We start from the raw sequence: 576,716 nt of genomic DNA, 5'->3' as shown, positions 1-576,716 counted from the left end.
TTTGATTCTGCGAATGATATTAACATTAATGCTAACTACTTGAGAATGCATTAAATGAACTTTTCATAGTAGCTCATTAACGTAGTTCACGAAGTTCCTTAAAGTGTAACCGTCACAGGGCTGGGATGTAGCTCTGTCCTAGAGTGTGTAAGTCAATTCACTAGCACGTGGGAGGCCCAGGCGTAACTCTCACTGTACTCTCACTGTATGCATGTACATGAGCACATGTATCTAGAGTTCTCCAGCATACCTCTGAGCTTGAGAATCTCAACCTGAGGCTCTAGAAGGGACAATTCCCAGATTTTATAGGGGATCTCTAAATGACAATGAAGAAATCAGGTGCGGATGAGGGTGTGTGTGTGTGTGTCTGGGCCCATGAGGCCAGGACAAAAACAGAAAGTCCTGATTGCTCACACTGAACCAGAAGAAAGAAACATCTTCCAGCGCTTTAAGAAACTTCTTGCTAAGTAAGGCAGTCCAGACACCTCAGTCAGGCAGGAGTTCACTCCAGGGTGATTAATTATAAGAAAGGCTTACAAGTACCAAAATAAACACCTTTTGTATGTCAGAGTTCTTAAGAAAGACTAGCAGCTATAAAAACAAGATCCTTTGACAGAAAACAGACAAAAATTGAATAATGGGAAGCAAAGAAAACCCAGAAACAGGGTATTAAGACACACACTAAAACCCCCGATAAAACAAATGGAGTAAATTCTATTCGCTAACAGTCAAAGAAGAAATGAGCCAACAGAAGAAGAGAATCAAGGAAGTGAATCGGAAGACACACCAGATACAAAGCAGTAGACACGGAGCCCTGAACTAAAGAGGTGTTTGGGAGACTGGGAACAGAAACTAGAAACAGAGAAAGGAGGAAATAATGCAGAAAAGAAGAGATTATTAGCTTAAAAATTTCCAGAAAGAGCCGGGCGGTGGTGGCGCACGCCTTTAATCCCAGCACTCGGGAGGCAGAGCCAGGCGGATCTCTGTGAGTTCGAGGCCAGCCTGGGCTACCAAGTGAGTTCCAGGAAAGGCGCAAAGCTACACAGAGAAACCCTGTTTCGAAAAACCAAAAAAAAAAAAAAAAAAAAAAAAAAAAAAAATTTCCAGAAAGGATGAAGACATGGGTCCTCAGAGAAAACTGTGGAGCAGGGAACAACTTCCACACCGATGTACAGTGTAGTAAAACTGTGGTACGTCGAAGTGGAGGAATTAGGATGCCCTTAGAAGGACAGCAAGGCGGCACCAGGAGGACACAACAGTCAGGCCAAATATTGAGAGCAGAAGCCAGGAGCCTCAAGTCCTACACCTAAGCTCACCCAACACTTGAGGGCAAAATAAAAGACATGTCTAGAATGTCAGATCTCACCATTTCCAAAATATCTGCTTATGAATTATCAAGAGAAATAATTCAGCAAGGGATGGGATGAAAAACAAAAAAGAGAAACACTGCTGGGTGAATCCTGAGAAGCCACTTTGGTAACTACTGCTGGTTTGTTGATTAAAACCATGTATAGTTTTTACCGTTAAAAGTGAGAGCAAGCAGTGGCACAGGCAGTCGACGTCTGTGTAGAACAGTCAGAAAGCAGCGAGCATCCACGTCTTCCAGACAGGAGGACACTCTGCAGGGCTGCTGTCAGCCACCGTAATTCTCAAAAATGTTAGACCCAGAGCTAACAACCCAGAGCCTCCACTCGAGACAAAGACCCAAGAGAAATGAAACACACATCGACGCTGATGGCCTCGCATGCAGGAATGAACTAAATGTCTGTCCAGAACAGTGTTCAGCCATAAAAGGAACAAAGTATGAGTACCGACTACAATGTTAGTGAGCCTTGAAAACATTAAGCTAGGTGAGAGAAAAGGCCATAAAACGTAAGACTCCGCTCATATGAAATGTTCCGAGTAAACAGAGTTAGAGCCCAACAGTAGATTACTGACAGAGGCTGAGAGGCGTAGGGGCTGATGCTATGAATACAGGGATTCTCTGTGAAATGGGAAATACAAATGGCCAGCTCCTAGACAATGGTGATGGTGCACAACCTTTTGAAAATATTTAAACCACTGAATTTTACTTTGAAAGGGAGAATTTTATAATGTGGATTACATAAAGCAATTTATGGGAAGAACAGGAAGCTAGAATATTTTACTTCAGGTGTTTCCAGAGGATTGAAGCTGTGCGTGCGTGCCTGCGTGCGTGCGTGCGTGCGTGCGTGCGTGCGTGCGTGTGTATGGATATGGTACAATGCTGACTGAAGCTGACGGTGATGCTCACTTACAGGTGATGGCTATATTGTACACAGATGCCCCTCTCACCCATGAGCAAGACAGCATAACCCCCAGTGGATACCTGAAACTGGCTGTGCCGACCCCAGGTATGCTTCCCTGTGTACACAGATGCCATGAATACCATGCTTCCCTGTGTACACAGATGCCATGAATACCATGCTTCCCTGTGTATACAGATGCCATGAATACCATGCTTCCCCTGTGTATACTGACCCCATGAATACCATGCTTCCCTGTGTATACAGATGCCATGAATACCATGCTTCCCCTGTGTATACTGACCCCATGAATACCATGCTTCCCTGTGTATACAGATGCCATGAATACCATGCTTCCCCTGTGTATACAGATGCCATGAATACCATGCTTCCCCTGTGTATACTGACCCCATGAATACCATGCTTTCCCTGTGTATACAGATGCCATGAATACCATGCTTCCCCTGTGTATACTGACCCCATGAATACCATGCTTCCCCTGTGTATACTGACCCCACGAATACCATGCTTCCCCTGTGTATACAGATGCCATGAACACTATGCTTCCCCCATGTACACACATGCCATGAATACCATGCTTCCCCCGTGTATACAGATGCAATGAATACCATGCTTCCCCCGTGTATACAGATGCAATGAATACCATGCTTCCCCTGTGTACACAGATGCCATGAATACCATGCTTCCCCTGTGTATACTGACCCCATGAATACCATGCTTCCCCTGTGTATACTGACCCCATGAATACCATGCTTCCCCTGTGTATACTGACCCCATGAATACCATGCTTCCCCTGTGTATACTGACCCCATGAATACCATGCTTTCCCTGTGTATACTGACCCCATGAATACCATGCTTTCCCTGTGTATACTGACCCCATGAATACCATGCTTTCCCTGTATATACTGACCCCATGAATACCATGCTTTCCCTGTGTATACTGACCCCATGAATACCATGCTTCCCCTGTGTATACTGACCCCATGAATACCATGCTTCCCCTGTGTATACTGACCCTATGAATATCATGCTTTCCCTGTGTATACTGACCCCATGAATACCATGCTTCCCCTGTGTATACTGACCCTATGAATATCATGCTTTCCCTGTGTATACTGACCCCACGAACTCTATGCTTTTTTATGCTCCCTGAGGCATTGCCACACAGTAATGGAGTTCATCTGTCTTTTCATATGTTCTGACTTATTGCCAGTCTTGCACTTTGGGGCTATTAATCAAAAGCATGGTTACCTGAAACAAGCTGTGATACTGTGACAGCCAATGTGGTACCTGAGAAGGCTACTGCATGACTAAATACATGGGCAGCATATATAGTGTGGATATTGACCAAAGGGCAATCCAGAGCAGGACAGAGTGGGGTAACACTAAGTGATGCTTCAGCACGCTCTTCAGCATAGCACAGAACTTACAATTTATAGACTGTTCATTCCTGGAACTTGCCAGTCAATATTTTTAGATGGGAGGTACATGTGGATAGCAGACCTCTAGACTGGGCAGGCTACTGAATTTAGAAAGGAGGTAGTTTTACATTTGCTGGTATTGTAAGGGGGTTCTTAACAAGGGGATAATTACTCCCTTTCTCATAACTGTAAATCAGCTGTTCTCAACCTGTGGGTCACGACCCCTTTGACAAACTGCTATCTCCAAAAGTATGTACATTATGATTCATAACAGTATCAAAATTACAATTATGAAGTAACATCCAAGATAATTGTATGGTTGGGGTCATCACAGCATGAGGATCTGTATTAAAGGGTCGCAGCACTAGGAAGGTTGAGAACCACTGCTGTAGGTCAATGCTTACAATGACCATGACTTGATCTGTTGGTCAGGAGCAGTCCAGGAAGGAGATGTGAACGGGACAGTGGTGGCCAGATGGACCCAGCAAGGGCATTAGGGCTGCAGGTGCTGTTACACCAGGGTGAACCACACAGAGCTGTGGTGGGAGCGCCTGGACTAGGCATCTGAGGAGTCTGCACTACACATGGAGAACCAAATGCTCCTGACTGCCAGACCTGAGTCTGAAGGCTGTTGTCATCTGAAGCCTGATCAAGAGCTTGGGACGACCAATTTCCCTTGGGGACTCAGTAGCTGCACAGAACATACTGCACAGTATTCTCTGTCTACGCTAATGTTAATGAAACACGAGTCAATGTGTAGCTTACAGTCATAAACAGCACTGCTTTTTTGCAGAGGAAATGCCTGGTAATCTTGAGAAGGGCTCACAATAGCAGTAGTTAGCCAGACTCAGTTTGGCTGAAGTGTCAAGTCATGTTCCTTGGCATTCATGGAGATAGGACCAGGGGCCTTGACTGGACTTTCAGAGTAGAACTTACTGGGCCTCAGTCACGTGCTCTGCAATATGTACGTTCCCTTTCTGTGCCCCCCAACACTCTGAGGGTTCACCATTTACTATTAGTGTCTAAAGACAAAGAAAACGACCAAATCAGAATTCTTAGCAGAGCAAAGATACCTAAAGAGGACTAGAAATAAATAGTCAGTAAGCAAAAGAGATTCCGTCGTGTAACAAGGAACTAACATTGGGGTTCTTAGTGAGAAATCAAGTAATGGCAATGTGATGGTTACAAAGGAAGGGTCTGGAAGGAGGTTGAAGTCTGTCTAAAAGCAGAGAGACTGAACCATTCCTTCATGACTCTGATGGTCCTCTCAGAAGCTCTGGGTCTCCTGGCTGGCTGAGAAACCACCAGAAACAGGAAGGATGAGATGCTGTAGGCAATGACGGAGCTTCTGTGGATCAGAACTGGATCTGTAGGAAGCCTGGTGAAGTTGGGCAGTGGGAAATTCTGGGTCTCTTGCTGACTCTAAGCCATGCCTAGGCATTTTAAATCTGAACATGCTTTCTTTGCATGGCCTTGTTAACAAGGTAGGTGGGATACAAAGGGGAGATCCTTTTTGATCTCATCCTGGTGCTTCCTCCCAATGGTCCTGGGGCCTCTCACCATTTCCATGGTCCAAATGGGAAAAGAGAAGCCCAAATAGGTTAAGAAACTAACACAGAGCCTGATCTCAGATACTTGCAGACACAGGTTCAATTTTATTGGGGCATGGGCACATTTTGACCTTTATGGCTGATTCCTTACCTAAGATGAATGCTAACAATAGCACCCCTGTGAGCAGGACAAACATCTGGAGAGAAGCAGGGGAGTGTTAACAAGCTTACTGCCTGGCCTGGACTCTGGATAGCCTTTCTCCAGAGCAGCCCAGCTGCTCATTGCTGGCCTGGGGCCCAGCTCTGTGCTGGCATCTGAGCTCTGCAATGTGCGAGCTGAGTCCAAGTGGTGATCCCACTGAGTTCACGCCTATAGGCTGTGAGACCTTGTCAGAAGTTTAACTGCCTTAGTGATTCCCCTGAGTTCACGCCTATAGGCTGGAGGCCTCATCAGAAGTTTGACTACCTGGCTCTCCAGCAGCTTCTGAGCACTGAGCCACACTCAACGGTGGAAAGAAATGCACTGATAAATCATGGCTTCCCTGGTGTGGCATATATGGGTATGGAGCTCCCAGGAGTCAGGCAGAGCTGCTATTCCTCCTGTTCTTCAGGCATCTGTGGTTCACATGCCTCTGTGGTTCCTTAATTGAGAATCATGGATAAACTGATTTTGAGTTATAAACTGTTCTCTTAAAATTACTGCCAGAGAAAGGATTCCCAGTGAAGGCAGCCCCTGCATCTGCCAGGACCTTGTGTGTGGCTGTCATTGCACATTTATTTCTCCATGGTATTAAGTCATAAAGAGACAAAAAAAGTTATTTTTTAAACTGCCTTGACTCAAATTTATTTGCAATCAATCAGAGGATTGGGATACAATCTCTGTATAATTTAATGCCCTGATATTGGAAACTTGCCATAAATCACAGAAGTGAGGTGCAACCTACAATTCTGGTCAGAAAGGCGGGTGCCCTAAAAGCTGGAGTGCTTCTGACTTAGGTCTGAAATGCACTGAGTTCTAATTGGACAGCTTTCATTTTTATCCTGTGTTGAGTATATATTTATGAAAATCCTATGCCACTTTATACTGCAGCAGGAACAGTGAAAACTACATAAGTCTCCAAGCACATTTGATTTATTCTTCCTCAGTGGTGAGGAAAACTGTAACTCACAAGGGGAGGAGGGTAAGGAAGGAAGGTGGGTGTGGTGTGACCCTCAGAAAACAGGTCCACATACACAGTCTCTCAAGGAGCGGGATTTCATCAGCAGGCAGCCAGGATGCCAGTGTGGAGGGACATGATTGGTGAACCCACTCTGGGTTCTTAAAGTGAGGGCACCATGGGTTTCCAGTCTGGGGGTCTGCACTTCCTTCTCACCTTTCTGGTGGGGACACGTGGTGGTGGTTAACTACAGGCTCTTAGAGAAGTCAGGAGACTTCTGAAGTCCCCAGTCAATCTGAAGCAGTTACATGTGCCAATCCCCCTCCTGACGCCATATGTTGGTAATGCATAACAGGACACTGGGAAAGAGGGTCAAGGTGGGCTCCAGCAGCCTCGGAACCAAAGTCTGACAAAGGCATCTGAATGCACTTCCAGCACTTGAACCCTGCGGACACTGGACTTGGGAAACAAGCTCTTCCCAGTATTTTCCAGGAGGGCTGGGAGTGGAAGTCTGGATGTGGGATACAGCAGCAGGCTCAACAGGGGTCAGTTGTGCTGGAGGACAGGGGGCTGAAGAGCTGGGCAAGGGCAAGCTGGATCTGGGCTGGGGAAAGGCGGGAATGACTTAAGCAAAGTGCCAACCTCACACCTGTCTTCTTGCCAGACACACGGAAGAGGCATTGCAACGCTCAGCCTTCAGCTGATCAAACCCTCCTGCACACTCTTGAGCTGGTGTTCATTCACGTGGGACCCCAGGCATTCCACAAAGCTTCCGAGGATGGCTCCTCATTCCACTGACCTACACCTTCCAGAATGGTCAGGGATTTCAGCTTCTGTGGACCCCATGGACCACTCAAATTCTTTTTGTAGTGTGGAAGCAAGAGAGAGGAAGGATGTGAGCCAATAAAACTAAGTGGGAGGAGGGCAACCTCCACAAGGCAGAGAGAGACACTACTAAAAAATATGCAGTCTACTGAAGAGGTTCAGCCAAGATCTCAAGATTCTGCAGCAGCTGCAGGTCTCTGTGCTTCTCAAGACTAACAGAAAGGACACATGTGATACTGAACATAGCTCATGAAAACATTCGTGCTGTTCCTTATCAGGAGATGCCAGTGCACAGAGCTCAGAGAGCACATCCTTCTGTGAACAGGAGCACCTGTGCAGGGAAGGACGTCCGGGAGTCTCAGTGTGGAGATGTCTGTTCAGCAAGCTGGAGGCCCTGGATTTGACCTCAGAACTGAAACATAAACAAAACATCCCCCGCCCCCATGAATTGGCAGTTAGAGAAATACAGCAATATGTGCACAGAGTTAGCCTCAAAATTTTTATAAAACATAAAACTGGCTGAGCTTGGTGGCACACACCTCTAATCCCAGCACTCAGAAGGGAGGCAGATCTCTGAGTTTGAGGCCAGTCTGGTAAACATAACAAGTTCCAGGTCAGCCAGGGCTACATAGTGAGACCTCGTGTTAGGAACAATTGCTAGAATTTTGACTGAATCTGTGTATCAGTTTTGGGAAACTGCCATATTGCCTGCCTGCAGAATCATGGCATGTCTCACCTTCCCACTTAAAAGCTTTTGCTTTCACAAGGTTTCCGCTTTCCTCCTGACACCATGTTACTCTTGGGTTTCCGCTTTCCTCCTGACACCATGTTACTCTCCGGTTTCCGCTTTCCTCCTGACACCATGTTACTCTCCGGTTTCCGCTTTCCTCCTGACACCATGTTACTCTCGGTTTCCACTTTCCTCCTGACACCATGTTACTCTCGGGTTTCCGCTTTCCTCCTGACACCATGTTACTCTCGGTTTCTGCTTTCCTCCTGACACCATGTTACTCTCGGGTTTTTGTTTTCCTCTTGGTGGTGCTGGAGATTAAGTTGTTCTCAAAAATGTTTGCTAAGAGTATATAAGAACATAATTGATTTTTGCCTATTATTAGCCTTACAGTCTTGGGACTTTACTAAATAACTTACCAGTAAATGTTTTTGTGGATTCCTGGGATTTTCCAAATTAAAAACAACAACCACCTGCCAACAGGTACTGCTTTAACTTTGATCTTTATGTCTTTCCTTTTTCTTGCCCTTTTACAAGGGTAAAAGTGTCCAATAAGACTTAAAGAGGTGTGTGGCTAAGAACTACAGCATCTTTCCTTGATGGAAATTGAGTCTTTTTATTGCTATTTTTTCAGACTTGACACAATTCAAAAATTCAAGTTATTCTTCAGAAAAATTTAAATAACTAAAATTCCCATCAAGGTTGTGAGTCTGGCCACAGAGATTTCTCCAGTGGCAATCTCAGTAGGAAGTGATCTGAAGCACGACACACAGTAGGTCCTTCTTACCCAGAACATCCGGGAGCTGCTGCCCGAATGCCAGTTTTGTATCATCGTGCTGACAGCTGGTGTCTTACTCCTGACCGAGCCCCAGCACTCACTACGGTGGACACCATGGTATGCAGTGGCCCCTGGACAGCGGATGTGTCCATTCTCTGCTGTTGGGAGGGTGGGTTGCTCAGAATGCAAAGCAACTTCTTTCTTAGGAGGGTCCCTTCCCTTGAAGGGCCCGAAGGAGTCACGGCCACTCAAGCAGCAGACCATATGGAGCCACTTAATGAACTGTTCAGGACAGAAAAGTCCCCTGGCTGGGATTTCTGGAGCTGGGATGAGGCGGAAGGAAATGCAGGGGTAACTGCAAGAAGGTTACAAGGTTGCTTTACCGGGAAAACAAAGTACAGAGCAGGTTGTGGTGTGCGTAAACTTTCGATGGTTATGTGGATATCTCAAAGTGTTACCAGAAAAAGGAAATCACTCATAGTAACTGCAGTTAAAATAATAGTAACTCCAATAGTAACTGGTGACCTACTTTGGTCCAGGCACTGTGAACAAGCTTTAGGACATGTTATTTAAAATTTCTTAACATTCTTTTTTTCTTTTTCCCCCTGTTCACAGTCTTAAAATGCATAGCTATACATAGATTGGGTGCCTGGCCCGGCCTCAGGATGGGACCCCCAGGGATCCGGCTGAGTCAGGTGATGGGTGAGACCACACCTTTCTTGGCTTTGCTGCAGTCCCCCTTCCTCATTCCCCTGTCCCCAAGTGTCCTCCTAGGGAGCGCCTAACACTGTCGCTGGCCAGACTTCTGAGATGGCATTGCTGTGACTGCGGATGAACTTCAGGAGGTAAGTGACAAACTGGCTCCGTGGCCACCCAGCACCTCCTCTCTTAGGTCCATGTTAAATAACGGAAACCTGCTATCATTTCAGCTTGCTCTCTTCACTACTGTTTTTAACCACCTACAAAGTAAATCATGCCTCAAGAGAGATGAAAAAACTGTGGCTTACACACACACACACACACACACACACACACACACACACACACACACGCACACACGCAAACACAGCAGACGTAAAACAGAAAGAGGACCATCTCCACGAGTTGACAACGAGTGACTGCTAAGAACAGTGACTAAGTTAACAAACAGAAACAAACAAAAGTGGACACACGAGATAGGCTATCCTTTGTGTGATGCACGCAACTTGCCCTCAAATAGATCAGCAATATATGTATTTCATATACACATGCAACAGCTCTCAAAAACAATCAGATTAATAAACAATAGGGTAAATGTTCAGGTCAAATATTCACTAGCAACTTTAATAAGCCTAATAGTATTTCTGGATAGGAAGCCAAAAAGAACAACAGAAGACACTAGAAATGAAAGCAAACACTGTAAGAAGTGTAGACTGTCAAGGCAGAAACAACAACAACAACAAAGAGGCAGAAGGAAGCTCTCTCTTCAACCTGTCTTCTCACTTTAGGAGTTCAGCACATTCTTTCCAGATCATTTGAATACTGTAGCTAGAGTTTTCCTGCCTTGCCCACAGTTAGGACAAATCTCTGTCACCCGCCAGTCCCACAGCTGCTCAGACCCAACCAAGTAAACACAGAGACTTATATTGCTTACAAACTGTATGGCCGTAGCAGGCTTCTTGCTAACTGTTCTTACAGCTTAAATTAATCCATTTCCATAAATCTATACCTTGCCACATGGCTGGTGGCTTACCGGCGTCTTCACATGCTGCTGGTCATGGCGGCAGCTGGCAGTGTCTCTCTGCCTCAGCCTTCTGCTTCCCAGAATTCTCTTCTCTCCTTGTCCCACCTACTTCCTGCCTAGCCACTGGCCAAACAGTGTTTTATTTGACATACAGACCATCCCACAGCAGAATACAATTAGGGACAGCAGGATTATATGCATGCACACAGATTTCACAAAGTTCTGTTGTCCCTGAGGTATGTATGACTTGGTGTACTATATTCAAAAATACATTTTCAGGTGTTCCATATAGGTCACACCGCTGCATATCAGAGCTACCCTCTAAAATACTGAAAACTGTATTTTGTATGTAAAACCTAAGGATTAAGATGTTCTTTTTGTATTTTAATAAGAACTCAGTCATCATGGAAGGCAGTGGTTTAAGGGTCTTTTAGACCCCTTGGGACTGCCCAAACAGGGACTTAGGCAGCTGGTGCCTACTGTCAGGGAACCCAGGGCCCTGAGGCAGAGGTGGGGTGGGGTACTGGGAGGGGCTCCTCGCTGCGATGCACTGGTTTCGGGAGGTCCACCACCCAGCAGGTCCACCTTTGCGTGGCCGGGAGCACAGGAGGGTGGTGGGGACACTATGTGCCTGAGAGGCTGAAGTCTGGTTCTGTGGTGGGTGCCCTGTGTACCCAAACGTTTAGACTGGTCACTTCAGTCAACTACTGTGACATGAAGTCTTGGCTTCTCTGGGACTCACAGCTCCTCTTCTGGCTTCCTCTTCCCCAGTTCTTCTCTTCCTTCATCAGTCTCTCTTCCCTTCACTCTCTGGCTCTCTTCTAGGTAAGAAGAAATAACTCAACTGTTGCAATGACCTTCACCCAAGGCTACCTCGTCCTGTATAACCTACAGGGGTTCCTTCTCTTTCTTTCAAGGATTTCCCACCATTTTTTTTTATTGTCTAAGAATTAGCTATGAAAATTGTACTTATCTTGCCTTATCTAAATATTAATCAAGTTACATTTTTTTTTTTTTTTTTTTTTTTTTTTTTTTTTTTTTTGGTTTTTTCGAGACAGGGTTTCTCTGTGTAGCTTTGCGCCTTTCCTGGAGCTCACTTGGTAGCCCAGGCTGGCCTCGAACTCACAGAGATCCGCCTGGCTCTGCCTCCCGAGTGCTGGGATTAAAGGCGTGCGCCACCACGCCCGGCCAAGTTACATTTTAATGGCAAGCAGCAAAGGATATCACATGCTTCTTGGTAACAGAGAAGCAGCTAAGAGAAAAGTGAGATCAGTGTGCGTACAGCTTACATAGGACATAGTAGGTTCTTCTGTAAAAGTCCGGGAGTACCATGACAGTAACTCCTGGGGTGGCTATCAGGGGCCACTGTTCCTGTTTGTAGCATGGCATTTTCCATGCCAGGCCTTGGCATACACATTTTATGGTGCAGAACAATGTTTGCTTTACCCTCTACAGCTTGCAAGTTTTCAGCTCCAGGGTAAACAGTGTGCTGGGAAATACTTACTCTCCAGAGCCCAGAGGTAACCGGGAGCTGCCGTGAATCGGCTGCCCAGAAGGTGTGATTAGCACCCAGTACCACTCCTTGGCTGAGACTTCATATTAATTACAGCCCTTCAGCCTTCCTGCCCCGCCCCTGAATCCTGTTCTCCACAGCAGATGATGCTCAACTTTTAAGTTGATTTCCTTCTGGATGAGCTGGGCATTCCAGACCTGTGGAGAATATACAAGAGGCCTCCTTTTTATTCATATCAGTATTTGATTGCCAGAGAAGCAGCACCAGGAAGGCATGCTCTACACTTACTTCTGTGATGCCAAGCTGAGGGACATGGCACCTGCTTCAACATCTCCAGGCCTTGCTTTCCTCATTTGGAAGGCAGGCTCAGCATAAACCACTCAGGGTCATTGAGGAAATCAAATGAGAAGCGAATGACATGTGGCTGGGGGTCAGAGAGGCATGTCACATGGCAGGAAGCTGCAAGTTACATATTTCATTCTTGCTTGATAATTATATTTTTCATCTTCCAACTATCTGATCAGGGGATCTTTTTTTCCCTTCACTTGCACAAATTGCATCTTTCTCGCTATTCATAACATTCTCTGTACTTTTAAAAGAAGAGAGCAGGCTTGGGAAGGAGATGGCATGTGGGGCAGGCATGAAGGCTTCAGTCCAGAATGGACAATTTTCTACTCTTCTATTAAGCTTCCCATGCCCCGTCTTAAACACAGCTGTCAGGACAAGAGGCTCATTAAAAAGATTGTTTTGACTGATGGAGTGTTCATGTATCAAATTGGAAATCTGTCCAAAAATACTAGAGGGAGGTAGATAGAGGTGGCTGTGAGCCACGAAGGGAATGGTCTTCAGAATGTGAAAGGTACATGTGCCAGGAGCAAGTGCCTCTGCCTGAAGCCATCAAGTATGAACAGCTTGGCTAGGCCCATTTCTGTTTTAAAACCTGTGGAAAGACAAATTCCTACCAGGAGTCCCTTAACCAGCCTATGCACTGAAATGCCCATCACACAGTGGCTTGAAACAGGGATGAGGGGGTTGCCCTAATGTCCCCTTCCTGGTTCATTCCTCTTCATTCTCAGTGTGCTCTCTGTGAACTCCTGTCTGCTGTCCTCTTTGATTCTGGATGTGTTAGGATGATACTCAGCTATTAGGGGCTATAGTGTCTTAACCAAAACTTGTGTCTATGTGTAGCTGTGATCTGTCCATACCCTAAGAGAGGTGGGTGGGTCATCCAGTTTAGATGGGGGCGATTGCTTGAAGGTTTCACTAAGGTCCAGGCTCCTTTTATCTTTTTGTTTTGTTACTCTGGGATTGTAGCTTATGTCTTCAACATAGAAGAACTACAGGTTCTGGGCATTGCACCTAAGTTCTAACTGGGAAGATGAAATGACCAACACACAAGTCTTCATGGAAGCTTTACTTGCTAAATTCTAGAACTGGGTCATGAGGCCACATGTAGGTTTATAGAGAGTCCTTCAGCTTAAATGGTGGCCTCAACAAACCAGGCACAAAATGGAGCTCTATGAATAAGGACAAGACTGAATCGGGCCACCTTCCCCAAATGCAAATACCCAACCATTTCAATTCTGGGAAAGCATTCGGGGCACCCCACTTCAGGTTCCTTATCTGGCTCCTGTCCTGTGACAATACAGAGTGTCTCCTTGGGCTGCAGTCACCAGGTACCTCAGTGCTGGCCCTCATCCAGTAGGGCTATCCTGCAGCTCTGGCCTCTGCCTGCCCTGTGCTCTGTCTCTGATGCCTCTTTCCTTTCCAAATGCTTGATAAACTTAAATATATTTATATATTTTGGAGATCAACCCTCTGTCAGATGTGGGGTTGATGAAGATCTTTTCCCATTCTGTAGGCTGCCGTTTTGTCTTACTGACCGTGTCCTTTGCCTTACAGAAGCTTTTCAGTTTCAGGAGGTCACATTTATTAATTGTTGATCTCAGGGTCTGTGCTACTGGTGTTATATTCAGGAAGTGGTCTCCTTTGCCAATGCATTTAAAGTTATTTCCCACTTTATCTTCTATCAGGTTCAGCATAACCAGATTTATGTTAAGGTATTTAATCTACTTGTACTTGAGTTTTGTGCAGGGCAATAGATATGGATCTATTTGCGTTCTTCTACATGTCAACATTCAGTTATGACAGCACCATTTGTTGAAGATGCTCCCTCCCCCCCACATTGTACAATTTTGGCTTCTCAAGAAACTAGACATCAAAATACCAAATAATCCAATTTAAAAATGGGGTACTGATCTAAACAGAGAATTCTCAACAGAAGAATCTCAAATGGCTGAAAGACATTTAAGGAACTGCTCAACATCCTTAGTCATCAGAGAAATGCAAATCAAAATGACTCTGAGATACCATCTTACACCTGTCAGAATGGCTAAGATCAAAAACACAGATGACAGCTTATGTTGAAGAGGATGTAGAGTAAGGGGAACACTCCTCCCCTGCTGGTGGGAGTATAAACTTGTACAGACACTTTGGAAATCAGTATGGTGGTTTTTCAGAAAATTGGGAATCAGTACCTTAAGACCCAGCTATACCACTCTTGGGCATATACCCAAAGGATGCTCAGTCATACCACAAGGACACTTGCTCAACTATGTTCATAACAGCATTATTCATAATAGCCAGAACCTGGAAACAACCTAGAGTCCCTTCAACTGAAAAATGGATAAAGAAAATGTGGTACATATACACAATGGAGTAATACTCAGCTGTGAAAAACAATGACATCATGAAATTTGCAGGTAAAAGAATAGAACTAGAAAAAAATCATCCTGATTAAGGTAACCCAGACTCAGAAAGATAAATATGGTACGTACTCACTCATAAGTGGATAGTAGATGTAAAGCAAAGGATAATAAGGCTACAATTCACAGCCCCAGAGAAGCTAGGGAACAAGGAGGGCACTAAGAGGGACACATGAATTGCCCTGGGAAGGGGAAATAATGAGATTTCCAGGAGTAAACTGGGGGTGGGGGGTGGAGGGGAGGGGATGGAGGATGGGAACATGAGGGAATGGGATGGTTGAGTTTGGGGAGGGATGGAGGAGGAGAGCAACGAAAGAGATATCTTGATAGAGGGGCCATTATGGGGTTAAGGAAGAAACCTGGTGTCAGGGAAATTTCCAGGAATCCACAAGGTTGACGCCAGCTAAGACTCCTAGCAATGGTAGAGAGGGTGCCTGAACTGGCCTTCTCCTTAATCAGATTGGTGACTACCCTAATTATCATCATAGAACCTTCATTCAGTAATTGATTGGAGAAGATGCAGAGATCCACAGCTAAGCACTGGGCCAAGCTCTGGGAGTCCAGCTGAAGAGATGGAGGAGGGATTATATGGGTGTGTGTGTGTGTCAAGATCAAGATGGAGGAACCCACAGAGACAGCTGACCCAGGTTGTGGGAGCTCATAGACTCTAGATGGACAGCTAGAGGGCCTACATGGGACTGATCTAGGCCCTCTGCATGTGGGTGACAGCTGTGTAGCTTGGTCTGTTTGTAGGGCCCCTAGCAGTGGGACCAGGATCTGTCCCTGGTGCATAAGCTGGCTTTTTGGAACCTCCTCCATATGGTGGTATACCTTGCTCAGCCTTGATGAGGGGCGGGGGGGGGGGGAGGGGAGCTTAGTCCTGCCTCAACTTGTTATGTCATGCTTTGTTGACTCCCAAGGGAGGCCTGCTCCTTTCTGAGGAGTGGATGAGGGGGCAGGAAGGAGATGGGGGAGGGAACAGTAGAAGAGGAGGGAGGGGAAACTGTGGTTGCTACGTATACCCATGTATCATGTGGGTGTCCAGTGCCCACAGAGGATGGATAAGGGCTGGCTCAGGAGGGTCCAGCTTTGGAGAAGAGCTGTGACGGGAGAGTGGGACAGAGGTCTGCTTAGATCCTGGTCGCCACCAGCCACAGGCAGCCTCTGCATATGGCAGGATAAGTCTTCTTCTTCCCTGGACTTTCCTGTTTCCTGGAACTCAAAGGAACTCAGGACTCTGTACTTGTTAGAACAGCAACTCTCATTCTGGGGCTACAAGTTTTAAACATCATTTAGGGTTGTCTGTGGAGGCACTTGGAAATGAGCAGATTCTGCCTGTTATCTATGAGTTCCAGAGGTTTCCTGGTTGGGCTGGAGTTTTATGATTCAGGGTCGGCAATGACTGTGACATCACTGGAACTGTCTTCCCAGGTGCCTTACGTTCATCAGAACCCAAACACTAGTACAAGGCAGCTCCATGCTGGTTCCTTATTGGAGTAGGGAAGACACAGACTCGGTGGCTGTCATTCCAGCCACATTCAGGAAATGAGAAATAGACAATACACATTGGAGGCGGAGTGTGAGCCATTAAACCCCTACAGAAAACAAAGATCTCTTTGATTTCGATGGTGGTCTTTTCCTGTGGTAGAGGACGTGAGGTGTGGGAAAGGTGGCCTGTGTAATTTCTAGAAGAGAACTGATGAGTGGGTATGTACTATCCTCAGATAAAGTACCCGTGGTTACCTAGTTATCACCCACTGTTTCTCTTAGGGCCTATGAGTGAAGAATATGCTTCTTGTGTTTTTACCTAGTCATGTGTAGGCTTCTGTAAGAACCCATGTGATGGGCCCAATTTTGCTTCCAACTCCAGAGAGCCCAAACCTGCACTGTCTGGCTCTTTACAGGCATGGTTTGCCAACTTCTGATCTATACTTCATCATAGGATATATATATATATATATATATTTAATGTTGATGCCCTGAACAAAACCAGGACTTTGTGAGAAAGGACAAAAGATAAAATACATCCTGGTAGACTGAACAAGGCCATCTTCCCTCAAAGTGTTTTTTTTTTTTTTTTAATTTAAAAGATAGAGATGAGCACAAAAAGTAAAATAATGCATCATTCATACAGCTACCACTCACAGGTAGCATGCCACAAGCTCTCTAAAGAGAAATATAATTATAGCATCTCTGAAGCTCCTGGCTTAACCTCCAGGCCTGGCTAGAATTTAGGCTGGTGGGGCTGGTCAGTGACCTCCACAAGACTGGTATGGATTTTCAGGGAAAAGGAACCTGTATACATTGCTTGTGGGATTGTTTAGCCACTAAAGAAATTGGCATGGAGGTCTCTAAAAACACTGAAAATAGAAGTACTATATGATCTGGCTATACTATTCCTGAACTACATATGAAGGAATCCAACTCAGCACACAATAGTAATACCAGCACAACTGTTATCATGTCACTATTCACAATGGCTAGACTGTGATGCTCATGTATCCATCAAAGGATGACTGGATAATGAAAAGATGGTACACGTACAGAGTGGGTATCTATTTGGTCTCAAAAAACAAATCATGTTGCTTATAGCAAAATGGATGGAAGTAGTTACCACCATGTTAAGTGAATAAGCCAGACACACACAAAAAAGACAAGTATCATGTTTTTTTCTCATGTTATGGAATAGTTCTTTTTTTTTTGTACATTGTGAAGATGTGTTGCTCTCATTGGTTAAACAAAGAACTAATGGCCAATAGCTAGGCAGAAAGAGGTTAGGTGGGACTTTTGGACAGAGAAAAAGAGAGCATGAGGATGAAGAAGGGTAGAGTCACCAGAAGATGCAGAGGAAGCAGGAGATGAACATGCCAGGCTGAAAAAAGGTAGTGAGCCATGTGGTAGTATGTAGATAAGAAATATAGGGTAATTTAAGTTGTAAGAGCTAGTTTAGTAACAAACCTAAGCTATCAACCAAGCATTTATAATTAATAAGAAGTCTCTATGTGGTTATTTGGGAGCTAGCTGGCATGACAGAATATTCTGCCTATACTCTTATACATGAAACTGGGGGAGGAGATGGAAGCAAAAAAATGGACTATTATGGGGATCTGGAAGCAGAAAAGTGGGGAGAAGCTAAGAAAGGGTACAAGAAGGGATTTAAATGGTCAAAGTGCACTGTACATATGGAAAGATCAGAATGAAGCCCATTCTTTGCACAGCTAATACATACAAATGAAAAAAAAGAATTTTTCAATACAAGTTCAAATAACTTCTCAATATAAGTTCAAATAAAAAAACATTTGGGAAGAAAAATAATGAGTACTCTATAACCTGACTAAAGAACCAGGAACTGGGTCTCAATGCTTCCTTGAAATGGTGGAATCATTGTATTCTTCTCTTGGCAAGGGTAGACAAAGGCACTTAGCACAGGCTGCATCACCTCCAGACACATACATTAACCAGATTTTAGGTGCATCTAAGGCAGAAGACACAACCATGAGACTAATGTTCCTATGAATTAAAGGGGTAGGACTTTCAACTGTGGACCTAGGGAGTAGAAAAGAAAAAAAGAGGCAAGAACTGTTGCCCACATGGAAGTCCTTGTGGAACACAGGTGTCAGGCACCTCCCATGATAAGAGGACCATACCAGGTCACCCTGCAAGGAGCCTGTGCATCCTTCAAGTGTGGCTCACAGAGAGAAGCATTCAGATGGAAAGAAGGCTCCAGGGAAAGGCTGAAGGGTGGGTCTAAGCTACATCCAGGAGGAACAGGAAGTTCTTCAAAGCTGATGACTAAGATAAAAGAAAGTTACCATCTACTAAATGAACAGGAAACCAGTTTAGAAGATTTTTACCCTTAAAAATAAATGTTTGAGAGAGATATGATGTGATTTAATGTCATGCGGTGTATGCATGTTTGAAGATGTCACATGGCACCTCACTCACGTAAAGCATGATGAAGTGCCATTTGGTGACAATGTGACTGCTTCCCAGGCTTCGCCCTAGGCTCTGAGCCTCTCAAAGGTGGGCAAGGGCTTATTCACTTTACCCCCTTCTGTTTACAGAGAGCACGTGATACATGATGAGATGCTAAAGACAGAAAGAGCAATGACACACCAGTGCCAGGAGCTCCAGACAGATGCTGAGTCCATCAAAGCACATGGCCACACTGAAGCCACCTTCAGTCACTGGCTCTGTAAACAGGACACAAGCAAGCATCTTAAGATTTAGGCCTGTCTGTGCACAAAGAAGTTCACAGCAGCAGCATTTATCACCCAGAACAGGTGGAAACATCCTAAATATCTAACAATGACAAAACAGTTAAAGGAACATGAACATGTGCAACACAGAGGACACTTGAACATTTTTAAAGACATTAAATAATGCTTTGTGTTACTTCTTAGTAACAAGAAAATGCTAATGGATGGACTGTTTGCAAACCAAGACAATGATCACCCTCCCCTCAAGCCTGTACAACCAACAGTTATAACAGGACACTAAAGATGCAGGGTCTTACACAGTATTAAAATTGGAGGTGACCTAACTAGGGAGGTCAATGGTTAGTAGGCTCTGGTAGAATGAACACATGCATTCATATGTATACAGACACATACCTTCCAGAGATGCCAAATGATTGGATTCCTGACAAACTCATAAAGAGATTCTTAGAAAAACTAATTAAATCTGAAAACAATCTTCAACTGCTATTGTCAAAAGTCAAAGATTGGGGCTGGAGAGATGGCTTAGAGGTTAAGAGCACTGACTGTTCTTCCAGAGGTCCTGAGTTCAATTCCCAGCAATTACATGGTGGCTCACAACCATCTGTAATGAGATCTGGCACCGTCTTCTGGCATGCAGGAATACAAGCAAATAGAACCCTGTAAACATAATAAATAAATAAATCTTAAAAAAAAAAAGTCAGAGATCAAGATCACTGAATCTTTTCAGACAATTCAGGCCAGGGTAACCAAGCCAACGCCTGCCTACTCCTCTGCTCATTCTGAGATGGTGGTGGTACACCCACAGGGACAGCTGTCCTCTGCTTATTCTGAGATGGTACACCTGAAGGGACATCTTACCAAAGGCAATCTGTGATGGTTAGTGTTCTCAACCTGACACACTCCCAAGTCTGTGGGGGATTCACTTGATTATGTTAGTTGAGGTGGTAAAACCTGCTCACTGTGGGCAGCACGAGTCCCTGACTGAGATGCTAGATTGTACAGGTGGAGAAAGGGAGCCAAGTAGCAATCACTCACCACGCCTTCTCCTAACCATGGACTGGTGCTGTGGGATGTCATCCTGTATGCTGTGAATATGTGTTTTCTGATTGGTTGATAAATAAAACGCTGATTGGCCAGTAGCCAGGCAGGAAGTATAGGTAGGGTGAGCAGAGGAGGAGAATTCTGGGAAGAAAAAGGGCTGAGTCAGGAGTCACCAGCTAGACACAGAGGAAGCAAGATGACAAGGCAGAACTGAGAAAAGGTACCAAGCCATGTGGCTAAACATATATAAAAATTATGGGTTAATTTAAGTGTAAGAGCTAGTTAGTAATAAGCCTGAGCCAATGGCCAAGCAGTTATAATTAATATAAGCTTCTGAGTGATTATTTTATAAGCATATGGGACTGCAGGGTCCTGGTGGGACAGGAGAAACATTCCATCTACAGACTGGCTGTGGCCCGCTGTGTCAAGCTCCTGTTGCCTTGACTCCCACACCATGAACCTTGACCCCAGAGCCAGAATAAGCCCTTTCTCCCTTCAGTTGCTTTGGCGAGTGTTCTGTCACAGCAGATATAAAGAAACTGACACACATATGCTTGTCTCTCAAGATGTCTCAAGCCTACATTTTAAATTCTTTTAATTTTATTCCTTTTTTTCTGGAGCTATAGTTTCCATTTCAAGTGACCCTTTCTTGGGGTCTATAATTCTCAGCTAATGTGCCCACCTGGATTTATATCCCCAAGGAGTTGTGGGGCCTAGGATCCTGGATCCCTCCATTTCAACAAAGACCAGCAACAAACAGCTTGCTCGTATTCCCAAGGTGACAGGAGAAAGAGGGAGGGAGAGAGAAGCTGCGACTTGCTGAGCCCACGGGGAGTTACAAGCACTCATAATTCACACCCTGTGTGATATTCTGGAGACGCCTTTAGCACAGAGTCCTTGGAACATTCATGCGCTAAGCTTCCTGGCTGGACAGACCAGCTCTTTCCCAGCAAAGGCCTGGGTAGAAGAGGTTCTGGAGGCTGTCCTACATAGCTGTGCCTCCTTCCCTCTGCGGGCCAGGGACACAAAAGTGCTCATTAATGCCCTCAGGATATTTGAACAGATCCAGGTAGGACCCTAGTCAGGTCTTGCTGTTTCCTGCCTGCCCTTTAGGGTGTCCTTGCATGTATAAAGTCACAATGGCACTTGCCATGTAGCATTTTCTACATGGTAACTAGTAATAGTCTAGTCACTTTTTTAAACATACACATTAAAATTGATCCTCAAGAAGTCTGGTTAACCTGTGAATTTAACTCTCCACTGGAGACAGAGTGAGACCATTGCAGGGATGGGGAATCCCCCAGCAGTCAGCAGAAAGGGATAGATAGCATCAGCACTTACAGAGAGACAAGGCTTGTGGGGGACCAGCCCCCCACATTTATTTACCCAAGGGACTCTTGAGGAATGAGGGATAAGAGACTTAGAAATAAAGAGGAGAGAAACAGAGAAAAGCAGGATAGACTCTGATGGGCTTGGATCCTTATCCACCGGCTCAGAACTTTATTCCAAAGGTCTATTTATAGCAATGCCAAGGGGTGGAGCAAAAGACCTCCTGCTTGCTAGTTACAGCCAAGTGTAGACCCTTACAAACACCTGATACTCAGGCCTGTGGTCCAATCAACCTCTTATGCAGTCCTGCTGGATAGAGGCACTAGGAAACCTCGTTGGCTCCAACCAATATTAATATCAGTATGCTACCGGTACCATAAAGAAAATGTGTCCTCCAAGTCTTAGTCTATCTAATGCTAAGTCATTTCAGTTGTTTCTCAGTAATAATGAGAAGAGTGAAGGAAATGAGAAAGACTACTGCCATAATTTGCATTAATGAGAACCAGCTGGAAGCAGTCCCTGGGTCAAGAGACTAGAGGCCAGCACCCCGCCGCACAGCTTTGCAGCCCCCAATGAGAACTTAGCCTCTAGGACCTGAGTTTGCAGGCAATGCCACCTCAGGAGTAGCTTGTGTAGGTGTGCCAACAGTGATAGCAACATGCATATCCCTAGCCATGGCTCTAAAGAAACTTGTTCACCTCCTGTACTTTTGAGGAGAAAAGTTCCTCCTTTAGGGTTCTTGGCACTGAGAAGACATGGCATTGGAAATTAAAGTCTTCCAAGTGAGCAGGAAGCTCAGACTGAGGCTTCACACTAACGGGATAGAGCAGTGTTAAGGTTGAGTAGACTTGCTCTGATATGACTCCTACCTGCAATGCCAGATGGAAGCACTCCTGTGCCTATGGAATTGTAACTGGACACAAGGCTTGGACAGCCCCTTTCCTAATTATTGATGTCTTGGTTGGTTCTCTTACCTGTACTGTAGAAATGAATGAGGCATCTGTAGTGATGAGCTCGAATAGAGGAAGTCTGAGTTACTTTTCAATTGCTATGATAAGATACCATGACCAAGGCAGGTCATAAAGGAAACTGTTTAATTTGGGGTTCACGGTTCCAGACAGAGTCCATGGCCATTGTGGCAGGGGACATGGCGACAGGCAGGCAGTCATAGTGCTGGTGCAATAGCCATGTGCTTGATTAACAAGCAGGAGGCAGAGAGAGCTCACTGGAAAAAGTGTAGGCTTTTGGAGTTCAAAGCCCGCCCCTAGTGACACACCTCCTCTAACAAAGACACAGTTCTCAATCTTTCCTAGACAGTTCCACCAACTGGGGACCAAGCAGTCAAACCTATGAGCTTATGGAGGCCATTCAAACCACAAGGACCAGGACTGTTTCTGACCCAAAGGGATATTGCACAACTATGCTGCTATCTTTCTTCCAAGGTCATCATCAACATACAAATACTTTAGCACTTTTTATACACTATTTGTTTACCATGCATCCAGACATCATGGTATATGTGTGGAGGTCAGAGGACAACCTGGAGGGTTCAAATTGATCCTCCCGTCAGGTGGGTTCCCAGGACTGAACACATCATCAGGCTTGGTGATGAATGCCACCACCCACTGAGCAATCTCATTGACCCTGCAAATACTTAAGTAACACCAAAGAAAAGCAGCAGCATTCAAGCAGTTCTAGGTGATTCTGCAGAGCAAGGTCCCAGACCTGGACTGTGCTACTGGGAAGTGGAGATGAATACAGCAAGTGAAGGAGAATTTGAGCTGGGGAGGAAGTCAGGGTGTTCTCTTCCAACAGGGACTATGGTCCCCACAAAGAAGTCATGCTATGTTTTCATACTCATTGTGAGGTATCAGGAGAGTGAGAACATTAGGGTGGGGCCCTGATCCAATGGGTCTGTGGATTTACAAGACAGACCTGGGAAAGGATGCTGGCCTCATCATGTGACATCCAATACTGCCTTAGGAATACAGGAAATCCTCACCAGCAAAGATGTGGCCTCCTGATTTTGAACTTCCGAGCTTTCAGAACTATGAGCCAAATGAACCTTCATTCCTTACAAACGGCAGTTTGTGGTGTCAGTTAAAGCAACAGAGAGTGGACTAAGACATCGGCATTACCCAGATGTGACAAGGAGTCTCACTGGTCATTCAGAAGGATGCTAACTGCTATTTTAAAAACACGGCCTGAAAGAGCAGACAGAACATTCTTCCTTCACAAATCCAGACGCCGCTTCTTTCTGAGCTTAGAAGCCCCTTTTTGAAACGCTGCAATGCAATTTTCACCAACACTTTTAACTTGCACTTTAAGAATGATCTGAAGGCTGGGAAGATTTAGTCAGTCAAGTACTTGCTGCCTGAGAATGAGAACCTGGGTTCAACCATCAGTACACACATTAAAAAAAAGTCCAGATGTGGTGGCATGACTTAGTAATCCCAGAACTGGCAGGTGGAGACAGGCAGATTCCTGGGGCTTGCTGGCCAGCTGGCACGCAGGCCAAGGTAGATGGTGTCTGAGTAACAATACTCAGAGGTGATCCCTGGCCTGTACATGCACTTGTGTATATATGCACTACATACACACAAACACACACACACACACACACACACACACACACACACACACACACACACACACACACACACAGGTTCTGGAACTCTGGAGAAGGAAGCTCTGCTGTTTGTTCATTTCTCTGGCCTGAGTGCTGTTGAGGGGCCTGCACTGTTTGCTGAATCAATACAGGCTGACTTAACTTCAGGAATCAGTACAACACATTCACACGCCAGATTCTCGATTTATAAATATTTACCATCAGGACTTGATTTTAACTTTAATTAGCCCAACTGTTAAGGATACCTCCAAAGTGAGAAATGAAATCCACCACTTCCCACCAGATGTAGCTTCAGCAGTTGGTCTTTTATCTTTTATGGTGAAGGAGATGCAAGCGTCAGATCAAGTATGATGTTTTACAGTGAATGGATCAAAACATAAAACTGACCAAATCCAGAAAAATGAATGGATGACTCATGCTAAAAGACAAATTATAGAGAGGGACATTTGTGGGGTTCAATGGATGCTTTAAAAAGGGACACTTGTCTGGTCTTTTACAAAGTTGGCTGAAGAGAAAAGCCACCCAGATTAGCTTCTTAAACATGCACTTCAGACAGAGGGCTCTGTGGCGTGACTGCCACTGTCCTGCGGGCACATTTCTTCGTTTAGAGATTCTGATTATGGAGCTATGCACCCAAAGGTTGTTTTTCAGAACAATGGTGAAGTGTGTGCTTTAATTGTTAAATTCTAAAGGAATTTTGCATCTAGTTTTGTGGCTCTCCCCCATCCAAACTAGTGATCCTTTTTCATAAAATTAAAAATACCATGCATTCCTTATCTATTCTAAAGAATCTCAGGCTCAAGAGTCTAATTTCCCACACACCTAAGGAGCCACAAGGCTTTTGTCTAGTAACAACTCCACCCCTGGCAGACTGTAGGCCGGTCCTTGGAGTACATCTGGCCACCTGGCTCTGCCTGGAGAGTTTCAGGTGATCCCTTAAAGAAGGAAGCCAGTGTGCTTGGGTTGGGAAATACCCATCTGGCTAAAGGGGAGCTCTCTCCTCAGTTCAGGGTGGTACTGGCAAACGGTTCTTTATTGAACACTGACTACGCACAGATGAGGTGCCCAATGCTTCTAGGACATGCCTCATCTCATCTGATGTACCAACCCTGAGGTCAGGAGGAGAACCTTTGTTTCACAAAGACAATATAAGGCAGAAAGAGATGCCACTTGGCTAAGGGGCCACCAAAGGATGAGGCTGAAGGTCTGCCCCAACCTACGGCCTAATACTTAGCTGCCCTGTTACACAGCTTCTCCTGTCCCACCTGCCTGCACACTAGCCACCCTGGACCACTTTTGTAACGTTTCCCTTACTGGCAGCCTAATTATGCTGTTTCTTACTTAGTACTTGTGTTTAAGTTATTAAATTGCTTGTGTTTTCTAGTACATGTTAAAATAAACATTAACCATCAGACATTTGAAGTGTCACCCTGGGCCTTCTCATCCCATCTCTACTCTAAACTGCATCACAGGCCCCAGGCATAATATCGGGCTCACCCAGGCATACAATCTCCTGGGAACCAGAGCAGGCTCTCTGGGGCAGAAGTCACAGTGAGCCAGCCACATCAGCACAGCGGGTTTCTGGAAGCACAGTGCCATTAGACATGCACACTGTCTACCCAGGGGCATGGGCAGCAAACGTGCCTGCTGCAGGGGACCTGCTTGCAGACAGGAGCAGGCCCACCACCTCCTGTTTTAAAACAGTTGGAACATGGCTATAACCAGTTGTATACATGTTATGTCTTGCCAATTCCATATTACAAAAGCATTGCTCTATAGCTCTACAGCCTAAAATATTTACAGTTTAATGTTTTTCAAGAATACTTCTATGTCTATGGACATCTACTCTAGGGGTTCTTAAAGTTTTCTATTTATTACACCGCTTCACTCGAGAAATTTTTATACAACCCTGAAATATAAAATAGGTATGCAAATAAAAATCACTGACAACAAATCATAAAGATATTTATTTATTTACTTATTTTTGGTTTTTTTTTTTTTTTTGATTTTTCGAGACAGGGTTTCTCTGTGTAGCTTTGCGCCTTTCCTGGGACTCACTTGGTAGCCCAGGCTGGCCTCGAACTCACAGAGATCCGCCTGCCTCTGCCTCCCGAGTGCTGGGATTAAAGGCGTGCGCCACCACCGCCCGGCTATTTTTGGTTTTTTAAGACAGCGTTTCTCTGTGTAGCTTTGCGCCTTTTCCTGGAACTCCCTCTGTAGACCAGGCTGGCCTCGAACTCACAGAGATCTGCCTGCCTCTGCCTCCCGTGTGCTGGGATTAAAGGCATGCGCCACCACCGCCTGGTCAAATCATAAAGTTATTTTATCATGATCCTTTGATATATGTATAATTTTATAATTTATTAAAGATGAAAGCAAATCTACATACTAATGAAGTGGGTATGCTTGCTTTTCTTTACATGAAGAATTAAATCTTGGGGACTGGAGAGATAGCTCAGTAGTTAAGAGCACTGGTTGCTCTTCCCAGAGGAGCTGGGTTCGATTCCTAGCACCTACATAATGGCTCAAAACCAGCTGTAATTCCAGTCCCAGGGGGCCTGACACCATTCTGGCCTCTTTTGGACATCAGGCATGTACATGATATACAGATACACATGCAGGCAAAACACCTGTACACATAAAATAAATAAGTAAAATTTTAAAAAGAGAATTAAGTCTTGGCTGCATATTTGATACTACAGGACATTTTGCAGATTGGATATTTTGATTTTATAACTAAATGCTGAGAATGTCAATTCACAGAAATACGTAGTACAAAATGGCAGAAGCACACTTTTATGGCCATTTTAGAAACTGTTGTAAATTCTGTCCTAATTGCAACCCAAAACTATTAACATATTTTAAAGGAAACTCAAACAACAGCTTTTAAAATAAAATGTTTTTGTATAACACTATCCAAAGATAGACTACTTTGGTTCTTCCATGCTAAGGAATGATTGCAGGGAACAATCATCTTTGTTTTCTGCAATGAAGCTATTATGTTTCTACAAGAGCAGAACACTGTGTGTGTACATTTAAAAACACCCTGCAATTCATAACATATAATAATCTCGAATTTGAGCAAAGACACCTCAGGCAGCAGCGTGCGGGTGTTGTGTGGTGTGATGGTATGTGTAGCGCTAAGCACACACATCCAGTGCTCAGCTACTCTATTCTGGTTTTGATGTTTCAAGACAGTTTCTCTGCATAGCTCTGGCTGTCCTGGAACTCACTCTGTAGACTAAGGGCATGCACCACACCACCCGGCTAAGTGTTCAGAACCAAGGCTGCAATGATGCTCTGCACCCCAGCCCATGCACCACACCACCCGGCTAAGTGTTCAGAACCAAGGCTGCAATGATGCTCTGCACCCCAGCCCATGCAACACAAACACCAATGCCTCGAGAAACACTTCGAGGTGTGGTGGGCTTGATTTTGTTAAATTTGAGTTAAATTTTGCTCACTGCATTCAGAGATGTTTTCCTGTCTGCCCAGTCTGCATTCAGTGGCACGACCCTGCATGTGGGCATAGCCCAGTTTAAGCAGCAGTGCTCTAGGCAGCATGTGGGCATCACCAGTGGCGTGGTTACTAGGGCGATGTGAGTCAAACCAGGCTCTGTCCCTGGTAACCAATACGCTGTTATTTATCAAGGGGCAACCTTGTGTGCAGGCTCAGGCTGGACTTGTGGACACAGCCGGGACCTTCCCTCCTGGTATCACCAGGATCTGAACAGCTTCAGGACAATGGGGAGACAGGAGGCCCAGCATTCTCTTCTTCCTATAGTGTGCCCTGGAACTCTGACCTCTATGCTCTTTAAAACTTGAAATCCTAAAACCAAAACCAAAGGCTGGGAGTTCACCTTTCCTTTCTGTTTCTTTGTTAAAAAGCACACAAATGCCAGAGATGAAACTAGTCCGTGAAATTGCCCATTAACTTTTGCAGGAAAGATCAACTTGCTGGAATTTGTTGTAATTGCCAAATGTGCCCCAGGCTCTTTATTATACAGTGCTTTAAGCTCTGTGCTGAGAATGAGGAGAAAGAAAAGCTATCGAGACATTAAGGGGAAACACGGGCAGCTAAAGAGCCAGACTTCTGTTTTTGTTTGTTTGTTTGAAGACTGAAATTGTAAACTGCATCTGCATTAACAGGAGCACACATTAACCTTCTGTGGAGAGAAGCCTGAGGAAAGAGACGATGTCCACCTTCCACCCAGATTTCATTATCTAAGATCTGTCTTTGCAACTCCAATGATACGGTAGCAGGTGAATTAGGGGAAAACCAATTTCTACATCCCTTGGATGTGATGAAATTGATTATCCCCAGGCAGAGAAAAGAAGACTGGAAATAGTCGGTGCTGCTTCCCATTTGTGCATCTGTCCTGCCCTGATATCTGTTTATTTCTACCAGTTATTGACAATGTTTTTGTACCACACAAAGAAGCCCCTCCCCTCTTATTGACTTCAAAAGTAGAAATAGGAAGCATCCGTTTCTAGGGAAACCTGAGGTTGGAAACTTGGTTTTCGGATCACAGCTTGCATTCCTACACAATTGGTGGTCTATTGTTGGGTGACAGCCCTTCCTCCTCATTTACCTCATCCCATTTACAAAAATTAATGCAACAATGGGAGATGATTGTTGATGCTCATTATTAAATCATTTATTCATCCCACACAATGATTCAGAATTATTCATTAAACTTGCTGGAAGGAAGCAGGGTTTTATCTCCACAGTGGCTTGGGGAAGGATGTGTTCTTTAAAAGGATATTTTATAACAACACAATTATCGTAATTAAAAGCTACCCCGATCATCTGATGAGCTTCTGACATATTTTTGAGCACTGGCATTTTAGCACAAGGATAAAAATGAGACTGAAATAGTATTAGGAAATAATATTGCCGTGGGGGACGAAAGCTAGAGGCAACACTAAATACTACCTGCCACCACCACCCCAGCTTCATCAAGTTCTTTAAGTTAATGAATTTACCAAATATCACTCAACTTTTGGCTTTCCAAAATGAGTTCAGGTTCTATTGCTGTGGCTTCAGCCACTGTCTGCACTCCTGAGTGGCCAGTGGCACCCCTCCCCCATCTGCGATCCAAGCCTCTCAACCCAGCCCCCCATCTGTGATCTAAGCCTCCCAACCCAGCAGCCATGGCAATTTTGTCCACACCTGAAACTACAACTTCAGATGTTGTCTGTGTTTGTTCTCTGTGTGACAGGGCCTGGCTTAGCACGCCATGGCATCCTACTGGTGAGTGCAGGAAGGGCTCCATCTCTAGTTTTTCCTGGTGAAGTAGGCTTGCCTAGGGGAGGATCCTAAGACTATAGCCAAGAAGAGGTATCTCATCCCAGAAGGTGCCTTGGGGACAAATCAGAGCTGGGGGAGCAGACTGCTGAGTGACCCTAGAAGACAGCAGAGAGACAAAGGCCATGGCGCCCTGTCATGTGGAGGGCATACGATGTGGGACAGACAGTCTGAGTTGGAGTTTTCTGCATGTGCTTGTCCCAGGGTATGTTCTGGACACCCACTGTGCTTGGTGTGCGGGCCACTGAGAGTTGGATATAGTTAGAGACTTCACTTCCGCACTCTGTCCATACCACTGATGCCTCACTGTGAGGTGACAACCGAGCCAGACCTGAAGGCAGAGACAGATGGACCCTGTCTCTGCCTCCAATGAGCCGACAGTCCAGTGAGAGACTCAAGACATGTCAACACGTGCAGAGCCACTTGACAAGCCCTGGGGTCAAGGCAACACCGACGAGGATCTTGTGGGGAAAGGCGCTTAATACCCAGAAGCTGAACACTGAGTAGGGTTTGCCATGTGACATGGAGGCAGCCAGAGCAAAAGGCAGGGACTTGGGGAGGGCAAGCTGAGGAGCTGAACCTTGTGTGGGTAGGAGAGGGTACTGAGGGCCTGGCTATGTAGCTGCTTCAATATGAAGGAGGCAGGAAAAAAGGCCCATGACTGAACACCATCTTGTCAGGCAAGGAGGCCCCTGTTGGACCCAGAGCGCTCAGGTGCCAGGGTCTGGTACCCACCAAGAATAGAAAAGGAAGGTGAACTCCTGCCCTGCCTTGTGCTTACAAAGCAACTCTCAAATTGTAATTTGGCTCCCATTTAGCTCTGCCTATGGAAAGGGGCCGCATGGTCAGGGCTTGTCCTGCCCAAAGGCACCAATCAGCCTCATGGCTGTAGATATCAACCTTTGCAAGATGGGGCCATGAGATCCCTGGGTGGATGTGCTGACAAGAAACCTGGTTCCAGAACCTCCTGAGCTGTTGTTTCCCACATGTAAGGCCCCCTGTGCTCTGGGTGTCCAGTTACCACATTTTCTCCAAGGGAGCCCTGCTAAGACTGTGGGTCCTCTCAGCACCTGGACATTCTCACAGATGGCATGTGCTCTGTCCTGGGATGGGCAGCCCAGACCCACACGCCACTTGAGAAGAACAGAGAGCAGGAAGAGGACTGCGTTTGCATCATGCACCGTTTGTTGTGGGAGGACTGGTTTTGGTGGCATTGAACATTCCACTGGCTTGATTCTCTGTTGCCAAACAGTCTCCATGGTGGAATGGGTGCCATCCTGACACCAGGTTTCTTTGGCATCAAAAACACTTCCCACACTAACTCAAGCATGGCATAAAGTTTCAAAGGCCTTTGGTAGACGTTTCCCAACCTCATCTCCATGGAACATTTGGAAATGTCTCTTTCTCATTATGCAAGTTTTTTTGTAAAATGTCTCAGAAGTTCAGAAGGGCCTACTGGACTTCATAAGTAGATGAAAACATGCTGAACACTGGAGGGGATTAAGAGAGCAGTGGGCTTTTTTGTTTTCGTTTTTCTTTTTTTTTTTTGGTCTAATAAATTTTGGCTCTTGGGTGCGATACCTCCATCCTTGCTTCCTCCCATAACAACTAAATGGAAGAACTCACATATTACAAGTGTTTTATATGAATAAGGTGTGGAACAGTCTAAGAGGGAGAGTTAGGGACAGGACACATGCCGCTGTCACAGCTGGAGTCTTGACAACCACTGACCACTTAGGTAAGCCACTTAGGACACTCCATTTCTTTAGAGGCCCCTGGGAGAGGATCTAAGGAGTGTGTGTGGTGGGGAGGTAGCATAAGATAGCACCAGGGAGTTATGCCATCAGCACTCAAAACTTACCTTCAAAAACAGGGCATCTTCATTTTGCGATTGCATACTTGTGACTCACACAAATGATAACTCGCAAGTCTACATGAGAGAGATCCTGTACATACATTTCCCTGTCCTAATTCAGGAAGGAACCACAATGTACTCCAGTATATGGAGGTCCCAGAACCCATTTACTGAAGCCTCACCCAAGGTTTTTTGCATGATACATGAGGGCAATTGGTAGGATGCCTGCTTCTTAAGGCTTATCTGTCCTTAAGCCAGTTCATGTTTCCCACAGAGATGAAGGAAGTCATCTCCAGCTCTTTACACCTCCCAGGGTACATGTCACCACATTCGGGGCTCTTCTGCTAGGAACCCTGACCTCCAAGACTCCCATCCTCCAATGGGGGCATTTATTTCAGGCTGGTGCTCGGCAGGTCAGGGGCCATCCTAAATATTTCCTAGGATTACTACTCAACCATCCTGTGATATCTGCGGATACCAGGGCAGGAAGGATTTGTCAGCTTGTCCACAGCCATACTACTAGTGAGTGGTGAACTGGGATCCGAGGCAGTCTCATCCAAAGCCCTGTCCCCTCCTCACCTTGCCAGGTGACAGAGAGAAGGGGACACCTGACCCCGACATTACCTGCTCCAGTGAGCTTGTCTGCCAGCTCCTTCCGCACGGCCTTGGTGAGGTTGAAGTAGTCGTCATCCTCATCGATGCTCTGCAGGAACAGCGGGATGTGCTGGAAGACAATGGCGTGCTGGCACCTCTTCTGCTGTGCGATGCTCAGCTGCTGGTCCAGCCAGTGGTCCTGGGCCTGCTTCAGTGCAGGGCACTTAGAGGCATCGTAGAAGAACTGGGAATTGAGCACCAGAAACAGGACGCCCCCTACCCAGAAGCTGAAGTAGTCATCTCCCCACGTCTGGCAGAACTCCTCCACGGTCTCGGCTGTGGGGACGTTGCCCAAGTCGTGGTTGCCACTGACCAGCACCAGTGGAATGTCTTGGTCAACAGCCTTTAGTACTTGCTGCAGGTCCTTGGTCTGTTCTTTCCTCCAGGGAGTTCCTAGAAAACGAAGGGCGATCACCTGAGAGGGCTGTCGGCCATTTACCTATTTACTCACATGAAATGAAGACAGAATAGAGAGTAACTGCCACAGAACTGTCAAAAGGGAGGCACCCTCTGAAAGCAAGAGGATGAAGCGGGTACCCGTCTACTCCTTACGGTGGGACGATTCCTGTGTGTTTCTGCAACCTGAAAAGTTCAGTGTCTCTGTGGCCACCTGTGAGATCAAGGTATCCATCTGGCCTCACAGACTCCACCAGAATCTTTAGGGGAGAAATCCTTGGATCTAGCGATCAATGTGCCAAGTGTCCCAGCACGGAAGAGGCGTTTTGTATTCCTTCAGCAGCTCAACAAGGCATACACAGGCCCAGCATCTTAGCACTCAGCACATCCTCCCTCCCACTCTGGCCTGCAGGACTCAAAATGGAAATGATTATTTGGATAGAGAGTTGGAAAATGTGTGGGCAACCAGTACCCTCCTTCTTCAGATTGCTGGCTTCCGCACTTCCTGTAATAATGTATTAAAGCTTTAATAAATGGATTTTGAAATGACCAATTCAATTCCACATCTGTTCTTCAGAGCCTCTCTGTGTGAATTTATTCAACAAGTATTTACTAAGCATTGACTGCGTGTGAAGCACCAATTTAGTGACAGGGATAAGCATAAGTCCTTCCCTCTAAACTGGGGCATTGAATCGTGGGTTAGGTAAATCACCAGTGTGTACTCCACCTGCCTGTGATGCCATCAGGAGTTAATGAGCAAAGGAAAGCAGGGTGAGGATGCAACTCTAGACAGCTGCCACGGACAGCGTAGACTGTGGTCCTTAACCCTAATGCTGTGACTTTTTAATACAGCTCCTCATGCTGCAGTGACCCCAACCATAAAGTTATTTTCATTGCTACCTCATAACTGTTATTTTGATACTGTTATGAATTGTAATGTAAATATTTGTGTTCTCCCCCAGTCTTAGATGACCCCTGTGAAAGGGTCATTAGACCCCCAAATAGGTCGCAACCCATAGGCATAAGAAAAATGATGGGAAAGAGTAGGTCCACTTCCTAAATATGATGAGACCCACAGCAGAGGGAAAGATGGCTTTGAGAGTCTCTGACAAATGATGGGTGAACACTGGAGTTGATGCTGTGCCCATTACACTGTGCTGGGCATTACACACGAGTCCAAGTATCTGCACAGCCCATCAAACTGCACACTTAGGAAGGGCCCCCATGAGCATCTGAACTGAGAAAGGCTGAAATGCAAAGATGAGGGAATTCAGTCATAGTAGCAAGTGTGAAGTGGGAACAGGGAGAACTCGGGGCAGAAGTTGAGGAAACAGTGGCAGAAATGATAGCTGCACAAAGGAAGCTGCTTTCAAGGGTGCCCCCCCCCCTGCTCTGGAGGTCCCAGGTGAGCGCCTCATCGATGCTGTGGCTCACACCGCCTACACTTACTCTTTGCTCCTGGCCTGATGAGGATTATTAGATCTAAGGGGCTCACTTAAGTGGCCACAATGATGGCAGATCGATCTGTTTCTCTTTGAGTCTCTGCTTTCAAACCATTCACTGTTAGCTGCATTGTTAGCGTGTAAGGCCAGAATTTCATTCTCACTGAAATGCTTTCTTCATGTATGACCCTAATGAAATAAATAAAAGAAAAAAGTGCAACTCTCCCGATAAGATGCCATCTTAGCCACTGTTCTGTTGCTGTGAAGAGACGTCATGACCATAACAACTCTTATAAAAGAAAACATTTAATTGGGGGCTGGCTTACAATCCAGAGGTTTAGTCCATTATCATGACAAGGAGCATGGTGGCCCACAGGCAGATGTGGTGCTGGAGACTAGCTGAGAGTTCTACATCTGGATCAGCAGGCAGCTGACAGAGAGAGGCACCAGGCCTGGCTTAAGCATTTAAAGCCCCAAAGTCTACCCCAGTGACACACTTCCTCCAGCAAGGCCACACCTCCTAATAGCACCACTCCCCAGTGACCAAGCATTCAGACCTGTGAGCCTGTGGGGGCCATTCCTATTCAAACCGCCACAGGTGCTTAACCCGCACTGGGTAAAAACAAGGCACAGAGCAGAGTCACGCACGAATGTGTTAAAGGCTTCCAGATACATTCAGGTGTTCTGTGTCTAGCGATTCAAGGAGTCTACTTCTGATGAACACGAGAAACAGATTGGAGGGGTTGGAAACTGCAGGTATCATTTCTCCTTTCCTCTTCTCTTCTTTCAGGAAAGGGGGTGGCAAAGGAGAGCAAGAGTGGACGTGGGATTGAAGGGGAGGAAGGGGAGAGTAGGGGGCAGGGAACATGGAGTGGGGGAGCAAGAGAGGAGAGGGCTGGGAAGAGGGAGGAGTGGAAGAGGGGTGCAGAATGGAGGGAGGGAGGGAGAGGGAGAGGGGAGAGGAGGAGAGGGAGGGAGAGGGGGGAGAGGAGGAGAGAGAGGGAGGGAGAGGGGGAGGGGAGAGGGGGAGAGGAGGAGAGAGAGGGAGGGAGAGGGGGAGGAGGGAGAGGGGGAGAAGAGGAGAGAGAGGGGGAGAGGGAGGGAGAGGGGGAGGAGGGAGAGGGGGAGAGGAGGAGAGAGGGGGAGGGAGAGGGGGAGGGGAGAGGGGAAGAGGAGGAGAGAGAGGGAGGGAGAGGGGGAGGAGGGAGAGGGGGAGAAGAGGAGAGAGAGGGGGAGAGGGAGGGAGAGGGGGAGGAGGGAGAGGGGGAGAAGAGGAGAGAGAGGGGGAGAGGGAGGGAGAGGGGGAGGAGGGAGAGGGGGAGAGGGAGGGAGAGGGGGAGAGGGAGGGAGAGGGGGAGGAGGGAGAGGGGGAGGAGGGAGAGGGGGAGAGGAGGAGAGAGAAGGAGGGAGAGGGGGAGGAGGGAGAGGGGGAGAGGAGGAGAGAGGGGGAGGGAGAGGGGGAGGAGGGAGAGGGGGAGAGGAGGAGAGAGAGGGAGGGAGAGGGGGAGGAGGGAGAGGGGGAGAGGAGGAGAGAGAGGGAGGGAGAGTGGGAGGAGGGAGAGGGGGAGAGGAGGAGAGAGAGGGAGGGAGAGTGGGAGGAGGGAGAGGGGGAGAGGAGGAGAGAGAGGGAGGGAGGAGGGAGAGGGGGAGAGGAGGAGAGAGAGGGGGAGAGGGAGAGGGGGAGAGGAGGAGGAGAAGAAGGAGAGAGAGAGAGAGAGAGAGAGAGAGAGAGAGAGAGAGAGAGAGAGAGAGAGAGAGAGAGAGAGAGAGAGAGATCTTTTAAGAGGTGCTTTTTGCCAGAAGACCCTAGGGCTTATTACAGAAGCTTCAGAGGTCACCCAGGCAGCTGCATCCTGCCATTTTATCTTTAGTGGAACCTGCCTGGGGGCAGCTGGAGGACCACACAGCAGAGTGAGGCTTCAGTCTGTGCACAGCTAACTGACCTCAGCTGGAGAAACAGCAGCTATTACCCCAGTACAGGGACCAGGAGGAGGTTCTGCTAATGGTGCTGGGATTTCACTTATCATGAATGGTCTGGGTTCTGAATCTAGGTTTGCAAGTACCATGGACCTGCAAGTGTCTTCTTCAGCTGAACCCAGATAATATGCACCTGTGTTGGTGATCCCCTCAGAGGCTCTGTTGGCTGTGTGTGTGTGTGTGTGTGTGTGTGTGTGTGTGTGTGTGTGTGTGTGTGACTAACCTGCTAGCTCAGACCTTGAACATGGAGGACCACTTCACACCACTTCACAGGTGTTCCACAGACCAAGGTCCATTAGTCACTACTCTCTTTAGGAAGACTTTGTGGGACACTGTCAGCCTGCCTCCCTGATGGAGAATGCTGAAATGCTCAGGGATGGCCACCCTAAAGTCCCAACAAGTCAGGCACTCTTCTAAGACTGGCCCACAGCAGACAAGGTAGCTCAACCAGAAGGCCATCAGAGTTTGAACCAAGCTGTCCTGGTCATGAACAAGGGTCCTTGGTCTCAGGTGAGGGCACTCAGCCAGCCTGATCCATGGGCTTGAACTTTATGACCCTATGATGTACAGAACATCTCCATTCACTTTTATATTTATTTGTATTTTTTTTCTAGAAAACATTAAGGCATTTTCATTTTCTTTATTAAAAATATTTTTTATACAATATATTCTGATCAGTTTTCCCTCCCTTATCTCTTCATAGAAACTTCCCACCTCCCCACCCACCAACTCCATGCTTTCTTACTCTATGTATTTAAAAATAAAAAAATACACAAATTAAAAACAAACCAGAATAAAAAAGGCACACCACACACACACACACACAACACACACACACACACACACACACACACACACACACACACACACCATAGAAGCACAAAATTGGAAACCATAAAATACAAGCAAAAGACCAGTAAGATACAAAAAAGTGTCCAAACAAAGCAATATGAGACATGTCTACAAACAAAAACCATTGTGATGGCTATTTTTGGTTATCAACTTATGGAACTAACTAAAATCCAAAAATGGAGGACCCAACAATGAAGATTTTTGCTTAATTTGAAGTAGGAAGATCCACTTCTAATCTGGATTTCGAGGCAAGAAGACACACACCTCTAATCTGGACCACACGTTTGCTAGAAGCCTATATAAGGACATGGAAGAGGGAAGCTCTCTCTTTGCCTGCCTGCCCTCTCCTTGCTAGCAAGTCCATTCTTTACTGGCACTAGAGACTACTTCTTCAGGATTCCAGAAGCTACTGAAGACATCCAGCCTTGTGGACTGAGCAACTGTTGGGTTCTTGTACTTTCCATACATAGGCAGTCACTGTTGGATGAGCTGGACTGCAGCCTGTAAGCCAGTCTAATAAATCACACACATACACGCACGCACGCACGCACGCACGCGCGCGCGCACACACACACACACACACACACACACACACACACACACACACACGATGAGGGGAATTCATTCTGTAAGTTCTGTTATTCTAGAGAACTGTAATACAACCACTGAATTTGTTTTATGCTGGCCATCTGCTGCTGGGAAGGGGTCTGCCTTTAAGTGTGGCTTATATGCCCAATGAACTCCATTAGAGAAACTGATTTTTCTTCTGCAAGTGGTTATCCAGTGGAGATAGCTTCTTGGCTAGGGAGGGAGCTCCTGTCCACCTCTCCCCCTCTCGGGACAGCATCTGGCTTGGACCCTGCAGGCCCTGTGTGTGCTGCCACAGTCTCTGTCAGTTCCTATGTTCATCAGTCCTGCTGTGATGGAGGACACGGTTTCCTCAGCATCATCCACCCGCTCTGGCTTCACATCTTTCTGTCTCCTCTTCCACATAGTTTCCTGAGCACTCAGGAGAGGGGACTGATGAAAACATCCTATTTAGGACCCAGTGTTCCAAAGTCTCCACTCTCAGCACATTGTCCAGTTGTGGGTCTCTATATTAGTTCCCATCTACTGCAGGGGGAAGCTTCTCCAAGGGTGGCTGAGAGAGACACTTGGCTATGGGTACAGCAGAATGTCATTAGGAATTACTTCATTGCTTTTTCCTCTAGCACAACAGTAGGATTTGGTTTTCTTCTGGGCTCATGGCTTATCTAGTCTCAGCGTCTTACCACCTGAAGAGTGTCAGGCACGGGCTCAAGCTCGTGGGGTGGGCCTTAAACCTACAACATTGGTGCCACGATTGCACCAGCACTTCATGCGGGCAGGTCACCACGGTATACTGCAGGGTTTAGCTGTGTTGGTGTTTACCTTTCTCCTGTGAGTGTGCCGTGTACCTGCCAGTACCATCAACACTGGGGTGAAGGCCCTAATTAGGCACTAGCTTGACTTCTCTGTGTTCGATGAGGTGTGTAATTGACTTCAGCAATAGAGCCTTATCAGTTTGTGGACAGCAACGAATAGCCCTGGCAATAGCTGTGGTGGTTTGAATAGGAATGGCCTCCAATGGCTCATAGATTTGAATGCTTGGTCTGCATGGTCATGGTGTCCTTTCACAGCAACAGAAACCCTAATCAAGACAGAAGTTGATACCAAGGACTTGGGTATTTTGGTGAAAGGTCTGACCATGCTTTGTTTGTTTGGAGGAACATGGAACACACTAAGACTGTGGATTAAAAAAGCAGCTGATGCTCTAAGTGGGGCTTAACAGGCCATACTAGTCGGAAGGAGCATGGAAGACAGTGCTGCTGAGGGCGATTTAAACTGTGGGAGCTTTCTGCCCTTGTCCAAAAATTCTGCCTGAGGCTAAATTTAAGAGCTTTGGCAGAGATTTCAAAGTCAGCCCTAGTATTGACTGTGCTGTGAATGGCCAGTCTTATGCAGGCCTCTAATGAAAAGGAGAAAGTTGAGCAAGGAAAAATACAAAATGTACAGTTTGTGGAGAAAAGGGGTGCTAGGAAGTGTAAACAGATAAGGAAAAGCTTGATGCTAATTGGAATAAAGGGAGTGGTGACCTCAGAGCAAGTACCACTTAGCTAAATTTCCAACTGACGAAAAGGGATGAAAGAAAAGCTTAGAGCCGGGCGTGGTGGTGCACACCTTTAATCCCAGCACTCCAGAGGCAGAGGCAGGTGGATCTCTTCGTTTGAGGCCAGCCTGGGCTACATAGTGAGTTCCAGGATAGTCAAGCTTAGGCAGTGAAGGAAACCACTGAAAACACAAAGCTGGTGAAAACGTATTTGAATAAGGGGGCCATGTTCTTGCCCCAGCAACCTGGGTTTTATTTTGAGAGTGTTTCTCCATCCTGTAATTCACTCTGTAGACCAGGCCTGCCTCAAACCCACAGGTCCACCTGCCTCTTACTCCTGAGTATAGGGATTACAGGTGTGCACCAGCTTTGACCACATAGCTCTGGCTAGAGTCAAGAATACAAGAAAGGGGTTATGGAATCTTGCTCCATGACTAAGGAAAGCTGTTGAGGCCAGGCATGTCAGAGGTGTCCCTGCATGGAGGCCTAGAGAGGTCACTGCATGAAGCTGTGAAGGTGAAGCCTGGATTGCCTTGGAGACCCCAAGATGTTGGAGATGACAGAGTTCTGGGATACCTGCTGAGGAGAGCTACTAACCAGCCCAAGAGAAAGTATGTTGCAGTCAACAAAGCTGAATGGAGTTGGAGATCTGAAGAGTATCTTGACATCAGATATGGAGATGCAGAGTTTGGAGTTTGCCCAGCTGGTTTTTGGTCTTGCTTTGGTACAGTATTTTCTCATTATACTCTCTTTCCTCCCTTTTGGAATGATATTATATATCCTGTACCATCATATGTTGGAAGTATGTGATCTTTTCATTTTGATTTAACAAGTGATAACAGTTATGAGATTGCTATGAGTTTCAGAAGAGCCTGGACTTTTAAACAGGGTTGAGACTATTATAGGCTGTGGGGGCTTTTGAAGTTGGACTAAATGCCATTTGCATTATGGTATGACTACAAGCCCAAAGGGCCTCCACAGACTCATAGGGAGTAGCATTATTAGTGGTATGGGCTTGTTTGAGTAGGTATGGCCTTGTTGGAAGAAGTGTGTCACTGAGGGTGAGCTTTGAGGTTTCAGAAGCTCAAGCCAGGCCCAGTGTCTCTCTCTTCTGCTGCCTGATGATCCAGATGCAGAACTTTTGGCTACTTCTCCAGCACCACATCTGCCTTCATGCTGCCATGCTTCCTGCCATGATGGTAATGGACTAAACATTTGAAACTGTAAGCAAATCCCAACTGAATGTTTTCCTTATTAAGAGTTGCCATGGTCATGGTGTCTTTTTCTGGGGTTTCTATGAGGCCCCTTTGGCCAACAACTGAATTAGATGTAACCCAATCCTGGAACTGGAGATTTCATTTGGTGGCAATGGATGTCTACATGAGGCACTGCCTCCTCTGTGATTTGGCGACTCTGTTTATATTTCTTTCATATATGCATATATTTTAAGAAGCGTCTACTCTAGTAGGTTTTCATATCACCCCTCAAGTGGCCCACAGTGTTAGCTGTCCCTCTGTATTCCCTCCCTTGCATCCCTCTCCACTTAATCCTTCCCTTCCAGTCTCCCCCAACCCCCATCTCTCCCTAACTATATATTCTGTTTCTCCTTCCTTAGGAGATCCTTCTCACTCCCAATTCCTTACTCTATGCATAACCCTTGTGATTACTCAGATAATAGCATGTCTACTGAAGGCTAATGGTAGAATACAAACCATAAATTCTTTTTGGATTTGTGTTACTTCACTCAGGATGATTTTTTTTTCTAGCTCCAGCCATTTACCTACAAATTGCATGATTTTTTTTAACAGTTGAATAATATTCCATCGTGTAAATGTGCCACATTTTCATTACCCATGCATCAGTTGATGGCTATCTAGGTTGTTTCCAATTTATGGCTATTATGAATAGAGCAGCACTGAACACTGTTGAGCAAATATCTCTGTAGTAGGAAGTAGAGTCCTATGGGTCTATGCTCAAGAGTAGTATAGTGGGATCTTCAGGTAGATGGATTCCCATCTTCCTGAGGAACTACCACACTGATTTCCATAGTGGCTGTAAAAGTTTGCACTCCCACCAGCAATGGAGGAGTGTTCCCCTTACTCCACATCCTTACCAGCATGAGTTGTCACTTGTTTTATTGATTTTAGCCATTCTGACTAGTGTAAGATGAAATCTCAAAGTAGTTTTTATTTGCATTTCACTGATGACTAAGGTTATTGAACATTTCTTTAGTTGTTTCTCAGCCATTTGATTTTCCTCTTTTGAGAATTCTCTGTTAGTTCTGTACTCAATTTTTTAAATTGCATTGTCTTCTTTTTTCTAAATTTCTTTCTTCCTTCCTTCCTTCCTTCCTTCCTTCCTTCCTTCCTTCCTTCCTTCCTTCCTTCCTTCCTTCCTTTTTTTTTTTAAGATTTATTTATTTATTATGTATACAGTGAGTGTTCTGTCTGCAGGCCAGAAGAGGGAGCCAGATCTCATTGTAGATGGTTGTGAGCCACCATGTGGTTGCTGGGAATTGAACTCAGGACCTCTGGAAGAACAGCCAGTGCTCTTAACCTCTGAGCCATCTCTCCAGCCCACACTGTCTCCTTGATGCCCAGATTTTTTAGTTTTTTTTTATTTTATATTTTTTAATATATTTTGGATATCAACCTGGCTATGTAATTGGCAAAGATCGTTTCCCGTTCTGTAGGCTGCTGTTTTGTCCAAGCGATGGTGTCCTTTCTCAGACAGAAGCTTTTCAGTTCTGTGAACTCTCATTTACTAGTTGTTGGTCTGAGTGGTTGTTCTATCAGTGTCCTGTTCAGAAAGTCTTCTCCTGTGATAATAAGTTCAAGACTATTACTTACTTTCTCTTCTATAAGATTCAGGGTATCTGACCTTATATTGAAGCCCTTGATCCAATTGGAGTTGAGTTTTGTGCAGGATGATAGGTATGAATCTATAAGCATTCTTCTACATGCAGCCATCCAATGTGACCAGCACCATTTGTAGAAGATGCCTTTTTTCCAGTGTGTATTTCTGGCTCCTTTGTCAAAAATCAGGTGTCCATAGGTATGTGGACTTATGTCTGGGTCTTCAATTCAACTCCATTGACCAATGTGTCTCTTTTTATGCCAATACCAGTTTATATTACTATAGCTCTGTAGTACAACTTAAAATCAGAGGTGGTGATATCTCCAACAGTTTTTTTTTTTTTAAATTCAGGATTGTTTTAGCTATCCTGGGTCTTTTTTTGTGTTTCTATATAATGCTAGAAATTGTCCTTTCAAATTCTGTAAAGAACTGTGTTGGAATTTTGATGGTGATTGTGTTGAATCTGCAGATTGCTTTTGGTAGGATGACCATTTTCACTATATTTAACACTAGTAATTCATGACCATGGGAGATCTTTCCATCTTCTGCAATTTTCTTCAAGTCTTTCATTTGTTTGGTTAGAACTATCCCAAGATAGGTATATATTTTGAGGCTATTGTTTCTCTGATTTCTTTCTCAGTCTGTCATGTGTATATGGAGAAGCTACTTATTTTTGTGTGTTAATTTGTATCCTGCTACTTTGCTGAAAGTGTGTACCAGCTGTAGAAGTTTCCTGTTGGAGTTTTTAGGGTCATAAAATGTGTAAATGTATAAATCATACCATCTGCAAATAGGTACTTTAACTTCTTCCTCCCCAGCTGTATGCCTTTATTCAGTTGTTTGATTGCTCTGGCTAAGGCTAGATTGAGTACTATATTGAATAGGTATGGAGGGAGAGAACATTTCCCATTTTTGATGTTCAGGTGCATTCATAATGGCCATCAATACACTTACTCCAGTAGACACAGGGAATTTGGAGTGTGAGTTAACAGCTACACAGGACAGTTAAGGAGCATTCCAATAGAAAGGTTTAATCAAAACTCTGGACAGACAGCTACAGTAGAGGGCTGGGGTCACATGCAGGTACAGGGAATGTGCTCCCAAACAGCACAAGGATGCTACTTTGAGGAAACCACACTATCTCCTAATAACCAATCAATAATAATGAGGCCCAACTTCCCTGAACCTCTTCAGTTACAGACACATCTTGCCAAGCTTTTCCAGTACTGTGTAACCTTCCTTATAGTGTTTCAGACACTGGAGGAAGAGTCAGTGAGATGAGTCCTCTGAGCCTTGGGTTCCCCACATGTGAGGGTCTTGAGTCTAGTGCAAACATTAGCTGCCCTCCCTCCTCAACAACACAAACATAATGAATTCTTCATTTTTCAATGGTGATCCACTCACTGTATGCACATGAGAATCAACACACCACTTCTGAAGGCAGAAAAGCATTCCCTAGGGACACATACCATGCTTAGCTGAGTTTAGAAATAAAGGAGTAAATTGTGGATTATGAAAGTCAACTTGAATGAAAATATTTGCACTTTGTTTAACAAGTGCTTACTGTGTGTTCTGGAATCTCTTTTGGGTCAGCGTCAGCACAGCTCAGGCCGAGTCTCGGCACAGCTATCCAGAGCAGTCCTGCTGCAGCAGCACCAGAGATGACAAAGCCGGCACCTGACCCTACCAGCAACAAACAGAACCAACGGAAACCTGGCCGTGGCTACGGGTTTCCTATGCTGCAAGCAGGCTCTGCACTCCACAGAAAGGACACGTGTGTGTGTGTGTGTGTGTGTGTGTGTGTGTGTGTGTGTGTGTGTGTGTTTGTGTGTGTGTGTGTGTGTTTGTGTGTGTGTGTGTGTGTGTGTGTGTGTGTGTGTGTGTGTGTGTGCATGCAAAGGATGGGAGAGAAGCAGGAAAGAAGGGAAAGACTGCCGGGCGGTGGTGGCGCACGCCTTTAATCCCAGCACTCGGGAGGCAGAGCCAGGCAGATCTCTGTGAGTTCAAGGCCAGCCTGGGCTACCAAGTGAGTCCCAGGAAAGGCGCAAAGCTACACAGAGAAACCTTGTCTCGAAAAACAAAAAAACAAACAAACAAAAAAAAAAAAAAAAAAAAAGAAGGGAAAGACTGAAAAATGTAAAAATTTACTCAGAAGAAAGTTAGGGGGTCTTCAAAGCAGATAGATGTGAGGTGTAGGCTGTGGACAGGAACCCCAAAGCCTGTTGCCAGATTTTGGGGTGGGGCTGAGTAAAACAGAAGAGCAATGTGCAAAGCTGCAAGATATACAAAATATTGGAACCAAAATTTTGTCACAAAATTACAATAATTATTATAGAATATTACAAAATGGATTTTTACAGAATAATACCAAATGAAAATATCACAATCATTCACTGATTGATACCATGTGATTTAGTAGCAAGAAATCTACAATTTATTTTTGCCACTATCTATTAAAGGATATTAAAGCTATTCTTATTTTGGTTGTGTTCAAAATAGCCTTAAACTATTACCTAATAAAATTTCTTAGCAAAGTAGGAAAAGAGGCATACATCCTTAGCCTGACTAGGGACATGTGTAAGAAACACAGTGATGTTGCACTCAATAGTCAGAACGGAAGGGAGAGGACAGGGAGAACTGCTCTTAGCCCTCCATGGAATGTAAGGAGAAACCTAGCCACGCAGTGCAGCAGGAGAGGCAAGCAGCATATGGACCAGAAAGTGAGAGGTAACTACGGGACCCTACAGGACCCTACAGGACCCTACAGGACCCTACAGGACCCTACGGGACCCTACGGGACCCTACAGGACCCTACAGGACCCTACAGGACCCTGAACAGAACCGGGAATCAGTGTGACCACAAGATCAATATATGAAAACGGACTGTAGTTCTTTAACATTTTTAAAGATTTATCTTATTTTATGTTAAAGCTCTCCTCACGGGGCTATCAGGAAATATCAACTCAAACTTTCAATAAGGCACCAGAATGACACCAGCCTGAAGAAGCACACACAAGACCCCTCAGCACACCTGTTCCCTGTGTCATTAGCTGGGATCCCAGCTGTGGATGGTGGTGTGTCCCAGCTGTGGATGGTGGTGTGTCCCAGCTGTGCATAGTGGTGTGTTCCAGCTGTGCATAGTGGTGTGTTCCAGCTGTGCATGGTGGTGTGTCCCAGCTGTGCATGGTGGTGTGTCCCAGCTGTGCATGGTGGTGTGTCCCAGCTGTGAACAGGTGTGTCTTTAAGCAGTGATAAGAACAGAGAAAGCCTGCATCCAGCAAAAACAACACACCCGAGCTCTATTCTGACAGTTTGGGGGAACTTGACCTTGGGCAGGGCCAGGCAAACAGGAGATGGCAGGTGCTATTAGAAATGACAAAATTGTGTTGAAAATAAATCACAGAGAACATCAGGAGATAAAATATCTAGAGAAAAATGGCAGATCTGTTAGTGCTGACATCTATGAGGTGGGAGAGGGGTGGGCACACACCAGGTTCCTGCACACCTTGAATGTTACATAAGCATAAATTACTTTTAAAGTAAGAAAAACAATCAAAATATCTAAAAACTAACAAATGTGCTGAAATTAGCTCTCATTAGGTAAACAAGTATAAATATAATTTTAACAGGAACAAAGTAAATGCCAAGGCCCTCTTTACTCTTAGAAACAGAAATGGGAGAGGAGAAAATGACAGAAAGGTGCTTCAGACACTTAAAAACACAAAGCAACACACCACCAGTGATATCAATTAAAAAATGTGTAACAAGACTGTGCTCGGAACAAACTGTGCTCTTCCTGAACAACCGCACTTCCATTAATAGCACTCTGATCTAGGACAGACGACTTCCGAAGTCAACATCTAGGGCTGATGGTGTGGCTCGGTGGTACTCTGCCCAGGGCTCCATCCAGGCACCTGGAGGGAAGGTGGGACCAAGGAGGGCAGTGCTCACCGCGGTTTCAAATATCTAGCGTAGTACTCCTGTCCATAGGAGACGGCTGTTACTTCACTTTTACAATTATTAATTCTAATTATCATCACAAGTTCCCCTAAGGAGTCTGAAATGAGGCATGGCCTTTCCTAACCCTCTATGGTATGTTGTGACTGACTTCCTTTGGTGAACCACGTTTCCAAGTTGTATCTGTTGAGTGACACTTTGCTTACAGTCAACACAATGACAGGTTACACTCTGATTAGGCTGGACTCCTATCTGCTATGTTTGTGCCCAGTTGAGAGTCTGCGGGCATGGTGCATGAAAGAAGAGCTTTGCATGGACTACTTTCATGATCATCCAGAAACAGTGGTAAAGCCCTGTATACAAAACCTAGAGATGAACTCTGGGCTTCCTGAGAACTCTAAGGTACCACCATTTATGTTTACTGAGAATCAGGTGGTTTGTTTTATTTCAAAGAACACAGTTTTATCCATATTGTAGCCATTTTCCCCTCTTCAGATAAGGACTGATTTTCTGAGGGGAAAATCACTTCAGTGTACCTCAGCCAGAGGTATAGGCCGACACCACACAAATGCAGTGCTTACGCCTACATAACACATCGCAATCACAACACGCCATCTTCCCTCTGAGTGTAAAGAGTAAAGGAGCAGCTGAAAACGACTCAAGACTATAACCCTCTCACAGAAACGTCAGAACGAGAAGTGAGCGAGCAGCTGTCAGTCACCGGACCTGTCTCCTCTTGAGACAGCCCTTACTAGGCAGGGGCCTGCAGACAAGACAAAATTCCACTAGTGAACTGCTGTTTCAGTTATCAGGGCTGAAGATAACACAGTCAGTGAAGCAAGCACCAGGACCCAAGCCTGAGCCCAGAACCCACGGAAGGAAGCCCAACACACAAGCTTGTGCTTGTAATCTTAGCAACGTGGAGGTGGGATGATCCCTGGGATTCCCTGGCTGGCCAGCCTATTGTACTTGGAGAGCTCTCGGCCAACAAGAAAACTGTCTCAAAAAACATACGTGCCTTCTGAGAATAACACCTGAGTTTGTCCTCTGGCCTCTACATGCATGCACACACATGTACAACCATACACATATGCACCTACACACATGCATATGTGAGCACATGAACACACACACAAGCCATTCATTTTTGAGACCTTCAAAATATCTTCTCTTCCCTACAGAGGTTGTTTAAATAATACATTGCAAACAGGTTTCAGGCGGGTTATGAATCCATTTACTGTTTGACTAATAAGAACAAGCAAACTAATGTTCTCTGTATCAAACAGACAAGACAGGATGTCGCTTAGTCAAAGAAAATGAGACCTTTGTAATCCCTACTCCCTGAAGGCACAAGTCCTCAAGAGAACTGATCATAAAATACTCAACTATTGCTGGAAAAAGTTTAATTAAATAACAGGACAACCTCAGTAAGCTGAGGAACAAGATTCAGGGGCAGCAGGGTGAGTCTACCCACTCAATACAAGCCACATTGAAAAGAAGAGAGGAGTCAATAAAGCAGACTCCAAGCAGTTACTTGCAAACTCAAAGATCTCGCCAGCTGGGCCAAATAAATCCAGGACAGGCAGTGGTGGTTTGTCACAGGAAGGATTTCCAGCTGTTACTCTTCGTCTAGTCATGTCCCACATACCTGGTCTCTGGGGCCCCAGCTTTCAGGAGCCCTGGACAGTGAGTGCTGTGCAGGAAGAACACACTCCAGCTGCACCTTTCTTTGCACAAGAAGGTGCTCAGTAGGTATGTGTGGATTCAGTCTGCTTTGCAATGCATGTGTGCAGACATTAAGAGGCAGTGAGGAATATAGACAAAACACCCCATCTGTTGTCTTTCTTCACCAAAATTTCAGTGATGGGATGTCAACCGGGATAGCCTGAGGGTCCTTCCCACTGCTCAGGTTATCCAATGAAAACAGCAGAACCTGCAGCTTCTCCATCCAGCCCAAGACAACTCTGATATGTCTACATCCATGTATGTGCATGTGCCCTGTGCACACATAGCTTCACCCTATCTTAAGAGGTTCTCCCCACAAAAGAGCAAGAGCCAAGCCCTAGGCTGACAAAAGCAATTCACCTCCTGGCTTACTGCAATCTGGGAGGTCACCAAGGGTAGGACATCCTCCTTACTGACTCAACTGGGTAATCCTCAACTCTTAAATTGAAACCCAATCCTCAGAACTTTAGGATGTGATGTATTTGGAGCTGGGTCCTGAGGGAGGTAATTAAAATGAAAAGAATCCATTGCAATGGGCCCTTAATCCACCCAACTCTGGTTCCTCTAAGGAGTTTAGGACACGGGGACACAAGGAGAAGGCACCATCTGCAAGCCAAGATGTGGGGGCTGGACCTTAGAAATTATACTTTTGCTGTTGAGAACAAGTGGTCTGATCCTTGTTAACAAAGCATTACAGGTTCCTAGCACACCTCCTGTGGGTCAGGACAGCAGGGTGTGGACAGCTGAGCTTTCTTGGCCTAAACCTGTGACTCTAGAAGGAACACCTGGAAAATCCAGGCAGCAAAATAGCATGGGCTATGGGTTTGTGACAGGCTTCAGTGGTTTCTAACCATGCCTCATCCAACACATTCAGCCCTTCTGCAAAAGCCACGTCACCCACCCAGCTGCCAAGAGGGGTCTACGAGTGTGCCCTGACACTTGTTCCTTCCTCCAGTTCCCATGTCTAGCAACCCACAGACCCCAGACATTATTCTCTTAAGCATCTCTCAAATCCATGCAGTGAGCATCACTTCCCAACAGCAGCATCCTGCATCCTGACCTGAGCACGAACTGAGTATCACCTTCCAACAACAGATCCTTCATCTTGACCTAAGCATGCAGAGCATCACCTCCCTACAGCAGCATCCTGCATCCTGACCTGAGTCAGAGCATGCCTCACCTAAGACCTGAGGACATGATGTTAGCTACCTCCCTGCTGGGGCCTGCTGGAGCTTCAAAAGCAGACTGATGACAATAAGGGTGGGGATGACAAGGTACCTTTTCATTCACAGTGGAGGGAGGGAGCAGACAGGATACAATATGCTCAGTGGTAATATGTTTTAGCCTCTCTGACTCCAGGCATCTGCCCTCTTCCCAGGAAGGCTCTCCCCAGGGAGCTCAGCAGTTGTTCTCTGCATCAGTTTCTCTGAACTTAACTTCTTCCTCATGTACCACAGAACCCTCAGGACTACGTTTTGCCCTGATCTCATATCACTGCTTGATGACAGCAATAACATCTATCTGGCTCCTTCCTCCCATGAGTGTCCTGTTAGAATCTGTGTGCTATCTAAATTTCTCTAGCTATAAAATAGAGAATTTGCATCTATTTTCAAACAATAGAGGAAAAACAAATAATGATTTGTTGTATTCAAAGCCAGGTGCCTTGAGGATCCTGAGATCAACGGGATGGTCTTTCCCCATGATACACTCAGAGCGCAGAGCACACACTCAAAGTTTATGCCAGAGCTGGGGGTGGCAGGGTGGTGGATGCTTCCACTCCACTCTAAGCACTGTCCACATACCACCTGTCAAGCAAATACATAGGATAAGGGACCTGCCCAGGCATTCTACCACACACAACTGACTTCTGGGCTTACCAAGCATGCAACACATGCCCAATACAGCGGGATTTCCAATACTGCTGAAAGGTACCTGGCTAGTCATCCATACAGGTGTTCCGATGATGAACGGCAACAGCACAGCACTCATACTCTGAGAGGCTGGCCAAGGCTACACTGTTTGCTCTCCTGGAAATAATATTTGACACTTCTGTTAATGTTGCAAGATTTTGTGTCATTTCTCCTTGTCACAACTGCTCTGGTCATTAGCCCAGAAGCCCAACCACTGTGCAGTCTCTGAGAGAGCAATGACATAAGGGAACTCAACAGGGTAAGGAAGACAGACATATTAGGTAGAGTAATAATGTTGAGTAAAAATAATTATGTGGTTATTTATACCTGGAAATACGGTTTGTTACCTTTACCAAAGGAAAATATACTAAACTGCTAGATTCAGAGTAATGTGCCCTTGTTATATTATGAGGCAGGGACGAAAGAGTCTTCAGGTTAATAGTATTTGTGAGACACCCCTGCCTCTGTAACCCCTGATGTGAGTCAGCCATGACTTGGTTTTGGTCAAGTGAAGCAAAGGATCCTTCTAGGCTGCTCAGAAACACAAGGCCAAATGCCAGTCACAGAATCCCATCTGTATTGCTGTACTGCAGCTTGAACAGCCTGTTCCAGGGGAAGACGCTGCATTCCTGGAGAGAATCGCAGCTTTGCTGCCAGTTCTGCAGCATGGGAGGGGCAGGGAGGTCGGCTGCAAGAGGAACGGAAGCAGAGAACAAGGGAGCGCTCCCGGGAGGGTCGGCCATCTCTAGGGCATCTCTGCACTGAGCATGCCTGTCTTGTCGTCTGTCTGCAGGCAAAGCCCCACAACTGTGAACAGAGAAGGAGCCATGACTTCTTGTCATCTCTGCTGGGCCTGATATCATCTCTGCACAGGAGGAAACATAGGGGGGAGTCTGGAGACCAAGGGCACAGGGCTTTAACTACAGGGCACTGCTTCTTTGGAGAAACCTGTCCTGACTGTTAATTCCAGGTACCCAGGTATTCAACCATGTTTCCTAGCCCAGGTATACTCAAGCTAGCATGGCAGAGACAGCTCCAGAAAGAAGCAGAACCCCTAGGAACCAAGTTTGGAACATGACAAGGTTATACATTGGCATATTACAAGGCTAAACACAATCAAATTTGTGAGACTTGAACTAGATCAGCTTGAAAACCCATAATCTAAAGTATATGGCACTAGGAGTTCTGAAAACTTGGGGGAATTGTGTCAGAAAAATAATACCACAGACTAGGCTTTTGAATCATGCTGCCTATTAATCACCATATCTGGTAAAGATGCAAAGCTGGAATTACCTTGGCATTTTGTTGGTGACGTAGAACATGAGGAATGGTCTCTGGAATGGCAGTGGAAGGCTGAGTATCAGACCCTTGTTTCTATAAAGCCATCAAGCAAAAAATGACTCACAGGAAATACCAGGGTAATTATGGCCCCTGAAACAAGGATGCGAAAAGCCAGTGTAGACTCCTAGCAGAGGTTTCCAGCTGAAGATTGTGGATTTGAAAACACCCTTCCCTCTATTCCTTCTACATGTCCCATCACAAAGACAGCCCACACTCAGAGACAGACATACCGTAGCAGAGAAATTAGCCACAGACTCTACAAAAGAGAAAGCAGACAGACAGGTGGCAATGGGCTTAGCTGAGTTCATACAATCAGACAATGAAAAAAAAACACACAAAATCTCTGGCATGGTACAACCACTCTCTGTGCCTTGTTTACCCAGGAATTCTGTCCCTTTGAAACATCCAAAAATCGGTTGAGTACACTGGTCTAGTAAGTGACATGTACAGTGTCCAAAGCTGATTTATTCATAAGGTTCCGAGAGTAGAAGCCACTGTGTCCATCAGCACAGAGACCCACCCAGGAGACTGAATGCCACAGGCAGTAGTAAAGAACTTCCTGTTGCCAGGCACTGTAACAGGAAGGGATCTCAGTATGCACTGCCTGGTTCCATCTTTACCAAGTCCAAGAACAGGAAAAACCAACTAACAGGAACAGGAAGATTTATCAACAGAGAAGGACACAAGAAAGTGGCAAATGTCCCTTCCTTCTCGGGATTTATATGGTGCCAAAGTGGAGTTTTCACATCAGACCGACCAGTTAATCACTTTACATTAAATTTGAATTTTTTTTTTTTTTTTTTTTTTCGAGACAGGGTTTCTCTGTGTAGCTTTGTGCCTTTCCTGGATCTCGCTCTGTAGACCAGGCTGGCCTTGAACTCACAGAGATCCGCCTGCCTCTGCCTCCCAAGTGCTGGGATTAAAGGTGTGCACCACCACCGCCCGGCCAAATTTGAATTTTAATAACAAGTTTCTAAAATAGCTAATAAGAATATATATATGACTCGTATTAGTGACCTCCCAGCAGCCTGGTTGTATCACAGGTGTTCTGTGAGGGGTTCAGCAGAGAGACAGAGCAGAAGGATGGATGGCTGCAAGCCTTGAAGCTGCACCTCAGAGCTTCTCTGGAGGTGAAACAGAGGGGTCCGAAGGGAAAAGGCTTGACCTTGAACTTCACCAGGCATCCTTTCTCCTCATGAATTTTCTTCAGCCCTTAGAATGAAAGCAAATGGGTCCAACCTTGCTTCTAGCTGGCACCACTCTGCAAGACTCTGAGAGCCTCAGACAGCCTGGCATGGTGGTACAGGCCTGTCACCCTGGCACTCAAAGTCTAAGGTAAAAGGCTGAGAGCTGCAGGCTACCACCCTGTGAGCTACCAGTGAGTCCAAGGCCAGTCTGGGTACAGATAAGTTACCCAAAGACACTGGTATTATGGGATAGCAGCCTTTATCACCCATGTAAAGATCACAGGTATTCAGCCTCTGCTACATTAGTCAACTTTCATGTTCTTTTTACAAGCTTTAAGTACCCGGCTCTCGTGGGGCGGTGATGGCGTATGCCTTTAATCCCAGCACTCGGGAGGCAGAGCCAGGCGGATCTCCGTGAGTTCAAGGCCAGCCTGGGCTACCAAGTGAGTTCCAGGAAAGGTGCAAAGCTACACAGGGAAACCCTGTCTCGAAAAACAAAAACAAAAACAAAAAACAAACAAACAAAAAAAAGTACCCGGCTCTCAAACTGGGGCAAGCGACCAAAGACTGACAGATACTAAAGGAGTGTCTAACACAAAAAACAGACCCAACGAGATGGTATGGAGAGAACTATTACAGAATGAGGGAAAATATTAACATGCTTCAAAAGACAGGAAAAGACACCATACTCGCCAGGTGGTGGTGGTGCATGCCTTTAATCCCAGCACTCGGGAGGCAGAGCCAGACGGATCTCTGTGAGTTCGAGGCCAGCCTGGTCTACAGAGTGAGTTCCAGGAAAGGTGCAAAGCAACACAGAGATACCCTGTCTCGAAAAACAAAAAACAAAAAACAAAAAAGACACCATACTCATTAAATTATTTAATGCTACTTTTAAAAGGAGTAAAGTCCAAAAGAGAACTTGGAAATTAGCATTATGTATCAGAGGAACTGGGGAGATATCTCAGTGGCTGAGAATGCATGCTGCTCTTGCAGAGGACTGGAGTTCAAACCCTAGCATGCCAGGCAGGCAGTTTACAACTGTCTGTAACTCCAGTTCCAGGGCATCTGATGCCCTCTTCTGGCCTCTGTGGGCACACAGCCACAAAAGTAGATACACACATACATAAATAAAAATAAAATCTTATTTAAAAATGTCTACAGAAAGAAAATGACAGACAGTTTAAAGCTCAGAAATAATCTTAAGAAGCAAAGTGAGCAAGAAAAGGAGGGGGGCTAGAAAAGGGGGAGCGGACAGGGTCATCAGAAACACAGAGGGGACTAAGGAATTAACTTTGGGAGACTTCCTAGAACAGAAGGTGTGTGACAGATTTCTGTTATTCCTCTGCCCCCTTCTTGGGACAGAGATATTTTAATTATATATAAATATACCTATTAGATGGTTAAGCTAACTCTCAGCTTGCCATCTATATAGATTATATATTATTGATACAAGTATTGATCATATATCAATATTTACTAGCCATTACTTATCATTTATGCCAGTAATCTCCAAACCCAATATTAATCCACATCATTCATTGCCCTAGAGAGAATTAAACATCCTTTTTTACTATACAAGGAAAGAGGAATTGTGGTAAGTCACAAGAATATGTCATAAGGAATCCAGCTGTGTATTAAAGCCATACCTTGACCAGGCCAAGGGTCAGTCAAGTAGGAAGCCATCTAGCATGGACTATTTGGTGTTACACAGCTTAATACTCAGCTGTGCCTTGTTATGAATTTCTTGTGCTCAAAATTCCCATAGAATGTTTGTGTGAACTTCCAGTTTGGGCCAGTACTTGGATAAGGTCATAAAGGCAGAGCCAGGCAGGCACAGATGCTTAGCTTTGTTTCTTGTGCAAATGAAGCTCACCCCCTTGCCTTGAGGCCTAGTGGCTCTCCAGAGCAACTGACTGAGAACAAAAGAGATTTTTACATATCAAGGTGGAAGGTAGGGTGGAGCAACAGTCCTGAAGAGGCAGACAATCCTGTGGCCAGAGGAAGAAGAGACAAGCATTTTCTGTAGAGGTAGACAGAAAGGCATGAAAAGGGAGAAGGGAAGAACACAGAGGTTTTGTAGATGGTAAGGCAGAACTCTTGTAGAGTTCATCAGAGCCAGGAGCAGAGAGCAAGTAGAGATGGAGGGCGAAGAAACAGAGGACGAAGATGAGGCGGGAAGCATAAGAGCTTAGTTGTTAGCAGGACTGTGAGAGGGCAGTAAAAGAGGGGACAAAGAGGACTGAGTGTCAGGACGGAACTGAAGCTGTGTAGACAGGATTTCATCCCAGAGAAATAAAGTAGACAGACAAAGAGCTTGGTGCATCTAGATTTATCCCTGCCCTGAATGCCTGACAGAGCTGGAGCTGTATTGATAGAATTTTGTCATAGAGGAATAAAGTTAACAGACATAAGAGCATAGTGTACGTGGATTTTTTCCCTAAGATATCTCATGCCGGACATAGCGTCTTCCCCAGACTCTGGGCAATCCATAAGAAGGCTAAGAGCCCACAGAGCACAGAGACACAAACGGTGGTGTGGCACAGTTATCTACGCACTTTGGTTGCAATGCGAAGGCGCTATGTATTCCCAGTTTCAAATGAAGGGTCAGGAGAGGCGATGGCATTGAATGGCTTAAAGTCCATACCAAAGGGGCAAAGATGAGGAAGCAAGGCCTTCACAGTTCAGAGGAAGACACATGGTAACTGCTGTGCTTCAGTCCCAGCACTCAGGGGGCAGAGGCAGGAAGGTCTCTGAGTTCAAGGCCATCCTGGTCTACATAGTGAGTTTCCAGACAGCCAGGGTTATACAGTGAGAACTTGTACCAAACCAAAACAATATTTGGAAAGAACAAATAAGGAAGACATCTTCAGCTATAAATGCCTTCCCAGAAGCACCAGAAGATGGGATCCACCTAAAAGGGAAGCAAATGGGATTCTAACATGAGACAAAACTGAAGGAACACCCTGGAATGGAGACAAGATCCCAAGATGTTGGCTGCTGACAGTCAGGAAATGGAGGCCTCTTAGGGAAACTGTCTCAAGTTGCTGACATGGACAGAAACCTAAGACTTTCAAGGTACTGACAGAAAACTGATAGAGTATCTCTCTAGAAGAGCTTGAAGTTGAACTTTTTCATTTTAAAAAAGGCTAAACTAATTAAAAAAAAAACCTAACAAATAAATATACAGGGAAAATGACCACAACACATAATTTGACTGTGAACAATTCTTAAAATAACGTAATGTAGGTAAGAAGTCATCAGCACTGAATGTCCATGTAACCCAAATCAGGACTTAATGACCTGGGGTGAGAGCGGGATGGAGGGGGACGGGCTGCATCTCCATCATCCGGCAAATTCCACAGTAACGGCAATGGAAGCACGGCATGAAGATTATGGGAACAAATGGGGAGGCTCCCTGGGTGTGAGTGAAGAGCGGGTGCACAGAAAGGGGCTACAGTTTTTCACAGCTGTGACAATATTTATCTCATTGGTCTCTAGGCACATGACAAAGACAGGAAAGCAACAAAGTAAACCTGTAAATTACAGCCCTGTGTTTGTCTACAAAACTAACTGAGTCACCAACAGAAATCATTATGTGGTTCTGTTTGTTTCAAGGTGCAGGCTTCACAAATGCCAGGTGCAGGCTCTAAAACTAAGACATATACCCAGGTCAAAGGGTAATTCCTATAATTACAAGACAGTCTTTTCCATCCTTAAAGGTATTTAAATACAGCCCGGTTGCCCTCAGATTCTGAGGATCCTCCTGACAATGTTCATCAGAGCAGACAAGGCCAAACAGTGAGAAGATCACCAGGATGTGCACCTGCTGAAAACCAAGACTAAGAGAGTGGGGAGCTGCGTGACGCCGGGGGCGGGCACCAGGGGGCTTCTGTCACTGGCTGTGAGGTAGCTCATCCAGGTTCACTCTAGGCATTCATCATAGACATCTGAGGCCATGAAACTTCTAGAGAAACTCGAGGTTGAAGTCAGGAAAAGAGAATGAATCCTGGCAAGAGAAGCTTGTCATCAGGAGACACTTGGTGCCCACGATAGTGCCCAGAGATGGAGAGACCGTGTGAGAAACTCCCTTTATTGGCCTGAAAATTTATTCCACTTCCATGACAACCAAGAAAGAAAGATTAGTTTTGCCTTTTCCTTGAAAAAATGGATGGGACTATCATCCAAAAAGCAATATGCACTCAGATCTGGGCATCCCTTCTTCATAGGTAAATTATGCCCAACCACATAATATGCACAATTAGCCCATCACAGGATGGTTCAGAAGACTAAGCAAGTTCATCTTTGTAAAGCGCCAAGGGCAATGCCTTGTCCATTGCAAGCCTGTAGTTACCATAAAATAAAACACAGGACAAACATTTTCACTAATGTGCTGTGAAAAGCTGCCCTCTGTCCAGAAATGGGCTTGTGTGTTGATTAAATGCTTCTGCAAGAGATTAAAAGGGAGCCTGTCCCCCTCAGTACCCCAGTGAGGAAATGAAGTTATATTTAGATCAAACTGCCCCCAATGGGGGTGGGGGGGGGGAGAGAGCCATGCATGGATACCATTAAGGGCCATTACTTTACCCTGGAGGAGGAGTGAGTCAGACTCTTCCCATCAAGGGAACAAGATGCCCTGAGTTGTCCGACTTCTATGTTCTGACTTGGTCCACGAGAGCCAGACCCGGACAGTCCTATATGTATGACAGCCGGAAGAACACTCTCCATGAAAGGCATGTTGCAGCCCTTCACAGAGGTACTCGCAGTCACAAGGAGGCTTGTCTGTGTTACCTACTGCAGCACACAGAACTGCAAAGGGAGTATGGATCCAGCTATGGAAAATACATAAAAAAGATTAGAAAGGAAATATGTCAATATGTTAATCTCATTGCCTCTGGCTGGTGTAGAATTAGGAGTGATTTTTCTCATTCTTCCCAAATTTCTTCCAATTGCCTATCTATTACTTTTATAACCACATGCACCAAAACCCTCTGCACATTATTAAAAAAACATGTTGTGGGGATGAAATGTCTCTGAATATTTTAGTTCCCAAATGCGTAACTGTAAGTTGTGGACATGAATATGGATGATCAGTTTCATTTATTCTGAACAAGGATGCTGGGATTTTTCAGCAATAATAAAAGGGCAAAGCCTCCTGGCAAAGTGCTTCCCCTCCTGAAACTGGAAAAGGTTATGCAAATTACTTAGAGCCTTAGGAGTGGGGACCAACCACTGGTTAAATGCCTATTAAGTAGCCCACCAAACGAGGACCTGTGTTAAAAATGATAACCCTGCTCATAAAATGAATGCCACTTCGTTAGGCTCCAAACACAAAAATCACCCCAAATTATAGCTGCATTTTTTTCAGTTGCAATACCATTAGCAAACCATTTTGCCGAAGTATGTTTAACACTGAAGCTCAGATGATGGGTGGATGATCACCCAGTAGAAAACATTGTGATTCCACATGTGGTCCTAGGACTCAAAGGGGGCTTAGGGAGGCACTGCCACACGATGGAAGCCGAGCAGGTTTTGGAGGGGGGTGCTTTGGGTGTGTGTCATGATTCTGCTCATCCAGAGGTGCACAGACATTTACTCTTCCAGGAACTGTCTCCAATCACAAGATGAGAACTATAGTATCTACCTTTTTAGAACCCAAATGAAAATAAGGAAGTGTGTGTGTGCGCGTTGGGAGAATGTCCACACTAGAGCCTGGGCTACAGTAGACACAGAGTGCATGACAGAACCAGTGGATGATGAAGGTTATTGGGTTTATCTCACCGATTCCGCAATTCAGGTGCCAGGAAAGCTACCTGTATGGTTTGTAGTCTGTTCTCTGGCTGAAAATGGCCAAGGGACAAAGAGCAAGAAGCAGAAAACAGCTAGGGTGAATTCTTGAGAATACATGTACTTTCTTATCAGAGGGTCAAGGGTCAGTAGTACAGCTTCCCTTCTTTCTCCTGGAGAAGTGATAGCTCATCTGTCGTGGTTACTCTACAACCAGGAGGTAAGAAATTGGCAGACACTGATCATGATGTGTTAACTGAACCAATGTAAGACGCTGACTCCCTTTGCCTCATGTGAGAAAGATAAGCCCTGCTTTATTCGCCTGTAAGCAAAAGAATTCCTAATGAATACAAATCATCACTGTGACCACGTCTGGTCCTTGCTCTCATGGGGTCCAGATGACTCCTACAAGTGACTGTATGGTTTAGACAACTGATTGTATGTTTCGGGTATGACAGTCATGGATGGAGCAGGAAGCACCTGAAACTGTCTTTCATATGCATCAGGAGTTTTGAGCTGGCTGAAGTAGGCAAGGCAGCTTCCTGGGTGCGTAACAAGGATGTTGGGGCAGGAGCGGGCAAAGGACAGCATGCTCAGTGAAGTGAATACAAAGATCCATTTGGGAGACTTAGGGAGGACAGAACACTGGTAGAGAAAGTGCAGCAAGCATCTGGCGAGGTCAGGAGTGGCAGCATCCAGCTCCTCTGAGAGTTAGCAATGGTACAGTTATGCATGTTGATTTCACTTCAGGTCCTTCCTTGTTGGGAGCACTCTGGTGTTTTCTCCATTTAAATAATCTAAGCTGTTTTATTAGTCGGGGTTCTCAGGAGAAACAGAACTTATAGAATGAATCTCTCTCTCTCTCCCTCTCCCTCCCCTTCTTCTTTCTCTCTCTAGATACATATATACATACATATATTTATTTATTTATTTATTAGAATGACTTACAGTCCAGCTAATCCAACAATAGCTACCTATGAATGGAAAGTCCAAGAACCCAGTAGTTGCTCAGTCTACAAGGCTGGATGTCTGAGCTAGTCTTCAGTAGATGCTGAAATCTCTAAGAAGTAGGCTCTAATGCTAGTGAAGGAATGGACTTGCTAGCAAGGCAAGAGCAAGCAGGCAAACAGAAAAAGTTTCCATCTTCCATGTCCTTACACAGGCTGCCAGCAGAAGGTGTGGCACAGATTAGAGGTGTGTCTTCCTAGCTCAAAGATCCAAATTAGAAGTGGATCTTCCCACTTCAAATTAAGCAAAAATCCCCTCACAGGTGTGCCCCTCCATTTCTGACTTTTAGTTAATTCCAGATGTAGTCAAGTTGACAACCAAGAACAGCCATCACAACTGTCATGGCTAAGCCATTCAGCCACTTAATTGACAGTTGTCACAACTTCCTTTGGGTCTGTTGCCTTGAGAGGAGAGCTACTAACGAAGTAGTTCCTTCTTCCACAGTTAGCCAGATCATCACCATGGCTTTGAACATCACCTGATTGCTTTGAACATTCCAAGGTCAGGTCATTTAGGGACTCCACTTCAGCTGTAAACTATATAACCACTGTCAACTGGGTTTGGAATCACCAAAGAATGTCTGTGTGTTTCCAGAGAAGCTGAACCGAGGAGAGACCCTCCCATGGGCAGCAACATCCCATCTGTTGGGGTACTTGCCAGAATAAAAAGGGAAAAATGGAGAAAAGAAACTGAGCACTAGCATTCATGTCTCTCTGCCTGCAGACTGCTAATACAATGTGACCAGTGGACTTACATGGCCATCACCAAGGTGAACTATACACACCATTCCCTTCTGAAGCTGCTTCTCTCGGCTGTTTGTCATAGCAGTGAGAAAGTGACTAGCATGGAAGGCTGGTGTAGAAGGCAGTCATCACTATGAGACCCGTGTACACGGCTCCCAAGCAGTCAGAAATGGTAGAGTAAATGTTTTCAGCTGTGAGCTACAGAACCACCAGAATGGTGAAAGAAGAGCTTCCTGGGCCATTTTGATAGGCGATCAGAATTTTGGGAGATCAGAATACTGACAGAAATATGCATAGTAAGGACTGTGCTCGTTAAGTCTCAGAGGGGAACAAGGACTTTATAGGGAACAGAGCTAGAGGTCATTCATGTCATATTCTGACAAAGAAGCTGGCTATGTTTACACCCATGTCTTGAAAACTGGAGGGAGGCAAAATTCAAAAGTAATGAACTAAGTTGTCTGGTAGAACAAATTTCAAGGCAGCATACTATTCAGGCTGTCCTGCTCAGATTATTGCATTTATTTATGATGAAATAAAAAAGTGTGGTTTGAAGAGGTAAGAATCATCATGCAAACACAGTGGAAGCAGCTGCAATCACTAAATAGATCAACATCTTTAAATCACTCTTCACTGAAACACAGGAAAGGGGCTCTGAGGTCAAGATCTCACCCATTGAAGGCTCAACTTATAAAAGTGAAAATTCACTTGAAAGGAGAGATCCAGAATTAATGCTACTGAAGGGGCTCCCTGCTTAAAAACTACCAAAGGAAGTATTTCCCACGTTCAGCCACCAAAGTGCACACAGGCCCCTGAAGTGCTTTGAGTGTGTGTGTGTGTGTGTGTGTGTGTGTGTGTGTGTGTGTGTGTGCGTGTGCGTGTGTGTGTGTGTGTGTGTGTGTGTGTGTGTGTGTGTGTGTGCAAAATACAAGGGTTATAGGATCATAGAGGCTTGCATCAAGGTTCCAGAAAGCACAACGGTCAGGTATTGTACACAAGGTATTGCACACACAAAAAAAGACAAAGACAAAGTTGTAAAAGACAAACAAAGTTGTAAAGACAAAGCCTAAGTTGCCGTGGAGACCTCAGGATATGGGAGAGGCCAGGACTGTGGCACTCATGCTGAGGAAAGCCACAGGCATGGAGAGGCACTGGCTCACGAGAGGCTATCACAGGCTACTGCATGCTGCAGAACTGGAGGGGTGGGGCTGCCCAAAGCTGTAGGAGCCCAAATGGTTCTCTCCTGAGCCCCAGTCACCAAGTGCAGAGCTGCAGTGTTCGGTCTGCCTGCCTGGGCCTTGGTCTTCCTTTGGTCTGCCCTTTCTCCACTGTTCTCTCCTTCCTGCTTTTTCGAATGGTAATGTATGCTCTGTGCCCTTGCATACTGGAAGCATGTGGCTTTTTAAAATTTTATTTAACTGGGGCTCACAGTTAAGGCTCACCCTGAGTCTCAGAAGACACTTAAGACTTTTGAACAACATCGAACTGTTGAGATTTTGGGAACTCTCACAGATAAACTAGATGCATTTTGAATTGTGAGATATCCATTAGCCTTTGAGGACCAGGGAAGTGTGTTATAGATAAAAGCGATGTGTTTGAGCATCAAGCTGACAAGGGCAGACATGATGACTAATAGTCTTGAGAACCCCAGATCTGAAAACACTACTGAGGGTGCTGTTGGGAAGTCTAACTGAAGAGGGAGGACCAGCAGTGTCACTCCTTGTCACTACCCTGTGGATACAGGGAGCCTCATTCACTACTCCCTACTTCCTGACTGTGGACACAGTGTAACCAGCAACCTCACACTCCTGTCCCCACACCTTCTCCTCCCAGAGACTTTAGGGCAGCTATGATTATACTTCTAGCCACCTATGCCTGCTCTGGACATCATGACAGCAGTCTTCAGTGAGGTCCAGGAGAGGAGGAGATGTCATTCCACCATGTACTTAGCAGAAGCATGTGATCCCTGGAAGTGTCTGGATGTTCCTAAGGGAGGCTTGTGATTGGTGTATGTACAAAATCTGTGCTTGGTGTGTATGTGAGGATCACGATGGTGATTCACATGCAAAAGTCACATGCAAAGTCATGCAAAGTCATTCACATGCAAGTCTATGTGACTGGTGAAACCAGAAGCTGCCCAAAAGCATGTCATGCCTCTCTTCTGGCAATAAGGAAATTGCTTTTCGTCCTTTTTGGTTATTTCTTGTGTCCTACTTACTCACCCACTCTTGAGTGCTGTAACATTACACTCCAATGAAAGTTCTTCCCCAAATAGTCATTTATTATGCACTTGCCATCTTTATCATGAGTAGAGTGGACTTAGGACAGACGAAACCCTGGGCTTCAGCCTCAAGCAACAGCAGCAAGACGGCAGCTGAGGGTGGCTTTCAAACTCCCCGGACTGCCAGGGCTGTAAACCCTTGAGTCACTCAGTAACTAGAAGGCAGGTGAAAATTTCCAGGAAGCAAGTGGGATCAGGAACTGCAGACAGCCACGACTGCAGAAAGTGAGAGGCTGTGAAGAACTGAGTTACAGCTGAAAGCACCAGTCCCTAGAAAAGCTCCACAGAGCCACTAGGGGTTAAGAGCAGCCAGCTGCCAGGTGCTGAGCTGCAGCCAGGCACGCATGGCCCAGAGCACTAAGTCTCCAATCCCAGGTCCAGACATATGGAAGCTTGGAGCCATAAGTCTTTAGTTTCTGGAAAGCAGGGCTTGGAAAGCTTGGTGTCCTAAGGCTGAAGTTCAAAGGACCTAGAGCTATAGGCCTCTAAGTTTGCAAGCCCAGTCTGTCCTGTAAGCCTCTTGCACTTACAGGGCTGTCAACATTAAGGGAGCTGGTCCTGGCCTCTGTGTAACTTTCACCTGAACAGAGCAAAAGGACCTACATATAGAGCAGGTATGTAACCAGGTGTCAGGATGTGGATGGACTAGAATTCTCTAGACTCTACTTCCCACCAATAGTTCCCTCTCATGCCTTGCCTTCAAAGACAGAAGTCTTTTAAGTCAGTTTGGCAAAGAGGTTCTCATGTTCCAAATGGATTTTGGTGGCTGTGTGAAAACTACTTGTGGATATGGTGGGTGTACATGTGGGGAAACTGAAAGGGGAGGGGGTGGGGAGGGCAGGGGGAGGGGGAGAGTGCGAGGGTGCAATAGAGACTGAGATACCAAGGGCACTCTTCTAAGGCCAGTACAGCCAACCGTGCAGTGTCCTCTCTCCCTTCTTGTGGTCTGTATTAGTTACTGTTCCGTTGCTGTGATACAACACTATGACCAAAAGCAACTTACAGAACAAAGAAGGTTTTTTGTTTTTTTTTTGTTTTTTTTTTTTTGGCTTACACTTCCAGAGGGATAAGAGTCCATCATGGCAGGGAAGCATGACAACAAGTCAGGCATGGCTGGACCAGGATGCTGAGAGTTCACATCATAAACCACAAGCACAAAACAGAGGATGTGAACTGGAAGTGGCATGAGGCTTTTAATCCCAAAGTCCATCTCACTGGTAAGGTACTTCTTTAAAGGCTGCACCACCTAAACCTCCCCAAACTCTCTACCACTGAGAACCAAATGTTCAAACATGTCAGCCTGTGGGGGTCTCCCATACAAACTGCTCCATGAGCCAACTGTGCACCAGTGTCCTCTCCCCCTTCTGTGTCATTGGACATCCAGCTTTGCCCAGGGTAGTTCTGTGTCACAATGGCTGATCCAAACCAATAGGCACACCTCTTGTCCATGTGGTCCACAGACCCTGGAAAGTCCAGGAACATGCGAACGGTGGGACCTCAGCACAGGTCTACCTGGTGGTAGATTTGGGGTTGCCAGAACCTTCTAATTAGTGCGTTTGCCTTCCTGGTAAAAGGAGACCCACACAGGGCCAAGGCAGCCATCTTTGGACCATAAGACAACAAAGAAGAAGAGGAAATGAATGTGCTAAGGGGGCTGATGACCAAGTGAGCCAGACCCTGGGTCTCCAAGGGCCCTGATGGATGGTTGCACCACAGAAACCTCCCACTTTAAGCTATGAGGACACTCACGGTGGCCTGTGCAGTTAGCATCAAAGTCACAGAGGAGCACAATCTTTTACATGCTACTGTGTACAGGGCGACTGCAGACAATCATGGACCGCTAAAAACACAGAACAAGATGGGATTCTGAATATTTTCCCCAAGATAAATGATAGCTTTTTATGGAGATAGTATGTGTAGTCTGACCTAAACATGCTGAAAAGATCGGGTGGTAGTCCACTAACATGTACAACCTTTCAGTACCAGTTAATGAAAAGACAATATACTTCAAGCACTGACTGGTGGGGAGAAGAGGCTGCAGTCCATGCTTTGTCACTTTTCCAGTAGCTCCAGGAACCGGTGCTGCACGGAGACTACTTCCATTTCCAACCCAGGAAGATGGCCTGGCATGACAACCTAATGAGGCCCAATTATGACAGACTATGACAGTCACTCCAGGCCAACTGGCCGGCTGGTATCCACAATGCAGTGGGCCAAGCTGGCAGGGAGGGTAAATCATCAGACAGAATGGTTCTGCCTCATAAATGGCACCAGAGATGCTTGGAATGGTTTTATACCAAATGTCTAAAAATCAAAAGAAAACAATTAATCTCCTTTTAGATGCTCTTTTTGTGGAACAAGTGGATGGAGACAGACTTGTTTATGGAGCCCTGAGGAGTCACTGTGAGTGGAGAGAGTGTCTGAGGCATTAGCAGTAGTCAGGAGATGCTGCTGTGAGTGTGATTTAGGACTCTAAGCTTGATTTTGAGCAGTTCTGAAAATGGCTGTCATTGTTTGCTTCCCCTCATTAGGAGAGAAATTAGTTGGGCACTACTGATCTGTTTATGTGAGTACCAGAGAAACTCATCACCAGACATTAGGGTGGGAGGTGCTTCTGCAGGCAGAAGACACCAAGTGAGCAGAGACTCGGCTAGAGTTGGGAGAGGAGGCTCCAGTTAGCTGTGCCACGGGGCACACTGCCTGGTGGGGAGTGCCAGTCACAGAGTCTGCACTTCCCCTCTGTGGCCAAAGACAATATGATTCAACCTATTAAAAAAAAGGATGTTCTTACAAATCCACAAACTAATAAACCCTTATACACTGTGTTGGGATGCAAACTGGTCCAGCCAATGTATACATGAGTATGGGGGTTCACCTAAAAGGAAAGGAGAACTACCCCATGAGCTAACTAAAGCACCCTTCAGTCTCTAAGTCAGCACACCACAGAGATACTTGAATACCTGTGTTTACTGCAACACTATTCACAATCCCTGTTTATGGAATCAGCCTAGATGTCCACCAACAGATAAAGAAACGTGGTACATATACACAATGGAGTTTTAAGCCATAAAGAATAAAATTAGGACATTTAGAAGAAAATTGAAATCTCCCATGCTCATTCATAGGTAGGATTAATATAGTAAAAATAGCAATCTTAACAAAAGCAATCTACAGATTTAATGCAATCCCCAATCAAAATCCCAACACAATTCTTCACTGACCTGGAAAGAACAATATCCAGCTTCATATGGAAAAACAAAAAACCCAGGATAGCTAAAAAAAAAAAAAAAAAAGAAAATCCTGTATAATAAAGCAACCTCTGGAGGCATCACCATCCCTGACCTCAAACTCTACTATAGAGCTACAGTTATAAAAACAGCTTGGTACTGGCATGAAAACCAACATGTGGACCAATGGAATTGAACTGAAGACCCTGACATTAATCCACACACATATGAACACTTAATTTTTGACAAAGAAGCCAAAATTGTACAATGGAAAAAAGAAAGTATCTTCAACAAATGGTGCTGGCATAACTGGATCTCAACATGTAGAAGACTGCAAATAGATCCATACCTGTTGCCATGCACAAAACTTAAGTTCAAGTGGACTGAAGACCTCAACATTAATCTAGTTACTCTGAACCTGACAGAAGAGAAAGTAAGAAGTAGTCTTGAACATATTGGCACCAGAGATCACTTCCTAAATATAACACCAGAAGCACAGACACTGAGAGCAACAATTAATAAATGAGACCTCTTGAAACTGTAGGGCAAAGGACATAGTCAATAAGACAAAACAACAGCCTACAGAATGGGAAAAGATCTTCACCAACTCCACATCTGACAGAGGGCTGATCTCCAAAATATATAAAGAACTCAAGAAACTAGAGAGCAAAATACCTAACAGTCCAATTAAAAAATGGACAGCTAAACAGAGAATTCTCAACAGAAGAATCTCATATGGCTGAAAGACATTTAAGGAATTGCTCAACATCCTTAGTCATCAGGGAAATGTAAATCAAAATGACTCTGAGATACCACCTTACACCCGTCAGAATGGCTAAGATCAAAAGCACTGAAGACAGCTTATGTCGGGGAGGATGTGGAGCAAGGGGAACATTCCTCCACTGTTGGTGGGAATGCAAACTTGTACAACTACTTTGGAAATCAGTATGGCAGTTTCTCAGAAATTTGGGAATCAATCTTCCTCAAGACTCAGCTATACCACTCTTGGGTGTATACCCAAGGAATGCTCAATTATACCACAAGAACACATGCTCAACTATGTTCATAGCAGCATTATTTGTAACAGAACCTGGAAACAACCTAGATGCCCTTCAACTGAAGAATGGATAAAGAAAATGTGGTACATATACACAGTGGAGTACTACTCAGCAGAGAAAAATAATGACATCATGAGGTTTGCAGGCAAATGGATAGAACTAATAGAACTAGAAAATATCATCCTGAGTGAGGTAACCCAGACTCAGAAGGACAAACATGGTATGTACTCACTCATAAGTGGATAATAGCTGTAAAGCAAATGATAACCATACTGCAACCCATAGCTCCAGGGAGGCTAGCTAGTAAGGAAGACCCTAGGAAGGACACATGGATTGCCCAGTGATGGAGAAATGGATGAGATCTACATGAGCAAACTGGGGGTGAGGGAGGTTAATGGAGGGCAAGGGATGGGGGATGAGAACATAGGGGAGCGGGAGGTTATAGCTGGAATGGGAACAGAGTGGGAGAGCAAGGAAAAGAGATTCCATGATAAATGAAGACACTATGAAAATAGAGAGAAGCAGAGTGCTAGGGAGGTTCCCAGGAAACCACAAGGATGACTCCAGTATAGACTACTGGCAATAGTGGAGAGGGTGCCTGAGTTGACCTGCTCTGGTGGTCAGATGGCTGAATACCCTAACTGTCATCATAGAACCCTCATCCAGTGACTGATGGAAGCAGATGCAGAGATCCACGGCTGGAACCCAGGCTGAGCTCCAGGAGTCCAATCGATGAGAGAGAGGACGGATTCTATGAGCAAGGGATATCGAGACCATGATTAGAAAAAAGTACAGAGACAACCAGCCAAACTAGTGGAAATGCATGAACTGTGGACCAATAGCTGAGGACCCCCAATGGTACTGGACTAGGCCCTCTGATTAAGTGAGATAGTTGTTTAGCTTGAACTGTTTAGGGGGCCCCCAGGCAGTAGGATCAGGACCTGTCCCTAGTGCATTAGCTGGCTTTTTGGAGTCTAGTGCCTATGCTGAGACACTTTGCTCAGAGCCTTGGTGTGGAGAAGGGGCTTCGACCTTCCTCAACTGAATGTACCAGGCTCTGCTGACTCCCCATGGGAGACCTTGCCTTGGAGGATGTGGGAATGGGGGGTTGGGTTGGGGGGGAGGCTGGGGGGGTGGGAGGAGGGAGGATGGGGAATCTGTGGTTGGTATGTATAATGAATAGAAAATCTCTTAATAAAAAATTCTCTCTCTCTCTCTCTCTCTCTCTCTCTCTCTCTCTCTCTCACACACACACACACACACACACACACACACACACACACACAGATGCACATGTGCACACAAGCAGACACACAAACATAATAAAAACCAGAAGGGAACTACTTGGGAAGACAAAGGAGGCCAGGATGGCGGGAGGGGACAATGCAGGGAAGATGAGTACAGAACATGACATGACTGTGACAATGTCAAAATGAAACCCGTCATCTGTACAATGAGTTTATGCTGATGAAGTAAAAAGAAAAGAGAAATGACTATAATACTTTTAAGGAAAATTAAAAACTGTGGGACATGTCTTCAAGCATTTTAGTGTACCTGTATATCCATATTCCTAGGGGAAAGCAGCTATAAGAACAGCTTGATGAGTCAGAAACATAGCAAGGCAGGGCTGTGGAGCCCAGAATGTAACCTCAGGGATTCGGATTCAAAAGGAAAAACTGGGATAGCAGGAAATGCCTAGCTAAAGACATCATAGAAACACGTTCCAAAATGATAAAAATTATGACTACCAGTTAAAATAGGTGTGAAAATATTTATGTTACTAATTACAACACACATAATACACCCACTTGGAAGACTCACTGGTAGCCATTTAACACCCTCCTCCGCCTCCCTGCTGGGCACTTTCACTGTTCCTTTCCTAAGGCTGTCAACGACTGGTAGGTATGGTTGGATGCCACATCCTTCCTAAAACCCTTGAAAGGGAAAGGGTGAGACAAAGAAGCTAATATCCAAGAGTAGAACTCTGCCCAGAGAGCTACTTCTCAGTATTACTGAAATGCCAGAGGGTAAAGAATATTATATTGGAGGTCCTAAGACGAGCCCAAATGAGATGAGTCAGGCTAAGAGGACTCATGGGGCCCAGTGCACAATCACTCTCATGGCTGTGACTGATAGGGAACAAACCAGTAGAGTTACAAAGGACACAGAAAACCAGGCTCTGGCTTCCTGAGGTCCCCTCTCTGTCCTAAATATCTCCAGCAATGACCATGATGACATGTCACTGTTCCTACCAGGGAAGTCCATGCAGACCCAGAGCCAAGGACTTCTGTTGGAGCTGGTCACAAAGACAACCTTGTTCCTACAGCAGTCTTGGCATGGTGAGCTTCTGTGACCAGTGCTGAGAGAACTCTGGGAATCTAGGCTGCAAGATGCCTGCTGAGGGCCTGCTGGAAAGCAGGCTTCTCCTGGGCTGAGGCACAGGTAAATGGTGCTGGGGCAGCTTGGAATGCCAGAAAGAGAAACAAGATTGCTTCTTTCCTGACATAGGCTGAAAATCAATTCCAGATGCATCAAAAGCCTGTCGGGGAAGGGAAGGGGGAGGCAGAATGCAATGACGCTTGCATATGAAGACATTATGAGGCAAACCCATCACTGTACACGCCAACCCAAAGGTTAAGGACCCCAGAACGAAGAGTGACTTCTCAGGTCTGCAGATGTGGCTCAGTGGTACAGCGCCTGCCTAGCATGCATGAGACCCTGAGGTCCATTGCCACTAAAACAAACAAGCAAACACACAAACAAACAAACATGCTCTCTGTTGTTTTAGAGACAAGGTACAGCTATGTGGCCTAGGATGGCCTAGAACTCGCTATCTTTTTTTTTTTTTTTTTTTTTTTTTGGTTTTTCAAGACAGGGTTTATCTGTGTAGCTTTGTGCCTTTCCTGGAGCTCACTTGGTAGCCCGGGCTGGCCTCGAACTCACAGAGATCTGCCTGGCTCTGCTTCCCGAGTGCTGGGATTAAAGGTGTGCACCACTACCGCCAGGCCGGAACTCGCCATCTTTAGCCTTGGCCTCCCAGTGCTATGATTCCAGGTGTGTGTATACAACCACTCCTTACCAAGAGCAAGTCCTTGGGGGAAAAATGCACTGACTATAACAGAAAAGGACAAATTAGGCACCCTGAAGACTAAAGTTCCTAATCATCAAAAGATTGTCCTACCTCAACTTGATATGCCCGCTTTGTTGACACCCATGGGAGGCCTGCCCCTTCTGAACAGAGACAGAGGAGGAGTGGATGGGGGGCACAGAGGGGATACAGGTAGAGGGAGGGAGTGGGAGGAGAGGAGAGAGGGGAAACTGTGGTTGGGATGCAAAATAAATGAATAAATTTAATTAATACATTTTTTTTAAAGAACATAACTTCTAACAGGGGAAGAAAAGTTAGATCTAAGAAAAATAGCAATAACCAATATAAATGGATCAAAAATTTCTCTGTGTAGGAAGGACAAGGACATGCTTCTTAGTGGAACAGATTGGCTGGTGTGCATGGAAAATTCAGAGGAGGAAATCCAGCACTCAGAAGACCTGTGCAGCCCGCAGTGGTGGCACATGCCTGTAATCCCAACACTCGGGTCGCGGAGGCAGGGGGGACAGCCAGGGCAGCACAACAAAACGGTCTCAAAAGGGAAGAGCACACTGTAATTATGTCTCTGTCTCTCTTGGTGCTGGGGATTGAACCCAGGGCCTTGAACACACCAGGCAAGTACTCTACCAAGCTGCATCCTCAGTCTGAATTTTTAAAAATATATTTCAAAAAAATTTATTTTGAAAATTTTATAATGCATACAATCTATTTTGATCATATTCACCCTCTCTCCTCTCTGTAACTACCCCAAGATCCATTCCTGACTCTCTCCCAACTTCATATCCTGTTTTTTTTTTGTTTTTTTTTTAAATAACCCAATGATTCCAAATTTTGCTGCCTATATACTCACAGGCTTGGGGTCATCCAAGGGAGCATGGTCCACCACTGAGCATCAGACCTTTAAATTAAACTGACTTTCCCTCCCTTGGCAGCCATCAACTGTCAACAGCTCCAAAATTAGGGGTGAAGAGTCCATTAGACCATCCTCCCTCCATGTTGGAACATGGATTGGATTGATCTTGTTTAGGCAACCACAGCTGCTGCATTCACCAAAACAGTGGTCCTGTTATACCCGGAAGATACTGTTCGCCCTGGTCCTCCCTGACTTCTGGCTATTACAATCTTTCCATCCCCTCTTCTGCAATGGTGCCTGAGCCTTGGGGTGCACGTGTGTGTGTGTGTGTGTGTGTGTGTGTGTGTGTGTGTGTGCGCGCGCGTATGTGTGTGCGTGCTTGTATGTGATATAGATGTCCCATTTGTGGCTGAGCACTCCACAGATACTTATTCTCTCTTCATTTGGACCAGTTTTGAGTTTCTGCATCAACTACCATCTACTGCACAAAGAAATTTGTAATATGATTTCAGAAAGCAGGTGGTTACCCTGTAAGTACCATTCATGCCACTACTGCATCCACTGGCATATCTTGGCATACCAATCACTACTGGAGTTCACAGCTGGACAAGAATTTGGTGATTTTTATTTCCCATCACCTGCACATCACCTGCAGGTACTATGAGAGCTAGCCAGGAAGGTGGGAGCTTCTTGGTCAGTACCACCTTGATTTCCCTAAGTCCTATGGCCAGTGGGTCCACCCTAGAATTTATGTTACATGTACATCAACCATATATTAGTGATTCTAAAATCAAATACAGCAGAGTGCCACCTCACACCCCAGACACTGGCAGCAATGAGAAGCCCAGCAATTTCAAATGCTGGTGAGGAAATAGCCAGTGTGCACTCTTACCAGCATGTGCCATTTTATAGAGAAAATCGGTGATCTTCAGGAGGGCTGAACATTGGGAGGCTTTGGCCCAACACTACCACTCCTAATGATTATTCTAGAAGCTGAAGCTCATGGGAATAGGAACAAATGGGAGTCTGCAGCAGCACTGTGCAGAGCATGCCCAGCAGCAGCAGCAGTGGGATGCTCCTGTGCTGGAGTCCTCCACCACAGTGATGAGACAAGACCAGAGCAACATGGGAACAAGCTGGGGAAGGACACTCGGAATATTGTGAGGTTCAGAAATAACATAGAACAGACCTATATATTTCTGTGGAATTCCTACACATATAACAATAACATAGAACTATAATTTTAAAAAAAATCCGTTAACATGGGGGAGGCCCTGGGAGAGGGCTGGCAAGCACACCATCAATGACCCTTCTCTTCACTCTTACAAGTGATCTCTGATAGCAATTCCCAGTACAGTTCTGGTCTGTACATCACTGGATAAAAATACTTAAAAAGCCTTTCTGCCATTTCCACTTGTTCTTTGTAGGATGCAGATGTGATGGGTGTAGTTTCTGCGACTATTTTGTAGTCATGAAGACATAGGCCATACCCCGAAGATAAAGGAGCAAAAGCTTAAACAGCTTGGCTTCCAGGAATAACTGCTTCTAAACTTCTTATTACCTGAGGGAAAATAAACTGTTCTCTTACATATGCCAATGTTATTTGGATTTTCTGTCACATGCCCTTAATCCTTAACTGAAACTGGCACACGGGAGGATTCAACAGAATTGATGTTTTATTTCCTAAGCTGGCTGGTAGATACATGTGTATTCATTAATCTCTGAGCTATTTTTGGTGTTCTTTATACTTTTCCATTTTTCTAATATTTTGAAGTGTTTAAAATTCTTAAAGAATGTTGCCCAATTCCTCACAGTAAAATCTGAAGGACCTGTTAATTAAGTACAAGAAATGCCTGCATTTAGGTAACTCAGTAACAGTAAAAGAGTAATAGTGGAGATAAAGTGTCCTAGATTATTAAGGGCAAAACCCAGGTGCAGAATTCACATGCAGGCTCCTCATTGCTCACCTCCTCAAAGACTAAGTCCCAAAGCACAGCTCTGCCCTGCCTGAATACACAGTTTCCTCTCGGCACACCAGCTTACACTTACAAAGGCGGTGTGGCAGAACTCCAGACACTAGCTAAGGCAAGAGTGTGCTCTCCAAGAGGATGTGTTACAAGAACATCAGACGAGCTAGATGGTGGTGAGTAGCATTCCTTGGCTGTTTGAAAGTCTCTTCAATACTACCTGATTGACAGAACCCTGCACCTGACCCTGTTCAGGGTTTAATGAGGGGCTGAGCTTGATAAAGAATATTCCCATTGTCTGTTACCACACAAAACAAACTCTGTTGCATCTTGACAGCCCCTACTTCATCCTTACTAACTGCTTTCTGTTCAAAAGCTACAGTCTGATTGGGGAATAAATCAACCCGTGTCAGTTCTGAGCACACTGGATTTATTAAACTCTGGGAACCAGCTGCTTGAGGCCATCCCACCAGGTAAACAATTGAAGAGCAATGAAGAGACCATGCAGAATGCATGAAAAATCACAGCCAGTCTCTCCATATGGCAGTACCAACCCCAGGCTCTCCTGTCTTCCAGATTTACAAGCCAAAGACTGAGAGCAGAGTGATGTCTCCTTAAGCATACTGTGTCACAATTGGAGCTTATGATTAATATCCTTTTCGTATCCTATTGCAATGCTGTGTTAGTTACTTCTGTCTTGACATTACGTTATTTTCCTGAATGTGCATTTGCATTCCTCACTAGCATTCTCCCAGGATGACCCTCTCACAGAATATCAATGGAAACTTGACCTGGAAATACATGCAAACGCCTTTGAGAAGATTATGGCTGATACAACAGCATCAGTTCACTCGTTTTTTACAGGCAAACAGATAGATACACTCAGCAAATTTGGAAGATACACTTGGGATACTGAGACACAGAGTCCAGGTTCAATGACATATTGTCATCCCTTTGCAGCTGTGGGTTTAATAAACACACACGTAACCAAACACATACAAAAAGCTTCTGCATTTTTTTTTTTAATTTTTAACCGGCATTGTACCTATTGTCTACCAACTTCTTTCTACCTGTCCTTACACCCTACTAGATGCAGCAGAGCAGGTCTGTCACAACATTCACAGAGTACTAGACATAGCAAGTCACCTAGACTGTTATAGTACATGGGGGATAGGCATGGGTCACCTGAAAGCAATGTGTATACAAGGCGAATGTGTATATACAATGTGTATACGAGGCAAATCAACATCTCAGGATCTTCATGTCTGTGAGAACACACAAGAGGCGCCAATGTGAGTGTAGGATTTATCTTAAACTCTTATGGTACAACTCAGGTACCCCACTCTCTTCCTGGGCTCACAGCTGGCAATTTTGGTTCAATGTTCTAAAAGGCATGTATCATGACAAATTACAATACAGATCCCAAAAAGCTCTGCTATTTCTATCAAGAGTGGTCACCTGCCTCCATGTGCCCACAACTAAGGCATTTTATACCTTTCACCATAAAACCATAGTGGTCCCTAGCACAGCAGGCTAGAGAGTCACTGGACTGGAGCAGGCCAAGATTCCAAAGCTCAATTACAAATCAGCATCACTGAGAGAGGAAGGGCACACTATAATGCTGTCTACTATATAATCGTACAGAAGACCTTACTATGCTGGGAAATAAAAGCCCACACAGCTGAATGGCTGGCTATCTTTCCTTTTGATGTCAGGGGTTTTACAGACAGTGCCTCAGACTTACACATGGATCTATCTCACTTACACATCTCATGTCTTCACCGAGGAAACTACCGAGGAGAGACAACTGAGCTACCCATACCCTCCCTTTCAGCTGGCTCTCTGTGGCACGGGTGTCGTGAGTGACAGTTTGTATATGTGACAGGCTTCCTTCCTGGGAGACAATCTGTACATCAGTCCCCACCACACACTGTCAGATGACGTCAGAAGGAAACACTAATTATTTACAGGAGTTGGCGGTGCATCAGAGCATTTGGCCGAAGGCTGTTCCCAAACAGATTTGCCGATAGCTGGCGCTGCTCAAAGACAGAGCAGAGGACTGGCAACACAAGGCAGAAGAAGTCATCTAGGTGACTCATAGCCAGTGTTCACAGGGAGGCTTCCTCAGCACTGTTTCCAAGGCAAACTTTGGGATACCTGGAAATGAGTTAAAGGGGCAAGGAGCCATCAAAGATCCTCTTTGTCCCTCAAGCCCATTTCCTGCAGGAGAAGTACAGTCGCATACGATCAAGCAGGGTGTCAAACGAAGATAGAGGGGACAATGACATCACCCCACTACTGCCATCACTCATGTATACTCCACGTCCTTTAATGTACCATCCTGCTGAGTCTTCTGACAACTCAGAGATGTGGACAGCAACACCCTGGTTTGCAGATAAAGTCCCAGAAACTACCCATGACAGTGGGTCATAAAGGACACTCAGCTTTAGGCACATTTGTCCCCAACAAGTCTCTATGCTTTGAACACCTGTGTATTCCCAAGTACTGTGGTCAGTGCTCAGAAACTATCACGAATGTAATACTTGAATCTTGCCATTGCTTTGCAGCAGATCTCACCCGACAAGTACTGACAGGCAGCCTCCTGGACATTTGTCCTTGTGCCCTTAGTGAGCAGCCTCATGGGGCCATGATATCTGACCTGGGAAGTGAGTTTACGTCAGAGGGTGCCACATCCGGTTCCCTGCCTCCTGCCTGGGAATCAAAGCCTGGCTGCAGGTTCTTTCTGTGAATCCCCTAATCCTCAAAAGTTATATAAAAAAGAGGCTCCCTCTTCTGCCTACGGGCTCTAATTCTCTTCCGAGACCCTGCCATGCTGTCTGTCTTCGGTGCTAGGCCTGAACTCTCCTTAGAGCACTTGTTGAGCTGTCTGTCGCCCCAGCTGTCAGTCCATGTCACTAATAACTCTTCTAATAAGTGCCTTACTCCCCACCTGTCCACCCCAAACCTAACAGAAACAGAGGGAGAGAACTACTCCCAGAAGCCTTCAGGCCTGAAAGGAAGAAAATCTACAGTTGTGGCCATTAGTTTCTGAAGGCTTGCTGTCTGCTTAATATTGTGCGATGTGTCTCCCAGTCATTATTTCGGCTAATCCTTCCACCCACCCATGGATAAAGAAAACTACTTCCCATTTTTTATTCAGTCAGTACCGTGTGGCATGCCTCACATGGAGGCACCATTGTTAGCTTTGTTTTGTTTCTGGGCTCTGCGGTCCTAACATGCTGGGTTTGGCACTCCATTCTCTCAATAGGCCAATTAAACAGAGAGGTAGCTCTGAAAGCAGAGAAAGGAGATTTCTTCAATATTGCCACACTGGGAAGAGAAGCAAATGGTCCAGTGATCCTATTCCCCACCTCAAGTCCATCTTCAGGGTCCTGCTGTGAGATTTAGGTTCATACATACAAGACATATGCATAGCTAAGCAGTCTGGCTGAGGTGTGGTCCTGCCCATCACTGCCGGGTTCCAGTCTTTCCTATAAGGTGGTCTGACAAGTTGTCAGTGCTGTGTGCAATCCCTTCCTGGGAGACAAGCTCCATTTCTGGCCAGTAACAAAACTTCGGACCTTCCCTTCCCCAAGGAGAGGGTCCCAGAGAATCCCAATTTTTAGGGTCCCTGTTTCAATAGTCTGGAGATCAAAGAGAGGGTCATCAAGGGTCTCTCTGGAATATCTCCATTCCTGCCAGGGTGATAACAATTTAGAGAGGTGAATGTCCACCCAGAGGTGAGGACAATAGTGTGGTCAGCGCTCTGGGTCCCCACCTTTAGAAATGTGATAGAAAAAGCAAACGGTGGTGCTTTCAGTAGAACTTGTCTGGTGAATGGGGGACCTCCCTCACCCCCCACAGACCAGCAATCCAGAGGGTCTTGGTATAGGCTAGGCAGGGAGGGAGGAAGCACAGCTCATGTGTGAACCAAGAAGCCCACAACTTGAGCTGGGCTGTGGCTCAGTGGTAGAGCACTTGCCATGTACTGGTATAGAACCCATGTATCTGGGTTCTGTCAAGTGATACTAGGTGAGACAAAAAGGATGCACTTTTGTGGTCCAGGGGTGGCAGCATGTCTGCCACCAAACAGGAGGAGACTAGGAGAAGTGTGAGCTTGGTGGAACAGGCAGCTGTACATGGCAGGAAGTGTGGGATCAAGAGCTGTCCCTGCAAGGCAGTTAAGGATGTGAACAGAAGACGTGCTGGGGAGTGTCTATTGGTCAGGCTCTAGTTGCTGACTCTAGCTAGTTCACACAGAGAATCAATCGATTTATCAAAGGGATATTAGGTATGAGTGTAAAGCTGGAGGGCCAAGTTGAAGCCACAAGGGCAGAGGTGGTCTTCCTAGCCGTATGAAAACTCTTCCCAGGGAGAAACATGCCTGGGCACAGAGCTCTCGCTTGTCCCATTGACACTGCTGGAGGTGCACACCAAATGCTGATCCTGGTCCCAGTGATCCTGGAATAGCCAAGGTAGCTGCTGTGTCCCTCCATGATTAGGGGGAAGCCTGCCTCTCATTCATCACCCTTATAGAGGAGTTGACTACAGTTCAGGTGGGTCTGGCTGGCTAAGACAGTCATAGGTCTGAGCCACATCTTGGCTGAAGGATGCAGAGCACTATTGGGGCATCTTGCTGCCAGCCTAGCAGGTGGCCTTTGCTTCTATACCTAGAGGGAGACTCTTCAGATGTGAAAGGACAAATGTCCTGGAAGTTACAGACAAATGTCCACTATAAATGTCTTTAACAACAACAAAGACTGACTGCTAACTTGTCCTTCACAAGTGAAAATAATGCTGCATGTCTCAAAATGAACAGAGTTCGGAATGGCAGTGCTCTGGTGGGAGATGGTCACACCTGTCCTCACTGGAATCTGGGGACGGTTAACAATGATGTGGTCAGAGGTTTTTTATGTCGGGGTTGTGACAGGGCACTCTCTCAGCAGACATGGGCACAGATAGTGACACAACTGTTTTCATCACAAGTGCTGCCAACCCCACACCATGTGATAAGTGTTTGGAGAGCCCTAGACCAGGGACTCCAGGGGCTGATGTTAATTTACTGATAAGTGAACATTTTAAATGTGCCAACTTTGAGTACTGCTGTCCTGTCTATTAAACAAAGAGCAGCAACTCCCCAGGTGGAATCTTCCTATTAACTGAACCCTGGCAATGCCCATGTGGCCAAGGGCTGCCAGGGTGGCCCAGATCATAGCAACACACCCTTTCTATTTTTACCACAAGGCTCTGCACTGGTGTAGATGGAGGGAGAGATCGTTTTGCACTTAATGGTCTACATCCAAAAGGGCATCTCAGATGGGCTGTCATCAAATTCAGGAAGAAATGCAGGTCTCTGCCACACACTTGGTCCCTTCTTTACCTGTCTCCATGCAGGCGTGGCCTAGTGGAGGGCAGCAAAGGGAAGACTCATCTGCAGCAACTGTGACTCCCAGGAAGTCCAAGCTGTGGTTACTTAGCTGAGGTGCAAGCTATCTACCGAGTGGTTCTGGGTACGGCAAGCCGATGGTTTCCACATCCCCACAGAAAGACAAAAGCACCACATCCTAACAGCACAGCTCCCTCGGCGCTGCTCCAGTGCCGCGTACATCACTCAGCTCTCATCACAGCTCTGCAGAGCATCTGTCAGGACAGTCCATCGTGGTGGGGAGGTTGTGGAGGCTGGAGTGGACTGGTCACAGAGGTGAGGGCTTGTAGCAATGACTCCTCCCATGGACGCACATAGAGGAGACCCAAATGGGGACTAGAGCCAGAAGCAGACACCACTTTCATGGCTGGTATCCAGCAAGCCACATCTGCACGTTAAGCCACAGTCCCAAAGGCTCCACAGCGCCCCACCACAATTCTGTGAACCAGAGACCCATGTTCAAACTGCCCTAAGTCAATGTAGTAAGCTTACTTCTAGTTCCCCAATGTTTGGGCTATTCAGACAAAACAGTCTCCACTAAAAATGAGAAACAAAACAAGGAGTCAAGTCTCACAGTGAGTAGACACTCAGCTCTTTGAGCTACAGTCTAGGGCCAGCTATAGGCAGCAGCTTGGACACTAAGACCTTCCTTCTACTTGTTTCCCGGGGTCTTATTTTATTTTCACACATCAATAATAATGTGTCTGGGCTGGAAATGCAGCTCGGTTGGTAGAGTGCTCATCTAGAGTGTACCCTGGGTTCAGTCCCCAGCACTGCCCAAAGCTGGGCATGGTGGCACATGCCTGTAATCATGGCACCCACGAGGTAGAGACAGGAGGGAGTTCAAGGTCATCCTCAGCTACATAGTAAGTCTGAAGCCAATCTGAGATATATAAGACCCTGTTGCAAAAAACAAAAAACAAAGCAAAAGACCCCTCTCTCCTTTTTTTTGGGGTAAGGGACATGTAACATAAAGGAGATGAGGAATTTGATTTCTTGGGCCATTAGAAGTATTACTTAGTAATGATGTTGGTTAAAAAGTATCAAATTGTACTAGTTGTACCATACATCAGGGAAAAGGATAAACTTTCATTTTCCTTCGTATTATCATTTGGTTCAACATCTCACAAGATATTGTCTCACAAGACAATAAAAAATATAGTTTTAGTAGGTCATTAAATGTGGCATATTCATAAAGCAAGTATGCATTCAATAAAAGTAACAACATACATGAGTCAAGGAAACATTGTGCTAAGTGAAAGAAGCCAGGCCCTCCTGTTGTTTGGTTTCAGTTACCCAAAACATCCAGAATAGGCCATTCTACAGACGGAAGAGTGAACTGGCCGTGAACTGGCCGGTGTGTGGGGTTGGAGGTAGCATGGATGAATATGGGCTTTCCTTTGGGGCTATCAGAGTATAGTATAGCAGATTGTAGTGATGGTTGTATGCTAAAGCAATGGATTTAAATAAACAGATAATATGTAATAAAATAGGGGCTGAGGAGATGGCTCAGTGGTTAAGGCATTTGTTGCTCTTGCAGAGATCCTGGATTTGTTTCCCCCCACTCACATGGTAGGTCATGACCATCTGTAACTCCATCCTCTTCTGGTCTCTGTGGGCACTAGGAATACATGTGGTACGTATACACACACGGCAGCAAAGCACTCATGTGTGATATAAATCTAAAAAAAACTCATAAAAAAATCTAGTAGGTACTAGAGGGCACTAAACTCCAACCAGAGCCCCAGAACCTCTTACAGATTATCTCACTGGATTCCTGTAAGAAGCATGAAGTTAGTACAATCCCCTCCTACAGAAACACTATTCAGCTGAAGAGGAAACAAGTAACTTACCTGGCAGGTAAGCAGTCAAGCCAGGATTTGAATATCAGTCATGTGACTTCACAGCCATGTTCCTTTACCTGATCCATAGATGTACAGAGGTAGGCTCAGAGAGGGCAACTTATAGCCCTGGCTACCACAGGATCTAACATGAGAGCCCACCAGCAGGGGCTGTTAGACACAGCCCAACAGCCACGTCTACACAACCCTGGTTTTCAGTCATGAATCCCTATGCTTGCATCTCTGTTCCTGCCCAGCCTGTAGGCTTCCTGTGCTCAGACACGCTGCTTGCTTCTTGCTAAAACCACGAGGACATTTGTTGTCACCAACCAGAAAAACTAATGAGTAAATTTGGTGACTTCAAAAACCAGCTGTGAGGGACTAGCTGTGACTACAGGGGCCAGAGACACTTCTCAGGAAAGGTCCTTCTGCCACAGGAACTGCATCCCCACCAGGAGTGGGGGCATGGCTACATGATCTGCCACAAGTGGGACTCGTGGGAGTGATTTACTCCTTTGATTGGACACATTTGCTTTCATCCAGCCTCAGAAAATTTATGGAGCCATAATCCTTTCCATCTCTAATGCTTTCATTATCTTCCCCTAATTACCTGAGGTATGTAAATTCACTGATCTCAAACTTTGCAGGCATAAACATCACTCATGTGGTGACGCGACCCACGCTGCTAACAGATCAAGCTTAATCAGCTTCTACCCGTTTTCAAATTATACATGTTATTAGATAAGATTCATTTAATTTTGCATCTAAAAGCTACAGCTTATTATCCTAGCAGCACCCAGGCTCTCCTAGCTCCTCACTGTTGCATCTGTACCATTAGCCAGTGGAGGAGACACAATTAATAAAATGTAACTGGCTGACACACCAAGAGGCTTCAGTGTGCTATCAAATACGCTCTCATGTGCTTTTGAAAACAGGAGAAGGCTGAGGAAGGCGAACGGTCCACACAAAAATTCCAGTTACTTCTGACTGACACAAAGTCCCTTCTCCCCTGCCACCAATCAGGCTGGCCCTGGGCCACACAGCCAAGCAAGTGCATAGCTATTCAGAGTCCCATTCCTCTTTTGACTTTTTATTTTGAGACAGAACCTCACTAAGATGCTCAGGCTAGTCTGGAACTCACTTAGTAGCCTAAGTAAACCCTGGATTTGCAATCCTCTTGCCTCAGCCCCATGGGTGGCTGAGTTTACAGGCCTGTACCACCAAGCCTGGCTTAATACAAAATTTCTTCTAAAAAATATTAACAGATTATAACAATAGTACTTCACCATGGTAAGATAATAAATGAAAAGAATAATGAAGTTTTATACAAATCAAGTAATATATGGTAAACGGAACCCACAGTGGCTTCCCGGTGGACTATGGAAGGAAAGGTGAACACAGAATCTGGAACATGCAGGCAGGCTAGCCTCCAAATGTCGGCAGTCTGAGAAACACAGTCCTCAGCAGCTGTGGCATTTAAATTTCCATTTTCCAGTCTCTCATTATTTTGTTCATTTCCCATTCTGATCACTTGACCAATTACCTGATAATTGAACTCCTTCAGGATCATGTCCCCTTTTAGTACCTCATTTAGGTGCAGAAAATAGGCCAGTGAAAGAGGTGGAATGCTCTAATTCCAGAAAATGAGAGTAGAAACAGCACAGGAAAGATGTAAATACTCCAATTGCTGAGCGGAAGGTAGAGGCATTAGCTGTGTCTATGTGACTATGTGTCTCCATGTTGCTGTGCCAGGACTTCTTCGGGCTCCAGATGTCTCCATGCACTGGCTCCAGAAAAGCCCAAGGAAAGGGATGAGGTAGAAGGGGTCCCAGTGCAGCCCTGCTGCGGGGGTGGGCTGGCACCTCTTAGCAGCCTGCCACCCACTCTTGCCAAGGCTTGCAGGCATGGTCTGCTGTGAGTCAAGGGTCCCCAGGAGGGAGCAGAAATTAGGAACCATATCACAAGCATATCTGCTCCTAGGACTTGGAAGCTTCCACCCTTGAGTCACAGAGCCGGTTATGTGTCAGGGTTCTCCAGAGAACCAACAGAGCGACACAGAATATTATCAGAGCAAGTTTATTATGGGAACTGGCTCTTGTTTATTGAGGCCAAGAAATTATGTCCCACTGCCCGTAAGCCATAGCCCAAGAAGGTTGGTGGTATGAACTGGCAGCCTGAGACCTGGAGCAGTCACATCCAAGGAGATAGTCTCAGCTCAAAGGAGAGACACACTTGCCCTTCTTCTACCATTTTGTTTGACGGTGACCTCTGCACTGAATGCCATCTGTCTACACTGGTGAGGTCAGGTCTTTCCTCAATTCAACTCAAATGTCTATCTTTTCGAGAAACACCCTTGTAGACAGAAGCAGAAACGTTGATTTAACAACCACTTGGGGATCTTTAAGACCAGTGACGTTGACAGATTAAAATTAAGTCTCAGAAGCCATTAAAAGATTTGATGAAAACTAAGGACTTTTCCCCCACCTAATTCCTTAAGGAATCTATCTATGCAAACACCATGAACTCCACCCAGTTCTACAGGGTTTACCAGCGAGACAAAATCCTACTTATGAATGACCACTCAGGTTAAGAAACTGGCCCCAGGGAGCTGGAGAGATGGCTCAGAGGTTAAGAGCACTGGCTGTTCTTCCGGAGGTCATGAGTTCAATTCCCAGCAACCACATGGTGGCTGACAACCATCTATGAGATCTAGTGCCCTCTTCTGGTGTGCAGACAGAACACTGTATACATAATAAATAAATATATATATATATATATATATATATATATATATATATATATATATATATATCTTTAAGAAAGAAAGAAAGAAAGAAAGAAAGAAAGAAAGAAAGAAAGAAAGAAAGAAAGAAAGAAAGAAAGAAAGAAAGAAAGAAAGAAACTGGCCCCAAAGATCCACCATCTTGGACCTGTGTTACAGTGCCCAGAGGAAACCCTGACTTGTTCTGTGAGCTTCTGTTTGCCTTCAGTCTGACTTTGGTATCTTCCTTATCGTTTCCTACTGTGTGCTTGGTTTCTTTGAAGGTTTCTCATGCATCACGGAGAACACAACATGGCAAGTTTCTCTCCACTGGCAGGTGTTTGTTTCTTTTTGTTTTGTTCTGATCTCAATGCTGAAGCCAGAGATAAGGAATCTGGAAGATTTTCGTGCGTCCCTAATCAAAAGGTAACTTAGTCCCTACTATCAACTGTAGCCGTTTCTTCTCATCAAATAATCACATGTCCATCTCTTCCTGGTGGGAGTACAAACTTGTATAGCTACTCTGGAAATCAGTATGGCAGTTTCTCAGAAAATAGGGAATCAATCTTCCTCAAGACCCACTGATACCACTCTTGGGCAGATACCCAAGGAATGCCCAAGCATACCACAAGGACACTTGCTCAACTATGTTCATAGCAGCATTATTCATAATAGCCAGAACCTAGAAGCAACTTAGATGCCCCTCAATAAAGAAAATGTGGTACATTTACACAATGGAGTATTACTCAGTGGTAAAAAACATTGACATCATGAAATTAGTAGTCAAATGGATGGAACTAGAAAATACCATCCTGAGTGAGGTAACCCAGACCCAGAAAGACAAACATGGCATGTACTCACTCATAAGTAGATATTAGATGCAAAGCAATGGATAACCTGACTATAATCTACAACCCCAGAGAAGCTAGGTAAAAAAGAGGACCCTAAGAAGGACACGCATGGATCGCCTCAGGAAGGGGGAATAGTTATGATTTCCTAGGTAAACTGGGGGTGGAGGGTATGGGTAGAAGGGAGGGGATGGGGGATGGGAACATGAGAGAGTTGAGGGAGGGATGGAGAGGTAGAGAAATGAAAGAGATATCTTGATAGAGGGAGCCATTACAGAGTCATGGAGAAACCTGCTACTAGGGAAATCCCCAGGAACCTGCAAGGATGACCCCAGATAAGATTCCTAGCAATAGTAGAGAGGGTGCCTGAACTGGCCTTCCCCCTGTAATCAGATTGGTGACTACCCTAATTGTCATCATAGAACCTTCATCCAGTGACTGATGGAAGCAGATGCAGAGACCCACAACCAAGCACTGGAAGAAGCTCCTGGAGTTCAGTTGAAGAGAGGGAGGAGGGGTTATAGGAGCAAGGGGGGTCAAGACCATGATAGGGAAAACCACACAGATAGCTGACCCATGTTGAGGAAGCTCACAGACAGTTGGGGAGCCTGCATGGGACTAAACTAGGCTCTCAATGTGGTGACAGTTGTGTGGCTTGATCTGTTTGTGGGGCCCTGGCAGTGGGACCAGGACTTATCCTGGGTACATGAACTGGCTTTCTGGAGCCCATTCCCCATGGTGGGATGCCTTGCACAGCCTTGATGCAGGGGGGAGGGGCTTGGTTCTGCCCCAACTTGGTATGCCAGCCTGTGTTGACTCCCCAAGGGAGACCTCACCCCCTGTGAGAAGTGGATGGGGAGTGTGGCCAAGGGGACGAGGGGAACTGTGGTTGGTATGTAAAATGAAAAGGTTTTACATAAACAAAAGAGATATTAAAAAAAATAATCAAATGTCCATCTTTTCCTAGCTACAATTAAGAAAGTTTTAATTAAAAGTAAAGTTTCTCCACTGAGTCTGCACATTGGCTAGTAAATAATGTTCACACTGTCACTATGAAGCAGCAGCTCTGAGAGAGAACAAGAGGAATGTGCTCTTGTGGGAGGGGGATACAGGCTCTTAATCTGGGCCCTAGGTACTGCCGAGGTGGGGTGGGGATTTAAGATGCGAGAAAACAAGATTCCCATAAACTCATGCTGATGAAGCACCCCTTCCATCACAGAGTTAGCAGTGGCTCGTGGGGGCAGCAAGGACTCTGACTTTAGTGTCAGAAAGCACACAGATGTCCCATCACACTTCAGCTGCTGCCCGTGCACTACCACTATAAAACTCAGAGTTATTAACCATGCTGTCCGATGTCAGATAACAGATCAACAAAGAAGCATGCATACCACCCAATCGGATTACGCAATAGTGTTTGGATGATTATATTTCAATATTAATCGTTTTGTTGGAAACCTGTATTTAAAAATATTACTATGCGATGTGGTCCAGGGACTTTGTCAATCTACCAAAAGAGTCCCCAGGCACAGGCAGCGCTAAGGTGCACTGACAGGGAACGGAGAGCTGACACCATCCAGCAGCCATGAGCACATGTGGGACGATGGCAGGGGTGGAAGCACAGTCACACACCTAATCAGAAAGAGCCATGCAGCGGAGGCCCCGCGGCCCCCAATTAGTAATATTAGGTAAATTAGTTCAAACCTCTTTTAATCAACCTTAGCAGAGGGAAGTATTGTCCCTGATTGCTTGGACGCTTTCCTGGGGCTTATAATGGATGTGAAGGAGTGAGGGAGCCAAGGGTCTGAGCTGATTGCCCTCTGGTTGCTTCCTGGCATAAAAATGAATGTAGACAGCCCCGCTCGTTCCCCACCCCAAGCCTGGTGATGTTCTGACTGAGGCATCATTCCCTTGCAAGCAAATAAATCCCTTTCTGTTTCTGTATATGAAGCTGTGCTGTAAATTGTCTTTAAATCTTGGCGTTTCTTGGAGTACACACTTAAAAATAAAAATGCAAGGCTAATTACAGAGTGGAGGAAATGAATGTGTGGTAACTGGAGTTTCTTAACAACAAGAGCCACCTCATGATGGACACAAGGGCTTCCTTCCGAGCAGTGGAAACTTTCCGAGATGTGGTGTGCAGAACTGTCCACCTGTGTCACAGGGGCGGAGGCTGTTGGTTACATAAAAGGATCACATGGAAGAAGAGTGCTGGTCAGTCCCGTCCCCAGAGAGGTCCTCAGGGAAGCACAAAGAAGAGTGGCTGGTGAAGGCAGGCACACTGACTGCACTGGGGCAGAGCTGAGGGTCTTTCCAGCAGTACTCAGGTCACCTCCCACTCTCAATTATCTCAGGGAGATTACCTCCACTACTGTGACCAGGAGGGAAGGGTCTGAAGTGTGACAGTCTGTACACGACAACACAGAAGGATGCTCAGACACTGGAAGGGGAAGAAATAAACCACAGAACAATGTGTGACTGTGTTCAGACTTCAGAAAAGGCTGCTGCACACAACACACTTAGAACTACAGTGACTCCAGGTCAAGAACTTGGGGAAGGGAGTCATGGTTTTCAGTCTTGGCAAAGGCAGCCTAGCCTATTCACACATTGCTTGCACAATTTAAAAGTGAATAAAAGGCCCAGATCTATTCTAGCTCAAATCCTTCAAGAGAGTAAAGTGGCAGAGAGAGAGAGAGACAGAGAGACAGAGAGACAGAGAGACAGAGAGAGAGACAGAGAGAATAAATGAATGAATTCCATGTCTCTCTCTATACTTATCCTTTACTTCCGGGTTAAACAGGTTCATCCATTTCATCACTGACAGCAGAAGCATCTAGAACACAGTCTGGTATAGAATAGGCACTGAGAATGGATTTGTCAAATTAAACTTCATCTATTCTAGAAATGTGTAATAGGGTGCAGTCACTTGCTAAGACCCTGGGAGGCAGACACAGGATCATCTGACATGCATTCCCTCCCCATGTCCAGCAGTCAATAACCCCACACACCCCTCACATGCACACTGCCCCTAGGATCTTAGAACTAAGCTTTGGGGAAGGTGAACTTGATGATGTATGGGGGCTGAGATAAGGCCCTTTGCCGGCCAGAGCCTTAATCCTGGCTTTGGTTTTAAAATTATGCCTCTGAGGCTTTGCTTATCAGAGTCTGTTTTGTACCAGAATTTTGTTCACATGTTTGCCTGGCCTGGGAAAAATGAACATCAACCTCCTGGACTATGTAAGCAAGAGGAAGACAAATGGTTCTACTCCTTGCCTAGATCCCAGAACACCAACACATTGCATCTTTGCTCAATGCCTTCCTTTCCCAACTTATTCATTCTTCATAGAAGTAGAAGCCACCAAGTGGGGGAAAGTGTCTGCATGTTTATAGGGTGGTGACAACTTTTATTTGGACTTTAGCCCACCCCTTTGCACCCAATTTAAGGTGAAGGCTACCACGCCAGAAGAAAGTTTACTTTTCTGATCTGTTCAGGCCTTTTACCTGAAGGAAAAACATAATCCCATTTATCAGTGTATCTAATCAAACTCCCATGGTGACACCCATTCCTCAGTACCTGGCCACTGAGTGGCCCTCTCCAGCCTCTGCCGTCATTTCTGCTGAAGCTCAGCCCTTTCTCCCATAAAGACGTCTCCGCCTAAAAACAAACCCCACCTCTGTGCACACCCTCTCCTCCATCTGCTCCCCTCATCTCTGGAACCAATTTCAGTTTCACACTGAGGCCCTTTGGTCCCAACAGAAATGGCCCCAAAAATTCAAACTTAAGGCATCAGAGACTATTTAAATCTTGAAATTAATACATGTTTGCCATGTAATTAACTTGGGGAATCACACAAGCTGGAACAGGAAAGAAGCTTTTGCTTCTAGTGATGAAGTGGTTTTGTAAGTTGCAAGCATCTATTCTGCAGATCCATAAATTCTTATGCAAAACCTTCTGGGCTGGGTCTTGTTTAAAACTGGATTTTTACAAACTTTGGAAGGGGAACAGAGAGGACAGAATATGTACTAACAAAGCAAGAGCTTGAGAACAACTCACTACAGCCCAGGAATCCTCTACTAACAAATGTGGGAGTATCCCATTAGATAAAGACTAGGAATAGTCTATTCAGGGCAGTTTTGTTACCAGTCAAATAAATTTAAATTTAAGAAAAACAGTCTTAATTTTCAGAGCCTTCTTCCTGAGTGTTGGAATGACAGATAACGAGTTCTGTTGCATGTACGCGATCCAAATAAAAAACCCAGTCCTGGCTATCTATGTACAAATCCAGTTAAAGAAAATGGGTGTGCCTGTTTTCCAAGGCACTTTGCTAACATGCTGCTGTGGGCGTTTTCTATAGGAGAGATCATCCTGCTTTAGTTACTCAGAGTATCTAAGGAGTAAAACAAAACCTACACATTCAAAAGCATTTCCTCTGAAACCTGAGCAAACGAATAAAGGAATGATGGTTCTCTTGCTTAAATGCCATCATTGATAACACTTGAAGGGAATTCTCACTGGCTCCTGGCAGGCACACAAGTATTTTATATATAATACATGAAAAGCAGAACACGCTGGGCCTATGCATTCTAGTCTGGTAAGCCTATGCACCTCAAGCCTTATTGTCTGTGAGGTTCATCTGGTGACTCATAAAGACCTGCTAGATCTGCCTGGGGCAGAGATGCTCCATTTCCAGGAGGCTCTGGTCATTTTCTGGTCACATTTTTTAATAGTAACTATTAAAACCTTATGTGGGAAGTGCAGGAGGTCTAGAAAGGAAGCAAGTCCACCACATTTAGGCTACGAGGCCTTAGGAGAAGGCACTTCCATGGTCTGAGCCAGTTACCCTGCCAGCAAAAATGGAAATCGTGTAACGATTGCATCTGTTTTGCATTGCTGTTCTAAGCAGGTTATAGACCTTGAATTTCACTCAGCACAAGTCATCTATGGTGGCCTGAATAAAGCCCGCTCTCAGATGTCCACATGCTAACTCCCAGTACTTGTAAGTACCTTATCTGCCATGGCAAAGGAGACTGCAGACTGAGAGGTTACTCTAGGCTATCAGGTAGGCCCAGTGTAATCACAATGATCAGTATCAGAGGGAGGGAGAGGGAAGGAGGGAGGCCAGTCAGATGGAGGAGCATGCCAGAAGCTGGAGCAGAGGCCAGAGAAGACACAAGACTATAGGCTTTGTAGATGTACAACAAGCCATGAAATGCACACAGCTTCTAGATGGGAGAGGCTTCCCAGGAGCCCAGCCCTACAGATTCCTATTGCACTTTGTGTCTCCAGATCTGAGGGAGTGTGCATTGTTTCAGCAGCTACAGAAGATGAACGATGGGAACATTGCCTCCCTCTACAGAATGGAGCTCCTGAGGCTAATGCTCACTAGAAACTCAAGCCTGCCACAGTTGCTTAGGCAGAGGTAACATACAAGAACTCTTCTAAGACACTTTATGTAAGGGAAGAATCAGCCTGTATTGTCCGTTTCATGGAGTAACAGCAGTCCAAATACACAGGGATGAACACGTGGTTAGTAAAACACAAGAGGCTCACTGGAATCTCTTGTTCCATAATTACACCATCGCATTCTGATTGGTCATCCACATGAAACTGCTGGCCTCTAACAAGGCTCCTGGGGACACTCTCGGTGGGTCGATGAATCAATGTCAGGAGAGCCTACAAAAGTCACCCTGCGCTTGAGAGCTGAAGGACTGGAAATCAATGGTCTCAGTAACATATACAAGATCTTAATTTGCCACTTTTAATGTGGTTAATCTCACAGAGAAGGTATAATAGCAAATAAAAAGCCACTTAAAAATCATAAGTGTACCTGTAAAATGAAGGCATGTTTGTCCAAAACCAAGCTGGAGCCTTGGCACAGTGACGCCTCCCACCACCTATGCATCAACTCTCAGCTCTGCAAAAGGCCTTGATCTCTCATTTCCACTGTTATACCCACAGTGACCAGTGCTGTAATTGGCACCTACTCTGCACTCAATGAATATTTGTGGATGAATGAATATTACAGTGGATAGTTACAATGAAAAAGGATATTATTACTTTCACTAAAAAAAAAAACCATTATTTGGAAAGTTCTTTTGCTTCATTTTGAGTTAATATCTACTTGACCCAAGATGCTATTTATGGTAGAATTAAAAGCATGCCTTCTGATTTTATTTGCTTATTAATATATGCATTTGGTCATTAACAATGTGCTAAACAGTCAAAGCAAATAATTACTTTTCTAGTCAGCCCTGGCATACGCGCTAAATGAGGGAAGCACTTATTGCATATTAAAAAAATGTAACTAGCTTTAAAGCATTCTGTTTAATCTCAGACAAAATATTCAAAAACAGGTAAAGTCCTCTATCTGGCTCAGCTAAAACCCCTCAACACAGCCCACATCTTCAGAGGAGATTATGACTTTTGATCCAGTCACCTTGGATATAAAGTGTATGTTCAAGAGTTTGCAGGCTCACATTTTAAGATTTTCTGACCAATGGTTAGGATTGATCATAAAAATGTATCTTTTCATTTATTTGTATTCAGTATATTCTATTTAAGAAGAAATGCAATTGCAAGAAAAGCTTTCATTTTACATCTGATTTTGAAATGTGACTGAATATATTAACATAATTCAGAACAAGTTGGTAAACATCCACGGGGACATATTATATAATTCCAGGGAGTCTCATGATACCCTGAAGCAACTGAACAGAAAAATGCTGGTTTTGTGTCATGTTCAGGGGTCAATAGAACCAGACCTTTGCCCACCATGCAGTCCAGAACAACAATACCAAGCTGATGGCACATGGGGCCCTATCACCCTGAAGATACCAGCTAACTGCAAAGCAGACCATTTAGAAATAATGTGCTGGGTCAATGAATCCATCACCTTAGTTTGCCTTAGTATGTCAGAAGCTAAGGCCAATAGCTATTTCTACATTGTAGTATCTTAACACCTGTGAACCTTTGGCCAAAAGTCATTAAAAAAAAAAGGTTAAGTCTATGAGTAGCTAGTATTTAACTTCACTACAAAACAAAGGACTATTTTCACAAATATATTTCTGTATGGAGCTGCCCAGATGGTCAGCTCTATTGTACAGGTAGGGTGCTGCTGTCCCCATGCCATGTGTCTGGATGCAGGAACTCCAAAGTTGTTACAGGGTCTGGCTCTCTCCATTGCTCAGCTCTGCTTTCTAGCTACTATGCAGCCCCAGGCTGTGTTGTGGTTTTACATTCTTGCTGTTTCTGTGGATTCTTGGCTCAAAAACTGAGAGCCTGAGGTAAGGGCATTGTCTCCTCCCACCTACTTCATCACAAGTGGGCAGGGAGCTGGTAGCCCAGGCTCCTGGGTTCTAACTGAGGTGACTGTCTTCTGTTCTCTCTTTCTGTTACTTTTTTATAGGCCCAGTCCAGGAGTCATCAATGTGGACATGACCATATGCATGACTTTGTGTAAGACACCAGTGAACAGAGACAAGGACACTCCTGAGAATTTTCCCTGCTTGTTGTTCCCCATGAATGTTAAAACAAAACAAAACAAAACAAAACAAACAGCTCCAGCTGCTCCTTTTCCATCACATCTTCACTCTGGGTTTAGTTCTGGACACACAGGTGGCTAGACAGTAGGAGCTGGATACTGATCACTGCAATGTGCCCAGCTTTTTGCAAAGCATCTCTGCTTCTGGAGCAGTTAATATAAGTAAAGTTAGACAAATGCAGATATCCCCAGGCACTGCTCATGATTTCTGCCCTGGTCTTCAAGTCACTTCTATTATAGCAAGAGAGACCGGCAGGGAAGGGGAACAGGCCATGGCAGCTACCTCTGCCTCTGATGGCAAGGGCCACTGTCTACTGGCTTACATTTAATCACTGGGTGGAGGGCCTATCTGAGACAGAAGGCTACTCAGTGTTGGAGAGAAGGAAGAGAGTTCCAGAAATTTCCAAGCACTGCTTCTTCCTGTTCTCCTCACTTGCTCCTTTGCTCTTCCCTCTTGCCCTCCCCTTCTCCTCCTGTGAACAAAGCAATAGAAAAGATCAGAACACATGGTAAAAGCAGCAGGCCACACGAACAGAGATGCTCAAGGCCCAGCATCTTACTTTTCTTTAGGAAAACCACCCCATTCTTCAGACCACATGGCTGTAGTAGAGATAACCTCACAATTTAGCTTTGGGCACATGTAAGTCAGGTAAATGTGGTCTGTGACTCTGACTGGACCATCCAAAATAGGTCACTTTGTTTCTGTTGTGATTTCTATGACCCTAGAACTCCCTAGTTTATAGCCACTATCTAGAGAGCCTGACTGCAAATGAAGTCAACTAAGAGGAAAGCACAGCCGAGAGATGGAGATCAAAATCAGATAACAACTTCTGAGCCCTGGACCCAGATATACCTAAAGCAACAACACACGTGGGAGAAATAAAAGTGTAAAAAGCAAAGCGAGTAGAGTTAGAGAGATGGCTCTGTGGTTAAGAGCACTTGCTGCTCTTGCAAAGCACCTAGGTTCAATTCTTAGCAGCCACATGTAGCTCACAAAAGTTTGGAACTCCAGTTTGAGAGGCTCTTATGCCTCTTCTGGTTTATGCAGGTACTGCACACACAGTGCACATACATACACGAAGGCAAAACACCCATACACATAAATAAAAATCTAAAGAGAGACAGCTAAAGACGGGACCAGCTTACAGTTACAGATAAGAGTTAAGCCGGGCGGTGGTGGCGCACGCCTTTAATCCCAGCACTCGGGAGGCAGAGCCAGGTGGATCTCTGTGAGTTCGAGGCCAGCCTGGGCTACCAAGTGAGTTCCATGAGAGGCACAAAGCTACACAGAGAAACACTGTCTCGAAAAACCAAAAAAAAAAAAAAAAAAAAAAAAAAAAAAAAGAGTTAAAAATTACAGACATGGTGTGTGGAAGTTGTAATGTTTGTCCCTGGAAACATAGCGAGGTGACATAGGGATGTATTTTCCTACTAAGCTTGGATCACCAGAACTGTAACCAGGCCTACTTACTGTTGTTAATCTTGCCAAGTTCTAAATATAAAGCTAGTATGCTTTTTCTGATATTTAATGATATCACAACTACTTTGAAGAGTAAGAACAATACCAAACAGAGATGTCTTTGGAGGAAAATCTACGTTTCCTGCCTACACTTGGTCAGGATTAACTCAAGAAGAAAAGATTACCCATGACAATCCAAAGCTTACCTGGCATAGCATGGATGAGGTCTCCACAAAGAACAAAGAATTTGGGTTTTGGGTTCAGTTTGTTGATGGCCTCAACAGCTTGCTCAGTGAGACGCATCTCCTGCCCCCACTCATCTCCGCCATTGTCACAATCCCCAGTGGACCAGGCCTTCATCAGCCCAAACTGGGGGTCTGCACCTTGGATGAAGTAGAATGGGCCTTTCCATTCCCTTTCCTTTTCTAAGAAAAAAAAAAGGTGGGGTAGGGTGATAGAAAAATCTGTCAGTGACGGCATTCAGGTTAGCATGCAAGTGGAAACAATATTTTTCTTAAATTAAATAGGTCATTTTGATACGGTGCTGTCCAAACATACCATTTTCCTGTCACTATCTAGAGGATTTTGATTTACACTAATTACACTGGACACCTAGTGATTCCCAAAGGCCACAGGAAACCATGTGGGTTGCTATAGTCACGTACCCAAGCTGTTTGTTTAAAAGCTAGATATCCAAAATGAACCAGAGACCACAACGGAGCACAGTGCAGGAGATATTAATGTTCAGTAATAGTGTTCTAATTAGAATTAAAAATACCCAAAACCAATGCTGCCAGAGTGTTATATTTAAATTACTAGGTAAAGTGCTTACGAATCTTTTCTTCCAGGCTTAATGGCACCATTTGTGCTGTTTTGGGGGAATGCAACAGAATTTTAATTATAAAACTTGGCGTTCAAAACTCTGGCTATGTGGTGGGAGATGTGGCGCCAGGAATAAAGTCTTGAAATCTTGAAATGAATAGATCAATGTGAAAGGGAAAAAAGGAAGGAAAAAAATCAAAGCTAAAATTCAAAGGCAATTGGGTATCAGCACCCTGAGAGTGAACATGGGAATTTTATTTTTTCCAGTCTAAATGAGGTAGAACTGACAAAAAAACAAAGCAATACCACACATACACACAATTGTTATACATGCAAATGGTGAAATAATTACCAGAATCAAACAATTAACATATCTATCAACTCAACCTTTGTGTGGGGGTGGTGAGAAAAATTAATATCTACTGTTGGCAAATTGCAAGAATATAACACATTATAAAGTCACCAAACTTGCAGAACAAAGGGTACCTGCATGTTAACCCATGAGTCCTTAATCTATATTATATCATGGCTGTTAAGTCTATTCACAACCAACCTAAGCTCATTGCAAACAAGGAGTGGAATGCATCTCACAGTACAGGACAGAGAGCAAGCTCTACTGAAGGATTCAACTCATATTTATTCAGCCTTTACTGTGTGTGATAGAAAGACCAAGGTGGTCCCCAAAGGTATTGCCTGATAGTATTCACATCCTTTGTAACCTTGGGTATGGACTGTACCTGCTTCCAATAAACAGAATACAGTTAGCAATATGTCCCTTCAGATAAAGGCTGGAAGAAGACCGTGATCTTCATCCCTCTCCTTTCCTTGCTCCATAGTCAAAAGCTGTCATATCAAGCTATGTGCAGTGGTGCATGTTTTAATCCTAGTACTCAGAAGGTGGAGACACATTCCAGGTCAGCCAGCAGCTATAGAGAGAGATTTTGTCTACGAAGAAAACAAAACAAAAGTTGTCATATAGTAAACTGCCCTATGGAGTGGCTAACATGGCAAGGAACAGAAGGAAGAGTCTGGTCAACATCCCAGAAAGAACTGCATCTTGCGAATGGCCCTGTATGTGACCAGGAAGAGAGATGTCCATTACTGAGCTTTTGGATAAGAGCAGAGCCTTAACTGGAGCCTTAGGAGAGTCTGTGGCAGCAGAACCCAGCGATGATGTACCCAAAGGGGACTCTGTGACAATGCAGCCTTGCTACTTCACACTGCCGAGGTTCAGGGTAGTTTGTTGATGGCAATAGATAACTACAAATCAGGCTGGAGACAGAGTCAAAGGGAAAGACTCTTCCTGAAGAGCTGAATACACTTCATAAATAGAAAAAGAAAAAAGAAACAACAAAACCCTACTAGATGCTGCTTTGTGTTTTTAAAATTAACTGTTAGTAACATTTTCCTATTATTTCAGTAGTAACCTTTGTATGCCGCTGATTGCTTTTAGCTATGTTCTGATTTCTGAGGCCCTCTGCAGAGCTATTTAAAACATATAAATTAATCAGAAGCAGATCCAGGGGGTGAGTGGCACCCAAGGTCACAGAGTAAATCAACCTGCTGCCACAGTTCAGAAAGTTTCCTGCAGCAAACATTTTAATAAGTGGTTTCCCATGACAAACAGCCAAGAACCTCAAAAAGTCAATAGTCCTTGGCTCTATTAAGATAAATCTTTCATTACATGTTACTTAGTAAAAACTTAAGAGTGTCAATTTTATGATGATGAAGCCCAAAATAAAGAGATTTGACTTGTCGATTCAAAAATACAGCTTTCAGCTCAAAAGGGAGAAAAGAGATTATTCTGGAGTCAAATATGAGACCATGTGACCATGTCCAGGAACACAGATTCAAGTGACTCCAAATTCCATTTCCAACATGGAAACAGTTTCATGAAGCTTTTAAATAAAAGAACATAGGCAATCATAAATCAAGACATTCTTCAAGTACGTTGGTAGAAACATCAGGTAGGCAGTCACAGCTCAGTCACAGGGCTCAGACACTATATGATGGCATTCTAAGCCTTTGCACTGCTAGAAGCTATTGCTCTGTCCATTCCAAATGATTTAACTAGTGGCCACAAAGATATTAGGTCACATACACAGGAAGGGAATAAACGACTCCTAAGTGGGCTAAAGACAACCCAAGATAATTTAGCTCTGAACTTGCAACATTGCAAACTGTCCATGTCACTGAATTAGTGAGTTAATCAGCTTTGTAGTCAAAGTTTTGCAGACATTCTCCTTCCAGATAAAGAAAATGAAGTTCTGCACATTCAATACACACCTACTGTGTCTATCTAATAAAGTGGATGTTGGCTCAGGGTTCTGCACTTGCAAAGCATCTTTTAGGGGTTTGCTCAGGGGCTAATGGTCTTTAGTATCACCTTAATGTGAATCAAGGCCAAACAGTCCAACTGTGTGATGACAGATGTGTGCAAACCTGACACTTGAGCATGGAACCAAAAGGAGCTGGAATTGGAGGCCACTCTAGGCTACATGGTAGGTATTTGTATTTAAAAAGATGATGGCAAGAGACAGCCAAGATAAAAGCCCTTGCTACATAAGCCTGATAACATGAATTCAACACCCTTATTCTACAGTGGAACAGAATGGACTCACAAAAGTTGTCCTCTAGCCTTCAGTTACACAGTTGACACACAGGTGCCCCCCCCACCCACACCACAGTAAGAGCAAGTTTGTAAATATATAAAGAACAGGCTGAATTATGTGAGACTATAGAAAGTTTGTCCTGGAAGGAGGGCTATTCTGTGGGCCCATCTCTTTCATCTCTCAGAGGGCAGCTTTTTACAAGATGAAGATGAATTCCAAAGTCCAGGCTTACCCCGGAATACCTGTAGGATGACCTGTATGGCACCCTTTCTAAGGCAAAGCTACTATTTGCTTCCCACCCCAGGAAAGCCCAGCTTCTCAAGACCCTCTGGAAGCACTGCCATAGCAGTTCAAGCCATGGCAATTCATTAATCTGAGACCCATTTATGAATTAGTTGATTTACAATCAGAGTTTCTGTCATTACTGAAAAACACATGCACAGAGACCCCATATGCCCCTAACTTTTCCTAAAAGACTGTCCTCTTAGAGGGTAAATGCCTGACAAGTCTAATTAAGAATTGCCTGGAAATGGAGGCTGGAGGGAGGAGAAAGAGATGCTGGCAACAGTGACTATTGTGCAAGGTAAAGAGGTCTTCCGGGCTCACCGTGATGTACTGGGGTCCCGCAACATCAGCAGGAAGTGGGGCCAAGCCAGTCAAACCTCCCAAGGACCCGTGCACTCACTGACATCTGAGAATAGCTGGTAGCAGACTCCAGTGTCCTGGGGAAGTGACAGACGTGGAGTCTTCAGCTCCCCTGCACTGAAACACCACTCTGAGGAGGCCTTTTGATTTTTAACTGTTGCATATTTGGGGTTGTTCCTTTTTCTGCTCATTTTCTTTTTGTTCCTGATTCTATTTAGCTTAGGTATTTGGTCCTAAACATTTCTTAGTATTGTCACAATTATCACATTTGAAATTGCTTTTCAAAATCAACCCAAGATTATTTGAATGGTAAGAGCTTAATTGAAGAATTCTTTAGTGACTAGCGAGTTCTAATACTTTATTATATCTTTTTATTTATTTTTGGAAGAGGGCACATGTGAGTTTGTATGACAAGGTCACAGGACAACCTTTGGGACTGACTCAGCTCTCCTTCCACAATGTGAGTCTCAGGAACCAAACACAGGTCACTAACTTGGAGGCAAGAACCTTTGCTCACTCAGCTGTCTCACTGGTCCTAGTTCTAACACTTAGCTCTTACATGACACAGTGATGCACAGTGAAATCAGCCATAACCAAGGACATGCGCACCTCACAGGAGTACAGAGAGAGGCATGATTTTTCTTGTGGGAGAATGCAGGCAGGAGTTCTAACTGATGAGTATGATGAGAATGTGGTCAACTTTGAGACTAAGTCTGTGCGATGAGCAAAAGAACACAATGCTGGTTAAGAAAGCCTCAGATCTGACCCAGATGGCACCTGTGGGAGTTTAAAAGAAAATGGTCCTGAAAGGGAGCAGCTCTATTCAGAGGTGTGGCCTTGTTGGAGTAGGTGTGGCCTTGTTGAAGGAAATGAGCCACGGGGAGAGGGGGTTTGAGGTCTTATATGTGCTCAAGCTACACCTGGTGTCACAGTTCAATTCCTGTTGCCTATGGATCAAGATGTAGAACTCTCAGCTGCTTCTTCAGCACCATGTCTGCCTGCACACTGCGATATCCCACCATGGACTGAACCTCTGAAATTGTAAGCTGCCACCCCAACTAAATATTTTCTTTTATAAGAGTTGCCATGGTCATGGTGTCTCTCCACAGCAACTGAAACCCGAACTAAGATGTAGTTGGTTGTTTTTCACTCTTTACTCTTTGGGGGCATGCCAGCCACCCAGCTCCCAAATAAATACACATGGAGACCTATTATTTCTTATAAATGCCTGGCCTTAGCTTGGCTTATTTTTGGCCAGCTTTTCTAACTTTAAATTATCCCATCTACCTTTTGCCTCTGTGCCTTTTCCTGTTCTTACTTCTGTGTATCTTACTTTCACTCTTACTCCATGGCTGGCTGTGTGGCTGTCCCCTTCTTTTCTTGCTCCTTGATCTCTCTTGCTTTCCTTCTACTTCTTCTCTGCCTGCGGGTCCCACCTATCATTTCTCCTGCCTAGCTACTGGCTGTTCAGCTTCTTATCAGCCCAATCAGATGTATTAGATAGGCACAGCAACACAGCTTCATAGCGTTAAACAAATGCAACATAAAAGAATGCAACACATCTTTGCATTATTAAACAAATGTTCTGCAGGATAAACAAATGTAACACGTCTTAAAATAATAGTCCACAACACTAAGAGAGCATCAAAACAAAGATATATAGTCCTTACAAATACTTGATATAAAGCTCTGGGAAAATGTACAGAACATTTAGCATTAAATCATAATAAAGCACATATTTGTTTAATTGAAACACATAAGACAGCCATGAATAACAATGTCCATAATGAATGTAATTTTTTAATCTCAACTGCGTATGATGAGTACGTGTATTGTATTCATGTGTGTATGTACAGGCTTAAGTGTGCTGCAGTGTGTGTAGAGGTCAAAGGACAAACTCAAGTATCAGTCCTTGCCTGCTATCTTCAGACAGGGACTCTGTTCTTTTTCTGTTCTATAACTGGGGGGAAAGGGCTGCTGAGGATTCTTCTCTCTGCCTCCCATGTCTCTATAGAAGTGCTGTGATTATAGACCCAGGTACCAGCTTTACATGGATTTGAGGATTCAGACTCATGTTTTCACACTTACACATCTGTGTAAGTGCTTATCTCCTGAACCATCTCTCCGGCCTGCTCGTCAACAAATTCAATTAGCTCTCTATTGCTAGGTGGCAAATTACCAGAAATGCAGAAGCTTAAGACAGCACACATCTCATAGTTACTAGGGGTCAGGAATCAAGCTCTGCTCAGTCTGCCCTGTGGTCGAAGCCCCTCATAAGCAGCAAATAGGGTGTTGGCCAGTTTGGAGCTCTCAGCTGAGAACTCACGAGAGCAATTCTGCCTCCAAGCTGCAAGTGGACTTGAGCATATGAATTAACTAGCTTTGCTGCAGGGCCATCCCTGGCTCCTTGGCGGCTCACAGCATGAGAACCTGCATTATCAAAGTCATTGGGGGAAAGAATCTGCTGGCAATAGCATATTATAATTGTACACGACACAGCCCTGGACGTGACACCCCGCTACCCGTGTTGCTTCTGGGGAGCTCTTTATCACAATGTAGTTGCTAGAGCAGCCAACACCAAGGACAGGGGACCATAATCCCACAGGTAAGGATTCCAGGAGGCAGGATCAGGGGGGCACAGCCGAGTCAGCCATACACACTAATATAAAGCTCTGGGATAGGTGGTGGTACACAGCTGTAACCCTGCCCTGGGATGAGACATTCAAGGTTAGCCTCAGCTATATACAGTTCAAGGCCAGCCTAGGCCATACAAGACATTATCTCAAGCAAAACAAAAATAAGCAAGCAAACAAACAAAAACCCAGGCCTGGCTTCTCATGCACTTAATCAGTTAAATTCAAGTTTGCTACTGACTTTCTAGTACTGAACAGATTTAAGCCCATTTATTTTGGCCCATCCACAGGAAGCTGGAAAGCTTGGCCACAAAGGCTACCTGAGTTATGACAAGTTTCTAAAAATTGACTTAGCCAGTTTTTTTTTATTCAACCAAGGTGTGATACTGAGTGACAGCTAGTATTTTCAGGACTGGAGTTCACACAGTGAATACCTTCTGCCCAAGAGCCCTTGAGTTTCTCTGGCTGGAGAGATGCACAAACTTGGCTGCCCAAAAGTTGTTGCTCTCCATATAGACATTTTGTCTCCAAAAAGTTCCCTTCAAACAGAGTGACTCAGTAAAGGAGATGGACGAATAAACTAAGGCTGCTGAGGCCCAGCACCATCTCCCAGTAGTCTGTGATGCCCACAGTCGTTGCCAACAGCGTGGGGCTGACTCAGGGTACGGCTGCTGCCCAGACACACAGTTTCTGAGGCTGTTAATTGGAGGACTCCTTTAGTCATGCCAAACTCAAGGTCTGGCTAGCAGATGTGTTCTGTTGGACCTACACACTGTTTATAAAATTTGAAATCTGTTGCCAACATTTTACATTTACATACATACATACATGTATGTATGCATAGGTATGCATGCCTGGATTTCTGAATTCTCTTAGAAAATTGGCCACACTGTGCTCATATGACACATGCCAAGAATTGGCTGCAACTATGTGATCCTTCTACATGCCCTCAAACTTGTTCTAGCCCACACACAGCCAATTCACCACTGGGCTCCCATCTATGGAAATCCTTCTACTTTGCTCAAGGTGAGAAAGAGCAGACCCAGAAAACATACAAGGAGTAAAAGCAGGTTCAAATGTCCTATCCACCCCAGTGCGGGATCAGGTGGTCACACAGCTGACATTACACAAAAGTCACAAGCCCATACCTCAAGGTTGCCACCAATTTCTAAATCAAACTTTTAATTTAAAAGTATTTTTTAAAGAAAAAGCTTTGCCTTATCAACCCAATTCATCTGTTGCACATAGTTACAAGGTCTGGCTAAGTCTGATTTCTGCTGCCTGATAAAAGACTATCATGGCAACCATCTTGCAAAATTAAGGAATTAATAGTGGATCTCGGGAGATAATAAACTACTCACAGAAAAAGCCTCTGAGATTTTTCAGCTGTTTAATCAGGTGCAAGGCAGTAACTTGAAACCAGGACGAATCTTAAAACCCTGTAGGAATTCACACACTGCCTCCCTATTAAGCCTTCCTATGAAACTGTTTACGTGCTAAATCCTGCTGAAAGATAGACATTCAAGCTGCAATTCTCTGTGCAGTTTGCACTTTCTGTACCACAAAATAAATTTCTTCTTGATTTGTTTCTGTCAATATATTTCCTCGTGTTCACTTTTATTACCATTTGGGTATATTTGTCCATTGTTGGTGGAAGCTGACTTTTAATATATTCTTAAAATTAGAAACATTATAGATTCTTTTGCTATTGCCTGCTAGTCACTGACTATAAGAAATTCAGCCCCCAAAGCAAAGAAATCACTGTTCTCATCCCACGACTAGGAAAAGGCTAAAGAATGACACTGTGTCATTAATGCCTGATGCTGTAATAATGTATACACTCATGATATGCTACTTAAAAAGAGCCTCAAATAACTAAAGGTAAAAAAGAACGGATAAACAGATCTCTTAATTTTTACAAAGGGGAAAAAATAAATCACACTTTCTGTCTTAGCTAGGGTTTTCATTGCTGTGGAGAGACACCATAACCATGGCTACTCTTACAAAGGAAAACATTTAATTGGGGCTGGCTTACAGTTCAGAGGTTTAGTCCATTATCATCATGGTAGAAAGCATGGCAGCCTGCAGGCAGACATGGTGCTGGAGAGGCAGCTGAGAGTTCTACATGCGGATCCCCAGGCAACAGGAAGTGGGAGTGACACTGGGCATGGCTTGAACTTCTGAGACCTCAGAGTGACACACTTCCTCCAACAAGGCTCCTGATAGTGCCGCTCCCTACGAGCTGATGGAGCATTTTCATTCAAACCACCACACTTTCTAAGTTGAGTTTGGTTAAACACAACACAAAGCATCAACCCCTGGCTGAGCAGTCTGACTAAGAGGCATCGGGCAGGACGACCTCACAGCATCACAAGGTACAATGATGTAAGAATTCAAGGTGTCGGTTTCTGTTAATTTAGCAAACTCAAAATAACACATGACTAGACAGCTAAAGAACTGACTTTAAAATGGGCAGAGCATAGTAGGTAGGTTTATTTTTCTGCGAATGCCTAAATGTTGAATTCGTACATTTCTACAGTTCATGCATTTCGCTCACAATTCATGTGTTTTACTCATCCTGGTTCCTCCCCGAGTCCTCTAAGTTCCGCCTCCATCAGCTACAGTCCCTTAGTCTTGGGATCAGGTCTTTAAGCTCACACAGGCAGTCAAGCTGCAGCATTCCTTTTCTCCATCACCTGCCCCAGTCTTCCTGTCCTGTACCACAGCCCCCTGGGGTCGGCGCTCTGCTGTTCCTTCAAAAACAACTCTGCAAATCCTCTACTCCAGTCCACCCAGATTGCAGCGGCCACTGTGCTGTTCCCAAACCTTCCCCCATCACTCTCCACCCCATGAGCGTTACTGCTCTGACTCAGGCTCATGTCTGCTTCTCTCTCCAGAACACACGTGTCATTTAGGCCTGTCTTGAGGCTGGCAGGTAGCAAATACCTGATGACAGCAAGGATGAGTGGAGTTGCCACTGGGCCCTGGCTCATTCTGACACTGGGGAACTGGGATATCTACCACAGGTCCAGCCAGTGGCTCTACACTCAACGGACCAGATGATTTTAGGACATTTTAACACCCATACCATTGATGATTTTAACATAAAATGTCTAGACATCTCTGGGTGTGAAATGGGTGGTTGTATTAGTCACTGTCATTGGTGCTGTGATAAATACTTGACAAAGGGACTTACAGAAAGGTTTGTTTTGGATCACTGTGTGAGGGCACTATTCACCGTAACAGGAGTTCCAGTGGCAGGGACTGGAGCCTCTGTCACATTGTATCTGCAGTCGAGAAGCAGACAGTAACAAATGCTAATTTCTCACTTTTATTCAGTCAGTTGCTCCAGACCATGGTATGGTTCTTCCCACAGATAGGATGTGTCTTCCTATCTCATTCTGGTTACTACCTCACAGGCATGCCTCTTTGGTGATTCTAGGTCCTGTCAAGTTGCTAATCAATCTTACCTATCACAGTGGAACTACTAGAACACAGGAGGTAAGAGCTCGGCATATTGCTGACATCCACTACACAGGCCAGAACCAGTAATGGCACGATGCCAAGGCTGAGGAACCCTACTCAAGACACACCATAGAACCCCTCCAAGATGAAGCATTGTCTACCTCCTCTCACATGCCTACACTTGCCATCCCTCCAAGGGCTGCTCTCCACTCTGGCAACCCTTCCTACCAAAAGGATCATCTACCTTTGGCCAGCCCAGCTGCTGCCTCCACAGAGCCTGTCTTTACCCAGGAAAGCAGCCGCCACTCTGGCTTTCATTCAAACACACAAGAGCTGGGCAGGATGGTGCATGCCTGTAACCCCAGCGTAGAGGAGGCCGAAGCAGGAGGGTTATGACTCTACACAGTAATACTGTTTCAAAAGGAGGGAAGCATATTCTACTCTGGACATGCCTCTGTGGTGTGGGTCATGTGCAATGCTAGACATTCAGCAGTGGACACTGTAGGCAGGTCCTGTCTTCTGAGGCCTTCCAGAACAGTGGGGAAGCTGGGCAGAATGAGGTTATTTGAAACCATGCTTGTGGGATCTTAGGTGTAATTAGGAGAGTCACAAGGCAGACTGACTAGCAGGGTGCTGGGAAGGTCACACTCCTGGGTGGGCTAAGGCTAGAACAGGAAGACCACACAGGACCCACCCTTATCTGATCCGTGTACTCCAGGTTCTGAGTTTCAAGAGTTCACGCCCCAATCCATTTCTATTCCTTACTAACCGTAACACATTCAAGCTCCTTACCCTCTCTGGGATTCAGTCTCCTCATCTGCAGAGAATGAATAAAGGCAGCTCCTTGAACGAGGCTCAGAGTAAATGGTCCAATGTGAGCTACCTACAGTTGCCATGATTACGATTCGGTGTCACCATGAGTTTTGTCTTAGCAGAGACAGGCTCCTGGAGTTTGAGCCAGGTCTTTGTCTCCATGAAAACAGCAGGTGACATTTTAGAATAAGTATCTACATGCTTTGTCCCCACACCCTTACCTTTCCTATACCGTAGATACTGTGTTGGTTATAAAACAGCAAGACAGGAGAGCCTTACAGGCGCCTGGAGGCTGTTAGGCTAAAGAGCAACTGCCAGCAAAATACAACGTTTGCAGCTCCTCCCGGCAGCAATCTGCGCGGTGAATTGCAATCTAAATGTCTTCAGCAAAATCCTTTTTCTTCTCAGGGGACTAATCTTATTTTAGTGGGGAAAAAGTTGTTAAACAATATTCATCACTACTCTGGGACTCTTTCTGGTCTAACAATAGCCTCATCATAAAACAGCCAGGCTGGGTGTGGCAGATGATGGCGTCCTTCCATACTGCTTGTCCAGGGGCTGGGGGCTGGGGGCTGGGGGCAGCTACGAGGGTACAGGGTTCTTCTTCAGGATGGTGGGATGCAAAGTCAACTGCAGTGAGAGCTGCACAACTCTGTGCATGTGATAAAGAGCACGAACCACACACCTGAAAGGGGTAAGCGTCCAGTATTTGAAAAGTAATTTCAAAGTGTCCTTCAGGGACTGATTCTTCTCCCCAAAGGATTAGCCATAACAGTTTTCCTCAAAACTGCCAAATTATTTGTCTCAGGTACCAGGGTGAATTTACCCTATTTTTAGTTGAAGTGCATTAAAAACAAAAAATGGTTTTGAGACACAAAGACTTCTGAGTCGGCTTGGCGGGCACACTTACCACCCGTGAAGACCTGCCAAACCCTTTGGAGACCAGACAAGAGGTGGGCCATGATTTCTTGGCTAGGGTGTCTCAGCATCACTGGCTTTGGCCAACACAATCTTAGACAAATTACAGAATAGTAAGACATCTCCAGAACCTTATTGTGGCATTTGGGGGTGCCTTTTTTGGGTAGATGTTGGCTATACCTTTGCCCCATGTCCCTATTTCCCTACCAAGACGCAGGCAGCTGCTGACTGGCTGGAGTTTAAGGGAGACATGGAAGTGGTGCCTTCCCTGGGCAGGTGCAGCCCTGCAGGGCTCAGGCTGGGCAAACAGAGTCTTGAATGAAGAAAGAGGGTAACTGTTCTTGCAGCTAAGGGCACCTATCATAAGAAGAAAGTGCATTATGAACTGTCCTAAGTGTCAGCAAGAAGAAGAATGGGTTATAGTAAGTGTTGGAGACCTAATGTATAAGAGATGAGCAACACAGTCTTCTTCAACTATAACCTGAAGGAGAAGACATAAGGAAGAAAGAGAGACAGAGAAGACCTAGTCTGGGGGGACAGACCCCAAACTTGTTTGAGGCAGTCATCTTAAGTTAGTGGTGTAGCTCCCTGGGAAAATACTCACCTAGAATGTGGGAAGACCTGAATTTCACCCCAGTACTACAAACAAAACCCAACGTTTTCCAAAATGGTTCCTAAAGAGACTGCAAGGGCAAAAGTGAATGCACAAAGCTGCTGGGACTGTTCAAGTGTGAGCTAGAGGTGGCCAGGATTCTTGTGGTGGCACCTGGGTAGAAGAATGGTAACAAACTAAGTGCACCCTCAAGGATGAATGCACAAGACCGAGATAATTTGCACAGGGAAGAGATAAACAAGAAGAAGACCACGAAGATCTCTCAGCTTCAGGTGAACAGATAAACCGGAAACACTTGCAGAAAGAGCAGCCTAAACAGATGGGAACCTTCCCCTGCTCCGGTGTCACTTGTCATCAGAGTGAAGGTCTCTGGACCTGCCCATTCACTAGGGTAAGGACTTACATCACAAAATGCCTTGGTACCCCTTATATGGGAAGCCAGCACAAACCCAAGTCAATGCATATTTGATCACAGCTGTGCCTTAAGGCACATCAACCAAGCTGTGCCCCCACTTTATAAATGAGGACAGGTGACATTGGCATGTTTTCTCTTCTCTTTCAGAAGGCTACACAGAGAGCGGTCACTTATTCTTTGGGTGTCTGACTCACCTGTACATCAAACTTGGTTGCAGGACAGAAGGCCAGGCGTTCCTAGGCTACTGGGGTCTGCCGGTGCCCTAGCCCTGGGTCACTGCCCCTTCCTCACTGGAGACTCAGCAAAGTTCACATTTGGGTAGTGTACAGAAATAAAAGCTGTCCGCCAGCCTTCTCTGGTGAGTGGTCCACAGGGTGCCGGGAAGGTCTGGCCAGCACTCCGGAAGACTTCCGCAGCAGACTGTCACTGCCAGCCAGTGGCTCAGACCTCAGTGGCACTTGCACTTCCGCCCTGGCCCCACAGTGGCTTGCTTTGACTTGTCCCCAGTCTGTGGATGCTGATGCTTATTTTTAAATTGCCTCATTTAATGAAATGTGTGGAGCAGAGGAACACGGAGAATTGTTTCCACCTCTAAGCATGCCTCTAACGAAAATGAAAGTTTTGAGGAGAGATTCAATAAAAATGAGCTGGTAAAAATAAAGCACCAAACAGGAAAAATCTAAACCTAAGAACTCCCCATGTAGAGTACTTCCAGGGGCGGGGTGAGATTTAATTGACTGCATGTCTATGGAGAGTGGGGTGCAAAGTGGAAAAGATTCTTGCACTGGTACTTAATGCAAAAATGTCACACACAAGCCCATGTATACATCCAGGCTGTCTTAGGGTTTCTATTGCTGTGAAGAGACATCATGACCACAGCAAGTCTTCTAAAGAAAAATATTTAATTGAGGTGGCAGCTTACAGTTCAGAGGCTCAGTCCATTGTCATTATGGTAGAACATGGCAGTGTATAGGCAGACATGGTGCTGGAGAAGTAGCCTAGTGTCCTACATCTTGGCTTGCAGGCAACAGGAAGTCAACTGAGACACTGGGTGGTGTCCTGGGCATATATGAGAACTCAAAGCCTGCCCCCACAGTGACACACTTCCTCCAGTAAGGCCATACCTATTCCAGCAAAGTCACACCTCCTAAGAGTACCATTCCTTATGAGCTTATGGGGGCCAATTGCATTCAAATACAAGTGCTTGGCCTGACCTAAAAAGATGGATAAATAAATGTGCACTTATGGTCTACATGAAAATGAAATGTTAAAAGCCACAGCATATTCTTTCTGTTTTAAACTGTTTAATCTATGAAGATTCCACTGTGGGTGGAAAAGAAAGTAACAATGGGAGCTTGCTAATAATTAGACCCTCTATATCACAGACAAATCACCTCGAAACTGTCCAAGGGGCTGGAAGTGTAGCTCAGTGGTTGAGTCTTGCCTAAGGTGCTTCAGGAGTGGGTTCTATCCTCATCCCTGTAAACTAATTTCCTTAACTTACTTTATTATTATGGGGGGCACCCATGTGCCACAGCACACCTACAGAGGAGAGAGGATAATTTGGGGGAGTCTGTTCTTTCCTTGCACCTTATTTCTGAGGCAGGCTCTCTTGTGTTTTCTGTTCTGCATACTCCAGGATGCCTGCCCTGCAAGCTGCATGGTCCGCAACTCTCCTGTCTCTGTCTCCTGTCTTCCTGTAGGAGTGCTGGGGTTACAGACATATATTATATCCAGTTTCCTCTGTCGGTTCCAGGTTTCAAACTCTAGTCATCTGGCTTTTATGGTAAATGCTTTTACCCAGTAAGCAAGCTCACTGGCCCTTTGAGAACTTAAAAAAAGCCAAAAAACAAAAAACTTGCTGAAATGTAAGAACTGTTACCATAAAATATATTAAATATTGGATTAAATCTTCATTATCTGCAACTTGGGCAAAGAAAATTTTTGTAGGTGTGACATGATAAATGAAAAAGTGGATCAACTGGATTTCATCATGAATGAAAAGCTCATCTGAAAACAATTCACAGGGTGGAAGAAGATGCCTGTGCATCATACATTCAGTAAGGAGGGTCTGGTCCAGAAACAAGAACTCTTTGGGCTCAATTATAAAAAGACAACATATTTTAAAATGGCTAATGAGCCAAGTAAATATTTCTTCCGAGATCTACCAGTGGCCACTGAGCACACAAAAAGGTATTCAGTACTATCAGTGTGGTGGTCAATCAACTTCATTTGATTTAATGAATTATCATGGGACTACACCTCTGGTTCTGTCTGTGAGGGTGTTTCCAGAAAGGTTTAACTGATGAGAGAAGATCAGCCCTGAATGTGGGTGACACCCTTCAGGGACTGGAATCCCAGACTTAAGAAAGAGGGGGGAGATGGGCACAAGCATCCATTCTCCATCTCTGCTTCCTGAATGTGAGTGCAATATAAGAAGCCGCCTCACACTCCTCTGCCACAGTTGCGATCCCTTTTGGCACCACACCTCCAATTATGAGCCAAAAAATAAACCTTCTTCCTTGAGTTGCTTTGGCTAGGTATTTTGTTCCAGCAATGAGAAAGGTAACTAATATAATCAGCCATTAAGAAAACACAAACCAACAGCACAATGAGAACCCACCCCATGCTACAATCAAACAGACAGCAAGTGCTGCAAGAAAGCCGAGAAACTAAAACCCACAGACAGACACTGCTAGTAAGGAGGTAAAATGGTGTAGGTGCTTTGGCCAACAGACTGGCAGACTCTCAAAACATTAAGTATAGCTACTGCATGACCCAGAAATTCCAAACCTACACATCTGCCGAAAAGAAACAAAAATATATGAAGACTTGTATGCTGCTGTTCACAGTAGCTACTCATTTTTTAAATGCCTTAATGAATATCCATCAATATAAAAAACCCAAATTCTTGTCAATAAAGTGGACACACAAATTTGGTTATTCACACAATGAAAGGTAATGCAGTAAAAAGGGACAAAATACTAACTACTTGCTACAATGTGAATGAGCTTCTAAAACATTCCTACGCAAAACCAACAAGGAAAGTCCACATAGGATTCCAATCACAGGAAAGGTCCAAATAAGGCATGTCTGTACAGGAATTTAGTAGCTATGTGTGAAGTGTGGGAGTGGAAACACAGACGAAGATGGGCACAATGCTGCTTTAAACTACTGCATGTCTGTGTCACTCTGTAAATTTATTGAAAACAAGCTGTAAGCTCAATATGAATGAAAGTTATGGTAAATAAGTCCCAATAAAGTTTTTTAAAAATAAAAACACAGCCCGGTAATTCCAGCACTGGGGAGACTGAGGCAGGAGGCTCATTAGTTCCAGTTCAGCTTGGGCTAGAGCCTATCTCAAATAAACAAACCAAAGAGTACAGTTAGAAACCAGTTCTTTGAAAAGTGTGATCTTTTAAAATATGTAAATGTGCACTGATCACTGGATCCCTTGGCTGGTTATTACACTGAGAAAGGGAGAAAGGACTGACATTCCTTTAGTCACAAGAACTTCCTTCGGCGAATTAAATTAGTTCAGTTATTTGAACGAAGCAAAACAAAGCAAAGATGTCTTGTGAGCAGGCAGCTCTTAGAGGCAGCGAGCTCTGAGAACTCCACCATCAGGCCAGGTAGCATGTAAGTAACAGAAAGCAGATGTGAAGACCTGAAGCAATTTAACTGGCTACAGTGTAGTCAGGCCAACAGTCACTGAGTTCCAGCTCACCTGGTTAATAGCTTATAGCTCAGTTATCACCACAGGGCCTTCCACAACCAACCCAAGTCCAGCTACTGTGATTAAACTCTATTGATTTAGGCTGTTGGGCCAAATCCGTCCACTCCCACAGCTTTTATTGAACAGAATGGTCTTCAAATAAGAAAGAACTAATTTGTCCTAAATGAAAAGGCACAATTGGAGCTCTCACTTCATCTTCTGCCCAGTTACAACTGTTTAAACCTGATTATTTCTACTGAGAATCCACTTATTCTCTCCAGCGAGAGGATTTACAGGAAGGACCAAGAAATGTTCAAAATTAAGTCAGTTCCTACAAGGCAGCTGCAGAGGGGCAAAATGTCCAGGAAAACAATCTTTTATTTATTATTGTTTAAAATACAGTCCTTTAAAAGCTATTTTTTTATTCTTTTATTTCTGTGCATACCTATGTGTAAGTGTATACTACATGTATCTGGTGCCTGGGGAATCTAGAAGAGGGTGCTAGATCCCCTTGATGGAGTTACGGGTGGTTGTAAGCCACCTAACCTGGGTGCTGAGAATTAAAGCCAGGTCCTCTAGCAGAGTGGAAAATGTTCTTAAATGCTGAGCCATCTCCCCAGCCCCCCAAACAATCCTTTAAAGGAAGCCACCCAAGAAGGTGGAAATTTCCGATGGGGGACGGGGTGTCAGGAAAAATAAACTTAATGCCTCAACAAATTACACAGTTTTATTAATTTTATTTTTTATATCCTAATTAGGATATGTCAAGAAACTATAATTATCAATTGGTCTAATTAAAATGAGTAGCTGAACGTGCCTTAGGAACATGAACTTTCTCAGGTGAGACATTTATGTTTTATTTCTTATAAATCCCATTAGTAAAGCCTAGCAGATTATGTGAACAGGATGGTTGAAACTGAGACTCACTTACCCAACTCCTGGAGAAACAGAAGTACTGTCCCTCAGGGATATCACCTCCGGTAGGGATGGTATTTTCATTTCATTTGGGGGACAGACAGCTCACTGGGGACTGTGAGCACAGTGTAAACTACGGGCGTGGCTTGAGTTAACTGAACTCCTAGGATGGTCGTGTGAGGTCTGTCTCTACAGACAGAGTAACTGGACAGCCCCACGGCACTGTGAGTCGGTAACTCAGCTTGTACTCACACACATTCTGTGGCACCGGACACCATGTGCCTTCCTGCCTAAGCCTTCCTGCCAGGTTTAGGTGCCAAGACTGGCTGCTGGTTTTTCCAGAATTCCTGGCTGTTTCTACTTTTGGATCTTTGATGTATGCTACATTCTTCTGATTGTAAACACACAGCACAGACAACACACAGGCACTACCCACTTCTGTCCCCCTTCACAATAACGCCTCCAAAATCTTAAAGCAATGAACCCCATCCCTACTTCCCTAAATGTTCTGAATTCCAGATGATATCTCAAACCCTCTCTCTGACGCCAATCAACGCCCCCACCCCCTCACCCCCATCCTAGCCATCAAGCATGGCCAAGTACTTACAATCCTGACTCCTCCCACTCCGGTGGCTACTGGGTGCCAGGGATTACTATTGGGTGCCACAGCTCTGGGCCAAGATTTGCAGCCTGAGGACTGGGAATTTGTCACCCCTTCTTTTTCTATTCCCCACAACTTACTAGAGTGTAAATGAGACATGATAAGTGTTTCTCAGACTTCAGCAGGAGACTCTCCTGTCTGCTGGAGGGAACATGGATGGTATAGCCCTCTGGAAGGTAACACCCAGTAAATCTGGGAGTAATTACATCCTATAACCCACACCCTTGCTCCTGAAGAAATTCTATGTGTCTTAGAAGAAGGCTTATTACGACATTGTTAACAAGAATGAAAAGCAAATAACCAAATGATCATTGTACCAGTCAGGACCAAGGAAGAAACAGTTAACATACTAAAATTAGGAAAATCCCTGGGTCATCTTCAAAGGGATTATTTGGGATGGCTGAATGTAAAGAAACTATGAGGGACAGTTTAGCAGCCAAAGACAGAGCCACTATCACTCAGATGCCTCAATCTGGAAAAGGGGTCTGAGAAAACAGACTGCTGAGAGAAGCAGGGCTTTCAGGGGAGGAATACAGCCCTCGAAAGGGAACCCTGGAAGGACACCAAGTGCCGGAATAAGTGTGCTGGTGTTCTGTTTTCTCTTTGCCCTGATCTCCTGTGGGAGCTCCCCATTGGCGGAGTCTCTTCCTTGCCCAGCTCTCAAGCCTTCCTAAGGAATAGGGCAAAGAGTTCATTGCTGTGTGTCCATGGAAGTCACTCTCATAGAGCACTGTGGGAGAAAGAAAATTAGAGACAGAAAGAGAGAAGAAAGATACCAAGTTGGAGAAGACTCAGCATATCCAGTTACAAAATGTACAACACATATACTCAATCAATGGAATACTGCCCAGAAAGGAAATAAGGAGAACTACTTACAGTAAAATGGATGCATCTCAAAAACATACAGGGAAAAAAGAAACAAATAAAAAACAAGACACATTAAAAATTGTAGAAAATGGCACCATAGCAGATTGTGTTTTCCCCAGTCAACCACAAGTGGATTTTTGGCCATGCACTCATGCAGAACATTGAGTTGCAAAGAGGGAAAAGCACCAAAGACCTATGAGAGAATCGGAGGATTGATGTACTTTGGCTAGGCAACCAGAGGCAAGACTAGGGAAATGAACTTGAAAATAGGATGTGAAGGCTGAGACGAGCCAGACTTTCCAGTCCCACAGGGACCGTGAGAGCAGAGAAGAGCAGGTGCCAAGGCCTCCGGGGTTTGGAACCGGCCTGATTCTTTTTAGAGCAGTTCAGGCAAATTAGAGGCAGGAGAACGAGGCAAGAAAGGATTGCAAGAGTCAAGAAAGGAGAACTTTCCTGTGATTCTAAGCTAAGTGCCGAGAGGAATCAACCCCAAAGACCCAAACAAAACAGAGGGGTACAGGAACCATTCGCGTTCCCTGAGTAGCTCAAGGCCTAGCACCTGTGTTCCACCGTGGGCTACAGAAATATTCTGAATGTGTTAACGCTCCCTTTGAGGCTAAGACCAAGATCCAAGAACGTCACCAGGACCCGGACAGCCTTTCCTCTCTACTGTTATAACAAACAGCCGCAATCGTGGGGTACAAAACACAATCTTACAAGTCACAGCCTCTGACACACACACCCCGCGCTTGTCAGGTGCCTCTCAAAAGCTCGCCTCCCATAACCACGGGGGCCAGTTCTACAGATGAGGAAGTCGAAAGACAGGTCCCACGGCAGAGCCAAGGCATCTCCACTCGACTTCCGTTTCTGGTTCTTTTTTTTTTTTTTTTTTTTTTTTTTTTTTGCTTGCAAGGTCAGGGCAAGGCCAGGGTAGAACCCAGCACCGAGGAAGGCGCAACCCCTACAGAGGTCCCCTGGTGCCGTGTGTGCAACCGGCGAAGCGGTCCGGCTGGAAGTGTGCCCCGTGACCGGAAGGTTCCCGCGCGGAAGGTTCCGCAGCTCTGAAGTGCCCCCTTCCCGGGCGAAGAGCCAAGCAGTACCTGAGGAAAACGCGTCCAGGGTCCTGCCCCGGGCTCTGTGGAAAACATCCCCCGCCTCCGCAGATGACATGGCGAGCTACTTTTCTGGTCTTGCCTGGGCACGTTCTGTGGGAGGAGGGAGCGACTCCTCACCGCCGGGCAGCCCCGCCGGAACAGTTTCTGGAACCTGCCCTCGGCTCCCAGAGGGACTGGCGGGGCGGGGCTGCTCCGGTGCGGCTAGTGCTGCCTGGGAAGGACAAGGGACATGCTGCCCCTCTGGGATCGACCCGTGCGCCTGGTCAGGGTCCCACTTGCACAGGGGCAGACTTGGTGTTGACGAGTGGAGACCTGGAGTTGCCATATTTAACAAGTATAGGGCCACTTCGTAATTTGGAATTTCAGATTGAAAACAAGAACAGCAAAAAAGATACAGTATAAGTATATCCCATACAATAGTTGGGAGATACTTATGCTGTTTTTTTTTTTTTTTTTAAATATTGTTTATCTAAAATTCCATTTCAATTTGATGCCCTAGCTTTTGCAGCCCTTCCAAGCTGGCCACAACCTCGGGGGCTTTAAGGCATCTTGACTGCCTGGACATTGCCACTGTTAACATGTCACTTTTCTTTTGCTGTGCAGCGGGCATTGCCCTTAACACTTTGTGTTTAGCTCAATACCTCATTGGCTTCATTTGGCAGGTGGGGAAACTGACACTCAGAGAGCTTACAACCCTTGAAAATTAAGAGCTGCAGGCGAGCAAGGCAAGCTGGCATCTGCCCTGCACAAAAGCCATCACACGAGACCACAGCCCTCATACTTGCTACCAATTCCGATGTCAAGGCTGAAATGCTGAATTCAGATCTCCAAGAAGAAGATGTTTTGATCAAGCTCTACAGAGGTAACTTAGGGTTTGCCAAGTTTGTGAAATTCTCTTCTCGACAAGTGGCCGACACCTGGAATGTTTTTGTGGTTAGTAGAGCCAGGATGACTGTCCCATGACCTTGAGTCAGATATAGGTCATAGTGATTCAAGACAGAAATGAGCTCATGTCTCCGTACTTGGGTTCATCCTAATACTACCACTTACTGTAGGTATGACCTTCAAAATTACATTGTATCTCAGTTTTCCTACCTATCAAATGAGAACAATACCTAGGGTTATAGCGGTGATTTCTCAACCTTCCTAATGCTGCAACCCCTTAATACAGTGTTGCAGTGACCCCAACCATAAAATTATTTTGTTGCTACTTCATAACTGTAATTTTGCTACTGTTATGATTGTAATGTAAATATCTGATATGCAGATGCTCTTAGGTGACCCCTGTGAAAGAATCATTTGACCCCTAAGGGGTTGCGACTCACAGGTTGAGAACCACTGGGTTATAGGGTTGGTGAGAAACTTAGATGATGTTATGATTTGAACATAAGATGTCTCTCTTAGGCTCTGTTAACTCCACTGGTTGGGAATAAGACCACTACCAAAATTTAAAGCCAAATCTGAAATGAGCTTTAATTAAATACTGATCAAAATGGGCTCTGGCCAGATTCATCTCTGGGTTCCCAGGAAATAGTCACGAGTCACTTTTTTGCAGGAGCTTAAAGAAGCAAAACCTCTAATTTACTGCATTTTCCATCAGGTCCAGTCAGAGGCACACATACATCCTACCATTATTTCCTGCTCAGGTACCTCCTGCCCTCTGTGATCAGGCACACCCAGTGCAGATCGATCAAACGAGCACAGGACAAACAGGAACTTATTCTTAACTGCAAACAGAACTCTTAACCTGCAAGGTAAATGTTTCCTGTTTTGGTCTCCCATTTACTTAGGAAGTATCACAGCCCATGCTGGACAGTTCACCCCAGTCACTGACAGTGTTTTTGGAGGTTCAGAAGATGGCACCAGGTCGGAGAAACAAGTTCTTTTGGAAAGTATGTCTTAGGGATAATCTTGTTCCTAGCCACTTCCTGCTGCAGCCTACTTCTCGTCCACTGTAAGGTGAGAACATCCTCTGCCATGTACTCCCACTTTCGTGATGTTCTGCCCAAGTGCATGGCCCAAGCATCTGAACTGTCTGAGACAGTGTGCTCACACAAGTCCTTCCTCCAGAAGTGTTTTCTGTCATAGCAATGAGCAAAGGAACAAGAACCAATGCATTTGTATGTCAAAGTGCTTAAAATAATAGCTGTAATGGCAAGGAGTGAGTAACCGCGGTATGTTAGCCATGGTTATTACTGCTAATCATTATACCTCTGTTGCTCACATACAACCTGGACTTAAGGAGGGATCTGAGAAAATGTACAAAGTGGAAATGAGTGGCAGTCCAAGCCCTAACTTTACCAAGTGGTCCAGCCCCAGCCTTGTTCTCAGGCAGTAACTTTTGTAGCCACAGGTCTCTCAGTTCACTAACATGTAGATACAGTTCTTCCTTTGCACAGCCCATTTGAGTGTGGCCTTTGGAAAAGGAGAACTGTTACCAGGGGTGGATTGGGAGGAAAGGGGTAGATTTTAGAAGGGTGGAAGTCACTGGCTGGAATGCTACTCCACCCCATGATCATCCTTATAAGGAAACAGAATAAGCAATCTATTTGACTGTCTTAAACAATAGGCCATCCCATCTTTCTCAAGAAAGCAGTGTTGAGATCTCTTTTCAGGAGAATGGAGTGTCCTGTCCTCAGCGTGTAGTTGGGTAACAGTGACATCAGCTCTTCCTGAGGGGCTCCTATGGCTGGAGCCAATAGAAACACGCTATCTACTCTTCTCAGCTTGTGTTGTGTAGCGATTCCTTCCAAGGTGAAAACATTACATCCTAAAGGGTAGCTCCTGTCCTGGGCTGTGTGAGGGCCTCCCTCCATGAAGCAAGCAGAACAATTGTCTTCATTCACACTCCAGGGTATGAGGCAGCTGAGCATTTAACACTCTCTTTCTACGTTTTGTAGACCATTTGTCTCCTCCTTGCAACTGGGTTATGCGTATTCACCCTTACTGTTCCAGCACCCGCCACAGCACACCCTTCCGTCTACCTCCCTCCGTTGTTTCTTGGTTGCCCCAGCTGGTGGAGCTAGTTGGTGGCCCGTGAGCCACCTTGACTTCTTTCCTTATCTCTCTTTCATTCATTTTTTCTTTTTTCCTTTCTTTCTTTCCTTTCCTTTTTTTTTTTTTTTTTTTTTTTGGTTTTTTGAGATAGCATTTCTCTGTGTAGCCCTGGCTGTCCTGGAACTCCTTCTATAGACCAGGCTGGCCTCAAACTCACAGAGATCTCCCTGGCTCTGCTTCCTGAGTGCTGGGATTAAAGGTGTGCGCCATTATGCCTGGCTACGCTGGATATTTCTGAATTGGTGATTTTGGATGAGTTTGTATTTACCTATGGACTTTGCAATTTTACTTCCCATAGTGTGGTGGGCATCGTATTAGTTGCTGTCTTAGTCAGTGTTCTATTGCTGTGAAGAGACACATGACCAAGGCAACTCTTATAAAGGAAAAGATTTCATTGGGGTGGCTTACAGTTCAGAGGTTCAGTCCATTGTTATCATGGCAGGAAGCACAACATGGTGTTGGAAAGGGAGCTGAGAGTTCCTTGTCTGGACCTGCAGGCAGCGGAAAAAGAGAAAGACTCTGGGCCTGACTGGAGCTTTTGAAATCCCAAAGCCCACCTCTATTGACACATTTCCTCCAACAGGGCCACACCTACTCCAACAAGCCACACCTCCTAATCTCTGTCAAATAGTGCCACTCCCTGATGACCAAGCCTTCAAATACAGAAGCCTGTGGGAGGCGTTACTCCAACCACTACAGTTACCTTTCTCCTTGCTGTGGATGTGACAGTTTGTATGAGAAATGTCTCCTATAAATCTCAGGTGTTTGAATACTTGGTCCCCAATTGATGGCACTGTTTGGGAAACTTAGGAGATGGGGCCTTGTTGAAGGATGTATGTCACTGGAGATGGCCTTTGAGAGTTTAATGGCTTATGCCATTCTGAATCTGCTCTGCTTCCTGCTTGCCAATCTAGATGTGAGCTCACAGCTGTTGCTGCCATGATGTCCCTCTGGAACTGTAAGCCCAGAAAAAAACAAAACAAAACAAAACAAAAAACCCTTCCTTCTATAAACTGCTTCTGGATATGGTGTTTTAATCACAGCAACAGGAAAGTGACTAAGACACTGGACAAGAAGCAATTCAAGTTAAAAAAATGTTCATTTTGACTCACAATGTGAAACAGGGAAAGTGTGGAGGCAGGAATGTGAGGAGCTGGTCGCATGGCATCTGCGGTCAGGAAACAGAGGCAACTGGTCACATGGCATCTGTGGTCAGGAGGCAGAGAGAGCTGGTCACATGGCATCTGTGGTCAGGAAGCAGAGGGAGATGGATGCTGGTGCTTGGCTCACTGGCTCCTTTTCATTCAGTCTAAGATTTTAGCCCATGGATGATGATATTCAATATTTAGCACAGGTCTGGCATCTTGATTCAGTTAACCTACTAGAGAACACCTCACAGGCCTGCCCTGAGGCTCGATTCTAGATCCTGTCAAGTTGACAGTCAGTATTAATCATCACAGACCTCATTCAGTCAGTCAGGGAGATGGAGAAGAGACTGACCTCTTCCCAAGCAAGAGGAATTCAGCCGCACAGACAGCCTTTGAACTTAAAGTGAGAATCAGTGCTTTTTCCAGAGTCTTCAGTGCTCATCTTGGGGTCATCAGCCTGCCAGACCACAGGTAGCTTCCATAATCACATGAGCAAATTCCTTTAAATAAGCCTACTTACAGATTATTGGTTCTGTTTCTTTCAGTACAGACTATAAGAGATTTTTCTTCTAAAATGCTGAAATCCCAGAGTTGGGGGCATAGTTCATGTTGTTGTCATCTGGAATGAAGGATAATATCCTCACAGAAAGTGCAAAGAGCAGTGTGTCTCTTCAGTTCTATGCGTAGACATGCCCTTCAGCCTTACTCAGTACTGCCTTACACAGGGCATGGTTGGAGTCATGACAGAGGGAAGCCCAGAAGTAGCACCGAGTTTTCACTTCTGCAAATTTGGTCTCTGCCATGTACATGTATGCACATGTGTATATTCCTGTCTGTGTACATGTGCATGGATATGTACGCCATGTGCATGGTGGCCAGTGGGCAACAGTTAAATTGTTCCTCAGATGCTGTCCTACTCTTTCTCTTTTTGTTTTGTTGTTGTTATTTGTTTTGTTTTTAAGCCAGGATCTCTCACTGGTCCAGAGCTCACTAAGTAGGCTAGGGTATGTGGCCAGTGAACCCCGGAGATTTACTTGTCTTTGTCCCTCCTTTTCTGGGATTACAAGCACATAGCACTAGGGCAGCATTTTTTTATGTCAGAGTTGGGATGGAATTCAGGTTCTCATGCTTGTAAAGCAATTCCTTAAGCCATTTACCCAGCCCCTGATCTGTTTTCTGGTTTTGTTTGTTTGTTTTGGTATGTGTTTTAAGGGAAAAGCAAATAGCTTGTTTTTTAGAACTAGAAATGCCATGTGTGCTTGAAAACAGCAGCCACAACAACAAAAAATTAGGGATCTTTGTTTTGTTTGGCTCTGCAGTTTGGAAATAGGATCTCAGTATGAAGCACAGGCCGGCCTTCTATCCTCCTGTCTTCTCCAGAAGGCCGAGATTACAGGCATATGCCACCGTGCCTGGCTTACTTTTAATTTAGCATTTCAGTGATAATGCTAATGGGTTGATAGTAATAACACTCCACCTCTCATTAGATATGTTTTTGAAGACTTCCAAATTAGACCTGTATTCCTCAGCAGTAATGGGATTTCATGCCCTTGCTCCCTTTAGGAATCTCTTGAACCCTCTTCAGTGAGCTTACCTGTTTCTCTGTTACGAGAAATAAAACTATTTTGAGTGTCATAATATATAGGGGTTTTTTTTTTTGGCAGCAAGGGACTCACATGCTTTTATTTTTTTATGAACAAATATATTAAAGATGAATAAATTTTGCCACAATCTTAGTGTTTTTATTTCTTCTTAATTTGCAGGCATCTCACCAACTCCGCAGCTTCCAAATGCGAGATCTTCCAGTTTAACCATGCCTATATGCCTTGCTATTCTGCCCTATAGTTTTTTTTATAAGTTATCTACTAAGATATTCATATACATTTTTTCCTTTAATTACCAAAACAAAATAAATTTTCACTTCTTTTTAAAGTTGAGCCCACAGAGCCTGGGGTAATTTGCCCAGAGTCACCCATCATTTCTCAAGATGGCAGAACTCAGATCCCTCTTCCTGTTTCTTGCACTTTGGTTTCAATTTCACGCCACTGCCCTTTAGAACTCTTCTATGCTGACCTTCTTTCTTTCCTATGTTTTGACCGTAGAGTTTCTTAAGTCTGTTTCTTTTGAAAGGCTCTCACTATGTTGCCCACATTGACTTAGAACTCCTAAGTCCAATCGATCCTCTTGTCTCCACATCCCAAGCTCTAGGACTACAGGTATATATCACCCACACCCAACATGAGTTTCTTAATACTTATGTTTGTGAATGTGCGTCCATTTGACATCATCATTTAATTATCAACCAGTAGCTGGCTTATCTCTAAGGTGCTGAGTCACAACCTGAAGTTGCAATCACATGACAGTGTTTATTCTACTTTCTGTAAATACTGTGGACTGAGGTAAAGCCATTAATCCCACTGAGTTCTGTTTATCTTGCCTGTAAAATGGACTTCTCGTGTTTAACTACAGAGTTGCTTGGAGGATTTGGTGACATGGAGTATTTAAGGCATGTATTGTTGTCTATGGTAATTGTTCAATAAATGGCTTGTTGCGGTTGCTGTTTTGAAAGCCACCAATGGCCTTTCAGTGGGGCACAATCCTCAAGTCCCTTGGGCACAGAGGCAGGCAGGATCCTGATATTCAGAAGCTTTTTCATCTAGTAACTTGAATTTAATCAATCCATGTGGGTTTCTATTTATCCACCAATCTCCTTTTCTATCTCCCTGCATTGTGTAACACTCCCTTGAAAGGATGATCAGAGGTGCTGGTTACTCTCAAATCTTTTTTTTTTTTTTCATCATGAATAGTGACTCCATCCCCCTAAAATTCATCTTAGTGTTTTTATATTTATTAAATTTGGTGATACAAAGGTCTTGCCTCCTTTCTTGGTGAGAATAAAGGAAAACACTTTCTCACCATAAACCAATCCTCTTGATTTAAGTGTCCATCGACTATAATTTAAGCTTTCTGTAGAGGTACAAGCTCCCCAGAGAGCTTAGAAGATAGCAAAAATCCAGAACAGACCATCTCAACACACAAAGCCCTTAATCAATTACAGGATGGATCTAACTTGAGTTTTATTCTTGATTAAACTTGTTGATGTTTACCATCCTGAGAGCAGACAGCATGTCCACCTCAAAGGTCATCAATCCATATAAAGTTTCCCAATGAGAGTAACTTAGATTAAACTAGAGACAAAGAAATCTTTTAAAGTTATAAATATATTCAGAAACTTTGAAGAAGACACAAATAAACACCTAAACTATTGTGTAATATTAGTTGAAGATGTGTTACATTTATTTTTGCTATGGAACATTTATTTGATGATGCAAAGATGTGTTGCATTCTTTTATGCTGCATTTGTTTAACTCTGTGAAGCTGTGTTACTTTGCCTGTCTAAAACATCTGATTGGTCTAATAAAGAGCTGAACAGCTAATAACAAGGCAGGAGAAAGGATAGGTGGGGCTGTCAGGCAGAGAGAATAAGTAGGAGAAATCTGGGAAGAGAAGATGAAGGAGTGAGAAAAGGAGGAGAGCAGGATGCCAGAGGCCAGCCACCCAGCCAGACACGGAATAAGAAGGAAAGAGATAGACAGAAATAGAAGAAGGTAGAAGCCCAGAGGCAAAAGGTAGATGGGATAATTAGTTCAGAAAAGCTGGCTAGAGATAAGCCAAGCTAAGGGCTAGGCATTCATAAGAAAGAATAAGCCTCCATGTATTTATTTAGGAGCTGGGTAGTGGACCCCCAAAAGAACCAGAGTCAAAGAGTCAAAAATACCAACAACACTAAACAAAGAGGATAGGATAAATCCTTCAGTGACTTCCAAGAGAACAAAAACATCTGAATGAAAATAAAAAAGACAATTCAGGAAAATTGGAGTCAATAAAGAGAAACATTTCACAAATATAAATGAAACTGGAAATTAAAAGGCCAACAAGTCCACTACAAAATTCAGTGCAAGGCCTCACCTGTAGAATGGGATGTGGAACTCTGGAAGGCCTCACCTGTAGAATGGGATGAGGAACTCAGTGGAAGGCCTCACCTGTAGAATGGGATGTGGAACTCTGGAAGGCCTCACCTGTAGAATGGGATGAGGAACTCAGTGGAAGGCCTCACCTGTAGAATGGGATGAGGAACTCAGTGGAAGGCCTCACCTGTAGAATGGGATGTGGAACTCAGTGGAAGGCCTCACCTGTAGAATGAATTATGTGGAAAGCAGAATATCAGGGGTTGAAAACAAAGAGGAATTGGATCATTTAGTCAAAGAAAATGATTTTTTAATCTTGTGAGTGACACTTGAGATCTTTGGAACACCAAGAAAAGATCAAACTTTTGACTTATAGGCACTGAAGAAAGAGAATTCTGTGCTAAAGGCATAGAAAATATTTTCAATAAAACCAAAGAAGAAATTAACCCAAATATAGTGAAAGAGATGCAAATTGAGGTATAAGAGACACATAAAACACCAAATAGGCAGGATCAGAAAAGCAACACCCTTTGTCATATTGCAGTTAAAAGAAACTGTATTAAAAGCTTCAAGAGAGGAATAGCAAGCCAAATACAAACAAAGCCACATGTAGGGCCAGAAGAATAACCACTTGCTTTTCAATGGAAACCTTAAAAGACAGAAAGGCTTGGAACAGTGCATTTGAATTTCTCCACAGATGCCAACTAAAATTAGTAAACTCAGAAAACTTATCAGTCACATTGAAAAAGAAACAGCCAACTGCATAATGAGGTAATCTACAGAATTAAGGATATCTTTGCCTGCTATATACCTGACAGAGTTTGAATACCTAGAATATACAAAGAGCTAAAAAAATTAAGCACTAAGAAAACAGCAGAGGAGGTCAGTGAGTGGCTCATGGGTAGAAGCACTTTCATGCAAGCCTGATAGCCTGAGTCCTACTCCTGCAACTCCATGGTGAAAAGTAACAGTGGATACACAGAAATTGTGCTTTGATCTGCATATGCATGCTATGGCATGCATGTCCCCCACTAATAATAAATAATTTTATAAAAGAAAATAAATATCAACCTAAAATGGGCTGTGAAATTGAACATAGTTCTCAAAAGATGAAATATGAATGACTAGTAACATTTCAAAAAAGTATTTAACATTCTTAGCCATCAAAGAAATACTGAACTACCTAGCAAAATATGTACCTGGTGCAATGATGCCATAACTGCCTTGGAGGTAACCAGAACATTCATGCCACTATATCTGGAGAGGTCACAATGCTCTGTGGGGAATTACTACTGATGTTGTGCTAAATGAACATGTAATTGAGTTACCTTTTAAATTTTATATTAATACCCATAGACTAGTGTAGCTCTCAGCCTTGGTTACCCCCTTTGAGGCCCAAGGAACATTGCAGAAGATGGTGGGCATCTGTAGGAGCTGAAGGATGCGGAGGAGGGCAGGGGAGTGGTGTGTCTTCTGGATACAGTGGGGTTATTGCAATCATGGACACACAGCAGCTGTGACTGTCTTCACAGAAAAGGAGGGACATGAGGGTAAAATGTAGACTCCCTGGAAAGAAGGGGGGAGGTAGGAGAGGGGGGAATGAGAGGTGGTAGTAGCTGGGTGAACGTAATCACAGCACATTGTATATGAAATTATCAAAAAAATTATCAAATAAAAATATTTAATAATGCAAGAGAAGAATGCTATTATATACATATGCACATATATGCAGTTGCCCATCAATATTCTTAGGAGATTGACTCCAGTTTCCCTACCAAAGATGCTCAATCTGTAAACACTCAAGTCCATTATACAGGGTGAGCAAACATTTGCATATAACCTATACAACATCGTCCAGGATACTTTAAATCATTTATAGGTTACCATAATGCCTAATACAGTAAAATATTATGTATTAATAAATATTATATATAGCATGCATTCCAATTCTTTTTAATAAGCAAAACCTGGAGTCAGATACCAGGGTGAAGAAAGATCACAGAAGCAGAACAGCCAGCCATTAGAAAACTTTGTCCTGCTAAGAATCCTAAGACTGAAAGGGGGCCAAGCTCCTTTCTCCACTTGGCCTTATGACTTCCTCTCTCCATCCAGCCATATCACTTCCTGTTTCCTCCTCCCAAGTGCTGGGATTAAAGGTGTGTGCTACCACTGCCTGACCTCTAGTGGCTAACTCTGTACTCTGATCTCCAGGCAAGCTTTATTTGTTAAAGCACAAACAATATATCACCACATTTATGGTGTATTGTCTAGGCCACACAATAAAGAAAGGTTTGTGGATGTGTAAAATAGACACAAAAATTCAAATATTTTGATCTGTGGTTGAATCTGAAGGTATGAAATCCATGGATATAAAGACATGACTGTATGTGTATGTATGTGAATGTGTATGAGGTGAAAGTTCAACTGATCCACAGTCCCACTTGGATTTTAAAATTGTCTCAAATGCTGTTCTTCTAAGTAAAACTATATGAAATTGCCATATTTGTAGGCCAAAATGGTGAAATGCCAGTTGGTTCCTAGTGTTCTTGTCCTTGAACAGAGCAACTGAAAACTTCTGGTACCACTGTCTGATAGCCTCTTAGAAAACTTGCCTGGAAATGGGGTGACTGTGTTGGAGAGTGCCCTCTTATTCCCACCAATGACATAGGGGACTTCTAATTCCCCGTGCATTTGCCAAACTGCCCGGTAGGCCATGAGGGAAACACTTGACTGGCCAAGTCCATATGCTCCTCTCTCTGTTGGGATTTTCTGTGGAACGCCTGTTCCCAGGTACCTCCCTTTGGGATCCCCTTTGCTGTGGCAACAAGACACACATAACTGTCTCCCTCACCCTCAGTGTACAAGGTCGTGCAGCAGAAGCCTGACTGTACCTACAATAGTAGCACAGAATCCCCTGAAATCTGGTTTCTAAACGTTGGCTATGTCTTTAAAATTCCTGTATATCACATTAATTATCCTGAGACGGTTAAGAATTGTGACACAGAATGTTGTGAATAAAATAATAGTACAGTATAAAGTCAGTTTACAAGGTACTAGCTATAGTGTTAAGCGATAGCCTCCTGGTGCCTCATCATTACTCTAAGATCTAAGTATCATCTAGTTGCCTGTTCCTACAAAACAAGTTAGCAGAATTTAGCACTTTGACACAACACATATATTTATTTACTGTTTATCTATTTTCTTATTTAATGCATTTATTTTTAAAAACAGGGTCTTGCTATATAGCACTGGCTGGGCGCACACTGCCCCTCAGTCTCTGAATGTTGAGATTGCAGGCATACATCATCGTGCATTCTTCACCAATATTCTGCTGTGGGCTGCAAGAGGCTGAGATCAAGGCACCAGCCAGGGCTGGGGTCTCATGTTAGGGAACAGATCTGCTTTCAAGTTTATCCACGTGGTTTTTGGATGCTTTCAGTTTCTCAGGGGTGGACTGCAAGTCTTAAGTCACCTGTTAGCTCCCTGTCCATGGTTCTTTCAAACACAGACATTCACACATGGACACTTACTTCATTAATGCCAGCAAAGGACAGAACGAACTTCTTGTATAGCCTTATCACAGAAGTGACACCTCATTTTCTTTTGGTTAGAAACAAGTTCCAGGCTAGCCCATTGGTGGTTGATATTGATTGTCCATAAGGCAGGATCCAAAACTGCCTAGGAGACAACCTTCTGGGTGTGTTTGTGATGTAGTTCTAGACTGGGTTGAGGTGGGAAGATCCATCCACATGTGGGTGGCACCGTTCCATGGACTGAGGTACCAGATGGAATAAAAAGGAGAAGGAGGGCCAGACATCAGCATTCATCATTCTCTGCTTCCTGACTGCAGATGGGATGTGCCGACCTCAGACTTTTGCTTCCCTGACTTGCCCACCATGATGGACTGCCTCTGTGCCTGCATGGAGAGACAAAGCAAACCCTCCCTTTCTTAGGTTGCTTTGCTGCAGATAAATAGCGGAACTAGGGTTTGTAGCCACTCCCAGAACTCTGAAGCCCCCCCAGTTAGCCACTATCCTCTATTGCCTCAGATGAATTCACCTGATTAGTTCTCTAAAAGATTAGTACGGTTAGTCTCATATGGACTCCGGCGTTTTTCAAAATGTGTTATCCTTTTAAATTTAATCTTCCAAGTCAGAAGGAAGCTGAACAATCCTGCAGAGGACACACTTTCTAGTTTTACAGATTTCATTGAGAGATAACTTTTAATCATAAGACTAATAAGACTTCTAATGCTAAACCCTGACCCCTAGCTATTAAACACACCCTTCTACATGATCCTGAACATCTGAAAATTTGCATAAGGAGAAATAAAAATCAAGCAAACTCAAAGCGGAGACGCAAAGTGCCGAGAGAGAGAGAGAGAGAGAGAGAGAGAGAGAGAGAGAGAGAGAGAGAGAGAGAGAGAGAGAGAACTGATATTATCCATGCACTCTCCCCCTCTGCCTTTGTATTTAGCATCTGTAACTAAATTCAGAATTGAATTGACTAGCCTTGACAAACATCTTTAGACTCAGCCATACATCTGTGTATAATTTGGTTTTCAAGGGAGCAGGGGGACTAGTTCATGGGAGCCTCTGTGGGCAGAGGTATATCTTAATTCACTGAAATGTTCCTAGCAACAGAAATTGTTTTCTTTTTCGCCCCCAAGTCCTCTGAGTGGAAACAGACAAAACTGATGACAAGACATCTAGAAAATGGTCGATGTGCTTCAGTTTCCTATGAGTGCGATTTGTGTTGTGAGGATATTCTATCGCATTTACCAACAGGAAGTCCAAGTGCTGTGGTTTTTAAAAATCTAATGACAAACATGAGTTACTGCAGGTTTTTTTTCCTTCAAAAGCTAACATATGGAACAGCAGGTAAATGCGATCATGTCATACTGCCTAGGGATTGTTCTGGCATTTCAATTGCATTTTCCTTGCAGGGTGATTTTTCTTATTATCTGTTTCCATATTATTTAGCTCTGCATGCATTCAGAAGTTAGACAACTCAGTTCCTTCTGGAAAGTAACAATAACAATAATAGCAGTTATTAGCATTTTTATTGGTCACTCTATGTGCTCAGTCTTCCCTGTGCATTTTGCATGTGTGTGTGGTATGTAGTGTGTGCGCAGGAGCATTGACTGAGATACAGGTGCTTGCAGCCAAGCTTTTGTGTGTGTGTTAGTGATGGGGGCACTACTGAGGTACCTCCTCAAACTGCATCCTATACATTTCCATGCAATACATCATTTTGTTTTCATAATAATCCTAAAAATTTGGTTCATTCATACTGAAAACAGAAATGAAACTCAAGGCTCAAAGAATATATGTAACTTGTCCATGGTGGCACAGGTAGTCATTAGGAGGGCAGGTTTTTGAGGCCCTGTTCTTCAGTGAACTGCCTCCCCAATGTCTCAGCATATACAATTAATGAATGAGTGAGCAATTTGGATGTCCCCTGATCTCTCACCCTTCCTTGGCACAGAGTACAATAGAGCAAGCCCTTAGTCATGTATGCTGCCATTGAGAATGCAAACAGTGGGATCAAACAGACTTGCAGTTTCTTAGCTCTGTGGCCTTGGTCAAGGTTCTAAAGCCTTGGTGACTCTGTTTACTTTGACAGAACAGCAGTTATGACTGTGCCTTCTTTTTGCAGTGGATGTGAGAGTTTCATGAGGATATACATGTAAAATGTTTATCATGGTGTGTTATGTGTAAAGATGTGGGATTCTATAGTGCTGAACAGTCCTGCTTCTTCCTATGACCAGGAATAAGTCATTTCATCTTCTGGGACTCAGTTGTTCTGCCTGTTAACTAGACATCATAATAATAATACCTTGGCATGGGGAATATTTTAAAAGGGTTGCATGAAAGACACCAAATATCACCTAGAAGACATTTGGCAATGCCTGGAGCCATTTGGTTGTTAGAGCTGAAGGATATTCTTTTTTTTTTTTTTTTTTTTTTTTTTTTGTGTGTGTGTGTGTGTGTGTGTGTGTGTGTGTGTGTGTGTGTGTGTTACAGCAGCTATGGATATTGGATACTCCTGGCATCTAGGAAATAGAGGCCAGGGATGTTGCCAAATATTCCGTAGGCACAGGACAACCCTCTACAATCAAAAATTATCTGGTCTGAAATGCCAGTAGTTCCAACATCAAGATACCCAACAGTGGGCATTTCATACACGAGGCCCAAGAAATGCTGACATTGATGATTTTCTGTCTTTTGGAGTTCCCATTTTCCTCATTATTTTTAAAGGTCCTTCCAGCTCTAGAACTCTCCTGTTCAGCATGAGGTAAAACATAGATCCAGCTCCATACACGACTCAAGAAGGGTATAAATACTGTGTTTGAGTAGGCTTTCATCAAGATGAGTTGGAAGCAATGATCTATTTTGGTGAGCTAGAAAACATTTTTTTAAAAATTGAAGTTTTATGAAAGTCTAACTTTCTAGTGGTATTTGAAATAGTCCTTACTGAAGCTGCATTCCCTACTTTATGTTAAAAAGGACAACCCTAAAGTTATCTATGTGGCTGTAATCTCATTCCTCTTTGCAAGGGCATTGAAAGATAAAACTCACTGTTTTCTTTTCTGAGAAGAGAAATGATAAATTATCATTGATTTTTTTGAAGTATTATGGCCATGGACAAACACATACACTCTTCTTACAAGTTATGGGGCCAGTTGTGGTGGCACACACTGGTAAGATAGGCTGAAGAGGCAGAAGCAGGAGGGTCAGAAGTTTGAGGCAAGCCTCAGATATACATTTTAAAACATTATGGGACCACACTGAAGATGGATGAGAAAGATGATAAAGCCAGAAGTCAGGAGAACTGGAACAAAACAATGTCTTCAGAACATGACAGGACTACTGTACTCACGAACCCACAACACTGTGCCTGCACCAAACCTGCACAAGATCAAGCCAGTCAGCACTCCAACAAGGAGGGACTTGGGAGTCATTAATCCTCATGCCTAATTGAAGAGCAATTGACAGCTGATAATTTCTGGGGACAGACAGTTTCTTTAAGGGTGTGGCCCCTGGTAGGTGGGCCATGCTCCCGTGGACCATCCCATACCATGAGTATGTTGGACTCAATGAAATAGATAGGAAATGAAGTTGGGAGGATGGGGGTGAACCTGGGAGGGGTAGGAGTGAGTGTGAGCAAAACACTTTTTATGAAATTCTTTAAAAATTAATACCAATATTATATTTTTTTTTTTAAAAAAAGAGCTCTTCCCCAAATAAAGTTATGGAACTTGGCAAGATGGCCTAGCAGGAAAAAGCACTTTCCAAGCAAACCTGATGACCTGAGCTTGAGTCCTTGTGGTGATCTGAATAGGAATGACCCCCACCCACCCTGGGCTCATGTTGGAATGCGTGGTCATCAGGGAATAGTGCTACTTGAGAAGGATTGGTAGGTGTGGCCTTGTTGGAGGAAGTGTGTCACTAGGGGTGGGATTGAGATTTTAAAAACCCAAGCCAAGCCCAGTGTGTCTCCCTTCCCACTGCCTGGGGATCCAAATGTAAGACTCTCACCTAATTTTCTAGCACCATGTTTGTCTGTATGCCACCATGCTTCTCTCCATAATAATAATGGACTAAATCTCTGAACTGTAAGGCACCCCCAGTTAAATGCTTTTCTTTATAAGAGTTGTCATGTGTAGTCGGACTTTTTCATCAGGCCCATCAGGTCCCCAGTAACGACACAGAGACTTATTACTAATTATGAAAGCTCGGCTGACAGCTTGGGCTTGTTCCTAACTAGTTCTGATAACTTAAATCAACCCATATATTTTAATCTACTTTCTTTTACATGGTTCAGTTATTTTTAGGTTACTCTTACTCTGTACTGCCCATCCTGCTTTCTTTGAGTCTCCTGGTGTTTCCTGGCTTCTCCACCTTTCTTCTTCCCAGTGTCTTCTATGTCTGGAAATCCTGCCTAGCAATTGGTTGTTTAGCTTTTTATTAAACCAATCAGAGTGACACTTCTTCACAGTGTATAAGAAGATTATCACACAACAGCTGTGGTCTCTTCACAGCAATAGAAACCCTAAGTGACATGGCAACTCTTATAAAGGAAAAGATTTAGTTGGGGCTAGCTTATAGTTTCAGAGGTTTAGTCCATTATTGTCATGGCATGGAGCATGACGGCATGCAGGCAGACATGGTGCTGGAGAGAGTTCTGTATCCAGACTGTCAGGCAATAGGAAGAGAGACACACGTTGGACCTGGCTTGAGCATTTGAAACCTCAAAGTCCACCCCCAGTAACACACTTCCTCTAACAGGCCACACCTACTAGTACCACTCCCTAGGGACCAAGTATTTAAATCTATGAGCCCCCTGTTCAAAACACCACACTCCACTCCTTGGCCCTCATAGGCTTGTAGTCATAGCATAATGCAGAAATGCATTCAGTCCAGCTTCAAAAGTCCCCATAGTCTCTAAACAGTCTCAACACTATGTAAAAGTTCAAAGTTAAAAGTCGTCTGAGATTCATTCAATCTCTTAACTGTAACCCCCTGTAAAATCAAGATGAAAAAGCAGATCACATACTTCCAACATCCAATGGCACACGATATACATTACCATCCCAAAAGGGAGGAAAGGGGCATAATGAGGAAATACTGGACCAAAGCAAGACCAAAAACTAGCTGGGCAAACTACACACTCTGTATCTCCATGTCTGATGTCAAAATGCTCTTCAGATCTCCAACTTCTTTCAGCATTGTTGACTGCAACATACTTCTCTCTCATTGGCTTGTTCCATTCCCTGTTAGCAGCTCTTCTAGGCAGGAATCCCATGGCTCTGGCATTTCCAACATCTTTGGGTCTCCAAGGCAATCCAGGCTTAACCTTCACAGCTTCATGCAATGGCCTTTCTAAAACTCCATGTAGGAACACTCCTGACATATGCCTGGCCTCATTGGCTTGCTTTATTTGTGGAGGGAGATTCCATACCCCCTTTCTTGTAACCTTGACTCTAAAGCCAGAACCACATGGCCAAAGCTGCCAAGTTCTGCCACCTGCTGGGCCTGGAACATGCCCTTTCATTCACATATATTTCCACCAGTTTTCTGTTTTCCATGGTTTCCCTCAGTGCCTATGCTTGACTGTCCTGGAACTTGATATGTAAACTAAGTTGGCCTGGAACTCAGACACCTGCCTTCCTCTGCCTCTGGAGTGCTAGGATTAAAGGTGTGCACCAGCACTAAACTTTTTTAAATTCCTTTTAACAAGTAGGAAGCTTAGCTGGTGGGGTCTTACTCTGAGTTCACCACTTCCTTTGCTCCATTTAGCATCATATCGCCTCAAGCCCAGGACTTGACTTCATTACACTTCCTGGTGCTCCTTTTCTCCTTAAACTATACATTTTGTATTTTTCCTTTCTTAGCTTGCTCTTTTTCACTATAGATCATCATAAGACTGGCCACTAATAACAAAGCCTATAGTCCATACTAGACTGTTTTGAAATCTCCTCTGCCAACAATGTTAATTCATAACACTTCAGTTTATCCTGGGGCCGATTTTTTAAACAAGGGCAGAAAGTAGCCACATTCTTCACTAAAGTGTCACAAGATTGGTCTTTCTCTAGGCCACATATGAATATTCTTCTCCTCTGAAACTTCTTGAGCAAGGGTCCTACAGTTCAAGTCATCCTTAGCACCACTGTCTTCCATGCTTTTACTAGAATGGTTCATTAATCCCTGCTTAAAGCTTTCCTAATCCAAAGTCCTAAAATTCACATTTCCCCAAACAAAAGCATGGTCAGGCCTATCACAGCAATACTCCAGTCCCTGGTATCAACCTCTGTCTTAGGGTTTCTATTGCTGTGAAGAGACACCATAACCACAGCAACTCTTATAAAGGAAAATATTTAACTAGGATGATATTACAGTTCAGAGGTTTAGTTCATTATCATCATGGCAGGAAGCATGGCAGCATGTCTGCAAGCAGACATGGTGCTGGAGAGGTAGCTGAGAGCTCTGCATTTAGATCATCAAGCAACAGGGCCTGCTTTGAGCATTTGAAACCTCAAAACTCACCTCCAGTGACATATTTCCTCCAATAAAGTCACACCTACTCCAACAAGGCCACACCTCCTAATAGTGCCATTCCTTATGTGACCAAGCATTTAAATCTATAAGTCTATGAGGGCCATTCCTATTCAATGTGCCACAATGTGGTCATGGTGTCTCTTCACAACAATAGAACACTAAGACAGTCTACAGGCTCAGGTTAAAAAAAAAAAAACTGGCTGTGGTGTCAGGCATTATAATCCCAGCACTCCTACAGCAGAATGAGAAACTGAGGCAAAAGAACCCTGCTAGCTTACAGGCCAACTGTCTTGGAGTATGCAGGATGGCAGAACCAGAGGAGAGCTCCTGCATCTATACCATGGAAGGAGAGAACCCACTCCCAAAAGTTAGCCTCTCACACTCATGAACACACATTCATATCATACCTATAGCAATAAAAACAAATTCTAGAGAGCAAAACTGGACAGATTAGGCCTCTTGAGATCAGTCTTTTTTAAAATTTTTATTATATTTTTCCTTCTCTCATTTGCTTTTGTTAGTACTTCTCACTTTAAAGTCAAATAACATACTCATGAAATGTTAAGGAATTACAATCGATTACCATGCAGTGGCCACTGCTATGGACACAATGGGAATTCACTACTGAATTCTTGGCTTTCATAATTTATTACTGATCACTAGTAAAACATATCTTTATTCAGAATTATTACCCAAGGACTAATAATAACAACAGTTAATCATTGTGAAGAATTCACAGAGTCTAAAGAAATATTGAAGAGGAGGAGAAGGAGGAGGAGGAGGAGGAGGAGGAGGAGGAGGAGGAGGAGGAGGAGGAGATCAACACTGCTAATCATGGCACATTTCTTCCTAATATTCTTCCAGTAAGCATTTTTACAGACATCAGAGCTAGCTTACCTTTCCTATTTAACCTACAACCCTCAAAATGTATAATCTCTTCCAAATAGTTTCTCCTTGAACAAATTAGCTCTGAAATGTGAAAAACTATAGAAAATTATATAAGACACTGATACTCTACATATACATATACATACATATACATACACATACATATACATACACACATATTCTGTATGTGTGCACACATCTTCATGTATGTAGATGCACATATGTGCACAGGGTGAGTTAAGTGTCTACCTCAATCACTCTACACCTTACATTTTGAGACAAGAGCTCTCTCTAAGTACAGAGCTCAACATATCAGCTAAAACAGCAGGTCACTGAATCCTGAGCACCCAACCATCTCCATTCTCCAGTGCTGAGAATACACATGTGTCAACACACTAGCCTTTTATATGGATTGGGAATCCAAACTCAGGTCTTCGTGCTCACATAGGAAGCAATTTCCTGACTCTACAGCCTTGCAAAAATGCTCTTATACAGAACAGTGGTTAAAAGTAAAGATGTTGTGGTTCTGTAGTTTTGGTTACATCTCACAATTCCATGTGTGTTTTCTAAGAAGGTGTCTATGGTAGCCATTAGTTTCATTTGTTAAGTGTTTTGAGGTTTTAATATCCCCGACATATAGCATGACCACTAACTGCCTGCTTTATAGTTGGCTAAGATCATGTGACTGTCTTTGGCCAATGAGCTGTAGTCAGGTAAAAGTCTATGTAAAAACCTATTGGTTTTGCTCCGACAATGAGCAGTGCTCCAATTAGTAGATGCTCATCATGAGTTCAGGAAGAAGGTCCACAGAACAGAGCTTCCAGGCAACCTGTGAACATGGAGAACAAGAAACATCATGCACCACTTTACTCTTACAGCATCATAACGTATCCTATCCTTATGCACACATGTAACTAAAACTCTACACATGATTCAGATGCTTAGCCACATACACTCATACAAATACAAACCTATTCAAATTGTCTTGTCTGTACATTTTTTATGAAAATTTGATTGAGTGGGGGCAGCACATGCCATGGTGTGTGTGTGGTCAGAGGGCAACTTTCTGGAGTTGGTTCTCTCCTGTCACCTTGACCTGGGGATTGCAGTCATATTGTCAGGCGTGCTTTACCCACTGAGCCATTGTTTTTGACCTAATTTATTCTGTTGTAATAATTCTTTTAGGTGTTATTGTTGTTAAGAAATATATTTATGGTTCAAAAGTTGATTGAACATCTATGTCTTGTTAACTTTTCCAGATTCTGTGTCAATAAAACCACCAAAAAACAATAAGGTGGCAATGAAAAGCCTACTCTCAGTGGAGCTGATGCACGGATGGGCATTCATCTTGTAAATATTGATCTGCTTTGCTATTTTTAACCCCTTCTTGTAAGGACAGACTTTAATTTCCTTAGCCAGTCCTCTCTCTGTGAATGTCTAGGCTGTTCTCAGTCTGTCTCTTGTTGGGGACAAAGCTGTAGTTGCTTTCTCAACAGGCACATGTCTGAGCTTTGAGTGTTACAGGCACACTTGTACACACATTTTAACTTTCCCAGTCATTCTTCTATAAGTGGAAGTATGAACCATCTTTAGACCTTTGCTCTCTATGCACTGGTTCAATAATTAACTAAGCTATATATTCTGGAGTGGCTGTGGACTATTTCTTTAAGATAAAGACTCTAGAATGCTATAAATGGAGCCACAAGCTGGGCGTCTTTAAGCGTGTCGGCAGGCTCCTCCCTCCCCCACAGGCTTGCTTTAGGGATTTTCCTAGGCATCTGTGGTAGTGTTTCATAGAAGAAATAAAGGCATGTGAATTTTCCAGCATCTTCCTTCAGGCCCCCCCTGAGGAGCCAAGGAAACTAAGACAGACATGAGAAAGCTCAATTAAGCTAAATAAAGCTTGTTCCTGTATTTTTTGGTAGCACACACAGTGTAAGGTTTCATTATGGCATGTTAAGATGAAAGTCACTTTTGATTCTCCTTCCCCAGCCTCCAATCCCCTCACACCTGCCGTACCTCTTTGCTGTCTTAAACTCCAGTTTATTTATTCTTTGAGACTGCATATGTGAGCACAGTGTGTTTTCATGGTGTCCACCTGTCCTTCTCTCAAGTCCTTCCAGACGCCCACCAGGTCTCCCTCCCTACTTTATTTCCTACTTTTTGAACTAATTGAACTGAGTTCAACTGTGCTCTCCTTGTGTATGTGAATTCAGATCATCCACTGGAGTGTGGGTAACCTATTAGGGCCCACATTCTTGAAGAAAACTGAGTCTACCTTTCCTGGCAGCCATCAGCTGCCAGTAACTGCTCAGCTGTGAGTAGGGCATTGGGGGGCTCCTCTTCCATCCATGCTGGAATTTTGTATAAGACCAAACTAACTAAGATCCTCCCCCGCCCCGCCCCGTCTCTCTCTCCCCTCCCTCCCTTTCTTCCTCTCTTTCTCTCTCTTTCCTTCCCCCTCATTCTCTCCCCACTCCCTTCCTTCCTTTTTCTTCTTCATTTCAGTTAATAGTTTTCTTTACTTCAGATTCCTTTTCTAGGCACTGGCTCATTCTTTACTTTAAGAAAAAAAACCCAAAGCTGTCACAATGGACTTATTTCGTGTCTGACATTATACCTCAGCTGGCCTTAGTCCATGGAGTGCATCCTGTGGGTTTCTGGGGTGGGTTTCCTGTTCCACTCTCCAAGACAACCGTTTGGTGTCCTTCACCTATCCTCTCATCCTCCAACGACACACAGAGCCCACCTCTGCATTTTGACCACAGTGTTGCTAACATTTTCGTTACCAGAATCAAATATCAAAACAGGACAGCTTGGGAGAAGGCCCAGGTTTCAGAAATCTCAATGCCTCACGGCAGGGAAGGCATGGCAGCAAGAACTGCTCTTTCTGTGACTGAGGAGCATGCGATGGATAGAATGCATCTAGAAGTATCTCTGGGGATCCACTTTGGCCAGTCGGGCCCCATCTCCTAAAGACATCATACAGCAGGATCTGGGGACCAAACCTTTAAAACAAGAGCCTGGGGGGACATTTCAGATTCAAACTACAACAATCGCTGTCTTCCTCCTTCCAGTGGCAATGTAGGGCAGCCTGTCACCCCACAGAGAGCCCCTCCAATCAACTCAGTGGCCACATCTCCCATCCCTGATTCCTGTTTTCTCACCAGCACACACACTGTGGTAGGTGGATTCTGTATAACCGCACTTTCTCCACAAAATGTCCCCTTTCCCTCTCTGGAGATAAAATACAAAAAGATCACCAGGGCAGGTTTTCCAGTCAACTCTAGGCCCCTCTGAACTGCTGTGGGCTGCTCTGTTCTGCTGGAGGGTTTGCCTCTGGGACAGGGTGCCTGCTGCCTGTATTGTACAATGGCCCAGAGAAGCAGTGAGTCTTCCAACTGCTCACAGTTAATGTTTCTTGCCCACCAATTGTCCGTAGTATGACATTTAGTACTCCTATTTAAGCGTATAATCAAAAGAGCAGATGAACAAGAACAGTGGAATTCTGTTGTCTCACTTTTTGGCCTATGCTGGAATAAGTAGCCTCAATATGCAGAGCTCCGTGTTTGACTGGAGTGGGGGTATGGCTCCTTTTGGGTACATTCCTGCTATAAAAGAGGTGTGTGTGTGTGTGTGTGTGTGTGTGTGTGTGTGTGTGTGTGTGTGTGTGTGTGTGTGTGTCCTGGTGCATACAGAGGCTAGAAGGGGGGCATCAGGTGTCCTCTTTTGTCACTCTGTTTTGTTCCTTTGAGGCAGAGTCTCTTTCTGAACTCAGAGTTCATATTTTGAATTTGTTGGGGCCAGCAAGCCCCAACCATTCTCCTGCTCTACTGCCCCCACTGTAGACATTTGAAGGACCACACCTGGCTTTTACATGAGTGTTGGGACTGCCAACTCTGGTCTTCATCTTGTGGATCAGGTGCACTTAGTGAATGAGCCATATCTTCCTCCTCATTTAATACAAATCTATTGCTGTCTACCTGTTTACTTTGTGCCAGGCATGGACTTGTGGACATGAGGATACTTGAGTGAACAAAGCAGATGCCTGTCTTCATGAGACTTCTATTCTTGAAGAGGAATTCAGGAAAACACAGACCTGTGTGCCAAGAGATGATACTTAAACTATGAAGAAATAGAGATTACAGCAGGGCGGGGCAGAGGCAGATGACAGTGTTAAATTGGATGATCACAGTAGACCTCTATAAAAAAAAAAAAACACCACAATTTTAGCAAAGGTTTGAAAGCAATGAAAGAATTAACCAAGGAGATAAGGGGGACGATTTGGTAGAAAGAAATAATCCAAAGGGAGTGTGATGGAGTACATGCTGGGTATGGTAAGAAGCTACAAAGACATAGATGTGATGGGAACAGATGGACAGAGGGGGAAGAATAGCCAGAGAGAGACTGCGAGTTCATTACCATATAACAACTTTAATACCACGGCATGAGCTTCCCACTATTTTGAAAGAAGTGCAGAGCCCTGACAGGTGTTAGGGGGTGACATGACCCGACTTACATTGAAAACTAAAGGCTGGAAGGAGGGAAAGCCAAGTCCTGGTGAGATGGTATTGTTATAATCTAGGTGAGGGTTGCATATGGTTCAAGCCAGAAGATGTTGACGGTGGAGGTGGAGAGAAATGGCTAGGTTCTGAATATACCTTAAAAATGAGGCCAGCATGATTTCTTGTGTGCTTAGAAGCCAAGAAGGAGGTGGCGATAGTTCTAAGATTCTGTCCTCTGCTCCTGGAGGGAAGATGTTGTTCAGAGGGAAGAAGAGAACAAAGGCTGGGAGGCAGCGATTGTGGGGCATACGGAATCAGAGAGCATCCTGGAAGTCCAGGCAGAGATGTCAGTGAGCAGCTGGACAGATACATCTGGAATTCCCAAGAGATAGCTTGGCTTCATAGCCATAAAGGACTCAGATTATTTCTTCTTCTATACTTTTTGGGAGCCATGTTATCCATTATTCAGAAGCATGTTCTGAATGTTCATGTCATTATGTTCATGTACCTAGAATCAGTAACAACTGATAATCAAAATGATGATCCCCAACTTCCTAAGATCCTCAGATACTTCTGATTGATCAATACAATAATACAGCTTTTGCTTTAGAAAGGATGTCTGTTTTAGTTTAGATATGACAATTGATCTTTTAAACAAAGATTTCATTTTATTCTTGTGTATGTGCTCATGAGTCTAAGTGTATGTGTCTGTGAGTGAATATGTGCACATACATGGGGTGCCTTTGGAGATCAGAAGAGAGTTCCAGATTCTCTTGATGATGGAGTTACAGGGTTTGAGAGCATCCCGACATGAGTGCTGTGATCTGTATTCTGGTTCTCATGATTGAGCAGCAAGTATTTTCCACCATTGAGCCATCCCTACAGTCTCCAACTGAATATATTTCCACAGCTTAGATGGTAGCTATAACCTGAAGGCTATGTACTTATTTTTAATTTGTGTGTGTGTGTGTGTGTGTGTGTGTGTGTGTGTGTGTGTGTGTGTGTGTGTGTGTACATGTATGCATGTTCAAAATCACATGCTTGGGTGCTTGTAAAGGCCAGGAGTCAGGTTAGGTTGTATCCCTGGATCCCACTCTACCTTTTTTCTTCTTTTTCATTTTAAAGATAATCTCTCACTGAACCTGGCTTTTGACGGTCTGCCTGGATGGTCTGGCCAGCAAGCCCCGGGGATCCTCTTGTCCCAGTTTCCCCAGTGCTGGGATTACAGGCCTGCACCAGTGCAGCTGGCTTTTATGTGGGTGCCAGGGATTGACCTCAGGTCTTCATGCCTATGCAGTTTTTCCAACTGAACCATCTCCAGTCTCATATTTTTGTTTTTGTACATTCTGATCACATATATCTGGCAGGTACAGTGTAGCAATCCAGCACATATTCATTCATGAAGCATAGCGATCAAATCAGGGTAATTAGCAAAATGATCACCTCAAACATCAAGCTTTTCTTTGTGCTGGGAATATTTAAAATCCATGGCAGACATTTGAATTCACCATACCGTTCACCAATTTCACCTGCACATAAAGAAGGCACATATTTAGAACCAAACAGGCCTGAGCCCAAATCTCAGGGCTGGCATTTTTCTGTTGCGGCGTAGTTTAAGTTGATCTCGTCCTCACGTCAGGTCGGAATCCTCACATGGTCCTTTGAAGTTATTGTGACATTGTCTTTCTCAGAAGTGGTCGCCTACCAAACATGCTCATTCTACCTGCTCCTGCTTCCCCACAGCAGCGTGTTTAGACATAATAGTGTTTGACAGATGCTTATGGATTCATCACTTCGACTCTCATCTGAGTGGAAAGAGGGTCTGCCATTTTGCTCTCCAACTTTTCCGATTTTGTATTTTCCTAGCATTTATCAAAAAAGGCATGGCATGATATTTGTCTTGTGTGTGCATGTGTGTGTGGTATTTCATGTGTGTGTACATGTATATGTGAGTATATATGTATGCTTGCCTATGCAGTACAGAGGTGGACAGCAAGTGTCTTATGCCATAGCTCTCTGTTTTATTCTTTTGAGATGGGTTCTCTTACTGAACCCAGTAATTTCTGATTTAGCTTGATAAGCTGGCTGCCCAGAGAGCTGAGGTAATCTGCCTTCCTCTCCCTCCGTACACAAACTCAGGCCCTCATGCAAGCACTTTACATTAATATGTTATCTTTTTATTTTCTGCTCTGAGATGACAGGAGCTTGCATTTCCCATATTCCTTTATCTTTAATGTTTGGTACTGCTTTGGGTCATGGTAGTGTCTCGAGAACTGGCTATTCAACAATCAAGGAGCGAATGGATGATAGGAACCATGTCACATCATAAAGTGGAATTTTCAGGACCTTTACCCAAATCACCTAGAAAAATCTGCCACACAAAAGAAAGCAGACCTGACATTATTTCCAACAGTGAGGTTTTAGAAATTAATTGATTTTTCTGACTCAGTGTGAGCTTAAACCATTTATCTGAAGGCCCCACAATATATTCTTTGAATTATTTTAAAAGGAGAGGCAGGAAAGACGAAATAATGAGTCTGACAATCTAGCGCCTTGTTCCATGAGGTCGTCCTGTTTATCGCCTTTCAGCTCCTCTGCTTCTTAGAGGGAACAGTTTGGTGGTCCTTCCCCCACCCTAGCTCATTGGAAAAAACAGAAGCCCTGCCCATTGGTGATGGTGACGTCACCTCCTTTTAGTTCAGCAGTTGCCTGCCAGACCTTCAAAGTCAAGCGGCCACCTTGTCCTCACCCCGATACCCCACCCGTCCCTGCAGCAGCAATATTTAATAATGGGAAGAATACAAAGACTGGCTGGATGAATCACCATGGTGAGTGGCCAGCCAAATTGAAATCTCCTTTAACAAGAAGGCCTTGAGCTACAGGAATAAAAACACATTTTCTTAATTTCCAGTTTTAATGGTCATGCTCTGCATTTTCAGGGGCAATGTCTGTACTTTGTTCTTCTTGTAGGATGTTGTAAAACACCCCCAGGGTCAAAATTGTTTCCTAACTCAGGGTTCTGCAAACTTTAAACTGCAAACTTGGTGTATCACATTGTGTGTGTGTGTGTGTGTGTGTGTGTGTGTGTGTGTGTGTGTGTGTGTGTTATGCCTGTGTATGTGTACTAGGAAGGTAGAAGTTGATATAATGTGTCTTCTTCAATTATTCTCTACCTATTAAAATTTTTTAGTGTGTGTGTGTGTGTGTGTGTGTGTGTGTGTGTGTGTGTGTGTGTGCCACAGTGTGCATGTGGAGGTCAGAGGACAACTTGCCCTAGTCAGTTTTCTGCTTCTACCACCTGGGTTCTAGGGATCAGTCTCAAGTTGTCAGGTTTGGTGACAAGTGCCCTTGATCAAGGATCCTTCTCGCTACCAACAAGGTATTGTTTGAGACAGCTAAACACGGGCTCAATGGTTCGGCAACAGTGCTTGTGCAGGAAGTTCCAGGGAGTCTCCTGTCTCTGCCCCTGGAGCACTGGGGTCCCAGGCTTGTGCTGCAGTGCCTGGCTTTTGTGGGGGGTGCTAAGGACTGAACTCACGTCTTTGTGCTTGTCGGACAAGCCCTTGATCAATGACATCAGGATATTGCCTTCCTTCGTTTCTTTGCTCTGTCTGCAACCACCTGTATTATATTTCATTTCTGTGTTTTCTCACTTTTATTACTCCCAAACATATTTCTATGCTCATATTCTGTAAAGTTAATATCTCTGGCATGGGTAAAACTGCAGGGAAACAAGTTCGCAGTGAATGTCGGCAGCCTCTGCTGTCTGCTAATGATGCTAAGACTTTGTAGATGAGGGAGAGCGCCAGGTGAGATGTGGTAGATGAATGATGGATGCCAGCAGTGTCTTTCCTTTAGAATGAGTGAAGTGAATTCAAGGAAGGCTTAGCTGTGTCAAATACCTAAGAGAGCAACTTAAGGGGAGAAGGACTTATTGAACTCATGATCTCATAGGTTTTGGTCCATAGATGGCTGGCCCCATGGTGAGAATGAGGATTTTGGCAGAAAGAAGTCAGAGTAAAGCTAGTACCTGACAGAGGCAGGGGAGCAGACAGGATTCTTGAGCTGGTGGGCTCCTCCACTCCCCTCTTCTTCGTATCTGAGCCCCCAACCTATGAGTTGGTACCACCCATATTCAGGGTGAGTTTTTGTCTAGAATCATCTCCCCAGACATACACACTATTGTGTTTCATTGATGTCCAAATTAAGTTGACAGGAAAGATAAACCATTTCAGAGCTCCTTTTTGGAGGAGGTCTGTTCTGTACTGGGTTTGTGTAGACAGTTACTTAAGATAGGAAACATGCATATATAGAGGAATCATACACACATACACATACCATGTGTACACACACACACACACACACACACACACACACACACACACACTCCCACACAGATAAATATCGAAGGTCATGAAACCTAAATATTGTACTACTTCATTTTCCTGAGTTTGATATGTCATTGCATTGTGTCAGATGTAAGCATTCAGCAGCGTGAAGGACAGAACTTTCTGTCCTATTTCTAGAGCAGCTTCCTAAGGCCCACGTGACTTCAAAATAAAGTGTTGAAAAGGAGAGGACGCTGCCCACACTCACAGTGTAATCTGTGCCTGCACATCACCTAAAATCAACCTATGCACCCTTGCTTGCCTTGCACAAAGCTAAGCTTGTCAGTTTCCAGAGCTGTAAACTGGGAAGATTCACCTATCAGGCCAATGGGATTATAAAGGGCATGTATGGCCAGAGCCTGGCATCCGAGATTTGAATCTCACATTCATTTCCCCAGTACAGAGACATTGACTAAAGCCTTGGCCTCTCAGAGGCTGAGTGTTGCGTTAGAAAGTGAAGTTAGCATGAGGATGGGATGTGGCATTGTCCAGAGGATTGCTTAGGGTGGAACAGTACACTCTGTGTGCTCAATAATTCCTGGTCTCATTTTCCTCCTCCTTCTTCCATCTTTCTTCCTCTTCTTCATCATCACCATCCTCCTCCTCACATGATTTCTCCGGGTGCTCACTTGGCACCTGAGACTGTGACCATGTTTGGAAACAGGTTCTTTGAAGATGTGAGATCACACTGGAGGGGGGACTGGTGCCTCTGTAGCAGGACAGTGAGGGTGTCATGGAAATGGGGGCGCAGAGGAGGAGCACAGCAAGGACAGATTAGTGTTATCGCCCTCACAGAAGAGCACTGACTAGCAAGAGGGAAACAGCTTTGACCCAAAAAACAGTTCTCTGGAGACTGTGATTCTGCCAACGCCTTGGCTCACCAGTCTTCAGGAAGAAATTTCTGTTGTTTATAAGCCCAGTTCATGATACTTTGTGACAGACCCCCAAATGGACTGAGACATTCAAAGAGTGACTGACTATTCCTGCTCAGCATAGAATTAAATTAGTCATCTCTGGGATTATAATGAAGTTCTCTTCACCACCCCATCTTAAAAACATCACCATCATTAAATCATGATACTGTAGCGGTTATGATCTCAGAGCCACTGTACTCCAAACAGTTCCTGAAAGAACTGAAGTCCAAAGAGAAGTGATCTCCCCAGCTACAACGCAAATCCACAAAATCTTACACCCCAACCTCCCAGCAACATGAGTAAAATAATAAGCGCTGCTGCCCCCAGTGGCAGAGATCGGCATTACAAACTATCACAGCCCACATATTCCTGTTATTTTAAATAGATGGAAGATGATTCATTTTAAAATACAGACATTCCTGAAGGTAAATCTCTTAGGAGAAATAATAAACCACAAACTACATAACTTCTCAGAGGGAAAGTAAGGTTAATTCTTTAATATATTAGATTTAAGTTTATGATTAGTGTAACTTGGCTTTGGAACATTAATCACTGATGGGAACATATTTCTTTCAGCTGATTATACATACATATATGTATATTTTACTGGGTTAATGCAATAATATTGCACATTTACAGCTAATATTTTTCTACTGGATTTTAATACACTGTAAATATACTTAAATAAACCAAAAGTAATATATACACCAACAGAAACTTTAAAAGTCTCACTTCCAATACATATGTACAAAACACATCTAAAGTTTTCCCAAAGATATAATTATAGTTTTGAGATCTATTTTTTATACTCACATAGCTATGTACCAGCAAAGTGATAGTAACCCAGAGCAACCATTTTTAATATGTCTCAGTGAGGAATCTTTACCTTTTTTCATCTTGCCCTGAACTTCATAGCCAATGCTCATGTAAATTTCAGCAATATTGGGATTAGAAAACAGGGTATTCAAACTCCCAGGCTCAGAGGTGTAGTTAATTGAGACATGGATTCAAGTGATCTGCTTTGGGGAATACCGTGGGGATGGAACCGATTTAAGATTCGTTTCTGGAGTGCTCATTAGCTGTGGCTCCTCAACTGCAGACAGGATTATCATGGCTTGTGCCATGTGCTTGTCAAATGTCTCCAGAGACAAGCAGAGATCCAGCTACACTTTTCCTCCACCCAGCAACAGCAGGAAAATGCTCTTAGCCCAAAGGGAAAGACAAGTTCATATTGGTGCTGTTGTGTTTGTGTTCAAGAAGAGAGAGGCTGAAGACACCGATATCTCTATGCCAGGCAACTACTATGTTTACTGTGTGTGTGTGTGTGTGTGTGTGTGTACGCGCGTGCGCGCGCATTGATGTATGTGAGGATATGTGTTTATATGTGTATGCATGCATGCATATATGCAGTGATTTCTCATTGAAACACACTAACATGGCTGTTGAGGCAGTCACCGGAACATGATCGTCAAATCACCATGTAGAAAATTGGCTGCTGTTGGCAGAGTGCCAGCCTAGCATACAAGAAGCCTGGGTTTCATTCTTAGCACCACATGAGCTGAGCATGGTGATGCATGCCTATAATTCCATACTTGGGAGAAGGAGGCAGAGAGGTCAGAAGTTCAAGATTATCCTCAGCTACAGAGAAAGCTGGAGGCCAACTAGAGGCTACATGAGACCCTGTCTCAAGGAGAGAGAGAGAGAGAGAGAGAGAGAGAGAGAGACAGAGACAGAGACAGAGACAGAGACAGAGAGATAGACAGAGAGAGAGAGAGAGAATTGGCCGCTGAGTGAATAGTCAAGGTCATACAATATGTAAGCAGAGAAAATGGAATTTGAACTGTGAACCACATGACTTATCTACACATCTAGCCTAGATTCTTATCTTCCACACTGTTTTTATTATTAATTAAATTTATTCATTTATTTTGCATCCCGACTGCAGTTTCCCTCCCTCTTTTCCTCCCATTCCCTTCCCCCATCCACTCCTCCTCTGTTTCTGTTCAGAAGGGGGCAGGCCTCCCATGGTTGTCAACAAAGCGTGACATAACAAGTTGAGGTAGGACTAAGCTCCTCTCCTTGTATTAAGGTGTTGTTTTTAATCCTTTTTATTTTTCAAAGAAGTTATGAGAAAACAAGTGAGACTTACATATACAAACATGCTTTCTCTATCTCCATCTTCATTACCAATAGAGGCTTCTTGTCTCCCCCAACCAAGACATGGCAGGGGGTGGGGCAGTACAAAGGCATAGGGCAAGAATATAAACAGGACCATTGGGTGAGAGGAAGGACCCAGGGGCCCTGTAAAACACACAAGCCCGTGTCCACGGTGTGTGTGTGTGTGTGTGTGTGTGTGTGTGTGTGTGTGTGTGTGTGTGCGTGTGTGTGTCCCAGCCTCGGGCACCCTCCTACTTTGAGGGAACAAAGCAGTTATATTTCTTTTCCTGCTTGGTATTCGATCTTCCCTGACGTCAGTTCTGCTCAAACTCCCTAGACAACTGGCAGCAGTCCCTTTAGGGTGAGTGCTAAGACTGTTACCAAAAAGGAAGGGAAAAGAAAGAATCTGTTGAACAATTGTCTTCTGCCAAACTTCAAAAATACAAGGAACTAACTGCAGGTGACAGGATCCCAGTGCCTGAACCGCTTTAAGGAAAGGTCGCAGGTGTTGGGAGGGTTCTTGAGGGCCATCTAAAGGGGGAGAAGGTTGAGTCAGAATAAAAACAGAGCAGGGAACCTTCCCAGCTTCCATTGAGGGTGATAAGAGGCACAGTCTGCCAACAGCACCCCAGCTTCTCCAAGAGCAGGGGATGAGCTTATGTGTTAGTCTCCCATTGCTGTGGTGGCAAGTAAAGCCATGCAGATGGGCTGGAAGGTTCTGGAGGTCAGAGGTCTGATGCCGCACGTGTTGGGCTAGGACCCCAGTCCATTTCTCACATCTCCCTCTGATTCTCCTACTCTGCATCCCTCGTCCATTTATAAGGGCCTTTGAAAGCCTTCTGCTCCTGACACCCATGCCCTAATGAAGGCCACATGGTTAATAAGATATCACAGCATCCACAGTCTTCATCCCCCTTGCTACACGTTTATGCATAACATTCAGGGTTTGGGCATGGCTACCTTGGGGTGGGCACTTGTTATCTTGCTACTCATGATGTGTTATGTTGATGGAAACTTGTCAGGATGTAAATACTCTGGAGACAAATCTCTGGACATGTCTGTGATGGCTTTACTACTTTAGGTTCATTGAGGTGGAAGTCCCACCCCACATGTTGGACCAGTTAAACAGGAGAAAAGGAACCGTGACCAGCATTCCCCTGTCACTGCTGCCCGAGTGCAGATGCAATGCCATCAGCTGCCTCAAGTTCCCTGCCACGACTTTCCTGCCGTGACTGATGTACCCTGGAACTGTGAGCAACAGTAAAGGCTTCCCTAAGTTGTTTTCGTCAGGTATCTTATTGCAGTATCAGGCGCATAACTAACACAGCTTCTGCAGAGGCATGCGATTACATTAGTCAGTCAACGACTCCAGGTGCGGAGGGTGAGGAGAGATATTCCAGAAGAAACTGTTGGAAGGAGTGATGCATAATTCCAGGGGAGGGAAGGGTTGCCTAGCAGACACAGAAGCAGACTGCCAAGATCAGAGTTAAGGCCAAAGCTTTCTTTGATGATTCTTGCTGTCTGCGTGTTCTACCAGTTGGTGAGTAAGAAGCCAGAAGAAAGGAGAATAAAATGGATTTGTATTGGTGTGTGAATTACCCTGAATTTTCCAAAGTCAGCTACCCCCCCCCCCACTTTTCCCTTTGACAATGTAGTGTGGAATTCGTCCCATGGTTGAGAGCGCCATCACATTCACATTTCCTTGAAGACAGCAGAACAACCTAAACTAAGTGTTCTCCATCCTTCAGCAGCTTGGGTGTTAAGTGTCTCACCTTCATGACAAAGGGACAAATGTGCTGACAGTTCCTGGCCAGAGAAAACACTTCATTCTGTGAGCTGGGCACAGTGGCGAAGGTCTTTAATCTCACCAGAGGCAGCAGGATCTCTGTGAGTTCAAGACCAGCCTAATCTACATAGTAAAACTCTGTCTTGGTTAATTAATTAGTTAAAAATAAATAAATACTGAGTTGTAGAATCTTTTCTCTCCTACCTTGACTCATTCCCAGCAATTAACTAAGAGTTATAGTATTGTGTGCATATTCTTCTACATTGTTTTTCATATGCCCATATGTAGGAAAATATATATGAAATTTCATTTTTTCCCTCATAGTAATACATTTGGACACACAGCTTTACATGGTATTTGGAAAAGATCATTGCCAAAGCTTCTAAATATTTTGATAGAAGCCATAGGCTAAAGTTTCTGTGGAGAAAGTTCTGATCTTATACTTGTTTTTATTACTTCATGATGTTTTCGCTGTGCTTGTGATCAATCCCAGTGCCTCATCTATGGGAGGCAAGTACTCTGCCACTGAGCAGTACTTCTGACCTATGCTTTTATCTTGTAAGTGTAGGAAACTAATTAGAAAAACACGTAGAAGCATGTAGTCATTAGTGAATGCCTGTGACTGGGTCCATCCTGTAGACAGCTGGTCTGAAACATGTACATGGGTCTACTGCTCATTGTCACACTCAAGCACAGAGCTGGAGAATCTACCAAGATCTGAAACAGATTCAGACAGCTGTGGCCGAGGTTATCATTGCTCATGCTACTGTTCCTTCCTAAGCACACAAAGGTGCTTGTAGCTTTCTTTTCACCGGGCAGGGCCACACGGGTAGCTCTGGTCGATGGACTGTGGGTAGTAGAGTCAGGTGTCATTATCAAGTTTGAGGATCCAATTGTTGGTGTGAGTCCCAGCTTTGTTTTTCCCCCAGCAATTGTAGAAGCAAATTCTAAGGCCACACCTCCAGCATTCTTAGCATCATGACCATATTTTTTTGAGACAGAGCCTCTTACTGGCTTGGAACTCCATGTTTAGGCTAGGCTAGCTAGCTGGCATGCCCTAGGGATCTGCTCAGTCTAAGATGGACTACTCATCAATCTCAGCCAGTGCTACAGGTCTGGAAAGCTGCTGGAGAGAGACTACGGTATCAAGTCTAGATTAAATGACCGAAGAAGCTGGAGTCTGATATCCGGAGACAATGGCAGCAGTGATAATAAGTACTGCTTTATGAGAAGAGGGAGCTCATGCACCTCTACATGCTGGCTTCCTCCTCCTCCAGTGTCCTCCCACCAAAGTCTCCAGCCCATTGGAAGGTACCACACACACTCAGGATGGGTGTTTACCACTCTCAACACACATCACTGTCCCACATGTTAATCCTCTCTAGAAAGGCCAGTCCTAGACATCATTTAATCCAGGCAAATTGACAACCTAGACCAGCCATTAATGTTATAGCCTTCCTCCTTCTTCTCAAGGTCTGATAATGAAAGCTGAATTCCACCCCATCATCTTCACAGTTTTGGAGATTATGCAAGCTGCATACACCATGGAGCTTTAGATCTAACACGTGGGAAAGAAGAAAGTGTTTGCATGGCTGAGATGGATCATGTGTTGCTCTATTTCTGTATGTGGAAGAATCAATCTGTCTTGTGATTGATGACTTGATCCATCCCTGGGAACCCTGATGCCAGAGAAAAAGGCACTAAATGGGAAAACTTTTCTATAAAAGTGTAAGTGTTCTAGTTCAACCCAGAATGTTTTTACAGTTGTCAAAAGAAAGCATGACATTTAAATGTTGAAAATACCGTCACATAGGAAATAATAAAACATGGAAAGTAAGCATTGGTAACCCCAGCATTTGGGAGCCCAGGTAAGAGGACTGAGAATGCAAAGGCAGCCTAAGAAATGTAGAAGGACCTTGTCTCAACAACAACACAACAGCAAAAGATAAGAGGAAATGAAAAGCGAAACAGTAGTTTGTGGACATGGTATACTGTAAAGAAGGTTCACCGTAGTCGTCAAAGAGGTGGACAGATTTGAGGTTGATGCTGTAGGAAGCATGGCGTCCAGGCTGGGGATGGCTCAGCTGGGGAAGTGTCCACTGCACAAGCACAAGGAGCTGAGTTTGATTCCACAGAGAAAAGCCAGGCGTGTGCACTTGGAATCCCAGTGCCAAGTAGGCAGAGACAGAAAGATCCCTGGGAATCTCTGACCAACCGGCTTTCCTGAGTAGCCTTCCCCAGCCCCAATGGGAGATTGTCTCAAAAGAACAACGTGGACCACTCTTGAGTGACACTTGGGGTTTTCCTCTGTCCTTCACATGCATATGAACATACACACGCATGCACACACACACATGCACACACACACACACACACACACACGTATGTACATGCACACATGAACATGTGCATGTATACAGACACAGAAGGAGGAGACACAGAAATTGGAAGAGAGAGAGAGGATTTCACATGATTATTCTACATCCCTTTCTCTGGGTATATGTATACAAGGAAAATACTTTGGCTTTGCTCAAACATGGTTCACAATTCAAATTAATTTCATTTGAGTCTGTGACTATAGACCGAACCATTCTGTCAAACTATCACTTAAAAAAAAAAAAAACTTCCTGCAGCATATTCATTTACGTAGTGGGTTATAGGGTAAAAAACATTGGTATTAAAAATTGATGTTCACAAATTAGCGTAATTTTTCAAGAACCATAATGACAAAAATCAATCAATGATGGTAACATATACAATTAGGATCCAGTCTCAGAGTTCATGTCTTAGGGATCCTTCAAAATATACAGGCTCACAGCTGGTTTTGGTTGGTTTAAAAATCTCTCTTTTGGGGTCTAGCGCCTAGTGCTATTGCAGAGGATCCGGGTTCAGTTTCCTTTTTCCACGTGGCAGCTCCTTATGCTCTGTAACACCAGTTAGTTCCAGGCATTCTGATTCTCTCTGGCCTCCATGGGCACTGCACTGCATGCGTGTGTTACACATAAGCTCATGAAGGCTAAACACCTATACACATAAAATAAACAAATCTTTTTGAAAAATCTCTCTTTTGGGCTGGTGAGATGGCTAAATTGGTAAAGGTGGTTGCCACCAAGCCTGATGACTCGTGGTCAATCTCCAGGACCCAAATGGTGGCAACTGCCAAACTTCCACCCACATACTGTGGTGTGTGTGTGTGTGTGTGTGTGTGCGCACGCGCGTGTGGGCAACACGTTGATGCATGCATGTGTTGATGCATGCATACATAAATTAATGTAATAGATATTTTAAAGATGATTTTTAAAATCATCTTATTTTCCGTAGTAAAACTGAAAATGGGCAAGAAAAAACAGCCCAAGAAAGAAATACTTGACACTGAGCAAAAATGACCCATTTAGAGGTCACCAAAAATTAGGGTTCCTGGAAGAGTCTATCTTAAGAAATTAACAGAGAACCACAGTGGGCAGCAATTGGCTTTTATAAATCTAATTTTAAAAATAAAAGTTCAAAGTTAAGTGCTGTTTTCATATTTCAGGATAATGTTTTCTAAGCCACAAAATCATTATGAAGAAAATCAGCACAGATTAGTGGCAATGAAGATGTGTACCTTCCTCCAAGCCACCTCAATAGAAACGTTCCATTTTTATTACAGTACTCTATTGCTACTTTATACATGCCATGCAGGAACACTTTTGGGTCCTTAATGGAGTAGGGAGGCTGCAAACCTTAGATTTTCTTTGTTGTTTTGCCAAGTTAGGCTTCCATTTTAAACTCCTTTGGATGAACTAATCTTTGCCTAAAATGGACAAAGGAATATTCTTAGTATAGTCCACTGACAGTTCAAGAGGAAAAAATGCATCTTTGAGCAAATAGTTTATAAAATATATATTAAATATAATTTTTGGCATGTGAATGTTCATGTGTGCTAGTGGTGTGTGTGTGTGTGTGTGTGTGTGTGTGTGTGTGTGTGTGTAAGCTAAAAGAAAACTTTACTATTTTTCGGGCATGGTTTATCTTTGTTTTTGAGTCAGGGTCTCTCATTGTCTTAGAACTTGTCAAGTAGGCTAGTCTAGCAGTCCAGGGAGTCCCAAGGATCTGCCTGTCTCCACTCTCTGGCACTAGAATTACAAGATGCCCCCTGGCCTGGCTTTTCTTATGTGGTTTCTGGGGGAATTGAACTTAGGTCCTTGTGCTTGTAAGACAAGTGCTTTACTGACAGGTGCTACCCTAGCCCCCCTTTACTATGATGTTTATGGAAGACTGTCATGTGCTCTAGATGTAATCCAGAATTATTGACTGTGTTTTAATTCTGATATTTATTTTTCATGTGGCTCTGAAGATCGACCAGAGGGCCTCATGCATGCTAGACAAACAGCTGTGCCAAGAGCTACAGCCCCACCCCCAGTTCTAATGCATATTTTGTTTACCATGCTCATAGATGGAATCTGTGTATTGTCTGTATGGGGGAGACAGTACCTTTTCCTTGCCTTCTCTTTCCCTGTTTGACCTAGCTCATTTCTGTGAAGACGAATACAGAGTCATGTGATGGATAAATCAGTATTTGACAGAAGCTAAGACAAACAGCAGTTGTTTCAGGAGGAGCTCTGTTACGCATTCCCTTTGAACACACTCATTTTTATGGCTAATGCTGATTTAAGTATCTTGATTCCCCAAGGTCTTTTCAGGGGCAATTGATAATGATCATCATTTTAGGACTTTTACTTAAAAGCAATGACAGATTGGGAAGCTTTTTGGTGTGACAACTCTAGTATGGAGTTTGGTGACAGGACTCCCCTAAGAAGGTCTGTCAATAGAGGTATATTTCTTTTTCATATAAACTAAGTTTAGAAGTAAGTAGTGCAGGGAAAGAATGACAGCATAGGTCGGGCCGGCGCAGGCTCCTTTTACATTCCTTACGAGCTTTCAGTTCACTGTTCAAAGTGGTGCTGTTGCTCCAGCCAGCAGGACGGCCAAAGGGAAACTGAAGGAGCACAAAGAGCAGATGCCGCCTCATATGAAGGTGTTCAGAAAACTTTAGATGCTATTCTTCTACTTCAGGGTTTAATCCCATGGTCATATGTACTAGTCAGGACCCTCTGGACAGAACTGATAGAGTGAATATCTATCTATCTATCTATCTATCTATCTATCTATCTGTCTGTCTGTCTGTCTGTCTGTCTGTCTGTCTGTCTGTCTGTCTATCTATCTATCTATCTATCTATCTATCTATCTATCTATCTATCTATCTATCTATCTATCTGGAGAGTGACTTGCAGGCTGTGGTCCAGCTAATCCAACAAGGGCTGTTTACCCGCAGAAGGTCCAAGAATTCAGTAGTTGTCAGTCCACAAAGCTGGATGTCTGAACTGGTCTTCAGTATATGCCAGAATCCTGAAGAATTAGGCTTTAATGCCAGCACATGAATGGACTTGCCAGATAGAACAAGAGTGGGAGCAAACAGACAAAGAGAGCAAAGCTTCCTTCTTCCATGTCCTTTATATAGGCTGCCAGCAGAAGGTGTGGCCCAGATTAATGGTGGGTCTTTGACCTCAAAAAGATTTGCATTAAAAGTGGGTGAGTCTTCCCACTTATAATGACTTAATTAAGAAAAAAATCCTTTACAGTTGTAACCAGCAGCTTGGATTTTAGTTAATTTCAGATGTAGTCCAATTGACAACCAAGAATAGCCATCACAAGTCCATCCCTTGACAACTGGACACACAATCATATCTCCTTAATTTTCAAATAGAAACAATAACCAGATCATAATTGTGCCTAAACATCTCTTGTACAACAGCCAATGTATTATAAATTTTAGGATAAGTGGCACTGTCCCTTAAGGGACATTCTTTTAGTATTTCAAAACTTAAATAAGAGAACCACTGATGTTCTCTCAGTTGATGTTACATCACATGAAAAGGAAATTGAGGAAAGAAAACAAATATCTGTACAAACACATTCTTAACAAACTATGGAAGAAACACTCATGTCAGTTATAATCCTTGTTTCTGCAACTGCTCGTGGACTTAGCTGGTATTTTCAACCACCCTACTCAACTACCCATTCTGTATTTCCTCCACCCTCGGCAAGAACCTCAGCAGGTCTTGACTCTTTTCCTGGAGGAGTAACCCATACCTTCATTCCTAAAGGGTGTTGTTGGTTGTTTCTGCTCTTTTTCTCTCTGGTGGGGGCTGTCCCCCCAGTTCCCAAATAAATCATACAGGAGGGTTATTCTTTATTATAAATGCCCAGCCTTAGCTTGGCTTGTTTCTTGCCAGCTTTCCTTAACTTATCCTGTCTACCTTTTGCCTTTGGGCTTTTTCCATTCTCTTACTTCTGTAAATCTTACTCTTACTCTGTGGCTTGCTTGTAGCTGGGTGGCTGGCCCCTAGAGTCCTCCTCCTTCTCTGACTGATTATTCTCTTCTCCCAGATTTCTCCTTCCATATATTCTCTCTGCCTGTCCAAGGCTTTGGCCGGTGGCTTCTCCCACTTCTAGGTTTGTGAGAGCCAAGCCTAAAGTTTGTTGCCTGTTTGGAGGTTTGTTTGACCAGGAACCACATTCAAACCTCCAGCTATGGAATGCCAGTGTCCTGCACCGTGGCAGGCATTTTTTACTTAGTTTTTTGTTTCTGTTTACTGTAAAAAAAAAAAAATGCCGTTTAAGTGCTCTGCTGTACAGCAAGATTTCTTAAAGGAGCCATTTTTTTTTAAAGCTTCCTTAGGTACTATGGAAATTCAAGCCCCATGTTGGGTGCCAACATGGTGTTATCTGTTTTTGCTCTTTCACTTTTTTGGTGGGCCACCACCCAACTCCCAAATAGTTCACACACAGAGGCTTACTCTTTCTTATAAATGCCCAGCCTTAGCTTGACTTGTTTCCAGCCAGCTTTTCTTAATTTAAATGATCCTGTCTACCCTTTGCCTCTGGGCTTTTCCATTCTCTTTCTTCTCTAAATCTTACTCCTACTCTGTGGCTTGCTGTGTAGCTAGGTGGCCCCTGGAGTCTTCCTCCTTCACTAGCTACTTCTCTTCAACCAGTTCAACCTCTATATATTTTCTCTCCCTGCCATCCCTGCTTATCCTTTCTTCTGCCTTTATATTGGAAATTAAGTTCTTTATTAGACCACCAGGTGTTTTAGACAGGCACAGTAACACAGCTTCACAGAGTTAAACAAATGCAACATAAACAAAAGTAACATACCTTAAAACAATATTCTGCAACATTTCCCCCTTTTTGTCTAAATAAAAAGAAAGGTTTTAACTTTAACATAGTATGACTACATGCAGCAAAACCAGTTATCGCATAAGAATTAATTTATAATATTCGGTTCATTTACATTTAGCAAATTCAGAGGAAGGACTCCACCATTCATCCATCTTAGTGGCTCCAAAGTTTTATACATAATTTACTTTCTATCATAACTAAGGAAAACTTCAACTATAACTATCTAGTCTTCAGCTCCATCAAAGATCCCTGAAGGATATAATATTATTTAAGTAAACAAAAAGTGCATTGCAAACAACTTCCAGAACTCTAGCAATGACAGAGACATCTGACTGCCTGGACAACCACCCAAAGTTCTTTCTGCAACACTGGGGCATCCATCTTCAGCCTACAGGCTTAGAGTATCAGACAGACTTCTCAATGAAGAGGAAATTTTGGACTGTCCTGCCTTGTTTTGACAGTTTGTCAGTCACTTTCTCTGTGTTCTGCAGAATACTGTCAGTTTCTTCTGTGAAGCAGGAACCCTGAAGGAACATTTTGTCTTGTTTAGGTAAAGTTCAGCAGTCAGTTTCCTGTGGGTCCTGCAAGTCCAGTATGCACAGCACAAAGTCAAGCAGTCAAGGCAAAAACAGTTTCTTTGCTCAGTGGCTAATCTTGCCACAATGTAAACAAACTCCATAAGGAGTTTCTTAAGTGCCCATCATCTCTGAAGTAAATTGGTGCTACCAGGAGCCAATGTGTCTCATTGTAATAAAAAGCCCTAAGTCAAAAAATTTTAAATGCCATATTCTAGAGATCTTTGAAAGGTTTGAACACTATCTATCTATCTAAAATATATGTATTTAACCTAGAAAACATACCTAACATATTTATAAATTTGACTGTTATAAATGGCTAACTACTAACCTATGATTCCTGATTATCCTAAATAGTTTCTAATAATAGGTTTCAAAAACTAGAACTTCACCCTATATTTCCAAATGAACTTCATAGGCACAATACCTCAAAAAAAAAAAACTAGAAACATACATACAATATGTTGTAATAAAAATAACCTTGAATTTATATCAATATACAAAAATCCTTTAAACAAGAGTAGAAACATATCCAGTGTAACACAAATAACTTTAAATTTGTATCAGTATTTTGTAGTAGGAATTTCCCTGGGTTTGATTTTATTAATAAGACCTGTTAAAATTCCTGCTACAGTATTTTATATTCCCCTAATGATAACAAACATTCATAACCCACCAAATAATAAAAAACCACCGACATCCCCCAAATCTTGGGAATGTGGGCGTAGTTTTCTCTAAATTGTTTCCTGCTCTCTGTGGGCAAAGGCATCTTTAGGGGTCCTTGAGAAAATTTTGAGATAATGACCAAGTCCTGGGAAGACCAGCAGTAACCTTTACTGATAAACATTACCTGTCAAGTTTCAGGAGGTCTTGCCTGATCAAACCTGATCCATATTAACCCTGAAGGAATCCACAGCCTCTCATCTCTAAAGCATTTTTGTTTTCCATTTGACAAATGTATTTTTTGACTTTTTAAAAGCTAAAGCATTCCTAAAGCATATAGGCTGATTTATTTCAACAGTCCCTCTTTCAGTCCCAGGTCTCTTTGCAGCTGTCCTTTGCTTTCAACAATCAAAAAATTCAAAATCAGCACAATAACAAACAGCATCCAGACTCCCTGTGTATTTCCCATTTTATGTGGCTTTTTTCTTTTACTCTCTCTTTAAAGACTTTATTTGATAAACTATTCATTTTTTATATGACTATACCCCTTTTTTCCCTTAAACCTATGCACATTGTTAAACACACTCTAGCCTGTTTAGAGTCCCCCCCCCATTTGAGCCTCTTTTACTGTGCATCTCTAGTCTTTTTTGACCACAGGAACAAACTTTAGACTGCTAATCATCGTGGAACTCAGCCTACAGCTTTGGCGGCTAGCTCTACCCACTTCTCAGGTCATGCAAGTCAAGCCTAAAGTGTGTTTGAACAGGAACTACATTCAACCTTCCTAGAGTTCTAGAATGCCAATGCTTGCACTGTGGCAGGCATTTAGTTTTTTGTTCCTACTTAACATACTAGCTGCTCAAGGGCTCACCAGCAGGCATAAACTCTTAAAGGAGCCATATCTTTTTTTTTCTTTTAAAGCTTTCTCAGGCCCTTAAGTGCCATGTTGGTACACTGAAATGCTGTTGGTTGTTTCTATTGTATTTCTCTTTGGGGAGCCCACCACCTGGCTCCCAAATAAATCACACACAGAGGCTTATTCTTACTTATGAATGCCCAGTCTTAGCTTGGCTTGTTTCTTGCCAGCTTTCCTTAACTTATCCTGTCTATCTTTTGCCTTTGGGCTTTTCCTATTCTCTTACTTCTATAAATCTTACTCTTACTCCATGGCTTGCTTGTAGCTGGGTGGCTGGCCCCTGGGGTCCTCTTTCCTCTCTGGATACTTCCTCCTTTTTCCCAGAGTTCTCCTTCCTGCCAGCCCTGCCTATCCTTTATCCTGCGTTGCCATTGGCCATTCAGCTCTTTACTAGACCATCAAGTGTTTTAGACAGGCATAGTAACACAGCTTCACAGAGTTAAACAAATGCAACATAAACAAAAGTAACACACCTTAAAATGATATTCTACAACAGAAGGGTCTGTGCCTTATTTTAAAGTCCTGCCTGGATTAGGCTGTTGTAGTTTCCTGTTGACTTTAATCACAGGTCATGTTAGCACCAAGAGATGCCCTAAAGGATCTCCTGCACTCCAGACATAATCCTTCTTACCTCCATTGTGAAGAAGCGATCCAATTTCCCCATGGTAATCTGGATCAGTCACCTCTCCTAACACTGTTATTCCTTTCTTAGCCTGTTTGTTTAAGGGCATCAGAAGCCCAAAGTGACCAGGGGGAAATCTGAGTTTTCAGTTCAGTGGGATGTTTGTTCTGTCTTCTGGCAAGAGTGATCCCTGCTTTGAAACCAAAACTTCTAGGCCAACAGAACCCATTAAAGTCATGGGAATAGCAAACAAAAATTTTTCTAGTGGGTCATTAGGGATGATAGTGAGTGGAACCATTTCCTTTCCCACCCCTTGATTCCTGGACCCATAAATCCTGGCTTGAGGAGAAACTGTACCACATATTGGACACTGATTCAAAACATATAGCACCTTTTGGAGAATGCTGCCCTAGCCCTCCAGGCTGCTGATATTTAGTTGGTGCTGTAACTGTGTCTTCAGAATGCAATTATTCCTTTCTACCAGGCCAGTTGCTCAGGATGGTAGGGAACATGGTAAGACCAATGGATACCGTGAACATGAGTCCATTGTTACACTCTCTGGCAGTCATTGTTCTATTGCTGTGACAAGAAACCATGACCAAAGAAACAGAAACTCTTACAAAAGAAAGCATTTAATTGGGGCTTGCTTATAGTCTCAGAGGATTAGCCCATCATCTTTGGGTTGGCACACCTGGCTCTGGGGCAGTAACTGAGAGATACATCCTGATTCACACAGGCTGAGAAGGGGAGGAGGAGAAACGCTGGGACTAGTGTGAACTTTTTGAAATCTCCAAGGCCACTCCCAGCAACATATTTCCTGCAATAAGGCCACACCTCCAAATCCTTCTCAAATAGTGCCTCTTCCTGTTGGCAAAGCATTAAAATATATGAGGCTCTGGAGGCCATTATTATCCAAACCACCACATCATACTTGCTCAGCAGAGACTGAGATATGTAATCTTTATTCTGCATGGGTTTTCTCTCAGGCTAGAATTTGGGATGTCTTATCCTCATGAAAGAGAGGGAGAGATCTAGGTTTCTGTCACTGGTTCAAATGAGAATGGTTGTTGGGTTTGAGTGCAAAATGTCCCCTACAGGATCATATGTGACAGCCTGGGTCCCCCACTGGTGACACTATTAAGAGATTCTGGATTCTTTATAAGGTAGAACCAAACTGCAGAGAATAGGTAACTGGAGTCAAATCCTTAGGGATGTTTTATCTCTGTCCCTTATCACTCTGTTTTCTGTCACTCTGCCACATGCTACTGCCATGATGTCCTGTCTAAGCTCATGACATGGACATTCTGAAACTGTGAGCCAAAATAATTTTCCTTCCTTGTTTTTTAAGAAATTAAAAAAAGATTTATTTATTTTTATTTCATGTATATGAATGTTTTGCTTGATGAATGCATGTCTATGAACCATGTTTGTCCCTGGTGCCCATGGAAGCTGGAGGAGAACATTAGATCCCCCGGGAACTGGAGTTACAGATGGTTATGAGCTGCCACATGGGTTCTGGAAACTGGACCTGAGTTCTCTGCAAGAGCAGCCAGTGCTCTTAATCACTGAGCCATTTCTCCAGTGCCCAGTCCTCCTCCTCCTCCTTCTTTTTTTTTTTAAAAAAAAACTTATTTACATCAGGTATTTTATTACAGCCATAGTCTTTGAAGCCAGGCACAAGTCTAGTACTTATGAATTATTTAACTTTACAAAAATCGCCTAAACCTGCATTTAAAAATCTCAAAAATGAGGGTGATACACAAAAACATCATGCTTGTTATACATGGTCCACAACTTCCACAAAGTCTTTCTGTACAACAGTACACTCTGAATCCTGGTATGGATGTCTTCAAAGATGACACATCCAAAAGACTTGAATATTCTAGGGGAAAAGTCTTCAGAGAATTCCTCCAGAGTCACTTAAATCTCATTAAGGTAGAATTGAGTGCAGAACACACTGTGTTTGTTCAGTAAATGTGGATAGAAAGAATAAATATATTTAAAGAATACTCCCATGAACTCTTTCAAAGTATTGCATAATAGACATTAAATTGATAAAACATTAAATATAACTAGGTATGTTTTTTTCATTCTTCATTTAAAACTATTTTGAAGGCCCTGGGCTAGCTAGTTTTTGAGAGTTAGTATTTAAGAGGAAAGCAAGGTCCCTGCTTGTATTGAATCAATTTTTAGTTTTTTGCAGGGAATCTGCTCTTTCCCAAATTTAAAGGTACAATATTTTCACTGTTTAGAATTCTGAAAGCTATGCATCCTGTCTCAAGAGTACACAATTGTGAAAGATGTGTATCTTATCTCAAGTGGAGATGTTGAGAAAGCATGGACAGGCCTCCTCAGACTGAGTTAGGACACTGGGTGTGGGACCCCATCTCCATCTGAGGATTGAAGCAAGTAAAAGAGGTCAAAGGACTGTAGTCATGACTCACCAAGCTGGCCCAGAGAATAGGTGTAACAACCTGGATGAACTTGGAGAGCAGCTATGACACAGGTGGACAGAAGAGTCTGAAAGAATCTTGCCTGGCCATAGTGCCCACAGTGAATTTTTCCCATGGGTGTTCCACCTGGCATTAGGATTCTCTATCAAAATAGAGCACTAACACAGCATTCTTAGCTCAGTGATGTCAGGGTGCAGTTGTTGGTAGATCCATATATGCATTTATTTACCATCTATTCATAAAATTATTTCTCAATCCACCTGCCCATCCACCCATCTACCCATCTGTCCATCCATTTACACACCAACTGGCACATTCATTCATCTATTCATCCCTCCATGACCCCACTACTCCATCCACTCAGCTGTCTGTCAGCTCACCTATGCACCCATCCACCCATCCATTTGTTATTCATCTTCCCACTCTGTTGGGATAATCTTTTTTGTACACTGTGTGAAGATGTGCCTATGTCCTTCCTCACTGCCTAAGGCACCTTCTGATTGGTTTAATAAAGAGCTAAATGGTCAATAGCTAGGCAGGAGAGGATAGGTGGGACTTCCAGGCAGAGATAGGAACTCTGGGGAAAAAAAAAACCTGAGGTGGAAGATTCACCAGCAAGATGCAGAGGATGTCAGAGGGGGCACAAGTGCCGTGAGATGCTGTCCTCTGGATATGACATGGCCACTGAACTCATGAATTCACAGCAGCTATGGTTACCTGCACAAAATCAAGCCAGTAAGCTCGGCCACATTCCACAAGCAAAACTGACTGGACTCAGTGGAGTTTCTGTTTATTTATTTGTTTTGGTTTGGGGAGAGGACATAAAAGGAAAGGGAGATATATTGTGCCTGGGGGAAATAGACAAATATGATCAAAATAGGTGTTTTACATGTATGAAATTGTGAAAGAATAAATAAAGACATTCTATTTTTTAAAAAATGGTGGCCCACAAAAATCATCTCTCACTTCTCACCTTGAAGAAACTGATGACCCAGCCAGTGAAAGAATGTAAAAAGCCCTTTCCTGCATCCCTGAACTCAGAGGTAGAATTTTCTAGCAGCTGGTCAGCCTCTGACCAGTTCAAACTTAAAAGGCTAATGTTTTGTTGTTCTTTTAATGAATCCCAAATGAGAGGGAGTCACAGTTCCTGTGGTTTCTATCCTAAAATGAAATGAGTCTTGCTAGGGAAATGGAGGACTAGAAAGATTAAGAGCTATATTTTTCTATTCCTTTTCTTTTTAAATTCCCTTAGTTCTGAATTTCGTTAGTTTTGCATTAATATTGTGACCAAAATTAATTTTAGACCAACCAGAGGAGGAAAAACATTATTCTTTATTTTCCTTAAAATATATTTTACCTTCAGAAACTTGGCAAGTAGCAAAATGAAATTCACGATTAAAGCAAGCCTTGATAATTTGCAATATTACCTTTAGAAAAGTGTTAAGGGAAAAGAAATACTGCAAGGATTTAGAGAAAAAATGTGGAGAAGAAATAAATGTAATTAATGCAAAAGAAAAATAACAACCTAGTCCTAAAGAAATGCTTGGAAGGTATTTTCTATAGAAGACCAGAAAGCAAATATCCAATTTATAGTCCATAGGGTCTCTGTTATAAATTTTCAAATCTACCATAAACAATATGTAAATATATGCAAATAGAACATAAACCTGTAAGTACATATAAATAATATGTAAATATGTGTTTGCCTAAACAATATGCAAAGAAATAAATGTGGTCCATGTTCCAATAAAACCTAAGAATTTTGAATTACAAATACTTTGTTTTCATGTTGAATCTATCTTTAGCTTTGTTCTAGTCTTGCTAAAATATCAGAAACACTGTAGTTCACAGGCCCTACAAAGTAATAGCAGTCAGAGTCGGCATAGGTCTCAGGCTGCTGTCCACTGTTCTAGAGCCAACTTCAATGACATCTCTGCCATCTGGATGGTGCCAGCATGCTCTGGGAGACACAGAAAAGGCTTTTGTCTCCTGCTTATCAATTGTTGACCATCACATGGAGAAAGAGGTGGGTATGGCACTCTGAAACCATGAAGGATTCACTTCTCTACCTAACAGAGGGTATTACCTTCCGTTTAGATACTCATCAGGCCGTGGGGCAGGAACTGGTTAAGTGCCTGCTGGTGGCACTGTCTTTATGTTTAAGTGTTGAATGTGCATCTCTTCAGGCCAAGCAATTCTGCCTCTAGGAATTTCTCAGATATAAGCAAAAATATTTATAAAAGGATACTCCTAGAAGTCTTTTTTTGTGAAAAACTGGGCATGATCTAAACAGATACTAGGTAAGTAGAAACTTATAACACTGAAACCCACTCTTTTGTAACGCCCATAAATAAAAAAAGAAACTTACATTCCAAATACCCTATGGAAAAGTAGGCCACAGTGAAATGGAATGAAGTCAACTTTTATAAACAAATACAGATACATCACCTGTATAGTGTGTATGTGTATAAACTTGAAAAGACAAAGAGAATAGGACTCAGAATTTTTATTTCAGCTATAGTAGGGGTGAGGAGATGGCTCAAATCACTGAAGTGAGGGACTAGAGGTTACATCCCCACTGGACAGACAGAAAGAGGGGCCACAAACAGTAGATGGTAAACTTCTGGCTTCTTTCTCACGCTCCTGACTGCAGGCAAGGTCTGTTTGGCTTTTCCTCCCACCAGGAGAGTCAGGTTCAAGGCTAGATCAGGACATGTTCACCCCAAAGCTCTGGGCCTATCAGCCTTCCTATCTCCGTTCAAATTGACCAACCCTAAATTGAGGGAGGAAGACCCCCGTCAAAGACCTTGAAGAAAGATAACCGGTTTCTTTCCTGGCTAAAAGTCGGAAATAGCCTTGGGACTCCCAGCAGCAGCAGCAGCAGCAGCCGCACCTTTGCCAAAGGTGTCTGGGGAGCTCTGGTCTCCGATCTGGTCTTAGGTCTAGGGTCTTTAGGGAGGCAGAATGTTAAAGTATCAGCGGAGGCCTTAAGAGAAAACTCCTGCTCAAGACAATAGAATCTCTGACCTGGTGCAGACCTAACGTTTGGATGGGACCAGGTAGGTCTCTAGGCTGAGCAATCACCCCTGGGAAGGCAGGATCACTGCAAGCCAAGCTAACTAAATGGATGGAATGATCATTTGTACTAGGGGCCCAACTCAGGCTTAGAGTCAACTAGTATTAAACGGTTACTCCCTCCTTATTGCAGTTTCTTACTCCAGAAAAGGATTGATATCTTACTCCAGAAAGAGAGCCGATATCTTAGTGTATTTGAAGAAAAGAATATTTTAAAAGAGGAGGAATTTGTAAGAAATATTAAATGAGTCTTTTCTATCAAATACTATAAAAATCTGTCTTTAAAACAAGGAATTCAAATATTTTTATCTTCCCCAGCTTACAAGACCCTTACGCAAATGTTTTAATCCCCCACCCCCTCCCATCACCCCACCTTCCCACCACCACCACCCTGGTCCCCAACCTCCTCCTGCAGCACACACATGTGTCTGGTAAAAATCTTTGTTTGTACAGAGGCCCCCACTCTGTTCCAGGAATCTGATGGCCTGGAACAGTAATCCTTTCTCACCTTCTTGTACCCATCTTCTCTCAGGGCTGGTGTGCTCCATCTCACCTTGTACCCAACTTCTCTCAGGGCTGGTGTGCTCCATCTCATCTTCTTGTACCCATCTTCTCTCAGGGCTGGTGTGCTCCATCTCACCTTCTTGTACCCATCTTCTCTCAGAGCTGCTGTACTCTACAGGAACATGAATCCACCCTCATGTTGTTTTCTCATTTATCCTCTCTAGATACCAAAATTAGAGCACAATGCTTACCATGATATCATGACTGTATTGGCTATTTGCTGCCACATAACAAATAATCCTGGATGTGCCAGGAATCAAAACAGTACTTCATGACCTGTTTCTGTGTTAATATTTGCGTATCCTCTGTGGATGTGTACCTGTGGACTGCACACCTCTTCTTTTGACCAGGAATTTGGGAGTGACTTAGCTGGACCATCCTGTTCACATCCTGGTGAGGATTTGGTCAAGGAGATCAGTTGGTTGGGTCTTCTGAAGTGCTGGCTGTTGGTTGGAGACCCCAGTTACCTCCCATATTAACCTTCCTATGCATCTACTGGGGTGCCCTTCACACACGTGGCTGCATTTCCCAAGTGTGTGATCCATGGGAGCAAAAGGAGGCTGCAATGGTTCTCTTTGACTGACTCATGTTCTATGTTGCCATTGTCCCAATATTCTACTGTTCCTACAGGTCATCCTTGCTCATGGTCTGTGAAAGATTGTGACTACCAGGAGGTGGGGAACCCTGGAGTGGACTGGTGGGAGGCTGGCTACCACCACAACCTACTTATGTGGTTTTATTTCCTATGACTTCACAGGCTTCTTACCATACCCACCTTCCCTCTGTCCTGATTTGAGTGTGTTCCAAACCCAAGATCTTTGCTTCTCCTCTCTACCTTAATGTCCTTCCTTCATATAGAGCATTGCTTCCTCAGCACATTCAGGGTTTCCTTCAAGTGTCTTTTAATGATTGCCCCAACCTAATATTTAACATTGCTTTTCTCTGTGATCATTTCAGGCTGATGATTATCACTTTATTCTATACATTCTGCTCCCTCTCAGACACTGTCCTGGTTACTTCTTGGTTTACTTGGTCTCTGACCTCTTAGGCTCCTAGCTCCCTAAGAGTATCCTTCCCTATTGGCTTAGCCATCAAGAACATCCCTAGCACCTTCAAGAAGGTCCCACCCAGGCCACAGCTCAGGAACCATCCCTAGATGCCTAGTGGGAGAATAGCTTCAGTCTCCACCTTGGGAAAACTCCTCAGATTTCTTTATATGGTTTTTCTTATAGTGGACTTGAACCAGAATCTGACTCCGGGTTGGCAGCAAGCTTCCTGCCACCCTGGGATTCTGCAAAGCAGACCTTGTCTCTCTTGAGAAGTGGGTAAGACAGTCCAGGTAGCAGCTGGGAGGATACCTTGCTCCAGAGCTTGCCTGGAGCTAAACCTCCGCTCCCTTCTGCCCAGAGCCTTTTGGGTTCTGATGATGATTATTTGAAAGAGGCACTCTTAACTGCAAGGGCTGACAAGGCCTTCTTGGCAGGAGACCCATTAACACTGGCCTAAATGGGAATCACCTGGAGAGAGGGAAGCCCCAGGGACCACTCTGAAAGCTTTAGCAGAGCATGTGGCCTTCTGGGGTCTCTGTGGCTTCCCCAACAATTAAGTGGGCAGCAGGCAAGACTGCTCACTTAGCACTGTAGTCTCCTCTCGGAGCTGCCCATGGAAAAGACAAAACAAGCATCTGCCTGCAAGGCTTCTTCACCTCGTCTCTAACCTCTTCTCTATCCTCTCTCCCCCTCTCCCCTCCCTCCCTCCCTCCCTCCCTCCCTCCCTCCCTCCCTCCCTCCCTCCCTCCCTCCCTCCCATTCTCTCTCCCTCCCTCCCATTCTCCCTCCCTCTCTCCCCTCCCTCCCCCATTCCTTCTTTCCCCAGTTTTCTTTTATCCCTCCCTTTCTTTTTTCTCATCTATGGCAAAAGCAAAAGGTTTATGACTTTTCTAGCTCCTTAGCTATCATCTAGACTTCTGGCTCTGCCTACCATATCCTTTTCTTCTGTACCTCTCCTGTCTCTAAAATATGAACAATCGAGCTGACCTACTTTCACTTCATAAGCAGAGGCAGTGGAGCTGTGGGCTGGATGTAGAAGAGGAATAGGCAGAGGTGTCCAGCTGGAGACAGCTGTGGGAGCTCATAGGCTTACCTGGCCAGGCTGCTGGTGATTTCTTGTACATTTGGAGTTTCAAATGATGCGCACACTTTGCACATCATCACACGCCTGAAACTTTGGAGCCGGAGCATGCTCCAACAGCTCTTTTGATATGCATTGAGCAGGAAGTGCAATCTCTATGCTCCAAGTGCTACTCTGGGCCTGGTGTTTACTGTTACCAGGAACTGTGCTGGGTCATGTAAGCTCAGCAGTAACCATTGTGAGAGCTTGACAGGGTGAACACAGTGCACTCATGTCCCCATCTGATTCCCCAGAGCTCCCGAGATGGGTGTTATTCATGACTGCTTTTTCAGATGAGAGACCTGAGGCATAGACAAGTTAAATGGCTCAGGAAATCTGAAAGTTCCCACGTCATACTGCTTCTCAAGTTTAGTTCTTGCCAAAATTCTGTGAGGTGAGAATCCTTATTTTACACTTGAAAGCAGGAAAGGAGGTAAAGAACACACAGCCCAAGCAGGAAGTGCACTCTTCAGTAATCCCTGTGTGTGTTATGCTGGGCTGGAATGTGAATGAAAAGAAGGAGAAGAGAAAATAAAAGAATAAAAAAGGGAAGGACATGCTTGCACATAGGTGGTGGAGGAGGAGTTTACTGTAGATGGAAGGGAGAGCACAGCCAGAGGCAGAGACCTCTGGGAGAGTCCAGAGTGGATGTGACCAGACTGAGCTGGGCCATGTGAGGAGAGGGGAAAGGAGAGGGAGAGAGTAGAGGAGCCACCAACCAAGAGGGATAACCTGGGCCGAGAGAGGAAAGTGTAAACCAAAAGGCCAGGTGACCAAATGGCTGGATTATATAGGAAGGGCACCTGGGGGAAGGGCAGTCTAGCCCTTGAGCTGGAGAAGTTTAGGGTAGGGGGGTGGGTTATGCCAGCTAGGAGGGTCCTGTAACAGGTAGAGACTGAGGGTGCTGAGAGAACCTGGCGGCCAGGTCCATTTTGACATGTTAATGGGCACCTCAACCATTTGTCCCAGGTTTGAGACCTAACAGAATGAAGACAAATGTGACACCATATAAAAACTTCTAAATTTATTTATTTCATAGGGGTATGGTAGTGTATGCGTATAATCCCAGCATTCAGCAGGCTGAGACAGGAGGATTACTACACAGCAAAATCTTGTCTCACAAGTAAACAAACAAACAAAACAAAGTAAGCAAATATAACCACTGCCAGGAGACTCATTATCATCCCACAGTGTCCTCCCATGTATCCCACTGCTGCCTCCTTTTAGCCAGCCACCCTTCTAAGATATAGATATGGCTTGTCCCATCAAGATGAGAAGCCCAAGTCCCCACTCTGGAGTGTAGGCTGGCTTTGTGATGTAGCAAAAGCCACAGCGCTAGCCTAGAGCTAGGGAACCTGTGGCTTTGACTCTCTAGGAACCCCATGAGCTTCAGGTGGTGACCCTGAGCTGACCAGCCACATCAGAGACACAAGGCTCACCCAGTCGCTTAGCCAACCCCTGGAACGGCTGTGTGGCTCTAACTGTCCCACCTTAGAGGTTCAGAGCACTGGTTGCTCATCCAGAGGACCCAGGTTTGGTTCCTAGAACCTGTTGATTGCTCCCAATGGTCTGTAGCTCTGTTCCAGGGCATCTGATGCCCTCTTCTGGTCTCTTTGGGCGCTGTATGCATATATAGATACATGTGGACAAAACAGTCACACACTTAAAATTTTTTTTGGTAAAAATATACTTGTAATTTTCTTTGGGCCATAAGACTATTGAAACAATGGACTCCAAGTAATTGGAATTTCCTTAGGAACCTTGTGCTGGGAAAAGAAGGCTGAACTGAAGCCTGGCCAGCCAGAGAGGGAGCTTGTCTTCCAGGAAGAGATTTGTATACAGTTCTGACTGTTTGTCAGTCCACCTTGTTGGAAAGACTGGAACTGGGTAGTGATTATGGGAGGACCATACATGGAGCAGGTAGCAGGTCCATACATGGACCATACATGGGGCAGGTAGCTCTGGCTACCTCTGGCCCACTATTTAAAAGTAAACCTCATGAAAGAGTCCTAAAGATGGACTTAATGGGTGGGGAGTCAAGGGACTTGTTTGTTCCTATTCCCGGTGTGGCTCTGTTCTCTGCTTTTTACTAATAATTTGTTTCTTTAGTTGGTCTCTTGGGGCTAGATGGCTGAATGTAGCTTGACAATGTTGCCAGAGCCCTGACTCTGATACTAACAACCTCTGGTAACATTCAATTGCCCCGGTGTAGATGCCTGGGTATAGATGTATGAGTGACATTCAGTCCCCTGGGTATAGATGTGTGAGTGACATTCAGTCCCCTGGGTATAGATGCATGAGTGACATTCAGTCCCCTGGGTATAGATGCATGAGTGACATTCAGTCCCTTGGGTATAGATGCATGGGTGACCTCCAGCCAAGATCCAGCCAACCCAGCTGAGTGCAGCCCAGAATGCTACAGCTGTGAGCGAAGCTGCTGATCCCCAGACTGTGCCCTAACCTAGCAGTGGCTGTTAGGATGGGACAGAGGAGAAATGGGTTTCTCGGTGATTCTGATTCATGCTAAAGTTCAAGAACCACTAAATCCAATAATTGACGTTATTTAAAGCACTAAATTAGAAGATGGCTCATTACTCCATGGACGGGAGCTGACACAGATGTAGGAAATTAACTCAACAGTGCCCTTGAGATGCTTAAAGTTCATTAGGAGACATGACATACCCTTTGACTTAAAGGGCTTCAACGTAAAAGGATAGGCATTAAAAACCATCAACCAATATCAGATGGCATGATACTAAAGATCATGAATGCATATTTAAATAGGTGTTTACTGTGTATATGGCTATGGATGCTGTGCATTTGTTATTTCACCTCATCATCATAAGTGCCATTCAATGTGGGTGCTGTTTTTATGTTCACTTTTCAAATGAGGACACTGGGGCCTGAAGAGATAGGACCTTCATCTGAGGCATGCAAGCAGCCCAGATTTTGGTCCAGGTGTCCATCAGATCCAGAAGCCAATGCTCTTTCATGACCCAGGATTAGAACCACAAACATAATGCAAAACCTGTGTTCTGGACATTTGGAGCAGTACCGTTCCGACCCCGGGATCTGTGAGAACTTTGATGAGAGAGAGTCCCATGGCACAAGTGTGAAGGCCACCTTGGGTATCCATCCTCACCTTCTACCTTGTTTGAGACTGCATCTTTCACTTCTGCGTATACCAGGCTAGCTGACCGTGACTTCCAGGGATTCTCATCTGTCTCCCACTCTTCTGTGGATGTGAGGACTATGGACATGTGTGTTACTACTTCTGGATTTTAGATGGTTTGGGGATCTGAACTCATGTCCTCAAGTTCGGATAGCAAGCACTTTACCCCACTGAACCATCTCCTCAGCACCCACCTTGTTTTTTGAGACACGGTCTCTCATTGGCCTGAAGTTGGACAAGTAGGTTACACTGCCTGGCAATGGAGCTTCAGGGAGTTGCTGCTCTACCACTATACCTGGCCTTAAAAATCCGTGGGCCCTGGAGACTGAGCTCCAGTTTCTGTGCATGAAAGGTGAGTGCTTTATTAATTGAACTATCTCCCTAGCCTAAGGAAAGGATGGATGGAGGCAAGTGCGTAAGCGGACTTAGGAGGAGCGGGCTGTTCCACGACAAGGGAGCATTTCAGGGGAAGATGGCGAAAGGCGTTTAAATTCAGAGCATTGGAAAGATCCAGCATTAATAATCTTGTCAGCAGAAAGGTGAGGAAAGGTTATTTGAAATATTAAATGATTAAACCCAGCAAAGGTCTCCTGAATTTTGGGTAATGTAGCCTGTACTGACTTTCTCCATGGTGTGACTGTAAATGGGTTGAATGCACTAGACTGGAAAGGCAGAGGAAATGTTTTGCTATTGTCTTAATCTCTCCAAGTTTTTATTTAGATGTTATTTCTTAAAGCCGATTGGGAAAGCACAGTATTTTTCTGTGGTCTTTTCTTTTCAAACCAATAGTGAGAGAAGGAATATGTCTGTGGGCATCTCCATTATGTGCCCAGCCTCTGTTCTGTCTGCTTCTGTCTCCACTGCCGAGGAATTTAGCAGTCCAGCTGGATGAGAATCTACCTGGCCTGAATTCTAAAGACCGTTGGTGATCAGGGAAGTGAAAAATTGGTGTAGGCTGGAGACAACAGGAGGACCTTTAGGGGTAAGTCATCACCAGCATAGGAAGAGAACATTCCAGTTTCTAACCAACAGTCCATTGTGACCAGCTTTAGTGACAACTAGGATATATCTTCATTCAATTTAGAAAAAAGTAAGGGAATAGCCATTGCCTAAACATTTCTTGGCACATCTTCGATAATAAATGGCCCACACATTTCACCTCTTGGATCAATTCTGCCTGGAACACTTTCTTAAGGACTTTGAAGCTCTGGATCAGCGAATAATGTCTGCTACAGGCATGGGAGGAGTCAGGGGAACACACTTTACATATAACTCCCCTCTTTGCATTTTTTTCTCTGCAAATTATCACACAATCTGTTTTTATGTGCCCAAGTACTAAAACCTCTAACTGCTTTGATTGTTAAGACAGAAGCATATAAAAGGAGCAAACATATCAAACGTTTAAAAAGAGAATTTTCTGGAGCATTTCTGTTCCTGAAATTCTAATCTAATGTCTTATACTTCGTTTGGAGGCTTGTGTGTTGATTACTCTATAGCCTAAAAGATGACAATGTGATATAGCAAAATGCTGAATTCTTAATGACTCCATGTAAATGTCAAACTATATTGGCTTGCATAGTATTGGCTGAGGGTCTATTTCAGCTAAAAAGGAAATGGTCATTGAAGGATGTGATTCCATTATGATAGCTATATTAGGTGATTCTAACATGCTCAATTCTAACTACCTTTTAGGCTTCAGGGGATGGAGACTGGGGGATGAGTGGATCTCATAGGGTATTTTTTCCCTTTCTTTAAAAAATATCTTTTATTTTTAATTATGCATACATATATGTTTCTGTATATGGGTATGTGCATGTGAGTGCAGTGCCCGTGGAGGCCAGAAGGAGGCGTTTGATCACTTGGAGCTGGAGTTACAGGTGGTTGCAAGCCTTCTGACATGGGTTCTGGAAATCAAACTTGGGTCCTCTTTAAGAGCAGCAAGTGTTCTTAGCTGCTGATACATCTCTCCAGCCCTGAGTTCTACAACACCAAGAGGAACAGAGGTAGAGGTGAACAGGGCTTCTGTACTGTGAAGCTCAAGGGGGTCTAGTTCTGTTAGGGTGATTTGAGGACCAAGTCTCACTATGTAGCCCAGGCCACTCTTGACCTCAAGATCCTCAGAGGCACCTTTTACAATACAGTCACCTGTAACAGTGTATGATGCCCTTATCATTTTTTCTCTTCCACTGAGGCTCTTCTAGACTAAGCTAAGTTTATGTGTCAATTTTCATTCAGTTCAATGAAGACTATGAACAATTACACCACAAGAAAGTCTCACCCAAGCACAAGTAGCTTCTCTAAACCCCAGTTGACTTTCCACATTCTAACACCTCCTTAGACCATGAGACCACATGCAGCTGGGGCAGAATTACAAATAGCTGGCAGAGGGTATAGGACAGAGAGGCTGAGATTTCAGGTGAGAGTCTGAGGAGCTTCCCTCCAACAGGCCTGATCATGAGGGTTTCTTGCAGGCAGTCACAGCTGTCGTGAAGGACAGGCGTTTACACACAACCTACCATCAATTTTGTGTATATGCATGCTTATTATGAAGAATCATCGAGATGTCCCAAGACCTGGTGTTTACAAGCTGGTGACCCAGGAAAGTCAGTGTTATATTTCCAATTGGATGGCATGGAACAAAACAGACCAAAGCCCCCAGTGTCCGAGTCAAACAGGTAGGCCTACAGAGACAACAAATCCCTCCTTTCTCTGCCTTTAAGACAATTTGTGTGTAAATGTGTGAATGTAGGCATGCATGCTTCATGGTGCGTGTGGCGTCAGATGGTGACCTCAAGCACCTTCATATTCCCGCTGGAATAGCTCACTGTGTTCCCAGCACCATGTTTAATACTGGAAACAGAGATCAGTGAGAGTACCAGCACAGCGAGGAGGAAGACAGACAGTTATAAAGCGCCACGTGTAACGGGACCCATGAGTCCCTGGCATTTAGAAGGTGCAAGCAGAGGGCATCGGCCTGGATGAAGTTAGGGGCCCAGCAAGAAACAGGACTTCCCAGAGGAGTGGAGGGTTAAGCTGAGCCTTACAGGATGGTGATGTTTTATGCAGGAAACAAGATCCAAGAACGTTGTCCTAGGCAGAGAGCCAGCAGGGCTGAAGGGTGTGAAAAGCTGTGAGTTCTGGGACCTTGGAGCTCCATCGGTGTCACCAGATGGGGGAAGTAGGTCAGTGTGTCTGGCAAGTGGACTGGGGTACTCAAGAGGACTCTGGAAAACTATGACAAACTTGGGACTTTGTCCTGTGGGCACTGAGAGGTGACCAGAGGTTTCAAGCATGACTGACATTTTTCCTTTTAGCTAGTCTGTCCTCGTGAATGGTGGAGAAGATACATATGAGTCACAGAGTTCCTTGCTCTTTTATGCAAAGAGATGGGGGGAAAGGAGAAAAGCTAGGGAAAATCCCTAGAGCATTGGCCTCATATAACACCAAAAGCTAAATCCTGGAGCCAGAGCAGAATTTTAGATGCATTCTGGAAAGTCTGTGACTGTAGCAAGATGGTCAGTGATTTATTCAATGTTAAGCACAGAGGCAGGGTCTCCCTATAGCCACTTTTCCTTCCCTTCCCTCCCTTCCCTTCTCTTTTCCTTCCTTTCTTCCCTTCCCCTCTTCTCTAACCCCTCTTCTGTTCTCCCCCTCCTCCTTTTTTTGGAGAAAGTATCTCACTAAGTTACCTAGGCTCACTTTGAACTCACAACCTTCTAACCTTAGTCTCCTGAGTGCTGGCTTAAAGGCGTGCACCATTACGCTTAGCTCTCTGTAGTTCCTGAATGAATATTTGGTGAGTGAGACCCTAAAGAAACCTATGTACTTAAATATTTGTGCACAGGGTCATTGCTCAAAATATTCTCAAAGCAGAAACAGACTAAACATGCCTCATCAGTAGATTAGATAAATATATTGCACATACAATATTCGATACAAAATTCATACAACAGAATACTATGTAGCAGTGAAAGGATGTAGAAATGGGACATAAATTAGCTGAATAAAATTCTAGTAAGCCAGGACATTGTTATCTCTAAACTACATTCAAAATTAGAAAACACGTTTGTTCACAATCAGTTCCTTTACCACTATAATCCTTCCTTAAGACTCGTTTAACACACACACACACACACACACACACACACACACACACACACACACACACACACACTCCACATCGTATGTAGAACTGTGGCTTTACAACATGACCCAATTCTAAAGAGATCTGGACACACTAGTAGCAACTGTTTGATTCCAGATGTGATGCTCAGGAATCTCTCAAGGAAGATGTCAGGGCCATAAAAGGAATTGAGTTAGTTTTTCCCAATGCCCCTGGGAGATGAGGGCATCATTAGCCCCTCTGGAGAACCACTGTCATAGAATAGGGCTATTCAAGAGCAGTAAAATGTGTATCACATGCACAATTTAAAGTGCTCTAGGAGCTGCATTAAAAAATAACAAGAAAATTGGTAGCATTTGTTTTAATACTGAATGTTATTTGGTCCAGTATCTTTAAAAAAAGATCATTTCAACATGTCATTAATGTTAAAAACCAGAACATCTTACTTTCCCTTTTCAATATGATGTGTATTCTACACTGATGGCATGCATCAACTTTAACTTGCTGTTTCTCAAGTCTTCAGGAGCTGGTGGAGCCCACAGCTGCCACATTGGACCAGGTAGTGCTCAAACATGAATGAGATGCTGTGTGGGGTCTTTTGTCTCTCCGCAATGTTGCTGAATCTTCAGTGTGTAGCACACAGAACTCCCAGGGTTTGAATGATTGAGCGAAAATCTGATCTGTTCATAAGAGAGATGAAGAGTTTGCACTAGATGGAGTGAGGCATTTTAACAGAAGTGAAGGCAAATCCGGGAACCTCAGAATAATTATCACACTGTGTGAGGGCTTTAGTATACACGGCAGGATGCTATGAAACCGGCTGAAGATGCCAGTATGCCGGTGGGTAGGTGAAGTGCCAGCCTAGAAACTTCCCAGTAAGGGCTGGAAATGGCTCAGTGAGTAAAGTGCTTGTCATACAAGTGTGAGGATCTGAGTTCAGATCCCCAAAGCCAATGTAAAGGCAGATAGTAGCACATTTCTGTAACCCCAGCGATCCCACCATCCAGGAGAGATGCAGAGACAAGAGGGCCAGGTAGCCTGGTGCATAAACAAGTGGACAGCAAGAGATGCCGTCGCAAGCAAGGTAGAAGGGGAGGATGGCATCTGAAGTGGTCCTCTGACCTCCATGCTTGCGTGATGACATGTTTGCCCATACTCACACTCACTCAGTAACTTTCTCTCCCTCTCCCTCTCCCCCCCCCTCTCTCACACACACTGGTTCTTTTCAAAAGAAGCTAAACTTCCCGGTGAGACCTGGAGATTATTCCTCTATCACATCCCCTCCTCCGTGTGGTTTTGATGTTCAGATCATTGTTACATTTGTTGTAACTGTTTTCACCTAAGATACTGTGTCAAACTCCTGTCTGGCCTAAAAAGGAAACATTGCCTCCCTGTACCTGCATTTGAGATTACCCTTTTTAATTGGCAAACACCATGTTCTCCTGTGGATGCGTGGGCAGTTCAGTGTGTTATTAAAAGGAGATGGTGTTGTGCTTTTTACACACAACATGATGATGTCAGCAAACTGGCATCAAAGGATGTAGTGGGGCCAATGCCCTACAACTTTCCTTGTCTCCTGGGGTCTTGATGGACTTTCCAAATTAGGCTCCAAGTCCTTTTGGGTCTGGCTCCATACTTTTCCCGTTGTGAAGTCTGAACATTACAGGTCTGGGACAACTGTTTGCGGAGGATGACTCTGGCATTTTTCACAGACCCCTCCTTTTTCCACCCTCCCCAGAAACTATATAATCAGTTATCTAAAGATGAACTCATTTTTTTTCAGCCCAAGTAAAAAAAATACTCTGCTCTGTTGACAAATACCAAGGGAGAGAGCTAACAGTCCTAACCAGAGCACACTTTCTCATGGAGAAATCATCTGTATTACAAGCGGCTCTTGCTTTTCACCAAGCCTGCCATTTGGCCCTGTTCCTGTCAGCACATCTGCTCAGTAGATGTTACACTAACCTGTTGTCTCCCCAGAGGATTAGCAGACATGTTCTTCTGAGGCTCTTTCTAATGTCAACCTTTTTGTTGTCTAGGAAGCAGTGACAAGCTGGGTTTGCATTATCAGGCCAACATGGTGTGAGAAAGATTAACCCCAGCCATACCAAGAGGATTCACCCTCCCATCCTGCTCTGTCCCTTCACTTCATTCTGGCAGGAAACTCTCCAGTGAGGTCAGACCAGAGATGGCTGAGGCTTTCCAGGTTGGTTTAAATCAAAATCACTTCTGGGGGTTGACTTACCGCACTACTGTTGTGCATTTCTGGGGAGGGAAAAAAGGAGGAAGGTGGCTTCTCAGATGAACAGTCACGTGTTCACCTCTAGAAGCAGAATGCACACACAGTACTCCCTGATTAGTAGCAATTGTTTTCCTGCTGACCCATGGGCTCAGCCACAGGACCGGTAAAGGACATAGATTTTTGGATCTAGTGACCATAAAGTTCTCTAGTTTGCTTGACATGTGCTTGCAAAACATTCTTCTCTTCTGCTTGCAACAGATCCTCCCCCTTTCTCCTCCCTCCCTTCCTCCTGTCCCATCAGTACTGGGAATTGACCCTAGGGCAGTGATTCTCAACCTTCCTAATGCTGCAACCCTTAAATGCAGTTCCTCATGTTGTGGTGACCCCTAGCCATAAAATTATTTTCACTGTTACTTCGTAAGTGTAATTTAGCTGCTGTTATGAATTGTAATATAAATATCTGGTATGCAGGATATCTGATATGTGACCTCTGTGAGAGGATTGTTCAACCCTGCAATGGGGTCGAAACCCACAGGTCGAGAACTGCTGCTCGAGGGCTTTGCATGTGCTGGGCAAGTGCTCTCCACTGAGCTGCATCCCCAGTCCTTCTTAGATTTTGTTTTGAACAGGAACTCATAGTTGTTCAGACTGGCTGGAGTTAGTTTTGTAGCCTAAGCTGGCCTTGTCCTCTTGCCTTGGCCTCCTGTAGATCTTGGGTTACCAAGGATAAGCTGCCATACCTGGCTCAGAATATTTGTTTCTTGGGGAGAGTCAATTTGCTTGATTCAGATGGAGCAGGTGCTGATATCCTTGCCATGGAAATTACATATCCCTCAGAAAGCATGTAGGGGAAGGGAGATGGTTCAGTTGGTCAAATGCCTATTGTGAAATGAGCAGCTGAGGTCAGACCATCCATGTAAAAATCTGGATGTGGTGACACAATGCCTGTGATTCTGTTGTTGGGGAGATAGAGGCAGGAGGCTTGCTGGATTGATGAAGCTTCTTAGCTAGCTAGTTTTGCTGTGTCGACAAGCTCCAGGTTCAGTGAAAATAAATTCTCTCAATCCAGAAAATAAAGTGGGAAGCGATGGAGGAAAACACTTGACATTGATGTCTGGTTTCTATGTGCACGCGCGCGCGTGCACACACACACACACACACACACACACACACACACACCCCTCTTTTAAACATAAAAGAAAGAATGAAGTTCTCCTTGGATAACTATTGTTTGGGAGACAGTGAGACTCTGGGCTCTGTGAATTCTCACATCTGTCTGCTCTTGTTGCAAAGATGGAATTGTTGTTTTGTGGGCAGACCACTCTGCAATCATGAAGGGAAGTATCTCCCAAAGTCCTTCAGGAGGATTAAGTGAGGTAAATACATAGTCTTACTGAGAGGTGTGGCTCATACTAGGGCACTCCACCAGACAGTCACCTTCCTTCATATTAAAGCTGGGGACCAGAAGGATGTCCCAATTCAGTGACTTAAGATGTTAGACTTTTGTGAGGTATTTCCAGAATGCAGTACTGGGGTCTACTATCCTGTCTCAGAATCTGTGAGCAAGGGTCGGGAGTCAGCATTCTCTTTAAGTTCTTTGATTGAATCCCACACAGGCTAAGATTTATCATTCACTGGATTGATCCACTACTCTTCAAGTAAGGTGATTGTACGAAGATGGTGTGTTATTGAGTACTATTTCATTCTGATAATGTCAACTTAATCTCAGGGAACAAAGAGCGGCTTGGTATATTCCTTCATAAAACCCTAAATACAAGGTCAAGTCTGGTGCTGGCTGGACGCAGGGAGTCAAAGATTCTCTCTCTGGTTTACATTTGTTATCCTGCCACTCATGAGGATGAGACATGCGGATTGCTGCAATTTAAAAGCCAGCCGGGGCTATGTAATGATTTCTAGGATAGCTAATGCTGTCTCAAAAACAAAAACAAAAACAAAACAACTTTCTATGTCTCCTTCATGTCCAGACTTATCTCCAACTTGGAGTCATCAATGGGCTTTCCAATGAATGACACTCAGAAACAGCTGGTTCTTCCCTTGTCTTCATGCCAGCTATCCTCAAAGATAGGACTGTCTCTTTTTCTTGACAGAAAAGGTCTCTGAATGATAGCATGTTGTTGCAACTTAGGTCACATGCTGTTGTAGCACGCTAACCACTGAGCTTACATCCATTATCTTCATAAGAGAAACTATGATGGCTTTGGAGAGACCCTAGACATCATGCCTGTGGACTGACGACTGTCTATCATAGAAAAAAGAGCTGGGGAAGGTCACTGGATCTTCATCTGAGATTCTAGCCACTCCATCTTCATCTCCTGTTGCATGTAATTCTACCATAATTACACATGGCCTCATGGTCTTGGGAAGAGTTGGGGTATATAGGTGTGGAAGATTACAAAAGAGGAGGATGCCATCTGTGCAGCTGTGGGAAGTCATCATCCATGCTGGGTGCTGAAGCTGCTCTGAAGTCACCCATACTCCCCATCCCTCACCCGTGCTCCTTAAGTGAGCCTAGTAAACTCACTGATTCCCCGTGATGTACTTTGGTTTGTCGATGCTTTTGTGTAAGGACATCTATTTATTGTTCCCCAGAGAAAGTGTTCCTGCTTTACCTGCCCATCGTTGAACCAGAAGGATATAATTCTCTTACTGTTATTGACTGGACAAATAATTAGCATTTTTATGCATTTCATGAACTCACTGATGGACAGTTAGTGAATGACAGGTATTGGCTTCATCACATGATCTTGATATAATTTCACAATGAAAGATTAGGAGCCATCAAACATAGCATTTTTTTTTTTGCATCCCAAGAGTACATAAAATAGGCATAGATTTGGCTGAATTTTTTTCTCATAAACATTTTCTCATTCCATAAATTGAATAATTTAAGATGAAGAATACTTTCCTCAGGCTCCATCCACCTCTTTTTTTTTCTTCTTCATTTTTTTCCCAGTTGTTGTTTGTTTTTGTGTTTTTTGGAGACAGAGTCTCTTGCTTGGCCTGGAGCTCACCAATTAGGATAGCTGGATGGCCAGTGAGGCCAGAGATCTGCCTGTCTCCACCTCCACAGTGCTGGGATTACCAGAGTGTGCCACAAAACCAGGCTTTTTCCCATAGGCCCTGGAGGTTGAACAGCATGGCAAACACAGTACTAACTGAGCTATCTCCCAGTTCTAGTCCTCTCTTTTCAAAGTGCATCATGCCTCCCCTTCTCCTCTGCAGACTCTTCTCCAAGAGCATTGTGATGGCCCTTGAAGCCCAGTGGGTAAGTTAGCCTGCTTTTTCTATTTTAGGAGCTTTAGCATTTTGTCTGTGAAGTCCCTTTTGCTGGGTAAAATGTTTCAGGTTCCAGGGAATGAGATGTGTCTGTCAGGGAGCCAGTATTCACCCACTACTCTGCCTTTCTGCATCCAGGTCACCCAATTTCCACCCTGTCTCTCCTAGTACAGTGCTATGATTTGAATATGGTTTGTCCCCCACATATGCTGAATGTGCTGTCTGCATCTGGGGTGGAGCTTTGCTCAAGTAGGTCATGAGACTTTGAAAGTAGCACCTGGTCCCCACTTCATCCTCTGCTTCCTATTTGCCATGAGGTGAAGGGTCTCCTCTGCCATGTGATTCTGCCACGATGATGTAGACACAAGTGCATGGGGACAAATAACCATGACCGGAACCCTCTGAAACAGTGAGCAAAATCCATCCGTCTTCCTTAAATTTGTTTGTGTACATGTTTGTGCACATGCAAACATGCACCTGGAGTTGACATTAAGTACCTTCCTTAACTGGTCTGCACCTTAGTTTTTGAGATATTCAAGTTCACTGACTGGGCTAGATGAACTGACCAGCAAGCCTGAGAGATCTTTCTGCTTCTGCTTCCCCAGCACTGGGAATAAGGCATATATCTTCATGCCCACTTTTATGTGGGTACTATGAATCCGAGCTCAGGTCCTCATGTGTAATGGGGATTTTACTCTACCCACTGACTCATCTCCCTGGCCCTTAATTTGTCTCTGTGAGATATCCTCTCACAATGGTGAGAAAGCTAACACACAGCATCCACTTCCTATAGTATAGTTGTCTCTCCTGGCGCAGGACTGGTTATATAGTCAACACTCTTCTTCCTCAGGGCATATGAGATGACTACATTTTCAATTCTCCTTTTGTTTTCAGATTTGTGTATCGTGGCTGAGTTCAGGTAATGGAATATGATGCCTGAAGCCAAAGTGCTTCACTTGACCTTTCATGCTCTTGCTTTCTTCCACATGGTTTGCAGCAAGTGATTTTAGGATGGTTTAGTCATTTGCTGTGTTAAACCACTGAGAGTGTTTATCATAGCATGTGACTTAAGTTGGCTAACACTTCTGGTTTGTATCTCATTGCTACCTGATCTCCAATCCCTAGCATAGTACTTGGTGCTAAGTGAACAAACATTCAGTAAATGCTTGCTGAGTAAGTAAAAGGCAACTGGATTTTGGGATGTGAAAGGTAGGGATAATTAGAGTGAGGCTAGGGAGACAAAACTGTCATCAAGAGAATTGATGAGAGCTGGAACCATAGTAGAGACAGTGGAAAGGGGAAGAGAGGCCAGAGAATGGATGGTGATGGGAAAGAAGAGAAGGGAAAGGAAGGGAGGAGGAGAGAGCAGAGAGAAGAGGAGAGGAGGGGAGGGAAGTGGAGGGGAGGGGAGAGGACTGAGAGGAGTGGGGAGGTAAAGGAAACTGAAGTTTTGATAAATATCTACAGAGAATTAAATGAATTTGGTGATTGGAAGAAGTTAAGACACTGTGGTATCCAAGACCTCCCTATCTACTGTTAGGATGCATGCAAGTATATTAGTGCTTGGAATTTTCAAACATAGATAGACTCCACATATATGAAAAAACATGACAGTTGTCTGTCTGAGACTGGCTTACTTTGTTTAACATGGTAACTTTCAGTTCTGCCCATTTTCCTGTAAATGACAGAATCCCAGAGACCAGGCAGCCTTGGGGGTCTGAAGAGTATGTTTTGCAGTCGTAGGTATTGGTGGGATTTTGCCGTATAGAGGCTGATCCTAGTAACAGCTATAGTCATTCACACATATGCACACCTCCTTTGGTATACTTTTGTAGCTCTTCCACCAAGAGCTGTCTATTTCTGCACCCTTAGACTCTGAACAGGCTTTTTGGCTTGCGTTTGCAAACAGAATGGGGCAGAAGTGAGGCAGAGCCTGTTCTAAGTTTGGGTCTCAACAGGACTTGTGCTCTTTCTCAAAAGCTGCCCAGCCACCATGGGACAAAGCTCCCCTAGATAAGAGGCTCCTGGGATGGAGACAGGTTCTCCCAGCTGAACAGCACTCCAGGCCAACCAGTACCTGCCAGCCTGGCTATCCATAGCAAATGCAGCAGGGAAAGGCATCTTGGCAAGACCAACCCAAGGTCCTGCCTGAAGAACTGTCCATTCAATGGAAGTGAGTTTGCAAAGCTGTAAGCTTTTGGGGCGATTTGTTAAATGGTGGGAACTACTGGTGACCTGCCATGAGCCTGTGGATGACACAGCTATGGGGATTTCATCTGAGCTTATTCCTGGGGACACACATCATTATTTTAATGATCCCAAAACCTATTTCAGCTTCAGGGAACATTTGGAGGAACTTAAATTATTCAAATAATTGCTTCGATTTACTACTGTCAGGCCCTTAACATAGTAGTCAGGATCTGCCTACAGTGAACAAAATTTGGGGTCTTTCAACTCCAATGAACAGTTTTACTAACATTTCCGTGTTAATATTGTTAAGGCTAGGCAAGTTAGACTAGCCTAATCCATGAGGTCTGGATCCCAGTGTAGGACTCTGTCTTGAAAAACAAAGCAAGGGCCTAGGAGGGCTCAGTGGTTAAAGTGCTAGCTACACAAATGTCAGGAGTGGAGTTTGGTTCCCCTGCTCCCACGTAAATGTGTGGCCTGACCAGAGTTCTGACTTTTAGGGTGCAGAGAGAAAGGATCCCTAGAGCAAGCTGGCCAACCAGGCCAGCCAGATTGAGGAGCTCTGGGCTTAACCGTGAGACCAGACCTCAAATAATAAGGTAGAAAGAGTCCTACACACACACACACACACACACACACACACACACACACACACACACGGAAAAAACAAACAACCCCAAGATGGACAGTACTTGAAGAGTGACACCCAACAGTGTCCTTTGGCCTCCTCATTCACGTACACATGGATGTTCACACCTGCACACACATGGATGTGCATGAAAACACATAAAAAGAATTTAAAAAGCACTCACATTTTTATACTAACTCTGATAAACACAACACTAATTGCTGGAACTTTCACAGGTAGTGAACTGTAGCATGAATACAATATGCAGCAACTCAAAGCAGGTACTTACGAGCACATTTCATTAGACTTATCTCAGTATTTTAGGGACCAGCGGAAAGCTCCCACATATCAGCAGTGTGCTTTTTGCTTGTGTCTAGTGCCATTGGTCTTGCTGTGCTCCTGTGAATGATGACATACATTAACTGATGGTTGTTTAAATGTCAACCTGAGAAGCTTCTCTCCTGTCTACTAGAGCTAAATATTCATTTTTTTAAAATAGTTTTTTTAATAGCTTTTTAAAAGCAGCATACAAATAGGTTCCAGGTCACGTTAATTTTTATTCCTGTTTTGGTTCTTGCTAATCCTCATCTCCACATGCTCTTTTCTACGTATCTGTAAACTCGACCCCATTTCTGCCTGGGTTCAGCTATACCATTGTACTCAGAGTAAAATGAAAGTGCTAGGCCTTTTGCTCAAAAATCACTCCGAAGCTGGGCATGTTGGTGTACATATGCAATCGTAGCCCTTGGGAGGCTGAATCATGAGGAAGCCTGCATTACAGTGGATCCCTCCTCACCCCCTCACTGCAAATTTCAAAGACATTCTGCAGGTACTCAAAGTAAATGTGGGGTCCCTTTGGCCACAGAGGTCCCGCCTCAGGACGCCAGGCTCTGTACTGTTTACCTCCTCTCTAGAGACTATACAGTGCTGGAGGGGAAGGGCCAGTCTCCACCTCCTTGGGTTCTATGTAGGCCTGACATCTTACACCCTTAGTTTTAGAGAGCACTCCTTAAGAACTTCAGAGTCTCCCCCCCGTCACAGTGCCTGGCATTACACAAATCGTCCAGGGTCTGGACATCCTTGGATAGAGAGATCATTTTTTGTTTCCTCTTTATTTGGAAACACAGTCTTGCTATATACTCTTGCCTGGCCTTGAACTCAGGACCCTGCTTCAGCCTTCTGAGTGCTCAGATTACATCCATGTGCCACCATCCTTACTCCCTATTTGGTAGAGGAGAAAATCAAACTTTGGAGAGATTAAGCAACTTTTTTTTAGAAGCAGGAGTTTAAAGCCAGCCTGAGCTACATAATGAAACCTTGTCTCACTGGTCCCCACATAAATCACTGCAAATTTCAAAAGACTTCCAGCCAGAAAGAGCTGGAATTTAAACATAAGCACAACATCATGATTTTGGTCTTTAATTGGTTTTAATTTTGTTCTTCAGCAGACATTTGGCAATGTCCATCAAAAGTTTAGTTGTTACAGTGGGGTGAGGGCATGGTGCTATTGGCATCGAGTGGGTAGGGGCTAATGATACAGTCAAAAGTCCCACAGTGCACAGGATGCCCTCATGACACAGGTGTTCCCATTCCCAAATGATAGTAGCGCTGAGACCAGGAAAAGCAGTTTGAAACCAAAGCCCACCTCCCTAGCTTTAGCTTTCAGTATCAGACACTCCATCTCCTTTTCTTTGTTGTAAATACTACAGTGGGTTTATTTTTCTCAAATTGACTTTACATTAAAGAGTCTAGAAGAATCAACTACACTCTAACACTTCTGCCTATGAATTCATTTGGCGGATGTGCTTTTTCCCCCCCTCACACGTAATGAAACAAGTGAGACACTATTGACAAGTGAAATCTCCGTGGTGGGGACCAGCACCAGTGCAGGGAAACCACACTTCGACCTTCTTCTGTGAGGCTCCTTTACCTCTCCAGACGTGGAGAGTAAAATCCATCAGATATGTGCTCTGGAAGCACACAAGGCTTGCTACAATTTGCCTCTCTGTCATCTCTCCCCCCTTTCCCCTCAAGGCTAACAGTTGCTTGGAAACCTCTTTGAAACCGTAAAAGCCACCTGATGAGGAAGATTAACAAACAACTCATCCAGGCAGGGCCACAGTGCAGATCATTGAATCTGCTGCATGGCTTTTAAACACTGCTTTCAAGGCAGTCCCAGCAGCCTCCTCTGTCCATCCCCTCTCGAATTGTTAGCGGGTACAATTGCATGCTTGTTGTAGTGGGTACTAGAGCCGAAAAATTGAGGCCAGAGCCAAAGATATTCTTTTATAGATATCAAAAGGGCCTGTGCTGTAAAATTATGGCATCTTCATCTCTTTTTTAGAAAAGAAGATTTCATGAATCCTCGTGACGTGGTCACGTGGATTTGTTCCTGAAATGGTTTTGGGGAGAAATTCGTTATAATTTTTCTTTGTCCATGAACTTGCCAGGTGTTTCAGTGAGCAACTTTATAACCCCCTGCCTCCACACAGAAGCCTTAAAAGAAATACCCTTTTAGTCATGTATGCCAAGCAATCATACCCCATCAGGAGGTAGTGGCTATGCTTGCTAAGTTGACGTATCCAGTGAAAATGGGCATTTTCCCCTCTCTCTGAAGAGTGAAGAGAACAAAGATGATTCTCCCAAATATTTTTCAAAGGCTTGACACATAGGCTGGGGCAATTCCAGCAGGCACAGCCACTGCAGGAAGGGAGGGAACCGAGTCAGGAGAACACTCCTGGGGAATTGGAGGAGGAGGCTTAGGTAGGGTTCTTCCAGGAAAGAGGCAGGCAGGGTGGATCTCAGGCTGCTTCCTTCTGAAGCACAGCTCCTGCAATTTTCTTGTTGCAAACAGGGGGCAGTCTCTATTAATTAAAGCTGGGAGCAGCAGCCAGCGAGTCCAAAGTCCCGAAGACAAGGCTTGTGCAGAAACTGGAGGCAGGTCCTGAAGTGGACTTTCCCATCCAGAGTTTGCCTAGGGTATTTAAAAATCATGTTTCAAAGTGTCTTAAAGCCCCCAAACCTTACAATAGTGTATGTGTGTGTGTGTGTGTGTGTGTGTGTGTGTGTGTGTGTGTGTGTATGTGTGTGTGTGGGAACCTGCTTTTCTATGGGGTCATTGTAAAGGATGCCCTGATGCTGGTTGGCGAGGACCTAGGTGGTAGACAAGTTTGGGGACACCTAGGTGTTGGACAAGGTCAGGGATAGCAGAAGCCTATATTAGTAGGTAGGCAGCTTATTCCAGTTTTGGCTTTACCACTTGCTGGACAGAGCTCACAACTTCTTAGATCCTAGTAAGCCTGTTGGAAGGTCCCTTCAAAATCTGAGAGTAGACATCTCTCAGCCTTACAGAAATCATGCTGGAAGAAACTATCATTCGTGTTTTGATTATTCTTTTCTCTTTAGGTCCCAGACAGAATGATTTCTCAAAGAACTTTGTCTTTCTCTCCGCTTCCACCGTGTGTGTGTGTGTGTGTGTGTGTGTGTGTGTGTGTGTGTGTGTATTCCTGTGGGTGCAGGTGTGTATATACATGTGTACCAGTGCATGTTGAGGACAAATAACAACCTTAAATGTCATTCCTCAAGATCTTAACTTTTAAAAGATTTATCTTTTTATGTGTATGTGTTTGTCTGTGAATTTATGTGTACCAAGTGTATGCAGTTTCTGTGGTGGCCAGAGAGTGTCACATACTCCAGTAGTGGAGTTGTAGGTGATGTAAGCCACTTGACGTGGGTCCTGAGAACCAAACCCGAGACCTCAGTGAGAGCAGTAAGGGCTCTTACCTCTCAGCCGTCTCTCCAGCCCCTCCACCTTGGTTTTAGGACTGCTGTCTCTCTCATTGTCTGGAGATGCACAGCTAGGTCAGGCCAGCATGTCCCAGGGATCTGCCTGTCACTTCTCCAGCACTGGGACTGGGAGTGTATCCACTGTGCTCTGCTTTCTCATGTAGGCTCTAGGGACTGAACTCAGGTCTTCATGCCTTTGGGACAAGCACTGTCCTGACTCAGAACTTGTTAAACATCTCAATTAACCAAACAATTAGCTAACATAGCTCCTAAGTAACTTTTGTCTGTGTGCTGGGGAACACAGATAACCATGGCCCTTTTAGTCATGTTGTTTACATGGCAGTGCTTGGAGACATTAAACATACAAATATATAACAGAAGGTGGATCGAATATCCATTAAGAAGGCACAGGAAGTGGCTAGGCCACAGGCTCTGGAAGCAGATTTTTTTTTTTTTTTTTGAGTCAAATGTCAGTTCTAGCATTCACTCCACAAACTACCCTGGGATGCTTTTTTCATTGCTTTGTGGCTGAGTCAGTTTCTCCACTTTGCTGTTGGGAATATTAACCAAGAGGCAGAAAGTAAATGGGGCCACTGGGCCCAGTGATTGCTCCACAAGCCCCCAGGTTGTCCAGTACTCAGTTAGTTATTGATTTTTAATAAAAGTAAGCTGAGGGGCTATGCTGCAATCCACAGATAAGTGTCCACTGCCATCAGCTCTCACACCAACACTTGTGTTTGTGAGATGGACAAGATGGCAGGTGTGGGCACCTCCCACCCTGATTCTGAGATCTCACTGTGAGGAAGCTGACAGTCAGGAGTCTCACCCCTCTTCCAGGTGGGGAATGGGCTGGAGTACATTCCCCTGCAGTCAGTCTTGGCTCTAAGGCTGGTGTGGTCTACCAAGGTGGCCGGGTGTTGCATCTATAAATCTTATTCCAAACACCAAAAGGTGCCATTTATTCAAAGGAAGGGGGAGCTTAGCTAAACTCTTTGGTTTGGAGAAAACTTGCTCCACAGTCCCAATAAACCCTCCCATAATTTTGCAATCAAGGGGATCCTAGCATACCATTTTACACGTGGCCCAACTTCTGGGTCCTTTGAAAATGTCACCAAAGAGTCCTGCAGCTGAAGTCAAACTGAGGAGAGGGCAGTGAAAACATTGTTTCCCTGTGAATCGCCAGCTGACAGCAAAGAGCATACTTAGTTAATACAATTAAAAAACAAACGCCAGGGAGTATGGGGATAGAAATTTAGCTTAGCAGCTTTGGTGCAAATCCTGTTTTAGGGGTACTGAAGTCAAATTCAGACCGAGGACAGGAAGAAGTAGGAGAAACGGGAGAGGGCCTATGGCGGGCTGGGAGGAATCTGCCAGGAGAGAGAGAGAGAGAGAGAGAGAGAGAGAGAGAGAGAGAGAGAGAGAGAGAGAGAGAGAGAGAGAGAGAGAGAGAGAGAGAGAGAGAGAGAGAGAGAGAGAGACAGAGAGAGACAGAGAGAGAGAGAGACAGAGAGAGAGAGAGACAGAGAGAGAGAGAGAGAGAGAGAGACAGAGAGAAGAGAGCAGATTTGGAAAGGCCGAGAAGAAATGCTGAGAGCTAAGCTCTGTGAGGATGTCGGGGAGGGGCCCCGTGGGGGACAAGGGACAGCCTGCTCTGGAGACAGTCGCGCTGGCTGCAGGAAAGACAGGATGGCTGAGGATGAGTGCCCAGGCCTTGCGCTGCGCCAAAACTGACAGCGCAGAGGCGCCGCCGCGGTGTGCCCTCCTGTGGAGCTCAGAGAACGCTGCGGGGGCGAAGAGGGACAGAAAGCTGCAGGTCCTAGGAGCTAGGCGAGTTCCTAGGAGACACCTTCCTGGACAAGCCTTGGCTTTGTCCGCTGGTCGCCTCCCCAGACCCCTAGGCTTCTTTAGTGAGTTCCCAAGCCCTTCTTCTGGGATGCTTACCACAGCCCAGGTCCTGGGTACTTCACCCACCTTCCCAGTTCAACCTCTGTCTTCTCTGTCAAGGGACTCGCGCCAGGCAGGAGGGCGCATCCACAGCAAGGGCAAGGCGGTCCCTGCCCTCCCGGGAGGCAGAGGACGATCCTGTCTACACTGCATCTAGTGTGTCTTGGAGTATGCAAGCCATCTAGTCTGTCCCGATTCTCCCCGAGTCACCCCTTCCCTGATCGACAGATTGCAACCGCAGCTCCTGCGCACGCACCTTTGGGGTGGGGTGTGGGGTGGTGGAGCCGCGGGCGGAGCCACCTCTAAGCCCTTGCTAGGGGTGAGCCGCACCTTTCTCCCCAGAGGGTGCCAGAGGTCCCGGCCACGGTTCTCTCCACCTGCGGGGAAATCCTGGCTGCTCTTCCAAACCTGGCGGCTACGGAGCTCACTGCTTCTACTAGAGCACTCTCTGCACGCCCCCCACTCGCCCCCGCCCGCCCGAGTCACCTCTCTCCGCGCCCCCGCCCCTTTCGAGCTCGCGCCCGCCCCCCCACCCCCCCCCCCCCGCGCGCCTGCTCTACCCGCCCTCCTCCCCTTCCCCCTTTCCTCTGGCCCTCCCTTCATTCCACAAGTGTCGCTTCGCTTTCTCCAGCGCACTTGGCGAGCTGGAGAGGTGAAGAGCATCCTGCGAGCGAGCGGACGTAGGAGCCGAGTCCCGGGCGGCGGGCGGAGGGGAGTTACGGACACACCGACTCTCCCTGGTTCTCCGCCCCCGCCTCCCCCGGTGGCCCGCAGGACCTGCACCCCGCGCTGGCCTCCGCTCTTGCTTCGTCCCCGCCCGGCCTCGGCGCGCTCCTCCCCGGCCAGCCCCCTTCCTCGGCGCGCGTTGCGCTGGAGGCGAACGCAGGCTGAGCCGAGCGCAGTGGCCGCCGACCACTGAGCGCCCCGCGCCGCCTCCCTGCATGTGCGGCCAGCGGCGGCCCGCAGCCCCCGCCAGCAGCCTCGGCAGCTTCGGCCGCGCGTCCAGAGGCGGCGGCAGCGGCTCCAGCGGCGGCCGAGCGCTCCAGCCCGGGCTGGGAGACACGATGCGCCGAGTCCTCCGGCTGCTCCTCGGCTGCTTCCTCACCGAGCTGTGCGCCCGCGTGTGCCGGGCGCAGGAGAGAGCTGGGCACGGGCAGCTGGCGCAACTGGGCGGCGTGTTGCTGCTCACAGGGGGCAACCGCTCCGGGGCCGCCTCCGGAGAGGCCGGCGAGGGCGTCGGGGGCTCGGACGCACCGCCGACTCGGGCGCCCACGCCGGACTCCTGTCGGGGCTACTTCGATGTCATGGGCCAGTGGGACCCGCCGTTCAACTGCAGCTCGGGCGACTTCATCTTCTGCTGCGGGACTTGTGGCTTCCGGTTCTGCTGCACGTTTAAGAAGCGGCGATTGAACCAGAGCACCTGTACCAACTACGACACACCGCTCTGGCTCAACACCGGCAAGCCCCCAGCGCGTAAGGATGACCCCCTGCACGACCCCACCAAGGACAAGACCAATCTGATCGTCTACATCATCTGCGGGGTGGTGGCTGTCATGGTGCTGGTGGGCATCTTCACCAAGCTGGGGCTGGAGAAAGCGCACCGGCCCCAAAGGGAACACATGTCCAGGTGGGCTGCCTCCCCTTCGCCCTCCTCTCTGGGTCTACTTTCCTTTCCTTCCCATCCCCAGCATCCCTAGCCATGGTTCCCCCTACCCCAACGTTTCCGATTGGGGGAATGTCACCCAGGACAACAACTTTCGCTTGCAGTATGAAACAGAGGCACTGGGCTCAGTACAGGTGGGGGTGAACGCCAAGTATGAAAGGGGAGGGTCTCTTTCTCCCTCGCCCACCTGCTGTCCCCTCTCACCAGAGATGGTGATGGGGCTTGAGACACACAGCCGGGTCTCCAAACTCTTGGGTTTTGGGGAAGAGGATCCATTGATTCTAGATGCTCCTCTCTAGGTAAACAGAGGCAGGCGAACTTGAAGCGCGGGGGGTGGGGGGGGGCGTGTGTGATCCCTTGTGCGCGTGTGTGATGGAGGGAGGGAGGAAAGGAGTGCGTGCCTCCTGCAACTCGTACACTAGCGAAAATGAAGCGAAGCGAAGGAGAGGGAGCGTGGTGGAGGGGGTGAGAACAAAAGCCTCCTTGGAGCCGCTGTGCTTTCTCAGAGCTTTGATGGCCCTTGATTAGAACCTCATCTTTCCCCTTGGTCCTTTTCTCCTTCACCATCTATCTTTCTGCTGCGGCCATCACAGCGCTGCGCCCCTTGCCTGGGTTGGAGCTGAATCCAAGGCCACGCTCCACCTTCCAAGCACCTTGATTCGTCAACTTTGCCGTTTGCTTTATTATGCAAGTCCCAACACTGGCAAAGTCGCAGCAGATGGGAGAGAAAGCATTTGGGAATTAATGGAGAGCTATTTGCCTTTTTGTTTAACCCCTTTCCCAAGTGTCTAAATTGATTCCCAGAACTCAGTAACTTTGGAGGAGAAGGATTCAGACTTGAGCCCAGAACCCGGGGAAAGATGAGGGGTTAGTGTGAGGTCTGGGCAAGAGAGATGAAAGGAGAAAGACCACAGGCCAGCTAACAGCGGGATGGCTGGAGCAAAAGCCAACTTTGAGTCTGGGCATTGAAGTCACCATGTTCTCTTCACCCTCCAATCTACTCCCACCCCCACCCTGCACTGAGGTCGTGTGTGTGTGTGTGTGTGTGTGTGTGTGTGTGTGTGTGTGTGTATGTGTGTGTGTATGCGTGAGTGCACACGTGCATGCGATCCATGTACATGCCTAAATATCTGAACAAAGAGACCCACCAAAAATAGGCAAAGGAACATCACCACCTCACTAGTAATTATTTTCTATTTATATGTGGAAGAGTATCCAATGGATCTTTCTTTTCCCAGAGAGAAGGAATTTTTAGGGGAAGGTGGGGAAGTTCTGATCAGTTTGGGTTAATGGGGAGGTCTACTAGATGGTGAGGTTTTGGGGGCACAAAAGTACGCTCCCAGGGGTCCAGGAAACCAGGACTGACCAGACACTGACCCAGCCTACCTCCTGTTACCCCAAGGTGCCCTGTCAACTAAGCTTCCAGGTGGGTTCACTTAAGGAGAGTACTATCCAGGGAAGTCTCCATGTCAGTGTTAGGGTGAGGGTGAGAATGGATGCAGGTCTGTGACAAGTGTATCGCTATGTGGGGATTAGTATTCAGACACAGGTAGGCTGCCTGGCTGACACCTTAACTGGGACTGAAATCTCCACCATGCCTTTTTGCTAGGTTCTTAAGACTCCCTTTTTGGGATTTGGTGGCATATCTGTGGGAGAGATCTATGCTTCAGCTTGAAACTCCCTTAAATTGGGTGCTCTGGATAAACCAGTCCTCCACTGATACTCCGGGCCTCATTTCCCTGTCCTAACCCCCCTCTCAGGCAGCTCTTTTGGAGGAATTGACTGGAGTTTTCCTGCAAGTTCTTGGCAAGGTCTGTTTAGAGGCAACATCCAGGAGTACTCAGTGCTGGAATAGCAGCACCTTAACTCAGGCTCTTCCTGGAAACATTTGGGCTTCTAGAATGCAGTGAGTGCCTGGCTTTGGAAAGGGAGAAGACTTGATTATGTTCCTGGCAGCTTCTTAGATGTGTTTTTCAAGCTTGCTGCTGTTTGAGACCACCTGTATTGCTTAACATCCCTGTTGTCCCCGGGGGGCAACCTTTGACTTTAAATTAGAATGTGGGGTGCAAGCCAAGTACTATTGGGCTGGCAAAGCTCTCTAGGTGATTCTAATGCTCAGCCAAACACTCTGAAGGAAAAAGAATGAACACCTGCTGAGCGCAGGGCTGGGTGCCAGGGACTGTGAGGTGTGTGTGTGTGTGTGTGTGTGTGTGTGTGTGTGTGTGTGTGAAAACTCAGTTCTCACAGCTAGCCTATGAGACAGCTATTACTTGAATTCCCTGTTCACATAGGAGAATGCACAGGTGAAGTGGCCTTGCTCAAAGTCACACAATTAGGAGAAAGTTGTGCCGTGCAGAGCCATGCTGGGTCAGACTCACTTGTACCTGAGGCATATGTTTTAGGTCCAGTCTCAAAATCTGGGGAGCTTCCCAAGGTGCTGACTTTTAAGTTCTTGCTTTGGAGATTGGAAGTCAGAATGTTTGGAGTGGGACCCAGACATCTTTAGCAGCCTCTTCAGTGAATATGAGATCCGGGAGAAATACTGGCCTTGAGTTTGGAAATATTTTACAAAGGTGGGAGGGGCAGAGTTAATCCAAGAGAAGAGCAGAGCACAGTGTGGCTCTCTTTGCATCCTGCAGCTTGTTCTCTCTACTTGTGTAACCTTCCTATGGCACCAGGCTGCCCCAGGTCCCTCCAAATGCATCACATGCTGCTTATGTACTTAATCATTCGGAGCCCAGTGTGGCAGTGGCTCATTAGCTTTGCCTGATGGTGCTAAGAGATCCTCCAGCAGGGACCAGTGCACCAAGCTTAGTAACAAAGAGGCTGCTCTGAGGTGAGGCACATTCCAGGTGAAATTAGCCTGCCAGCCACAGCCTCTTAGTGTCTGTCAGGAGCTGCAGGATGCAGACATGGGTTTGCTCTCCTTTTGCCCGGGAAGCACCTTGCCAAGGACATTCAGGTGGTGGTGTCCTCTGCACACTTTATCCTGTGATGAGGAAACTTGTGTTTTCTAGGGAGGCCCCCCAACATGTCAGAATGCACATTTGGAGTTCTTGACATATGGCCTGCTTCCCTCTGGGCAAGTGAGGGTGGAAAAGAAAGAGGACAGCCACCAGGAAGGGTGGGGAGAACCCATGCCATCTTGTAAGGACTGTACAAATGCAGGGACTAGGGAGATGGTTCAGTGGGGAAGAGTGCTTGCTATGCAAGCATGAGGACCTGGGTTCAAATCCCAGCACCCACATGAAAAGCCAAGCACTGTGGCAAATGTCTGTAACCCTAGTGCTAAAGGTGGAGACAGGTGGATCCCAGGGCCTAGCTGCCTAGCCAGTCTAACCAGTTGGTGAGCTCCAGGTTCAGTGAGAGACCCTGTCCACAAATGTAAGATGCAGAGGGTATTCAGACATTCACCTCTGGCTTCCACATGGCCCCCTAGTCAAGTGCACCCCCCTTCCCCAACAAACATACGGCACTCTAGAAGGGGAGAGGGAGGGAAGGGGGATGAGAACTGTGGACACAGCTCTGCAGCATCATGAGAGCAGCCACAGGCAGCCACTGCTTCTGGAAGAAGTGACTGCAATGGTGGCTGGCTATGGCCTTTAAAGCTCCTGGGGAGATATTGTTTGGTTTGCAGGGTGTTACTATTTATGCATCTTGAAAATTTTCTGTGTATTGTTTCATGACAGTCTGACTGTGTGGCTTAAATTGGTCCCCAATTCATGGCCTTCTCACCCAAAATTCCCAGGGAATGGGTTTATAGGTGTGTGCCACCATAAGTTTCTACTATAAGAAAATTTAAACATTCAAAAACCTTGAGAATACAAGGAACTGTAGGGCATCCTTTGCTTGATCACAGCCTGTCACCCTTGGCACTATTTATCAGGGCTGGATAGGAACCCCTGTTGTGGGAACTGCCTTGCACATTGTAGGGTGTTTGGCAGCATCTTTGACCTCTACCTACTGAGTAGATGATACCCCCTACACATGCCATGATAATAAAAATGTTACTAGACACTGTCAGGTGACATGGAGGAGTAAAATCCCCCACTGAGAACCACTAATCTTAATTAAACTAGCTTTGCAGTTTTGTCAAATTTGCTTCATGTCATGCTTTCTATTTCTTTTTACCTTTATCCTCCTTCCATTCATCTCCCCACTTCTCTCCTCTTCCTCCCTCCCTCCTTTTCTTCCTTCTTCCTCCCTCCTGCCCTTCCTTCTCTCCCTTCCTCTCTTGTCCCCCTTCAGCTGAACCATTTGAAAATAAGTTGCAGACAGAGAATTCAGTCCCCACATAGTTGCAGCATGGGTCTCCTCAGACCAAGAGCATTTCCCCACACAATTTCCCCATGATCATAACTTAGAAAGAGAACAAAAATGCCACACTGTCATTATATGTCCAATCATATTAAAGTCTCCTTCTTATCCCAAACACCCTTCAGAGTTTGGCTTTAAGTCTGGATCTGGTAAAGAGGTGTTGTATTTGGCTGTGAAATCTCTTTGGCCCCTGATATTCATACTATTTTAAAACCAAGTCCAAGTCAGTAGCTAGTACTGAAAAGTGGGATTTCTCAGAGAATTCCAATTTCTAATTCCTTTGGCCACTTTAGAGATCTGGTAACACCATACCTGCAGTTTTCATGTAGCAGCTACTGTGGCTGGGTGGTGACTACTATCCCCTTTAGAGAGCCCTTCCAACTTACTTTATCATGTCACTTGTAAACCTGGGAGAATCAGAAGGCCTGTGTGAATGGCACGTGCTCCCAGCAGATCTAGTGAAGTCTTTTAATATTTGTGTGACCTTGAGAAGGTTGCATCACCTCTCTGAGACTCCAGTTCTTATCTGAAGGTTGAGAATTCACAGAGGAGCAGACAGTGATTAACAGAGAGCCTGTCTAGAGTCACTACCCAGCATCCTTCTTACTGGAATTCCTTCCCCTTGTCCACTGAAGGGGGTGACATTGCAGCTTGGACCACAGTGACCAGTCTGTATTCTGTGGCAGTGGCTAAGTCTCCTAACCTCTCTGGGTTTGCATTTCCATCTGATCAGTGAATCTGGCAGCCTCTGAACAGGAGGGATGGCTTGTGTATGACTAGGTGAAATGTACTGCGAAGTGCTATCTGGGGGATGTCGAAGAACCCGTGTTAGATTTGCAATTTTGCCACAAGCTTATGTGTAAATTTTCATTTAATTTCACACCCCTCCCCCACAAGGTAGTTTCTATGCCAGTCTGCCGTTTACGGAGGCACAGATTGCTTTCCAAGAGGGTGAACAAGCACCCAGTGAGCTAGAGGAGTCTGACTTCAAACCCAGACAGTCTGAAGCAGGGTTCAGGTCCTTGGCTGCTAGGCTGCACTGCACTGGAGTACGGACCCGCGGGACCTCTAGTTTTCTCATATCCCAAAGAAATGCTCAATGACCCCCTACCCCCACCCCAAACAGCACCGTGCACCAGGGCCTGTTCTGAGAGTCAGTTTGAGATTACATCTAGACAGGTTTATGTACCTGCCCAGGCAGGGTTAGACTTTTTGGTGGAAATGTTGGGGAAGCAACCTTGAGGGCAGAAATTTATATTTGACGCTCTCTCCCCTTGAAGTCAGTAGGAAATACATGTTGTTTTTCCCACCTTCAAACAATAAAAAATCCAAGCTAGAAAAAAATAAATCCATGTGGGCAAATGACAAAGCAGTATCCTGTGTGATTTTCAAAAATGGGTTAGAAGAGCCCTAGTCCTTTACCAAGATATGACATCAAGTGGCAAATGGCCCCTTCTATTGGCCTTTCCTGTGGCCACACCCCTCCTACTTGCCCACCTTTCTGCACATCTGTGGTTATTTCAGTGCTTCCCAAGCTGGAGAAGCCCATGTGTGCTGACCACAGAAATCTCTATTTTTCTTGCAGGACACGTTTGCATCTCTTTTGGGACTGAAATCAGCTTTACAGAGCATAACTTACTTAGTCAAATGCATACATTTTAATTGTAGAGCTTGATAAGCTTTGATATTTGTTTGCATTGGTGTAACTATCACTCTAGAAACTTTGATTGTGACCATTGTCCTTGTGCTCTGAACAATGAATGAAGTTTCTTGGGCATGAGGTGGTGGTCAGGAAGCCCACTGATGTGTTTAAAACTCAGGACATGAGTCTGGACTATGGCTTTGTTGTTAGAACACTTGCCTAGCATGCATAAAGCCCTGGTTGAGCCCCATCATTGCAGAAAACCAGGCATGGCAGTGCATGACTGTACTCTGGAGTCGGGGGGGGGGGCAGGAGAACCAATGGTTCTGGGTCACCCTTAGCTACAGAGAAAATTTAGGGCCAGGCTCTAATTCATGAGACCTTGTCTCAAAACAAAATATACCAACCAAAACCAAACAAGCAAAGAACAAATCTTCTCCTAAGTTTTGACTTAGACTCCTGGAGGCTTTCAGGCAAGATACCAGGACTGGCTCTCTGTTTGGAAACATTGGCATCTTATATTTGCTTTCTTTCAGAAAGAAAAGTGATATTATGTTTTCATTTTGTCCCACAGACAAGCCACCCTCATTCTCATCTTGGAGCTGTTTCTTTGGCTCACGCTCCTATTAGATCTCAAGTGGCATGTCCTCACCTTCAGGTTCCAGCTATGTATATTGCCTTTTCCAGGAGGCCCTCTGACCTCTCATGCTCAGCTTCCCCACTCTTCCACACACTCCAGCTCAGTGCTCAGTGTTGTTTTCTTCCCTTTGTAGCATGGTCTCAAAGCAAGTTACTGATTTATCAATTGATTGGTTTATTATCTGTCTCTTTTCATTATCATTCACAATAAAGAATGCAAGGACAAACATCCCATAACTTTGTCCCGAGTCCCTAATATAGAGAGTTCTGTTTCTAGCATTCTATTTTACATGGCATAATCCACCCCATCCATCCACCCATCCATCCATCCATCCATCCATCCATCCATCCATCCATCCATCCATTCATCTGTCCATCCATCCATTCATCTATCCATCCATCCATTTACCCATTCATCTATCATCCATCCATTCATATATCCATCCATTCACCCAACCATCCATCCATCTATCCACCCATTCATTTATCTGTTCATCTATATATCACCCATCCATTTATCCATTCACCTATTCAAATATCCATGCATCCATCCATTTATCCATTCATTTATCCATCCATCTGTCCATTCTTCTATCCATCCATCCATCCATCCATCCATCCATCCATCCATCCATCCATCTTTCCATCCATCTATTCATCTTTCTATCCATCTGTCCATTTATCCATCTATCCATTCGTATATCCATCCATCCATTCATCCATCCACCCATCCATCATTCATCCATTCATCCATCTATCCATCTATCCATTTATCCATCCATCCATCCATCCATCCGTCCATTCATTATCCATTCATCTTTCCACCCACTCATTTATTAATCTATATATTCATCCATCCACCCATCCATACACACATACATACATATATTCACCTTCCATACATCTACTCATATATTCATTCTCCATCCATCTAATAGATAACTTATTGAATATATACTTTCTGGCCAACAATGAGCTAGAACTATGAGAGGACAGTGACAGACACAGATGCAATTATTTCCCTCACAGAGCTGTTAGTCATATATTGGAGGGACAGATCACACACAATGAAATGTACAAGAAAATTGATACTAAGCTGAAGCTTGCAAATTGCCAATATTCAATCATTTTTCAACCTCAAAGATAATATGTCAACCCAACTGTTATGAACTTGGTTAAGAGTTTATGTGAGTCAGGGGTAGGGAGGCAAAGTGTGGCTGCTTTTGTGAGGGACCCTAATGAGACAGGATGATCCAGGAAACAGAATCAATATATCAAAAGTTTTATTATATAAAACTATCAAGTCCAAAATTTTCCAACCTGCTATCTCAGGTCAATCCTGAAGGCTGACAGAGAGGATGCTACAGAACCAGAAAGGACCAATTCTCAAGTTCCATGGCTGTCTGGCAGGAGAATTCTGTTAGTTGGGAGAGGATCAATTTTTTACTTAAGTCAGACTCTCAAATAACTGAATAAGGCCTGCCCACATTACAGTGGGAAATCTACCTACCTCACTTTACCAATTCCATGTTTATCTCATCCAAAAGCACTCTCTGAGAGGCACCCAGAAAACAGTTTTGTCAACATCATGACACAATGTAGCCAAATTACTAGAGTGTTTATAGCATCAGTACCTGTAGCAGCTTGATGCTCATTGGCTGGTTTAAGGACATTTATAATATCTTAGTTATTGAACCAGAATTTTCACTTTAACAAGATTTCCAGATAATCATGTGTCCTCTACAATCACACTGAAGCTGAACAGACACCAGAATCATGTGTCAAACCCTTAAGTGTTGGTTTGTTTTGTTGGGATGAATAGAAGGTCCTTTCGACTGATTCATTATAGGTTTTGACACATCCATACTTAAAAATGTTTCAGTATGTAACCCATGATATACTCATTTTGTTAATTAATATATACCAGGACCCATGAACAAATATGAAGTGTATTGTAAAGCATGCATAAGAAAAGTTTTGTACTGTGTAGAAGGTGGGAAAATAAACATTATTTGAAGTCTGTAGTTAGTTGTGATGTCTTCCTGCTTCCACTAGCTACAATTCCAAGGCATTGTGTATACCAAGGATGATGTTCCTCACACACAAATAAATCCATGCTTTGAATGTTCTTCTTGAGAGTTTTGATTTTTTTTCTTTTTGGATGACTTTGTTTGGGTCTGATAGACCAATCCTGTTTTAACTTTATAAACAGCTAATGGAGAGTAGAGTTCTTTCCTCCTCCTCTTCCTTTTTCCTCCTTCTCTCCTTTCTATCTCCCTCTCTTTCCATCTCTGTTTCTATCTCATTCATCTTGTTTCCCTTTCCCCTCTTCTTCCATTCCCCTTCCCGTCTTCCTTCTCTCTCTCTCTTCTCTCTTACCCTTTTCCCTGTTCTGCTTCTCATTGGGGACTCACTATGTAGCCTAGGCTGGCCTTGACCTCTGCCGTGTAACCCAAGGTAGCTTCACAGTTACCATATTCCTGCTTCAGCAGGAATGCCCATTGCTGGGTTACAGGTGTGCACCCCCACACCTGGCCTGCCATGTTGTTTCTGTTACTTGCTTTAGCAGCCCTGCCTTCAGCCTGTGCTTTTCTAGAGGAGAGCTCTTCATTTAGCCACATGCCTGCTTCATGATGATCAGCCTGATCTAATGTTTATAATTGATTGTTTATCTTCCCCTTGGGACACATATGGCTGCAGTAAGGGTCCTGGTGAGGGTGTCTCTGGTGGCTGCCTCCCCTGGTCTTTAGTCCCTGACTCCTGCCATCTGCTGTGTGGATCCAGTGCAGAGAGTGGCATCAACACACAGGATTGAATTGTTTTCTCATCTTAATGACTAAAAGCCACACATGGGCATTGTCTCTCCCACCCCAGACCATTTCCTGCATTTCCTGCAGTGAGCCAAGCATGCTGTTGATGCTCTTCATCCAGAATGTGGAGATCTCTAGGTTTTGGTCCCACTGCATGCCTTGGGAAGGAAAGCTCTGGGAGACAGTTACCTTGCCACTCTGAGGCTGGAGTATCACAGTTCACAGTACCCAGAAGCTGCACAGGGACCTGTGCCAGCCACGGCTAAGGTTGCCACTCCAAGCCCTTGCTTTGTTGACCCTGGAAAGCTTGACCATTTTGGTGCTTTGGGGGTGAACCTGTGGGGAATTTGATGAAAGTTATGACTTCTTTGCTCAAGAAAAAAAAAAGGCACAAACAAATTTTCCATTCAATTCCAGAGGAATTCAGCGATCCTTTGAAGCCCAGGATGAAGAGCCCGTTTAGAAGTGAAAAAGGCAAGTTAGGTTTGCAAGGCCCTGTCCTCTGTCTCAGAACTCCCCTTCCCTGAAGCCTTCCTGAGTTTCAGACCATGCCTATTGCACAGGGGTAGGAAAGGGCATGAACTTTGATTTCAGACATTCAGGACTGGGACTCCACTCACTCCTTCAGTGAGTAGCGGAGTTCATGTGGGCAGTTCCTTACCCTGCAAAATGGGTTGTGACAATCTTTCCCTTGCGATGTTCTTCCCTCCCCCATTTGCCCTGTTACAGCTTTATTAGCTTGCTTGCCTAGTCTTCTGTATGTCCTGCCTGATATGTTATTTCCACCACCTTCCTGTGAGCGAGCTAGCTTTCTGTTACTGCAGCAAACATCTGAACTAATCAACTTACACAGAGAAAAGGTTCATTTTGGCTTACAGCCTTGGAGGTTTCAGGTCACAATCTGTTGACCTTGGTGATGAGGCATCATGTCTTAGCAGGAGCATGTGATGGAGCACAGCTGTGCAAACAGTGAGAAAGGAAGACACCAGGTCCCACAGTACTTTGAGGACATGCCACCAATGACCTGAAGACCTCCAACTATCTCTGACTCTTAAAGTCCCCGCCATCATCCACAGTGTCAGGATGGAAACTGAGCCTTTGACATGCATCTTTGAGTCCAGATCCAAGCTACAGCATCACATGACCAGCACATCTTTGCTCACTCAAGTCTCACCTCTTCATAGCATGTTGTCTTGGCATCCCTCCCCATTTCTCCCATTAATTTACTTCTGAGCCACTAAGTCTAATGAAGCACTAACTGCTTAGCAGTCAGTTCCCGCACAGACTCTTCAACCATGATTGTACTTTTTCTTTATGGATTTGTCTATTTGAGACATTTACTGTAAACAAAACCATAAAACCCAGGCCTTTTTGTGTTTGCTTTCTTTCACTGGCCATAAGATTTTCAAGTTTAATTCATGTTGGGGCTGGTGTCAGGGCTCCCTTCTTCCTTTTCATGGCTGAGTAATATTCCATTTCATACACCACATTCTGCTTATTGGCTGATGAGCACTTGGACTGTTTCTACTTTTTGGCTGTTAAGGAAAATGCTGTTTTGGCACCTGGCTCTGTTGGCTGCATCCTTCTTTGTTTGTTTATTTTAGTTCTTGCTTATTTTTATTTAACATATTTATTTTTATTCTCTCCCATAGAGTGTAAGCTCCAAGAAGTCCACGACCTCTTTCAGCTTGTGCAGTGCTGTACCCCCAGGGCCTCATGTCATGCATGGCACACTGTAGACAATAAACGTCTGTTGAATGAACAAATGTGTGCGAGCTCTTGTTATTCTCCTGTCTTTTAATGAATTCCATCCTGGCCTCTGGCCCCCACAGGCCTCTGGCTTACTGCTCTGGGTCTCTCTCCCTTCAGACTGCTCCCTAGACTTGGTTCTCACCATAGCCTGTCACCACAATCAAACCTTTCTCATATCGCTTCCTCTTATCACTCTAACACAAACATAAAATTGAACTTGAGCACATAGTAGTACATGGGGAGCTCTTTCAAAAGCACCTCCCATACACCCCAGCTCTGGGTTCCTAGCCCTCTGCATTCCCATGGATCCAGATGTTTAATCATGTTCCTGGGTGCTGCTAGCTGTGATCATCACTGCCGTGGCAGGGTTGACTTCAGCAGATAGGCTCTGCTGAGCTCATGGGAATCTGCTTCCCCTTCCTGTCTCCTTTGATGTATATCTCGAAAGTCTACTTGACTAGGAATGTCTGGGTGTATCCCCTAAAAACATGGTGACAGGGCTTGCAGGTGTGTGTCTCTTCCTGGCCCAAGAGTGGATCGATATGAAGGTAGTCACCGAAGTGTTGGTTCCTGGGATTGTTCATAATAACAGATGCATCTACTAGTTTTCACAGAACACTTCTATGCTTGTAGTTGGCACCCCTGTGCCCGGTTGGTTCTTCTGCCTTACTAGGGTTGCATGTGGAGACAGCCATCCTTTCAGGTAAGTAGATACAGGACTGAAAACGCTGGAGCACTCCTGTTTGCAAGATGTGAAATCAACTGACCTTAAGCATTCCCCTAGCTTGAACAAAGGGGAAGCCAGAAGGTGGTTCAAGAAGACCACATATGTGGAGGGATTCACATGCACACTCCCGTACTACACATGTTTAAGGGCATTTGCATATCTCTAAATGCGCATAAGAGGGGAGCTGTGTTGGTAGGTCTGACTTGAGGGTGTGACATCTGTTTGACTGTTGTCTCTGCTCTGTTCTAAGTGCAAACACAGCTTACATCTCATTGTGAAGGTCATCGATATCAGTTGGACTGTGTTCCCATCCTCTTAAAAAGAAAAAAAAATAAGTAAAAAGAAAAAGTTGACTTAAGTCTCTGTGCTGCACACTGGCTGTGTGACCTTGAGCAGGTTAATTCACCTCTCTGAGCTTTTGTTTTCTCTTCTGTAAATGAGTAATACTCCTTGTAAGCCCATGAAAAGGTCTATATTCTTTGGCTTTGGTAAGGGATGCCATTGCTTTCTGTGATTAACCTAGTGATTAGCTTATGGCAAGAACTGACACTAGGCCATTGCTAAGTAGGAAGTGTGGGGCATCTGTTTTAGGCATAAAGAGAGAACTCAGTCTCTGTGGTGGAGCTACACTGCATGAACTCTTCATGAACCCCCTCAGGTGCTCCATCGGGTAGACAACCAGTTACCTGTGCACAGAGTGACTTTGTAACCTCTGGTTTATGCTTCTGTGTTTTCCTGTCTACCTCTAACTGGAATGGCAGCTCTCTGGAAGGGATGGTTTTGTCTTTTGTCCAATTGGGCAGTGCTGGGTACATGGCAGGTGCGTGCTGTCACATTGCAAATGAGCAGAGTCTGTTCTTTGTTCCTCCAGAGCCCTTGCGGATGTCATGAGGCCACAGGGCCACTGCAACACTGACCACATGGAGAGAGACCTTAACATTGTCGTCCACGTGCAGCATTATGAAAACATGGACACAAGAACCCCCATAAATAACCTCCGTAAGTACTGGTGCACGGGCCACTTCCAGTCCCACTAGGCAGCGGTAACATGGCAGGATTTTCTGGGGTGTATTTGGATCAGTGAAGAACGACTCAAGGATGTGTTAAATTTTTCTGTTTGATGTGATGCTGAATTGGCACCTTAAGAGTTGACTTGGTTGTGTTCTCTGTTAAATAGTGATCCACTTAGTTGGTTTTCTGTTAAGTACTAGATGACTTGATTGGTTCATCGTGGTTGATCTATTGATCTATTTACTTGGAGATCATGTTTGATTTAGGTTGTTAACCTGCTAATAATCCATCTTATTAGTTCATGTTGATTGGATTGTATGAACTACCTGTTCATCGTGACTGGGTCACTTGTTTACCAATTGTTTCACCTTCAGAGGTTGACTAGTTGTTACTTTTAGGTTTCATATTGCTTTCAATGAACAAGTTTGGAATTTTATCTTTTAAAACATAAAATGAGCTTCACAAAGGCAACATATAACACCCCTCATATGTGTGTATAGTGGGGGATGTTGAATCCTGGTCACCATGATTTGGGATGAATATGCATCCTTCTACAATAGTAAATTCAGTTCTCTTGTTCTCTCAGGAAAAGGGGGCAAGGTGCTTCTACCATTGTGTTTTAGTAGCTGTTCTTCCTGAAACAGAGTACTCTTGGGGATCCTGTTCTATTCCCATGGGTTTCCTTTCCTTCCAAAGCTCTGTATAGGCAACACACACCATGAAACTAATGTTTTATTTAGGATTTGGGGAACAATGAAACTGGATTTTGACAAACGCACATTAGTATGGTATCATTCCTAGCAGTTAGGTTTTCAGGTCACTCTACCTCAAAGCAATGTGAAAATCATGGTTGAAAGCAACAGACACAGTCAGTCAGAAGGGTGCATCTAACCATAGTGGATGGGAGGTTCCCAAAGACAGCAGAAGCTTTGGGGCCATGCACTTTCCCAGGATGGGCATCCTTTGCTGAAGCTCACCCACAAGCTGCAAGGCTTGTTCATTTGCTGAGACATAGTTTCAAATTGCTAGGTGACATGAATTCTTGGATTTTATGATGATAATTTTTCATGGTTTTGGAAATTCTTGTATTGTGTTGGCAATATCAATTTGACATTAACATGGGTAGGAAAATGAGCCATCCAATGGGATGTTTCAGGTTTTATAATATTAAATAACTACATATTGTTTACTTGTGAACTGGACTATAATATGGTATTAGAAATCACCCTACTGCAATTCAAAATACACAAGCATTTGGAACTTTAGGTCCGAATCCTACAGACCCTGGAGATAAGTGGTAGCAACTGTGACAGAGTAGTTGCTGTGTCTGGTCCTGCTCTGGATGGAAGCGAACATATGCTCTTCCCAAGTCTGATGAATGTGAACCCCAAATGTAAGCAAATGGAGGCCATCAGAGCAAAGACATGGGATGGAGCTTCTGGCCACAGAGGGTGTTGGTTAACAGGTTTTCACACAGAGTCTCTGTCTCAGGGGTGATTTTGAACCACACTGGAGTTGTTCATTGAACAACAAACTTTCCTTGCTTGATAGGCAAAAGGTCAGGGAAGGAATGCTAATTAGTTCTGCTTAAATAAGGGACTTTTGTTTAAAGTTGTGCTAAAGGATAAGTGACTTCTGGGAGGTGTCTGTCCAGGGACTGGGTACTCAGGTGTCTGTGAGAGGCCACTTTGATGTATGTATGGTTCTTCTTTGGGTCTATATTTGTGCCTTGATGATCTTTTTGAACAGTAGGGCTGGGGTCTAGGCCAGCTTGGGTGGGATGGCATCATGTCAGTGGCCACATTCCCACTCTTTTTCTTTCTTTTTTTGCTTTTTATTTGGAAAGCAGGGTTTCATTTACTAATGCTGAGGGTACCCTTGAGATCTTCTGTAGCCTAGGCTTACATTGAACTCTAGATCTTCCTGTAGCTGGAATCCCAGGCCTCACAAGTCCTGGCTTTGTGACCTTTGACATCAAAGAGAACAATGCAGGAGAATGTTCCTGGTAAATCCCAGGAGAGAATTCCACTAGTGCCATCACCAGCATTGTGTCCTTACAAGAATTGCTTTGGACATTGGTTTCATTTAATTTTGCCAGACTGACCCAATCCTTCTCCCCAAAACATCCTTGAGAACCTTTGACTAAGAACAATAGGGAGTATGTAGCCTTGTAAGTTGAATTCACATTAGAAAGATAAATTGTATGCAAAATAATAGTTATCAGTAAGAATGAACTTATTTGTAATGAATTATTTATCTTTTAATTGATTTATAGAAACTTTTTATATATTATAGTCACCTAAAATATGTATGTTCAGAAGATGGGGTGATTTGGGGAGTTCCCTGAGAAGTTAGAACTACAAGATTGATATTAATTACTTACCAGGGGCTTAACAAGCTGAGCTGTTACAGAACCCATTTTGACTGATGGAGAAGAAACAGGAGAGGAATCTGTTTTGATCAATGGACAATTAGGCCAGCCCTTCATAGAATTAGGACCTAGCTAACTGAATATAAAAAGACTCCCTGGGCATTGTGGGAGCTCAGTGACATAGCACTGCGAAATGAGAAGACAGATGTGTGCATTTGCGACCCAGGAAGGAGGGTCGGTGCATTTTTAGCTTGGTCTTCACTTAATATTCAAGTTGCTGGATTTGACTGTGGATTTGATAGTCTGTCTACATGTTCTTTTCATCTCTGCTCAACAATGCTTCCAGAGAGAACTAATCTCTGAAGGGACCCTGGCCAGCTCGAGCATGGCAATCATGGCTCTGGCAGGCCTTGCCTTTCTCTCCCCCTTCCCTCTGCCTTGCTGAAAATGGTTAGATTACATTCCTAAAGCTAGACACCAAGGCCTATTCTCTTATTTGGCCACTTCTTTCTTCTGAGGCTGACTACCAAGGTCCAGCTATCAAAGTATTGAAGCCCAGCAATCAATAGACCCCTTTGGCTCACCTAATTAACATGCCCAATCAATTAAACACCCATCCTAACACAGAGTTTCCCGTTTACCTTTATAAACTGCCATTTATATACGGGACACTTCAGTCTCCTTGCTATAAAGAGCAGTCCTTTGTCCCTTCAGGACAAATACTCCTTCTCCTTGTCCCCTTCCCCTTCTCCCTTGCCCTCTGTCTCCTGTCTTTGTCTCTTATTCCTTGCCCTTTGTCCCTTGTGCTCAGATTTGTCCCCAAGTGGTCTTGGCATGTCCTGAGCTAATACGGATGCCTTTGATTTCTATTTTTAATTCTCTCATTATCTCTGCTTCACCTTCCCATTCTCCCCCCTTCTTCCTTCCTTTCTTCCTCCCTCCCTCCCTCCCTCCCTCCCTCCCTCCCTCCCTCCCTTCCTCCCTTCCTTCTTCCTTCCTGCCCTTCTGTGAAACAAGATCTTATTTTGTGTCTCAAGCTTGCCTTGAACTTGCAATCCTCCTGCCTCAGCCTTCTGTGTGCTGGGATTACAATCCTGTGCCACTGTGAAGAGCTCTCGGCATCGGTAACCCCAGAGCTAGCTCACTTCCTGACCTATCTGTCCTTCATGTTTGGGTCAAATGTTACAAGAGCTAATGTGCACTGTAGGAATACAGATGTTTGGAAGGGGAGGAGATGGTAGAACTCTGAGGAGAGGGCTTCAAGGTGAGAACATTGTTACCAATTTTCTTTTGTAAATTTCCCAGGGTTGATTTTTTTCTGCCATAAAAGGCTGGACTAGCCCCCCCCCGAAACAAATGCTGTTTCTGTTTTTTTTTTCCAGGTATTCAGTGATATTTGGGGTGTTGATTTTCTGCAAACTCTCTAAACTACATTGTGTCCTATGTCCTCAGAGAGCACCCTGCCTCCTCCTCTGTAACCTCCTATCTTCTAGAGAGAGCCTTCTTGTTGAAGTCCACTCTTCTTCAGGATGGGAGGTGTGAGTGAAGGGTTGTAGATACAATCTAGCTGGACATGTCTCAGCTTAGCTGTGTTAACGAAATAAAAAATGTTTTGGATAGTTTTGCTTACAGAAGACTTGCAGAGATCTATCTATCCATGGAGTTCTGCACACTCTTCACCAACCTTTTCTGTTAGCATCTTATATCACTGAGGTTCACTTATTGACATTAAAGAATCTTCCTGGGCAAATTCCTCTTAGCTATACATTGTTTGACTTTTCCTGGTTTCTTTGTATCTCATGATCCACCCTAGTTGCCACTGCCTCTTTAGTACAGCATCCTTCAGTGGCTGAATTTTAGTTGTGTGACACTGTAGCTTGATGTGATGAAGATGGAGAGCAATATTAACTCAGGTACAGGGTGTCTTCCAGTGTTTTTAACACCCACATGAAAGCAGCCATCCAGTCAGTGCTGGAATGAAAACAGTTGAGCCTGGAATGTGCTTTTGGGTATAGAGCTGTGGGGCAATATGCTCTTATGTTCTATACACATGTGCAGTGTGGCTTTGGCATTTGGTTCATGTACTCACTCTATCTGCCTGCCTATCTATCTATCTATCTATCCACCACATCTATCATATATGTATGTATTATCTATCATCTATCATCTATCTATCATATCTATCTATCTATCATCTATCTATCTATCTATCTATCTATCTATCTATCTATCTATCTATCATCTACCCACATTTATCATGTATGTATGTATGTATGTATGTATGTATGTATGTATGTATGTATGTATCTATCTATCTATCTATCTATCTATCTACCATCTATCTGTCTATCTCTCATCTATTTGTCTGTCTATCTATCGTTTCTCTGTTACACGAGTTTGTGCAGATGTGCTTACCCATGTATCTGCATATAGAGGTCAGAAATCAACATTGGATGGCCTCTTCTCTCTTTCTTCCTTATTTTTTGAGGCAGGGTGTCTCATTGAGTCTGGCCCTTTCCATTTTGGCTAGGTTGGCAGGCCAGTAATCCCCCGGGATCTTCCTTTTTCTACCCACCTGCACTGGTGTTACAATCCTAAAGGTCCAGTTTTTACAGGGGTGCTGGGAATCTGAATTTGAATCCTTGTGCCTGTGCAGCAAGCATATTACTCACTGGGTCATCTCCCCAGCCCTACAACTACTGCTACTACTTATTATTTTTTACATCATAATCCAAGCAAGTGAGATTTCACCCAATACTGAGGACAAATAGTGACTTAATGTTTTAAAACATGGAATCCATAACAAAGAAAAAGCTCATGTTCTGGTTCTATCAAGCCTTCTTCCCAAATAGATTCCCAAACATCTCTTATAAACTAAGAAGCAGACTCAGTGATGCTGGTCCCTAAACCCACTCATTTGTCCATGTTCACCAAGGTTGTGGTGGGATGTCCTGCCCTTGGCTTTTGGGAAACTTGGCATAGATGTTCTCAGATTTTTGTAATATGTAGTGGGCAGGGGATTCCTCAGCCAGGGCAGGCAGAAGGTCAATCTAGACACCAGTGTTTAAGAGCCAAGTATATGTAGTACAGTGTTGAGTGACTCGGACAGACGGCAGTGTAAGTCCTCAAACACATTGACGTCATTGTTAGGACAGGAAACTGAGGCTTAAAAGCTTTAATGATGTAACATTTGCATAATTATGAATGAATAGAACTACAGTTTTCTCCCCTAGTGCTGAGGGATTGAACGCATGTCATCACACATAGTAAGCGAGCCCTCTACAACTGAGAGCTTAGATCTCTCTGTTTTTCTCCCTCTCTCTTTTTTTGAGACAGGGTCTTTCCTAGCTGCCAAGGTTGGACTTAAACTCACTATGTAGCTCAGATAGTTGTCAAACTTGGGATCCTGCTGGCTTATCCTCCGTAGTAGCTAGGATTACTGGTCTGCACCACTGGGTCCCACTGAAATGGAGCCAGTGAGGCCCAAGGGCTGTGGTTAATACCATTTGATCTCTCCTTGTTGCAGGTGTTTGCAGAACTTGTGGGCGTCCCTCTGGGAACGGGCCCTGTGAAGGGTGTGCTAAAGCTCCTTTGGTGCCGCAGGAAAGAGCCTCATCCAATTTGCCATCTTGTAGTGAGGACTCCTTTAAAGGCTTGACATTTACTGAGCACTTGCTGTGTGCCAGGCACTGTGTTAAGTGCTGTGAATGTTAAGTTAACTCATTCGTACTCAGAACAACCCTCAGGTAGCCAAGCCCATCTGCCTCTGGCTCCTTGTCCCTGCTGTGCATTGTGCGAAGCCTATTGTTCCTATGGCTCCTCACTTGGCATGCCTGATTCTAAACTGTCTCTTCAGCGAGATCTTCTTGCTTATCTCTGGCCTCCAGTCATCGACTGCTCCCATCTCACCAGGATTTTCTTTATAATACATTGTTCTATCTGAAATTGTCTTTTTTTTTTTTTATCCATCCATCTCAAAACACAGAACAAGACTCCTTCGAGGAAAGTACTGTGTGTATCCACCGTCATCTTCCCAACACTGGGCCATGTCTGCTTGCAGCAGGAGCTCTGTGAATGTCTGTCCAGTGTAGGTGGGCGTTGCTATTCACGGTTTATGGGTTAGAAAACTGAGATGGAGGAAAGTTAAAGAATTCATTTAACATTTTGACTGACTGAGATTTTTAAATTCCAGAAAAATGGAAATTTGTGGGAGATGAAACAAAATTGGAAAAATACTGGAAGTCATTGTGTCTGGGTGACAAAATACCTGGAGTTTGTCCCTTTCTCACTATGTGTGTAAATGTGTAAATTAGGAGTTAATATTAAAGCATCTGTCTGTGACATCGCAGTGACTAAACAGAGAAGCCAGGATTCACACCTGGGTATGTGCATGGTTTGAGCTGCCTCCTGGGGAGATTCAGGTGTCAGGAGTGGGGGCTGCATTAGTGACTTCTGCATATGTGTGACTAAAATACTGACAGAAGTGACTTAAGAGAGCGAATTTTTTTTTCCTGTGGCTTCAGAGAGTTTCATCACTGTGCTGCAGGGAAAGCATGCAGAGAGGCTCAGTCCATGGTGGCAGGAGCACACAGAGATGGTAGTGTATGGCAGCTGTCCACTGGGTGGAGGACCAGGAAGCAGAGAGTGAGGCGGGAACAAGGGCAGGTATAGCCTTCAAAGGCCTTCTGACAGCTAGGCCAGTCCCCTAAGGTTCCAGAGCCTCCCCAGATAGAGTCGCCATTTGGAGAGTGTTCAGATGTGAGCCTTAGGAGGACATTGTGCTAGCACGATAAGATCAACACCAGCTGCATTCTTGATGGGGGTACAGGGCACACAGATGTTGGTCTCTGGTTTGTGAGTCCTCTGGGACCAGCAGTTTGACCAAGGTAGAGGGTATTCTTGGATCCTTTTAAGTGCCGGGTGGGACAGATTCTGCAAGCAGGAGCATGGGAATTAGAGGAGGAACAGGAATGCACTTGCTCAGGTTGTCTCTGTTTCCCTTGTATTTAAAAAATGTACTATGTTCATAGATACTTGCTGTATCAATGCATGTATAAGTGTCCAGCACAAGCTCAACAACAACCCCAGTGGAATGCACAATAAGGAGGACTCGTAGGATTTTAAGCTTTGAAGGAACTTGGCTTATTCCAACTCAGGTGAGGATTTAACTCTCTTATGATGTCACATACACAAACTTGTTCCTGAACTCTAAAAATTTTTCCTGCTATGGAAAGGCACAGTGCTTCCATCTGACTCCAATGGCCCTGAGACATGCACTGGTGTGAAATAGCTAATGAAAGTGATCTGTGCTAAATGTGTTCAAGTGGATTTAGCTTGAGAAATGTACTTGTCTCTGGTGTCAGTACTGTTGATGAGTCTCCGACACTGGGAAGCTGCTTATCAAATATGTCTAGCATGACATGAGTATGAGGCAATGTAGTGAGAAAGTGGAGGGTCTGCACTTCAGAGAAGGACAACTAGAATCTGGGCTTTGTCTCATCACTTACCAGTTGTGCAAGCTTAGAAAAGTTAATAGAATTTTCTGAACCTCTTTTCTATTCTACAAAAGGAATAAAGTAATATCTACCACACAAGATTACTGTGAAGATTAAATTTATGAGCCCATATAAGGAGTGTAGCCTGCCTGGATATATAAATATCAATTGTTGATATTATTGCTTGTACAATGAGTGACTATTGGTGCTACAATTATCTGTTCACTAGAGAGCAATGATGTGGACTGAGATGCATTCAGTGGACAGTTGTTCACATTTTTTTTATTCTCTGTGTTGGCTGACAGCACAATGTGTGTGTGTGTGTGTGTGTGTGTGTGTGTGTGTGTGTGTGTGTGTGAGAGAGAGAGAGAGAGAGAGAGAGAGAGAGAGAGAGAGAGAGAGAGGAGAGAGAGAGAGATGTGTTTGTTCATGTACATAGTGTGTGCTATCAACAAAGAAACAGAGCCTGTACTAGCTAATTTTATGTTAACTAGACACAAGATAGAGTCATCCAAGGAGGGAGCCTCAACTGAGAAAATGCCCCCATAAGACCGGACTGTAGGCAAACATGTAGGGCATTTTCTTAACTAGTGATTGATGGTAGACAGTCCAGCCCATTGTGGGTGGGGCCATTCCTGGGCTGATGGTCCTGGGCTCTATAAAAAAGCAAGCTGAGCAAGTCATAAGAAACAAGCTAGTAAGCAGCTCCGTCCATGGCCTCTGAGTCACCTCATGCTTCCAGGTTCCTGCCCTGCTTGAGTTCCTGTCCTGACTTCCTTTGATGATGAACTGTGATGTAGAGGTGTGAGCCGAATAAACCCCTTCCTTCTCAGTTGCTTGGGCCGTGGTGTTTCATCACAACAATAGTAACCCTAACTAAGAGAGAGCCCTAAAAGGAAAACAAAAATCACCTTAAGTAAGTTCTTTTCAAAACGTTCTTCTCATGTGTCCACATATGCTGCCTGATCAGCTTTGCCCTGCTTTCCCAACCAGCTATAAGACTGTAAAGAAAGCCCAAACCTGCTTGAGTTTCAAAGATGCCAAGTTTGTGCTCCTTGCATGCCCGGGAAAGCCTGTCCTTGGACACGATTCCTTTATGAGAACATTTCTGTCTTCATGTTGGATGAAGGGAGGGGATACACTTACTACGGGATTGACAGGCTCGAAAGAATCACAAGTGACACAAACACATTTGCGTGTCACCTACCAGGTGTGTTCATTTCAGCAACAAAGAATCAATGAAGAAACCAGCTCAGGGGCTTTGAGTGACCTGCCCCGGGTCATAGGGACACTCAGCAAGGAGTTTAGGCTCTGGACATAAACTCATATACGGAGGTGCAAATCTTACACTCTGGCCACACCCTTTCTCATGCCTTTCCCAGGGGCCCTTGCTGCTCAGTTTTTCAGGGTTATGTTTCTTTTCTCTTTCTTTACCTTACTGATTGATTCTCTCTAAGAATTGCAGCATTCAGTGATCCTTATCTTTGAAAAATAAATGCACTTAAATAAAGTCACCAATCTTGTTATGGAGCACCAAATATTTCTGACAGTTGTTTACTTGCCTGTAATTAATATTTCCTTTGAATCAACTTTCAACTGGCATTTAAAAAATTCCCTCTATGTATCAATGGGAGGTAGAGATATGGGTGAAGAGGCTTTCTGTATATCCTCGCAGCTCTTACAAGACTCTGAGGGGGATAGAGCTATGGAAGTAATGATGGGGGCTGCTGGAGGGCAACCTGGGAGCAAACAGAAGCCCCCACAGAACATGGGGCAACAGAGGTGCCAGGGCAGCTTCCCTGAGAAACTGATAAAATTTATTTATTCTGTAAGAAAAATACTCCCCCAACAACTTTACAAGAAAACAGAGGGGCAGGGAGCAGAACACTTTGGTGTTGTTTGCCTTTGATTGAAGGGAGGACTTTGAGTCACAGAAAACTGTTTTTTGAAAGGATTTTATTTTTCTATTGCAAATTGTATAAAGAAAGGAGCTTTTATTTGATTAGAATCATAATGATTTTGGTAGAAAAATAAGAATAAGAATGCTAAGTCTGACAAAGGAAGCCTAGGTTTCAGAGTCAACTATCAAGCATTTGATCCAGACTATTTTCTGGCTTGAGGGCTCTCTTCAATCAATCAGCCTGGTGTTTCTCTCTAGAGGAGATTAATGTTGATCTTTTGCTTCTTGGAAATTAACAATCAACAAAAAATAAGTAATATACTTAATATCATGATACATACATTAAAATAATTTACAGTAAGTTTTGAGAAAACCTGCCTTAAAAATCCCTGTAAGCATTCTCAATAAAGTTAATTACAAGTTGAAAGGAAATCTCATTACATTAGCCTGAGAATTACAGTTAATGAAGCTGAGTGTAATCACAATCTGAATATTTCATTAAATGGAGATTCGGAGTCATTAATTCAGGTATTCAGCCTGGAGTCTTGAGCTTACATCGACAGTGCTGATGTATTGCTTGCATTTTATATATTTAAATCTGGATCCCTGGACCTGTGGAAATACACCCATCCCAGCCCCAGATCTGTCCCTGGTGCTGAATCTCTTGGCTGTAGTTAACCTATTCAAGCCACTCAGCCAAAAAACCTCTCTTGGGTGATTTTGGAGCTGAGGTGAACTTTAGTGTTGTCTTGCCTTTGCTGTATTTCTGACTTCAGAGAGGTGAGGGAATTTACAGAGGAGGAGCCCCAGGGCTCTCACAATGTGCTAAGTTTACAATTTTTCCAGTAAAGGAAATTAAGAAGCAATTACTAAATGTTATCTTTATTGTGCCATAAAAGATGTGGACACTTAAATATCAAGCATTTAGGCAAGAGCCAGTTTTCATAACAAAAACCAAGCTTAAACTGGCCTTGGTGGCACCTGCCTTCAGTCCCAGCATTCTATAGGAGGACTGTAGGTTCAATGCCAACCTATGCTAGGAAATAAGACTCTGTCTCAACACCCACCACTCCCACAAAACAAAAAGTAAACAAAAAACAAGCCACAAAGCCTAAACCAAGTGAAATTAGCATCCCATAAAACTCATGTTTCTATGAATTTACTACTCTTTCCCTTTTCATCTATCATCTATCTATCTATCTATCTATCTATCTATCTATCTATCTATCTATCTATCATCTATCTATCATCTATCTATCTATCTATCTATCTATCTATCTATCTATCTATCTATCTATCTATCTATCTATCTATATCTATCTATCTATCTATCATCTATCTATCTATCTATCATCTATCTATCTATCTATCTATCTATCATCTATCTATCTATCATCTATCTATCTATCTATCTATCTATCTATCTATCTATCATCTATCTATCTATCTATCATCTATCTATCTATCTATCTATCTATCTATCTATCTATCTACCATCTATCCATCAATCTTTTAATTAACTGAAAATGAGATGTGGGCTTGTGTTTTGCCTGTTTGATCATCAAATGAGTATTTGTTATTTACTAAATTCTAGGCATTATGACTTGGGGTTGGTTATATAAAAATTATCACCGTATTTCTACACTCTATCTATCTATTGTTGTGTGATATTTGTACACTATGTGAAGATATGTTGCTGTGATTGGTTTAATAAAGAGCTGAACAGCCAATAGCTAGGCAGAATGTATAGGTGGGACTTCTGAGATGGGAAATACATAGGGCATCTGGATCCTGTATGGTGTTTTGTTGATTCTGAATGTTTTAAATGCAAATGTACAAAAGCCACTGGCTACTGAGAGAACTGGATTATGGAAACTGCTAAATTAAACAAACCTATATATTAAAAAAGGTCTTAACTTCAAAATGAAAGTCAGAAAATATGTTACATTAGGGGAGAAGTTATACCTTTGTTTCCACAGGAAACAAAAAGTTAGGATTCTCTTCAAAATTAATGAAGATCAACTTTGATTGGGGGAGACTTCCTGAAAATCTTGGTTACAGACATAAAAAAAGAAACCAAGAAAGAATACAGGACAGATGATGTATATGCGGATCCCTCTACATGGGAACAGCTCCAAGACTGGTTCAGACATGATAAATCTTGTTGGCTACAGAGTTCTCATGACTTTAATATTACATGCCATCCTTTCATATGGCATGGACAGAGGTTTGATTATACAGTCCAAATGGACTTATAAAGTTGACAGATGCCTTTTACCTGCTCAAACATGGAAGAAAAAATTATCTTTAACTGACTTGTGCACACCACACATTGCATAATTGTGTTAGTGTACACACACCCATATGTATGTATGTATATTACCTTTAAAAGTTGGTGTGTTTTCAGGGAAAAAAGGATAAGACACCAATAAAGATAAGTAGCCCAGGTGATCCAGCCTCTCAGAATGCTTCTGTTGTAGTTTCCTCAAAATTTTGCATCCATAACAGCTTCAAAGCTGCTAGCTGAGATGGTCCAGCCTCACAAACTATCCAGCCAAGATTTCATATAAGCTCTACACTTTCCCTTCAAACAGAGACTAAACAAAAAAATAATATAGTTAGCTCTACCAGGACTTGACAATTATTTCAATTTTCTTAGGGCCCCCTAAAGATATCATCATTCCAAGACAGCAGAAAACAGTTTAAGAGAACATGACACCCACATTCCAAAGAGGTGGGGTGGGTGGTTTTTAGTTATTCAGTAGGTTATTGATGTTTGTCATCATTTAGGGGGTTGGTCACAGGTAGTTATTGGTTTTTAACTTTTTTTTGGGGGGGGGCAGGGTTTCTCTATGTCATTTTGGTGCCTGTCCTGGATCTCACTTTGTGGACCAAGCTGGCCTGGAACTCACAGAAATCCACCTGCCTCTGCCTCCTGAGTACTGGGATTAAAAGCGTGCACCACCACCTAGCACAAGTAGTTATTGGTAATGGTAAAAAAAAAAAAAAAAAAAAAAAAGCTGAACAAAGGAAATTAGATTCAAGGATCTCTTTCTGAAGGGAAAAGGGGGGATATAGTATAGAAACAATGGGAAAAAAGGGTAGAATGTTGAGTCTACATTTTAACAACCACTAGTCTCAAATACGCTATATTGGTATGGGTTTTTATATATTGATACAAATTTAAGGTTATTTTTTTTATACTGTATATATGTTTCTACTCTTGTTTAAGGTATTATACCTATGTAGCTCATTTAAAAATGTAATGTAAAGTTCTAATCCTTTATTAGGTAATTAATAAAGGGTAATTAAGAAATGCAAGTTGGCAGTTAGTCATCTATAACAATCAAACTTGTAATCATGTTGGTATGTTTTCAAGGTTAAACAAAGATATATTTTAGATAGGTTGATGATCTTCAAACACTTCAGAGATCTACAGAATATGGCGTTTAAAATGTTTTATTAACATAAAGCTTTTCATGACAGTAAGACATATCTGCTCATGGCAGCACCAATTTACTTAAAAAAAAAGAATGATGGGCATCAAAGAACCTTCTTATGAAGTTTGCCTTCAGTGTGGCAAAGCTAGCCACTGGGCAAGAAACTGCCCTTTCCTCAAACTGGACAAGCAGGGCACAAAAGAAACTGACTGCAGAGCTTTGCCAAGACAAGGTAGGACAGTCCTTCAAAATTCATGCTTCACAGAAAAGTCTGTCATGTACTCTAAGCCTATAGTTCAAAGACAGATTCCCCAACATTACTGACTGTCCACGCAGCCAGATGTCTCTGTCATTTCTATAGTTTTGGAAGTTGATTTCTCTGAACTTGCAGTTTACTCAGGTAATATTATATCCTTCTTGGGTCTCTGAAGGAGATTTAAGACTAGATAGTATGCAATTTTCCTTGTTACCAAATTCAGGAAAAAAACTTATGTAAGAGATATAAAGTTTATAAGGCTGAGAAACATGAAAGCTTAGATTGTTTACCTAAGAAGACGTTTTTAGGTCTAAAAGGCTATTTTCATGATGGTAATATAAATTATGATAGAAAATGGATTTGGTATAAAACTTTAAATTCATCAAGAGAGTATTTTTTTCAAGTATGCCAAATACAAATGAACTGGACATTGTGAATATAATTCTTACCTGATAATTGTTCATATTGTATATAGTTTTACTATGTTAGAGTTAAAAACCTTTCCTTCTTATTTAGACAAAAGGGGGAAATGTTGTGAGATAGTGGTATACTATGTGAAGATATATTGTTGTGATTGGTTTAATAAAGAGCTGAACAACCAATAGCTAGGCAGAAGGTATAGGCGGAGCTTCTAGACAGAAAATGGAAGCAGGAGAAGATGATTGAGGTGCACAGGAGATGCCAGGAGACACAGAGAGGAAACAGGATGCACAAGATGGAAGAGAGGTAACGCCATATGCTAGAATGTAGATAAATATGAATGGGTTAATTTAAGTTATAAGAGGTAGTAGGACAAGCCTAAGCTAAAGCTGTGCTTTCATAATTAATAAGAATTCTCCATGTCATTATTTGAGAGCTGGCTGGCAGGACAGAGAAAGACTCATCGCAATCTATGTATCTGGATACATTTAATAATTAATCATCTATCAATCTATCTGGGTATAGTTAATAGATACATATACATATTAAACAAGATATGAGAAAATGTATGGATCTTCTTAAAGTTACATGGCAAAATTTGTCTGGTCAATACTGCTTTTTAAAAATAGTTTTTGAATATTTAAGGTACAGTGAATGATCACAAATATATGCTGACTTGGCAGTTCCATGGGGGTCTGGAAGTAAGGGTAGACATTCGCAGTGATGCGTACAGTGACTCACTTGTTAGAAGGAAGCCCTTTGAGATATTAAAATAGTCAACATTTTAACAATGTACTGAATTACCGAGAGGCCTTGAGTTGGAAGTTGTGTGGAGGCAGAGTGGAATATTTACTGTTCACTGTTTCACTGTGAACACTTTTGGTCTGATGATAAATTAGAGGTGGCCAGGCCCAGATGCCAAGCTCTTAATTTAAAGCATGCTTTAACTGTGCCAGAATTGCCTTCACCCAATGGGACTTACACTTGTTGTTCTCTTTTCTTGCTTCTCTGTGATCCTCGGAGGGCTGGCTCCTCCTCATTGTATTTCTAAAACCTTTGCTGTGGTTTGAATATAGAATCTGCCCCTCTCCCCCAGGCTCATGTTGAAGTCTGAACACTCGATCTTCACCTTGTGGCTCTAGTTTGGACGGTTGTGGAACCTGCTGGAGGAGTGGTCTGGTGGTTTGAAAGAAAATGGCCCCCAGAGGGAGCAGCACTAATGGAAGGTGTGACCTTGTTGGAGGAGGTGTGTCACTGTGGAGGTGGGCTTTGAGGGATCATATATGGTCAAGCCACATCCAGTGAGACAGTTCACTTCCTGTGCCTGCAAGATGTAAAACTCTCAGCTCCAGCACCATGTCTGCTTACAGGCTGTCATGTCCCACAATGATGATAATGGATGAACCTCTGAACTGTGAGTGAACTATCCCAATTAAATGTTTTCCTTTATAAGAGTTGCTGTGGTCATGGTGTCTCTTCACAGCAAAAGAAACCCTAACTAACATAAGCAGCTTAGCTGAAGGAAGTAATCTTGGAGGTTTAGGTGCATTGCCACTTCCTATCTGCTCTATGCTTCATATTCCATCAAGATATGAGTCTCAGCTGACCACTGTTGCCCATGGAGCTGCCTGTGGCCCTGATTTCCCTTTAAGATAGATGGCATCCCTTCAAACTTTCTGGTCCAAAGAAACTCTCCCTTGAGTTGCTTCCAGCCAAGTGTGTTGTCACAGCAACATGAAAAGTAACAAACACCCATCCTCTCTTAAAATGCCTGCTCTGTGCAAAGCCTCTGTGTAAGCTGCCTTGCAGGAACTTGCTCTGGGAATTTACCATTTACCTTGCTCACAGCTCATGTCACTGTCTAAACTCATCTCTCTTCCTTCTTCTTTTTCTCTCTTTCCACCAAGATGGCAGACACCAGGGTGCTTTGTCTGACTCATTCCCTACTGTATCCCCAGTACTTGGTGCACAGTAGGTGCTTCTAAATAATTGTTGGGTGAATAAATGTCATCAGATTACAGTACTAGGCATATTTTATCAGATGCATTGCTCCTACTGTTTTTCTTTGTAAATCCTCTGGAGTTTTGCTCCTTGTATACCAAATTTTCACATTATATCTGAGTTTAGTAAATATTAAGTCTTGTGCCAAGAAAGTTGTGCACCTTGAAGAGCTTAGGAGTCTGTATTCTGACATTGCTGGCAATTAGGAAATGTCACACAAAGGCAGTGTTTCCCAAGTTCAATCTGCTGATCCAATCACAATTGATTTTTTTCAGTAGTATTTCCCTCAATTTCATTTTGTTTCTCTGCCTCATGATGTTCTCTATCCATGCCAGTTCTCGATCACATTAGCGTCAAAGCAAACTAAAGAGGGAATTGGGTGTGTTTAATATTTATGAAATGACTATGTTGTGTTGATATGAATAATAAAAAAAAACTTAGCTCTGGAGAGGCAAAGTAACCTTAATAATCCTCTACTTAGGATCATAATATTGATTTTAGTGTGTTACCAAACAGACTATCTGTGACAGCTATGTTTCACATTTAATTATTATAGTCTGCTGCAGGGAGGTGGTGGGTGCATACCTTTAGTCCCAGCACTCAGGAAGCAAAAGCAGGTGGATCTCTGACTTTGAGGCCAGTCTGGTCTACAGGGTGAGTTACAGGACAGCCAGGTTATACAGAGAGATCCTGTCTTGAAAAACAACAAGAAAAGATTATTATAGTTTAAAGGAAGTTTAAAACTCAGAGGGTAAAGATGTATAGATGAAGGAAAATGAAAACCCACAGCATACACACAGGTCAATTCTGAATCTTTGACCAGATCATTGCCCAGTGGCAAGCCCTAAGCCCTGGTTAGCAGCAGTAAGAATAGAATGTTTAGAAAATGGCCTATATTGCTGTAGATCAGTGGTTCTCAACCTCCCTAATGCTGTGACCCTTTGATACAGTTTCTCATGCTGTGGTGACCCCCAACCATAAAATTATTTTGTTGCTGCTTCATAACTGTAATTTTGCTACTGTTATGAATTGTATTGTAAATATCTGATATGTAGGATATCTGATAAGTGATCTCAAAGGGGTCAAGACCCATAGGCTGAGACTCCCTGCCGTAGATAGAGGGAGGGGAGAAAATCCTTCTTGAAGGGGTTTCCCTGTTTTGTTTTGTTTTTGAGTTTTGATTAGCATGTACTAATTATACATATTTGTCTTGTAATGACATTGTCTTACATATCTGTACTTCTTTGATCACGTTCACTGCCCCTTAGCCTCTCTCCTCCCTGTCTCTCCTTCTGATTCCCTTCCTCTCCCCTGCTAGTCTCCTTTAATTTTCACATCTGTTTGGACACCAATTAGTTTAATCAAGGTCACTTATAGGAGCATGGGTGAGAGGTTGTTCACTGGAACATGGGTGACTCTGCAGTCTCTACACCACCGAAGAAAACGTCTCTCTCTCAAGTAGGGACTTTCCTTGAGCTTTGATCTTTGATCTCTGTGTGTCCCATTGCAGCTGTTCATTTTTTTTATCAAGCAGCAGATGTATGTAAACCATCGCATAAGGTGTACTCAGGTGGAAAGTGACCAACACTGATAATGCATATTGGTTAGCTGTGATATGCTAGGAGTTTCAATGTATTACCTCATTTATTCTTTCCAATGCTGCAAAATGGATGGGTTTACCCATATTTTAAAGATGTTTTAAGGATCTTTATGTTATATATAAGCAGACATAGACTCTATATTTAATGTCCAGAGAGAGCAGGATTCAGGTACACTTTGGTCTGACTCCCAAGCCTGGATTCTTTCTTCCATCCGAAGTGGAATGGATGTTCCAGTATGAGTGTTGTCACTGATAACTGGCTATAACTGCCTGCAGTGAAATACTGAAAATGTATTTCAAGACTGTATTCAAACCAAGAGTGCATTGAGTGTTGTGATTGCTTAGTCATGCCTGCAGTGAGAGGGCATGAGTGTTGTGATTGCTTAGTCATGCCTGCAGTGAAAGAGGGCATGAGTGTTGTGATTGTTTAGTCATGCCTGCAGTGAGAGCAGGATAGGTTAGTTCTTATGTGCCATATATTTTTACTCTTATCTCTGTTACATATATGAGAAAAGACCCTCAAAGGACAAGCGATTTTGTAAACCAAGTGAGATACATAAGATATGGTACAGGGGAATATAAACCAAATTGATAGATCAAGAAGGCTTCAAGTGTGAAGTGCATAACATATGGTGTTTGGATATATAGTAGGCAATTAGCATATCTTTGCTTAATGAATGAGTGAACATTCAACTGAATAGTTGAAAATCTGACAACTTCTGGTTCCTTGAGATCTTCAAGAGTTCTGCCATTTCGTCAAGTCCAAGTGCCTTAAACCATCCATCAACACCATTTCCTTAGTTTCTGATCAGAATGCTAATCTTGATTTATTTTCAAATCATAGTTGATGTAACCAAGGGGAATTTCATCTCTTTGTAGTCTTACAAAGCTGCTGTAGAAAAATGGAGAGTTCATACTGTTCAGTATTTTGTTGTAAAATTATTGCTGTGTGTGTATTGTGTGAGGAGCGAGTGTCCATGCTTCAGGGGATGTGCGCAGGCCACAGAATAGCTTTGTGGTGTCAATTTTCTCCTCCTACCCTTTATATGGTGTTCTGGTTTGATTTCATTGCTGTGACAAACTCCATAACCAATGCAACTTAAGAGAGGAAAGGCTTTATTTCATTTACACTTCATGGCTATAGTCCATCAGAGGGAAATCAGGGAAGAAATTAAATCAGGAACTGAGGCAAAATGTTGCTTGCTGACTCACTCACAGGATCATGTTCAGCTAACTTTCTTATATAGCCCAGGACCTCCTACCCAGGGAATGGTGCTGTCCACAGTGGGCTGGGTCCTCCTGAATCAATTAGTAATCAAGACAATCCCCTAAAGACATGCCCATAGCCCAATCTGATTTAGGCAATTCTTTACTGAGGCTTTCCTCTTAGATGGCTCTATGCTGTGTCAAACTGACAAAGCTAACTAGGACACAGAGGTTCTGGGAATTGAACAGGTCACAAGGCTTGTATGGCAAATGCCTTTATCCACTGAGCCACCTTGCCTCAGTATTCATTATATAGAGAATAACTTGTGTATTCCAAGTTTATTCATATCTTTTTATTGTATTATCTAAGATGCACTGTACTGATAAATTAAAAACAAACCATGTCTTTGACTTCTAGAACCTGTATTTCAGTAAGGGGAGACGGTCTGGTGGTTTGAAAGAAAAATGGCTCCCACAGGAAATAGCACTATTACAAGGTATGGCTTCGTTGGAGGAAGTGTGTCACTGTGGGGGTGGGCTTTGAGGTCTCCTGTGCTCAAGCTATGCTCAGTGACACACAGTTCACTTCCTGTTGCCTGTGGATCAAGATGTAGAACTCTCAGCTTCTTCTTTGGCACCACATCTGCCTGCACACTGCCATGTCCCACCATGATGATAATGGACTAAACCTCTGAACTGTAAGCCACCCCAATTAAATGTTTTTTTTTTTATGAGAGTTGTCATAATCATGGTGTCTCTTCATAGCAATAGAAGCCCTAACTAAGGCACTCTCCAAAAGGCTAATAGATAAAAATAAATGAGAAATGATACTTAAGATAAATATGGGGTAAAATAAATGAAGTGATGTAGTTAAGCCTGGCAATATTCCTGTGATGAAGTGACAGTGAAGGACAGACTCAGGGTTGAATGGGAAGGGACAGCAAGGATGTGAAGAGTGGGTGGAGAGGTAATCCTAGTCAGAGACTGGAAATGAGCAAAGCTCCATGGCAGGAACACAGTTCACATTCTTTGTTAAGTGGGACTGTAGTGTGATGAGGAAGGGAAAATGTTCTATCAGTCAATGTGGGAAATGCTATTCAAAACTGAGAACAGAGTAAAGTACCAGCCATAGACCATAGGTGAATATTTAAAAAGTGTAGTGTGATTGTGTGTGTGCACATGCACATGCGTGTGTGTGCACGTATGCATGCATGTGCATGCCATTGCATGTCTGTGGTCAGTTCTTGCCTTCCACTTCATTGAGGAAGGCTTTCACTGTTTCCTGCTGCTCCACTCCACCAAACGTGGCCTTGAGTGGTCTTGAGTGGTCAAACTTAGGCCTTCAGACTTGTGCAGCTGACTTCTTTTCCTGAGCCATCTATGTGTAATTTTTGAGCCCCAACTAAGTCTTGTACTATTGGGTATCTACTGTGCCTACATGCTTGATCTGGTCATCACTTGCTTCCCAGTGGCTGTGACATTAAACACTACACCTTAGAAAAATTCTGCAAAACTAGAGCTCTTTGGGCAAATAAATGAGAGACTCTAAGAAAAAAAATGCAACAAAGCCATTTGTAAGTGTGCTTATTCCAGTTTTTCAAGCTGATATATCTATTAAACATCTGGTGTGGTAATTATTGATATCTGAGGGAAGTAATATTCTGAGAGCCAACTTTGAAGAATGTTCATGGATTAATGCTTACCTGGCCCTACTTAATCACCTCCTATGGTGATAAACTCATTACGTCCCAAGGCAATCCATCCTGTTTCCAGGCTGATTTCATTGACAAGGAATTTGCCTTATGCCCATTCCAATATTCTCAGCCAAACCCCTTAAAACAGCTGCCAAAGGAAGCCAAAGCTAAAGCCATTGGTAAATCCCTTTCCTCTCCTCTCTGTTGCCCAGTAGCCTTTACCCTTTAAGGCTCGGAGTCACTAGTCCATGTCACAGTGTTGGGTTACAAGCAACAGGAATCAGTTCTACAAAAGGTGAGGGAAAAACCTAACATTTGGAAGAATGTGGGTTGGTTCATAGAACTAAGAAATATATGAGTGTCTCAGCTTGGGGAGGCAGGGACACAGGCACTACTTTCTGTCATCTGTCTTCTCCTGTCCTCTTTTTGAGATTGTTTTATTACTTAGCACAGACTGACTTTGAACTCACTATCCTCCTGTCTCAGCCTCTGGAGTACTAAGGTTACAGGATTACAGACATGCATGTGCTATGGTTTTGACATAGAATGGCCTCTGTAGGTTCATGTGTTTGAACACTTGGTCCCTAGCTAGAGGCACTGGAGGTAAGACTGGAGAACCCCACCCAACCCTTGTTCTCTCACTGCTTCCTGACTTTCTGCTTCTGCTTCCATGATGGACTGTATCCCTTCAAGCTGTAAGTTAAAGACGCCCTCCTTTAAGCCACTTCTTATCTCAGTGACAGGAAATTTCTAACATACATGACCATGCTCAGCACCAGGTATTCTAACCATATTTGTTTTTCAGAGCTACCCTGAAAACATGAATCACTCCAGTCATTTTTCTCTCTTTGTGTCCATTTAAGTTTAAGGGCCTAGAGAAGGGCCTCACTGCTCCACATTGAGTCACATCTTCAACCCTTGTCCTTGAGAGAGGTAGATGTTTTAGGTGTTAGTTTTGCTGCATATAAGGATGGAAGGAGAAGTCTATAGAAAGAAACCAAGGTGATGACCAGAAGAAGCAGAATATGGGCTTCTGGGTACTTTAGGGGGAAGCCAGCAAAGCCCTTTCTCCTGAATATCTGTTGTCTGGTATTAATTAGACTTTGACATCTCTCCAAGTCATTTCCATACCGTTCAGTTTCACTAATATGACAATGCTGTCTGCATGGTTCCCACGGCATGTGCCTCAGCCCCTGGAGTGCTCCTGACAATGGGGATGTGTTTCCCTGGGGCTTTATTAGACAAGCATGAAACCTATAGCATGTCTCCAACAAAAACTGGCTTGCATGATCATGAGGATAGGTAGCCAAGTAATCATCAGGGAAGGATTGGCCATGCAATATACTGAGAAGGAGGTGTGAGTAGTCACATGAGCCCACAGAGAAGCTTGTTTGCAGGAAGCTGCTAACAGATTGAAAGAACTTGCCTTGTTTGGCCAGAGGGGACTTTCATGGGATATGAGGACCTATGGAGAAAGATGTGTGGAAAGCCTCAAAGACAAAGTAGAAAAAGTCAGAACTGAGATTTGGGGAATTCTTGCCCCAAGCCTGACAACCCTTTCTAACAAGGGTCTTGTGAGTTTGTTGGGGTGGTAAGGAAAAGAGACCTTTAAGATAATTTGGAGAAGTGCTCCAGCAAGCTTAAACACAGCTGTCACTACCTTACCTATAAAGTCTTTGTTCCAACCCTTCACCAGAGCCTTTTGAGGGTTGCTAGGAAACCAGGGATGCTTGAGCAGTTGTGATCTGATTACAATAATCTTCTAGGTTTCCATGGTTGGAGGAGGAGCCAGGCTGGCCTGGTGCTGTATTCTCTTACCTTACTATGGAGTACAGTGAGCCATACGTGTCTTTCAGTTGTGTGAATTCAACTCTGTGATCTCAGTTCAGGGATGAGGAGAAGAGAATTGGTGGTGGGGGGAGTAAGAGTACGAGCTTGTAACATAAATAATTCAAGTGTTCCTGCCCCTCTTCCACACCATGAGCATATGCTAGAAGTGAGACGGGAGACATGCGTCTGCTTCTGCCTCAGACACATTCACTTCCCACGAGCTGCTCCAGAGTGTGATTCTAGCATTTAAAGATATGCATTTTTCATATAACTTGGCCCCCAAATACAAGTTAGTTACATCATCTGGTGCTTAACCAAGGAAACAGACATCCCGAGGAATTTGAGCAGCACATGACTGTAGCTGCCCCTTCTTACCTCAGCTCTGTGCCTAAGATGGGGCTCCCTGTCCTGTTCTGTGATATCCTTTTTCTTGGTAGCCATGGGTGGTGCTTTTGCCCATTTGCAGACTTGCATGGTCTCGCTAGGAATCATCAAGGCTTACACATTTATTCTGTGCCTGAGTGTTTTCTCTTGACATCACAGAAAGTGCTCCCAGGTACCTTCATCTAAATAGCAGACCCTCTGTGAATCACAGTCTTTTCAGTTTACCACTGACCTGTGTTCAGATTCGTTGGAGTTTTAGATGGTTTGTTGAGCTTAAAATTTCCCAGGATAGCTTCTCTTGGCTTTCAGGATTGTCTTTTGGCCAGTAGTTTGTTCATTTCTGTGTAATCCATCTTTAAAAATAAATGTATTTGAATAGGTTGATGTGTACATGCAGGAAAAAAAAATCAAGAATATAGGCCAAATGTTGAATGTCCTCCATCCTCCATACCCTACCTTTCTTCTCCAGAGCCACCAATGGGGATCAGTTTATGGGCTGGTCTTCCAGAGATAGCCTATGCATTTGTTAATGTTTATGAATATCCCTGCACCTTGTTTGACTTCACTCTGTAGGGAGCGTCTTACTTTGCTTGGACTTCCATAACTATGTACCACAGACTAGGTGGCTTAAGCATCAGAATATTTTTATGTAATGATCGTGGAGACTGGAAAGGCAAAACCAAGGTATTGGCAGGTGGGGTTCTGGTGAGGCTTCGTAGAGACAAGAGAAAGAAGTTTTCTTTCTTTCTTGTAGTTTCTCATTTAACTCGCATCTGCTCACAATCCCTAAATACAGCGATGTTAGGTACTAGGCCTTCAATATATGAGTACGGAAGCAGGGTATAGACATTCAGTAGTAGATGATGGAGATGCTTATCTAGTCAGTAGGTTTAGGCAAAGATACATTATTACCTTTCCTGGAGACTGAACTGATGATGCTGGATGGCTGGTACTAGATAGGATGTTAGAAGAGGAGGGATGCAGAATCCAAATCTAATGGTGGATATCCTGGAGGATGCATGGGGACCTCTGTAGGTGGGCACTGCTGGTTCTCAGATTATGCTAATTATGAAGAGTATGGACTTCATGAGCCTTTGACTTTTTGGGGGTGATTGTGAGGGGGACACCCAGGTTAAGATGTGGAGCTCCATGTAGGAAAGGGAAAGAGAAAGCTATCCTTGTTACAGTCTATACATTTTGGCAAGTCAGTTCTTGGTCTTTAGAACCCCAGGACCCCAGAGAACCCGAGGCCACAGTGGAGCTGTAGATGCTCTCTCACAGTTCACCTCTGGTATGCCCCCCTTTTTACACTGCCATCCCCTCCTTCCCTATCTTGAGACCTCAGGCATGGCCCTGCTCAGCTTGTCCTCAGGCAATCTTTCTACCCAGGGTTCATTATTCCTTTTCAGTGTTCCATCCACTTCTGATCTCTCCACATTTGCTTATGGCCATCTAGTTCTCGTTCTGCCCTTTGGTTTTGTGCCTTTTGACTCTCATGGGGATGTTTGTTTTTCTTTCTCACTAGAATGAAGACTCTATGAGGGTGCTAACCACTTCTAAGTGTTCCCCACAATGTCTAGCATGTACCATGCTCTCTGAAAACACTGGGTGAATGCTCATTGGGAGAACACATTCTCTTGTGGCTTTGGGAAGAAGAATGCAAAAGAGAGGAGAGGCCCAGGATGTTTTCTTCTGAAGGTTATTCATTGTCCCAGCACATTTCCTCCCAGGTTTGTTGTTAGTGGGATGCACCTTGTGTTTGCACTGGGCATACTGTATGCTTGTCCCTTGGCACTCATTGGGAGTTGGTTGTCCTAGAAAATGAATCCTGCAAATGCTCAAGTTTCTTATACACAAAATGGCAGAGCATCTGCATATATCTTGTGTAGGTTACTTATAGTACTTAATGACATGATTGCTACCATCTTAGTTAGAGAATAATGACAAAAAAAGCATTATATACAACTTTAATGTAGACACAACTCATGCCTCTCTCCAGTATTTGGTGGAATTGATTGACAGAATCTATACATGGGGAGAGCCACTGCACTTTGAATGGAATTCTACAGTTGACCAATGACTGTCATTTACTTATTATAGCTCTCGTTCACATAATCAGAGACGTTGTCACTGGTATAAATAGTTGTTTTGGGGATTTGAAATCCTAAATGTGTCTAGTTTGTGCTTTCTTCCTTTTATCCACTGTCTGCATGTCTCTGCCATTATTATGACAGTCAATGGAACATTCCAGAAATGATGATAAATATGTGGTACATAGCACTTACCCAATGTAGAATTGGGAACTCTTAAAGTCCTTTTTTAATAGATGTTGCCACAGTAGAGCCATGTTCTCTTTGGGCAGCAATAGAGGTCTGGAACTCAGGCTCTGCTGCTGCCCAAGCTGTGGCTGGAGCCCAGGCTGTGGCTAGAGCTCAGGCTTTGTTGATGCCAAGGCTATGGTTGGAGCCCAGGCTGTGGCTGGAGTTCAGGCTTTGCTGGTGCCAAAGCTATGGTTGGAGACCAGGCTGTGGCTGGAACTCAGGCTTTGCTGGTGCCCTGGCTATGGTTGGAGACCAGGCTGTGGTTGAAGGCTGTGATAGACACATGTTTATTAGGCTTAACTCTCTCCCATTTGATTCTGATGCAGATGGTCATGGGCAATAATTTGAGAGATGTTGCATTTCAAGTTCTATATGGCTAACTAATTCTTCCTATAGGGTAAGTAGTAGATAATTTTGGAGTTTTAAGAGTTGACCATCCTCAATATCATATTTTTATAGTTCCAAGGATTGAACCAAATGACTTTTGCATGCTAGACAAGTGATCTTCCCCTAAACTCTGTCCCCAACACAAACCCAACACCACATATGGTTGGAGTCCTGTGTGGCCCTGCTGAGAAAAAAAGGAAAGCTTGGTTAGATGAACTGAACCTGAATAGGGGATTCTGGCTGGGATGGGTCTGTGATACTCACTGTCAAGGTTATGAGGCAGAGGCTCATAAGACTAGGGGCTCTGGGATTGGAATCTCTGGGGTTGACTCTTTGCTGATGGAGTGACCTTGGGAAAGCTGTGTAGGGCTTCCCTCTTCCTATAGGAAATGGTGTTATTACTTAGTGCCTTAGATCACTGTGAAGACAAAAGAAAATAATGCATGTTAAACCCTTGGCACAGTTCCTAGGGTAGCTAAGACAAACAAACACACCAAAAGGAAAAACAAAACAAAGATCCTGTCTTCCCCAGTGCCATTGTAATAACATTGTGTCTGAAACCTGCCCTTGTCTGTGGTACCTAAGTGAGGCACGTTGTTGGAATGGATTTTTATCAAGTATAAGGGCACAGTGCAATATTTTTTTTGTTTGTTTGTAAGGACAAGTAGCTTGGAACAATCTGTTACTTGGGCTGGAGCCATCTGAGATACTCAGTGTGGTGACAGCCTGGTGGGAACGTGAGATTGAAACAGCTTAAATTAATCACAAGCAGGAGCTGAGAAACAGGGGCACTACAGAGGACAGCCCCTAGAGTTTGCCGGTCTATCTGTATAACACTTCTCAGACCTGGAGGGCAGAAGGTTCCCAGCTTCTTGAGTTTCCCTCTGTGGTAGACAAGAGTAGACCATTCAGAAGTTGGTGCAAAGGGCTGAGAATTAGTAGTGGCTAGTGTGGGGGAGCAGTTCCTACAATGTTCAGCTGTAGAGAGACCCCCCTACCGGAACATGTGTGCTCAGACCACATCATCTCTGTCTAACCCCACAGAATCAAGTGCTGGTTGGAGGTGAGTCCCTTGGCAACTCCAGCAGAATCTATCAACAGCAGCCTTGTAAGTCTTACCAGATTTCCTGAAGGATGACCATCAGTGGGGTCACCATCCTTGCTGTGCTCAGCATTTTTCTTGTTGTTTTGATACAGAGCCTCATGTCACACAGGCTGTCCCTGAACTTACTATGTAGGCAAGAATGCCCTTGAATCCACGATCCCCCTACCTCCACCTCCTAAGTGCTGGGATTATAGGCTTGTGCCACCATCGAAGTCAGTGATTCTTGAATTCTAAGCAAGCACTCTACCACCTGACCCACACCCTCAGTTCTCCACTCAGTGTTTCTGTCTACAAAGCCTGCCATGCTTTGAGAAGTACATTCTGGGGAAAGAACTTTGCTTCCTGAAGGTTCTCAAATGTTCCTACCTCATGCTTCAGGAATACAGTGTAATTGATCAATTTCCCACTCTGCTTGAAAGAGCACATGGAAAATTGAAACTGCCGAGGCCCTCATCTCTTGCTGCCCGTTTGGCATCTTTCATGGATCTTGGACTATGTAGGGCATGTACTATGTCAGGAACTCGGAGTTCCTGGTGACAGAAACCTAATGTAAAGAAGAATGTGTTGGGCCACGTCTGACCTGTAGACACTGCTAGATCTCCAGTGTTTCCAGGACTTTAATTTTGTCTCTTCATCTATAGATATTGATTTTGCATAAATTATGTATTTTCTTTTGACTTAATTTCTGGACAGTTATTTTTCTGAAATGGCCATGTCACTATTGGTAGCCAGAGACTGTGGTAATTTCTAGTGATCCAGAGATCCAGGGAAGGAAAGAGGATATTTCTCCACAGCTGCATTGAAAACCACAAAAAGCTTATGACTAGCCTGTGGGAAATAATATGCACCAAGGGAAGCAGTGCTCTGATTGGCTAGTTATGGGTGAGGTGGTGGAGCCATCTGCCCAAATCTCACAGGCAGAGCAGGGTCTCTATGTAACAGGGAGGTGGTGTGTGTGTGTGTGTGTGTGTGTGTGTGTCTGTGTCTGTGTGTGTCTCTGTGTGTGTCTGTGTCTGTCTGTCTGTCTGCCTGTCAGTGATATTTAAAGGGTAGATCTTCAGGAAGAGATTCTAACCAGACAACAATGACAAATACACACATACCTCTGTACTAATTTATATTTTTACTGTGTTCAATGTGTGATTGTTTATTTATATTTTGCTCTCTGCCTGAAATCCTTTGTGAAATGAGGTGGAATAAATAAATGATAAGATGTGTAAACAGACTGGATAAACAAGTCAGTGCATCGCTCCATACAAAAGGAAGGAGGGGTTGATTAAAGATGAGCAGAAGCTTCAGAATTTGCGGTGAGTTCACTCAGAAATTTTTCTCCAAAGACTCAGGTTTTAAAGCCTTGGTCCTTAATGCAAACTTTAAGCTGGGATTTTGTGGAAGTCATCATCAGAACTGTGATCCAGCAAATAGATCAGTCCATTGATGGATTTGTCATTTGTTGGCATTGTTGGAAAGTGGTAGAAAATAAGAGGTGCCTGGTTGCTGGAGGAAGTGGATTTCTAGTGAGGTGCCCTGGAAGGTTGTATCTTGTCTCTAGCTGCCTCCTTTCTCTCTCTCTCTCCTTCACTCCCCCAGCCCCTTCCTGTTTCTTGACTATCAGATGAGTAACCTCCTCTACCATATGCTGCTGCTGCCATTACCATGATCTCCTGAATTTGCCTTAGGCTCAAATAATGAAAGTATATGACAAATGAAACCTCTGAAACTGTGAACCAAGCCAAACCTCTCTTATCAGTTGCTTTCTCAATCATTTCATCATAGTAACAGAATATATTTGATTAATGCAGAATATATGAAAGAAAGGCAGTTTTCTCTTGTTGCACACTGCACAGCCAGGACCTCTACGATGAGCATGGCTGTTGTGAGCTCATACCTAGTGTGGCATGGCGGTACATAATATCAGCACTAGAGAAACTGAGGCAGAAGGATCATAAATTCAAGTCTAATTGTTTCATTGTTATACAATGAAACACTAAAAAAGCTCCCCAAACCCCATCAAAGAAAAAAAAGGGTATTCCTCCATTTGTAGATGTTTGGGATGGGGGTGGTTCATATAATGTGTATCCCATACAGTTTAATACCAAGAACTAAGAGGGAGACAATATCGTGGAGTTCATATCTTTCTCTACCATACTGCCTGATACTTAATAGATGTTTAATAAAGGTCTTTGACTAAATGAACTGGCCCACTTTGAACTTCTTTATCTGTGCTGTCTTGTCCTCTAGACAACTACATTCTTAATGAGTGCACATGGGTGTGCACATGTGGATGTGTGTGTACATACATGTGGGGGTGTGTGCAAGCAAGCATCATCTTCAGGCACTATCTGTTTCCTTTGTAGGCTTTCTTAATGGTTTGGAACTTGCCAAGTAGACCAGGCTGGCCAATGAGCCCCAGAGATCTGCCTGTCTCTGCCTACACAGTACCACGATTACAAATACATATCCCCAAAACAGGCTTTTAAAATGTGGGTTCTTGGATCAATCTCAGGTTCTTGTGCTTGCAAGGTAAACTTTGTTGACTGAGGCATCTCTCCATTCTCCAGTTTCTATTTAGGAGTATTAAACATAATTGTGTGGGCTTACTCTCAGATGCACACCAAGCACTTGCATGTCAGCTTTTGAAATCTCTATTATTTTTTCCAGGAATGCTGCCGAGCCCAAAGCAATGCTTTTTTTTTTTAATTTAAATTTGTAGTTCTGGGATATAAGCGAGAGCCTTGTGCACACCAGGGAAGCCCTCTGCCTCTAGGTCTGTGAAAAGTCGTCCTTTTATACGGAGCTGCCAGGGTAGACTAGACTGAAGCAAGTAGGGCCTGGGATGTTACAACAGACATGGGTTCGAAAGCCTCTCGGAGGGCAGATCTCTGTGAAAGCATCCTGTGGGTTGTCTTGGAGTCCAGTCTCCAGCCAGAAAGTAGCAAGGGACCCATGTGCTTTCTCTTTCCTTTTCTTTTTTATTTATTCTTCTCTCATATATTATAGCTGGACCTCAGTTTCCCCTCCCTCCTCTCCTCCTAGTCTCCCCCCACCCCCACCTCTACTCTCCCCCAGATCCACTCCTCCTCCTTCCCTTTCAGAAGAGGGCAGTCCTCCCAGGTATATCAACCAAACGCGGCATATCAAGCCAACCATGTGCTTTCTCACATCTTCTTGCCTCTTAGTATGCCTGGAAGAGTTTTTTCAATGTCCACATGCTGGCAGGGCCACCTCAATTTAGTTCCCCCAAAAGCAGACAGAGTCTGAGACAAGGATTTGAGAAAAAAATCCTTTATTTGGGAGGTGATCTCAGGAAGTACTATTAGTGGGGGTGTAAGTAATGGTGTGTTATCAGGGGATTACAACCATTGAGAGCTTGAGTTCTATACTGCTGGAGAACTATTGGGAGGGGCCAGAATCTATCCCCAGGGACAGGAAAGCAGGTATATCCGGAGGAGGTATAAGAGCACATCAAGGGGACATCATGCGGGACAGAAGCTTCTCTCTAAGGAGTGTGTGGCTGTATCTGGGGGTAACTAGTTTGTGGACAGAAGTTTCTCTCTAAGGACTGTGTTTCTGTATCGGGGGGTAACTAGTCTGTGGACAGAAGTTTCTAAGGAGTGTGTTTCTGTATCGGGGGGTAACTAGTCTTTGGACAGAAGTTTCTAAGGAGTGTGTGGCTGTATCTGGGGATAACTGGTCTGTGGACAGAAGTTTCTCTCTAAGGAGTGTGTGGCTGTATCTGGGGATAACTGGTCTGTGGACAGAAGTTTCTCTCTAAGGAGTGTGTGGCTGTATCTGGGGGTAACTAGTCTGTGGACAGAAGTTTCTCTCTAAGGAGTGTGTGGCTGTATCTGGGGGTAACTAGTCTGTGGACAGAAGTTTCTCTCTAAGGAGTGTGTGGCTGTATCTGGGGGTAACTAGTCTGTGGAAAGAGGCCCCTGGAGGCTCATTTGCAGGGGAAAATGTATTTAGAGCCCCCAACTTTCTTCAGGGGAATGCACAGTCTGGGGTGTTTGAACAACAAACACATTCAAAAGCAATTATTGGAACCATCGTAAACCAGTCTGGTCACTTCCGATAAAGATGCAAAGGACAGTTTCTGCCTTCACAGGAGCACTGGGAAGAGAAAAGGCCATTTCCATTCTGGATGCGGGTGAACAGTAAGCAAGATTTGATGTGATTGTTCCCAGGGACATTGAGATGATAGCTCTCACAATCTATAGACTATTTTAAAATTCAGTGTTAACTATCCAATGCCTTTAGGATAACTCATTGTCACTGGGCCAATTTAAGTCTCATTAATCACATGAAGGAAAGAACTTCCTGCTCCTTGAAGCTGGTAGTGACCAGCTGTGAGCTGGAGGGATGTTTCCCATAAATGAAACTCAAGTGGTCTAATTATGCAAAGATGGGAGCAAGAAAGATCCTCCTGAGTAGGGACGTTATCTTGACTCACAGTTGTCAATCTCTGGCTCTGCTGCTGTGCTTAGGGCTACCTGAACTGGTAGAGCTGGAGGATTTTGAAGATCGTGGTGGGAATCTGTGGGTTGCTTTTGAGGACACATGAAGCTGGACTAATGACCTTTAAGGTAACATGATCTAGTCTCTATTTATTGGTCTCTCATTTATTGAGAACATACTTTGTGTCAGACAGTAGACTGACCACTTTGAATACAAATTCATACTGTTTATAACACTTCCATGAGTTGTGGGTCCTTGTCCTTTTTATAGATATAAAATTGAAGTTTGGAGATGTTAATGTTAAAGAGCTGTGATTGGGTCTGCTCATTTCCAAACCAAACCAAGCTCTTGAACTATTGTATGACAGTGTGTTCAGTTGATCCAAAGCTGATCAGTAAAGGGGCAGTTTCCTGATGTTGGAAAACAAGGATAAACAGAAGAAAACCAACAACTATCCATTCTAAATGCCCAGAGAAAGTTATTGATGATGCTATTATGGCATGCTGCTGTCTTAGCATGTTTGGGCTGTTCTAAGTATAAACAACACAAGCCCACTTGACAGCAGTGAGTGCTGACATGTCCAAGCTCTAGTGCCAGCATATTTGGTGTTGGGCAAGGCCTGCTTTCTCACAGATGGTGCCTTGTTGAGTTAGGCATGGTGGTGTGTGTCTGTGATCCCAGCACTTAAGAGGCAGAAGCAGAAGGACTGTGGGGTTCAGGCCAGCATGGAGTTATATACCGTGAGACTGTAGACAAAAATGGTGCCTACTCCTCATCTCGCCATTGTGGAAGGGAAACACATGCTCCCTCAGACCTGCTTTATAAGGCTGTGAATGACATTCGGTTCTGCCCTCAGTGTCTAGGAACTTCCCAAAGGCCCCACCTTTTAATATTGTCACTTAGAGGGTTAGGGTTTTAACAGATGAATTTTGAGGAGACAAAATCATTCATATCATAACTAAAATCCTTTTAGTATTAATTTTCATGGTCAGATTTGGAAAAAATCCCATATCCACACTATGACTTTTGTCTTGTTTTTCCAAATGGATGTTATGCCTCAATCATTTCATTACTATTGCATATACTTGCAAATATTACTAAAAACTCTATAGTATGTGATTATATGGCTGTATATGCCTCTTCCCCTTCCCTCCTTCCCTCCTTCTTTCCCTCCCCATTCTCTCCTCTCTCCCTGATTTCTGTGTTTTCCAACTCCTCCATTTTCCCCCTTTCTATTCTGTCTTCTCCCTTGCCCTCCTCTCTCTTCTTTTCTCTCCCACATCTCTCCCCCAACACCCCTCTTACTTCTCATCTTTTATTATTATTATTATTTTTTTTACTATTATTATTATTTGTGACTGAGAGATAGAATTTCACTATGTAGCTCAGCTAGCTTTACTCTCCAAATTCTCTTGCTCAGGAGTTCTGGGGCTATAAGCATGCACCATCATGCCTGGCTGTTATGGTTTCTTTATATTTAAAATGTGGATAATATTTTCCACCTTATAACTTTGTAGAATAATAATAGTTAGCAAGTGTCTGACATATACTAAATATTCAATAAATATTTATTCCCTTATTTCTCTGAACCCAGACAAGTTCCCTAGAATCAGAACCTGAAATGGGAATTCTTGTGCAAGACACTTCCTTGGGAGAGCTCTGGAAGGTAGGGATGGTAGTAAGAGAGCAGGTGGGGTCCAAAGAGGCAAGGTCTTCAATGGAGTTCAACCTCAGCCTGATCCATGGGGAGAGCTGAGTATGAACTGTACCAGTTACCAGTTTGTGGACTTATTGCTGTGGTTATCAGTTGTGGGTTCCTGATGAAGACAAGGATGCGAGACCTTTGCATGGGATGAGACAACTTTTCTATAACCATGGATGACTCAAGAGTGGCTCTTTCTAATATGGCAGTCCAAAGCCTCTTGTGACAGTGAAGGGGCTGTCTGAGTACAAATGTGCCGTTGATATAAAATACACATCAGATTGTGAAGGCTTAGTATGAAAAAGTCAATGTGAACATCATTATTTTTGTGTGTATTTATATATGGGTGGGTATACATCTATGTATGCACATGTGGAGGTCACTAGACAATCTTAGGTGCCATATTTCATGTAATGTGAAAAAAATTTCTACTTCTTTTTTGAGATAGGATCTTCCCTTGATCTTAACTTGACAATTAAGCCAGGATGTCTGGCCAGTGATCCCCAGGAAGCCTCCTGTCTCTGTTCCTTTAGCACTGGAATTACAAGCGTGTGCCACCACACCAGAAAACAACACACACAATGACAACTGTATCTTTCTTTTAAGGGAAACACACAGGAAAACATAAATTGAAAGTGGTAGATATAGAAGATGTGTAAAAGTGGCTACCAGACAAGCTGCCCAAATATGTGTGGCTCCTTGGGATAGAGGAGGGGTGTGGCCCTTAACTTCATCTGCCTTCCTTCATCATGAGATCTTAGTTCTGTCAGGGCTTGGTCAAGTTTAGAAAAGGTTTGTATATTTTTCAGGCTTCCAAGACAGAGGATGCTGTGTGGAGGAGAGAAATATATGATTGCTTTGTTTCCAGCACATTTTCTCAATGCCTGAAGATTGTCTTCAGTATTTGATTTCAAAGAGATGAACTCCATGGCATAAGGGAAGCTTAGGTAGGAGTCTTCTGAGCAGTGAGGCCTGGCTGATGAGGAAGCAAACAGCATTGTACTAGGTGCAGAAGCTGCCCCATATGTAGAGTAGAACAGAAGAGATGCTGAGGAAACATGGGAAGAAGAAGCAGGAGTTCATCTGCTTCCCATGTGTTATAAACTGAGCTTCCCTTGGACAGGGGTTGCAGGGGGTGACTCTTTCACTGTATGTAGGAAGACACGCATTTTCAAGTTATGGATAATGTTGGTCAGGGTCCAGGCAATGGGTATGCACAAGGAGGGGATGCTAAGTAGAATTGCCTGCAGCAGCTGGAACAAGATGCTGTAGGCCAGCAGGATGCTGCAGGCCAGCAGGATGCTGAAGCCAGCAGGATGCTCTGGCTATTCATCACTCAAATGCTGGGGTTTTCTTGTTTATATGCCTCTCCCCTCCACATTCATCCTTCCAGCTTCAGGACCTCATCTGGGTGGGGCTTGCCTTTATATCTGTGAGCTCTCCTGACCTTTTCCATGTGGGTTCTGGGGATGAAACTCAGGTCCTCACACTTGCAAGGCAAGTGACTGAGCGACCTTCCCAGCCAAACCTCACTAATTTTTGTAAGTGGATTGTGTGTTGTCACAATAATATCTTGAATATACTGGGTTAAATAAACATTTTATTAAAATTGACTTGTTTCATTTTGTCTAAATGTGGTTGATGGGAAATTTTGCTTCATGGCTCTCATATCTCTATTGGACAACATCACTCTAGAACAGGAGTGACAGGTCACAAGCTTTTTAATAAAAAATACTTCAGAGGGAGAGAGGGCAGCTTCTGTGGACTTGGCAAATCCTTTTGTCTCTGTAGTTCCTCAGCCCTACAGTCATGCAGAAGAATCAGACACAGATCAAACATAAACAGAAAGATATGGCTGCATGTCAATAAAACTTTATTTACAAAGTCACTGGATCTGGCCCCTAAGCTCTAGAAAATAAATTATGGAGCTCTGAGCAGTCTTGATATGGGCTCCTACAGACCTGTCCCTGTCCCTGTGAGCTAGTTTGGTGGAAGAATCTAGGGGAGACATTAATAGTTTTTCTCACTTACCCAGTGGGTTAGGCTGGCTAGCTAGTGAGTCCCAGGACTCTACTTGTCTCTGTCTCCCTAGCTCTGAGTTTCCAAGCGTATGCTACTCTACTCAGCTTTCACACAGGGATAGAAATCAAGCCCTCATGCTTCATGGTTAGCACGTTGCAGGCTGATCCATCGTCACAGCCCCAGAAGGCTTTTCCTAGTATTTCCTGTCTTTGCCTTTGACCCCTAGATACTTTGGTTAGCATTAGGAGGAGGAACCTTTAGTCCTGGTAGCTTGAACTATGAAATTCTCTTCAACAGAGGCTAAAGATAGGGAAATACACAGAATGGAGGAAAACAAAACCAAACATTTACTCCATTCTCAGAACTGGAGGGGAGGAACATATGTATGTCAATATGTCCCCTGAAGATGCTGCTTGGTATCCTGAAGGTCTGTGAGAGTGGTCTACTCTGGAAAATGGTGACATTGTCTTGAGGACTTAAATGTTTTTTAAAAAATGACATTTCCCTACAGCTTTTTGCTAACACAAACATAAACATGGAGTTTTTCAATTGAGAGCAATTAACATAGAATGCCTTAGGCCAGGAAATAATTAATACAAAATTCTGGAGAAACTGCAGCTCCGTGGCTCATGTTTTTTCAAGGTGAAATTGCTTTATCGAGATGATTTGGTAGTGTCTAGAGAACTTTCTGTGGCTTTTAGGCTGAACTCAAATCTCTCCACTGGGTCTGTGTATCTCCTCTGGCTGTCCTGTGGCACTGTCCTTCCTTGTAGATGCAGAGAACTTCCCAGAGGGCCTTGCAGCAGTGCATGGTTAAGTCTTCCCTAGCTGTTACTCATGGTATTTTAGGATGGCCACCTTCACTGCCACTGTCCTCCTGTCAAAGTCTTTCTGTCCATTGAGTTGGAATTGACATCTCCTTCTTGCTTTTCACAAATGTTCACTGGACTCTTACCATGTGCTGAGCCTACATGGGTCACCCACAGTGCCCAACTTGTACACTGATGGACATGTGAGCCAGAAACAGTGCCCGACTTACACACTGGTGGACATGTGAGTCAGCCACAGTACCCGACTTACACACTTGTGGACATGTGAGCCCGAAACAGTGCCCGACTTACACACTGGTGGAGAGTAACAGTGAACAGGTAAATAAAGTATGTAAGGTCAGGAGTGATAAGGGCTGTGAATAAAATAAAGACAGGAAGAGAAATATAGTGATGGTGTTTGTGGGGTGTTCCTCTCAGAAAAAGCAGGCAAAGAACTTCTGGAGGAGATGTCCTCTGAGGATGCTTGAAAAAAACACAGTGGAAGCAGCAGCTTCTACAGTGCCTCCCCTCCACTGCCTCTCTTTGGATCCTTCACAGACATTCACTTGTTAACGTCTTGATAATGTGGTGAAGCAGCCAAGACCTTCAGGCATAGTGAGATTCAGCCTTCTTCCCAAGGGCATCTAGGTCATCAGTGTCCAGATGGGATTGGAACCCAGGAGCCTGGCCTCAAGTGCTCTTAGTTAACTGTAGACATAAGAGCTATGTTAGCTGTACTTCTTGTTATGGGAAAAGTTGGAGAGAAATGGCCCAGCACAGGGAAGCTTTATTTTGGCTCCTGATTTCAGGGTGAGGGAGATCAGTTCACATTTGGCTGGCTCTGTATTTCTGGATCTGAATTGAGGCTGAGCATCATGGATTGAAGGATGACAGAGCAGAGCTACTCAAATGTCTGCAGGAATGTAAAGAGAAGAAATAGGAAGGGGCCGGGGCGTGGCACTTCCTTCCACAAGTGTCCCCTGTGACCTTCTTTCAGATAGACATGACTTCCAAATTTCCATCACTTTTCAAAAATGTCATCACATTATGAACCCACTGATGGCTTAATTAGTAACTGATGATTTCAGAGCCCCTAGGACCCAGCCATCTCTCAGTAGTGATATTCTGGGACAAAGCCTTCAACCTATGAGCACTTTGGGAGTAAACTTCACACTCAAACCATAACAAAGGCACGGCTTATTGAATATTTGATCTTTGACCTATTGTTACCTCTCACTCCTATAGGGTCACAAATGATCAGGAAACACTGAGAATGTTTAAATAAGTCAAGTGAAGAAACCAAAAGGAAGGATCCCACCTAGCTAAATACAGCTGGCAGTTTTGAGAACATTCCTCCTCCTCCTCCTCCTCCTCCTCCTCCTCCTCCTCCTCCTCCTCCTCCTCCTCCTCCTCCTCTTCTCTCTCTCTCCTTTTCCTCTCATTACAAGGTGGAATCACACAGCAACCCCTCCCTACCCCGTGATTTCTCTTTCAGGATTTATGCTTCTCCAGAGGTCTGTAAACGTCTTTCAGCAGCTCGTAAAGCCTTTCTCTGTTACAGTCACTAGAACCATTTCCTGAGAATTCTTAGTGTGCTTGGGCTTTGTCTCAGCCTGGTCAAGATGCTGTATCAAAACAGTGTAGACTGACATTTATTGCTCACAGTTTTGGAGGCTGGAGTGCTGAGGTCCAGGAGTCAGTATAGTCAGGTTCTGGTCAGGACCCTCTTCCAGGTTGCAGGTTGGCAACTTCTCCAGTAGCAGAGAGCAGAAAGGCAAGCAAGCTGGCTGGTGTCTTATTTAAGGACACCCATTCCATCCATGAGAGTTTTACCCTAATGACCTCACCTAATCCTAATGACCTCCCCAAAGCCTCACCTCCAATATCATCACATAGGGATTTTGTGGAGACAAATAGCAGTTCACAGCAGACTGCTATAAAGCAGGCCCATAGATTAGGGCTGAAATAACAGGTGTTTATTATAGCTATACCCTCATTTAAACCTAATTATCTCCAAAGCACCATCTTTAAGTACTGTTATATTGCAAATTAGGGCTTACATTAGTGACAAATACTGGGCAGAAGTGATCTAAGGGAGGAGAGTTCTGTTCTGACCTGCAGTTCAGAGAGAATTTTGTCCATCCTGGTGGAGGCAGAGGTGGATCTTTCCAAGCTAGAGGGATCTTGGGGTGTGGGTTGCTCACAGCTTAGTGGATCTGGATTATACCAGAGTATAACCCTTAAGGCCAGCGTCCTGGGTCTGACAGCTAGATCTGACTTCTCAGAGGTTCTACCTCTCCCCCAAATAGCACTATTACCTCAGCTCACACTGTCAGAGCTTCAGCATACACGTTTTATGGAGTAGAGGGGAGCAGAGGCATTTGGTCCATAGTGCAAGTGCAATTTGAGATTCTCTTTGTTTTCTTAAGATTTGTTTTTATTTGTGCATGCATGTGTGTGCAAGTGCATACATACATTCATACATGTGTTTGTGTGTGTGTGTGTGTGTGTGTGTGTGTGTGTGTGTGTGTGTGCACGCTGGTGCCCGAAGGGGGTGTTAGATCCCCTGGAGGTGGGGTTAGTGGTGATTTTAAGTTATTTATTTGATGTAAGCTCTGGGAATCAAGCTTCCATCTTCTGCAGGAGTAGCAAGCGTTCTTAACCACTGAGCACTCTTAACCATCTCTCCAGTCCTGAGCATCTCTTTTGTTGAAGCTGGAGTAGAGGACCCACATTCTGCCCAGTACCTTTCTTTTCTCATCCAGATCCACTCCTGAATCACCTCTCGGAATCTATCAGTTCCCAAGAAGCATTATTTGCAAAAATTCTCTGATCTAACATGGTTGTAAGAAGTGCTTTATGTAAGTGTCTTATCATTCTTCAGATGTATCTGGTCCGCCACTGTTGGGCATACAGATTGCTTCCATTTTCCACCATTCTAACTAAATTACAACAGACCTCCCCGTACAGCAGTCTGTGTGGACCCATGATGGCTCCCCTCAGGTAAGAGCTCAGAAGTGAAAATGACTTTCGATTCCTGCCTTGTTGAAATCTGGGGACATGGTGAGCTTCATGGCAGATGTCCTGGGCTACACTGCTGAGGCATGCTCTGTTGCCAGGTCAAACCCGTGCTTTCTGGTAATGCTATTTTATATTTTCAATCACTTTTTACAGTCTTAAAAATCTTTTTCTTCTGTTGTCACACAGTCACAGCATGAAGTTAGTGGAGAAGAGATGAATATATCTTCAAAAAATTGTAAAAGCATTCTGAGGTTCAAAGAGGTTAAGTGACTTTCTGAAGGTTTCGTATGTAGTAAATGGAAGTACTAGAACACTACAGTCAGCTATTAATGTCAACAGTGCTGCATAACAAATATCCCACCATCTTTGCAACTCCAGGAACAGGAAGGAGAGTTGTCCCTTGGTACCCAAGGGACATTAGTTTTAGAATACCCTTTCAATATTAACAAAAAGCACAGATGCTCAAGTCCCTCTAAAAGATGCTATAATGTTTGCATATAATCTATACAGTCCTCCTGTAAACTGAAATTGTCTCTGGATTACTTAAAGCATTTACCATAATCTAAATGCTATGGAGAGAGTTGTTATAGTTTATGGAATAACATAAGGGGAAAAAACCATATATTTTCAGTGTAGATAATTTTTCCCAAAAATAATATTTTTGTTTATTCTTGGAAAATTTTATACATGTATACAGTGTATCTTGATCATATTCACCCCATCTGCTCCCTCTAACTTTCCCAGAATTCCCCCAACACACGTCTCTCCAAACTCTAATTAATTAATAGTCTACTGAGTCCCATTAGTGCTCCCCATATGGGTGTAGGGGCATCATGGGCAACCTACTTAAATTTTTATTACATTTTAAATTATTTATTTTATGTGCATTTATGTGTGGGCTTTCACCTGCCATGGCACACATATGGAGGCCAGGGGTTCTCTCTTTCCTGTGGGTCAGCAATTAAACACATGCAGTCAGGCCTCACAGCAGGCACCACTACTGCTGAGCATCCCACTTGCCCGCAACCTTGTCTTGGTTGAAGGCTGGATGCTTCTGAAGGTGAAGAATTTGAAGATAGGCAGGGCCTTCTGGAGTTTGCATCCTCCTGTGAGTTGGAGGACTGCCTTTACTTGGGATGATTTCAGACAGGCCAGTATGGCCAGGCATAGAGGTCAGGGCAAGAGTGATACCAGCTGACATCAGCAAGGAAGAGCTGCGGCCACAGCCGACCCACCACAGTAAAGGAAATTGATGTCTATTGCAATGAGAAGGCACGAGAGGGCTTTATGTAGGAGAGACATGATCTGATTTGTGTTTTAAGAGCTTATTTGGGTTGTGTGCTCAGCCCTGAATTCCTGTGATTGTTTATAAAATAGATCCTATAAATGTTTTATTTAGTTAATAATGAGTTTGGGCCCAATGATGAGCAGCACGGTGGGAGTCCTAGTCCGTCAGGGCGGTGCTGAGCCAAGTGCCTCTCTGAGTGAGATTCACTAGTTCATTGATTAAATCACAGAATGATTCTACTCACTGAGAAAATACTTGCTGAGTACTTCCTTTTCGGATGGCAGTGGGAAGGACTGGGGAAGACAGGCTGCATATTCCCTGGAGCCATCACGTGGAACCCTGGTCTCAGTCTGTAACGCAAATCCTATTTGGTTTTAAGAATAAAACCCAGAGCCAGACAGCGAGGTAAATGCTGAAAGATCAGTAAAGGAGCCAGCCACTAGAGAGACTTCTTACCTCTACCGAATCCTCAGCCTGACAATATCCTGTGTCCATGAATCCTCAGACTAAATGCAATGAGTGCCCAGGCTCCTTGGTCTCTGTTTTCTGGTGTAATCACCAGGAAAGAAGGGAGCAATTGCTAGAGCCAGCCATCTTCCATGAGTTTCCTGAGCTCCATTGTGTAGAAGAGAAAACTGAGGTGTGGAGGACCTGGCTGGCTTGTTTAGCCAGGTGGACCAGACCCCATCCATGCTTCATTCCCACACTCACCTAAATACAGGGTTTGGAAAAGAAAACTAATGATGCTTATTTTGAATTAAAAAATGCCCTTTTCACAATTAAAAACCAACCACATAAAGTGAATTTACATTGAAAATTAACTGTTCACGTGGAAAGGTTCCCCTTCAGGAGTAAGAATCATGGCTTCTAATTATATAGTAGTCAGTACTACATATTTATGGAATCTTTGCAGAACTGTGTTATAAATAGGTCAGGACAGGGCTTGCATTCCCTGTGTGTTTATTTGCCTGTGTGCCTGTTGGCATTTGGCCCTGATCTTGCTCAGCCTTGAACTCTAGTTATATTCTCTTATGCAAATGAATCATCTCGTCAGGCTGCAAGCGGATACTTTGTTTATTGTTCTCTTCCTCTCTGTCCCGGTCTGAGGCAGTGCTGGGTGCAGGGCACTGGCTAATAGATCATTTGTTCTTCTCTCTCTTCTCTGTCCAGGCCCTCTCCTCTGTCTCCTCCCTTTGCCACCCCTCCCCACCCTTCCTCCTTGTCTGCCCCTCTTCTTCCCCTCTCTTTTCCCACATGTTCTTTTTTTTTTCTTACCTCCTTTCCCTCCACAAACATCTCTACAAAGCACTTAATGCTTTGTTGTCAGAGATTCAGTGACAAGTCCTGCTGAGACACTAGGTAGGTAAGAGCACATGGTATACAAGTGTGAGGACCTGAGTTCAAATCCTCAACACCCACAGAAAAAGCTGGGCATGGCTGTGTGTGTGCCTGTAATCCCCGCACTGTGGGAGGCCCAGTCAGGCCTCCCACACCAGTGGGGCTTGCAGATTGCCAGCCCACCTCCAGGTCCAATAAGAGACTCTGTCTCATGGAAATAAGGCAGGGAATTATGGAGCAGGACACCTGGCATTCTTAAAGATTCAGTGATGATTTAAATGGAGCATGGTTACCATTAATAGTTCCCATCTATGATCATTTTCAATGCTCCTTAGTCTGATACTGATGGTGTGAGTGTGTGTGTGTGTGAGTGTGTGTGTGTGTGTGAGTGTGTGTGTGTGTGTGTGTGTGTGTGTGTGTGTGTGTGTGTGTGCATTCGTGTATGTGTAGGTATGTATGCAGGTGTCCATATATTGAACAAGTGGCTTCAAGTAGTAGGCTCCTATATACATCTTGTCAAAACCATGACGCTAGTCACAGTATGCCGTCAGTATCTTCGGACAGTTGTCTAGAAAGTTGTCTTAGTTGGAGGCTGAGGCTGACTTTATTGAGCACATGCTGTCTGCAGGGTGCCAGCCATGCTCCCACACTGAGTATTTGTTCTCACAACAGCTTGTCCACATTGCGCTATGAGCAAGACAGTGGAGGCCAGGGAGGGGAGATGAACTCTTCAAGGTCACCTTTGGAGGACACCTGTGGAAAGCCATTTTTAATATGAATGTTACTGTGTGTGTCTGTGGGGACAGCAGAATGGCCAAAAACAGGGTTGAGGAGTCATGGGGGTGTCCTGGGAATAAATCCCTGAAGGCTAAACAAGTAGGTGAAGAGATGGAGGCTGAAGAAGGGGGTGAGTGGAGACCTCACAGACTTCAGAATTCTAATGAACAGAGTCCCACCCTCCTGCCTGAGAGCCACCTGGGAACCAGCCCCCAAAAGCACAGGAGTGCACAGCACTACAAGTTTTCCTTCCGTTGCTGCTCTCCGGTGAGCCGCGTGTGCCTCACAGGTTCAAGCTTCAGCTGAGCTTGACTGCTTGGGTCAGCTGTGATTGCATGCACTTGCCCAAGCTAGCCTTTCTTGGCCAGCAAGTTCCATCTTCCAGCAAGGCGAAGACAGAACACCAAGAGGCCAGAGCCTTGGCCTGGGAAGAGTAATTAAAATAGGATCAGTGTGGTGAGGTTAGTGCAAAGCTCCCAGCGTGGAGGCCTCTGGCTGTGGCTGGACTTGTTTCCTGAGGCCTGGCACTCTGCCTGTCTTGCCTACATAGGCCAAGCTCTCTCTAGACAGATGGAGGGCAGTGCTATCCATCACCTGACTGTGGTGTGCTGGGGTCATACTGTTGTCATTTCATACACAAGGACACCAGTTTTCAAGTCAACATCCCTAGAAGACAGGTAGGGGAAAATGAGGCTAAAAGAGGCCCCGTGAATAGTCAGACAGAGTAAAGCTCCTCCCCAAGTCTGTGGTCTCTGCTCCTCTGAGTTTTCTGAGGTTACTTGCTGTGGTGGTTTAAAAGAAAATGACCCCCAAAGGGAGTGGCACTGTTGGAGATGTGGCTTAATTGCAGTAGGTGTGGTCTTGTTGGAGGAATTACATCACTGTGGAGGCAGACTTTGAGGTCTCATGTATGTTCAAGCCACAGCCAGTGAGACAGACTAACTCTCAGCTCCTTCTCTAGCATCATGTCTGCCTGCGTGCTGCCCTACTTCCCACCATGATGATAATGGACTAAACCTCTGCACTGTAAGCGGCCACCACAATTTAATGTTTTCCTTTATAAGAGTTGCCATGGTTGTGGTCATGGTGTCTCTTCACAGAAATAGAAACACTAACTAAGATAGAAGTTGGTGCAAGGAACTGGGGTATTGCTGTGATAGGCATGAACATGCTTTTGATTGAAGGAATCTGGACGTTAGGACTGTGGATTAGAAAAGCAGTGGAATGCTTTAAGTGCTGCTTAATGGACCATCCTAGTAGAAGCATGGAAGACAGTGGTGCTGAGTGAGATTTGGACTGCAGGGGCCTGGATGAAGAGGTTTCAGAGCAGAAGAATGTTAGTATGTGGCCTAGAGACTGGTCATGTGATATTTTGTTGAAGAAAGTGGCTACCTTTCATCCTTGTCTGAAAAGTCTGCTTGAGGCTAAAGTGAAGAGTTTGAATTAATTCCCTTGGCAGAGGAAATCTCAAAACAGCCCACTATAGACTCTGTTGTGTTAACATTAGTGGTAACTCTAAGGAAGATTTCTAATGAAAAGGAGCAAGCTGAGTAGAGTAAATTACAAAATGTACAATTTGAGGAGAAAAGGGGTACCAGGAAGTGGAATGGAGCTAAGTCCTGTGTTCAAGGAGATAAACAGATTAAGAAATGGGATAATGGGAGTCATGACCTCAGGGCTCCCACCCTGCTAAGTTTCCAACTTGTGAAAAGGAATTAAAGAAAAGCTTAGAGCTGGGTGTGGTTGTGCATGCCTTTAATCCCAGCATGGGGGAGGCAGAGGCTGGAGGATCTCTGAGTTTGAGGCCAGCCCGGTCTACAGAGCAAGTTCCATAATAGTCAAGCGTGGGCAGTGAAGGAAACCATCAAAAACATAAAGTTGATGAAGATATAATTGAATGAGGGGACCATGTTCCAGCCCCTGTAAGCAGCAGAACTTGGCAGCTTCAGCCACTGGTTCTGGAGTTAAGGATAGAAGAAAGGGGCTATGGAATTTGCTTCTGCAAATAAGGAAAGCCACTGAGGTCAGGCAGGTGTCAGGGGTGTCCCTAAATGGAGCCTCAGAGAGGCCATTGCATGAAGCTGTGAAAGTGAAGTCTGGGTTGCCTTGGAGACCCCCAGATGCTGGAGATGCCAGAGTTGTCGGGTAACTGCCAAGGAGAGCTGCTAACAGAGAGTGTAAGCAGCCTAAGAGAAAGAAGTGTGTTGTAGTCAACAAAGCTGAAAGGAGTTGGAGATCTGGAGAGAGTTTTGCCATCAGACATGGAGATGCAGAGTTTGGAGTTTGTCCAGCTGGTTTTCAGTCTTGCTTTGGTCCAGTATTTCCTCACCATCCTCCCTTTTCTCCCTTTTGGAATGGTAATGTGCATCCTATGCCATTATATGTTGGAAGTATGTGATAAGCTCTTTGATTTTGATTTTATAGGGGATTACAGTTAAGAGATCACATGAATCTCAGAAGAGACTTTGGACTTTAGACTTTTTAAATAAGCATGAGACTACTATAGACTATGGTGACTTTTGAAGTTGGACTGAATGCATTTTTGCATTATGATATGGCTAAAAGTCTATGGGGGACCAGGGACTGGAATGTGATGATTTGAAAGAAAATGGCCTCCAAAGGGAGTGGCACTATTAGGAGGTGTGGCCTTGTAGGTGTGGTCCTGTTGGAGGAAGTGTGTCACTATGGAAGCAGGCTTTGAGATCTCTTGTATGTTCAAGCTGTGCCCAGTGAGACAAGTAACTTCCTGTTGCCTGTGAGTCCAGATTTAAGGACTTGCGGCTCCTTCTCTAGCACCATGTCTGCCTGCACTCCACCATGAACTGCCTGTCTACCCCTACAGTGACACACATCCTCAAACAAAGTTATAACCCACTCCAACAAGGCCATACCTCCTAATAGTGCAATTCTCTATGGAGTCATTTTTTTTCAAACCACTGCAAGAACTGTGAGGCATACATTTCTGTTGTTTAAGTTACCACCTTATTGTATTTTGCTAAAGCACTCCTAGCTGGCTAAGACAATAGCCATGTGCTGAATTACTACTTGGAGAAAATATTTCTCCCAGCAGGGCTTGACTGGTGCCCATTTGACCATGTTGGGCCATCTGGCTCCTTTGTCCAGGGTCTGGTCTCTTTAATCTCTTACAGTCTAGCACATTCCCTCCACAAGGGTGCTAGGAGAGGACTACAGGGAGCATGGTTCCTATGGCTCGCTTCTAGTCTTTTCTGTATGCTACTTGAGGCAACCCCCTCCCCACACTAAACCCCTTTCTTCGTGGGTCATACCATTGTGCCAGTTTTTGCTGCAATTAGAAGCTAGTGGCAGTCATGTGTTGGGTACCACACATGCTATGTCTTCTCAATTGTCAAATGATCATGTGTTGTGAGTGAGGCCATGTGACCTGTAAGGAATGTGGAACATATCATTTTAGGACCCAGTATCAGGACAGAGGGATATGAAATATAAAAGTAAAGCAAAACCAAACCAAACCAAAACTTTCCTAATGAAAGCTGGATTTCAGAGGCCAGAGGTGTAGACTTCCTTGACCTTACAGCAGGGATGTGCCTTTGGCCTTGCATTGGTGACTGTGAGTCACTGTGATTGACACCTTATGGGGAAGGGTCATTTTGGATCATGGTTTCAGAGATAGGTTCAGTCCACCATGTCAGGAAGTGTGTGGCCATGGTGGAGTGAAATGCATCTGTTTGTTCACATCATAGCTCACTGACAAGCAAAGAATTCAAGCTACAGCTGTGGACCCTTCAAAGGCCTGCATTAGTGACTCATATCTGCCCATCAGGCCCCATCCCCTGAGGCCTCCTAAGTCTTTTAAACACAGTACCACAAACTGGGGACCAAGTCTTCAAAGATGAGTGAGCCTCATAGGGAGATACTTCAGGCATAAATAACCATAATGTTGAGGTGGATGCAATAAAGGCATGAAGGAGAAAAGACTAGAGTAGAGGAAAGTATTCTGTGTGTAATTACAAATAATTATAATTAGCATTAATCAAACACTTACCATGTGCCAAGTGCCTTAGTGGTTTTTATATTATCTACTGTTGATCTTCCTAATAATTCAAGGCGATAGCTCTTATTATTTCCTCCATTCTGCAGATGGGGAGGGCCAAAGTAGAGTCATGTAACTGGCTCATGGTTACAGGGAAGTGCCACCGGGCTCCAAGTCTTCCTCTTTCTTGCTCCCATGGGCATTTGAGGTGTTACAGTGATGGTGATTTCAAGCTGAAATGTGAATGGCAGGGTGAGACACCATGGCCCTCAGTGACACAAGGCTCACCTCAGGTGAGGCCCTTAAAACAAATTCTAACGCATGTTCTGGATGTTGGCACCATGAGAAAACTCATTTATGCAATCCCTTCCCTCCAACCTTCTTGGAGTGGGCTTCAGAAACTCTTCAACTCATAGCCTCATAATTAACTCAACGAAAACCTTCCTGTGAACAAGGAAGCCTCAACGACCACAGTCTAAGCACTGAAAAATCACTGCTCTCACAGAATGCATTGCTGGTCTCTGGTCTACCCCAGATATATCAAGAATTAGTCCGTTATCAGGTCTAGCCCAAGACTCTGAGTTTGAAGGCAATGAGGAACCACAGTACAGCAAAGCCATTCTTAAAATGATGTAAGAATGTGTACATTATTTTCAAGATTTAAGTCCTTGGTACACAGTGGACACTAAATAAATATCTATTACCTGACCAAATAGAAAATATACCAAACTAATTACATACATCATCATAGATATAATATAACAGAATAAGCCATGGTACATTAGTCATGGCATTTTCCCCCATTTAGCAATAGGCTTAATAATAATGAGAGAAAAGAATTTATTGTCTATGTAACCAAACGTCCAAAAGTATTGTGGGGTCCCAGAAAGGTTTGATCTAACAATGTCAGTGTTGGCAAGTCATTGTTTTGTCCTAAAAGCTCAGGTTGAAGGAAACTTATGTGAGGATGTGTTTATACAACAGCCTTCTTTGAAGTCTGGTGCTGTGGCTTAGTCAAGGGCATTGTTTTACAGACACACAATCTGGTTGGAGATGGAAAGGATTCACCAGATTGCCCAGATCTTCTGTGAAGTGCAGATGGACAGTTAGAGAAAATGACAGGGTGAGGTCATTCTTCACTGTGTTCACCTCAGAGAAGTCACTGAAGCTTGCCATGAAGCCAGAGACAGAACTTCTGCCCTGTTTATAGTTTGGTATTATCAGAAAACGCTCAACTGGGTATGGCATCTTTAAAGTTGTATAGGAATGTGTGACTACATGTTTTAGCCATGGGAACTAATAAACTTAATAATCATGGTGATTAAAAAAATAGGAGTCTGGGATAATTCATTCACATATTCATCCATATCTATATCAATATCCATATGTATATCTATATGGATGTACATCTCTCACCTTCAGAAAGGCAATGCCAGCATCAGCATCAATGTTCATGGTTGTGGGCCTGTATTTGGGTGCACATGCATGTGCAAGTATATGTGTATGGATTCGAGAGACCAACCTTGGGTGTTATTCCTCAGGAGTCTTCTATCTTATGTTTCAAGGCAGGGTCTCTTACTGGGACTCGAGATTCATTAGGCTGGCTGGCCAGTGAGTCTTGGGGATCCTCCTATCTCCCCCTTCTCAGTGCTGGGATTAAAAGTACACACTACCACATCTGGCTTCCTCACATGGGCTCGGGATCAACTCAGCTCCTTAGGCTTCAGAGTATAGAGTTTGCATACTGAGTGACCTCCCAGAACCCTCCAGCATATCTGAATCCCTGTAACCCACCCTCTCCCCTGGCAGGTCCCTTCATATTCCCTGGCAGTTTTCCTCCTATTTCTTTCTGTCTCTGTCTCTTAAAAGATTCTCTGAATGAGAGAAAACTTGACAGTTGGCTTTCTGAGTCTTGGCTTATTTGGCTTAACAGATGACCTTCATTTTCATCTGTTTTCCTGCCAATGGCACGATTTGTTCTTAATGGATGAACAATATATCATATATCCCATTTTAGTCAACCATCAGCTGCTGATGGGCCTCTAGGCTGATTAAAAAAGTTGTCTCTGCTAAACATGGGTGGGTAGATATCTCAATTGTAAGTGACTTTGATACCTTTGGGTATAAACCAAGGAGGATACACAAGGCTTCCTTCTCCCTCTCACCTCATCTTTGCCAACTGGAGATCTAAAATTCCAAAGCCCAGAGCTATGTATGAGCACCCCACATCAAGTAAATTACAATTGTTTGGGTGTGACCTAGCCATTATTCTGAAGCTTCCAGGTAATTTCAGTGTAGACGACTTTGGGAATGACTGGCCTCAACATTCATTTTCAGGTGAGCAAATAGCTATATTGTGATGTACTAATGTAATGGATTACCTTGCCATGACTGTAGTGGATGGACGGTGCCAGGAGACACGAACAAAATGTTGTCTGCAGCATTATTCATAAGAGCCCCACATTGGAAGCAACCCAAACATCCATCTATAGTTGAATGGGTAAATAGACTGCATTGTAAACACAAAATGGAGTATCATCTATCAACCAGAATGAAGGGCTACAATCACATATGAATCTTAAAACCATACAGGGAGTAAAAGAAGCAGACACTGAAGTGTGCGGCTGTGAATCTCAGGTTGTGTGAAAGCCAATAGAAGGGAGCCTGTAGACATCTCTGTAAAGAGCCTGAGAGTGAATGTTGTGGGTTCATAAGCAATGTGTTGCTTAGCTCTGCCAACACAGCCATAAACCAAAGACATATTAGTGAGGGTGGTTGTGCTCGAATAAAACTTTATTCATAAGAGCAAGTGGTGCATGGAGTGAATCCACAGCTCCTGGTGTATACTTTTTGCTTATGTGCACTCAGCGGCAATGGGTTCATGGTGAAAGGTCTGTGTAACTCATTACTAGGTGGAGGCTCCTGAATGAAAAGACACGTGAGACAGTTGCTGGGACTCTGGAAATTACTTAAAAAAAAAAAAAAACCCTGGGTGCTGATTATTTACTTTGTTGACATTTATCACTGTGTATTTATGAAGTAGGTGCTTTTCTCCAATGTTCCCTAACATTTGTTTTACATTAGAAGAGACCGAATGAGTGAGCTAGAACTCAGCATTTAACTCAATTGTGCAAACAGTAACTCTGGGACCTATATTAAAATGTAAAACTACATTAAAACTACAGTAAATACGGACCATGAGCTAGATTAAGGTTTTTTTTTTTTTTTTGTGATATATATTTTTTATTTTACAATACCATTCAGTTCTACATATCAGCCATGGGTTCCCCTATTCTCCCCCCTCCCACGCCCTCCCCTTACCCCCAGCCCACCCTCCATTCCCATCTCCTCCAGGACAAGTCCTCCCCCGAGGACTGTGATCGACTTGGTAGACTCAGTCCAGGGAGGTCCAGTCCCTTCCTCCCAGACTGAGCCAAGTGTCCCTGCATAAGTTCCTGGTTTCAAACAGCCAACTCATGGAATGAGCACAGGACTTGGTCCCACTGCCTAAATGCCTCCCAAACTGATCAAGCCAATCAACTGTCTCACCTATTCAGAGGGCCTGATCCAGCTGGGAGCCCCTCAGCCTTTGGTTCATAGTTCATGTGTTTCCATTCATTTGGCTATTTTTTTTTCAATAATTGAGTAAAACTGAAATTGATTATATGCCACAGTCGTCCTACGGACCTACATGCTATATATATATAGCCTCTATGGTTCTATGGGTTGTGGTCTGATTGTTCATTTTATATCTAGAATCCACCAATGAGTGAGTACATACCATAACTGTCTTTCTGGGTTTGGGTTACCTCACTCAGGATGATATTTTCTAGTTCCATCCATTTGCCTGCAAATTTCATGCTTTCATTGTTTTTCTCTGCTGAGTAGTACTCCATTGTGTATATGTACCACATTTTTTTCATCCATTCTTCCGTTGATGGGCATCTAGGTTGTTTCCAGGTTCTGGCTATTACAAATAGTGCTGCTATGAACATAGCTGAGCATGTATCTTTATGGTATGTATCAGCATTCTTTGGGTATATGCCCAAGAGTGGGATGGCTGGGTCTTGAGGTAGTTCGATTCCTAATTTTCTGAGAAACCGCCATACTGATTTCCATAGTGGTTGTACAAGTTTACATTCCCACCAACAGTGGAGGAGTGTTCCCTTTGCTCCACATCCTCTCCAACATTGGTTGTCATTGGTGTTTTTGATCTTAGCCATTCTAACAGGTGTAAGGTGGTATCTCAGAGTCGTTTTGATTTGCATTTCTCTGATGATTAAGGATGTTGAGCATTTCTTTAAATGTCTTTCAGCCATTTGTAGTTCTTGTTTTGTGAATTCTCTGTTTAGCTCTTTAGCCCATTTTTTAATTGGACTGTTCAGTGCTTTGATGTCTAGTTTCTTGAGTTGTTTATATATTGTGGAGATCAATCCTCTGTCAGATGTGGGGTTGGTGAAGATCTTTTCCCAATCTGTTGGCTGTCTTTTTGTCTTACTGACTGTGTCTTTTGCCCTGCAAAAGCTTCTCAGTTTTGAGAGGTCCCATTTATTAATGGTTGTGCTCAGGGTCTGTGCTGTCGGTGTTTTATTTAGGAAATGGTCTCCAGTGCCAATGCGTTCAAGAGTGCTTCCTATCTTCTTTTCTATTAAGTTTAGTGTAACTGGATTTATGTTTAGGTCTTTGATCCACTTGGACTTGAGTTTTGTGCATGGTGACAGATATGGATCTATTTGTAATCTTTTACATATTGACATCCAGTTATGCCAGCACCATTTGTTGAAGATACTTTCTTTGTTCCATTGTATAGTTTTGGCTCCTTTGTCAAACACCAGGTGTTCATATGTGCATGGATTAATGTCAGGGTCTTCAATTCGATTCCATTGGTCCGTATGTCGGTTTTTATACCAGTACCAAGCTGTTTTTATTACTATAGCTCTATAGTAGAGTTTGAGGTCCGGGATGGTGATGCCTCCAAGGGTTGCTTTATCGTATAGGATTCTTTTAGCTATCCTGGGTCTTTTGTTTTTCCATATAAAGTTGAGTATTTTTCTTTCCAAGTCTGTGAAGAATTGTGTTGGGATTTTGATGGGGATTGCATTGAATCTGTAGATTGCTTTTGGTAAGATTGCCATTTTTACTATGTTAATCCTGCCTATCCATGAGCATGGGAGATCCTTCCATTTTCTGATATCTTCTTCAATTTCTTTCTTTAGAGATTTAAAGTTCTTATCAAAAAGGTCTTTCACTTGTTTAGTTAGTGTTATCCCAAGGTATTTTATATTATTTGTGGCTATTGTAAAGGGTGATGTTTCTCTGACTTCTTTCTCAGCCCTTTTATCATTTGTGTATAGGAGGGCTACTGATTTTTTTGAGTTGATCTTGTATCCTGCCACTTTACTGAAGGAGTTTATCAGCTGTAGAAGTTCCCTGGTAGAGTTTTTGGGGTCACTTATGTATACTATCATATCATCTGCAAATAGTGAAAGTTTGACTTCTTCCTTGCCAATTTGTATCCCTTTGATCTCCTTTTGTTGTCTTATTGCTCTAGCTAGAACTTCTAGTACTATATTGAATAAATATGGGGAGAGTGGACAGCCTTGTCTTGTTCCTGAATTTAGTGGTATCGCTTTGAGTTTCTCTCCATTTAATTTGATGTTTGCTGTTGGCTTGCTATAAATTGCTTTTATTATGTTTAGAAATGTTCCTTGTATTCCTATTCTTTCTAAGACCTTTATCATGAAGGGGTGTTGGATTTTGTCAAAGGCTTTTTCAGCATCTAGGGAGATGATCATGTGGTTTTTTTCTTTCAGTTTGTTTATATGGTGTATTACATTGACTGATTTCCGTATGTTGAACCATCCTTGCATCCCTGGGATGAATCCTACTTGGTCGTGATGGATGATTGTTTTGATGTATTCTTGGATTCGGTTTGCCAATATTTTGTTGAGTATTTTTGCATCAATGTTCATGAGGGAGATTGGTCTGTAGTTCTCTTTCTTTGTTGCATCTTTGTGTGGTTTGGGTATCAGGGTAATTGTAGCCTCATAAAAAGAGTTTGGTAGTGTTCCTTCTGTTTCTATTGTGTGGAACACTTTGAAGAGGATTGGTATTAGTTCTTCTTTGAAAGTCAGGTAGAATTCTGCACTGAAACCATCTGGTCCTGGGCTTTTTTTAGTTGGGAGACTTTTGATGACTGTTTCTATTTCTTTAGGGGTTATTGGTCTATTTAAGTGGTTTATCTGGTCTTGATTTAATTTTGGTATTTGGTATTTATCCAGAAAATTGTCCATTTCTTCCTGGTTTTCCATTTTTGTGGAGTACAGGTTTTTGAAGTATGATCTGATGATTCTCTGGATTTCCTCATTGTCTGTTGTTATGTCTCCCTTTTCATTTCTGATTTTGTGAATTGGGTGTTCTCTCTTTGCCTTTTGGTTAATTTGGCTAGTGGTTTGTCTATCTTGTTGATTTTTTCAAAGAACCAACTCTTTGTTTCATTGATTTTTTGTATTGTTCTCTTGTTTTCTATTTCGTTGATTTCAGCCCTCAATTTGATTATTTCCTGGCGTCTATTTCTCCTGGGTGAGTTTGTTTCTTTTTGTTCTAGAGCTTTCAGTTGTGCTGTTAATTCATTGGTATGGGATTGCTCCATCTTCTTTATGTGTGCATTTAGAGCTATGAATTTTCCTCTTAGTACTGCTTTCATAGTGTCCCATAAGTTTGGGTATGTTGTACTTTCATTTTCATTGAATTCTAGGAACTCTTTAATTTCTGTCTTTATTTCTTCCTTGACCCATTGATGTTTCAGGTGGGTATTATTCAGTTTCCATGAGTTTGTGGGTTTTCTATAATTTTTGTTGTTATTGAGTTCTAACTTTAAGGCTTGGTGGTCTGATAAAATACAGGAGGTTATTCCAATTTTTTTGTATCTGTTGAGATTTGTTTTGTGTCCAAGCATGTGGTCAATTTTTGAGAAGGTTCCATGGGGTGCTGAGAAGAAGGTATATTCTTTTGTGTTAGGATGGAGTATTCTGTATATATCTATTAGGTCCATTTGAGTCATAACATCTGTTAGGTCCTTTATTTCTTTGTTAAGTTTCAGTCTGGTAGATCTATCTTTTGGTGAGAGTGGTGTGTTAAAATCTCCCACTACTAATGTGTGGGGTTTGATGTGCGTTTTAAACTTTAGTAGTGTTTCTTTTATGAATGTGGGTGCTTTTGTATTTGGAGCATAAATGTTTAGAATTGAGACTTTATCTTGGTGGATTTTTCCTGTGATGAATATGTAATGTCCATCCTGGTCTCTTTTGATTGATTTTAGTTTGAAGTCTATTTTATTAGATATTAGGATAGCTACACCAGCTTGTTTCTTAGGTCCATTTGCTTGGAAAACCTTTTCCCAGCCCTTTACTCGGAGGTAGTGTCTGTCTTTGGAGTTAAGGTGTGTTTCTTGTATGCAGCATATGGATGGGTCCTGTTTTCTAATCCATTCTGTTAGTCTGTGTCTTTTTATAGGTGAGTTGAGACCATTGATATTGATGGATATTAATGACCAGTGATTGTTAATTCCTGTTATTTTTTTGGTTGTGTTGTGTTGTCCTTCTGTGGTGTATGTTGGTGTAGGATTATCTATTGCTTGATTTTTCATGGATGTGTTTAGCTTCTTTGGGTTGAATTTTCCCTTCTAGTGCTTTCTGTAGGGCTGGGTTTGTGGACAGGTATTGATTAAATCTGGTTTTATCCTGGAATATTTTGTTTACTCCGCCTATGGTGATTAAGAGTTTTGCTGGGTATAATAGTCTGGGTTGGCATCCATGGTCTCTTAGTGTCTGCATGAGGTTTGTCCATGATCTTCTATCTTTCATAGTCTCTATTGAGTAGTCTGGTGTTATTCTGATGGGTTTGCCTTTATATGTTACTTGGTCCTTTTCCTTTGCAGCTCTTAATATTTTTTCTTTATTCTGTGTGTTTAGTGTTTTGATTATTATGTGGCGAGGGGACTTTTTTTTTGGATCCAGCCTATTCGGTGTTCTGTAAGCTTCTTGTATCTTCATAGGTATTTCTTTCTTTAGGTTAGGAAAGTTTTCTTCTATGATTTTGTTGAATATATTTTCTGTGCCTTTGAGTTGGTATTCTTCTCCTTCTTCTATCCCTATTATTCTTAGGTTTGGTCTTTTCATGGTGTCCCAACTTTCCTGGACGTTTTGTGTTAGGACTTTTTTGTCTTTATTGTTTTCTTTGACTGACGAATCTATTTTCTCTATCGTGTCTTCAGTGTCAGAGATTCTCTGTTCCATCTCTTGCAATCGGTTGGTTATGCTTGTTTCTGTAGTTCCTGTTCGTTTTGTCAGGATTTCTATTTCCAGCATTCCCTCAGCGTGTGTTTTCTTTATTGTCTCAAATTCATTTTTCAGATCTTGGAATGTTTCTTTCACCTGTTTAATTGCTTTTTCTTGGCTTTCTTTGATTTCTTCCCATTTTTTGTTCGTTTTTTCTTCCATTTCTTTAAGGGAGTTTTTTATTTCCTCTTTAATGGAGTTTTTCATTTCCTCTTTAAGGGAAGTTTTTATTTCCTCTTTAAGGGAGTTTTTTATTTCCTCTTTAAGGAAAGTTTTTATTTCCTCTTTAAGGTAGTTTTTCAATTCCTCTTTAAGGAAAGTTTTTATTTCCTCATTGAGGGAATGTTTTATTTCTTCTTTAAGGGCCTCTATCATCTTCTTAATGTCATTTTTAGGGTTGATTTCTTCTGTTTCTTCTGTCATGGTATGTTTAGGTCTTGCAGGTGTAGAATCACTAGGTTCTGATGTTGCCATATAGGTCTTTATGTTGTTGCCTGTATTTTTGCACTGGCGCCTACTCATCTCTTCCTCTGTGAGGTGCAGGTGGTGTCTGTGTCTGAGAGTGCCTCTCTTGTTCTAATTTTTAGTCTTGGTTTAGTAGGGGTTCTTGGTTAAATTGGTGCTTTTGGGCTATTTCTTCAGGGGCAGCTGATTTCGATCGGTGAATTATATACTTATGATTCTGGTGATCTGGTTTGGTGTCTGGGTAGCGCCTTCTTCTGTGTTCTCAGGTCACTTTTTGTTCCTTTGTCAACTCCTCAGCTGATCTTGTTTCTTCAGACTTTAAACTGTAGGCATCTGAATCCTCTCCCAGATGGGTTTCAGCTGAGCAGGGTAGTCTCACCAACACCTCCAAGTTGTTGGGTTTCACAGGATCAGCAGCTGGGCCCTGGGTTGTCCTCAGACGGAGTGTTCAGATTCGTTCTGGTTCTGACCCACGGAGATAGCTTCTTCCCCAGATGTTGGGGTTAGGGGCGTCCCTGTTCCAAGCTGTGTCTGCTTGTCTCCGTCCCTGGGCCTGTTTACCTCTGCGGTCCGCCGCCGGGCCTGTATGTCCCTGTCAGCTGCCGCTGGGTCTGTCTGCCTCTGGGGGCCGCCACCGGGCCTGAATGTCCCTGTCGGCCGCTGCACGTCTACCTCAACGGGCTGCCGCTGGGCCCGTCTTCCTCCACAGGCCGCCACCACAGGCCTACCTGCGTCTGCTTGTCTTCGCCGCCGGGCCTGTCTACCTCTGTGGACCGCCGCTGGGCCTGAATGTCTCTGCCGGCTGCCGCCGGGCCTGAATATCTCTGTCGGCTGCCGCCGCTGGGCCCGTCTACCTCAGCAGGCTGCTGCTGGGCCCGTCTACCTCCGCGGGCCACCGCCGCAGGCCTACCTGCGTCTGTTTGTCTCTGCCGCCGGGCCTGTCTACCTCTGTGGGCCGCCGCTGGGACTGAATGTCTCTGCCGGCTGCCTCCGGGCCTGAATATCCCTGTAGGCTGTCGCCGCTGGGCCCGTCTACCTCAGCGGGCTGCTGCTGGGCCCGTCTACCTCCGCGGGCTGCCGCCGCAGGCCTACCTGCGTCTGCTTGTCTCTGCCGCCGGGCCTGTCTACCTCTGTGGGCCGCCGCTGGGCCTGAATGTCTCTGCCGGCTGCTGCCGGGCCTGAATGTCCCTGCCGGCCGCTGCCGCCAGGCCCGTTTACCTCAGCGGGCCGCCGCTGGGCCTGAATGTCTCTGCCGGCTGCCGCTGGGTCTGAATATCCCTGTCAGCTGCCGCCGCTGGGCCCGTCTACCTCAGTGGGCTGCTGCTGGGTCCGTCTCTCCGGGCTAGCTGCAGACCTGTGTCCTGTAGTCCTCCCCTAGATTAAGTTTAAAAAGATGTATGTGAGAACAACCAGCACCAATTTTAGCGAAGTGGGGTCTTGGGGTCAGGAGTGAGGGAGGAGATGCGGCTTGATGGGTGACCATATTTATTTATCCACTTGTTTGTGCAGATAGGAATTGAACACAGAGCTTCATATATGCTAGACAAGTGCCCAATCACTCACCTACATCTCCAATCCTTTTTTCACTTGTTTTGAAATCTGGGACAAGGTCTCATTCAGTTGCCCAGGTTAGCCTTGAACTCATTCTAGTCTGGACTGGTGTTGAACATGTGGTTCTCTTGCCTTGGCTTCCTCAGTGTGTGGGATTACAGGCCGTTACCCGCAGGCCCAGCTCGGCTTCTCACTTGCTGAGTTCAGTGAGCCACAGTCAGGCTTCCCTGGGTCACTTTTTATTTTCCTTCCTGTATCAAAGTTACAGTAGAAGAAAGAATACCTGTGCATGTGTGTGTGCATGTGTGTGCGTGTGTGTGCATGTGCATGTGTGTGTGTGTGTGTGTGTGTGTGTGTGTGTGTGTTAAAATGGAGAATGCAGGCCCATGAGTGCGAGTTCCTGATGAACAGATGGCACTCATGGGATAATTGTTGATGACAGAAATGCTCCTCCTTTGGAGCAGTTGTGGATTGGCAGGGGAGTACAGGCTCCACAGCAGCAGAAGCAGAGACTCTCTCCCAGGGGACTCTAGAGTCATGACAGGAAACTTAGGCACTCCAAGGATTCCCTTTCCCCCAGTCTTAAGACATGCTCATATTTTGTCTCTGTGGTGTGTGTGTGTGTGTGTGTGTGTGTGTGTGTGCATGCATGTTTGCCTGCATGTAGGTACATCTGTTGGTGGGTGGGTTGCATACGCATTTGTACATGTGTGTTTGTGTGCTTATAGGCTGGATGTGTTTGTCAGGAGTCTTCCATCTAATTAATTGAGGCAGGGTCCATCAGTTGGCCCAGAGTTGGCCACTATGACTAGTCTGGCTAGCTAGCTTGCTCTGGGGAGCCTACAGGTGGGCCAGTACACCTGCATTGCATTTATGTAGGCTCTGGGGACCTGAACACCAGGCCTCATGCTTGCTCAGCCAGTGTTTTAACCATCAAGACATCTTGCGGGCCTAAGACATGCCTATTTTACAGCCTGAATCATAAGTCTAAAATCTTGAGGCAGATATTTCAAAGATGGTACTCAACAAGCTCATGCTTTCTCTCAAAAGGTCAAGGTAAAGAGAAGGCTATAGGGGCCCTTCTGCTCACTGGTCTACAAGGCTGCCTAGAAAACACCCTTGCCTTTGTCAGCAGCTAGAAAGTTGAGATCACTTCTGATCACAGACAGAGAAGGAGGCTATGCGAGAGACAGGGGCTGTACCCTGCAGGGTTTGGGAGGCAGGCAGAAACCCCTTTGCCTGTTGGCTGACTTCCCAGACTTGCATGGGAGAAAAATGTTCCCATGAAGCATGAGTCAGCCTCTGAAGCTCAGGGAGGGGCCAGGAGGGAGGTGCAGCCTCATTTGATGCATAATTGGGGAGGCAGGCTTCCTCCTTGTGCTCTGGGAATGCTGTTGCTTAAAAGATTCATGAATCCCCTTACTCACGCTGTGCTGTCGTGTAGATCACTGCTTCCCAGGAGCCCGAGCACCAGGGGACATGCTTGGTGCCCTATTTTTTTCACTTTCATTATTATCAATGCCATTATCATTGTCTGGATCTTTGAAGCAATTAATCAAAGCAGCCAAAGTGCAAAAAGTCTTTGGAGAAGAAGTGGAGAGGAAGCCCATACTCTGCAGACTTTATTCTCTCTGTTTTGGCCCAGTGTTCAACTCGATTTAGTTGGATCCATGGGGTTATTTCTATTAGCCATTTCTTTAGAGAGTTATTCCATGGATTCTAGGCCTGACTTTGCATTATATTTAGCTTATTTATTCCATAAAGCAGCCTCTTGAGTTTTTCTATGCCAGACACCATTCTAGACAATGGGGACATGGTTGTAAATAAACTGTGTGTATGTGTTAGAATGCATGTGCTAGTGTGTATGTGTGTGTGTGCATGCATGGAGTGTGTGTTTGTGTGTGTGTGTGTGTGTGTGTGTGTGTGTGTGTGTGTGTGCTAGCATGCATATGCTGGTGTGTACGTGAAGTGGATAACAAGATAAACTAATACATAATTATGAATACTTTCACTAGTTGTAAGCACTGGTGCTGAAAAGGGAGAGAGTTCAGGGAAGGTGCCTGAAAAGAGATCCTCTGAATTAGGACATGATTATTAAGAAGAAATTCAACAAAAGAGTGGAAGAGGGTGCCAGCCATGGCTGCAAAGGTCCTGAGGCAGGAAAAATGTACAAGTTCTAAAAGTTCATTGAAAGCCCGTGTGGTAATGATAAAATGATTATGAATTATAATAACACATAATGAGGTAAAGATGCTGGAATGAGGGCTGCAGAGAACGATCTTACAGACCCCAGTAAAGAGTTGGGCTGGTCCTCTGAGTTAGCTGTGTTCAGTAAAAGTTTCCATGGTGATGAAAATACTCTACATTTGTTCTGTTTAATGTGGCAGCTACTAATTATATACAGTTGTTGGTCAATGGACACCTGATGAGTGCAACTTGGAAAATGAATTTTCATTTTGTTTAATGTTAACTTAAACTTGAACAACTGTATGTAACCATGGCCGTCAAGTTGGATAGTGAATGTAGCAGGAAGTGATTCAGGGATGGTGAGAAGTTCAGAACAATGGATTGGAGGATTGCGTCATGTTTTTCTGGAGAATGCAGAAGCAGTAGAAGCAGTCCCCCCCGCCCCCTGCATACAGCAGGTAAGCAGCTGATAAAGATCCATTCTGTCTGCCGAGTGCTCAGCCCTAAATGGGACATCTAGATCACTCCTCCCTCCTTCAAGTCTCAAGGAACATTTTCCAAGATGGGGTGGAAAGATTTTCCAGGCCAGAGGTCATGGGGACTGCCATGAAATGGTGTCTTGTGAACATGATCGGGCCATTGCACTCATGAGCTCACAGCAGCGGCTCCTGTACCAGACCCAGTTGAGGGGAGGTGCATCTTGTTTCAGCATGGAGGCTTCCTGGTTAACTGGGCATGGAGAGATACGGTTACGTTCCACTCTTTTCTTCTTGCAGACAAAACGCACTCGGAAAATCTGTAGCTGTAGAGGACGGCTGTGAACTGTGTAATTTACACCTGTGTAAAACATTGGGTTTTTGCAAACACTTTACCTATGAATGACTGATTCCTGAACAATGTTGATACTTCAATATTGCTGCGTAGGTCCTTCTATGTAGGGGTGGTATTGCTGACTTGGATGCAGTGGAGAGAAAGCTGAATTGGGGCTTTGGTTGTGTGTATTCTCGTGGAAAGACCCTAACAACTGGCTCTGTGGCCCTGGGAAAGGCTCCTTCTTTGTCCAGATATTAGTTTGGTTGTTGGTATTTTTCAAGTGCCTTTTTGGACTCTGACATGAAAGTGCCCTTGCTCTCCTTATCCTGCAGAACTAGAATTGAGGAAGTGGAACTCAAAAAAGGCTGAGGTCCTAGAGCAGTGGTTCTCAACCTTCCTAATGCTGTGACTCTTTAATACAGTTCCTCATGTTATGTGACCCCCCCAAACATAAAAACATTTTGTTGCTACTTCTTAACTGTAATTTTGCTGCTGTTATGAACTGTAATGTAAATATCTGTATTTTCCAATGGTTTTAGGTGATCCTTGTGAAAGGGTCGTTCTACCCCCCCAAGGGGGTCTTGACCCACAGGTTGAGAACTGCTGGTTTAGGTGGAGTCTTTTCAGCAAAAAAACAGTTGGGATTTGTTGGTGGTAAGCAATGGAGACCCAACAGTTGCCATTATTAGCAACCAAAGAATGTGACTTGACCAGGACTGAGACCAAGGCTCCCGTAGTGGGCAGTGGGAAGCTGGCTGGTGTCAGTCCTTGTGCTCATATGCTCGAGGTTGACATTACAGGGCAGAGGTGTCAACAACCCCTTGGCCAGGTGAGAGCTATCTTAATTGATTCAGCCACTAAAGTGTTATCCAGTGTAAGTGGGGCATGGAAACCATGCAGGCAAGAGTGAGCTGGGTCTTCTGCAAACTGTTTGTACTTATTTAAAATTAAGAGTATAGCTCACAATTACACAAAAGTCATACCTAGGGATTTCCAGTTCTAAGTGAAGTCTCCATTTACTATAGTTTTCCACACAGATTTTTAGGTTATTCTGTGTAAAAATTATTTCAAAACCAGGACTATCTATACTGATCTTTTTTTGTCTATAGCTTAACTCAAATCTATCCATATCTAATCAATCTATATTTTTATTTACTGCTTTTTATATCATCTATAGCTATCTGAATCTATGTCTATATTTACATTAAATTTTTGGCTTGCTATGTAGTCAGCCGAGATTCCAACATCTGTGTCTTGTTAGCCAACATGCAAAATACTTCCATCTATCCATATAATAAATATTTGCTGATATCTTTGTGATCAGGTACTGTGCTCACTCTTATGAATTAAAAATCATACAAGATACTTTTCTCAGATCAGGGTTAAGTGTGTACTGTCTTTTTATTGATACTTCCACTAAAATTGGGTCTAATGCAAGAGAGGGATGTTAGTTGTTTAAGTACAGCTACAATAACCCCAAGAGCAAAATATCATGGAGCACTCAGATAACAATTATTGACTCTGTCAGGATAATTTGATTTATGGAAGTTACATGGACCAGAGAAAAACATTAATTGAAGGACAAAAGGCTGTCCCCCTGGACAAGACTAGTCTAACACAGAGTAGATAGGATGTGAGAGTTTAAACTACAACTTTTGAGTGGGTGGGGTGGGGCATGGGTGGATGATAACTAGATATTTGGTGAGACTCTTGGTTACCCGGGAAGGACATGAAGGCATACATAGTGGCCGGAGTTATAAAGAAGGATAATAGCTTCATTTATTGGAACAGTGTTTTTGTCAGCGAACATGAAACCCATAGAAATTTCCATTTAAACTTTAATTCATCACTAAATCTGACAGCTCAGCGAATCCCAACTAACCACAGTCTTACTGTGATTCTCAATTAGTTTCACTTGGCAACACGCTGGAGTCAATCACAAGTGGCCTTCCAGTCTCAAATTTCCACTCATTACTTTAGCAAAAGAAAATCATTAACTTTTGTTGAAGATGGTCCTTCAGATTTCCTTCTGTCCCTTGTGAATGTTACCACATGCATATCACATCATCTTCAAGAGGAAGTGTTTGAGACTGAATATCCCCTGTGTGTGTGCATGCATGTGTGTGCATGATTGTGTGTACATAGGCCAGAGATAACGTTGGGTGTATTTCTCAAATATTTTCCGCTTTGTTTTTCTGAGTCAGAGTCTGTCAATCAACCCTGTTCTTACTGCTTTGACTAGAGTGGCTGGCCAGCAAACCCTAGGAACTCAGGTCCTCATACTTGTGTGGCAAGCATTCTACTGCCAAAACCATTTCCCTAACACCTTTTATTAGATATTTATTACTTTGCTACCATCTCATTGGAACCAGAGGCATGTGGAAAGATGCTTAAATCCTCTTAAATTTAGTTATGGTTAGATAATTGGACCAAAGATCCAGTCTCCATTCTCAGGATCTCCCTAAATCATTCTAAATCTTCTAAAGTGTGCCTATGACTTTCCACTCCTCGGATATAATGAAAGCCAGTAAAATATCATTAACAGTGAGACTGCCCTGGTTTCAGGCATGGCTTTGACTTGAATGTCACCTTAGACATAAAAAGTAAGACAACATGTGGAAATAGCAGATATAGTTGGGACTTGGGGGATGCTCAGTGGTAGGCCAGGCTAGGCTTCCAGGAGGAGATAGTTCTGAGGATAAACACAAGACTGCACAGTTTCTGTGGAGGAGGAATCATTGGGAGTAGAAAGGACAGTGTAAGCAGACAGTGTCTTTGACATTTTCTTCCAGCTCTCATGTAGTTAAGCATAACCCTGACTTGCTGTTTCCAATGACATGTGGGCACATGCCTTTAAGAGCTACTGCAGAAGACAAGGCTTTATTGCCCCCTTTCTTGAAGAGTGATAATAGTGGAGGCTCTTGTGGACTTGGGTTTTGATAGATGATAGTGGATTTTGAAGATGTAGAAATGGAAGAAATGGTCCTGCTCTCACAGAGTTCATGACAGAAACATTGGTGTGGCATAGCACACAGACTAACTTGGGAAACCAGGTAAGATGTTGGGAAACTGACATTCAAGCTTAGTTGTAAAGATTGAGAGGAGGTCAAGTGGGTGAATAATGTGAAGGATTTTGCTAAGGGACCATGTGTTGAAAAGACAGATGAAAAAGAAAGAGGGGAAACAATGCGAGTGCTTGGAAACAAGCTGATGGCACATGATGCTGTTCTTCAGAAAACAACTTGGAATTCCTGCATGTTGTCTATATCTAGACCATAGCATCACTGACTGCCATTGACCAAAATGGCACTGTTGACTTGATAAAACTCCTTGTTGTTTATATCTAGACCATAGCATCACTGACTATCATTAACTATAATGGAGCTGTTGAACTGGTAAAGCTCTGTGTCATCTATATCTAGACCATTGCATCATTGGCTATCATTAATCTCAATAGTGCTGTTGACCTGGTGGGGCTCCTTGGACCACTGGCTGTTTATTCGGGCAGGAAGGCACTTGATTTCTGTCCCCCCAATTCCCAAGAGACCGTTCCTAAGTGTTGCCTTTAAGTCAACTTACCTTGAGAAGGAAAAGAGCTATGTAGTCCAAAGAGTTGAATTTGATTGTAACTAACACATGTGCATTATTTGAAGTACTTAGACTTTAATTATGCTCCACATGGTAAATAATTTTTTGTACTTGTCAGTTTGTATCCAAACCTTAAACCAAAGGCCCTCAGCAAGAATTACCACTTCCTTAAACTCTCATTAAACAACCATAAAGAACAGTGTCTGTTTCTAGAATAAAACACTGATGTCTAATGTAAATGTAAATGATGATGTCATGAGCAGCTCTGGAGGAATTTCTGACCTTCAGTTACAGTTTGAGGTCAGTGGAGACCATTTGGTTTTTCTTAAAACCACATATCTAGGAAAGTGAGATATTTTCTTTTAATTTTTTTCTTTCCATTATGGTATAAGAGAATCTCTTCCTTATATACAAAAAATAAAACCAAACCAGAGTGAGGAGTGTCTGATGGAATGACTAGAGGGTTGGGTGTATGTGTTTGCATCCATTATTATCCATAGACTCTAGGAGCTGAGTTCTCACATGCTCGGCATTAAATTCTTTCTGTGTATTGCAAAGTTTGCATGAGAGGACGTGGGGGAACAAAACCATAAGAGACAGGGTCTCTTTGAATCACAGGTTGCTTCCCGCTCTGTTCGGGAAATGCTGGGACCTGATGAGCAATTTTGCTGTGTCTACACATCTAATCTGTGTTAAATTTCCAGATGCCACCCTCTTTCCTGTTGCGGTGGCTTTCTTCTTTATCAAGTCATGTGTAGGCTCCTGGCACACCCTCTTTGTCTGCTTGCTCTGTGTTCAATCTTTCAAACTGTTGTCAAAGTAATTCACTATCTATTCCATAAGATTGTGCAGTACCTGTTATACTCAAGACACCCTTACAGGAGCTGGATTTTTTAAAATTTAATTTTGCATCATAGGCACATAAAACTGGATGGCTCATAATCATGTCACTCCCTTATTCCATGTAGGACTTACTTTTGTCTAATTAATTGTGTTTAATACTTAGAGTCATATGCGATGAATCAAAAGCCCAAACATGAACACTGTCAGGCATCTCAGCACACGGCTCATCATCAGCAATCATTTATCCATGTCCTTCAGATGCAGTATTGCCTCTGTTGCATTACCAGATATTTGTATTTTTATTTTGGTTGCTTTTTGCTCTTTGAAATGTGTGCCCTGCTGCACAGTATCTTTTGGACATCCATGTCTTTTTCTCCCATTTACTAAAATTCATCTGTAATGGCTGTTGCTATACTTCATTTATTTTGACTGCAAGATATCCATCTTAATTTATTTCAGTATGTCTCATTTTTGTTTTCATTTTTGTTTTTTGTTTTGGAGACAGGGTTTCTCTGTGTAGTTTTGTTGCCTGTCCTGGATCTCACTCTGCAGACCAGGCTGACCTCAGTGTGTCTCATTTATTGCTTTTTAATCATTCCTTTCTGTTTTAAAAATGAAGGTTCCCATTTCCCTTCTGGTGAGGTAAGAACTTAGTGTGCCCCACCCCATCCCTTGTTTTCCCTCTCCACTGTCTCATCCATTACACCATTATCTTGACATTGTGTAAACCAACAGTTTTTGATTTTTAATACACATTGTCTAGGGTATCTCATAAGACCACATCATCCATTCCAGCATGTGCTGGGTGCATGCTTTCTGTCCCAGCATGCTGTGGGTGCATGCTTCCCAAGCTGAAGCAGTATTGATGCTGCTGGTTCAGGAAATCTGAACAGAGTCTATAAACTGTGTGTCTGGGCTTAGGATGGAGCTGAGTGGTAGAGAACTTGCTTAGCATGCACAGCTTAGCATGCACAAGAGTCCTGGGTTTGATCCTCAGCATAGTAAAAATGTGTTTTAAAAACAACAACAAAAATTCTGTGGTTTTACAAGTGTATTTTCTCTTTTTTGCTTGGCCTTGGTTATTATTCTTTAAAAATAGCATCAAATTTTACCAAGGCATTTGATTCCTTTAATCTACACACTTAGACTAATTCCTTGCAGGTGTCTTTCTTTTGATTTAGATAATATCTAAAAGTGTGTGTGTGTGTGTGTGTGTGTGTGTGTGTGTGTGTGTGTGTGTGTGTGTGTGTATGTGTGTACATGTATCTGTGTTAACGTGGAGGCTAGAAGAGAATGTTTGGCATATGGCTATGTTACTCTTAGCCTTATTGCCTGAGATAGAGTCTCTCATTGAATCTGGAGTTAGGCTGGCAGCCAGAAAACCCGGAGATCTTCCTGTCTCCACTCTCCATGACACTTGGGCTACTGGCAGATGTACAGGTACCCTGGCTTCTACACAATGGCAGGGGATTTGAACTCTGGTCCTCTTGCTGGGGTAGCAAGTGCGCTTGTCCACTGAGGCATCTCCTCAGCCTTCAAAGAGTGTTTTAATTTGAAATTTTCTATGACAAATATCTGAGATATTCTACGTCTGAAAATATTTTATCATAGTTTCATGTTTGAATGACAGCTTAAATTAGAGATAATATTTTCGCCCTACTTAAAAAATTCCCTAGAATTTATAATTGTTGCTGATGGAATATTCTAGGGTCAATCTGACTTTTCATTAAAACAACACCAAAACCTTGGCCTGCTTTCTCCCCCTCGAAGTGTTTAGTCCTTTCTTACCTTTGATAAACTTTTGCTTTTCTTCCAGTCCATCTAGGTGTGTATTTTTCCTAAGTTGTAGTCTTTGGGACTGAAAATAAGTTGGAGAAATATTTTATCTACTTACTTAAGGTCCTCATTCCTTCTGATTTTCACTCTTTTTCTGGGAATCTATGGTTGTCTTTCTCATGTATCACTCAGCTCTTCATTTTCTCTGTCTTGTCATTTCATCCTTCTGGAGGATTTCCTCAGTTTCACCTCCCCATTGACCAACTCATTCTTCAGCTCTGTGTATTCTGAATTCAGTCATCCATCCCTTGTGATCTTTATGTCACATTTTCATTTCTGGATGCTGAAACTTGCTTCTTTGAATTTTTTCGTATTTTATATTGTTCAATCATTACTTTAAAAATCTTCGATAGAAGAATATTCTATCTCCACCTGATCTAATTTTTACTTTTGTTGGACTCTGTCATTCATTGTGTTGTTTCTCTTGGAAAGGTTGACTCTTCAAATAGCTTTTTTAGGAGCTGTGAGGTAATTTTGCCCGAGAGCTCATTTTGCCATGGAGGTATTAGACTTCTGTGATGGTCAGTGTAGATGGTTAAGGCCTGACTTGTCAGTTCTGGTGACTTCAGGGCAGGAAGGGTGTGAGTACAGGGAGGCAGAGCTCCCACATTGGCTGTCCCATCATACCCGAGAGTCTCTACCTGCCCTGATCTATCGCTGGCAGGAGAGCTGAGTCTGGCTGTGGGGACAGCGCTGCTTTTCTTGGAGTGATGGCGGGCCAGCAGCAAGGACTCTGCCTGCAACCTGCCTCTGGTTTCATGGATTCTCCAGATGCCCTAGAAATCTCTCGTCAGCCTTGTTTCCGCAAAGGTCAGTCACGGTTTGTTTCTGCAGGTTTCCTCCAGCCGACCAGTTCTTTCTGCAGATGCATCTGCTCCCTTTTCATTTGTCCAGTCACTGTGGTCCTGGGTTCTGTGAGGAAGGCAGCAGTGGTGGGAGGAGCCAGAACCACAGTTCGAGCTCAGTATCTTGCTCACAATCAGAATTAGAAATCCTGATCTTCAGCTTGCTGGGCCTTTGTTGTAGAATTGTGCCCTGACTCCTCAAACTCACGTTTGCACCCCTTTACCTCTTACCTCACCCTGTGGCTTCATTTGGAGAAAGGGTCTTTAAGGAGGCCATTTAAGTGACGTGAAGTCAGTCGCTCTTACACTGTATGGTTAGCACCCTTATCTAATCCACACAATACAGAGGAGAGAGAATAGAGAAGAGAAGTGAGACAGAGTCAACCTGGGGCAGCTCACCGGGGCTTGGCTTCTGAGCCTCAGGAATTGTGCGGAAGCAAACCTCCATCACTGTGTTACTTTGTTCCTGAAGCTGGAGTAAATATTCTTTCTCAAAAGAAGAGAGCAGACCCCTCCTCTGCGGCCCAGCTCTCAGCACTTCCATCTGCTGCTGAGCTATGGAAGCGTGTGGAGTTCTTACATAGGCCAGAGATGCCCATGGATAGGTCGACTGGGGAACCATTGAAGGGCTTACTCAGAACCACAAAGCCAGTTGGTGTTGAGACCGGTATCATGTCTGCTTCTAGGGTTGACAACTATCAGATTCAGCTGCCCAACTTGGCAGCCAACTTCCTCGTGTAACAATTTAAATTGATATTGATTAAATTAGATAAAATTAAAGATTCAACTCCTGAGTCACAGCAGACGAATGCCAAGTATTTAGTTCGTGGCTGCTGTGTTGGACAGTGCAGATTAGAACATTTCCATCACCATGGAAAGTTCTGTTGGGCAGCAGCACATTGGATTGTATTGCTACTCAAGAAATCACATGTTCCTTTTCTGAGCACAGATTGTTGCTCATAGCCTGGCTCTGGCCTACCTTTTAAGTCTTGTTTTCTGGCATTCTCTTTTGCAGCCTTTACCTTCTGTTTTTATCCAGTGTCCTAGAGTTCCCCCAGTGAGGTAGGCACTGGACTTTTCTGCACATGGATGCTTCTCTGTCAGACAAATCTGACAGCAGCACTGTGTTTAGGCTGTCTCTTTTAACTTTCGAGGTTAGACCAGGTGCCCACTTCTGCAAGCTGGGAGTGGTTTTCATTATCTTGCCTTGTTAACAGCACTCATCCTGCTGGGTGTGATGGCGTCCCCAAGTGTGTATTGGGCAGTGTGAACTCTTGAGGGGGGTGTAAGCACTCCTTCCCCAGTGAATCCCCTGGCACCTGAGAAGGTATGGGATGCATGCAGAAGTGAGGCTAATATAGGTACTTAACTCTTCCTTATCCTCACACACCCATTTCACAGTCACATTATTCTTACCCTATATTCTAGCTACCCCATTATCACAGAAGAAGGGGTGAAAAGGCAGTCTGTCTCTTTAAGACTTTGAACCAAGGATTGATGAGACGGCTTAGCTGGCAAAGGAGCTTACAGCCAAGTCTGACTACCTGAGTTCATTCCTAAGCCCTTACATGATGGGAGGAGAGACAACTTCAGAAAGTTGTCCTCTGTCTTCCACATAGGCACCATGGTATGTACTCTCTCCCTGTTAAAAAAAATGTAATAGCAATTTTGAACCAAAAGACACTGGCCTTCTTGGCAGGTGGCCTGGGTGCTACTGAATGCAATGATGACTAGTGGTGGGCTCAAGTCTCCTGGGGGTGCTGTCCTCTGAGTATTATTTAGAAGCAGATTTGGGGAGGTTATTTTGCCATTCTGCAAGCTACTGAGGCAGGAAAAAGGCAACCCACAAAGACTTTCAGACAGACATATGGGAGCAGGGAGCAGAGTGGTTCAGACAGCTTATATGGACAGTGCAAGGGGTTGGGACTTTGGATGACACACTGAATCCTAACTCTGACTTGCTTGCTGTGTAAGCTTGGAAATTTCCTAGAACTTTGGCTTTTGGCCCTGAGGAATGGACAGGTTTGTATTTTAGGATTTTCTCATGTATATAGCAGAGTTTCTAGTACACAACAGGGCCCCCAGTAAACAATATGCTGCATGTGGAACGAATTGCAGAGACTGACTTGAGTCCTTAGCTCCCTGGCTGTTGATTTTTAAACTCCGTTTTCTACATTAAATTCTTCTGATAAGAAGTCTCTTGATCTGGAGCTGTTTGTCTCATCTTTTTCTTATAACCAAGTGGTGCCTGATTTAGGTAATTCATGCTCCTTGGCTGTAGCCATTGACTCCTGTTATGGCCTCTATATGGTTTCCTACTGTACTTGCTGCTGATATACTTTTTATTTAAACATCTGATAATTAACATAGACTCAAGCGTTCTATTCCACGTGGGCTTCCTCACATGGAATTTGGCATTCATCCTGCTTTTCCAGCCTGAGGTCCCTGGCCTTCTAGCCAATTCTCCCTTGTCAATCCCTTGTCGGCACAGACATTTCCATCTCTTTAAGCTTCCTCTGTTTAGCATATTTAGCATCAAGGAAATGAGCAGAGGTACTGTGCAGCAGAAAGAAATGAAAGACACATTCAGAATATGCGGTGGTAAAAAACGAAGCCCTTGTAATGTTTTCAATCATGCTTCTTATAGCTGCCTTTTATCTTGTCCCCAAAATATGAGCTCAATTTTCTGAAGTTGGGAGAACAGTCAAACTCCCTCTTATTTATTGGTGTGTGTGTGTGTGTGTGTGTGTGTGTGTGTGTGTGTGTGTGTGTGTGTGTGTGAATAAAGCTGGAGTTTCATAGACAAGTTACTCGATTATGCACTTCTCTCTAGAGGTGGGCAATTGGATACTTTCCCTAGATTAAAGCCATATTTAAGTAATTGACTTCTGTAAATGGTCCTAGAGATAATCTTCAGAACATCAGAAAAAGATATATATATATATATTCACCTAGATAGGAGGGAAATTGGTGCTGCAGGATTAAAGACTGAAATTTGAGAAAATGCTCTGCTCTTTGTTAGGTGTAACGGGTACCTGGGTGGACTGTGCACATGGTTTATCTAGATTGCCTATGGTTTCTTTGAAAGACTTCTTTAGGCTTTGCCTCTGACTTTTCTCCTGTGGCTCCTGGGCAGAGATTCCTTCTGAATTGACGATTTATGTGAAAGGCTCATGAAAATTAAGAAGCTAAGCAAATTTCCAAGGTTGAGGATGCTCCTAAAACTTACAAGATTTATAGAAAAGCTGCATGCATGCTGTGCAAAGAGCTCCGGGGACTCGGTTTTGGTGAGCCATCACCCATGCCAGGGAGGGCTTTTCAGTGGCATAGCTACTTTTCAGTCGGCCATACTCCTAGAAGGAACACCAATAGGCTAATTGGTTCACCAAGCTCAAACCGGGGGATCTTTTTGTTGTTGTTCCATTGTAGGTGCTGTCTGGGGTGAGTAGACATTTGTTTGTATCTCCCCAAGAAACTCTGTTCAGGGATCTCCCTGGGTAGTCAGAACTAAGCCAGGGCACTTAACGACTGTGGGGATATGACAGTCTAGTTCTCTTGCCTCTCCTTGTAACAAACTCTACAGCACACTGTGTGTTCAAGAGCTCTATAAGGAACCAAGCTCAGGCTGAGACTTGCCCTAAAATTGTTCCTTGCTTGGCTGGGTCCTCTTCCCTTCCCTTCCTCCATCTCTGACTCTCTGACTCTCTTGGACTGCCTCCTGAATGATATGAATTGTAGTGATTCTACCTAATGATTGTTTTCTGGCTCATATTTGTATCAAAGATGCACTATTGTTTTCTACACATACATAAAAATATATTGTGCTCCATACATATACCACTTGTGTTTGTCAATTAAACAGTAATCAACTAGGACAAGGAAGGCAGCTCAGTTGGTAAAATGCTTGCCTTGAAAGTGTGAGGACTTGAATTCAACCCCCAGAGCACATGTGGAATGGACTGGGCATGATGGCATGAGCTTGCAAGCCCAGGACTGTTGAGTCAGAGGCAGGCAGATTTCTGGGGCTCACTGACCATCCCAGCCTAGGCTACTGGGTCAGTTCAAGCTGGTGAAAGACCATTACTCAAGATAAAAAGAAGGTATGTGTCCCTTGAGAAATGATCTTTGAGGTTATCCTCTGTAAACTACACATGCACACACACACAGGTGTATATCCCTCACATGCACCTGCACAACATGTGCACACATGCACACACACAGATCAATCAGTCATAAGATGAGATGAGTGCTGGAAAGCACTGCACTCTGGAGTCTGCAGACTTGAGGGTTATTGGAATTTCTTAGTTGCTTCACTCTGGGAAGACTTCCTTAGATTTCTTAAACTTGCTGGATCTCTGCGCATCTATAAAATGGGGTGATTCTGAGCACCTTGAAAAGGTGCTGTGAGGTTGGACAAACTGTATGCATGCTCTCTGATACATGGTAGGCACTCTGTACATTTAAGTTTTTATTACAATTTGACATTGAAAGGAGTGAGCCTGAGGCTCAGAGGGCTTCCAAAATGAATGATCTCCTTGGAGAAATGCTGAGCATCTGGGTAGTGCCTGTGCCGAGAGGGCTGCAGCTCTTGCTGCCATAGTTCTCCACCAGTGGGAGGTTTGCGTTCACTCTTGTCTGATGTTGTAGACAGTGCTGGCTCTTGTCATGTCTTCTTGTGCTTTTTTTCATTTTAGCAGTTTCCAATCCTAAGTTTTCTGGGGCGTTGACTTCCAATAGCCAGTTCAAGTTGTGCTTCTGCAGTGCATTCTCAGGTCACGGGAGCAGCTTTTCTTGAACCACAAGAGCTAGAAGGGGCTGGGAAGGGAGCTCAGCCAGTAAAGTGCTTGCTTTGAAAGCATGAGGACATGAATTCCAGGTCCACAAACCATGTCCAGAACCTGCTTAACGAAAAAAAAGTGGGCCTGGTGGTGTGTGCTTATAATGCTAGTGTCGGGGAGGCAGAGCCGGGACTCAGCCAACCTTGCCTTCTTTCTTGATGAGCACCAGGTCAGTGAAAGATCCTGTCTCAAAAAAATAATGGTGAATGGTGCCTGAGGGATGACATCTGAGATGGTCCTTTGCTCTTCATAGTACACATTTGCATGCACACACAGATGTGCATTTACACACACACATACACACATGGGGGAGAGCTGAAAATGCCTGAAACTTTGGACCCTGCTTCCAGACAGCCTTTGATTGGTGATTACCAGGTGCAGAAGGATGCAAACTTGACTTTGTCACCCGAGATCAGATCAGCAGTAAGTTACCTTGCTCTCTGGAGCCCGTTGTTAGATCAGACTGAGCCCATCATCTGAGGACTTGCTTGAAGTCCCAGCCTTGCTGATCTTTCTTCCTTCTCTACTGTGTCCTCTGCCTCCTGCTATCTCTTGCTTGCCATGCGAATTATTTTTTTAAATGAGCCACCGACATTCAAACCCTCATTTTAGTTTCTCTCTAGGAAACCTGATCTAACATGACTGGGGTGCATGAGTATGCCCACACTTTAATGAAAAAAATTGAGTACTTGTAATCAGAAAATAGCCGGATGCCCAGAATTTACACCTGCTACCCAGGGCCTCCACCTGCATTCTCTAAACCTTCCAGGGCTTTTAAATTAACTTCCAGACGGTTCTCTAAAGCTGTGATCATGTCTAACTCTGGTATGCAGGCATCCCCATTATTTAGGTTGCTCAGTATTTGCCTATCATTATTCCAAGTAACCGTGGTCATAAAGAAGTGTAGTGCGTGTGTGTTTTTGTGCATAATCACATGCAGGGTCATAGAGAAGTGTGGCATATGTGTGTTTGTGTGTACATGTGGATTTATGTATGTGGAGTTGGGAATGGCAGTCTTGCCAGTCTCAGTTCATAGTTTAGTGATTTTCTCCCAGATAGCACAGCCTGTCCCTTATTCTACAGAAGCCACAGATAGATCTGTCTGCCCAAATGTTCTGATCTGGTTTCTGTTGGAGGTCACCAGGAGTCTTTTCAGCTTGAGAGGTGCCTGGGATGACCCAAGGTCCTGGGCAAGCAGATGATCAGGTGGAACTGTCACAGAGAAATGGCTTTCTCTCATCTACTGTCAGGAGAGGCCAGGCGAGAGTGAGGGGTTCAAGACCCCGATCATGCTTGGAGATTCCTGTTCTCCCTTCCTCTCCCTCATCCCTTCTTTTCTTTTCTTTTCTTTTCTTTTCTTTTCTTTTCTTTTCTTTTCTTTTCTTTTCTTTTCTTTTCTTTTCTTTTCTTTTCTTTTTTCTTTTCTTTTCTTTTCTTTCCTCTTTCTTTCTTCACTGCTCCTTTTCCTCCTTTTCCATGTCTTCTTCTTCTTCTTCTTCTTCTTCTTCTTCTTCTTCTTCTTCTTCTTCTTCTTCTTCTTCTTCTTCTTCTTCCCTTCCTTGTTCCTATAGGGAGAGAGAAAAAGAGGGAGAGGTATGTTAATACAGTGGAAGTGCACATCTCAGTCCTCAAGCAAATGTGCTGTGGATCTGCCTGGTGATGTTGATGGAGAATCCAGGTGAGGTGACATCAGTAGCCCAAAGTTCTCAGTCTAGATTCTGGATGAATCTTCTCTTTGGGAAGGTTGACACTTTTCCAATTCAGAGAATTAGATTGTCTTCTCAACATCTATATATCTGATTTCTTAATTTTTGTTATGTGTCAGTACCTGCATATATATTCATGTGTGTGCATGCATACGTATGTGTACACATGCATGTGTCTGTAGAGGCCAGAGGTGGATGCTGGGAGTCTTTGTCCATTGCCTTCTGTCTTAGGGTTTCTATTTCTGTGAACATACACCATGACCACATCAACATTTAATTGGTTCTGGCTTACAGTTCAGAGGGTTAGTCCATGGTCAGCATGGTGGAAGTATGGCAGCATGCAGCAGACATGGTGTTGGAGAAGGAGCTGAGAGTTCTACATCCAGATCCATAGACAGCAGGAAGAAGATGAACCACACTTCCCCCAACAAAGCTGCACCTACTCTAACAAGCCACACTTCCTAATAATGCCATTCCCTATGGGCCCATGGGGGCCAGGTTTCTCAAACCACCACACCTTCCTGGTTATTTTTGAGGCAGGATCTTTTCCTGAATCTGAAGCTCACTGACCTTACTGACTCAGATAGCCTGGCTGGCCAGCAGGCTCAAGGGATCCTCTGTCTGTTCCTCCTTAGCACTGGGATTACATACACACGCTGCTGCTCAGGGGTTTTATTTATTTATTTTTTTAACCTGAGATGTGAACTAAAGTCCTCATGCTTGGATAGCAAGCACTTTACCAACTGAGCCTTCCCTTCAACTCCCGATAGCTACTAAACCCTAACTGCATGTCAGGCCCGCGGCCCTAAGGATTTCCTTATTTACTACCCCCAACTCTATGAGGGAAAAGCTGTACACTGTTCCCAATTTACAGGTGGAAAGACTTCAGCTTACATTGGCAAAGGAGCCTGCCCAGGTTCATCTGGCTTGCATGGTCTGGGGTTAAATCCAGTTCATTTTGCTCCAAGGCCTGAGCACATAGCTATGAACACTCTGTGTCCTCTTTCTTTGGACAGCATCATACTCAACTGAAATGTACCAGTCTTCATATCTGCCTTAAAGTTGGGGCCTGGGATTGTGTTTTATCATCTTGGTCTTCTAAGCATCTTTTAGGCTCTGGACCAGGTGGATAATTTCTAAAGGGAAGAAAGAACTGTGGTTAAAAGCATTATGCTGAGACCAGAGGCCCCTGAGAATTCTTAGTAGGACTGAAAAGTTCTCAGTCAACCTTTGTGTACTTGTTCATTAATCTATACCATGTACAAACTCCTGGGGCTAGACAGACGGCTTGGTGCTTAATAGACTTTGCTGCTTTTGCAGAGGATTGGAGTTCAGTTCCCAGTACTCATGTGGGGTGGCTTACAGCTGCCTGTAACCCCAGATGGAGGGATCTGACACCTTCTTCTGGCCTCTGTAGGCATTCCCACACATATGTACACACCACACATAGACAATCACATACACATAAATAAATAACAAAATGAATCTGTTTTTTTCTTTTTCTTTCTTTTTTTCCCCTGATTTTTGAGACAGAATTTTTCAGTGTAAAAGTCCTGGCTGTCCTAGAACTCACTTTGTAGACCAGGCTGGCCTTGAACTCACAGTTCTGCCTCTGCCTCCCAGGTGCTGGCATTAAAGGTGTGTGCTACCATAGCCTGGCTAAATAAATCTTTTTTTTTTTTTTTTAAATAATGATCTAGAAGGACTAATTCTACTTTATTCTAAGTCTGTATTTGGATTAACTTTTTACCAGCTGAATTAGAAATGCCACTTATTCATTACTTCCCAGAAGCTCCAGGTATCTGAAACACTTTACACATAGTAGGGACATTGTCCATCTCCTGTAGACACAGACAGGAAGGCATCAGTCCATGAAAGTAATCAACTTGGTCTCTAACAGTTACTGAGCAGTGGAGCCAGGATTCCTCTCCAGGGGCCTTACCTATTATTGCTGTCCCTGAACACAGTTCTGTCTCTAAACATATCAAGGTGAGAGATGCAGGTAGGAAAACAAACTCACAGAACAACACAGCAAGATCTTGAAGCTGTCTCTGTTCCCATGCTGCATGCATGCCAGTGGCTGCACCCTGGCAGCTCATAGGTTCTTCTCCAGTGGATTTGGACTTGTGGTCACCCAACCCTGAGTGCGAATGGATGGCCACTCACACGGAAGCATCTCCAGGTTAGTCCTGGTGCTTCTTCCGAAGGTGATGTTTCAGAAGTGTGTGCTATGAGGCAGTGAAAGTTTTCATCACAGTTGACACATCAATAATTTTGATTTGAAGCTTGTTCACCAACCTGTCCAGTCAAAATAACATTTTCACACAGGTTGGCCTCTTTTGCCAGGTGGATTTTTCATCTCTCTTTATCCTCACTGAGTTCTGCTCAGTGCCAACCTCCCAAACTCAGCAACCACTCTGTGTCAGACAGTCTCTCCCCAAGATGAGGGAGAAGCTCCTGGCTTGCTCTTCTGCATGTTTTTAGCTGTAAGTAACAAAACATTATTGGAAAAGGAATGTCAACCAATGAGAATTGACCTTCTTCTGGATGCTAAAATCTGTCAGGCACCTCGGCAAGCATGTACCATCCTTGTCTTATCTGTTTGCTGTGATGGCCACCAACTTACCTTGTTTGGTGGATGAAGTCCCAGTGACGAGGAGGTTAAAGTCTTAAGAACTAGACATCATCACCGCTAGAGTTTAAAAGCCAGACTTCTAGACTAGAATCATTTCTCTGAGCTTACAGAACCACTGGATGTTTTGAGAAATGGAAATGAAAACTGCCTTTTACCCTACTCTCTTGAGGTAATTAGAGTGGACATTAATTTGACTTCTTTTTGGGGGGCATTTACTTTTCTAAGAATATATGCCTATTTAAATTGTTTTAATTAAAAAAACAAAATTATCATTTTTATTATGATTAGGTTTCCATATCATTAAATATTCCTTAAGAGCAACATGTTCAACAAATCTATAATCATCTACTACGTTAGCAGATCACAGATTGTTCCTTTTGCTATGCTTGGGCGTTTTGGTGATTTGGAAGTTTTTAATCTTGGGTCAGTGACACTTGAGTCAGGTTTTACCCAAGACAAGTAGCATATGGCAGTGTCTAAAGACTATTTTGGTTATGGTAACTGGGGCTGAGTAGGAGGTCTGAGAAGCAGAGATTGAGGTTGGTACTGAAAACCCTCCAGTGCTCAGGACAGTTCCCACAGCTCCTGTACATCTGAACATCCTCCAGTGCTCAGGACAGTCCCCACAGCTGCTGAACATCCTCCAGTGCTCAGGACAGTCCTCACAGCTGCTGAACATCCTCCAGTGCTCAGGACAGTCCTCACAGCTGCTGAACATCCTCCAGTGCTCAGGACAGTCCCACAGCTGCTGAACATCTGAACATCCTCCAGTGCTCAGGACAGTTCCCACAGCTGCTGAACATCCTCCAGTGCTCAGGACAGTCCTACAGCTACTGTACATCTGAACATCCTCCAGTGCTCAGGACAGTCCCCACAGCTACTGAACATCCTCCAGTGCTCAGGACAGTCCCCACAGCTGCTGAACATCCTCCAGTGCTCAGGACAGTCCTCACAGCTGCTGAACATCTGAACATCCTCCAGTGCTCAGGACAGTCCCACAGCTACTGTACATCTGAACATCCTCCAGTGCTCAGGACAGTCCCCACAGCTGCTGAACATCTGAACATCCTCCAGTGCTCAGGACAGTCCCCACAGCTGCTGAACATCTGAACATCCTCCAGTGCTCAGGACAGTCCCCACAGCTGCTGAACATCTGAACATCCTCCAGTGCTCAGGACAGTCCCCACAGCTGCTGAACATCTGAACATCCTCCAGTGCTCAGGACAGTCCCCACAGCTGCTGAACATCCTCCAGTGCTCAGGACAGTTCCCACAGCTGCTGAACATCTGAACATCCTCCAGTGCTCAGGACAGTCCCCATGAAGAGCTAATTGTCTAACCCCAAATGTCCATAATGCTGCCACTGAGAGTCCTTCTCTGCAGACCACTACCATGCTGAACATATTCCATTTTTATACCAAACATGTTTGAGCTGCCATGATTTTCTTATGCTGGTATTTCAAGAATTCCTTATTTTCTTATCCGTATTAGAGAAATTCCTTCTTTGAGGAGATGTAAACATGTAAAATGTGTTTACCTCTTCTTCCTAGATTCCCAATGTCGAACCAGACTTCAGTTTCGCCAAAGTTCCACCTGGGGAACTGGTGAGATGGGTTTATTGGGCTTAACTACAGAGTATGGGGGAAGGGTTGCTTCCAGGAGCGTGGCTGACCTCAAAGCAGCTGCAATGGAGCATTTTACCCAGCATGGATGCTGCCATCCCCATAGCGATGCTGATGGAGCCCTCGTCTGTTAACCTTTCACAGCCTAGATACACTTGCCCCAGCAAAGCTCCAAGACCAGCTGTAATTATGGCAGAATTCCATAAATAGCTGCGGGATGACCTGGAGTTTCCAGAGAGGGTCCAGTGACTCTCTGTACCTGCTCCCCCTGTAAAGGAACAGCAGTCGTCCACAAAGCTGACCTGGACTGCCTCTTGCAAGTGGTGCATCTGATCTCTGTTTGTCTTGGAGTATAGTGTTCTACAACAGGCGGATTCCTAGAAAGGGAATTCTTCAGTGATTATGATCCCCTTTAAAGATCCTGAGGTACACAATACCAAGTTGTTTTCTAGCTATGGAGAGAGGTTACTTTTCAATGCTATTGTGTCCTTTTTCCAGTCTATGGAGCATGGAACATCATAATCTTATAGGCTTTTCTTTTTTGGTGTGTGTGTGTGTGTGTGTGTGTGTGTGTGTGTGTGTGTGTGTGTGCGTGTGAGTGTGTGTGTGTGTGTGTGTGTGTGTGTGAGAGAGAGAGAGAGAGAGAGAGAGAGAGAGAGAGAGAGAGAGAGAGAGAGAGAGAGAGAGAGGTGTATGTGTGCCATGGCATGTGTGGGGTCAGAGGACAGTTTGTAGGATTCAGTTTTCTCCTGCTTTGTGGGTCCCAGGATTCACACTCAGGACATAAAGCTTGGCCATCAAGCACAAGTACCTTCGCCTGCTCAGACATCACTAGGGTGCTATGACCCTTGGTTAAATTGAAACAAAAGGGAAAAAAGCCTTACAGCTCTCTTGTTTTGATTTGCGTTTTCTTTGATGATTCAGTCGAGTATCTTTTCATATGCTGATTAATTGTTTATAGTTCCTCTCCAGTGAATTATCAGTTCATATCCTTAACCTATTTTTATACTGAAGTTTTAGGAATTTTAATTGATTGGTGGGAAAGTTTTCTCTTCAAACCCTTAAAAAAAACATTTCAAAGGCAGCTCTGAACATCACTTTTGACTCGTTATGAACAATGTGCTAAATGTGTTTAGCAAGAGCTGTCTAGTAGGATGATTATGGGTTTTGGGGAGTCTCTTCCCATCAGATGAGAGAGGTCACTGTGAGTTGATAATATTCTTTGAAGATAAAAACACCTTCGCTCAGGTGTAAACAAACACACCACTTTACGGAAGAAAAGATGGAAGTGGCTGAAGTTTGGACTCTGAACTGCAAACAGAGAGCTGGGAAGTTCAAGTGTGTTCTCAAACTGACAGAGCCCTCCTCTCAGGCACAGAACAGTTCTTGTGATTCTGAATAATTACTCAATTAACGTCACTCCGTTCATCTCTGTAGCAGAGTGGGTTGGAAGAGAGGAAGACAGCCATGTCAACCTTCTCTCCACAGGAATTCAGAAGTGCATATGCCTCAGTATTACAGTGGCTCTTGGATTCTATCCAAGTCCCTATGTTCAAAACTACCCACTTTGTATCCCTGACCACACTTGAGATTTCAGGCAGATATCAATGGACCATTTTTCTTTGATTATTTAGACATTTATTTCAATATGCATTTGAAAACCCACCTAATATTAGCTTAGTCTTTGTGTGAAAATGAACTCAGGGATATTATTGCTCAGGGTGGGAGTAAAATAAACATTAAGTAAAAACAATCTATAAGAGCATCTCTATCTGAAAGAATGCTTGACATACAGCTGGCGCTCACCAAAAAATATTGAGGCAGTGTCCCAGAGTGTAGCTCAGGCTAGATTGGAGCTTGCTATGTAGTCCAGCTGGCCTGAAGCTCACAGTCTTCCTACCAGTCTCCTGAGGGCTGTCATTACAGGCATACGCCACCACACTGATTCTAACAAAGGCTTGTTGAGTAAAAGAATAAAAACAAAATTCTTCAATAAGTGATAGTATAGGAGGTTCACAGATATTCACAATAACGGTATAAAGGAGGTAGGAGAATGAATTGGAGAAATAATCTTGTCAACACCCATGTGTTTGGATATGAAAATTATGTCTCACAGAACGGAAAAGTTTGTCCAAGGTCATAGGGCAAGAGCCAAGAAGTAGGCCAGATCCCCAGTTTTTCTGTCTCAGGGACATAATTCTTACAGCTATAGCAAAAAGTCATTTGGCAAAGGATAAACAGCATCCTGAAGTTTCCCAAGGGCATGCCTTTCAGTGACTGAAGGTGTACTGACTGCTGCCATGGACCAAGCAAGAACTGAGCACTCCACATGCAGTGTTGCTTTGATTCCTTTGCACATTACTATTGAGGAGGCATGAGCATGATTATCCCATTTCATAACTGGGGAAACTGAGGGACAGAAAGATCATAGCAATCAACAGTATAATATAGTATAGTACAGTTAGCAAAGCATAGCAAATAGTATAGCATAGCACAACATATAGCACAGCACAGCATAATATATAGTATAGCATAGCATAGCACACACTATAGCATAGCACACACTATAGCATAGCATACACTATAGCACAGCACACACTATAGCATAGCACACACTATAGCATAGCACACACTATAGCATAGCACACACTATAGCATAGCATACACTATAGCATAGCACACACTATAGCATAGCACACACTATAGCATAGCACACACTATAGCATAGCACACACTATAGCATAGCACACACTATAGCACAGCACACACTAATAGCATAGCATGTACTATAGCACAGCACACACTATAGCATAGCACACACTATAGCATAGCACACACTATAGCATAGCACACACTATAGCATAGCACACACTATAGCACAGCACACACTATAGCATAGCACACACTATAGCATAGCATGTACTATAGCATAGCACACACTATAGCATAGCACACACTATAGCATAGCACACACTATAGCATAGCATGTACTATAGCATAGCACACACTATAGCATAGCACACACTATAGCATAGCACACACTATAGCATAGCATGTACTATATATAGCATAGCATGTACTATAGCACAGCAGTAAAGGTTACAATAACCTAGTTCTTGTTCCCATCGTGGATCTTTTTGCTGTTTTTGTTGTTGTTGAGACAAGGTCTCTCTGTTTAACTTAGGCTGGTCAAACTCATGGTCTTCTCACCACAGTCTTCCAAGTGCTTGGGATTACAGGCCTTTATCATTATTCCCAGCTCCATCTTGGAATTCTTTTTCTTTTCTTTGTATGTGTGTATGTGTGTATTCACACATGCATGCAGGTGCCCACACAGTCTAGACACAGAGGGTGTCTGCTCACCTGGAGCTGGAGTGAGAGTTGTGAGCTATCTGATATGGGTACTGGGAAACAGGAAGAGCAGGAAGCACATTTAACAGCTGAGCAATTTCTCCATTTTCCTCATCTCAGATTTTTTTAGAAGTGCAGTTCACGCACGTGTGTTTATAACTCCTCTAGAAGAGATTACATATTTCAGGGTTGAGTGGAGAAGAAGATGGAGCATTTGCAGTCTCTCATCAAGGCCCCTTACCTAATAAGCATCTGGTAGGACTAGACATTTAAATTTTAAGGAGTAGTTTGCTGCTTCTATGGTGGGGGGTATGGTGGATCACACTAGATACGCATTGGTCTAAGTGGGGATGTCTCAACTCTACACCGAGTGTCTGTTGAGCATCCATCCAGCATCCAACCACACAGAAATGATAGGTTTGGTTTTCAATCTCCCTGGGCTCTCCCATAGCTCTGCTTGCCGCAGTTCTGCCTTCTCTCATTAGAGCTGCCGAGCTGCCGAGGTTATCTCAAAGCCATCAGATGGATCTAAGAGGCAGAAGATCAAAACATGCTTGCCTTCATTTCTGTTTACTTGTTTACAAAGAAAAAACAGGCCTCAGATGACCTAGCAAGAATTTTAATTGGGTGGCTTTATCTTATGTATCCATGTGAATGGCGCCAGTGCTGATCACGGTGGGGGCTGTGAGCTGCCTTCCTGCACCTCCTGCTTTGTAGTGGTGGCCACTGTGCATCACACAGCTAAGGTGTGGGCAGACCCGCAGAAAGCACCAACCTTGGTCCCAGGGCTTTGGAGTTGTACTTGGGCTGGTTTCAGCAAGGCTGGTTGCGTAACTCCTAAGAAACTGAAGGAGGGAGCTGGTAAATTCCCCTGACTCCCAGAGCAAACAGCTCAGAACCCTGGATGGATCCAGGGCACAGAGGAGCAGTAACCATGCCTCATTTAATTTAAAGCCAGGAGCTCAGGTGCATTTGCAATAGTTTTAACCCCCAAATTGCAAATTTGTGGCTTAGAAAGGGTGGATTTGAGGTATCTGGTGTATTTTTAAAATTGAGTTAACTTCCAGCCTGCAAAAACTGAGAGGTATCATTATCAAGTTCAGAGTTTTGGCTTCTCTTGAAAAAACTGAGAAGGAAAAACAAACAAAACAAAACAATACTAACAACAGCAAAACAAAACAAAACAGCATCCCCTCTCTCCGAAGATCTGGCCTTACTGGGCTAGAGTTGAGTAGCGGTTGTCTCCTTTAAACAAGGTTGTGTTCCTGTTTTCTGCCAGCTCTATCCCCCTCCCTGAGCTGGGTGCTATGGCTGAAGGCTAGCTACCATATGCTATTTTCTCCAAGCTTGTCTGACTTGCTTAGTTTACCAGCAAGGCTCCAAGGCAGTCACTGCCTTGCATATGTCCAGGCCATGCCATCACCTCACATTTGGGTTTGTACTGTGCTTTGTACTGTGGGACTTAAACTCAGTTGCCCCACTTTGAATCCGTGGTTAGCAACCCCTAATCTCTGAATCCTGTCCCTAGTTTTTGAGTGTTTCTCAGGGTACCTACAGAGTTGAAGGGGAGGCCCCAATCACAGGCCTGTTGAAGACCCTTCCATCATTTACCTCTTCTTTGAGAAGAATGGCGTATGTTTGGTTTGTTATTTTGGAGTGTGATTGCGGGGTGGGGTGGGGGTGTTTTGCTTTAGAAAAGTTCAGGAAGATGGCTGCCAAAATTAGCTTTATATAAAGCACCCAGTGCTGAGTCCTCTGGGGATAAAACCACTCAGCTTGCTTATAATTGCCTTCTGAAGCCATCAACTGCCAAATCTTTAGCCTAGAATTTGTATGAATCAGTATAATTTATATACAGTGAAATACACATATCATAAGTGTGCAATTAATAAATTTTGACAGATGCTTTCCCCATTCGACAAGCTCCTTTATAATGCTGAAGATCATTTCCCCCGAATCCCCACATCTGCTTGTGTCCTTTGTCAGTCGCCGTCCCCCAGAGGAGTCCAGTGTTCTGATTCCCGTGGCCATAGATTAGTTTTGCATGTTCAGGAACATGCCACATGTGGAGTTCTGGCATCACAGTGCTTTGTGTTTGGCATTTATTTATCTCTGTGTTGTGTCCCTTTTGCTGGTAAGGTGTGAGAAAATGTCTACTTGTTCTAGGTTGGGCACCATCATCAGATAAGAATGGCTCCACCCAGGTTGGATTTGGTGAAGTAGCAAGTTCACTGAGGTCACTTACTGGAGTATTAGTGAGGGTTTACCTATGGAGCGTGAATGATTCAAAGGCAATTTCATCAGTGAAAAGCCCACCCTGCCTAGGTGATGACTCACAAAACCTACCTCCTTGCTGTTCCTACACAACTTATAGGCAGCTCAATAGGTTGCTGGGTTCCTTTCCATAGCAGGAGGACTCTGCTGAGGTGTAGGAACTTTGTTTTAGGGACTTCCTGAGACTTGGGAGTTGTTTACTTCCTAAGCCTTGTAAAATTTGTCTTAATGAGCCTCCCTTCAAATTGGAATTTTTCAATATGGAGGAATTTCTACATCATAATTTGTCTCTTTGATGAAAACCCATTGCACTTGAGTATGTCTTTCCATTGTCAGTAAAAGGGAAAACCAGGGACTATGCCTATGTTTTGTTCATTTTCCCCTACTACCTGTGCGCAGATGAAAGTGCTGTTTTTTGTTAGTTAATGTATCTTGTTATCTTGAATGTCATATTTTCTTAGACTCATGAGTGCCTAATTTGTGTTATATACATGTAAGACAACGTGAGCAACATTAGAGTTTGTTTACATACACCGTTTTGGGTGGACTATAGCACTGTAGAACAAAAGACTGAGGTGTGGAATGTCTCAAAGACATTGACATTTATTTCTTGCGACATAATGGTCCAAGGCAGGTGTTCTTGTCTGGTGAGCAGCTCTTCTCCATGTGGCAATTTATGACCCAGGTGGCTTTTAGTATGTGGTTCTGCCATCTCCCAGGGCAGTAGCTCACAGGCTTCTATTCACTTCTGGTTCTCAAAATGTTGCTCACTATTCTTTTCATAACAGCCAGTGGTAAAGCAGCACCATTTTTAGATAAGCATGTTTGAGGAGTTGCTGAGCATTTGTTTTATTCAATCACTGCTTAAGCAGATCTTCATGATCTTCAGGAGATTCTTATTTGTAGTAGAAATGTCCTTTAAGGTCACTGCCAACACAGAACTAGTGAGCTAGAGACACTCTTCCTAGTGGAAATCCAAGGTGAAGTTCCTTTGAGTATTTGGTGACATTAAAAATTATTTATTCTTTGACAGTTTCATATATGCATACATATATATTTGGATGCCCGTAACCCTCCCTCATTCCCCACTCACTCCCTTTGAATCCATGTTCTTCCCCTACAAGTGCCCCTATTTCATATCATCGTTGTATGACCCACTGAATTGAATAAGGGGTGCCTACATGAGCATGGGTAGGGGGGTATTTATTGGAGCACAAGCAGCTTATCAGGGCCTACATCACTGAAGAAGAAAAAAATCCCCCTTTCCTCAGCAGCCATTAACTACGAGCAGCTCATCAGGGAAGGGCAAGGCTTCCTGAACTTGTCCTCATCCATGATGGAATGACAGGCTCATTGCATAGGCCTTGGGCAGGTGACCATGGAGGCAATAGTTCATGAGTGCAATGGCCAGGTCGTGTCCAGAAGACGGCATTTCACTGCACCCCTGCCCATCCTCTGGCCCCAACAATTTTTTCAATTGATCACTGGTAACCTAGTTCCACGTGCACTTCTGTGTAAAGGCATCTTACTTAATAGGTGTTATTGATTTATAAATTGAGCTAATAGCCCATACTGTAATTCATGCCTGAGAAAGCTTATCCGAACACACATGTAGCCTCTGTGTGAGACACAGTACAGCTTTCTTTGAGTAGCACTGTGCTTAGGACCCATGTTAGACAGAAACAAAAGGAAATGAAAAGATGTAAAATTGTGGACACTAAGCATATCCTGAAAAAGGACCCTTGAATAAAGTATGAGTTCTAAGCTGGGTGATGGTGGCGCACGCCTTTAGTCCCAGCACTTGGGAGGGAGGCAGAAGCAGATGGATTTCTGTGGGTTCTCGGCCAGCCTGGGCTACAGAGTGAGTCCCAGGAAAGGCTCCAAAGCTATGCAGAGAAACCTTGTCTCAAAAAAACAAAACAAAACAAAAAAAAGTATGAGATCTAAAATGAGAAGGCTCAGGCTTAGATGGCTCCTTCTTAGCTAGGAATGGGAATGTTGGTTGAGTCATATTTATTTTTACCATTCTGCATATCTGCTTTTGAATGACATGACTTCAAGTATTGACTTTGAGGTTACAGATTATTTGTACTGTGTGAGTGAGTTCACAAATACAGAATACGTAAGAACACAGAAGCTAGTATACTTGTTTGTAACCATAGCAACAATCAGACATCATCTTTGTAAAGCTATGACATCATAAAAATATGGTGATGGATGTGGAACCTTGGATGACCTTGAGCTAATACATGGTCCTGACAGATGCTACTCGGTGTCCTTAAGGACTTTAAGGGTCTGGAGAGATGGCTCACTGGTTTAGAACACCTTCTGCTCCTCTAGAGAACCTGAGTGCAGTTCCCAGCACCCACATCAGGTAACTCACAATGACACCCTCTTCTGGCCTGTGTGGACACCTGCATGGAACACACACACACACACACACACACACACACACACACACACACACACACACACACAAATAAAAATAAGAACAAATATTTTTAAAATAGCCTATGCCACAACTGTGAGTTTGCTGTGTTGAACCAGCAGGGTGCCTTGGGACCCATTTTGGGAACTGCCTGTCAGGACCCTGAGAATATCTTATAACACCAGGGGAAGGATAAAGAAAATCTTAATGATTTTCTCCCCAAAATCAATGTCCATAAATGCTCAATATCACCTCCTCCCAAATTTCTTGGCCAGGACTAGTGACCTAGCCACATATAGTGTTATGGACTGTGTGCCCAGTGAAGAGAGAACAAGCTTTAGTGACGGTCAAAACAGTCTGCTATCAGCCTCAACCTCATATCTGTAGGGGGATATTTTGATTCTCATGTTTTTTGATTACTATAAGGCTCTTTTATGCACTAATACTATTTAGTCCTTGGGTGCATCCTGTACAGTATGGTTCTTAACCATGACTTCTTAGAAGTCAGTCCCATCAGAGGTTTGGGGTTGAGCATATATACTTTGGATCAAGTTCTGATTCCTCCAGCTATAGCTTGCTACTGTGAGCAGTCCACTATAATCCTTTGGGTCTGGTTCTTCCATTTCAGAAGGGGAAGTCTTAGGTCAGTTTCCCTAGAGGCAAAGTTTGAGGTAGAGGCTGACATGCAAGTAATTCACAGGATATTTATTGCCCTTGGCAGAAGCCTGTGAAGAAAAAAGGAGGGCAGGGCAGGGAGGAGATTAAATAAGGATATTGTTTAGAGACTGGCTAGTGGCCGGCTGATCTTATGGCTAACTCTGGTGTGTAAATTGCACCCTGGAGGTTGTCTGAGTCTGAGGCAAAGGACAAAGCTCTTGTGTCAATCTTTGGCTCTAGGTTTCCCCAGAGGTGGAGAAGCAACTCCTTGGAATCTCTGAGTAAAGTCATTCCAATGGCCCTAGAGAAGGTGCAAGAATTGTATACCACCGCTACCACCACCACCACCACCACCACCACCACCACCACCACCACCACCACCACCACCACCACGTCATCTCCATCTGTAGCGGTGGGTAATGGGAGGTTTGGTGGGACACTGGTATGCCTGGAAAGAGGGCCACAAGAGTTAGTGCATAGGAATGGCTTACCAGAGCTCTTGGGTCAGAGAAAATATTTGAAAAGGAACAGTTGCCATTAGTATTGCAATAATTCCAATTTCACAACCTGATGCCTAAATTTAGACCCTGGGTACATGCTATAGGAGAGGGAAAGACTTAAATTCAAAAGGAAAACATTTTTCTAGAGAGCTTGAATGTGAAAATGGCCAGAGAGGCACTGGGTAACTGTCTTCATCTTATGCTGCCTCCACTGTACCTGTACATGTGTGAATGTGCCTGTGTACATATTTGCACATGCATGTAGAGGCTAGAGGTCAACTTTGGATGTTCATCCTCATAAGCCATCTGCCTTGATTTCTTTTGCATGTATGAGTTGTGCATGTTCATTTGTGTGGGAGTGCACTTGTGTGAACCTCCATGTGGTGAAAGAGAAAACTCAAAATAGTGGTTGATTATGTAGAATAGGGGTGCAAAAGCTGAGGGAACTTTTGCTCTATGATTGATAAAGACTAGGGTCACATAAGCATGAACAATACTAAACTCATCAAATAAAATACTTAAGATTTGGCACTACAGGTTAAATAAATTTTATCTCAGAAGACAAATATGTAAACAGATGTTAATGAAATGATAAGCATGCTAGTCTATGTGGGGAAAATATACTGATATCTACCATTTTCTTTAAAATGCATAAAAACATGGAGCTAGCCATAAGAGTACATGCTTATAGCCTGAGTCCCTGAGAGGCTGAAGAGGAGGATTATGGTTTCTAGGGCACCCTGGGCTACACAGTAAGGCTGTGTTTCAACAACACACAACAACAACACAGCCACCAGAGCCATCACCTATTAGATTGTTAAGTGAGTAGAGGGATAGATGGATAAAGAGGTAATAAGGCAAGATTGGAGTGTGTTGGATATATTAGTTAGGTTGTCAGTGGGGTTTTCATCTGTAATGTGCTTCAAATTTTTATGGTAAGGACATTGAGGAAAGTTTCAATGCCCAGGATTCTCCTTCAGAGAAAAAGGATCCAAATGACCTGGAAGGGGCTCTGGTCATCAGTGTTTTGTTAGACTCTGGGGATTGAGAACCATTGACCCCCGTAGATAATAACATGCATATCTTATGAAGTTCCTATTATATGCCAGCACCTTTGTATAAAGGATCTCATTGAGTCCTCACAACTGGTCAGAGACATGTCCCAGGTTTGATGTCACATGGCTACTAAGTGGCAGAGCCAGGCTCATGGTGACTTTTTGTTTATCCACTGACACATACTGGGCATGTGTGCTGGCTAGTTTTGTCAATTTGACACAAGCTAAAATCATCATAGCAGAGTGAGCCTCAATCTAGAAAATGCCTCCATAAGATTGGGCTGCAGGTAATTTTTCATAATTTTCATAATTCGTGATTGATCAGGGAGCACCCAGCCCATTGTGGATGGGGCCATCCCTGGGCTGATGGTCCTGGTATCTATAAGAAAGTAGGGCAAGCAAGCCATTAGGAGCAAACCAATAAGCAGTACTCCTCTGTGGCCTTCTGTGTCATACCCTGCCTCCAGGTTCTTGCCCTACTTGAGTTCCTGTCCTGACTTTCTTTTATGATGACCTGTGATGTGGAAGCATAAGCTTCTCCCCAAGTTGCTTTGGTTTATGATGTTTCATCATAGCAATAGTAACCCTTGCCGGGCAGTGGTGGCGAATGCCTTTAATCCCAGCACTTGGGAGGCAGAGGCAGGCGGATCTCTGTGAGTTTGAGGCCAACCTGGGCTACCAAGCGAGTTCCAGGAAAGGCACAAAGCTACACAGAGAAACCCTGTCTCGAAAAACCAAATAATAATAATAATAATAATAATAATAATAACCCTAACTAAGGCAGCATGGTTTAACAAACTGGTGGAATTTCCTTGCCTTTCTTTTCAACCATTCCAGACTTTAGTTCTAGTCATCCTCAAGGCTGCGAAGCCACCTAACCAGTTCATTCGGTGGATGAAATGCTGTATTTCAGATCCAGTGCTAGGATCTGGTGATGCACTGTGACAAGGTCATTAAGCTCCTCCCCCATCCTAGAGCTATGCTTTCAGGAATATAGAAAGGGGTCAGTAGGGAGTGTGGGTGGTCCAGGAGCCAGGTCCTGCCTGTTTGGGAGTCAAGACAGCAACTTTCAAGTCAAGGCAAAAGTAGGATCAAAGGTAAGGCTTCCATGGCAACCAGGACCTGTTCATATTCTCCTGTTGGGTAAGATAAGGAGGTTTCTCTTTTATTTTAAGATTCCTGGGGAGGCAATGGAAGACCTTATAGGAGAAAGTAATGTAATCAGATTGATCTATGAATTAGTTACTCTTATATTGCTATGGTCAAACACCTTACAGTGACAAGAGAGGAATTGCCATTCTGGCCATGGTCTACACTGAAGAGTGAGCATTGGCTGCTGTCTGAATGCAGCGAATGGTACTATGCTGAACCTTAGGGCTGGAAAGGCCATCAGAAAGTCTTCTTAAGACACTGGCCTGAAATACAATGAAATTGAAGTTGGCGATGGAAGCACACTCTCCTCAGAGGGAACAGCAAGTGTAAAATCTTCCTCATGGGAAGATTTCAGATGAGAAGCAGCAGTGTGGCTGAGCTAGAGGGACAGATGGAAGGTTTGTGCAATATGTTGTAGGGTGGGAAGCAGGGACACACCCTGGAGATCTGACCATCTTGGGATGGCCTTGGGACTTCAGACTCCAGCCATGAAGAGTCATGTCAGGACTTCAGGTCGAAGAAAATTGTGCAGAAATAAGTTAGAAAACGGCCAAATCTAGATTCAATTTGCATCTGTCTGCCCCAGACTCTGTTCAGCTCCATCACCCTCTTGTCACAAGGATGGGGAGAGTCCAAATATTTCAAACACTGGTGTATTTCCAAGATTTAGATATTTGGGCCATATCTAAAAACACCAGCTGCTGTACTGGCATGACAACGTTTTTCTATTGTGGGGTAGAGGACATAAGAGCAACCTGTAACCACCACTCTCAACAAATAACCACACGAAGTTAGAACATCTACTGCATTCTGTGCAACAGGGCTAATAAATAGGTTTCGGATGGACTGTGCACCAGCCACATGCGCCTTATGATTTCCGTCACAGGGGGGTCCAGGACAAATGATGTGTTGTGCATAGCAACGGGCGAGGAGGGCCGGACAACATGGAGCAAGGCTGCACGTTTGCAGCACAGGCTGCACGTTTGCAGCGCTTGCCCAGCGTGGGAAGGTGTTGGAGTGGAGGACTCCGAGGGGCAGAATGTATCACTTCTTCAAGCCTGCCTCATCCCAGCTGGAGGAAGATGGCCAGGTCGGTGACCAACTTTTCTATTTCAGAGAGATCTAGAGGAGGGGGGGTGATGTGGACAAGACTCAGCAGGGAGTCTGGGGTGGTCAGGAACTAGGTGCTGCCTGCTTGGGAGTAAAGACCTACATCTACCAAAGTCAGGGCAAAAACAGGGTCAAAGGTGAGGCCTCCATGACAGCCAGGGCCTGTTCTCTTGTTGGGCTAAGAGAAAGATTTTTTATTTTATTTCAAGACTCCCTGGGGAGCCATTGGAAGACTTTATACAGGGTAAGTGGTGTAACAAGATTGATTTATGAATTAGTTACATTTATATTGCTATGGCTAAATGCTTGGTGGAGACAAGAGAGGAATTCTTTATTTTATCCCATGGCTCCAGAGGGTTCAGTCCATTTATTTGCTGTTATGTGCTTAGGTAGAACACTATGGCCATGGAATACCATGGTACAGGAGAGCTGCTCACTTCATGGTGGACAAAAAGCAGAGAGACAGGGAGGGGCTAGGAATGAGACATATCCAAGTATCTGCTCCAACTAAGCTCTACCTCCTGAGTATCACCTGCATGTGTATGAGCCCTTTGTGGGGCATGTTGTACCCAAAGCACAACAGCCTGCATATTTGGCTCAGAGTGGACCAATCTAGCAATTTAAGTTTAATTCAGTGAAGGAGCTTAAGAGTTGATACCAAGATGCTAAGAAAGAGATTAATGGAACACAGAGGTAGAATAAACAGAAATGGATGGTGTTTAGTTAGGAGGGTGGGAGAGAGGGGTATCAAGGAAGCTTCCTGAACTTCTGGATGGGGCTATAAAGACCCATGGAGGGAGGGCACTTAAGGCCCATCTCTCTGAAGCTGGGTGGATGGCTCAGTGGGTAGTGTTTGCTGTACTGAGTTAGGATTCCTAGACCCCATGTAAAAAGTCAGGCTCATCTGCAGCCCTGGGAAGAGGGCAGAGTGAAGTGGATCCAGGGGCTCACTAGCCAGCCAGTGTAGTATAAATGGTGAATTCCAGGTGAAGTGAGAGATTCTGTCTCAAATAATAGAGAGTGAGAGAAGAATCCACCTGATGTTAACCTCTGACCTCCACACAGGTGAGCATAGACACACACATGCACACACATATAACACCTCCCCAGACTCATCTCCCTGAAATGAGGGGAACTGTTTTTGAAATTGGTAGTTCAGAGGCATGAATGGCTGCCTCATTTTGAGAAACTGTTAAGTTCAGGATGCTTGGGAGACATCCAAATAGAGATGCCAAGCTGTTGGATGTATGAGTCTGGAGTTCAGATGAAAGGTTATTGTTGGAGATTTAGATTTGGGAATTCTGGAGGGTTACATCCACTTATGAGATCAGTTGCTAGGGAGAGTAACAAGAAGAGGGTGGATGTGTGTAAAGGGCGATCTAGATTTATAAAGCACCCACTGTGTGGGGGACCATATTGCAAGCAGTGCATGGCTGGATGCTCATTTTATGAGTGAAGGAGAATGAGGTGAAGAGAAGTTTAGTCACCAACACAAGGTCACCCAGCTGGTCAGTGACAAAGGAGGTGGATTTAAATCCACATTCTTTTCTGCTCTGAGAAAACACAATCCTCATGTTCTGTAGATTCTTTGAGTGGTCCTGGCATAGACTCTTCCTTGAAAACTCTGAGGACTCTTTTGTCTCTGTCTTCATCCACTTGGTGGGTCCTTTTGATTGGCCAGGTCTGGGTCATGTACCAACCTGGGAATCCCTGAAGCTGCATTCAGTTGATGTCCTCACTTACCCCCATGGCTGGGGGGTGAAGGAGCGGGGAAGAAAATATCAAGGAAGACGACAAGGTTGGATACTGGCAAGAGCTAAGAAAGGGTCTCATCACACACAGACACTTGACACTCAGGCACCAGAGTGATGCCTGAGATTCCTGGCGGCTGCCTATTTGGAGGTACATTGCCACCTCATGGCAACTCTTGGGTGACCTTGGCTATCAGCAGAGGAAGGTCTGAAACAGTGGATTTTTTTTTATTTTAGAGAGTGGAGCACAAATGTTGGAGTCCTTTGTGATTTAAAGTCACCCACAAAGGCATATGTCTCCCAGCAGTCCAGAGCTACAGATGGACAGTAAAACATACACACACACACACACACACACACACACACACACACACACACACACACACACGAGAGAGAGAGAGAGAGAGAGAGAGAGAGAGAGAGAGAGAGAGAGAGAGAGAGAGAGAGAGGAGTGTTTCAGACTGGTTTTTATATTGGCTAACATATCATCTGTGCAAACAGACTCAAATTAGAGAATCTGCAGAATTTGAAAGATAAAAGCATCTCTGTCTGATTTCTTCTCTTCCTCCCCAAAGGAAGGGGTCAGAGTGATCTCAGCAACCTGGGGGCGCAGGTAATGTGGTTAAGTAACCATCCTTTAGCTTATTCTAAACCTGAAGTGGGAAGAGTAAGCAGGATCCATTATGAGTGAGAATGAACCTGGGAGGAAAGAGGGTCTCACTCCACTCCACAGCCACCTATCAAGACATCAGTCTGCCTGTGACACTTGGTCAATATTTATTGAGCACTTTCTCTGTCTCTTTGACTAGTGTTTGAGAGCAAAGAGAATACCAGTGAAGCATGATACGGAGATTCTGTCCTCAAGGACTTTGAAAGTCACTTGGGGATGTATCCATCCATCCATCCATCCATCCATCCATCCATCCATCCATCCATCCATCCATCCATCCATCCATTCATCCATCTGTCTACCTATCTTATTGCAGTATCTTTCATGATGCTTGGTTTATAATAGGTGCTTAACTATTATTTGTTGGATGGATAAGCGAGGGAAGAAATGAGAGAATGACCTGTATTAGACCCCCATGAAGAGAGTAATCTGCCTTCAGATGTTTGAAGTAGGGTAACACAGCCACAGCCACTATATCTGCTTCCTTTACCTCACTAGCTACATCTGCTGGATGCCGTTAACCATCCTCGGAAGTCTCGTTATCACTCTACCCATCAACTCCTTTTTCCTCTGTCTCTAGTCCACTTCTTGGACAATCAAATGTAGCCATTCTTGTTACTTTGTCCCTACCAGGGCAAATTCAACTCTTTTGGCATAATTGGCCATACTTTGAGCACACTGTCTGGTTTTGTTATGCTGTGAAGCCCCTCAGATTCCTCACTCACTCCACCAGCAAGTATTTGTGGAGTGCCATTCATGTGCTAGTCTGTTCCGGATGGAAGTGATGTAACAGGCAATACAGACTGAGTCTCTGCTCTCAGGGAACTTTAGTCTTTCAGTCCAAACTCTCTGGAGCGCCAGCCTCATGCAGCCAAATGTGTACTTGTCATTCTCTTAGGTTCGTGTGCATGGAGTCAAAGAGGCAGAAAACCAGAACTGGCCCCTCAGAGTCCCAGCATTTTACTCATTAACTTCTAAAACTTTAAAATCACACATGGTGAGAATCAGACTCCCTCCATATGTAACACTTAGTCTTAACTTGACACGTTCTAGAATCTTCTGAGAAGGGAATCTCGGTGAGGAACTGTCTAGAGTGGGTTGTCTCTGGGCATGCCTGTGAGAGCTTTTCTTCATTGGGTTAACAGAGGTGGGAAGAGCCACCCTCAATGTGGGTAGTACCATTTAGTGGGCTGAGCCCCAGACTAGATGAAAAGACTGAGTTTGAGCACCATGCATGCGTTAATCATTGTTCTCTGCTCTTGATGTGGATGTGGGGTGACTAGCTGCTTCAAGTTCCTCATGCCGTGGCTTCCTTGCAAGGATGGGCCATAACCTGGAATTGGAGTTGGGAGCCAAATAAAGGCTTTTTCCTTTAAGTTGTTTTTGGTTTTGTTTTGATTTTAGTCGCAGCAACAGTAGTGAAACTAAACCAGTCAAGCCCTTGGTTCAGGAGATGCTGTCTCAGGGCCTCTGTCAAGTGTCTGCTTGAATGGAATCTTCCCCTCTATGATATTCTTGCTAACTTCTTTGAAGAGTGTTTTTATTGAGCACTTACTTTGAACAGCAGTGAAACAGAGAGACAAAGACCCTATTGTGATGTACTTTAATTCTTGGGTGGGTGGGTGGAGTAAACACACACACACACACACACACACACACACACACACACACACACACACACACACTGGTTTTAGTCAGTGTTCATTTTTAAGGAGATCTGAACAGAATAATATACAGTGACAGTGGGTGAAAAGAAGGGGTGTTGTTGGCAGACATTTAAGGTATCTCTATCTTTGAGGTGACCTTAGAGAGGAGAGCTGAGTTATGAGGGTGATTCAGATAGGGGGAGTCCCAGGAAGAGGCTGCGTACATTGCAGCGATGGAGATGGGCTTGCATAATCCTGTTGAAGTGGGAGCACCGTGGGTGTGGCCACAGCACAGTGAGTGAGGGGGCGGGGCCAGACAGGGCCACACAGCTGGGAAAGAGAGGGGGCGGGGCCAGACAGGGCCACAGCACAGTGAGTGAGGGGGCGGGGCCAGACAGGGCCACAGCTGGGAAAGAGAGGGGGCGGGGCCAGACAGGGCCACACAACTGGGAAAGGGTGTGCTCTCATTTCTTTCCAAATAAGTACCGAGAAACTGTCCAGTCCTCAGCTTTCCACATATGGAATGCTACTTCTTCTTAAGTGGTTTTGCATGTAATCAGGTCTCAGAGAACAGGCTGGGGGCTGAAGTTCTTGGCTACACATGGCTTCCTGAGGGGACCCGGCTGACTCTGCTCAATGCTTTTGCCAGCTTCCTGTTGCTGGTTGCACTACTTACACATCACTGCTGCCTTGTGACAGACAGCCCTTCGCCCTGGTCCTGCAGGGCTGGGTCCTGTGCCACCATCAGCCACAGCCTGACAGAAAGCTAGAGACAACTTTCAGAAGGGTGTGTGAGCTCTGTGACAGCCTCTGTGCCTGTCATCTCCATGGCACTCAGGCAGGGGGACAATCTAATTAGGCTATTTTCAGCATCCTAGAGGGAGGGAGGGGCACAGGGAGACAGAGAGAAAGGGGCCTGCCTTTCTTACCCTTTCTCTTTCCTCTCTGAAGCTATTATTGATTAGGCAGGCAGAGAACCACGAGGCAGGACCTTTCTACCATGAGTATTAGGATCAGAGGCAGCTTTGCCAGCCTGTGGTGGGTCTGTGAGCAGCATCAAGGACTCATAGGGTTGGTAGACTTCCAAGGGACCAGTGCTAATGAGCTGCAAAGCCTGTAGCTTTGGTCGGGAACAGGTCCGCTGCAGGCTGTCTGTCCTTTGCTGAGGCTAGCTGACACAGGCTTTCTCTGGAATCGCTCAGAGGAGCAGGTGACTGGCAACCCTTTGTTTCTTAGCCTCAGGCCTATATTGGCTTTCTAGGCCTTTCTGTATAATACTCAGAGCCTTGGGAGGAAGCTGGGCTTTTGTGTGGCTGGAGAATGTGGCCTGTGGCTCTTAGAAGTGACCAATGGACTGAGGACTCAATGGAAACCTATTTGCCTCTAAATCACAAATAGCTCAGGATCATGTCCGGTTTGCTCAAGCCATGCCTCAGCATTTAGGACTTAACTAGATGCTAAGTACTCTACCAAACACCCCACCCATGAGACTATTCTGAAGAGCTCTGAAGGGCTCTTCTTAATCCCTAAGGTACCACCTTCACATACTCTCATTGGTTTCTGTCTCACCCATCTGCTAGCTCTAGGTTAAAAAGACTGGGAAGGGTCCATTAGTTCAAGAGATTGATGAGTGTGGTAGTCACTGTTCTCATTGCTGTGATGGGTACCTGAAAAAAAGCCATTTAAGAAGGGGAGGGTTCATTTTGGCTTATGGCTTAAGGGGATATAGTCCACCCTGGCCAACAATGTGCCATGGTATGTGGCTTAGTGGAGGCAGAGCCTATGGCAGCTGCTTGTTACACAGTACCAACCAGGAAGCAGAGAGCTTGGGTTAGGGTCCTGGCTAGACTACCACCCACAACTCCCACCCCTCAACTACCGCCTCCAGCCAGGCTCCTCCTTGGAGTCCACACCACCTTCCTAAAACAGTAACACCACTAGGATCAAGTGTTCAAATACACTAGCCTGTGGGGAGGTCTTACATTCAGACCGGAGCGGACAGGGGAGTGCCGTGACACTGTTACCACCGGTAGGAATCACCTTGGTGCCGGAGGACATCAGCACAAATTGGCAAAGCACAGGGTGGGTGCAGCTGGCAGTTATCACTGTGCTAGTTTTCTGTTGACTTGGCAAAAGCTATAGTCATCAGAGAGGAGGGAATTGAGAAATTGAGATGTCCCTCCATCAGATCGATCTGTATGCAAGCCTGTAAGGCATTTTTTTAATTAGTGATTGATGGGGGAGGGCCCAGCTCACCGTGGAGAGTGCCACCTCTGGGCAGGTGGTCCTGAGTTCTATAAGAAAACAAACTGAGGAAGCCAAGAGGAGCAGTCAGTAAGCAGCACTCCTTCATGATCTCTGCTTCAGTTCCTGCCTCCAGGTTCCTACTCTGACTTCCCTGGATAATGGTCTAAATGCTTTAAGATGAAATAAACCTTTTCCTCCCCAAGTTGTTTTTGGTCATGGTGTTTATCACAACAATAGAAACCTACTTCGACAATCAGCATTTCACAAATGAGGAGACTGAGGCTCAGAGACTCAAAAGAACACATTCAAGTGAACACAGCTGAGTTAAGACCCAGCATTGGAGCCCCCTTCCCAGACCACAAACTTAAATAGGACTCTTGGATTCAGGACTGAATGTTGTCTTTAATAGGCTAATTTGAGTTGTGAATCAGAGGGTGTCTCCCAAGACTATTCAGCTCTCCACCCCTCCGTTTCTTTTGGCCATGCTTGTCAGCATCCTGGACAGTACTGTGGGAATGGCCACTGGAAGCAGAGCAAGTGGAATACCCTTGGTTAATGTGATTATAGCTTTCATATGTGCATCAACAGGAACTCTGCAACAATCCAGCCATTGGTTACTCCTCTGACCTCACCCATGTGCATGCTACTCTCTGTGTCTATACCTAGCAAAGGATGGATATAAAGAAGTGCTTTATATAGTTATATAGTTAATGAACCTTCTGTGACATAACATCACCCTCAGCATCAGCATCATCAAAGCCACCATCTATTCTGGGCTTCAAGCTTTGCTCCAGAGTTGACACACCACAGCCCACATGCCAAATTCATTTGTCTTTATTTGGTTATTCAATTAATTAATTTTTTTGTTTGTTTTTCGAGACAGGGTTTCTCTGTGTAGTTTTGGAGCCTGTCCTGGATCTCACTCTGTAGACCAGGCTGGCCTTGAACTCCCAGAGATCTGCCTGGCTCTTCCTCCCAAGTGCTGGGATAAAAGGCATGCACCATCACTGCCCAACTCAATTAATTAGTTTTTGAGAGAAGATCTCATGTAGCCCAGGTTGGCCTTGAACTTATTATGAAGCCAAGGATGTGTTGAATTTCTGATTCTTCTGCCTCCACCTCCTGAATTCTGGAGTCTCAGGCATGTGCTGCTGCAACCAGTTTATGTAGTGCTGGGAATCAAATCCAGGCCTTCATATGTGCTGTTCCAGCATTCTACCAACTGAGCTGCATCCCTAGTCCCTGCAACTTATTAGTCTACACTTTATTTTTAAACCAAGACTTATAAGCATCTGAATTTGAACAATTGGGGCTGTGATGTCACTGGCAGGAGGAGGGACACGTGGTGATACATTTTAGACATACATCAGGGAAATTAAAAACTGTAGCTGTCAGGCTGGTAAAATGGCTCAGTTGGTAAAATACTTGCCACACAAGCATAATGACCCTGGTTCTTTTCCCAGAACCTACATAAAAATCTTGGAGTGGTATCTGGTGCTGGTAGAACAGTGCTGGGGAGGTGGAGGCAGGAAGGTTCTTGAAGTTCCCTGACCAGCTAGTCTAGCCTACTTGGCAAGCTCTAGACTAGTGATAGAACCTGTCTCAAAACCCTAAAGTGGATGGTGCTTGAAAAATGATCTACTGGCCTCCACATGTGTGTGCACATGGATGTGCATGCACACACATCCACACGATGTAGCTTCTGAGAAAGAACAGCATTGTGGGGCATTCCATGGTATTAAGTTGTGGAGCCCACTACCTATGATGGGACACCTCATGCAGCCTTGAGGCAGGGGGAGGGGCTTGAACTTGCCTCTACTGGATGTACCTCCCCTGGGAGGCCTTGCCTTCTTGTGGAGGGGAAGTGGGGAGTGGGTTGGGAGGGGGAGGCTGAGGGGAACTTTGATTGGCATGCAAAATGAATGGAAAAATTTTCTTAATTAAAAAAAAGAATTTCAAAGTACATTTTGAGAACGGGAGCCTGTGAATGGGGTTTATTTGTAAGGAGTACATGGCCCAAGGACCCCTCCCCCTCCTCAAATCATGAGGTCTGGAGTTCTGGGCAAGGCCCTTCCTCTCCTTTACCTCATAACTGTGTTGTCTCAGACTTCCTTTCTGCAATTATAATGTGTGATGGTTAGTTCTAATTGTCAACAACTAGTAACTTACTCTACAGTTAGTCAGCAGTTCTAATGGACACAATCCAGAGTCACTTGGGAGGAAGGCTCAGTGAGGGAGTGTCTGGATCAGACCAGCCTGCGGGCTGGAGAGTGCTGGCCGAGACTGAAAGTGAGCAGCTGCGGCATTCCCGGGTTTGTGTCCAGTGTTTCACAAAAGAGAAAAGTGTAAGCTATGCACAAGTATGCGACTCAAGTGTGTGTGCATTTATTCTCTCCCTGCGCTCTACTCCCCTGGTAAGTTGCCCAGCTGGTGCTGCCTTGACTTCCCTGCAGTGATAGACTACAGTCTCAGATTGTGAACTAAAACAAACCATTTCTCCACTAAGTTGTTTTATTATCTCAACTACATCAAACGAAACTAAGACACCACTCACTTGTAAACAGGAAGTTGACACTCAAAACTGCTAAGTCATCTGCCGAAAGCCATAACTCCTATTTGATAATCTGGGGTTCCTGTTGAGATTCTGAAAGTCCTACTTCTTTAATCGGTGTTGTTACCACCATGGTCATTGGTAATAATACTTGACTGATAGTCCACTCCCTGGTTAGTCTAGGCTGGTGGCAGGGAGCCGTGGAGACGCTCTTCTGCCTCTGCCTGCTTAGAGATGGGATTATAAGTGTGTGTCCCCAGGGCTGACTTTTCACATGGGTTCTGAGGATCAGACTGAGGTAGAGCCTCATGCTTACACAGAGAGAATTTGACTGACTAAAATACCTCCATAGCCCCCTCTAAATACTAAAGTATTATAAACAACCTTTCATGCAGTCCAGGTTATCCTTGAAGTCACTATGATGTGAAGGCTGTCTTTGAACTTCTGAACCCTTGGCCTTCTCCTGCTATGGTCATCAAATTTTAATTGTAGGTGTAAATACTATCCACTGAGTGCATGCAAGTACAGAGTCCTAGACATCCACTCTCAGAGCCAGATCCCATAGAGGTACATCATCATTGCTTGCAAGGTTCTGATTCAGATGGTCCAAGAATGGAACTTGGGAAAAGTCTGAACTCCTTCACGTGTGTATTAGTCTGTTTAGGCTGCTTAAGAAAAAGGCAGAGACAGAGCAGCTTAGGCAGTTGCAATGTATTTTTTCAAAGTTCTGATTCATTTGATTTGGCTCTGGTGAGGGCTCTCTTCGCTGCTTGCAGACAGCCACCTGCTTGGCCTTTCTTTTGGGAGTGTGTACAGCTGCTTCTCTGGTATTTCTTCTTGCAAGGGCTCTAATTCTCTTAGTCCAGAGCCCTCCCACTTAACCATCATGGCTGCCTCAGAGATTCCATCTCAGGATTCAGCTACCTAGCTGAAGAGCTGGAGCTTCAACACCCAGTTTTAGAGGAAATACAGTCTATGGTAATATGGCACCTGAGGCTCTTTAGGATGTCATCTCCACAGACCCATGTATCTGCAGCAGCCTTCTGCCTTTGCACAGAATGGTCCAGTTATAGTAAATGATAACAGCCCCTCTATCTTGGAGGGACAGTTTCCCAGACTTCTTCAGGTACAATTTCTAGATACTTGCCATGTGAATTGGATCGGATCCCAGATTCCCATCATTCACTCCTCCTTCAAAGAGTTACACATAGAAATCTTACTGTCATCAACTGTGATTACCTAATATCTCTCCAGTCCTTGGCTTTATTAGTGATTGGTAGTGGGTCAAGAAGTTCAGACCTAGAATAGATTTCTGTCCGTGGTTCTTTGAATCAGGATTGGCTGGATGTGCTGAAGAGCTGCACTTGCTTCATGGATAATAATGATGGCCTACTCCTACCACCTCCACTGCAAGGATCATAAGTGTTGGACCTTCCTTACACTCAACATTGACTGTCAACCAGGGCTTACTTAACATCTCCTGTTTAATAGCTAACTCAGTATCTGGGGACATAGTCTATTATTATCACTAATTTTTGCCAGTGTTGGTTTTTGCCCTCTAGTAAGTCATAGATGAGTTGCTGCTTAATAACTCATGATACACAGGAGGATTCACATCCCTCTCCTGAACACACACATGCGCATATGCACACAGACACACACACAGACAGACATACACAGACACAGACAGACAGACACACACACACACACACATACACACACAGGAACAGGGATGGGGAAGAGGAGAGAAGAGGAGAGGAAAGAGAAAGAGAGACAGACAGACAAACAGACACAGAGTCTAATCAGTGGTGTGGCTGAGAAGTTCTGCTCAAGGAGCATCCTGGTGAGGAAGTGATTGCTGTGTAGGGATAGAGGTCAGAGGGTCTTCCACACCTGGAAATGAGAAGTAAAAATGGGAAAGAATGTATGGCTTCTAATAGGTAAAGCTCAGTATTATGCCCAATAGAAAAGCGTATACTAGACAATTCTGAGTCATCGGGTTAGCAGGAGAGGTAGGGAGCCTGCAAATGAGGGAGATGTGGCCCAGGTAACTGAGGGGAGAGGACTCATGAGCATCTTGGGATGCTGTAAGAAACTGCCGCATTCTGCATGGATTTAAAACAATGGAGGTTAAGTAAAATAAAGGTGGTGGCAGTACCACACTCTCCCGGAAGTCTTCCAGTGATCCATCCTTGCTTCTTTTCACTTTCCGTAGCTCCAGTTTCCCTCACTGCCGGGTGTGTGACTCCAGCATCTTCCCTGTCTTAAGGTGACCTTCCTTCCTGTGAACCTGTGTGCCTCACAATCCCCCTGCCTCAGCCTTCGAAGTACTGAGATTGTGAGCTTATGCCCCCATACCCTGTTTCTTTAACTTACTTTCCTGAGGACAATTGCCATTGGACTTAGGGGCCACCTCAGTGAGCCAGGGTGACCTCACCTCAAGATTTTGATTACATTATAAAGGCCCCTTTCCTAGATAATACCACAGTCATAAGTTACAGATGTAGCATTTTAGAGCAATGCTTTTCAACCACTACAGAAGGGAGAGTGGAGGGGCTGGGAGAAAGTTCAGTCAGTCTTTGCTCATGAGCACAAAGGCCTGAATCAGACTGCTGCACTCTGGGAAAATGCTGGGGGTGTGCCCTTGTGATCTCAGCACAGGAGGTGAAGACAGGCGGGTCCCTGACGCTCACTGGCCTGGCAGTCATTGTGTAGTGAACTCCGGGCCCTTGAGGGACTCTATTCCAAAGGAGGTGGGCGAGATTCCTGAGGGTGACCCTGGGGAATGACATTCTCCAGTCTCCATGTGCAGGAATACTTTTGCATACTCCCCGCCCGCCCCCTGCACACATACAAACATGCCTTAAAAAGACAGGAATCTGCAATATGATTTACCAATTGATTTTCAGGAAAAGGAGATGCCAACGAGAAGAAAGTAATAGGCCAGGAACTGTACACAGGCTCTTTATTCTCACCTCCACAAATCCGCACTAACATGTAATGGACTACGTCTCTCCATTTTAAAGAGCTAGCAGAGGAGCAGCTGAGGTGTACAGGGATTGAGTGGAATCTGATCGTTTGCTCCAGAGCCTGGGTCTTTCTGGGACAATGGGAATATCTGCACCATCTCCGACCAGCAGCTGCAGGAGAGGCCAAGCTCAGAACATCTATTTTGAAACAGAAGTTATCATTGCTCTTCCTGGGCCTCCCCCAGCCTGGTGTTCAACTGCCTGGCTCTAGCAGCTGGAACCCAGGTGCTGGGCAGCCCAGCTGGCCCAGAGCCTCCTGAGGCAGGGGTGCAGTGGCAGACTTTGGCTGGTTCAGATGCAACATTCTTCCTGACATCCTTGGCCACTTGGCACTGTAGGGGAACCAGAAAAAGAGTCAAGGGTTAGAATTTTCTCTTCCTGCTAGGGCTGCTGGAATTGGTGGAAAGCAGTCAAGATTTCTTTTTAATTAAAACATTGCCTGTTTTGTTACTTTGCATATCTATGTGTGTGGTCTCTGTATACATGTGTAATTGTGTGAACAGGCCAGAAGTTTTCTTTTACTCTCCCCTTATCTATAGAGGCAGACTCTCTCACTGAACTGGGAGCGTGCTCTTTCAGATAGTGTGGCTGGCCAGCTTGCTGTGGTGATTCCCCATCTCCATCCCGACCGCTGGAATTACAGGCACGGCAGGCAGGTACCACACTCACCTTGTCAGTTCTCACGCTTGTGCAGCAAGTGCTTTGCCCACTGAGCCGTCTCCTCAGCTTTGAACCCACGGCTTTCTGCACGCCAGTGACTGCTCTCTCTCTCTGGCCTCTTAGCAGGGTTTTCTGAGAGGTAGTGTAGAGTGTTAGGAAGAGCAGACCAGGGTGAGAAAACCTGAATTCAAACACCACCTCGGTCACTTATCTGTTATTATTACTGATGTGTATGTGTGTACGTGTAGGTGTGCAGATGCACAGGCCAGAACACAAGCCCAGGGCTGTTCCGCAGGTGTCACTCACTTGCGTTCCCAGACAAGGTCTCTACAGGTCTGAAACTTGCCATGTAGGCTAGTCTGGCTGGTCAGTGAGTTCCACCCCCCTGTCTCTGCCTCCCTCGTTGGTGGCACCCTACCTGGCCTTTCCCCCCAGCAGGTTCTGGGAATCTAATGCAGGACCTCATGCTTGCAAGGCAAACGCTTCACTGGCTGGGCTGATTCCCCAGCCCCGCTTTGCTGTTTATGTGCCGTGTGGTCATAAGTGAGTTACTCCAGTTCTCTGAGCCGCGGTTTCCTCCTCTGTAAACTCATCTGTGCTAATTTCTTCTTACAAAATACACCACCTTAAGCAATGCCCATGCCCTGCTCGCCCCTTGAGGACATGTGTTGGAGTACCCCGTGGCTCTTGTGATGCTTCCCTGTGCCCAGCCAGGCTCTGTCTCTGCTTGCCTGGATACAGCAGCTGTGAGACTGAATCCTATGGCTGGGCATCGTTCATCAAATGCAGATGTGGCGGCCTCATTGCTCAGGGATGAGACAGATTCTGGAGAAGGGGTGTTTGTTGTCCACAGCTCTGGGTCCTGAGTGACTCACTCTACCAGGGCTCTTCCACTTACGCAGAGTGAGTTAAGTTGTGCGGGTGCTTTAGCCCATGTCTTACAGTAACCTTGGCACTGATGCAAGTGTATTTTAAGAGTATCTTCAAAACTCAGTGTATTATCATCTCTGCTTGGCACTGTTCCTCTGAACCTTTTCATGTTTGATGTCCTTCCTCTCTAAGTTTCAAGAGCAACCTACATTTCTTTTTACCATAGCCCCTGCAACACTGTATTACAATGGCCTCTTTATGAGACAGGGACAGATCTGAATTCAAGGACTAATGATTCCTTGGTCCTCAGACTAGCAGCAGCTGCAGCATCCTGTAGAAACATTGACACAGGTTCTGAGAGCACCCCAGACACCCTGCAGCAGAAACCCCAGGCCTGTGGCTGGCAAAGATGGTACCCAAGACCTTGTGCATGCTAGGCAGGTGCTCTGTCAGTGAGCTATACCCACAGCCTTATTTTTACTTTATTTATAGATAGTGTCTCACTAAATTTCCCAGTCTGGCTTTGAATTCACCTTGCACCTTGTAGTACAGATTTTCCTTAAGCTTGAGATCCTTCTATGTCAGCTTCCTGAGGAGTTTGGACTGCAGGCCCGTGCCACCAGACCCCACTGGGATGGCAGGCCTCCGTGAGATCCTAAGGGCTGCCAGAGCTTCAGAACCTCCGATCTAGACCGCTAGTCCTTGAGTGCGGCTGTGCTCTGGAATCCCTGAGAAGCTTTGGTGATTGTAGATGCTTTCATCTACACTCTGGATGTTCTGATTTTTTTGTGCAAGGGTGTGGCCTGTCCACTAAAATTCTTCAAAACCAGAGGTTTTTGTTTGTTTATTTTTGAAACTGTATTCTAATTCCAGCTTTTCTCCCTTCCCTTTCCTCTCATATTTAGCTCCTTACTCTCCTTCAAATTCATGACCTCTTTTTCGTCAGCTGTTAGTGCATGAAAATATGTATTTGTATATGCATATATATTACAAAACATAACCTGCTGAATCCATATACTGTTACTTGTATATATGTTTTCAGGGATGACCATTTGACACTGGACAACCAATTGGGATGTTTTTTCCCTGGGGAAGGCCACCACTCTAGATCCCAGCTTTACTCAGTTGCCTGTAGTTCTTTGTGAAGGGTTGAGGCATCATGGGCTTTTCCATGTCTGGTTTGGTACACTCATTATTGCCCTTTTTGTTCAGCTCACCTTTGAGTGGTCATGTTGGTGAGACTGTGTGGGGGTAGTTTGTGACTAGGAGACACAATCATGTTTAGCAAGTGTAGGGACCACCAGCAGGGAACCTCACTTGCTGATTAGTTGGATGTGGCTGCTGAAGGACTGCTGGGCAGCTGGTAGATGACAGTCACAATCTGGTCTCCTGTAACTGCCTGTCACTTCTCTTTGACTGCCATTGTATTGTGGTGAAAACTTAGCATGGGTCTGTCTTCTTAATCTGCTTTCTGTGACAGGTGACCTTGAACTCCTGCTCTTTGCCTCCACATCCCATGCTGTGATTATGGTGTGTACCACCATGCCTGGTTTATACCATTCAGGAGATTGAACCTACAAGTGCATGAATACTAAGCACACACTCCAGTACCTCAGCTGCCCTCAGCTTCTTCTTAACATCTTTCAAATATTTCCTTTATTATTTATTTATGTATATGAGTCTAAGTCTGTGTTCCGGTATGTGGATACATATATGTGGATACGTACAAAGGTCCAAAGAGGATGTCTGATCCCTCAGAGCTGGAGTTATAGGCAATTGTGAGCCACCTAATGTGGATACTTTGGGATCTGAACTTCAGTCTTCTGCAAGAGTAGTGAGAGTTCTTCTGCTTTCTTAACAACTTTTACAGTTTTTGTAAAGGTATAATTTAAATAGGCATTGTTAGTTATAGGGGCAATACAACGTAGGAGGTGACCTTGTAAAATTGAGATTTTATATTCCTTAATCAATAATTATAACCCAAACCCCGACCAAATTCCCCTCCACATTGTTTCTATGAGTTTAGCTGTTTCAAATGCCTCATAGAAGTGACATGTAAGAGTCATTCTTTTATTATTAGTTTATTTCATTTACCATATTGTCTTCAAGTCTCATTTATGTTGTAGTACATAACAGAATTTCTTTCCTTTTTAAAAAGCTAAATAATTCTCCATTGTATGGATCCAACATACAATTTATCCATTTATCTGCTGAGGTGCATTTGGGTTGTCTCCATGTCTTGGATGCTGTGAATCATGTTACAGAGAACATGGACGTGCAGGTGTCTGTCTGAGATCCTGGCTTCAGTTCCTTTGGTATACCCTGGAAGCAGGATTCCTGCATCACTTAGTATTGCTAAGCTTCTTTTGGACAACTTCCATCTGTTTTCTGTTCACAAGGGTCAGTCCTTAACCTCTGGAATCCTTCATTTCCTAAAGGTAATGTAGTAATAATGAAGATCTTTTCATTCATTGTTCTGAGAATTAATTATATGGAACATGTCAAGCATGTGATACAATGGAAAATGTCCAGTCACCTCTGGCAGTATTATTTCCATTTTACTAGAGAAGGATATGACACTGAGGAATTTCATTTGGTGAGTGTGTGTGAGCATTTTTGCATGTCTGTGTTGGGCAATGTGCACACTATATACATGTGGATGCCAGAGGTTGATGCCAGGAATAATTCTAGAATAGTCTTTCACCTTATTCATTGATGTAGGGCATTTCAATCAAACACAGACTTATCAATATGGTCTTGCAAGGCAGCTTGCCCTGTCTTTGCCTTCTGAGGCTGGAATTATAGTCATACTAGCAGGGCCACCAACATTTAGATGGATTCTGGGGATCCAAACTCCAGTCCTGGTGCTTGCAAGCTAAGCTCTTTAACCTCTGAACCATCTCCCCAGTCCAAAGTCAAGGGTACAAGGGGAGGGGATGCCAGCAACCCTCCTGTGCCAGAGCCAACACTTTAGAGTTTAAGGTTAGAAGCTACCACCTTACCTTTAAGGCACCAGAACTTTTGTGGTCTGGATGAAACCTGAGAGTTTCCCCTCAGTTCCGTGTTATCCTGGAATCTTTGGAGGCTATATACCATCAGTTGAACAGTGAAATATGTGGGATCTCCTGACTCCCATTCTCAATATTACATTGCCCAGTGTTGGGTACAGAGTGCCCATCTTTCCTTGGACACTGTGATCAACAGTATGGCTGTTACTATTGGGAGACAGATTCCCTGGTACCCTTTCAGTTACTCTTAGTAGCAAAGTCCATCTCAAGCTTGCTTCAGCAATTAGTACTATTTGTTGAATCAAATTGGAAAAAGTTTAGAAAGGCAGCCAGATATGGGTGCTTGAAAGAGGTTCTTAAAAGTCTTATTTATTAAAATTCAATATATCTTTAGTATGCTGCCCAGCAGCTCTGTTTCGATGTATTACCCAAGAGAATTGAAACTTACATCCACATGGAGAATCTACACACATATTCACACGCATTTTATTCATAATAGTCCAAAGCTAGTAACAACTCCAAATGCCAATCAACAAAATGCATAAACAACCCATGTCACAGCCATACAGTGAAATAAATCTCAGCTATAGAATGAATATCCTTCTACACAAAACATGGTTGGATCTCAGTATTGAATGTATTGAATCTCTGTATTGAATGAAAGAATGCAAACACTGAGAGTATATACCGTGCAGCTGCATTCAGGCGAGACTCTAAGAGGGGAACTGTGCTCACATAATGCAGCCACCAGGTGTGAAACATCTTTCTCAGGTGTTGGGCTCTGTCTCTCAAACGCCTTGGTGTTCCTGGCTAGATGCAAGTGTCACAGTTCATCAAGCTATGCGCTCGGCGTGACTCATTTTAGTGAGTTAAAAATCATGCCTTGGTAAAGCTTAGCTGAAGAAATCTTGGCGCTGCTAACTTCTGATGTCCTCCTCAGGCAGACAATGATAGCTCTTGGGGGTTTATGCAGTCCAGCAACCTCCATGGAAAGAGAGCTTCTTCCTAGGTAAAAGTCACAGCATAGACTACAATTGCAGCAGCAGAGATCATGTGACATTCTTTGAGCCAATCGTTGTGCCTGGAGGTGGTGTTGAAATGCTTGGATTGGTCAGGCCTAGGTCATGTTGGGCATCCCAGTATTGTCAGCTCTTCAAAAATGCATGGGATTTGAATGGGGAAGGAGTTGTTTTCCACGAGTGTGAAAAGGTTCTTCCTGATAGAGGAATAGATGTGAGGTAGAGGCTTTCAACTCACATCTTCCTTGGAACCTTCCTGCTAGGAGCCTTCCTCTCCTGTCTTCTTACATTGCAGTAACTCATCCACCATTTTTCATCACTCTTATGATTTTTGCCAGCACATAGGAGTAGAAAGACGTAGAAAGACAGAGGTACTAGACTTGGTGTGTGTGTGTGTGTGTGTGTGTGTGTGTGTGTGTGTGTGTGTGTGTGTGTTAATTTCATATCTCAGGTCTGCCTCTTGCCAGCCCTCTGACCCTAGACAATGTATTCAACCTTTCCAAGAAGGCTCAGTTGCCTTCTCTATGAATGGGATGTGTGGAGGTTGTTATAGGACCAACCTCATGACACTACTGTCAATGGGCAATTCACGGCAGATGTTTAGACTGTGCCTGGGAAACAGTAAGTACTTGTTGGATGTTTCTTGGGTCCCGCCAAGCCCCCCGCAGTCCTGTGGTCCACTTATAAAATAATCACTCAGAAGCTTATATTAATTATAACTGCTCAGCCATTAGCTTAGGCTTATTACTGACTAGCTCTTACACTTAAATTAATCCATAGTTTTTACCTATGTTTAGCCATGTGGCTTGGTACCTTTTCTCAGTTCTGCCTTGTCATCTTGCTTCCTCTGTGTCTGGCTGGCAACTCCTGACTCAGCCCTCCCAGAATTCTCCTTGTCTGTTCACCCCGCCTATACTTCCTGCCTGGCTACTGGCCAATCAGCATTTTATTTTTCAACCGATTAGAGCAACACATATTCATAGCATACAGAAAGACATTCATTCCACAGCAAGTACTTAGCCACTGTTATCAGTTATATGGCTTACTGCCAGTTCAGTATTTCTGGAAGACTTTATAGAATGTAGCATTTACCTAGAACCAAGTGCAGCAGGTATCTTTGACCCATTAGTCCTTCAAGCATCAGAGACATTGATTCCATCCTACTGCAAAGCCTCCCATGTGTCTTGAGGGCTTGGCTGGGCATGACCTCTTACATGGGAGCTGGTCTGGAAGAATCAGGGAGCTGATACTCCTGGAAACAGAGCTAGGCTAATGGTGGATGGTCAGCTTTCTCGCCCCTGGAGTGAGAATAATCTGAGATACCCAATGCAGCTTGTCCCATAGCTTCCCACAGGGCTGAGCCTCAGTTGTTCGTAAGTGTTAGCTTGACTGACTTCCCTATTTAGTCATCAAGGAGTGACACTACTTGGAAGGGATTAAGAGATGTGGCCTTGTCAGAGGAGGTGTGGCCTTGTTGGTGGAAGTGTGTCACTGAGGGTAGGCATTGAGCTTTCAAAAACCCATGCCAGGCTCAGTAGCTTGCTCTCTCTCTTCCTGCTGCCTGTGGATCTGGATGTAGAACTCTCAGCTCCTCCAGCTCCATGTCTGCCTGCATGCTGCCATGCTCCCTGCCATGATGAAAATGGACTAAACCTCTGGAACTGTAAGCCAGCCCCAACTAAATGCTTTTCTTATAAGAGTTGCTGTGGTCATATGTTTCTTCAGAGCAATAAAACACTAAGACATCACCCAAACTTGATTTCAGAGGTGGCTCCAAGAGCATCCATGCTGAGATCTGGGCACCATAAGTGAGTTGCAATACCACATTGTCCAACCTTAGCTAGAATTTCATCAACACTGAGTCTCAGTGAAATGCAGTTATCTCCTGTGCACCAGAGAGCAGACTGACAGTTCTTTAAGGCTTTGATGAATAAAATATGGTAGAAAAGAATTAATTATTCCTTAGTAAATGCAGCTTCTGGATAGGCAAGCTCCATGAAAATATTTATAGGACAGGAATGCAGTGAGGGAAGTGAATTCCAAAAGATCTTTTTATGGTAGAAAGGGAAGGAGTCATTGATGGGAGTTCTCAGTAGATATTGGTTGTGGACTTGAATATCTTAGCTCCTAATGAGGGTTATCACTCTGTGTCTGAATGACCAGCCACTGCATGACATGTGGGCAAGTGACTTTGCAAAACTGCATGGCTTGGAAAGCCTTTCCTGTGTTGATGGTGAGAGGGTGGTTTGACCACATAGTGGTTAAAGATCCTAGGGGGTATCATGGTTCCCATGGATCTTACTTCAGGCATGTTGGAAAATGATCCACAGTTCCAGATTTAAACCCCTCTTCAGTTACTGTCTTTTGTATGACCTTAGTAAGTCCTCTGCATGCTGCAGGCTAAGTTTCCTCCCCTGTCCAGTGAAGTGTGTTGGATGAATGCCAATTAGCATGCATTGGGAGCTGCATGAGCTCTAGGCACAGTATGTTCATCTTTTCATGTTCAGCCAACACATCTCACTGTTGAGGTGAATGAGTAGCAAAGGACATGGATCCATTTTTGATGAGGTCACTGGGGTGGAGTGGGTAGTACAGCATTGGACAGAGGAAGAAACTGAGGCCTGCAGAGTGCAGAGGACTCACTAATGTCTCGGGTATGATAGACCACAACTCCGGAGACTCGGTAGGTCTTATGCATATGTCAGAGGAGAACTTGGGGTTCAAATGGACCATTGAGCAAAGCATGTAAGCACTCGGGGTGACAGATGGACACTAGTCTCTTAGTTCCACCATTCACTGACTCTTTGAGCCTCAGTACTTTCTCTTGTAAAATGGAAAACTAATACATTAGGCTCATGTGAGGATTCTATGACAACATGTGTTCAGAAAACTTGGATTTGTTCCAGTGAGATTGATATAGTAGAAAGCAATGTGAACATAATGTAGATTATTATTCACTTCACTTGTGTGTAACTTCATTAAGTAAAAAACAATTGGTGACTGCAGAAAACTTCTCAGTGGAACTGAGCGGTGCAGGAATAAAAAAGCGCAGTTAGGGACAGGGCTTGAACAACTGCTACCATCATCTGAATCATGAATCACTCCCATCCCCTTCTAGGGTTACAACTTTCTCTGTAGTTTCCATTGCTTCACAAAATTCATAACCTCTAGTCATCCCTCAGGACTGGCCTTCAGAACCCAGCCTCAGGCTTTCAGGCTCACACAATGTTTATTGACATAGTTACGTGTTTTAAAGCCACTTGACATGTGTAAAATGGTGCTGCCTTTTTTATTAGGTTCTTGGTTCTTTTTACTATGCCACTGATGAAGCTTATGAATGCTATGCCCCTAAACTGATTTTCTCACAAACCTTGTAATGTTTATTGTATGGTTTTTGCAGAGGACATCAAGTTTAGGGCTGCATATGTTACACCAGGGCAGGCCAAATGTATAGTTAAAGTACCTAGTAGTAGTGCTCTGCGCAGAGTATTGGAAGTACTCTTACATGTCTGCTTTTCATCCTTATGTAATCAAGCTGGAAGAGAGCTGACCCAGGCCTCTGAACTATTAGTGAGAGGAACTTCTCCAGCCTCCTCCTCATTTGAAAAGAAAGACTCATGAACTGTCTGGAAGAATTGTGCAGGGTGATCTGGCTTCAGAGAGTTCATAGTTACAATTTTTATAAGAAATAGAAAACTCAAATTCACATTTGCACAGACCAAAATAATTTAATATGTGAGGGAAAATTATTGCATATTCTCTCTCATATGTGGACTCTAGACTCAAATATATACATGTAAGCAGAATGGAGACTATGCAAGGAGGATGGGTGAGTACATGTGAGCAAAGAACACTGATAAACACAAGTGAAAATGTCATTAAGAAATGCAGTATTTTGTATGCTTGCTAGAAAATATTTTCTTTTTTTTAAAGATTTATTTATTTATTATGTATACAGTGTTGTGTCTGCATGTATGCCTTCAGGACAGAAGAGGGCACCAGATCTCATTACGGATGGTTGTGAGTCACCATGTGGTTGCTGGGAATTGAACTCAGGACCTCTGGAGGAGCAGTCAGTGCTCTTAACCTCTGAGCCATCTCTCCAGCCCCTAGAAAATATTTTCTAAAAAGAAATTTTAGGGAGCTGGGTAAATACTTCAATGGTAAGCATAGTTGCCTAACACGTTCAAGGCACCAGGCTCAGTTCCTAACACACACAAAATAAGACAGGATAAGAAGAACGTACTGGCTTGGAACTACTGCATTCCCTAGGGATCTTGCTTCAGTTAGCACTGGATCTCGGAACTCATCATGTACTGTCAGCAGGACCTTGTTCCCTTCTCCAGCCCTCCCTTCCACTATGTTGTCTTCATTTTCAGGCGAACTTACTTCTTGTGAAAACCAGAGGGTGGCCACTAGTTCCTGGCACATTGCACACACCTCAAGTCTAGTGCAGAGAAGGTATCTCTCCTAGTCTTCTCTGCTGAAATCTTGGGCTGAACTGGTCTAGCTGAGTCATGTGTTCATCTATGGGGTTATAAATGCAGCCCCAGGAAGGTGATACTTTTGCTTGGCTTAGGTGACATACCCTACCCCCTTAGAATTTGGTTATGGTCAGATCCTGTGCAAGTGGTCTAGACTAAGGGATTGGGGAGGCAATTCTCCAAGAAAAATTTAAAATATTGGGATCTGGATAGGGAAAAAGGAATATTAGACAGAACCAGGAATCACTACTGTAAGAAGTTCTCAGGACAAGGCATTTTGAAGCCATTTGGATTTTACGCCCTGCTCCACTTATTTTCTATTTTTTTTTTTCTGAAGCCTTTCTTGCTGTCAACCCTACACTCCTCAAACTTCTCCAGGGCCACAGAAGGGGATGCATAAGCCAATTTCAAACTCTTAAGTGATGATTCTGATGCTGCTTGGACCAAGAGCCCATCTGCATTGAGAACACCAGACTGTAACACTGCTCTAACACGAATGTGCCAGCCCCCCTTGTTAGGTCCATGGATGGAGAGGTGGATTTGCATTGTCTCTGTGAGTGGGTCATGCTTCCCAGCAGGGACCTGTGGTGAGTCAGACCTTCTCAGTTCCTTGCAGCTTACCAGTGACTGTTTTCAGGCTTTGAGTCCAGCATGGGTTAGGCCACAGTTGAGGGAAAGGAGCCTGTTTATACACTGCCACCCCAGGCCAGAGCCTCCACCTCTTCTGAGCCTGCACCCCAGGCCAGAGCCTCCACCTCTTCTGAGCCTGGACCCCAGGCCAGAGCCTCCACCTCTTCTGAGCCTGCACCCCAGGCCAGAGCCTCCACCTCTTCTGAGCCTGGACCCCAGGCCAGAGCCTCCACCTCTTCTGAGCCTGCACCCCAGGCCAGAGCCTCCACCTCTTCTGAGCCTGGACCCCAGGCCAGAGCCTCCACCTCTTCTGAGCCTGGAGGTGGTGGCCTTAGCTACTGGGAGACAGTGCATTTGGCAGGACAGAGAGAAAGAGAGCGGAGCTGGGAGTGCCATCAACATGACATAACAATGACCTAACTTCTTAGCTTTGGTCTCACCTTCTGGCCCTGCCAGACTTGCTAATGAGTGGGTGTGCATATGCAGCTGACAAAAGTCAGGTCACCCGGATCTTCTTTTGTTCTTTTCCCTCTGAGATAGGAAGCAACTGATCTCAGATGTGCCACCTTGTCCAGAATTAGAGTGCTAAGACAGGAGGGATGTAGGGAGTAACTGGATCACTTGGAACTTGCTTTTTTTTTTTCTTTCCTTAAATTAAATGCCAGACCCAGCTCCTCCCCGTGAACACACGATTTCCCTGACTTAGGAGAGTTTATCCCCAGAGAAGTGGAAGCTATCTCCCCACCTGTTGAGTCTATCTGGCCTTATGGTTTTCTTTTGGCCAAAAGACTGTGGTAGGACAGTCTGCCAGGCCCAAGTCTCGAGCCAGAGGAGCTTGTGTGTTTCTGCTTTCTGTCTTGCACTTCCATACTGCCAAGAGAACATTTCCAGACTAACTTGTTGAAGGATGAGAGACACGGCAAGTGTGAGCCAGGTCACTCATTTGCACCATCCAAGATCATCCCGGATCAGTCAACAGCCAGCCAATCCTAGACCTGTGAGGGAGCGGAGCAGAGACTAGATATGCGATCCTTGCCAAAGTTACCGATCATTTTTAGGAAGCTATACTATCTGGGGATTGCTTTTAAGGCACTGTTATTGAGGCAATAGCTGCCTGGTGCATTTTGGAGGTGGCACATCTAACACATACCACAAGGATCTTGGCTTCTGCTCTCCTGACAACACAATGAAGTGACTGCATTGCTTCTCTTTTCTAGAAAACTGGAATGGGAATCATAACTTTTAAATGACCCACAACTAAATAGTTAGGGGTTAGTTTGAGACAACAAGACAGGTCTTTCCAACTAATACCACTATGCCCACATGTCTACGATACATCTTCACACCCAGCGTCGATGTTGGAAATAGGTGTTAGTCCAGCGAGTTAAATTCAGAGAAGGGGATGTTCTCATAGGCTGCATTATTTTGGAGTTCATGTAACTTCCTCTACCATGAAGATCTTGTATTGTGATTCAAACTAGACTTCAATAGGCAAAGATATAAATAAGTATCTCACTAAGGAGAACATATCAATGACGTATGAAGCCTGGAGAAGATACTCAGTATCATTAGCCATTAGGGAAATTCAAGTTGAAACGGTGGCAAATAACTGCCTGTTCGAATGGCTAAAAGAGTCACACCATCCAGTAAGGATGGAGATGCAGAATTCTCATACAATGCAGGTGAAAGATGCTACAGCCAAAAGGAGTTTCACGGTTAAAAAAAATGAAGTTAAACCTCAGCTAACCATGCCTCAGATGGAATCCTAAGTTCTTTCTCATGGTAAAGGGAAACTTCTGTCCACACACAGACTTGTACACTAATGTTCAAAATCATAACAGCGGGTGGAAACAACTCCCCAGTCCATCTTTATGTGAATAGATAAACTACTGTGGCATAAATCACAGCACAAATGAGTACATTATTGATATGTGTGCCAGGGTGGATGAATTCAAACACATTGCACCGAGAGAGAGAAGACAGGCAGAGAAGAATGCATGGTATGTAATTTCATTTCTGTGAAACCTAGGAATGGTGAATCAAATCTTTGGTGTCAAGAAGTCAGTGTCGTTAAGGCTGGGCATGAGAGGTCCATCGAGAGGATGTTCAGCAGGGTGTTTGTAGGGTGCTCTGTTGCTGGTTACACTGTTCACACGTTTGTCCAAAGCCGTCAAAACACACATACTCAGAAGGTGCATTTGTTGATTATAAATCATACTTCAGTAAAGGCCCCCCTTTTTTTTCCAGAGCCCTAAAATTATGTCTTCTGGGAGTCACATGGCTAAGAATTACTGGAAAATGATGAATGGGCTGACATAATCAGCTCCCTGGAGCTGGGAACAGAAAAGGACCCAATTGCCAGAGGACTGTGGTCAGCACCTGGCCATAGTAAATAAGGAAAGGCAAGAGGAAGCCTCTAGCATAGAGCTTGGCAGTAGAATAGGTGCTTGTTAAAAGGAAGCTTCAGAAATCCTCTAATGAATGTCTACTAGGGGCCAGATATCACAGAAGGCCCTATTTAGATGTATTATTTCATTTTATGCTAACTAACGACTTGTAAATTAAAGGCTATTATTATCCTCATTTTGCAGTTGAGAAATTAGGCATTGCCCTCTGGTGCAATTTTCTATGTAAAAGGATAGCGGGGAATAATGAATCAAACACACACACACACACACACACACACACACACACACACACACACAACTTTAAGATTGAGTGCCAGGTTCTGAAAGGGAAGACTCCTTTTGTCTCTCCTGGGTAACTGAGTTCTGCTCTCAGGCTATCTGAAGGAAGTGGTCAGCAGGCAGGTGAGTCAAGGTAACATGCCAACATGGAACTAGTATGGGTGTGTCCCCAAGTCTCTGAAAGATCATCTCTCTCGGCATGCGCAATGTCTTGTCAGGCAGACTCTCTTCCCCTCTTAGTTCTCTTAGGATAGGAACAATGGTCATGTAACACACTGCGCTGACTTCTTGAGGAGCACCTGACCAAGGTAGGGAGGGGGCAGCTGCAGCAGGGTGGGGTGCAAATTACAGCTGAGAGGCCCTAGGAAGCTGAGGTTTGGAGAAGGATTCTGGGTATGGGAACAGGACGCAGAGGAACTCTTCTTAGGAATGATGTGTAACTCAATGGATATACTTATTGATTACAAATCCTACCTCAGTGAAGTTGATTTTGAAAAGAGACTAAGGTGATTCTTCTGAGAGTCATGTGGCTGAGATATACTAGGGACTGCTGTGTAATCAAAGGTGCAGACTCGGAGCTCACACCTGGGGTGTCACCTGCTGGGATCGTTTCCTACCCACACATGTATCAGGTGACCTTCACTTTTTGCTTGGACCTTGGAGGTAGTAGGCAAACGGTCTTCCCACTTGCAGCCTTTCCCAATTTGTGTTGTGCCTGCCTCTCTCTAAGCCCATGAATGCTCCCCATCCTCCGTCACTCGGCCTCATCACTCTCTCCCTTCCATTCTCCTTCCTGATGCTCTGGTTCTCCCTCATGTTAGCTGGTGTGCATGTCTGGTGAGCTGGACTCAGAGCTTCAGGAGACTCTCCTGTCTCCACCTGCCATCTTGCTGCAGAAGTCCTGGGCTTACGGACACACACTCGCACGTCTAACTTCATGAGGTTCCAGGGATCTGAATGAACTCAAGTCTTTATGCTGTCCAGTGAGCTTCCTACCCACTGAGGAACTCCCCAGTCTTTGTGCAGCATGTTAAATGACTAACATTTGAACTGGAAGGTTGGCGGGACAAGGATAGTATATAGGTAGGTAGGCAGACAGATACTTTTGGGGTTATATAAGGAATTTAAAGCTCAGAGAAGCTAAGTAACTAGCACAGCATCACACAGCTCTCCTTTCACCCCTCACCTTCATTATTTTCAGAAAGACATGCCTGCTCATCCATGCCAGGGCTTGTTCATTTCCCCAACTCAGAAACTGTGCAAGTAAGGATGTGGCATATGCAGAGCCCAGAGAAAGATGCAGTGTAATGTGGGCCCTTATTACATTATCCCTCGGAGATGAATTGGAGCTGCCAAGCATTTGCCTAAATCAATAAACAGTGTGGCATTAACGAGTATGAGGTTCATTTTTCCTCCCCAAATGAGGAACAGTTGGTGAACTCGGAAGGCACAACCCTACACACCTGTTCCTCTGCACTGACCGCCAAGAGCAAAAGCTGCATTAAGCAGAAGGCCGTGGAAGAGCCTGCTCTGCAGCCTGGAGGACCAGGCTTAGGGGTGGGACCTGACAGCTTCCAGCTGTGGGCCTGAACCTCCTTTCCTAATCTGGCAAAGAGGCCTGCTGTCCCTGTAGGTGGCCGGTGTGCAGCACACCTCTCCATCCACTCCCCCACTCGGTCCTTGCTGGGGGACTTTCATGACCTCCTGACAGGTTTTTCTATTCAGTTCTGCTCTTCTTGTGAATGACAGCCCTTTTGTGCTGCCCTTCAAATGCTGATCACCACCTGTCCCCACTCTGCTCCTTGCCACCCCTCTGTCCTGGGGGTGATCTGCCTGCCATCTCCCTGCTGGGGCCTGCAAGGGGGGTTGCTCTGCCCCCTGTCTCTTTCTGGTTCCTCTCCCTTACTCTGCCTTGAATCTTCATTCCAATTACCTTGGCCTTCTTTTTGGCCCCCAAACTTACAGTGCTCCCCTCCACCTCAGGATCTATGCATGTCCCATCATTAGGCACATCATTTTATTCTCTCAGTGTTAGTGTGGCTATCTTTATGTCATTCAGGTTCTTGTCAAATGCCGCCTCTGGAGATGGTCTTCGTTTCTACACAGCTTCCTGCTTTTGCCAGCCTGCCTCTTTTGCATCTGTTTAATTTTTCATAGCATTGATCACATCCCAGATGATCTCATTCATTTGTACATCTCCATGATTATGGCTTGACTTCCTCATTAGAATATAAACCCCAAGAGAGCAGGCCTATTCTCTCCCTTGCTCTGTGTAGAATTTTCAAATTAAGAAATACTGAAAAGCTACTTGGGAAACCTGTTCCTTCTCCCTACAATATTGTGAAGGGCAGATGTGTGTGTGTGTGTGTGTGTGTGTGTGTGTGTGTGTGTGTGTGTGTGTGTGTGCTGAGTATTTAATCTATGCTTATCATTATTTTGCTGTGTTGGGGCTGGAACCCAGGGTTTAATGCATGCTAGTCTGATGCTCCATCACTGACCCACACTCTGAGACTAACACATGCTGTTTGTAGAGTCATGAGCAAACATTGCTTGCCTTACATTGTCCTGATGAACACTGCAAGTCTTTCCTGGGGCTGGCCTGAGTTTGCTGGCACTACAATGAGGATCAAGAGATACAGTCCCAAATCTCTCTTCCTCCAATAGCAAACGCATATTCTGTGGCCTGAACTCCTGGTCCCAGCAACTGCCTGTGCCCACCGCTCTCCTTGATCTTGGCGCCCTGTTGCACAGAGCTGTGCATTTCCTGCTAGGTCTCAGCTCCGTGTCCACCACGAAAGCCTCGTTGTCCACACTGGCTAAGGCGGGCTGTTCCTCAAATCCTTCTCTGCTATGCCCCCAGAACACATCACTCAGGGACACCAGTCTTGCTCTCTTCCAACCCCATGTCTTGCAGTCATGGAGCCCAGAACTTCTGGATCTCACTTCACTAGGCCTCTTCTTGCCCTTCCTTATCCAGCATCCCTCACCGCAGACAGCAAGAATATCTCATTTCTTCTTGTCTCACACTCCACAGGTGAGTCCAGTGAAGCTTAAGTCCCAGGTAAGAAGAGAGGGTGTGTGCTGAAGATCCACTCATGGAACTTCATAGCCTCAACCCAGGATTTCTTTAACATCCCTCTGAACGTCTACCCAGGGGGAGGGACCCAAAAGGATATCTTCTTGAACTCTCCATTTCAACTTAGAGAATGTGGTCACCTACATGGTGCTCCTAGATAACTCGTGAATAGGAAGAACTTGGACCCACAGGCCCGGATTTGAATCCCACCTTACAGCTGGGTGATTCTGGGGAAGTTATTGAACCTCTTTGGTTCTTGGTTTGTTTTCTCACCTACAAAATAAGGATGATGATGATGATGATGTGTGTGTATGTGGTGTGTGTGTGTATTTGATATGTGTGTGCATGTGTGTGTGTATATGTGGTGTATGTGTGTGTATGTGGTGTGTGTGTATGTCTCTGTGTGCATATATGGTGTGTGTGTATTTGATATATGTGTGTGTGTTTGTGGTGTACGTGTGGCATGTGTGTATGTGGTGTATGTGTATGTATCTCTGTCTGCATATGTGGTGTGTGTATGTGTGTGTATTTGATATATGTGTGTGTATATACATGTGTCTGTGTGTATGTGTGTGTATGTGTATAAGCAGGTGTAAGTCCCAACTTCAGGTGTTGCTCACCATACACTACCCTCTTTATGGCTTTTTTTGCTGAGTTCAGGGTTTCTTAGTGGCATACAGATCACCAAGTAGGCTAGGCTGGCTGACCAGCTATCCCTGGAATCTTCCTGTTTCTACCCCCAGCACTGGAGTTCCAGATGTGCATTGCTACATCCATCTTTTCCCCATGAGTTCTAGGGTCTTGGAACTCAGGTCTTGATGCTTGCATGGCAAGTGCCTAACTGAATGCCACCTCCCTAGCCCTGGTGGTGATGACTATACTGCTCATTGTGCAACCCAGACTGGCCTTGAACTTCAGGTGTGAGGATGTAGGTGTGCACTTCCATACCTGGCTACCAAATGATTGTTTTATGAAGCAAATGATTATAGAATGCATACTGAGTGTGGGCCAGTGGCAGTGAGTGAAATAAACATAAACCTTACAACAATTGGGAACTGATAAATGCTTTGAAAGTCAAGCTCGCAATTGTTATGCAAAGACAGGACTCATGAAAGTGGGGTGGTGGTGGTGGTTCTTAGACCTGAAGTTTGAGGCAGATGCAGCCAAATTAAGAAGCTGCGGAAGGATTCCTAAGCTGAGGGGATCCCTCACTGTGTAGGGTGTCAGTGAAAATGGCTGTCCTCTCCTGACTGTCCCAGGACGAGTCAAGGGTGACAGCTGATGACCCTTCTAACCTTTGTTGCAATGTTTTCTCTTGGTTTTGCAAGTTTCAGTTACAGTTAAAGCCAAAGGTATTGATGTTGGCTCTCAACCTCCTCCATTTTAAAGGCAGTCTTCAGTGTTGCATTTTGTGTGCCTTGGGGACCAAAAACACATATTTCATGGGCCACTCTACATTGTGGAGCATGAGACAAAGCCTGTGATTGGACAAGCTAGATAAGCAATGATAGGAAGACACAGTAGACCTCATGCCTCAGTTTTCTGATCTCTAAAATGGGGACGGGAGTGCAACCTGCTACTGGGTCACTGCAGAGATTCAAAAGGCTGTTCCTGTGGAATGAAAGTTTAGAAAATGCATTTAAGACAAAAGGGTGGTCAATGTGAAAATGTCAAGGTGATAACCTATTGTGTACAAGTACTTACTAGGTACTGTCCTAAGGCACTGACATATCTCACAGAATGCTTACTGGGAGGTGGGTATTGTCAGGGATGGGTAAGTTCAGATTTATATGGCAAATGGCAGAGTGAGGGTTGTTCTTCTTTTCCTTTGTAAATAATTTCTGCCTTTTTGAAACAGAGTTTCATGTAGCCCAGGCTGTCTTCAGACTCACCATGTAGCCCATGCTGGCTGTTAACTCCGTCTTCCTCCTCCTCCTTAGTACTGGGATTACAGAATGACCCACCATGCCTGGTGCAGTCAAGGGCTTTTGACTGCAAGTATTCTGTTTCCAGAGCCTGCCCCACTCACACACAACCTCTCTACTTTCGTTTGCATTAAATAGTGTAGAATAATTGTCTAGGAATAAGAGCCACATGATGAATGACTGTGCACTCAGGAAATACTTATTGAACATCTACTATGCGCCCTGCTCCATTGTAAATGCTGGGGTTACAATGACCAATGGTAAATCTCCCACAGAGCTTTGGCCTGCAAGTTAGAAGTCAGCACACAGAGACACGAACCAGATCATTTCCGACCCAGCTAAAGACTGTGATGGAAGTAAAGGCAGATAATGGGATAGAGAGTGGTCAGGGAGCTTTCATGCATCTGCCCCCATGTGGGAGGCTGTCTCATGCCTGTGAATGATAAGCTAATGGTGTCACTGTAAGGAATCCCACCCAATTTGAAGATGGTCAGGCCTGTGGCGTCAGACCTCCATATGAGTGTGCACAGCAATGTTTACCATAGGTTGTTGTTTGCATAACTCTTTCTCACAGTGGGGCATGGAGGAAGTAATCACCAAAGTCCACCAATAGCCTATAAATACTATGATGCGAGAATATTACTGGGAACCATGGTCAGATGCAAAGCAGATTTCTTTGTGCATATTTTTTCAATGATGTGTTTTTTACATTGTGTGTGTGTGCATACATGCATGCACGTGCATCATGGTGCATGGGGGAAGATCCAAGAACCACTTGTTAGAGTCAGTTCTGTCCCTCCAGACAGAAGGATTGAACTCAAGTTGTTAGGCTTGGTGGCAAGCTCCTTTACCCACTAAGCCAGCTCACAGCCCAGGGTAGACATTTATGCCCCTCAGTTCTTTCTGGGGGGGGGGGGGAGGGAAGTTTTTCTCTGTGACTGTGTTTATTGCACAGTCTTGTTGTGTCCAAGATGGATAAAACTGTAGACTTCTAGCGGTATTGGGTCTCTAGGAAAAGAGGCTGTGAGTCCAGCTTCAGGTCTATAAGACTGACAAAAGGCATTTCCATTGCTTTTAAATAGGAGAGGCAGTTTGGACACAGAAGCCAGACTTTCTGAGCACAGAGCTGTGACTGAAGGAGGGGCCATGTGATGCAGAGGAATCCACAGGGTTCTTGGGAGACCCAGGATAATAGAGCTATAGTTCCACATCTTCAGCTCTCTTTTCTCATTTTTCAGAAAACAGGAAGTTAACCAACACTCCATGTGAAGTAGTTTCACCAAAGAAAATGTCTTTCTACTCCCCTACCGTCTAAAAACACTCCATGGCTCCCTTCCTGGATGTGAGATCTGGTTCTGCTCTGTTCTGACCGATTACTTACCTTGCTTTTACTATTCAGCTGTTTTTTAATTCTTGTTGTTTGGTCTCATCTCCCCTTTACCTCCAAGGCTTGGATGACGTCATTTCCTCTACCAGAACAGCTGTCTGGGCTTGGCCTGGCTGGTTTCCTCATGTGCTTCCTACTGTAGTGGCAACCTCACTCTGTTATGCCTTGTCAGAATTTTAGGTTAGAGCCCCCTATGCTGGGCATAGAGAAGAAACCCATTGAGGGCATTAGCATGGCAGCCAGTGCCATTCTGTCCAGTGGCCTGGTTTGGTATCTCTTAAAAAGATAATCACAGGAGCTTGGCAACTTCCTCCACAAAGACCTCCTCTTCCTTTGGGAATCAGGGATTTCTGTCTCACTGTTTATTCTTCAAAACCTCCATCAATCCTTCTTGGCCCCTCTGTCTGCCATGGCCAGAAGGCTGCTTGTCATCCCCTGAGCTCACAGTGTCCCCTCCATGACAGAGAGAAATCAGGAAGTTCTCAAAGCCTTTTAGCACAGGGGTAGGGCCTCCAGCCGTAGCTTCTAATGCTGAACCACATCTAGATTGGGGCTAATTTTCTATTTTTATTTTTAATAGGTTTTCTTAGGCAACAAAAAAGGAGTCATCAGTCTAGCTGTTTGCTTTGTGTTGCGCCAAAAGGCTTTGTGTGGTCTGTAGACCCAAGGTCCAGGGATTACTGTTTGATGGTGACTTTCTAGAGGGTGTGCAGGAATTTGCTTGTATAATGATTTTTGCCCTGCAGAAAACTCATACATGCAGAAAATTCCCAATAAGGCCACTGGAAAAAAGTGACAAGAAATAAACATTTATCAAGAGCTCCCAGAGAACCAGAACCTGAGACACACTCTTTACATCTTTTGACTCTTTGAGGCGCACACAAATCCTGTGGGATTAATAGGATTCATGATATTAAATAATATCTAAATTGCTAAAGTTTATCAAGTAGTTATTGTGTCCCAGGCCTCATGGTTAATATTTGGAGCATGTTATCCTATGGAAATGATTGTTCTCCTCTGTAAGGTGGGCTTTGTTAATGTCCCTTTGTGGACAGAAGATCTGTATTACCGATGTTGAAAACCATTCAGAGGTTTATGTTTGTGAAGTTTGGAGTCATACTCTGTGAAGTTGATTGTTCCAGTGTGTATTAGTCAGTGTTTTGTTGCTGTAATAAAATACTTGAGACAGTCAACCAAAAGGGAAAGGTGTATTTGTCTCGTGGTTTCAGAAGGTTCAGTCCCTGATCACCTGGCCCTGTGGCTTTGGGACTAAGGTAGTGCCATCCACTGTGGCAAAAAACAGAAGGCTGCTCACTTCACAGCAGCCAGGAAGCCCAGGAAGGGGAGGGCCTGGGTCTAACACCCCCTTTGAGTGCATGTCCCCAGTGAACTTGTCCAGACCCTGACTTTAAAGGTTCCACCATCTCCCCATAGCCTCACCAGTGTGGGAGAAGCCTTCAACATATGGCATTTGGGGGTAGTCAGGAGCCAAACCATACCATGCAGTCTCCAGCAGTTCCACTTAGTGTCTAGCTGAGCGGGGATTGTCTCTGATGATTTCACAGGCTGCAGTTTTAAGGTAGCATTTATTATGGAATAACTGATTCCATACTTGTTTTCACCTCTGTTGTTTTGGTAATGACGTGTCTCACACGCGGTGTGATGCTGAAGTAGGAAGCTTCCTTCTTTCCCCCTTTTGCATAATTCAAAATCAGCTTGGGTCATTGGCACCTCTGATCAGGATGGGAAGACAGGACATCACTGACACTGGAAACCAATCCAGGCATCTCCAGAGCTGACAATTGCTAGTGAGGCCCTGAGACATTGACATAGCTTATGGACTTTCAACATTAAAAAATTGCATTTAGCATGCTTGTGTGAGTGTGTGCATGTGTACTCACTCACCCGGTGCCACACACAGCACATGTGTAGGTCAGAAGACAGCTGTTGAGGATCAGTTTTCTCCGTCCACCATATGTGTCCTGGGAGGAGACTCTCAGATCACCAAGCTTGGCAGCAAATACCTCTACCTGATGTGCCATCTTGCCTGCCCCTCATGTAGCACTGGAAACCCCCCAACTATTTCATGGGTTAAGGAATACAGAGAAGAGACATTCTGTGCTAAGACAAGCTTTGGAATTTAGAAGAATCTCATAGTAGTTAGAAGTCATGGGATCTAATCAATTGAAAACTCTTTTTCTTTAAGTCATGGGTGTTCCAGTGTGTTCAAACTCATTTTATATACCAGCTCACTTCATTATTAGCTTATATTCATGCACAGCATAGTGGGCTGTATTACAAAGTTCCAATTTGTGTGTATCTTGTCTTTTGTTCTTATTCACCTATCCTCTCCCACTCCTCTCTTCCCCCATGCTGGTCCCCTTCTTCTTCCCAATGGTCCCACCTCTGCTTTCAAGTCATTTTCCAAAAGTCTAGAGTCCATGTCTGAATGAAATCATGTGATATTTGTCTTTCTTGGCCTCACTTATTTAACTTACCATGATCATCACTAGGCCCTTCCACTTTTCTGCAAATGGCATAAGTTTGTTCTTCTTAATGGTTGAATAGTAATGCATTTTGAAAATAATTTGGTGATATATTGTGTGTCCTAATAAACTTGCCTGAGGATCAGAGGACAGAACCAGCCATTAGATTAAACACAGAGGCCAGCAGTGGTGGCACACACTGGGAGGCAGAGATCTGTTTGGATCTCTGTGAGTTCAAGGCTGCACTGGAAACAGAGCAAGGCAGTGGTGGCACACACCTTTTATCCCAGTACTGGGAAGCACACACACCTTTAATCCCAGGAAGTGATGTCTGGGCAGAGAAAGGTATACAAGGCATGAGGAAAACAGGAACTCATTCTATTTAGGCTGAGGATTTTGTGGAGGTAAGAACTAATGGCTGGCTGCTCTGCTTTGCTGATCTTTCAGCTTTTACTCTGATATCTGGCTCTGTTTTTTTTGTTTTTTGTTTTTTGGTCCTGGGCTCATTGCATGAGTTAGCTGTTTGAAACCTGGGACTTATGCAGGGACGCTTGGCTCAATCTGGGAGGAGGGCATTGGACCTGCCTGGACTGAGTCTATCAGGTCGATCTCAGTCCTGGGGGGAGAAGGCCTTGCTCTGCAGGAGGTGGGAATGGGGGGTGCACTGGGGGGAAGGGGAGGGGGGCAGGAAGCAGGAGAACAAGGGAATCTGTGGCTGTTATGTAGAACTGAATAGTATTGTAAAATAAAATAAAATAATAATAATAAAAATCTAAAATTTGAACAATATATGCTGCCCAAAATATAGCACTCTTTTCATCTGCTGTCTGTTGTGACTGTATAGGCTGATTCCACAGTGCGGCTGCTGTGGATAGTGCTGCAGACAAGGCTGTGTAGACATTTGTTGTTTATGACTTGGAATCCTTGGCTTATAGAGCCAGGAGTTATAGCTGGGGTTTATCTAGTCAACTAAATATAGTCACTCATTTAATGTTTTATTTCTTCTAATACCTATTGAGTTTGTCACGGAGCCTATTAAACACTTTGGCCATTCAGCCAATATTTTGGTGTAATGTCTGATGTGGTGGATTATCAAACGGAAAAGAATACTCAATTGAAATTTAATTCTCATTTTAGACTCAGCAGGCACTAGCGAGGAATTATTGATAAATCTAATAATAATAATAACTTATGAACATCATTCTGAGTGTGTGTGTGTGTGTGTGTGTGTGTGTGTGTGTGTGTGTGTGTGTCTTGACTTTCAAGCTTGGTCTTGGCATTTGCCATGGTAGGTATCTAAGAGTGATGGAAATCATTCTACATCTTTGAGTGAGAAAGCAACATGGAAGTAGAAGTGTTTCAGTGGGAGGAAGGGGAAGGAGACAGGGTACTGGCAGGTAAGAAGAACCAAAATTCATTATGTACTTGTATGAAACTCTCAAAGGAATGCAAAATAATAAAATGGAACAATGTGGATGAATATTACCAAACTGTTGTAGGATAGAAAAAGCACACTCAGGCCCAGTTATCAGTTTTCATCCTGGCAGGTCAACTACCATTCTTAAAATTTGACTTTTCCCATCTATAAAATAGGCAAGTTGACCAGATGACTCTACATTTGTTTTCTGATTGTTTACTCAACTCCCAGCCCTGTGCTCACAGTAGGCAATCATTTCTTTGCTTCTGCTCTGATTTGAAATGCGGATGTGTCAGAAGATGACCTAGTTTGGCTTTGCTCCTCACACTCTGGGAAGGAATGTCCTCCTGGTTGTTTCCATGCACTGATTTATTGGTTATGGTGAGGGGGACACAATAGTGGGGCTGGATGCTTGCATTGTCACTGAAACAATGACAGATCTTGACAGCATGCATTTCTTCTCTATCTGTGGCATAAATCTTCTCTGTCAAAAGGAGAAAATTAGACAAAAAAAAATCTTGAAATGATAATGAGCCCTTCTTAACTTCCTGCTGCTTTTCTTCCTAGGGCTGTGCAGTCAAAATGTCCCAGCATCATCTTCCATCACTTTGGGGGCTTTTTTTTAGCCACATGATCCTCATTTCACATGATGCTCAAATTAGAGAGAGAGATCATGGGTTGGAACCTGCCTAGGACCCCAGACCATGTATTTTTCCTTCAGTATTTGCTTTCTCATTTGTTCCATGCTTATATCTGTCAGTCTTTAAGGGTAGAAGTTATACATCTTATCTATATGCCTTGAATTTATCCTAAGATAATAATCTTGTAGGTCAGAAGTTCAAAGTCATCCTGAGTGAGTTCAAGTCAGGCTGGGACCCAAAGACGACCACCGAACACAAACAAGCAACAAGCAAGCATGGCTAGGTTGGAGCATGGAGACTGAGGTGGGAAAGTGTGGAAGTGACTTTAGCTTGCACTTTAGTAGCCAGTTCAAAGCCAACCTGTGCTACACAGTGAGACTCTGTGTCAAAAAGGGGCCATGGATTTGAAGGGGGTTAGGGAGGGGCTTATGGGAAGACTTGGAGGGAGGAAAGAAATTAGAGAAATGTTGTGACTAAACTATAATCTCAAAAATAAACAATAAAATGTATTAAAATTGAACTTCAAAAAGATTTGGAAAAATAAAAATTCTTTTCAGTTATCAAAAATAAAACAAACACTCCCCCTGCAAAAACAAAAACAAAACAAAACAAAACCAGAATAGATCAGACCAAACCAAGGCAAACCAAACCAAGCCATGAAGGTTCTGCTAAATAATAACTATTGTTACCCATTTTATTTATTTATTTATTTATTTATTTATTTATTTATTTATTTATTTATTTATTTATTTTTATTTTTGAGATCCACCTGTCTCTGCCTCCTAAGTGCTGGCACTAAAGGTGTGCACCACTACTATCCAGCCCCCAAATATTTTCTATTTTGTTCTTGTCTGCTCTATTGCCAAGAGAAAATACTATAACCAAGGGAACTTATAGAAGAAACAGTTAATTGGGGGCTTATTTACAGTTTCAGAGGGTAAGTCAGTGATCATCATGGCGGGGAGCATGTCAGCAGCAGTCAGGCATGGTGCTGGAGCAATAACTGAGAGCTTACATCTGATCCGTAAGTTGCAGGTAGAGAGAAACAAGACTGGGCCTGGCATTCCCAGTGACACACCTCCTCCAACAAGGCCACACCTCCTGATCCTTCCCAAACAGTTCTACGAACTGGATATCAATTATTTAAACATATGAGCGAATGGGGGTCATTCTGATTCAAACTACCATAGTTCCATTTATATTCTCTTTTATTTCAAAATTAATTTAATAGTTTGAAATATCTTGCCCTATATAAAAACACTTTTATGTAACTGAAAAAGAAAAACCAATCAAACAACCAAACAACACTGCCATCATGATTTCTAATATTGTGAATAATGTTGCTGTGTTTGAAGCTGATGGAGAAATGAACACACACACACACACACACACACGTGTTCATAGCAAAATGTCAAAGTATCTTGTGATATACTATTATGGATATTTCTCTATAGCTCTATAAGTGTGTGTGTGTGTGTGTGTGTGTGTGTGTGTGTGTGTGTGTGTGTGCAGATACATGTGTAGGAGTGTGGACTTATGTATGGAAGCCAGGGGACAATCTCAGTTGTTGTTCCTCAGGCTCTGTATACTTCCCGCCTCCCTACCCTCGCCCATTTCTTTTGGATACAGAATATCTCCCTGGCTTGGAACTCATCATGAAGATAGTAAGTCCCAGGAATCCTCCTGTCTCCACCTATCCAGAGCTGGAGCTACTAGGGTGAGCTACTATACCTGACTTTTAAAAAATTTCATGAGAATTCTAGGGGTCAAACATAGGTGCCTGTGCTTGTAAAAGAAGCCCTTTACCAAACTAGCTGCCTCCCGGCCTGTAATTCCATCCATCCATCCATCCATCCATCCATACATACATACATACAATATATAATTTAGCAACCATCATCTCAGAACCTAAAAATGGGTAAATTGGGGCATGGAGAAGTCACCTAAATAAGCCAGTAGTCAATTAGAACTTAGTCCTAGTAATGCCTAAGCTGCTTTGTGGGACATCCTGTCTCCTAAAGATCGATCAGGAGAATCTCAAGGTCAAGTGTCCAGCCACATTGATTCTGTTGGCTCTGGGTAACAGCATGCACTGAGGGTTTGTCTCACCTCTTCTTAGCTGTGTGACTGTGGACCTCAGTTTTGCTGTGTGGGAAATGGGGCTGCAAACAGTCCCATCTGAGAGCACCATTAGCAGACTCTAGGAGAGGATGCTTCAAAAGTGTGCTTAAGAGAGTGTGACCTGGGGACATGATTGCTTCTGCTTGGTGGGGTACAGCTTTCAGTTTGGGGTTCAGAAAAACACTCTAACACTCATCTACATGATTTCTGGTTTTTTCCTTTTCCTTTTTCATTTGTTTTAGTTTACAGAAGTTAGTTGGCATAGGCATCAATTGTGAAATAGGAAGAGTGATTTTGGCAAACAAGTGAATGAAGAATGGTATTGGAAACCATCTGCATTTTAAGAGGTTAAGACCACCTTAAATTCCATCCCAACATACCCCCAAACAGAGCACATACAGCTTTTATGCTTTCAAAGCATTTTAAATGATTTAAAACTTCTCATTACAAGCCATAGATCCTCATAAGGGGACTAAGTGAGCACAACTCAGCTACACAGGATGGAAACCCTCAGCCACTGTGAACCAGTCTGTGGCCATGGAAAGAAGGCAGCAACATGGTGTCCACCTGCAAGTTAGATCTGATCTCCAAAGAACATGATGCTTCCTTCAGTGATTCGGGGCGTTTCTCCTACCCTTTCCTGCATATACTTCCTAGGCTGGAGATGAGATGACTTTTCTGACATGGTTCTTGGTAAATATGTCATCTGAGCCCTGTGGTTCTAAAGATGATGAAAGACAGTATGTGAGAGAATGCAGGGATATGGCATGTAGCCGGCACCAGGTATCATCTAGTGAAAGCTTTGCAAAATGGCCAGTAGGAATGTCTACACTTGTTCCTTCCTAGGTCGATGAGGAATACATCAACCATGTCTTTTAGATGTTCATGGCTGCCAATTGCTCTGAAATAATTGAATCTTAATCTTTGGAAGAAATGTACCTGATAGACAGACCCTAGTCACATTACTTCAGTGAATTGAAACACACATGCATTCTCAAGTCTCTCTGTCTCTCTGTTTACATGAATGTGTGTTGTGCATGTGTATTCTCTGTATGTGTGGGCTCACATGAATATGTTGTGCATGTGTGTTCTCTGTGTGTGTGTGTGTGGTTCACATGAATGTGTGTGTGTGTGTGTGTGTGTGTGTGTGTGTGTGTGTGTGTGTTGTGCATGTTTGTGGAGGCAAGAGGTGACTCTCAGATGTCCTTCTTCCTTGGGCACTGTCTCTTTTGTTTGTTTGTTTGTTTGTTTGTTTTAGGGGAGGCTCTCTCACTGATCTGGAGCTGGCCAGAAACTGGTCAACAGGGAGCTCCAGGGAGCCACCATTTCTTCTCTCCAGTGCTGGGACTGCAAGTGCAGGCTACCATGGATCTTGTGATTGTTTGTTTTTTGTTTTTACATAGGTTCTGGGCCTTGAACTTGGGTCTCATGCTTGCAGAGCAAGCACTTTACCAACTGAGCCATCTCCCGAGTTCTGGATTCAAGACCACAGTCTTGGACAAATCAGCAAGGTTGGAGGTCCTGCCGACACCACCACCCTAGCCATCAGTTTCTCTTATCCTCACCTGGACCACAAATCCAGGCTTGCAGGAAATGCTACTGGAACCAGGCTTTGGGTTCTGATACTGGTCTTGGGCCAGTCATGGGATCCTCAGTGTTGACTGTGGAAATGGTGATACTTCTTTTTACCAGAGAGGAAAGGCAAGGGATGAAGAGCCATGAATGTTGGGACCCTGCCTGCTTCACAACAGGTGCGCTCCTGGCCCTCAGTGACAGTTTCTCCATCCCCTTTTTTCCCACCTTTTTGCGTGGCATTGAAGTTTCCCCAGCAGCAAATGATAACTTCTATTTTAAACTCCCTGATATTTCTGGGAATGAAGGAGGCTTGTAAGTCATTTGACTACACGCACAGCCCTGGAAATTCTCATTGGTGAATCAAGGAAAATGCCTTTAGTTTTCTCTCAGAACTTCCTTTTAAAAATAGCTGGTGAATTGGACTGGTTTTCAGGGCAACAGTGGGATTTTGCTGGAGGGGGCTTGTGGAACTCCCCAGACATGCCAAAGAAGAGGGAGCACAATGAATGACCTGGCTCGGGACACGTCTAGAACAGGAGAAATCTGTCCAGTGTGCAGCCACTCTGGCCTCTGGCTTCACTCACCTTCATTTCCCCTTCGAGCCGAGTTCTCTGCTGTCTGCCTTCCAGCCACACTGACTTCGTTCTGAGGCTTGGAAATGTCCACGCTGCCACAGGACCTTTACTCGTGCTGTTCCCTACAGTCTTCATTCATCTTCCTAGCGTAATCCTAGACACTCAAAGCTTAAGGCTTTCCTTCACTCTCAGAGTATCTAAGTTCACACACACACACACACACACACACACACACACACACACACACAGGGTCCCAATTTATACACATATACTCACACACACACACACATACACTCACACAAACACACACAGAGGTACACACACACACACACACACACACACACACACACACACACACACCAGAGTATCCAAATTCAAATACACACAGACACGCACACACATATGCGTGCACCATAGTTTCACACATACACATACACACACACACATCAGAGTGTCCAAGTTCACACACACACACACACACACACACACACACACACACACATACACACACACGGTGCATGCATGACTGTTACACAGTAGGAACCTCCTCCCTACAGTTGTTCGTCTTGATTTCCAACTTGCTTGGACTGAGAAGCACCAAGGGATTCAGTAAAGCATATTTCTGCATGTCTCCTGAGACTGACTGAGGGAAGACCTGCCCAAACATGGCTAGCACCACACCCAGGTGGGGACTTAGCAAGCCCACGGTGCTCCTGTCCTAAGTGATGCAAACTGCTTTGCTCCTCCACATCTTCCCTCCATGATGGACTGAAGGCTCAAACCATGAACAAAACACATCTGTCCTCCCTCAGTGTGTCTGTGCCTGTGTAGTCACAGGAGACGCTGCACTAACACGGCCTGTTTGTCCATCACACAGTACTAGGTCAGTTAGAAGTTTTTCTGTACTGTCTATATCATACTAGTTTATATAACACATGTAAAACAATGTGAGATTGCCTCTCTGATGTTGTGGGATATTTGTACACTGTGTGAAGGTGTTTTGCTGTGATTGGTGTAATAAAAGCTGAACATCCAATAGCTAGGCAGGAGGTATAGCAAGATTTCCAGGGAAAGGAAGAGGAGGAGGAATCTAGGTGCATGAGAGAGAGAGAGAGACGTCAGGAGATAAGGAAGCAGCAGGATGGGTGGTACATGACAGAATGTAGATTAATAGATACTGGTTAATTTAAGTTATGAGAACTAGTTAGGAACAAACCTAATCTAAAGGCCAAGCTTTCATAACTAAGAAGTCTTCGTGTTGTTTTGGGGGCTGACAGAGGATAAGAAAGTCTGTTTACATTCAAGTTATGCATACCTGACAGCTGTGGGAATCTCGGCTCCCTTGTGATCATGTGTGCAGAAAGCAGAGGTGGGGTGAGGCACCTAGTCCCTTGTTCTAGAGTCGTGATTGTAACCTCAGCACTGCTCTGTTTCTGCTAAGCTCAGTGGGAACAGTGGCCCTTGCTGCTGAGTCTCACAGTCAGATTCTACCAGCTACCCTGGGGTGCATGATGCCCCTCTCCCTGCTACCCTGAGGTATGGGAATGGCCCCTGGCTGCACTTCTTCATCTTAGGGTTGTGACCTTGGTGATGCCTACAGGAAAGCTTCTTGGTAGAATGAGTCAGTGTGCCATTATGGTGCACAAGAGCTGAGCAGGACTCTAAGTCCCCCTGACACACTGGGTGTGTTTTCCCGTGGAAAGAGACTTATTTTACATCACTGTCACAAAATATCTGATCGAAACAACTTAACAGAGGAAGGGAGGTTCCCTGGGGGAGGGGCTCATGGTCTCAAAGGGATCTTAGTTCATTGTGGTGGGAAAGGCAAGAGTAGCTCCATTTGTGGCAGTAGGAACCCAAGGCAGTGTCTTAGTCACATGACAACAGACAGGAACCAGGGTAGGTCTAACCTTCTAAGTCCCACCCCTAATGCTCTATTGGTAAAATTATTACGGCCACTTCACGTAGTTAAAAGGGAGGCTTATTAGTGGCATAACTTACAAATGAACGGATTGGTAGGTTTCAGGGTCTGGGGATGGTGTGTCACAGTCCGGCGGTGTTCTCTGGAGAACTCTGCTCGGTCAACCTCCACCATCCAGGGTCCAGGAACAGAGAGAGAGTGGCATCTGGATCTCCGGTCTTCAGGGCGCTCTCTTGGCCCCGCCTTGTAGGCATGGCAGTTACCAAAGCCTCAATGGGGGTTGGAACTTCCAGATCAAAGCTGGAATGGCTACCCACTACAATGCTCTATTTCTACCAGCTAGACTCCACCTCTTAAAGGCTCCACAGACTTCAAAACTGTTCTGAGATGGAGATCCAGCATTCCAAACAAACGTGAGTCTGTGGGGGATGTTTAAAATTCAAATCATAACACTGAACAGCAGAGAAGTCACTAGAATACTGAGGATCCTACAAAATCAGTTTTCTGTTCTTGTTTCTCAACCAAGGAATTTTAAAAATATCATTTCTGAGCAGGTGAAAGTGGCTGAACAAGCAACTGTTTGACCTTCATATGCCTAAAAGATGCCTATGAGGGAGGGTACCACCTGCACCTCCAGATTCTCGTTGATGCCACAGCATGTGCTTCCCAGTAATAGACTTGTCTTCTTTAGGAAGGGGAGCCTGTTGGGTATGAGTTGGACTGTGCCCTTGAAGGATCTATTGGGACTTCAGCTCGTCCTTCTCTTTCTTTGCTTCTGACCATGGCGAAGTGGTCAGCTTTGCTCTATTATATGTGTGCACCTTGATGCATGGCTATGATGGATGGGAGGGTGAGGTTTGGGCATGGACTCATGGCAGATGCCCAGACAGTGTTGGATGAATGAATGATGAGAGATGAAGGCTGCAGACTCTGAATTTATTATGTCAAAGAACTGGTAAGTCAGAGAAAGCACATACACAAGTGTCACAACGCATGATGGAACACGTTGGGGCATTCACTTTAATCCAACAGACTTCAGTCAAAGGTGAGAAATGCACTTTCTATGATGCAGACAATATGAGATTTGTTTAGAGAAGGCCTAGGGGGTGTCCTTATTAGCTTTCACTAATCTTGAAGGTCTTGGGGAGGGGGTCCTAGTTACCTTTTTCTGAACTTGAGACAGCCCAGTGTTGCTTGAGAAGGGAGTGGCAGTTGAGGGGTTTCCTAGATCAGATTGGGCTGTGGTCATGTCTGTGAGGAGTTTAGATCAGAATGGGCTGTGGTCACGTCTGTGAGGAGTTGTCTTGACTGTTAGATCAGAATGGGCTGTGGTCACGTCTGTGAGGTCACATCTGTGAGGAGTTGTCTTGATTGTTAATTGGTGTAGGAGGGGTTATCCCATCGTGGAAAGCACTATTTCCAGGATTGATGGGCTGGGCTATATAAGGAAGCAAATCAATGCAGATCTTGTCAGTAATTCAGCAAGCAGTGATGGACTGTGACCTGGAAGTGTAGCCAAATAAACCCTTTCCTCCCCTTAGTTACTTTTGGTCAGAATGTTTTGTCACAGTGACAGAAAGGAACCTGGAACATGAGTCTCGGGGGACTAAGAAATAAAAATCTCATTCTCTAAATCCCTAATCACTCCTCTGAGCCAGTGTGATCTCTGTTTGTCTTGGTATGCTAGCATTACGTGTAGCCATGAAGGTCAGACATTAGTGCAGGAGGGGTGCACATGGTGAAGACTCAGTTGACACTGATTATGGAGAGCAGAGCTGGATAGACAGTAAGCAGCTCTGGAACCAGACGGCCCGAGTGCAAATCCAAGGTCTGCTTTCTAAGAGGTCTGCGGTATTTGTTGTTATTGCACTTCTTTGTGCCTGAACTCCCCACTTAAAAGGCCTTTTAGTTTGGGGATAAGAGGCTAGTGGGTTATGTCCCATGGGCTTATGAGACCAAGAGCTGTGGGGCTACATGGGCATTGGCTTCATTAGGTGGGAGGAGCCACTTGGAATCACGGAACAGTGTTCTTTGACTGGGCAGGTTAATACTCAAAGTTACTCTGAAGAAGTGAGGAGGAAGACAGAGGATGTTTGGGGTAGGGGAGTTGGACAGGGTTGGTAGCAGATTGAGGACAGGCTGGTGACACACTAAGAGGCTAGCATGGTAGAGCAGGGCTTCCTCCATCACTCTGCAACAGCAAACCCAAGGACTTGATTCAGAAGCCAAATGTCATCAGCACTCAGGGGTGGGTCCCACACAGCTGAGGCTTACAGGGCTAATCCTCCAGTAAGCTGCCTAGGGACAAGTCTGTGACCTTGAGATGCCCTCTCAAAAAGGCAAGCAAATAGATATTCTTAGGATATAGCAGCTTCAGGAGGCAATGTCTCCAGGGTCCCTAATTTCCTGTTTCCTAATTGCTAGAAAGTTTCTGAAAGTGCAGGTTGTTGGGGCTCACCTCAAGTCTGTGTAATCAGATTATGGGAAATAAGAGGTGGGATTTCACATTTCAATCCCACAGCTAAGGGCATCTGATAGCCGCCCCCCCCCACTTGGACTCTGCAGCTCCACCTCAGATTCTATGTCAAGTGTGCCCTTGGAGGCACTGCAGACCCAGTTGTGCCCATAAACATGCCAATCTTGCCTCACAGAGACTCTGACTCATGAAAGCTAAGAATGGGGCGGGCACATGAATTTTAAGTTGAAAAATAAACAAAAGGTGTTTCCAGGGACTGGATTCATAGCAATCTGATTTTATTACTTCCTGGGCCTACAATACTCAAGAGCTTCACCATACAAGTTGGAGGCCTGGCCCTAGAGATACTAAGTCTGTGACCAAGGGAAGGGATGGTTCTTGAGCTGGACCAAAAAGTCCAGTCCTTCTGTCTGTCACTTCTCTACATCAAAGCTTTCCCCAGGCCTCGCTTTGCTGCTCTGGAAGATGTGGACAGTGATGCACACTTGTGGTGTCATGAGAAGGAAAAAGGGGAGGAATGAAAAGTACCTTGTCAACTCAAGGCCAGCTGTTGCCTTTTGAATGTAAAATGTCTCCCATGGGCTTGTGTGTCTGTGCACCTGATCCTCAGCTGCTGGTGTGTTTTGGGACACTGTAGAATTTTTGGGATATAAAACCCAATTGACAGATGTAGAATACTGGCCATGGTTCTAAAGGGTTATAACCAGCCTTCCTCCTGGTCCATTTTTAGACAGAGGAACGTGTTTTGCCACTGTGATGGAGAGCTGACAAGTACAAGCTACTGTCACTGGACATCAGATGGTATATTCTCTGAGCCTGGTTGCATGGCTCAGAAAGATGGGGCCTTTCAGTTCCTGTCTCCATGAGGATCAAGGAAACTAGCACATAGGACAGGCAGGGCTCAGCTGTCATCCTGCCACTTGGGAGTGTATTCTGTAAGACATAGTAAACACAAGGGTGATGCTCCAGGCTCTCCACACAGGGCTTGCTGTAGCTGAGTGAGACCTACTAGAACAGGCTTCTGAAGGCTCTGCATATGCTCCGTGCTCCAGCCAGAGATATAAATATGCCTCACACAGCGTTCAAAGAATCATTCTGCAGCCTACTCAGATGTCAAAATAATAACTCGGTAATGTAGGCAAGGAGGTAGTTTTGATGACTATTCCTCATTTGAAGTTATATAATATTCTCTCTCTCTCTCTCTCTCTCTCTCTCTCTCTCTCTCTCTCTCTCTCTCATGTGTGTGTTGTTATTGTTGTTAAGTGATCTAAAGTTTACTGAGTCCCTAAGGTCATAGGATGCCATCAAAACCTTTGAATTGGGCCAGTTCACGAATTGTCTGTATTCAAAGGAACTTGAGCATAAGGGCATACTAAAGAACACTTTAGGGGTAGGTGATATGATGCTATGTGGGAGAAGAGGCCTACTCCATGGTTACTTGACTCAACAGACTTATTGAAGGCTTTGAACAAGGGACAATAGTGGGAACCACCCAGGCACGGCCCCTGTTCTCCGAGCTTGCAACCCATTCAAAGTGTAGCTCCAACACAAGGAGCCAGCCATATACTACAGTCATTTCTAAGTGTGGTATTTTCTGCAAAGAAACTGATAAATGGGGTAGCAGCTGCCTCGTGAGGTCCCACTCCTCCTTGAACAGTTGATGGGTGGCTGCGGGAGGGAGAGTAATCTTCCTCAATGATGTGGCCCCTCATAAGCTGACCAAACTTCAACAGCCTCACCCCTGCTCATGCAACCAACCCTAGCTAAACTTAGTGGGCCAATGACATAGAAAGAACATGGAAGTAAGGGGGGACTTAATTGAAAGAGGGGAGGTTCCAACAGCAGAAGGAGGGCCAAGAGAGAACAATGGGGGCATGAGTTGGAGCAAAGTATATGGATATAATTATCAATAAAAATGTGAAAAATAAATTAAATGGGACAAGAGATGATGGGCTCGGTGTAGCTGCAGAGGTACCATTTAAGACTCCAAGGCTAAAAACTTCACTCTATTGATGAGTGGGGGAGGATCACCATAAATGATGATCCCTCAGGCCAAGTGCTTGTGGTTGGAGAGAGCTGACGATGCTCAGGAGAAAAGGGGAGGGAGATTGACAGAGGGATGTGCCCAGGCAATGCTAACTCTTGTTATTTTTATTTTTCCCAAGTCTGTTACAGCTACGATTGCCAAATATAACCCAGGATGCCCAGATAAATTTGAATTTCAGATAAACAATGGGTGAGAGCTTAGCCTGAGTCTGTCCCAAATAAGGCACAGGACTTAAACAAAAACAAAAACAAAACAAAACCCCTCATTGTTTATCTGAAATTCACACCTAACTGGATGTCCTATATTTTATTGCTAATTCTGGTAATCTTAGTTGTAGTGGCCAACTAACTCCATGCACACTGGGAAGTAACAGAGGCACTTAGGTAGATTTTATAAACAGACAATGCTTTATTTTATGTTTTCTGTCTTGGTCTTGTAGGCCTATAAAGAACTGTCTGCCCCTGCTGCGTAACCTGGAACAGGTTGCTTAACCTTCCCGTCCCAGTTGCCACACCTGAGAAGCAGGGTCCTAACTTGGATCTTCTGTACTGAGGGCCTGTCTGCAGGAGGTTTGCTGTAAAGAGTACCTGGGGTTTGTATTTGAGGGCATAAGCAACTGCAGTCCTCAAGGCTGCTGAGACCAGGACCCCAGGGGGGTTGCCTACCAGGGGAGATGAACACTGCTGCTCTGTTCTTCTGGCCCAGGCTCCAGTTCAGACAGAGACCGCATCCTAACCGATTGTTTGTTTACAATCCGATGCTTCATTCAACACGATTTTTTTTGGGTGGGGATTACTTCTGATTTTTAAACCTTTGAGTTGCATATTATCTTTTTTAATGACTGAGCTTGTGGGAGCCCTCATGCTCTGGAGTCACTGGCTTTTCCCTGGTCCTGATTCCTGGGAAGACAATGGTGTCTGGGCCAGACATGCTCACCTGGGTGTGCTTCCAGAACCATTGATTTCAAGCTAAATAACCCTGAATCAGTTTTCCTTTCTGTAGAATAGATGTAATCGAAGCATGTCTCTCAGGTAACTGTCATTTAGTGGGAAAAAGGTCAGGTCAAGTGCTCAGCCTCATGCCTGACATTTTCCAGAGGTGGATGGTGGGATAGCTCTGGGTGCCACTGTATTAGAATCTTTGTTTCTCGCCTGTGAAACAGAGACCTACTACCTTCTTCCCTGGTGACTCTTTGGGGGGACATCAATGAGACATGGAAGCAGAATGTGCATGTGATGTGGCTCCTTCACAGGCCTCTACATCATCCACACCAGGAAGACAGGCTATTCTTTATTTCTTGTGAAGCTTTAATTCCATGTTGCCACTGCCAGCAGGAAGGAGTGATAAAATTTAAGTAAGAGTGTCCATGCCATAGAGGTTGTGACAGAGACACAGGCAATGTCATGAGGGAAGGGAGTCAAGAGGAGGCGTCACCTGGGAGACCATGACCATCAATGGCCTGGAATGTTCTTGCCTGGGGAGAAAGCAGGGATTTCCCTATAGCCGGCTAGTCCAGTAGCTTTTGTCTCCTCTGGCCACAGAGCTGCCCTTTGTCTCTGACTTTCCACTCCCATCTGAGCCTTTGCCTCTATCCTACCCAAGAGAGGACTTTGAAGCTGTGGCTGTTACATTTTTCACTTTTATCTTATTTATTTAGTTAGTTCTGCGTTTGATCACTCCAAAGTAGACCTTGATGACAGTCACTTCCACATATCCACGGGCAAGTCTGGGTCTTTTCCTGTGGTATAGGGATCGTAAATGCTGTGGGTATTAGGATAAATGTTCAGATAGGAGGGACTCATGGGAATTAGTGGCACAGAACCTTCCTCAGTGCTAGCTGTGGGATCTAGCCCCAGTGAGGAAACACTGGGCACAGGGAAAGCTTTTACAGACTTACCGGACAAGATCTCAGTGAGCCCAGATCAACAGGGACTCGGGTATATGCTAAAGGGCAGCTGAATGAACCTCAGGTTTAAATATGGCTCCTCAGCTCTCTAGATGAGTGATGTGGGCAGCTGGTCTCTCCTCTAGCCTGGTGCCATTCTGGTGAGGGACACATGTTTATTTGCATCTTTCCACTTGGACTTGCTTTCTGCAATCTATTCCCTTGGATGAGGCCAATGTGCTCTTTCCAGGAGGTGAATCTGATCACATGATTGCTCTCCTAAAGCAGATGCTCTGAGGGGCTTGCACTGTCTTCAGGGTAGAGGCTGACATCTGCCATACAGCTAGGACTCCATCTTCACTCTGCCTGCTGCTTCTGCTACAGCCTGCCTCCATCTAGGTTTTGTACAGGCCTTCTTGCTGTCTACTCAGCTCACAAGCCCTGTTCTTGTCTTCCACCCTCTGCTGTCCTCCCACCGATTTCCCCCAACCTTCATATCTCACTTAGACGTCACCTCCTCAAACCCACGGACACTGGCATTTGCCATGCAAACTGATGTCATCTTTTTAATTGTCTGCCTTCTCCAACACATTGCAAAATCCAAACTAGCTGCTGTATGGCCAGTGTTCTGTAAGGCTCTAGTGGCTGCAGGGTTCAACACTGATGCTCCAAGGGCTAGAACTCTGGGTCCATGACTGAGCTCATGGGAAGCTTATAGGCTCATGGGACATGATTTTTACCTCCCTGTGCCTCAGTTCCCATATCTGATATATCTGCCATTGAAAGATAGTTTTCACTTTCCCATGCCTCAGTTCCTCTATCCATACAATGGGCCAACTGCACTCTCTATATAGATAAAATGAGACCTTGCATATGCAGTGGTCCCTGACATCTAGAAAATGTTTTTAAACGCACTTGTTGTCAGGCAGGGGAGAGGCTCAGTGGTTAAAGCACTTGCTGCACAAGCCTGGGAGTGGGAGTTTGGATCCCCAGCAGCCAAGTAAATGTTGGTGGGGATGTTGCCTCTTTTCCATTGTCTTGTCAACTTTAGAGGTTTCCCAAGAGAGAGTTCACACACAGACACACACTCATCCTCACTCACCTGCTGTTTGGGATGTAGGATAGTCTCCTTAAAGTAACAAGCCTCAGGTGAACTTTGAGGCAGTCAGAGCAGGACGATTGTCGGCTGGGGAGTGGGGCGGGATGCCTTTGCACATTCTCCATGTGTCCCCACTAGAAGCTATACAAGTCAGTTTGGAAGATAGCCCAAATTCCAACAAATATTGTGACTGGGCCATTGAGAAACCTGGCTTCCAGAGTGACTCACAGTGGCAAAAAGGTTCTAGGGTGTGTGTGTGTGTGTGTGTGTGTGTGTGTGTGTGTGTGTGTAAATAAGTACCACTAAGTGTGCTCTTACAAGGCAGGGTGCAATGACCTTAAGAATTGTTCCCCATTCATGTCTTAGAACCTACTCCATAAATGAGGGCATCAGGAAGTGGAGCCAGCAGGGGATAGGTCCCAAGGGCTCCATGTTGAGATAGCACATGTTCCCTTTTAAAAAGAGAGGTCCTTTGTATCATGTGACATTATTGTGAGAAGATGCGGTCTGTAAGGAATGGGCCCCAGGGGCAGAACCTGCTGGCTCTTCAGCCTTCAGCTTTCCAGCATCCAGAACAGTGGGATGAAAGTTTTTGGACTGACAGGCCCCTGGCACACGGCATTTTGGCACAGCAGCTTGAATGAACTAAGAGGAGGGTGTCACTGAGAAATCCTACCATCTGGGACCTTCCTTTTTATAGTATGGTTTTAGCCATTTTTCTTAAAAAGATACCAACCTGTGTGTGCTTGCATGTGCATACATGTGCAGAAAAAGAGCCAGAGGTGACCCTCCTTCCTTCTGTCACTCCCCATGCACTGCCTGCTGCTGCTTGTCCCCATGCCTGTCCCTGTTGCTTTGTCCCTCTCTGAAGGTCTCTGGGCAAATCTTTCTCTCTTTCCTCAGCCTCCCCTCTCCTAGCACCCAGTCTCTCTGAGTTGGCACAGGAGTGCTGGTTGCCTAGGTAACCAGCACAGGGTGAACACATGTGATTGGTCAGGCTGGGACCTGACTCTGGGTTGGTGGGCAGATTTTCGGGGTGATTCTCTCTTGTCTGCAGTCTCTTTGGGGGGAGGGACAATCTCAGGAATATGTCAGAGACATACATGTGCCTTGGTGGGCTGGGCTTCTCTGCTGGGGATGGCTTTCTTGTCCTAATGGGGATATGAAGTTACATAAGGAGGCCCGGAGCAGGCTTTGGAAAACAGCAGGAGACTGGGGTGGGGGTGGGGTGCTGTGATCCTCATGGCTAACACCTAGAGAACAGCCACTTTCTGTGTATCAGCTTTCGCAAGCCTGGGCATAGGTGTTGTTTTTCTCCCAGTTCTACAGGTGAGGAGGGAAGCTGAGGAAGAATAAGTAACACCTGGCAAGCAGAGGGTGTGTCTTGTGGGGTCTTCATTTTTTTAAAAAAAGATGTGTTCTCCCAGGCTGGCCTTGAACTGGCAATCCCCCTGACTCAGCTCTCTCTACTGTGCTCAGCGTCCTTCCTGCACAGTCCACACTTAACCTGATCCGGTTCTCATCATCCGTTCACGGAGCTCCCAAGTTTTGGGGAGTGGATGTGTGACACCTAAATAATTCTTTATTTAAGAACAACAGGGGAGGGGGGGATGCAGCTCAGTAGAAAAGCTCGCTTAGCATATACAGTGCCCTGGGTTTGATTCCAAGCACCACAGGAGGAGAAAGGGAGAAGTAGGGAGGGAGAGACAGAGGAAGAAAGAGAAATGACAAGTGTCTCTGGAGATGGGTAGATGGCAGTTAGTTATACAGCAACATGAATATACTTAATGCCACCACAGAACACTCAGGTCTATTCAAGATGGCTAGTTTTTTTTTTTTTTTTTTTTTTTTTTTTTTTTTTTTTTTTTAAATCACCACCACCTCCTCCTCCTCCTCCTCCACCACCACCACCACCACAACCTCCATCTTCATGTGTGTGCGTGGACTATGCATGTGTGTACTTACCGCTTATGGCTTACGAGTGGATGTGTCCAGAGGCCAGAGCTACAAGCCGGTTGCTTTTCTGTCTTTCCATTTTATTTTCTGTGCAGTGTCTCTCACTGAACCAGGAGCTCACTGTTTAGGTTTCTGCTAGACTGGTGGGCCAGCAGGCCCCTGGATCTGCTTGTCTCCACCCTTAGCCTACTGCTGGGTTTCCAGGCATGACTACACCAAGCTTTTTACATGGCTTCTGGGGGTCTGAACTCAGGCCCTCATGACTGTTTAGGAAGCACTTTACCCACAAAGTGGTCTCCTCAGTTCTGTTACATTTATTTTACAAGTTTTAAAGATAACTCAGGGTCAGATGTGCAGCCAACTAAGTATTGTGCAGCTTTGATTCTGTAACTTTCTTTTCCAATGTGAAGGATAAGAATCAGCCAGTGAGGACTTTGGGGCCCCTTTCTGAATGCTGACACTCCTCCAGGCAACATATAAACCTAGGCTATTTCATCATGTCTCTCTTACATCAGGAGCAGCATGTCTTTTAGCTCCATCTCACAGGTGAAGTCTTGGGACATCCCAGAGCAGGTACTTTAACCACTGAGCCTCTTCCTGAGCCTGTGTCCACGTGGCGGTCAGAGGTCAACCTTGGATTCTCCTCAGGCATAGTTCACTTTTTTAGCTGGTAATAGACAGGGCATTTCACTGTCCTGGAGCTGGCCAAGTAGATTTGGCTAGTTGGCCAGCAGGCCCCAGGGATTCTTCTTCCTCTGCCTTCCGGGTGCTGGTGATCAGGCGTCACCATCCCGGCTTTTTATGTGAGTTTTAGGGATTCAGCCTTGTGCTTGTACTTTGCTGACAGAACTATCTCCTAAGACCCAAGACAAGATTCTTACACCTACTTTTCAGAGGAGGAAGCTGAGGCTCCGAGAGAATGATTCATCCGTGTTCACACTGGTAGCAAAATGCAGAGCCATGTCTTACAAAGCTCCACCTCTCCCTTTATCTTTCTTTTCTCTTCTTTTTTAACAACAGGACGTGCTGCCTCCTAAGGATTAATTGGGGTCACTGTGGATAAGAACAGGAATTTATTACAAGGTCAAGGTTGAAAAATGGGGGCAGAGGGTCCTTGTCATCTTTCCTCGTTCTCTTCAGTGAAGATGCCTGACACTCGCTCGATACTGTGATGTGAAATCACTTGTCTGGGGAATATTTGCTATGGTCCTCCAGGTGGAGGTCTGGGCCCATAGAATCAGCATCACATGGAGATGTGTCAGAAATGCAGATTCTCAGGCTCCACTCTGGACCTCCAGAATCAGAATATCCAGCTGTGAACCTGATGCTGATGGTGAGCAGTGAGCACCTAGGAGCGCCTATGAATGAATGTGACCTTACTGGAAAAGAGGGCCTTTGGTAATGTCAGAGTGTGTATGTGTGTGTGTGTGTGTGTGTGTGTGTGTGTGTGTGTGTGTGTGTGTGTGTGTGTTGACACAGGCTTGTGCATGTGAAAGCTGGAAGACAACCTTAGCGGTCATTCCCTAAGTACGCTGCCCTCTCTTCTTGCTTTCATTCTCACCTTCTGAGCCTGGAGCTCACCAGTTAGTTTAGGCTGGGTCTCCAGTGAGCCCCAGGGATCTCTCACCTCCTGGAGCTCACCAGTTAGTCTAGGCTGGGTCTCCAGTGAGCCCCAGGGATCTCTCACCTCCTGGAGCTCACCAGTTAGTCTAGGCTGGGTCTCCAGTGAGCCCCAGGGATCTCTCACCTCCCGAGCCTCAGGACTGCAAGCACAGACCACCAGACTAGGTTTTGTTTTCTGTTTTTTAACTTGGGTTTTGAGCAATGAACTCAGGCTCTCATGCTCCTCAGCAAGCACTTTACCACAAAAGCAATCTCCCAGCCCTTCTGATGCTCTGCTGTGACAAGAGTCACAAGATAAGGTAATTATGGATTAGGATGAACCCGAAAACCAATCAATGATAAGTGTCCTTCTAAAAGAAGAAAAGGAGTGAGAGATGTACCAGTGAAGAGGGGGCATGGTCAGAATGGTGTACCTGCAAGCCAAGAAATTCCAAGTGTTGTTGGCAACCATTACGCAACACCAGAGAGGTAAGAGAGCAGGTTCTTCCTTGGAGACAGCAGAATGAACAAAAGCTGATGGTACCTTGACTTCAGACTCCTGGCCTCTAGAACTATGTGGGAGTAAATGTCTGCTCTTTATACCTCTCACCTGAGGTCATTTGTTATGGTCACCACAGAAAAGGGAGCTAGAGCCCCCACAGGTGACAGTACTATGTGACAAAGTGGTTCATAGTAGGACTTTTGCAAGCAGGGAGATACTTTAGACCTATCCCTTGCCTGCCCAGTCAGAATCAGCCCAAGGATATACATTTTTTTTTATAAAGGTTCCAATGTGATTTGCATGCATGCCTGAGAGTTGAGAGCATTTAGCCTCAAGGGGTGTTATATTTTGAGTATATATATCTTTTATCTTGTATCCCAGTCTGGCCATGCCAAGCCAAATGAGACATTCTTTAACCAGCTTCCCACACTCACAGGGATGCTATTCTCATTGTGAGTTCTCTCTGCATCTGTGCACTTGGCAGGGGGAGAAGTGAACCTGTTGTATGGTGGAGGCGCATGCGCCTGTTTAGGACCCTGTACTGGCCCTTTTGCCAGCACACACTGGCACAATATCAAGGTTAGGTGGTGAGGTCAGCAAAGCCAGTGGGCATGCAGCTCCCCTCCCTGACCTGCATGTGAGAGGCAGGACCTCTGATGAAGCTGGGTAGAGCTATGGAAGTTTTCTAACCACCTGCTTAGATGGCATCATGAATTCAGCCATGGAAGGCGTGACATGCTTGTCAAGTTCCCATTATTTGCTGCACTTTAATCTCAAGAACCTGGTGTCAGCTTGTTCAGCAGCAACGACACCTAGATAGCAAGAAAAGCCTGCCTGCCCCTTTGGACCCTGATGCCAAGAAATTCTGAACCTGTTCTCTGTGAGCCCAAGGGAAGATTTTTGTAATCCAAGTTGTTCTCCTGGTCCTACAACTTTCAAGAACTACAAAGAGAAGGAGATACACTAGGCTGAAGAAGGTGTCCACTGAATCTGTGCACCCCACAAGGAGATACTGCTGATCCGAAGACCTTAGGCTGGAGATGCTAGGGGATGCTGTGCAAAATAGCCCACTCTGTGTCTCTCTTGAGAATGCTGGTTGTTTTTCTTTATGTAGGGACTTTTTTTTGTATCTTTTCTTAGCCTCCATAAACTCTGTCTACCTGGCTGTACTATTGGTTCCCATTTTACAGAAGACTAAATAAGACCCAAAGAAAAGCTAACTGCAATGATCACACATGATTGATCCACCTTAGGCCTTTAAAATTTTGGGACTGTTGACAGTTTGGGCCAGAGCTGTGGAAAACTGTCCTGTGTGTTGTGGACTACATGGTTGGCAACATCTGTGGTTTCTGTACTGCAGATGTTAGCAGCATTCACAACTCGGTTATAACAACTTAAAATGTCTCTAGACATTGCTAAGTATTCACTGCGGAGAAAATGGACTTGAGAACCAATGGTCTAACTTCAGACACTGCATTTAAATGATGATCAGTGGATGAATGGATGAAGAAAATGTACACACACACACACACACACACACACACACGAAAGAGAGAGAGAGAGAGAGAGAGAGAGAGAGAGAGAGAGAGAGAGAGAGAGAGAGGGAGGGAGGGAGGGAGGGAGGGAGGGAGGGAGGGAGGGAGGGAGAGAGAGAGAGAGAGAGAGAGAGAGAGAGAGAGAGAGAGAGAGAGAGAGAGAGATGGGGAGGGAGATGGGAAGGAAGAGGGAGAGAAAAATACTAGTCAACTATTAAAAGATGGAATCCTGACATCTGAGTCACCATGGGGAAGCCTGAAGGACATTACATGATTCAATCTAGGCACAGACAAATTTCATGTTATCTCACCCATATGTGAACTCTAAAATATAATTGACTTCATAGAAGTTCAGAGTAGATGAGTGTTTTCCAGAGGCTGTGAGAGAAGGAAAGAACAGAGACTGGAGCTAGGAAGAGATACAATAGGCTCAACATTGCAGTTAGACAGGAAGAGTAAGTTCAGAATCCTGTATACAGAGTTAATAGCAATTCACTGTACATTTCTAAAGAGTTAGAAATGAGAAAGTGTTTAAGGTCATGGATATGGGGATTCCTCTGACTTGAACTTTATGCAATGTGCAAATGACTAGAAATCATGTTGTATTTCACACATATATAAAATTATGTGTTCATCAAAAAATTAAAAAGCAAAGTGGATAGGTAAAAATTAGGGTAGGAGATAGGAGAGCATGGTATAGGAGAGAATATTGAGAGGGATAAATAACACTAAAGATCTTTAGAAAAAGACATATGGAAATCTACCTACTACTGTAGAAGCTTCCTAAGATAAATGTATATATACATATATAATAAGAGTTTAAATAGAATTACTCTATAATGGGATGGTAATGCCCATACTTGACACCATAGGCTAACAAATAAAAATCCTGGTGCCTGGGGTGGGTTGCCTCTTTTGGAGTTTTTGAACAGTGAGGTCTCATGAACACCCAAAGGTTACAGGATATTGCCAGTGCTATTGGTTACCCTCCAGGATTGATAATAAAACTGTTGCTGCAGACACCACATGGTTGAGTCATAGAACATGCAGATATCAAGCTGGCGCTGACCTTGAAGCTACATCCTTACTAGATAACTTTTATAATACTGGAAGGTGCTGTGCATGCTTCTGGAGAAGGAAAGTAGTTATCAATATTACCTAGGCATGAATACCTTGAGTTACCGATAATGACTGACGCAGCAAGACATGCTCCCTGGTGGCACCAACATTCATGAGAATAACCAATCACTTTCTAATTGGATTTACATTCCACTCCACAAGATGAAACTCATAACTGCCACCACTTTGGGCCAAGAACTTGTGGCTAGATAGGTCACAGATCCCAGGGGAGAACCCATGAGTATTATTTTGTTAAATGGAAATAGTATTAAACCAAGTCTTAATGACATAATTATATCCATAGATTAATGCATTTCTCACCATTTATCAGAAAAGCTTTTACTTGCAGTAGCTGTTGATTAACATAGAGACCCACAATTGGCCAAGAATACAAGATTGGAGAATGATCAGCCCTAAGTGGGACATCTACATTTTCCCAAGATTCTGGGATCCTATTGGAAGACGGGGCTGAAAGACAGAGGAAGTGAATGACTACAAGGAAACAGTGTCTTCTGGACACAGCAGGGCAGAGCATGTGACAGCATGTACAATCCCTGTGAAATCTCAGGCCATACCAAATCCCAGCATGGGAAGTCAGGGAGGCATAATGTCCCAGCCCTAGCAGAGGATCTATAGGCAATTGGCAGCTTCTGGGAGACCGAGAGTCAGTTTCCTTTAAGAGTGTTTACCCTGGTGTCACCCATACTCCAGTGGAGGCCACATATCCAAGAATATATGACTATCATAAATAGGACTTGATGGGTGAGAAAGATACAAAGTTGGTTGTGTACAGAAGTGGGTAGATCATTAGGGGATAAATATGATTAAAACTCATTATAGAAACTTCTCAAAAGATGAATAAAAAGATAACAGGACTAAAAGGAGATAAGGGGGAGAAATAGATGGCTAAGCAGTTGCTCCAGGGGACCAGCTTTATTGAACAAAGCCATAATGGTCAAAAGGACAAAATATACATGGTTGGAAGTCAGAAGTCCTTATAATATTTGGAAACAATGTTTAATTCTCTTGCATATGAGAATGAGAAAGAAAAGTAGTATATGTACTCAACTGTTTGCCAAATTTTATTCCAACTGGTGGATGGATTCTACCTCAATTCATTTCATCCTTAGTCAACTCATGTTGGGGGTGAGGTGGAACTCGATAGTGGGCAGTAGAAGTTGGAGTGTATAAACACCTCCAAAAAACTTTAAGATTGATTAAGGGAGTCCAGAAGGGTGAGTCTGGCTAGCCTTCCTTAGAGGAGGTACAGCAGGGGTTAGAACTGAATTACAGACAAACCAGGCTTTGGGGGAATTATTTAACCTCTCTGAGGCTCATCTTCCTCTTCTGTAACTCAGGGCTAAGATAACACACTTCAGATGATGGAGCCATGTGAAATTTCTAACCCAGTTTCTGGCATGCAACAGACAATCCATGCCATCAGGTATGATTGAAGTTCCAATGCCATCAGAGTATGATGAGATTCCAGGTTCCATTCAGCCTCTGCTTTCAACTGTGGGGAAAATATAAGCTGACTCTTTCCCAGAAAGAACTCGGGGTGCAGGAAGAGTACTTGGTGCAGTGTTTGAGCTCTTACTGCATGTTGTTTTTTCTTGTCATCAGCATCTGCATTGATAAACTAGAGGAGCATGGAGGAAAAGGTGGGTCATCAAAAACGACAACAGGAAACCCATTCCACTGTTCAGTGATTTGAACTGTGCAATTAGCAAATTATATTCCTCCCCCCCCCAAAAAAAAAGAGTTTTAACTAGAGGAGGCCAGCGTGCCAATCACAGCACTGCTTAGACAATGTATCTCTCCTGGAATATACACGTTTTCTATCGACAATGCTCACCCAGTCTGGTGGTGCTTGCATTCCCTTTGATTTGCTTAATTTTAATGAGACATGAGATCAACATCAGGAAAGCAATTTCAGAGGGCTCTGGTTCCTTGAAAAAATTCCGTTGTCATGACATCATTTGGTTTATACAAGGGAGAAACTTTCCTGGGGCCAAAGCCTTATGTAATACCAGCACTCATGTGTAGTGCTTAAAACAATACATACATTGTTTTATATAGTATACCTACACACACACACACACACACACACACACACACACACACACACAATCAAAGCTTAAAAATCCTAGGAAATGCCTTCTGGGGGAGCTAATTCTACACATTTGTGTGCATTGATACAGCAGAAACCAACTTTGCTTAACATGACAGAAATGAGAATATATTGAATGTCTAAGAGAAGGGAAGGAGAAAGAATCAGAAGCCAGGGAGACTTGGTATGGTTAGCAGGACAACTGGCCAGCCTTCCCGACTCCACCCCTTGATGGGCTGCAGCCTTGGTCTCAACCTTGTTTCATTGGATAAAATTCTGGGAAGTATCCCTGGGGTTTGGACCCCATGTCTGTCACTTTGGGGTAATGACTTAGGGTTTGGAAATGTCTCCCCAAAGCCCCTGTATTACAAGCTTTGAGTTCATCCTCTCGTCTTTAGAGAGAGGGGATTAGTGAGTGGAAATTGGGTAACTGGGGGACTGTCCTTGGGAATGCTGGTCTCTTCTCCTCCATCTTTGTTTCCCAGCTGCCAAGCAATACTGCTCCACCACACACTGCCAACATGATGTACTGTGCCAGCACAGGCCCAGAGTGGCTGGGACAAAGAACTGTGCACAGAAACTCGTGAGCTTGGGAACCTCTTTTATATTGTGTAACTCAGGTATTACACTATGGTGACAGGACAGTGAGACTTGTGGGTAGCAGTGTTATTAAGGGAGAGGAGGGGTCTTAGCAGTAGAACAGGCATAAGAAGAATGGGGGAGGGCGCGCTGATATGTGGAAACTCATTTTCTTTAGCTGTCCCTTACCAGAATGTCCAGTTAATAGTGGGCAGTGGTTAATTAACATTCAATTTAGTGCAAGTGATTGATAAGGCGAGGGCAGCTGTTAGTTGAGATTAACTGGCTGTGTAAGGAGGCATCTTCACATCTTGGCTGTGAGAAAAGTGTCACAGATGACATGGCTTGGACAACATTTATTTCTCACAGTATTGGAGGCTGAAGGTCTCAAATCCTAGAAATCAAGATGTGGCAGATGCAGGGGCTAGAGAGGGCTCACTTCCTGCTTTGAAAATGGCTGCTGCTCTGTTGTATCTTCAAATGATCAATAGAATGATCACTCTCCTATCTCAGAAGGGTACTAATCTCATTTACATGGGCTCCATCCTCATGACCTAATTCTCTCCCAAAGGTACTGCTTCCAGCACCATCATGGCTACAACCTGTCAATCTAGAGAGGAAGCTAAAATGTTTAGACTACAGCATTAAATTCTGGAGGACTGGGATTTTAAAGACTTTCTTCAGTTTCATTTTATTTCATCCAGGCATTTCATATTGTAGCCAGGAATGGATATAGAATGGACTTCCAAGGGCCAAGCAGTTTAACAATTGGACTCTGCAGTTGGTTAGTACAGAGAACAATTCTTTGTCCAAACTGAAACCCAAAGCTGTGGGAAAGGACCAGTTAGAAGATGAGGTGGGAAAGAGCTTTGCAGCACTTTTCATCCTGGTGTAAACGGCTCAGGCAGGGCTGACTGGCCAGTCTGCTTGGGCAGTGTGACTCAGGCAAAGAAAAACGGCTTGAAATTGCATTTTGAATTATTTAGTAGAACATGAGGTGGGGACTTTCTGTCTGCAAGAGAAGATGGACTGTAGCAAACCATAATGCATGGTTTTTATTCAGGGTGGCCAGTCTGTGCATTCCACATCGTGATCCTCTATGGGTGGCTAGAACCTTCGATGGGACTGAGTCCTATCTATACTATGTTTTTCCTGTACCTACAACACCTACAATATGTTTCATTTATAAATTGGCAGTAGTGACTAATAATAAAACAGAAATTACAGAATACTATGACAAGTTTATTTACTCCCCCTTCTCCTCCCTCCCTCCCCTTCTGTCAACTGCTGCACCACAGCAAGCCTTGTTACTGACTTTAGGTAGCTGAAGGTACAGATACCAGAGCTGTGGATAATGGGGGAACTGATGACTGTGTGACGTGATCTCATCAGGATATAGTACTTATCCCCTGAGTAGAATACATTTCAGACCATTTCTACAGCAATGTTTCTGTTGATACATTAGCAGGTGTGGTGGTTTGAAAGAAAATGGCCCCCAATGGAAGTGGCACTATTAGGAGGTATGGCTTTGTTGAAGTAGATATGGCCTTGTTGGAGGAAGTGTGTCACTGTGGAGGTGGACTTTGAGGTCTTATATGCTCAAGCCATGCCTAGTGTCTCAGTTCACTTCCTCTTGCCTATAAGATATAGGACTCTCATGTACTTCAGTACCATGTCTACCTGCACGCCACCATGTCCCACTATGATGATAATGGACTGAACCTCTGAACTGTAATTGAGTCTCCCCAATTAAATGCTTCCCTTTATAAGAGTTTCTGTGGTCACGGTGTCTCTTTACAGCAATAGAAACCCTAAGATAGAGGATATGTAAATATGTGTGCGCGTGTGTGTGCCTACGTGCATGTGTGCATGTGTGATTTTCAGTGGTGATGGGGAGCATACTTTATTGCCCCTAATCCTGATTCGGGACTAATATGACAAGTGGAAACATGGGCTGCAATGTACATTTTACGATATTTTGCCATTCTTGGGAATTACCAATAACTCATTAGATAGCTGCCAATGCCACAGAAGAATAAGAAATCACAGCAGAGAAACCCTAAGAGTTGAGTTGAGGGGTCAAGGAAGCTTGTGGGGACCAGCTCTTGGAAGCAGATGTGAGATGCTAACCAGAGACACTGAACTCCCTTGAGAATTTAAATAAAATAATTTAAGGTTTTTCTTATTGTTTAAAAGAAACTCCCTAATCACTCTGAATTGAATAATTTATGTGATTTACTGGCAAAAGCAACAGAAAAACTGAGAGATGCTTCTTAGTGTAGGAATGTCTTGATCAAGCAATTCAAAGACCTGATTACCTTCCATAAAGCTTGCTTTATATTCAGACACTTCTTGGCAGGTCATCACAGAGCCGTGGTGTCTTTTTATAATGGAAGAATTTCCATCTTCATCACACACTGTTCGGAGAAGAGTGAGTACCTCTCTAGGTGACTTCTGGTCAATTTTCAGGATTCTCTTTTCTCTCATGGCTCTGACTAGGGTAATGCACCAATCTCTGAGCTAGCTGCTGGCTGGGGAATGGTTTGAAGGTTAGTGCTTAGGACTGAAATGTCAGTGCTGCCCAAGCCACATGGCTGGGATTGAGTAGAAGTCAATTCTCCAAAGGAGTAGGGCATGATGGAATGGAGAGAGAAGAATGGATATTGGAGAAGCAATAAATTTTTTTCTCACAAAAGTAACTTGTACATTTAGGTTGGGGCTGTGTGTTGCCTAAGAACCACTCCTTAAGTGACACAGAAATGAAGGACCAGATGGAAAGTTCATGGTGTGCACAGAGTACCAAGGTGCACTTTTTAGAGGAATTCTTTCTCTTCCCAATGGTGCCCATTATCCTTTACTGGCTCTTGGAGTGGAAAGTGGTTTGTCCACTTTCTGCCGGACTGTTCCACCAACCTCCCTGAGAATTTCTCTTTCTAATTTCCATCCATCTCACACTGGAGGTGTCGGGGTCTCCTGAATGTCCCCCAGGACTCTAAGATTCAGGATCAGTCTGCCAATAGGCAGTGGGCAGTGTGTGTGTGTGTGTGTGTGTGTGTGTGTGTGCTCTTATTTGGTTGGCAAAGACACATGGGACAAAGAGGTATTATTTCTCCTCTCAGCATTTCTTTTTTCTTGTTTTGGTTTTTCAAGAAAGGATTTCTCTATGTAGTTTTGCCCCTTTCCTGGAACTCACTCTGTAGCCCAGGCTGGCCTTGAACTCACAGAGATCCTCCTGCCTCTGCCTCCCAAGTGCTGGAATTAAAGGCATGCACCACCACCGCCCAGCTCAGCATTTCTTCATCTCTTCAAGGTTCATAGTTACTTCATGAGGCTGAATAGTTACTTTACCAGATGCCTTAGTTAGGCTTACTATTGCTGTGTTGAAACACCATGACCAAAGCAACTTGGGGAGGAAAGAATTTATTTAGCTTATACTTCCACATCACTGTTTATTACTGACAGAAATCAGGACAGGAGCTCAAACAGGGTAGGAACCTGGAGTCAAGAGCTAATGCAGAGGCCATGGAGGGTAGGTGTTTACTGTCTTGCTCCTTGTGGCTTGTTCAGTCTGCTTTCTTACAGGACCACCAGTCCAGGATGGGCACCATCCACAATGGGCTGGTCCCTCCCTCATCAATCACTAATTTAAAGAATGCCTTACAGGCTTCCCTACAGCCCGATCTTCTGGAGGCATATTTTTCAGTTGAGGTCTCTCCTCTCAGATGACTCTAGCTTGTGTCAAGTTGACATAAAACTAGCCAGAACAGAGACATTGTAAGACTCCAGCTCATACAAGTTTCTCATTATATTAACGTTGTATCTCATCTATACAATGAGCATAAGAGTGGATTATTCAGGGCTTGATGGATATCACCAGAGATGATGTGTGCACAGAAAAAGTGCCTCACTTGTGTTTTTACTGGCTTCCTTGGAAGCAGCCCTGAGGGGGATTCTTCCTCAAGTCAGGGCCCAAGCTGCAGCATAGGTTTGGTTTTCTATGTTCCCATGTCAATTAGTCAATGACTGGGCTGAAGCAGTGGTCTGCAAGGATACCTGCAGGATAGCCAGCTCCCATTCAGTGGTCTGCAAGGATACCTGCAGGATAGCCAGCTCCCATTCAGTGGTCAACAAGGATACCTGCAGGATAGCCAGCTCCCATTCAGTGGTCAGCAAGGATACCTGCAGGATAGCCAGCTCCCATTCAGTGGTCAGCAAGGATACCTGCAGGATAGCCAGCTCCCATTCAGTGGTCTGCAAAGATACCTGCAGGATAGCCAGCTCCCATTCAGTGGTCAGCAAGGATACCTGCAGGATAGGCAGCTCCCATTCAGTGGTCAGCAAGGATACCTGCAGGATAGCCAGCTCCCATTCAGTGGTCAGCAAGGATACCTGCAGGATAGCCAGCTCCCATTCAGTGGTCTGCAAGGATACCTGCAGGATAGCCAGCTCCCATTCAGTGGTCTGCAAGGATACCTGCAGGATAGCCAGCTCCCATTCAGTGGTCTGCAAGGATACCTGCAGGATAGCCAGCTCCCATTCAGTGGTCTGCAAGGATACCTGCAGGATAGCCAGCTCCCATTCAGCCTGATGTTAATTGTCCACAAAAGATAATTGTGAGCTATGAGCAGCCAGTTTTCACACTAGCTGGGGGATGAGGACAGCTGCTGGTGAAATCTGGGCAGGGGGCCAATGATGGCCACTGACTCAGGATGGATACAGTCTGGTGGCAATAGAAGGTAGGAGGCAAGATTTGGGATTAACTCCAGTTACAGGTATGCAATTGAAGTGGAATTCATGCAATTTGCCCAAAGCCACCTTTCAGTGGCAGGCATTTGACAGGGAAAAAGGGGGAAAGAAAACTCCCTGAACCTTACAGTGAAGTTATTCTCGTTAGCATATTTTTATCAAAAGCAGAGACATGTCTTCTGGATCATCTGGATCAGCTCAATCTAAAACAAGGAAAATTAAGTTCACAAAAGACAAGCAGCCCAAATTCAGAGCACATGCCAGACTAGTATGTATACATCACACATCCATTCTTTTTTGAAGTTGCTTTTTAATTTGTTTTAAATTGGCATATGTTACTTATACTTTATTACAGTTTCATACATATATACAATGTATTTTGATCATACTCACTCAAGTTGTTCCCTCATTTTCCCTCCCACTGATCTTAATCTTCTAAGAGATAAATGGCTATTGAATGCCCAGCCATAAATTGGACATTGATAATACTCCCTCCAAGGCACGAGGTACACTGTAGAATAAGGGGAAGACCAGGATAGCTCACATAATTATGGCAAACAAAATTAATGTATGTGTGTTCTCACAACCCAGAGGTCATGATTTAATATGTGGTGTAAGACAGTTCTTTATCCAGTGTGGTCCAGAGAAGCCACGAGGTTGGACACCTCTGCCAGTGAGTGAATTAGATGAAGATGAGAAGTGGGTGTGAAGAATGTGTGTGTGCATGTGTGTATGTTGGAGTTAACAAAGTAAGACTTGTATTTTTATGTGTTGTTTTCTATGGCACTGGGACCTCATGCTTGGTAGGCAACTACTCTGCCACTGAGATATATCCCAACCTAAATTTGTAGTTTTAGAAGTATAACTGTGACTGTGGTGGTATGGGGATGAGCAGGCTTAGCAATGTGGCAGGCCTAACTGGCCCTGGCCTTTTGCCATCACATAGAGCTCCAGGACTAATCTCTAATGGTATAGAAAAGCATCATGGTAAATGTTCAAAAAGGAACTGTAAGTTCTAGAAGATGTGGCTTCATGTTGATAAAGGCTAGGGTCTGGAGCCATGTGTGACTGGAATTGCAGCTGACACTTCCAGGAATGTTTTGAAAGAACTGTCCACATGCCCCAGGGAGCTCCACTTGGCCAAAGCTCATGGTTAAGAGAAATCTGTGGTGAGAAACAAGAGAGCTATATCTGTGTTCTGTGCTGGTAACTAAGTGGGATAGAGGTTTTACTGTGGGAAACTGAGGTATAAATTAATCTACAGCTAAAAGACAGCTGACTAGCAAGGCTCCTTATTTAACATCTACATCTATGGGTCCCTAGAACTGATGAAGAACAAAAGATTCTCTAATACAGGCTAGAGCCAGGCTTGACAGTGCAGACCTGTCACCCTAGCTACTTGAGAAGCTGAGGCAGGAGGATTAGATGTTTGGAAACAGCCTGGGCTACAGAGAGAGTTATGGCTAGCCTGAGAAACTTAGTGAGACCTTGTCTCAAATAAAAAGCAAAAAAAAAATGAGGGCTGGGAATAGACCTCAGTGGAATCTCCGAGTAGCAGGTGCATGACCCTGTGTTTTATTCCCAATACAGAAGAAAAACAAACACTAACAAAAAGATGTGCTGCTTCCACTCACTCACTGGGCAGTGCTGGTTTTGGTGCCCCCTCCCTGGGCCCCAGTATGTCTATCTGCGAAGTGGGATGTTGGTATAAGACATTACCCCACAGGTCTTTGGGTGGGGTTGGCTCCATCATGCATGACATGGCAAATTTATTGTAAAACTGAAATAGTAGTCAGCAGAATGCTGCTTAAGCATTGGTGTCTCAGGGGAGAATGCTTACCTTGAGTTTTGAGGAACCCCATAAAGGGGGAGATAGCCTATGAATATTAAATGCCATAGATTTCCAGACAAAGGCTTACAAGAACAGTTCACTGTTAAAATTCAAGGTAAGGTATGCACTTGTGGAAGATGAAGATAGGAATGGATACATCAAAGGAGGCCCAGAGAAAGCCATGTCTGGGGATGCTGGTCCTCTTGGCCAACACTGGGAGGCTGTTACTTCAGGGGAGTCCTGGCATATTTTCCAGGAACTCAATTGTGCTTTGAGCGTTTCCTCGGGAGTTGGATAATTTACTTCCTCAGCTCGCTTAGCCCTGCTCTTCTTCTGTGCATCCTTAGCAGGACCTCTCTGCCACACTGCAGTACTGTGGGGGATATAAATAGTGCCAGGGCAAACTAGTTCACATGGAATTGTTGCTGACTCAAAGGTTCACTCCTCTGGCAGAAGGGAAGTGCCACAGGATTTAAAGAGGTGTGGTCCGCCCCCTTCTGTTTGTTCCCCCTCCTCTGTCTGCTTTTCCCATCACTTTGCCCATCTCTGGGCTGGGTCCAGTAAAGAATGAGAACTGTGCAGACCAGTCTCTCATCTTAATGAGGATACCAGGGCCTGGCATCTTGGTACTTTTCCATTCTCTCTTTGTCCTTTGCCATAACACCAGCAGAAGGGATTCTGGGAAAGAAAAATTATCACAAAACAGAAGAGAAATCAAAGTATGTCAAATTCCTCAAATATGCTCCTTTGATTTAAGACGAGGGTAGATGAGTTTGTCCCTCTTTGGAATGCCATGGGACAGTTGCTAACATGCATCCAAACTTCCTATGTTCTGAACATGACTTTAAAATAGACCATTAGACAAAATAAGCTAAGAAACAATTTAGTGCTAAATGTACCCATTCTTATAAAATCTGCTATTTTTGAGTTGAACGTTACAGAAATTACTGAATTTGCATTTAATTATTTTAATAGATCTTGTTTACAGATGACTAGGCAAAAATGAGAGAGAGAGAAAGAGAGAGAGAGAGAGAGAGAGAGAGAGAGAGAGAGAGAGAGAGAGAGAGAGAGAGAGAGAGAACAACTAATTCACTTTGACTGCTTTGGTTCTAACTGTGCCTAAAATAAAAAACACACCCTGAATATTTTCTCAGAGTTGGAGGGAAAGCTGACTTTAATTCCTTTTTCTCTCAGTGTCCAGACCCTATTAAAAGAGATTTACATTTTGAAATTGAGGATGGAATATTTTCCCCAGTGAAGGACTTCTCTAGACCTGTCTCCTAATTGCCTCATAGACTTGTTTTGGGTTTTTAATGAGGGATAAAGTATAATATAATAAATAAGACTATGTGTTGATGTTCAAGCCAAACTGGGTTTTAATTCAAGCTTTATTTCTTATTAGCTGGGTGTCATTGGCAAGTCACTTAGCCTCTCTGAGTTCTGGTTAAAATGGAGACATTAATGTTACTGTGTAAGAGTGTTCTAAAATCAACAATAATGTATATACAACACAGGTAGCAGAGTCAGCACCTAGCACACAGTAGTCCTTGGCAAATAAATACACACACCTTCTTCTTTGGATGTGATCCATCATTTTCTTCCTCCTTGGCAGAGCAAATGTGCTGGGTTTAGTGTGGTTTGTCAAGCACTTCTTGGCTAAGGAGAAGCGCAGAACTTCTTGAGTGTCCAGACTTGCTGGCAACTTCCATGTGGAGCTTATTTCTAAGGAGGGTTCATTTTCATTTTATCACTGGGGGATAGGCAGACCCATTAGCCTGTAACACACAACTCATCTTCGTGCTTTCAAGCTAAGCTGAGAAGTGTGCACTTGGACTGATTCATTTCTACACTGGCTGAACCCTGCATTCAATAAAGGTTGCATGTCTTAAATTAATGGAAAAGGAACTTGGACTTCTAAGTGTGGTATATCCAACATCCAATCACACTGATGTCCTAAGCTGATGAATCGGATTTGATGAGAGATTTCCTCTCAATGTAATCCTAGCTCATAGCATGTACTCAGTGCACTGTGTTATATATTTTGAAGACTGAAGATAATAAATTCCCACCCTTAAGGAGCTTGCAATGAGAAGGTACACAATTAAGCTAATAGTCATCTATTGTGTTAATTATTCCTCTGCTTGATGTAACCAAATATCTGACAAGAAGCAATTTAGGGGAGGTGACATTTATTTATTTTGGTTCACAGTTCACAAGAACATAGTCTGTGATGGTGGGAAGGCATGCTGGCAGAAGCTTAAGGCATATGGTCACATGGCATCTGTATTCAGACAGCAATGAACATCGGTGCTCAGATCTCTATCTCCTTTTTATTTAGTCTTAGACATCATTCAATGGAATGGTGCTATTCACATTTAAGGTGGGTCTTCCCACCTCAATTAACTAAATCCAGAAAGGTCTTTAGAGACAAGTTCAGAGATTTGTCATCAAGGTGATTCTAACACCAGCATCTACCATGGTCCCACGAAATAGATGGAGGTTTTCAAGGAGTGCTGTGAGAGGCTATCTAATATATCTGGGCCTCTTGGGCATTCTGGATGAGACCAAAGCTGTATATTTAAAAATGTAGAAGATAGGGACATGTTCTGGGCAGAAAACATGTTGGACAAGTGTTGGAATCACCCACGTGATGGTCTTATAGACTCCCAAATCAAGTCAAGGTATAGTCCATGTTGGAAATCTACTCCCCAGAGTGCTTACTATATGTGGATTTCCTCACTTGCTCAGTTCCATCCTTCCTTGATGTTCCATGAGGACTGCAAACTTGACCTGACCCTAGATATTTGCATGTGCTGAACCTTCCACCTGGAATTCTCTTTCTTGAATGTTTTTGTGGATAGATGAATTCCTCCTTTCGTGGCACCTGTTCAGAGGGGCTAGCCCTGACTGCTGGCCTTGTTACATTCTGTTGCTATTTGCAGTGCTGATGATGGGACCAAGAGACAAGCACTCCACCACTGAGCTGCATCCCTAGCCAGCCCTTTGACATTTCTTTTAAAGCGAACACTCTTCCCTACATTGTACTTTTATACCATTATATTTTTATTTGGACAAAATTCATGCCCTGATCTCTTAATCTAGAAGTTCAAGTCTATAAAGATAGGCACTGAGTCTGTTTTATGACATTATGCACTGTAAACACTGGAGAAGTGTTTATGAAATGTCATGTGTGCAAAGAAAATGATGAGTATATGAATCTCTATTGAGAATCCCTTCCTGGTCCTTGGAGACTATCAAAATTATATGGGAAGAAACTGAGACCCAAGGGGGGAAAAGGAGTTTCACAGGTCACAAAGGAGTTTGCATTAGGTCTGGCCTTGAGCCCAAGACACTTGACCACTTGGCTAATACAATTGCTTGTGTTGGACCAAACATGCTATGGGATGGGTCACCAGCTGGTGGTACTATGTGATCACACAATCTTTAAAATCATTAATTTGGGAGTATCCTTCCTACATAGAGTACAATTTAGAAGGAGTGAGTGGGAAAGAATTTTAGAAAAGGGTCCAATGGAACATCTTGGTAGAGTTTATGCTACTTCATTGGGCTGTCCTTGGCCAATGGCGAGAACCTTGTGACCGTTTGTGTCAGAGCTGAGTCTGATAGTGATGTCCTATTCCTTCTAACACTAGTACATGATGGGACAGTTGTAATCAGTACTGAAAGGTTACCATGTGTGAGCCATGATGCTTACTTCCCTCACAGAGTCATTTTCAATAACGTGAATATAGAAGCATTGCTAGCACCTGCTTTATAAGGAAAATGCAGCTCCCAGAGTTGAAACTATCTATCTAAGGTTTTGAACCAATATTGTTTGGGTTCAGAGCACAGACTTTTAATGTTGATGTTGAAGGATTATGTAAATATGGTTCAAATTTCAGTCTGCGATACTTAGAAGCTGTGTGGCCTTGGGTGAAGGAAAAGTCTGAACCTTGGTTTCTTCATCTATAGAAAGGGAGTGGAAATATGCTCCTTTGCTGTGAGCATGGGGTTTAGACACAATGTACTTAAAGAGCTAAGTGGATTCCCAACATCTAACTGGTGTCCATGAAGGCCAGCTCTTACAGCTAATTCTAATTCAGGATTAGCTTCCCTGAGTTGCTGCAGTCCCATTCTAAAGTCTAAGAAACTCAAAGAGTCACCATTTTTCTCTGACTGGCTAATTCTTTCTAATACTTTCTCTTTTACTTTATAAAATTTAGGGCTGGAGAGATGGCTTAGTGGTTAAGAGCTAAGAAGACCCAGGTTCTATTCCCAGAACCCACAAGATGGTGCACAATGGTTTGCAGTTTATTGCAGTTTCAGGGGGACCAGATGCCCTCTTCTGGCCTCTACAGGTACCAGTCACACAAGTGGTGCAGACATGCAGTCAGGCAAAATACCCGATATATAAAAAATAAGAATAAAACCTTTAAAAATAAACATTTGAGTCTTATCCATTGCAAGGAAAGAGAAGGGATGGATTTTCTCTTTGGGAAACACACAAACCATATCAAGTCTCTACCTGCAAAGGAAGAAGTGTGGAGAAAGTGTCACCTGGAATTAACCCAACGGACTTGACTAGTTCTGGGAGTTGCTCAGTGCTGGAAGTCCACTCCCTCCTCTCCGTGGAACAGCTGAGAGTTCTGTTACTCTCAGACTGGAAACAGAACTCAGCCTTGAGTTAGGTGGAACCGCAAGGAGGATAGCAGCTCTGGAAGCAGGAGGGCTTCCGCACTCAATGTTGCTCAGTCCCTCTTCAGCTCGGAGATTTTGATCAGCATCCTTTTCATCAGTTTCTTCATTTGCAAAATAGGATTGTTGGGTAGGCTACTGCCCTTCCTCTTGGTTACCCACCATAATTCTTTGGAAAGACTATTGTTGAAGATACTGCACGTATGGCTGTAGGACATAGACAGATCAATCTCAAACGAACTAGGAAGTGTCTCCCATGCTGGCTAGCTTTCCTAATGCTCAAAGGTGCTATGCAGGCTGCTGGGGGAGAAAAGACACTGATCTTACCCCATGATGGACTTTGCATGCACACTAAAATACTGACCTACCAGGCAAGACTTGCACACTAGTGCAATGTTGGCACAGCTGTTAGGTAGTACCTAACTGCTTTATGTCTAGATTGGAGCTAGTTCTGTAGGAGGAAATTTCATGTGTGGTACTGTAATCTTGGTCAAAAGCCCATGACTGGGGATGCCACAGGCCTTAGAATCTATTATTGTTATTTTGCTAAATGACCGTGTTGTCAAATTCCCTTCTAAATATCTGAGTTTATGTACATAGACCTAGTCTTCTCTCAGCCTTGGACAGGGGAGCTTACATTTGTGGTGGGCATCATTCAATGCAGAGATGCATGACTGGTCGAAGTGCTGAGAACAAAATACTGTTTGGCTCTAAATAGGACATCTGTATCAGCTCCTCACTCTGCCAAGGCTCAGGGACACTTGAGGAAGAGGAGGAAGGAAGGATGGAAGAGCTGGGAGATGGGGGGAGTGCTGAGAAGTGCTGTCTTCTAGTCACGGCATGGCCACCACACTCATAAACCCCACAGCATCGGGTTATCGCTACAAGATCCTGGCACAGATGGCGCAGGTGCCCTTCAGGCTCCACCCCTTCCTGAGGGAGCTATTGGCAGGTGTTGGCTGCTGGGGCCGGAGAAACATTCTTTTATAAAGCTGTGGCTGCTGATAGGCTTCCATGATGCAGGGGATGGAACCCATGGGCAGCAAGCGCTAACTTGACTTAGTGAGTTGTCAAAACAAAAGGAAGAAGATGGAGGGTGAGAGAGGGTGTGTTGAGGAGAAGGAATACAGGGGCTGTTAGAGTGAAATAAGGGTGGATATGATCAAATTCAGTATTTATACCCTGAAATTCTCAAGAATAAAGAAAAATTGTTTTAAAATAGCTTAGTTGTAAGTAATAGAGAGCTAGATACAGTGGCACAGGCTTGTTACTCTAACTTCCAGGAAGCTGGGGAAGGAGCTTGCAAGTTCAAGGCCTACCTGGGCAGCAGAATGGGTTCAAGGATAACCTGGGTAACTTAACAAGACCCTATTTCAAACTAAGGAGTCAAAACAGCTGGTAGAGCATGTATGCTCAACCCCCATCACACAGAAAAGAAGGTACACAGAGGAATAAATACCAGTTAAAGTTACGTATTTGTAGGGAGCTGTTATGAAAAGCTGCCGAGTCTGTCCAGAAAATGCTCATGCAAGACTCAAGGGCTGAAAAATATTATCCTAGACCTGCAGTTGGCAATCACTGGTCTTCAGGCCAGATCCAGCTGCCACCTGTTTCTGTAAATCAGTGTTACTGGAACACATCCACATCCATTCATTAACGTGTCATCTATGGCTGATTTGCTGTTACTGTGATGGAGCTGAGCAACGGTGACAGAGACTGCGTGTTCCACAGCGCTCTAATATTTACTATCTGTCTGAAAGCCTGATGATGCCAGTGATGAGAAACAGGAAAAAACCCTATACACATGTCTCTGTCCTTGTGGGACACTCTTGAAGCAGGAAAACAAAGATTGATAAAGTAAATGTATTGCTTATGTGTATGTATGTGTGTACGCATGTATATATGTGTTGTATGTGTGTATGTGTGGTGTGTATATACCTGTGTGGTATATGTATGTGCATGTGTGGTGTGTATGTGTGTGGTGTGTATGTGTTTGATGTACATATGTATATGTGATGTGATGTGTGTGTGTGTAAAATGTATTGTGGTATGTATATGTGTGTATATGCATGTGTAGTATATGTATGTGTGGTACTGTGTATGTGTGGTGTATGTGTGTGTGTTCTGGGTATTGAACCAAGCACTCTACCATTGGAACGATATCCAAATCTTTTTATGTTTGTTTTGAGACAGGGTCTTGCTAAGCCACCCAGGCTGGTCTTCAACTCTCCATGTCATCCTGACAGCCTATGAGCTCATGACTGTCTTGCCTTAGTCTCCTGAGTAGCTGGAATAACAAGCTCTAATGTATGTTTCATTATCATATCTTAATTATACATACTAATGGGTTTCGTTATAACATCTCTCTCTGTCTCTCTGTCTCTCTCTCTCCTTCTCTCTCTCTCTGTGTCACACACACACACACACACACACACACACACACGCACACACACACACACACACATGATGCATTTTGATCACATTCACTCCTCTATTATGGTCTTTTATCTTCCTCTTACCAAGAATTCCCCTCTCACTTCTAACCAGCCCTGTCTACTCTCATGTTTATTTTTGTGTCCCCAGTAAGCTTTATTAGGGTGGCTTGCAGAAGTATGAGTGAGAGATTATTTCCAGAAGCATGGGGATCTTACCAGTGACTACATTGCTGAAAAAATAATTTTTACCCTCTTCCGGCAACCACCAAATGCCTAGAGAACCTTAGCGAGGGAGGAGCCCCATAAGTCTTCCTGCTTCCATGTATTATACAAACAAACTGTGTAGGAGTGTAGCATGCATGATGGGGAATAACAAATGTGTAGCAAAGGCAAGGATAGGCTGGGGAGGGCCATGGTTGTGACTGTGCAAGCTGACGGGGTGACTTCAGACTTTAGTTGAGAACCTGGGAGTGCGTCCAGAGATGAGTCCTCCAGGCAGAGGGAACTGTACAAGGATCCTGAGGCAGATGCATGCTTGATGCAGGCTAGATGCAGTAAGGAGGCCTGGCATTAGGGAGAATGAGAGGGGCAGTAGGTTGAGGATCCCCATCTGATCCTGGGCCTGGTGGCACTGTCATTGTTTTTGTGACATGGTTTATTTGTAGCCCAGAATGACCCCAGTCTCACAGCTCCTCCTGATTCAGCCTACTGAGTGTGGGGGTTGCAGGCCTGAGCCGCCACAGCTGCTTGGTGGCGCTTCTGAATGAGCTGAAAGTCACTAGTTTGTGTGACTATGATGTGACACAGGATCACACTTGACATCGCACAGGGCCTCTAGGGCTTCTGGGAGATGTCTAAAATTTAAATATCCCAGAGAGTCTCCATATGAATCTCTGAGCCATCCATTCTTGCCTGTTTCCCTTCTTAATTTCAACAGGGCCAAGAATCCAGACACCAACAGAGGCCTGACTGGTGAGACACAGCAGGAAGCTGTGGGGACAGAATACAATAAAGAACACACTGTCCTTTAAGGGGGAGGGGCTGGTGAGATCAGTGTCACCAGAGCTGAAAACGCCTCCAGAAAGCAAGAGATGGAGGTTTTAACTTAACAGCTTTAACACACTGGCCGGTAATTTAACCTGCATGTTTTAGATAGCATGCAAAACAAATGTGCCCTGTCTTTTCAGCAAATATATTCTTAGTTTACTGAATTCAAGAATCTGGTGTTCACTCACATGTGTGTACATGCATATGTATACTTATATGTGTGCATACACAAGAACCTATGCTCCAACTGAGACCTGGCATTAGAAAATAATTTCTAGTAACTTGAACAGATATGTTGTGACTTGAACCAGAACATACTTAGAAGGACTCTGTAGTTCTGTGCAGACCCCTCAGAGGGTATAAACACGACGTACCAGCATTTGACTCTGCATGTCACTTTTGGTTTCTGTTGCCTAGAGGGTAATTTTACAGCACCATGTTGGTCACTTTTTGCTGCAGTGATGAACTATCTGAGCAAATCAACTTGATGCAGGAATGTTGGCTTATGGTCTCAGAGGCTTTGCTCTGTGGTCTGTTGGCTCCATTGCTCTTGGATAGAGGTGCTTCAAAACGTCATGGTGCAGGATCAAGAGACAGAGAAAGTAGAAAGTATGAAGTGGGGCCGGGGGAGTGGAGAAAAGATCCAGGGACAAGATCTACAAGGCATGCCTCCAGCGACATAACACACTTCCTATCATCATACCCCACCTCCTAATAGTTCATTCGGCTATGAATTCATAGATGGATCCATCCAATCACCTTTGATAGTGTCATCAGCTGGAGACTAAGGCCTTTACCACTTGAAGTGGGACACTTCATATCCAAGCCATAACATCATAATTGACTTATATTTGGGGTCTGACAGCTAAACAGTGCTGTCCAAAAGACTGAGCAGTTTAGGACTTACGGTCCCTTCTCTAAGCCACACACTAGGGGACAGGGCAGCGCAGATGTCCTGAACACCAGAAATCCATACTGTGCCTCTGTAAGTGGCCCTGCTTGAGAGTTCATGCCTGAGTCAGACGGTGAGGCATTTATCTTTCATGCTTGGCTTTTTTCATCTGGCATAATGTCCTTCAGGTTCACCGTGTCACCAGGGATTATCAGAAGTGGAGGATGTGCCTGAGAAACGACCAGATTTCAGTTATATGAGAGGAATGAGTCTTGGATGTGCTGTAACTGGTCATGGCCCCTGTAGTATGATACACTAGAGACAGTAAACATTAAGTCTTAGTCCAAAGAAGGCGGTGACTATATCAGGTGATGGACATGTGAATTTTTATTTTTGAGTTGGTCATTTCACAATCTGAGTGTATGTTGAAATATCAAGTTGTACTATTTAAATATGTATAATTTTTATTTACTAATTGTACCTCAATAAGGTTAGACTGAAAAAAGCTAATCCAAACAAACAAAAAAACTAACAGAAACACTGGCTAGTGCTAATTCATAAACTTGAATCACTCAGGCCAATCTGGGCAGCCACTGGGTTTTTCATGGGTTATAGTATATATAAAAAAAGTCATCATATCATATAATACATGTATATAATATATATACTTTTTGTGTGTTCATGTGTTCATGTGTTGCAGTTGCACATGTGTGCACATATATGTAAAGACCAAGGTCTTCACCTGACTGTCAAACACAGGGTCTCTCACAGGCCTGGAGTGCATCGAGCAGGACTGACTGGCTGGCTGGTGAACCCCAGGGCTCCGCCTGGCTCTGCTCCCCAGTGTTGGCATTACAGGAGTTTGCTATCATACCTCGCTTATTCTATGTGGGTGCTGAGACTCGAACTCAGGTCCTTGTGTTTGCAGAGCAAGCACTCTACCTTTTGCCTACAAGCCCCATATATAGACATATAAAATGTCTTAGTGAGTTGCTGGCTTTTAAAAATCATAAGCTTTGACTTGGCTCCTTTGGGTATGTATTCAGAAACAAGATGATGGGATCATGTTGTATTTCTATTTTTATTTCTTTAAAGGAAGCTCCATACTGCTTTTCAACATCTGTATCAGTTGTCACTGCCTCCAACAGTCTGTCAGGCTCTTCCCTGTACCCTCACAAACACTTATCATCCCTTTTTCCTATAAGAGCTGTTCCAATACTTGGGAGGCACTCTGTAAAATTGTCATTTTTTTCAGTTAAAAATTAATAAGGAAACACTAAGAGAAGGGGAAAACAGGATTTCTTTCTAATTTCCAGACTTGAGCCACCAGGAGATGCTGGCCACCCCACGCCTCAATTCCTGTGAGTGTTGGGAATGGTTGCTCCCTTGGAGAGCCTGGTGTCTGCCTCAGCGTCTCCCTGCCAGGTCCAGGTCCACATCACTCACTGCACCCCCTTCCTGTCCTTCTCCTCCTTCAGTTTCTGAGTTTGGATCTGTTGAGGGTGGAGCTCCAGGTCTGCAGCAAAGCTCTTCTGGGGCTATGTCTTGTCTCAGAAAATCCATGCTTGATCCCAGGCCTCAGAAAGCGGAGTCTGTCCTAACCAAAGGCTAGTTGTGACTCCCCTGCTTGCTGTTGCCCTTCCCAAACTGTTGATCCATAGCTCAGTACCTGGGCTTGGAGCAGAGCTGCTTGGAGGAGGCATTCCCAGCAGGTTGAGGGCAAACCTCCTGACCAAGGTCCTGGGGTTGATGGACTTCGTGTACACCAGGCATGCCTGTCCTCATCTGCTGGTCCTGGTCTCAGTGGCTGTGGGAGCTGCTGCTTCTGTGAAATACTGGGATACAAAAGAGAGGACAGATTTTCCCTCTGTCCTTCTGATGCCCTAATGTAGCTTTCTTGGGCAACTTGGTCACATGACAAAGTAACAAAGTCAAGCCCACAGCTGGGACTCTGGAAGCATTTCAGTATGGTGTCAGAATTGATTTTCTTCCTTTTGTCCTCTCCTGGACTCCCTGCAACTCACCCGTTTCTCCACCACTGGGATGCCTCACTGATTCCTCTTTATGTGTGGAGATAACTCAGTCTTTGTGGGTTGTATTGCCTCTGTTAATTCCCAATCATGTGGCATCCAACACAGTCACTGCTGGGGCCCAGAGTAATAATAAAGGATTAATTGCTCATTCAAATCCCAGATTTTCATTCCTCTCTCTCTCCCTCTGCACATGCATAAGCATGCCTGGTATATACATATGAAGACCATAGGTCAACTTTAAATATGTTCCTTGGTTGCTCTCCACCTTACTATTTTGAGATAGGCTTTCTCGCGGAGCCTGGGGCTCACCAGTTTGACTAGATTAGCTGGCCAGTGAGGCCCTGGGGTCACGCTCCCTTTCCACTTCCCTGTGCTGGGATTATAGGTGTGCTGCTATGTCCAGCTTTTATTATGAATTCTAGGGACCTGAAGGCAGGACATCATGCTTGGACAGCAAGCACTTTACCAATGGAGCCATTTCTTCAGCCCTTGGGCTGACTTCCTTTCCTTCCCTTCCCTTCCCTTCCCTTCCCTTCCCTTCCCTTCCCTTCCCTTCCCTTCCCTTCCCTTCCCTTCCCTTCCCTTCCCTTCCCTTCCCTTCCCTTCCCTTCCCTTCCCTTCCCTTCCCTTCCCTTCCCTTCCCTTCCCTTCCCTTCCCTTCCCTTCCCTTCTCCCCTTCCTTTTCCTTCCCTTCCCTTCCCTCCCTCCCTCCCTCCCTCCCTCCCTCCCTCCCTCCCTCCCTCCCTTCTTTTTACATGTACAAAGTGTGGCATACTTACATCATGGGAACCATCAAAATAGCAATCACCTCCACAAAAGAAAACCTCAAGAGATGGAAAGACTCACTGACAGTAAAACAGGTAAATAACATTGTATCTGCACAGGAAAGATTACATAAATTAAATTGAATAAATAAAGCCAGATTATGAACAATCTATAGGACATGATTAATATGAACATAGTAAATTACATAACATAATAATGAAAAAGATGATTTATTCTCATATACGTAAGAAATATTTTTAAGTTAACATATTTTAAAATACAAAATAGAAATTTCCAGAATGAAAGGATCACCAATATCACACCCTAATCATAATGTAGCAAGTTCAGAAATTAAAAAATAAAATAAACAAATCAAGTGAGTTCTTGGAAGTCCACGTCACAATATCTGCAACTCTTCATCACCATCACATTGACTTTTAGATACTTTGTTTCAAATTCAGCCTCATGTGTTTTTGTCATGTGCTTCCTTTTCCTCACAGTTCTATTTCTTTACATTTAGAGCAACCCATGTTTCAGTTGGTTTCCTTATATTACTGGATATACCTAGCTGCCCAATAATTGCTGTCCCAACCCTACAATGAGGTTCAAATTTCATATGGTAAAAAGTGAACTATAAATGAAAGCTAATAGTATGTAGTTTGCAAAAGAAAAACATTCAGTTCACTATACTGTGTTTGGGCAAATGAATAGAAAAAGCACGCACGTTATAGAGTGTAAAAGGATGATGTAAAGATGCCTGCTAGCGATGTTAAGGGGTTTAAATGGGATAGATGTTGTCAGTTCATGGTTAACTCATATCAAGCAGTCAGAGTATCAGGCTGCGCGGTTCTGCACTCATGTGGTGTGGAGTTCCCGTAAGGCTTTGAGGTAGGACACAGTAATGTTTAATAGCAGGGCCTGGGTGGGATGGAGATGGTGCAGCAGCTTTGGGAAACAGTTTGGCAGTTTCTGAAAATGTTAAATATAAACTTACTATGCAAACCAGCATTTTTTCCTCCCAGGAATCTACCCAAGAGAAATGAAAACATATGTTCACACAAAGACATATCCATGAATATTCATATAAACATTATTCATAATAACTCCAAAGGAAAAACTATGTAAATGCCAATCAGGCAGTTAGTGGATAAGTGAAATATGGTATATCCATATAGTGGAATATAATTCAGCAATAAAAAAGGTTATGGGATAATAATGCTTGATGTAACATGGAGACTCTCAAAAACAGTATGCTAAATGAAGGGATTCAGATGTGTAGACTACACAATTATATTCTGAATTCTCCATTAGAGACAGCTCTGGAGTTACAGAAAGAAGGTTGGTGGTTGTCTGTGGCTGGAGATGGAAATGAAGATTATCAGCAAATAGGTGTGAAGGAACTTCTTGATACCTTGAAAGCATTCTGAAACAGAAAGATGATGGTGACCAGAATCCTATAGCAACGTTCAGGTTTTATTTATTTATTAAAATATACAAATATATTTTTCAGTAAGTGAATTTATGGTTGCTATATAGATTGTTTCCCAATAATGCTTTTTTTTGGGAGGAAAATGTATGGGTTTGGGCCTCAGATGACTTTAATTTGAACTCTTAACCTGCTGCTCACCATCTGCACCAACATGGACGACCTCACTCTCTTGAGTCCTGGCTTCTTTACCCACACAGTGGGCATAGACATGGCTTCATAGGATTATTGCAAAGCTTTGAATTGACTAAAGCATGAATAATATTTAACATCAACAAAATACAGAATTAGTGTGATTAAGATGCATTAAAATGAGCATTTCTGTGCTATGTGCTCACCAAAAGTTTATTTCTGTAGTTATTTTCCTGACTGCTGAACCATCCTTTATATTACACACATTTGGAAGTGTACCATGCATGGAATTGTGGCTAGCAAGGCAATTGATTTTGTTGATCTTGGAGAGTATTTCTGAATGTGCATCAAGTCAGTAGGTTGAGGGTGTCTAAGATGGGAGGAGATGCAGTGTGGTTGTGACAATTTGCACCTTTAGTCCCACGAGAGTCCTTTCTAACATAGTTTCAGTCCACCATCCTCACTTGCCCCTGTTCACCACCACAGCCCTACCCTTCTCTGCAGGCTTCTGGGCTCCTGCTTCCTATTTTTGCAAAGCTTCTTGTACAGAGGCTCAGAAAGTCAGGGGAGGGGCAGGCTATCCCCGTGGGGCTTCCCGAAGCCATCCAATTAGACTCCTACAGGGAGACTCCAGAGCAGGGAGGGCTGGGCTTCTGCCAGTGCCATGGCTGCAACTCTAAGGAGAGAGAAAATAGAGTGAAGAAAGGGAGCTAAACTTTCCAAACAGCCAGTTTCATTCTGGGCCTGGCAGTTACTTGGCTGTCACGAGGAATCAGCCTCGAGTGCTGGGAGAGCTGCCAGGGCAGAGCAACTCCATCCTTCCCTTGTGCTGACAGAGAACGCTGGCTTGGGGTACAGAGCTTCAAGGCTGGGAAACTAGGAACCAGAATGGAACCACACAGTCTGGGGTGACATGTTGGTAATTAAAAAATGTTTTTAATTCCTTGAGAATTTCATACAAGGTCTTTTGATTGTCATGGTCTGGTCTCTATCCTAGACACCTTTTATACTTGTATTTTAATTGCACCTAGGATTGATCCTTCATGTCCCTCATCCTTCTGCCTCTGTTTCTGTCCCTGAAGCCTGTCCCTTGTCTTTTTTGTGCAAGCAGAGGTGAAACTCGTGGCTCAAGGTCACACAGATGGTGACCTCCACATCTGGAGTAAGAACTAAAGACACATCATTCATTCAAGAGATCAAGTTCTTGACTATTAAGCTCTACACCTCCCATTTTTCTGGAACTTTCCGGAATGTCAGCACATGAATTTGCATTGAATTGGAATTGCATTCTGGCACACGTAACTTTCTCCTTTGTGTGATGTGAAGATCTTCCACTTTTCATCTCTGGGCTTTCCCTGCCCAGCACAGAACCTGATGCAAGTTTGGTGATGCTTAAGTTTTGGTGTAGAGTTCACTACCCCACTTCTTAGCATTGGGAGAGCAAACTAGAGCTTTCTAAACCACAGTTTCTTTATTAGAGGATAACCCCCCCCCACACACCCCAGTCAGGGTGTTTGTGAAGATTTGGTGAGGTGATATGTGTTAGTATTTGCTGTATACCCAGTCTATGGACCCAACTGTATTCATTCTCGATGGATACAACAATATGAAGTTGATTTTATCCTCCAGTTCCAAGGACAGCACCATGACTTTGACTTGCATGGTCAATCAGAATGCAGAATTACCTAGGCTACAGGGATTGGTTCAAAGGTCACTGTGTGACCTGGATGGGCCAACTCATGCCTTTTCTGGGACTTCAGTGAGAAACACCAGGAAGAGGGACATTGCATTCTGCTGAGATGATGACTTTAACAGCCATATGCACAGTAGCTTGTTGTTGCCATCAGACATGAGAGGGCTTTCCCCAGAATGAAGAGGCTTAGAGAAAAAGCTAAGGGAAGCAGAGGGACCAAAGAGTTCTGATTGTATTGCTTCAGCATCTCGATCATGCTTGGATTCTACAACAGCCATAGAAAACAAAAGGGTTTTTTTTTTTTTCATTATTTTGCTCATTCATTCACTTTTCCTTTTTAAAGATAGGATCTCATGTCACCAGGGCTGGCCTACAACTCTCTATGTAGCCAAGAATGACCGTGAACTTCTGATCCTATCTCCACCTCCTGCATGCTGGGATTGCAGCCATGCACCACATGCCCATTTTGATGTGGTTCTGTTGGGTGAATCTAGAGTTTTATGCGCTAGGCAAGCACTCTGTCAACTGAGCTACAGTTTCAGTTTGCTGCTTGCTGCAAGCCTGCCTCCCTTCTTCCTTCCCTTCCTTTCTTTCTTTGTTATTTTTGCTTTGAGCTGGCTGAAGTTGATTTTTGTTGCTTGTGAGTGACATTTCTGTTTTATATAGGTATTTAAAAATGGCAAGTTTTATCTTTGTTTAAATGTTCAGTGAGAGGAAATGGATGAATAACATATACTCATATAAAGACAAGATCTGGGAGATCTCTTCTGGCCTCTGTGGGTACTAGGGACACGGGTGGTGCACAAGCATATACTTGCAGGCAAAACATCCATAAGCAATCAATGAATCAGTCAATAACATTGCAACAATCTGAAATCAAAGTAAAGAAAAGTAAGCATGTCTAGAATTCACAGGGTAGAAAGTATGTCAGAAAATTGAGGAGGATGCTTCCCACCCCTCCATGGCCCTGCTCCTCATCCTTGTCCTTCTGGGATACTGGATTGCCTCCTCATCTCCTAGGTTGGTGATTTGTCTTCTTCCAGTGTGTTCGGTTTACCAAGCTTTGGTTCTGCATAGACGGAAATGACCACATTTCTGAGATGACTTATTGAACATTTGAGATCAGTGTTCTTAGTGACCTACAAAACGAGTGAGTGCAAGGGCTTATGGTCATGGACAAAGGCAGAGCTGGAAGAGCCTCAGGTGAGCTTCATTTCAGCTCTCAAGCATGGTAGCTGGCCACCCCAGGCTCCTCATGGTATGCATAGGATGCTTCAGCATAGCAGACATCTGCTCCTTTTCTGACTTTTATGCTCGTTCATATACACAGGGCTTCTACTCACACAAACTCCCTATTATGTCTGAGATTTCTTGTGGGAGGCCTAACGTATGTTTGGTTTTTGTCAACTGCACTAACTGTTAGGATCCTGCCCTCACTCTTCCGGGTTCTGGCATCTTACCTTATCACAGGGCACAGGTGACTGCATACCTGCTGTGTGGTCACACAATCCCCGCCTTAAAAAGCCAGACACAGACCCCCACACTCTCTTTTCTGTGTTCTCTCTCTCTCTCTCTCTCTCTCTCTCTCTCTCTCTCTCTCTCTCTCTCTCTCTCTCTCCTCTCTCTTCTCTCTCTCTGCTCCCGCCATCTTCCTTTCTCTCCAGGCCTGGTTTCTTTCTAATAAAGCTCTTTCTAACTCTGGTAGTCGTAGCTGTGGCCCGTGACTTTTCTGCTGGTAACCAGCGCCATTTTACTATCACTAACCTCATAGTATTCACTATGTTTAAAAATCACAAAGCAATGAAATGCTTGGAGTCTGGAAGCACGTTATTGAGATTGAGCACTTTTCTTGTAGGAGTGCTATTATGGAGGTTGCTGTGAAGATTGACCAAGAAGATTGGGGCCAGGTCATCAGGAATCTTAACTGCCATGCAAATTCATTAAAGATCATGTTCTGGATGGCTAAATTCAAGGCGAGTAGATCATTTGAGAAACTAAAGGATGGCAGTAGAAAAGGGTGTGAGGTCCAGTATAGACCAGAATGGGAAGGGGAACTATGAGTTAAAGTCTTGTTGAGCATGGTACAAGCCCTAATCACAGCCAACCCCAATGAAGTGAGTAGGTTGGATTTTATGGTTTTTAAAGGTACTAAGCTTGGCAGCTGTGGTCTTATGGTATCCTATTTTGTTAAATTCACACTACTGTGGGATGGTCTGTATGTCAAATTACTCTGATTGGTCAATAAATAAAACACTGATTGGCCAGTGGCTAGGCAGGAAGTATAGGTGGGACTAACAGAGAGGAGAAAAGAAAGAACAGGAAGGAGGAAGGAGTCACTGCCAGCCGCCACCATGACAAGCAGCATGTGAACATGCCGGTAAGCCATGAGCCACGTGGCAAGGTATAGATTTATGGCAATGGATTAATTTAAGCTGTAAGAACAGTTAGCAAGAAGCCTGCCACAGCCATATAGTTTGTAAGCAATATAAGTCCCTGTGTTTACTTGTTTGGGTCTGAGTGGCTGTGGGACTGGAGGGTGACAAAGATTTGTCCTGACTGTGGGCAAGGCAGGAAAACTCTAGCTACATCACACTTTCAGTTAAGTAATACTTATGGAACACATGTCATCTGCCAACACTGTGAGAAAGAGAGAAAGCCCTGGATGCTTTAGTGTGTATTTTTTTTCAGGAGAAATGCCTGTGTCATATGTTACATGGTGATCAGAGCTGTGATTTCAATTTTGATTTGATTCAGAGACACCTAGGAGATTAGTAATGCACACTCCTGGGATTGTCTGGAAGGGTGTCTTCAGAGATAATCACATCATGAGGAGGCTGACATTATCAGCAGTTAAATCCATTAGTGGATATAACTAGACCATTGGGAGATGGTAGAGCTGTGGAAGGTGGGGCTGGCTGGAGGAAGAGTGTTGCTGAAGACATGCCTGGAAGGCAGTAGCCTGCTCTAGCACCTCTCTGTACTCATGCTCTCTGGTTGACATGAGATGACATGCTTCCTACACTGCATGCTCCACCTGCCTTGATATTATCATCTTATCTCAGGCTCAGAGCAAAAGGGTTGGCTAACTTTGGATCAAAACTATAAAACCGTGAGTTGGCATAAATCTTACTTGCCTCTCCTTTCACATTGCCACAGCAATGGAAAACTAATGAGAGACAGAAGAGAAGTAGTGTAGGAAGAAGAGAAAGTAGGAGAGGGGATGTTGTTGAGGACAGTAGGCTGACAGTCTCTGAGAAAGAAGCCATTGTTCACTCAAGACACAAAAGCATCTAATTCCTAATTGCCAGGAAATGTTGATAATGTGATTCTAAATGGGACAAAACATCTCATAGGATTCAGAAAGCAGATTAGGACAGAGAAAAATGGCTTTTTGCCACTAGGGAAATCTTGACTTCGGTCCAGTATTTATTTATTTGATCAGAAAACTTCACATCATGACTGGTTATATTTTTGGTTGTGAGCCTAGCCTTTAAGGGCTGAGCCATCTCTCCAGTCCCATGACTGATTATAAGACAAGCGAAAGTCCTGACCCTGGTGGATGCGCCTTCCTTAGGTGTCATGGTTTGAATTTGAAATGTCCCTATAGACTTTTGTCTTTACATGCTTGGCTTCCACCTGATGCTGTGGTTTTGGAGTTGGGGTCTTGTTGGAGGAAGTGGGTCATTTCAGGGCAGGTCCTTTAGGGCTATGTGTCCCCACCCACTTCCTGTACTGTCATCTGTTTACTGGCCTGCAATGGTGAGAGGTCCTCCCACAGACTCCCTCCACCATGCCTTCTCCATCATGGTGCATCATTTAAGTAAATCCTCTTCTTTAACTGGCTCCTTTCAGGAACTTTGTCCCACAACACAAAAGTAACGAGTGTACCAGATACTGTGGAGGGTAGGAATTTGCCATGTTCTTCCTGAAATGTAGTCTTCTTCTTCTTCCTGCTTCTCTTCCATCTGTTTTTTTGTTTGGTTCCTCCCAAGTGCTGGGATTAAAGGCGTATGCCACCATCACCTGGTGTAGTATTCTTAATAAAATCTTCTAGAGTGATCTGAGCAAGGTCACATTGAATGGAATGAGTGAGTCTGTTCTCCCTGGAACAGGTACATAATAATTCAGGGTGTGTACTTGGCTATGTGGACTCAATGCCACAGTTGTTTAGTTCTCACCCACCACTCACCATTCCCTCCTTGCCTCTGCCACTACTCATGCTCAAGGGTAGATGCTTCATACTCATACATACTCATATAACTCATTTGGTTAGAAAAAACCTGGATATGCCTGTGCGCGCGCACGCACACACACACACACACACACACACACACACACACACACACACACACACACACACAGAGAGAGAGAGAGGGGGGGGGATGTCTATAACTCCCTTGTTGTTGGGAAGCAAACACAAGAGGATCAATAGAGCTTTTTGCTCATTGCCATAATAGCTCTAGGTTCAGAGAGAGAGAGAGAGACCCTGTTTCCAGGGAATAGGTAGAGAGTGATGGAGCAGAACACCCAGCATCTTCCTCTGGCCTTCACATGTGCATGGATGTGTGCTCCCGCATACACACACACACACACACACACACACACACACACACACACACACACACACACACTAGCCCCAAATGGAAAGAGCCTCAAATGTCTACCAATGGGTGAAGATGGTAGGCTCTCCATATAATGGAATATTATTCAGGAATAAAAGAAAGGCCCCATACATATCTTTGTGTAGACAAACATTTTCATTGTGAGGGTAGGCATCTGGTTGCAGAATGTTTGTATAACACACTAGGTTATATTAAACTGAAAAGGGAGCAAGTTTATGCTGTGTCAGAACATCCTTTGGAGCTGGACATGGGTGGGGAGTGCTTGCCATCTTAGTTGGAGGCTGAGAAAGGAGAATGTGAGTTGAGACCAGCCTGGGCTATTTAGTAATTTCAAGGTTAGCCTGGGATATAGACTGGCCCTATCTTGAAACCAAGACAAAAATACCACACAAGTCCTCCTATCCTTATCAGAAGGCTCTGTCTGAGCACCCCTCATGGCCCAGGGCGCTCTCCGCACAGCGGCAGCTTGGCCCAAGACTAGAAGTTCACATCATTCCAGCTTAGCCATTTGCTGGAGCAGTTCCACCCACCAGCCACACTTCCAACCACCACCTTCTTGCAACAGCCACCCGAGGGAACAGGGAACACAAAGACTCATGTGGCATCTGAACTTGGAATTTTCTCCATCTGGGATTGATGCAATGGCGGTAAAGAACAGCTGCAGTTTTCCCTGCTGAAAAGGGCCTTTCATGCAAGGAAAAAAAAGATGAATGTTGAGCTAGAAAGGTGAACTTTGGAACTGGCCTGAAAAGTGAAGAATGTTTGCTTCTCCTGTCCCTGGAACCAATGAGTTGCGTGAAGCAGCGGGTTTTAAGTCTCTGACTGCTTGGATCTTTGGAAATGTCCAGAGGCTTACAGAATCGAGACTTGAAACGTAAATAAAAATCAAAGGTGGTTGGAGATGTGGAAACAACCTTCCAAGAGTGTGACAGGCCAATGAGGCCAGCCAGCCAAAGAACTGTGATAATCACAGAGTGACATGTGACCTTGCTCTTCCCTTGGGAGCCTAGGGAATTTGATCTCAGACAGATGCTACTGAACTGAACCTTTGCATATCTAAAGGAGCCGTTTAAATTGAACAGGTGCCAACATTACAGAGCTCATTACTAGTGACTGATTTTCCCTAATGGGCCTGAAGGCATTAAAATAATATCAAGAACTGGGCTCCCAAGAGTTATGTTTAGCCTGTAAGAAAAGCACCCCATAAGGAGGCATGGAAAAAACCTTCCTCTCTCATTTGTGGTCATCTCGAGCACCAGACTACCTGAGTTCAAATCTCAGTTGAAGAAGATCATTGGATAATTTATTTGCCTTCTCTCTGCGTTTGTTTTTGTGTCTCTGCAGTGGGGCTGATTATAGTTCCTCTCCATTGAAATCATCTATGTAAAACACGTACTGTGATGCAATTTAAAGTTTAAACCATTCTACCAGGAGGTGAAATTTGAATCTTGTGCTATTCCAGATAACCCCAGGAAATTCAACATTGCCACCCCCTAAAGATTTTGGTTGTGTAATGTGTGGCAGGAGTGTGTCAGAAGGCGGAAGGGAAGGAGGAAGGAAGTAAAAGAGGGAAGGAAGCAAGAATTAACGAAGGAAGAGAAAAGCATGCTCTTGGGTGGGGACCTGGCCTTCAGTGCTCAGGCTGGACTTCGAAGGACCTTTCACTTTGCATTTGCTGATGTAAGAACTCAAGTACAGAGAGGTTGGGGACCTCATCCACACACAGCCAGGAAGTGTATCTAGGATGTAAAACTGGTTTCCCTGACTTAAAGTCTTCCCTCCCTCCCTCCCTCCCTCCCTCCCTCCCTCCCTCCCTCCCTCCCTCCCTCCCTCCCTCCCTTCCTCCCTCCCACTCCTTCCATCCCTCCCTCTCTCCCCCTCCCTCCTTTCCTCTCACCCTCTCCCTTCCTTGGGTCTACAGGCTTGCACCACCACACATGGATTGCCATTTGCACTCTAAATGTGAACCCCAAACTCTTCCACTTAAGCCCAGATGGTCCCACAAGGAACAAACAAAGGAATAAAAGGTCTTAACTTCTTGTTTTTAAGGAAGCGGGCTCTATCTTCTCTGATTAATCAGACACTAAGATGCTGAATAAAACTTCGGTTCTTGCTGAATTCAAAAGGCAATCTGGTGCTTTGGTTAAGGAGCTATTCAATGTAAGTGCATTGAGTTGAAGTATGAGGGGGCAAGGGAGGAAGGAAAGGTTTTGGGTTTTCCTGATTTCTGGGGCTTTACCAGGCTCCATGTTCCATGTGTATTCAACCTTTTGAATCTGACATGACATTAATTGCCTTCTACAAGGTTCACACTCAGATTTGAGAACTTCATAATCAACTTACAGAATACAATGCCCCCAAAATCAAATAAGTAAGTTTAGGACTTTTGTGTTGGGTCACATTCATAGCTATCCTAGGCTTCTGCAGCACACAGACCACAGGTTGGGCAGCCGAGTGAGACTTTTTGCCTCGTGTTTTCTAGGACTCCACCTTACATTAGGTTTACTTCCAAGCACCCGAGCAGACAATTCTAACTGCAGCTCACATGGCGGGCCATGGAGGCCATGGCAGCTTTGTTTGTTTTGTTGTTGAGGTTTTGTTGCTGTTGTTTTTGGAGATAGGGTCTTTTGTAGGTAGTCAAGGCTGGCTTTTAACTTAGTGTATAGCTGAGGATGACCCAATGTTCCTGTCTCTGCCTACCCAGCGCTGGGACTGCAGGCATCACATGGTTCCCAGTTTCATGCAGTGCTCGCGATCAGACATAGCAAGTACATTTCCAGCCCAGCATTGAGATTTTTATACAGCAAATTTTAGAGATCAATACAGGTTGATAGTTCTGTATTTGTTGATGCCCTATCTTTTGGTTGGATGCTTTCCAGTAATCATAATATTGATATTTTGGACTCCTTCAGAGAACATAAAATGTACCCTTAATTCACAGTTCCAGCTTATATTGCAAGGGTAAAAGAATATGGGGCTGACATTTCCCTTTCTCTAAACCCAGTCCCTCTTAGGATCTGGGTCTCTTTCTACTGCCATTCCAGCTCAAGTCCTTGGCAGTAGAGCAATAAATCTGAACTCTGTTTTTCAGACCTACATTGAAAGTCTTTTCTTGGTTGTAGTGATGGTGGCTCTCCATGGGACAGATAACAGAGCATCTGTTGTGGGCTGAGGAAGAAGACTCTGCCAGCCACTTGGGCTTGGAGCTAGGCAGAAGTTGCATTCTAGGAGTGCCCCCGAGGACAGACCTGTGAAGTCCACACTCCCCACCCTTCCAGGGTAGGAAAAGACCATTTTGGATTTTTGGAACAGAGCTTCTGAGTTAACTGGCAGCCTTCCTCAGAACTTGGCACTCACTGGACAGGAATAGACATTGAAGCCCTGGGAAAATTGTCTTGCTTGAGAGGCTAAAGCTCATTATTATGTTGGGTACAAAGGAATTTGAGCAGCAAGGTCAGAGCTGATGTGCTGAATGTTCATCTGCTCCAGGGACCAAGCCCAGGAACTGAGAATGGCCCAAATTACTGGGCTTATTCATTTCTGTTCTCTGGCTGTGTTCTTGGAAGCCATGGAAGAGGAGGAGCTGAACACAAAAGCAACTGGAAAAAGGCCCAGACCCACATTTTAGGGAGGAAAATGGCTTTGTGGCCATAGACAACAGGTCATCTAATTGAATTCCCAGTCAATATAGACTCCCTAAATACCCTAGTGGGAATCACTAATCTATTCTGTCATTTGTTCATTCTCTCATTCGATGAACACATCCCGAGGACAATGCTGTCACCTGGAATCATGCCTCATCATTCTGGGGGTTACCTGTGTCCATTAAGATATCCCTGGAAATAAATATCTGTCATTCCAAAAACACCTGGATTTGCTAAGTAAGCAAAGTCATGTTTTTCAGACTTCCTTCATTCACCATGATCTTGTGAAGTTAAAGGTGTTCATTTTGAGGAAATTAAAAATAATACAGAAACTACAAAAAACTAGACAATAACCACTCAGGTTCTCACTCCTCAGGGTTGTCCATGAGAATGTAGTGCTTGGCTACATAACCAAGATATTATTGTCTGAACATAAAAAGGTGTATGCTATATAATGTTTGCATTTTCTCCACTCCTTTGAATCTCTATCCAGGCCAGGATAGCTCTGGATATCTTCTTTCTTCTGTGTGTCTAATTTCTCATACCTTTTAACTTTAATATTTTATGTGTTTTGATTGGAATAAATTTATCATATTTATACTTAATTCTGCATTTCACTTTTCACCACTCAATATTATGATTTAGGCTCTTTCATGTGTTAGTGTCTAGTTAAGCATTATATTTGTTTTCATCTGTTGGTAAGTCCTCTCTCCTTTTTGTCCATCCATCCATTTACCTATCAATCTATCTATCCATCCATCCATCCATCCATCCATCCATCCATCCATCCATCCATCCACCAATCTGTAGCATATCTGTTCTGCACTGTTATCATAAATCTCATGATATGGTAACAGTAACGTCATCATATCTGAATATCACCTTTCTGACTACTTTTCCATTTTGCACTCACTCACTGACTCACTCACAAACTCACTCATTCATTCACCTTGCATGTCTCTTATAACAGAATGATACTCAATATATTTGACAACCCATATGCTCCAGGAAGTAAATAACAAAAACTGTGAGACAGCTCAGTCATATGACTTCCCCACACTGGTTCATACCCACTAACAATGCCTTTATGTGTGAGCACTTCAGTTTGCAGACCTATGTGTACTGTCCATGCAGGTGTTCCTGTGTCTCCGATTCCCTCTGACCACCTGTAATCTTTGCTCATCAGTGGTTACAGAAATGTTCAGGTCAAGTTCAAATACCAAATTTACATGTGTAACTCTGGCCCCCCAAGACAGATTTTCATTTTAATTATCTGCCTTTCCTCATAGCTGGGATTGTATCTGCCGTGCTGTTTGTGAGCTGTGTCCTTCTACACACTGGCTTTCTTATAGCTGGCACTGAAACTTACTTATTTACCTCTCTGACATTATTTTATGTCCATCCTTCACTCAAACATGCACACAAGCCAGTACGTGAGGTATTTTATACACCCTGAGCAGGTCAGCAAAGAATGAATGGTGGAATCTGTCTAGAATGGAGGTTTCATGGGGACAGGTATCAGGGACACATCCCAGAAATATCTTAGTTTCTTGGTTCATATATGGCTAAAATAAATGTCAAGCCATCAAGATTGTTGGACAAGGGGATTTCACAGATGCATGTTACAATACAACTACAGCATTTAGTAGAGAGGCACTGAACACACTGTGTTAGGGAAAACACCCTGGAGATGGATACACATACTTGTCTATAGGCTGATTTTGTTGTATGCTGCTGAGAAGACTTAAGCTCATAGTGTAGCTTTGTAGCTTGTGTGTGTTTTTTTAAGGATCTTTATGAACACAGCAGGCTTTTATTTGGGGTGATTACTGTGAGCTGGTGTGGTGGGCTGAATGGTGACCCTCAAATAGGACTCTTGTCCTACAACCTGTGAATGTCACTTTATTTGGGGAAAAGAGGGTCTTGAAAACTGAACCAAGGACCTTGAGATGAGGAGTCCACATTTGATGATCCGCAAGCTCTAAATTTAGTGTCATTATAAGAGGGAAACAGACCAGTGAGATACCAGGAAGTAAAGGACATAACATGACCATGTGCAGAGAACCCTGGAGCTACCAAATTAGACAATGTCAGTGATGGACTTTTCGCTAGGACCTTCAGAGAGAGCTTGGCCTTGCTGACACTTTGATTCCAGTCCTTCTAAAACAGAGAGAATATAGTTCTTTTTTTCCCCAGCCATTCATTTTCTGGTAATTTGTTATAACAGGCATAGGGAACTAACACTGTCAGTTTCTGTGCTGCATTCTAGGTATGGAAGAACTTCATATTGCAGACCCTTACTGCAATATTTATAAGAGCTCACTGTCCCCATCTTGGAGATGCTCTATTAACCAAAAGTCTTACAACGGAGCAAGATAGCCTGGCAATGGAGGCAATTTCTGTGTTACACAGTAAGGGCAGATAACCCAGTGTGTGTGTGTGTGTGTGTGTGTGTGTGTGTGTGTGTGTGTGTGTGTGTGTGTGTATGTACAGGGTGTGTGCACTGTGAGTATATAGTGTGAATAGTTCTGAAAAGGGAATTTTAGTAGACAGCACAGAGGCATGAGACAGCAGGAACCAAGGATGGGCAATGATTCTTTGTTCTAACTTATGGAAGTCCAGCAGGCTCTCTGAACCCCATTTCTGAAACAGTGGAATGCATGAAGTTCACCTGGGGTGGGGGAGCTCTTGATTCTGACTCAGCTTATCTGAGGTGGTCCAGAGATGCCACATGTCTTGTGAATCCTCAGGAGTGTGGAGGCTGCTGGTCTGCAGATCCACATTGGAGAAAGGCCTTGCTTCACTGAAGTCTAGAGCATGTTTACCAGTTTCTCACTGGATTTGAGCCTCCTCTGGGGAGAGCCAGACCCCTGACTTCCGTCTGTGAAACTAGTTGCTGGTGGAGTGGTAGTCCCAAGTCCCATAGGGTTAAATGGTATGGATTTTAAAGCCGAAGTCTTCAGACTTTGAGTCCACTGTTGTTTTCAACAATTCACCACATAATTTCATTATGACAAACTTCTCTTTACTCGGTTATTTATGTCAGCTGGTAGCTGATATGACACACATGTTGACTATTAGTTGTTTATAGTATTCATATATTACACAAAATGTTATATAACCATAAAATAATATATAAGCTTCCCAAGAGGTGTGGACAGCAATCTATTTGCTATTGCTTCCAGAGGAAGTACCCCATGGGTCTGAGGATGAACTGGGATTCTCTTGAAATATCTTTCCTTCTGATCAGAGCTCTGGGGACTATAGTGTGGAAGTCATGCTTAGCCTGAGACAAACATGTTACCAAGTTCTCGACAAGCTAGTTACACCAGACAAGCATTGAACAGTGGAAGGAAGCTAACCCTTTGGCATTGTTGAGGGTTGAACAGGATTTAGGCCCTGGGTCAGTCCACCTTCACAGAAGAAATAGCCAAGAGATATCTTTCTAAAGGAGGGTTAATGGGCGACCTAAAAAACAAGAACAAGAGACTCCAGCAAATGTGTGACCAAATCAGAGAGATGTGTAGAATGAGGATAGGGTAGCTTAGGGGCTGGGCCATGAGAGGGAGACAATTGTCATAAGAGGGGAAGGTAGATGTGAGCGAGCCTTCAGGTAACATTAAAGGAATGGATTAAAGAAAGGACAGGTGCAGACATGTAATTAAATGTATAAATATTTCTAATAGTAGGCCACGCCAGCTAGGATACAGAGTTGTTCCTACCCATCCACGAACTCCCATGGACCGAGGTGCAGAGAGAGCTAGCAAGTTCTATTCCAGAGCCTCGGAGCCCTTTGGCTGATCTTCCAGGGCCTGGCACTGTGGGGCTTATAAAGTGGAGATTGTATATCAGACATCTGTTCTGTCCCCACGACTTCGGATACAATTGATGGTCATTGTGCTCCATGGGGCACATAGAGAAACCATACTTGGAGTCTCCAAGGCTCCCCACATGGTAGTGTGTAGAGTAGAGGACACTGGGGACTTGGAGAACATCCTTTTACACATAAATATTTATGTCAAATCAGCTCTGCTAAGAAGGCGGAAAACAAGACGTGAAAACACAATGAGACAGAGAAGCCTGGATTCTTGCAAATATTTATGAGGGAGGCAAATGGCCCTAGCAGTTTGAAAGAAAACCAGGAAGGAAAATACACAAGATGCATGAGTTGTTTTCTTAGAGCAAGGAGGTGCCGAGGCCAGAGGATAGGGCTGCTGGGGAAGGAAGGGGCAGGGCTGTCTCATCTAAGTGATAAATATCTGTAGAGCAGGCAGTTCCTAAACATGGGAACTCATTCATAGGTATTGCTAGTCCATTTCATAGATGACCAGAGATTAGGGATTCAAATTATCCAGGAGACGTAGAACAAGGAGGGTCAGAGAGAATGGGAGGCCAGAGGAGAGGCCCTGTGGTCTGCAGCTGCAGAGGTCTCTCTTGTCTATAGTGCCAGTCTATACAGTACCAGTGTCTAACCTGTCCAGTTTGGGCTGGGGATTCTTGGGATGGGTGACTTTGATGATCTCAGATCATCTGTTTTTGTGTCTTTCTTATAACAATTTTCAACCAAAAATCTATACTTTAAATACATGAAACTCCTAAAAGATTGTCTAAGAATGATGATATCCACTAAGGCCATTTTTTTTTCCATGAAAGGGGTCTGCAAACATCTATAGCAAACAATAGAATGTGAATCACATGGGGTGGGAATAAGGAAGAGTAGTAGTGTTGTTATGTCTTAACATCTCATTTTGCCTATTCCTGTTCAATATTCTTGCTATGATCATAGACACACACACACACACACACACACACACACACACACACACACACACACACACACACACATACACACACACACACATGACAGGGCTATATAAAGGACACCTTTAGCATTTGTTCTTTTAATCTCAGTTCCTCCTTGGTAAAATGATGATGATAGCAGAAGTATTCCACGGGATTACCGTATGGCCAAGCGATCATCATCCATGTAGGATACCCAGTGTGGGGCTGTCTGTCCATGTCAGATGTTACTGTCTAGGTTTTAGCCAATGGCAAAACAACTGGAGTTTACTGTGTAGACACTGGATGATCTAATGTGTACCGTGCTCATAGTAGGCTCAGTAATTTTGTCACGTTGCTTAAGAGACAAATAAACCAGCATTGACATTGGCTTTGACGGCAGAGGCTCCAAGTGGCATGCGGTGCCACTGTAAGGGGTCACCAACCGTTATAGAATTTGTTATTGTTCAGCCAAAGGTCCTCTCCTGCTGTCCTTAGGATGTGACTGTTTCTTGCCAAGTTGCCAACAACAATTTTTGCCTTCAGTCAAAATTTATCTTAGAGTGACATAGAGCCTCATCCTCCCTAAACATTGGAGAAATTGAATGGAAAACATACAAAGTAAAAAACAAACTTCACAATACAGGAACTAGACTAGATGGAGTGGTGAAGGAGAAAGCTATCCTCCAAAGATGTTTGGAAATTTTCTGAAAAATGAAGTTGTAAAAGATATGTGGCTTGCACCTGTATTTAAAAGTTTAGTCCATAGTGTTTTTAATCCAATTTTTATAGGAGGAAAATACGCCACCCTGGTTTTGGAAGGATACTGATGCCCATGGACTGACTTGGTGGCTCACATTGTGCTTTGTTACTACAGTGCATGTTTCCTTTGAATATCCCGGTGATAGTGCAGAGAAGTTATGATTTCTGTTTTGTAGATGGAAATTAAGTCAACTAAACATAATACAACTGAGATTAAAAGCAAGAATATCTGTCTAGATCTCAGTCTTAGGAAGGTGTGTGGAGGAGAGAAAAATGAAAGAGACATGATGGTAAGTGGATCATTAGAATGTGGTCAATTTGATTTTCTGCTCTACTGGGAAATGGGGGTGGGGAGGAGAAAAGAATAGACTTTGTGATTCACTAAGGACGGACTCACTCATTTATCTGAGACCTGTGATTGGCTTGAGCCATGGATGCAAAGAAAATTAAATCTTGAGTATCTAATCTGATCCATTAGGAAGAGCAGCTTGGTGGGAAATTGATTAATGGTGCCTGTTAGGGATGTAAAATGGGAAATAGCGGTCTAGCTGTGTGTCTTTGATTGGCACTCAAGGGGCGGGAAAAAGCTGCGCTCAGAAACAACGAGACGGTGCCTTATTGAGCAGCACAGATAACAAGGGGGGAGTGAACTGCATTCTTGTTTGAACAAAGACACAAGATGAATGAGAAGAATTACTCAGCAGCCCCTGAGGATCCCGTGAGGATGAGTTTCATTTGAAATACTAACAGATGATGAAGAACTGGCAATTCTTCAACTGCCCTCAAAGGAAGTCACCAAGTCTGGGAAAAAGAGAGAAGCCCCACTTCTAGAAGGTTCGTAGCCTTAGGCCCACCAGAGCTGAAAAGGGACCGAATTTCACATTCTTACTTGTATTAATTCCTTGTCCAACACATCGACAAACCGACACATGCAACCCAAGGAAGAACAGCTGTGCTCTGGCTCACCGTTTGATTCCATCATGGCTGGTGGACTTGGTATACTTTCGGCACCAGGAGAGTATGGCAGGCACACCTCACATCTTAGGAACTGACCAGATCAAAGCGGGGAAGTAGAACTGAGCTGTGACCCTCGAAGGGCCACCTCCAGTGACCCACTTCCTCTAAAGTCACCACAATCTCTAAATCAGCATGGCCAGCCCAACACCGGGTATATAGACACTTAAGCCTGTGTGTGGGTGGGGTGTATTTCACATTCAAACCACACCATGGCTCCATCACATATGAACTGTGAGATTTATATATTTATTTCTACATTATCACCTCTAAAACATGACCACTGTTCTTAACCCCTGGTTTTATTCTGAGGTCAAACTGACAAAATATTATCAGAGCCCTTTGTACATAGCACCTATTCAACACGTAGTTAGTTCCCTTTCTGCCCACTCCATTGAACCACATAGCTGAAAAATTGTCCCATTGGTGAAGAAAGGCCTAGTCATAGGCCCACTGACTCAGACAGAGCCCAGCTCTTAGTATGCAGTTGTCTGAAGTGCCCCTTTCTCTTGACTGAACTTCAAGGCCTGTTTCTATTAATGGAAACTGTGTTCCTAATGCCACCCCTGCTGCGCAGTCAATTTACCTCTTAATGCCTGGCAGGGCAGTGTGCAGAAAGACTGGCAACAGTGTTCACACTGTTTAAAGGTTCCACTGTGTGTGGAAAATTGTCTAAATGGGGGGATAATGAACAATCACTAAATCAGAGCTTTCTCAAGCTGGGAAGAGAGAAAGACCGTGGAGAGAGGTTGCCGCCTGACCCACTGTATTAGCCAAGACAGGGAAGCAGAGAGTAGAGTCAAGTCCCTGTTCCCAGGGAAGACTGGATTTCTTAGAGCATGAAGCATTTGGAACCTGTCACTATTAGAAATGTAGCCAATTACTTTCCAAGGGATGGTGGGTAAGGCAAGGACAGGAAAGGTACTAGCTTGGACTCCATCAACCCCAGAAAGTGTAAAAAACTAAACCCACTGATACCAACTGTCAGCTAGACTGACCTGTGTATTTACTACTGACTTCCTGAGAGTGACTTCCAGGATGGGCTGAGGTGTTCTAGTGGGGAGAGTGAGCATCTCCAATCCCACCTCTCAGAGCGTTTGCTTCATTACCAGTGAAAGAACATTGATGTCACACATCTCAGAACCTGTGATGAGGGCCAGTCAGGACATTTAGGAATCATCAGTACCCTTTGTTGTATCCTTGTTTTGTGGCAGATAAGATATTGCATGAGGCTCTATTTTGTCCTTCAATCCTGATGTTTTCCACACTTGTAAAAACAAAACACAGAGCTCCATAGCATGATTATTTCTTACCCCAGGGGCTGGGGAGGTGATTTGGTTGGTAAAGCAGGAGGGACTGAGTTTAAACCTGAGAACTCACAGAAAAAAGCCAAGCTTGATGGTGTAAGCCTGTGAGTGTTGCTCTGGGGAGACAGACTACCACAGCTCATTGGCCTACTTGGCAAACTTCAGACCAGTGAGAGACCCTGCCTCAAAACCAAACAAAGTGGACACACCTGAGAATGACTCCTGAGGTTGACCTCTGGCGCGCGCACACACACACACACACACACACACACACACACACACACACACACACACACTTAACCCCAAATCTCAGAAATAGGAGCCTAAATATGAATGATTCCAAGTCTGGCATGTGCTTTTCTCTTCACAAGATTTCTTGACATGAGACACTTGCTGTGATAAAGCCACTCCTGTGATAAAGAAAACATGATGCAAGACTGTGTCAGGTGCTCATGGAATATTTACTTATTGTTTATTAGTTGATTCATAGAATACTGAGCACTGATTTGCTTCCCGGGTAATACTGGACATTGACTATTGATTGGCTATTGACCCAGGATAGAGCACAAAGAGAAAATTACCTTCTTTTTGTCTTAATACTTACTCTGACCATTGACATGTGAAATTGGTGGGAGACGAGCAGTGGTCTGACTTCATGATATGTCCAGGACAGTGGCCTGCTTTTAGGGTGTCTTTCTATAATAGGTGGGAGCTCAGTGATCCATCATGGTTGGTGAAGCCTGGGTGAGTCCATGTGTGTGGATGGTGACATTTTCAATTTTGCCAATGGAGCAGAGGATGTCATAAGAGCAAGCATTCCCAAAGATGCTTCTCTGTGCTCTCCCTGCTCTGATCTCATCCCATTATCTTATCACAAGCCTCATTACTTCTGGAGTTGTTGTTATCTCTTTGCTCTCCCTCATCTGAGTGTAGGTTTCTTGAAGATAGATAGGCTAACCATTGTGTTACACATTCTCAAATGCCTGGAAAATTACAGATTTGATGAAGAGGGAGGGAGAGAGAAAGGGCAAGAGAGAAAGGGTAGTGGGGTGGGCCCAGCTTCTGCAGCTCGAAGGACTGCAGTTCTCAAATTTTTGTATTAAATGCTTTTCTCAGTCTTGATTGGACTGGGTCTGTGGACTGGACCTTTCCTGGGGTGCACACATGGCTATTTTGAGTTCTGCATCATCAAGATAATTAGGTGCCCAGACAAAGTTTAAATGCTATTAAGGGTTGGGTGCATACTGGCTGGTCCTGGTGATTGGGTCACTTGGGGACATAGCCTCTGCTTGCTGCTGAGTTTCTGAGATCAGGGCTTGATAGGAACAACTGGGCTCTCTGGGCCAAAGGGAGAGGGAGGGTGGCACATTTTTGAGCCCCTTCTGAATGCCAGGTGTTTGACAGAAAATTCCACATGCCTAGTCCTATTTAATTTCATCCCTGTCTGATAAATTCTGCTACTCCCATTTTATGAAAGAGGAAAAACTGGCACATGCTTCAGGTCTAGTAGCCAGGACACTAGATAAATTCGGTTTTTGTCTTGCTACTATGACAGAATACCCAACAAAATCAACTGAAGGAAAAAGAGTTTCCCTTGGCTCACTGTTTGAGGGTATTGCTCACCACTGCGACCATGCCTCACTGTTTGGGGGTACAACCCACCACTGTGCCCATGCCTCGCTGTTTGGGGGTACAACCCACCACTGTGCCCATGCCTCGCTGTTTGGGGGTACAACCCACCACTGTGCCCATGCCTTGCTGTTTGGGGGTATAGCCCACCACTATGCCCATGCCTTGCTGTTTGGGGGTACAACCCACCACTGTGCCCATGCCTTGCTGTTTGGGGGTATAGCCCACCACTATGCCCATGCCTTGCTGTTTGGGGGTACAGCCCACCACTGTGCCCATGCCTCACTGTTTGGGGGTACAGCCCACCACTGTGCCCTTGCCTGCTTTGAGCTTGTGCATGTGCAAAGCCACTATTATGATGATCATAAAACTGATACCCAGACAGAACTTTGTTTTTTTTTTCTCAGAAGTGCAGACTTGTATATATGCACTAGTTGTATTTTTGCAACGTTTCTGTGGTATGGATTGTGATTCATATTGCCCTCAGGTTGCTGATACTTTTTTGCCTGTGCATGTTTTCTGAGTACTTTTAGGTATGATGCTGTTTGAACCAGAGGGGTGAATGGACACAAAGTTCTTTACTTTCATGGCATTTCTACTCCAGTGACCAAATGCATAAAGAGACATGGAGAAATTTTTGAAATATTAAGAAAAATCCACAAAGTCACTGTATCATTGATGTTTATTTCTTATTCACTCACTGAATGCTTCTCCATTCAGTCAATCAGAGACTTGTGCACTTTCTCTTCTTATTCTCTCATTCTTTTTGGACTTTGATATGCTCACCTAAGTCCAATGTACCTGACCAGCCGACAAAGAGGGTGGTGAAGCTATGATGTAGGTGGGAGATCTTTCAAAAGGCCAGGCACAGTGGAGGAATGTGACTCTACTAAGATCCCGCTGAACGTTAACAGGCGCGACTCTATCTAATGGCAAGGGAAGCTGGTAATGTGGTCCAGTTTCCAGGGAAGAAGAAGTAGCAGCCTCTGCTACCTGTACATAGTGATGCTTGTGCCAATGCTCTGCTGAGGGTCATTGCTGTGGCTCCTTTTGGAAGGGCTCAGAAAAGCTATGTGAAAGAGGACACATCCCATGTAGGCACGCTACTTCCTTACTGGTCGCTAGTGTTCGGTAACCTGAGACTTGCCTTTTTTGTACACTACCTTTGCCCTCTTATACGGGAGCCTCTAATCTGTGGAGTACTCTGCTTATGTGCTTTCTCCCTCCCTCTCTCAAGTGAAGCTCTTCTATGCTTGTGATTCCCCCAACACCTTCCAATGGCCATTCCTGACTAGGATCCCGGAGAGCTTCTCATATCCTTGAAATATTCTCAGCCATTAGTAATGGTCATAACGATGGAACTGCTTGATTTGAATGACTCACTATTTTCAGGGATCCTTCTTGTACTGAAATTCCTTGTTCATGATCCATTTCCTTTCCTCATGTTCTAAGGGCAAGGCAGAGGCCTAGGCATATGTATAAGCATAGCTCGATGGAGACCCACATAGCTCCTGGAACAATATGGGACAAGGATTCGATGTAGCTAGTGAACAAATCAGTCACCCATGGAAGATATCTTACTTAATAAACCCAGCAGCCTTAGGAATGAGTCAAGATTTTCCCTTCTATTCAGAAAACTGAGGCTGGGCTGGGACTTTTGCTGTGTAAGCATGAAGACCCGGGTTTGGACCCTAGAGCTGTGTAAGGGGTCAGGTGTGTGGTCACTCCTGTGTGTAACCCCAGCACTATGGGTGACAGAGACTGGAGGTCACTGGAGCTTGGATACCAGCCTGTCTCCTGGTTCAGTGAGAGACCCTGTGTGAAGGGAGGAGAGAAAGTGATAGACCAGAACACCAGATATCTTCCCCTCGTTTCCTTATGTGCGTATACCTGCATATGAAAAAAAGATAAAAAGAGAACTGAGAGTTAATCAGTTTAATAACTGTCTTCAAATCACAATGGCGATGACTGTACATTCAGCTGTGCCTGAGTATCTCTCTCTGCCTCATGTCCTTTCTTCTGTTCTTCCCTCCTTCCTTTCCTCTCTCTCTCCCTCTTCCTTCACTCTGTCATGTGCACCCCCATCAATTTATGTCACAACTTTGGTACTTATTTTTCTTAGCACTTTCCCAAAGTGTTTTCCTATACGTGATTTCATTAGAACAGCATATTTTAGTGTATCATCTAGCGTACTTATCAATCTTGATTTTCCTAATTTTCAGAGCTTTAAAAAAATCTGTGTTAAGATATTGGTGGTGGACAAAACTTTCCTGTCCAAGATCAGGGGGCAAACAATTTGGCTTACAGCCGTGTGATTTCTATTGCAACTTCTCCACTTTGCCATGGTAGCACAATAGTCACTCTAGGTCGAACATAAAAGGTGAATGTGGCGAGTGTGCATATGTGCTGAATGCATGTACATATTCCCTGTATATATGAAGACCAGAGGCTGATGCTGGGTGTCTTTCCCAACTGTTCTCTAGCTCATTTTCAGCTCCTGGAGGCCACTGGCAGGCTGGCCAGCAGCTGTTGGCACCTCTCCCTCTTCTCAGTGCTCAGATTGCAGCTGCACACCTGCCCTTTCTCACGAGTACTAGGGGTCAGACTCATGCTTCTGATCGCACAGCAAGCAGGCATCTCTGCAGCCTCCTAAAAACACTTTCCATACAGAAGCAGAGATGGCCTGATTGCTAGTGAGCTGCAGATTTCCTACTTCTGCTTTGTCTTCCTAGGAACCTGCAATGGGCAATACTAAAACAGAAAACCCTGATGTATAACCAGGTCTTAGGAACTCACTAAAGTCCCATAACATGCTGGTGGGTGTGTCACAAATCGCATCCCTGGTTTTTCTTCTTCTTTCTGACACAATGTGCTTTCCACTCTGCCACTCTTGTGTTAACCATGACAGCAGCAGAAACCCAGCTCATACTCAGAGATCTGACAGCAAATGCTAGTGACTGCTCACACTCCCATCCATAGTGCTTCCTTCCACAAAAACCTACAGGAGTGTGAACCCTCTGCTTTGTTTGCATTTTAATCTCTGCAATGAGCTCAAGACACTGTGTCTATTGCTCCAGAATCTTGAATCCCCAATTACCCCAAGTCCTCCAGAGTGGGGAGGAATGTAGATTTGAAGCCAACAGTGTTGAGACTGATAGGGGCTCAGCTACTCTACAACTGAGGGCCTGCAGGTGTCCTGTTTTCCTCATTAGTGCATACAGTTGGTAATCGTACCTCAGAGGACATTTGAATGTGGATGAAGACAGCCAGAGTGTATATCACCCAGGAGACTGCGTGTCTCCTGAGGGCTGTTCATGTTTTTTGTCATTATTATTTTCCAACATTTTATAACTTAATATTTTTCTGTTGCTAACTTCTAGTGCCTCTCATACAGTGTATGTGTCACTATTTACATTTTTGGTTGCATAATTCCTTGTCATGGGCCTACCTTGAACATTTTAGGGGTTTGCAGGATCCGTGGCCTGTACCCAGAAGGGAGAGTAGCAGCTTCTTTCCATGGTTGTGACAATTAGAACAATGTCCTGACATTACTAATGTTCCTTAGAGCTAGAGGCCAATTGAGAGGGAAGTTCAATGTCGCGCCGCCCCCCCCCCCACCCCCCCCCCCCGTGATTGTCTAGTTGTAGCATGCACCTTCCTCATCAAGTGAAAAAGCTAAGAGGCGGTGAGGAAAGGCACTGAAAGCAACTGAGTAACTGAAGGTCTTTGGAGGAAACTTCAGGAAAAATGTGGGAAGGTTGAAAGAAACATTTCAGATTAAAGCCAGACATTTGGGAAATGTCTTCTGGTCCAGACTTCTAGGCCTTTGTGAAGACCTGGGAGGAACTCCGGGGTACACTTCACAGCTATTTAGGGAATGTGTACGAGTCACCAGATAAGAGCACAGCAGAGAGAAGCAAAGCTATCATTTGCTCAGTCAACAAACCAAAGGCTACTTTCCTAGTTAAGGAAGCAAAAGATGAATGAGATGGGCATCTCCACACTGCAGAAATGCGTGAAGTAACCCGGGGAGGCAGACAAGCAGACAATGAATGAGTCTGAAAGCCAAGAGCCTGGTGGGTATTACACATGTCCTTTATATTTCTGGACCTTGATGTTTTAATAGATTGTAAATGAATTCTGCATTGATACAGAATCCTGGAGAAACAATTCCCATTCTCTGTCATGGAAAAATGCCCATAGAATTATCATTCAAAAGCCCAAGGAACCGCACTTACTTGTCCGGGCTGTACATGGTGTTCATTCCTCTCTTTCTTGAAAGAACACTAATGTAGTGAGCAGTGGTTTCTGAAGACTTGTCTAATTGACAAGGAGGTCTTGAGAAACGTGGGATTCTAAGGACTTCCTGACTGTGCCTGTGCAGACCTGGTGGAGGGATCATCAGGTTACCTGTGCAGACCTGGTGGAGGTATCTGGTTACCTAAGGAGATCTGGTGGAGTTAAAAGGTTACCTGTGCAGACCTGGTAGAGGTATCAGGTTATGAGTGAACCACAGCCCTGTGTGTCAGCATGTGGGTGATTTGCTTTCTGTCCCAAGTGCAAAGTCTAACCAGCTGGGTTGGCTGAACTCCCTACCACTTTTTGCCCATAATGCCCAAGGGAGGCACCATGCCATGCCAGGCTATAGACTTTGCTGTAATTGAAAGTCATGGAAATAATTCAGCTGCATCCTCATCATTTCCATAATCACTAGTTTGGTAAACTAGTTCATTCACTCACTTAGCAACCATTCTGTGCTATATCAAAGAGGGGTGGGATGTAAGTACTCCACCTTGTTAGGGAAGAATATTTTATTGTTAATATTGTTTAGAATTACTGCCACACAGCAAATCAAATCTTAATGATTTTATAAGTGTTTCAAAATTTCATACTGATAATATGTGCATTTTGTGGTTTCACGGGGAACAGAGCTCTCCAGCTACCGTGACTTTCATACACCACTGCTAAGCTTCCAATAAGCTTCCAATCTGTGTAAGTACTTTGTTAGAATTGGAGCATGCACAGTCTGTCACAGGATTGAAGCACCAGATTCCCTGGCTCTGTCACTGTCATGTACAGACTAAGTACTTAACCTCTCTGAGGCCTCTTCTCATTTGTAAAATAAAAGGCATAAGTAATAGCTAATTTAATTTATAAATAAAATTAAATAATGTGTATGAAGATCTTACTAAAGTGCTCATCATAGGCTAACACTTCATTGTACACTAGTTATTTTTGATCTTGAGTAAATATTTATTAAGTTTTAATTGGCTAGTCTATTATAGTACTAAGCACCAGATGGGGATTTGCAAAATAGTTCTTACCTGGGCTAATAGAGAACACAGGAGGATTATTTCTTCATACTGAGAAGAGGTGAGAAAAAAATGCAGAGTGGACACTGAGGTTGCATATTAACTTTCTAGTAACACTGCTAGCATCCATCTAACCACAATGTGTTTTGTCAACTGTTCCCTAGGTCTTGGTGGGAAAAATCACTCCCCTTTGAGAATTAGTGCTATGGAAATTCTTCTAGGAGAAAAATGGGTTTTGTGTGATGGGAGTGAGCATAAATGTAAGAGATGTGACTGGAGAGATGGGTGGGGCCAAATATGGCAATCATGGCTGGCAGGTGGCAGCCTCATGCCTTAGAGGTGATGGAAGATGTTTCAGCCTATCCAGGGTAAGTTCTCATACCCTAAGGATGTTAATGTCGTCTTAAAACAACAACCGATGCACACAGCCATGGTGAAGTAGCCATTGATCTCCATGCTCCTTCATGTAGGAATCTGCACCAAAGAAGCAGATGCTCTGTTGGCCACTCTTCACTCTTGGCCAGAAAGACAGAGGAGAGAGTGTCTCTTAAACTTCTGCTTAGAAACGGCTCACATCACATTCACCAATGTGTCAACAGTTAAAGTAAGTCCGTCACATGTCTGACCCTCTTGTCAGGGACAGCCTGACATAATTCTTCTTCTCTAGTGAAGAGCAGCACATGTTTTGAGCAATAATTGACTCTACCAGAGCATGCCATGGTCAGGTCTGGATGAGAAGAAGCAAAAGTAATTAGATAAGAAAATGTCAAGCCCTATTCAAACACCAGCTCTCATTATTTTGGAAAAATAGAGATGTGCAACCTGGATCCTTATTATTCAAAGGACTTGCTGCCTAGTCACAAGGAGTGTGTTCAGCAGGGAGCTACAGCTGTGCACTCTTTTAGGGATTGCCTCAGCTGGAGATCTCTGCATCATCGCACTCTTCCTGGAGTATCCAACATTAGTGAGGAAATGAGGCAGATACACAAGGGTTCCACTATTTTCTCTTGAAAGAGGAAAACCCTAATGGGCACCAATCATCCTACAGGTCATTGCTGGGTTACCCCAGGCTTTTCAGACCAGGTTCAAGTTCAGTTTCTCCCTCTGGCTTATCCTGTTTATCCCTCTCCCTACAATGGGTGTTAATTCCCTGTGAATACCCTGAACCCTAAATGTTATCACAGCTTCTGCCTATGGAGACTAGCCCATGACACTGTTGTGATGCTAAAAATGACACTAATATATTGATGTAATAGACCATAATGTCAACCACAAGATAGAAGTTTTCATTATGTTATGTCCTCACTATAGGCTAACAAGAGGAAATAACCAGATTGCGAATTAGTAATTAAGCAACAGATCATTCCCTGGGGTTTCGTCTGAGAAAAACACTGTTTTGGTCCTTATTGATTTTGTGTTCTTAGAATAAATATTGCAGAGCTCTACTATAAGGTTCTGTGGGACTCAACCAGAAGCTAAGATATGAGCCCCTGGCCATATGGTACTGAGAGTTCTGGGCTAGAAAAAACTTTTAAGAGAACCCCGGGGCTTTTATTTGACAGAGCTTTCTAGAAGATCCACCATGAATGCTTACTATTCTATGGTACAGTTCTTTTCTGAAAAATGAATGCAATTTCTTAGGTGCCTCTGTTAATCGGAGTCTAGTAGACAAGAAGCTGTGTGTCAGTTAGGGAGCCTTTTACCTAACATCTCCTCAATAGTGGGCAAGTCATGTCATCTCTGAAATTCTTTTGTAGCATGTGAATGACATAACTATCTTGAGAATTAGATGAACTTAATAGATTCTTAGATTAATATAATTTAATTATATATAATATATAAAATTAATACTATACAATATTATTTATATATACTTAGTAGATAAATATATAAATATAATAGTATAATAACATAATATGTAACTATAAAGTAAGGGCATGAAGCTTGTCTTTTAGCTTTTGGTTGATTCCCACAGAACCTTATAGTAGAGCCCTGTAATATTTACTCCAGGAACACAAAATCAATAAGGACAAAACAGTGTTTTTGTCAGACAAAACTCTAGGGAATGATCTGTTACTTAATTACTAATTCTGCAATCTGGTTATTTCCTCTTGTTAACCTATGGTAAGGATATAACATAATGAAAACTTCTATCTTGTGGCTGACATTATGGTCTATTATACCAATAATTCTGTCTATCTATCTATCTATCTATCTATCTATCTATCTATCTATCTATCTATCTATCTATCATTTTTCTACCTATATACCCATCCTGGCAAAGTGCATGGCAAACAGAGAGGCTCAATCAGTATGTATCTCCTCCCATATAAAACTTCCTTGTCAAGTAAGTACTTTGGCATAGACTCTATTTAGGGTACATTTTACTAGCCAATCTATACCACGTATAGCAAACTATGTCAGTCCCTCCTGCCCCTCATATCTAAAAGACATTTATTTTGACTAATGTGTCATGTTTAAACGTAAGTTAAATGATTAGGAGAGTTTCTTTGTAGGAACAAGCTCTACCAAGTCAGGTTTGGAAAGCTGAGGAGCTGAGTTGAGATTTCCATGAGAGGATCAGGGCTGACTAGCGAAAAGTGGTGAGTGATTAATGATGTCTGTTACAGGAGCAAAGTGACAAAGTGGTGGCACACAATCCTCATGGCATGTTGATATATCAAGAATTTTCATCTCTATGAGAGACACTTTCTTCCTAATGATTTGAAGTTACTGGCATCTCAGAAGAATACTAGGGGAAAAGTTGAAGGAGAGAGATGGTAGAACTCCAGATGTCGTGTCTGAATACGTCAGAAGTGTTCAATCCTGTCTAAGGTTTGGAAAGTGAGGCCTAATTCAGAGCTGGCAGCGAGAGTCTGGCTTTCTCTGTCTGTCCAAGAAGAATGAAATAAAACATGTCTGCCAGAGTTGAACTGGAAGACAGACAGTGCCATCTATGGCAGAGGCTGTTGCATGGAGATCCCATAGGAAGTGGTGGTCACTGATGTCATGAGAAAGATACTGGAGGGGAAATGATGAACTGAGTTGGAGCAAGAAAAAGGTCACGTGTTAGTGAATGGTGTTCAGGTGGTCACACTGAGGAGACCCATCAAAGAGAGCCGAGTCTTCAGAGCTGGGACCAGATCCCTAACTCCCCTCTTTGGCCATGTGTTCTTACTCCAGCTGAATCCACCTCCAGACCACTCTAAGCTTCATTCCTCCCTCCAAGCTGCTGCTCCTGTGACATTTTTCTGTGTATGGTCTCATGGCTAACTCTCCCTTCCATCTTCAGGACTAAGTTCAAGTATTCACATAGATGCTATTTCTCAAATGTTTTTTATGACTAACCCAGAGAATTTGGTCATTGTATGAATTTTCTAAGAAAAAAATGAATAAACATCTACTCACCTCAGTCAGGGAGCTAACAACAGACCAAAGTAACAATTCCAGAAGAATTAAATTCTGTGAGCTTTCTTACAGAAGTATGGGTGAGGAATTCCCTAGGCACATGTGCTCTTAACTGCTAAACCATCTCTCCAGTCTCTGTCTCTGTCTGTCTGTCTCTATGTCTATGTCTCTGTCTGTCTGTCTCTATGTCTATGTCTCTGTCTCAGACTCTGTCTGTCTCTGTCTGTTTTACCCCCACCCCCAATCTCTATTCCCCAACAAGTTTAATCTGTGCTGTCCATATACCTACAGGTGTGTGGCCATCCACTGCAGTGTGGTTAATCTACCATGGGTCACACCACCCTTAAAAGAGCTTTGTCTTCCCTTCCTTTCTTCATGCCCCCTCACCTCATTTTCTCTCTTTTTCTCAACTCTTGAACTCCCTCCCTTCCCCATCTCATCCTTTTCCCTATTCCTCCCCTTCCTTCCTCTCCTCTCCCCCTTCTCTTCTCTCCTCTTCTTTTCTCCTCACTTCTCTCCACCCCTTCTATTATCCTTCCTCTAAGAATTTCTTATGGGATGACAACAACTTTAAATTATTAAGAAGAAAATGCCTCTTAGAGATTTTAAATCCCAGTGATTTACATACGTGTTTGAAAGAAGTATCAGATTCTAAAGGACTGTTTAAAGACAGGAGTATGGGGTAGAATAATTCTTCAGTTTTCTACATGCCCAATTCAGCCTAGGGAGATTGGCTTTCCTATTGGCACATCATAAGCAATTATTGGTAAAGGAAGAGATGATGTCAGGAGAAAGAGAAGAGAGGAGAATGGAGGGGATGGGGTAGGTAAGGACAAGGAAAGGCAACAGGTAAGGGATGAGAAGGAAAAAAGAAAATGAGATGAAGAGATAGGAGGGGGAGGAGCTAAAAGAAGGGAAGGGTAGAAAAGAGTTGAAAGTGATGCTCTGAGGTCACAGAGGATGGTAGCAGCACTGGAGTGATTGCTTTGTTTCTCTCCTCCTTGCTCAGCAGATACTGCACCTTCTATTCAGGTGTGATAGCTGCATGTTCTTCTCCAGCTCCCCTCATTGATGCACGGTGTTCCTCTTAGGATGTCTCAAGATGCCCAGTAAGCAAAGGCAAAGCTGGTACCATGGGAATAAAATCTTCAAGTAGAATACAGTTGACAAAAAGATATTATCAAATAGGATCCTTATGACCTGCTCATACGAACAAAAGAAGAATGGTTCATGATCAGGGCATGTACTGTCACATAGGTAAGAGTTAATGTGCTTGGAAAAGCCCTATCTTCCTAACTGCCTCTCCCCATGAGGCATCCAACTAATCTCCAATGGTTTATCATTTCCAAAAAGTATTTTGTCCCTGACAATTTAATACTTCTGTAAGCGAGCATGACAAGTGAGGATAGAATTTGTTATTTGATATGTATGGGCAAAACAAAATTAAAATTGTCACCCTGGGACCACAGAATAATCAACTTCTGCCAGTCACTCAGCAGGCCACCGACTCTGGCTCCAGCGAGGTCTCTGGTCACGTCTGTGCTCTTGCAATGGTCCCCCATCTCTAACATGACTTCCCAGTGTGGCTCTTCCCTTCTGATTTGGCTGTTGAGTCTTAGTCAGTCCTTTGGTGAATAGATGACACTCCTGACAGGTAGCCCAAGCATATCTCCATTTATCAGTAACTCAGTACCTCCACCTGACAAAGGTTTCTTGCAACCAGTTCTGTGGGTCAGGCACTGGGCTGGGCAGAGGGCTTGTGACACGAAAGATATCCTTTGCCCTAGTGTGCTCCTTGTCTGTCTCCACATGCAAATAGACACATGTCAGCCAGTGTGTGAGTGCATTCACAGAAACATGTCTGCCAAGGTAAAGAGAGACGGTTGGTGGGAAGGTTTCCAGTGGGTTTTGAGTGAAACAACCAACAACAGAATAGGTAGGTGAGGAGATACTTATGGCTGTGAAGGTGCACAAAGGCCCAGTCATAAAGCTCTACACCATGTCTGGGGACAGGGAGACATGCAGCGTTATCTAGAACTAGTGGAATATAGACAGGGAAGAAGAGTGGAGACAATGAAGGTGGATACGGACATGGGACCAGACCACGAAGCCCCATGTGTTACATGAAGGGCTTTCTCAAACCTCCTCTTTCAAAAGTAGCCACAGTAAATTTAGAAGACAAAACCTAAGGAAGAACCTACTCACCCACATCACATACGAATCCTCCTATTTAAAACAGTAGCCAACACTCTCACTCGTCTCCTTCAGGTCTTTGTTCTGTGAGGACTTTTACTCTGTGCGGATGATGACAAGGGGGAGTTTTCTAAAACAGAGTGGCAAGTTCAACCTTGCCTGGGAAGCAACCACTTCCCTAACTGGGCCAAAGTTTGGGCCCTATGCAAAGTCTTAGTGAACAGGATCACTTACTGTCTTTTAAAACATTTACTTTAGAATGGATGAAACATTCAGAAAACTTGAAAAAGGAGTGGGAAACCTCCTTTGCACCCCTCAACCTGGTTTCCCATTTAAGCTCTTCTCATTAATTGAGATTTACGGACATTACCATTTGTCAGTTAAGTAAGAAAACAGACAAACCACAGAACTCTGTCTAAAACTACAGGGTCCACTTGCCTCTGTATGCCTCCCACATTTTTAAGAGCTGTAGTCCTGGATATTGAGAACATAGTACACACTGATAACACTGGAGGGCCAGATCTGCTGAGGACATGGTTCACACTGATAGTGCTGGAGGACCAGATCTGCTGAGGACATGGTCCACACTGATAGTGCTGGAGGACCAGATCTGCTGAGGACATGGTTCACACTGAGAACACTGGAGGACCAGATCTGCAGAGGACATGGTCCACACTGATAACACTGGAGGGCCAGATCTGCTGAGGACATGGTTCACACTGATAATGCTGGAAAGCCAGATCTGCAGAGGACATGGTCCACACTGAGAACACTGGAGGGCCAGATCTGCTGAGGACATGGTTCACACTGAGAACACTGGAGGACCAGATCTGCAGAGGACATGGTCCACACTGATAACACTGGAGGGCCAGATCTGCTGAGGACATGGTTCACACTGAGAACACTGGAGGACCAGATCTGCTGAGGACATGGTTCACACTGATAGTGCTGGAGGACCAGATCTGCAGATCTTCCATACAGAAGCAGGAAACTAACTCAGAATGCATGAAAACTCCCCACAACCACCTTCTAATCTACCTCAATGCCACTGTAGCACTCACTTGATGTACAGTTCTGAGCTCAGCCTTGAACCTGTGCCTGACTGGAGAACGTTTGTGAGTCTGACTTTTTCTTGCTTTGGCATGGACTGTGTACAGTGATCACCCATAAACCAGTGTCATTTGGTTTAAAATGGGGTGTCTCACATGAGGAGGCTAGGTGGTTTAGCCATAACTCTGCATTAGGACTCTCTTAACCCACAGCAGGAGCAGCCTATGTGTTCTCTTCTTTAGCTCCTGAGTGTGGGGCTCTCAAACCATGATGCCTGAGACAAGCAGTTTACTTTTTTCAAAAAGTTCATTTGTATTGATTTCATGCATTTAAATTTGTGTGTGTCCATATTTGCACATGTACGTATATGCACACACACACACGTGTGTGTGTGTGTGTGTGTGTGTGTGTGTGTGTGTGTGTGTGTGTGTTTTACAGGTGCAGACTTAGTTTGAAGGGCTGCCCCTGGAAGACTTTTCAGCTTATTTTGCTTGACAGTGACTTACAGAGACACATAAATACATACATGGAAGAAATAATTTATTAAAAAGAGAGTTACAGACAAGCCTAAAGGCATGCTGGGCCTGGCCTGTGGTATGGCTCCAAGAGAGCAAAGGGTAGGCTTTGACTGAATGTATGGGTCGTTTATGTAGCACTTGCCTTTCCCATGTACATATAACCTGAATTTTTTTTCAGCTTACTTCCTGAGTTGAAGGAAGCCCAAATGGAAGAGGCTTTCCAGTCTTCCAATGCCTTTTATATGCTAATCTCTGGAAACTCCTTCTCTACCCTGTTCTCCAGTCTCCTGCCTCACATGCATGTTCAAATGTATGCTCTTGTGTGCTCATTCAGGTGGAGGCCAGAGGTTGACACCAGATGTCTTCCTCAATTGCTCTTGGAAAGTCACCTTATTTATTTATTATTTTAAACCTTTTAATTTTTGATAATATCATACATGTATACAATGAAACACGTCCACATCTAGCCTTTATGTCCCCTTCCTTCTCCTCCATGTTCCAATATATCCTTCCCAACTTCCTATCTTTGTCTTTTTGTCTGTCTGTCTCTCTGCCTGTCTTTCTTTTTTTTTTATATTTTATGTTTTTTATTTTACAATACTATTCAGTTCTACATAATAGCCACAGATTCCCTTGTTCTCTCCCTTCCTGCCCCCTCCCCTTCCCCCCAGCCCACCCCCCATTCCCACCTCCTCCAGATCAAGGCCACCCCCGAGGACTGGGATCAACCTGATAGACTCACTCCAGGCAGGTCCAGTCCCCTCCTCCCAGATTGAGCCAAGCGTCCCTGCATAAGTCCCAGGTTTCAAACAGCTAACTCATGCAACGAGCCCAGGACCTGGTACCACTGCCTAGATGCCTCCCAAACAGATCAAGCCAATCGACTGTCTCACCTATTCAGATGGCCTGATCCAGCTGGGGGTCCTTCAGCCTTTGGTTCATAGTTCATGTTTCCATTCATTTGGTTATTTGTCCCTGTGCTTTATCCAACCTTGGTTTCAACAATTCTCGCTCATATAAACCCTCCTCTTTCTCACTAATTAGACTCCCAGCGCTCCACCCGGGGCCTAGCCGTGGATGTCTGCATCCAGATTCACTCACTCATAGGAGGATGCTAGATGTGGAACAAGGATGACTGGACTGCTACTCACATCACCAGTGAGGCTACCTGGAAAACGGGACCCCAAGAAAGACACGGAGAAATGGATGAGATCTACATGAACAGCCTGGACATGAGTGGGAGCAATGAAGGACGAGGGTCGAGGGAAAGAGAGTGGGAGATCCTAGTTGGATCAAGAAAAGAGAGGGAGAACAAGGAATAGGAGATCATGGTAAATGAAGACCAAATGAGAAAAGGAAGAAACAAAGAGCTAAAGAGGCCCACAGAAATCCACAAAGATACCCCCACAATAGACAGCTGGCAATGGTCGAGAGACGGCCGGGACTGACCTACTCTGGTGATGGGATGGCCAAACACCCTCCCTAATAGTTGTGCCAGAAACCCCATCCAAGGACTGTCTTTCTTTCTTAACTCAATACGTCCAGTTAATGCTGCCCCTGTGTGCATGGATGTAGTGTCATCCACTAGAAGATTCTCAGCCTTCCCAATGTTGTGGTGAACCCCAACCATAAAATTATTTTTATTGCTATTTTATTCTATTTTTGCTACTGTTATTAATTATGATGTAAATATATGTTTTCCAATGGTCTTAGGTGGCCCCTGTGAAGTCATCTGACCCCTAAGGGGGTTGTGACTCACAGGTTGAGATCCACTTCACTAGAGCATGGCAAACCTATTAGTGGTCATAGTTTCAAACATGAATGATTCTCTCACCACTCCCAGAAACTATCCACTACCCATAGCCCTCAGAAGGGGCCTACTATCTAAAGATAGCCTACTTTATCTACACCAGGAGTCTGGCTGACTTGATTTTGTGCAGGTAATCATAGATACTGTGAGTTCATGATTGTGTTATCCATCTTCAGTCTAGAAGACAGCATTGTAGAGCACTGCTCTCCATCCTCTGGTTTTCACCCTCTTTCTGCCTCTGCTTCTGTGGTGTGCACTAAGACTTGCTGGTGCATTGACTGAGCACTCAGCCTCTTATTTTCAGCACTTCAACCAGCTGTGTATCTCTCCATTGATGACTTTCACTGCACACAGAAATTTCTCTGACTAGAGAGCAGCTTGGGCCTACGTATGTCTCAGCTGCTGTTCTATCGCTGTGAGGAGACATCATGACCAGGACAGCTTATGAAAGAAAGCATTTACCTGTAGTCTTCTTACAGTTTCAGAAGGTGACTCCATGACCATCATGGGGGGAACATGGCAGCAGACAGGCAAGCATGGTGCTAGAGCAGTAGCTGAGAGCTTACATCTTCACCCACAAGCAACAGGCAGAGAAAGAGAGAGTGAGGCTGGGCCTGATATGGGCTTTTGGAACCTCAAAGCCACCCCAGGTGACAAACTTCCTCCAACAAGGCCATACACCTAATCCTTTCCAAAACAGTCTCACTAAATAATGACCAGGAATTTAAATGTATGAGCCATTTTCATTCAGACAACCACAGTGTATAAAAACATATATATTTAGAAGGCAATTTGACAGCATGTCAATTTAACAAAATGACAATAGCATGCTCTCTCTGCCCTAGGGCCATGACTCCCCTAACTTTTGACCAGGATTACAGTACCAGGCATGAGATTTCTTTCTTGAAGTTGGCCTCAAATTATATCAGAAAGTGGCGGTTACTGCATAACACTTGTGCCCCTCCAGCATTAGGAGGCTCACCTTGCCTGGAAGGTCAGTCTTGCAGCATGAAGGGTTCAGTGCTAGGTAGTAAGATCACTGAAGTCTTTTCTTCCCCAGTAACCAACAGGGAGAAAGTTTCCTGGTTAGTTTGAGATTGTTTTCTCTATGTATTGCAGCCAAAGTGTGTGTTGTCTTCAGCAATGGGGTATTATCATGAAGTTATGATGGGTAACCAAGGGTAAAGGTTCTAGCTTGTGTTGTTTGGAGACCACTGGCGCCTCTCTGACCAAAATCTCTTGATGAAGTATCCCATGCTTGAACTTGATTTTTCCACATCTTCTGGAACTGACATTGTTTACCATGCATGGTAATACCTTCAAAATATTTTTTTATATAAGTCATATTTTGAAATGATCTTTTTTTCCTCCTTCTTTTTAAATTTATTCTTCTCTCATACATTACATCCTCACTGCAGTTTCCCATCCCTCCCCTCCTCCCAACATCTCCACCTCCCCTCTCCCCCAGATCAACTCCTCCTCTGTTTCCCTTCAGAAAAGAGTAGGACTCCCAGGGGATATCAACTGAAAATGCTGTAACAAGTTACAATAAGACTAGGTACAAATCTCTCATATCAAGGCTGGACAAGGCAACCCAGTTAGGGGGAAAAGGGTCCTAAGAGCAAGCAAAAGAATCAGATACACCCTCTCTCCCACTGTTAGGAGCCCCACAAGAACACCAAGCTACGCAACCATACCACATATGCAGAAGATCTAGCTTAGAACCATACAGGCTCCATAATTGTCTTTTCAGTCTCTATGAGGCCCTATAAGCCCTGCTTAGTTGATTCTATGGTCTGTGTCATCCTGGTATTCTCAATCCCTCTGGCTCCTACAATCCTTCCTTCCATGGGATTCCCTGAGCTCTGCCTAATGTTTGGCTGTGGGTCTCTGCATTTACTCCCACCAGTTACTGGTGAAACCTCTTTCTCTGATAATAATGGGCCAGGCATGGATCTATCTGTATAACAGAATATCATTAGGAATAATTTCATTGACCTTTATTTTTTGTCAGTCATGTTTGGTTCTATCCTAGGTCTCTGGGCTATCCAGCCTCTAGTTCCTGGCCATCCAGGCAGTGTCTGACATGGACTCCCACTCATGGTATGGTAGTCATTGGTTGGCTACTCTCACAAATTCTGTGTAACCATTGTCCCAGAACATCTTGTAGGCAGGACAAATTGTAGGTCAAAGGTCTTGTGGCTGGGTTGATGTCCCATTCCTGCCAATGGAATCTTTGCCTGGTTATAGAAGATGGCCAGTTCAGGCTCTCTATCCCCCATTACTAGTAGTCTTTGCTAGGGTCACCCTTATAGATTTCCATATCACCCCCAAAGTGCTCCCCAGTTCCAGCTATCTCTCCCAGTACCCTCTCCCTCCATCCCTCTCCCCATCTGATCTCTCCTGTTCCCATCCCTACCTGCCCCCTAGTCCATAAGCAAAATCTATTCTATTTCTCCTTCCCAGGGAGATCCATGCAGGAACCCCACATACACACCTTGAGCTCTCCTTGTTACTTAGCCTCTCTGGGTCTGCAGGTTGTTGTAGTGTGATTATCCTTTACTTAACAGCTAATAATCTATTTATAAGTGAGTACATACCATGTTTGTCTTTCTGGGTCTCAGTTACCTCCCTCAGGTTGATTATTTTCTAGTTCCACCCTTTTGTCTGAAAATTTCATGATGCCATTTTTTTTTAAACAGCTGAGTAATACTCCATTGTGTAATCTTACTAGTTAGTGAGTTTCCATAAAACTTTTTTAAAAAATGGTTCCTTAGTTTTGGTTAACTAACCACTACTCTCCTTGCCTCCTCCATTCCCCTACCTCCACCCCTACTTAATCCTTAGCATTCCCTCCTCTTATTTCACATGGGGTCTACTATTCTTCCACTTAAAAAAATGAGATTGTAATATAAACTTTGTTTCTATTTCCTCCCTTTAAAACTCTCCCATATACCCTATCTGTTCTTTATCAAATCTGTGGCTTCTTTTTCCATGATTTCCAGATTGCATGCATATCTGTATTTGCATATGCATATATATTCCTAACTGTAACATGTTCTATCTGTATGTTACTTGTATGTAAACTTTCAGTGTTGACCATTCAGTATTGGACAATCAGTTGGTGTGCTCTTCCCCTGGGGAAAACCACCTCTCCTGCTTCCAGCTTTTTTAAGTTGTATATAGTTCTTTGTGTAGGATTGAGGCCTTGAGGGATTTCTCTTGTCCACTTTAGCACGCCCACTGGTGTCTTCTTGTTAAACTTGTGTTTGGGTGGTCACGTTGGTGAAACTTTGTGGGTTCTGTGTCTGACATCACTGTGAGACACAGTCTCACAACAAACTCCCTGATCCTCTGGCTCTTACAATTCTTCTGTCCCATCTTCTGGAATGTTCTCTAGGCCTTATGTGCAGGAGTGTTTTGTACATGTATTCATTGGGACTGGGCTCCACCACCCTGTATTTTGATTGGCTGTAGTTTTCTGTAGTGGCCCCTGTCTGTTGCAAAGAGAAGTTTCCTTGATAAGGGATGAAGACTACACTTATCTATGGATATAAGGACACATGTTTACAGATTACTTTAGGGATTATGCTGGTTTAGTAAAGTAGTGATGGTAGATTGTTCTCTAATAACTATGACTACAGTAGCACTGAGCAATTATCTAGGGTCCCGGTACCAAGCATGGTTTCTGTCCAGTTGAGAGGGTCTTAAGTCCCAGGGTCTAAGAGAACTGTTGGTTATCACCAAGATATGTGTATCACTACTGCACCCTTAGGGTTATCGTGCTTTGTTGGTCATTGATGTAGTTCATAGGTGTCATAGCTGGTTAATATTGTTGGTTACTTCCCTCATTTAGAAACTTATGTGGTGCTTTCTGGAACCATTGACCATGCCAGCCTGAATATGCCTTATCTCAGCTGCTATGCAGGGTTGGTCCTAATTAGTACTTGGATAGGAGACAATTTATTTTTTTAAGCTGGGTTGCGAAACAGTAGGCTTTCATGAGGCTTTTCATATTGCCTTCCTTGGGGTGACCCCTCCCTTTCATCTCAGGGTCCCCTTGATACTCCCAGGCCCCTCCCTGCTTAAGACATCCCACACCTCTCATTCTACCTCAATACTTTAATCTACTATTCCTCTTCCCTTAATGTGTCCACCCACTCCCCCGAGGGCCCTTTCTGGGTTCTTGGCTTTTATTTTTTTCTCCAAGTGAAATACAAAAACACATCTCCACTTTAGTTGTTGAGACAGGGTTTCCCACTGAACCTAGAGCTCACCAACTGGGCTAGACTGACTGGCTGATAAGCCTGGAGGATCCTCCTATCTCTTCCTCCTCGGCACTTGAATTTTGGGGGTGTAGTACAATGCCCACTTATTTTTAAACAGGGGAGCTGAAGGTTTAAACTTAGGTCCTAGAGCTTACCTATGGAACCAAATCCCCAGCTAGTTTAGCTATTTTAAAGGTTTTAAATTAACTTCAGCTAGGTTAATTCCTTGTAGCTTCTAAGTCTTTTCCAGCTCCACTTGTTTTTCACACTGTGCTTATTAGAATCTACATTATCATGTACTCCCATGACCCATGGCAAGGAAGCCTTGTGACAGTTAATTTTCCACGGTGACTTGACTGCATTAGAGGCACACTTGTGGGTGTTATGGGGTTAACTGAAGGAGAAGATCCACTCTAAAAGCAGATCAAAAAAAAGTGGATCAGGGCTGGGCAGGTCTGATCAACATAAAAGGAGAAAAAGAGGAACTCAACTGGATGCTAGTTCTCTCTATCCTTTGTGGCTCCTGTGATGAGTGATGAGAGCTACTCCCCCCCCCCCCCCACCAAGCCTTAATGCTGCATTTGGGATTCTCTGAATCTATGAGCCTGAGTAAATCATCCTCCCTTAAGTCGATCTCTTGTCTCAGCAATGCAAACGTAGCTCATACAGACAAGAACACACAGGAACACAGGTCGGCAGCATTTCAAGTCTGAGGACTAGAGTCACCTGTAATTGCCCACCTCTCCTGTGCCACCCTTAGGTGGTGCATTCTCTTTCCTTGCCAAATAGTCTGTATTTACCATCATCTGGCTCAAAATACTTCTGTGTCTTGCTTACCCCAAGTTCATTATTTTATTGCCACCTCATTATTACCTTTATTTTATTACTATCACATTATTTCACTGATGGGGGATGTTTCCATGGTGATGCAGAAACCTTACCATTCTGAACCCATCAAAAGCACATTAGCATATAAGTTAGGGAATTCTTTAGAGGGGACTTGATTCCTTAACTCCCATTTTATGTTTTTATGGGAGAAGACATATTGAAGTCAGTGGCCATGAACTTTAACAGCATGTGTAGGTGGAGAGAAGGTCTCAGTTTCTGCTTGGGTATTCTAATTAGCAAGCCATAACATAACAATGAAAACAATAAACTAACTCCATGGTGTACTGCCAATCTTTCTGGAATTCGGAGCCTGTCAGAAAAGACTGATGTGGAGGGAAGGAAACAGTTAAAACAGTAGGTGATAATGATTTTCTGTGAGGCAGAGAGGCCAGTGGGCCAGTGTGTGGGTCTTCAGTGGGAAGCCATGATGTGTCTGGTCACCATGCACCAGTTATGTCCCTCTTGACTTGATTCAGCTTCAGAAACTGACTCCAACCTGGTTGATATGTCGACACCATGAAAACTTATTTGTTCACGATGAGGAAGAGCTAGCATCCAGCAGGCAATGTTAAGGTATACAAGTAGATTCTTTCTCACAGGATGAACCACATGGGCATTAACTGAGAATCCAGAGATCTCAAAGGATGCTGTAGCAAGCTAAGTCTGGTCCATGAGAACCCATTAGACACAGCTTTGTCAGAACATGTCTTAAATGACTTTACATTGAGTGACGGAGCACTTGCAGCCGGCCAGGTTGTGGGGGTGGGGTATTTATGCTATGGTCATCGGCAGATGTTGCCACTGACATCACTTTATCATTTGTTATGCCCTGGAAACCTAATTGTTGGATTATCACCACACCACTGTTATAACATGTGTGCCATAAAATGTGCCCGGACTGGATGGGTCGATTAGTATATGTCCTGGAAGGGCGTGGCTGATCTGTTTGTACACTCTCTTTACTTTGTGGAGAACTGGGGAAGAACGCCTCTGAGAGTTTACTATTCCACCCAAGCCTTGGAGATGAAAACGACTTATCTAATTCTGTAAGTTAAGTTACCTAGTCCTGGTTGGTTTCCAGGTCACCTGCTATCATTCAATAGATCTTTAGGTTTCATGTTCTTTGGAACCAGTTAACTGCTGGTCATGTGTACATTGTTAAGATAAGGGGTCAAGAGATGAAACAGGAAGCCAATGTAAGGAAAGGCTGCTGTCATTTAATGTGTTTACAAAACAATAGCAATAGATTTAGTGGAAGCTTGAATGGACACCCAAGTGCAGCAGGAGCCACTGCTAAGTGGACTTTCTCTTCTTAATAGGGATATAGTATCAAAAATTAACTCTCCTTCATTACTGAAAATGAGGTTCCATCATCAGCTTTCATATTATAGAAAGAAAGAGGAGAGAGAGAGAGAGAGAGAGAGAGAGAGAGAGAGAGAGAGAGAGACAAGGTGGGGACCTAGGCAAAGTAAACAATTATTTTTGATTTATTGATCCCTGAGAGAAGACTGAGCTTTTGGCAGAACACAGAGCATCTTTCTTAATTAGTGTCATGATTTGGGGGCAGTTATTGACAACAGTTTTTCTAGCTTTATTGTTTCTGCTAATGTCAGTTATTTTTCCTCTGCATTCATCACTGTAAGCAAGGACCCCTTTGGAGGGAGCAGAGTGAACAAGGACTCTTGGCCTCTGATTGGGACCCCACAGAAGGGCATGGAGCCCAGCATAGGAGAGTTGTGGACTCAGGCTTGATTTTCAAACCTCAATTTTAATGCTTAGCAGACTGAGCCAGGCATGCCGTCTCAGCTATGATATGGAATACCTGCCTTCATGATTGTCAGGAGGGTTAAAGGTGAGGTGTGGGGCACATTGTGTTGTCATGTGATGACTGAGTTATTAATCATCACGATGACTAGACAGCTGAATTTCTGCAATCAGCTGACAGATACAGAATTCATTCACCCAGGACTGAAAGGGGGCATGTTTAACTTCTGTTGAATCCCCAAAGAATGTGTTAATCTTTTTTTACTTCATTTCAGATCTATGCCAACCCCCCAAAATATTGACAAAGTTCCTCCTCCTGAAAGTGCAGAAAGTGGTGATGTGGGATAAATGATGCAAAGCCACTGCGCTTAAAAGCTGTGACTCATGACAGTAATATCCTGGCGTCCCAGGGCAAAATGATACTTACTGAGCACCTACTATGTGTCAGGTAGATGCTGCTCTGGATGCTGAAAGTTTTTCAGTAACAATGACAACAACAAAACCCCCAAACAAACAAACAAAAAATGCATCCATTCCCATGGATCTTGTTTCCTAGCACACCAGTAAAACTAAGTGAAAATGTTCTGTTTGAATTGAGGAGACACTGGATGACACAGTACCTCAGCTGAAGGCATTTTTTTTTCATTCAGGAAAAGAAAGGGGCCCCACCTAAGTCCACCAGGAAGACATTAGGGGCATAGCGGCTAAAGCCAATGCGGACTGAGACCGGCAAGTGAGAAAACACGTCCATCCCTTCATTGAGGGAGGGTTGTCACACAAAGCAACTGAGACTCAGAGACTCAAAAGTTGCTCAAGACCACACAGCTGCACAGACAGAACCAGGTTTTAAACAGGTGCCTACCCTTTAATTTATATCCCTCTCAGCTGTGACTAATGGGACACGTTTGGCTTGAAGTTTCAAAGGTGTCATTCTGTCATGCTGGGGAGGGTGTGATGTGGAGAAGAGGGAAGGCAGAGTGGAACCTTTCCTTCAAACTCTCCGCCATTCTACATTCCGGGGTGAGTTACTGGTCAAGGTAGCTGGAGAAAGGCTGATTTTAGTTTTAATCCCAAAGATTTGCTGGGACACGAGAACTCTAATCTTACTGAATTCCCTGGAGCCTATTAGTGCCCCCAAATCCATAAAAAATGAATGGATGTATTAGGATATCCTTGATTGCAACTGGTCTTTCTGCAGAAGGAAAGAGAGACTTAATTATTGAGCATAAAGGTCCATGTGATAGTTCATTTTCATTGTCAACTTGATTGAATTGAGAGCTGCCTAGGACATTAGGGAGGATCTTCTCAGGGCTTGTCTGTGAAGGTGCTTCCAGAAGCGGAGAATGAGCATTGATGAACTCACGAAGTCACACTATGATGGATTAGTGACACGTGGTGAAAGGTGTGAGGTGGGACCTAGTTGAAGAAAGTAGGACCCTGGGGGCAGAGCCTTGGGGACTGTATCTGGCCCTCTGTACCCCCTTTCTGTCTTTATTACCATACCACGTCATATCATATCCTCCCCACCATGATAGATTGACACCTTCGAAACTTTAAGCCAAAACAAGATCCCCTCTCTTAAGGTGTCTCCATCAGGTATGTCTTTTAAAGTGGTTAAAATGCCGACAGTAAGAGTGGTGTGCATTGCTCTTCTGAGAAACTGTTGCCTTTGAGCAGCAATTAGCAGATGAGTGAACCGGGCTCTGGTGGGACAGAAAAATGGCAGGGAATTAGCAAGCAGCTGGGCCAGGTCATGAAATATCTGGAACACTATGCTAAGGACACTGGGACTCTGTCCAAAGCCTATGGGGAACCACAGAAGATGTGTTACATAAACACATGGCTGAAGTGGGTGAGAGGTAAGACAAGATTCTAAGCCAAGAAGAGGAAAGCTTTCCCCAAGGTCAGACCACAAAGTAGTTACAAAATTGGAACTAAAAACTCCAGGCTGATACACACCTTCCAAGTCACTCTGAATTTTCTTTCTGTTTTTTTTTTTCTTCAAACTTTCAAGTATTTTTCCTTGTATTGAAATAGATTTTTTTCTCACATAATATATTCTGATTATAGTTTCCCCTCCCTCTACTCCTCCCAGGTGCTCCCCACCTCCCCTCCCATCCAGATCCACCCACTTTCTCTCTCTCTCAACAGAAAATAAACATGTTTCTGTAGACTAATAATACAATATGATATGATATGATATGATATGACAAGACAAACACACACACACTGGAATTAGATAAAACAAACAGAAGGAAAAGAGCCCGAGAGAAGCCACAAGAACCAGAGACTCGCTTCTTTGCACACTCGGGAATCACATAAAAACACTAAACTGGAAGCTTTAATATAGACACAGAGGACCTGGTGCAGACCCGTGGCAGGCGCTGTCCATGCTGCCTCGGTCTCTGTGAGTTCATGAGCTTTGCTCACATTGGTTTAAAGGACCTTGTTTTCTTGGTGTCCTTCATCCCCTATGGCTTACATTCTGCCTCCTCTTGCTCAGGGTTTCCTGAGCTCCCAGTGGAGGGATTTGATAAAGACATCCCATTTAGGGCTGAGGGTTCCAAGGTTTCACTCTCTGAGTGTTCCAAGATCTACTGTCAGGTTGTGATCTCTGTATTTGTTCCCATAAGCTCTGGGAGGAAGCTTCTCTGATGATGACGACGATGACGATGACGACAACGACGACGAGCGAGATACTGATCTATGAATATAGCAAAAATATCATTGGGAGTCATTTATTGCTATGGGTTCGTTTGTTTGTTTGTTTGTTTAGAATAATAGTATTTAGTTTTTCCATAGGTCCTGGGCTATCTAGTCTCAGGTTCTTGGTTATGCAAGTAGAGCAGTACATGCGTTCCTTCTTGTGGAGTCAAATCAGATATTGGTTGGTTATTCCCGCAAACTTTAGGCCACCATTGTCCTAGCGTATCTGACAAGCAGGACAGCATTGTAGATCAAAGGGTTTATGGCTAGTTTTGTGTTCATGTTTCTCTTTTGGTAGTATGCAAAGTACCTTTCTTTACCAAAGACACTAGGAGAAAAAGGTGAAGGCTTTATGTAGGCACCAGCTCGACTTCTCCATGTTCAATGGATTGTGCAGGTGTTGTTTCCAGCAATGGGGCCTCACCATCAGTTTGTAGAGAGCAACCTGTATTCTTGATAACAGCCTGGGTTGTTTGGGGGGTTCCCATGGGACCCCTTTGGCCAACAATTCAATTAGATGTAACTTAGTCTTGATACTGGAAGCTATGTGGTGACAAGAGATAACAAGTTGGAGCTCTGTCTCCCCCATTATCTGGTGATTTCATTTAGATTGCCTTCATACATGTATATATTTTAGGAAGCTTCTACTGTATTACTATCCCTCAAATGGCCCTTAATTTTGTCTGTCTCTCCTTGTATTCTCTCCTTAATTTCCCTCCTCACTTGATCCTATCACTCCAGCCCAACACTGCCTTTCCTTGACTAATCTATTCCCCTTTCTTAATGAGATTTATCTGTTCTTCTTAGTCCTCTGCTCTATACCTAACCTCCATGATTCTAATGATTGTAGCTAATACCCACATATAATACCATATACTATATGAATATGTGAATAAATACCACATTTGTCTTGGATGATTTTTTTTCTAGTTCCATCCATTTACCTGCAAATTTCATGATTTATTTTAAACAGCTGAGTAATACTTCGTTGTGTAAATGTACCACATTTTTTTTATCCATTCTGCTTTTAAGGGACATCTACATTGTTTACAAATTTCTGGCAATTGTAAATAAAACAACAATGAACATGGTTGAGCAAGTGTCTCTGTAGTAAGATGAAGTGTCCTTTCAGAATGGTATAGTAGGATCTTGAAGCAGATAAATTCTCATCTTCCTGAGGAACCAACACACTTATTTCCATAGCTTTGGAAGTTTGCACTCTCACCAGCAATGGAGGAATATTCCTCTTGCTCCACCTCATCACCAGCATGAGCTGTCGCTTGTGTTATTCATCTTAGCCACTCTGACATATTTAAAATGAAATCTCAATATAGTTTTAATGTGAGTTCCCTGATGGCTAAGGATGTTGAACATTTCTTTAAGTGTTTCTCAGCCATTTGAGATTCCTCTATTGAGAATTCTCTATTTAGATCTATATCCTCTTTTTAGTTGGATTTAGTTTAATGATGTCTATTTTCTTGACTTCTTTACATATTTTGAATATTATTCCTCTATTGGATGTGTAGTTGGTATAAATTTTTCCCATCCTACAGGCTACCACTTTGTCAGAATGACAGTGTCCTTCATTGTATAGAAGCTTTTCAGTTTACTGAGGTCTCATTTATTAATCATTGATCTTAGTGCCTATGCTAGTAATGTTCTGTTCAGAAAGTCTTCTCCTGTGCAATTTGTTCAAAGCTTTTCTCCACTTTCTCTTCTGTCAGGTTCAGTGTATCTGATTTTATGTTGAGGTTTTTGGAGTTGAGTTTTATGCAGTCTGACACATTTGGATCTATTTTGATTCTTCTACATGCAGATATCCAATTTGACAAGCATCATTTGTTGAAGATGCTTTATTTTTGTCCCAGTGTGTACTTCTGGATTCTTCATCAAAAATCAGGTTTTGGATTTATGACTGGCTCTTCAATTTGATTTCATTGATCAACATGTCTGTTTTGTACCAATACCATGCTGTTTTTATTACTATAGCTTTGTAGTACAACTTGAAATCAGGAATGGCGAGACCTCCAGCAGTTCTTTTATTACTCATGATCATTTTAGCTAACCTGTTTGTGTGTGTGTGTGTGTGTGTGTGTGTGTGTGTGTGTGTGTGTGTTTCCTTGTGAAGCTGAAAACTGTCTTTTCAAAATCTGTGAAGATTGTGTTGAAATTTTGAGACAGATTGCATTAAATTGGTAGATTACTTTTGGTAGGATGGCCATTTTTTGCTATGATAATCCTATCAATCCATGAGCATGGGAGATCTTTCCATTTTCTGATATCCTCTTCAAATTATTTCTTCAGTGACTTAAATTTTTTATCATATAAGTCTTTCACTTGCTTGGTTAGAGTTACCCCAAGATATTTTACATTATTTGAGGCTATTGTGAAAGGTGTTGTTTCCCTGATTTTTTTCTCAGACCATTAATAATTGTAATTAGAAAGGTCACTGATTTTTGTGAGTTAATTTTGTATCCAGCTACTTTTCTCAAAGTATTTGTAGCTGTAGGAGCTTCCATGTGGAATTTTTAGGGCCACTTATGTATACTATCATATCATCTGCAAACAAAGATACTTTGACTTCTTTCTTTCCCATTTGTATCCCCTTGATGTCTTTCAGTTGTCTCATTGCTCTAGCTAAGACTTTTAGTACTATACTGAATAGGTGTGAAGGAGAGTGGACAACCTTGTCTTGTTCCTGATTTTAGTGCAATTGCTTTGAATTTCTGTCCATTGAAGCTTATATGGGCTATAGGCTTGCTATAAACTGCCTTTATTATGTTGAGGAATATCACTTGTGTCCCTAATCTCTCTAAGACTTTTTATCATGAAGGGGTGTTGGATTTTGCCAAAGGCCTTTTCTGAATCTAATGAGATGATTATGTGTTTTTGTCAATTTTTTATATGGTGGATTACATTATTATGAATGTTGAACCATCTCTGTATCTCTGGGATTAAGCCTACTTGATCATGGTGGATGATCTTTTTGATGTGTTATTGGATTTTATTTGCAAGAATTTTATTGAGAACTTTTGCATCTATGTTCATAAGGGAAATTTGTCAGTAATTCTCTTTCTTTGTTGGATCCTTATGTGGTTTGAGTATCAGGGTGACTGTGGCCTCATTGAATGAATTGGGCAATGTTACTTCTGTTTCTGTTTTGTAGAATAATTTGAGGAGTATCAGAGTATTTTAATTCTTCTTTGAAAATCTGGTAGAGTTCTATGCTAAAAACATCTGGCCTTGAACCTTTTTTGAGGGGAAACTTTTAATTATTAATTCTATTTCATTATAGTATGTTTAAATTGTTTATGATTTAACTTTGGTAATTGAGAAAATTATCCATTTCTTTTAGATCTTCCAATTTGATGGAGTACAGGTTTTTAAAGTATATCCTTATGATTTTCTGGATTTCTTCAGTGTCTGTTGTTATGTTCCCCTTTTCATTTATAACTTTGGTAATTTAGATCTTCCCTTCCAATTAGCTAATTTGGATTAGGATTTGTCAATGTTATTGAGTTTCTTCAAGAATCAACTCTTTGTTTCATTGATTCTTTGTAAAATTTTTTGTTTATATTTTATTGATTTTAGCTCTGAGTTTTTATTATTTTTTTTTGCTCTCTACTTCTGGGTGTGACTTCTTTTTTTGTTCTTCTAGAGAGTGTGGTTTAATTGCTAGTATGAGATCACTCCATTTTTTTTAATGTGGGCATGTATGCTATGAATTTGGATCTTCAAACTGCCTTCATTGTGTCCCATAAGTTTGGGTTACATTGTGTATTTATTTCATTCAATTTTAGAAATTCTTTAATTTCTTTCTAAATTTCTATCTTGATCCTTTTTTTATTCCGTAGTGAGTTGTTCAGGTTCCATGAGTTTGTAAGCTTTCTGTTGTATCTGTTGTTTTTGAAATCCAGCTTTAATCCATGGTGGTCAGATAAGATGCAGGGTGTTATTTCCATTTTCTTATATTTGTTGAGACTTGCTTTTTGTCTGAATATATGGTCAATTTTGGAGAAAGTTCCATAAGGTTCCATAAAGTTCCATAAGAAGAAGGCATATGATATATGTGCCTTCTGTTTGGGTGGAATGTTCTGTAAATATGTTAGGTCCATTTGGTTTATAACATATGCTAGCTCCAGTATTTCTCTGTTTAGTTTTTGTCTGGAGGATAGTCTGTCCATTGGTGAGAGAGAGTGGGGTATTGAAGTCTCCTGCTATCAGAATGTGAGGGTCAATATGTAATTTAAGCTGTAGTAGTGTTTCTTTTATGAACTTGGGTGCCCTTGTGTTTGGGGCATAGATGTTAAGAATTACAACGTCCTCTTGGTAGATTTTTCCTTTGACAATATGTAATGTCTTTCCATATCTATTCTGATCAGTTTTGGTTTGAAGTCTATTTTGTTAGATATTAAAATGTCTACACCAGCTTACTTCTTAGGTCAATTTGCTTGAAATAACTTTATCTAATCCTTTACTCTCAGGTAAAATCTATCCTTGATATTGAGGTGTATTTCTTTGATGCAGCAGAAGGGTGGATCTTGATTTTCTTCATGGATTCTGTTACTCTGTGCCTTTTTATTGGGGGAATTGAGGCCATTTATGTTGAAAGATTAATAAGCAGTGTTTGTTGATTCCTGTTATTTTGTTGTTTATGTAGGGGTGTGTGTGTGTGTGTGTGTGTGTGTGTGTGTGTGTGTTTTCCTTCTTGATTTGCTGGTCTGGGGTTATTTATTCCATATCTTTTATTAGATACAGTTAACCTCTTTAGATTGGAGTTTTCTTTCTATCTCCTGCTATATGGCTGAATATGTAAGATAGATATTGCTTAAATTTGGTTTTACTATGGAATGTCTTATTATCTCCATCTATTGTGATTGAATGTTTTGCTGGGTATAGTAGTCTGGATTGGCATCTGTGGTCTTTTAGAGTCTGCAGCACATCTGCAGTTTTAGAGTCTCCATTAAGAAATGAGGTATTATTATAATGTGTCTGCCTCCATATGTTACTTGGTCTTTTTGCCTTTCAGCTTTTAATATACTTTCTTTGTTATGTACATTTAGTGTTTTGATTATTATGTGCCAAGGGGAATTTATTTTCTGTCCTAGTCTATTTGGTGTTCTGCATGCTTCTTGTGCCTTGGTAGGCATCTCATTCCTTAGGTTAGGGAAATTTTCTTCTATGATTTTGTTGAAAATATTTTGTGTGCCTTTTATTCTTAGATTTTACTTTTTCATGGTGTCCCAGATTTTGTAGATGTTTTATGCCAGGAGTTTTTAGATGTAACTTTTTTTTTAAACTGAGGTATCCATTTCTTCTATCATTTTATTGTGTCTCTGATGCCTGAGACTCTCTCTTCTATCTCTTGTATTTTTGTTTGTGAAGCTCGTCTCTGAAGTTCCTGTTCAAGTTCCTAGAGTTTTCATATCCAGATTTTTCTCAGTTCAGGTTTTCTTTATTGATTCTATTTCCACTTTCATGTCTTGAATTGGTTAGTCAATTTCTTTCCACTGTTTGTATTTTGATAGGTTTAAGAGACTTATTCATTTCCTCTCTAAGGGCCTCTATCATGTTCATAAAGGCTGTTTTAAGGTCTCTGTCTTGTGGCTCAGTTATGTTGCAGTACTCAGGGCCTGTTGTCATCCGGTTGCTGGGCTCTAGTGGTGATGTATTGTCCTGTCTGCCATTGATTATGCTCTTATGCCTGATGTCTAGGCATCTGGGTTTGCCAAGATTGTGATTCTTGGTGCTGATATCTGGTCTTTTCTTTGTTGGGTGAGTGTTTTATTCCTTAGTTTCTGTTGCCCTCTCTGGTTCTTAGGAGAGTGTGTTGGCTGTATGTGTTGGCTGGTAGGAAAAATTTCTGATAATTGTGGTCACTGTGGCTTCCAGGAAAATGTGTTCTTAGGTTTTGGGTCCTGACACTTAGGAATGGGGATCAGCTAGGAGAGGAGGCTGAGGCAGGCCATGAGGGAGGAAAAACGGTGTGTTCTACCATGTCTGCTTTGTCCTGTGGGAATGGGGGCAGAGAGTAAGGAAAGCCCACAACACCTAGTCTGCTACAGAGCTGGGGATGAGTCTGGGGGACTGGGTCTGGAGGAAAGGAAGGAGACTGAAGGTCTGAAGCTTGCCCATCTGCTTTACTCACCAACTTGATTTTCTGTTAGGCTTCGTTGGCAGTTTTTCAGAAAAAGCTTGCTGGCATTGGGGCCTGGGATAAAATAGGGAAAAGGAAGTTTGGAGGGGAAGATCTATGTGATCCACAGGAGATGAGGGTGTCAGGGGAAGGAGCAGAGGGGTGGTGAAGTTCTGAGTTAGCCTACCTGCTTCCTGGCTAGGGTCACTGAATTTACTTAATTATTATGGGAAGGAGTAAACTGAGCTTTAAGGCTTCTTCTCAGGGTAAGATCCTGCTTTGTTTTGTTTCTACTTTTGACTATTTCTAGGAGATAAAAAGCAAAAATCTGCCTCTAGATCAGAACATGAGAGAAGCTCATAACTACCAAAAATGCTACCTGACCTAAGTGTTTTGTGTCTGACCAAGCCAGGGCCCTGGCTTCTAATTACAGACGAGAGTAATGGTGGAAAGCCCTGGAGAACACCTTCAGACACTTCTCTAGGAATGCTTGAAGGGGCATCTAGAATGTTCTAAGCATCAGGCCAGGACATTAAGGACTCTCTGATCATTTTTCTTGATATCAGACATGGTGTGTGTGTGTGTGTGTGTGTGTGTGTGTGTGTGTGTGTGTGTGTGTGTTTCTCCCACATACCTCTACATCCCTTCCAATATATGCCAGACACCTGCATCTTCTAGGTACTCTGTTTGCACTAATAACACACTACACTGCTTACAAACCTTGCTCCCACACTTACATACTCAGCTATGTGCAGGCACATATTCTTCACACTCACTGAAATATGTACACTACAAATTCACAATTATAAGAGAAGATGCAGTGCTCTGTGTTCACATGGTCTTTGCACATGCCTGCAAACATGTTGGCACTACATGCTATGTTTCTTCCACAGCATCGCATCGCATCCCATCCCAACACACACACACACACACACACACACACACACACACACACACACACACACAAACACACACACAAATCACATGCTTTTAGACACACCTGTGGAAAAATCTTCTTACCCACAAAATATGTACACCTGGCATTCAAGTATCCTCCGAAGTCAAGTTAAGATTCATGCCAGTGCCAGATCACTACAGTAAACCTCAGATCACCTTTATGCTATATTTCTGTCTGTCTGTTCTCTGTATCTATATTTATGCATACTCCCTATACACGCATATATCCTTATTCACCCACCCACCCACACTCCACATTCTCATTCACACACACTATTCTCTCTCTCTCTCTCTCTCTCTCTCTCTCTCTCTCTCTCTCTCTCTCTCTCTCACACACACACACACACATGCACACACACACATACACACTATCTCATACACAAATATCCTATTCATTTTCTTAAGATTCCAATTCAATAGTGAAATTTGCCTGAAGCCACATATAACCATAATCCAGGATCTCTCTCTCTCTCTCTCTCTCTCTCTCTCTCTCTCTCTCTCTCTCTCTCTCTCTCTCTCTCTCTCTTTCACTCACTCATGCGCACACACACACACACACGTGTGATGTATGTATTAAAGCTTAAAAAGTTTATGAGAAAATAAAAATTTCTTTGCCTATTTTTAGCTCCCCAAGGTTTTAAATTTGTCCTTATTCCCTGCTCAAGCAGCTTCTGGTGTTATGTAACTTGAGCAGCTCTGACTCCTGACGTCAGTGCTTACTCTGGTGATGGTGACTGACTGGCTGACGAAAGTCCAACACCCTTTTATCCCCTTCTCCCCAGAAGCATCAGGTGTGGGTGCCCTAGAGGAGGCAAGGAGAGAAAGTTACTGCTGTGCTCAAGGGGTAGACTATGGATGTGAGTGGGGTGGTGCTTTCGGCAGGTTCTCTCAGCCTCCTTGGTGCATTGACCCCTGCTGGGTAAATCCTGAAGAGCAGACCACTATGTGAAAAATTATCTGTTCCTGCCATTTGTCCCTTCACAAGTCGTTTATTTATTATCTATTTATTTGTTTATTAATTTTGAGACAAAGTCTCAATGTGTAGCCCATGCTGACCTTGAATTTAAGATGTGCCTGCCCCAGTCTCCCACATGCTGAAATTACAGATGTGCCTACCACACCCAGCTGTATGTTTTCTGAATGGAAGGCAAATGTTTGGGGGGGGGGACTCCCACTGCCTGTGCTGAGCCTGGAGCTGAAGGGCAGCTGGGAAAGAGCTGAGGGATCCACACGTGGTTCTTGCTGGGGGTTGTTGACATCTACTACAAACTCGCAGTTGAAGAGCAGATGCCATCCTGTGCGTTCATGTGGCCATAGCCCATGTCCTCCTGCGAACACGGCAATGCTACATTCCATGCGTTCTCCTCAGTTTCCACCTACTCCAACCCCCAGGACCCATAGCTTTAGTCACAGGGTTACTGGCTTATTAGAACCCACCAGGCAGCGGGGATAGAGATCCTCCTGTATCAACAGGTACAGTGGCATGAGGTAGTAGTCAGACACATGGAATCTGTGCCTGAATTTACGTACAGCTCTGCCATCCGTTAGCTCTTGACCCTGTGGTTGTTTTACTTCTCTGAGCCTCTATCTCCTCTAAAGTGGGGATTGCAGGAGGGTTGTAAAGAGAAACTCTCGAGTGAGCTCAGCACAGCCTGGCCTAGAGCATGCGGGGAAAGTCACCGTCTTAACTTTCTCAGAAGCCAAGGTCGTCTGCTGGTCTCACTCTGGCCACGACCACCTTCTAAGAAAGCTCATTCTCATGGTTTCTGTTTGAGGGCCACGTGTTACTCTTTACCCACCCCTTCGACGTCTAAGCAGTTTCAGGTCGTGTTCGGGTCGTCTAAGTGTAACGCGTCTTTTCTTATGCTTTCGTATGTCTAAGCCACCATCTCCCCCTGTGTCAGCTCCCCAAGCTTCTGTTCACCTTTCAACACTGGGCTCAGGCATCACCTTTCGTGATGTTCCAGCACAGAATTAGGTCCCGTTGTTAAAAAAAAATGATTTCATTGCCAAAGAATGGTAGGCAAACTTTCTCACCTCTGTGCTACCGCACCAAGTCCTGAAATTGGGTTTCTTTGCCCATTCTCTCACTTCTTTTGATACCCTCCTTCTTCCTCTCTCTCCTAAACCCCATCCTTCACCAGCTGAATTAGCTTTCTTTAGAAGCGTGAGGAAGTGCTGAGGAAAGGACTCACAGCAGCCTCAGTGACCTCAGGTTGCTCCTAGCTTTGCTACCCAAGTGCATTCTGGGGGCTGTCATCATCACAGCTGGAGACTTGACAGAGGATTCATATTTCAACCCTACCTCATCCCTAAGAGCCAGAATATGAATGTTAATAATGACAGGATTCATTTTTCATAGCAAAGATGGGGGAGCTTTGTCCAGGGATCTCCTCCCATGCACTGATAGAGACAGACAGGTCAATAAGTCAGGTGAATACATGACCATGGAGGAGACCCCAGATAGGTAGCTTATCTGAGATGCCATTGGGAATCCAGTCTTGGTCTGTTCTTCTCATTACATCCCTGAATAATCATTCTTTATTTCACATTTTCTGCAATCTGAAACGATCTCTCAGACTCTGACCCATTTTTCCCTCTAAGGGAGAACTAGTACACTCTGGGTTGCTTTGTCTCTGGTTATTATTTATTTCACTTGCATGTAGGTTTTATTTTTATATCATTGTTAATACAAAGAGGGGGCTCTACAAAAGAGGTGGCCCAGAGTGATACCCACTCCCTTCTATTTTCAGAAGATCACATCCTCTCTCCCTTTGGCTGAACAACAGCAAGCTTGCCTTCCTATGGTCACATGACCATAAGGATTCTGTCACTGTAGCCTACTTGTTTTACTGGTATCTTTATATATCTTATCCACCCAGACATATTACCTCAAATCCCCTCAATTAGTATCTATTGCTACTGTTTTTATATAAAGCACATTTCCAAATTTACATGGCTGCATAATTAAACCTTTACAAACACTTGAACCAAATGCATTTTAGATGCCTATAAACTCACCAGAAGCATTTCTCTCATTCAGAAAAACAGATTCTGCACACCAGCACATGTCATTTGAAGTCCTTCTCACCTAACTCTGATCTGATAAAAAAGAGGGGATAACTAGGCTGGCACTTAGGAGGCATCCATAGGAAAATTTTCTTCAACAAATAAATATATAGGACCTGAGGGTACAGAGAATCTAGCCTTTTTAAATCATTATATCCTGGTGGTTTATGGAACATAATAAAGTTTAACTGGATTTTGAATGAATAAATGCCTGGAACCCATAATCAGTTCTGCATACTTTGTCTCCCAGGATCAGTGTGGCTCCCCAGACTAAATAGTAAAAGAAAAAGATCAGGGAAATAAACAAAGAAGGACCATGAGCTCATGCATATCATAATATCATATCATCATGTGGCCTTTCCTTTATGCATCATGCATAAATAAAAGGAGGCTAGCTTCAACAATAGAACCTTGAAAATACCCAAAGCTGCACAGAAGAAATCTACCACTCCCTAGAAATGTATTCTGGCTGAGCTTTTTTATTTCAGACTCACCTTCTGTCCCCTGCCAATAAACCTGCTCTTCTCTGCATGAATTGAGAGGGGCTGTCTGTTCATGTGTATCTCTAGTCTTGGTGGCTGTCTCTGCTTTTCGTCCCATTTTACTGCAATGTCTGACTGTATCAGGGCTGATAGACTGCCAACAACAGAGCCCACCTGTGGACAAATGAAGCAGATCCAGACTCTACTAAGAGAAATTTATAGTAGCCCCCACAACACAGGAAATGCTTGAAAACCAGATTTTAGAGGAGAAATCTGGAAGTGGAGGGTTCTTTCAGTGTGTTTTGTCATTGAGAATATTGGACTTCAACTGTTTCCAGTTACTGGGGCTATTCAACTCAAGAGTTCAAATCTCAAGGCCTACCTTGGGACTCTGTGTTTATTCTGTGGTCTTAGTGAGGATGGGAAACCAGTTTGAAGGATTAATTGTGTCAGAATAAGGAATAATGGATGTTGTGGTAGGTAGAATAGTCCCCCAATGGCATCCTTGTACTGACTACTAGGAACTATGAGCAGGTTATGTTACATGGTAATGAAGAATTAAAATTGCAAATAAAATTAAGACTGCAGATCAGTTAAATTGAAATAAGGAGATTAACCTGGATTATCAGGGCAGGCCAGTAGAATCTCAAGGGTCTTTTCAATGTAGAAACAGATGGAAGGATGTCCAAGTGTCAACTGACAAGATGGGCGGGAATTGTGAGTCAAAGAATATGGTATCCTCTAGTGGCTGAAAAGGGCAAGAAAATAGGTTGACCTAGTCTCTAGAAAGGAACTCAGATCTATATTTATTCCATTTTCTTTATTATTTGATTTCATTAATACATGCTGGGCAAGCACTCTACCTCTGAGCTACTACCTCAGTTGTCTTCTACATTTTATTTTGAGACAGGATCTCACTAAATTACCCAGACTGGTTTTTGAACTCACTTTATATCCCAGGCTGGACCTAAGCTCTGAATTGCAGGCCTGTACCACTAGGCCCAGTGTTCTGTCTAGTCTTTGACTTTAGCCTGGTGAGACCCACTTTGGATCTATGACCTGCAGAAGTGTTTGAAGCCACTAAATTGATGGGTGGCAATTTGCCACAGCATTGAAAGGAAATGAACACAGATATCCATCAGGAGAACAACATGTGTCAGAAACAGAGTGTGCCTGGGAACACTTGTTTTCTGTTGGGTTTTAATGGTGCAGTCCATGAGGGGATGGAAAAGCATAGCATTTTCTCAAGGTGTAAGCCAGAGCAGATGCATAGACAGTGGATACCTCCCTAGGTCTTGGCTGTCTCTGACAGTGTACAGAGTCAATTTATCCGATATTGTTCTAGAAGTTAGTGGCAGAATGCCAGTGTATGAATTTCTAGGAGGGATGGAGTCTCCAGAGCTTGCTTTGCATGGATTCTTTAGATGTGATAAATGATGTGCCAATTTCACCCCATTAGAAACTCCCACAAGCAGAGAAATGTGGCTCTCTGGAAGGAACCAAACCTGATGTTCCAGGACATCTGCCAGTCTTCTCTGTAGCATGGAAAAATATTGTACTTGATGATCGTTCGTTGTGACTACACTTCTGCTCTGGGGAATGTGGTACTTTTTTCTGCAATGTTTGGGAACGAGGCATCTCTGGGTATTGGTCTCTGCCCATCAGAAATCAGTGTTGTGATATAATTACATTTGTGAAGCAGATGGATCATCCATGAGCACGTGGCTGAAGCTCCTGTCACAGTTAGAGGAAACAGATCTGAGGGTGGGGTGGGAGTGGGGGTGTGGCTCACTGTGCCTTTCTGTTCCCAGATAAGAGCCACTTAGCTTGGGCCTCTGATGTTTTTTGCAAGGATGTTGGCAGGGATATAAATCCAAGGCTTGGGGAAGGAAATTAATATTTATTAAGTACCTAGAGTGTGCTGGCCTATTTTTATACTTGTCTATTTAATATGTACACTATTATTATTGTGTGTATGTGCACAGCATATCTGTGTGTGTGCACATGTGTGCAGATGCATGTGCAAGCCATGACAAATGTGGTAGGACAGGTGACAACGTTGTGGAATCAGTGCTCTCCTTTCATCTTTTATATTGGTCCTGTGGTTCAAACTCAGGTCACCAGGATTATAGCAAATGCCTTTAACACTGAACAATCTCACCAGCCCTCATTTAACACTGAAGAAACAGTTTGGCTATGGCTGTCTTTTATGTAAGAAAACTAGGACTTGAAGAAATCAGAGTTAGGGGACTTACAGGTATTTTTAGTGCATCCCACTAATTTTATCTAGGTTCTTCTAGCCAGCCCACAGAATTTTGCTGGTCTTTATGCTTCCCAAGAAATACTTTCTCTGAGTTTTGAATGAGACATGCATCTTCCTTAGCATAGTTAAATATGAGTAGAAATGAATTTCTTCCACATGAAAACCTGGAGAACCAATACTCAATTTTCTGTGTACTTTCTGCCTCCATTATGGTAATGGGATGGGCCCAAAGAGATTGGTCTGTCATCTGGTTCTGGCCATAACAGGGGGCACAAAGATCCTGCTCAATGTGTGAGAGTCATAAATTCTGAGTGAAGAAGAACTGATCATTGTCCTGAGCCACTCACTAACCATTTCAAGATTGTTGGTTGGGCAGCACCACTCTCTGAAACAGCTGCAAAAGAGAAGAATTGGAAATTGGTCACTTGGTTAATCTGGAATCAAATTTACACTTTTGCATCTAGTCTGCATGGTATCAAGGAAGTTATAGTTTTTATTCACGGTCTGTGTAGAGAGCTGACATATCAGATGAGATGTCCTCATCCAGAGTTCTCACAGGATGTCATAGATCTCATACTTTGTAAGGGTCACTTATGTATCTCCAAGAAGGTGGCTAAGAAGGGGGTTCCATCTCTCTTTCTACATCCTTTACAACATACATGATGCTCATATCACAGATGCTTTTTTATTTTATCGTAAAACTAATATTTTACTAATTCATTGAGAATTTCATACAATGGAGTTTGATCATATTTATTTCTTCCTCCAGCTCTTCTCAGATTCATCCCCACCTCCTTACCCACCCAACTTCATGTTTTTTTTTTTAAAAAAAAGGCCTTCTAGTATAATTTCTATCATCCAAATACTTTTGGGTGTCTGGCCATTCCCTGGAGTGTGGTCATATCCTTCATAAAAACTGATGCTCCTTCTTTCAAGGACTTGAATTGCCTATGTATTGCCAAGAACACAGGTGGGGTTGGGCATACTGCTTGGTCAACAGCTCACAGGTGGCTTTAAGATAAGTAAACCAGTTTCCTCGATACTTAATTTTTCTCAGTCAAATATTGTAAAAGTCAATTGGGGGTTCCTGTCATTACACTAACATGGGATATCTGCAATGCTTACTGTCTAAGCCCATGACTTGTAATGTGGGTATGCTGCATGCAACACAAAAATTGTATGTACACAAATAAAATAAACTTATAGAGACTTCTTGTAAAAGCATTCTGGCGAGTTATCACACACACATACAGCATACATTCACATGCATACACATAAATAAAAATCAAAATTAATGAAATTAAGTATTTTGTGGTAGTTTATTTGAGAAGGTATTGGGTTAAGTACTCACCCACTTATGAGATGGGTTTGGAGAGGAAAAGAATAATCCTAACCATGGTCTAGACTCTGATTCTTCTCATCTAATACTACATTAATTCTATGTTCCAAAAAGGAAAGAACCCGATTTCTTATTATATGAATGAACTTCTTTCACTCTTAAGGGATCAACATTCTGTACCCCACGTGACAGCATGGAAATCCCCTAAAATAATCAGTTCCTCTTTGCTCATTAAGCTAAATCATAGATGCTTTTAAAATATTTCTAGGAGGAACTACTAGAACAGCATCGAGGGACTGGATAACAAGTAAATGAGTTGAAAGACGAATAGTGGGAGAAGAAGAGCCAAGGCAGGGAGGCTGGGAATGGAAGAAGCTGGTCTGTCATGAGATGAACGGTAATAGAAGTAAGGTAGGGCGAAATGCATTAGACTGGGTTCCAACGGGATGAGCTAGACTTTGAATGGAATACCTTAAAATGAAGTAGATTGAAATGGAATGAACTGGAAGATGAGTAGGATGGAATGAAGTAGATGGAAAAGAATTGTTTGTTGTTTTAAAAATTGTGTGTGGTTGTGTTTATACACGTTTTATGTGAATGCACATTCATGTATACACGGAGGCCACAAGCTAACATGCATGTACACCTGTTTCTCTGATTATTTATTTATTTATTTATTTATTTATTTATTTATTTATTTATTTATTTATTTAGACAAGATCTCCCATGAACCCAGAGCTAGTTGTTATCTCAACGGACTGGGCAGTGAGCTCCAGAGGTCTACCTGTTCTGGTCCACCCTCCTTCCAGCACTAGGGCTACAAATGTAGATCACCATGCAGAGCATGGGTGGGTGGGGCTGCACTCAGGTCCTCAGGCAGCAGCAGGTGCTTCACTGACTGACTTTTTGCCCCAGCCCCCAATTACTGTTTTAAAGGCGTAGACTAGAAGGAAATGGTTGGGGTGGAAGGCAACAGTTGTTCTCTAGTTCTCTGCCCTCCTATCACTTCTCGACCTGGGACTATTCTTGCTACTGTAAGTGGTTAGAATAAATTCGAGGAAGCAATGCCATCGTTAGCAGCATGTCTTATGTCTAAGGGGAATAACTGTGATTTCCTCATTAGCTCCACCAGACTGCCTTAGAGATTGGCTCTGGCCTTCAGAGGTGGGGGGTGGGAAAGAGAGAGGAAGAAAAACAGGGGAGAGGTCAGGGTAGATGATGGCACAGGGCTAAACACTGCTGTTCAAGGGGACATTTGGTCAGTTCCAGCTGGCAAAGTGCATCTTCCTTGATCAGTAGCTTTTGCCCTCCCACTTTCCTTTCCTCCCCGACCCTGTTTTGTGTCCCTGTATAGTAACAAGAGGCTTTCTCTGCTTTATCCCTTCCTCTCCCAGAGTGAGAGAATGTGCTTGGAAACAGTTGCCGAGGGAGCAATCTTGTTTTTGAAAAAGAAACATAAAAAAAAAGAAAAATGTGTTTGTGGGGATGCCAAGCCAGAGCGAGCCTTATTTAAGAGAGTGAGGTGGTGGGGATGTGTTTACACAGCAAGAAAGCGCAGGCTGGGCGTCTGCTGTCTCTGAGTGGATGGCATTTTGAAAGGACTTTATGATCTATCTGTTAATTCATTGTTACTGCTTCCAGTCCAGGAGAGTGTGCCTTCCTGGTGCTATTCATGTAGCTTGGGTTAAGCAGCAGAAAATTGACAGCCAGTCTGAGCCTGTGCTTTCCTAATAGAAATCTGTGGATGCACAGCCCAGGCATAGCCATGGTGCATTACTGGGTGCATCCACTCTGCTGGGAGTACGGATTAAATGGGGTGATGTGTGTAATATGCCTGGGATAGAGCCAACCACATAACAAGCTCTAAACAAGAGCCCACATTAACTATATGCCCAAATACATCTGCTCACCATCCTCTAAAAACTCATTGATAGGTCTAATTGTGTACACCAAGAGCTTGGCCCACCTATGATATGTTGACACAAGGAGGTCTATTTAAATCCATAACTACACATAGATGTGCAGATGTGCTTGTATATACACGACTCTACATTGCATGTGCACCAAAATGCAGAAAAATGGAGCTGAGTATTTGTAAATACAATTTGCAAAGTTCCTGTGAAAACATAGCTGAAGGCATTTGAAATCTTGGTCAAAAGAAGATTAGAAAATTGTTTGTGCTTCATGCTTTCATGGTTCCAAGTAATTCTTTTATTCCTGACCCCCTTACTGTACCTAGTTTTCATCTTAAATGCCTATTCATCCATCCACCCACCTATCCATCCATCTATCCATCCATCCATCCATCCATCCATCCATCCATCCATCCATCCATCCATCCATTCCACTAAGATGACTTGTGTACTCACTCTGTGTTAAACATAGTGCTAGGCATTGTGCCTGTAAGACAGACATGAGTCTATCTTCTTAGAGCTTCTAGTCTATACTGACATTGAGCAAATTGCTTGATAATATGTATGAATCAATTTACAACTACAGAATGCTATTGCATACATTTTAATTCTTGATCAGCATAGACTTTACAGTCTTAGATTTTGAACCTGGAATGGCTGGAGTCAAATGCCAACTCTGCCATTGATTTGCTATGTCTTGGCAATTTACATAACCTTTCATCACCCCAGTTTCTCATCACTAAAACAGAGGTCACAGAAATTCACATGCAACAAAGTTTGGTGAGGAATGAAAGGCCACATCATGAGAACATTTAAAACAGACTGTGACACTTATTAAGTATTGTATATTATTACTAAAATTGCTCTACTCAGAAAGCCCTTTGCACTTGGGGGTATAACCCTGAACTGCACAGAGCAGTTCCTGTGACTGGATGATTGTCATCACCTCTCACTTCCTCAAAGTGAGGGCCCTCCCATACTCATTCATCCCCCTCCCGGTTCTCCAGGACCTGGTGGTGAAGACAGCTTTGACCCTTTCTCTGAGAAAAAAACTTTCAGCAAACCAATGGGACACAGCAAGTCTCCCCCTCTACTTGTCTGCTGTGGATATTTTTCTCATTTGACTTACTGCTGGAGTTTGGATATGGGATTCTTGGAGCTTCAAATGTTCTAATCTCAAAGATAAAGTCTTTTCTGTGCCTCATGAGGAAAATGTGATGACAGATTTTCCCTGGTGCCCCCCCCCCCACCTCTCCAGACTCAACAGCATTCAAACCCTGCTCTGTTTCTTACCAGTTGGGATTATTTGTCTTCCCTGAAGTAGAAACAGCTTGAGTTCTTAGTTGCAAAGCAAAGAAACAAATTCTAAATAACTGTAGCAGAAAATGAATGCATGGAAAAGGTATTAGGGAGTCACAGAATTTTTAGGGTGTCTGAGAAGCTAAGGTTGCAGTTCCTGAACTGTCCTCCGATCTGTGTCACAGATGATGCGCTGTGAAGCAGTTCTGTTCCCTCTGCTACACACTCAACGTTGTTACATGCTTCCACTTCTAAGATGGCTTCATCACCGTCTCTGTTTCTTGTGCCACTAACTCCCATCTCCAAGTCTAGGGATGGCATGTCTGGTTGGCCAAGCCTGGATCTTGTTTAAGCATGGGAGACTGAGAAAAAGATCATCTCTTCAACTTCTTAGAGAGTGATTATTTTTCTTCAAGACAGACATACAAGATCAGGCAGGGAGGGGGAGGCGGGTAAGATAGGGAGACCCTTCCAAACATTTCTTAAGTGATGAGGATGATTAAGATGCAATAAAACAGAAGCAGACTAGACCTTAACTGTTAGCTTTACTATGGATATCTCCCATTAAAATTTGGAAAACAAGACCCATTTCTAGGAATTCTTGTGATAATTACTTAAATTTAGGTTTGGTGCTTAGCACATTGTCTGTGTTTAACAAATTCTCCTTTTTTCTGGAGTAACTACAGAAACCAAACCAGGAAAGTGAAAGGGGACCATGAATGGGACAACAGAGAGAGGAATATCAGGGTGCAGATGATTTGAAGGGGAAATGGGTAAACACAGGGGGCACTTTAGTTATGGAGAGAAACATGAGGGAGGATTAACAGTAAGGATGTCTGAAAAGGTCATAAGAAAGCATAGTATTTATCTACTTAAATTATATATATATATGTCTGTGTGGACATATTTATGTGTAGTTTAAGTGAAAATTTACTATTTGCTGACAGTCCCTTCCCCCCAAACAATAGATGATCTAAGGGGAACCCTAACACCAGACATGAGAAACTCCCTTTTGAATTGTTGGTCAGGGTTGTCCAAGAAAGTCCCAAAACATTGTAGGCTACTATTGTTGCCCCCCAGAGGTGGAAGATAAATACTTATTGCTCTAGATATCATGTACTTCAAACAAAGGGCCTAAAGGACCTGAGCTGGATCTGAATAAGACTCCTTCCAAAGGACCAGAAGGCACTATGCAAGCTTCGAAGGGATGGAATCAATCACTAATCTTACCCAGCAATGTTGTTTATGAACCACAACAACCACTAGCATGGCAAAAAACAAAAAAACAAAAAACAATGGGTGTAGTAATGACACATATACCTTGGCAGTAACCAACAGCTCTCTAATTAGACTAAGACCTGCTCAACAAGAGGGAAATCATGCCTGCTACTGGAAACCTAGCCAACTACCCAGGGATAGAGAAATCATGAATCTTTGAGGAGAATTTACAATTAGCACTTTTCTAAACCAGCACAATCCTTAACTATGTCATAAATATTTATCCTTATACCCACAGATAAGTGTCTTGCCATCAAGGCACCTCTCTTTGAAACTAATGAAGACTATGACAGAAAACTACAACTGTTCAAAATGCAGGGAACAAGAGATTGTGTGGTACCTAGTCCCAATTGATGCACCTACAACACAAATCTTTCCCTTAAAGCTCAAAGATTATTGTGGAAGAGGGGACAGAAAAAAATGTAAGAGCCAGAGGAACAGAGAGTTTGCTGTGAGATTATGTTTCCTAGAAATGTCAAAGAAACTACACCCATGAAATCTCATCAGTGTGGCACCTAAACAAGACCTGAACAGTGGTGACAGTATTATATGTGCACACTCTAGACAAGGAACTACCGGCAATTAAGGAATACTGAAAGTGGGATCTATCATCCCTCGCCAATTAGTTATGGCGAAACAAACTGGTCAGCCTTGAAATCATATACATACAAGTAACATTGATTGAACAGAGAAGGTTATATTTACATATTTAGGAACACACACACACACACACACACACACACACACACACACACACACACCAATAGCAACAATTAAAGAATTGAAGAAAAAGGCCATAAATTTGAATAAGAGCAAGAAAGGGAAGCATAGAAAAGGTTGGCTGGAGGAAAGGGAATGATGTAAATATAATTTCAAACATAAAAGTATGTTTTAAAAAATTCTGGGTTTCTGTTTTAATTTCTATTAGGTGCCTTCAGATCTAAGTGTCCAGGAGTGGTTCTCAGAGTATCCTCAATCCTAGCTATGCTGAGACTAAGCCTCCCTTCCATGATGTAGATTTATCTCCAGAAGTTTCTAAGAATATTTATTTTTGATATAGAGTCGAGTTTAATCCAACTCCTTCAAAGAGTTTAGAATTGGGAAGGTCTTATTCTGTAAGACTAAACAATTCATTTGGAAAGTGGCAGAAATGGTTATTGGTTCATTTCCAGAGCATCTTGCTTTTTTCTTCATAAACATTTGCTTCATTTCTGTTCCACCAAAGCCTTCTTTGGAATAAAGTATCATAGGCATCAGATACTGACAGAAATGTCTCTCTTAGGGGAAAATACACACACATGGAGATGTCCAAATTATTTCACTGTTGTCCAAGGCCTAGGTTCAAGTCCATGTTCTCGGTGCTCTTCACACCATCTAGGTTTGAATGGTTCTGGAGCTCTCACGGCCTCCTCTTCACCATCACTCTTATTCTTTCTACAGCAAGGATTTACTGAGGGTCTGTATCACAGTGGAAACCAAGTGGATAATAAAATAAACAGGCTAACTGCTCTCAGGGAGAGGTTGAGAAAGGAATAATTTTTTTATTGTGTGAAATATGATATAATTTAAATAAACTGCAAAGTCCATTCAAATAAAGAGGTAGGTAAATCAGGACCCATGGGAGGAAGCCAAGGTATACATGGATCGTTCAATATATGTGAGCTGGTGTGTTCTGGGGACCAATGCAAAGTTACCTGGCTCAGAGCCATGGGAGAAAGTTGGCAACAGAAAGTTTATTAGTCCCTAGGGTCCTGGCTTATGCAGTCAGCATCTACAGATGTGGATTGAATCTCTTGTTTGTTTCCACAAATACATCCAGGGATATGCATTGCTAACGTGTGCCATTTACTCAAAAGTACCTAGCTGTTGTTGGCTGGCATTCATCCTTATTAGATTGCCCTAGTCTCTTCAAGCGAAGTTCAAATCAGAAGCCCTATCCTAGCTTAGGTGGGATATGTTTTCGTGGGGTGTGTTTTTCCAGTGCAATCCCTTCAGGATATCTGCACCCAAGCATGGAGTAGGAGGACCTACTCTATCAGATGGGAATTTCTCCTAAAGTCTCTTTGGAGTCAGTTTTTACATTCTGCTGGACTTAGTTTAAAGACACAGCCTCTGAGCCTGATGTTTAACAACCTCCTGGTCAAGTGTTTACACAGACTTTTAGAAGACATATGCCAATATCATGCTGACAGAGACAAGTGGTATCACACGGCCCCCTCTAATCCTTTAGCCTCTGGCTGAGATGGGCTCGGGAAGAACTCAACCTCCCCTTATACACCGCTATTTGCAAAGAACCAGATTCCCAGCTTCATGGTGGTGATAGGTGTTGAAATGACCCATTTCTCTTCTTAGCCCCCTTTGTCCTGAAGGAGATTGGAAGGTTGGCATGTCAGCTAGAGCTTTACAAGTAATTTACTGGAAACAGGAAACCATGAGTAGAACTAAAAATAAAAAGATTTCAAAGAAGCCATGGACATGCTCAGACTTTTCTGTTCTAGCCGGCTCCGGGAAGTTCTGCAGAAAGAACCATAGGCTACAGCATTCCATGATGCCTGGGATTCTGGACATGTCTGTGGGAAAGAACTTTTCTTATATCAATGGGACACTCTTTGTGACTCCACCAGTTATCTCTCCTGCTTCAGAGGCCTCTATGACACCAGAATTTACTGCCCATCAGAGACCTGGGTCCTGGCAGCATTGTTGAGCAATGTCTCTTAATCAACCTTCTTATATAATCTTGCAGCATTCTTCTGAGCAGCACTGGACCAGTTAGTTATTGTTCTTCCTTTTAGTTTTGTCTTTCTACATCTTTCCTATCTCAATCTTGAACGTGTACTTGAAGCTAAGATGCCACATGCACATCCTTATATAGGTAGTGGGTCCTTTGAACAACCAGTGTTCTGAGTTGAATAAACATGAGGAATTTGAACTCTGCCATGAAAAACACTCACTTCTTTTTATTTTTCTCCTATTAGTGCAGGAGTTTCCCAAGATTTGGGGACTTCAAATGAGGGGCAGTAAGAACACATGACAGCAGAGCTGGCCTTTACGTGTGGCTGTCAACAGCAGATAAATTCACTTATGATCCACGATGCTCCAACACAAAGCTTAAAGTAAAGAGAAAGACAGGTGTTTGGGCGGGAGGTGGAAGAGAGCTTTCACTTCTGGGGACAGAGCACATGCACATACATCTCAGGTTTTGGGAGACTAGTTGGCATAGAAGAAATAAGAAGAATGTGTTTTTAAGATTTTTTGAGTGGGAGTAGAATGGTGTAATTCTTTCCTGTGAAACAGGCAAGGGAAGCATTTGTCTGGGTATAAGAGAATTCAGACATGAATTCAACAAGATACTCAGCTGATTCTAACAGGACTGTCAAGGAAAATGGCTCTGAGAGGCAGGGGTGTTCTTTTGTACCTCACATTAGCATCAATCACTGTGCTGGGGAGAGAACATCTTTCATGCATGGAACTGACATCTAGAATAGTAAACCAAGTTCCATTAAAACAAGCCTAAGACCCGTCCAGATTCTTGTCTCTGAGAAAACCTGATGGTAAATCACAGACCCAGGAAGAAGTAGGTCAGCTCTGGACCCTGACAATGGTTAACCACGGGGTTCATTATGACGCTAACTTTAAGTAGTTGGTGGCGTGCAGTAATTGGCAGAGGAGCAAGCTGAAGAGGACGTTAGTAACACAGACGTTAGAGACTTAAAAAAGATTTACATTGCAACATTTGGAAGAAGAGAGTAAATGTAGCCATTTAGAGAAAACCATACTGGCATAAGGAAAAGAGAAAGGTTCTAGAGTCCTTTGTGTTTCATCACACTGGAATCACACATCCTCTTGTTCAAAGATGGTTGCTCCTAATGTGAATCGATGAGGTATTTAAAAAACAATTCATTGTATTTCTAAGAAGAAAATTAAAGGAAAGGGGAAAGGAATAAAGCTATTTTAAGCCATTTTCTATCATTTTAATATTCAAGATTTATTTTATTTTAAAGTGTGTGTGTGTGTGTGTGTGTGTGTGTGTGTGTGTGTAGGTATGTGCACATATGTATGCCTTTGGAGGCTAGAGGTGTGGGATCCCCTGTGAGCTACACTGTGGTGCCGGGAACTGAACCTGTGCAAGAGCAGAGTGGGGTCTGAGCCTGAGCCATTTCTCTAGCATCTATCATACAAGAGGCACGTGCCTGCTTGAAGATCATGGACAGAGCTGGAGAAAAGTGAGCAGGTCACTTCACACCCTGTTTCCATTTGCTTGTCTCTGAAAGGAAGTTTATGACACTTCACATCCAGGGTCACAGTAAAGACGCAGTCACCAAATGTGGATGGGAGGACCCACCCGGGGCAAATAAATCTCAGTATTTTAATGGACTAATCTTCATTCCTCCTTGGGGACATTTCTTAATATCTCCAAAACCAACTATATTCTGCTTTGCAAAGTTCTTTGGTTATTGCCATTTTTAAAATTTCTGTATTAATTTTTTAAAATACATATAGGAGGAAGGGGAAACTGTGGTTGATATGTAACATAAATAAAAAATTTAATTAAAAACATTTATTTATGTGTGTGTGTGTAAGAGAGGGAGAGAGAGAGAAAGAGAAATAGAAGAGAGCTTGCCACGCATATAGGGGTGCCCATGGAAGTCAGAAGAGAACATTGGATCACATGGCATTATAGGCCATTGTGATCTGCCTGACATGGGTGCTGGGAACTGAACTTGAGTTCTCTGGAAAAGCAGGAAGCCCTTTTAACCACTCAGCTATCTCTCCAAACCCTCTGTATGAATTTTTGAAAAGAATGCTATTTCTATTTTTAAAAGGTCTGTTTAGATTGTGATTTCACTAAATTTATAGATCAGTTTGGAGGATTATTGACAGCTTAATTAATTTTGGGTCTATTTATGAATTTCTATACATTTAACCTAAGACCTTAAAAGTATCTCTTGATAAGGTTTTGTATTATTTGAACTAATTAATTAAAAATTTAAATTTCATATATGCATACTGTATTATAACATTCCCCCTCCCCAGTCTCTCCTGTCTCCCCATCTCGCTCCCTCTCAAACTCACAGCCTCTTTTCCTTTAGCTGTTACATACATTGTTACATATGTATGTATATATGAATAAATATGTAAATATAACCTGCAAAGCCTCCATAGAGTATTCTCCATATGTAGATGTTTTTAGGACTGACCACTTGGTAACCAGTTCTGGGACTTGTCTCTGGGGAAGACTGATTGATTCCCCCTTTCTCAACAGTCATTAACTGCTTGTAGCTCTTCATCGAGGGATGAGGCCCCATACACCTAGCCAACTACCTATGGCTGCTGCGGCCATGTAGAGCCTACTGTTACCACTTTCCAAACCAGTGTCATCTCTAATGGCATTCCAAATACTTATCCTTACAACCACAGGTAAATGTAGCCCCACCATTATCAAAGAAGCTTCCTTTTGCAGTGGAGACCACTGCAGAAAGTCATAGCTTGTCAAAATGCAGAGGGCCACTGATAATGGGGTACCCACCCTCAATTGACACAACTCCAACACAACCCCTGCACCTAAGGGTGTAAGGCTTTCAGTGTATTGATCTTGCACATTGTCAGACTTATCCCTAAGTATCTGTGATGCTATTTGTAAATATTTTCTTGCCTTTTCATTTCTATCAGCTCACTACTAATCTATAGAATGGCAATTGATTTTTGTATATTGATTTTATGGCCTATGATCTTGTGAAAATCAGTTACTAGCAGTAATTATTAGTTTTATGTAGATTCTGAAGAAATGATTGGTATTTAAAAATAGATTCCAAAAAATTTTTCTATACAGGTGATGTTCTCACCTGCAAATAGGCAATTTAAATTTTTCTTTTCACTGGGTGTGGTGGTGTACACTTTTAATCCCAGCACTTGGGAGGCAGAGCTAAGTGGATGTCTGAGAGTTCCAGGCTACCCTGGTCAACAGAGCAATGTCCAGGACATCCAGAACTACAAAGAGAAACCGTGTCTAAAAAAACATAAAACAAACAAATACACATTTTTTTTCTTTTCACATGTGTCCCTCTCCCACTGTGGCTTTGCTTTTCTGTATTAGAACTGCATTGGATCAGAACATAGACACATAGACCTCTATTTCCTGATCATACTGAGAAGGATGGGGCATCTGTAAAAGTCATTAATATCTAAAATGAGTTTGAAGAGGCTCTCCTCTGTGTTCCACTTTGCTGCAAGTTTTACCTAGTGATAGATGTTGGATTTTATTCAATGTTATTTTTTCCCCTGAATCCATTAGACTCATGGTTTAGAGTTGCCTGTTAGACTGTTAGTGCTGAGTGTCACATGGGAAATCAGCCTTGAGTTTATGAGATGGCCACCATTTGGTCATGATACACCTTTGAAGTATCTGTATGGAGAATATTGGTCAATAGTTTCCTACAGTTTTGTTTTGTCTGATTTTGTGATCAGCACAAACTGTTTTCTTACAGTTAAGATATGAGGCAGTCCCTCCTTTTTGATGGTGGAAAGGATTTGTTGCCTCTTGAAATGTTCCTGTGGGTGGCAGCTGAATTCATTCACTGAGGTCTTCTCACATGAGCATTTCTGCTGTAGATCACTCTGCATGTTCTGAGCAAGTGCAGCCTACACATCTTGTATGTTGTGCTTCTCTTTCTCTTCAGCACAAAACACATCGTCATTTTAAACTCAGATTTCCCCCCTTTGATTTATAGTTTTGTTTTTACAATTGTATTTTCGTTTTTAAATCCTGTATCTGCATTGAATTTCATGGGGGCTGTAGTTCCTTTCTTCCTCGTCCCTCCCTCCTTCTCTCCTCCTTTCTTCCTCCCCCCCCCATCTCTCTTTCTGACAAAGTCTTATGCAGCTCAGGCTATCCTTAACTCTGATCCTCTTGCCTCCATCTCCCAAGTGCTTGGATTACAGGTGTGCTCCACCACAACTGGCTGTCAGCATACACACTGTGTGACATGAGCAGACACTTCCTTGTTATCAGTTTCTGTGTGTGATTCTGCATCACACAATAGCCTTGCATGACATGGACACTTTAGCATCTTTGATCTATTTCTGAGGCTTCTGTGATTTGACTCTGGGCTATTTATCTCTGATAAGAATGTTCCTTTCTCCTTTAATCACTCTGGCTATTTTTAAGGGTTTTGTCTATGTTTTCAACAATTTGGTTTTGATTTGCTTTCACATAGTTTTCTTTATGTCTCTGGTATTTGTATGTTAGTCTTCTTGGATCTGGAGTGTATAGTTTCCATATTTTGAGAATATTAACTATTCAGGTATTTTCTATTTCCTCTTTTCTGTTTCTCTCCAGAGATACCGATTACATGCATATCAGGATACTTAGTATTTCCAAAGTTCAGTGGTACTATTTTCTCATTTTACTGTCTCTTATTTAAAAAATCATTTTTATGGGATGGGAAGAGGGACAAAAAGGTAAAGGTGCTTGCCACCATGTGTGATGACCTGAGCTTGATCCTCATCAATTCACATGGTGGAAGGAGAGAACTGTCTCTTCCAAGGGGGCTGAGCAATACACAACAAATAAATGAATAAATGTCATACCCACACCCACCCCCAGTACTTGAGACTAAACCCAGGGACTTCAGCATGCTAGATTTATTGTTGGGCCACATACTCTGTCCTTCATTGCTTCATTTTAATTAATTATATTATAATTTTTCAGTTCATCAGCATTTATTTTCCCCTTCATTGTGTAATCTTTGAAACCACTTCAGTATATTTGATTATTTTGTGTATTTTAGATTTTAATACTGTCTTGAGCTTTTTAATAAATCTTCACTTGTGATGCTCAGTATTTCCTCTAGTTTTTGAACATAGAGAATTCAGTTATAATCACTGGTTTAATGTCTTTGTTTCCTAATTCTATCACCTACATCTTTTTAGGGTGCTTCAGCTGATTGATCTTTATGTTATATGGCCTGTTTTCACTGCTTCTTTGTGTGCTTGCTAATTTTTATTGAGTGGAAGCCATTTTATATTGACCTTGGTGTTCAGGGACTGTTGCTTGCTTTTTTTTTCATGAAGATCTTAGCTTTTCTTCTAGGATGCAATCAAGTTGCTCAGAGACAGTTTTATCCTTTTGGGAACTGCTTGAAGGCATTGTTGGTGAAGACCTTAATAACATTTATGCTAAAGATAATTTCACCTCATTACCAAGCAGAATCTTTCTGGGTTTTCCAGGCTGTGTTAACAGGAGTATGATCTTTCCTGACTGAGCTCTAGGGATTATTCTCTGTCATTCTTTCTGGTGGCTCTTTGCTCAACCTTGTATGTTTTCCCCATAAGCATGTCTATCACACTTCAGGCACTGTGCTATGCTCCTTAAGAACATATTAACAGGAGCAAAATAATAATAAAAAACATTACTATCAATTGAGTACACAATTCATGATAGGCACTGTCCTAAATTGTTTTGTTTCATTACATGACTTGGTCAAGTCACCCAGAAATCAACAGAAGTAGGATAAGACACAGTCAGACTCCCCAGCCCCTCTTGGCATAACAACTTAGTGTCAGCTTCTGGGTATACTCTGGGGTAAGGAAGGGAAGATGCCAAACAGGACATAGGAAAATGTACCTTTTTTTTCAATTTATTCTTCTCTCAAATATTGCATTCCAACAGCAGTTTCCCCTCCACTACCACCCACCCCACATCCCTTCTCCTCCAAATCCAGTCCTCCTCTTTTCCCTCCAGAAAACAGCAGGCGTCCCAGGTATATAAACCAAACATGGCATGTCAAGTTATAATAAAACTAGGCATCTCCCCTCATATTAAGGCTGGAAAAGGCAACCTAGTAGGAGGAAAGGGATCCCAAAAATCAGGCAAAAGAGTCAGAGACAGCTCTTGCTCCCACTGTTAAGAGACCTACAGGAACTCCAAGCTACACAACCATAACATATATCCAGAAGAAGTGGGGTACTCTACTTTCAATGTCTTAATTTAGTGGGGAAAATTCTGGCTGTTAGGTGGTAGTATGGCAATTCTGCAGTTTTATGGGTATTGCTGCTCAGAACAAAGCAGAGGTAGTAATGCCATGCCATACCTGGATGTAGCTGCTTAATAAATAGTGATGTAGATCATGGTGAAATGGAACAGTAACCATGTACATGACAGGGTTCAGAAACATCCTATTAAACGTTATCCAATATACCAGGAAATGGAGGCTGAAGTATCTCCTGGTCTCACACATGTTGAATGGAAGCAACACATCACTGGGTCTCTCCTGTCTTTAGTCAACTCACAGTTCCTCATACATTATCCATGTCCACAAATAGGCATCCAGGAGACCCTCTATAACATGCTGATTGGTGAGCATAATCCTTTTCCTGTGACTTTATTAATGTGGTTGGGGGTTATTGAGTAGTTAAAATGTTGATAGATATGGCTTCCAATAAATCATGTCAACAGATCTTTATAAAATCTATGGGATGTTTTTAAATCAGGCCCCCAAAGCAGTGTTGGTTCCATGTTAGTCTCAGTACAACCTCTAAGATAATAATAGGTATTATCAATCTGAGCCTATGATTCCCCAGCCACTGGCTTCTCCATGGGAAGTCATCCTCATAATGATAGCTATGATTTGTCGATACCTCGTGTTTGCAGGAGATTGCCCTCAGGATTTTGTGTATGTGTTCCTTGATTCTGCCAATGTCATTTTTATTACTTCCCATTTCATAGATGACAGTCAAGGTCCTGAAAACAACATGCCTAAGATTGAGCTCTCTCTCCTCTCCTCTCCTCTCCTCTCCTCTCCTCTCCTCTCCTCTCCTCTCCTCTCCTCTCCTCTCCTCTCCTCTCCTCTCCTCTCCTCTCCTCTCCTCTCCTCTCTCCTCCCCTCCCCTCTCCTCTTCTCTCTCCCCTCTCCTCTCTCCCCTAGCTCTTGATTGCAAAGAGTTTCCAGACATAAGAAACAATGGGGTCAGAAACACAGAAGCACAAACAGTAACATGTAGTTGAGGACCCTGTTTACCAGGCATGTTCAGATCCCCTTCACACCTCAGACTTCTCATAACAGATCTGCTCATGTTCTTCCCTGCCTGTCTTGGCACATTTCTTTCAACTTGGGGTCGATTTTCTGCTTTATAGCACCACCAACAAGGCAAAATTGCTGAGGCGTTCTCTGATGTGTTGAATAAAGCCCTTTTCCCCATTTCTTCTAAACTCTGTCTTTTCTTGCATCATTTCCCCCAACAGCCTCAGGATTCATAATTATCTACTCTGTTATCCTCTCTTCCTCCACAAGTAGGAACTCCTCGTGTGTGTGTGTGTGTGTGTGTGTGTGTGTGTGTGTGTGTGTGTGAAGCTCACTTTTTTTCCTTTTCTGAAGCAGGGTCTCTCACTGCCCTAGCTTTTGCCAAGTAGAATAAAGTGGTTAGTCAGCAAGTTCCAGGTTCCGCCCCTTCTGTTTCCCGAGCACAGGGCTTACAAGCATGCGTGTTCATACTTGCCTTTCATTATGTGGGTTCTGGGGATCTGAACTTGGTTCTTCATGCTTGCAAGACAAGTGACCCACGGCTACCAACTGACCATCTCCCCAGCCCTGGGGATGGTATTTCTGTCTACTTTGTCTAACTGTTCTGTCTCTGGCACCTCCCCCAAATATTGCAGGGATAATATCAAAAGTGAAGGCAAAGGATCATGGGGTATGATGGAAAAGAGCTACAAGAGACCTTCAGCAGGTAACTTTGAACGAGGGGGCTGGTGACTAACAGAGAGAAGAGACACAAAAAGAGACAGTGGCCAGAACACTCAGGATTAGTTTTTTGTCTTGCTTTCTTCTTCTCGGCTGTCCTCAGCCTCTGGTGCAATTGTCTGTCCTGCTTCTTGGAACACTCTCCTTTCTTGTTTTTAGTAACTGTTTATCTGTTTGGTTTCTCAGCCCTTCAGTGTTAATCTATGTGTATTGAGCATTGCTCTTTCCAAGCAATTGGATTCTCATTTTTCAGGTTTCAGCTTATATGTCTGTAATAAGTACCTTTTCTAGTTTCAATGCTTCAACATTTTGGGGACTTGTTGACCCTGGAGGGACTGTCAATACCATGATCAGTGCATTCATATTGATAGGAAAGGACTTGCATCAAAGAGGCCTTGCATATGAAAATTAGAACCCTTATTCAACTATTACCTTAATTGGGCTTCTGCTCTCAACACCCTAGTGCCAGGTACACGTAGGGTACCCCTGTGCATCCTAGCTCACTAAATGACTCAACTAGTCAGTCCTAAACCCACCAATCCTGTCTTGCCAATTTCTTCTTTGGAAACAAGAACAAATGCTCTTTTCATTTCTCCACATTTCTGCTTCTAATTAATTGACCCTGATGTTTTCCCACGTGACCCCCTTTGACATTGTATGAAACACTTCCTGTAGGGATCTGTGAGGATGGTAAGAGAGCTCTCAGTGCAGACAGACCTTGATCAGCTGGCCTTGTTATTCTGAATAATATTAATTTTAAGGGATCTATGCTTTAAAGAGCCTTTCTCTCAAACACTGTTGGTTTCCTACATGGAAAGTGCCAGGGTTGTAATGATCTGATCTTTGCATTCGTTGTCTAGTTATTTATCATATCTATTCTCCCACTAGACTTGTTGAGGCTTGGAACCACGTATGTCTTGATGGTCTTTGTATCTCTGCTGCTTTGCACATGAAAGATGCTTAATAACAAATGTAGAACAGAGAGACACAGATTCTCTAGGGGGTTTTCTTGTTAGGCTAGGCAAGCAGAGATGAACAAACTTTCAATTCAATAGTTTAACACAGTAAAACATTATTTCTTATACAAAGTCTTCCATACATTGGGCATCCCACCTCCGTCTTGCAGCCAAACATCCAAACATGATCTCTGAAACTACCACATTAGTAGTATGGAAATGGTTTTCAGTCACTTCTACCCATACCTGATTGACCAACATGTAATCACATGGTCCCCATGGATATAAGCTAAAGAAGCTTGGAAATGCAATCTTTCCAATGTGCCTCAGTTACAGTAAATCATAGAGCATGAGCTTCCTAATACATGGTATAAAGGAGACTAGAACCCTTGACCAGGCTGTGCAGAACACCAGGAGACAATCCTCTGCTCTGGGTTCCATAGGCATCAGTTTTTCTATTTTTCTATCAATTCTCTGCAAGCTAAAGGTTAAGGTGAGAACATGGAAGTCAGAATCAGGTGTGTGGTGTTGGGTAAGTCATACCTCCTTGGTCTGAGCCCATTTTATCAGTAGGAATGGGCATCAATGGCTTCCTTCCAGAGTTGACGCAAGCATCAATGATGATGCATGCATAGGATCTGGAACAGAGGGCTCAGTGACTGATTGCCTTCATTAAATGGTTGTTTCCGTCATCTTAGTAATTATAGCAAACCTACAGCCACAGACATTAACAAAACAGCCTTTGGATTTCCATCTCTACATACAGTGACCTGACAGAGGACCTCACACCTGTTTCAGAGAAGAGAAAAATATCCTGCCTTATGTGGGCTGTATCCTCTGTCTCCAGCTTGCCACGTGGTGCTCCCCACCCCCAACTCTGGTTAGAAGGTCAATTACAGTGCATCCCTTTTCCAGGGTAATAAGTTTTTAATGTAGACACAATTAGTGAATAAGCAGTTGATTAGTTCATTATGAAAACACCGAAAACAACACCATTTGTGGTGGCAGAAGCTCAAGGAGGACAGATCTGTTCCCTTTTCATGCAATCAGCTGGGTCAGCAAGCCAGGAAAGGGAATATAGTTTACCATGATATTAAGCCCTTTTAACACTGAAAGGCCATTATGTTAGAAAAAACTCCCCCTCTGGGGTATTAATTAGGGAGACAGAGCTTTAAAAACTCACGATCCTATTAAATTCTTCTCTTATAGCCATTTTCATGAGGAATCCTTAATGTGAAAAGCTGATGAAAAGCTCAGCTGAAGAAAGCACAAAATCTCAGAGCCATTGATCTGTCGTTTTCAGAGGAGACAGAAAATGGAGAACACTTCATCACGTTCCTGGTGTTGGGTGTCGAAAGCAATTGTGTGCAGTCTGACCAGCAATTAGAGAACAGCACAACCTCTGTAGTGTGATCCCTAGGCTTCCCCAAGGCTGATGATGGCAGATGATAGCTCTGGATGGAAGCCCATGCTGTTCCAGCCCAGGACCACTCTGTTCTCTTGGGGATTTCCTGGGTTTCCTGCATCTTTGGCTGGTGTGGAAAATCTCATTCGGAATTCTTGTGCATGTGTTTAAAGCTATAGGCACTTAAACATATGCAGCCACTGGTTCATTGGTTCACCAGTGTAACAGACAGTGATCACAAATTGTATACTGTGGCAGGTTCAGGAGATTGAGGTGTGAGTGGGTTACATAAGGTCTCTGAATTTTGAGACTCCTAGTGTAATGGGGGATATCCCTGCACCAAGAAGTCACAGCGACTTCAAATGAAATTGATGTAACAGATGGAGGACTTAGGCAGCATCAAAGAGGGCAGAGAACAGCTCTCTACAGAGCTGACACGAGAAAGGAGGTGTTCAGAAGCAATATGAGTTGATGAGTGGGGGCCTTTCCAAAAGAGAAAATGGCCCTTGCTGATCCCAAATGAGCATAAGACAAAGGACATTTAGAATATAGTAAGGAGGCCAGGTAACTGAAAGTGTAGTGAGTGATAAGAGAATGCCTGGAACAAGGGTCTGAAGAATAGTCAGGAGCTGTGTGGACAGAAGGGATTGTCATCTTCATCTGGAGAGAATAGATACCACCATTAGCAGCAAATGACGTGGCTGCCCCTACATATATGTGAGCACACGGACACATGCTTGTGTTAAAGCTGAAACACTATGAGAGTCTGAATGGATCGCTTCTCTCTCTGATCCTTTCCTGATTCATGAAATGGTCCTACTGGCAAGCTTCCAGGATTTCACTAGCTAGTGCACAAACCCACACAGCTGAAAATGCTCTTAGTGCCTGGAGAGTTCACAATGGAACATTTCTTTCGCCCTCTCTTCCCTCTCCACCTCTCCTCTTCCCACTTTCTGTTCCTTTCTTCCTTCTCCAATTTCTGCTTCTCTCCTCCTCTCGTCCCTCCTCAGTTCTTCTCTTCCCCATCCCCTCTTTTGCCTTTATAAAGTGAACTAAACACATGCCTCATGTCTTTTAACCTTTTGGACTTAGAGCTTTTTCTTTCTAAACTGGGACCTCTATCTTGCTTATTTCTCATATAAAGTCAATCAGTACATGAACAAGTATTTAGTAGATCACTTTATGCCTGGTTTCCCAAGCTAAGGGCTTGGATTCTCAGTGTGTGCCCACATCTTAGCTAAGGGCTTGAGTTGTCAGTGTGTGCTCACATATTAGTTAAGGGGCTGGATCCTCAGTGTGTGCTCACATCTTAATTAAGGGGCTGGGTTCTCAGTGTGTGCTTACATCTTAGTTAAGGGGTCTGGATCCTTAGTGTGTGCTCACATCTTAGTTAAGGGGCTGGGTTCTCAATGTGTGCTCACATCTTAGTTAAGGGCTGGGTTCTCAGTGTGTGCTCACATCTTAGTTAAGGGGCTGGGTTCTCAGTGTGTGCTCACATCTTAGTTAAGGGATCTGGATCCTCAGTGTGTGCTCACATCTTAGTTAAGGGTCTGGGTGTGGATATGATCCACGGTACATAAGGTGTTACTTAAATAAAAAGGAGTAGAGACTAAACTGAAACAACCTGGCTTGCTGATCACTCTTCCTCAGGGAATGTGTTATTGAATTCAGTCACAGCAGAAATTGATGTGCATGATTTCTTTAAGGATGTATAATACTCTTGTTTTTGGATTTTACTATTTTTCTTTCTGTGACACCACCTATGGATTCTCAGTTCCTTTTTCTGCAGAATAATCTTGAAAACATCTCCTTAGCATCCCCTAACGTTGGCATGAACAGTGATCTAGTGATCCCAGTGACAACTGGAGTCTGATTTTGCATCTATTCGGACACGCAGAAAAGTGCTCACAGCAATCATGGGACCTAATCACAATTCACTTATCTTGATGGCTTCATTTTGTATTTATTTTCAGTAAACAATCTTGATGTTAATTCCTAGTGGGCCACAAGAGAGGAGGCGGGATTTTAATGAATTGGTGATGAAGTGGAAATATTGTGAAATGCCGAATAATGTATTTTGCTTGTCACCTAATTACTTATCTGCTGCCTAAGAGCACATTTCATAATATCTTACTTTCTGATCTGTTCATCTGGCAATAAAAATTCTTCCTTGCGATTGTTACGTGCTCCCAAGTAAAGACCAGCATATTAGAAGCTCAGCATATAACGAGACTTTAATGACCCGATAATGTCTTTTATGAAACTGAGAAAGGGATTTCTTGTTCAGTGAAAATACGTTTTCTTCTCCAAGAGAATATTGAAAAAGAATTGTCCATCAGTCAGAACATAGGTACATACACATACGCGCGCGCGCGCGTGCGCGCGCGCGCGCACACACACACACACACACACACACACACACACACACACACACACACACACACACTTTCTCACTTGCTCCCAAAGCAAAGGCTTGTTAAGTTCTGGTCATTAGCAACCCTGTTCTCTCTCTCTCTCTCTCTCTCTCTCTGTATGTGTGTGTGTATGTGTGTGCACACGCGCTTGTGTGTCAATTCCAGAGGTCAGCTTCTAGTGTTCTTCCTCAGGCACCTCCCACTTTATTTTAGATTAGGACTTCTCATTGGTCTGGGGTTGCCAGGTAGGCTAGGCTGACCAGAGAGTAGGCGCCAAAGATTCACTTGTCTCCATCTCCTCAGCTCTGGGATTACAAGCCCACACTTCCATCCCAGGTTGTTTACATGGATTCTGGACACTGAACTCAAGTATTCATGGTTGTATGACTCACAGCCTGAGTTGTTTCCCCAACCCCATATTGTGTTACTTTTGTTCTAAGAATACTATAGAAAGAGGCAGAAATTTTGGCTGAGTCCCAGAGAAACAATGTCCCTTGCATTCTTTGACAACGTACTTTGGAAGCTACGACATGGAAATGACAAATTGAGATACACATAACATGTGGAGCTCCCTAATCACAGGTTCTGCATGTCACCTACTTACCAAGCTGCAGAGCCTGTGTGGCACAGTGGAATCCAGCTTGGGGCGGGGCAGGTAGGTTTCCTGGTAATGGCTGAACTGAAGAGCTTGAGGACATTAACTAGAAGAAGAAATGGGGGAAAGGCTCTGAGAAGTATAAATAGCGAATTAGAGTTCTGCAGATGCCACAGTCTGGCTCCAACAAGGGTGGCTTTACTTAGGGCATTTAACCTTCCAGGGTCTCAGTCTCCTACCTCCTCCTAGATTTAAAATGAGGAATTAGAATAGATGATTTCCAAAGTAATTTCTAACTGTGTTTTATTGTTCCATACCTTCATATAGCATCTACTTACACAGGACTTAAAAGTTTTAAAAGTAAATTTAAATTCATTTTTAACTAACACATAAAATAGAAAATTATACATATGAATGGAGTCACATATAATGGCTGTTTCTTTGCTCTTTGAGATAAGGTCTCATCATGTTTCTAAGGCAGACCTGGAACTCACTATAATTCTAGGCTGGCCTTAAACTCATAATCCTCTTGCCTCTGTGAAATATTGGTATTGTAAGTGTGTATCCACCATGTCCAGCATATGCATGTTTAGATAAGAGTATATATTATATGATGCACTACATTAAAGTAAACATGGTCATTCTACTGCTAAACCACACTAGAGCTTCTTGCTACGGTCTAAATATAATTCAATAATTCAATACCAATTTGTCAACCTTTCTCTATGCCTCTCTTTCCATGCAAATATCACCCAATTTCATCTACCCTGTTTATTGACCACCATTTTACTCTCAACTTTCTGAGATTGAGGTTTTTAGAGTCCACTTATAAGTGATCATTCTTGTTCTTCTATGTCTGGCTTAGTTCACTTAACACAATGACCTCTAATTTTATTCCTATTATTTCAAAGGACAGAATTTCATATATTTTTAAATGGCTGAAACTTATTTCACAGTGTGTATGCCACATATCCTTCTCTGCTACTCTGTCATTCCATTTTAGTTTCTATGTTACCAAAGTGAGCACTGTATATTATCCTCATTCTTCATCCATTCATCTGTGCATGGGCACTGAGGTTTTTCCATTTCTTGGAGATTATGAATAACACTGCAGTGAACACACGAGTGAAGATATCTCTCTCTTCAACATACTGATTTTATTTCCTTAGACATACACTCTCAAGTGAGATTAATAGATTATATGAATCTAGTAATGTTTTTCTAGATTTTTTTTTCTGTTACTGTTTTGAGAAAGCATCTTGGTATTTGGCCAGACTAACCTAGAACCCATCTTTCTGCCTTTGCTTCCCTAGTGCTGAGAATATAAGTATGTACTGTGTACAAGATAATTTGTTTTCTATTTTTTGCCCTTAATTGTAAAAGCTGCTCACATGACAACTTCCAGACTTCTGGTTGTTTACTTAATAGCAAATGGCTTTCCTTGGCCCCTGGCCTTATACTGGGTTCTAAGAACACAGAACTCTTTCCTCCTCATGTGACCTGCATACATCCTCTCCCTCTATCCCTGCCACAGTACTTGAGCTTTGGGCCCATTGGTGGTTTTGGGAAAATATGGTAGGTAGCATGAAGTAGTACAGAGAAAATGGGGGCAGAGCTGGGAGTGAGGTAGGGAGTAAGACATTTGAAAACTTGATGAGAAAGAATCGGTAGAGCAGGTTAGTGCTGCACTCAGGGGTCAGGAGACAGGGATGTCCAGGAGAACAGTTGGACTTGAACTGCTGAGTGCTTACTCCAGTGCTCAGACTGTGCTGGTAGAGCTGCTTACTCAGGGGAGCCTCTCTCTCTCTCCTCCTTTACAAATAAAGGGGCCAGGCAGGCTATGAAGATGTGAGGGCACACAGGGACCAAGGAACGATCTTCACCATCCTTGGTCAAAGGTAGTCTTGAGATAAGTAAAGGGAGACTTCTCATGCCAAGAAAAGCCACCTTGTGTCCCAGTCCTCAGTACAGGGGACTGCAGTGCAAGACCTGCTATGGAGTAGAGTCAGCTCGGTTCCCAGGTCTGTATGTAGGATGATCTAGAAAAGAAGAGATGCAGCCAGGCGGTGGTGGCACACGCCTTTAATCCCAGCACTAGGGAGGCAGAGCCAGATGGATCTCTATGAGTTCGAGGCCAGCCTGGACTACAGAGTGAGTTTCAGGAAAGGTACAAAGCTACACAGAGAAACCCTGTCTTAGGGAAAAAAAAAAAAAGAAAAGCAGAGATGGGAGCAGGGAGAAGATGGTAGAGACTGACTAGTAGCTGTGACATCGCAGTGTAGGAGAAAGGTTTCCTGCTCTATTGCCTGAGACTGTAGCTATTAGCCAGAACAAGGCAAATGTTTACAGTGATTGATGTGCTAATTGCCTTCACTTGATCCTTATACTCAGTGTGTATCCACATTATATCTCATAAAGGTGTAAAATTGTCAGTGAAAATAAGATAAAATGGTGATTCTTCCCATGTTCCAGAGATTTAAGGGTTTCTCAATTTAAGGGTTAAATTGAGAGAAAATATTCTTGAGGATGGGGAGTTCTCTGGGTTGGATGAGACATAGCTGATATTGGATTCTGAGGTCAGCATCTACCCAGGCTTAACTTCACGGCTCTCCAGTTGACTGTGATGGCATGTGGCCAACAAGAGGTGAAGGGCTTCCTCAGCTGGTCTTTAAGGGATTTGGGATTAGCTCCGGTGATTCTCAGTGGGATTCTGAGAATCCCTAGGAGGGATATGTTCATTTCAGGAATTAGCGTTTGGGGGAGGGGTGCACAGTGGTAGCAGTGGACACGGAAACATGGCTCCTCTTGCACTTCTGAGCCTGAGAAGGTCCAACACCATTTACTTGAAATATAGTGTATAAATAAATCAAGCAATACAGCAGTGAATGACCAAAGCCATACAGCGACAGGACTTAGGTTTTAACTTTGAACCTCAATCTCTCTCACTTCCTCTTCTCTGCCCTCTCTGTGATGTGTAATATAGTGCATCTCTTAAAGTAGCACATTCATTTCTCTTGTTTGTATTTATTTTGCTTAATGTTAAAAGCTCACCCAATTATGATATTTTTATTCAATATGTCATACTCTTATCCCCGAGGTCACATCTTACTTTAGAGAAGTCTCACATAGTCTCTATGTGTGCTTGTCGTGGTGTTGCTTGTGGTCATTAGTTCCAGTGGCTTCTGCTACCCAGTTTGGTTCTTGGGTGCCGTGAGCCGTTGCTCCTTACTCCTGCAGAGGAACTCAGTTTCCACTTTGGCCTCTGACTGTATGAGCCACAAATCTTGCCATGTCTTCTTTCCCTGATTCCAAGGCTTGTCCAAGTCTCCAAGTCTCCTGTCATCAGAGCCTGGGTCTCACAACTTAATGCACTTAATGGCCAGTTACTGCACTTCTCATGGTCCAGTTTCCTTATGCCATTTAGCCCCAAGTACTTCTTGCAGACACCATGAGACCCAGCCCAGGGCAGCCAGGTGGACCCAAGTACATGGACCTCCAGTGTCACTTGTATCTGACTATAATATTTCCCTTAATGCCGATAAAAGCAACTTAAGGAAGCAGTTGTTTTGGTTCACAGCTGGTTTACTCCATCACTGCGAGGAAGTCAGGGAGGCAGCAGCTGCCTCATTGCAACTACAGTCAAAAAGAAGAGACCAGTGAATGTACAGGCCTAGCTAGCTTTCCTCTTTCTGTGGAATTCAGAACCCCAAACCTGGGAATAGTGCCACTTACTTTTAGGGTGAAAATTCTCACCTCAGCTTTTATAATGAAGATAATCTCTGCCAGGTGTGTCCAAATGCTAACCTATCCTAAACAATCCTTCATAGATCTGCAAAGAGGTGTGTCTCCTAGGTGATTTCTGATCCTGTCAAATTGATTAATTAGCATTAACCATCACATGTGCTGAGGGTTCTAGATTCAACCCAAGCAAGCATGGCCCTTCTCACTTGTGGGAAGACTGATGCCCAGTGAATCTGTGAGCTGGCTTTTGACTCATCACCATTTTTTCCCCACAAGTAAAATATAATTACAGGCTTATTGTTACATTATAACCTCACTTGGAGGAGTGGGTGGTAGGGTGGGCCAAAGCTCAAGGCAGATAATGGCCTCACAGATCCATGGCCCTCAGATCACCCACGGCTCTTCTCCCATTCTGTTCTTAATCTGCTGTGGAGACAATATATGAGCCATGGTGCTGACTTGATGTTATTCATCTGTATGGTTACTCCAAAGCTGGGCAAGACACATGGATCCAATAATAGCTTTTTATTTCCACTGTTGATTTTTGAGGGCCCAAGGCTGGGGATCCTCCTCATTTTCTTACTTCGGAAAGTGTGACTCTCTTTGCATTTCCTTTTCTCTGCTCAATTCACCATCCCAGGGTGTGTGTGTGTGTGTGTGTGTGTGTGTGTGTGTGTGTGTGTGTGTGTTCCTCCACCAAATCCTGAGATGTTTTGGAAACCTACAGGTTAGAGAGATTGGCATCTTGAGTCTACGATGAACAGTGTACAATGCTCTGTCTAAGAGAACACACAACTCATTTAATTAATGGTTATCTAGCTGAAATTTTCTCTCCTGTAACTTAGAAGTCCTCATGCCTACTGGGATAGAATTAAACAAACACTGGTTTGTAAAATGCTTGTTTGTATCAATACTGTATTTAGAACCTCAAAATCAATACCTGGGCTCTTTTGTAGTCTGACCCCACTATATAAACTCCTCTCAGAGACTCTGGCTGCCTCTGAGCATCTGCATAATAAGGAAGTGCCTGTTACACAAAAATGGCTTAGGGGAAATATTATAGTCAGTTATTTACAATATCCCCCCATGAGTGCATTAGGCATGGCTGTTAGCCAACTTCTTCTTTAAGAATAATCTGGCAGTTCTAAGTAGGCATCCATTTGTATGATTTCTTTTTTGTCTAATTTTTGTCTTGTCTACTGGACTGTGAACTTTAAGCACTGAGATCTACTTTTTCATTGATATAGTCTCAGTGTCAGGGACAATGTATTGTACAGAAAGATATTCCAAACGATTGTGAATGAATGAGTGAGTGAGTGAGTGAGTGAGTGAGTGAGTGAGTGTGTGTCAGGGACAATGTATTGTACAGAAAGATATTCCAAACTATTGTGAATGAATGAGTGAGTGAGTGAGTGAATGGGTTTATACTGAGATTCTGTGGAGAATAGAGAGTAAAATATATTTGAACTTAAAGGACAAGTCCAAGCGTAAGAAAGAGATCCTGCTATTCTTCTCAGGGTACAGGGTGTCTTTCTACCCATGGGTCAGGTTCAAGGGTAGATCAGGGAGAGAAAGTCTGTAATTCTGAGGGCTGGTTCTCATCTTGCACATTTACTTAGTGGCCATGTCAAAGCTTGCCTTGTCTTCAGGTCTTATTTTCATTTTTGTTTCATCTGTAAATTTTTGAAGGGACTGGGAGAGCCTTCAAGCTCATGGCTTCACTATCTCCTGGAGAAGCATCTACGTCTTAGCTGAAGCATCACTCTTTGAAGGTTGCTTCCTCAAATCACACCCCAGCTCCTGACACAGCAGATGGAGCTGTGCCACCCACGACCGACAGATGAGCCTCATTTAATTCTCAGCATTTAACTGCTTGCTATGTGGCAGAATCGTGTAGCTCCAGGTTGCTGGGAGAAACTACCTCTTTCTCAACAACACAGACAATGTCCTACTTCCATGTCTCTGACCCTACTAGAGTGTAGGAAAATGGAAGAGAAATGCCAGCCTCAGATGTGTGCAGCTATAGATGCACATTTGGGTGTTGCAGTATTGCCTAGACAGTGGGACTTGCTGGGGAGAAGTCAGGCACTCATTATTCAGCTTGGTTTATTTCCAGATTCACCTTTTCTGCAGCCAGTTGGCTTCTTCCTTTCTATCCTATACAATAATAATTTCTATAATTCTAGAAAGGCCTGGTATTATAAATGTAAGATACCTTAAGAAGAACAGCACATTTTTCCTATTTCAGTTGTGACATCTAAATCACTTATTACTTAACAGTAATGGCTCCCTCAATACCACTGCTGTTGTTGGCTGCTATGTCCTAGGCATAAACATCTTTGTATGCTTATTGTATTCTTACAACAGCGTTCCTGTAGGTAGGTACTATAATTATCATTTCAGCTGAAGAAACAAAGAAATTATAACTGCTAAGAAAGTATGCCAAGTGATCCAGCTACTACAGGAAGAACCAGGACTCATGGCTGAGCATACCCACACGGCTTGCTTTCCATTTCCAGTTCTTGATGGAGACTCCTCCTAATGAGCATGGCTCCTGTCCTTGGCTCTGACCATGGTGGCCTGAGAAAAAGAGTGGGTTATAAAAGGCAAAGAGCCCCTCCCATCCTCATGAATGAAGACTATTGAGGCTCACCATGGAAATTCACAGATCATAGCCCTAGCAGAAAGTTTAAAGGAAGAGATGAAGGTATCAAATGTAAAAAATTCTATGATCTTATGGTCAAGTTAACAGATCACCCATTACTGCTTCCCCTTGGTAGAATGTATGTTAAAATATTACCTTGGATACAGGATTGGATTAGTGGGATAAAACTTAAAATTGTTGTTGTTCGGGTCTTTTTCTTTGAGTTGGTCTTGGCCCAAGATATTGAGGTCTTTGTAGTATGCGGGAGACTTGGGTGGCTAGAAAACCCTGTAAGTCTAAGAAGAAAGGTCTTCTGGTTAACTGTATTCTTAACTTAGATGTACCAGAAACTGCTTCGACAGCTCCACAGAACTATTATACCATTTACAAATGCTTGACATGTTTATTCATGACACAACATGCTTATCACTTCCATATTTTAACATTAAGTTCCCATGGAAAGGCTAATCAGGGCATTTGTTAACTTTCTAACTTCTAAGATGGTCAACTCATAGCCAAGAGGGAAGACATTTTCCACAGTGAGCCCCTGCAATATTGCCCGTCTCAGATCACCAAAACTTGGACCAGACAGGCAGGACGCTTATCCTCAAAGCTGTCTGACCATGGCTGACTTTTGTGCTTAGATTGAATAAGATAAACTGGCTGCATAAGAGCTTTGACTCAAAAATATTGGGAGCTGAGAATATGAGAATCTAAGCTGCCCTCATGAAGTCAGATGACAGACACCCTGTAGAAAGATATAAAATCCCAGTCTCAAGAAGCTGATACGGGAGCTATTTCCTTTTCAGGTAGCCAGTTACCATTGCCAGGAGACAGCTGATTGAATCTAGAGCCAACTGGAGTAACATTTGGGGTCCTTGACCATCATCAATTCATTATTTGATTCCTAAAACTTTCTAAGACATTACCATGGGGTAGAAGACATTGTGCTGAGCACAGAAATTATTCTAGGAAGGAGAATAGACCTGTAGTTTGCACATCTGGTGAAGGAGGGAGCATCAATAAATAGCCACACAAGTAGATATAATTTCATGAACTACGATCATGAAGGAAAAGGAAAGGGTGGTGTTTTGTTATCAATTTGTCATTCTATAATAGTTATAGTAACTAGTAATTAATTGTAACAGTTTGATGACTGCATTTCTATGAGGAGGTGAAAGAGTGACTTTTCAAAAAAAAAAGATACAAGGAGAGTCTAACATATTGAGTGAGAAAGCATTCTAAACAAAAATAATTCTAAACAAAAAGTTAACATTATGACCGTGTGTGTGTGTGTGTGTGTGTGTGTGTGTGTGTGTGTGTGTGTGTGTACATGAGGCCTCAGATTTCTGGGTGCACTGTTTGGAGTCATGGGAAAGTAGGGCAGCATATCTGCAGAGAAAGCAGCTGCTAAGCACTCCAGAGACTGTTACCACAGTGTGTGTGTGTTCAGCATACTATGATGCGAGGGGACTGGTATGCTGGTGTATGTGCACTGCACATTAGTCTGACTAATGGGAGGTCTATATAGTGGGTATGGGAAGACAGACATCTCTCTCTAGAAGAAACAATGGTGGTTTGGTCTAGAAAGAGGACAGGAGAAAGAGTGAATCTGGGAAATATTTTGGAAGGAGAACTGGAGGACATCTTTAGATTACCTTCTGAATATTTGTGTTTGTGCCCATAGGCCTGAGCTGATCGCATTCTATTCAGAGAAGCTTCTGGTTGCAATCGTAACTGGTCAAACTACTAAGAATAAAATATGGATTGTTACCCTCTAAATGAGACATCTGCATCAATTCTAGACCCCTTAACAAGGCTCAGGGAACATGGAGGAAGAGGAGGAAGGAAGAATATAGGAGCTGGAAGAAGGGGGTGTGTCCTGTGGAATGCTGTCTACTAGATACGGCGTGGCTCTTGCAGTCATGAACTCAGCAGCTGTGGTATAGAGAGGAGCGTGAACACACACACACACACACACACACACACACACACACACACACACACACACGGAGAGAGAAGGACACACAGGAGAGGTGGGGGTTAAGTGGGGAGTGGATTTTATTATTAAAATCCTGGAGAAATTAGAAGGGAGGATGGGTAGGATAATATTGCTTGTATTCTCAAGAACATTTTTTAAAAATAAAATGTCCTGTGATAGGCATTTCAGTGTAAAGTTGAGAAACAGAACCATAGTTACCTACAATTACTTTAAGAGACTCAGAAAAGAATTGGGAGAGACAATAATAAGAATTTTTAACAAAATTCGTTCTATGCCATCAGCCATAAGTATGGTGCCATGGGTTATGAAGAGATGATGTTGGAAGGCAAGAAACACCACTGGAGGCAGTGGCATTGGGACACTTCACCATGCTGGGATGTGGAACAAGCATAGAAAACAATATAAAGCAAACAACTGATCTTGGAAGATCCAAAGTTTGACAATAAAATTTACCCAATCTTCCCCAATATTTTGAATTTTCCTTTACTCTTGTGGGATTATTTTTCCAGGTATTTTTGAGAATGAGCATGCCATTTGAGATAAGTATTATGACTTTTTAAAAAACTGTACTCATGTATTTAAAAAATACATGAAGATAATGTATTTTCATCACATACACCCCTCTATCCTGCACTATTTTATATTTTGATGTGCACGTCTACATGCCAGCACCCCCCATGTATGCACATCTGTCTGTGTCTGTCTGTGTGCTTGTGTGTAGGCTAGAGGTCCTTTAGGCATCATACATTGTTCCCACTTTTATTTTTGAGACAGGGTCTCTGCCTTCTTTGGAACTCACTAAGTCAGACTGGCTGGACTGAACCTCAGGGACTCACCAGTCTGTCTCCCCAGTGCTGGGATTACAAACAAGAGCCAACATACCTTTTTTTTTTTAGTGGATTCTAGAGCTTGAACTCAGGCTCTGTGCTTGCACAGCAAGGATTTCATTGAGAAGCCATTCCCCTGACACTCCTCTTGGTTCAGAGACAAAGCAGAGTCATCAGAGGGGTTAATGCACCTGTCTCATATCACTTAAGCAAAACTCCGTGCAGACCTTGCTGTCAGAGCATCTGTTTGACTGGTGGTTTAGAAATATTTAGCTGTATGAAGACTTCCCTGTTCTCTGTAGATCTGCATCCAGACCCCTTGTTCCTCTCTACTTCCCACCAGCTCTTGTGTGTTCTTTCCTCCCAATGCTCCACAGATTGGCCACAGGCAGCTTTGACTAAAGCTGATCCAAATGCTTTTATTGGTTTACCGCAAGCAAGCAAGCAAGCAAGCAAGCAAGCAAGCAAGCAAGCAAGCAAGCAAGCAAGCAAGCACCTGATACAGGATTGTCTGGAGATCCTACCCAGTCCTGTATCAACTGTCTTTGCTACAGACATGCTGTGGATCACTTAGTTATCATCTCACATTCAGGGGAGAAATGTACTGTGTTATTGCCCGACTAGTTCAGTATCCAGGCTTTTTGCGTAAGCTAAGCCCGGTTTTCTCATTTGTTTTATTATCTTCCTCTTTCCTCCTTGTTCTTTTCGTTTTCAGTCCTAGGCATCAAATGCTCCTTAAACAAAGGATTTATGCACTATGCACATACTCCAAAAAAGAGAAAAAGAATTCAGAGCATCCCAAATTCCTATATTGGTAAACCAATGTATTAATCCCTGTGCAGTTTTCTTTGAGCAAAGTCTGACTTTGAGGTAAAATACAGTGTCTGAAATATTGCCTGTTACAAAGCAGATATCTGAAAACAGTCCCCTTCCCTTTCTCCCCTATAAGAGAATTAAGTTCCATGTGAGAAGCTAGGGCAGGGCAGGTGTGAGGAAGAAAACAGACATATTCCATGGTCTCAAAGAGGTATGGGAAAAAGAGCTGTCAAGTGAGTAATGAAGAAAACGCACTTCTGGATTGAATTCTACTCGTCCAAATTCATATATAGAAGTGTGTACTTTCTAATGTCACTGAATGTGACCTTATTTGGGAACAAGGTCATTGCAGATAAGATGAGTCCCTGCTGGAGACTGGTGCCCTCACCGAAACAAGGGATTCAGATGAAGCAGATGCATAACATGAAAGGAGAAAGCTGCTCTCTATAAGCCAAGGATATCAAGATGCCGTCTATCCAGGCTCTCCCTCACCAACTTTAGGAAGAAGTATATCTGCTCACATCTTGATCTTGGACTCCTAGCTCCCAGAACTGGAGGTCGATATGTTTCTTCAGTTAACACCATCCAGTTTTATAGTCCATTGTTACATAGCCTTCCAGGCTAATCAAGGGGCTCACAGAGCACAGTTACACATCACTCAGCAACAGGGATACATTCTAGAAAGCACATTGTTGGGCTATTTTGCTGATGTGCAAATATCATTGTGTGTACTTATACAAAGATGACTACAGCACCACTGAGTGATATTTTATAAGATCACTGCCATATGCATGCCATATACATATATCATTGATGTAAATATTAATGTAATACTGTCTTGCCTGTTGCTGTGGAAGCGAGGCAGGTCTCTTGGAGGATGTGACACTCAAGCCAACAGGTAAAAGACAGTTCAGCATTAGTTCACAAACACAAAGCAGTTTTATGGACTAAATGGCCTTTTAATATGTGGTTAATTGTTTCTTTGTAATCTGTTCTAACATGTGTGGACACCTGATTTCTAGTCCCACAACATATTAAGGCTTAAAATAAAGAAGGTCAAAAGGATCAGCTACTGCTTGCTCCTGTAGCTGACAGAGAATGACAGCCAGGACAAATGGAGACCACAGAATAAGAAGAGTCATAGGAGAGGGGACAGGGAGAAGAGATGAAATGAAATCACAATACTCTGAGGCTGATGAGCAAAGGGGCAAGTGGGCACTTCTAGAACTCTATCAAGAGGTTAGCCGAGATGGCTAGTATGAGCATTGAACAATCCTTTGTATGCATGTGATGGTTCTGAGCTATCAGTGGCAAGTTAAATACCTGTCTTAGTCCATTTCCTTTTGCTATAACAAAATACCCAAGACAGGGTAATTTATAAAGGAAAGATGATGAGTTATCTCGGGGCTCAGAGGCTGACAGCCCAGGATTGGGCAGCTCTATCTGGCAAAGGCATCGTGTCATATCTGTTCATGGCAGGAAACAGAACAGTGAGTGGATGTGTGCAGAGACAAACCCTACAAAACCAAAGGGGCAGATGCCCTCTCTCATGGTAACTAACAGTCCCATGAGGCCTTCATTAGTGCATCCTAGTGTTCTAGTCATCTCCAGAAGTTTCATAACCTCTCAATGCCATTTTGCCGAGGGATCAATTCCAACATCAGTTCCACAGCATTCCCTGATTGCATGGCAGAGACAATCTGCTTAGAGGTGATGACAACACATTGTGGCAAGAAATGGTAACTGAGTTCCTTAAGCATATACACAATGGTACTTCAGATTATAATTAAGCGTCTCCTCTTGTTTTTGCTGTCTTTGTTACTTTGTGTGTGTGTGTGTGTGTGTGTGTGTGTGTGTGGTTTTTTTTAAGAATATAGACAAAGAAGATTCTCTATCTTGTGAAGCCAAGCTACACAGCCCTCTCTTGCACTTAAAAAAATTATTTCTGTGTATGTGATTTTTATTTTGTGTGTTTGCTTGAGCTTATGTGCACCATTTGCATGCAGGAGCACATAGGGGCTTAAAGAGGCCATTGGATGCCCTAGAACTGGATGGTTGTGAGCCACCATGTGTGTGTTGGGAGCTGAACCCAGGTTCTCTGTAAGAACAATGAGCACTCGTAAGCGCCAAGCCATCTCTCTAGCTCCTCTTTTGCACCTTCATGAGTGCTCTTGTCTGGCTGTGTCACAGTTTTCATTGTGTGAATTATAGCTTGTGCCATCAATCAGGTCTTCTATCATGTAGCCCATGTGCCCCAACCCCAGAAAATGACATGAATCTCTGTTCTCCAGGGCTGACATAAAACTGGCCACAAGTGAACACTAATTAAATAGTCCACAACTCTAGGTTTAAAATATTCCCTTCCTAAATGGTCAAAATAAAAATAAGTGCTTGCATGATGTGAAGATGTAACCATGAGGGCAACATCAGCTGCTTCTGCCAAAGGTTTTACTATTATGCATTTTCTCTTTTTCCTCCATTGTGAATTGGTACTTTTCCTTCTGCTACTGAGACTCACTCTCTTTTTGCATGAATATTTTCTGGTGGGAGCTAGCTTGCTATGTCCTCTTTTCACAAATTCAGGGTAATTTTGACTAGCTTTTTTTTCTGTGCTTGTGGCCAAAGACAAATCTACATGGTATTTCAAATAATGTAATTTTCAGGTTTTCCCCTTAAAAGATTTGGAAAGGCTGGAGAAGAAAAGCAGAGCTAAAAGCCAGGGTTCTGCTCTGACTTTGAATGTCCATTCTCTTTGCTGTTGTTGTGATAATTACCTGAGCAATTGGTGCCTGCAGGGACATCTCCTGACCTTTCTCTCACAAAGGTCCAGTTTTGACATAGCCGAAAAAATAATTCTGGTTTGTGTCTAAGCATTCTGAAACCTAACATCCTTCTTCTCGTGGCCTCTTTATGTTGCCTTGATTTTCTGGGTAATTGGAGGCAATAAAGCTTTGGTTACTGTTGGGGGTGCCTGTAATGATTCACCTGTGATACCAAACCCATCTGCTTCATGTCTGTAATCCCTACAGCATCTCAGGAGGGAGCTGTTATGGCCCCAGTTTGTAGGTTAGAAGGCTGAGGTCCATAAACACTTTATGACATACCAAAGGTGCTATAGGTAGATGAGTAAGCCACAGTTCGAATCTCAAACTGCCTCCCAAAGTGCATTCGTATGTCATTCTATTATCCACATGGTCCTATACAGAAGCCGAAGTCTGAGTCTTGTGCATAGTGTGTTGGAAAGGGTGGGAATGAAGGGAACCATGGCCTCTGGAGTCAGATAAAAACACTGTCCTTCTCAACTGTGGAAAGGTTTGAAAGGAATTTTATAAGTATAGTATAAAAGCTAGAACCCACCCACAAAAAACAAACCCTGGAAGATCAGAAATACTAAAGTCTGTGCCAAGGAATGAATGTGTGAATCTAACAAAGAGACAAGGGCACAGGGGAACTCCACAAGGACACTGGGTTTTGTAGAATGGAGGACTCATTCATTCTGTGAGTAAAATTTAAACTCTGCTATCTGGATCAAGGAAGAAACAAGCATGGATCTGGACAGGGCATGGATCTGGGCAGGGCATGGGTCTGGACAGGGCATGGGTCTGGACAGGGCATGGGTCTGGACAGGGCATGGGTCTGGGCAGGGCATGAGTCTGGACAGGGCATGGTCTGGACAGGGCATGGGTCTGGGCAGGGCATGGGTCTGGGAAGAGCATGAGTCTGGACATGGCATGGATCTGGTCAGGGCATGGGTCTGGACAGGGCATGGGTCTGGGCAGGGCATGGGTCTGGGCAGGGAATGGGTCTGGACATGGCTTTTCTCCTCTGACGGGGATACTACATGAAGAAGGAAAGGGACTGGAGACAGGAGCCTTTCTGTCCACAGAGAAGGCTTAGTGCTATGCTCGCAGCAGCCCGGCTCAGTGGAAGAAACACTGCAGAGACAAACCTGGAGGGAAATCCTGCTGCTATCATGACAAGCTGGTTTTCTTTGGCCAAGTCACTGAATATGTCTGAGCTTTTTGTTTTCTTTCCTCTGTGTGTGCTTGTGTGAGGGTACATGGATGTGTGCAATTGTGCATGCATATGTGTGCATGTGGAGACCAGAGTATATGTTCGGTGTTATTCTCCTAGGTACTGTTCATCATTTTATTGAGACAGGGTCTCTCACTGGTTTGAAACTTGCCAAATAGATTACACTTGCCAGCTAGCAGGTCCCAGGACCTGTCTCCAATTCTCCAGCACTGGAGTCACAAGTACACCTCCACACCTGGCTTTTTCATATGGGTTCTACGGATTGGATTTAGGTGCTCATGGTTGCATGATGGGCATATTATTATTGAGCCATCTACCCAAGCCTCTCCCTGAGCTTTGATTTCCTTATCTATAAAATGATATTAAATAATGTAGAGAAATGCTTTTACATCGTTAATGTGCCTTTTATTTAGCCTTCTGGGGTATATGACCTATGTCTGAGTAGACTGTGGTTTACATGAGCTTGGGAGAGAAAGGAGTGTAGGGTGAGATGGGAGGAAGTTCACTCTATTTGCCTGTGTGTATCAGGTTCAATGACCAATTTCTAAGGTAAAACTTGAGATCTCAGGCTATGTGCTATCTCAGAATCATTGAGCCAACTAGGCACTCATTTGGTTAGCTTCTACCACTGTATTGTGTGTGTGTGTGTGTGTGTGTGTGTGTGTGTGTGTGTGTGTGTGTGTGTGTAGGTGGTAGTTCATGTGTGTACACGTGGAAACCAGAAGTTAATGTCAAGTAACTTTCTCATTCACTTTCTACCTTATTTTTTAAGGTATGATGGTCTCTCATTGAGCCTGAAGCTCACTAATTCAGCTAGCTGACTAGCCAGCAAGTACACAGGATTGTCCTGTCACCACATTCCCAATGATGTGTGAGTTCAGGGACATTGAGCTCAAGCATTTTTCTGGGTCATCTCACAAGCCCCACGCCACTGTTTCTTATATTAATTATCCACAAGAGTGCAGAGCTTTCATCTGTGAACCCTCCCTGGAATCCCAAACAGGAGCTGTGCAGGTGACCTCCCTCTGACGTTTCCCTCAATTCATCCATCATCCCCCCTTTACCTGAGGTTGAAAGTTCGAGGATGAGGAAGTCACGTGACAGAATCTAGTCTTCTTTGTCTCTCTTCTTTCACCCTTAGGCCCTTCAAGACTCAATGCAGCTGAGCTTTAGGTGTCTTTCTTCTCTGGTCCATCTTCATCGAAACTCTGTTGTCCTGCCAACCATGTCCTGCCTTTAATATGCTAGTGAGTGGAGATGAAGGAATTGGAGGGGGGATACCCTCCAAAGATGATAGCCTGGCTTAAAAATTGATTATTATCTAGCTGTAAAATGACATTTAAATGTCAGAAATTCGAATGTCGGCTTCTAGAGAGACAGTAAGGAAATGGCTGACACCATGGATTCCTAGAGTCAGGCTGCTAGGTTCAGGATGGCTCCACCACTCTCGCGGGATTTCATGTGGGCAAAGCCTTCCTGTGCCTTGATTTCTTCCTCTGTGAAATGGGGGGAGAATATGTAGATACATAGAGGTTCCAGGGAAAAGTGGATGGATTCATACATGAAGACTGTCTCATGTCTCCTTTACCTTCTGTATTTGTTATGTGTAGGCGGTGCTTTCCTGTTCTCCATGTTTGTTGCGCATGGGCAGGGCTTTCTTGTTCTCCATCTTTAGTGTCATTATGGTCCTTCTCCCTTGGCTGTGCACCTCCTCATAACCCTAAATTGCTAGCTCTACCCAGCATCTGCCAAGCATAGACTCTCCAGAGCAAATAAATAATAATAATTGACTCTCTCTCTCTCCTCTCTCTCCCCCTCCGTCTCTCTCCCCCTCTCCCCCTCTGTCTCTGTCTCTCTGTCTCTCTGTCTCTCTGTCTCTCTCTCTCTCTCTCTCTCTCTCTCTCTCTCTCAACAAAAGTGAAAACAATGCTGCAGTCTAGCCAAATGCCTTCAACAATGGTGCCAGGGAAGTGGACCTTCATATGGTTCATGTGTAGAAGTTTCGATATCTGTTCCCCTCCCTGTACAGAGTGGATCAAAGACTTCCATGTAAGATGGGAAACTTCCACACTGCTGGAGCAAAGCAGAGAAAACACTTCCAGATGTAGGCACAGGCAAAAGACTCCAGGAGCTCAATAACAAACCTGACAAAAGCTCTGTGCAGCATGGGAAACAGTCAGTAGAGTGAAGAGAGCGCCCAAAGGATGGGGAGAATCCCTACCCTTTCTCCATCTGACAAGGCATTAACATACAGAAAATTAATGAACTAAAATAAAAATAAATACCAAAACCCAAATAATTTGATCTATAAATTAGCAAATTTATTGGACAATTGTCAAAAGAAGTGTTACCAATATGACTGCCCAAGATGAACAAGAAAGACACCAGTGGACATGCCAAAGTGTGTATGGGAAACTCCATGAGGCCTCATCCCTACAGGTAACTCCATGAGGCCTCATCCCTACAGGTAACTGAGAAAAGCTGGGGAGAGGGAGTCTTCCCCAGGGAAGAGCACACGAATTGGTTGTCTAGCGCCAAACAGTTGGCCCCTCAAACACACATAGAGGTAGCAGAATATGTGTGTGTGTGTGTGTGTGTGTGTGTGTGTGTGTGTGTGTGTTTATTATGTGCGTATGTGTGTGTGTATATATATATATATATATATATATATATATATATATATATATAGTAACAATTAGTGAAAAAAGAGGCTATGGATTTGAAGGGGAGGGTTATATGGGAGAGTTTGGAGTAAAGAAAAGGGAAGGAAAATGTTGTAATTATATTATAATCTCAAAAAAGTAAATGGCCAATAAAAGTATGAACAATGTTCGGTCTCCATAGCCATCAGGGAAATGTAAATCAAAACTGCACTGAAATTCCATCTGACTCCAGTCAGAATCTCACTATCAAGGAAACAACAGCAAATGCTGGTGAGGATGCAGGAAAAAGCAATCCTTGCTCATTGTTTGGTGGGAATATAACTGGTGTAGCCCCTTTGGAAATCAGTATGGAGGTTGCTCAAGACACTAAAAAAGGGACTAAAATCGATCCTGCTCTATTAGTCCAGGTATAAACACAAAGAAATCAAGGTCAGCATGCCACAGAGATGTAGCTGGAGTTTTCTCCAGCCCTGCCCGGGCCCACAGCCTCTCACACCCAAATAAACACACAAAGGCTTATACTAATTAAAGCTGTATGGCCTAATGGCTCAGGCTTCTTGTTAGCTAGATCTTACATCTTAAATTGACCCATTTCTATAAATCTATACTTTGCCATGTGGCTCATGGCTTATCTGTATCTTTACATCTTGCTTCCTCTGTGTCTGGCTGGTGACTCCCAACTCAGCCTTCCTGTTCCCCTGTTCCTCTGCTTATCCTGCCTATACTATACTTGCTGCCTGGCTACTGGCCAATCAGTGTTTTATTTATCAACCAAATCAGAGCAACACATTCACAGCACACAGAGTGATATCCACAGCCCAGAGGGCCTGCACATCCACATCCATTGTAGTATTGCTATATATATGTGTGTGTGTGTGTGTGTGTGTGTGTATAATGATATATATATATATATATATATATATATATATATATATATATATATATATATATATCCATATATCAATAATGGAGGGCAAGGGGAGTCAGGTTTAATATCAGGGTGGAGAGCTAAGATAAACAGGTAGAGTGATGCACTTGACAATGGATCATAGATAGGGACATCAGAATGAATGCATGCACAGGCTAATACTGGTAAAGGTGGTTACATATATAGATATTTATAGATATGTGCATATGTCTATGTCCTCACACATGGAAATATTCTTGTTCTGTCATCAGAGTGATATGAAAAGTAACCATAGCTCCCTTATACACAAATTTTTGTGTCTAATACTTTTTTCCAGCAAAATGCACCAGATCCTTGAAGAGATAGATGATCCTTGGGCCAGGACAGGAAATATATAATATGATCCTAGAAATATATTACTAAGAAATAAACAATGCCCCCCAAACATAAAAAGATGAAAGTATTGCAAAGTGGCAAATTGAGGAAGACAACAAAGCAAAGTATTTTGTGGTATAACCCAAGACATGCAACACTTCATGTGTCTGCAATGATAGGAATGAAAATGGAATGGAGAATGAGATGAGTTCCAAATGCCTCGTGTATTACATCTCCACTGAGGAGGTGCAGCATCCACTCCTGCTCCTTAGGTGTCGACGATGCACATCTGCTTCCTTCCAGAGAGTAAAGGGGAGGAGAAGTGGAGAAGGTCACCAGTGGAGAAGCCCAGTGAGCACTGCCAACTGTGTTGGTTATAAAAAGGAAGATCTCAGCAATAAGTCATCATCTTGTGCGTCCTTGATGTGCTATGATGACAGCGTCTGCCTCTGTGCTTTTCCTCTCATGAGCCAATAACCCTGACTGAATCACAAGGAAGACATGAGACGTATTTCTTTTAATTGACATTAGACAAGGTGTCCAACTGACCATGATCCTCAAAACCATCAAAGACATAAAAAATGTACAGTCTAGCCAGGCAGTGGTGGTGCATGCCTTTAATCCCAGCACTAGGGAGGCAGAGTTCAAGGCCAGCCTAGGCTACATAGTGAATTCCAGGAAAGGTGCAAAGCTACACAGAGAAACACTGTTTCGAAATGGCCAAAGGAGATGAAGGAGACATGATTCAGTTTAGTGTGGTGCTGAAATGGGATTCTAAAAGGACATTAGTAAGGAGTGAAGGGAACCCTAACGAAGTGTGAGCTTATGTTAGTGACCTATCAATATTGGCTCATTGATTGTAACAAACATCCCAAAAGGACATGTTCATAATAGAGAAACTGGGACGAGGGCAGTAGTGGATGTTTCTGTACCATACTGTAAGTATTTTAGTAGATTTAAAGCTACTTACATTAGTGTCTGGAGAGATGGCTCAGCACTTAAGAGCACTTGTTTCTTTGGGGGACCAAGGGTTGATTTGCAGCACCCACCTAGTGGCTCACAACTGCCTGTAACTCCAGTTCCATGGTATTGACACTCTGTCCTGGCCTCCTTGAGTATGAGGCATACACACGGTACACATATATACATGCAGACAAAACATTCATCCACAGAAAAATTTTAAACATCTAACTCCAACAAAAGTTAACAGAGGCTGAGGAGACTGTCAGTTAAGGAAGTGCTTATCATGTGAGCACCAGGCCCTGAGTCTGATCCCTGTGTCTCTAAGTAGAAAAGATGGGCTGAGCAGCACAAACCTACAGACTGGGGAGCCGGAGACAGGATGCCCTGGCCAACCACTCAAGCCAAATCCACGAGCTCCCGGTTCATTGAGAAGCCCTGTCTCAACAAATACAGTAGAGAGCAGTGGACAACGACACCTGATACTGACCTCTGGCCTCTGGCCTCCCCATGCACACCCACACCTGCATGTCAACATGAACATGCACACAACCCTTGCTGGTTGAGATGACAGTGCAAGCCAGGGAGACAGCATTTGAGAATCTAGTTCCTGAGTATCATCAAAGCAGCATGCTTGGACCCTCTCATATATTTCCAGGCCATTCCTCCCTATAAAATGTTCTGGGGCTCTTTCTGTTGTCATTCCATCCAAATGAACCACTGGTCATCATTTGTCTCCCACACAGAAGCTCAGCACAACCTCTCTGTGCTTGTAACTGAGTACTTTTTACCCTAACTGGCATGATCTGAATTGCATGCACTTTATTTCTGTTGAATGACTAAGATATACCACATAATAATGGTACTTCCAAGATGGTTACCTTGGGGTAAGAATACTAGATGCCTCCAATTAGAGTAATTATGCCCCAACTTTCTTTAAAAATGACTGTCAGGTACACGAGGGCCTTTTCTGTCTTAGGAGAAAAGTGCAGGGGTGTCAATGGCGTCCTGCATGCTAATGGAGGTTGTTGATGGAATATGGTAGTGTCATAGAACAGCAAAGGCTCTGTAGTCTTTTTAAGGGCTATAATGAGCTGTAACATTATAAGGGTGTGGAATTTTCTTGTTGGGCTGGACAGAGTCTGTTCCTATGCAGGTGCATGAGATCTCTCTGAGCCAAGCTAGAAGAGAAATCCAATCACCCTTCCATGAGAAAGACACCACTAGTGCTACTGCATTCCTCTATGGCCATAACTCTGCAAAAGAAATTATGTCTGCATACAGTATAGATGTAGGATAAGTGTGTATTTGTACACACAGCTACAGATAACATATGCACGCACACATTTATACTTCTTTTCTCATCTTGGCCATAATCTCCCATGCTTTGCATTCTTCACACTGTTGGTCTGTTTTTCTTATACATTAGCCTGGGTTTCCTTTCATAGGCCTGTTTTGGGTCTCTTTTGCTGGGCACATTTGGGGAAACTTAACAGATAACAGGCTATGAGGTCTAACCTATCTTTTTGTCTAGGAAAACTCAGCCACCAATGTCTGTTTAACAGTTCTTGATGGCTTCCCTGGGGGTTACAATTTTAATATTTCTGAATATCTGGTGCCTGGAAGCTAGCACAAAATGGCTATCTAAGTCTGCCATGAAGTCACTTCCTAAGTTTCTGAATGTGAAGCAGAGCCATGACTCGGGGCAGCCTCGTTTCTTCTTTAGAGAGGGTTCATTTTAGTGGGCCCTCTCTGTCATACCTACTTATGTTCAATAACCACTCAGTGCCCTAGAGGTAGCACAAAACTTAGCAGAAATAATCTAAGAGCAAATGCTCTGTAAAGAAATATTAAGTGTTCTGTTTAATAATATAAAAGCTGTCCCAAGATGTCCTGTGAGGAGCATCTCTACAGGCTCTTTCCTCCTTTAATGAAGTGGTTAGCATTCCCTGGTGAACTTAGAAATAGGATTTGAGGATAGTGATGAGGGTCCAGGATGCAGGGGAGAGGGGACAGAGGACTGACTTTGAGGGTGTCCGCTCTAACTAGATGAGCTACTGTTTGAGATCTCTTCAGTGGGGGCACAAAATACCTGGCACTGAGTCATTAGTCGGTTTCCTGGTGGCCTTGGGCTTCCCTTATGCACCACTCAGTCTGTCTTTGAAGCTTTATTTTATCTTACTTTTAATCGACATACAATGATTGTACATATCCAGGGGTAAAGTGTGTTACCCTGATACATGTATTACACCATGTAACAATTAAATTATGGTGATCAACATATTTGTAACCTCAATCATTTGTCATATCTTCATGGTAAGAACACGAAAACTCCTTTCTTTTAGGTTTTGTAGCTAGAAAATCCATTATTGTTAACAGTCACCCTACTGTGAGATGAATACCAGAATTTAGTCCTTTTATTTGACTATAAAAGTTCATGTTTGCATCTGTCAGCAAACCCCTCTTATGCCTCCCCCGCTGCTTTCCACCTGGAAGTTTCTAACGCAGCTTGGCAGGGGCAAGAGAATTGCCATGTTGACACAAACCGAAGTCCCACCTGAGAGTTGAGTTTTTAAGAAAGATCCTCAACCAGCAATGGATGAGACTTGCTATGTAAATACAAAGGGAGCCCCATTGTTCCTGTGGTGACATATTGTTAAGGAGACACTCAACACCACACAGTAGAATCCCAGAGTGGGATTCAACCAGTTCACCACCAGTGTATCTTTCTTGGCCTCACATTCTTTGCTTCATTTCCTCCTTGCGTCTCCTGCCCTTCTGCTGCAAGTGTTTCCTCAGATCATACACAAGTGTGCTTACATTTAAGGCTTTATCTCATGATTTCTAGGTAAGCCCACACTCAAACAGTTAATATGATTGGCAGCTCATCATATGACTCTGATAGAAATGAAGAAGCATATTAAAGGAAATGGTGACTCTAAATTTATAAACACAGTGGCTGTACAATAAAAGAAATCACATTACACATACAAAGAAACACAGAGAGCATCAGGCGATGACAATGTATGCTGAGGCTCTTTCTACTGGACCAACATTTGGGAAAATATTTGCTTGGCCTGACATTTCTAGGAGTAGAAGACATACCCTCTGGAGATGGGATCTGCATAGGAAAATGTAGGAGCATCTCAGGGTCCAGGGCATAGTGAGAGCCATATCTTATCAACACCTTTCCTCTCATCACTTGTTTGTCTTGGGAGTCAGTCAAAAGCTTCCACAGGATACCCTACCTCTTTGGATGCCAGCCTGAGGCTGGATTAGATGGTTTACACTTCACAACACTCCCTCTAGACATCTGGGTTTATGTGATTGCCCAGACATGTGTAGTGATAAAAACATATTCCCTATATTTATGGAGCAGTTATGGTATCCTGTCTGTTTACAACTGGGTTCATTGGTTTCTGAATACAAAAATATCCGTACATATCATTAATTGCATCGTTTAGATGCAGAGCCTGAGGTAGGAGTTCAGTTCATGGCTCTTGGTGAGTGCTTTTCAGAGAATACACACACACACACACACACACACACACACACACACACACACACACACACACTCATGCACTGGGAAACATAAATGGAACACAGTGGCCATGCAAGAATGAAAGCGTCAGGTCAAGTGTAGACAGGGATAATCAAACAAAGACCTTGAGCCAAACCTGGTGTCACCTGGTTTTGAAAATAAAATTTTACTGAAATAGACACGACTGTTTCTTTGTATAATATCCAGGCTAGTTTCACCCTACAATGGCAGATTGAGTAGCTGCAACAGAGACCTGCAAAGTCTATACCATCTGATCCTTTATGGAAAACCCCAGTCCTAAACCTGTCCCAATCCAGGGTGAGTCCTTGAGCACCCACTGTCTCTTCATAGTCAGTCCCACCTTGAAGCAAGTGGCTGCACTCTGCACTTGAATGACAGGGGGCACTGGTTGCAGACCACTCAGGTGTTGAGGGTGAGGTGTGTGAAATGTACCAAGTCCAGCATGGTGGCCCCGTCAGCTGAGAGCAAACCTCTGCATACCACAGCTGGGTGAGCTGTCGGCAGCCAAGAGCTGCAGAAGCTGGGAAGTGAGTGTGGATGCCAGCTAATGGAATCACACGAGGTTGCCCAGCATCTTGGTAGCAGGGTGCATCTTGATGAACACAGGTGCTTCCTGAAGCTGGAGACATCCTGCCCGACCCCCTGGCTGAGCCTGCGCCCTGACAGGCTCTCCTGGATTGGCCATCTCTCTCCACATGAACTTCATCTCCTTGCTGTGAAGATGGGGTCTCCCAACGAGCTGCTTGGGCTCTGCCAGCTGCTGCTGCCACATCTTGTTCTACTCTCCTCATGCTGTGCTTTTTAGCCATGCATGTCGAGAGACTAAGGACCTCTCGCCGGTTCTTAGTCTGAACCTGAACCTGCCATCTTCCCTTCAGTGGCAAAGCCACCTGCTATTTCCTCTGCCTGTGACTTCTCTGTAGTGCCTTTCCTCATCTGCCACACCTGACTGATATTCTGCTTTTCCTTCATATCTCATCTCAATGCATTGAAAAGACAAACTTTCTGAAAATTCCCTTTCCATAATTTTCAGTCCCTCCCAAGTAGTCAATATTCAATATGTGTGCTTTATAATCTTTTGTTTAGCTTATGCAAGCAAACCTTCATGTGAAGAAGCAGGCACCTTTTGTTTTGTAAGATAAACACTATGACATTTGTACTGCCTCACCTGCTTCCTGTCCAGTCTCTGGAAACTTCCTAGACATGTAGTGTGGATTTACTTTAAAACCTTTATCCCCCTAACAGTTTCATGAATGCATATTGTGAAATATTTTTGTGAATTCCCATAATAGTAGTTCAGTTTTTTTCAGTTTACATTAAAAAACAAAACACAATGAAATAGTGCAAAAAGCATTTCTGAGCAAAGATCCTTACATTCTGGCAATTATATATTTCTGTAGGCTTGGTTGCCAGAGGTGACACTGTCTGTATCACATATACATGTCCTGTAAATGTCAGTACAACACGCCAGCTCCTTTCTGCAGGTGTGGCAGCTGATCAGGTTGCACACAGATCTCAAGCTTCACAGGCCTCTGTTCCCAGCACTTACACCATCCCTGGTGGCTACAGTCCTCCCGTTTGTCAGCTTTTTGGCAAAGGGGTAGACTCTGGAGCTCTTTATTGAATGTTGCTGAAGTCGAACATCTTGTTGCACAAATTGTATTTGTTCGTGTGTGTGTGTGTGTGTGTGTGTGTGTGTGTGTGTGTGTGTGTGTCAGGATTTATACATCAGTGCACACACATGCAGAAGCCAGATATTGGGTATCACCTCTCTGCTCTCCACTTTATTCCTTTGAGACAAAGTCTCTGGTTGAGTGAGAACTTGGGTGTTTCTGTTAGGCTGGGTGGCAAGCTCCAAGGGTTTGCCTTTCTCTGCCCACTAGTGCTAGAACTGCTTGCAGGCATGTACACTCCTGTCTTCTTGACATAGGTGCTGGGATTGGAACTCATGTCACCCACCCATTTCCTCAGCCCCCAAATTTTGTTATCTTAAAATATTTATTTTAGTTTTAATTCTGAGTCTCTATGTGTCTGTGCACATGAGTACAAGTTCTTGAGTTGGCCCGAGATGTTGTATGTCCCTGGAGCTTAAGTTACAGGCATTTGTGAACTGCTAAATACAGGTGCTGAGAATAAAACTTAAGTTCTCTGCAAAAGCACAATGGATTCTTAACCATTGAGCCATTTCTCTACTGTCCCCACATACTGTTTGTGTGTGTGTGTGTGTGTGTGTGTGTGTGTGTGTGTGTGTGTGTTGTTTGTTTATTTGTTGTTGTTTTTTCGAGACAGGGTTTCTCTGTATAGCTTTGTGCCTTTCCTGGAACTCACTTGGTAGCCCAGGCTGGCCTCAAACTCACAGAGATCTGCCTGGATCTGCCTCTTGAGTGATGGGATTAAAGGCGTGCGCCACCACCACCCGGCGATACTGTTTTGACAACGCAAGTAGCTGTTCAATGATAGAAACTTGGCGTTTATCATTCTGTCTGATGCTCTTCCACTCATGTCCACAGTCTGGGGAGGGTTTTAGGCTGGAGGGATGTGATGGCAGTGGAGGTGGTTGGTAGGTCCTGCTCTATTTATGACCATCTCTTTCTCTTCATTTTCAGACACCACCCAGATGAACAATGCAGTGCCCACTTCTCCTCTGCTCCAGCAGATGGGACACCCACATTCATACCCCAACCTGGGCCAGATTTCTAATCCATATGAACAGCAGCCTCCAGGCAAAGAGCTCAACAAGTATGCCTCCTTGAAGGCAGTCGGTAAGGACATCCTACATGGATCTGTTTTCTTTTCCCTCCTTCTCCTCTACTTGGCTTCTCCCTATGGATTTATTTTTTTACTCTTATTTTCTTATTAAACCTATTTCTCTGCTTTTCTATCATCTATCTGTCTGTTCATCATCTAGCTATCATTTATCTGTCTATCATATATGTGTATATATATTAAGCAATTTATGTATGTATCTACCTATGTATATGCCTATGTTTGTGAGTATTTATGTGTGTGTATCATTTATCTTTAACTATGTATATGTCTATGAAACTATCATCTATCTATGTATATATATGTCTATTTATGAATCTGTCATTATCTATCTATCTATCTATCTATCTATCTATCTATCTATCTATCTATCATCTCTCTATCTACCTATCTGTCTATCTATCTAGAATCAGAACTCCCCCAGTTGCTTCTTCTGAACCAGTTGAGTCCTGCCTTGCTGTGTGGACAGTGTGGTCTTCTGGGGCACCTGTTTACTTAGAACTCTTTCCTGGGGGTGCTCATGTGGTCCACTTATGTTTAATCCCGTTTAGCATTCCCCATCTTCCCTAGGTAGTCCTCAGAACCCTCAGGTGTAGAATCTAGTCTATTAGTTTTAGCAATGTCTTGACTTTTAAAAAGGTAACCCCCATCACCCACACATCCCCTGCCAACTCCAAGAAATGAATGTATAGCATAAATGTTTGCTCAGGTAGCCTTTCTTCTTTAGAATGTGGCATTTCCTGGGGAAAGGCGGTCTAGACTCTAGAGCTACTAGAAATGTTGTTCTTACCAAGTGTGCAATATTACATTTGACTTCTTAAGCATGCTGTCTCACTGATCCATGGAAGAAAACACAATTAGCACTCAATGACTGGATTAAAAAACCTCAACTAAAGCGATGATTCAACAGAGCCAATAGAGCAGGAAACAGCTGAGACTGTGCAGGCGCCTCAGTCACCCCAGTACCCCTCTCCATCCCACTTGAACAGAACATGGCACTTTGCTCTCAGACACATTCCACTGGACGAAGTCACAGTCACAGCAAAGTCATCAATCAGTTCCTGGTTTGTGTTTGGTTGGGGCAACTCAGGTTCTTAATGTGCAGATGATCCAGCACCACCTGAGTGCAGTAAACAGTACCCGGGCCCAGTGCACCTTGGGGATTTTAACTGAGCTGGGTGAGGGTGGAATTCAGACATATACATTTGAAAAAAACAAAGGAAGCTGGAGAGATGGCTCAGTGGCTCTTCTGGAGGGCCCTGGTTTCATTCCCAGCACCAACATGGTGGCTCATAACCATCTGTAAGTCCAGTTCCAGGGGATCTGAAACCCTTTTATGGCCTCCACAAGTACCAGGGATGCACAAGGTACACAGAGATATATGACTAAACACCCATGTATGTGAAATTTTAAAAGTCTAGATGTTTCTAATATGAAGCCAAAGCTGAAGACTCCTGACTTGGACTATAGCACAAGCCAGCATCCAGAAGAACTGGACCTCAACTCCACTGCTTCTCTTCATGTCTTCTCCCAATTCTAGTGCCTGCTTCCTACATTCTTGCTCACTCTAGACACAGAAAATTTGTTTCCTTCTTGTTACATCCTGTGGGTTTTGTTTTCTAGTCCTGTATTTGAGGAGAGGTTTTTAAGTCTGCCTTTTCATTTAACCTGCCCCTTCTCTGAGTTTATTTTTTGAGGAGCTGAAAAGAGCCAGACAGATGAACTCAAATCCTGGCTCTACCACATAGCTTCTACCATATGCCACATTCAACCCCCAGGAATCCTCAGTTTTCCAGTTTATAAAATGGGAAAACAGAGACCTTTCAAGTCAAGACCAAACAAACTAAGTCCCATCATTCACAATGTCTCTTTTTCCCAGATCACCACTCTCTTGTGAACAGCCATGCTGACGGGGACTCCTTTCTTGGTTCTATCTTCTCTCAGGCTCAGCTTGGGTCTCCCTGAAAGGTCTTCATCATATTCTTTAAATATTCTCCTTACAGAAGACTCTTCTCCTTCACTAAAAGATTGACTACCAGGATCTTTGAGTCATAGAACAACTCCCTTTGCCTAGAATTCCATTTGATTTATTGGGAGAGCTCTTTCTGCTCTTCTGGCCACTTCCAGGACTTACTCATTTATTCTCATATAGTTTTGCTTCCAAGAAACATTGGACAGGTAGAGGATGCCACAGATATACTATCTTTTCTAAGCAATTGTTTATCTTCTTTCTACCAGACCCTCAGTAGAGATGGGATAATAGAAACTCTTTGATTAATTCAGCTATGAAATATCCTAACCCCAGAACTCTAAGTTCAAACACTGCTATGTGGCTCTGATATTTGTGGTATCTAAAGTTGCTAATGATAATAACACTCATAAAACAATTGTATTGGTGCCTCACATAAGGCAGAGACAGGCTGGGTGACTAATGTTTGTATCAGAAGTTGAAGAGCTCCTGTTCCCCAGTTGCCTGGGCCTTCAGGATGGAATAATTAGAAGAGATTGAGCCAAGTATATAGTGCCAAGGTGACGTGTTTAATAGACAGACACCGGCTTCTCTAAATCTCCTACCTGGTAAAGCTTTCCCTAGAAGTTATCCAAGTTTCATGCTTTATTTCTCTGTCTCCCCCAGACCCTGGGGAAAGAGAAAACACCCCCTCTTATGTTCTATAGCCATTGATTTTCTTGATTCCCCACTGTTCTTGCATACCACGTGCATCCTAAGCATCCACATTTTACAAGGAAGGGAGAAGTACTATTGCCCAGGAGAGCAGGTGAGAGTGTCTTCACTGCTCACACAGCTGCAGCAACCTGCAAATGCTATTCTGGCCCCACCTCTCTTTCTGAACCCTGCAATTCGGTGATAAATAACATCTGTTGTTTATGGGATTCTTCTTTAGACATTAAAAATAATCAACCCAGATGTCTTTTATTTCTTTGAGAACTGGCCAAATTATTCCATGCAACCCATTTCTTTAACTTAGACGTCCACACAAACCAGATCCTTAGTAGCTCTTAGGGTAAATAATTGATGAATGTTCCAACACAGCTCCTTGATCCTCCCCGAGATTTCTGCAGGGTTGCTTTAGACAAGAAATGTCTGCAGAGCATTTGGAATGAAATTTTCAATATGGAAATATGTTTGACACCCCCTATGTAACCCTTTCTTCTGCAACCAGGAACTGCTGAAATATTTTTTGCATGAATGAATGAATTTGCCATTGGCAAGAATCAGAAACTAGCTGGATTTTAAGAAATCATCTTTGTATCTTGTAGCAAATGGAAGGATCTCTCTTGGGATTTTTGCCCCAGTCTAGTCAATGGCTAACAGGCTTCCCTTCCCATCCTTAGACAACTGTGGAGTTCTTGGGATTGAACTGAGTGGTGGGTGATCTGGTGCATCTCCTTTGAGTGGAGTGTCAGTTTGTGGCTGACAAGGTGACTCCCCAGGACGCCAGCATCTGCCTGCATCAGTGAACTGCAAATCCCATAATAAATGTTCTTTCAAAGGTTCTTTGTTAAGGTGTAGTGCAAACTTGCTGTGAGTGGGGAAATGCATTTCATTAGAGGATCATTACCACCCAGGGGCCAGGCTGTTTAAAATGATTGGCCACCCCCTGGAGCCAGGCTCATTGTGTAAAAACTTCCAATCCAGTGGACAAGGGAGGCCTAGCCAATCTCTAGTGTTAACTGCCAACTTGGAAAAGATCCCTAGAAAATAAATCCACCTTGAAAGCTTTAATATCCAAAGTATCAGATGCTTATCTACCAGGAGCTCCATTCTAGTCCTGGCTCTGCCCTTACCTAGCTGTGTGCTGCTGAGCCAGCCCCTGAAATGCCTAGATTTCTACTTCATAGGATAAGCAAGGAGCAGAACTGAGTGGTCCCCAACGGCACTCTAATTTTTATAATTGTAATATTAAACCATTCCACCTCTTCTAGTTATCAGAATAACTGTGGTGCTGAAACATCACACACACCTCCTGCCCGTGCTGGTGGGAGATCAGATTTTAAAAAAAGATCATAAGCTTCTTTTTAACTCTGATGTAGATCCCCAAACCTGTCTGCCTTTGTCTCTCCTTCCGTTTTTGCTGCTTTATTGAAATTGCCCCTTTCATACTTCGAACTTTCTTCTTTTAGACTTCAGGGTCTCAACACATACCATTTGGTCATCTCAGACATGTGACAGCAGACTGGCCTGTTCCCAGGGGCTCACTGCTAAGCTATTGGCAAAAAACTAGTACAAAGGGGAAAATGTCAGGCGCTGAGCCACACAGGACTCTGTGGCAGAAAGCATGCTGGAATGAAATATCAATTCATTCATTCATTCATTCATTCATTCATTCATTCATTCATTCATTCATTCATTCATTCATGTGTTCATTTATTTCTTCTCCAGGTACTAAATTTGATATCCCTTGACTATAGGTGACACTGAGGTATGGCCCTGGCCAACCCCATCTACAGTATCACAGCACCATGTGGGGCATTTCAAACTATCAGTGCCCTCTGTAAAGCCAGTGGATTGAAATGTGATAGTTATCGTGTCAAGTCAGAACCTGAGGTGACCAGTGAGAAGGAAGAATATGCATGAAACTAAAATTGGTCAGGACTGAGTTTTAAGTCCCGACTCAAACATTATAAATGATTTCAGAAACTATGAGGTTTTTGGTCTCAGTTTCTCCTGTGTAGAGAGGAATTCATAACCACATACAATGAATGGCTCAGATGGAGCCAATGATTCGGCTCAGGAAAAGTTCTTCATGTGTAGTAGCTTCTACAGCCCATCACATTTTCCCTTCCAGAAGCTCTGCCTGCCCGTCACTCCCTGCTAGTTCCCCAGATACATCAGGACCTTGATAGGCATGCATTTGGATCTGAGGGAGAGAGCAGAATCCATATTCTTTACATCAGTTTGGGAAAGATATACATGCTGCAAGTTAGCTCACATTAGGGATCTGGTAAAAACACAAACAGGAAGGAGAACAAACAACAGATGGCTTTTCTGCAATCCTAACTATCAGCAGAGCCAGCCCAAGCCGCTTCACTGTCTCCACCTAAGTCTGCAAGAAATGGGGTGCAGATGCGTGAGTGCTACCATCCACCAAAGAGGACGTGTCACTCACCTGACTCCCTTCACAGTTTGGAGATGTTTCCAATCAAGGTTGCAGCTGAGAGATGTGCCTTATAGGTTGACATGGCTATGTATTGCCCTTCCATGACCCAAGTCACCGTGTACTGGGCAGGTATATGGTGAGGACAGCTGTGCCTCTTCATAGCACAGTGTTAGTAAGGCAGAAGTGTCCCTGAAGGTATCCTTCAGAGAGGGAGTACTCCTATCTCTAGAGCAGGGAAAATGCCATCCTGTTATGATTCTCAATGGACATCACACATGAACAGGAAGTTGCCTGCAGTCTGATATTATCTCCCATCTGCCCTGATCCATGGTCCTAGGTTTCTGAGGTTTCCTGTAGTACCTGTTTAGGAGCCCATGCACCCGTCATCTTATTAAATATACTCATTGTTAATGGATTCATAGAAGAAAATTTGTTACTGCCTGGTCAGCCCTCTACCCTGGCTTGAAAGCTGGGGAAAGGTGACAAAAGACTGGGTCCTGCCTTAAAGGCAAACTGAGAAGTTTGATTCGTGGGGAGGATGACTTTCTTGGAGCCTGTGACTTGGGGGTTGGTCAGACTGGTGTCCAGGAGCAAAGGAAACTTTGGGGCCCTGTACCTATTTCCAGATGACCCTCGGTTGTGGGAGAAGACACGGCAAAGCATAGCAGGCAGGGCAGTGAGCTTTAACGCACTCCTGCCATTCAAGTTCCTCTCTGTCTGAGTGATGAGGGTGTAGGGTTCGGATCCCAGGGGGTACATGGCAAGTTGAAAGTTCTTTGGCATACCGGGGAGGCCAACCAGAAAGGTTTAAATGGGGCCAAATCTGTGCTCTATAATCATTCTGGTCACAGGCTGTTCCCTGAATCTCCTCTCAGCTGGCAGCCTGTTAGGTCTCTGGAAATAGTGTAGAAAGTGTTCAGCACTTGGTCTGCCCAAGTAGGTTCCTAGGAAAGAAAAGGAGAGCCAGAAGCACTCACTGATTGGTCAAGCTTTCAGCCAATGGGACGAGGCTTTCATAGGCAGAGGTTGTCCCACTTTAAATTAAACTCAATTTTACAAAAGACTGTTAATGAAGGAGTGGGGTACACTCAGAGTTCTTCACATATTTGTTCATTTTATGAGAAGTATGTTTATATTACGAGAAGCTCTGTTAATGAGACCACTCCCACAGGGGCTACTGGGTACATCTGGAATTAGATTTGGAAAACCTGATTTATAACTCAAATTCCAGCCCTACACCTGTTCTATAAAGCAATGGTTTACTCATTATGGGATTCTCAGAGAACAAGCTTGATCCCTTTTGCTTTGGGGGGATTTCCCTACTTAAGGAAAAGTGACCCTGGAGAAGAATAAATTCTCCCACTCTTTCAACAGTGTCTTTCACACTTAGGCATTGTGGTGAAGCAAGTTGTACACAATGCAGCATTTAACACCATGGGCAGGAGGGCATGCTCTGATCATGGGCTTGGAGCATGACTGAACAATGATGCACACTCGTATTCAAGAAGAATATCTGCAACAAATGGGAAGCAAATTCCTCACCTTCTCCACTTGTGTCCGTATTAGTGAAACCGACCTTCCACAGTGAGTTGAAACTGGAACCAGACTACTGTTCAATACTCCCCCCTCTGCTGCTGTTGCCTTGGGTGTTCAGGGCATGTCTCTTGATGTCCTGTTAGGTCTTGGAAGAACAGGTACATATCTATTGCAAGCTCACCCTGGTTCCCTCCTTGTCCCCTGGGTCCCCTGAGGCCGGATTCCTTGGATGCTGTAGCTCAGACAGCAAACACCAGGGATGTGAGGGTACCACAAACATGGGCTTCCTGACAACCAGATCAGCATCTCTTGATTGTTATTTTTTTAGGAAATTCTGATGGTGACTGGGCAGTGGCGACACTTAAGTCACCAAAAGGTATCGTATTGCTTTTTCTGTCAAACTCAACATTAAATAATGAAGGGACAGAGAGTCCCAGTGTTTGTATGTGACCCAGTTATATGTGTGTCTTCTCTGACTGGTACCTATAAGTCTGTGTAATCTCTAGTGTAGAGGTGTGTCTTGTAGCATGTGTGTGCACATGTACATGCACTTGGATGTGGTGTCCATGCTTAGGCAGTCATTGGACAATGTGCTATGCCTTTGCTCACTTCCAATTATTTGTTGTTTTATGGAAATTCTTCTGTCAGACACATCTCAGGAAAGGTAAATTCATCAAAGAGACTATAAAAGCAAGGTGGCAAAAACAAAACACAAGAAAAATTAATTCTGGAAGTATTACTGGTGTACATGGGGATGAACATAATCCTTCTGGGGAGATTAAATACAGTCAAGTTGTTGATCATAAGTCTGGGAAATTGGCCTTTTAGTTCCCTAAAATTTGTTTTCAACTTTCCCAGCAGAGTGAGCAGTGGGGCTAGGAATTTTCTGAGTTGAGTCTTTGAATTAACTACTTGGGTGACTAGGTCAAGTGGTGGCTATAATTAATGTATTAATTCCCTACTACATGCCAGAATTCTGACCCTTCACATTTATTGTGTTGCTTAATTCTCCAAACACTTGGCTGAGAATTGTCATACCTATTCAGAACTTGGTCATGGATGTCCAAGTGAGGAAGTCACACTTGTCTAAAGGAATTCGTCCACTAGAGGAGGTACAGTGAATTGAGAGTATGTATGATGCTAATGGACACATTGTTCCTTGGGGATGGAGGGCAGGAAAAGCTGTTTTCAGAACCAACATCTTCTTCGTTCCCTGTCCACTGCTAGATCCTACAGTAGGAATGCAGTATCTGTTCCACGAGGTGGGGGCAGAGCGACAATGCAAACACCTAGACAAGGGTGTCTTTTTTGCATTCTGACTTCTCAATGGGAACTCAATTATGGAAATCTGGGCTGGGGTTGGGGCACCAATTACGATGCTCTTGAATACAGATAGTGTTCAACTGGTGTAGGTAGAGGATAGAGAGAAGAAAGTGGAGTCGAGGGATAACTGGGGAGCTGCAGGATACATGAGCAAGTGGGTACGACAGGGATAAGGACCCCTAGGGAAATGGTCTTTGCATTAGGAGGATGTGAGCACCTGCTGCTCGGGATACTTTGGTTTGCTAGGTCTTGGGTGGAGCTCCAGGAGTTGAGTTGCCCAAAGTTCCGGAGTGCTGCACTGCTGACCTGAGCTCTTAGCACTGCTGCTGGACAGACATCTTGCTGGGAGACAAACACCCTCGAATGAGGACATGAAATGCCTCCCAAGACTTAAAGAAATGAGGAAGAAATTTGACAAATGCTCCAGAGCTCAAAAACAATTTGGATCGGAATCTGGGGATACAATAGTCCCACCCTGAGGAAGAGGTCTGTTTTCAATGAGAACCCCCCTACTACCAGGTTGTTGACTTGAGAGAGGCAGATTTCAGATCCTGCATTGGATAATAATTATTCACAAGTCAAATCCCATTTTCAGAAATGCCAACAATTTAGAACATGACAGACCTACTAATTTGAAAGGCATACCCCTCCTTCTCCTGCCTGTGAAAAAATAAGCTATTAAGGTCCCATGACAGCCCTAAGGAAGCAGTATGCATCTTGGCCTTTATCAGTCTGCTGTGGCCTGATCCTTTAGACAGTATTTCAGGCCATGTCAAAAGCAAAGGCTTGAAAGCTGTTTCCTTCTCGATCCGGAGCACCCTCCCTTCCTCTGCTTAGTGCACCTATATTTATTTTGCCTTGTATGGGGAGGAAAAACAGAAGGCCAGGGCTAACTTCCTTTGAGGTCACTTGTCTTTCTCAAATGCCATCCATTCAACTTATAGAGAAGGCATGAAAACAAGACTGGGGATTTGTACAGTCATGCTCTTCTTCTAAGGAAGAGACAAGCTGGGTCAGGCTTAAGACTCAGAAACACAGGAATTCCAGTCCTGCCCTTTATTGGCTGTTCTTGGTACCTTCAGCCAGTCATTCAACTCCTCGGCCTGGATTTTCTTCCATCCAAGTACTAACCAGACCATACCCCGCTTAGCTTCTGAAATGAGACTTGACAGGAATGTTCAAAGAAGCATGGCTATGAACTCTAAGCCCTGATTTCCTGGCCTGCAAAATGGAGATAATCACACCAGATACTTCCTAGATGGCTGCAAAAATGAACTAATGCTTTAAACACATGTCATGTTCCCTGGCGCGGAGAAAGTGGTGAGTGGCTGCCGGTGATTACTGGTGCTATTTTGCTATTACCACCAAGTGAGAAAAAGTCTGGGGCTCTGAGGAGTTCCATGCCAATGAAAAGTGCTTCAACTTTGGTTAACTCATTTCTCAAACAGCCTTGACATCAGGTCTTTTATTTTAAGATAGATCAGTTAACATCGTAACAGCCAATTGCTCCAATACTGTTGGAGACCCATGTTGGGAACATAGGGAGAACTTTTGAAGAAGGTGGGGACTTGGTCTCTCCTAGAGAGTTTGGGTAAGAAATTGTAACTGTGATAGCAAAAATCCTTGTAGATGCCTGCTTCTTCCTGATGCCTGTGTCAGTTTTGATTCACCTTGGGAGAGAATCGTGTCTGCTAGGACAGCAAATGGCACGAGGAAGTGGCAGACATCACAATTATCTTTCAACACGTAGTGTTCTCCATGGCCATCGTCTGTAGGGGACACTGATGTTGATCCACTGTGATGAACCCTGGGAATTCCGGGCCTGTTTGTGGGAAGACCACAACAGGAAGACAATACCTCAAGTCCACAATCAAATTGAAGCCAGCTTTTGGGAAACTGTTCTTCTAAATGAATATGGGTCTTCTGGAGCTACAACTGGCGCACATAGTTTGAAGGGCACTGCCAGAAGGCTGCTGTTTTCACTGGAGTTTGCCTTTGTGTTCTTACTCAACCCACCGACACTCTGAACTCCTGTTTCTACCACTGCTGAGATAGAGGCAACTGGAGAGTCTACTCTCCATGGGCTTCTGAGGCAGCACAAGCAAATGTCTTAGCACAGGACTTGGTAACAACAGGTCCAGAGTATGCACAGAAGAGGCCAACGGTCCAAAGATCTCTATTTTGGAGATGATTCTTAGTAATGGTGAAGGTGACTTTCAGAAGCCAATACTCAGGTAAGGACCTGGGACCCCCATCCCCATTTCTCTCAAGATAACCAAAGGTTGTCTCAGGCTACACAAGAAAATTACATCTCAGCAGGTCACTGAGACCAGACAGTGACATAAGGGCTTACCCTGAATTACTGGTGATGACATGCAAATGTAAGTCCTGGGCCCACCCACCCCTAAGGACCTGGGCCTGTAAGTGTGTGTATGTGGGGAGGGTTGCCAGCACATTCTTTTTTTAATATACCTTCTGAATATTCTTAGTCTATGCCACTTTATCTAATACCAAACCCTAAATGCAAAAACAAACACATAATTGGTGCCTCAGAACACCAATTTTCACATGCCATCATTTTCCACAAGATGCATTTCTTCTCATAATTCAACAACTTTTACTATATATCCTCAGAAATGCAACTATTACCACAGTCAATTTTAGATCGTTTTCATTAGCTGAACAAAACAAAACAGTCCCCTTAGCTGTGTTTCTCCAAACTCCATCCTAGGCAGCAAACACATGCATTTCTGACGTTTGCTGGAAAATATATATTCCTCATGGTGATCAAAACCACATCACAGTTAAAAAAACAAGGGGGTGGGAGGCAATCTTACAACTCGTTTCCTGCTCTGCATCTTATGGGCTACAGAAGAGTTACTCGACAACCAAGATGCCCAATATCTCTGGGTCTTAATTCCTTAGAAATTAAGGAATTATTAATTCCTTAATAATTTCTTAATTCCACAGAAAGACCAATGGTACCTTGTTGGTCTTACTTCAAGAGCTTTTAAATGTGATTATGGAAGTGAAAGGCTAAAACATTATCTCGTCCATAGTAGGTGCTAAAAAATCCTAGTCACTTCTTTCTCCCAAGAGATGACTATGCCAGGTGTGTTCCACTCTGGAGACTCAGGGAGGAAAAGCGTAAGTTTTGAGCTAGCCTGATCTACACAGTGAGACTATCTCTTAATAAAAACATAAAAATGAATAGGGAAGGAAAGAGGAAAGAAGGAAGAAAACAAATGTCTCTTGTTGACAGTCGTTCTTCTAAGGAATGTTAGAGGAGGCACGGGGCAAATGTAAATATTTAATTTGGTTATATCTTCATCAGAGTGCACACAGCCTGCAGTTCATGCTGGTGAAACGCTCACCCAAAGGCAGCCTTAAGACATTACTTCCTGATACCCTAGCTTTGGCAATTTCCTAATTTGGGTTATTAGTTTTGTAGCAAGTAGTAGGATACAGAGCAGGAGGAATGGGGTAATGAGAGGAGATTTTTTTTTTAATAAAACTCAAACCCCACCCTATCATCCATTCTGCACCTTTGAAAGCACAGGGCAGCCCTAGAGCATTGGTGCCTGAGGACCCACAGAAATGAACCTGTGGAGAGTGCTCTCTGGCCTTCATAAAATGTCATTACATCAAGATTGCAATGAACAGTTTACTAGTTTAAAAGTGTGTCACTCTGAGTAGAAGCCAGCCAGATCCACACAATGCAGAGCGGACATGTGTGGTGCTCACAACTCTAAGTAGACACTCCGCATAAAGTTGTTGATAACTGCATATTACTAAATGAAGAGAGGCAAAGCACTCGAGAAAAGCTTGTCCTTTTCTTAAAACTACTGAAACAAAACAGGACAGGGAAGTAGAAAAGCAGCCAGAGGTGGGCAGGTCTGTCATCCACACACAGACACTAGGAGCAGCGAGAAGGATCCAATCTGGAAACTCAGGATTCCTCTTAGAAGTGAGTCAAGACCAGCTCACACTTACATCTGTTATCTGTCACCATGCAACACCCTGTAACAAAGGGGCTCAGACCTCACAGCTCAGAACTCACTGGTCTCAGCATTTGTTCAGCATTTGTTCAGATGGGACTCTTGGCATCGGTGATTTGTGGGAGATGGGAGGTTTTTCTGATCTCTGCTGAGTTCACTCACAAACGGATGGCTGGACATTGGCTCATCTAGGCCGTTTTGGTCGTTTGTTCTGGACTGATCAAAGCTGCTCAGCTCTACTAGTCTTGTCTTAACGAGGGAGCTTAGACAAGTCCCAGTGACGATGGAACCAGAGAGCAAGCAAACCGAGCAATACCAGCCTCCATCTTTGTCCTGTCTGTGAATAGTGTCAGTCATGGGGATGAGCTCAGAGCCCAAGGCAAAGAAGAAAACATGAACTTTTCTTTCTGAGTTGCTTTCTTTCTCTTTTCTATTTTTCTGGAGGAGTTTAATGTCATATGGAGAAAAGTCACTGATAGAAAAGGAAGAGCAAAAATTCATTAATACCTCCAACTACTACAGCACCCCCAATCTTACCAATGGACTTTAGATCTGACAGTAGAAGGTGGTGAGTGCAGGGTGGGGGACAGAGCCTTTCTCTTCCTTGCTTCAGTTTAAATGTGTACATTTCACCAGCATGGAGGTAGACCAGAAGACAAGGCACATCCTGAGCTTTTGAGAAGAGCTATGTCTGTGTAACAGCAATGCCGGACACACAGGAAGGCAGTGAACAGACACAACACACTCTGGGCTGTATTGTGTCAGAGGCTCTGTGGTTAGCTCTGCCTGGAGCCCAGCCCGTGGACCTTTGTTAGCAGCCTTGCTGAAAATGGAGACTGCCCAGCCAGGCAGCCTGAGGGAATCGACAAAGGGTCCAGCATTGCCGAGGACCACACGCTACAATAAAGCGGTTTGTGGTACAGTCTGGAGAGCTTGGGGTGAAGCCCAAGCCAGGAAGGACGTTCTTCACCAAAGGCAGCTAGACCTCCTGCCAGGGCCTTCAGGGTTAAGGTGGGAAAAGACCAGGCACCAAAAGCACTTGCTTTTTTGTGTTTGATCTTTTCCTCTCTTAGAGAGGCCTCCTGCAAGAATGATATGGTGTTCGGTGTTCCACGGTGAAAGCATCATTAGGACCTGACTCAAACACAATCCCCTCTTGTTGCAAGGCCCTGAACCAAGTAAATGGACTAACTCGCCCTGAAGACATGTCTTCTTCTGTCCACCTTGGCCCTGCTGAGAGGTCCTTAGACAGATCAGGCCTCCTCTGCCTTTCCTGTTCCTGCCTGCTGAGATGCCTGGGGGACCTGGGCAGCTTCACAGTATGCATTTCAAAGGATTAGAGGAGGTCACCAACAACCTGAATGGCCCACCTTGCCTCTTACTTTTAATTTAGCTTGTGAAGGAGGCAGAAAAAAGGCAAAGACCCAGAAATATTTCTATAGAAGTTAAAGTAAATATTGCTTTACGTCACTGAAGGCTCTACAAATACAGTGGCTTAAGAGAAAGAAGTGTTTCTCCGGCACATCACCCCAAGGGTCCACAGGCCCATAGCCGCACTGTGGCACCCTGCTGTGGCACCATCCTTTGCACTGTCAAAGTTGGTTGGTATCATACAGCCTGTTACTCAGCCTTCTCCCACTGTGACAAAACACCCGAGGGATATCTTAAAGGAGAAAGGTTTTATTTGTTGCAGATGTTTTGTTCATGGCCACTCGGTCCTGTTGCTTTGGACCTGTGACACTGCTTGTATCCTGGTGGGTGGAAGGGTGTCAGGGTCCTAATTCTACTTCCTAAGGTTTCCACTGTCTCTCAACAGTGCCATCAGCTGGTTAGAATTTTTATTGCTTAGACAAAATACCTGAATTCTTAGGTTCAGTCCGTCATGGCAGGGAGTTACTGGGTTCAGTATTTGAGAAACAGCAGTGAGAACAGGTACTACCTTATGTTCTAGCCAAAGGGAAATGCTAAGAAAGATAATTTTATCTAGCAATGCTAATGATATGCATAATTGGGGATTATCAGGGCAAATGTTTCTCTTGGGCCAGCCAGAGGACTGTTAGGCAGAAGTAGGCTTTGGTCAGAGGGCTGAAAGATGAATTTAACCTAGTATAAAGTAGGAGTGAGGTTCAAAGGCCTTGTGATACACTTCTGTGTTCAAGAACAGAAAGGAATCATATATACTGGGTAGAATGGTGTCCCAAAGATCATGTCTACTCAGACTGTGAACATGTGGAAATAAGGTCTTTGTAAATGCCACCAGATTAAAATAAGGGCACAGTGGATTAATGTGGGACCTAATATAATGACTGAGGCCATACAAGAAGAGATAAATCTGGAAATACAGATTGAGAAGGTGGGGCAGGTGGAGATTGGCCATCTAAAGCCAGAAGCTATGAGGCAATGGATGTCCCAAATTGCCAGAAACCAAGAGACACTAGAAAAGGCAAAGCTTGGAGAGGATGTGTGGTTCTGCCACCATGGTAACTTCAGACTTCTGACCTCTAGAACTGAAAGAGAATACATGTCTGTTGTCTAAAGCCAGTCAGTTTGTGGTACCCTGTTGCAGCTGCCTTGGAGGAAAATACATCCTGTGATGTGTTTCTGTCAGTACGGAATAGAGGAGTGTGCACAAAGATCAGGATTCCAATCATGCCACTTGGGGGGCTCTGCAAAGAACGTGGACCCTATGTTTAAATGGAATTGGAAGATTAATTGCTATATTTCATCATATTATTGAACCAAAGACAGAGATGGAGGGGGGATGGTGCAAGCTCTGCGGGGCATGAACCCATCCCTAGGAGTCATGCACAGCCCCAGGTGAAAACAAGCTGTTAGAAGCCTTCCTGGGGATTCTTTGGGCCCAGGGAAGGGAAGGAGGTGGGAGGCCACCCACTGAGCCCTCGGATGTGCAGCCCATCTCAGGAACTGGTTAGTATCTCCACACTACTTCCACAGATGCAGGGTTCCACCGCACCCGCATCTGCACACTGTCTGCTGCTAATTAGGGGAGAGACAGATGGAAGAAGGTGCAGTTGTGTTTTACCACCCTGGCTCCTTCAAGGCAATTAGGCTCATTAGTAGGAAAGTACCTTTTTCTCTCTTTCTCCCCTTTTCAGGTATAGAGAAAATCAAACCAGAGAGTTCTAATGCTGCTGAAGGGCCAGAGCATCTGTTCCTTGGTCGGCTTGTCAGCCATCTGCCCATGAGGTAGTGGGGCTGATTAGGTTAATGCATTTGCTAATGGGGCTTACAAGACTGCTCAGTGAGTGTTATTTCCTTCACTGGGTGCTTTGTCATCTATTAAGAGAGGGACCACACGTGTAGTGTGTCAAGTAAGCAGCCCCCATCTCACTCCACAAAGAAGAGACCAGAAGTGCTGTAGAGGGTGCGGACTTCATGAAAATTGCATTGCCTCCAATTACCTCTTTGTGGTTGAAATAATCTTTAAAACATCCTTTGGAGGTGTCTGTTCTACCCCCAGGTACTAAAGCTACATCTGTACTTCACTTCTCTAAAACACCCCAGGGTCCCATGGAGGGATTTGGTCAGTCACATCAGTAGCATGGATGAAACAGTCTTCCCTACGGGACATTAGACAATAGTGGTATAATTTTGCTTCCCTCCCTGTACCACCAGAGTATTTCAGTTCCCCAAAGCTGTCATGCTTCTTCCCACCACGGGGGTTGGCAACATGCTGGCTGCTGTGTAGCAGTTATCAAATGGTTCCAACACTTAGGGCTCAGCACAGCTACCACTTATTGGAATCATGATTCTGAGCCTACTTCTGGTGTGACTGGATGCTCCAGGCAGGACTTACCTAGGCTGACTGTAACTGTGTTGTCCAGGAGGATGCTCTCACCAGATATCTGGTAACTGGAAGGCTGTTGACTGTGTTGAATGGGAGTAGGAAGCTTGTGGGTTTCTTATCCTTTAAGGATAAAAAGTGGGGTTTCACACAGAAGGAGGTTCGAGCAGCTGCTCCCAAAAGCTGCTACAATTTAGTCAAAGCAAGCAATAGAGCAAGCCAATTCCAGGTGTGCAGAAATAGACTGTCTCCTGATAGAAGAGTTGCAGAGGACTACGGTCAGTCTTGTGATACACTGAAGAGTCACTCACACCTTTGCATGTCACCTTAAAGATGTTTCTTTGTGGAAACCTCCCCTGACCACTGCTCATTTTCTGTATGTCCTCTCTTGGAGTAACTGGCCACTTAACCAACACGCTAGGTAGGTAGTAAAGGAAAGAAACCACAAGGAAGCAGATTGGTTTGATGGATGCCCACTTTGGGCCCACTAGGTTGCCTGGTACAGAGTAAGTGCTCAGTAAGTGTGTATTGATTGAGAAGTTATATTGTGCTCTAGGAATTATTGTACGTAGCATATATATATATATATATATATATATATATATATGTATATATATATATATATCACATGCTTTATTTGTTATAATAAGTCTGACAGTATTTAGTGTTTTCCCCATTTCAACCTAAGGAAACAGGTACAAGGTATTTAGTGGCATCTCTATGGTCTGTCTGATTTCAGAGTCTACACACTTTTTTAAAAAATCTATTCTACATTTCCCAAGGTGTTTCCAATACCAGGTTCACCAAGAGTTGGGTATGGAGGAAGCCGAGAGGACCCACCCATCTTCCCTAACAGCCCAAGGGTCTTACTTCTCTTTATAGTTTTCTGAGAAGGCCTTCCTCTTTCATGATTGGTTTTTTTTTTCCACTTGTAAAAATGGGAACCTGTGGTGATATATTGTATACCCTAATAAACTTGCATGAGGATCAGAGGACAGAGCCAGCCACTAGATTAGACATAGAGGTCAGACAGTGGTGGCACATACCCTTAATCCTATCACTCGGGAGGCAGAGATCCATCTGGATCTCTGTGAGTTCAAGGCCACATTGGAGACAGAGGCAGGCAGTGGTGGCACACACCTTTAACCCCAGTAGTGGGAAGCCCACAGGCCTTTAATCCCAGTACTGGGAAGCACACACGCCTCTAATCCCAGGAAGTGACAGCAGAGCAGAGAATGGTATATAAGGTGTGAGGAAACAGAAACTAAAGTAGTTCAGCTGAGACCCTTTGGGGGAAGACTCGGAGGCTTTCAGTCTGAGGAAACAGGATAGGCTGAGGAGTTGGTGAGATGAGGTTGGCTGTGGCTTTCTCTGCTTCTCTGATCTTTCAGCTTTTCCCCCAGTATCTGGCCCCAGGTTTATTATAAGATCATCTAAGATTCGAACAACAGGAACCTTTGAACCATGTTCTGAGCAGACTTTGGGCTTAGTCTAATGTCTGAGGAGTAGGCGTACACAAATGAGCATGCTAGGTCATGACCGGGTACATAATGAAGGTAAGTGAGATTTTCAGTCAGAGGAGACTGGGAGGCAAGAGGAAAGGGAATTTCTCCATCTTACTCTTGACCAGGTGTGCTCATCTACGCTTTATGGTATTTTGCTTATACACTCACCATTGACTATTTATATGTCCAATATTTGCTAAAGACCAAGCTTCATGTTGTTATGACAGGGAAGACAAACACAGACCTGGCTTGGCCCTTGTGGAGTCCTAGAGAGCAAGATAAGCACCAGGGAATGAAGCATAGATCAGCTGTGGAGTGGAGCAATGTCAAGTGCCTGGGAGAAGAGCATATTCTGGAAGGATCCTATCCAGAGGTCTTCAAGTAGAAGAAGTCAAGGATACCAGTAGTGTGTTGGGAAGCCATTGCTCTCTGATTTTCTAGAAAAACTACCTGTGCCACTGTGATAGGATGGTCCTGGAGTTCCCAGGTCCAGCTGTGGGTTAGGATTGATTGCATGGACTTAAAGACAAAGGGTGTCTGGACTGGCCTTTCAGTGATTCTGATTAAACATGTTTGGAGATGGTTCTGGGTACCTGAATATTTGTCTCTTTGATCCCATGTAGCTGCTTTTATTACCAGGATTGAGCTACTAGCTGTGGGTAACCTCAGTTGGGTCATTTCCCATGTTTGAATTTGACAGTCCTCTAGTTTGTATAGCAGAATCCATGTACAGAAGTCAAAATGCCCATCTTTTGTATAGAAAATCACATGATGAAAGTATGTGGAACTGTGGTTTCCACATCTATAGCTTCACATAGCATGAATGCTATGAGATGTTAGGTGTGAGCAGCAGAGGTAAATGAACAACAAATACTTCTTAGTGAGATGCAATTTCAAAAGTGTATTGTTACAAAATGAATCTAAAATTATAAATAATCTTAGAAATAAAAATTACAAGATAAATTTAAGAGGAAATGAAAAAAGAGGAATCATCAGTTTATTGGATAAGTATGGATCTAAATAAATAAGGTCCTACCTCTAGGTAAAGAGCTACAGGCATTAAATGGCTCCTCAAAAGGGAGAATCAATGTTCTCCAGGACAAGTCCCTTGACTGGTTATCCATCCAGTCCCAAGTGCATGTACATATCAGCAACATTGAGAGAAATCATCAGATTACACACACACACACACACACACACACACACACACACACACACACACACACCTTATATGTAACAATAATAATCGAAGAAGAGGGAATTTGAAGGGGAGAAATGGGGTATGGGAGAAGAGGGTAAATGATGTAAATACAGTACTCATTTAAGAATTTCTCAAAAAACAAATGCAAAAAAAAAGACAATGAAGTGAGGAGGAGGGGAGGAATGGATCATTCGGCGAAGGACCAGGTGTGGTGAGACAGTGGAAGTTGGCTCAAACCTTAATAGTTGGTAAAATCAAGAGCCTTAACAACATTTATTCTCTTTGGAGAAATCATTCTACATTGGGTAATCCAGATCAGGAGTCAGTCAACCTTTTCTTAAAGGGCTGAGCAGTAGACATTTCAGGTTCTTCAGCCACTGATTGTCTGTCACAGTAACTCAATTACATCAGAGCCATGGGCCATAGGTAAATGGGCGTGGCTTTGTTTTCAAGAAAACATTATTTACAACAACAGATGGTAGCTAACTGCAGTGGTGCCCGGGGCTACAGTTTGCTACTTTCTGGTGCAGATTAAGAAAATGTGTTTTAGAATGTATCTTAATTGAAAAGATTTGAGTAAAAAGATTTTCATTTAGGTTTTATTTGTAATAGTGTAACATCGGCATAGCTTAACTTTTCATTGATAAAGGGATTAAGTTTGATAGTTGATGACAGTCATTAAGATGTTTGTTAGTTAGTTATGGCAAGCTAGGGGATGCTCCTAGACATTACAGGAGGAAGTAAAGCTGTGTTGATAGTAGTGGTGGCCAAGATAGACATGCTGAAAGTGCTCAACACACCGAATCACTTAGCCATGCACACAACACCATGAAATGCACTTGTTTTGAGTATTTTCCTTATGCAGAAGTAGATAGGGGTAGAATTTAAATAAGACAGCCAAAGTTACACTGCAGGCTGGTGGCAGAACCGGGATTTTAGTACTATGCTAGTTAAAGGTTAGAGCAAAAACAAAAGCAATCATACAAATGAGTAATAATCCAGGAGAGCATAGAGAAATGGGTTGGTTGGTGAAGTGTTTTCTCCATAAGCAGGGACCCCCGAGTGGAGACCTAGAAACCACATTTACACAGTCAAGTTAGTGGCATGCTCTCAAAATCCCAGTGCTGGGGAAATGGAAACAGGTTCTGAGGTTCTGTGGCTGGCCATTGGGCAGAATCTGTGAGTTCTGGTGAAAATGAGAGATCCTGCGTCAAAAAACAAGAGAGTAATTCAGAAAGGCAACTGAAGTTGGTGTTTGTCCTCATGTGTTCCCCCCAACACATACACATAAAACCCAGAAGAGGCCAGATGAAGATACATCTGTCAGCCAATACTGCTGTTCTTGAGTGGTAGATGATATAAACATTTCTCAACATGTCCAGTGTTTTCTTCAGTGAGGATCATTATTTTAGCGATGAAGAAGCAACAATTGAATGTTAGAAAATCCAAGGTTAGGGGCAAGTGGTGTGGACTGTAAATGGGAGATGTGTTTAATTGGGATCGTCTAGATGTGTTTAATTGAGTGCATCTTTAAACCTCTTGTTCCTGCTCTGGACTGTGAAAAGGCCATGGTGCCACGCTTGCCTCTGTCTTGTTCCAGGTGGAGTCCCGATGTGTCTTGTTTGGATTGTCAGCCCATTTTTGCAGTATTATCAAACTGAGCAGTCCAACTCCCTAACTATCTTCTTTCTCTCCCCTGTCTCTGCCCTCTCTCTCCATCCACCCACCCCACTGTGCAGCTGACAAGGTCAATGATGACTTCTACACCAAGCGAAGGCACCTGGCGGAGCTGGCTGCCAAGGGAAATCTCCCTTTGCACCCTGTCAGAGTGGAAGATGAGCCCCGGGCCTTCAGCCCAGAGCATGGGCCTGCCCAGCAGAATGGACAGAAGTCGCGAACCAACAAGATGCCCCCTCATCCCCTGGCCTACAACTCGACTGCCAACTTTAAGACCTGGGACCCCAGTGACCAGTCTCTCCGGCGGCAGGCTTATGGCAACAAGGGCAAGCTTGGCATAGCTGAGTCAGGCTCTTGCGACCCCTTGGGGACTCGCACCCAGCATTTCCCACCCACCCAGCCATACTTCATCACCAACAGCAAAACAGAAGTGACTGTCTGAGCTTTCACTTCAGGGAGTATCCTGGAGACCATACTCAACTGAGAGAGGCAAAAAATCCCATCCCACCTACACCTCCCTGGTCTTGCCCAAATCCCTATCAGACACATACACACTCCGTTCTACAGGAACCAACCACAGACCTACTCGTGATATGGAATCATGCTTTTCCTGGTCATGCCTAATATGCTCCAGCAGGCAGCTGAGCAAGACCGAAGCATGGACATTCAGCAATACAGAAGAGGGGAAACTTTCAGCTTCAGGCCCAAATTGTGGGGGCTCATTTTCCTTTTCCCCCTAAACTGGAAACTGAAATCCATTATAACAAATATATATAAGTAGCACAATTTAGACAAACTGCCCCTGGGGCACACTCCCCATGTTCTGTCTTTCTTGGTAAAAGGAAGAGGGTGGGCACACAGGCAAGGGTAGCTTCAGAGTGCTTGGGGAAGAATTTTTTCACATCACAAGCATTTCCTAGTCCCAAGAAGTGATGCAAACACAGAATAGTGAGGAGTGTGAGGCAGTAATGGACCCTAAGCATTACACTGATGGAACTTTGCATACCATGGAAGCTGAAAGCAAAAAACTCACAAAGTAAATAGTCTCTAAACCCACTGTCAGTGCTGGGAAGGGAAGAACATTCTAGAGAACTTTCTGAAAGACCATGATGTCGGGAGGGATGAGCCTTTTATGAGGGTCCAGAGAATAATAAAAAATGAACTTTTCAAGGGACAAATAAAATGAACAGCATATTAATTTTGTCCAGGGCTTAGAACATGTGCAGTTGGAGAGTTAACCAGAGGTGTGAAGGGGACTGAGAAGCCTCCACTTCCTGGCGTTTCTCCTTCACCTCCAAGACCTGGACAATGACAAAAACGTCCTCTATGAACTGTCTGTCCCCAACGTCCTCCCCCCTTCAGCGTGTCGCTGCCGCTGCTGCCAAACTTCAACTGCTTTGGAGTGAAAATGTCATAAGCGTGGGTGGTGCCTTCAGTGTGGTGTTGTTCAAGTGCCGTTCTTGTTTTAAGTGACTCTTCTGTTCTCTTAGCCTCCCTCCTCCTGTTTTCTCTACAGTAGTGATGTTCCATCTTCCCTTTGTAGGGTGAGCCCAGCCAATTAATACCCTTTGAAGGGGCTGCTACAATGTCAGGGGGACCTAAGGACACTCCCAGAATTCCCACAATCCCATCAGATGACCTCCGGAGATATTCTGTGCCATCTTTTCCTCCCTGAACTCTCTCAAAGTTGCTTTACAGATTGGTTCCTAGAGCTAACAGCTATTGGGTCTTAAGAAGGAGGGTCATGCTAAAAGTCCTTTGTTTAGTGGAAGTGCAGACATGTGCATGGAGAAGCAAGAGAATTTTGTTTAAAGAAGAAAGTCTTCAAATAGGTCCTGAGGGTCTTAGCTAATTAACAAGAACCTTCCAATGACTCACAGCTTTTTTTGGTGTAAAAATCTAGGTGAAAGTGAGTTGGAGCATTCCATGTGATGTTCTGCCTCCTGGGTCTCTCTGACATCACAACATCAGCACATCCAACTATTATTCTCCATGTTCCAAGTAAGTATGAGGACCCTGGCAAAACCTTTGACCTCTCTGGGGCTGTCTCCCATAGAAATCATGGGGAATCTGGCCTGAGCCTATTCAGCTTTCTAAAAATAGTACTGTGTTTTTATTTACAGAAGAAATTCTGCAAAGAACACACTCTATAAGATTCCCATATAAGAGGTGCAGAGAAAGGCAACACAGAGGTCAGAGGTCAGAGTAAATGTTGAGACCCCAGCACTCTCCAGAGGGGAGTATGAACTGCTGGCATGCACATCTCTCTTTGACTTGAGTTAGTTCTACCCTCGAAACACAACATCATCTGGATATTACCATCACAGTATTGGTATCTAAGTGGATTCACTTTTAAGCAATGTTATTTTAAAAGGGAAACATCTGTCTTTATCACATATAGAACCCCAGCATCAGTTACCATGAATAGACAGTAAGTATTATGGAGAACAGGAAGGTCTCAAAGATGAAACTCTAGTGAAGGTCTGGCCTGGTCTCTTCTCTCTCAAAAAGACATCAGTGTTGTTAAAGATGCTGGTACCCAAGACAGAATTGCCTTGGAATAATTGAGTGAAGGGGAATGCAGATGAAAAGAAAATCTTATTTTAAAGTTGGTGTTAAATATGCTACCTCCATGACATATAATCTGCATGTACTAGTAACATACTTCAAGAAATACTGGGTTGACCTACCTGAGAGATGCTTTCCAGGTCAAGTTCTGCAACCCTTTCCTTCCTTATAGCTCGTTTTCCCTCCACTCACGTTACCTCCCCTTTATCTAATTCTAATTTGAGGGTCTTTCTGGATTCCTTGTCTATAGTATTCTATTTCTTGCTCATTCTTTTTTTTTCACAGTAGACTTCATCCAGTGAACTTGACTCTTAGGTCTGCAACTGTAGGTTTGACTTCAAAGATACAGTTTGGCCAATACGATGTAGCATATACTTCTCAACAACGTGAGCTGTGGACAACTCACAGAGCACTTGTCTCATCACTTCCCACTTGACTTTGGGAGAGGAACTGAGGAGGGACAATTAGACGGGCAAGATCTGTTTATTCTTTGGCTTCCTCTTGGGAGGTTGGATAAACCTTCTGATACTGCAAGGGAACGTGACCTGTAGGACAGTTGATGGCTGCCATGTGACAAGGCTCTTGTGGCCAGCTTGGGGGAGAAATAGAAGAGAAAAATATGATTATTAAAACCATTCTCTCCTCCGTCCATATGATCCCTCATTTCTAACTCCATGGGACCAGAATCTGGTTTCCCTCACCTTTCTGGAGTGTCTCAGCCTCCATCCGCCTTGGGCTCTGCCTGGAATTCCCATCTAACCTTCCCCAGTTTTTTTGTGTGTAAATGGAGCATATTTTATGTGCAAATATTTTAGTAATTGTATGTTCTGCAAGTAACCCTGTGTTAACACTTGTCACACTGCAGAGTTTATGATACAATAACACTTCCTACAATGAAGAAAAAAACATTTGTTTGTTTTCTAAGAATGTTTATTTGTAAACATATGTATTCACTATATTAATATGAATTTCTTACCTGGCAATAAACTGATTATATGTGATGCTCCAGGTGTCTTCTCATCCTTCCCGATATCTACAGCCTGAGCCGAGTTTCTACCAGGTATTAATGAGCCTTTGAGACTCACAGTACTGATCCTCTCAGGGAGCTGAGGCTTAGACAAGATTTCCAGAGATATTGTTTTATTTATTTTATATTGACTTAGACAAGATTTCCAGAGATATTGTTTAGTCTTTGTGGTAAGTATGTACACGTCAAAGTTCACTCTGAGTCCTTACATATGGCATTGCTGTGGCTCTTTATCATCACTAAATTTGCATTAATGGCAAAGAATCTGGCTGCACTTCAGAAATTTACATCTACTAGTAAGCAGACTGTAGTAGGCATGACTACTGACAGGGTGGAATAAGGCTCCCTCCTGCCCCCACTTATAGAGCTGTATTTCCTGGCTGACTTCTGTCAGCACTGAGCAGAAACCTGTAGAGTTTGGCTCCTCCTGGAAGAGGTTGAAAGTCTGAAACACCGAGAGACAGTAATTCACTTAAGAAGTGAAGGTGGATTGGCAAGATGGCTCAGTAGGAAAAGCAGCTTGTTGCCAAGCTTGTAACCAGCTTTTGATCCTTGGAACCCACGTGGTAGAAGGAGAGAATTATCTCCTGCAAGCTGTTATCTGACCTCCACAAATACCCTATGTTATGTATGCAGTGCTCCATACAAATAAATACAATGAAAATGAGAAACAAAGATAGGATCTTGGGAGGGGATGGAGAATCTGACAGGAAAACTAGCAAACAGGGGACCTTACTGATGGTTTTTTGTGGCTCTCTTGCCCCCAAGGAAAAGTCATGACACACAACAGAATTCACTAGCCAGAGTTTTACCAAGACAAAGAGAAAGGGATGGAGGTGATCAGGCCTCTGAAAGGACACGTGCGAGAAAGAGGGCACTGCCTTATAAAGGCCAGGGCACACCCACGCACAGGCCCACGTGGCTATTCCGTGTGTGCGCGTAGATCACTTGGTCACGTCCACACAACTATGTGACCGTGTAACCGTGGGGCATGGGACATGCAGGACATATGACCCGGAAATGACTAGGTAGAGATGACTAAGTGTCCCGCCGGGCATGCATGACCATGGGGGCGTGGTTGGAATTCCTATCACTTATCATGTCATTTGTCAGATAGCTCAGGCTTAAGGTTGTATATAAACTATTTTTCACCTTTATTGATTTTATTTTTAAACTTAAAAATCAGCGTATAATGTATCAGCTAGTGTTATGACGTTTGGGGACAGAGTGGGCTTTTTGTGGTTCTACTAACCCCATCTCTCTGCCCCTTTGGCCTTCCTTGAAGTTACCAGTCCCCCATATTTTTTCCTGGGTTTGCCATGTGTGTTGTCCTCATCTTTCGTCATCACCCAATGTTACACTCACATGTGTACATTATAGGCTGACACCCATGCAGGGAAGAATGTGCAGTTTTTCTTTTCTTTGTATGGATCATGTTTAATGGTGTACTCTCAAGATCTGTGTGTTTTCTTGCAAATTAATGATTTCATATTTATTTATAGCTGAGTAGTATTCCATCAGTTTTATGTTGCACGTCTTTATTATCAATTTATCTTTTAATGGGTTTTTCGGGGTAGGTTCCGTTTCCTTGCTCTCACTAATATAAACTCTATAAGAAAGTATTGACAGGTGTGGTGGTATGTGTTTTACAACCAGCACTCAGGAGGCAGAGGGAGGTAGATCTATGAATTTGAGACCAGTCTGGTCTATATAGTGAGTTCTAGGTCATCCAGGACTAGATAGTGGGTGCCTGTCTCTAAAGGAAGAAGAGTATTAAGCACACACTCTCAGAACTCCCCTATCCAAGTCTGATTTGTATCATGTATCCATGATTCCAGGGACTTCCCATGAGGAAACAGTCCTAGGCTGACAAGTACAAGAACAGAAACATTTTCAGTATGAGAGAAAGCCATAGCCCAGAGGTGTTGCTGGAGGGCTTCTCTCCAGGTTCTACCAAGCCCCACAGTCCCACAATCCATGTATAAAATAGTCACTCAGACACTTATATTACTTATAAACTGTATGGCTGTGGCAGGCTTCTTGCTAACTGTTCTTATATCTTAAATTAACCCATTTCTATAAATCTATACCTTGCCACGTGGCTCGTGGCTTACCAGCGTCTTTACATGTTGCTTGTCCTGGTGGTGGCTGCAGTGTCTCTCCCCCTTCTTCCTGTTTCCCCAATTCTCTCTCCTTGTCCCGCCTATACTTCCTGCCTGGTCACTGGCCATCAGTGTTTTATTTATATAGAGTGATATCCATAGCCCAGAGGTGCGCCAATTGGCAACCAGAAGTCAGTCATTGTGCCCTAGCTTCAAAGGTGCAGAGATGCCAGTGCTGGGGCAAGAAAGCACAGTGGCTACTTACATCCAAAGACTGGCAGTCCTTCTGGAATAACACGCCCAAGGTGGGGATGTTCAGGAAGGCTTTCCCGGTCAAGCAATGGGGAGTGTGGATCACAATTGGCTGTCACAGTCGGGGCCTTATCCTTGATTGGGAGATCCCCCACTGGCCAGAGGGTTACTTGGTATCACACAGAACAGAGCTAGTAAAGTCTGATACAGTGCCCGGCAGTCACGGGCATATGGAAGAAAAGAGTGCTCTTCTGGCACTTGGACATGTTCAAAGGTCGAGTCACCAACCAGGACACATTGGAGCCCTACTGGTGGAGTCATAGTACAGAGAATTATGCCTTTGTGGGGAGAGACACACTTCTGTGTCTTCAGCTACCTGAGTTAAGTCACAGCTCATCAACAGCAAACATGCAGGGTGTCTTTGCAGAGACAGATATCGCTGAACACAGTGTCTTGGCACATACCCCTCACCAGAATTTGCTTCAGAGCTGCAGTTCAGAGATGTATCTAAAACTGGAGCAATTTATTCAAATCAGTTCATCAAGTGATGAAACGAGGATTTGAACTCATGTCTTTGCTTGCTCTGCCAGCGGTTCTCACTTGCATGAGCATGTGGATCAGTGAGGGAGCTGGAGAAACATGCTGGTCCCTAAGCATCCCTGCAGTGGGTAGATGAAGTGGGTGTGAGTTAGGGCAACCAGTATGCAAAACAAGTTCCTGACCATTTCAAGGCTCAGGGTGGAGCTTGAGCAGCAACACACTGGTTATCTGACCTCTGAAACTCTTCCCAAGACTTCAGGACTTAGAGGAAATGGAACGGCACTACATGCATCCAGAGAGGGAGCCTCTGTAGGTGCATCCTTTGCCTTCATGACCAGCATTGGAAGCTCTGTTCTGTAATAAATAGACCTGGTGGGCAGCACTATTGACTCCAATACTGGTCCACTGTGTTCCCAGGTCCGGGAAGTCACTTTCTTTGGGATTCTATTAGGAAGTCTGGGTTAATCTTCAATCTTGCCCTCTCACCTGACTGAGCCTTCCCTGCAAACGTGGAACCATCAGCAGAGTGAAGCCCTTCTCACTTGGATTTTCTCGCAACACCAAAATGGTGCCTCATGTCCTAGTAATTCCCAGTGTTTTGAGTACTTGTTAGGTACTTGGTTCCTACCCAGTCACGGACTCAGACAGACCCTCTTCCCCTACCCCTTTCTTCCTCTTCCCCTCTTTCTTCAGAGTCTCTGGCTTTAAACTTGGAATCGTCCTATGTTTGCTTTCTAAGCATTAGAATTTCTAATATATACTACTATGTCTGATTGGAGACCTAAATTTCAGTGCTTTTGGTGCCTTGGGGTATCTAGTAAAGCCTGTAGACTCCTTGCTCAGAATGATATTTTCCAATACATAAAACCAATAGGATTCCAAAGCTCATTATCTTACAATACAGTTATGAAAATGTTTTAAATCTCCACATATTTATGATGTAAAAATATTCGCACTTTTAGCAAATGTACTAAAACAGAATGCCTTGTGGTCAGTTTCTAAGTCATGACAGCACAATCTTTTCCCCCCAAAGGTTTATTTCATGTGTATGAATGTTTTGCCTGCATGTATGTGTATATATTCACCATGTGTGTGGCTGATTCTAACAAAGGTCAAAGAGGGTGTCAAATCCCCTGAAACTGGAGTTACAAGTGTTTGTGAGCTACCATGTGGGTGCTGGAACTGAATTCAGGGCCTATGCAAGAGCATCAAATGTTCTTAACCACTGAGCCATCTCTCCAGGCACTGAGCACAGTGCTTCATGCTTTCTGTTGCAACTGTGACTTAATTCTCCCAGTGACACATGGCACTGGTGTTTGTGTCTTTGTTTTTTTGCTACATGTATCATTTGAGAAACATACATTTCAATTAGAGCCTTGTGAAAACAACACTCTCCCCATTTAAGTTCACAAGCTCACCGAATTCTACCTACAGATCTCTGAAGGGTCAATGATTAGAATTAAATGCCCTTGAATTGGCAGATTTAGGAGACACAGAGCTACCCCTGACTCCAAGCTTCCACAGTCTTGCTCTTAGAATAGAGATAACTACTGGCTGTTATTGAGAAGAAAAATAATAACAATATTAGCTCAGGGCTTGACACTTGGCAAATACTAAGGCATTTTTGCTATCATAATAATTATTTCAATATGTGTCTACTTTACCCTATGAAATAGTATTTTATTAGGTCCCATTCATAGAAGAAAACACAAAGGACCAGAAATGTTAAACTCGCTCAAGTAACAAACAGCATCCCAGCGGCAGAGCTGATATGTCCATTCTCTATTCACAGATGACCAACAAAAGTCCTGGTGCTTACAGTTCCTGAGTGTCTGAGCGGGGAAGGAACAACAGGAGCATCCTGGGACAAACAGACAGTAAACTAAGAATCTTAAGTTTCTTTCAGATTCAGCCTCAAACTCTTTTTAATTTCTTTTTTTTTTTTTTTTTTTTTTTTTTTTTTTTTTTTTGCTGGGTCATTACAAATTTTGTTCTTGCAGTTTTCAACTTTTCATTGGAGTAGTCAGTCCATGTAGATGTGATACAATTGATGGTAAGTTAGGACCCACCTTTGCAATCTATTTGTTTTCATTTTTATTTAGTATTAAGAGATTTTATATTCATTTTACATACAACCACAGATTCCCTTTTCCTCCCTCCTCCTGCCCCCAGGCTTCCCCCCCAACCCACCCCCGATTCCCACCTCCTCCAAGGCATGGTCTCCCATGGGGAGTCAGCAGAGCCTGGTATGTTCAGTTGAGGCAGGTTCAAGCCCCTCCTCCCTGCACCAAGGCTGCACAAAGTATCCCACCATAGGCACTAGGCTCCAAAAAGCCAGCCCATGCACCAGGGATGGGTCCTGATCCCACTGCCTGGGGGTTCCCTAAACAGTTCAAGCTAAACAACTGTCTCGCCTATCCAGAAGGCCTAGTCCAGTACCATGGGGGCTCCACAGCTTTTGGTCCACAGTTCATGAGTTTCTACTAGTTTGGCTGGTCGTCTCTGTACATTTTCCCATCATGATCTCAATGTCCCTTGCTTATAGAATTCCTTCTCTCTCTCATCAATTGGACTTGTGGAGCCCGGCCTGGCACCTGGCCATGAATCTCTGCATCTGCTACCATCAGTCACTGAATGAGGGCTCTATGATGACAGTTAGGGTATTCAACCATCTGATCACCAGAGTAGGCTAGCACAGGCACCCTTTTGACTATTGCCAGTAGTTAAAATGGGGTCATCCTTGTGGATTCCTGGGACCTTCCCTAGCACTCTGTTTCTCCCTATTCCCATGATGTCTTCACTTATCATGATATCTCTTTCCTTGCTCTCCCACTCTGTCCCTGTTCCAGCTCAAACCTCCCATTGTTCCCCTATGTTCTCATCCCCCATCCCTTGCCCTCCATTACCCCCAGTTTGCTCATTTGTAGATCCCATCTATTTCTCCTTCACAGGGCAATCCATATATCCTTCCTAGGGTCCTCCCTAGTAGCTAGCCTCCCTGGAGCTGTGGATTGCAGTCTGGTTATCCTTTATTTTACATCTAGTATCCACTTATGAGTGAGTACATACCATGTTTGTCCTTCTGAATCTGGGTTACCTCACTCAGGATGATTTTTTTCTATTTCTATCCAGTTGCCTGCAAATTTCATGATGTCATTGTTTTTCTCTGCTGAGTAGTACCCCATTGTGTATATGTTTATGTACCACGTTTTCTTAATCTATTCTTCAGTTGAGGGGTGTCGAGGTTGTTTCCAAGTTCTGGCTATTATGAATAGTGCTGCTATGAACATGGTTGAGCATGTGTCCTTGTGGTATGATTGAGCATTCCTTGGGTATATGCCCAAGAGTGGTATAGCTGGGTCTTGAGGTAGATTGATTCCCAATTTTCTGAGAAACTGCCATGCTGATTTCCAAAGTGGTTGTACAAGTTTGCATTCCCACCAACAGTGGAGGAGTGTTTCCCTTGCTCCACATCCTCTCCAACATAAGCTGTCTTCAGCATTTTTGATCTTAGCCATTCTGACAGATGTAAAATGGTATCTCTGAGTCGTTTTGATTTGCATTTCCCTGATGACTATGGACATTGAGCAATTCCTTAAATGTCTTTTGGCCATTTGAGCTTCTTCTGTTGAGAATTCTCTGTTTAGCTCTGTAGCCCATTTTTAATTGGATTGTTAGGTATTTTGACGTCTAGTTTCTTGAGTTCTTTATATATTTTGGAGATCAGCCCTCTGTCAGATGTGGGGTTGATCTTTCCCCATTGTGTACATCCTCAAACTCTTGATCATATTCCATGCTGTGTCATTAAAAATTGTATCAAATGACTCTGAAATGAGGCCAGAAATGTGCTGGAGTAGGCAACAAAGGACAGACAGCTCCTGTCCTTCATCTCTCTGTGAGAAGAATGAGAATATATATTCTTCACTTTTTGGTGCTATAGCAAAGGATCTGAGAATGATGTCAGTGAGAAAAAAAGGAAAAAAAAATATTGGTTCCTGGTGTCAGAAGTTTAATTTCATCATATCAGAGAAGGTGTAGTGGGGAAGATCAGCTCACATCATGGCCATCAGGAAGGAGAAAGACAATGGGGAGAATAAGGAGGAGAAAGGAGGGAAAAGGATGGGAAGGAGGGGAGAATAGGAAGAAGAGGAGAAAGGCAGGGTAGGGGAGGAGGAGAGAGACCTGTGGTATTGGACTGCCTCTTTTCCCTTCATTTCTATCTAAGTCCCTAGACTATGGGATGGTACCAACCATATTACAGGTCTTGACTCTTTGGTCAGTCCCCAATGGAAACACCCAGAGGTAGGCTTTACTAATCTCATAGGTGCATCTTAATTTAGTCAAGTTGATAGTCAAGACTAATGAACTCAGAGAGGAATTTGGGAGACGCAGGAATGATTTGAGCCCCAATCAGCATTAAAAAAAAAACCCTCCCCAAAAAACAAAACAAACAACAATAACAAAACCCCAAAGTGTTGTTATAACAATGAACTAAGAATCTACAAAGGTATACAAACTTAGAGAACATTGTGTTCAATATTTTAAAACTTCATTCAGAAAAGACTGCGTGCTCCAGGCCTTGGGTTTAAAAAAAGTACCATGTTCTTTGGCTTTGGATGAGACATGAGTGAACTTGGTGTGGTGTCTTTTCCTCTAACTCTTTGTCTGCTAGCAGCATCATGGAAAGACCAGAATATTATTTTTTTGTTTAGTCTATATATAATTTTAAAAAAAGCAAAAAGAAAATCAATTCTTCCTTAGTGAATGTGGCTTGTTGGGTAGAAAGTTTTTTTTTCTGATCTAGAAGTTTATAGAGAATAAAATAATAATTAATGAGGCACATAATGGTTTTTAAAAGGCTGAGAACTCCTTGATTACTTTTATTTTGCATACCACATCATTCTCCCTAAACTATCAATTTAAAATACATATCTCATTCTGGACGTACTGATCCACTACCTACTCTTACTCATCTCACCCCACTCCTGCCCTATCTCCTGTCACTGTCATGTCTTTGTGTTTGTGTTTGTTTTGACCCACAAAGTCTGATCAGGGCTTCCTACATGGGCATGGGTGAGAATCTAGCCACAGGAGCATGACTAATTCAAGAGTGGCTGCAGCAATGAAGACAGTAACTTCCTCTCTTGCAGGAGCCCTTAGCTCCTGGGCAGGGCTGGGCCCTGTGTGAGCCCCTTGCCCATCTGTGGTTAAATGTATAGAGGCTGAATCCTGTGAAAACTGTGTGAGCTCATGGGTGCCAGGACCACGTCCTGCCCATAGGATAGTGCTTCATGGTCCTCCTCTCCACTGTCAGGTTTTCATACTCTTTCTGATCTCTTTAGTGATGTCCCTTGAGCCTTGGAGAAGGTGATATGGGTGTGCTATTTAAGGTTGAGCACACAACTCTCACTTACACATCACCAGCCATTATTTTCTGTGTTGACCATCATTCACAGAAAAGAGAAGCTTCTTTGATTCAGGGCTGAAGATAGCACTAGTTTATGGGTAAAAACACAAATTATTAAGAGTCAGTTTGCCAACATACCTACTTACTACCACAAAATTACTAGAATCACCCCTAGTGCCAGCTCTGAGCCTTTGAGCATGTCTACAGTCCTGGACATAAACTCCCTCCCATGGAGTGGGCCTCAGATCTAGTCAGAAATCAGCTGTTTACTTCCACACTGTGTGCCACTACTGTACCAGTAGGCACAGCTTGCCTGGCAAGTTGGTGTTGTAATGTTTAAGGTTCAAAACTAAGAAAGACCCTTGCTGATTTTACTCCCCCAGCTGTCCCTCTTTTTGAAAGCTAGCCAGCATGGAGGAAGCTTCCAGCCCATTCTCAGTATAGTTTCTCTCTGTTCTGCAACCAATGTATGGTGTCTTTAGCAATAAAGTCTTACCATCCAGTTCTGGTAGATAACCTAGAGTAGTACAAGGACCTCAACATAAGAGCTCATTCTGAAGCTCGTGGAGGGAAAAGTAAGAAGTACAATTCAACTTCCAGGCATAGGTGAGGTCTTTCAGAATACGACTCTGGTAGTACAGAGAATAAGAGCAACAAGTGAAAATGGCATCTTATGAAACTGAAATGTTTCTACACAGCAAAGGAAACTGTCAATCAGATAAAGAAGCAGCCCAGAGAAGGAGAAAATTTTTGCAGCTATACATCTGTCAGAGGATTAGTATCTAGGCCATAAAGAGAACTTAAAGCAAACAAAATCCTGAAAACAAGATACCAATTAAAAATATGTTAGGGAACTGAGCAAAAATCATGAGAAGAATAAATACAAATGACTAGTAAACATTTTCAGAAACTGTTCAACATCGTTCGTCATCAGAAAAATGAGATTTCGCCTCACCCAGGTCCGAATGGCTTCACTGACAACACAAATGACAGCAACTGCTGGTACCTGTGTGGGAAATAGGGACCCATACACTGTTAGCGTGTGGATGAATGCAGCCTCAATGTAAACCAGTCTGAAAGAACAAAAACTGCAACTACAATATGACCCAGTTATAGCACTCCCGGGTGTATACCCAAGGGTTTCACGTCCTACCACAGAGATAATTTCATATCCACATTCATGCTGCTCTATTCACAGTAGATAGAAAATTGAACCAGCCTAGATGTAGATCTACTGGTGAGTGAATAGAGGAAATGGGGCATATAAACACAATGAAATTTTGTTCAGCACCAAAGAAACCTGAAAATTACCACACTTGCAGAAAGCGGATGGAACTAGAAATACTATAATGAGTAGGTAATCCAGGCCCAGGAAGCTGAACACTTCGTGTTCTCTCTCATGTGTACATCACAGTTTCAAAATTTTAGTTTGTTTGATTAGCTTGGAATGTTTGCAGAGACTTGAAAGTGAGCAAAGGGTCATGGGAAGAAGAGGCCTTAAAGAGGATAGAACACATGCTATGTGAGCACAGGACGGGAGTCCTGAGAGCGATAAGAATTAAAAACCGACCTGTATGAAAAAGGAGGCCCGAGGAATCATTAAAACTAAGAATGTATGGAGAAGTCATGTAAAAATCTACTACTTTAAATGATAATTTCAAAACATTTTAAAAAGAGTTTGAGCAGGTAGGCACCACATATGGGTAGATAAAGCCAATCTCAGGAGCCGTGAGTTGATTTAATTAAACATCACCAAAAAGTACTTTTAATGTCCTAAACATTCTTAATATAAATTTAATAGATACATTTATTTTATTATTAAAATGGAAATTTTGAAATAAAGACCCTTAAGAGTAAAAAACAAAAGAAAGAAGAAAATCTTTGTGTTAAGTTTTGGGATATTTCCCTAGGAACTGTTTGCCAGGAAGGCTCAAAAACCCACAAAGCTATACTTTTGTAAAAAAAAAAAAAAACATATTTTTATAGTATCTGGGGTCAGAAGTCTGAATAAGGCTTACTCTGTCCTGTCATTGAAGTCTCTAATGAGATCCTGAATCAGGGTGAGCAGGGGCTGGAGTTTCACCTGAGGGCTCAATAGGGAAAATATGCTTCTAAACTCTCAGAGCTGGTGCTCAATCTCAGTTCTCAAAGGGCTGTTGGGCTGACAGTTCCTAACTGGCTTTTAGACAGAGACTATCATCAATTTCTTGCCATGTTGGTATCACCAGTATGGTGGCTTGGGGACAGGGAGGAGAAAGGGAGGGGTAGGGGGAGATAAGGTTAGATAAGTAGGTAGGTAGGTAGGTAGGCAGATGGATGGATGGGTGGGTGGATGGATGAGTGGGTGGGTGGAAGAATGGATGGATAGATGGATAGATAGATAGATAGATGGATAGATAGATAGATAGATAGATAGATAGATAGATAGATAGATAGATAGATAGATAGAAAGATAGATAGATAGATAGATAGAATCAATTGTCTACTAGGGAAACAGAAGTCATCATCTTTTCAAGTGTAATGGCAGAAGTGACATCCTTTCAACATTGTCACAGTCTATTGATCAGAAGCAAGTTGCTGAAGGAGAAAAGATCACACAAGGCGCTGAAGAGCAGATGCAGGAGCTACTCATAGGACCTTGGAGGCTGTCTGCCACAGATGGTATCTAAGACCCCTTCATTCCTGAAGCATGAACACACAGAGATGGTTAGAGCAGCAGCCAGCCAACCAACCTGTGACCAGACTTTAGCCCTTCATTTGCTCATTCCTTCATATGCTGCAGGCTCTCTGTGATAATAGAACCCACCCCTCAAGCTCTTCCTGTGAGACCTTCACTATGGAGTTAGAGTAATACAGATTGTTGAGTACATATCCAAGAAGGACATTGTATGGAAGTTGTGGCTATAGTCACAAGAACTATGCTTCTTGTCCCTTCCCATCTTCATGAGTGTGGGAGGGAACTATGTGTCTGTTTTTGAACACTTTGAGATCTAGCCGATTGAGAACTTCCAGCATCCATCCAATGCTCTTTTCAGTCTGATGCTTGAATGTCAACACCCAGGCCATCTTGGTAAGCCCTTCAGTCAAGCAGTTTCTGAATGACTTTGTGGCTATGCATCTTCCATTGCCACCATTTCTACCACCCCCTGAGTTTCTGTGTGCAACGTGCTTTTCCTGTGTGTTCAGATATGAGATTTTAGGGACAGTTAGAATAGCCAAAATTCTCTTAGCAAAGACAAAATTATACCTGGCACATAAATGTCACTCAGTAATCATTATGCTACCTCCATTATCATCACCATCCATGCTAAGAACTTCAATGCTTTATCTTCAACCCTCCCAGCAACTCTGACATTAATAGCTCTGTTTTATGGATAAGAGAACCAAGAGGTTAAGAGACTTAGTACTAGAGTGATCATCTGAATTTGGGATTGCCTGATTCTGCCCTTCCAGGCACTCCACTCAACCCTCTCAATATTGCTGGTTATACTTAGATTCAGTTATGGGGGGGGGGGACTTTGTAAGAGAAGAATGTCTTCATCGTCAGCCTGGCATCTCACTTATTTTCTTGTCAGATTTCAAATCCATACTCATACAGTGTTGTACAGTTCAAAGAAAGTGTTTCACATCAAGAAATGTCATGGTTGCTGAAATAATTTTGTCACATCCTCTTGAAGTTTTCCTCTTTGCCAGTTCAGAGGTTTCACTTAGATTCAAATTGTATAATGCCTCTTTGAAAACCATTATAAAAAGGGCACCTCACTTTTTAAAATCCCAACATCCAAACAGAGCATTCATTGTCTCCATCTTAAAAGGCAAAAATTGGGAAGACAGAAGATGCAATTTAAGCTGTGCAGGTGTCTTATTTTCTGGTAATTTGAAGCTGTTTCTGATGCTGTTATTTTGTTTTCATGTTTTGAAGACCTTTTTTCAAAGGCAGTTGAGCTGAATGTACAGTGATTCTGTGAGTTAGGTGTCTGCAGAATTCTCAAGCACAACGCACCCAAAGCCAATGCTGTGTAGGTTGTGTTGGGAAGGCTTCATCCTCACTTTCATTTCTTGACATAGGTTTTAGAGAATGCATTTCTTGAGGAGTCAATGGAATTTTCATGTAAAATGTTTCTGCTCACCTCTCCTTGTTTAGTTATTTAGTCCACAGAGTCTACTTAGGATTCTCCACTGAATGTGCAGGACAGGAATCCCTTGGTTACCTACTTCTTTCTCCTTCTAAACATAGGGAACATGGGCAGTGGGTAAGTATGTACCATTATGGGAAGAGGAAACAGAAAGGTAGATAACCTTGGATTTGAATCCGTTCTTTAAATTTCTAGTGTGTAAACTGAGGAAAGCTATTGAGCTTCCAGTGCCTATATTAATACAAAATATTAATGTACCGTTGATTCTGACCCACTGACAGCCAAGCTAATGGGGTAGGTTGGTTTTTGCATTTCCTTTGTGTCAAGGTCATCAGAAAGATGCAGAGATGGGAATGCATATACAAGGGAGGAAGACTGCAGGAGAGCAATGACAAGGGAGTGACAACAGCCTGGAGGAGAGAGAGACTCTCAGCAGGGGCCAAATCTTAGGTGACACCTCACCGGGGGAGTGGCAGAGGATGGCTCTTCACCCAGGGTCTCGGCATTCTTCAGCATTTTTCACCCATTGGTCAGAGATGGGAAAGTCAAAGGCCCTGCAGAGCCTCAGCTACTGAAACAGTTAAAGGGACACAAAGGCAGGAAAGAAGTCCCCAGAAGAGGAGACTATGAGGACATCTAGGTGAAGCGTGTTAGTCCAGACTCAGTCCCAGAAGGATGAATTTTCCTTGGTTCCTAAATGCAAGAAATTTGGAGAATTTATCCATGAGATATATATATAGTGGAAAGCATGTAGGGTATGGTCTTAGGGGTCAGCCTAACTTGCTGCTATCTCAGACCACTTGCCTATTTATTTACTGTTTGTTTTTGTTTGTTTGCTTATTTTTCAGTCTTAGAGATCAAACCCAGAGCCTCATGCATGGTAGACAAGTGCTCTACCAACTAAGCTACACCCACAGTTCATATTTTAGAACCTATGTGTCTTAGTCAGTTTCCTGTGGGTGTATTTGAATACCACAGTTTGGTATAGCATAGATAGTGGAGTTTTGTTGGACTTATGATTCCGGGGTTTGGAAAGTTCAAGGTCACAGTGTCTATGTCTGTCAACAGCCTCTATGTTGAGTCATAGTTTGGCTGACAGACACCTAAACATGTGTGAAACAGACTAAAGAGTCAGGAACATGGCCTGTTATCAGGAAGCCAGTCCTGTGGTGGTTCCCAGGAGCCCTTTACATGGAGCCCTCAGAATTTAAGTATCTAAGGGCCCCATGCTTCACAATGATTACAGTGAAAATCTAAGACCCATTTTTAGAGGGGACACTCAAGCCATTAACATTGTACTACTTCGCTAATTGATTTTTTTTTTGGTATATGAAATAAAGATAACAATACACTTTTAAAAGTTTGTTCACGTGTAGGGATATCTTTATGTTCATTGATTTATTTGACAAATATAGAGAGAATTTGCTCTATGTCAGACTCGGGGCCAATCATTGACAGACTGTAAGGAATCAAACACAGGCAAGACAGGGAGGGGGAGGAGACACACAAATTACAAACTCTGTGTCCTTCCTTCACATTTGCTCACTCATTCTCCTTCCCTTTGTCTCAATTGTTTCTTCTCTCCCTCCTTCCACACCATTTCATTCCTACCTCATTTCATCTTTGCATTTCTCATTTGCACCCTCCCTTCCCCGCCACATACATAACTAGTTTAGTATACCCACAACATCCAATTTCTGCACTGTAAAGCCCTTGCCTCTTCCCAAGCTCTCTTGAAGGTTACACAGTCCATGAGGCTTGAGGGGATTCAGTTCAACTGCTACCCTTATCTGTGGTAGACAGAGTCTGGAGATAACGGCAAACTCTCCAGAGGGTGGTGAGGGTGAGGGTGCAGATGGTAATTGTGGGAGAGCAGTCCTGGGAAATGGCCAATCAGACTTATGGTTGTAATCACATCAGCAGCGGGGAGTGGAGGGTCTGGGCCACAGAGGTGTAGAGGTGAATCGCCTGCTATTTTGCAGGTAAGTGGAGTTCCAAGAACGTTAAACCACAGCCGGGAAGGCATTCTTGGTTTTAATTCCAGCTCTGGATCCAGCTGCGTGATCTTAGACCTGTTACCTTACTCATATAGTTTAGAAGTGATTCTTGTTGATAGTTTAGGGCAGCCCTGGTCTTCTTCCCCAGGGACCCTGCCTCTATATATTCCTTCTTCTTTCATCTCTTCTTATTCTAGTTATGACATCTAGTAGATGGAAACCAATTTAGTATTTTTCATCCCAGGATTCTAGGTCATGATTAGATTTGGGTTGGGAAAAAAATCCAAATCCAGAAAGCTAGAATCAGACTCGTTTGGCTATAACCGTTCAACTATTATTAGAAAATTGAGGGCAGTTTCTGCAGATGAGAGATGAACTCCACAAACTTATATGTCTTAGACTTGAATCATATCATTTGGAAGTACTAGGCATTTCAAGAAACACCTCAGAGATTCCAATGTAAGTTGTTGGAGACAACTGTTGAGAAGCACAGAGACCTGAGCTTGTCTGCCACTAGTGCCTTGCCAGCTTCCCACTTAGTCTGTTAGGGTACATGAGCATCTCTGGGCAGTGAGGCTCTTCAACCACGCCCCGGATCACTGCAGCACTTCTTTGAGTACCAATGAAATTGATGATGTGCAAACCCTAAGAGGCTTTAGAAGAAACAAACGCAATTGTCCTTGTGTGGTGTAGTATAGCTTTGCCTGAAGAGACATGGACTACTGTCTATTCACCCTAGACAGGGCACCAGCAGCAGACCAGGGCTTGGATCTCTCAACCCCAGCCTGGTGAATTGGTAGTCCATTGAAGTTATGTGGAACGGCACATGTGAAAGGCAAGCCACAAGAGTGTGTTGACTCATGGGCAGCTGTATCATCAAAAACAGAAACCAAACAAAAACAAAAACAAACTCCATCCCAGTATCCGGTTGAGTTACAAACCCTGGAGCTCCCCTTGCAACTTGTAGACAGCTCCTCAGAAAGTTTCCTTTGCTCAGCAAGTGAATACTATGTATATAACTTCAGGAAGGGAACCCTTGTAAATTTATCGAGCTTTCTGGGCCTCCTCAGTCTCAGGAGCTTGAGTCTTACAAGCCTTCTGCTTTCCTCTCAGAAGGAATATTTTCTATTTAGAGGGAAACATCTCAGAAATATTCCATAATTTATTCCTGCTCTGATACATTTTGCCCCTCTCCTATGATGGTTTTTGAACTTTGGAAGGGGAGATACAAATTGACAGTTTTGTGTCTTAGTTTGACCAGTTATGAGCTTCCAAAGAAACCATTACCCACCACAAATATGAATTTCCCTCTGTGACCAACATTGATGGCATAAGTCCTCTTTGAGTACAGTGACAAATGTCTAGAAGCCTCAACAGACAGTCCACTTTAAAAAAACAACAGCAGTGCCTGTGACTTCCCCAACCACAGGTCTGGTTTACAGTATCAAACACGGATTTCCTCCTGTGAAGCAGGTCACAAGTGTAAGTAGAAAGTGGTTGGTAACAACCACAACAGCCATGCCACTATTGAAGCAGTGAGAGCATCCTATTTGGCACTCAGTATCTACAGCTGAGCAGGACTATGGATGAAATTTTCACCAGCAACCTACATAGTGCCTTCCTGAACTATGAAAGTTAGCCAGCAGGAAGAGAACTTCTAGCTCAGTTCCAGTTTAGTTTCTTGTCACTAAATAATGCAGTTTGCTCACCAAGGTCTTACCATCTAGTTCTGACATGTAAATAACAACAGCAACAGTAGTCTTTACTGTTTATAAGACTTCAAGGGTTTCCATGGCCCACAACTCATTGGCAGGTAGCTCAGCCCTGGCACTTGATCTTGGAAGTGCCCTTCCCCACACACGCCACGTAAGATATCTTCATTCGTACACTATAGCTGCTGTCTTTACTATTGTTCCAGATGTTTCTCCTGGCTTATGAAATGCCAAAGGGACCCCAAATTTACAAGACACTAAATAGACAAACCTCTGAAGGTTAACTATCATCTTTTCCAAGCAAGCGTCAATTGTTCTTTAGTAGCTAAGGGAGCAGTTTAAAACTTAGAAAGGTTCCATAGAGCATGAGGAGATCCCATTGTCCATATCAGTTGTCAATTGCTTCACTAAAATAGCAGCGTTGCCTCTAAGGGTAAAAATGGAAGACACTGCCTTCCCCCACAATCGGGATCTTCTCCATGAGCCATCCATACTTCCCATCTCTGCACTATTGCTCACCTCCTTGTCCTGGTGAGCTCATCCAGACCAAAGGCTATGTGGAAACAAGGCCATTGTCTTAACTGCTGTATCTACTGCTGGAGCTGGGTCCCCAGTTCTCACAGCTCTGGGCAGCTCCTTGGCCATCATCTCTCTGCTGGCCGTGCATGGCTACAGAAAGGGGCCCAGGCTGGCTGAACAATCCCTACTTACAAACTTTCTTACAGGGAGAATGTGCACAGCATTCTTAGGGAGGTTACCTCCCACTTTTATGACAGTATTACTATTTTTGTTTAACTATGTTGCGGCCATTCACTCTTATTTTCAGATTTTTGATTAACTGTTTGTACAGACTCTAAGCTCTCCAAGAGATTGACTACCAGTACTTGGCTTTCTGTCAACTTTTTTTTTCCTGTAAGAACAATTTAAAACAAATCTTTCCACGTTTGATTATGAGTGACTGTGGTGATATATTGTGTACCCTAATAAATTTGCCTGAAGATCGGAGAACAGAACATGCCACTAGATTAAACACAGAAGCTAGGCAGTAGTGGCACACATCTTTAATCCTAGCACTCCGGAGGATCTCTGTGAGTTCAAAGCCATCCTGGACTACATGAGATTGACTCAGTCTAGGAGAGAAACAGAGCCAGGCAGTGGTGGCACACACCTTTAACCCCAATACTTGGAAGTCACATGCCTTTAATCCCAGTGCTAGGAAAAAATGAGACAGGAAATAATATGAGTGGGCAGAGAAAAGTATATAAGGCACGAGGAGAAAGGAATTAAAGTCTTTCTGCTAGAGGCTTTTCAGCTAAGGAAGGCTTTTGCAGGCAGAGGAATTGGTGAGGTAAGGGGTGGTGGCTGTCTTGTTCTGCTTCTCTGATCTTTCAGCTTTCACCCCAACATCTGGCTCTGAGTTTGTTTTTTTTTTTAATTATAAGACCATTTAGGAATTCATGTTACAAGTGACCTGTTCCATCTACTTTCCTGTTCCTCTCTTCCTCTGGAACACTTTGATGCCTTCCAAACACAATTTATATGCTGTCTAATAGCACATCCCACAATGACATTTAGCAAAGCTACTAGAGCCCTATATACCAGCCCCAAGGTCCTGGCTGAATAAACCATATTTAATTCCCCTATGCATACAACCCTATTAGAGCCCGCGCACTAGGCCTCGCACATGGCCTTCCATACACCCGGTTCTTTCGGTGCCCATCTTCTGTTGTTTTTTAGTCCCTGTATTTATGGAGACCTCAGCCAGCAATAACCTAATGTCCCTAATGTCTAGTATGAGCCAGACCACCAGAGGATTGTTTTCCCTCACATTGTCTTAAATTATGCAACCTCTGTCTCAAAGGGGAGGAATGGTAGTTTTAGTCCTCAGTTTCTCTGCTTTCAGGGCACTTACACCAACTATATCTGCGTCCTTTCCATGTCCCACAGCCTCACAAGCTGGGCTGTGACAGGCTATTTCATTTTCAATTTAAAAGTTTTTCTCAGTTCAAGTAGTTCAGAGGCAGAGTATTATTCCCTATCAGGGATTTTTTTCTTTTACTGTATTAAATGTCAGACTTAAGAGGTGGGCTTTACCATTTCCATCTTACTCTTCCTCCATTACCTAATTACCCCAGAGGTTCCAAGTGTTTGGACATTAGGAAGGGCTTTTATATACAAATCGACTCTTTAGTCTTAGTCCTTATGGACCACCAGATGCATGAAGTGGCAAGACATCTCCATATCATCTTTTCCCCTTTCCCCATATTACCATATTACTTTTCTGCCAAATAAGAGGCTATTGTGGAAGATGTCATCCATGCATATTTTATTGTCATTGTAATGCCTCACTTATGGAGAAGAACTTTCTTGGGAAATAGCTCAGTTTCATGTCTGTTCCCCACAGCAAAAGCCATACAGCTCCCACCACTACCTGCCTAGTGCATGCAGTTCTGGTGCATGCTGTTCTCAGGGGTCACCGCTCTTGGGGGTATCCCCTTACTCTGGTATACCTCATTGATTCAGGAGGTGTATAGAGGACAATGGCTGGCATGGGATTCCTCCCAAGGATAGTCTACCCACAAACAACTCAACTTTGGTACATGTTTTATAATGCGTAGCCGGCTGTCACTAAATCAAGGCAACTCAGCATTCCATACAACATGGAGGAAAGGTAGTTTGATGTTAATGTCAACTGTCAATATTATACTAATTGGTGTGGAAAGACCATCTTAAGTGTGGGCAGGAATACTCCCTGAGCAGGAGATCCCTGACTGCATGAAGTAGAGAAAGATGACCAGCCTGCACACATTCAGTGCTCTTTTCTGCACAACAGTGTAATGTGAAGATCTGCCTCAAGCTCCTGCTGGTGACTTCTCTACCACAATGGGTTGTGGCTAAGTAATCCTGTTCGTCCTTACACTCAAAGCAACGAGTTAACCCATACAGAATATGACAGTAAACAGCTCCTCACCCATCTCTTGTATCATTAGATACCCCTTGAGCCCCATTTTACCTCCTCTTGGCTAACTATATTTTTAACTTTAGCCATGGCTGTACCTGGCCAGATGAGCTGTAGAGTACCTGCTTTTCTGACTGCATTTCTGCTTCCAACACCCGGACAGTCTTTGAGCAGCTCTGTTCTCTAATCACTGAGTCCTTTGCATCTTATTGTATTATCTTACCTGCTTATGTCTAGTCATACTATCTACTTTTTTCTCATTGGAAAGGAAGCTCCTTGAGTGTACCAAATTTAGATTATTGCTGGTATGGCCAACATCCACCATAGTGCCCACAACAGGGCAGGTATTCAACAGGTCTTTCTAGACATCATGAAAGCACAAAAGAATGACGAAATGGAAGTGTCTTGGGGTTTGAATGATAAAGACACTCTCTTGTCTACTATAATAACAGTTCCATCATTGTTTATGGGAAGAGATGCTTAAAGAAACAAGATGGCTGACCTCAAAGACTTCTTAAAACCATAGAATATCCCTCAATGGCCCAATTCTGTGGGTAGCCCAATGATGTTCCTTAAAGAAAGGTCACTAGCATTTCTAGTGAAGGCAGAACTGAAGTTTGTGTTCTGGTTTACACTGCTCATCCTGGAACAGTCTCTTTAAGCTTCTCCTTTTTTCCTGGGTCACCTGGTAGCTTTGAAGGAAATTGCTGTTGTGAACACAGCTACTTACACCTTTCCCATCTGGGTCCTTTTCCCTCAAGAATTTGTTACATGACCTTAACAATATAGCTGTATGAAGTACACACAAATATTTTCTAATAATAAATCATATCAAGCTACTTAGAAGTAATTCTTTGATATACATACAATCTTCCCATTGATTAAAAATGAATGCAAGTTTGCATACAGATGAGAAGGATGTACTTGTTTGGTTTTTCATAAAGAATTCAATATTGGCTGAATATTTGGCACTATAGGATGTAGTATGTTTTTAACAATTTTCAGAGTTGATACATAGTTTAGTTTTATAACTGTCAATGCTATAAACATAATGACATAGTACTAAATGGCTGAAGTATGTTTAGAACTATTTTAGAAATTCTTGCAAATTCTGTTCTAACCTCATTCATTTAATGATTTTTAAAATAAAACTCAAGTGAGCTACTCAAACAACAGTTTTTAAAATTAAATATTCTAACAAAATGCATCCCAAAGATATAGTAATTAATACTTTTATGCTGAGGAATGGTGGTACGAGAATATTCAAAGTCATTGTTGTCCATAATTACAGCATTGTCTTTCTGTAAAAGCAGAAGACTTTGCATCTACTGTAAAAACCCAGCAGTTCATAGATATGAGTGTCAAGTGTGAGCAGATGTGTTTAGGTTGCCTTCATCCACACTGCTCAGTGCCAAGAGCACAGGCTGTGCGATCAGAGGGAACTGCAGTGGGGATCACTGCCGCAGACTTCATTTTTGAATTAAGTTTTCATTGTTGCTTGTTAAAAAGCCTTCTACTGTTTCATTTTATTATTGCCTTCTTCAGTTACCTAACGTCATATGGGGATATGACTACACCCTACAGCAAGCCCATGTGTAACCACCTTCGTCCTGAGCCTCTTTTACAGCACTCTTTCCTACACCATAGCCCATGCTCATATACTATGAGAGTCCACTACTTCTAGAGTTTGGAGAAAAACAATGTGGGGGCCATCCTTTGGCATGAAAATTATGAAACACCTTATAAGGTCAAAGGGAGCACAAGAGCACCTCATCTAAACCCCCATAGCACTCACCAATTTGAGAAGCAAGTGAGATAATATGGAAAGTTACTTTTCTTTTCTTCACTTAAAAAAATAATCCTCTCACTTCTTTTTCTCCTGGGAGATTGAAAAGTGTGTTCTCACACATTTCTCATTATCAGAACTTAATGAGAATTCTAATTAGGGCTACTGCACACTTGGGTAGTAGTTTTCTAAATGTAGCTCTGGATTTTTATCTGTCAGGCTGCCAGTCTTTTGCATCCAGTCAAAGATGTCCACAATAATAATGATAATAATAATAATAATAATAATAATAATAATAATAATAATAACCAACAGCTATCATTTATTGAAAATCTGCTATCTGCAAGACAATTTGCATACATTAGCAATGGTACACACACATACACAAATCATATGAGGTGGAAGGTATTAGTACTAACTTTAGAAAGAAAATGACCTTCAGAGTGTAAGCTAAGCAGCCAAGAATTGGGAGAGCCAGGATTCTACTCAAGTCTGTTCTCTGATAGAGAAATTTCCTTGTCTAATCACCACAAATCTTGGAGAGAAAGAAAATGAGACAATGGGACTTGTTCCTACTTCCAAAGTGGCCACTGATTGCAATCAGAATATTTGTGATAAGTAACTGTGTTTCAGTTTTGGTCTCTGGATTTTCTGAGAGCGATGTTATGGTTTAGGGAACCCCAGGAGACTCAGACACCCAATTAGAAGGTCAGTAATAGCAGATCCAAGAATAGACTGCTCGTTCATTATTCGTGTTATTCCCATCCATCACAGGGAGGACTGTCAGCAATTATCCTGATTCTTCCCAGAAAGGGACTCTTGGCTCAGATAATCACCTCATGTAGCTCCTAGCCATCTCAAAAGCATAGTTTCTTGATGTGACATCAAAATCCTTCTGTCTCTGGGGCATCAATGACACCTCAGTGGACATCTTGGAGGTAAAGCAAAGAATTGGATGTTGACAGGGGAAGGTCAGTTCCTTCTAGGCTTGCTAAGTGCCAATCTCGTTTAACAGGTATAAACAGAGGTGACATGGCCTTGCTATGAATCAGTTGGCTAGAACCGGGTTAGGAGGACCAGACTGGAGGCAGCACAGACTGAGCATCAGGATGTCTTTCTTCTCCATTCAGAGGGGCCTCTTGGACATGCTTTCTCCCTCCTTTCTCATTCTGCTTCTGTGTCTTTCTCCTCCAAAATTTCTTTTTCTCCATCCCTCCTCATCTAATTTCCCTACTCCCCAAGCATGTACCCTTGCATACTTAAGCATGTGTGTGGTGCTCGAATGCATGTGGGCGCACGTGTGCACATGTTTCTGCTTGAGCTTTTGTCTTAGTTTGTGTTTTATGTGCTTCTTCACCTTTAAAACCTGCCCCTTCCAAACCTGATTGTTTTGCTTTGACTTTCTTTTTGTCTTTCTGTTTTGCAGACTCTGCCTCTCTTGTCTACCTCTTAATTCCTCTCTTCATCACCTCTCTTCCACACACAGAAAGAATGACCATCTTTCTCCATTCAGGTCACTTCACATTAGGCCACCACAACTGTCTTCCATGCCTACATTTGTTGTCTCTGAGAAGATAGCATTCAAGTTCAGAATGTAGACTCATCTCATAATGCTAGAAGTGGCTTCAGTTTGCCTCTTCTCCACTTTTCACATCCAATCTGTTTCCAATTTATGCTGATTTAACATGCTACACATTTCTCAAGCCTTAATCCCACTTCCCCATCTCTACTGCTATTTTATTCATTCAAAAATATTGTACACGAAATTGGTTGTCTGTAGTTCTGGAGACAAACAGCAGAAAAGACAGTGTGAGATGTGACCCACCCATGGCAAAAGATGGTCTCTGTCTTTGTTTACATTTGCATCATATGGATCCTGGGTTGTCACAGAAGTCTTAAAAAATTTTAAAGGCCCTTTAATGGCTACTTTCATGTTAAGTTGACACAGGCTATAGTCATTTTAGAAGAGGGAGCTTCAATTGAGAGAACATCCTCACTAGATTAGCCTTAGGGCAACTCTGTGGTGTATCGTCTTGATTTATGATTGACATGGGAGGTCCCATCTCACTGAAGGTGGTGCCATCCCTGCGCAGGTAGTTCTGGATGGTATAGGAAAGCAGATTGAGCAAGTCATGGAATCTAGCAAGTAAGCAGCGCCCCTCCAAGGCCCCTGTATCAGCTCCTGCCTCCAGGTTCCTGTCATATTGAGTTCCTGTCCTGACTTCCTTTGATGATTTGCTGTAATGTGGAACTGCAGGCTGAAGTAAACCTTTTCTTCCACAAGTTGCCTTTGCTCAGTGTTTATCACAGCAATAGAAACGCTAAGAAGGGTTACCTCTCTGTAGTGAAGAGATGCCTGATGACTGTCTCTACTACCTGCCTAGCAACCTCTCCAGTCCTTTATTGACCATTTTATGTTCTGGGAAAATTCATGTTGGATTTCCTCCATTCCTCCACCTGTATTTCTGGGTTAGTCCTTGGCTCAGCCCAGAATGAATTCCTTTCTACATGTTGTTAATTAATTTTCCTTGTTCTTCAAGACATGGATTAGAACTTCCCATAGCCTTTCTAGCCTGGCTCATCTGTTTCCTCTTCTGGCCTGAAATACCATCATTGAAAGGACAGCATACAGAGTTGTAATCATCTGCTTAGGAACTGCCCCTGCTGGGAGCTTCTTGGGAACTCTGCCCTCTGTGCATATTAACCTTTACCATCTTAATCAGAGTGGTTAGGATTACCAGCAAGACAGCCTCAAGATCTACTGATGTTTCCTCAGAGAAAGAGGGTGGAGAAGGTTGTTAGAGCCTTGCCTGAGGTTTCAGTCACTCTTTCCTGCATCTCCATCTTAGTAGTTTGTAATTCAGCCTCAGCTACACATGGCCTTGGGGAGTATTTCTGAATAGAGTCTAGGAGGTCAGTTGAGGAGGGCTGGGAGAGAGTTAATCTCCACAGCTTTTGGGAGGTACCCACCGATGGTGAGCTGGGGCAGTGGTTTGGGGGACACCCATGCTCCTGTAAATAAATTCAATAAGCTCACTAATCTAGACTTGGGTGGAGTCCTTACTTTGTTCTATTGTTGATGTCCTTCCTACTCTGAGGAGCAGATTTTGTTCATGTCTCAACAGGAAAAGTTCATGCAACAAATCTCCTTAAAGATGGATTTGTCTCTGAATCCACATTGCTTGAAATATGGCATAAAGGAAAGGAACTGCAAAAGACCTGAATGGGAGAAGAGTGAATACACGAATGAATGCTGGTTTTACTGTATCATGACACCTTCCTGAACATTAGTGACAAGGGCTTACCAAGCATGAAGGACACTTTGTGGTTGGAGGTCTTAGGGACTGAGGTCCTTCCTTGGTGATAGGGATGTCTCAAGCCCTTGAGAATCTAATTAAGGTGGTGATCCTTTATCCAGCAAACTTATGACTCTTGAGCCTATATATCAATTGATCTAATGTGCCTTTGGACGCAGTGCTAAGAACTCTGGGGAGCTGGGAGTGGGTGGTACACACCTTTTATCCCAGCACTCGGGAGGAAGAGGTAGGCAGATCTCTGTGAGTTCGAGGCCAGCCTGGTCTACAGAGTGAGTTCCAGGACACCAGGGCTCTTACACAGAGAAACCTTGTCTCGAAAAACAAAGAGAAAAAAAAGAACTCTGAGGAGAAGGCTCAGTCAATGAAGTGTTATGCAAGCATGAAGACCTGAGTTTGGATCACCAATACCCACATAAAATTCTGGGCATTGTGGTGGTTGACAGTTGGGTCCCTAAAGCTTGGTTGCCATCCAGTCTGAATGTTTGAATTCAGTTGAATCATTGAGCTCCAGATTCAGTGTGAGATCTTGTCTCAAAAATTAAGGTGGTGATTGAGTGAGACACCAGACTTCTTCTTTGGTCTCCACTCACACGCACACATGCATCTGCCTACATACATGTAGACACTTGCATGAACACACACACACACACACCTCCAACTCTAAAAGACCTACCAGGAAATCTATGCCCATTTAGAAAGTTTTGTAGGAGTGAAGATAGGACTAGATTCCTGTGTCATCTCCCTCTTCATCCCCCACTGTTATAAGGATACCACCCCCAGGGATAACATACCCCACCCATGCCCGGATAGTTTGACCATTGGCATAGAAACCTTCCCAGAGAAGGTTTCCTTTTTAGCACTATTGTTACTCTATAAGATGCTTTATTACAACCCAGGAGACAGACTTGGGGATGCTGCACATGGGGTAATGAACATAATTAAGCTGGTCTAAGTAGCATCTGGTATTGGTGAAATTATTAAGGCCACTCCATGTAGTTAAAAGGAAGATTTATTTAGTGGGTAACTTACAAATGAAGAGATAGGTAGGTCGCAGGGTCTGGGGAAGGAGTATAGCAGTCCAGCACTGTTCTCTGGAGCTCTGCTCGGTCAACCTCCACCGTCTTGGGTCCAGGAACAGAGAGAGTGCTGGCCCATCCTGATCTCAGGTCTCTCGGCGCCTCCCTTGCCCCCGCCTTGTAGGCGTGACAGTTACCGAAGCCTTAATGGGGGTTGGAACTTCCAGATCAAAGCTGGAATGGCTACCCACTACATCTCCCCCTTTTTTGTCTAAATAAGAAGGTTCTAACCTAATACAAGACTATATACAAAGGAATGATTATCAAATATTGAGGGAATAATGAGGGATAATGACCTAGATAAGATGGAACTACAACCAATGCGAACAATATCAAGCAAGAAAAACATACTAAAATCCAGAGAAGTATAGAGCTTAGGTAAATGGCATGTTACAAAGATCATTCTAAAAGTTGTCCTATCCTAAAGAACCTGAATCTAATACTTAATATGTTCTATCTGAGATATTATATATACTAAGTTGTAACTATAACTGCTAGTCTTCAATCCCATCAAAGACCTGAGGAGGAATATAATGGTACCTGAGAAATGGTAGATGGATGCAAGCAACTTTTAGGAATCTTGCAAGAGTAGACTGAGACAGCTGGCAGCCTGGACAGTCACCTAATGTTTCTCAGCATTGTTGGTGCATTCAAATTGGCTACAGGCCTAGAGTATCTGACAGACTATTTTCAGAAGCAGGAATTCTGAAAGAGCATCTTACCTTGTCTTGGCAGAGTACAGTGGTCGCTTTCCTTGTGTCCCACTTGTCCAGAAAGGACAGCATTGCATTTATACTGTCAGCCGTCAAGGCAAGGGCAGTTCTTTGCCCAGTAGGCCATTTTGTGCCAAGAAGACAAATTTCCAAATGGAAATGTCTTTGAAGCCCAACATTCTCTCGGGATCAAATTGGTGTAGCCAGGAGCAATTGTGTCTCACATCAACAGAATTCTAAGTTATTTAAATGCCATATTATCTAGGTCTATGAAGAGTTTGAAAATTACCTGTCCATCTGACCTATGTATCTGTAAATCTGGATAACTTAACTAATGTAACTATAGAGATGACAAGCATAAGTGACTATAAATCTATAAGTCTTATCTACCGAAATAACCTAAGGACTAAGGCTTCATGTAAACAAAGTAAACAGTCCATAAGCAAATGTATGGTAAAGAACAATGACCTCAAAATTATGGCAATACACAAGATATTTATAACAGAGGTAGGAATATATGTGCAATATGCAATATGACAATAATTTTAAATACATATCAATATACCGAATATCCTAAACAGAAGTAGAACATACATAAAGTATGACAGATATAAATTTACATTTGTATCAATATACAAATATTTCAAATAAGAGTAGAAATATATGTACATTATGACAAGTATAGCTCTGTATTTGTATCAATATACAAATTATCTTAAACAGGAATATAAAAATAGTTTACATTTGTATCAACATATAAGAATCCATAACTGCAAATTACAGTGAAAATTAAAGCTGCTATTTTACTAAATTTGTTTACTAGTATATACAATAATCTACCATAATATCTTATACCTATCCATTCCATTTCTTCTTTTCCCTTTTTTTAGAATACTGAGTCTAATATTTTATTCCACCCCCAACCCTATAACCATCATCCATAACCCTGAGAATTATGAAACCTAAGGGAGAAGGGATATCATTTCCTTAGAATTTCTTCCTGCTGTTTAGGGGGTGATGGTATCTCTGTTGAGTACTGTGAGAAAACTTAGATAGTTAAATCTCAGTTAGACTAACTGTAGGTTTTGCAGCAAGTCTTAGAGTAATGGGTAAAATTGTCTGAAATTCTGGCAAGAAGTGTAGTATGATGATGATTGCCATGGCATCATTCTGGCTTACTTCTTATTAATTACATACAAGTTACTTAACCTCTGGGACTCTCATTCCAGATCAGTAAGATTGGCCTGACAATAACAACCTTACAAGGTACTGAATAGAAACCCCAGGGGTGGTAACTAGGGGTATTTCTGGTTATTACATGCTCAGCAATCATGCTATTATAATCACCACCATCATCACTGTCTCTAGAACTGAGATCTCTCGATCTGTGTGACAGTAAACTCTGTGTGTGTGTGTGTGTGTGTGTGTGTGTGTGTGTGTGTGTGTGTGTGTAGTCTCACATGTATGTGGGAATGCATTTACAAGCCAGAAGCCAACTTTGGCTGTCGTGCCTCATGATGTCATGTACCTTAACTTTTTTGAAGTTTATTTGCTTTCACTTTATGTATGTGGGTATCTGGACTATATGTGTATCTATGCACCAAGTGCATCCAATACCTGCAGAGGCCATAAGTGGGTATCAGTTCTGTGGAACTGGAGTTATAGATGACTGTAAATTGCCATATAGATGCAGAGAATCAAACCCCCGTCTTCTGGAAAAGCAGCCAGTGTTCTTACCTGCTGAGCTATATCTTCAGCCAACCTGCTGAGCAATCTCTCCACCTCCCACTTGTCACTTTGTTTTTGAGACAGTGTTTCACTGACCTAGGACTCACCAATTCGGCTGCTTGGTGACTGAACCTCAGAGATCTCCCTGTTTCCATCTCACCAGTACTGGGGTTGCAAGTGCATACCACAGCAACCAGCTTATTGCCACATGGGTCTGGGGAGTGACACAGCAAGCTCTTTGTCGATGGCAGCATCTCCCCAGACCTGGTTCATTATCCTTCTAACAGTATTTGGATGTGTGTGTGTGTGTGTGTGTGTGTGTGTGTGTGTGTGTGTGTGTGTGTGGTGGAGGACTATCAGCTGCTGTTTCCTGGAGACATTATTACACCAGTTTAAATATTGTGGTTCTGAGAAACAGCCCAGGTGTCATTTATAGAGTGCCATCTCCATATGGTACCTCTGAGTGCCCCCATAAGCACTTATGTAAAAGCCCTATAATTTAACCTTTTCAGTTGGAAAGCTAGCTCCCTTTCCCCTTGCCGAAATCTGCTCATTATGTTGGAAGAAAACCCAGTTTAAATACTTCATTTTATTGGTGACTTAAGCCTGTGTTTGTCATTTTCTTTGCAGAGATTTTAAAAGCAGCCTGTGCAAATAACAACATCATGACCAGGCTTCTCAGCATGCCCTGTTTGGATGGATAGTTTTGCAAATGGGAAAAAATGCACTCTCTTAATTATAAGTGGTTAGAATTTGACTAGAAAATCTTAGCAGCCCAAATGCCAGGTAATTTAGTGTTGTTGACATTGTTGGGAGATCTGCCATTCACTCCCAAATCCTAGCTCCTCTCCCCTCTTTGGAGCAGTAAACATTTGATTACTTAGATTATTCAGAGTAAAGAAGATGCCATATAAGTACACTTGCTGGTTCATTAGGGAGCTGGTGGGGTATGAAATGATCACTGGGCAGATCTATGTTCCAGTACTGCCATTGCCAATTCTTAATGACCTGCCCTTTGTGAATTCAGCAGGATCTTTATAACAATAGCCTAGAAGAGGAAATAGAAATAGCCCAAGGTTTCCTTGAGGGTTAAAAACCAGGCTCTGAAGTGTATTGCTTAGTAAGCCCTAAGTCTCATCTACCTGTCATCTATGAAATAATATTTGAATAGTTACTGGGTACTCAGCATGTTGTTTTGGAAATGAGGATGTGATCGAGTACAAGACTATGTTGTCTATGCCCTTGAGGGATCTCTTGGTTGTCTGAGATAGTCCATAAAATAATGGTATTAATTCATTCTTAGTCCACAAGGTTATTGATGATTGTTATGATTATGATTATGATACTAATGGTGGTAATGATAATTATCATGATTTTTGTGATGATGATAACAATGGTGGTGATGATACTTGTCATGATTGCAATGATAATGCTGATGGTGGTGTTGGTACTGATGCTGTTGTTAGTGATGATGATAGTGATAGTTGTGATGATTTTGATGTTGTTGTGGATGATGATGATTGTGGAAATAGTAACACCAACAATGATGAGTACAGCATTCATATTTCTTGCTAGACACTGACACAAAGCAACTGGGCTGAGGTCACTTGGATGGTAAGTATCAGAGTCTAATTTATACTCAATTCTACCACTCCAGATCTGGAGACTCTTACCAGTTTTTTCTAGTTAATGGGGCTGCTTGAGGTTTTTTTTTTTTTCTGAAATTGACCAATAATGAATATTGAGCACCAAAACCTTATAGTATAATAAGGTTCATCATAGTCCTCCTTATAACCCAACACACTGTTTTCAAGGTTTTGTGTAATGACTTGAATAAAAAGCCATGTTTGAAGGTGTAGTCTCAGTATGTGGTGGTATTTTGGGGGGCTGCAGAAGCTTCAGAAGGCGAGGACTATTCAGAGGAAGTAGATCACAAGAAGTGTGTGTTGGAAGGTTATATAAGACCTCCAGTTCCTTCTGTCCTCTTTGCTTCTTCTACCAAGAAACGCGGCAGAGGCTCAGCTACACTCTCCTACCATGATGATGGTCTGCCCAACTCATAAGACCAAGCAGCTATGTATCAAATCCTTGAAAACCATAAGCTCAGAACAGTCCTTTCCTCCTAAACTTTCATCTCAGGACTTTGCTCGTGACAATAACAAAATGACAGATACATTTTGTACCTTCTTATTGGAAGCATCTGATGGAGCAATAATACATGTGTCCAACAGACAAGGGCTGTGGTCATCACTACTTTCTGTGACCTGAAAGGATATATGGGCTGGTGATCATGGCTTTCATGAGCCTCAGAGGACTGTAACAAAGAGAATGAGAATCATGATACAAAATTACTGATATATGAATGAATCTGTGGCCAAATTTCTTAGGAGAAGAAATAAATTACTCCCCAGGAATCAAAACATCTCTTGCCTGCCTTCTTTGTTCTGTGGCTGAGGATGTCAGTGGTTGGAAGTCTGCTGGCAAAACTAGCCTTCAGGCATGTCACAGTGCAGCTTTAATATCAACAACACAACAACAGCTTCAAAAGCCGCAGATAGATAATGTAGACATTAATTAAATCAGTCAGCCCTGGTGGCCCCCTCGACAGAGTCTTGGAAAATGGAGATAAGAGGCAGAAGTTCTTTTTGAGGTTTAGACTGAGGGGAAACAAGACTTCCACCACCCTCAAATGCCTCCAAACAATCTAGCAAAAACAACAGGCTGTCAATCACCAAATAAAGAAAACTAATTCTGATATGCTCCGTGCCTGAAAAGAATGGGGTGAACACCAACAACCTACTTAAAAGGCAGAATTCCAGATGCTGGCATCCACACAGCCCTCCAGTCAATTCTTATTTCTGTCTTTTCCTAGACACCTTGATGACGGCCAGCTCTTCCTTCACTCTGTCCATACTGGGGTCCTTTTCTTACCTAATGCCTAGTAGCCTTGTCCAGTAGGCCAGAGGATTCTTAAATGATAGACTCTCTATCTTCCTTATAATTTTTTTAGTGTGCCCAATGATGAACTTCTGTAGCTTGGTCTAGTAAACAAGTTTTCAAAACCCAATTGCTGAATGAATGACAGAAGGAAGGATGAAGAGATCTGGGCCACACTGGAACTAGCAGGTCATTTGGGTGTGAATGGAATGTTACTGCTGAATTTGCTGAGGCTGCCCAGTTGAGGAATATAAAGCCAACTTGTGCTCATTTAGTTGAGGTTATGGATGGCACATTGGCTTCCTCTCTATTCTCTTCCTTCTAACTCACCTTCCTGGAGCACCATACCTTGAACTCCCACAGCCATCAGATAAATATCTGCGTCTGAATACACATGCTTAGATACCCATGTTTGGTGACCTTAAGCTGCCTTTCAGGATAACCATTTCCGCCCTAAAATTCAGTTTTCCTTGTCTCTTAACTCATTTCCAGAGCCTTCATCATGCCATTTCCCACAACCTGATCGACCTATGCCATCCTTTCTCAAAAACGCCTTCCTCAGCTATTTCCTCTGGGGATTGGAGCTGACAAAGACCATCATCTGGGAAGTTTATAGTCACAGTGTTTGTGGCTAGGAGCTACAGACTCTATTATCAGGAACCCATAATTCCCCATGGCTATACGCAACCTCTTTTTTGTGACTGTACCAGTCCCTATCTCCTGGGTTTGATCATGAACTAGAGTTATGTAAGACACCATTTTTAGGCAAGGTGGTATAAGGGTATATAAGATCTGTCTATGATGGCAGGACTTATTGGGAGTCTATAGATAATTCTAAAGAGTCTGGGATGTGTAAATAGAAAGATATTGTGTATACACTTATTTATTCTCTAAGAAAATCATCCCTTTTCTTCAACTCTTTAAATATTTTGGAGAAAGTGTGGTGCTATGTAGCTCAGACTGACCTTGAACTCATGATCCTCTCATGTGTCTGCCTCCTGACTGCTGAGACTACATATGCCTGTCATTAAATGCAGCATAAAAATTCCCTTAAAGTGGGTTTTTATGTGTACAATTATACAAACACTGATATAACCAGAGATACAGTTTGGCTCTCTGAGCCCTAGTATGTTTTGTGGCTGGATCCAGCTGTCATCATTTACATAGACTTCCAGGACACAGCTGAGGAAGGAGGGAAGGAGAGGATGCTTTAAATCCTCAGTGCAGAGGAAAATTGGCAGAATACCCCTTGCTTTTCTGACCAAGGTTGTTTGAAGCACCCAAAATTCAATCAAACCTTTGCTGCTGGTGATATTTCTCTTCTGTTTCACTATGCTAAAGAGCTGCCTCTCTCTCGTCTCTAGCATTGAGTTATGCTGCAGAAAATTCTCCTAACATCATGCATTGAATGGATGAGCCCTGGTATACGAATAGAAAGGAAACTTGAATGAAGAGTGTATTTACTTTTGATACTAGTCACAGAAACCTCACCTTAGTCCAAGACTGGGAAAAGAATTCAACCTCATGTATGAAAACTAAATTATGTTCCCAGAGACCATCTGAGACCAACTAAAAAGCATCTGAGAAAGGGTAATATTCATTGTATTTCCTCTCCTCTCCTCTTTCCTCCCCTTCCTTCCTTTACCCCTCTTCCCCTTCTCTGCTCCTCTCCCTTCTCTCCCCTTCAAATATTCACCAAGTATATACAAGCATCAGAATGTACAGAATGACCTGGCAGAGTGGTCCATGTTTGTAATGAGGACACTGAGCAGAAAGGATTGTGAAATCGTGGCTGCCTGTGCTGCAGAGCAAGACCCTGTCTGAAAACTAAGTAGACAGAAAACCATCACAGAACATGGGGCAGATGCTGCAGCTAAAGAAAGGAAGGAGACATTGTTTCTCCCCAGAATGGTGGACAGTTAGTGTGGGAGAGAGAACCTTCTGGGTTCAGAGGCAAAAGATAAACCAAAGGAAGGTTTTTGGAGGGTTTGTTTTATGAGAATAATGTACCCACCACCAGAGAGAGCATGTACAGTGAGAGCACAGCACAGTGAGAGCACAGCCCAGGGAGAGCACAGCTCAGGAGAGCACAGCTCAGGAGAGCACAGCTCAGGAGAGCACAGCACAGGAGAGCACAGCACAGTGAGAGCACAGCTCAGGGAGAGCACAGCTCAGGAGAGCACAGCTCAGGAGAGCACAACACAGGAGAGCACAGCTCAGGAGAGCACAGCACAGGAGAGCACAGCACAGTGAGAGCACAGCACAGGAGAGCACAGCACAGGAGAGCACAGCACAGTGAGAGCACAGCCCAGGGAGAGCACAGCTCAGGAGAGCACAGCTCAGGAGAGCACAGCACAGTGAGAGCACAGCTCAGGAGAGCACAGCTCAGGAGAGCACAGCTCAGGAGAGCACAGCACAGTGAGAGCACAGCTCAGGAGAGCACAGCTCAGGAGAGCACAGCACAGTGAGAGCACAGCCCAGGGAGAGCACAGGTCAGGAGAGCACAACACAGGAGAGCACAGCACAGGAGAGCACAGCACAGTGAGAGCACAGCACAGTGAGAGCACAGCTCAGGAGAGCACAGCACAGTGAGAGCACAGCTCAGGAGAGCACAGCTCAGTGAGAGCACAGCACAGGAGAGCACAGCTCAGGAGAGCACAGCACAGTGAGAGCACAGCTCAGGAGAGCACAGCACAGGAGAGCACAGCACAGTGAGAGCACAGCTCAGGAGAGCACAGCTCAGGAGAGCACAGCTCAGGAGAGCACAGCCCAGGAGAGCACAGCTCAGGGAGAGCACAGCTCAGGAGAGCACAGCTCAGGGAGAGCACAGCTCAGGAGAGCACAGCTCAGGAGAGCACAGCTCAGGGAGAGCACAGCTCAGTGAGAGCACAGCTCAGGAGAGCACAGCTCAGGAGAGCACAGCTCAGGAGAGCACAGCCCAGGAGAGCACAGGTCAGGAGAGCACAGCTCAGGAGAGCACAGCTCAGGAGAGGACAGCACAGTGAGAGCACAGCTCAGGAGAGCACAGCTCAGGGAGAGCACAGCTCAGGAGAGCTCTCCTATTCTTCCCAGTTCTTCCCAACATCCCCTCCATCTAGGTTCATTCCTCTCTATCTGTCGTTAGAAAACAAACAGGTATCTAAAGGGTAATAGTAAAATATAGTACAATAATAAAATAAAATATAATAAGATAAGACAAAAACAAACTAATAAGAATAGGACAATAGAAACACACAGAAGGAGCCTCAGGAAAGATAAGAAACAAATTGAGGAAAAGACCCACTCATTCACACACCCAGGAATCCCACAAAAACACAAATCTGGGAGCCATAACATATACACAAAAGACCAGTAGGGTAAAAAATAAATAAATTTAAAAAAATTCTGAAAAGAAAATTAAAACAAAGATGAAAAAGAAAAGGCCTTGATGTGATATTAGGAGATAAAAAGAGGCTGCTGAGTTCATTTTCTCATCTACTGCTGGGCATGCAGTCCCCCTGAAGAGTTGTTTGTTTCCCCCATGACACTCCCTTGGAGAAAACTAAATTTTCATTTTCAAGTGGTTATCAAGAGATAGCTTCTGGGCTAGGGGTGGGGGCATTTGTCCACTTCTCTCAGCTCTAGGACCCCATCAAGTGCAGACCACTGCAGGCCCTGTGCATGCTGCCTCAGTCTCTGTGAGGTCATGTGTGTGTTGGTCCCATTGTGTTTAGAAGGTCATGTTTTCTGGTGTACTCCATCTCCTCTGGCTCTGCCAAAGGTTCCCTGAGCCCTGAGGGAAGGGATTTTATGGAGACAAGGTCCGAGTGTTCCAAGGTCTTTCACTCTCTCCATAATGTCTTGCTGTGGTTCTCTATGTTTGTTTCCATCTACTGCAAGAGGAAATTTCTCTGACTGTGGCTGAGGGAGACACTGATCTATGAATACAGCAGAATGTCATTAGGAGTCATTTTGTTGCTATGTTCCTTTAGTAGAAGAGTGGTATTTGGTTTTCTCCTAGGTCTCTGGGCTGTCTAGTCTCAGGTTCTTGGTCACCAAAGCAGTGTCAGGTGTGGATTGCATCTCCTGGAGCGGGCCTTAGGTCAAACCAGACATTGATTGGTGACTCCCACGAGCTTTGTGCCACCCTTGCACTGGTATATTTGAAGGCAGGACACCTAAAAGAGGGGAGACGAAGTCCCAACTGGCCATCTCTTGCCACCAAATAAATCTTCCAGGACCAGGAATAGGTTAACATCTAACTGAGTTTTTGGCCAAAGGGGTGCCATGGGATGCCCCTGAAAACCCAGGCTCTTGCCATGACTGTAAGCTGCTCTCCATTAGCTGACAGCAAGGCCCAGCAAAAGCTTTCAAGAGGCTTCATTCTTGGTCTGAAGTCCAAGGCTATCTCCGGGGACTGCTGGAACAGTAGGTAGAAATTCAGTAGGTGGTTGTGGGTGGAACAGGGAGGAAAAAGAACATCCGAAGAGGCCTCTGCATAACTCCAAAAGGGAAGGACCGGAATCAGCCCCTCTGAGGAACAAGACCTTAATGAGGATAAGGAATTGTGGGAACAGCAAGGGATTATTACGATAAATACTGCTGAGGCAAATGGTGGTTTGCAATTTAGCAAAAGCTCAGGTTAATCCTACATCAGAGTCAATCCTTATAATACAGAAAAGAAAAGAAAGCCTCAAACTTCCAGAGTAAAAGGCTGATTGTTTTAAAATACAGAACAAAATAAAATTGAACATTTATCAGAAAAGACTGGGTTGACAACATCACAAAATGCTGGATGGGTGGGTTAAATTGTATTTAGGAAATGTTTTTAGATTCACAAATCTTAAAAATAAGTAAAATGGGACCATTTTCTAGGCAAGAATGACAAACTGAGGCTTGATAGTTTTAACATAAAGAGCTTAGAAATCAGTAAGATCCTGAAAGCTAAAACAGACAAGAAAAGAAAAAGACCAAAAAGAAAAAGAAAATAGCTTAAAAAAATAAGGGAAAAAAAAGCAGAACATAAGGAAAGTGTTCAACCTTGTTGGTAATCAAAGGAATAAAAATGAAAACGAGATGCTATTTTCAGATGGAAAATGTGTACCATTTCAGAGAGAGAGAGAGAGAGAGAGAGAGAGAACTGACTGGGATGTGGCAAGATTGAGACTCTCATAAACGGCTGGAGGCATGTGAGTAGCTGCTACTGGCCTTTCAAAAGCAATTTGGCAATGTCTATCAAAAGCCTTAAAAATATCCACGCTTTTTAATTCAACGAGTCTACCTCCAGCAATTCTAAAGGCAGACAGAGATTTTTGGTATTCAAAGAAAGAACCCCCCCACACACACACACACACTTCACTGTGGTGATATTTACCATGGCGGAAAGAACAATGTATTCTAACCGTGTAACAAGAGGGAGCAGTTAAGAAAATGATACAATCCATTTGCTGCTTGTGATAAGCCATTAGGAGTGAGTCAGAGCAACTTGGGTCTGTTCCCTGCTCTATTTTCTCTGTATCTCCAAGAATACTGCTTACATTTCTATAAAATTGAATTAATGGGGCCCTGGAGGGTGGTGGTGAGAATCTGGCATGTTATTTGATACATGGCCCCAGGGGTCTTTTCTTTAGGTAGCACCTGGCACTGTTCTCTTGGAGAAACATCCTTGTTTCTCAAAGGATTCCCATAGCCACAGAGGGGGATGTAGGACCCCACACTCTTGACCTCCTCACCTCACAGCTTGTCTCCCAGAATATCCCCAGTCCAGTGGGAACTGACTAGCTGTTTTTTGTAGTAGGCATTGGTGGTGGGTAAGGGCCAGGGAGATTCTGAAATGAGTAAGCCATGCCTTATGTTCAAGGAAAAACTCCCCCTTGGAGAAACTCACACTGTGCAAACTGCTTTGCAGTACCTAATGTTCTACATATATGAGAGAGTGAAGACACTCCCTTGATAGTGTTAATGGTTTTGTTTCCTTCCTTAATGTCAACATATCTTCCCTCGTAGCATGGTGGGCACGGTTCCTCGTGATTTTTCTTTTCTAATGAGCTAGAATGTCTTTATATCTGTCCTAGTCCTTTAATTAAAAAAAAAGTCAACACACAGCTAGAATAAAGTAGCAATTGTGGAAACCACTGTCACTAATCTTTCCATATACAAAGTTCTAAGTCCCTATGATGTGATGTGTCCAAGAGGACACATCAGACTGGTTAGACACACATATCTGTCATTGTACATATAGCTGCTAGCACTCCATAATGGGTTCCAAGCAAAAGATGACAAAGGGAGCATTTCTGAAGGACTCACTTTGTGAGGACAATGTACCCACATCCAGAGAGCTCAGGATGCTCATCCAGTGAGAGCACCATCTCTGCCCCTATCCCTGCTGGCTTGGATGGTGAGAATCTACTGAGAAGAAGGCTCCAACGCTGCTCACAGGACACCAGTGTGCTGTTGTCATGATCACTGACAGATTCCTAATATGTGGTATTTTTTTAAAATCTCAAAACAGTTTATCTTTCCATTGTTCCACTTGTCTTCAGGTCTCCCCTCTTGGGTCCCTAGAGACAAGGCCTGTACAAGGCTACGTCTCTATTTCTTTTTTTGTTTTTTTGAGGCAGAGTTTCTATGTGTAGCTTTGGCACCTTTCCTGGAACTCACTCTATAGCCCAGGCTGGCCTCAAACTCACAGGGATCTACCTGTCTCTGCCTCCCCAGTGCTGGGATTAAAAGTGTGCACCACCACCGCCCAGCTACTTCTGTATTTCTAAACATTCACACATGAGTATGTTGTATTCTTTTTTGCCTCATACTATTTATTGATTTCATATTTGAAAATATAAAGATTTATTTCTCCTACAGATGCCTATAAAGGGTCTCAGTCCTCAGCAATCACTGATTGAGTGATAGAGTTTGAGGGAGATAGCAGTGAATGGGTATAATTAAAACATATTGTAGAAATGTATAAAAATTCAAAGAATACATTAAAATATTATTATAAAGAATCACAGGTTAAAAACAAAATCTGTCTGCTAGAGTTAGGAGACAAGCAGGAAGGTGCATGCCAAGTGCTGTGGCTCAGAGGAAGTACAGGAGGGTATGCTAAGAAGGGGAACCCAGGAAGCCTTTCAGGAAGTTTTGAGCCTGAGCTGACCTCAGAGAAAGGTATAGACCTGTGGGTTTATACAAAGCACTGCAGGGCTTTCCCAGCAATCTGCATCCCTTTGGAATACAGAGCAGCCTTCCAAGTCAGAGAGCCCTGGGTTAAATCCCAGCTGGAAGGCTTGGGAGATGCCCAGTTGATAAAGTCCTTGTCACCCATGTAAGAAAGGTGAACATGTTGGCATGTACTCATTATCCCAGTGCTTGGGTGGATAGAGACAAGATGACTCCTGGGGCTTGGCAGCTGGTGAGGCGGTGAGGCTATTGAATCTGTGAGTACCAGGTTCCAGAAAGAGACACTGTCTCAAAGGCTTGGGCAATTTCTGAGAGAAAACATCTGAGCTTGATCTTGGCTGCTGTGCACATCTTCCTGTACACACATGGATTTGCACAACTTCCCGTGAACATTTAAAAGTTAAAAAACAAAACAAAACAATAAATAGCAGCTGGGTCAATTATCTGCCGAGTACAGTGGAGATGCTACTGACTCACTCAGAACTTGACTTTCTGTTTATGAGAAATTAGCAAGGCAATGCTTTCACCACATATCTGGGCATGCTCAAACTCTTAGTGGTCATCCACAGGCCAAATTTCTCTTGAGATAGCCATATCCAGGCTCATTCTGTTCCATGACTGCTTGTTCTGTTTTCTCTATTAACAGTGAGCCTCGGCCAAGCCCTGTGTTCTACTGACTCATTGTGGTCATAGATATTGCTCCCTTCTCCACACTTCAGTTTCCTATCTAAAAGACATAGGCAAGACAAAAATGCCTTCCGTCAGCTGAAGTGCTCTATTCTGTTCTAGCCAAAAGAAAGAACACAGGCATAAATTCTGGGTGAATGCATGAAGCAATGGCAGAAATAAAACTGTAGAGATGGTAGCCATCTGTCACTTAAATTAGTGCTATAATTTGACTAAGGCCATAAACATTGTACATAGTGGTCTTAGATTTAACTCAGGGTTGGAAGTAAAACCTACACATGTGCAGGCACGACGGACTCAGTGGACTTCACATCAGGAAAGTTTCTCAACAGCAGGGTTGACACTTGCCCAAAGAGAGCTTTTATACAAGTGCTCTGTTAGGAGACCCCGAGAGGATGACTCCATTATCACCACTCTACCTGCCGCAGTCAATTTAGCCAAGTCACAGATTGGAGGACGCGTTTGTTGGGCTCTGATAAGGGCTTAAAATGGAGTAATGCCCTGCCTTGCTCACCAGACTCCAACCGAATCCAACTGTTTATTTGATGAAAATTCAGCTTGCCTTTCATTTGCATTTCCCCTGGAGGTGAGGGGCTGCAGGCTGCAGGCTGGCGGGAAGCAAACCTGAAGAATTTAGAGCTTGAGGCGAATGCTTTACTCAGATGCCACAGACCCATTAAGGAGGGGATCAGGACAGGGCTGCAGCTCTCCAGGGCGCCTCCACTGGCTTCTTTGGAAGGAGGCCTTTCTTTGGTATGAGGAAAGGACTGAGAAACAGAGTGAACCTTCCTAATAACTGTGAGGAGAGTGAGGAAGGCAAAAAGAAAATGAGGGAGAGTGAATGAGCTCTGCAAGAGTGTATTTACAAGTAAATTGCACTTTCAAGGGAGTGTAGAAACCTCTCTGCAAAGAAGCAAGATGGAGGGAAGCCAGTAGATTGTAGTACAAAGTACACAGGCTCTGGAGTTAAGACTGGAGTTGAAGTACTGGATCTGCAATTAGCAGCTGGATGACCTTGGCCAATTAACCCATCTGTGGATCAGTGTCTGAAATAAAGATAATAATATGCTTCTGTGATGGGTGACTGAGCAGGCAGTGCCACAGTGCGCTGAACCTCTCTCTAGCCTCTCGTTAATCCAGTGAAACAGGCAGTAAACAGAAAATGAGAGTGGGCAGAGCATCTTGGAGTCAGGAAAGCTGGAAGAACTCATCTTGGAGCAGTTGAAGGTCACAGTCCCCACAGAGGGAGCTGGGTTAGGAGTCTCACTGAAAAAACAGATTAAGGGTTTTTGATGGGTAAAAGAAACAGAAAACTGACCTTGAAAAGGGAAAAAGTGGGAGGAGCCTGAGGAGCACCTTGGATGGATGGCAGAGACTTGGTCCTAGCTAGCTGTTCAAATGGAATGCTGTACCATGGGACTCATGTTTAGGCAGATCTTGGCCAAGCTCAATTAAGAAACAATAAGACCAAAGCCCCACAGCGCTGATCCAGGACTGGGATGTGGATGCTCAAAGAGGATCATTCTGCAGAACAGTGCCTCCAGGGAATTTTGACAGCCAATGAATGTCCTGAGACCTTCAAGCCCATTCAAAAATCATTATGTGTATTTGGTCCTGAGAACCATAGATGAATATCTGTTTAAAAGTCTTTAGTTAGTTCCAGCCTGAAGCTGTTCTCAAAACTGCTGCTATGGTTTCCCTGTACACAGTTCTGTGAAGTCACAGGGAGCTGGAATGTTGTCTGCTCACTGCATGAGACCCTTTTCCAGGACAGAAAGGAACAAAGTCCTGATACACGAGCTCACCGATGGACGTCAGATACATCATGTGGAATAAACAAGAGCAAAGGAGATAAGACATCCAGAAGGCACATGCACATCTTTGTGTTTATGTATCTAAAAAGTATGGTAGAAGGAGGGAGCTAACAAGATACGTGGCTCAATGAGTATGAGCATGTGCTGTAAAACCAGGAGTTTGAATCCTCAAAGCCTATATAAAAAGTTGAGAGTAAGAGGATAGGGTTCACAGTGTCTTTCTCTGGCCCCCATGCACTTGCATAGGCAAGCGCACCTACACATATGCATACTCATATATCACACACACCACACTCTCACTTCCAAAGGGAAGAAAGGGAGGGAGGAAGGAAGGGAAGAAAGAAGGGAGGGAGGGAGAGGGGGAAGAATAGCAGGGAGAAAGAAAAGGAGGGGATGGATGGAATAAGGGAGAGAGGGGAGGTAGAAGGGAAAGAAGCCATAGAAATCATGATTAACTCAATACTGTGTGTTCATGACCGTGTGTGTGTGTGTGTGTGTGTGTGTGTGTGTGTGTGTGTGTGTCTGTCTGTCTGTCTGTCTGTCTATCTGCAAATGTTCTCAACCAATTTATAATGGTAGCTGTAACACTTGGTTAAACTATCAACTGTACTGAAACAGGTAAGTTTCCTAAGATAAACAGAGCTGCTTATAAAGGCAATGTGACAAGCCAGCAAGAAGCACAGATGGAGCCAGGCATGGTGGCACACAGAGGTGGAAGCCCAAGGATCATAAGTTCAAAGTCATTCTTGAGGACATAGGGAGTTTGAGACTAGCCTGGCCTATAGAGAACTGACTCAAAACAAAACAAAAGCCATGGTGGTAGACTGTACACAAGCAATTGTCCTTCTGATGTGAGTGTAAAGTCAGATAACTACCTCATCCTTCTACTGTTCACCCTAAGTAGAACTCATAAAATCTAGTTCTTTCTGGTGTAAGTCAGTGGGAAGGGGGGTGGGGCGGTATCTTGGACACTCTCATAGAACTGGTAGAGCCAACAGTTATTGGAAAAATGCCAGCAATGCCACCATGTATATGTGCTGCCAAAGCGAGCACAGCAATGCCACCATGTATACACAACGGCTTTATAGTTCTGTAAGGGCTGGTGTACTGGGCACATGGAGTTGGAAATACTGAATTCCACTGTCTCCCTTATGATGTGCTATTACGCTGTAATTTTTCTCTCTTCTTTCCGAGGATGCACTGCCATGAAGAGTCTCTCACTAGGCTACATGTGTGTTGAAAGGGTCCCCCCACCCCCAGCCTTTCTTAGCATCTGTGTCCTTTAACAGTCCTGCAGACTGTCTGTGCTGACTCGCCTGTGCCCGCCTCCATCTTTCTCCCTACAGATTTACACTCTTGAGAAAACCATGTGACTGCTTTTGCTCTCATTGTCTGAACTTGTCAAATTGTAGAGTAACCACAGTGGAGATACTGTGCCCCAGCCTGTATGAATGAATCTGCTGATTCATCAGAATTTCTACTATATTCCTTTGGACCCACCTTGTTCTTAGCATTAATAAGGACCCAATTTTTACTTCTGTGTCCCCTGCATGACAATAGAAAATACCCCCACCCTACTGGTAGAGACATTTCAATAATACTGGGGATTATGTGAAATCCCAGTCTGCAGCAGGGTGGCTGTGTCAGTGGGTAAGTCTCTTAGCATTCAAGGTTCTTCAACTGCTAAATGTGAAAGCATTAGCAAAATTCAACCAGATTTTTTTTCAAACAAAGAGGGGCCAAGCTCAGAGGAGAAGCTCAGTGAGTTTCTCATTTTCTCCTTCAATCCTCCTAAAATTAAGAACCTCCAGGACTGTCACCCATTGTCAAATTCACAGTCACTCATCTTTCTGAGATCATAAATGACAGTCTTGTAGGGCTATCAATCAGGGTATCAGATTCCAGTAGGTTGAAGCTGAAAATATTAATGTGGAAACTGAATCTTCTAAAGTGTGTGTGTGTGTATGTGTGTGTGTGTGTGTGTGTGTGTGTGTGTGTGTGTGTGTGTGTGTGTAGTGTTCCTGTGTACCTTTTCACATGTACTTATGCATGTGCTTGGACACCAGGGGTTGATATCCAGGTGTCTTCCTCAATTGTTCTTCTCCATTTTGAGGCAGGGTTTCTCACTGAACTGGGTCCTCACCAATTCAGCTGGACTGGCTGGCCATTGAACTCCAGGAATCCTGTATATCTGCTTCCCCAATGCCGAGACTGCAAGCTCAACTGTTACATCCTGCTTTACACACGGGGTGCAGGGACTGAAATTCTAGTCCTCATGCTTGGGGGGCAAGTGCTTTACCAGCTAAGCTGTCTGCCCAGGCTTCCCAAGCAGTCGTGTTTAGGAGTAAATAACTTGCTGTGTGCCCTTGAGAAAGTCACTCATAGCATCTGCCTCTTTTCATCTTGACAAAAGTAAGGGATTTGGCCAGACAGAGATCTATAACACATGCTATTAGCTTGCTTATTTCTCACTTGAAGCCTCATAAATGAAAGCATTAAAAATTGCGTTTCTGCTCATCCAAAGTTGTCTTGGCACCTGATGAAAGAAGACAATGGACTGATCATTATCTTAAATTGTCCCTTTTATTCATCAGTGTATTTTTTCCTTCTTCTTCTAATTTGATATCCTGGCTCTTACTTTTCCCATATGAATCCATTTTAATGTTCTGGGGAAATTTCCAAGTGCTATATACAGCAAGATTGTTCTGCCTTAATGTCTGCCTTTATGGTTTGATTACTGATATATACGCTTAGGAAATGGACTTTATGCTGCTAATGTAGTCTGGGGGGAAGGTTTCTTCAAGGAATAAATATAAATATGATTTTTGAAAAGTTTTCTTTCCCTTGACAAATAGTTGAAATCTTTTGAAGAGGCTAGTCGCTCCTGTAGTTTATAATGCAAAGGTTAATAAAATGGTTTTCTTTTAAATTTTAATTAATAAGCCCTGCTTCTAACAGCTGTGCAGTGAAGTGGTTGTTAATCCCCCAGGGAAGAGATAATGGGGGCAGACAGAGGGGAGCCAAATTACCCCTGGCTGACCCTGAAAGGAGGGAGGAGAAAGTTTCTGATTGGATCAAGTGATCTGAATTCCCCAGCACAAGGCCTGTCTGAGAAATCTTAGTAGCTGAAGAAGTCAAGGGCACTGAGCAGTGATCTCCATCCTTCTATGGAATTCCCTCCAGCAAAAGACATCAGCTAGTAAAGATCAAACACAGGGAGCATGAGCCAGCATCCCTCTCTGAGTTGTGGCCACAATTATCTAATGATGCAGTGGCATGCGCCACTCACTATCTGGTCTACCTTCTCCACCATGGTAAGACACGTGATCACATGTCTCAGGCAACCTGACCTTGAGTTTGCCTCTAACTTGTACTGCATACAACTCAAAATAAGAAAAACAATGTAGCCTCCCCACGATTACTGTGAAGGTCAAATGTGAGAGTTCTTCAACCCGTGCTCCTGTGGCTGGACAGAGCTTTGCACAATAAGCACACTTCTGCTCCTTAGGAGCTCTTTGATTTTGGTAAGAATCTGAGTAAGAAATGTCCTGTGTATTTGAATACTTGGTGTCCCCACTGCCCCCATCCCAAGGAAGGCACTGTTTGGGGAAGTCATAGAACCCTTAGGAGATGGAGACTTGCTGGGGGAAGTGTGTCACTTGGGGTAGCTGGCAGTGGTTCTCAACCTCCCAAATCATGCCACCCTTGAAGACAGTTTCCCATGTTGTGGTTACCTCAACCATATCATTATTTTCATTGCTACTTCATAATTGTGATTTTGCTACTGTTATGAATTGTAATATAAATATCTGATATGCACAGGTTGAGAACCACTGGCTTAGAGGGTTAATAGCTTTGTCCCACTTCTAGTACTGGCTTTCTACTTCCTGAGTGCAGCCCAGATGTGACCTCTGAGCTTCCTACTCTTGCTGTCTGCTCCATACCTTCTCTTTCCAGATGTGATCTCTGAGCTTCCTACTCTTGCTGTCTGCTCCACACCTTCTCTTCCCAGCCAGCATGAATTGCTTTTGGTCATGACACTTTATCACAGCAACAGAAAGGCAACTACTATATTAATAAAGCATGTGTCTTATAGACAGACATCAACTAGTGGTAGTCCATACTTTTGTTAAAACCCATCTTCATAGCTTACATGCTGAGGCTGTTTGCATGTTGTGTAACTGCTAGTGTGATTTGAACCAGCTTTCCCATCCACAGACATGTTTATTTTTACCAGATGGTGTGTGTGTGTGTGTGTGTGTGTGTGTGTGTGTGTTTTGCTTTCCTGATTTGTATAGGTTGAACAATAGTATTGCATTCAATTTCTTTCAAAGGAGTCTGCCTGTAGTTTAAAATGCACACACAAACTAATGTTCCAGAACAGCATTTCATACTTTTGCTTGTGCCATCCTTCCTCACTGCCACGGCTCCACCCCGACTCTGTACCCCAGCTGCTTTTCACTTCCATGCTTGATACACACGCCCTGCTACTATCCCCGTTTCTCACCTCCCATCTTGTAAATAAACTCCTTACTTTTGAGTAGCTTAGATTAATGTAATTATTCTGCAGACAGCATAAGACTATAAGAAAGGATAAGATAGGTCCTTATACTAAACTCTAGTGTCCTTTATTACTAGTGCCTTACACTGGTATGGCACATTTGTCACAGTGCATACTTCATTAAGGAGTCAATGTTAACATGCTATATATAGTTCTAACAAGCACTCGTGTTTCATCGAATGCCCTTAGTTTTACTCCATTGTCCTATAAAAGTAGAATCATTGTATACATTGTTAGATTCCATTAAGTAAGTTGTGTTGAGGATTTGGGCTTCTGTTTTCATGAGAAATATTACTCTGCAATCTACCTCTTAGAATGCATTTAATGATATGCTGACCTCTTAGAATGCGATGAGTTAGGAATTTCTGTCTGTCTGTCTGTCTGTCTGTCTGTCTCTGTCTCTGTCTCTGTCTCTGTCTCTCTCTCTCTCTCTGTGTGTGTGTGTGTGTGTGTGTATCTGTGTGTCTGTGTCTGTCTCTCTCTCTCCCTTATCCTCTACTGACTGTGGAGAACTGGTCTCATTTCTGTTTTCAATACTTGGAAAAGTTAACCAGTGACATCACATGAACCTGGAGATCTATCTCTTTTGAGATGTTTACTTCCTGGTCATTTAAATGTTTAGTGAATATAGGCTTCTTCAAATGATCTCTTTTCTTTGTTTTAATTGATGGTGTTTTTAAAGGAATTATTCATTAAATCTAAAGTTATCAAGCCTTCGGTTGTGGAATTGAGTTGTTTGGAGCATCTCTCTACTGTGATTCTTCATTAGGACTAATTGTACAAGGTAATGGATTTCATTGTGACATTTGTATACATTCAACATAGGCGTGGATCACAGATACCCCCTTTACCCTACCCCCCCTCACGGTCTCCTTCTCTTTCCCAATAGCCCCCTTTACATTTTGTCCTTTTGTCTCTAAATTCTAAATATGATTTTTAAAAAGAACATGATAGTTGTCTTTCTGAATCTAGCTTATTTCACCTTGCAGTTTTCTGCTAAACTACATAATTTATTTTTCCTTATGGTTAAACAAACTGTAGACCATTGACCTGTGCTGATTGCATAGCGTGACTTTTGTTAACAATGCAGAGATGAAATATCTATGCACACATCTCTGTGGCATGCTGACTGATTCCTTCAAGGACTGCCCAGAAGTGCATGTCTGGATCTCTTAGTATGCCCAGAACTGACATCATGGCTGTATGAGAACATTCCCAGAAGTTCATGGCTGCATGAAGATAAACCCAGAAGAAGCAGCATGGCTGGATTGCTCAGTAGCTTTATTTTAATGTTTTGAGAAATATGTGTGCTAATTTCCATTGTGGTTTTACTAACCCATATTCCTACCAACCATTCAAAGGTACCCTCCTCCACAACAGTTCTTGATTATCTTGGTTATAGTTTTTAAAATTATATTTAGCTTTTAATTCCCATTGGATTTGTATTGATAACCAGTCTTTTATTTCTGATATTAGTGATTTATATCTTCCTTTTTTTTTTCTTGATTAGCTTGGTGTGGTAGTTTGAAAGGAATTGGCCCCCATAATCTCATAGGGAATGGTACTATTAGGAGGTGTGGCTTTGTTAGAGGAAGAAGGCCTTGTTGGAGGAAGTGTGTCACTGTAGAAGCAGGCTTAGAGGTTTCCTATGCTCAGGATACCGCTCAGTCAACTTCCTGTTGCCTGTAAAATGTAAGACTCTCAGCTACTATTCCACCACCATGTCTGCCTGCATGCCACCATGCTCATCATGATGATAATGGACTGAACTACTGAAACTGTAATGAGCCACCCCAAAATTAAATGTTTCCTATATAAGAGCAGCTGTGGTCATGGTGTCTCTTTACAGGGATAAAAACCCTGAATGAGACACTCGGGTAGTTTATAAATTTTACTCATTTTTCAAAAACCAAACCTTGCTTTCCTTTTTTTTTTAAAAATGTTTCACTGAATTCTTTTAATTATTGCTTTTTCTCTACTTGCTGTAAGCTTAAACTGCTCTTTCCCTATACTTTCCTAAGGCAGAAGCTTAAGTCTATTTTGAATCTGTTTTCCAACTTACATATTTTTATTATAAAAATTCTTCTACATACTACTTCCTTAGAAACACATGAGCAGGAAGTTGGATTTTTGTTTTCACCTAGTAGTTCAAAGTATGTAACCTTTTCTTGACTTCAACTCATCTATTATTTAATAGTATGTTGTTTATTTTCCATTTATCTCAGAAATACCCTTCTCCTCACCTCCCCTTCCCTTCCTTTTCTTTACCTCCTCCCCCTCTTGATCCTCCTCTAACAGGGTCTCTATCCCAGACTGGCCTCAAATTAGTCACAGATGATCTTGAAGATTTTAACCTCCAAATTCCACCTCAGAGTCCTTGGTCATAGATGTGCACCACCATGCCCAAACTATTTAATGTTTTAATAAAATCAGATTCATTTTGACAAGATTAATGCACACTGTATGTGTATATTGAAGCATCACACTAAGCTTTATTAATATACATATTCATCAAAACTAAAATATAAAATGTTCTGACGATTGAGGGTAGTGGTGAGTACAAAGCACCTTGGGTGTGTTTGCTGCCACTGAGAAGTCCATTGAAAGTGGAGCGATGGAAGAATTAAATGCCACTAGAACACCCAGCAATGTCACTTACTTTGAAATATAAAAATAAGTTCACCACTTGGAAATTTGTTGATACCTTAGTGCACACTATACATCCTTTGGTGAATGCTTCATAAGCCCTTAAAAAGAATGTGCTCTGCAGTTTTGAGTATACTCTTCTGCAGACATCAACTGGGTCAGTTGGCTTACAGTGTTGTTTGAAGTTTTGTACCCTTGTGAAGAATTTCTCACTTCTTCTATTAGCTGGTGGGAGGGGTTTGTTCACACCTCCAAATATGATTTAAGATATTTATTTCTTTATTTCTGTCAGTTTCTGCTTCATAAATTTTAATATTCTGGTATATTCATGGTGAATTTTATTGTTGTTGTACATCCTTTTCATTTCTTTATGACTCCTTGTCATAAAACCTGATATTGGTAATGGCTTTTTGATGACTGTGCTGGGAATTGAACCCTGTGCACATGTGAGGCAAGTACCAGCCCATAATACTCCTTTTAAATATGGCTTCACACTTTTCTATGCAGTTTGCATAGCAAACATTTAAAATGTCAGTGCTGTACACTTCTCTGTGTATGTATATATGTATGTGTGCGTGCATACATTTACTTATTTATTTAGGCACTGAAGGTTGACCCCAGCATCTAAGCATGGGAGGTAATCACTCTACCCATGAGCTACAACATCAGGCCATGCACTTCTGTTCTGAAATGTGTTTCTTTAAGATTGAGTGTAGTGAGTTATCTATACAACACTTTCCACCACCTCCTTAATCAGACATGCCTGTGGGGATTATCTTAATTACATTGTTTGACAAGGGAAGACCTGCCTATTGAGATCCTCTGGTGGCAAAAGACCATGGAAATATATAGCAAGTGACAACTAGAATTCAGAAGGTCAACCTGTCAGAACTAAGGGTTCTGTTAGAAGAAACCACGCAAGGCATTATGGGATTACTGCCTTTTGAATGAATTGGCTGTCTCTTGTTGGAAACTTCCTGTGCAATAACAGCTATGATTCTCACCATTTACTGCGCATTTCCATGTAATGTGTACATGTAATCTCATGACTGCATCTCAATCTCATGGGCTCACATAATTGTGGATAGTCTAGAAGATGGTTTCTTATTTAACTGTACAATTTTTATGAATAGAAACATACTAAAATATGCTTCATACTAGATCCATTGTTCCATGTGGACTGTAGACACTTAGAGGTCTTCTTCTCTATCCTTAGCCACTGACAAGGTAAATATTGGCCGGACAGAGGTCCTCATAGAACTTTCACAGAGCAGAATTGCAGGTGCCTGGCCTTGCTGTATCAAAACTCTTCAGAAGAATTATAGCGAACTAGAAGGGATACTGCAGATGTCTGGCCTTGGTATATCTTAGTCCTTCAAGAGAGCAATAGCACCTATGTTGCCCTAAGCTTCCTCCACCAGCACCTCCCCACTTTGATTCAAATAACAATTAACACTGTATTTATTTCTACAGCAGTTTTTAGTGCAAGATTTTAGACTCAGTAGACTAATTATATACAGGTCCTGAGATTCAGGTGACTAATAGAAAAAGGCTATTAACTGACTAACATGTCTGGATATTATTAATCACATAGAATAGTAAATTTATTCTTTGCCTTTTCCTTAAATCTCTCATTGGTTTAATTTCTTCCCTTGTACCCTTTAAGAGATGAGCCAGAACGTTTTACAACCTACAGCTGTTGTCAATCACCACTTAAGCTGACCAAGTCTTTGCCAAATGTGACTCTTATCAGAATACTTGTCCCTGAGAGTTTACTTTGTAGTTTTTAACTAACAAGTTGTTAATGAATATATATGCTTGCGGGAACAGAAAAGAAGGAGGAAGATGAAAATTCCAAGATAGATATGAGAGAACAGCAAGAAAAGAATTGATGGAGAAGAACAAAGATGAGGATGGAGATGGAAAGAACTAGATAGATGTGAGAGAACAGCAGGAGGGACTGAGAGCAGGAAGGACTGAAAGGATCTAAGTATGAGAACACAAAAGAAACTGTGTAGATACAATTTGACATAGAAGAATAAAGTGAATGGACTAAAGAACTCAGTGTGCTTAGATTCATTGAATATCCCTCAGATTAGTATCCTTAGCTGCTTGTAGCATCTTTTCTGGACCCTGGTAAAAATCTCCTCAAGGCAGGCACTTGGGGGGAATTTGCTACTTAGCCACTGTGGCCAGGACCATTCCTTGAGTGGTAGATTCTGGACCATATCAATGGAGAAAGGAGCTGAGCACCAGCATACATTCATCCCACATCCTGACTGTGGATATGATGTGATTATCTGCTTCAAGCTCCCCGTCTTGACTTCTCTGTCATGATGAAATGCACCTTAAACTGTGAATTGAAATAAGTCCTCTCTCCCGTAAGTTGCCTTTGTTAAAGTATTTTATCACAGCAACAGGAAAGAAACTAAGATGCTGATGATTTCCAGTGGTTGCTCTAGGTCTATGAATATACCATTTTAATTTATCTGCATGTATATACAATGAGATTGTAGGCTTTCATTCTTTGTGCTGGATAACTTCTGTTTGCTCTTCACTCTCGCTCCCCACCCCTACCCCAGCCACACATCACAGTTATTCTCTGGATCACTTCCCACATTGCTTCTTCTCCTTATGTCTGCTTCAGAGTCTACATTTCACACTTCATAACTGTTACGTTATGAGTGAGATTTCATTACACAGAACCCCTCTGCTTTAGGTACTGGTCTGTGTGATTTTATTTCTATTTCTGTTTTAAATCCTACTTTACAATGTTGCTTTTGTTCAGTCAGTGTTTTACAAAAATTATGAGAAAAAAGCATCACATTTTATATTTATTTTCTTACTATCTCTGTTGCTCATTAGTTTCTTATTTGTTTGGTTTTTTAACCAGTAGAGGAGAGTTCCCCTTGCTCTGTTTAGTTTTCTTTTGGCTTGAAGGATAACCTTTCTATGTCTTGCAATACAGTCTCTGTGTGCAATGTATTCTCCCAGGTTGCATTTATCCAGGTTGTAACACCTGTGTTGTCTTCTAACTCTGAAGGTTATTTTTGTCATATTTAGATTTGTGATTATCCTTTCCTTCCATTGTCTGTCTTCTATTGGTTCAGGGAGAAGTCACTGGTGTTTCCTATCTTGTATCCTGTTTTTTGTGTATCTCATGTGTTTGTTTTCAGACATTATTTTTCTTAAATTTATTTTCTAGTCTAGCCATTATATTCTTTTTGGTTTTTTTTTTCTGTTTGTGTTGTTTGCTTTCTGTTGCTGTTACTGTAATAAAACCCTGACTGAAAGCAACCAGGGGAAGGAAAAGAAATGGATAATTTTCTGGATGGGTACCACTCACTTAACAAACCCAAACAGCACCCTGTTAGATTTTCCAGTTTTGTGTAGTAAAGGTTTTTGAAGTATGACCTGATGGTTCTCTGGATTTCCTCAATGTTAGTTGTTATGTCTCCCTTTTCATTTCTGATTTTGCTAATTTGGATGTTCTCTCTTTGCTTTTTGGTTAGTTTGGATAACGGTTTGTCTATCTTGTTGATTTTCTCAAAGAACCAACTCTTTATTTCATTGATTCTTTGCATCTTACATCTGTTAGAATGGCTAAGATCAAAAACACCGAAGACAGCTTATGTTGGAGAGGATGTGGAGCAAGGGGAACTCTCCTTTACTGTTGGTGGGAATGCAAGCTTGTACAGCCACTTTGGAAAGCAATATGGTGCTTTCTTAGAAAATTGGGAATCAACCTCCCTCAAGACCCAGCTATTCCACTCTTGGGCATATACCCAAGGAATGCTCAATCATACCACAAGGACACATGCTCAACTATGTTCATAGCAGCATTATTTGTAATAGCCAGAACCTGGAAACAACCTAGATGTCCTTCAACCGAAGAATGGATAAATAAAATAAAAACGGTACATATACACAATGGAGTACTACTCAGCAGAGAAAAACAATGACATCATGAAATTTGCAGGCAAATGGATAGAACTAGAAAAAAATAATCCTAAGTGAGGTAACCCAGGCTCAGAAAGACAAACATGGTATGTACTCACTCAAGTGGATACTAGATGTAAAGCAAAGGATAGCCAGACTGCAACTCACAACTCCAGGGAGGCTACCTAGTAAAGAGACCCCAATTCTTAGACACAGGGATTGCCCAATGACAGAGAAACAGATGATGAGATCTACATGAGCAAACTGGGAGTGGGGGTAGGGTAATGGAGGGCAAGGGTCAGGGGAAAGAGAGCTTAGGGGAGAGGGAAGTCCCAGCTGGATCAGGAGCAGAGTGGGAGAATGGAGAGGGAGATACCATGATGAATGAAGACTCCAGGGGGATAGGAAGAAGCAGAGTGCTAGAGAGGTCTCCAGAAATCCAAAAAGATACCTCCACTATAGACTACTGGCAATGGTCAAGAGAGTGCCTGAGCTGACCTGCTCTGGTGATCAGATGGCCAAACACCCTGGCTGTCATGATAGAACTCTTATCCAGTGTCTGATGGAAGCAGACACAGAGATCCATGGCCAAGCCCCAGGTGGAGCTCCAGGAGTCCAATCGGTGCAAGAGAGGAGGGATTGTATGATTTTGAGATGTTAAGACGATGGTTGGAGGAAGCACAGGGACAAATAGCCAAACTAGTGGAAGCACATGAACTGTGAACCAATGACAGAGGAATCCCCATGGAACTGGACCAGGCCCTCTGGAAAAGTGAGACAGTTGATTAGCTTGAACTGTTTGGGAGGTCCCCAGGCAGTGGTGCCAGCCAGAGCCTAGAAGACAAGTTGTATGTGCTGTAGAGGACAGAACCCAAGCCTCTTGGAGGAGCCCAGAAGATCCTGAGTCATTTTCTTAGTTAGGATTACTATTGCTGTGACATTTTGTTTTCCCACACAGTGAGTTACTACATTTCAGCTATTGGGTTTTTAATTATTCTACATTTTCATTTGATCTTTTCTTATTTCTTTATCACTGATGAGATTCTTACTCACTCATGAAGACCATATTTTCTTTTAACTCCTAAATCATTTTTCCCATACAACCGTCTTTTACTATCAATACAGAATTGATTGCAAGGCCTAAATTATCAATGCTCATATTTCTGGTACAAAAATAGCATGGTATTTGCACATGACTGATACAAACCCATGGGCTTTAAATAGTCTTTGGTTACTTATGACAATGCAACATAAATGTCACTTAAGTACTTTCTCCATCGCATTTAAAGAGGATAATGGCAAGAATAGCCTATACATGCACAGAACAGACACGATTTCAAACCTTTCAATGTTTTTAGCCCTTAATTGATTGAATCTGCAGTCCATATGTTGGTGTAACTTTTGGATATAGAGGACTGACAGGATTTATGATAGTTGTTTAAAATTTTCATCTGCTCAGCCTTACATTTGGATTAGCTCAGGATCAAATCAGAGTGATGGTTTTATTTTTCTTGATGGTAGATCACTTTTTAACTTGTTTTTGTATATTCAGTGCAGTTTAAGTTCATGCTGAATATGTTAATATATTGCAGAGTGTGGTGATATTTTATTTGTGCATTCCAAAAAAGCTTATCTGGAAATCAGAGGACAGGGTGAGCCACCATATTAAACACAGAGGTTAGGCAGTGGTAGTATACACCTTTAATCCTAGCATTCTGGAGGCAGAGATCCATCCAGATCTCTGTGAGTTCAAGGCCACACTGGGAACAGAGCCAGGCATGGTTGCACATGCTTTTAATCCCAGCACTAACCATAGAGGCCTGGAGGTCTGAGACAGGAAGTGATAGAGCTGGACTGAGAGAGGAAGTGATGTAGCGGGGCAGAAAAAGGAAGTAAGATGGCAGAACACAGAAAGGTTTATAGTTGTGAGTATACAGGAAGTAGCTCTCTCTTGGCTGAAGATTTCCTAGCAGTAAGAACATGGCTGGTTTCTTTCTGCTTCTCTGATCTCTTAGTTTTCACCCCAATAACTGGCTCTGTTTTTTTTTTTTAATTAATAAGACCATTTAGCAATTTGTCTTACAACAGAGATGGTAGTCTTCTTGTTCAGCCAGGAAGCTCTCCGACAAGATGACTACCATGAACCTGCATATTTGGATTTGCACTTGACTAGTATGCGCCCATTACAGACTTGTCTGCCATATCTTCCTGGCTCACTCATCTCCAGCTCCCCCTCGATCTTATTCAAGCTTGCTTTCAGGTGTCAGAAGGGCAGATCATGGGTCAGTCCTATTTTAGAGTCTGCTCTTAAAATAAAGGCATTCAGTCTCAGTTGGATTACAAAATGGCATGGAAGTGTTCACAAGCTTTTTCCACTCTGAGACCAGCAACCCCCGCGTCTCTTTGCATACTTCCTCCAGCACCCTAAGCTCTAAGTACCATTTTCATCCCATAGCACCTACTCTACTATCTGATAAGCCTGGAGATATCTCACTTCAGTGATGGACGTGGAAGGAATGCCCCACATCAAAGACAATATGCACATTCATGTCTTTGATGACATTATTAAATATCAATTTATTAAATAGAGTCCAAGTTGCTTTGTTGCGGATGGATGTCAGATATTGTTCCTGACCTTGGCTTTTGCACATTAGTGGAACTGCTGTGCTCTGACAAGTCTTTGGTTCTCTGAATCATGCTGGGGGAATTTTTCCTAAGCAGAGAGCTGGACAATCATAGAACTTGCTTGAGAATGCCCTGTCTTTCAGGGATCAGCTGTCTCTTTTCCACTGTTGACTTGTGCATTACAATACCCCAGCCCAAAGCAGCAGAGTTTAGCACTTCCCATAACACATGGAATTTAGATGAGCTCACTAATATGTGCTCATATGTAATGTTGCTTTTTGTGGTTGTATTTTAAATAGTTCCAAACATACTCATATTCTGTAAAAGTACACTTAACAAATGAAATGCTGGCCAGTGAGATGGCTCAGTGGGAAAGAGGCACTTGCCATGCAAGCCTGATGATCTGGGTTTGATCCCCAGAAACCACATAAATGTGGAGAAAGAGCTGACTCTACAGATTCATCTTCTGACCTCCACTCATGTGCACATGTACATGTACACCCATGTCATGCACACGTACACATAATAATAAATAAATGAAATACTATCACGGACTATGTAGGAAGTCTGAAATTCCTCTTAGGAGGCCAGCGAGATGGCTCAGCAGATGAGAGCATGTATTGCTCTTACACAGGCCCTGAGTTTGGTTCCCACTACTCATGTTGGGGAGCCCAGAGGCACCAGGAGCCACAGTTCCAGAGGATCCAATGTCTTTGCCCTCTGTGCATACATGTAGTCACACGCACATACTAATCCACAGACACACATAATTAAAACTATTTGATATTTTCTTTCATTCGCTGGATGGCTTACTGAGTAACTGCTGAACCTATTAAGAGTATGCATTCTTTCCCTTGGTGAGACCCCACTATATTTGACCTGTTTTTTTTTTTAATTAATTTGTAATTTTTAAATTACCTAGTTATGAAAGAATTTTTTAGCTAAGTATTCCAGTCAAGTTGTTTTTAATATTCAGTGTTATCCATGCTGTACAGACCATCCATCTTTTATTTATTTTTTTTTCGTTTTTATTATTTCATTTTATTTTTCTTTATTAAGAAAATTTCGCCGGGCGGTGGTGGCGCACGCCTTTAATCCCAGCACTCGGGAGGCAGAGCCAGGCGGATCTCTGTGAGTTCGAGGCCAGCCTGGGCTACCAAGTGAGCTCCAGGAAAGGCGCAAAGCTACGCAGAGAAACCCTGTCTCGAAAAACCAAAAAAAAAAAAAAAAAAAAAAAAAAAAAAAAAAAAAAGAAAAGAAAATTTCTACTCCTCATGCTATCCACAGACCCCCTCCCTCCTCCTACTCCCCCCCAGTCCACTTTCCCAAGCCACCCTGTATCCCCACATCCCCCAAATCGAGGTCTCCATGGAGAGTCAGCAGAGCCCAGCTCACTGAGCCTAGGCAGGTCCAAGCCCCTTCCCACTGCACCAAGGCTGTGTAAGGTGTTACACCACAGGCACCAGATTCCCAGAAGCCTGTCCATGCACCAGGCACAGATCCCGATCCCCCTGCCTGGGTGCCTCCCAAACAGTTTGAGCCAAACAACCATCTTCCGTGTCCAGAGGGCCTAGTCCAGTCCCATGGGGGCTCCACAGCCACCAGTCCACAGTTCATGGGTTTCCACTAGTGTGATCCATCATCTCTGCACATCCTCCCATCATGATCTCAATATCCCTCGCCTGCAGTATCTCTCCTCTCTCTCATTTGGATTCCTGGAGCTCAGCTTGGTGCCTGGCCGTGGATCTCTGCATCTGCCTCCATCAGTCACTGGACAAAGGCTCTATGATGACAGCTAGGTTATTTGCTAGGCTGGTCACCAGAGTAGACCAGTCCAGGCACCCTCTGGACCACTGCCAGCAGACCAAGGTGGGGTCAACCTTGTGGATTCCTGAGAGCCTCCCCAGTACCCTGCCTCTTCCTATTCCCATGATGTCCTCATCTATCATGGTATCTTCCTCCCTGCCCTCCCATTCTGTCCCTGTTCCAGCTTGACCCTCCCATTTCCCTATGTTCTCATCCCCCACTCCTCTCCCTCTGCCACCGCCCCCCACCCAGTCCACACATGTAGATCTCATCCACTTCTCCTTCACAGAGACTATCTATCTTCTAGTTCTTAGCTTGGCAACCTTCATGTCTTGGTTCCATTATTGTGGCTATAAATACCCTGGCCAAAGCAACTCTAAGAAACGGTTTATTTGTCTTACAGCTCCAGATTAGTTTATCACTGAGAAGAAATGAGAGAGGAGCTGGAAACAAGCAGTCACATTCATGGTCAATAGCAGAGAGAGTTTCTTGTGTTCCCCTGTCTACTCTTATGGTTCAGAGACCAAACCTAGGGGATGATGCTGCCCAGGGCAGATCTTCCCACATCACCTATATCAAGAACCCCACAAACACACCCAAAGGCCAATCTGATCTAGATGATCTCTCAGTAAGATTGTCTTGGGGGGGGCATTCCAGATTGTGTCAAGTTGACAATGAAAACCATCACACTAGTTTTTTATTGTTTTGGGGAGTTATTCCCCCCACCAGCCTGTTCTTTCCTACTGGTGCGACAGTACAATACATTTTTTTTGGTTTAATTGTTAACTGTTCCTTACACATTAATAAGCTTCTTGTCTTTTGAATGCTCTTCTACACTGTTGGATTTCTTCAGATGAGTGGTATTTATTGGTTGTTGTTTATAATTATCGATGAAATTCAAATTGAATGATATTGCCAGCTGGGGAGCAATTCTTTAGCCCAGTAATTATTCAAAAATTTCAAGAACACTTTCTGTTCTCTTGGCAGTGACTGCAGATTTAGATCACAGGAGATCTTAATTCTGTTTCTGTATTTTCTTTTATCTAATAAGATAAGGGAATGGAGGAAGGTTGGGATTTCCTCTATGTTGTGTCTATAGAGAATCATTTTATTTTGAATATGTGTTCTTGTTTGTCCTTCCTGGAAGCTAGAAGTTATCTGGGTCACACTCTATGTCTGTAGCCATAAATTCCACTTTTAGAATCTTTGGGTCTAAGGTCTACATGCAAGACATTTTCATAAGCATGATCATGTCATATGAAGAGATTCTGATGTGCAAGGTCTGGATTAACTACTCTATCTTTTAATCAGTTATCCTTCTGATAAACAATGACTCTTTGTTCTTTAATCCACCCATCATTTTCAATCTTTCCCAGCTACTTTTCTTGCTCATTTTGGTGACTCAGCATTCTTACCATCTTTCTAATTATGCTAAGAATTGCTTTAAAAAAATTGTGTGTGTGTGTGTGTGTGTGTGTGTGTGTGTGTCTGTGTGTCTGTGTCTGTGTATGTCTGTGTGTGTGTGTTTTGGTGTATACATATGTGTGCACATGTATATTGGGGATGTGCTCATACACGCACATGTGGAGGCCAAAGGATGACATGGATATCTTTCTCTAGCACTTTCCACTTTGTTTTGATACAGTGTAGCTCACTGAAACCAGAATTTTCTATTTCAACTGGACTATTTCTGCTCCTCAGTACCAGAGGTTGTGCCCCAAAGCCACAAAACCCTGTGTGGTTCTGGGACATGAACTTGGGTTTCCATGCTCATGCATGAATCTTACATGATCTTATTAATAAAAACAAACCTGAAGCCAGGTATTGGGGTGAATGCTGGAAGATCAGAGAAGCAGAACAAGCCACAGTTTCCTCGCCTTGCCAGTTCCTCAGCTGATGCTGTTTCCTCAGACTGGAAGCCTCTGAGTCCTCATCCAGAATGTCTCTCAGCTGAACTGCCACTGAAAGCCTAAAAGCTTAACCAGGCTCTAGTTCCTCGTCCTCATACCTCATATACCTTTCTGCTTTCTGCCATCACTTCCTGGGATTAAAGGCTCATGTTGCTATGCCTGGCTGTTTCCAGTGTGACCTTGAAGTCACAGAGATCCAGACGAATTTCTGCCTTGGGAATGCTAGGATTAAAGGTGTATGTACCACCATTTTCTGGCTTCTATATCTAGTGGCTGTTCTGTCCTCTGACCCCAGATAAATTTATTAGGATGCACAATATATTGGGGGACACAATATCACCACAATGCAACAATCACCTTGCCCTCTGAGCCATGTCCTCAGCCCCTGTGGATGGCTTTGATATATGTCTGATTCTCTTCTTCCATCCTAGTCACACACTTTAAACCAGAAGTGTCTGCTGACAACTATGCATCCTGTTTGGAGCAGCCACTCTCTCCAAACATTTTCTTTATGGTTACATTTATTTGCCAGTGTAAAATTGCAGAGCCTAGATAAATTAATAAACTAAACATATAGGTTTGAGTGAATCCCTTGTCTGGGTAAAACATAACACCCAGTGTTTGCTCACAGCGAACAGTAGGAAAAAACACCCTGAATCTATATTCAAGAGCAGAGAAACCACAAAGAAGCACACCATCTGCAAAATCCATCTGAAAGCTTTGATGTGCATCTATTTATCATGTGAGGATAATCAATGACACAGCAGATCTTCATTTGTAGATCAAAGTACCCCAGAATGACAGACATTGACAAGTAGAATAGATTTTCAAGACGTTAATGAAGCTAGCTCAAAGCCCAAATCAACTTGGCCTTGCATCTAAAGTAATGAAAATGACATTTTAAAGAGACCTCACAAGCAGATTCTAGATGATCATGATGTGGTGTGTCTGGGGTAGATTGTTTTACTTTTAATTTTATTTAGAAAATGTACTACTTTTAAATTAAAACAAAATTACATCACCATTCCCTTTCTGTTCCCTCCTTCCAGCCCCTCCCCAATAACCTTGCCTATGTAACCCCCCACTCTTAAATTGATAGTCCTGTTTTCAGTTGGTTATAAATACTACAATACACTGTATGTATATACACACATATGTAAGTATAGCTTGTTGAGTCTGTTTTTATTGTTTCTGTGTATATAGTTTCAGAGATGACTACTTAGCATTGGATAACCAATAAAGAGGCTCATTCCTGGGAGAGTCTAATTTTCCCTCTCCTGGCAGTCATTACTGGCCTATAGTTCTTTGTCTAGGTATGGGACCTCATGACATTTACCTCTTCCACATTAGTATGTTTACTCACATTGTCATTGTTCCAGTTCAGTTTATGCAGCCTAAGATTTTTTAGTTTTATATTTATTTCTGTGTGCAGGGTACACCTGACATTGTGTGTGTGTGTGTGTGTGTGTGTGTGTGTGTGTGTGTGTGTGTACAACTTTAACATTCAGGGAGTCTGTTTTCTCCTTTCCTTACATGTGTCCTAGCCACTGAACTCAGTTGTCATGTTTGGTAGCCAGTACTCTTACACACTGAGCATCTTACAGGCCTTTTACTTTTTTAAAGCAATAAAAGTTGAACCAAATGGATTCTGACTACTGTGAATCTGGATTTGGGCGTGGGTCTGAATACTTTTGGTATATGGTTTTCTTAGTACTCATTGACATATTAATTGACCAAGTATTAATTAAGCATTCAAAATAGGCTACAAACATTCTCCCATCAGCAAGTTATTTACAATCTAGCAGGAAAGAAAAAAATGTAACCCCCAATTTATAATAGCATAAAGTGGTCCTACAAGAAAGTTAATATTCTGGCCTACAAGAACACATGAAAACTCAAATAGATTGGAGTGTTTTATGGAGGGGGGTCCCCCAGAGAAAGAAATAAATGTAAACTAGAAGGAATAATGTGGCTAAGATGAGACAAACAAAATTAGAAACTTTCAACTATCTGGAGACAAAGTTGTACATGATGTAGTCGTCCAAGGGAATGGTAACTAAGTCTCCATTGATGAAGTAAAAAGTATGAACAGAAAGTAGCAAGAAATGATGTTGGGAAGGTATGCTGTGAATATGTGTCACTCTGATTGGTTGATAAATAAAGCTGCATTGGCCCATTGGCAAGGCAGTTTAGAGGCAGGCAGGAAATCCAAGCAGATATATGGAGCGAAGAAAGGAGAGGAGAGGGAGATTCCAGCTGCCACCAAAGGAGCAGCAAGATGCCAGCAGACCAGTAATACCGTGGCCATGTGGCAACTTTTAGATTAATAGAAATGGGTTAAGTTATAAGAGCTAGCTAGCAAGAAGCCTGCCATAGGCTATACAATTGGTAATTAATAAAAGCCTCTGAATGATTATTTTATAAGTGGAAATGGAACCACAGGGCTAGGCCGGACCGGAGAAACCTTCTGGCTACATTTGGCACCCAGATATGGTAGCAAGAATTTCTACTCAAAACCTGAGAAAGCTTTTTAAAAAAAGATTCTAAAACAGAGCTAAAAACAGCCTCCTCATTGTGTCTCTCAGGCAAGCTGCAGTGTGCAGGCTTGAGCTACAGCATGGCGGATTTTTGCCACGGTACAGAGAGGTATCTCCAAGCCATGCAGCACACTGCATGGTGGATTTAGCTATTGCTAGTACAGAACCTCCCCCTCCCCCCCCCCCCCCCCCCCCCGCAAAAAAAAAGGTTTCTGGGCTGAACGCTGCTGGATGGAGGCACAGACCCACTGCTTCCCAGACTCGGTGGTGAGCATGGATCCCAGAGCGGGCGGTAAATGTACCTCCACCATGTTGGGAAGCTGAAGTGGGCAAATTCAACAGCCAAAGTCACCTCACAGCTTAACAGTTTAAAATCTCTGCTGGTCAGAGCAGGATTATAGATTCATAATATGACAGATTCAGATGGAATAAAACTCTAAATGGTTTACAGTGTGTGTAAAAATGTATATAAGCTTGGAAGAGAGAGGAAAAGGAGTATATGCAGTTATATAAAGAAATGGATACTTTAAAAAAATAAAGTCTTTAAAGAGACAGTAAAAGTAATATAAAAGTTAAGTCATGTCAGCCGGGCGGTGGTGGCGGCGCACGCCTCTAATCCCAGCACTCGGGAGGCAGAGCCAGGCGGATCTCTGTGAGTTCCAGGCCAGCCTGGGCTACCAAGTGAGTCCCAGGAAAGGTGCAAAGCTACACAGAGAAACCCTGTCTCGAAAAAAAAAACAAAAACAAAAACAAAAGTTAAGTCATGTAAAAATAAAAATTACACAAAGAATCTAGATACTATATATTATTATATTATCTTCGGGATTTTTAACTGCAGAGAAACATTTAATTGTAGGGGCTACTAAGTTAAACCGATATGTGTATTTTAAAGGTATCTTGACTTCAAAATCCATGTCTAAGGATATGTTACTTTGGAAAAGAAGTTCTGCTTTTGTTTCCACAGAAGATGAGAACCTGTAGATTCCTTCCAGATTAATATGGTTCCATCAAGGAAGACCCCTTAAGAGGTCTCCAGATGATCCAACATCCCCAGAACAGCTTCAAGGCAACTTGCTCAGAGAATGCAGCCTCACAGATACTCCAGTCAGGACTTGACCATAATCCTAAATTTTTTTGTTTTGTGTCTCCATAAGACTACTAGTGCCCCCAATCAGCAGGAAGTAGCCTAGAAAACTATGCCCACATTCCCAAAAAATAGATTATGGGTGTTTGTCTTTATTTAGGGATTGGTTACAAATTGTTATTGGTCATAGTCGATTTCTTTCTAAAGAAAAAAGGGGATATGATATAGACATGATAGGATAAAAGGGTAGATTGTTGAATCTACTTTTAAAGAGCAACAACTTGTTTGAAATGTTTTACATTGCTATGGATTTTGGTTTATTGATACAAATTTTAATTTAATTTTGTTATACTGTATATATTTCTACTCTTGTTTAAGGTATTGTGTTTATGCAACTCATTTAAAATTGTAATGCATAATTAAGAAAAACAGATTAATAATTAGTCATCTATGATAATCAAACTTATAGTCATGGTAGTTAAGTTTTCTAGATATACATTACCTTTGAGAGAAGGTAACAAGCTAGATAATCTTCAAACACTTCAAAGACTTACAGAATATGGCATTTAAAATGTTTTAAAAACTTAGATTTTTCTGGACAATGAGACAAGTCTGCTCCTGTCAGCACTGATTTACTTCAAAGAGGAAGATGTGCATCAAAGACACTGAATATGGTGTTTATCTTCTTGACAACAATAGCCATTTGGACAAGAAACTGCTCTTGCCTGGACTACTTGATAAAATGTTGTATCGACTGGACATGCAGGACCCATAGGAAAATGACTACTATATTTTGCCAACACAAGGTTAAATGGTCCTTCAGATTCCTGCTTCACAGAGGAGACTGCCAGACATTCTACAGGACACAGGGAAAAGCAACTGAGAGACTTGAGGCCTAGGAGTTGAAGATGGATGCCCCAGCATTACAGAGGAACTTTGGATGACTATCCAGGCAGCCAGCTATCTCTGTCATTTTTAGAATTATGAAACTTGCTTGCAATGTACTTCCTGTTTACTTACTTAATATTGTATCCTTCTGGGATACATCTTTGATGAAGTTGAAGACTAGATAGTTATAATTATAGTTTTCCTTGGTTAAGATGAAAGGTAAATTCGATATGAAAATTTTGACTCAGAAGTAAGATAGATGATAGAGTATTTTCTTTAATTTTTGTCAAATACAAATAGACTAGATAGTGTAACTGTAATTCTTCCTTGATAACCATTCTATTATATAGAATTTTACTATGTTAAAGTTAAAACCTTAAAGGGGGAAGTGTTGTGAATATGTGTTGCCCTGATTGGTTGATAAGTCAAGCTGCATTGGCCTATGGCAAGGCAGCTTAGAGGCAGGCCTGAAATCCAAAGAAGATATATGGAGAGAAGAAAGGAGAGGAGAATGGATGCCAGCCTCTGGCCACCAAAGGAGCAGCAAGATGCCAGTAGACTGGTAATGCCACAGCCATGTGGCAACTTTAAGATGAATAGGAATTGATTAAATTATAAGAGCTAGCTAGCAAGAAGCCTGCCATAGGCTATACAATTGGTAATTAATAAGAGCCTCTGAATGATTATTTTATAAGTGACCATGGGACTGTGGGGCTGGACAGAACTGGAGAAACCTTCCAGCTACAAAGGTATATTAGTTTATCTTTGTAATGGCGATAAAACACCTAAGCTGTGCTAGTTTGTAAAGAAAAGAGTTTTGTTCAGCTGCCAATGTTGAGGTTAGAAATGTAAACAACATATCGCAGGCTCTAGCAACCATCATGCATTGTGTCATGGTGGGAGGGTACGAGTCTCTCTGGGTGTTTGGTCTTTATCCTTCTTCTCATAAAGCCATCAGGATTCCATCATGGGGACAACTTCACCCAAATTTAGTTATTGCATAAAAACCTTACATGTGCACTACAGTTGATTAAAATTTACCCCCTTTATGATACTAACATGACTTTGGGAATTAAACACTTATTGAGGAGATAAGCCATATTCAATAGTAGCTGAAAGTACCTGTGAGTCAGGCTATGCACAGGGTTCTGTTTCTGTTGTTTCTGGCATAGGAAACATCATGAGCATGTGGTTCATTTGGAGAATGGAGGATGCATGTGTAGAGGGAGGAGCTGATAGCAGAGGGCAGAACTGGAATCATGGAGACAAATTAGAAGAGTGTGGCAGAAATTTAGATGGGCGTTGATAAGTACTTTTGTGAAGATGTTGTCATCAAAATGGCAATAAAGAGAACAGGTCATGAATGATCTAAAACTACGTGTTTTATATAATAAAACCTGGGGAGAAGGGTGCAAACATTGGCATCTCTCAGCTACTCAGGGAACGTAGGACAGTTCACAGAAATCAAGGGTGTGGTGGACATAGGAACAGAGGAGGAGCTTTGAGAGAAGGTAACATGCTATTTTAACTTTTTGGTGTGTGTGTTATGTACCTGTGCACACACACATATGGAGGCCGGAAGTCATCATCAAAAGTCTTCCACAATGCTTCACACCTAATGAGACAGTGATTGTTTGAGACAGTGTGTCTTCACTGAACCCAAAGCTCAGCAACTTGTTTCAGATGGCCAGTCAGCAAGCATAAGAGATTTCTCTATCTCTTCCTACCCCTAGCACTGAGGTTACAGATTTGTGGTACAGTGACTGGCCTTTAGATGGGTGTTGGGGATATAAACTCGGGTCCTCATGCTCAGGTATCAGATATTTTAACAGCTAAGCCATCTCCCCAGCTCCAGCTCTGAATTTTGAGTGTGAAGTACCATGGTGCTATTGAGGCACAGAAGCTTATGCCTCTCATGTGTTAGATCTGAGTGGAAGATTTTATCTAGAGGCAAAAATGTGATAATGTTAACTGAAAATAACAAACAGGTAAAAGCTAACTGAGATAAGAGCACCTAACAGGTACAGAGACAAAAAGTTATGTGGACTACGTTGTAAACAGAGGTAGAGTTTTTCTGTCCCAACTGCCCAGTCCAGAATAAACACACAAAAGCTTATGTTAACTGAAAATGCTCAGCCAATAGCTCAGGGCTATCATTAATTAGCTCTTTTAAATTAACCCATTTCTATTAATCTATGTATTGCCACATGGCCTGCAGCTTTACTGGTCTTCTGGCATCTTGCTTTTTGGGCAGATTGCTTCAGACTCTCTCAACACAGCCCTTCTTCATCCCAGTCCTCAGTTTGATTGTCCCACCTAACTTCATCCTGCCTTGCTATAGGCCAAATAGCTTTATTATTAACCAATGAGAATAATACATATTCACAGCATACAGAAAGATTATCCCATAGCACTGTGTTGTTTTTGTATCAGTTGATTTTGGGCAAATATTAAAACTATCATGGATTTGGCTTAAATAATAGATCTTTTTCTCATCTTGGAGGTTGTCATTTCAAGCTGGGTTGCAGCATAGTTGTGTTCTTGTGTGGTCTCCTTGTTCCTTACTTGGGAGGAAGAAGCAGAAAAGAAGAGAAAGAGGAAGGGAGGGAAAGACAGAGAAAGAGAGAACAAAACAGAATAGAACAATGGTTTCTGAGAACATTGAGTTTTAGCATTGAATCTACAAGCTAAACACAGGAAGCCCCTCAAGGCATACAAGTGGCCAGACTCCTCCCCTGAGGGTCACAACTGCCAGGTCCCACCCACAGAACACTCCAACTGCCCTGAGGGCTGGACCCAGCCCCTGCCCTACAGAGAAAACCCAAGCTCTGGACTTGAAATCTTACCAATCCCCACCCTGGAAAGCTTCATCCTGAAAAGTTCCACCCTCCTCCCCAGGAAACTCTATATAAACCCTGGCTTCTGCTTGGTTCTCTGTTCTTTCCCACTCAAGCAGTAGCAGCCACCCTCTTGGTTTTTTCCCTCCCAATGAATCTCTTGTATGAGGTTTGCTGTGTGGTGCAACTTTGTGGTATTCCTTGGTGCCCGACTGCCAGGATACTTGCATCTGAGCTCTAAGACTTATAAAAACTCTCAAATGTGTACTTGGCCACTTGAGCTTTTCTAACTTGGAAAACACACAGCACAAAACCTGCCTTTTCTGGAGCTAGTTTGACCTGTGCTGGATCTCTTCCTAAAGTCTGGAGAATCCTGACTAACATTGAGATTTCTGGTGTGGGCATGAAAGCACAAGTACTCTGATTTGAGGACTTGGTTAAGGGCAAGAAAGTAGAGAAAATAAGTGCTAGAAGGCAGATTTATTCACTCACCTGGAAAGCATTTCCTTCTTTCAAGGCTGGAGATTTGGGGTTGTATTATGGTTATGGGTTATGCTGTATATGTAGCTGGCTGTGAATAAATCACTTCCAGATGAAAGGGCCTGTTTGTGGTCTGACCTAGTCTATACTTCTATAGTATTGCTTTTATGGTAATAATATTGAATTTTTGTTTAACATGATGAAAGGGGGAAATGTTCACTTATAGAAGAGAGTCAAAGCACATTGGTTTTGGAGGGAATAAAGTTGTGAACAGAATTGCATCTCCCAGAATTGTACCCCCCAGAGTCTTCTCTGCCATCCTTTGCCATGATGGACCCTCATGCTCAGCATTAGCTAGGATGAAAACACCAGGCAGGAAGTGGCACACCATTGTTAAGACAATGAGGATGGAGGCTGGTTTAGAAACAGACTTCCACACCAGGGAACTTGGTAACTTCTATCACTGCTAGTTACTTAGTGATGTGTCCATTTTGTGGCCTGTTGCCCAGGATGATTAATCTGAACTCAAACCTAAATAAACCATGAAGGGGAGTTTACTGTGAGATAAGCTGTGAGTGGCAATGTTATCCTTTAGAAAAAGGGAGACAACAGAATGACATGAAACCCCCTAGCTCCCTCTCACCAGCTCCCAGCTCATCATGGTAAAGTCCACACACTTCACAGCAAAGAGCAAGGAGGATATGCTTTCAAGTCATACCACTGAGGACTCTTAGAGCTCAAAGAGGATTTTCTCCATCCACCTGCTGGCTCTGCAGATGAAGGGCTGAGGTCATTTCACTTGTTTATAAACATTCAGCAGTTGGTGACTGTTAGAACTGGACGTCTGTGTTTTGATGTGTGTCTGGTCTTCTGCTTGCATCAGGGTTCTGATTACACGGCTACTGTCTCTCCTGTGGAGGGAGAGGAAGTTCTGAGCATGTCCTCTAAGAGTGTGAGATTAGGGCCAAGAGAACTGAGTCCATGTCTACTGTTGATTTGTTCTCGAGCTGCAGCAGGCTGGCTGCTGACAGGCTTCCTGTGCTATGCTATGCGGCTTCTCACTCATCTTCAGAAGATGATATCTGTTTCCTTGTGTGGTGCTCTCAAAGCAGTAATTCAAGGCTGAAGATAGCTACCACAGACTCTGAAACCTACACTGCAAATCCTGAAATGGTCACACTTTCTAACTTTCTATTGAAATTGATCTAGATTCTGATGAAAGGGGTGGTGAAGGTTTTGGGGCTAGAACTTTTGTTTACTGCTATTTTAGTGTGTGTGTGTGTTGTGATGTATGTGAGTGTGTGGGTATATACAACCTGTGTGTACATGTGGAAATCAGAGCAGGATATCTTGGCATCTTCCTCTATTGCTATTCACATGGTTACTTTGAAACAGGGTTACCCAATGAATCAGATACTGTCAGTGTTTTGGCTAGGCTGGCTAGCTAGTGAACTCTCAGGATCTATGTCCCCCAGTCTCCTGAGGTTGCAGGTACAAAGAACCATGCTTGACTTTTTATGTGGTGATGGGGATTTGAACTTGGACCCTTCAGAGCAAGAACTATTATCCACTGAATCATCTTCCCAGCTACTATTATGAATGTTTTAAAAAACTAAAAATTAAAAAAATTCAAATATTGAAAAAAATTGAGACAGGATCTTACTAAATAGTCCAGACTGGCCTGAAACTTACTTTTGTTTTTCAGGCTAGCCTTGAACTTGTGATCCTCCTGTTTCAGCTTCTCAAGTACTGGATTACAGACAAGTACCACCATGTCTCGCTGACATAGAACTTGTTCTTGCTTTAATCTTTGCAAACTGAATCTACCTGGCTAGAAATTTGAAGTTGACACAGGAATAGCAAAATAAACACACTGACTCCCTTACACAAACATACTTTGTGTAGTTGGCTGTTTTCAAGCTGCTCATGTAGTCATAATGTGTTTTTTGTACATGTAGGGAGGGGGTTTTCATGGAGAAAACATAAGCCTATGTGTGTGAACCATGTGATCATACATACACACATATATCAGTATATATCTTAATGCAATTTGTAAGAATCCCAGTTTTAATACTAAGGTAATCTCAACTGAGAAAATCTGGGTTCAAAATTAGATGGAAAGCTGAAAAATGGAAGAGTAGAACACTAATACAGACCAGGTACAGGGTGAAAATGGGCACTGTTCTACCCTTAGCCAGCAGTGATGGGCAGGTTAGGCACTATTCTATCCTTAACACCTGTGATAGGCAGGTTACAAACCTGCCTTTGAGTTTCCTAGGAGATACCACAGGGTTCACAAGCACATGAATTCTGCTGAAGAGACAGAGAAGGTGGCTGACAACAGTCGTAACTGCAACACTCTTCATTGGACTTCACAGTCTTCTTACGTATGAATCTATGTCTTCTCTTTCTTAAGCTTAAATGGGCTTCTCTATATTTAATTTTTTCCTACTTAGTTCTTTATGATCTCGGGGAGTGTGTGTGTGTGTGTGTGTGTGTGTGTGTGTGTGTGTGTGTATGCATGTGTGTTTGTATTTGCATGTGTGTGTGTGTGTGTGTGTGTGTGTGTGTGTGTGTGTGTGTCCCTGTGTTCATGTGTGCACATGTGGAAACCAGAGGTCAGTGTCTGATGTCTTCCTCCATCACTACTCTACTCCTTATTTTTTGAGGTAGGTCTTTAACTGAACCTGGAGCTCACTGATTGGCTTTGCTAACTGGTCAATAAGCCCCCAGTATACTTCTGCCTATGCCTCTTCCGTTATGGGATTGCAGGCATGTACACCATGCCTGGCTCTTTTAAGTGACTGCTAGGGATCTGAACTCAGGTCCCGTGATGGTTGGCTTTAATGTCAATTTGCCACAAATTGAATCACCTGAGCAAGAAGCCTCAACTGAAGAATTGTCCTGATTTCCTTAAATGACATGTGGGCAGTGTCTCTGGTTGCAGACAGACAGAAGATCATGTGGTAGAAGGATGGACACTGGTCTTGTGCTCACATGGCTTTCCCTCTGGCTACTGAGTTGATCGACCCTGTTGCTGCAGCTGCTGATCCTTTCACTGACATCCAAACTAGAGTCTCTAGGTGTCCATCACTGACAGAACCTGCAGCTCTTCAGGAACTTCCCAGGTGTCTGGTGCCAGGATGGACTGCTGAGGCACCTGGCCATATGAACTGAGCTGACAGCTTCTCCTGAGACAGCCGCTATTAGTCTACTCTGAGGGCTGAAGTGCCCAGCCTGATGGACTGAGAAACTACCAGGTTCTCAGCCTCTCGGGCGTGAGACAGCTGTTGTTACTATTGCAATATTAGCTTTTTAATAAATTCCTTTGTTATACAAATATATTCATCCTATTGGTTCTGAGCCTCTAGAGAATCCTGATTAATACAGCTCCTTATGCTTCTATAGAAAGCACTTTTTAAAAACATTTATTTTCTATTTTGAGATTATAGTATAATTACATAATTTTTCCTTCCCCTTTCTTTGCTTCAAACCCTTCCACATATCCCTCCTTGCTTCAAACTCAAGGCATGTGTTTGTGTGTGTGTGTGTGTGTGTATCATATATATGTATGTATATATAATCTTTTCCTCAGACTGTCTAGAGTTACTTTTTATATGTATATGTTTTCTGGGCTGACCATTTGATATTGGATAACCAACTGCCCTGACTTTCTCCCTGCTCTCAGCCTTCCTTATTTGTCTGTAGCTCTGTGTATAGGGATGAGACCTTCTGAGCTTTCCCCAGTCCATGTCAGCATGTCTATTGGTGTCCTCATTCAACTCATGTTTGGGCAGTCATGTTGGTGAGACTTTATCTGTGTAGCTTCTGACACTCCTAAGTGACACAATCTCACAGCAAACTCCCAGTTTCTTTGGCTCTTACAGTCTTTCTGCCCCTTCTTCCTAAATGATCTTGCAAAACAGAACTGAACTACCTTCCAGCCCCTTAAAAGTGGTTCCCTGTCCATGGTTCTGAAGTTGCTTGCCATGGTAAACGCTGGTCCAGATCGCTGAGAGCCTTTAGGTTGTGACTGACAAGAGGTTGGAGATGTGGAATGAGAGAGCTGGTAATTCTGTCTACTTCTCCAGAAGAGACTCTGGTCTCCACTCTGCTCCTACCTTTGCTTTCTATCTGGTGTATGGAGGTCATAATTTCCTTGTGCTCTGAAAACTTTATTGTGTTTATGTGTTGGTGTATGTGAAGTGGGATTGTGTATGCCACTCTGATGTATGGAGGCCAGGGGCAGCAGCAGTGGTTACTTCTTTCATCATGCTGGTCTTAGGGATCAAACTCAGGCCAGATTGGTGACTAGCGCCTTTACTCACTGAGCCATCTCACTGGCCCCTTGGTACTTACACTTAAAACGGAGTCCAGTGGAAAAGTTTGAATAGTTTCCATCCTTTCACTTGTTTTTCAGATTTCCAGTTTGCACAAAATTCTCTCTTTTTTCTAGTAGCCTTCATCACGTGACCAGGCTGAGGACTATCTCTCATTCCAGGTTTGGTCATCTGTCTCCTACCAGATATAATCAGCTTCTCAGATAAGAGGGATTAATCCCAAAAGTTTAATTTCAAAACAAGGGCAGGAAGAAGAGATGAGAGACTCAGAGACTGCATTGTATACCATGCCTTGATGGGCTGTCCAGAAAGTGAATTCAATCAAAGTCCACTTTAAAAGTTGCCAACAAGAAAAAATCCAGCTAGGCATGGTGGCATATTTCTGTAACTGGAGAGGCTGAGGTAGGAAGATTATAGATTCTCAAGGCCAGCCTGCACCATATTGCAAGACTGCCATGAAACATTAAAAGCAATAAAATAGTAAAAGTTCTAAGCTACCCATTTTGAATGCAGATACATTGTAAAGTAAATTCTTGCTTAAATTAGCAGAAAATCCACTTTTGATCTCTGTTCAGAGAGAAGAAACACTGCTCCCTAAGCAAACAAAGACAGAACAAGAATAAGAACACACAATTTGCCCAGGTATTTTACTCTTCAAATTATTGTTCCCATTGTCAATAGTTACTGCAGTTACAGAAGCAGATTCCACAGTCTCTGCATGTTCTCCCCGAATGAAGTGAGAGCCCATCATCATATATGTACTGGTAATATGGAAGTAGAGATGAAACTGTCTGGAGAGTGAAGAGGAGTGAGTAGTGAGGGCAGGGGTGGAATACTGGGAGAGTATATTTGTTTAAATTATAAGTCATACTTACATGAAAATGCTCTTCTGTAGCGGAGAGAAGGGAGAGAGCAGAGGGAGGAGGGAGGGGGTCTGGATCATCTTTATCTCTGCCAAAGGATGTGGATCCCCTGTGTAGATGAATGCAGAGACAGACATCTCCTCACCTGCAAAGCAGCGCATTCTTTCCATACAAAGTTCTGATGACTGGAATGATTCCTTCCATTAAAACCAAATCCATCCCTGAGGAACTATTTGTTCCAATTCTGATACCTTGATCTTTATCACATAAGTCAAAATTAATCTCCATATAAAATATTTCAAACATTTGGTGACTGTAGTCATTCTCTCATGAGTCTTCTTCTTCTCCTCCTCCTCCTCCCTTCTCCCTCCTCCTCCTCCTTTTGTTTTTGTTTTCCAAGACAGGTTTTCTCTGGGTAACCTTGGCTGTCCTGGAACTCACTCTGTAGACCATGTTGGCCTCAAACTCATAGAGATCTGTCTGCCTCTGCCTCCTGAGTGCTGGGATTAAAGGCGTGTACAACTACTGCTCAGCTCATGAGTCTTCTTAAATCAGAATCTCACTATGTTAAGAAAGAGACCCTAGCCCTTTGTGCTGTTTGTCATTGTAAAGGGAAATATACATGCACATACCTCCCACTCAATTGTACACGTGCATACATATCCACATACACACACATGTTCATATGAATACATTCTACATATACACATACATACATACATGTACAAATGCATATGCACATAAACATTCACATACAAAGACATCCACACACATGCATCATGCATACACATGTACACATTTATACATGCACAGATACACATGCATGCATATATATATATATATATATATATATATATATATATATATATCCCTGCCCGTATGCACTTCCCTTGAGATGAGAAAGCCTTGATGTTTATGGACTGTCCAATTCTCCTTCCCACCTCTTCTGGCTATCAAGCACAGGTCGTGTTCTCTGCCTATCCATAAATCTCCTAACTGACACAGTGGAAGAGCCATGAAGAAGTCACCTGCACTCAGTGTCTGAGCCTCTGGGGTTGAAATCCAGACAGATTTCTCAGCCACGGGTCATCTGAGATGAGTGTGGTAGCGCAATCCTGTGAGCTCAGCCACTCGAGAGGCTGTGGTAGAACTGCAAGTTCAAGGCCTGCCTGGGCTTTAGGGTCAGTTCAAGGTCAGACTGTGAAACCTAGTAAAGTCCATCTCAAAAAGAAAAAGTAAGAAAAGACTTTGGTTACACAGCTCAGAACAACTGTCTAAATACTCACAAAGTCCTAGCTCAATCCCTGGCATCAAAATGAGTAAACAAGTGAGCAAATCTCACCACCATTAAAAAAGGAAGCAATGGTCCTAGTTCATGAGACTTGCTGAAGGACATTTGGACCACCCCCATTTCCCAGCTAATGTGAACGGGAACAAGTGAGCACGAGTGAGGAAGTGTGGGGCACAGGAAAGGCCTTGGGGCCTTTACCATGGCTGGTACAGCTGGGTCTTGTGGCACATTGCTTTTAATTTTTTGAGAATTCTCAACACTGATTTCCACAGTGGCTGTACCAGTCTAGACACTTCCATAGTCTGCACTCCACAAACAGTGGATGAGGTCCCTTTGCTCACAACCTTTGCAGCTTTTATTGTCAGATATTGATCTTGGCCCTGTGGACTGGGGTAAGATGAAATCCCAGAGTTGCTTTACTTTGCATTCCCCTAATTGCTAAAGATGTTAAACACCTTTTGAGGTATTTCTTGGCCATTTTTATTTTTTTACTGAGAACTCTGTTTAGACTCCTGGCCTATTTTTCATAGGGTCATTTGTTTCCTTGACTCTTTCTGTTTTTTTTTTTTTTTTCTGTTCTTTGTGTATTCTTGATACTAATCTTCTATTAGATGTGTAGCTGGGAAAGATTTTCTTCCACTGTATGGGTTTCTCTTAACCCAGTTGTATGGGAGTTTTTTTTAGTTTTATGAGCTCTCATTTGTCAATTGTTGGCCGTAATTCAATATATATTGTGTCTATATATACACAAAGGAATGCTATTCAGCTATGAAGAACAATGAAGTTATGAAATCTACAAGTAAATGGCTGAGTCTACAAACAATTACACTGAATGGGGAAACCCAGACCCAGAGAGACAAATGCTGTATGTTTTCTCTCATCTGCGGTCCTATCTCTAAAATGTAAGATATTGCAAAATAATGAGGATTACCACAGAAAAAAGAAAACTATAAAGGGACCAGGGGGCTGGGCCTTGAGAGGAACAACAGGATGCATGTGACATGAAGGGGGAAACAGAGAAATGGGGAGGAGATCAATGCAGAAATGTAAGAAGCGGGGAGAGACAAACACAGAGGTTGTTTGATAAAGACTTAGGGAATCATAAAATTTTATATTTACCTAAAATTATATAGAATACATGTATAAATACACACATTATATACATATAACACACATATATACATGTGTGCATACATACATAAATGAAGCTATGACACTTGGACTGACAGCACTCCCCAGAAGAACCACAGATCAACAAAATCCAAGTGCCAGTCATAAGAAGAGACACTTCCTTCCAGATGGTTGACAAGGGTATAAATGACCCCCCACCAAGCAATAATAGGGTATTGCTGCTACCCTTGGATGGTTCTCAGAGGTTGAAAGTAAGCTCTGATTGCTGAAGACATTGCCTGCTTAGGACACAAGACTGGGGTTATTTGAGCTGGAGTTAAACTGAACACCTTCTTCTTATGATCTAGCCTCTATAGTACCAGAAAGTACTATGCAGACTGCTGAGAGAGGGAAGTAATTAATAGTCCTTCCCAGCTGTGACACCTATGATCCACAACAATGACCAGCATGGCAAGACATCCATAAAAGTACAATAATGGCATTCACGTGCTAGTGGTTACCAACAGCTCTACAAGTGAACTGAAGGCCTGCTCAACAGGAGGGAAATCACGCCTAGAACTAGAAACCTAGCCACCATCCCGGGGCTAGTTAGGTCATGGATCTTAGAAACATCTACTACATCCCAAACAGCAAAGGCCAGCTGAATTCCTCAACTATATTCTAAATCTTATCCTTTTACCACAGATAAGTGCATCTATCACCCATTTTCAAAGACGTTCCTCTTTGCAGCTAATGGAGACCACCACAGAAAATCACCACAACCCATCAGTGTATCACAGGGAGCCCAGCCCCAATGTATATATCTGTAGCCCAGATATAGCATCTATGATGTAGGGAACATCAAGAGAGGGCATGTGTAAAGACTGTGAGAGCCAGAATTCCAGGAAGTCTGCTGTGGAAGAGTCTCTCCTACAAATGACTGCATACACAAGACGAGACCAATGACACTATCAACAGACATGATAATGCCTAAGGGAGAAAAACCCATAGCGTCCCACGAATACAAAGTGGTCAGCCTTGAAGCCACACACACACAAACAACAAATATGGCCTCAGCAGGTTGTGTTTATATATTCATAACAATAATAATCAGAGAGAAAGAAGCTGCCAATCTGAGTTGGGGCAGAACATGTGAGGGATTGGAGAGGGAAAAGGAAGAGGGGAAGTGATGTTGTATTTTAATTAAAAATCATATTTTAAAATTAACAAATAAAAATTTAAAAAATAAAGAGTAAACAATAACAGAAAAGCAAAGATTGATAATCAAATATATACAAAGTAAGAGAAGAGTGCCTGGTTTTTGTTCCACCTCTCACCTTACTCTTAGAGTGTTAATTTACCTTCAGCAACTTCCTAATGACTGTCCTTGCCTCTGGTCTATTCTTATTTACATTCAGTCCCTTCTCCCACTCTGCAGCCAGAGCAAAGTGTCTTTCCTTATTCTCTTCTGATTTGTTTTAGTGTGAAGTCTATTTTAATAGCGATTTAATAGAAATCTAGACAGGATTTCTGTATATAGCTCTGGCTGTCCTGGAACTCACTATGTAGGAAAGTGACGTCTATTATTTGCTTGGAATAATTTTTTCCTCCTTTTTGCTTTCAGGGGTTTATACCTTTGAAAGTAAGATGAATTTATTATAGACAAAAGGCAAGTTGATTTTGTTTATTAATTCATCCAGCTGAATTTCATCCTGTGCCTGGGGAGTTGAGGGCATTTGTTTGTAAATCCATGACAATAGGGGTGGCTTAGTACCGATGCAGAGCCTACTGCTGCTAATTTCTTGGCACCAGGAGATCTATGAATTACATGGGTGGGATATTGTTTCCCTCTTCTGATTTTCCTATGTGGCTCAAACTAAATGAAGCAAATTAATGATACGTTTCCTGCCCCCCACCCCCTCTAGACAGGATTTCTGTATATAGCTCTGGCTGTCCTGGAACTCACTACATAGACCAGGCTGGCCTCTAACTTGCAAAGATCCTCTGCCTCTGCCTCTCTAGTGCTGGGATTAAAGGTGTGTGCCACCATGCTGAGGTATGTGTTGTTTCTAAACTGTGGCCATAAGAGGCTTCCCACGTATTTGCTAAAACTCTTCTGTGTTCTTCACCAGAAATGGGAAGAAGTTTTGCTGGGTGTGTAATGTTGGAAGAAGAGAACTGAGAGACAAACCACATTCCACATTAAGAGCTGAAACAACCCACAACAAATGCTGGCAAGGACGTGAGGAAGGGAAACCATCATTCACTGTTGGTGTGATAGCAAACTGGTACAGCCACTATTTAAACAATTACAGCAAATTCTCAAGAATGTTAAACAAATCCACCACATAACCTGGCTATGCTGCTCCCTGACATGTGCCCAGGCCACCTTCCACTCCACAGCATCGCTGCTTGGTTCACAAGAGCCAGGTGTCTTAGTTTCACCTCCTGTGGTGAAACACCACAACAAAAGCAACTTGGGAGGAAAGGGTTTATTTGGCTTACACTTCCATATTGCTGTTCATTATCAAAGGAAGTCAGAACAGGAACTCAAATAAGCTGGAACCTGGAAGCAAGAGCTGATGCAGAGGTCATAGAAAGGTGTTGCTTACTGGCTTGTTCCTCATGGCTTGCTCAGCCTTCATTCTTACTGAACCCAGGCCTGCCAGCCCAGGGATGGCACCACCCACAATGGCCTGGGCCCTCCGCATCGATCACTAATTAAGAAAACTGCCCAGCAGGTTTGTCTACAGCCTGATCTTATGTGAAGGCATTTTCTCAATTGAAGATTCCTCCTTTCAGATAACTCTATCTTATGTCAAGCTTGCATAAAACTAGCCAGCACACTAGGAGATACAAACAAATGCCCTTCAACTATTTAACGGCTTATGAAAATGTGGCACCTATATAAAATAAAATACTATGCAATTGTAAAGAAAAATAAAGTTTGCAGGTGAATGAATGGAGCTATAAAATATAGTGAGTGAGGAAAACCAGACTCAGAAGACAAACACTGAATATTATCTCTTATTTGAAGATTGTGGTGGTTTGAATAAGAATACCCCCCATAGGATCATATAGTTGAATATTTAGTCACCAAGGAGTGGAACTCTTTGATAGGATTAGAAGGATTAGGAGGTGTGGCCTTATTGGAGGAAGTGTGTCACTAGGGGTGGGCTTTGAGCTTTTAAAAGCTCATGCCAGGCCCAGCCTTTCTCTCTGCCCACAGATCAGGTTGTAGCTCTCAACTACTGCTCCAGTGCCTGCCTACCCGCCAGCATGCTCCCTGCTATGACAATGGACTAACCTCTGAAACTGTAAGCGAGCCCTCAATTAAATGCTTTTTTTAATGAGCTGCCTTGGTAATGGTGTCTCTTCACAGAAATAGAAAAATGCCTAAGACAATGACTCTAGCTCCTAATCTTTAGACATGAATTATAGCCTGGAAAAACTGCAACAGGCAGGATAGTAAAAAGGATGTGATGAGGAGGGGGCAGGAAGCTCCAGAGAGGGGAGTAGTAAGATACAAAGGAACACTGTCTGAACAGTACATTTAGGGTTGACTTCTGGAGGCTTATTCTCTCTCTCTCTCTCTCTCTCTCTCTCTCTCTCTCTCTCTCTCTCTCAAGACATTTTCTAAGATTCTAAAGCTTGTGTAAGTAGAATTACAAGCCACACCTTATTGGTATGAGCTGACACCTCTTGGGACATGTCATCTTGCCGTGTATGAGGTAGCGGGGGATGATCTTTCCTCACACACACACCCTACTTGGTAACTTGAGAAGTGATATCTGGTCCTTCTAACTGCTGCATCTGCACTAAGAAATCCAGTGTGTCTGTCAGCATGCTGTCAACAGAGATATAGGTGAATCCTTTACTTTACTGAAAGCCTGTAGAAACCCCCCCTCCCCCCCCACGCACACACCATCTCTTCTTCAATTTGAAAGAAAGGAGTTATGAGTTCCCCCTATGTAAAAATCTCCACTCATCGTCTTTTTTGGAAGAAACAGATGCTAGAATTTCTGAAGGTGGGAAAATAAGTGGTTACATCCTAAAGTTATAAATTTTTAGCATTTTATGTAACAAATCCTGGCATTATTTACCCATTTATATTATCTAGAGGGTTGTTATTTGCTGAGTCTCCTGTTTCCTAAAGAGTACATGAGTGTACGTGCATGCGCGCGCGCACACACACACACACACACACACAGGGGCGGGGCATATCTCTGATTCACTTCATTAAATAACACACTGGGAATGTGGGAGATGATCCTGAGTGTGAAGAGGGTGCATGGTGCATTTCTGTCTATTGAACTGATTATCACATCCATAGCCATAGGGCACATGGCTTATTAGAGCCTTTATGTAACTTACAATATTACTTCCTTATTATGTTTAACACATGCTCATTATTTTTTAAAACACCTGAGAAAATAGGTATTTTTATTTTTTTTCTGACAGCAATGCCCTCACCAACTTGACATACAGACTTCCATGCATCATGCAGAATTACTCTGTACTTAATATTAATAAACCTATGTGTATTTTCTTTTGCTGTGATAAATGCCAGGGCCAAAAGTAACTTAGGAAGTGAAGGGTTTATTTTATCCTATGATTCCAGGTCACAGTCCATCGTTGAGGGAAAGATGGGCAGGAGCTCAAGAAGAAACTGAAGCAGAAACCGTGGGGGATGCAGATTGCTGGTTCACTCACTGGTACTCCCAGAAATCTTTTTTTAAAAATACAGTTCAGGACTACCAGCTGGACAGATAGTTCTGCATACAGTGGGTCCAACTCTCAGCCAATCAATACATCAATTAATGATCAAAAGAGTTCCCTTCAGATATAGGTCACAGGACAATCTGATCTGGGCATTTTTAAAAATTGAGGTTCTCTCTTCTCAGGTGACTCTAGTTTGTGTCAAGTTGAAGATAAACACTAACCAGCATGCCTGTTTATGACCAGTTCTAACTGCACAGTGTTAAAGATGAAACGCCCCCATGCCTCTCCAATAAAACCAATGTTTGCTTATAGCTTAATCCATTCCCTGTGGGTGGAACTTGGGCACCGGACAACGCACTTGAGAAGAGCTGTCCTAAAGGCTTTCTTCATCATTCTTTGAGTTTCATATTATTACCTTAAGTTACTCCTATGGGTTAAATCTTTGAGCCAACAAATGCTTGGAGCTGGGATTTCCATTTGTCTTTGGAAGACATAAAACAGACAAGGGAGACAGTGCCTGGAACGCAGTGGGCATTTGAAATAGGACAGTCAGAGACAGTTCCTAGACAGGTACCTGAATAGAGTGATAAAGAGTCATATTTACATTTAAAGGATTCAGTAGACATGAGATCCTTAGTCAGGAAAAGTACTGGCTTCAGGAAAAACAGTAAGACAGTTGGAATGACTGTTGGCTTCAGCTTCTGACAGTCAAAGCAGGACAAAGAAGCAGACCTCTAGGTGCCGTTGAGCTCAGGGATGGAACTGGCAATACTCTTAGAAGTCCTCTGTTGAACAAACCTGTGCAGACACAGGTGAATTTAGTGGACCTGTTCAAACCAATGACTTGATGCTCTTCACTCTATGTAGTAAGTCACCATGTTTCCCAGACATGACTTTGCAGATGCTCCAGAAGCTGAGGTGGTAGAGACTGTAATGGATCCTACTGATCAGGAAGAGACTGACCAATGTCCCTGGGAGACAGTCTTCCTGTAAACTCCAACAGTCTATTCACGGGAGTCATGGTCATATGAATTATCAGTGCCAACATTGTTATCAGTAATAACATAACTCACAAATACTGAGTGTATCCCAGGAAGTATGCTAAAAAGCTTTAGCTAGATGATCTCATCCATAGATTCCCTAAACAATTCAGATGCTATATTGTCACTATACTTATTTAGGAGCTGGAGTCAGAGTTTAGCACACTAAGTGCATATAAGTAACTTCCCCTGGATCCCAGCACTCAAAAAGCTGCAGATGTCGAATTTGAACCCATTTTTTCTAACATAGGGCTTATTAACTGCCACATTGTGCACACTCTAGCATTGGTGGGGCCCTACAGGTCAGAGCAAGCTCATACTTCATCTGGCATAGTGCTGATATGCAGGCTTTGGAAGAGCTTTTCCCTTAAGTAGGCCCTTGGGAAGGAGGGCCCCAAACTTCCATATAGCACATCCTGGTGCCCATGCTGAGGTCTGGCCCAATTATGGCTTTCAGAGCAATGGGAAGTTGGTCAGAAGTGCACGTGCAGCTTCATTCCATGCAGCGCTGGGTTCCGGTTACAGGCAGAGTGGGAAGTTGTCTGCGTGGGGTGTCTGGAGGCCTGTCCCCAGTCCACTTGACTTAAATGAGCAGTCTCACGGGTTCCCCTCAGAGCTGACAGAGCAGGGCAAAGGCTGTTGTGCAGAGGACTGACAGGAAGATACTCATGAGTGCAGGTTAGTGACTTCCTGACCATCTCCAGTGCCCAGCTGAGCTCTGCCTCTGCCTTGTCTACACAGGCCCTCCAACAAATATACTGACATCACTCCTTTGATTGCACTGAACTGCTTTGTGTCAAGGGCCTGAAGATCCCCAGGCCCAGAGCCCCTCAGCATTGCCTGGCAAATGCAGCTGCTCTCCCAAAGGAGCATTTGGATCATGGAGACTTTGCAACTCACCGGCTCTTGACAGCCTCCTGAAGTGGGTGGAAACCTTCTCTCTCCTTTTTGGAGCAGCTGAGGCCTTTAGATGTTATGTAACGTGCCCAAACTCATACAGCTGGTAGTCAGGAGATCTGGAGTTCCACCACTGAGGTGGGCTGTGGAGCTCCACGGGTAGAAATGAATATGTATGCTGATGCCCAAGTGCTGACTGCTGTGTAACCAGGCCTCAGTGTCCTCATCTGCACCCCGCAGACGCTACTCCAAGTAGAGTGTGGTTTTCCTGAAGAGAGATCACCCTGAATCATACCTTCCATCTTCACCTGTATCCAGGTCTCCCCATTTCAACACAGCCCAGCTCTTTTCCTCCTCCAGGATGTGAAATTGCACTTTGATACAAGTAAAATGAGATGTAAGATGCTGGCAGGAGGAAGAGCAGAGCTCAGCAGCAGGCTTGCTCACTTTTCTCCCTGGTACTCCTGCATTTCAAGATGTGCTGGCTTCCTGGACCAGCTCCACCCCCAGATTCCATTTGAATAGGATGCCATGATGCAAGGAACTGCAAGGAGAAGAGCCAGCTCCTCTTCAGCCTCATCCTTTGGGGAGCTCCCCTGCAAATGTAACTGCCTCTTCCACTCTTTACCCTCAAACTAGCTAGTACATCTTGGGTCCTCCAATGAGCCTCCAAGATGGCTCACATCGTGCCCTACCTGCCCTGTGGTCTGTGAGCCCCATGAGCAGAATGTGGAGCCGATCTCCTGAAAGTCCCATTGTGAACTGGGCATCCGAGCCCCATTAGGACAGACTTGGTGAGAGCAGCTGAAAACAAAGGATTTAATTTGAAGGGATCGATTCACCTGAATCCTGGGATTCATTCTGATGTGCTCCAGGGGAATGGAATCAATAAATGTGCCACATTACCATCTCTTGTCTTTACTCTCTCCCTGCTGGCCTCCACTGAGGGGGAAACTGTCCAAAGGGACCAAGTTTCAATTCAGAGAAGTGTGGATTTTGCCAAATACAAAAAACAAGATATTCCTCGGCCCTGAGATAAGATCTCTCCACATGTCTCTGTCTCTCATCTCTCTACATTCTCCTCTCCCCTCTTCCTTACTCTGGTCTCCCATGCTCTCCATTCCCCTTTACAAGCAGCTCTTCATTTCCCCTTAAAAATGCCCTTTGACACTTTCTAAGAGTTTGCACACCTGCACATGTCACAGTCAGATTCGGAACATCTCACAGACCGGTGCTTGGCATGCTCGGGCCAGCTGGTGTGCTAGTTTGCAGGTTATGGCACCTTCTAGGGGAGGGGCCTAGCTGGTAGAAATAGTCACTAGAGCCTTTGCAGGTGAACAGCCTGGCTCCCAGACCCAGATGTTCTCTGCTTCCTGGTCCTTCAGGATGTGAACAATTTCCACTGTATGCTCCTATTGGCTTGGATTCTACCATACCTTCCCTACCATAAAGGATTCAAACTTCTGAAACTGTGAACCTGTAAGCTGCTTCTGCCTGGCACTTCATCACAGTGATGGGAAACTAGTGTAGCACAGGAGGGTCTTCCTGGGTACTTCAAGCTGGAGTTTACAAGTGGAAAAGACTGTGAGGACGTGTAGTGCAAGGTGTCTCAGAGCCTAGATGGCACTGACATTGGATCTGTCAGGGCTTTGAATACCCACGAAGGATAGCTGAAGCCCTGTGGACCACATTCTCTCCACAGGGCTCAAGATCATGATGGGGAAATCTACAGAGACAGCTGAACCAAGCTCATAGGAACTCATGAATTTTAAACCAACAACTGTGGAACCTGCATGGGACTGGACTAGGTCCTCTGCATACAGAAGACAGTTGTGTAGC

The 576,716-nt window shown here is 43.6% G+C and overlaps 2 protein-coding genes and 1 long non-coding RNA gene across 10 annotated transcripts in view; 2 read left to right on the top strand and 1 right to left on the bottom strand.

Annotated features, from left to right (window-relative positions):
* The window catches only part of Cpped1 (calcineurin like phosphoesterase domain containing 1), a 120,579-nt gene extending 8,738 nt beyond the window's left edge, over positions 1 to 111,841 (bottom strand). The window contains exons 1-4 of one of the 6 annotated variants that reach the window (XM_076577837.1): positions 111,647 to 111,841; positions 91,659 to 91,877; positions 31,756 to 32,178; positions 11,667 to 19,626 (exon numbers count right to left, since the gene is read on the bottom strand). In XM_076577837.1, coding sequence (XP_076433952.1) covers positions 19,535 to 19,626; positions 31,756 to 32,178; positions 91,659 to 91,877; positions 111,647 to 111,716 — 804 coding nt within the window. In that variant the 5' untranslated portion in view covers positions 111,717 to 111,841 and the 3' untranslated portion in view covers positions 11,667 to 19,534. Of the gene's footprint in view, positions 1 to 11,666; positions 19,627 to 31,755; positions 32,179 to 91,658; positions 91,878 to 111,263; positions 111,401 to 111,646 lie in introns of those variants that run through there. The other 5 variants (XM_042283521.2, XM_006983893.4, XM_016002426.3 and 2 more) reach the window with 5 other exon arrangements.
* On the top strand, positions 111,543 to 119,409 carry LOC121831696 (uncharacterized). The gene is made up of 4 exons (XR_006075219.2): positions 111,543 to 111,717; positions 112,324 to 112,523; positions 113,452 to 113,620; positions 117,630 to 119,409. It is a non-coding gene; the product is annotated as an uncharacterized LOC121831696 (long non-coding RNA).
* A 65,362-nt stretch (positions 119,410 to 184,771) lies between these two features.
* On the top strand, positions 184,772 to 494,957 carry Shisa9 (shisa family member 9). 3 transcript variants are annotated; one of them, XM_006983891.4, is made up of 5 exons: positions 184,772 to 185,800; positions 198,595 to 198,722; positions 471,064 to 471,219; positions 478,208 to 478,255; positions 491,451 to 494,957. In XM_006983891.4, exons 1-5 carry the CDS (start codon positions 185,115 to 185,117, stop codon positions 491,828 to 491,830), a joined length of 1,398 nt encoding a protein of 465 aa, XP_006983953.4. In that variant the 5' UTR covers positions 184,772 to 185,114; the 3' UTR covers positions 491,831 to 494,957. The 3 variants fall into 3 exon arrangements, with proteins under 3 accessions (XP_006983953.4, XP_006983954.4, XP_076433951.1); XM_006983892.4 differs by lacking the exon at positions 478,208 to 478,255; XM_076577836.1 differs by lacking the exons at positions 198,595 to 198,722; positions 471,064 to 471,219; positions 478,208 to 478,255; positions 491,451 to 494,957 and adding exons at positions 195,662 to 195,718; positions 196,897 to 196,996.
* Positions 494,958 to 576,716: the final 81,759 nt, after the last annotated feature.

The sequence above is a fragment of the Peromyscus maniculatus genome, chromosome 8 (genome assembly GCF_049852395.1).
Source record: "Peromyscus maniculatus bairdii isolate BWxNUB_F1_BW_parent chromosome 8, HU_Pman_BW_mat_3.1, whole genome shotgun sequence".
NCBI lineage: Eukaryota > Metazoa > Chordata > Mammalia > Rodentia > Cricetidae > Peromyscus > Peromyscus maniculatus.
This window is presented reverse-complemented; position numbering and strand designations above follow the sequence as displayed.

What these genes read in the sequence shown, in the direction of transcription:
- Shisa9 (XM_006983891.4), top strand. Translation starts at nt 185,115, where the DNA reads ATGTGCGGCCAGCGGCGGCCCGCAGCCCCCGCCAGCAGCCTCGGCAGC. An exon ending in CAAAGGGAACACATGTCCAG is followed by an intron (nt 185,801 to 198,594) that starts GTGGGCTGCCTC and finishes TTGTTCCTCCAG; the next exon opens with AGCCCTTGCGGATGTCATGA. An exon ending in TGCCTCCTTGAAGGCAGTCG is followed by an intron (nt 471,220 to 478,207) that starts GTAAGGACATCC and finishes TTATTTTTTTAG; the next exon opens with GAAATTCTGATGGTGACTGG.